Source organism: Camelus bactrianus, chromosome 3, assembly GCF_048773025.1.
Source record: "Camelus bactrianus isolate YW-2024 breed Bactrian camel chromosome 3, ASM4877302v1, whole genome shotgun sequence".
In the NCBI taxonomy this organism is placed as follows: domain Eukaryota; kingdom Metazoa; phylum Chordata; class Mammalia; order Artiodactyla; family Camelidae; genus Camelus; species Camelus bactrianus.
In genome coordinates this window covers 11,761,078-12,337,793 of record NC_133541.1, presented here as the reverse complement: position 1 = coordinate 12,337,793, position 576,716 = coordinate 11,761,078, and the positions used below count along the sequence as shown (strand labels likewise).

Genomic DNA, 576,716 nt, shown 5'->3' with positions numbered 1-576,716 from the left:
TGGGACTTCCTGTTTTCCCCTGATCAGTGTTTTTCTCTTTGAATTCTTCAGTTTTTGTATCAGCCAGGAAAACATTTGGGGCAGTTGTATCGGACTAGTCTTGGGTTCATACGTGTTTGAGAGGGTTAGAAATTAGCTGATGTAATAGTTTATGTCATATTTTATCGTTTAGTATACTTTCATCTTCACATAGCAGTAAGTAATTATAGAGAAGGATCTTTCGTTCTGTAGAAATGGTCTTTTAGGAAGACCAAGGGGAAAGTTCTTCATGCATTTTAACTTGTGGAGAAACAGCACATTCTATATTGAGCAGCTGAAAGGCATTGTAAAGCCTTCTTTAAAACAGATTTAAATATACTGTCAGAGTTATTTTAGGCAATGAGGAAATCTATTTGCTGCTCAAAGTCAAGAAACATCCTTGGTTTTATCCTTAAAGTACAATTTTTTAAAATTTGCACTTTGCCATTTAGAAACTTAACAAATAGCCTTGGGAAATAGCCTTTTACTCTCAGTAAAACAGGAAGAAATGTTTACTTTGGTTTATTTCTAAGTGTTAAGGAGACGTTATCAAGCCAAAATCCTGAACACTTCAAAAAATTTCTAGCAAAGAAGCTTAGGGTTTTTGTCACCACAACTCCAAAAGCACAATGTGAGTTTAGAGTAATTGAAGTGGACCTAAATGTATAGTGAGGACATCGAATTTGGTTTCAAAAACATGCATTTAAGCCATCAGGAAGCTCAAGAGTGAGACTCGGTAGAACAATTCTAAGGCTGAGGATGGAATGATTCTTAAATTCTTACATAAATGCTGTTGTCGGTAATGCCAAATGAGTTTAGATGTAGTTATACCCAAAGAGTATACCTTTTTCTTATACATTTCTTTTCTTTTTGCACAGCTGCTTAGGGCTCATGTATTTTTGTTCTAAAATTCCCTTTCCTTTCATTTTGATTGGTTAGAATTATCCTCCTGTGAACAACTTGACTTGTGGGGCTGTGCTGCTGTGTTCACATCTCAGCACTGATTACAGCCCTGTGTGGGCTGCACCCCACGGGCCTACAAGGCCTGGACTCACCCAGCTTCAGGATCAAAGGAAGAGCCCGGAGTCAGTGACAGAGACATCAGTGGCTTCATGGATGGGGGAGCTTCCATGTCTGAAGCAAGGTCCTGGAGACACACCCCACCACGTGCGGTGGACGGTGGGCAGGACACAGTGGGCATCTTCGCTCCCGGGGGCAGGGGGTGGTTAGCAGTTATAGGGGGCATTGAGGTCAGGTTGGCTCATTGGTTACCAGAGAAACCAGCAGAGGGGCCCACCCATCGCCGCCCCTTTGATAAGAACAGTCACTAGCTGGGACCTGGGGCAGGCAGGTAGGAAGGTCAGTCAGGAGAGTGGGGTGTAGGTGAGGCAGGGACTGGTCCTGCAGGGGATGCACAGGGAGCAAGAGAACAGCCATAGGCACTGGCTGACCACACACAGCGACAATCTTCCGTCCCTGCGTTGTCTCCCCACCCCCACTGCTTTCTCCATCTTCAGCAACTTGAGTCTGTCCTCTTCTTCGTCATACAAAACTGCCCTAATCCTCAGAACAGTCTGTCAGATACGCCCCTAATTCTCAGGTTTGTGGGGGATATAAAGAAATATTCAGAGACACTTCGTGAGTGCACAGCGTCTTTGCCTGGCCCTGGGATTTTATTGATCGCTGTGCATGACATGGTGGTCAAAGAAGCTTAACAACCTGTTTGAACATCATATCGTGTTTAGTGATCAGAAAAGAGCACGGTGCCAGGCTGATATTCCGTACTCACTGAGTACATGTGAATGAATGAACTCGTTTCATGAATAAATAAATAACAGCAGTAATACCCATGACAGGAGCCGTCTCGTGGCTGAGACTGGTCAGTCAGGGGTTCCTGGGAGAGAAAGACTTGCCCGTGATCTCAGAGGATGGGCAGGCACTGGCTTTTCAGCTGGAATTCAGAGCTAGCACAGAGAGAAAATTCAGAGCTTGGAGTCTTACCAAAGGGAGCATGGATGGTCCTGTGAAGTTCACAGGACTCCAAGAAGCCGACTCTGTCCCTTCAGACTGGGTTAAATACCTTTATGCTGTAGTCAGACTGTGTTACAGTTGTTGTTACCTATTTGTAAATGCATCATGACTGAGGTGCTAAAGACAAAAAAGGTAGAAGTAGGCCACAAATGGCTTTAAATAAGCGGCAGCAGGAGGGTGAGTTAAACAAGAGAATATTCCTCTTTTCTTATGCCCAGAGTTCTCGGTTTTGGAGACTTGCAGCTGTCTTTTGGACAGCATGCAGCTTCCAGAATTCAGCCTTGTGTTTAAAACTGTCAGAAATCAGGGTGCTTTTCAAGTGCGATGAGCAGAATTCCTTCTAAGAGGTGTCATCTCGGGTGATCACAAAAAGCACACCAGCAACCCATCAAACTTCGCTTTGTGGGGTGGTTCTCTGGCTTTGCCCCCTGAGAATTAGACATTTCATTTATTTTGTGTGCATCGGTGAAGTTGCTTTCCTTTTTCATTTTATTTATATATATATATATATTTTATTGAGTTATAGTCAGTTTACAATGTTGTGTCAATTTCCAGTGTAGAGCACAATTTTTCAGTTATACATGAACATACATATATTCATTGTCACATTCTTTTTCACCCTGAGCTACCACAAGATCTTGTATATATATCCCTGTGCTACACAGTATAATCTTGTTTATCTCAGGGTAACCTAGGTTCTTTGTCATCAGTAAAACTATACAGATACGTGTGTAAAGTTAGTAATTTTCCTCTTCCTACCCTCTGTCATCCCACCCCTCCTAAAATCACCAGTGTTAAGTTGGTATATGTCACTCTCCAACTTTCTGCTCAGACCAATGTATTTACACATTTTTAGGGTCTTTTTTAAAAAAAGAAAAATTTTAATGGAGTGAGAACATACCATATCGTGGGCTTCTTTCTGGTTCGGTATGTTCAGTGGCACCTCATGCTCTGTGATTGCTGGTCAGCATTCCCCGGTGCGCAGGTACCATATATGCACCAAATAAGAACCATCATAATTTAGCCTGTCCCGTATTGGCAGATAGACAGAATGTTGTCCTGTGTCTGCCATTGCAAAGAATGCTTTAATGAATGCCTTTGTTTACATGGTATTATGCAGAAGTGCTTTATTTTGTTTGGATAAATTCTAAATGCAGATTATTGGATCAGGGAGTCCGTACACTTTAAATTTTAATACCTTTTGACATGTTCCTTTGCCACAAGACTATAGCAGTTTACACTCCAGCCAGTATGGTACAAAATTTCTTTTTGTGCCGATCTCACCAGCACTGGATTTTATCCACCCTGTTAGTGTTTTTAATCTGACGACAGTCTCCTTGTTTCTAGTTTTACTTCCCTGACTCCCCAGTCTCACAGTCTAGCATCTTTTCACATGTGTATGCTCCATAGTACTTCTTCTGTGAATCACCTGCTCTTCGTGACTTTCATACCTGGTAAACAAAGGTCCCCTTCACAAGACTTCTTTTAAAAAAAAATTGAAGTATAGCCAGTTTACAATGTTGTGTCCATTTCTGATGTACAGCATAATTTTTTTTTTAATTTTTAACGGAGGTAGTGGGAATTGAACCCAGGACCTCATGCATGCTAAGCATGTGCTCTACCATGGAGCTATACCCCTCCCCCACTAGATTTCTTTATCACGTTTTCTTGGTTGTCCTCCCATACAAAGCTGAAAATCATTTTACTCAGGCCCAAATGAACACCCAGATTGCTGGCATTTTTACTGAAACCCCATTAAACTTACTGATGAGTTCAGAAAGCTCTCTGCTATGTTCTCAACAATGTCTTGTCCAGAAGGAACATAGCTTGCCTTTTTATTTCGGTCTTATTTCATGAACTTCAGGAAAATTCTGTGATTTTCTGCATTTAGGAACTATTTTCCTTGTTGAGTTTATTCCCAAGAATTTTATAATTCTCTTTCTTATAGCATGGGAGAGAGGCAGTTTATTAGTCTAACATTGGTTCAATGCATTTATTAGTCTAATAAGACACGGAAGCCATTAGAAACAAAGAAAGAAAAATGGCTTTTCTTTTTTTCTCAACACATTACTTTTTTTTCTTTTTTGGGGGGGGGTTGTAATTAGGTTTATTTATTTGTTTGTTTGTTTGTTTGTTTGTTTATTTAAGGGAGGTACTGGGGATTAAACCCAGGACCTTGTGCGTGCTAAGCACACAATCTAACAATCGAGCTATACCCTCCCCTTTAACAAATTACTTTTAAATAACAGACGTATGTTAAGGAGTTTTATTAGAGAGTTATTCTTTTAGCAATTTATATTAATATTTTCCTCTAGGATGCTTTAAAATAATGTCAGTGTCAACGGGTAAGATTCAGTGCTTGTACTGCACATCGGTCCTTTTTCCTTTGGAGTCTCGAGTCTGGATGGAAATGTCACAGGACTTACAAAGGCTTAAATAACCCCATGTGGCGGTGGGTATTTTGGGGAGGCTTCACTGTCCATTCTTAGTTTGTACCAGGAGACATACGTCCGCCGTCCACTATCCTAGAGGCACTGAAAGAGCACTGAGCACGACCATCAGACCATCTGGAGACCAGGTGGTACCCAAGCTGCTGTCCTGCTGTCAGTGGGGCAGCATCACTGATCTTCCTATTTGGAATCATTAGGGTCTTGAATGGGGCTGTAGTACTTTAAGGGATGCCCTTCCTAGATGCTCACGGGGATCCCTGGAAGCTTCGGTCCAGCGAGCTTTCCCAGCTGCTCATCCTGTAGGACTTCTTTGCCCAAAGTGCAGGATAGAGGCTGACCAGGCTGCACACTGCCACCTATGAAAGCATCACTGGGGCCAGGAGCCTGCTTTTGACTTCTTTCAAAGAGAAAAAGCCTCAAGGAAGTTTTTTTTAACCTTTTTTTTATTGAGTTATAGTCATTTTACAATGTTGTGGCAAATTCCAGTATACAGCACAATTTTTCAGCCATACACGAACATACATATATTCATTGTCACTTTTTTTTTTTTTTTTTTTTGCCGTGAGCTACCACAAGATCTTGTATATATTTCCCTGTGGTATACAGTATAATCTTGTTTATCTATTCTGCATATGCCTGTCAGTATCTACAAATTTTGAACTCCCAGTCTATCCCTTCCCCCCACCTCCCACCCCCTTGGCAACCACAAGTTTGTATTCTATGTCTATGAGACTGTTTCTGTTTTGTATTTATGTTCTTGTTTTTTTTTAGATTCCACATCTGAGCGATCTCATATCGTATTTTTCTTTATCTTTCTGACTTACTTCACTTAGAATGACAGTCTCCAGGGACACCCATGTTGCTGCAAATGGCGTTATGTTGTCATTTTTATGGCTGAGTAGTATTCCATTGTATAGATATACCACATCTTCTTTATCCAGTCATCTGTTGATGAACATTTAGGCTGTTCCCATGTCTAGGCTATTGTAAATAGTGCTGCTATGAACACTGGGGTGCAGGTGTCTTTTTGAAGTAGGATTCCTTCTGGATATAAGCCCAGGAAGTTTTAACTTAACCTAATACATCTTCTTAGAAATGCTCATCAAATCCCCAAACTAAATTGCCATTAGATAAAGGTAATAATTTTCTTTAGTAATAATTATTTCTAATACTTAACCATCTGGATGAGTAAAGACATTTCTGTATGAGGACACACCCCCCTTCCCCTCTCTGTTAATAGTGGGGAACTGTTTATCCTGCCTACCCTCCAACATCCACCCACCATCCTCAGTCTAGTGTTGAAGGACGAAAGAGCCCCAGGCTAATGGCCTCCCTGGCTTCTGGTTTGGGCTACACCATATATTAACCAATATTAGGCAAGTCACAGAGTCTCTTTGAGCCTTGGTTCCTTTTCTACAAAATGAGAGTTTTCTGTACTTTCCCTGTTGCTATAGCATTGCTAGATAAAACCAATGAGATAATGAAGCATTGCTAGATAAGGCACATCCAAGATTCCCCTATACTGCACATGCAAGAGGTTGGTATTCTTCATGTGATCCATAAATGTTCCTTGAATTAATTATTATACACCAGCAACAAATATGCTTCTGTGGCTGCAGCATCCTTCAGGTTCAAGGGCCAGGTGGAGAAGGGTCCAGATGTCACCTTTCACTGGGTCCCCTTCATCCCCTTGCTCATATGGGTGAGAGGGCTGGAGCAGGACAGCTCTTCAGGCATCTCTGATTTTCAGAGATCCAAGACCAGAATTAGAGTCAATCTAGATTTACAGACTGAAGCTCAGCATGTGCATTAACTAACTCATTATTATATATATGAAATAGTGACAAAAATGTATTCATTCTCTTCCGTCTAGAAATTTTCAAAGCACTTTAATTTGACCCACATTATTCTATAGCTTATTAATTTATCCTGTCACTTGAAAAATATTCAGCATAATGCATGGTTATAGTTGTGCAGACAAAATAAATTCAGAATATATAATTCTTAAATCCCTGCAACAGCTGTTGACACCATTTGACTCTTTCCTGGTTCATTGGTGCTACCATGACACTCTTTGCCCTTTCTTGAATTGTGTTCTAAACAGTTTGTTCAGTGAGATGATTTGACTTTATCTAGAATCTCATGAATCAGGTAAAATAATATAAACCAATAATAGCAGTGGGGGTCTGGGGAGGTCTTGACAAAGCTGCTTGCACACAGCAGAGCAAACACTGAAGCTTTATCACATTAAATATTGTCTATTTGAATTTGGGAGTTCCTTTCGGCGTGTGTACGTGTCTGTGCATGTGTGCACGTGTGTGTAGGACTCGGGTATAGAACATGTATGGGCTGGGTGGACTAACCTGTTTAATGACTAACTTTGACTCTCTCTCCCTCGCCTCCTAAAAGCAATCAGATCAAAAGCCCCAGACCCTTAGAAATCTTTCACAATACTTGGCGTGTGCCGGTCATATAAATACCAGCAGTGAGTCATAGCTGAGCCCCATGATGCAGAAATAAATGAATCCTGCAGCTGAGAAGCGAGTAAAAATTTTGGACGAGTTAAAGATTCTGAGATGATATTTTATCCCACGTGTTAGAGAAGCTCATAAGCATTCTTGTCCACATCTTTAGAAGGCCACTGTAGAGAACCCTTAGCCTCTCTCCCACCCCAGGCATGGTGAGGGTGGCGCGTAAGCTTATGGACGGCCCACGTGGTGCTGCGTTCCCAGGTTTTGTTTGTACCCTTCACCATGCTGTGCGGTGCTGATGACAGAGTGTTAGTGACCTGATGTCTTTCATCCTCCTTTTCTTGGCACGGCTCAGATGCATGATGACTTCAGTCTCCCTCTGTTCATCCTCCACATTTACACTTGTAGGGCTTGCTACCCGTGACTGTTTAAAAAATAATCTTTGCTTCAGGGTCTTTGGAATTTTCCATAAGAAATAGACTTTATCCAAAAGTTCTCTTTGTTCTGATCAGCTAATCCTCTCTGTCTAAAGTAAGCATTTGGCACCAGCTGCGATATCAAATTCAAAGTGGAAGGAGGGCTTGGTTCAGGATAATAGAGTGAATGGTTAGGATCGTAAGCCCAAAGGTCAGCATGTTCTGGATTCTTCTCCCAGCTCTGTGTCAGCCTGGACAAGTGCCTTAGCCTCTCCGTGTACCAGTCTTTCTCACGAGTATGCTAGGAGATGATAGTATGTCCCCCACAGGGTTGTCAGGAGAATTAAAGATCTTAGAACAGTGTCTGTCACAGTGCAAGCACTCAGTAAACGTTAGCCACCAAGATAGCTCTGTTGTCATTAGTACCGTGGTCATTGGGTTTCATAAGCTCCAAATGCAAATAGGCATTCTCTTTTTCTTCCCTGAGGAAAAAATGTGTTTATAAATGTCAATAGAAGTTCATAGATGACATTATGGAATGTTGCAGCATTTTTTTTTCTCCAAGCTGAGAGTTTTCATGCTGGAGGGAGCAGGTTGGGTCAGCATGCTCAGCTGAGGACAGTCCAGTCCAGCTCCTCCAGCCCCCCAGTGCATGCCCAGCCCCAGCAAGTTACCCAGTTACTCAGCCGCCCTCCCTCCTGAGTCTGGCTGTCCTTCTGCTCCGCCCCAGACAGGGCCAATCTGGCTCAATACAAGTCTGAGTCAGAAAAGGAATGGAGCTTCTGAGCTGCTTGCTTGGAGATCTACAGCCGAATTATAGGTGCTAATCAGGAAAAAAATCTATTACTAATTACAGAGAGAGTATGTAGGGTATGTAAGTGTGTGGGCAGAGAGAAAGCATAAAAAGTTAGACTCCCCAGATCCCAGAGTTAATCTATTCCAGACTGTTGTTTATGGAGTTGTTGTGCTGGTTGTTTTTTTGTTTTGTTCTTTTTTTAACATAAAAGCATTTTAAACTCGGTTCTGAAGTGGAATGGATGTAATCTTGAGATACTAAGAAATATCGTCATTTGGGGACCATATAACTTTATAAGTATTTTAAAAATGAGTAGGAAATGCAGAAATGTTCGTAATAGTAAAGATGTGAGATCAAGGTGAGGAATAAGTAAGGATTCTTTAATTTATGGGAAACTTTGGTTTTTTTAAAGTATGCTAGAATTTTCATAGTACTATTTCTTCCTTGTCAAGCCTCCCACCATCTTGAATGAAAGTTAAATTTAGGCAAATAAGCTTTGTGTTTGAATAAAAGATCAAGAGGATATGAGGAGGGCCCTATGACAGTAAAATATACCCTTGAATGAACTAACATATTTCTAGATTGAAGAGCTCAAAAGTAAAATGATTTGTGTTTCCCCTGAAGTATTGAAGAAACCAGCAGGGGAAAACTGAGTTAGCCAGACTTTGTATCTGTTTAGTAGTTTGTCTCTGTTCTTTATAGAAACTCCTCTCCAGGTGTGAGAAGTGATGGAGAAAACCAGTGTTATATTTAAGACTTGCCCTGTGTTGGCTCCAAGCTTTCAGGAAGCACTAAATATGGACAGTACTGAACAGAGCAATGACTCTGGACCAGAGAGCCCAGGGTTCATTTTACTGCCACTCCCTTTAAACCACAGCCTCATGTGTGGGTGTCAAGTTCTTGGCCAGAGCTCCAGCTAGACAGAGTGAGGGTGTCTCCTTTAGAGGGATATAGATCCTTGAGAAAATAAAACATGGCTGGAAAACTACCGGGAAGACCAACAATCTAATTTAACCCAAACCACTTTTTAAAATACAGACGAACAGAACAATCAGAGTGGAAAATTACAGGAACCCAGACTTAGAGGATGGAAATCCAAAGATGCTGATTATCCAGGTCATTAGAAGCTGTTCCCACAGGTAGCTTTGCCTACGCGTGGACTTCTGAATCTTCCGCGTGTCCCAAAACACAAATTTTTGAAGACCTGGGGTTTGGGAAAGAGTTTTAAGCTGTATTTCTTTTGCAGCAATAATATAGTGAGTTTGCTTCATATCATAAAAGGTGTCAAGGGATCACTGAAGCTGTAGACAGAATAGTCTGTTGTCAAAGAGATTAAATGACAATCTAGCAAGACAGAGTTATTACCCAGCCCTGTGTCCCATTGGTTATTCTAATCCAGGATGAAGCAAGTAAAGAAACTATTCCTCTTACTGAAGGTAAAATAATGGGACCTTCAGCATTTCATGTAATAATCTGCTATTTTAGGGAACCAGTTTCGAACTCAACACCTTTTTTGTGGAAGAATTTGAAAAGCCATTTCTAGATGAGCAACATGATTATTTTTTTACCATGTGGCCATGAATGTCAGTTACAAGCTCAGGGTCCAGGTGCTCTTGGCACTTCCTGAGCTGCATGGCCACCTCTTTTGAAGCCTTGTTGCCTTACAAGAACCCATCTTTCTGAATTTGGAGATTACCTCCCTGGTTACCTGTCACTTAGCACTTAGCAAGATTCTCTTAGCTTCTCCAAGAAGGTTCTCTTATTGTTTAACTCTAAACTTCTGATTTTCTTCTCACAGCAGGTGACCTCTGTTACAGAATTTGACTTCATAGGGGAACAGCTTGTTCTGTATCCCAGTTGACATTTGAAGGACACGGGAGAAAAGGAGTCGGAAAAAATCTTTGCTTCAGCTTTACACTTAAGAGGCTAATCCTGTGGCCCCATGTTGCATCCTATTTATGTCCGTGTGTCTACAGTTAAGCAGTCACCTTTATCTAGTACCTACTGGCAGCCCCATGTGACACAGTAGAAACAGCAGTGGAAGTCCTTGCCTATCTCATGAGAAAATACCACAATTACATGAACGTGTATGAGCTACTGCCACCTCTTTGCGTATATTAAATACATAGATTCTACCAAAAAATAGGTTTCTTTATCAGAAAACTAAACGTGCAGTTGGAGGATTTTATGAACGAACAGATACATAGCTGGATATTGTAGTTAACACATTCGTTTGTTCACATATTTGAGTTTCAACTGTGTGTCAGGCATTGTGCTGAGTAGAGGTAGGAAAGCTGGTGACAAACCAGCCCCGTCCCTGCCCCAGGCAGCCTGGAGAGATGGGCACTCAGGTACCCGGGCAGCCCCAGCCCCGCCTGGTGAGTGCGTCATGGGGCCGGGGTGGGGGGCGCTGCAGGGCACAGGGGAGACCCAGGCTTAAGGGACGCGTCCCAGAAATGTGATTCCCGAGCTGACTGTGAGTTCACCGGTGAGTGGGTTGGGGACAGGGGTGAAGGTGATTCTGTGCAGAGGGAGGAGCTTGGGCCAAGGCCTTTAGCTGAAAGAGAGCACGGCATATCCAGAAAACTGCAAATAGTTGATGCCTCATGAAACACCGTGCAAGGGGAAGTGTAGAGATCTGAGAGCGGACGGATGAGCAAGGTCAGATCGCGAGTGGCCTTTGTGTTTGTTCACTGGTTGCACGAGTAGTTATCGGATGCTGTCTACCCACGTGCCAGACACCGTTACAGGCCCGCAGCGCCAGGTTTCTGGAGCCGCGGTCTACAAGCAGGGTGCAGCCCTGAAGCAGCTTGGAGACCCTTTTTTTTAAAAACTTTATTTTTTTATTGTAGTATAGTTGATGTACAATATTATGTAAGTTATAGGTGTCCAGTATATCGATTCACAATTTTTAAAGGTTATACTCCATTTATAATTCTTATAAAACATTGGCTATGTTCCCTGTGTTGCACAATACATCCTTGTAGCTTATTTTATACATGATCGCTTGTACCTCTTAATCCCCTCCCCCGTCTTGCCCCCTCCCCTTTCCCTCTCCCCACTGGTCACCACTAGTTTGTTCTCTATATCTGTGAGTCTGTTTCTTTTTTGTTATATTCACCAGTCTGTTTTATTTTTTAGGCTCCATATGTAAGCGATAACATACAGTATTTGTCTTTCTCTGACTTATTTCACTTAGCATAATACCCTTGGATGCTCTTATAGGAACTGAAGATTTTTGTGATCTGACTCGAGCATGGAGGCAAGGAGGGCTTGGGGATAAGAAACCCGCTAGGGACCTGACCCACAGCATGGCAACAGGGCTGGTGAAACCTGGTCAGATTCAAGAGAAACTAAGGAAGGCATATGGATAGGACCAAGAAATCCTGTGGGTGTGATGGTGAAAAGGCATCCAGGGAGGTCTTCAGGCTTTTGGGTGGGGACCCTGGATGCATTCATTTGAAGGGAACCCAAGGGGAGGGCCAGCTCTGTAGGAACCCAAGTAGCCTAGTAGGTGGTGAGCTCAGTTTTGGAAACGGGGAGGTGCTCGGATGGAGATGTGTGGGTCTGTTGCTTGAGAAGCCTGAGAAATCTGGAGAGATGGACCTGAGACCCCACCCCCCACCCCGGCAGAGTAATGGAAGTTGTGGGTGGGGGCGGGACTTCTGAGTTGGAGTGAAGACTGAGAAGAGGTGCGGGCCCCCGGGAGAACCCTGGGAGCACCAACATTTAAGAGACAGAGAGAGAGAGAGAGCACCAAGGAGAAAGAGCTGGAGCAGAAGGAATAGGAGGAAACCCTAGAAACTTTAGTGTCCTTGAAGCCAAGGAGGAAAAAGTGCTTCAGAGAAGGAGTGGCCAACAGGGTCAGATCTGCTGAGGGGTCAGAAGGATGAAGACAGAAAGTGTCAGTCTGGTTTAGCAGGAAGAGCACGTATCGCGGGCGGGGAGTCAGAAGCCAGAACCCAGCGGGAGGTTTTAACAAAGCATTACGTGTTGACTACCTGTTATGTGACCAGACCATGTCAGATGTGGTTCTGGGGATACAGACAGGGTGCCTGCATTTTTGGAGCTGCTGTTCTAACAGACTGAGGAGTAAATGCGAAAAACAAAAATGGAAATAAGGAGCACACGTAACGTTTGATAGATGTCTATGGAAAGAAGGTGGGAAAGAGGGCGGTAACTAGAGAAGTCAAGAGAAGGGTGATATTTCAGATGGAAGAGGCTTAAGCAGGTGTATTTACATGCTTAATGGGGAAGGGCCAGTCAAGCAGCCAGGATCAGACCAGCAGGAGAGGCAGATGGCTGCTCCTGACGAGTTCAGAGAGGCACAAATGCAGAGACCCAGGTGGATGGCCCCACACCGGCCCAGGTCAGACTGGCCTTTCCATTGTAATAGGTGAGAGCAGGTGAAGAAGGGTTTGGGGCAGATGTGTTTTGTTGAGGATTGTTTTAGGGTGAGAAGCAACAAGGAGTTTAGTTTCTACCTGATGGATTCTGTATTCCAGATGAAGTAAGGGGTGAGGTTATCTGCTGAGTAGGAGGCAATGAGGCAGCCCAGGAATACAGAGAGGAGGGAATGGGAAAGACGGAAGGAAAACTGAGCAGCGAACAGCCTGGTCGAGGAAGGAGATGATGAGTGGATAGTGGCAGCAGCCTGTGTTGTTGGATACTTGATTCCAGCCGTTCTCGAAGCCCAAGTAGAAGCCTGTAAATATCGATAAGAGTGGAACAGGTAAATAATTAGATGAATCCGGGACCAAAGATTTGGTGAGCTGTGGGCATTGACAAGATTGTGGTTAAAGTGATGAGCATCGCTTTAAGGAGGACAGACTGCAGGACCAAGAGAGAAAAATGGTGGGGGTGGGGGGGAACCGAGAGAGTGAGAAGTTTAATGAAGTTTAGAGTTGGGGGGGTGCAGGGAGAAAAACTCACAGAGCTCCCAGCCCGGAGATCAGCTGTACTGCCGGTGAGCCAGGGCTGCTCTCAGGGACAAGGCGTCACCTCCTGGACCCTTTCCCGGGGGTGCGACATTCTGCCCAGCTAGTGAGGAACGCTTGCTGTTAACATTGGCACGAAATGATGGGCAGGACTGGGGTGAGGCGGTGACTCTTGGTGTGGAGACTCTCAGTCTGCAGTATAGAAATGTTTCTGGCCTCCCGAGCCCACCTTTAAAATGTCAGCGTGTCTTCTAGGGTTTAATGATCTAAGACAGTTCATCCTGGGAGATCACATGTGGGATTTGTTAGCCATTTCCCTGGAGGTTGTGTGTGGTTTTTGTTTTTGGGGGTTTTTTTGGTCTGTTTTGAGTTTTTTGTTTTGCTTTGTTTTTTTTTACTTTTTAATACCCTGTCGTTCTGCTGACTTTCTGGAGGAAAAAGTTAGGCAATAGAACACCATGAACCTGGCAGACGCTGGGAGATCCTAAGGCAGGTAAGACCCAAGAAAAGCCTTCTGGAGCCAGATAAGTTTTTAAGTCAGACATTCTGCATTGCCGAGTGCCCGCAGCATGGAGAACCCTGATTGAAGGGTGAGGAGGCGTGGGGGCCAGGCCATCTGGGATCAGAACCAGGCTGTGGTCGAACGGCAGCTTCCTATTTACAGTGGTTGGAGTCCTGTTAGCTGTGGCCCTGATCTAACGTGTCTTTACTTTGGGAAGCCCATGAACATTTAGAAACCTGCCTCTAAACAGCCAATGAGCCTCTGTACTTAGGACTGTCTTGGGACAGAATTGTGACTCCAGGCCTAAGGCACTTCGAAGACACCTTAAACACGTCTGCAACTGAATTTCAAAGCCATAGCTTTTCATCTTTCAGCAGCTGTTCTTCCTGGTCTTGGCTAGAGATGCAGCAGTGTTTGCGAGTGACGTGGCCAGGACAGAACTAGCTGACTGATTGACGCTGACCTATAGCATTGTGACCTCCCCAGTATGACATGGAAGGCTTGCTACATCCTTAATATGTTTAAATTTATCTCTGGAGTGCTGCAGGGCTGAATCTCAGACTCCTTTCTGTCTCTGTCCTGTCTAGATGGTCTCATTTAGTCTCCTGCCTTTAGATACTACCTATACGCTGATGACGTCCAGGTATCTGCAGCCCGGACATCCCCTGTGGACTCCAGGTTCATACAGCCAACTATCTTACCTGATGACTTCTGTGCTTGGAATCCTAACGGGCATCTCACACCCAACAGGGGACTTCCCAATGGAGGTCTTGCTTTTTCCTCCCAACCCTTACCTACCCCAGTCTCCTCAGCTCAGTAAGTAACTGTACCATTTAATTAGCGACTTACCAAAACACTCAACCGTTGGCTTTGATTTCTCCCTTTTCTACACGCCCACCATGTAGTCCATCACCAGAGCCATTTATTTTACCACCAAAAAGCTCTCAAGTCAATCACTTCTCTCCATCTCCACTCCCCGGCCCCCACCCAAGTCCAAGCCATTGCCTTCTCTTACCTGGATTACCACAGATCTCCTGACTTCCTGCTCTGCCGGTCCCTCTTCAGACCACGTCCAACCTTGCAGACAGCAGGAGCCTCTGTCCCACCTCTGCTTGGACCCTTTGACGGCTTCCCACTGCTCGTAGAACAAAGACCGTGTTCGTGTTCTCCACCGTGACCAGGAATGACCTCAGCATTGCCTACCCTTCCAAATTCACCTTACACCCCTCTCTCCTCTCACTGGCTGCTCTTCTGATCCTTAGAAACACCAAGCCTTCCTCCAGCTCTAATACAGCTGGTTCCTTCTTGTTCTTCGACCCTCGGCTCAAATGTCATCTCTTTGAAGGGGTTTCCTTGTCTGGGTCATCTGAATAAGCTCCTCCAAGGAGTCCCCAGCTCATTAATTTCATCTCTTCAGCACCCATCACAGGAAGGGTTTATGTTGTTTGTGTACCTCTCACTTCATCCTTTCAAGTAGTCATCATTCTCCTTTCACATGACCCCTTACCATGTTGTAGGTCTGGGGATGTGGCCTGAGCCAGACACAGTTCTCTGTGCCCTGGAGCTTACATTCAAGTGGAGAAGATAGACAGGAAGACAAATAGCAAGTAAGCAGCAATATAATGTCTAGTAATGAACGTGCTATGAAGAAAAACAGGGTAAGCCAACTGAGACAGCCAGATAAAGCAAACAGTAGGTGCGTGAAGGGCACGGGAGAATTAATGACTGATAAGAAAACGTCACAAATAAATGGGTAATGGGTATTTTATTCCATTTGGTGTTGAAGAAATACGCTATTTTGAGAAAATTAATTTTAGGCCATACTTCACAGCATAAGTTGCAGGAGGATTAAAAAGCTAAAGGTGCAAATGGAACTACAAACTGGACAAAATTACTTTATCTAAAGATGGGTAAGAATGATGAAGTCCAAAATTATGGAAGGAAACTCCATGAAATGATTGATCGACTACATAATAATTTAGTATTTCTGGTATCAAAAGAAAATTATAAAATTAGGATATGAACAAATTGGGGGAAATACTATAAAAGGGAATAATAAAAAGGCTAAATAATATTAATATAATATATGTCTTCAATTCTAAAGCTCTTTTTCCCTTGTACTTTAATGTTTCTTGAAATCAGGATGTTTCCCCATCACTGCATACATTTAATGTAGTCAAAAAAAAAGTTAAATCAATGGTATATCTTACAAGTAATAATATCTTCATCTTACAATCAAAATGTGATTTTTTTTTTCCAAGTGCATACTAATCAGTACCAACATCGAAATTCCTGGTAGAAAAATACCTAATTCAGTCATTCAGCCAAAAACGTTTGAGTGTTTATGATGTAGCAAGGTGGTAGGTGTAAAGTAGTAAACCATGTAGACAAAAATCCTTGCCTTCAAGTGCCTTCTCTGGGCCGATGGTGCTTGGGGCCCTGTACACTACTTACATACAATCTAAGAGCCATTATTTCAGCGAGAATAAGTACTTTGGCCAAGGCCTCTCTGTTGTTAAGAAGAAGCAGATCCAGTCAAGTCTGCGTGGCTCTAAACCCTGAGCTCTTTCCTCAAATTACCATAATTGTTGAGCTGAGTGGAGTTTCCATGCTCAGTCTTGCTGACAGAGCCATCATTCCCAGTGCCCTTCTTTCTTCGCTTCTGCCTCCGCACTGGATTTAGGACTCCCTCAAGGAACAGCTGGTGGAAATAGAAACATTGCAGTGGATGCCCCAGTCAGGGCTGATATGTTTTTAGCAAAGAATAAAGTTTTACCAATAAGACACATAAAAAGATTAATCCTACTTTATTTAGGTGCCTTCCTATATGCTTTTAAAACTTGTACTGATGTTATTGAAACTCAGGTCCGGCAAACTGGGGCAGGCAGGGAGATGGTGGGGCAGTTGGCCTTTGGACATGAGTCCACCCTTCCCCCAGGTGCTGGCCTCCAGAAAAGAGCAAACTTTCCTTTCTACCAACACTTGCTTTTCACGTGGTGAGCAGCTGAGCCTGAGTTTTGATAACACTAATATATAATGATATCATTTAAATTTGAACACACATTTTAGCAATGAAAATAAACAATTTACAGTCATGGACTCGGGGAGGATGAGAAGGAGAAGAACAAACCATAGACTCTTCTCTGTCTGAGAGAAAGGAAATTAGAAGTTGCCTTCAGTTAGATTCTCTGGAAGCAGAACCCGCCTTGGGGAATTCTTGTGTGAGTGATTTATTGAGTGTGAGCTCTAAGGAGGAGAGGAGAGGGAAGCAGTGAGTGGTGGGAAAAGGTTATGCAAGGATGTTGTCCCCACTGAAGACCAACTTCCACTTGATCCTACAGGAGCTCTGGAGTATGAATTGTACCAGGGTGATCCCACAGAGAGGCTGGGAGGTGATTTTGTATACTCTGAAGTCAGCCAGCCATTGGCTGGGTGCTGCCTGGGGGTCAGGTGTGGCTTAACCAATCCAAAGTGGCTGGGGGCAATTTTCCCTGAGAAGGAAGCAGCTGTGGGGCATTAATGGCCAACTCCTAGCACCTGGGGATGGATGCGCTGACCAGTAAAAGGGATCTGGGTGGATCGCCGACAACATCCACTATAGAAGTCCAGAAGGAAATTAATCTGGAAGATTATCAAGTGATAGGTTTTGACACATAGCAGGAGTCCTCTGACTTGATACACCTTTTGAACACGAGATTTACTATCAAAGAGCTTGGTGGTTGTTATTTTGCTTTAGGGTGTTAAAGCATTAGATCAGCTTTGGTAGAAGGAAAATTTGTTCTTCCGGAAGGCGTCATGGCAGGAATGCTCTACAAAGGCTAAGAAGTTTCTTATGGAAATTTTTACAGTTATGATTGGAAAAAGGAAAAGAGAATAAGAGATATAATTGGAAACAATTAGCAAAAACTACTTTGTGTGATACCACTTTAGCAGAGGAATGATACTGAATTCCTACAGCTATCATTTATTTTTATCCTAGATTTTTCTAAAGTGATTTTACACGTTGGTATCTTCCTATAAATACATTCTTTTTGCTAACAGTGTTTTGCATAGAATGTTCAACTATAGAGTGGTGGATAAGCATCATTATAGAACATTTGTCAAAACCCCCAGAATGTACAACACCTAGAGTGAACCCTAATATAAACCATGGACTCTGAGTGATAATGACGTGTCAGTGTAGGTTCATCAGTTGTGATAGATGTATGGGATGGGATGTTGATGGTGGGGATGTGGTGTGGGCTTTGGGGGAGAGGGACTATGGCGACTCTGTACTTTCTGCTCCATTTTGCTGTGAACCTAAAACTAATCTAAAAAATTAAGTCTATGTTGAAAAGTGTAGGACTGTACAGAAAGCTGACTCTCCTTCTCAGTCAGTGGCCTGTTCCCAAAGACAGAGTCCATGTTCTGGCGACATTTTAAAAATAAAGTTCTTTCCACCTGGACATCCATTCTCACCATCTCCAGTCTAATTTATACATCCAGTAGGTGGGCAAGTTCACTTGGAAATGCCATCCTGACAAGCTGCCAGGACCTCAGAGGGCCGGCCCCTCATGGAGGGTGGTTAAAATAGAATGTTCTACAACTGCATCTTCTCCAGCAAGAATTATCCCAAAACAGTGTGTTTGGTTTCAAAGTTTTCCTATTTGTCTGCACAGAGATCAGGAATATAGATCAAATTAAAACACAGTAGAATCAGGTGAATAGCATCATTTGATGGTGTAGCAAATTCCTTCAATACCTATTTTCATAGTGTAGAACTTACTCTGTGCTATGAGGGATACATATATAATACACACACAATATTTCTCTCTCTCTCTCCCTCTCTCACACAAACACACACCCCTTCCTTAAAGGAAGAAAAGAAGCCATCACCCACTCCGTATAAAGTGGTTGACTCATCTCCAGGATGCCTGTTGCTGTTGTGTAAATGTAGCCTGCAAGTAAAATTTAACATGTTAAGCTCTTAACCCAGAACTTCTTAGAAATGTTTTCTGATATTAACATAAAGTGCTTATTGAGTTTTTGCTATTACTTTAACCCCAATGGACAGGTATCTCCCCTACAAGAAGATATTTCAAACTGAAGCTAATATGGATGAAAATGAAAAATAATAACTTTTATCAAATTACAGTGAGATTTACACTGTAAACTGCTTAGCGTTTCTATAGAAACATGATCTGCTGAGTTTTACTGTTGAAGTGGGACTCCCTGGAGACAAGACAACATTTCTAATGCTGTGTGTGTGTTTCTTCCCTCCGTAGGCTTTGAACCGGGGCATCGCTGCTGTCAAGGAAGATGCAGTGGAGATGCTGGCCAGCTACGGGCTGGCGTACTCCTTAATGAAGTTCTTCACGGGCCCCATGAGTGACTTCAAAAATGTGGGCCTGGTGTTTGTGAACAGCAAGCGGGACAGGACCAAAGCTGTCCTGTGCATGGTGGTGGCCGGTGCGATCGCCGCCGTCTTCCACACCCTGATAGGTAAGGCTGTTGGCCATCCACTAGGAATCTAGCTTTGGTAATTCCTTATTCCTCTTAATTTCTTTACATGTATTTATTGCAATGTGATCTCTTCCGTAATCATTAAATATTTCTCCCAAAAATTTCAAGGGATGGAAGGAATGGAATTTGGCTTCTAGGGCAAGAAAAGAAAATGTGTTTTCTCTGGGAAGCTGTAGTTTTGTGTCTTTGGTTCCCAAATCCTGTGTCAGATGACGATATATACATATATGTGTGTATATATATATAAAAAATAATATGTAATATTATGTATTAGTGTATGCATGACTGGGACATTATGCTGTATACCAGAAATTGACACATTGTATCTGACTATACTTCAATTGAAAAAAAGAAACAAATCAAAGAAAAACATGGATCCAACCTCAAGGCACTTTTGGTCTATTGGGTAGAAGCAGATTTTTTTTTAAGCTACAAATAAAGCTACATAAGATTAGAGAAAGGAGGGGTGGGGAGAAAGAAAGAGAAGAAAGAAAGAAAGAAAATTATATATTAGTGTTATTAAAACTCATCACCACTAAAAAAACGGCACATGCTTTTGCTAGAGACAGACATTACTATACAGACTCACTTAATCTTAAGAATAAAAATAGAATGATTGTTAGGATTAATGTGCATCAGCTGTGGAAACAAAGGTTGTTTTATGTATTAAAATTATCTCATTTCAGGACTTCATTCTTCTATTCCAAGACAAGACTAAATACTCTTGGCATGACATTCTTTCCATGAAACAATGAGAACATTGTATGACACACACACAGTGACTGGCCTACAGGTTCACCAAGACTTGGGAAAGCACCTTCCTTTAGAGCTGGAGTTCTACTTCTGCCTTCTATTGAGTGATAAAACCCATAAGGGCATGATTTCAGAACCTCTTGACTTTAAAATAGGTCAGGTTACCTAGCATAAAAATTGAATGCACACCTATTGAAGGCAGTTGCATGAAGCCTGTGAACACTTCACAAACCCACTGTAGGAGAACCATGGATGTTAGGGTTGAATGAAGAGCCAGGAGATAAACCCAGGCCATTTCCAGTGAACCCAAGTGTCTGCTAATGTTTACTCCTATGACTGAATCTGAAAGTAAATGGAGTGAGGCCTTGGTGGTTTTCCTTTTTAATGCAGCATAGAATTTTGTGCTGAGGACCGTGTGGAAGAGAGGATGCTTCTTGCGGGCCAGATATTCAGCCAAAGGGTCACTATTGATCATCGCATTGGGCTCAGAGCTTCAGGGCATGGGGTAGAGAGGAGATACCTTGCTTTCCCTCAGCTGACACCCTGAATGCAAACTCATCAGCTGAGGTTTGAAGAAACTTCTGCAGCTAGATTTGATCTGGACCATTTTCAAAGATGTTTTATGTATTTGAGAAAATTCCATATGTGAAATGAATGGGTCTAAATAAATTTTTGCCTAAAAAGAAAGATAAGTTAGTTCCTTTTTGTTACTAGGTTTTTGGTTGTTTTTTTTTTTTTTTTTAAACTTCTAAATAAAACTAACATTCCCTGTTTTAGTCATGCTTGGATGAGACTTTGGGACTAACGGCTAATTACTAGCTGCCAGTAATTAAGGAAAAATTGAGTGTACTGGGTAATTGACACTGTTGGGAAGAACATTTGGTCATTGAAATAAAAATCAATGTCATTTTCCAAGTTAAATCTAAGATTTTCAATTTTAAAATGGAATCACAAAATCTTACATTTGAACCAAAATTGTTCTGTATCCCAGATATATCTAACAATCGCTTTTATCACTGTTGATATTTTTACAATTATAGTGATTTTCTTCCACCAAACAGGTTCTTTCTGCAATTGCTAAGGAAGCATGTGTCAATTTTTTTCAAACACTTAAAAGTTAAACGCTAATGATTTTTCCTCCTTCAGTTTGCTGACCTCATTCCAATTTTCTGCCTAACTCTTTAATTCCTCTCTCGCCTTCTGCTGTCCGCTGCATCAGGCATCTTTGCTCTCCTTCCTTCTTCTTTCTTAGTGAGCCTGTTAGCTTTTTTTTTTTATTCAGGTATAATTGATTGACAGTGCTGTGTTAGTCTGTAAGTGTTTTTATACTCAGACCTTGCCCATTCTTTGTTTCCCGTAACCTTGACCACAGGCTCAAGATGGGGTGCTGTTCTCTCATCACCCCCCACCCTTTCCTATGTCACTTTCCTGCCCCAGTAAACGCCCTCCCCTGTTCAGTGTCTCCTTTACAAGTCACCTGTGCCAGACACTAAAACCCATTTGCACGTCTTCGTCATACTGAAAACAGCTACTTACATTTCTTTCTTTTTTTTAACATTTTTTTATTGAGTTATAGTTATTTTACAATGTTGTGTCAAATTCCAGTGTAGAGCACAATTTTTCAGTTATACATGAACATACATATATTCATTGTCACATTTTTTTCACTGTGAGCTACCACAAGATCTTGTATATATTTCCCTGTGCTATACAGTACAATCTTGTTTATCTATTCTACGTTTTGAAATCCCAGTCTATCCCTTCCCATCCCCCGTCCCCCTGGCAACCGCAAGTTTGTATTCTGTGTCTATGAGTCTGTTTCTGTTTTGTATTTATGTTCTTTTTTTTTTTCTTTTAGATTCCACATATGAGCGATCTCATATGGTATTTTTCTTTCTCTTTCTGGCTTACTTCACTTAGAATGACATTCTCCAGGGACACCCATGTTGCTGCAAATGGTGTTATGTTGTCGTTTCTTATGGCTGAGTAGTATTCCATTGTATAAATATACCACTTCTTTTTCATCCAATCATCTGTTGATGGACATTTAGGCTGTTTCCATGTCTTGGCTATTGTAAATAGTGCTGCTATGAACACTGGGGTGCAGGTGTCATTTTGAAGTAGGGTTCCTTCTGGATACAAGCCCAGGAACGGGATTCCTGGGTCATATGGTAAGTCTATTCCTAGTCTTTCGAGGAATCTCCATACTGTTTTCCACAGTGGCTGCACCAAACTTCATTCCCACCAGCAGTGTAGGAGGGTTTTCTTTTCTCCACAGCCTCTCCGGCATTTGTCATTTGTGGACTTTTGAATGATGGCCATTCTGAGTGGTGTCGAGTCTTGATAAAAATAGAGATAGAATTTAAGTTCTTGTGTTAAAACTTCACCTTTACTTACTTTATGCGTGGGTCTACAATATCTCTCCAAGGCCTGGGCAATGTTTGTACCTCCCATCCCCAAATCTTCCAAGTAAATATTGCTCATGTGCAGATTAAAATGATGAGTGTCTCATATGTGTCCCAGCCCTCTTGCAGGTAACCAGCCTCTTTGCAGCTGGGTGAGTTGGTGTAGTGCCTGATACAACCATATTTGTTGGAGTGATTTAAATATGTCCTGTCCGCCATACAAACACACATATTTTAGAAAGGATACATTAGAAACACAGGGGTATGATGACCTGCCTCTGTGAAAAACCTAGTAAACAGAACATAGCAGGTCAATCAGTAGTTCTTGTGAGGTTTTTCAGCCTGGGAATTAAGGAATTTGAATTAGAATAAGAGTTGCCAGATTTGCGTCTTGAGAATACACATATGATCCTGTTACTAAAATGAGAGGAGGGCTTTTTCCTTAATTCTCATGGGGAAAATTATAGGTAATGAGACTTGTCTAGATTGATATTAATATTTTGTGGCATTTTGCAACAAGTATAAGATCTATGGGATGGACAAGTTTGAGAACCGCTGATTCTGGAAAGGGCCCGTCCCCCTGGTGGGCTGGGGTCAGAAGAATTTGGAGATGTGAATGGCCCTTCCTGTTTCTGGTTTGGGCGGCTCAGAGCTGCATACCTGTAAACAGGCCGAGTCAGTGTCCTCCCGCTGCAGCCACACCACGAAATCCGTCTACAACTGTTCAAAAACCTTGCTTAATTTCTATTTTTAATGTTCTACTTGTCATAAGGAATATAAGCTATTTCCGAACAGTCTTGGAAGGCAGTTTATAGGAGCTGAAATTTACTAAATGTCATTACGGCAGCTCGCCTGGGAACTATGGACTCTATGCAAAAGCACTTTTAACAAATGACCCCCAGCCAACAGCTCCACTTGGAAGCAGCTCAGGGACACGGGACTGGGTGGCAGGCGTCGGGGAAATGGATGAAAAACAGCTTCTGGGATTTTACACTCCCAGCTAACCAGGTGGAAACAACCTCGTAGTTATAATCAGACTCTTCTACCAGAGGGGAGGCTAGAGAGAAGGAGGGAAAAACAAGAAGAAAAAGCCTCTTTCCTTGGCCTCCAGAGTTTTCCTCTAGTAACTAAAAGAGGACAAGAAGTAAAAAAGAAGAAAAGCATCCTTGGGCCCATTGGTCCCAAAGTACCCGGGAGCGAAGCAGGGGCGGGGGCGGGGACGACACATCCTGGGGGAGTCAGAGGCTTGGCCGAGCTCATCCCCCAGCAGTCAGTCCTTCAGGCCCTTTAAGCTTTATAGATGGTTGCTCTTCGTTATTCTGCATAGAAGCGCTCTTTTTGATGTTGGTATATTGAGGTATATTTACAGAAGCAGAGACGCTTTCTCACAGCGATCTCGGTACTCTCAGGCCGCCCAAGCAGACTGCCCGCCCTGCTCAAATTCACGTGCCCCTTCTCAGCTGCTCAGATTCATGTGTCCCTTCTTTCCCTGCCCCGCCCCAGAGTCTCTCCTGTCAGGGGACAAGGCGGGCCGGCGTTGCAAGCAGTGAAAGAGTTTACCAAAGGCAAAGGATGAGAATAGAAAAGGAGTTTATTAGGTCATGCTGTCATGGACCACAGTGGGCCACGGGGGAGAGCGGCCTGTGTGAGCGCCAAGGGCCGGTTGTGGGGGGCCTTTATATGGTGGGGTCACAAGATGCCTGATCAGCTTGAGCACAAGTCTCTGACTGGATGTAGGTGAGATAAGAGGTTTAGGGCCGTGAAGGGCGGTGGGGTTTACGACTCTGATAAGGCGGGCTGAGACAAGCCAGCCTGAACCTTCATGAGATTAGGCGCTACCTGGGGCTAGTAGTTTGTTAGGGCCACACGCCCAGGAGAGGATGTGCTTTATCTGTTGAGGGATCGCAGGCAGACGTCTGAGAGCCCAGGAGCGGGGCTTGTGGACTTGGCTGGACGCCAGTCGGCCCCACACCTCCTTTTCTCAGAAGCCGCCTGAAGGAGTTTGCTGGGGCTGTCCTAACACAGCACTGAGACCAGGGGAGCTCAAATCCCAGAAATGTGTTGTCTCACAGTGTGGAGGCCGGAAGATGGAGGGGGTGGCCAGTTTGGCTCCTTCTGAGGCCGAGGGGGGGACCTGCCCCAGGCCTCTCTCCAGCTCCTGGTGGTCCCTTGGCTTGGGAGGCATCTCCGCAACCCCTGCCTTCATGCGCCTGTGGGCTTCCCTGTGAGCACGTCTGTCTCCGGGTCCAAGTCTCCCCTTTTAGAAGGACATCACGTTGAGTTGGGAGCCCGCTCTACCCCATTGTGACCCCTTCTTAACTAATTGTACCTTCAATGACCCCGCTGCCGAGGAGGGTCACGTTCTGAGGTACAGGGGGGTGAGGACTCAACAAATGACTTGTGAGGTTAACCTAAACGTACAACAATAGGGGGCGACTAAGCCCTACTAAGTAAACCTACAAAGAGGAACTCAGTGCGTCCATTCAAATGTAGAAGCATATTCTGGAAAGATGTTCATGGTTTACAAAAGACTACAAATGCAGCCCGACCCCGTTTTTATGTTAAAACACCCGTGGATACCCCACCACACGCACCCTAAAACAGCTGGGCAACTAGAACCCGGAGTGTTAACTGTGACCCCTTCTGGGTAGAGAAATGAATGAGGTTGTAGATGATTTTCTTCTTTTTTCTCGTTTAAATTTTCTAATTTTTCTACCAAAAAACGCCCAAATATTATATTTAAAATTGTTTTTAGTCTTTTGGGATAAAAGGCTTATAAGGCTGACTTTTTCTGAACACCGCCATGTCTGTTTTTGGACCTCCTGCAGCGTACAGTGACCTCGGCTACTACATCATCAATAAACTGCACCACGTGGATGAGTCCGTGGGGAACAAAACGAGAAGGGCTTTCCTGTATCTTGCTGCCTTTCCTTTTATGGATGCAATGGTGAGTGGAGAAGATCGCTGGCACTTTTTTTTTTAATTATGGTAAAAAACACGTAACCTAAAATTTACCACTTTAACCATTTTTCTGTATTTAGTTCTATGGCTTGTAGTGAATCACATTGTAGTGAATCGCATTGTTGTGAATCTTCAGAATTCTTTGCATCTTGTGATACTGACCCTATTCCCATGAAACTCGAACTCCCCATCCGCCCCTCCCCCGCCCAGCCCCTGGCAACCCGGATGTGGAAATGGCTCCACTTACCCCACCCAAAAATTGATCAACATGCTTGAGGCTCTCTTCACTGCCCTGCACATTTCCTTTCTAACTGTGGTCATATGCACATAACATAGAATTTACCATCTTAACCACTATGAGTTGTGCACTTCAGTGGCGTCAGGTACGTGCACACTGTTGTGTTCCGTCCACCCACGGCTGTCTGCATCTTCCCGACTGAAGCACTTCCCCACTGAACACTCACTCCCCACCTGCAGCCCCTGCAACCACCGCTCTCCTCTCTGTCTCTGTGAACTTGACTCCACTGTGGAATCACACAGTGTTTGTGGTTTTGTGTCTGGCTTATTTCACTTCGCAGAATGTCTTCAAGGTTCATCTGTGTTGTATGTAGCTTGAGTCAGAATGTCCTTTTTTAAGGCTGAATAATATGCATTGTATGTATAGACCACATTTTGTTTACCCATCATTCATCCATCAGTGGACATCTAGGTTACTTCCACCTTTTGACTATTATGAATAATGCCGCTATGAACATGAGTGTACAAATAACTCTTGAGTCCTTGCTTTAATTCTTTTGAGTATATGCCCAGAAGTATAGTAATTCTATTTTTAATTTTTTGAGGACCCATCATACTGAATTCCATAGCAGCTGCACCATTTTACATCCCCACCAGCAGTGCAGAAGTGTTCCAACTGACCATTGACTTTTAACCAGTCCATCTTTTCAGTTTCTTTTATGAGAATTATCTGTATTTGCCCCAAGTTCTGGCAGAAGGCAAGAGAGCTCATTTGAAAATTTGATTCAAATATAAATTCTTTTCTGATATATTCAGGATCAAGGGATCAGAATAGCTTTGTGATAAACTTACCACTTGTGTGGTATAAGCACCCAGAGCTTTTTAGAATAAGAATCACTCAAATATACAGATAGAATTTTATTACTTTAATAACCAGCTTTACTAGATTAGCTAAGGGTGGCTCACTTCCATAGATTAAATTCTTTTCATGACACTGAAGAGTTCTCAGAGAATGCTTTTTCCTATTCATCTGTTATAGATATAAAAGAGACTTAGCAAAAATATATATTTTTTTCCAACAATGTCTAATGCTGCGGGAAAATAAACCCTTTCTTTGGGCTTATTTTAAATTAGCCTTGGAAGGAGACTTTAAAATATGGTCATCTGTTCAAGTTTTTTTTACCACCTCCTATCTCAAGTTTTATATACAGTAGACGTGCGAGGTGAGTGGACATGTATATTGAGGTAAGGCAGCAGCCCCAGATCCTTGGAGGAATGAGACAAGGTCGAAACGTATGTGGTCCGTCCTCTCAAATGTTATCAGAAATCTTAATCTGGGTTGGGTTACAGGCACTGGCTCGTTGACTCTCTGACAGCCTTGCGCTGCTGTGCATGGGAGACTTAAATATTAAACCCTTAGTTTTGACCCAAGGTTCTGATTGTCAATTGTCACAGCATCACTTTAGGTGGAGAACTTGGCCACTGAAACACTGGTAGCTGGATTTCCTTTTTCTTACTTGCCACCAGGTGTAGTGGCTGTGGTAGTTGACATATATCTTCTAAAAAGAAAAAGGCCAATGGGTTGGAGTGTAGAATCAGATTCCCCATGGTGCCCTGGCTGGCCGGAGGGGACACCACCGTGCTGTCAAAGCAGTGAGCGAACTGCAGGAGGCGACCAGAGTGACAGTCCAGCTTCCTAGACAGAGCCCACGATGTTGCACTAATGCCTGTGCTCCCAGCTGCACTGGGACTCTTGAAACACATAGAATTACAGTGATACAGTGAATTCAGGGAACTTGGGACAAAAAAGTGAATCACAGACTTTTTAGTGCCCCATGTTCCACTTCCATTCTGTATTTATTTGCCACGAGAGAGTTTCTAAAACTCAGAATAACAGCAGAGCACTTGTGATCCGCTCCCTTTTCTTCCATGTTTCATCTGTCAGCTCTCGCAAAGGCCCAGCAGGAAGGGACTGCTAATAAAAAGCAAAGTAATACACATCACCTCCCCAAACACACACACACTCTGCAGCATGGCCCTGATGTATTAGTTGGAGAGAGAATATTTGAAAAGCACAAAGCTTATCATCCAGATGGCTTTCGGTCCGCAGAGAGCCCACAAGCTGCACTTTGCAGACGTTACTTGCGCTTTGCATTTCTTTTCACATTCACACCTTGGGACTTGTAGATGTAGCAGCTCCCATGTTAAGTCTTGACACAGACCTGGGGAGTAGATCGTGCCTCTCTGATTGTGTTTAGCTCACGTGAAATGCTATATCTCTGTCAGTCTAGGTTAACCAGTACAAGTTAGAAGGATGATCCTTAAATGCATCCTACTTTGAACTTCAAACCTCCTCCAAACCTGCCATCCCCTGGGCTTTTCATTGTCTGCAAACCTTATAGGACCGTCCTCTTCATTTCCCCCAAAGGCACAAAGTCTCAGATCGGGTCCTGCCCAAACTTGAAGAGAAGGACCCCAATCAGTCAGCGAGAACCTGTAATGACTGTCACAACTCAGAACCAATTTAGAGCCCTTATTAAAACATTGCTTCAGGGGAGAAGGTATAGCCCAGTGGTGGAGCACATGCTTAGCATGCACCGTGTCCTGGGTTCAATCCCCAGCACCTCCATTAAAATAAATAAATAAATAAACAAACAAACCTAATTGCCTCCCCCCCCGAAAAAAATTAAAATTAAATTTTAAAAACATTGCTTCATATATAGAGAATGCAGGTGCTGTGATTCGCACTGCCCACAGAGAGAGGGGTCACCCAGCTCTCCAGCCCGGCACACGAACCAGTACACATGTCTGCTTATAACTGGTACCAAATAAATACTGTGCAGTCACTGGTTCCTCTTAAAAATCTCATGTGGTCCTGGCCACCAGGCTAAGTTACAGTCATTTTACCAATTGTAGATTTTTCAAACCTGTGCTACTCAGGTCTGGAAGAGATGAGGTATGTCCAGGAACTCATAACAACCAGAAATAACCTAATCCTGAACCCTCCTACACAGCTAGTGGGAATGTAATTTGATGTTGCCTCTATAGAAAGCAGTATGGACATCCTTCAAAAAACTAAAAGGTGAGTTACCCTATAATCCAGCAATCCCACTCCTGGGCACATATCTGGAGAAAACTCTAATTCGAAAAGATACATGCACCCCAACGTTCAGAGCAGCAGCATTTACAATAGCCAAGACATGGAAGCGACCCAAGTGTCCACTGATAGATCACTGGGTAAAGAAGTTGTTATACACACACACACACACACACACACACACACACACACACACACACACAATGGAATACTACTCAGCCATAAGCAAAGAATGAAATAATGCCATTTGCAGCAACATGAATGGACCTAGAGATTATCATACTAAGCAAAGTAAGTCAGACAGAGAAAGACAAATATCATATGATATCACTTATATCTAGAATCTTAAAAATGACACAAATGAACTCATTTTACAAAACAGAAGCAGACTCATAGACACACAAAACAAATGAATGGTTATCAAAGGGGAAAAGGGGGGAAAGGATAAATTTGGAGTTTAGGATTAGCAGATACAAACTACTATATATAAAATAGACAAACAACAAGGTCCTACTATATAGCACAGGGAGCTATATTCAATACCTTGTAATAACCTATAATGAATATATATACATATACATATATATAAATGTATACCTGAATGACTATGCTGTACACCAGAAATTAGCACAACATTGTAAAACAACTATACTTCAATTTTAAAAAAAGAAATAAACTAATCCTGAAGGTGTGTCTCATGCCCGGTTCTTTCTTTCTGGCAGGCATGGACTCATGCTGGCATTCTCTTAAAACACAAATACAGTTTCCTGGTGGGATGTGCCTCAATCTCAGACGTCATAGCTCAGGTAAATGTGGTCCTCAGGTAAATGTGTGTCCATCAGAGCTGCTCAGAGCGCCTTTTAAGTGAGCCCCGGAACCAGTTGATGCTTCATTTCCATCCATTTACTCTGCAATGCATTTCCTCATTACTCAGATCAAATGTGGACTTGGGTAAATCCTTGTTACATGAATGAGAAAATGAAACCCCCCATAATACAAGTATGGATGATCTTGCTACAGTGGGGGTTGTAGGAATTTAAATTTAGCATCAGAGGTGTTGACCTTTATTATGAAGATGCTTGCATGTCAAATGGCTGTTAAGTCGCAGCTCGTGGGTGGGCAAAGGGTCATGGTGCACATGGCTGGGTGTGCATGTGGTTCCAGGTTCTAGAGAGCACTCGGGAATTATTCTTAAATGCTTCTGCCACCAGGGGCTGCTGCTCACATGTCATTCCCCTACATTTAAAAAGGACCAGCAAGTCATGTGTATAACTGAATCACTATGTTGTACACCAGAAACTAACACAGCATCGTAAATCAACTGTACTTCAGTTAAAAGAAAAAAAGAACTAGAAAGTTGGCTCTTCTGAGAAGACCTCTGTTATCTTGCTGTTCTGTCCAGTTCCCTGGGGTTGGCACCAGCCCTGGTTTCCATTCTCCTTCCTTTTTTATCCTACCAGAGATAATACATTAAAAATTTCAGCAGAAAAGTAGACTTAATCCCTGTAGTCTATGTTGACTTAGTTCCTCCAGTCAGGGATCTGGGGGAATGATTCTCTATAGTGCAGGAGGTGGACTGATCTCTAAGCTCCCTTCCTAGTTCTCCGTTCCAGTCTATGAGCATATCCACCCGTTTCTTCCTGTTTTTCCCTATTGTACATGCTAGCCTTCCAGCCACCTTTTGGAAATAATCTGCTGTTCAACTGTTAGTATCTCCCTAAAGACCAAAAATTAAATTTCCAAATTAATTGCATTTACTCCACTATTAAAACTAATTTAAATGAATTCCTGCTGACACTATGTGTGTGTGTGTGTGTGTGTGTGTGTGTGTGTGTGTGTGTGTGTGTGTGGTGTGTGGTGTGTGCACATGCCTGAATTCTTGCTAACGTCATTCTCTGGTGTATCTTTGTTAATTTTCTGGTGAGTTATTAGAGATTTTATTTCCTGGTCTTAAACTTTTAACTCATCTTCTGAGAGATGAACTGAACTGCCTTGTTCACTCTAATCACTTAATTTGAAATTAAGGAAACAGCTCTCATTTTCAACACTAGCATCAGAAGCACAATGAGCATTTGAGGATGTATTACCTTAAAGGCAAAAAAAAAATCCTGTCTTTGCCTAAGATAAGTCTAGTAAGCATCCAAGGGTGGAGGGAAGAATCATATCCCTGAAAAATACTTCTGCCCATACAGATCTCTGCAGCTGTTCCCTCCTCCATGAGATACCCCTCCCCACGGGCTCTCACACCGCCACCTCCTGTTTTCACTCCTACTTCTGCTCAGCTATTGCCGTGTAAATGTTGAAGTTCCTCAAGACCCATCTCCCTCCTCGCTGGGTGTTCTATTTGTGAAGAATCTAACTCACACCCTGTTATTAAACCCTTCATAACATGATCAATGATCGCCAAATAACTATCTGTAGCCGAGCCCTCTCCTCTGAGTTCTGGACAAGGGATCGAAGTGTCTCTGTGATGCTCCCACTTAGACCCTTCAAAGACACTCTAAGTCTTGATTCAGAATTGTCATAATCTTGATGACTGTGCTTTTGAATGAATCGGTGCCACTACCTTCTGGTCGGGAACCCGGGAACCACCTTAGGAGCATCCCTCTTCGTGACAATTTTTTTTTAAATAATTTTTTTTGAAGTTAGTTTTTTATGGATGGACTCTTACCTCTGAAATCTTTTTTAAAAATTTTTAATCCCAGATATTTCTTGGTCGGCCCTCTTCCCACCTCTGCCGCCCTTGCCTGGTCTGAGGGACATCCCTCCCACCTGGACCCTTCGAGGTGCCTCCTGACTCCAGTCTGCCCCTCTGCCCTGTCTCTCCTCCATCCTTTCCCATTGCAGACACAGTGAGCTATTCTCAGTGACACTCTGGCCACTTCACCCGCTGCCTAAAACCTGCTTTTAAGCTGCTTCCTGATGTTTGGGGGATTAAAAAAAAAAAAAAAAACCATAATCCTGATCATGGCCTATAAGGAGCTAAAGACCCATGGTCTCTGCTTCCTTCCTCTCATCTGCCCATCCTCTGCACGCCAGCCGTTTGTCCTCCCTTCCAGGTCTTGCTCTGGCGGGGTCTCGCCCTGCAGCCTGGCTCCCCCAGCACCACTGCCCTCTTTCTTTCACGGATCTGGTCACAGGTTGTCAGTGGATGCTCGCTGGCTTCACAGACGAGCTTTTCTGCCTTCCCCTGTAGACCGTCAGCTCCAAGGGAACAGAGTCTGGGGCTAGCCTGTCTGTCACTGAATTCCCCGCACCCGATACAGGGCCAGCACTGGGAAAATCCTCACCACCGAGACAGTAGGTTCCCCTCAGAAAATAACCCGACAAAGTTTTGATAGTTATATCAGATTCAAAAATCTTAATTCTGGAATGAAATGCGAAAAGCCCAGGTGTTCGTTTAAGTTGATGAACGATACAGCCCACAGGGAAGATGTAAAATGTATGGTAGGCGCTGGACCACGAGGCACCAAGCTGTTAACAACACGAGGAGGCTGACAGAATCCTCGCCTTGACCTTGGATCGCTACTGGCCGAATGCGTCCTGCCCACCCTCCATCCCTCCAGCCTACTCTGCTCCTCCGCGTGCTTTGTCATCTCCACGCCGACTTCTCCCTTTTCCTTCAAGTCCAGATCCTCCTCCTTGGTCCTGCTCGTCTTGCACGGCTACCCTGATGGGCTGGGGGCCTTCCTGGACTTGGCAGAGGAAGGGTTGGTCTTCACGTGTTCCTTTTTCCTCCGGCTTGTTTTCAGTCTCTAAACACGATCAACTTAGCCTACGCTGTAGGTTTGTAGCATGTCTGCGGCAGACATCCTAGTTTCCATATTAGGGCACCTTAGAGGCCTCTGATTAGTTAGAGAAATAAATGGGCATCTTGGCCACATCACACAACTCTCAACCTTCTGTTCCAAACGCAATGGGTCCTTAACAAGGCTCGCCCCAGCTGGTCTTTGCCTTCTTCAGCTCATGCGTTACTCTTGTTCCACTGGGAAGCAGTGGCCATGGAGAGTCACAGGCATCTCTGCTTCCACCGGTGGGTTCCGCTGTATCTGCCCTGAGCATGAGTGTGTGGTCGTGAGTGTGACTGTGAGTGTCCACTCACGTCCTCCGTGCTCCAGGCAGCCTGGTCATGTCCGTGCAGCCCCGCTCTCACTCTGGCCTCTGCATTCCCCTCCTCTGACAGGTTCTCTCCCATTTACTGGTATGAGAACAACAGCCCAGGCATAGACGTTGGTTCACACTGTAACCAGACCACCTCTAACATCCGATACTTTTATTTCGTTCAGGAGAGTTTCTCTGGATGGCCCTGCTTTTCTGTGTTTCCTCGAGCAATCGAACGCACTCATTTGAGGAATGGTGCTCATTCCCCAGCTTCTTTGTTAACTTTCTGTCACCACTGATTTCTTGATAACTCAGCGATGGGGATACCCCTCCTCTGGTCAGCATCACTTAGTGTGGTGTGTTTTACACGCCTGTCACCCCGTGGACATTCGGCTGATGTAAGGTTGATGTAGGCAGACAGTACCTCCCCGCCCCCATCACTCTACTTCTGCACGCAGCACACCTCAGTGGCCTTGTAAGTATGTGAGTCCCAGGAGGATTCTGGGTAGAGGCTGGGCTGACTCTCTGGCTTCCTGCAGGACAGGAGGGGACGTACATTGATAAATTTGCCTTAGAGGCTGCTCTGTTCAATAGAGATAGATACTTTGCTATTATTTCGGTCCCTCTTGACTTTGTATTTTTTGACCTATTCAACTTTTATAAGTTAACATCTTACACTTTAATTATATTGTTTTATAATAATTCACTTTGGTGCTTTTTACAGCATTCTTAGTGAATTCCATTTTATAAATGTTAATGTCCATTTTTCTGTGTACCGTCATTGATCACGGTTTTGTCCTTTATGGATGGTAACAGGTTCTCAGGTGTAGATTACATGTGCACCTCGAGGGGGCAAAGCTTTTCTGCATCTTTTGGGGTCTGGATGCCAAAGTTTCTGGATATTTTTACTGATAACCTTAACCGGATAAACAGTTGCCTTAAAAGAATCTTAGTGGTGAATATAGCAAAGTGACTGTGTGCTCTTCCAGTGACTCCCAAATGTCTGACCCTGGATTCTATGAAAGCAGTGTTGAGACATAGCACAAGTGTCTGTTGTCCTTCTGATCCGTGTCAAGGTTTTCGCTCGGAGATCTATCTCCTCCGGCTGCAAGAGGTCGGGCTGCGTGTCGCGTCTGTTGATGGTTCCGTTCTCCCCGCGCTGACTTGTTCTTGTTTCCTGTCTCCCAGGTCGTTTTTGTAGCCATTTTGCTTCACAGTCACCTGGAATGCAGGGAGCCCCTGCTCATCCCCATCCTCTCCTTGTACATGGGCGCCCTTGTGCGCTGCACCACCCTGTGCCTGGGCTACTACAAGAACATCCACGACATCATCCCGGACAGGAGTGGACCGGAGCTGGGGGTACGTCCTCGCAACTGCAGCTAGCTGTGGGCTCTCCGGCTCTGGGCTCTCCAGCTCTGGGTCAGAGCTGCCCTGCTTGGAAAATAGTGGCCTGGCTCCATCAAGCTTAGATGTGTGTTTTGATTTCACCACAGCTTGCCAGCCGTCTGAGTTCATTTCTAATAAGACTGTACGTTTTATTGTAATTCAACTTGGTTTGTCTACAGAGGCTTTTCCTCTGTTATTTTTAAGTGTGGTGAGTTGAGCCATGGCAGACATCAAAAAGAAAGACGCCAGCTCTGAATTGTTTTATCTGTCCTTCTTCTAGAGAGCAGTGAACATTTGTCCCCTTTTCTTGGTGCAGGGAGACGCGACAATAAGAAAGATGCTGAGCTTCTGGTGGCCTTTGGCTCTGATCTTGGCTACACAGAGAATCAGCAGGCCTATTGTCAACCTCTTCGTGTCCCGGGACCTTGGTGGCAGTTCTGCAGCTACAGAGGTAGGGCAGCCCCTGGGGATGTGGGTACCCGTCATCACTGTGCAAAGAATGGGGGGAGTGGGGGAGGTGGATTACAAATCTATTTCCAGTTCATCTCGAAAGCCCAAGAAATTCTGTGATGTTAAATTCTACGACACATTCACACAAGGAAGCCATGAGGATCTCAGCATCAGTGACTTCAAACCATGTGGTTTAATATTTTTGTGAGTATGGAAGAAAACGTCTCATTCATTCTCCTCTTTTACCACATGAGGAAACCAAGGCAAGGACACAAAACTTGCAAGAAGCTGGGCTAGTGTTAGAATCCAGATTTTCTTTCTCCTGCCAGTGCCTCTCCACTGACTTGGAGTCACGCGATGCCTCTTCGCTGCGATCACAGAGGACAGTGGAACATGCCAGGGGGCAGCAGCGGGAGTGAAACTATCTGAGGGTGAAGGGCCGATGCCTCTGTTTTGACCCGCCTGCTGTCACCTGTCCTGTCTCCACCTCCTGCACATGCCACCCCACCCACCACGGCTTTCTGTGCCCTTGGCCATCTGCCCTCCTCCCAAGGAGGGTCTCCATTATTCACTCACCACTCAAGAAATTGATCTGGAAACTGGCAGCTCCACCGAAGAAAGAGTCAAATCATTTCTTTCCATCTTTCAAGTATGGGATGAACAAATAGAATTACTTCATTTGCTTCCTCCTCCGCCGCCCTCTGGAGAATTAATTCCGGCTCTGGAAACGCTGATCCCTCAGGAAGGCTGGTGGCTGCTCCTTAGGGCCTCCTGTTTACACACTGCCCTTGAATGCTTGGTCAGCGTGTTTCCCATCTGGGGGCTCCTGCCAGTTTCCATGTCCTCGGAGGCAGCGCATGTTGGCTTGGAATGAGAAGCACATAAATCACAAGCAGAACACTTTCTCTTGCCTCCGCTGGTGCCTGGATTTTGCTTTTTGAATCATGAATGTCATCTGGGGTGGCTTCTGGAACATAGCAGCTTTTTTGCTTAAATACTTCACTTTAAGTTGCCCGGGAAAAAGCATGTGGCTCCCATCTCCTGTGTGCAAGTGTGCCCCTTCCCCTTGAAAAATCAAGGCAAATGATACATTAGAGCCACTTTAAGATGGACTGCGGTGGCACAGAGATGTGACATGGGGGGCGGGGATGGAACAGACACAAATCCATCGTCTGTGTCTGATCTGCTGGCATCTCTGCATGTTTCCTTGACTGCCAACAGCCCTGCGTGATGGGCGGTTCTGCTGGAGGGACAGTGGGGGGCCTGAGAGGGATCGTGCTTCGCACAGCTGGGAAGTGATGCAGGGAGGTTTGGCTCCGGCTCCGCCTGATTCCAGGGGTGTCCAGCTCCACCGCGTGCTCCTCACAGCAGTGTGGGCACCCAGCTGGGGGCTTACCTCCCTCGGGTTCCTGGCGTCTCTGTGATGCTCTTTAAAAAGGACGAAGCCTGTATTCCTCCTTTACTAGCTAGTCAGGGAGTTGGACTTGGCCGAAATGTAGGATTAGACGCTTTGCTTTCATTTTCCTTCCTTTTCGTTCGCATAAGAAACTCTCAGTTTCACCCAATAATCTGTTTGGCTTCCCGTGAGAAGTATTAATTGAATTTTCTTAAGTTCAACATCAAAATTGAGCTCTCCTGGCTGAACAGATTGGAAGTGAGGCAGTTGAGTCAAAAGAGTACCATAAAGCCGTCGACAGATAGACGCAGACCGTCAGCCTCCCTGAAGGTCAGTGTGGAGGCGGAGGTGGACCCCGAGGGCAGAGTATTCAGAGAGCAGGGGTGGGGCTCAGAATCCCATTTTGAGACTCAAGAATCAGGCTCGACTGGAGGATTCAGTTTGGCTCAATGGAAGAGTCTAGCGGACCTGGGTTGACATCTTGGCTTCTCAAGCAGTGATCAGGACCCATTTCTTGTTGGATTCATGTAAAACGGGACACATCCTCCTGGTCTCAGGTGCGCCCCCTGGGCTGAGGGCCCATTTCCCCAGACGCAGGGGAGCGCCTGCCCCTCCCTCCTGCTCCAGGGCCGGCCTGCAGCTGGCTACGCTGGCCCCCAGGGTGCAGTGACCTGTCAGCGCGGGGCCACACCTGGCATGGGTTTGCTCTGCTCTGCCACGTGGCCAGCGGCAGCCAGCGGCTGGAGGTGCTCTCTGCGGATGCCTGTGCTAACTCTGCCGGCTCTTCCTCTTGCAGGCCGTGGCAATTCTGACAGCCACGTACCCCGTGGGCCACATGCCATATGGCTGGTTGACGGAAATCCGCGCTGTCTACCCAGCTTTTGACAAGGTGAGAACCCCGTGCGGCGCAGTTTCTGAAACACACTCTTTAGAACTGGCATTTGACAGACAGGGCTGTCCGATCAGGGACACCTCGCGGTTTCCCAGTCTCACGTCCCTTTGACAGGTTAATGTGGCATTGGGGCTGGCGGAGATAATTGTGGACTATTTCCCTAGGAAATAACAGGTGAATTCACACTTGCCTTGATGCTGCTCCCATGATGCCTCTCCAAACTGACCCTCATTTTAGGTTATGCCTGCTGAGAAATTATTTGTTTGCTAAAGGGAAATTACACTCTCAAAACGTTTCAATGTATTGGACTTTGTTTCAGTGGGGGTTTTTTAGTGACACCAACACTCTACTGACTTCGCAGCAGACATAGAGGTACAGAGAGGAAGCTGTGTGCTCGAGTTCATAAGCACGCCCATCTCTTTCGGGGCACTGGGGTACACGCACGCCCGAGTGGTCCATGCAGCAGCCGGGGGTCCAGGCTGGCTGGGGGGCAGTGGACTCACTCAGGCTGAAAGCCCCCACTGGCAGCCGCCTGCAGCTGCTGCCTCAGCCCAGGGGCGCACGTAGCCCTTCGGACCTGTAGCCTGAGGCCGGGTCAGGATTGACCTGCAGATCATTCGAGAAACGCCTACTCCATTAAAGCTTAATTATTTGAACCTGGAGACATTTATCTGAAAACAAATGGGCTAGCAAAACAGACCCCCCCAAAGATAGTGCATGATGTTTTAAAATGAAAAAATAGGAAGAAAGCAAACAGCCCGCCGCTTGCACTCTTAATAGCAGCTGTTTGGCCTTGAATTTCTATAGAAGTAGCTCAGAGCCACTACCGATAGCATTTTCTCTTATCCCAACAAGAGCCCTGGGAGGGGAGGCGAGGAAGCCTTTTGCCAGGGGTCCCCAGCAGATGACCTGCCTCTATCCAATCACCCATGAATAGCAGCTCACCCCCAGGCACTTCAGGGATTGCCCCCCCGCCTGCAGCCTGACGTGAAGGAGGGTGGGGTGTTGCCCAGAACTCTCTGCCAGGTGTGGAGCTTCCCCACTAAACCATGAGCTGGACCCACCACTGACTGTGAACCTTCACAACATTACAGGCAGAGCATCTCCTAAAAACCTCCTTTGATCCCCCCTTCCCAGGCCTTTGAGAATGGGCTTCACAGGGCACAAGCCACCTGCAGGAGAGAGAGCTGATGGTTCGTGTTTGAGTGGGTTTAATCCAATCTATTGACAGAAAGCAGTGTTCTTATGTCAAGGAATGTGTGTGTAGAAGTAAATCCTTGAAAACCAAGGCGGATATAAGTCTTCTTGCTAAACATTTAGCTCTTGGAGGATAAGATGATTAATAAAAGTCAATAGCAGTTACTCAGGTGTTAGAACCCTCCTGGCTGTGAATGTCTCACCTGAAATTGTTTTTGGCTACCTGGAAATAAAAAAATGTAACAATACAGCACTCCAGTTTCAAAGCATCCAAGAAAAACAACGCTTTATTCATGATCTCAGAGGTTAGGTGCTGTGAACTTCCTTTACCGAGAGTACCTCTAGCCAGAGATACTGGAGTTACCCAGAAGCCTTGTGAAACCTCCTCCCCCATTGTTTGCATTCATTCCGCTGGGCTACTCCAAGCCATTTCCATGAGTGCCGTCTATTCACCCCTGTCTTAGACACCTCTGTGTGGACTTCCAGAATTTGCTGCATTGACAAGTGAAGTCCTTGGCCTCTTTGTGGGTTCCAGAATGAGAGATTCAAAATTTCTCGCGTAACTTCTGACGCTTCCAGCTAAAGAGTGAGCGGGGAGGGTTCTCCACTAGCACCAGTCCTCTCCCGTCTTCAGTTATCACCTGCTAAAGAGCAGACTGGGCAAACACAGCAGAGCACAGACGCGAACCCCATGAGACACGCTAGCAGAAATGTTTGCTGTTTTGAAAATAAAAGTGCACCTGGTGGAGCTGGCACACGTGGCTGTCACCGCAGCACTTGGAGTTCCCTAGCTCTTTCTGGCGTAGCCTCCCTCTCCCCATCCCACCAGGGCACCAGCACACAGATCCCTGGGGGGAGGGGGATGGAGGGACGTCTTCCCCACTGTGATTTGCACTTTACTAGGAGAGCTGGCTGATATTCGGAAAAGCAGGTGTGCTTTAAAGGCGGGAGGTAAGAAAATGTAAGCCCCTCCAGAGGTGTGTGCTGGTGGCACCTGCAAAGGGAGGGGACTCAAGAGATCGCCTCGGCCTCCAGGGGAAGGAAACAGCAGAAGCTTCTGCAGAGGGAACCTGTACCCCCTGTGCTCGTGAGCCCCTCGCTAGGCTGGACGTGGGGGCCAGGTGCTCAGGGCTGGGTGCGGTGAGCCAGCTCTGGGACCGACTGGATCCACGACGAGGCAGGCGATGTGTTCTCTCTGCTGCGGTTCACGGTCGAGAGCCAGACGCTTGTTTTGATTGGGCGATGGGCACGCAGAGCCCTGATGCTGGGGTGGCCCTGGTGAGCCTCGGGGATGTGTCAGAGGACCTCTGGGCTGTCTGCAATTTTTGCTTAAATGTCAACTTAACAAAGGCTTTTTGAGCATCTTCTCTACTCCAGAAAGACTGCTAAGTTGCAGGAGCTAAAGAGATGGGTGAGGCGCCCAGTCCTTTATCTCAGAGCGCAAACACACACCTCGCGGGGGCCTCACACCTGCCCCCGAATACAGGCCAGATGCACCCCTGCCTGCGAAGGGCTCCGGGGCAGGGGGCACTGCAGGAAGGACCAGGTCGTGGACTAACCCTGGGGCGCCGGGTGCCAAGGAGAGGGGCTGATTCAGGAGACACTGCTGGGCAGGTGTTCAGTCCAGAATTCCCTCTGGTTTAAATGTTCACGTCCAGAAACCAGAGAGAAGCCTGCCTGAGAGAGACTCAAAATGACAGCCGTCTTCCCAGCTGTCACGCGACATCTATGCTTCAGACACGTGAAGCAAAACAGAAACGAGATGCTCTTTAAGAGGCATGTGTGCGCAGCCCGGCTAACCCGGAGCCTTTTCCTTCCCCCTAGAATAACCCCAGCAACAAAGCGGTGAGCACAAGCAACACAGTCACGGCGGCCCACATCAAGAGGTTCACGTTCGTCTGCATGGCCTTGTCGCTGACGGTAAGGGAACTCCCGCCCCCGCCTCTGTTTTGCTTTTGGAAAGGGCAGAACTGCCGCTTTAAAGGGAGAAATCTTGTATTCCATAATGTGATGCTGTGCTAGGTCATTTAACAACCTCTTCAACATATTTTCATCCCAAAATATGAATGATTGTTATTCAAGGAGGTCCTTGCATCTGAGAATAGAGGGTCAACTTCTGGCATTTCTAAGGACGGTTTACATGCTGAAGACAGCAGGCTCTGCCTTTTGTTTTAATGATACTCTGTCTTAAACATCCAGCGGCAACTGTATCGCCATCTCAGTCCCTTTTCCAAATTTAACTGGTGTCATTTGTTTCCCTGTGAAAGCTCATTTCCTCATCCATTAACACTAATGTGCCCTACCTAGTTACTCACCAGTCAGCACCTCCTAGACCCCTGTGCCATCTTCGAGAACACAGGTGTGACAAGTGTCGATAATACCTCATTGTTGGCAGGGCCTGTCGGTGACTCTGCACAGCCTTAGATAAACAGCAAACATCCTTTATCAACTGCCCTGGGTAGTTCAAATATAGAAGCCAATGTTCAAAAAACGTGGAAGAAATTCCTACATGCTCTATAAGCCAAAGCACATGATAATATAACTTAAGGTTGTTTATAACATTTATCAATAGTAACAAAAAATAATATCTTGCACACTGTGCGCTTTGGGTTCTAAAGATGGAGCTGAGAAGAGGGTAAAAAGAAATAGGGGTCTTTTCAATTCAGTTCCTTGTTTGATGTGGTGGCTACACGTGCCCTAAGCCCTGTGGAAATCCTCCATTTATAGGATACACAGAAGTCTGGTACGAGAATGCCGGGGTGTGTGCGGTTCCCTTCATAAACGGCTGAGGACGAGGACACAGGGCAACAAGGAGGGCTGTGTTATGCTGAAGACAGGAACACAGGGACCGCCATCCTTCTGATCATTTTCACAAGAACCACTTAGCTAGACGAGCCCCAGTATTGGTCCCTAAGATCAAGCCCTACACACATTTTAAACCTGTGACTTGGTCCATTGATCCAACACCTGAATAGATGGTCTCAAGGGCGACACAGACAAACAGCCCATCGTCTGACTCCTCTGACACCAAGCCGTGGCCTTGCGTCCTCAGCCCGCCCCGTCCGTCACCCCGACCCAGCCCTTTCTGCTGGTCTACCCTTCATGAAACTGGGAGGGGAGGGGGTATCAGAAGCATCTGCCAGGCCGCCTCCCCGTGGAGGAATCTGATAGCGTGCCTGCCTGACTCAGGACAGGTTACCCCAGGCAACCCTGCTCTCCTGGTTGCATTATTTCTCCCTCTGGTGTGCAAGTTTTTCCATTGTTCCCTAAAATATTAGCAAAACGCTGCACAACCTTGAAACTGTTTGCAAGAACATTTTAGGAAAAACAGAGAAGGTTTCTATTCCAGGAACAGATCTCAGCTTTTGGATGCTTGTGAAGTGACTGGAAGTCGAAAGTTGAGTTGGTTGGGGTGCCAAGTTCTGTAACTTGGATGTCATCCCGCATAGAGAGCTAGACGATTTTGGTTGGTCCGGCCTCCTCTGTCTCCTCCATTTCAACATCCTCCCACAGCTGAGTCCGATGGAGAACTTTACCAGGTTGGGTTTAAGGATGTCTCTTCCCTCCTTCAGTTCACAGGCAATAATCTGCACTTCTAAAGCGAGAGCAAGAAGTTTATTTTGAAATGATAACTATGTAAGATCTAGGAAAGTGCTTTGATTTCCCATGTAAAGGTCTTATTTATTTAATTATTCCAACCCTACCTTCTGTGACTAGAAGTATCTCAGGGTAGATTTGTCACCATAGAAATAGAGACTCAGAATCCTTTGTTGGAAAAGATCTTGAAGATGAACTGATCAAACCCATAATTTTTTAGTAAAGGAAATGACTCTGAGAGGATAAGTGACTTACCCCAGTACCCGGGACAGCTATACCTCACTTTACTGAACTTTGCAAATAATGCTTTTTTTTTTTTAATACCAGTGGAAGGTTTGTGGCAACCCTAAGTTGTCAAGTGATAGTTGGCATTTTTTAAGCAATGAAGTGTTTTTAAATGAAGGGCTGTATATTGATTCTTCAGACATAATGCTATTGCACACTCAATTGACTATAGGATAGTGTAAATGTAAGTTTTATATGCACTGGGAAACCAAAAATACATATGACTCACTTGATGGAGATAATCGCTCTGCTGAGGTGGTCCGGAATGTAACCTGCAGCCCCGCTGCGGTCTGTCTGTAGCGGCACCGGCTAGAAGCCAGCCCTCCAGCCTCATTCTCCGGGGCCCCTTCCTCCGTACTATGCTGTTTCCATTGGCAGGAGTAGATATTCTGTCCTGAGGCTCCGGACTAGGGCACCTGCTGTCATACTTGAAGCGGTGGTTTCTTCAACACTAAAAACAGTAGTATTTGAGTCTGCAGCTTATGGTGTGTCTCCCTCACGTTATCCTTTTAATGGTTCAGTCAGCTGGTCCAACATCTTGGCTAGAGGAATTGCCATTAAAAGACACATAGAAAAAAATGGAAGGGTGTTAGGTTGCTGCTGTAATGTGTACATACCTTTTTCTAGCACTGATCGTACTCCTTCTTCACGTCTGTTACTCCTCATGGGCTCTCAGCTTCCCAAGGCAGGGTCATTGGCTTCGTCACCTTTTATCTCCAGGGCCCAGCATCATGCCTGGCACAGAACATGCACGATAAACGGAACACAAACACATGGATCAATTAATATATTATTAACCGTGAGACAAGGATCAGAAAGGTGCCGAGGGCACCCGCCCCTCGTGAGCAACCGTCTCCTGATTTATACTCAGGTTTTCCTATTTTTAAAGCTGTTCAGAGGCCCGTTAGTCCCCAGTCTATTTTCGTGTTGTTTTTTTTTTTTAATTTTGCAACTTCTTAGCATCAGGAAATGAGCGTGGCAGAGCCCTCAAGGTCGGCGCCCTTTGCGTTTAGTCCAGTGGGTGATACTCCGTTCAAAGCCCGAGCCGTCTGATGGTCCCCCAGCTTTCTGTGCATTGCCTAGGGTTAGAGTGCCTTCCCCAGCTCCTTCGGGCCCGCTGACTTGTCTCCCTGGGACTTTGAGAAGAGCTGGCCCCACGGATCCTACAGACGCTCAGTCACCCGGTGATGCTAACTGCTTGCCAAAGGGAAGCGTGTACTGGCTACAGCAAAAACTCCTCCGACCATCAGAACGGGCTCCCTCTTCAGGCCCTGACGTTCGGATCCAGCGTCCGCCTTTGCCTGTGAAAAACACTTTTGATGGTTAATAGGGACTAGTATCTCAGCATGCTACAGTGCACTGATGCGTTTATTCCCCAGTATAGATTCTCAATCTAAATTTAGTCTCCATCCTACTCCAAAAGTCGGTTCCTCCTTCATATTCTTATCCAGGAGTTTGTTGGAACCACTGGGCTTCAAGAAAAGCAGCAAATGCCTTCAGCCCAATTGGAAGAGGATGTGGATTCAGGAGGCGTGTGGAGTAGAGAAGCAGACTTCTTGTCCTGGCAGCATTCTGCCTTCCCTCCTTCAGAGCTGCCTTTGGGAATGCTCGGTGAAGCGCTGGTTCATTGCTTTAGACCATCTGATGGGAGTGAGGGTGAGGAAAGGGGGAGCCTTAGTCAGTCCAAAAGATTAGCTTCAAAATGGGAGAACCATCCGATAAAAACTAATCCCCTCAACAGCCACAAAGGAGCAGACACGACGCAAACCAGGGTTAGCAATGTGGCTGCAGACTGGCACGCTGGCTGCTGTTCGGGGAGAAGGGACACACAGTTCCAAAATACACACGGTGGGGAGGGTAGAGCTCAGTGGTAGAGTGTGTGCTAAGCACACACGAGGTCCTCCTGAATTCAACCCCCAGTACCTTCATTAAAAAAAAAATTAAAAAACAAATAAATAAATAAACCTAATTACCTCCCTCCCCCACCAAAAAAAAAAAAAAAAACCCAAAACAAAATATATACAGTTTAACTGGGTTTGGAAGAACAGCTTCAGATGGTGTGCTGCATAGGGAAGTCTGTAATGTGGTGGCCACACGGAGGAGGAAACGTCACAGAGCAGCGATCAGAGCCAGGCAGGCAAAGGCAGGACCATAAGGAACAAGACTGTCGCTGGCGCTGGGGTCAGAAGCAAGCAGCCAGTTTTGCCCTAAACCTTCCAGTAGAGCCATGGTCTCCCATTCTTACGTGGCTGATTAAAAAGCCCAGGGATAGTTAGTATGTCCTAAAAGGCTTTTTCTCTAGTAGACAACCGTGGTAATCACCATGCAGGGCGGTGGCAATGAGCTTGTGATAAGGAAGCAGGAACGGTGTTCCTCCCTCTTGGGGAAAGGAATGGTACCTGAAACTTACAGAAGCCAGCTTCTCGTAAACCACTTGGGACTCGTGATTCCCTCCCAGCTTCCAGATTTGGGGATAAAATAAAAACCACTAGCTAGGGTAGGATGTGCCTTTTCAACAGTCCTTTTGATGCAGAGAAGTATCTCCAAATGGTAAGAACCTCCATATTCCTGGATGTTAGACCATTTTGGTGAAGCCAACAGATTCGCTTGCTAAACTTAACCAAACTTGCCAACTTACTCCAAACATGTTTTTTTTTCTTTTAATTTTTTTCTAATGTTCATAGCAAATCATATTAAATGGGGAAGTTTTAGCAGCTTTAGATGATTTCAGTTGACCAGCTTCCATTTTGACTTTACAATGGCACTTTTTCAAACATTTGGTGTTTTCTTAAGCTCCCTGCTGCTCTAGTTTGGGGGGAGCCATTGCCAAGAGAGGGGGCCCCTCTACTGCAGGAGAGGCGGAAAAGAATTCTTACAAAGCACAGGCTTGGCTGCTGCCGAGGCGTCCCCCAGCCCCCTTTTTACAAAATGGAAATGGACATCCATCCAAATGGATGTTGGCAGGCAGAGCAGGCCAGGCACTTTTGTGCAGTGAGCAGCCTACACAGCCGTACCCAGCAGCTCCTGGATGCTGAGCCCAGAGAGGCAGGAGGGGAAGAGCGAGGAGCAGGGAAAGGGGAGAGACAGGTCAGAGAGATGGATGGACAGTGCAGGGCAGAAGGAAAAGGGGAGAGACTACCTGCCAGAAAAAGAAAGGGGGTGGTGGGGAGGGTCAGAGGAGATGGAGCAGAGTGACGGGCGGGTGCAACAGCCATCCAGGGACGGTGGAAGGCCCCAGAGGCTTCTAGGGCCTGCCCAGCTCCCCCTGGGGCCCCGCCAATCCTTCCAGTACAAATTGTGTCAACTTTCGAAGAGTTTAAAAGAGACAGGTTTTTAAGAACTCAGAAAGTGTGACAAATTGTCGACTGGCCGGATGGACTGTTCCACGGACTCGGCTGTTTCAGGAAGGCAGGCTGCTCCAGGGCGGCTTCCCGACCCCAGGTTCCGATCATGCTGGGGTCGTGGGGCTGGGCCAGCATCTCCAGGCTGCGATCCACTGGCCACCTCATTGCATCCCTGGCCTCCCTCAGCTTCAGCGAATGGAGGCTGCCTGGTGGTGGTGGTGGTGGTGGTGGTGGTGGTGCTGGAGGCGGTGGCCCATGTGTGGCAGCGGGGAGGCGGGGAGGAAGGCTTGCTGTCACCTAAGGCAGAGAGAGGAGGGCACCAAGGGTATCTGAGGTCAGTGGTTGTTACCACGTAAGGATCTGGTTCTTTTTTAAAAAGAGTTAAAATAGATTTTTACTCTGGATCTGCCTGAGCCTTGCTTTTTGACATCAGTGGGTGGTAAAAAGGGAAAGTGTGACTCTGTACTCAACCCTGAATCTTCTATTCTGATTGTCATGGGGTGAATTGTGTCCCCCAGATTCCTGTATTGAGGTCTTAACCCCCAGTGACTCAGAATGTAGCCCTGTGTGGAAAGAGGGTTCGGATGGGGTCCTGGTCAGTGAGTAAGGTGGACCCCTCATCCAGTCTGACTGGCGTTCTGGGAGGAAGGGGTGTGGACAGGACACACACGGGGAGAGCGCCGTGCGGAGGTTGGAGGGCTGATGCCAGAAGCCAGGAGGCCGGGGGCAGACCCTGCCCGACACCTTCAGAGGGAGCGTGGCCCTGCCCACACCTTGACTTTGGCCTCCAGGACTGTGAGACCTTGTTCTCAGCTGCCCGGTTTGTGCTGCTTTGTCCGGCAGCCCCCAGCAGACTCACCACTGATGTTTCTGAAAGCAGGGAAGCTGCTTGTCATTTAGGGCCACGTGGATTGATTGACCAGGCCTAACTCGTCAACTGATGTATTTTCTTTTGAGATTCTCCACTTTCTGCTTCCATAAGACATCTCTATTCTTGTATTTCCAGCTTCTCCAGGTGAGAATCTGAGTGTAGGATTTGCTTAGAAATACTGTTCCTGCAGGTCAGCACTATTCCCAAATTTATGTGCTTAATTACGTCCTGGCTGATTTTTTTTTCGGGGGAGCAGGGTTTGTGGGGGTCATAGCCTCCATCAGAAGTACCAGTGTTCGATTTAGGTTGCTTTGCTTTTGGTTTTATTCTGTTTTCCATTAATTGAACAATCCCGTGCGTCTCAACCAGGCCCTTGCAGGACCCACCATCCTGAACACCGAAACAAGTTCCCAATTTCAAGAGACAAGTTAAGTTGCTAGTATTGTATCCAGTTGTGCTTATCACCCCAAATTGTCTCAAAACCTTGATCCCTTCCACTGCTTCCCACCTGAGCATTTTAAATGGTGTCTGATTTGGCACAAAATTGTAGAAGTTACTTAGTTTCAGTTTAACCTATCAATACACACCTGTGTTCTACAAAGAGCAGGTGCAGGGCAGCCACCTGAAAGGGTTTGGGAACCAGGGGGAAGGCACCGCGTTCTTCCCCAATGCTGCTCAAGTCCCGCCACATGCTGCCTGCCGGACCCGTCTCACATCCAGGATGTGGTTCCCAGGCTCCACCCCGAGGCTCTTCTGGTGTACAAGCAAATTTATCAGAGGGATTGTTCCACATAACGGCAAACTAACCTGGTGGGGGTGAACACATAGACTTCCAGGAATTACATTGTATGACTCTCTGTGGCTTTAAAAATCATTTTTATTCTAAGACAGATGCAGTCTGGGGAGCATTTTCCTTCTTATCCAGTCAGTGGGTGGGTCTCAGTGCGTAGGACCCAGACGTCATCCTGATCAGATGCGTGGTCCAGACCCTCCCGACAATAATCACGATGCGACACGTGGACAGAACAAGGCTGTGGTGTTCACGGCTGCTCAGTTTTCTAATTTCAGCACCTGCTCTTAACCCCGGGTGTTTTTGTCTCTGAATATGAACACCTACCTGGTGGCCTGAAACTTTGACACCCTTTGCTACGACGTGTAGGGAGTCAGCAAAGCCCGTGGAAAACATCTCAAAACTTTTTTTTTTTTTGGTAAATTATCTCAAGAAATACCAAATAGATGTATTGAAATGAGCACAGGAGGACATAAAATGCTGTGAAGCAGAGACCATTGGATCCAGAAACGGGAGGAAACAGTCAAGTATCATTCTGGTCACGTAGAGATATTTGCAAAAAAAGTAAAGTAACATAAATCGAACACTGATACTTCTATTGGATGCTATGAAGCCAACAACCCACCATCCTCACCTCCCCCCCAAAACCCATCAGCAAAGACATAATTAAGCACATAAATCTGGGGACAGTGCTGACCTGCAGAAACAGTATTTCTAGGCAAATCCTACACTCCGATTCCCACCTGGAGAAGCTGGAAATACAAGAATGGAGATGCCTAATGGAAACAGCGAGTGAAGAATTTAACACCTGCTTTACCTCTCCCAGCGCTTAGGGGTCTCCTGCACCTACAGGCAGACTAAGAAAGTGAACAGGAGGGCAAGGTCGCTTTTAGCTAAACTGACACTTGGCCTTCGCTGCAAGTGTTCTTAATTTTATCGTGAAGGGCTTTGTTGCATCTCCATCTCTGGGTGGGAGCACCCACTGGTTCAGGCACAGTGAAGGAAACACGATTACATTGTGCCATGAGATTATTCCGGGGGTCTTTTTGTACCTTCTGAGGCCCTGCTATGCAGCAGGCTCCAGGGCGACCCCAGTGAAACAAACACACAAAACCCCTTTTCTTCAGGAGTCTGTGATCTCATGGGGAAGACAGGCCACCGACGAACACGATGGTTTTGGATAGCGTGTTGGTTTCCTGTGGCTCCCGTAAGAAAGCACCACAAACCTGATGGCTTGAAACAAGAGAAATGTGTTCTCTCCTAGTTCTGGAGGCCAGAAGTCGAAACCAGTTCACTGGACTGAAATCAAGGTGTTGGCGGGGCTTTAGGAAAGAGCCCGTTCCTTGCCTTGTCCAGCTCCTGGCGGCTGCGGGCCTTCCTTGGCCGAGTCACTCCAGTCTGTCTTCAGAGAGCCGCCTCCTCTGCATGCCTCTCTCTTCTATTATCAGGACACCTGTGATGGTATTTAGGGTCTACGAAGACATTCCCAGATCATCTTCGCTCAAGATCCTTCATTTAATCTCCTCTGTTACTATATAAAGTAATAAATCCTTGTTCTGGGCACTAGGGTGAGCGTGGCCCCTCGGTTGGCCATTGTGGCGTCTTCTACAGGTAGTCAGAGCTCCTTGGGAGGAAGATAAAGTAAAAGGAAAGAGAGTGAGGGAGATGCTGGTTTGGGCTGAGGGGCACACTGACAGCTGGCAGGATGTCCTGCAGGCCAGCGCCCCCTATCCCCACAAAGCCGTGGCAGGGTGGACACCGCACCCCCCACCGCCCGCATCTGAGTGGCACCTCGGTGGGGGCTCAGCTGCCCTGCTTTATCCATCCTTTATGCTCAGGGACTCTGTCTCAGTTTCTCCCTCTCTCCCGTGTCAGCCTCTCCCAAATTACTCCTTCCTATCTATGTTTAAATATACTCAAGGCTCCCAACTTTAAAAAGAAATAGAAGGAAAACAGAAAAATCATGTCTTTATCCAGCAGGTCCCCTCCATTTCTCGCCTTGGCACCCAGGCTCCTTGAGAGAATTACAGGTAATCATGCCCATCCTTCCCATGGATGTTTGCCACCATCTATGCTCCCGACCCATGCCATCTGCTGTCCCCCTCCAGCCCACCTGCCCCCTCCCTCCCCCTCCCCGAGGGGCCTCACTCCCTTCCTAGGTGGTTCCTTGGATCTGCATTCTGTCTGGTTCCCCGTTGTCTCCTTAGAGAGCTGGCCGAGGTCCCTGCAGGCTCCAGCCCCAGCTCCTGTGGGCGGGTGCCATCTGGTTCTCACCTCCCATCGCCTGCATCCTTTGCTTATTTCCCATGGCTTCTGCAACACTGTTTTTCCGTCTTCCTTTCTGAGTATTCCTTCACAGGCTCTTGGTGGAACATCCTTCTTCCTCGCTCCAAGTGAGCGTCAGAACTCTGTCCGAACCCTCTGCCCATCTCCCTCCTCAGCCCTCTCTCTGCAGGCCGTGGCTTCAGTTGCCGTGTTTAGCTCCTTCCCGAGTCAGTATCTTCAACTCCGCTCTCTCTCCTGAGCTTCAGGCCCTGACATCTAACTGCCTCCCTCACAGAGATGCGCTTTGATTTCCCGCAGGCACAGACAGCTCAGCCCATCCCAAAGGGGCTCATGGCCTGCACTCCAAGCTCTTTCTGCTCTCCATCCCCTATTTTGATGACTAGCGTGGACTTCTGCTGGTGATGCCAGAGGCTGGCCTCATCCTCGGCTCGGCCCTCTTCCTCAGCCTGGTGTCCCCCCGGGCACAGAGCCCTGTCTTAGCCTCATCCTAAATGCCCCTCGGACCCCCCTCGTCTCCATTCCCCACCGTCATATCCCTATTTGTGCTCCTACAGTTCCCCTTCGACTTGCTCCATGGCCCCCAGTGGGGGTCCACACACTTCTCCTCCAAACCAGCCCTCAAAGGCCCTCCACTGACTCTCTGGTGCCATTGTAAACCAGACCCTAAACGGCAGTACGAGGACCATCTCAAGTGTCCTCCTGCTGTCCGTTCCATCCGCACAGAGCACCCGGAGCGGAGGGACCATCTGTGTGTTCTCTCGCCCAGGCCTCTGCCCCCAGTGTCCCTTCTGCCTGAAACCCTCTCCTGCCTCCTCGTCCAGCATACATGGCTCCAGCTTGCTTTCAGACACCAACTTGGACGCCATCAGTTTGCTTCCCACCCACTGCGGGCCCTGCAGGTCCCATCACGCCCTGAGTCCCCCATCATGACATTTAGCGCTCTGTAGTGACAGGGGCTCTGAGAGGGCTGGCATCGCCTCTGCCATGTTCCCCATTGCATGCCCAGCATCCGCACAGTGTCTGGCTCAGAACAGGTGCCCAGTAATTACTTTTGAATGAATACAGGTATAAAGCACGTTGTTATAATAACAAACTAATAACTGGTGTTTCAGGAATCAGTAGGTCACTGTAGAATCAAAACTACAGAAGTCATTAAGACGCGACTACCTAGGACCCGGGGAGGAGGCTGTTGAGATGGACTGTAACATCCCTCAGACAAATGATGGGGCAGGCAGTCGCCCTCATCCGTGCTCCTGCTGCAGAGTCTGTCTAACCCTGCTTCCACGTGGCTGCCCTTCAAATAGCCACACCCAGTTTTCCACCTTTTTAGCAGCCTGGCTTCTAGACCCTGTGGTGTTTTGGTTCCGCTCCTTGAAATTTGTCAGTGCTCCCCTGGGAACATGGGGCACAAACTCCAAATCAGGTCTGATCCTGGCCATCGGACTAGAATTGTCCAGTTTTGACTTCGTAACATTCATTAATGCAGCCTGTGGCTACGTGGTGGGCTTTTTCAGTTAGCCACATGGTCCTGTTATGAGGTGAAACACAAGAGCCAGAAAGACCCACTTGGCCATATTCTCCTGACAGTCAGGGTCCGGCCCCTTCTAGAATCTGTCTGCAGGGGATTTGCCAACCCCAAGGCTCCCGGCGTCTCCCCAGGTCTCTGCTTTCTCAGTTCGTTCTACAAGTGTTTTCGCCGCAGGTGATGTTCGTGATCCGAGCCTTGCACAAACAAAACGCTTTGCTCCCTCTCATCAGTTCTAATCTTCAAATCCCTCTTAACCGTGTTTGCCCACCTGGCCGAGTATTAAGATGATGCTCCTTCGTGGAAAAGGCAGACTCAAAGGAGCGGCTTGGGGTGTACCCTCGGCCCCTGGCAGTTCTTTCCTTTTTCTCTTTTGCCCTTGAGCATGTTTCTTGGAAGCCCTTTCTCTTGATCTCAGCACTTGTACCAGGTCAGCGTGTCTGACTCTCTCCTTCCTGACCTTAATCATCCACGAGATTGCGAGCCTTTAAAGGTAGTCATTCTTAGACCTCATCTGGGCTTACCTCCCGGGGACTCGGGAAGAGACAGCCTGTGAGCAGGCAAACGAAGGCAGGGAGGTGACAGGTAGCCCCTCCCCACCTGGCACGTTCCCTCCCCCGAGAGCAGCTTGGGGGACCACTGCGACACCTTCAGGTGCCTTCTGTTCTCCTTTCTGGTTGGGGTGGAGTGGAGTGGCGGGGAGTTTCTCTTTTGAGAGCTTTCCAGCCTCCTTGCAGCATCCCTGGTGTTATTAGATCGTACCCTCACAAACTTTGAAATCTGTTTTCTTTTATTGGTTTTTTTTTTTAAGTTTCCCTGGTTATTGTGAATGCAACAAGGACATGGTCAGTCTCTGCCACGTGAGTGGCCATCTCCTCCTCGACGGTCACGATTCCATCCAGTGAGGCTGTTCTTCGTCTGGGTCCCCAGCTTCCTGGGATGAGTGTCGTCTGGGAGAGGCTGGGTTGGAGGCTGCTGCAGAGTGGAGCGGGTGACTGTGTGTGTGGTCTGTAGAGACCCACAGTTGGATGCCTGTCACACCTTGCCATCCAGGGGGTGGGGACCACTGCAGTATTTAAGGTGAAGATGTTTGGTATTTAAAACATCTTAGTCCTAAAGCTTCAGAACTTCAGGGCCTCCAAGAGATCCTCCTGGAGGGAAAGAAAGCAAAAAGGCCAGCATCAGAGAAGGAAGCAGTCAGAAACGTGTGCACCATCAGTCCCTCCTCTGTGACACGCGGACATAATCCCTTTCAGGGAAGTTCCACTAATCGTAAAATATTTCTTCTGCTGTTCACACTAGGTAAGTCCTCAGGAAGCACAAATCCCACAGATACACTCAGGAACTCTGCTCTGCCTTGTCCCCTCCCCCAGAGCGGCCACCACTTTTGAAAGGCAGCAAGGTCACTGACAGTGGCAGTATTTATAGCGCCCCTAATCCCACCAGGCCCAGCTCCGGCCACCTGCTCCCCAGCCACCTGCTCCCCGAGAGGTCTGGGCAGCTTGGCGAAGGCGCTGCCGGCAGAAAACACAGGAAAACGCCCTGCCTCCAGGCTGCAGGCCAGGAGTTTCATCCAGCCCTGCCTGTCGCAGCCTCAGTTTCCCACAATTAGAGGGCTTTTTTATCATGTAAGGGCCAATCAGAGTGAGCTCCCCTAGTTCTGTTTCCATAGATAACGGACCATCCTGGTGCTCTGGTGGGCATATTAACTCCCCGCTGTTGCTGCTTCGTGGGATAGCGTGTCAGCATCCGACGTACGTCAGCATCCGACAAGCACGTCAAGAATCCCTTTTCCTTAGTTGCGTCCCACTGGTCAGAGCTGCATCTCCATGAAGCACTCAGGCCTGAGTCCTTCCCCTGCGGCTGGAAGGCTGCAAAACCCCAGCTGATGAATAGCAAACGCGGCCATCCCCCAGGACCTCAGCCCGTCCACCCTGTGCTCAGTTCATGAGAGTGACCCAGTCTCACCTTCCTGTGGCTGAACTGCTGTCCCTTGGCCATCAGGGCCGCGGACACTACCGGCCTTATTCCAGCCGTGGTACCATGCTGGCCCTGTGTCTCCAACAAGGACAGCCTGTTTGAGGCTTTGTTTCTGTTGCGCTGCCCCACCCCCGCGCCCCGAGACTGCCTTCTCATTGTTCACATTATCCAGGAGAAGACAAGGATCTCTTGTGCACGGGGAGGGGGGAGGGCAGAAAGGGCCAAAGGTAAATAAGCTGAACTTAAAACTTTCTAAAAAAAGACACTTCTTCACTTGGCACCCCTACACTGTCCATGCACCATGTACCATTGGGCCATTTGGGTGCCTTTAGACATCCTGAGAACATGAGGGGAACAAGGCTTCTGAGTCCCCCAAGGCCGGCATTGAAATCCTGGCCCCACCCACCCTTTAGCAGTGGGATGACCTGCGGAAAGCCACACAGCCCCTCTAGGCCCTGCTGTCCTCGGTAGAGGAACCAAAAAATGCCACTATCCTGGGACTGTAATAGGGATTAAATGAAATACCCTATGGAAAGCCCTTGGTGTATAATAAGTAATTGATGAGAGTTAGTTCCTTCCCACTGAACCTCCGCCCTCCCTTCACACTTCTCTCCCAAACTCCAACAGTCCAGCATTTGCTTTTAAGTCACCCTACGTTGTGGATTTGAGAGGTTGATTGTTTTTTGGGGGGGAAGATGAAAACAATTAAGACTAGTCCCCAGATCTCTAAGATCCCCCTCCTAAAGGAGTGACAGCACAAATCCACATGTGCATTCTTAGAACAATTAACAAATGAACGAGCATAATGTGTCATTATAAGCAGGTTCTAATTTTTTTTTAATTTTTAAAAAATTGGGGTAAAATACACCGCCCATGTAGCTCAGCCCCTTAACCATTTTTAAGTGTACAGTTCAGTGCATTCACAATATGGCACTCCCAACACCACCGCCCATCCACAGAACTCATCTTGCAAAACTGAAACTCTACACCCATGAAACAATAACTCCCCATGCCCCCACCCCTGCCCCCAGCCTCCAGGAAGTTCCAGTTTGACTATTAACAGTCAAAACAAAAGTTAAGGCGAAACATAAGCTAAGGCTGGAACTTTCTAAATAGTCTTCAAGCCAGGTAAGTAAAGAATTAACATTCTGCAGGTAGATGGAGTGGGCAGAAGCGAGCATCTGGAGCGCGATCTGCAGACTGGGTGCATGGCGCCCCCTGCTGTTGAACTGTATTGTTTCTTTCAATCGATCCTTTGTTTCTTACTAAGAATTTAGTCATCTTACATCTGAAAGACGTACCAACTGCTCTTAGGAGGTGTATATATGGCAATTTCCTTAAACCTAAATGATAACAGGGATGATTGAGCTTTCATCTTCTTTAACTGGCTTTAAAAACTGCATCCGAAAAGGTTGCTATTTTACGGTGAATGTGCTGTAACTGTTGATGGCTGCATCAACCCCTCTGTGAAAGTATTCCAGATAGATGTGTAATGTTGTAACCATCAGCAGCCACACTGAGAAAGCTAGATGCTCCATAAACACTAACATGCTTTGCCCAGCGAGAACGGAGCTCTGGACCTCTCAGCAATACATGTCTTTTACCCCATCTGTTTCAGCCTACTAAAATTTTTTCTAGCCTGACCTTACATAAAAAGTCCCCCTTTGTATGTATCTCATCACTGTATATATTGTAATACGCATTACCCTACCTGTGACTGCCCTACACAGACGTGTTCCTCTCCGACGCCCCTTCGCGTGCTGTCCCTTCATTTCCACACCCACGTGACTATTCACCCAGCTCCCCCCTTAGAGGATGGGTCAGTGGTCCCCGGAGCAGCAGCTCTGCGGGACGGCAGCCTCGTTCCCTCTGGAGATTACCACAGGCTTGTTCCCATCACCCCGTTGAAGGCTGATCCCTAGAAATTGGGTTCACTGGCCTTTTCACACATGGTCTACTTGAGGTCTTTCCACTCTAATAATATTAAACAGCCCTTTTTTTTTTCTCTTCAAAGTTGGGACTCACCCTGGCTCTGAGAGTCAGTCCTGATGAAATGCTGTCATTCCGTTGGGGATGGGTGACTTCGTAGGAACTCACTGTCACCCTTAGGAGAGCTGTTAGAAGTGACCCATATGGTTCAGGTGGCAGCCGGCAAGGGACAGTGAGCAGCTGTGGAGAGGACAGGCCAGAAGGACCCTCCCCTGTGTGGAACCTTCAGCCTCCAGCCTGAAGGAAGAGAAGGGCTCACTCAGTCAGATCACATCATACTGTCTCATGCTGCAGGTGGGCCCCTCAGCACATCCTGTTAGCACTGACTTAAACACCTCCAGCCTTGGCCATCTCTCACCTGGATTGTTACAGCAGCACCCCCATCCCCACTCCCTCCCCCTCCCCCGACAGGGCTCCTCCCTGCTTCTGCCCTCCCCTGCCACCCACTCCCCCCACAGTCTGTTCTCACAGAGCACTGGGAGAGCCTGTCAGGATAGCAATCGCATCACATCACCCTCCACTCAGGACTCCCATGGTTCCCAGAGTCATGACCATGACCCGCAAAACCCGCTATGAACTACCCCACCCCCGCCCGCACCCCCACCACATGTGTACAACTAACGTGATTCAGTACAAGGAATCAAAAGGCCAGATGATATTTCCCGGGTCCAGGTCAACTCTCTCTGAAAGCTCAAGCAAGATAGGTGTGTGTGTATGATAGTGTCCTGCCTGGTTTTGCCCCCCCCACCCGCCCCACCCCCCAGTAAATCAGATCCGTGTGCCTTCTGCCTGGAGTGACACTGGGTGTGGTGTCCAAGACACTGGCTGCGAGACACAGGCCATCGGCCCCCCTCTGAAAGCCACCCCTCCCTCTGAAACAAGACTGCTCCTGTCCATCATAAGTACGCGTAAAGATTGACTTTATCTGCTGGGGGGAGGGTGTAGCTTAGTGGTAGAGTGTGTGCCTAGCGTGTGCAGTGGTCCTAGGTGCAGTCCCTGGTACCACCATCAAAAATAAATAGAAGCCTAATTACCTCCCCCCAAATTTTTTTAAAAATTAAAACGTGAAATTGTTTTATATATCCTTTTTTTAAAAACAGCGGTACAGGGGATTGAACCCAGGACCTCGTGTGTGCTAAGCGCATACTCTGCCATGTGTGAGCTATATCCTGCCCCATGTGAAATTATTTTAAATGCTCAAAAAAAAAAATAATTGAAAAAAATTTTTAAAGGAGAAGATTGACTTTATCAGTGAAGACAGATTGAGGTCCTTTTTACTCTAAAATGTTTTCTGATCAAGAAAAAAGACAACATGTGCCTTGTGCCAAACAGGGAAGAGTATGGAGAGGACAGTAAGGTCAGTCCTGATCTCACCACCTGCGGATGACCCCACGGCCGGCATTGATTCTGGTCCCAGGAAGCCTTTTATTATGACAATAGTTAAGATTGATCCCCTGCACTGTGCCTGGCGCTGGCAGCAGCATTTTGTGCAGATCCTGGCTCCTCAGCCTGGGGCTGCAGTCGTGCTGGCGGTCTGGTGATCCGAGGTGCACTAAGGAGCTGGCACCGGAATGCAGATCAACTTCCTCCCCAAGCACACCGCCCAGAGCCAAGCTCGTAACCACCCCTTTGTATGCGGCATTGTTGAGGGTTAACCACTGGTTTACCCAGGGGAGACTTCAACCCAATTAAACATAAGTTGAACCCTTCTAAGTAAAAACACCAAATAAAAATGATACCCAGGGCCAACTGTTTTAATTCAAAACAGCTGCATGTATTTCAGATCTCACTGCAGGGGAGGAGAATTTAGTTTTAATCCTGATTATTCAGGGTCATGGAGGCAGCTTTGTGACTTTCTCAAAAGCGTAGTCAACAGCTTCTGGAAATTAAGGTAAAACATGAGCTCTTGGCAGTGTTTCCTTTGTGGAAGGGAATCCTCTCAGGACGTGCAGAAATGGCTGTGCCCCTGTGGCTGGGTTTGTATGTTCTCTGAGCTCGGATGCTGACAGAGACATGAGCTTCTTTGGATCTCAATCGTCAGTTCTTGGGAAAGAGACTCAGTCCCAGGATAAGTCAGGGTCCGACTCTGAATGAGAAGAGTCTTGGAAAGGATGCTCCTTATGTGGTTCCAGTCACACTGACTCCGACTGTGGCATCTTAGACCCAGAAGTGTCATTTCTGTAAGGTTTGGGGCTCCCTTCATCCTTTCTGCACACTAATCCGATTTGGGAATCTTAATTTATGGTAAAACTTTGTCAGAATGTAGCTATTACATGGATTTCAAAATGAAAGGTTAGATACTGCCCCTACACTGCGCAGTTACATACAGCCAAAGCCTCTTAACAGATTGCCTCTAAGGAAGACGTTAAATTCCTCATCGATCTGCCCAACGGGACCGTTGTTAGAAATGTGATCGTGACACAGGTGCTGACCAGAAACTTCATGACAAGGTTGTGAATAAAAGAGCTGCAGCCCTTTGGTTAGTTTCTACAGAGGCTAATCCAGTTTTAAAAAGGAGAAGCCAATGGTCATGAAGACAGAAGGTTTGTCTGGAGTGGCGTACATTTCACTAGAGATGAATATATCTTGAAATAAAAAGAAGTATTTCAAAATTCAAAGTAAAAATGTCATGGTCAGTGCCAGGTCCTCAGAAAAGGAATCACAGTCTGTCACATAAAAGAGTAGGTTATGGGTCTTCTTTTATATATATGTACTTTTCGTTTGAGAGTTTTCCTTTTTTTTTTTTTTTTTTGAGTATTATTTTTAGACTTACAGAAGCACTGTGAAGCTAGCCCAGAGTCCCCACACACCCCTCACCCCCTACTCTGTCTTACTCTGCTGTGGTACATTCATCACAGCTAAGGAATCAACCCCAGTACGTTATTACGAATCAAACTCCACAGTTTATTCAGAGTTCACTAGCTTCTCCCTCCTGTCCTTTTCCTGTCCTAGGCTTCCCATCCACGTTACCATGTTAAAGCCCGTCACTTTGTCTTAACCTTTTCTGATCTGTGAGAGTTTCTCATATTTTGCTTGTTTTTGTGGCCTTGTCGGTTTCAAGGACTACTGCTCAGGTATTATGTAGAATGTCCCTCAGTTTGGGCTTGTCTGGGGTTTTTCTCATGGTGAGACTGGGCTTATGGACTGTCGGGAGAGAGACCACATAGGTAGAGTACCATTGTCATCATGTCTTATCAAGAGAACATGCTATCAACGTGACATCACTGATGATGTTGACCTGGCCAAGATCCCAGTTGCCAGATTTCTCACTGTGGAGTTCCTTTCCCCCCTTTCCATCCTGTCCTCTCTTTGGAAGGAAGTCACTATGGTGAACCCACACTTCAGGGGTGGGGAGGTATGCCCCTCCTCCCTGAGAGGCGAGTAGCTACATAAATCACTTGGAATTCTGTGCTGGGGATGTGTTCCTATTTGTTTATTTGTATCGGTGTGGACTCATGGGTATTTATTGTGTGCTGTGTGTCCTAACTCAATACGAAATCATTTATTTTCTTGCTCACATTCTTCCAGATTTACCATTAGGAGCTCTTTCTTCTGGGCTCCTGTGCCCTTGAGTATATTATTCCAAGCTGATCATCTTGTATATTTCCCACCCTAGTCCTAGAATCAACCATGTCTCCAAGGAGCCCTGGTTCCTTTTATTGCAGAGTAAATAGAAAAACCAAGATCTGGGCACTGAGTGCGTTGTTCTGTTTTGCTGGCTGCTTCCTAATGAGATAATGTTGACAGCAAACTCTGCAGCAGAAAACCTAACCCGGCAGCTACTCCAAGGAACAAATCATGTTTACTGTCGGTAGTTTATTAGGTTTGTGTTCTGGTTTGGAAAAGTCAATGTCATTAGCTCTCTGCAAATATTTGAAGAACACAGCATGTCCTGGTCAACGGGGAGGGCATGTTCTGAGTCAAAACTACTCTGGGTGAACTCGGCAGAGTGATACTTTTCCTGAAATATCCTTTGTGAGGTTAACTTCTAGAGCTTCTTGCTTTCTGAAATGGACTGGTTAAATCTGATGATTATGCTTGGGCTCAGCATGCTTCTTAGAGAAAGCGGACCTGCAGACAGGTGTTGCATCTTTTAATCAACACCATAGCTGCTTCTGAGTTGCCAGTATTCCTTTCTGGGCAATGCAGGAAATAGTCTTTTGTTTTGTTTTGTTTTTTGAGAACTTTCTGGAAGGCAAGGAGCATTTTCAGACTGGAAGCACAGCAAAGGCAAAGGTTCAAATTCAGAGACTTCAGGGAGAAAAAGAAAGGAAGCTTCGATACAGGCGATGTCACCTCCCTTTAAATAGTTACCTGTGATTGCTGAAGCCCCGGACCGGAGTGAGGGCGTTCAGTTATGTTGTCCTAGAAAGACTCCATCTAGGTGCTAGGTGTGGGGCTGAGAACTGAGGAAGCACCTCGGTGGCATGTCGCCTTGATGGAGGCATGTCGGGTGTGCCTGGCACAGATAGATGCCGGATAGAGAACAGAGTGGTTTAGTGGTGCCAAGACAAAGCATACTGTGGGGTTTTAGAATGATGTTTCGGAGCCACCTTCCTGGGAAGGCCTACTGGAGATCCACCGCACCTCGCCGTTTAGCTTCCAAGGGACCAGAACTGCCGTCACCCACCCAGATTACTTGATATTAATGTAAATGTCTCACATGATTTGGGGTTTTTACACGTCTCACTATCCTGTGTCGTCAGGGTGGACTCCTTCCTCCGAAGCTTACCGATCCTCTCCTCCAGACAGTGAAAAGCCTCCAGCGGAACTTTATCCATGCGGAGAAGCAGGGGGACGAGTTACCCTTGCTTGCACCTTCCTCTCCGACGCTCAACGACACCCTCCTTTTTCCTTGCTTTGTTGCCATCTAAAAGCCACTTTCCAGTGATTTTGCAAAGCACTGAGAGATTGCAGCAGGAGGCATTCTCTCTTGTTCAGATGATCACTGGCTACAAGCTGAGTAAGGAATGCCAGTGATTTTCCTGGAAGCCTAAGTTTGTTTGGGGGGTTTTGGAGGTTGTTTTTTTTTTTAAACAGAATTTGGCCTAGATTCTGCTCTGACCATTAAGGAAACCCAGGATAGCTTATCCTCTATTGGTCCTAATGCACAATCGAGTCCAGCATTGGGGCGGTGCTCACTTATCTTACTTCTTTACAGCTTTACCGCTATGGAAAATATATGGAAGGAGGGCTGATGGATCTAGTTGTCAAGAAAGTGAACTGTGTCCCTGTGCAGTGCTCGGTGGCATTGTGAAGTTGTGACAGGAAGTTGCCGCCATCCCTGGGCTGGAGGCATGAGCAATGTCTCACCATTCCAGGCTGGCAGCTCTGTGGTGAGAAAAGAGGACAGGGCCACTTGTCCAGGCCACTCAGTAATAAAGCCCCTGAGCTCCAAGTTGCTACATCTAAAGAAGTGTTTTTCCGTACATGTCAGAGATGGGGCATAAGTCCTGGCAGCAGGCAATAGGGTTAAATGATAGTACATCTGTCATTTCTGAAAACCAAAATGGGATATCCTTCCCAGATGCTGAAAAATATATGCTAGAATAAGATTCCATTGCGTTTATAAAGTGAAACATTTATAATAGGTCCTCCAAGTTATTTTTTTTAATGTATTTCAACACAATAGTAAGTAGGACTAGCTTAATTCCATGAAATTTAATTTACCCAAAGCCTAAAGGATGTTGTATTGTAAGATTTCAGTGTTCTGTTTTCACACGACTGCAATTCATTTTATAATGTATTCACTCTCATTTTAGAGAAGAATCATGTGCATGGTAAGAAAGGGAGAGAAAAGTTTTATGGAACTGGCATCTTCTAACAACATTCTCTTACAAAGTTATATTATTACATTTCTAAATTCAGTTTTTTATACACCCACGGAGCTCAGAGTCGGCCTTACTGCTCCCCACAATAGCTGCTCTCCCCACCTCCCCTCCCCGCTTCTACTCCGGGATCTTCAGATCTCTCGGTGGATTCTGACTATGATAAACTCTGACACCTAAGTCTGATTCCCATCCTTTCTTTTAAAAAAAGTTAGTTTTCCCTGAACTTAATCATTGTCTTAGCTATAATTTTTCTTAGCTTTCTAAAAGCTAAATGGTAATTACTTACCACTCATTTATTCCTACCTTTTCCCTTAGTTCCCGAAACCCCCTTTCCTGTGTTCACACACATTTTGCTTCCTGTCTGTTTCATGCTCTCAAAGAAGCATCTCCAAGGCTCTTCCGACCAGCTCTAGTGCTGACCAGCTCTGACCTGTGGGCCTGTCTTGCCTTCCTGGGGTCTCTCCTTACCCCCACCCCAGGGATTCCTGTGCCTTTTTTGTTTTTTTATTGTGATCAACCCTGCATCTTTCTTTTTCTTCATCTACGACTCCTTTGCTTTTGGCAGACTGTACCCTACAAGAGCTTCTTGAAAAAGTGTGCGTGGAGGGGTAAATTTTTTGAGGCCTTGAACATCTGTAAATGTCTTTCTTCTAAACATACTTGACTGATGGTTTGGTTTCAAGTTCTACGAAGAAGTCATTTTCCCTTCTAATTTATTGCCCCGTATCTCCTAACTCTCAGTGCTAGCTCCCTAGCTGTCTAAAGCAGGAAGCTCTGAGGATCTGGTTTCTGCCCCAGGATTGTCCCGTGCCATGCCCAGTGGGTCTTTTTTCATCCACTGTGCTATGTCCACATCATGGACCCTTTTCGGACTTGAAATTTGCATCTTTCAGCTCTCAGACTGTCAGTCTGGAACTCCTATTATTTGATGCTGAACCTCTTAGATGGGTCCTTTATTTATATTTTTAAAATCCCTTCTTGCATACGTCCCATGTCTTTGTATTCTGCCTTATCTTTGTTGTAGACTTCCTCAACTTTACCTGTCATTTAGTGAATTTTTCATTTCTGCCTTAATTGTTTTTTAATTCCCAGAACTTCTTTCCTGTTCTTTGAAATGTCCTTTTTGTAACACTTCCATTCAGTTCCTGTTTCACGGGTAGTGTCTTCTCTCGTCACTGAGACTATCACTGGGCAAAGGTTTTCCTCCTCTTTCTCTCCTTTCCTCTCCCTTCCCCTCCCTCCCACTCTGTCTCTTGTCGTTGTCTGTTTCCTCTGGGGTTTTCTTCCCTCTTTGTTTTAGCCTCTTCATATTAGAGTTCTTCCTCAAAGCCTGGTGATCCCTGGTTGTCTCCTCGTTTTTATAGGCGGGGCACTAGAAGCCAGCTGGCAGCTGTGCACATGTGGGTGAGGTTTATATCCCTGTGTGGGCCTCACTGATGGCTGGGCTGGTGGGGCTGCTTTGTCAGGAGCCTCCAGTTTTTAGGAACTTGGGGTCTTCTCTCTTGGTGGGTCAGGTTCCTCAGCCATCACTCTGGGTTTCCTGCCTGTCAGGGGACTCAACTGCCTTCCCGTGTTCTGGAGCTGAATAGAGGAAGAAGACCAAACATTCGACATGTCATCCTTCCCTTAATCCCTCTGTTTCCTGTGCAGTAATTCTGCCCTCAACCATGCTGGTTTTACTTTATTCAGAGACTAAACTCCAGTAAGTTCGGGGAGGCACAGCCACCAGCTGTGCAAGGGGAACTGTGGACGAGCAGCTTACTAACTAGACTTTCCACAGCCTGCCTTCACCCCCACTTCTAGAAGGACCTGTGGCCACGTTCTCTGATGGTGGGGAAGGGAAGGGCAGGAGACAGCTCCACTTTCCCCTGTCAGTTTAGGATTCTAGTTTCTTGAGTTTGTTAAACTGGTTTACCCATCTGCTTTCCCAAGTTCCAAATTTTGTGGCTTTTGTCTCTTCTTCTCTTAACTAGACCTTGAAAAGCTTCCAGGCCTTTCATTTATCCAGATGTTATCATTTCCTTCTTTCAGTAGGTGTGCTGATTCAGTGCAGTTCTGCAAGCATCCAGATGCTTTCAGGTCACTTTTTATTTTTTGGTTAAAGTTGTAAAAACTACATTAATACACGCGTTCACCCTGAACTAACTGAGCTGTCCAACAGCCTAGGTAAGCCTTCCACACTGGCCCGATTACCCACTTGGACGCCTGCCCATCTGCTGGGCTCCCTCCTGGGCAGGTGTGGCGAATGGGCCAGTGCCTGTGTTGTCAGGTAAGAACAGAGCAAGTGGTGGCAGCTCAAGGACTGGGGTGCCAGCCCCGCATCGGCCCAGCTCCTCAGGGGTCACGTACTACCTGACTGTCTCATTTCACGCATGTATGCCTTTCCTAGTAACCCTGCCTCCTGTCTTTCTCCCAGCTCTGTTTTGTGATGTTCTGGACCCCCAACGTGTCTGAGAAAATTTTGATAGACATCATCGGCGTGGACTTTGCCTTTGCGGAACTCTGTGTGGTTCCTTTGCGCATCTTCTCCTTTTTCCCGGTTCCAGGTAAAGGAAAACAGAATGAGAGGAAAATTCCTATTTACCCGCAGGCCCTATCCAGTCTTCTTTCTTTAGAAATGTTTGCAGCCCTGTCCCAAACAAAAAATGGGTTTTTTTTTTTAATTCACAGTGGATTAAAAAGATGCAAAGACATTATCCAGTGGATTGAAAGTTTGAGAAACAAATCAAACAGGCAGCATTTTTTTCTTAAAGGACGAGGCCTTCCACTTCCTTAAACCCCTTCCAAGTTTAGATCAAACCTAAACATTTGCCAAGGGTGTCTGTGCCCCCAAACCAGCCATTTAGTACTTCACACACCAGCCACTGAGCCCCGCCTCAGTGCTGGCCTGTGCCCTGCCTGGCCTCCCCAAGCTCACACGTCAGGATGGGGAGATGGGGGATACAGAGCACTCTGCAAGTCTTTATGAAATACCAAAATGGGCGAGGTGGCCGTAGACCAGTGGTCAGGAGGCGGAGGAGGAGACAGGGAAGTGAGACAGGCCCCTTTTCTGCCCCCACGCCTCTCCCCTCCACACCTCCCCCAGCCTGTGGGCCAGAAAGACCTGGCTTCTGGTCCAGCTTCTCAACTCCCAGAATCAAAATGGACCACAATCAAGTTACCGCTTTTCTCTAAGTTTTCTAGACAGGCGGGATCAGCGCTTGAGGCTGGGCCGAGGTGGGGGTGGCCAGAGTAGCAGCTCTCCCCTCTCCCCACCCCCACTGGGAGATGGTGGTCATGGTGGGGAGTGGCCCTCAACCTGCTGTCTGGACACAAAGGGCTATGATGGGGGAGCCGAGGTGGGGACAGGCCTCCCCCAGGCCCAGAGGTGGCATCAGAAGCCCCCCCCCCAGTAAGATGAGGTGACCGACTCAGGGCAACAGCAGCAGAGCCTGGGCCCCAGCCGGCTGCCCCAGGACCTTGGGTCTGCTGCAGGGGAGACAGGGCGAGAGGTGCAAGTCAGGGAGAGGCAGGATGTCGCTGACCAGTCCTTGGCTCTCCCATCAGTCACTGTGAGGGCCCATCTCACCGGGTGGCTGATGACCCTGAAGAAGACCTTCGTCCTGGCCCCCAGCTCCGTGCTGCGGATCGTCGTCCTCATCGCCAGCCTCGTTGTCCTGCCCTACCTGGGGTACGTCGCCGGGGGCTGGGGTACATCGCGGGGGGGCTGGGGTGCGTCACCAGGGGCTGGGGTACATCGCTGGGGGGCTGGGGTACGTCTCCAGGGGCTGGGGTACATCGCCGGAGGGCTGGGGTGCGTCGCCAGGGGCTGGGGTACATCGCTGGGGGCTGGGGCTGTGCTCCTGCTGCTGCGTCCGAGTTCTGTCCAGAAGTTAAATCTGCTTTTTCCCCTGAACTCCCCAAGCATGTCCCCAGCTTAGAAATGCAGAGTGATACCTTGCTTCTCTGCCTGGGCACCGGGGGGGAGGCTGCTGAGATCCATTCCAGAAGAGTACTTTCTCGTCCGGCTCCCACACAGTGTTCACTGAGCATCTACCACGGTGTGGCAGAACCGGAAGGGACAAACACAAGGGAGCAAAGGTGCCGCCTTTGTCCTCAGGGGCTCCGGTCTCCTAGGAAGGGGCATAGTCAGCCCCACAACTAGGAAAACCTCACTACACGGAGAGGAGGGGCAAGATGCTTTGGGCCCACGAGCCGGGGGACAAGCCCACCTCCCCTGCCCCCCAGCAGTGCTGAGCTGAGGCCTGGAGCTGGGGTGGGAGTTGGCTGGGCTCGGAGTTCCAGGCCCCCCCCCCCCGCACTCAGGTGGACCATTTCTCAGGTGCAGCCCTCATCATCAGATCTCTAATGCAATTGTCCCGTCCCCCTGTTGTCCACCCCTTTCCTGAGTTTCAGCTGGGTTTTGACTTGACTATGCCTCAGCACGGCTTTAACAGACGAATGTCCCCTGTGTTCTCATCCCCAGGGTCCATGGAGCCACCCTGGGTGTGGGCTCCCTCCTTGCAGGGTTTGTGGGAGAATCCACTATGGTCGCCATAGCAGCGTGCTACGTCTACCGGAAACAGGTGAGATATGGGGACAAAACCGCACACCTGCCCCAGGTATAAGGAGTCATGTCTGCACCTGAGGAGGAGGAGGGGAGGGGAGGGCAGAGCCACCATCGGGAGGGACTGCAGGGAAGTGCCGTGGTTGGGCAGAGGTAGGCCTCCATCAGCTGACAGCCCGGAAGTGGGAGACGGGATCCCTGAGTGCCTCTCCCAGTCCAAGCATGGCCGACAGCCAGGTAACCCCACCGAAAGGAAGAGCTGACTGAGATGCAGCATCAGCAAGGTCACCCCAACCATAAACAAGGGGTCCCCTGAGACCCTGTGGCCTCTCCCTGCTCTTGGCTCTGCTGCAACGTGCCCCTGTCCCAGCCCCACGCTGATGAGTCTTCTCTGGTCTAGAAAAAGAAGATGGAGACCGAGTCGGCCGCCGAGGGGGAGGACTCGGCGATGACGGACATACCTCCAGCAGAGGAAGGGACAGACATTGTGGAGATGAGGGAGAACAAATGAGGCGCTGCAGGGACAGCTAAGGTGACACTTCGGCGTCATCTGCTCTCCTGTCGTGTTTTTTTCCGGTTTTGTTTTTGGTTTTTTGTTTTGGTAACGCAAGAGGCCTTGATTCAAAGGTTTCACGGACACGCTGGCATACTGGGTATGCTCACGCTGATGTGGGGGCCTGCAGAATGGGCTTGCCACTGCTTTGTGGAAACAGAACAATTGACTTCATGCCCCCGCTTCGTGAAAACCCCAAAGACATAGCTGCCTGGTAGTCTACGTTGTCTCCCCTCCCTCGGACAGTCTCCACTTGGAACCAAAGGACCACGGCACACCCCTTGGCCACCACTGCCCAGCAGGCCACAGACTCACCCTGTCCCTTGCATCACTCTTAAGAATCAACAGGTGACAACTCGGCTTTCTTTGATTGGCTTCCCAGTAACATGGCTGTGCAAAGAGATGTAAGCCAGCAACCTCCCACCGTGGAGGCACAAACCGTCTGTGACACGCGTGTGGAGGGCAGCACCAGGCTGCAGCCCAGAGTGGCCGTTCCTGCTCAGGAATGGATCTGTGAACACACTGGACGGACGGACAGATGGAAATCATCTCCCATGGGAAGGTTTGAGGTGCCTTGGGAGCAGCGAACTGATACATGCAAATGATAGCGTCTCACCTCACATTTTTCCTAGATTTGAGTGTGCGCGCACTTTCCCGCACCGCCATGTACATACGTGAGCTGCCTTGTTCAAGGTGTCACAAAAGCGCATCTCCCCATCGCAGCGTCCTTGGGCATGACTTTCCCAGAAGGCTTGCTTTTCACTCACCTTTCCTGAAGATGGCACTAGAGCAAGTGAAACGGAGCATTCTAACTTTTACATGTTAGTTTTTAAAGGGAACTGAAGCTTTAAGTCATAATCTAGCATTCTAATGCCAGGTTGCCGAATCGTCACTTGGGAAGTAGATTTATGACCTGGTCCTGCCATTCTTAGTCCTCACCATGCGGTACAGGTAATTCCGAGTGTACTGTATTCCCCTTTTACGCCACACGAGAAAGCAAGACATTTTATAAACCATAGCAAAGTCACTATGTGATACTCCCTGAAATGATACATTTGAAATCCATTTAGTGCAGTCTATTTTTCTAAGTTTCGGAAAGCGGGTTTTTTTCTTTAAAAAATTATGGACACAGTTCACTAAATTCTTGATTTAGTCAAAATTCCTAGACTGAAAGAACCTAAACACAAAAAAAAATATTTTAAAGATATAAATATATACTGTATATGTTATGTAATTTATTTTAGGCTATAATACATTTCCTATTTTCGCATTTTCAATAAAATGTCTCTAATACAATACGGTGATTGCTCGTGTGCTCAAGGTACCTGCAGTTGAAAACGTATTGTATCCATGGATGTTGTATCTTGTTTGTAGCAGTTTTACAGTCTGTCATTTGTATATAAATGTAAGGGTCAGTAAATGACAAGAGAACTATTTTTCACTATGAGTAACAGGGGTTTAAAATGGGTCAGGTGGTGTAGACTATCGTGGGAATGGACATACATGCTAGAAGAGCAAAAAGAAGGAAAAAGTCAAGCCTTTTGCATTTATTGCTTTCAGTGCTGTGTAATCATATCGTCCCTCATAGAAAAAAAAGAATGTAAGGGCTTGGAGTCAGCCATGAACATCACAGGGTCCATTCACATGTCTGGACAAATCCCCATGTGCTTCCTGTGAGCAATTTGTCATATATATATATGCAGAAAATTAAGATGCATAACTTTGGGGTGTTTCAGGGGCAGATCTGAGAGGATGGGGGAAAAATCTAATTGTATCAGCTTTTTTAAAGTACATGACTAGAAAATTAAACAGCAGTATTTTTTAACATGTGTGATTAGTATTTCATGCTTGTGGGGTTGGAGCTTAAAGAGCAAATTGAAAAAGCAAATTCCTTCCCTCAAAATCGAGGAAAGACCCCCCAGGCTCCTTATGCAACTAGAAGAGGGCATTCTGACATCAGAGGCACTTTCAGGGTGAAGATTCGTGGGCCATGGTATTTTGCTAGTTTGGGAAAACACGGGCCGCAAGCCCAGACCCAGACCGCCACGATGGAGCTGTGACTCTGCAGGACGCCCGTGTCCAAGACCTTTCTTCCTGAAGTACACGCTCCCCTGACACAGTTCCTTCGTTGGCTTGTGCTGCTAAAACCCGCCGGCCTGACAAGCACACACCTTAACTTCTAAAGCAAACCCCACCGCCGGCAGGTTCTTCGGCACGGGCTGGGGAGGGGGGGGGCCCTTCTCCTTCCCACTTTTCAGGGTGATGGGGGGGCACCCCTTGGACTTCATCGACCAAAGAAACCTTCCCCCGACACAGGTTCCTTTTCTCTTGCAAGTCACTCAGGATTTCTGTGAAAGCCTCAGGCCAAGGACTATGCAAAGACCAGCCATGACTTTCTCAGTGTGGACCGGTGCCTTGTAGACACACACAATCTAAAACCACGGGAGCATGAAGCTGCTTTTATTTAGATGCTGAGAAGTGAGTTTGGGCCATTCAGAGAGGTCTTTCCAACCCGGGGGTCTTCTCTGGGCCAGCTCAGGTCAGAGCAGCTGGTTGTGTCAAAGCAGGCCGCTCTTTGCTTTCTCATTCTCCACGCAGCTGCCGTGGGCTCTGCCCACAATGAGCGGGACCTCGGTGCCACTGGCATCAGTGAGACACCAAGATCTGAGCAGGAGGAAGCAGGCCGGGCTGGCTCCAGGAAAGACGTGATTGGGCAGGACCTGCCGGCCATGTGGCTCGGCGTGTGGCGAGGTTTGCACGTTGGCCGGAAACCCTCACCTGCTTGGGATTCCTTACTTTGGGCACAAAGGCCACAGGTTGACATCAGCCACACCCCCTCGCTGCCCAGGTTTGGCTGGTCTTGTGCCCAAAGGTCATCTTCTCTGATTTGCATGTATGTTTTGCTTTGTATTTTAGCAGTACCAGGTGGTCTGGCTCTGAAACTGCCTGGGATGGCTGATACTCAGAAACAGAAACTTCTGGCTTTGCTGTAGGGTATATTGGATGGCTAAGGAGATTTCGTTACGGTAGTAAAAGCACTTTCTTTTTCACTCCTGAGTCCTTGCAATAAATAACCATTGCAGGCGCAGTGGGCAGGAGGCCCACAAGGAGGGAGGTCCAGACTCAAGATGGTCCATCAAGCCAGACGCCAGGGTGCTCTCCAGCCGGGGCCCAGCTCGGTGGTCCCCACATGCAGCCTTTTCCTGCCTCTCCCGCAGTCCCCAGACACCAGAACTTACTCAACGATAACTTTAGAGCTAGATGTAAAAGAGTTAACACCGACTGACCCTCCGAACTCCTCCTCACTTGGGAATCATCTGGAAGGGGCAGGGGGAGGTCAGCTGTTTTGTGCCCTTAGTTTCCAGAAACATACCCATTTAAAGACTCAGTAGCTCTCTGACTGGATTCTTTTTTCCTTCTTCAAACTGAAGTGGGGGAAAGACTGAGAAAGTAGTACTGTTGTTGTAATTAAATGATTACTTTGAGAAACATTTTCTTGTATTCAAGAATCCTTCTATTTCTGAATATCTCAGCAGACCAGTGCCCAGGACAGCATGAGCTGGTATGTACCCACCAGCCAGGGTTTCTGGCTTCCTACTTTGCAGGCGAGCTGCCCTCCTAACTTAGGATGAAGTCTTCATCAATCAAAGCAATGCTCGGTCCTTTTATGTGCTAAGTCCTGACCTTTATGCATATAGAGAACCAAAATTACAATGAGCAAGGCTTTGTAGCACATGGCGATCTGTAAGTGTTTAGAGGTCTGTGTTGCGTGTGCAGCCGATTCCCTGAAACCAGGCTCCCATCTGCCTTCCAAGACACAGCCTCAGGCACAGCCCTCACAGAGCTCTTTCATAAAAAGCATTTGAACCGTAGAAAAGCATGTTTTTGAGCAACGTGTTTGGTAAACATTCAAGATGGTCCTCTGTGTGGTTACTTGGAGTCTCTATTTCTGGCCTTTGAAGCAGCAAAACACCACGTGACTCATCAGCTGATCTAACCACACATAAAACAGGATGTAGAGAAAATCTGAAGAAAAATAGACCAAAAGGCCCTGCTCCTACCCTTTTACAGGTTAAAAGTCTAAAATGAACTACCTAAGTGTGCAAAATGTGAGACGTGTAATTACGTAATCAACCCACACCCAACGCCGAAGTCAGGAAAGGTGTAACAAATTATAGTGTTTACTGTCTGATCTCAAAAAGGGAAAACAGTGAAGGGGAGGTGGTAAGATCTTGCTGTAAGTTGACTTCACTTTCTTCTCCCGAGGGGAGGTTAGAACTATTCGCTGTGGCAAAGCATCTCATCAAAGGTGCACCTCCAAAGTCTTTTTTTTTTTTTTAATCATCTCTGCCAAGTCCAAGTGGTTCCAGGATAATTTTTTCTCTGCTTCATTTGCAATCAACCAGGGTCTCTGAACGACTGTAAGATCTATGCACTTTTATAGATGGCTGTCAGCTACCCACAGATTCAGCACATGTTTATTTGGTGCCTCTTTTTAAGTTAGGAGATGTAACTTAAAGTGCACTTCACTAAAGACTTGGCTTCTACAGTCCGTATACGTAAACAAAAGCGCACAAGACCTAGGAACCCTTTCTCTCTCCAGAAGAATACGTGGTTTCCTTAGGTTACAGTGGGGAGATGCACCACTCGCCCTATGGCTTCGTGGAGACTCAGTGATGTACAGAGACTGGTCGTTACTGTGAGGTTTAGAGGCAGATGTTGTCCATCTGTGAACCAGGGACAAGAAATGGTGACTTGGGAGTGGGGACCACTACAGCCAGGTGGATTCTGGTTCCGTGAAGTGTGGGGCCACAGACATGGGGGACCCACCGTTTGGATGAACCTGATACTGAAAGCAAAGTTCAAGCCACTCTGGATGAACAAAGGAGGTACACGGTACCTCAATGCCAGGCACCCAGCACCCGAGGCGTGGCCCAGTCACCGGGAAGCAGGCCACTCCCCCACACCCACAAGGCCTATGGGCAAACACACTGCTCCTTCGACCCACACCACATTCGGTTTGCTTCGTAGTGTATGGAAAGGGCAAATATCTGAAGCTGGAAAGAGCAAGAAGCTCGTCGCGGGGCTTCAGAAACCTTGACAGAGCCACACGGGGGCTCCTGTTCAGCAGCGACAAGCCTGTGCTAGTTCATACAAGGAGAACTTCAGCGTCACTCACACCTCTCTGGCCTCACGGCGGCCACCTGTACATCGAGAGGGTCCAGTCATTATTGCCAAGGCTCCTTCCTGGTCTAACAGTCCGTGTAGGATCTGGGATTTACAACATGGTACGGGATCCTGCAATGGAGAAATAAAATTACCTCATTCTTTCTTTCAGATCTGAACATTAGCAGTGATCCAGAATTTTTTTTTTAAAACAAAATTAAGTCTCCTGGGACTCATTATTCTACGTGAGCTGTGGCTGTCAGCTTACAGGCTTTTTGGTTTCACGTCAAAACTGTGGGTTTAGTTTAAACTGTTAAAGCCAATCACATTAAAATATTTGTACAGCCTTCATTAAAATTGACTGCAGAGGTCAGTATAAAATATACGTTGTTTTAAATGCTGTGTATGTATTTCATAGATGTAAGTTTTTGCATTGTTAAGAGCATTTATATATGCTTTTCTTTTTTGGAATTTTTTGGAGGAGGAGGAATTTGTGCTCATATATTGTCAAACAGCTTTCATATTTTAATTTTACTTTAAGTAAAGCTTAGATGGTTGGCATATGATTGAAATTGTTTTTAGTTTCTTGATTTTCTTGTTCTAACCATTAGTCTGTTTACATGCCCCAAATTATATGGTTTCCTAATTCTGACTACAATTTCCCTTTTTTGTCAAACGTACATGAGACATTAAAATTTCCCCCTTTGCCTTGGTAGCTAAAACCTCTAGCCACTGGGATATTTCCCCAAACTCCCTGTCTTATTTAAACATGAGCCATTTCTTCAAATTTTATTCTGTATTAAAATGGATTTTTACTTCCCACAACTACAGCAATACTGAAAGATCTTCTCTGAGGCCCAGCTTCTCCCCACCGCTTCTAGAATGGAGATCCAGACAGCCTGGCTTTAGGAAAGTAAGAGGTACAGCATGTACAACCCCACCTGCCCACATCTGAGAGACTTGCTCTTATCAGTCTTTATGTGAAAAGCATTACTGTTTTTTCAGCTATAATGTCTTGACCTCAAAGAATGATGGCTCTCATTTTTTTTTAACGTCCTATGAGAGATTATATAGAGAATGTGTTTTTTTACATACCTGAAATCAACAAGGATGTAAGCATGCTACTGACCTGCTTCTGACTGCGTGTTCGCTTTCCTGCTTCAGGACATGTCTGAGTTAAAATGCCAGTGGCAGTACTACCTCTGCCATGCTGCCCTCTTACTGCCTCTAATACCACATGGTTTTGAAGTCTTAGAGGTCTTCCTGCTTGGCTATGAGGTAGGGTGTGGAGCTGTACTGGCCCAGACATTGTCAGCAAATCTGCACCCTCCCCACACTTTCTCCTGCCACCCCAGATGAATCACATGCTCATCCTCCCAGAAACCTCCTCCATGACACACCCATCCCTCACTGTCACACTAACCCCCATCAGTCCTCCCCTCTAGTTTCTCTCACTTCCATCCCTCCCTCTGCATCTTCTGTATTCCCACTGGCTTAGCTCCAGGGCTCCTGTTCACCTAGGGCCTGGATGCTACTGAAGCCTCCAAAACAGTTTCCCTTCTCCACGCTCGTGTGTCCACCTGGACAACAATGTAAATGACCCCTCCTAGAGTTCTGCAGTGCATAGCCTGCACAACCGTTCCCAGCGGCCTGCCCACTGCCCCCTTCCTCACACATTGCAGAAGACTTTCAGTGTTCATATTTGTCTTCATTTCTGAGGGCTGAGGGCTTTTAATCAAGAAGATGTTAAAGTAAACCACAAGCTGGTTCATGGTTTTGAAACACCTGTCTCTACTCTGCCTATTTATGAATTGTCCTAAACCACCCACATCCACACCTTATACAATGGTGGTAAACTACTGAAAGGTTTCACCTTGCGGTAAGTAGTTTAAATACATTCATAGATACAACTGAATGGGTTTTTAAGTTAATATCAAGGAGAAAACTAAGCCCTGTTCTAAGTTTTCCTTTTCAACACTTTGAAAGGCAATGCTGGGGTGAAGGGCATATTGGCATTGTTTATGTTCTTATATGCCCCCAGCAAGCTCCAGGCTCCCTACTGGACAATGCAAGCCAGTAAATACCACGCTAACTTCACAGTTCAACACACTGGTCTTTGCACAAAAGGAAAAAAGTCAGCAGCCGTGAGTCCTCATTCTATCTCTGCTTCTTATTAGCTGTGAGCCAGGCAGGTTATCGGATGCCTCTGGATCTGCCTCCTCTGCGCTAGAACAAGATCTTTTCTAGCTCCCCTCCGCTGCGACGTCAGGATTTGCAGAGCCGTCAACGGCGGTGCACAAAGGCGGGGGTGCACGTCCGCCAGGCTCCCAGGCAGCTTGGGAGCACCCCAGCCACCAACTCTACCGCCGGGCTCCTTTCAGCAAAGAAAAACTACTAGAGCTTTTACAAAACAAAACAAAGGCCAGTCTAACTTTGGGTTCAGAACCTTTGGATCCAAAGACCAAAAGAGAATGAACAAATAGAATAATTATTATCAAACTTCACATTATACCACACACCTAGAATTCTTTCCTCTGACTCGTGTACCAGGCTCTCTTGCTCTAAAGACAAGTAGCTGAGGAAAGCCGGCTATGGTCAGCCCCCGGGGCCCTGTTAGGAGAGATGCTCCCATGTTCACGCGTGACGGAGTCAAAAAGGGATTTCTCCCCGGTGCCTGGCAGCACCGCGTCCCAGCTCAGCTCTGTTCTTCTTTCCGCCTTTCCCCCAAATGCTGCCACTGCCCAGATTCCAGTGGCCTTCCTCACCCTACAGCTGTGTTGCTATTTAATTCCACCTTCTTTAAAAAAGACTCCACCTGCCCACCCCCACCCCAGGCCTGCTCCCACCTTAGTTGGGAACCTAGTTTACATGCTCCTGGGTGACCTAATCTGGGCCTGTTTCCAATTCCAAATATACACTGGGGATCCCCAGGGCTGTTTTTCCTGCCCTGACTTGTTCCAGAACTGCAGTCCAGTCACCTCCCAACATCTCAGCCTTAAGCCCTGCCCCCCGCAGACTTCCACCCCTCTCCAGCTAGATGAGTCACATTAGCACCCGCCCGGACACCAGCCTACGCCATGTGCCACCTCTCCCTCAGTCAAGTCACTGACCTTGTCAGTTCTCGCTCCCAGCATCTCTCACTTCTCTCCCTCCCTCTGCACCCTCTTTCGTCCCACTGGTTTAGTTCAGGTGCTCCTGGTCACCTAAGGCCTAGATGCCAAAAATGGCTCCAGAATGGTTCTCCTTCCCAAGCTCATGTGTACTACTGGACCACGATGTGAATGACACCTAGAGCTTTGCAGTGCACAGCCTGCACAACCGTTCCCAGCAGCCTGTCCGCCTCCTCCCACCGCACATCTCACCCTGCTCTTCCAGGCTGGTCCTTCCTCTCACTCCAGGCACTGGGCTGCTGCAAGGAGGACTCTGCACTTACACAGGTGGGCACCAGGCTGAGTCAGGGATACATGTAGTAAACAAGGGCCCAGCTGGAAGGAGGATGGAAACACCCAATGAGAAGCAGTGACACAAAACAGGGACTCCTGGCAGTGCCCCAGCCTCCTGCTCCAAGCGTCTTAATGCCTCGCCCCATTCCAGAACCTGTGCACTCTTTCACACCTCACCCACGCTGAGGGAATCAAAGGACCAAGAGTAGATATTTTTTAAAAGAGAATTTGTAGAGATGGTTTCTTTGCAGAGCTACACCAAGCCTGTCTCCTCCTTGGGGGGAGTGTGTACATGTGTGTGGGGTTGGGGTGGGGTCCCTCGATGCCTTAAACCTAATGACAGGGCTCTTCAGGAGACACCCAGAGAGCTTGAAACGGGCCCCTACAGTGGTGGGCACTCGGTGGACAGGTGTCTGACTCCCCTGTCAAATTTGACGGGAGAGTCACAGGAGGGGACACCAGGGTGGTGACACACACCACGTTTGTCAGGGCAGAGGTCTTTCCCATGAATCAGGCCCGGGCCACACAGATAAACAAGCTGACCTGGGGTTTGTCTTACATCCCTAGCGGGTGAGTGGGGCTCAGAAGAACCTGGGGGTAATAACACTGGATTCCTGGAGCTGCAAAGGAGGAAGTGGTGGGTCGGGGTGGGACCATCAGCCACTTCACAGAAACTGCCGAGCTGGGGGCAGAGGTCTCCGGATCCCTGGAAGCACCCCATGTGAGAACAACAGAATGAGAGCTGAGCGCTGGGCAGGCCCAGGGAGCCATGCTGGTGTATGACGGCAACTGTCAGGAGAAAGATCTTCCACCCTCCACCCTTCCTCCTGCTCCGGATGGGGCAGTGAGTGATCAGCGGTTTCACTCCGGGTTCAGCTCGTCTGTCACACATGCATGTGAGGCCCAACATGGGGAGGTGTAGAGAGGGCCTGGGAGGGCCGGGGGGAAGGGAAGGGGAGGGCTGGGCCAGCTCTCCCTACAGCCCTGATGTTGGCACCTTGCCTGCCCAGAACAGACACTCTGGTGAATCAATGAAGGCATTCACACCTTCCGCCCCTGAACACACTCTGACCCCAGGTCACCTGCACAATCACCTTCTTCCCTGCATCCTTCTCATCTCCAACCCCCTCTTCTTATCACTATGGTCATGCTCTCCGTGAACTAAGATCACCCGAGCCAGTCCTTGTCACTTGCCTTTGCCACCAAAAGGGATCATCTCCCTGTAAAATACATATGGAAGAACCAAAAGTATTCTCACATACAACGGTCTAGTTAGACACTGTAGTAACAGATGTGTAAAGGAAGCGAGCAGATGGTTCCCAGAAAATGACCCACGAATGGCTTCTCCCAAGGAAAACATGCCTCGCCTTGCTCAAGTGAAGGAACGCAAACTGAAAGTCCAGCTATCAACTCAGCAAAGACCAAAGTTTGGCAGAGCTCAGCACTGGCAAGAGCCTAGCGAAACCGGCCCTCCCGCTCTGCAGGGGAAATGTTGTCACTCAGTGGTACCTCTTCAGAGGACAATCTAGCAAGATGCCTCAAGTTCACCCTCAACAAGGGAAAGAGGCTAATGTCATGGGCAAAGAACATGAAAAGGCCATGCAGGAAAGAGATACCACCAAACCCAGAGCACTGAGGATAAATGCTCCCCACTTATTACTAGAATCAAAAGCCATTTAAAACTACACATCTTTCTTCCTTTCCAAACTCTTTTTCTTGCCAGGTGGTCAAAGCTTAAAATTAAATTATCCCTAGTGTCACCCAGGGGACAATGCAGCAGGCCCTGCAGCACCTGCTGGTGAAGGAGAACTTCCTGCAACTTTTCGGAGGGAAGGTTGGAAATACGTATCAAGAGCCTTAAACATGGTCAGTCTGGAGATGCGTGAGAAGATTCATGAACGAGGAGGTGCCTTACAGCACTGCTTATAATTGAGAAAAATGGAAGTACTTGGTGTTAATTATATAATATTTTCTGAAGGTTTTTTTTTAAACCTTAGAGTGCATCACAGTTTCTCACCACCTTGTACAATTAGGATGTGACCTCCGAGAGTATCAACAACTTCCATGGCGTGTTTGCTTTTTATCTCCTCTGCATTCTTTCCGACATTGCAAGGAGTGCCATCTCCGGAATGAGGGGCACAGCACAGCCTGACAGCACTTCACCTTCCATAAAGTGCATTCCATCTGGGGAGGTGGCACTACGGGGTACTGGAAGACACTGTACTTGGCTTTAATACATTTTCTAAATTGTAACAGAGAATGAAGGGTAGTCACACCACTGTCACCAGACCTCTCAGCCATCTGGTGAGAGGTCACAGGGCCAGGCTGCAGGGTCCGGCCGAGGGTGCAGGTGGGAAGCAAGATCCCAAACTGGAGGGAAGAGCAAAAAAAAATCCTCACTCAGCCCTAGGGAGCTCGCGGGGAGCGCCACCCCAGGCTCTTCCGCCCAAGGGCCGAATCGGCTTTGTCCCCAGGGCTGTGCTGGGGGCTCAAAGTCTGGAATGAACCCACCAGACCCAGCAGGTCAGAAGGTCATTACCAGGCCACTCACACAGAGCCCAGACGAGACAGGGGTAGGAGTGAGGAGGGAAGACAAACAACTGAGAGAACCCACAGAAAAAAACGCTCAGATTTCCAGCAAGGCAGCGATGGGAGGTGGGAATGTACTGTATAAACAGTCTCATTTACACACATGTAACATGGCTTGTCTTTTCTTGATCATTTGATCCTAAGGGCTTCCTGAGGACCCACAGCCGGGGTCCCTGGCTTCCTCTAGACTCACCATGGAGGAGAAATGCCAGAAACGCTGCCCTGGGAACTGAGGAGAGCACCGAGTGCAGACAAGACGATGGGCAAGTGTATTTGTAGCAGACATTTTGTTTATTCACCCAGTCCAACAAGGCCATGAAGGCAGGCACCAGCTCACTGCGGCTGGCTAGCACAGGTCATCCCTCGGCTGCCCGCCACCAGCCCAGCGCTGCCCTCTGGATGCCTGGCCCGTCAGCAGGGGGGTTTTCAGAAGCCCAGCCCCATTTTGCCGAGACTCAGTTCTTTGACTCACAGGAGGGCAGCTCACTGTTGGCTCAAACTTCTTGCCCTAACCCCAAGAATACCTTTGAAAGCCCACTGTCTCCTCCTTCTCCAGGTCATTAACATCTTTCAGGGGCAGTCTGATTCATATGCAATGCTATCACACTTCTGGGGGCGCTTCCATAGTCTGGTTGGTTCTCGAACACTTGGGAGCACTGTGTACACCGCGGGCCTCTCCTCAGCAAGCACACGGCAAGGCTGGTGTGGACCATAGCCGCAGCCCCACTTTGCAGGCCCAAAGGATCTTCCTCGAAGCCTTGTTATGTGCTGGTGTCTCACTTCGCCCCCACCCTGACTCCCACTGGGGACAGCTGGTGGTGGAGACGAGGACTGAGTTGTCAGGAAGCGGAGTGACTGGCCCGAGCTCATCCGAGTGGTGAGCAGCCAGTGACGGGACTGCTACTGAATTCAGACCCAAGCCCAGAACCACACACCTAATTTGGGGGGATCACTTTAAGTGGGTCCAACACCATCATAGGCCTGTCTTGGGGGTGCTGGCAAGTTAATGCACTGAACCAAAATCTCCCAAGTCCTCAAAGTCAGGCATTTAACCAGAGCAACACAACCAGGCTTCTGAGCTTTTATTTTCTCAGTTTATTTTTAGTTATTATTTTTACAGTCCTCAGCGGCTGGGTTTGCTGTAGGTGACCAACAGCAAAACCTGAGTTGGCTCTGCCTCTGACCATGAAGACGAAGATTCAACACCTCACCCAGGGAACTCACACCCTGGGGCCAGGTGTCCGGCCAAGGGTGCAGGTGGGAAGCAAGACCCCAAACTGACAGGAGCCCTGGGGGCACGGTTTGCAGAGTAGGCGAAGTTTTTGACAAATGCTGACATTTTACAGTGTAAACAGGACACTCTGCTAAACAAGCCAAGACGAGCGGGCCAGGTTCACACCATGTTCCCAGCTGTCCTCCCTTCACAGCCCGGCCGACAGGGAGGGGACACCACTACCACAGGTAGAAGGTGGGTCATCATCCTCTCCCAATTCACAAGAGAGTCAGAAGCTGCTAAGATGCAGGTAACGGTACCAAAACATTTCTACAGACAATGAAAACGGGAAGGGAGTTCATTAAATACATTCATTTTGGCTTTGTTCCCATATCAAAGTCCTCAAAATTCCCACATTACCATGCATTGCTCTGGCTCCTGTAATGGGTACCATATTTTAGCACCATTTATGAGAATATAAATCAAGGCATTTTTTCATTACATAAAAGCTATTAAAATTAAGTACAAAAAATTATTCTGAAGCTCAGAATTAAGCTCAACCACCCCCGGTTACCGGGAAAACGACTGCCAAGGCTGTGGTTATTTCCAGTCCTGTATCCTTTCCCTGGATGACCTGTGTTCTGGCGACTTCATTCCTGACCCACACCTACACCCAAGGAATCGACAAGAATGAGATAAAACTCTAGTCAATGCTCTCCCTTACTATTAATGAGCTATTCATGAGCTTACAAAATATTGAAATATACAGGTGGCCATAAGGCTTGGGAACAGAGAGAACATAATAAATGGTTTATCGCTATGATACTTCAATACAATTAACCTATTATTTCCAGGCTTAATGACCACTCTGTACAGTTTAGTAATACCTACTAACCCATCCCACCAGTCCCAGTAATAAATTTCAATTTACAATGAAAAAAACTGCAAATGGGACAGCTCCCACCACCCTCCCAAATGTGACTGGGTCTCAGGCTGTGAGGCCTGGCACACAACAGAGTGTCACGGTGTAACTGCACACCAGCGAGCAGACACGTTCATACACACACACCCACTTCTAGTCACGGCCGAGCCTACTTTCTTCCTATTGCTACTGCTACCCGGGCAGGGGCAGCCAAACCACTTTAGTTTTGTGCTTTCCATGGCTCCAAGTTAGTAACTGGATCACACAAGTATTAACCATCAGTTGCCTGTGTCTTTTCTCACTACCTAACTCAGCCCTAGCTCCCTGGTCTCCCCAGCCTCTCAGAAGAGATCACCAAGGTGGTTTCCCAAGAGTCAAGCATTACATATTCTACTTCTGTTCAACAGGGGACCTAAACTTTAGAAAAAGGAATTTGTAGCCACACACACAGAAGTCCTTCCATTGGTTCAAATTTTTAGCCTTTTATAACTTAAGCCAAGGAGGTCTGTCAGGCATCTGTTGCTTTGTTTCTAAAAGGCATTTTTAATCTAAAATCAATTCCTTCTTCAGTTCACTTCTTACGGTTCCTCAGGTGATTTTAAAATTACTTGAACTTGGGCCCTGCCTTTGCTCAACTCTGGGGATTCTACAACTTACACATACATGTCAGACTCAGCACCTCACACACATTGAGGGCTTCCTTTTTATTGTTTTTAAGTAGTCACAGAACTTTTTAAAAAGGCATTTATGTATTTTTATGTATGCCTACAAGTAAGATTCCCTGGAGGTTTATACTTAGGAAAATACTTTCTCGCTTTCAAAGGGGGAGTGTCTCTGCAAAGCCTTGCTTAAGAAAGAGAAAGCAATCAAACTTTATTTTAACACCAAAAAGAAGACAAAGCCAGAAAGTCGGTCTGAGTCCTGTCTCCAGGTGCGATGGTAGGAGTGCCAGGTCACCAAAGGCAAGACAGCACCCGACCGTCATTATCTGGAAGCTCTTCAAAAAGCAGACCATGGACTCTTGGGTAAAACAGCACCTTGGAGTGAAGAGCGCAAGAGGAATAACACAGCCTCGGAAAACAGACAAACAATCACCAAAACAAGCACGCAGAAACCTACAAAGGTGTTTTCTGACAGAGGTGTTAGATTCACGTGGCCTGAGCTTTTACCTGATAAGCTCCAGAATTGGAGGAAAAAAGAATAATAGAAGGCTACAAAGGCAGTGGTCTGTTTTCCACAATCAAAGGAAACTTTCACCCATCACTAACTGCACACACAACAGCACAAAGTATCAGCGGCCATACGAAGAGAGCAGGCTGGATCCTGGTCTGTGCATTTAAACCATTTTCAGATGTGCTGCCTTCCAAGCAAGAGGAACCGACATTTCAGATCCAATGCCACCGAGCCTAGATCATGAGTGACAGACCACGCGCGGGCCTCTTGTGCTCAGCCGCCGCTGTCGCTGTTCCGGGTGTGAGTGAGATCAGTGGATGCTGTAAACACAGAAGTAGCTCAGCAGGTGAGGAGGGAAACCAGAAAAAGTTCTGAAGAAGTGGTGTTAATTCCATGGAACTTGTTGCAGGGAAATTCTTTTAGGCTTAATGTACCTTAAATGAACTCAAAGGTCTAAATCAAGCCTGCGTAAGGCAGACATTACCTTTCTGCCAAGACCAAAGGGTCCAAACTGCTGAACACTTGTAATAAACTCTGGGATAGAAAGGAACCTTCTCAAAATGCAAAGACAGATGATCATTGGTATTATTAAATTCAACAGTGGTTATGAACCAACGGCTGGATGGACACAGACCCCTACTGCCTTATACAACCTAAAAATTTGAAGCTATGCTTTTAAAAAGTTCAAGAATGAATGGAAGGCATTTCCTGTTGTAAGTTACATAAAAATGAAGTTACATAAAGTGAAGCATCAAAGTCAACAAGAAGTCATTATTATTACTTTCATTTGGCTTCTGGGTGCCTCTTTATTTCAGGCACCACTGCATTTCACAGTAAAAAAAACAAAGCCTCTGTAACACATTCACACACATTTAGAGCAAAATTTGATCCAAACACTCTAATGAGTAAGTACCTACCAAGATGTGGTGACTATTATTGATGAGGTAACGGGAAAAATACTAGCGTAACAGCCTGCATAGTTTTATGTGTCCTCTGAGTTTTCTCAACCAAGAGTTTTAATTTTTAAGTGAAAGCAAAACTTACATTTGCACAAAAGGTTTGCCCCTCTGGGGGCAAAAAACAGATCAGATAGCTTATAAACTATATTAAATTGGACCAAATGAAGATTTTAATTATTATAAGATAAAACTCGGTACTTTCAGGGTAACATCACCTCCACAAATACTGAGCCAGTTCAGGTGCTGCTGATACAGTCCTGAAGAGTGACCTGTCTGGTTCCTGGGAACAGTGTCTGCAGTCCATGCCCCACTGGACGATTCAGGCCCCAGTGCAGAGCATGCTCAGCTCAGCTGCCCTGCCCCACTCCCCGGCACCACCCTAGCTCATGACCATGCAGGCAGTCACTCTCGCCTGGGAATGCTGCCTCCCCCAGGCCTCCCAAACCAAATAGGGCAGACACAGCTCAGCCATGCTTTTGCACTTGGTTTGAGGACATGCTTCTGTTTAAACTTACTCATGAAAAACCTTAGGCACTCTGCTGTTACTCATCCCCTGCCGGCAGATGAGTTACATGAATTTGGCAACAAAAGCACGCTCAAAAAAACAGGGCACAGAAAGACCTGGATCCAGCTCACCGCCATCTCTGAACGCAGGTGAGTGCCTGAGTCATCTGGCCTTGGCTTCCTCTAGAAAAGCAGGTGGATCTGAGCCCTGTTCTGACTATAAAGTGGTGACCCTGTGGAACTGGAGAATAACGAACAGCCCCCGACTCTAGAGATCAACCAACCACAAGCAGCACCGGCCCACCAACCACGCACCGCCTCACCAGCCACCAGACCCGGTGTGTCCGCCACCTCAGGCGCCTGTCATGTTCCTGCAGAGCAAGGATTTCCTGGTGCCACTGCCTCCTCCAGCAGCAACTTCTCCAGCCTTGAAATAACTCACTTTTGGACCCAATTCTTAATCTTCTATTAGATAATCCACTTAGAATAGCTTCAATATGTAAATCCAAACCGCTTTCAGTGAGACTATCGGAGGATGTTATGACTGGCCCAGAATTCTACCACGTGAGGAGCCTGCACAGGAAGAAGGGCACGGCACAGACCCGTTACCACCAAAACAACAAACAACTACTATCTTTAAAAAAAAAAAATTTGAAAGCCAGCTTACTATTAGAGAGGCTTTTGATTTGAGATATAAAGAACAAATTCCTCTCCAAAATGAGTCTCCTCTGATACAAAAGTGTTTGTTTTACGGAGATGCAGTCTGCACCTTTCAACAGGTGTGCTCTGAAGTTCTCCACTGAAACATACTGCATCACAGATGAGGGGGAAAACTTAGTTAATTCTTATTATTAAAAGCTACTCTTCAGAAATCCCAGTCCAGCTTGGCTCTCAGGGCCCAAGTGTCCTGTGAGGTCATTCTCAGGGACCCGCAGGCCCGAGGCCCAAGCCGAGGAGCTGCCCGCGCACCTTGGCCGCATTGCCGGGCCGTCTGAGTGTGTCTCACAGACTCGTCTCCTCACACACTCGGACAGGGATGTTGTAGTGCCGATCATCCTCGGCGATCAGGGTCACCACTGGCCAGTCCCTGGGTGGGTCGGTGGGGTAGATGGTGAGGAACTCCTCAGTGCCGTACTTGGAGAGCCGGTACACCTGGATGGTGTGGCACACCGCGTAGGCAAGAAGGAACATTTCAACCTGCAGGAGGAGCAAACAAGTGTGTGGAGGGATGCCCCACTGAAGGATGCAGCTCACCACCCGCTCCCTCCCTGACATCCCAGGCAGCACAGAGCCTGGCAAAGCCACAGCCTTTTTTCCGCCCCGTGGGCCCAGCCCCACTCCTCTGTACATGGGTTGTTAGGTAACAAACACACCATCAGGAAGGGATCATATGTCGGATAAGGGACCTGCATCCGGCATACATAAAGAACTCTTACAAATCAACAACAAAAAAGCAAATAACCAGTTTAAAAATTGGGCAAAGAACATGTACAGAATAGATACTTCTCCAAAATGGATATGCAAATGCCAAGAAGTACATGAAAAGTTATCAGGGAAATGCAAATCAAACCCACAGTGAGACGCCCCTTCCCACCCACCAGAATGGCTATAACCACAAACAGATAATCACGGGGAGTGACGGCTTCACAGGTACAAGGTTTTCTCTCAGGGCAATGAAACTGTTTTGGAACTTGACACAGGTGATGGTCACACAACACTGTACATGTACGGAAAGCCACTGAGCTGTACACTTTAAAATGGTTAATTTTGTGTTACATAAACTTCATCTCAATTCTTTTTTAAAAAGTGTGGTAAGGATATGAAGAAATGGGACTCTGAAACCTTGCTGGTAGGGATGTAAAACAGTGCAGTTGCTTTAAAAAAGTTTGGTAGTTCCTCAAAATTTTAAACAAAGAATTACCATATGGCCCAGCAATTCCACTCCTAGGTCTATACCCAAAAGCGAAAACACATGTCCACACAAAAATCCTGCACATGATTTCACAGCAGGATTATTCAGAATCGCTAAAAGTGGCAGCAACCCAAATGGCTGAATAAAGTGTGACATATCCATACAATGGAATGTTATTTGTCAAAAAAAAGGAATGAAGCACTGATGCACACTGTAACATGGGTGAATCTTGAAGACTTTAGGCCAAGTAAGAGACGCCAGTCGTGAAAGACCACTTAATTAGGTTCCATTTATGTGAAACACCCAGAATAGGCAAATCTTTAACAACAGAAAGCTGGAGAAGGAGGAATGAGTTCTAACAGGTATGGGGTTTCCTTTAGACAAAGTGGTCTAAAATTAGACTTGTGATGGCTGCAAAACTCTGTAAACATACTAAAAACCTGGGTTACACACTTCATGAAACATACTAATTTCAATAAAGCTGTTATTTAAAAAAATGTTACAGCAGACTTTGTGGGGACTCAGAAAGGACTAAGTTCAGTCTAAGATGCAAATCACGCTCTACCAGGCTTGTTCCTGCAAAGTATTTGCTATGGTTCAGGAGACCTAAGTAACCTGTATTATGAATATAGATAATTTTTTAAAATAGTTATCTTCAATCCTGTCTGACCCAGCACTGACCATTGTCTATCTGTGCTCTTTCCCATGTACCAGGGAAAGGCAAGCACCACGGATAGTCGGGCAAGCAGGAAGGCAGCCCCCTGGAAGGAGAGCCTTACTGCCGCTCTGTGGTTGGCTATCTCGCTTATGCTTTTCAGGGCAACTTAATGAACACACCAAAGACAGACAGTGCAAGTGTGGTGAGTCAGCTGCTGGCCCACAGGACAGTACTCCATTGGGTCTCCGTAAAACTCCAACTTGGCATATCTGTAAAAGATCCAAGATCAGGCTGGGCCCTACTGACTAAAGTGACTCCATTTCTATTTTTAGAGAATGCTACCTACACAGCTACAGCTGCCACAATTAAACAAGTCCCTTCAGACGACTCTTCCAAGTACTTGGCTTATTTGTAGCTTAACGGAGCCAAGGGTACTGACTCCATCCACCACATTGCAGAAGAAGGCCTAGGCTGAGAGAACCATGCTAGTTGTAAAACAGGTTCACAATTTTTTGGCACTCCTCACTTGAGTGTTGGAAAGATTAAGTGACTTGCTTCTAACAAACAGAATATGGTGTAAGTGACGGTGTGTGACTTCCAAGATTACATCGTGGGAGGCACTGTGGCTTCCTCCTTGTTCTCTTCTTGGATCACTTTCTGAGAGAAGCCAACCATCATGTTCTGAGGACTCTCAAGCAGCCCTATGGAAAGCCCCACATGGCAAGGAACTGAACCCTCCCACTAACCGTCAGTGAGGAACCAAGGCCTCCTACCAACAGCCAGGTGAGTGCGCCATGTTGGAAGTGGCTCCTCCAGCCCCAGTCAAGCCCCCAGATGACTGCAGCCCTGAACAACATTCAACTGCAACCTTCTGAGACCCTGAGTCAGAGCCACCTAGGAGCAAACTATGCTGCTCCTGAACTTCTGACCCACAAAACCTGAGATAACGTTTGATGGTTGAAGCTGCTGTTCTGGGCTAATATACTCCCAAAGGTACAACTCACCTGTTCAAGGCCACCAGTGTGTCCCACCTGGTTTAGATGGTTCCTCAGCAGCTGTCCAGGGTCACTGGATGTATCCCGAGCAAAGAGAAGCACCGAGAAAAATGGAACTTCCTTTCCCTTCTCTTTGTCATCGTACAGTTCAATGGCTCTGTTTAGCATTAGAAATTTGACAGCTTCATAGAGGCAATACTCGTCGTCTTCATTCGTGAACAGTTCATCGCAAGCTATCTGTCTTGCTTCAGCAGTTCTCAGCTCAGCCAAGCCTGCCCACTATAATAAGAAAGTTGCATAATTAACTACACTTTCGTCCTGTAAGTCCCTGGTAAAAGTCCATACTACAAGCACAAGTTTATTTTCAAAAGTAGATGACCAGGGGTCACGTGCCAATGCTCAACATTCGAGCTTCCAGCTCAAACGATGGCGCTCTTTAGACCGCCCAAATTCCTTACCAGCTCTCCCCCACTAACCAGAAACAAAAGTATAACGCACTAAGGAGGAGCTCTGGGGCCATGGAACGGAAATTTCAACTCCCCTATCCTCCCAGGCAAAGAGATAGGACCAGTCGATCAGAAGTACTCACAGAAGAGCTAACGTGCATGCGTGGGGCTGTGAGGGGCAGCTAAACTCACTCCTCCCCTTAGCGGGCTTACAGCAGCTGTTACCACCCAGAAACACCAAGCCAACCTTCAAACGTGAAGATTGTGAAGATAGGCAAGGAAGATTATGGGCTCTCCTGAATATTTGTTTACTAAACTTACCCTCCTACCCTCTTAAAAATACATGTGAGTTTCAAAAGAATAAATCCACTCAGCAAATTCTTATTGACTCCTGATGAAGAATAAAGCAGAGTGTCAAGTATACAGCTAAGATGGGCAAACTCTTCAGGTGAGGAAGAAAACCCTACAAATACATGTGCTTTTAAGTTAAAGTGAATGAGAGTAAGAGATGCCAATATGAAACTAACCCTTACGAATAGCCACTAACTCCTGCTTCTCCCAAAAACTATTAACATTTTAAATTCAAAAGTAAATTTTAATGGTCATGAACGTGCCACAGGACTCTGCAGTATTTGGTTGGGAAGCTAGAAGAGCTCGTATTTTCCACAAGTAGACCACGTTGGCAGCAAGAGATGGCTCCAGAGTCAGAGGGTCAGGATGGAACAAAGGTCTCACCAGTGAGCAGCTGGTGGCTTCCACAGGGGCTTAATCTCCCCAGCTGTAAAATGAGGACAACCACAGCAGAAACAGCTTGGTAGTTGGGAGAACTAAATTAACACATGAAACTTTTAGGGGACAGCCTGGCACAAACGAAGTGTCAGTAATGGACTAAATGATATCCCTGAAACTTGTCAATATGACTTAGAACAAAGACTACATTTGTAAGATTTCCTTTAAAACAAAGTTAAACACTTCACTAAACATATCATCTCCTCCAAGAGTATACGATGTTGATTTTTCTTCATTTTACCAAAGACTTCACAGGAGGAGTTTGTGTTCATTTAGAATTATTTTGCCTAACAACCAGCCAAGAGCATTTGGTAACCCATGAGGTGAGGACTGAGAAGCGGTCTGCTGGGGCAGTCAGGAGTGAGAGCCTCACACTTATCAGAGAAAGGAAACTACATGTTCCAAACCTTCTTCCTTAGTAATGTGAGGGACTCCTTAATTTTATCAACCAGGTTCTCGCTCTTCCCCTCAAATTTCAGTCCAAGTTTCCACTGCTTGATCCAGCTGTATTTGCTTATGAGTTTTTCTGGTAACTAGAGTATCAAGAAACAGAGAGAAAAATGTTAACATTCCAAAACATCCATCACACGATCCAAGCTGTAAGAAACCACAAAGCCTATAAAACCTACATTCGTTTCCAGAATTAATTCCTGCACATCTGCCTGTGTTTAGGTTGTGGAGGACTTAAATGTGGAAGTCAGGAACTCGGAAAGCCCCACCCTGAGGAGGGCTGCTGGAGCAAAGGGGTGGTTTCGGTTGGGACACAAAGGCTCAGTCCGCCTCGCTGGGCTCCAGCCCTGACCAGGAACGCTCCCCAGCACTTGGCAGGGGTATGCTGCGGCAGCGTCCGCACCAGCTCTTCACGTAAAGCGCCCAGGCAGCTGCTGGGCTCACTGGCGGCCTCCCTACCGCCCTAATGTCTGACTCAGGAAGGTGCTTTGAGCATGTGAGATGGTCCAAGACACAGTAAAAACCTGCTTCATTACTGATTAGGAAAATAAAACTTAACTTCTGATATTTACATATATCCTCAAAGTTTTGAAAGAAGCAACATGGTACCTAGTTTAACTGCCTAATACATGTAGTAAAGTGAAAAATACAACCAAGAGAAAGAAGCCAGGGTGAAGGGAGCTGCAACAGCCCAGCTCACTAAAGAACTAACAGCTGAACTGTCACTTTGCCCATTTCCTTTTTTTCCTGGAGCGTTTGTTATTTTTTCCCCTGATCATCAATAGATTATGAAGTCTGAAAGGCAAGCTGGGACATGACTCGATTGATGACAGCAGAGGAGTTCAGCCTCTCCCCACGTCCTGGCTGTGTCAGAAAATCCATGTCACTAGGCTGGGCACAGGCATGTCACTTCAGTGCTACAAAGTGCAGAAAGGAAGCAAAAGTTCACCTCCCAGTCAAAAGACCATTAGAAAATAATTAATGCCTACCTGGAACCTGAGCTTGCTTAACAGTTATACAGTTTTAAATGAGGCCATATGCTCCACTCTCCTGGAATCTAAGACTCTGAAGACCCTTTCATGAACGGTAACTCAAGTTTTCACCTTCTCAATCTACAGCAATCATGTGAAACTAAGGTGGTTTCATCTCTACAAGAACCCAAAACCACAAAAGGAATGTAAATTCCGCTTTAGGTAGTTACCACAGTGATGGCGAACTACACTGACTCATTAGTAGGGGGAGGGGGCTGTGTTCTCATCTTACTATGATGGCAGATGACCACCCACCCAAATGCCACCCAGTTCTGTGCCCACACTGTCCTGCATCTCAGCAATATGTGCGCAGTTTTGCTGTAAACCTTCAATTAGGTTCTCAGGTTTATCACCAGAACCTAAAATGCCCTCAAGTGGCAACAAGCTGAAATCACAATTGGGCACAAAGAAGTGCAATGAGCAGAAAATACTGGCTACATGGATTTGAGCGGGGAAACGGGGTGGAGGGAAGCCCAGGAGACCACGTGAGCATGTGACACTGTGCAGGTACCCAAAAAGCAGGCACAGTACTCAACTGAATTACTCAGGAGACCCCCAAAGACCTAACGCACAGAGAGAAGCCCAAATAAAAGTCTGTCTCCTCAGTCCTTCCATGCCTGGGCCAAACTGTTGCTAAAGCAATTATGCAGGGTTGTATACTTCTGAGAGATGTGGAGATCCTGGAGAAAGCCCAAAAACTGAGGTGTGAAAAAGAAACTATGAGGAAAGAATGGAGTTGAAATTCTTTGCTCAGATGAAAACAGTGAATATAACTTTCAGTGCTTTTAGGGGGTCATAGCACATATAACACACACACATTCCCATCCTTTACACTATGCACAAAGGTGGGACGGCTGTTACATTAAGAGAGACGTGAGGAAAAAAACAAGGTTTAAACGGGAAACAGTGATGGAAATATTTAATAAAGTAGGTAATTAGCTTAGGCATAATTTCACTTGTGACTTAACTATAAAAACAGCCTGAAATTTTCTATAGCAAGTGTCCACAATTGTTGAAATCAACACCATGATTAAAGGGATAGCAAATAACAAAAATGAATCATCCCCAAACTACCTCATAAAAGGAGTTTTAACATACAGTCCATCCTACTCCAGGCAAACACTGTCACAAGTCCCAGCCGTCAGAGACACTCTAAAATTTAGCAAACTTGGAACCAAAGGACCCCTGCCCCAAAGGACACTACCAAGCCCCATCTGAGACCAGGGTCAGGGTCAGATGATCAGACTACAGTCAAACACCAAGACTGGGATCTGGACAGAAGCATGAACAACACACAAGGATCCGAGCACAACCTCAGGAGGGGAGGGGTGGCCCAACTGTCAGAAGGGCAGTGGGCAGAGCAAGGCCAGAGGGGCCGAGCAGAAGCAGAAAGCATGGTCTGGGCTCTCCTCCACTGAACTTAGCCTAAGGGGAGGGTCTCGGTCTAGTGCTTCTGTTTACCTTTAATGTCCTGAAACCAAGTGTGCTCTAGGGGAGACAGAGAGAGAGACAGTCAATGGCAAAATGCTACACAGAACCTCTCTCCAAACGTAAATGGAAGCAGATGCAGCCAGCTCCCGGGCATGTGGCTTCTCTGGGCTCACAGAACTCTGGATGAGATGCACGCTGAGGTCAAGAGATGTTTAGTACAGCATGCGGCCTGCAGGCTGTGTGCCAAGGCTGGTTCTGGGTCTACAGATTCACATACAAACTTAGGTGTCCCAGGACCTGTCCGATTCCCAAAGTTGAAGAAGTGGGTTATTACAGAGCCTGGGTAGCTCAGGAGACCTTAATAATGCTAAACCTAGATTCCCTCCAGCCTACCTGCTGTGAATACCCTTTCTGTGTTCCCACGGACACGAGGAAATATGACTGTCACTGGACACAAGTTAGCAGTCAGAAGAGACCCTCGGCATTTCAGAAAGACCAAGGATCAAGGTAAACTGAGACAGGTTCATCGTCAGATGGTTATTGTGTTTATAATAGCAAGGCTACCCCAATTTAAACCCAAACAATTTATAGCAAGTTCTAACAGCAAACATGGTTTAATTAAAATGACAGGATACAAGTTATTCTGATGTAGCAGGAAGACAGGTAGGAAATGGGCAGAGATTTTCATACAAAAACTCCTGTAAGATTCTCTTGTTTTGTAAAAATACAATTAAGTATCACTGGATCTGCTTGTCTTAAGCACGTGTGCTAATGGATATTAAGACATTTACTTATTACAGTCACACCACCAGCAGTATCTGCTGATGGAGAAACCCCTGCTTCTGGGGGAGGTAGTCGGGGTACCCCACCACCATTGGGTGCACTGCCAGCCCCTGTAGGCCTCACCACCCTCTATATACTCGCACTTGGTTCCACCCCGACTTCTTTAGGTCGTGTCGGCACCACCCACTCGCTCACTCAACAAGACCAATGTCAGTGAAGCCTTTCTGAAGAAAGACTGGGTGGAAGGCCCAGAATGAGAACAGGGATGGAACAGCATCTATAGGCAGGTGCATGGGACAACTGGTGGTTAAAACATAGACAGATCAAGGGCAACAACCAAGCGTGGGCACCTTCCTGCACTGGCACCTCGAACAAGAAACATGTGGTGCACCAGTCACCTGCTCAAGACAAACAACAAAACAGACCCTGTCAAGAAAGTGCTCCAATCAATGGAAAAGTGGCTGGCGGCTGCAAAGTCAACACGTGGACAAGTCCTCTGGTTGAGTGAGAGCAGGAGAAGTTCAATAAACTTTCATACTGAACTCACAGGCAAGTATGACGTGCTTTTTCTCTCCGACACAGGCCTCTTGGCATTGAACAAAGGTTAGATGACAAAGTAATACCACTGTGACCAACCAGTTAGATTATGCTCCCAAGAGAAAACCATTTGTTGGCTGATATATACAGAAAAGGGAAGAAATCAGAAAGAGCACTTGAGAATTTCCATATGACTCAGATTAGTCAGGAAAGCCACCTCGAAGCCCCACCGCTCATCCACACGACAGATTCTAATGCTGATCAGAAACCAAGCACACTCTGCCGACCACTTGTAACATGGCAGATGGTCCTACCCAAACATATCCTGTTAGCAAAGTAAAAGGAACACTGTGCTTTATTTCATGGGGCATATCTTACATGTTTAATTATGTAGAATGCTATTTGCACCAGAGTTTCTCAGAAAGCATAAAAAAATTCAAATTCATTATGTCAATTAAGTCCATAAATCTAAATAGCCCCTGAAAGTAAAAGGCTCAAAGGAAAATTCAGCCTAACTGAGAGGATTTTATGTCACAATCTATAAATTAAGCTATGGTTTTCAAACAGAAGTTAAAGCAAAACGGCGAAATCACCCATGTTTGCTTCCCTACCAGTGTCTTATAGTCACAGGAATGCTTCTGATTGACCAACAATTCTGAAATATTTCAGTACTAATATGTATTATGATTTGCAAAGCTAAAAATAGCCTAATGTATCCATTTCTTTTGCCTCTGATAAAAAAAATTAGCTACAACAGAGAAATCTGCTTAAGATGACATGTATCTTTGGTTAGAAGAAAGCATCTTCCACGGACACCACCTAGACAGTTTAACACACAAGTGTGCTGATCTTATACCAGTTTATAAAATAGACAATCACCTGACAGAGAGGCAGTATCCTCTACCCACTGGTCCTGGTTTTGCCCTTTGAGGGCGTGTGAACCCCTGTGTACCTACTAACAGACCTCTAACCAGCTTAGCTGCCAGCCAGTATCATCTACACGTCTTTTTTATTCTAGGCAAATACCCCAGCTCCTTCAACTGTTCCCAAAGTGAGACAAATCATCTTGCACACACTCCATCTGTACTGAGGGTACAGGCACATCCTCAGCCCTCAAGATGGAATCTGATCAGCTCAGGTCAAGACAGGCGGTCACTGCCCATGTTTTAGAAGCATTCCTTTTAAAACAGGGTTTCGTAATAAGCACAGGAAACGATACTCAACATCACTAATCATCAGGGAAATGCACATCAAAACCACAAGTGAGGTATCACCTCATACGTCAGAATGGCTATCATCAAAAAGAACAAAAGTAACAAATGTTGGCGAGGATGCAGAGAAAAGTGAACCCTCGTACACTGTTGGTGGGAATGTACATTGGTGCAGCCACTGTAGAAAACAGTATGGAGGTTTCTCAAAAAACTAAAAACAGAACTACCATATGTAACCCAGAAATTCCAATTCTGGGTATATATTTAAGAAAAAAATAAAAACACTAATTCAAAAAGATACATGCTCCCCAATGTTCACAGCAGTGTTATTCACAATAGCCAAGATATGGAAGCAACCTAAGTGTCCATCAACAGATGACTGGATAAAGAAGATGTGGTGTATGTACACACACACACACACACACACACACATACATATACACACAATGGAATATTACTCAGTCATTTAAAAAAGAACAAAATTTTGCCACTTGCAGCAACATGGATGGACTTGGAAAGCATTACACTAAGTGAAATAAGTCAGAAGAGAAAGACAAATACTGTATATCACTTACATGTGGAATCTAAAAAGTACAAGTTAGTGAATAGAACACAAAGGAAGCAGACTCACAGCTACAGAGAACAAACCAGTGGTGACCAGTGGGGAGAGGGAAGGAGAAGGGCAATATAGGGCAGTAAAATAAGCTACAGGGACACACTGCACATCTCAGGGAGTAGAGCCAATATTTTATAATAACTGTAAATGGAGTACAACCTTTAACAATTGTGAATCACTCTATTATAGACCTGTAACTTATATAACATTGTGTATCAACTACACGTCAACTGAAAAACAAAACGGAAAAAAACAGGGCTCCGTTATCCCTGCGGCCATCACACACCACGTGGGCTCATGTTGAGCTTGCAATCAATTAAAACCCTGACATTATTTTTCCCTTTTAAGCTGCCAGTACAGCAGACCTCCCAGAGCTAGCTTTTTGGGTTTTCTTTTTTAATATATGCACAAAACTTCTAAATTTTCTTCCAATTAATGTCATATTGTGAGTTCTGCCCAATCACGCCTGCCCACCAAACTCCTTGAGGTTATTCTACACCTAACCTATTACATGACCTCAGCTGATATGTGTCACTGATACATGAGTTCCTGGGCTGCCACTACCACACTGCAGATTTAAATTTAAAACACTACAGAGGGTCAGTGTGAGACACAGCTCCTGACCCTCACCTCCCAGGAAGCCTTCCTCAGGCTGACATTAACATCTCTCCTCTCTGGTATTGCTCCCTGTCACCTACCAAGCCAGTATGCAGAGGGTGCTGGGTCCTTGAACTGGAGCCAGGACTACAGAAATGTGCCTTCAAAAACCCCAGCAAGTTCTCAGATAGCACAATATCCAGCCCACATGGCACAGACTCCAACACTGAAGTCATACTGCCCCTAAGTGCTTTGTACAGACCCTAAACACCGGCTCTCCAATTCCGCTGAAGTGTTATATACACTTTATCATCTTCCTCTTCTGGGAAATAGCAATCATTTTTGGTCGCTTTACTATGCAAATTATCCCTGCCCCACAAAACTGAATAAACCCTCATGTTGATCACCCTGCAGGCAGTGCTAGCACACGGCACATGGGGCAGAGAAGTCTTTCTCACAAAAACTACTGGAAGCATTGCAGACTCAAACCTGCAGCGGCAGCGTACCAGCGTGAGCTCCGGGTCCTGCAGCCAGGAGGGCAGCTCCGCCGGCTGGCTCATGGCCTGGAACAGCGTGGCCCTCAGCGCACAGTAATTATCTCCACGGACTCGCCTTATGGAGGTGAATTTCTGAGACACCTCCTCGTAGCCCTGGGCGAAAGCATCAAAGAATTCAAAATGGTCGTTACTGACTTCAGACAGTGTGGAGAGTTTTATTCCTGTAGAAACAATGTGCCCCCGATCCCTGGAAGAATGGAAACAAGACTGGCTGAGTCTTTCACATTTTCTAATTCCTTTTTTTAAATTAATCACACAAAATTAACAAATGTTAATACTGTCAAAATACCGACATATGTAGCATATGCAACACACTAGAACATATAAATAACATATCAAGTATTAGAAAAATGCTAGTCACCCCCAAAGTTGGAGTTATATGTCCCTTTCTAAGCAACTGTTGTTAACATTTATTTATTAACAACCAACATTCTGAAGGCTTTAATCTGTGTTTAAATTGACCCCCAACTCTTTAATGAAGAGATAGGAAAGACAAGAGAGATGTACCCAGCTTATTTCTCCATATTAAAAATAATGCCCCTAAATTCTAAATCTCCATGGTATTTGTAAGAAAACCTACATGCTAGGAGGTATAGCCTGGAAAAACCTGCTAGACTTTTTTAAAAAGTAGACAAGTGTCATTCTTGTTCAGCCTGGAAGTGAAACGAGGAACTGAAAATGCTCAGTGGCATGCTCAGTCACTCAAATACAGCCACCCAAATGGACCATTTTGAAGCACATCCCAATCCCAGTGACCTGGTCCACAGGCAGCCGAAATGATCGGAGTTTTCCGCTGGACACTGCTCAGACACAGGCAGCAGCCTCGCAGCTTCCCCACCTCACTCACCCCCAGCCTGGCAGTCCTTTCGCTTGTCCTGCTTTTCCTCCATGGTCACTGGAAACCCTGCGCCCCACTGACACTTTCACAAAAAGAGTGTCACCCTCATCATGGGTGGGCACCATGCAACAGTCACCCTGCGTCCAACTACTGGACCCTCATTATCAGTTGCTTTCAAGGTTTAAGTCACAGGATGATGCTAAAAGTTGATATAAAAGTACTTCTTTTCAACAATAAAATTTGGAGAGCCGCATTTTTATTTAGTGGTCCAACCACTGCAATATAATGGCCCGTCAAGCAGACTCGTGCATTCTAATATGCGCCTCTTCCCTATGGCAAAACCCCTAGTTACCCTAAATACGCACAAAGGCTAATTCAAAAGAACTGCACCTTTCAAAATGCATAAACTACTCATGCTATTTCAGAGGTGACTCAAACTTCTAAAATTAAATTTGGGTTTATACCACTTACTTCCAAAAGAATATCCAAAACAAAAAATAACTGAGATCCAAGCTGTTCTTGGGGCCAGAAATGCTCTTAATTCCTGCCGGGGGTCCTGACAGGATGCTTTTCTAACTGATGTGCCTTTTTATTTGGTCACTGAAGAGTCCAACTAAAATCACAGAAGAATCATCTCAGCATGAATTCCAAAATATGGAATATTTGGAAAACTTAGCAGACATCTTCAATTGTAGACCTTAAGGTGCCAACTGTTAGAATAGATCCTTTAAAGAGACTGAGATCATAAAATAAAATTGCAGGCCAGTGACAGCATTTCTGGGGAAGATGAGAAAATACAGTTTAGATACCTGGCCTCTGGTTATCCACTTTGATACAAAGCTGGAGGTTTTTAGAAAATCTGTCAGTGGTTGATATGCATATTCAGCAGATGGCCTCAGAAATGTAAATGTCCTCAACCTCTGGCAGGAACGGAGAGTCCCAGGTATTTCTTGACTGAGTTCTCTAACAAATGCCTGAGACATGAAGAGTCTACAGTCCAGACATGCAGGTAGCAGGGATGACACTTGCTCTCAGAGCTTCCAAAGTGGCAGCTACGTCCTGAGTAAAGTCAGCCCATCTCAGGGCAGGCATGGGCAGCTGAGGTGCCTGCTAAAAGGTGTACAACGTTTTCTACAAAATGAAGTTCCAAGGACCAGAACAAATGTTTTCAAACAGCTAAAAATTTTAAATCCTAAACAGTACAGTTTTAAACAAACAAAAAAAATTAAAAAGATATTTCTATCAAATATGACAGGTCAATATCTCTAATATGCCAGAAGTGTATTCAAACTCACGCTGTAAATAATCCCAAGAGAAAAATGAGTAAAGACTATAACCTAGAAGTTACAAGAGGTGACAGAAGTGTTAGGTTGAAACTGCCATTTCTGTAGCTCAGGAAAAGTCAAATACAGTCAATCCTCGAACAACTCAGGGGTTAGGGGTGCTGACCCCCAACTCCACCAAAAATCTACGTATAACTTGACAGCAGGCCCTCCAAGTCCATGGTTCCGCATCTGCATACAGTGGAGTACTGCTACATATTTAGTGAAAAAAACCCATGTTCACATGGGCCTGCGCGGTTCAGACCCATGTTGTTCAAGGGTCAGCTGCAGCAGCAGTTTCACCCTACAAAGGAACGCTGGATTCAGGATACGTCTGACAGGAAACCAACAGGGTGTGCTGCTCAGATGGCCGTGCAGTACAAGTGGGTCAAGGGGTCTGACTTGAGCAATGACCCAGCCCGGTCACAGGAACAAGAGAACCATGTCATGGGAATCCCTGATGTCCCACAGCCTTGGAGGGACAACTTTAGGGTCACCAATCTATGCAATGGGACTGAAAGAGGGCAGACCCTGGGATGCCCTAAATAAAGGAAGCAGTTCCAGATCCCTCTGCTTAGGCTGTGGAGGACTGAAGGACATGAATACAAACCCAGCTGAGGACAGCAGACGTATGACATCTGAGGCTTTTACCTTACCAGGTCAGAAAGGCATTCCCAAATGACCCCTGGAGGACCACCAATGGCTCACCCAATTCTGAACAGGACAGAGTCATTTATTAGTTTTTCAAAGAAATCAAGTTACTGATGATGATTCTGTATTAATACTGTGACTTCAAATAAATCCCTTATCTTTGGAGCCTGTTTCCTCATCTCTAATATTAGAACACCAATATTTACACAGTCTAATAGCAGCTGTCATCACCAATGTCTAAAAATAAAAAAAGACGTATTAAATATTTACGATAGACTACTGGAAAGACTCGAAATACAGGCACCCACGCATCATACCTTTTTCATACATGTTGCTTTTTGCGTATTTCCCCTCCACTCTTTTTTGCAGTAGTCCATGATGTCCATTTCAGGAGCGACACTTAATCTGGGTTCTGGTAAAGAATCAAAAAAAGTGGATGGGGGAGGGGGAAATAATGAAACCAAAGCATAAGCAGAATAACGGCACTGCTTTACTTGAAGGTTACTTCCTCTCTCACTTCATTCCCAAAAAAAGCCAGGATCCCACCACTGCCTACCCTCTTGTCCAGACCTCCATCACCTCCTGGATAGCCACAGAGGTCGCCCAATGGGGCTCCCCATCACCACATCCTACCAACCATTCTCCACACAGCAGCCAGAGCGATGCACTTAAAACATAATTCAGGCGCTACCCGTCAGTGTTGGGCTCTAGGGCCTCCCACCACACTCGGATTCCTCTCCCTCACTACCTGCAAGGGCCCCCTGCCCCGGCGCCCCACTGCCTCTCAAGCCTCAGCTCCCACCACTCCTCATGCTGATGGCTTTGGGCCTACCTGCAAGGTACTTGCCCCTCACTCCCTGCAGGTCTCTGCTCACCTCTGACACTAACACCCAGTATCAAAACATCACACACACACCTTCATTCTATTCCCCTCACACGGTTTTGTTTTTCTTCTTGGCACTGATCGACGCCTGTCATATTTCTTATTCTGTACCCCGCCTCCCCCGACACCCTTACACACACACACACACACACAGCAAAACATGAGCTCCTTGAGGGCAGGGGCTTGTTTTGTTTCTTGGCTGTGCCCTCAACACCTGCAATCACACTGACCCAGGTATCCATGAATACTGTTCCAATTAGACAAGCAGCAGTCTGAGCTGTGAGAAGACACATCTAATGATCTGTCATTAGTTCTTTGCATCCATTATACAAAGAGATAACACCTCTATTTAAAAGGTGTATTTAATTATCTTTATTTACTTATATCCAGTTATATCCTGCCCTGATCCCAAAAGGCTGTAAGTTGTTGATAATCAGCCAGAAATTAATGCAGCGCTCAACGTGAGTTGGACCACAGACTTTGACTCTAACAACACATCCTCCAAAATTAAAAATACAACTTATGATCAAACAAATGATATGGTAAAAAAAAAACTGGCCTTTAGGTTTTCCTTGTTTAACACGAAGTTGGGTTTTGACTTTGTGGTATACGCATATGCACGCACATGCATACAACTGTGTGTGTGTTTTAGGAAGAAAGAGATGTAAATTCTCAGGCATGTCTTGACTTCCTTTTTAAAATATTGAAGAAGTAAATGTTAGCAAAGAAATTAGGATATAAACACACAAGTTCCTTACAACATATTTACTTAGCAGGAAGTTGTACCTAAAATTAAAATGTTATATTCGGCTCAACTCAACAAATACTTACTGTATGGTCTAACGTGGGCCAAGCATTGAGCTAGGACCAGGGGCTGCAAAGACGATAAAGCCCCAGATTCTGCCCTGAATGGGTATGGACTACTGAAGAAAAAGGGACTCCAGGCATCACCACCGAGGGTGATGGACGCAGGGACGGCTGACTGAGGGGCCCATGAGGAGCCCTGAGACCTTCCTGCACTTCAGGTTAATCGATCATTTTTTAAACACAAAATGTAAGAACTGCCTATCTTTAAAACTCTCATAGTAAATGCTTTCATAAGGAAAATAAATCTTCTATACAAAAGGGAAAATAACATATACAGATACCATAAATACATTTATCTGTGGTTTAAGTCAGGATTGGCTTAAAGGTGAAACAGACCCCTGAAGCAAAATACATGGAAACCACAAATACCAACACTGCACAGCCAACCCTCAAATAAAGACCAGCCATTGTTGAAAGTCAGGAAGCACTTTCTGAGTGTCTTCTTGGTGGAGGGAAGAGTTCCCTTTTATCTGCCTTTCCACTTACCTCCCCACAACGCCCGAGTCAAGGACATGTACTGGGCCAGGCTCTCCCATCAGGCAGAGCACATCGCTGGCTCAGGGAGAACCTCCTGGGAAGCAAGCCCAGCCTTCCCGCTCCCCTCACCTGCAGTCCTCTCTCCTGTGCACACCAAGACAAGACCTGGCCTCTGGGCAGGGCAAAGCAGGCCCCACCAGCTCAGGACTGAGGAGGCAGGGGGCCCCACCAGGCGAAGAGGCCATGCAACAGGCCGCAATCCTATGCTGACTCAGACGCCTGTGTGAGGCAGTCAGGGTGGGGAAATGGGTACTTGCACAGCTGCCACCATCAAAAGTATACTTTTATTCCCATCCCCCTGTGGTTCTTCAGGAGGACGCCTCCAGCAGCCACTATGTGCCGGCCTCCAGGCCAGCAGCTGGAGACGCGGGACAGGCAGTGCTTGACCTCAAGTGGCTTAAAGTATACCACAGTTCCCTTCTTTGTTTAACTGCATACAACACAGGCTCTGATTACTAACACTTCTAATGGCCCCAAAACCTTAAAAACAAACAAACAAACAAAAGGGGGGGAAGCTGAAAATCACTGTGGTAACTAGAAGCTGAAATAACCAAGAGGTCTGTGCCTTAACCACCACGTGGTGACAAAGACAAGGATTCAGACTCTTGGACGGTGGGGAGTTAAAACTGAACCTCTGCAGAACACACAGACTCTCCATCAAGAGGCTTGGGAAAGAATAGCAGGCTCTTCCCGTAACGGGCCAGAGAGTAAATAATGTTGGCTTCGAGGACTGTAAGGTTGGTCACAGCTACTCAACTTTACCATGTGTGAATATCACCGTGGGCAATATGCAAACTAAAAAGTTCCAACAACATTTTATTTACAGAAACAGGTGGCATGTCAAATTCTGCCGGAGAGCCATAGTCCACTGACTTCTCAACGAGGTGAAAAAAAACCCTCTTCACTAACAAAGAGGGAGCATAAGAAAACTTTATGCCTTGACCTGGGCTCTGACCTGGGGAGAGAGGAAGTCTCCCCTAAGAATTCATACCCATAGGCCGGCTCTCATGAAGGAACAGGGTGTGAATTCACAACAGCTGCAAGGCCCTGGAAACTCAAGCTTAGAAATGAATAGAAAGTGGCCCTGGGTTCCTGGCAGAAACAAGGCCAAATTCTCTCACACTCAAGCCAGGTTGCACAAACTGCACGGATACACAAAAGCTGGGGTTACAATCCAAACTTTGAAGAAACAAGAAATAAGCAAAAATAGCAATTGGCATAATTAGACCCGCCAGGATTTTCAGACAGTGGAATTATCAGGCCCAAAGAATATGTTTAGAAAGCCTTAAGAAATAAAAGGAATAAAAACCTAAGCAAAGAGCAATACATTATCCAAAAAAAAAAAAAAAAAAAAGACTAGGCAAATATGGAGGGAAAATAACTTTTCAAAAAAACAAAGGAAAAATTTCTGAAGGAACTGTCCAAAATGCAACAGAGACTAAAAATCAGAAAATACATATGAAAGGGTGTGTAACTGAGGGCCCTGGATGACTGAATGAGCGCTAGCAAACACCTAATTAGAGCTCTACAAGGAGTAAATAGAATAGGAAAAAGGCAACATTCAGAAAAATAATGGCTGAGACTTGTCCTGAACTGATGAAAATAGGCATTCTCAGATTCAAAAAGTAAAAAAAATCCCAAGTAAAATGTTAAAATAAAAATTTTTTAAAAGCCATACTTAGAGACATCAAGGAGAAACTGCAGGACACCAGACAACGAGAAGGAGGAAAGACAGATGACCTTACTTACAGATTAAGAATCAGACTGACTGCAGCATTTTCAACTACAAGGAAACCAGAAGACAATGGAATACAATCTTAAAACAAATTAGAGAAAACAACTACTCTTCTGGGGTTATTCCAGAAAGAAAGTGAAATAAAGACGTTTTCTAACAGACAGAGCTTCCCCCCCGAGGCCCGTCCACAGGATGTTGTCTCAGGAAGGGCGGGGAGCCCAGAAGGACCAAGGCGCAGTATAAAGGGACACACTGGAGCCTCGGACCAAGGCTGGGCGTGAGCCGGCCGCTGAAAGGCCGGAGCCCTGCCTCGGGCCTCCCTGGTGGACAGGAGAGGACTCTGCCGGGAGCCTGCGGCGTGCGACAGAGAGCGGGAGGCCCCGCAAAGGTGGCAGGAAGAAGCGATGGCTGAGGAAGCAATTTCTCCTCAGGAACAAGACTCAGGACCGAGTCCGCGGGGAAGTGTGTGCAGTTGCAGCAGGGGAAGCGAGCCTCCTCTGAAGGCCACGGAGGACCGCAGCAGCGTGGCCCGGACACACTCAGCTGGACCACCACAAAGGACATCTCCCGGGGCTGCTGCGGTGAAGAGCTCCCCCAGCTCCTTGTGAGCAAGACTCGAAAATTACTATCAAAAACCCCACTCTGTATCTTGCGTTCCTAATTATACATAAAATATTTTGTTAACCATAAAATAAACAGGAGCTGGTCCTTAAAACAAACCAGTCGAACACACACGTTACACAGGTGATGTGCAAGAAAACGCCACCTGTGGATCGTCTATGGCGTGTCCCATGTTGGAGCATCCTCCCTCGGCTCCCGCACGAGGCTGGCAGGGAAGTGAGGAGGCCCTCCACACACAGTCCTGCTGCCAGCCGTGCCCACAGCAGGGGCGGTCAGGAGGGGTGGCTCACTGGAGCTGCAATGGGTCAATGGGTCCCGGTAGGGGTGAGCAGAGCAGGCATGACTGAACAGAAACATGGGCACAGAATCATGAAATGATAAGAGAATTAGTGCGATCAATCTCATGACTGTTCTTTCTGTAAGTTAATCAAATTCACATGGCCATCTGCACGCGAAGACCCAGAGAGCCAGCTTCTCAATAAGGCCTTCCGCTTGAAATGAAAAATGCACTTCAGATCCAAACTGTCTAAGAATATAAGGAAATCAAGAACTGTGAGAGAGTGGTGTCAAGAGATTAACCAAATCCTTACACGTGCAAAAATGACTTGAACGTCAAGAACACACAGGGAACATACTTGTATTAAAACCTGAAAACCTTAGGAAACAGTATTTCCCAAACATATGTCAGTAAGCGAATAATCTGATGCAAGTAAGACCACACGCATAAGACCACTTCCGAGGAAGTACATCTCAATATTTTATGAAAATGGATATATTGATTTAACTGCATTTTCTATACATAAGAAACTCTATACATAAAACAATTCCAAACATACCTGATGACCCTCTTTCATGTATAAGTAATTCTTTCTCCTTTTCTATTTCATCCGCGTCACGATACATGTCCTCTTCGCTGAAATCACACCAAATTAGACATTTCAAAAATTTGTTGCACTGACATTTTCCCTCTTATCACAATATGCAGCTGCCTAAAAAATGTATAAGACACGTAAAGTTTAACTTTTTCACATTACATGATGACAATCTGATAAAATATGGGTCTTTTATCTTAGATTCATGTTTCTAGCATTCTAATTCAGAGGTTTTTTACTTTAATGAGACATTTTATGCCACTTAACTGGCTACAAGGCTCTGAAACCATTTTAATTTAACATCTATTAATGTCTCAACCACATTGGTAAGCACCTAAGCACATGTCTTATCAGTGAAGCTGTGCCATGATTCTTCAAGCTCCAAGAATGGAGATAGTGCTAATAAAAGTATTTATATAGGCGTGCAGGCCAATGACCAACTTTAGTGTGTCACAGGTAAATTTTACAATAGCTACTTCAAAAATAGCACAGGGGAACATCAATTATTACAAGTCCCCAAACCTACAAACCTCCCCACGGCTCCGCCTCCTCCCCGGGGACCCCTACAAGCAAGCAGCCACCCGCCTTCCGTGAGCACATTCCCGCTGCCCCACACACCTCCACGGGGCCTTACACGACGGCTCCCTAAAGAGCTTCCAGGCTCATTTCGTGACCTGACAAGGACCTACAGAGTACTAGAAAGGGAGAAAACCCCACTGGGCGCTGGACAAGGATGAAAAGCAGGACTCCTGAGTTTTAAGATGCTTCCTTTTCAAGAATACACCACAACATGAAAATGATGAGAAACAGAAATGCCAACTCTATCTTTGCTGAGACCACAAGATATGTGAAAGCCCAAACAGTCCAGAAGCGGAAGGAGGGGCAGTGAGTGATGGAGGGGCACCTGCTGGAAGGGAAGACCGGTGGACCCTGCAGGGTCCCAGAAAGCCTCAGGAGCTGGGGATGCCAAGAACTTCAGAGGGTGCAGGGGACACCCAGAGCTGAAAACAAGGAAACTGGCTGATGCACACTTAAGGAGAGATCCGACCCCCAATTCCCTATACTCCCTCCCCATGCCAGCACACCCCCAAACCTCACCCAGGATGGAAGGCTCCAGGCACAACGGAACCTGAAAGGATGAGTTAATAAGGTTAATACAAAATAAGAAATTAAGTGAATGACTCAAGATACTCCTGTCCTCAATTCCCTTAGCACCCCAGCGCCTAGTGCACAGCTTCGCACAGCTGGGGAGAGGAAGGGGTGAGGGGGAGCAAGAGACAGACGAAGAAGGGGCGCCGAGAGAGGCGGGCCGAGGTGTGGAGTCTAACGTATCCCAGGCCCTCCACCCTCTGAAACCCTTCAAAGGCTCCCAAATAAGCAGGGACGTCTAAATCTGGACCCAACCCGCCACGCTAGCCTGTATTCTGTGATTCAGATATACACAGCCACACTTCAGTCCAAACACCTGGCCAACACTAACCTGTGCTTTTACACCTGTGACTGGCTCCATCTATGCCCTCTGCACGGGTGGCTCACTGCCCACTGCGCCAGGTGAGCTCACTGTCGAGTGCCAAGGCTGGAGTCGGAGTGTCAAGGCTCAACCACTCCTCACTCCAGCCCTCACCGCCCATATGTATGACCATGGAACTAAAGTGACTATACTTCTCAGTGCCTAAATTTAATCACCTGTGAAAAGGACAGTACTCACCTCAAGAGACTCCTGTGAAAATAGACACACAAATTACTTAGCACTCAAAAAAGTCAGCTAGTCTTAATAACGCTCATCCTATATCCATTCGTGCAGAGTAGTGATGCAAGATTCGCCCAATGATCATTTCTTACTCCCTTTTTTCTCTCTAAATAAAGGTGATGGTGTGTATGTATTTTTTTTTAAGTTGTGGGGTTAAGGAGCCGTATTAGGGAAAAGGTACTTTCCATGTGCTCTAACCCCAGTGAGATTTCAAGTAAAAGGTGTGATGTCAACCATGGAGCCTGTGCCAGGGTTAAAAGCAAACAGAAACCAGATTCACAGGAACTATACATCAAACGCCTAAAATAAAAAGTGACTAAATGTGTTAGTTCTTCTTTTAATAGTTTAATGATATCTTTTGACCTCCTTCCTAGCTTTATCAAGTAGGAGAGAAATTCTGATCCTGTAAAACAGGCATTTAAGTGAATTATTTTCATATCATTATCAGAAGCATGTCTTTGTGGAAGCCACTTCCCTAATCTTGGCCTCAGTTTTCTCATCTTCAAAATGAGAAGACCAGATGAGATCTAAATAACCTGCAAGGTTCCTCTTCCAATTCTTAGTTCTAACAGACTATGAATCTATTTGTCCGTAAACATGTTACTTCAAGCGAATTCTGTGGCTGTGGGCATGCGTCTCCGCCTCCACTCTTGTCCTCCTTCTGTCTAATCCACAAAATAGCCAAAGTGCAACGGCAACACCAGCGCCCAAGAAGAGGCTCTCTAAACAAGCATCTCTGTGTACAGCCGCAAACACGAATTCCCAGAGACCAACAGGAGAGGAATAAAACGAAGTCAACATGAGAAGCCAAAGGGAAGACAGAGCAGAAAGGAAGATTACTGGAAATAAAAAAAGTAGTGATTGAAGACATACAAACAAATTAAAGCAGAAACTGTTGAATGGGAGGCCCAGAGTATATTCAAATTACTTCAGCCACAACTAGATTTCATTCTGATCCCATGCACAAATGTTTGCTTACTTGTTTGTCCATGGCCATTCACCAAGGACATGTAACCAAGGACATCTGCTAACTTGCCAGGGCCACCAGGGAAACTATAATATGGTCTTTAAAGGCCACTTTGAAAATGATCCTAAAGCTGTGTTTCCTTGGAGAGAGGATAAGTTATAGGTTCAAGGAATAAAATTCAATTGATATGGTCAGAAGAGTAGACATTTACCAGCCAAAATGAAACACATCCAACATAAGGACAATCAACTGGAAAGACAGAAAGGTGTGTGAAAACAAGAAAAATTTTAAAAACCCTTTATTTAAGAAAATACTTCACTGAATAAATTTTTGCTTTAACTTTTTTAAGCAGCAAAATATTAAAACTGAAACAACAACAGAACAAAATTAGATTCACAGTTGGGAATCTAAAATAGCTAGAGGTTTAAATTTTTGTTATGGGAAGGGAAGAGGGCAAAACAATGAAAGGAAAGGGGCTATTACATGATAAGATAAACTCCTCCATGCTGACCAGTTTCAGAAACTTGGCAATCTTTTGTGTGCGTCAGGTTGGGGTGGGAGTGAAGAGTGACCAGCATTTGGCACAAAAGAGGCCACTGAAGTACACAGGCTCGAATGATCACCATAGCAAAGTTTCCTTCTAGAAAACATACAGATCACTAGAAAAGTAGTGTAGAAAAGTAAGACAAAGTCTTAAATGTGCCTTGATTTCTTGGGGACCATGGCATGTGAGTCATACTCAATTACACAGTCAAATTTTAAAACCAAAATGCTAATAATTCCTACTTAGAAAATTATTGGTTTAGCATCATGTTATTTTAAAGTGTGTATTTTCAAACTCTCATTTTCTCTTAGAGATGAAATACTTCATTCTTAATATTAAGACAATACACATCATTGAGTAAGTTACATGACCTTGCATACTAAATTATAACCTTCCACTTTCTGTTCAAAGACTTGCATAACAGATGTTTGAAAACTTAATTTAAAAATGCTTACTACATATAGACAAAATTATACTATTTCCCAAAACAAAAGTGTAAGCTAAAAACACAGAGCTCCGTGAAGCAGAAGGCATTCCTGTGAAGTCAATTTTTCAATTTCTGATGCAAGTATATACATGATATGAAAAAAGTCAATTCTAACGTATATGCAAAGCTAACAAGACAGCATTTTAATCACTCACCGTTATGAACATTTGCGCCAAGTTCCCCTTAGTTATCTGAAAAAGCTAAATTGAGTATGACTTTGCTCAGCTCTCTGGACTTGAACGCTGCAGTTCATGCTTAACTTGGCCTGTCCTAGAAGACTAATGGCCCAGGCAGTGCTGGTGAGACAGTGTCAACCACTGTGACACCAATGCACCATCCCACACAGGCACAGGAAAAGTAAAGACCACTCAACCCAGCCTGTCTTCACCTCTTAGCGGTTGTATAGATGAGTGAACAACACATCAAATGCAGGAAAGTACCGGCACCCAGGCCAAGATTCCACCTCCTTCCTGCAAGTGGACTTTCCACGACTGGCTCATTGCTACTCCACATGACACCCTCCACAATGAGGTTTCTCAGAGACATCCCAGCCCTGAAGCAGGTTCTACCCTCAGGTGGGGGAAAGGGCAGGAGGGTGTAGCTGTTACCCCACCAAAAATAGCCCTCTAAGGCTGCTAAGGTGTGAGATGGGTGGGAAAACAAATCTGCACAATAGTACAAATAGCAACACCTGAGAACAACGGTTTAACAAGCTGCTGTTCACAGCTCTTTTGATAATCTACAGCTTTCATCAGAATCTCAGTCCAGAAAAACATAAATATACATATAATTCTTTCTTCAATTTCAGAGGGGTACAAAGACACATGTTCCTTTCTACACACAGCAAGCCTGTGGACCCCAGATTCAAGCCCTGTCCCACTGACAGGCAGATAAAGAAGGACCACGGATGGAGCAGCCTCATTTCTCAATTCTCTAAGGATGTCAAGCCTGGCCACCAACCATGTCCCAGGACCATTCTGATCCTCAAGGACTGTAGTATTGGCTTAGTTAAGAGCAAGAAGTAGACACAGCATAAGTTGCAATTGTACAGGTCAAGTGAGCAGAGGACAGAGTATAGGAGACCTGCTGACAGCAGGAGTTCCCCAGAAAGTCAACAAAATCTGGTCTGGCCCAATACTTCTTCAAAAGGAACCCTAAGTCATCTTGTGAGCCATCCATATGGCTTGTCCAAGGAATGCCAGCCAACCACAGCTCTCAAGTGAACTAAGAAAAAAAGGAAAGAAAGAAAAGGAAGGAAAGAGATTTAGAAAGTAGCTTATCCATATGGTTTTTATGTCTTTCTTCTCCACTATTTCCCTTCCAAAACACAGTGATCTCAGTCAAAAGGAATCAGTATTCTACAGAGCTGCCCAGGAAATGAGCCATCCCTTCCCGTACCCATCACTGCACCCCTCAAAGAGTCACAGCCTGAGTGAGCAATGGCTGCAAAAGTTGGGCTATGATTTGTATTCACAATTGCTATCTACTGAATGTATTTAAATGCCTTTGCAAATTATCTCAAAATATCTGCATCTTACAGTATTTCATATTTCCAGGTGCAAAAATTTTACTCAATTCGTGTGCTGGGCAAACCCAATTCTCTGGGTGGGAAGAAGGGACTGGCTCCAATGACAGAAAAACATAAGGTTTAAAAACTATTTGACGACTTAATTCAGGCATTACTTTATTTATTTAAATCTACACTCAACTATTAGGTTGCATACATCACCATGTAAAAGCTGATGTGCACACATCATATTGCAAACTATATAATAAGCAATGTTTATGTAATGCAGTATGGCTGCTCCAGCCCTTGAGAAAATATCACAGAGCAAGGAGAAGTAACCCCACTGCCCACATATTAAGCAAGAAAGCCCAAAACGTAAGATGTTGACATTTGAAGTTATTGTCACCTCTTTCCCTTACTCCCCCTTGCTCTCTTATGAGACTTAAAAGAGAATGAGATGGCCAAAGACAACAAAAATAGGAAGAAAAAGCAACTACGCTATGAAATAAAACAGTAAATTGGAACATCTATTCCAGGAAAAAAAAAAAAAAAAAGTAAAGTCGGCCGTCATCAGAAGTCACATCCCTCTGCCTAGTGTTGCTGAGGAAGTCAGAGAGAAATAGTGGGGAGGTTCCTACCCAGGCATCAGGGAACCTGGCCCTGAAGCCTACTCCCTGGACAGGCTGCACCTATCAAATCTGCAAGTCGTTTTCCTAATGTGTAAAATGACAAACCTAGGCCGGGGATTTTTAGATTCCTTTCAGCTCTAAGCCTATAATTCTATTGACAGTCAGTAGCCACTGTGCCACAAAACCTTCCCATCAGGAAAGAGTGTTCCTTTCGCACCATGACCCATTTCCCCAGGTGCTCAGGCTCTGGGAACCACACACAGCAGAAAAACTTGCCAAATAACTATGCACATGTTGGGGACTGTGGTTCTGATTTCCAAGTTTCCACATCTCCTGGGAGGCATGAAACTGCTGAGGCTGAGAAGCAGCATCTGAGGGCCAGGGCCACTAGGCGGGGGCCCAGCTCAGACCACCAGGGCATGAGCAAGGTAGCAGCAGCCAGCCTGGCAGCAGCAGTTAAGAACTAGCCTGGGCTGGGAAGGGGTAAAGGCACTTTACCCGCTGCAGAGGCTGAGGCAGGTCTCAAACCCAGGGAGCAAAACAGCAGCCACAGGTCACATCAGCTCACACATGGGCCTACACAGTGGTTTTGATTTAAAAATAAAAAAAAAATGCTACTGTTTGAAAACCAGAACATTTTAGAATATCTGAACTCTTTAAATACAGAAAACCCAGCAACTAGAGGCCAGAACTTGGTAGACCCAGCCCGAACGGACCCAGCTCTCCAGGAATCCACAGACTGCACCTACCCAGCTTCACTCACTTCAGTTATGTGCCTAGCTCCTGAGGGCAGGAGTTTAAGACTTTCTGCTCTAAATCTTTCCCAGGGGCCATTAACCGTGTGGGTAACACTATCTCAAGGGGTTTGGGTGCTCTGTAAATGAGAATGTCAAAGCCCACAGAAAAGAAGCATGTAAGTGAGAATTATTACAATATCTGCAATAACAGTCCCCACTCCTAGAACCCCTTTTTAGGAAATGGGGAGAAAAAGTGGAATTTCTGGTCAATTAAGATATCTGTCAAACTGGTTATTCGAGTGCTTTTGTCACTTTTGGAATTCCAAAGGCATTTATATATGACTAGAACTTGAAAGTGCAGAGAAGTTTCAGCCTTCAAGTTTGTAATTCTGCTTCCGTCCCTTTCTTTGCAGAAACTCTAAACTTCCCTGATTTACGCCACCTTCTTTACAGTTCAATAAATCATTGATCTAACCAACACTGCCTTTCAGATTTAAAAACAAAGAGGGTTGAGGATATCTAGTTAAGCCGCTAACTGGCAAAACAGAACTGGGTCAGACTCCGTCCAAAGTCTGTCCAACAGGTGGGACACTCATCAAGCGGCGACTTGCCTTCCAAGAACAAACATGTCGCGTGGCTCAGCTTTCCTGTGCCTGTGACAGTGACAACCTTACTTCCTTCCCGCACCAGGTTGGAGGAAAGATCTAATAGGAATGAGTTTTCAAACAATCTGCTTCTAGAGTTTCTTCCCCAAGTTTCTGGAGTTTTCTTTAACGTTAAAGCTATGGAGATGTCAAAATAGCGGGTGGGGTAGAGGCAATGGATAAACAGAATTTCAAGACGGGCCTTCCGGGAAAACTTCTGTACGGGGACACTGGACGAGTGTCTTCAGATTCCTGTCTGTCGCTAACCTTACTTAGAAGCCGAGGTGGGAAGGGCCCCACGCTGCTACACCCCTGCCGGCCCCACGCCCCCCAAGCCTTTCTGAGGGGACCGAGCCCAGTGTCCCCTCCCGCCCCCGCCGTGCCCAGCCCGCGTCCTGCACTCACTGCTCAGCTGGGCACCGCAGCTTGGTCCGCGGCAGCCCACCGGCCGCCGCCTTCCTGCCCTCCGGAGCCGCGGCCCCCGCCTCCCGCACCGGCTTCTCGGCGCAGCTCGCGCCCGGACACGCTCCGGGCTGAGGCATGGTCCCGCGATTCATGGGGCCGCCGCCGCCGCCGGCGGCGCCGCCGCAGGGATTCAGCCGCCTCCAGCGATCCAGAGCCCCTCCGGTCGGGGCGCCCGGCCGTGGCCGCCGCTGCTCTGCCGCCCGCCGGCTTCCGAGGGTGCACGCAACGCTTCCGCGCCCGTCACCACCTCCCGCCCCGCGGCCTCTGACCCGCGGCGAGGGGGCGCGGCCCGGGAGGGCGGGGCGCCTTGAGCCCCGAAGCCTGCGCATGCGCCTGCGCCGGCCAGACGCCCGAGACGAAGACGGCCCACGCGGAGCGGCTGCTGCGCATGCTCCGCCCCCGGGCGCGCCGCCAGTCGGCCCTAGAGTCTCCGGCGCGCGCTTATCGCTCTAGATATCTTGGCGCTTCCGAGTCCCCAGGGACCGGGCCGTGGTGGGAGAGGGAAAAGCACTGGACTAGCGGCGAGGACGCTCCTCGGTGAGGCGGAGGAAGGCCGGCCTTGAGATGTAAAGGGCGCTGACATATTTGGGCGTCTCTTACAGTGTCTCTCCTGGCTTCGGAGCCTCGCCTTCCGCCGACGGGGTTTGCCTGGCTGTGGAGGGAGGGATGTGGGCCGAGTGGATGGCCTGGCCTCTCCGGTGTGACAGGTCCGTCACCACCCACCCGTCCCCGGGGCCCGGCGGCCTTTAGCCTTCGGTGCGTGGTCGGGCTTGGCGGCTCCAGGGCTGGGAGTTACAGTCCTTCCCTTCCGTGAGGGCGGGAAGAGCGAAATGGTTCTGCCCGACAGGTGAGCCAGCGCAGCACGGTGTGTTCCTGAACTACGTTCTTTCTTATAGGAAATTTGGTTTACGAGGAGCAAGGGCGAAGGGAAATATTAACAGGCTTCAAAGATCAGAAGACAATGTTTCATGACTGGGGAGGGAATAGCGTAGTAGCCGCTGACGTTGAGCAGCGGTCATGAGTGCAAGCAGCTCAGGACCAAAGTGTGGAGGAAGGGAGTGGCATGGGCAGTTCAGAAACCTACGAGTAGTTCTGGGGCAAAACCGATATATAACAGGGGATTTTACTGAAAGAAGAAACAAAGCTTGTTTCGAGAAGGGTGCTGGAGACCAGATCTTGAAAAAGCCACCTTTGGCTAATTAGGGTACTTGTGCTTGATCCTCCTTGAAAGGCCGGAAGGAGGAGATTATTTTGAAATACCGCAGTTGTGTGCAGTTAGAGAAAAGACTGGGAAAAGACAAGACAGGAAGACCAGTGTAGGGAGTCTAAGTAGTAGTTGGCATCAGAGGGAGAAACCGGATAGAAAGAATACTTGTATTTTAAGGCAGAGAACAGTGATGGATTTCCCCCTTTAATTATATTTGAAAAAGTAATAAATGCACATGCTAAAAAAAATTCAGAGCATACAAAAGAATATACAGTTAAATTTTGTATGGATATTAAGGGTGTGGGATTATAGTGGGATGACTTATGTCCCCTAAAATTCATGTCCAGCTGGAGCCTCAATATGACCTTATTTGGGTATAGGTTCTTTGCAGATGTAATCAGTTAAAATGAGATGTGCAGGATTAGCATGGACCCTCAATCTAATGTCTGGTGTCCTTATAAAAGACGAGATGATTCAGAGTATTTAGGCACAGAAGAAATAAGGACATGTGAAGATGGAGGCAGAGATTGTGGTGATGTAGCTAGAAGCCAAGAAATGCCAGGAGCCACTAGTAGCTGGGAAAAGGCAGGGAAATATTCTAAAGAGCCTTCAGAATAAGCATGGACCTACTGACAACTTGATTTCAGATATCTAGCTTCCAGAACTGCAAGAAAATAAATTACATTTGTTTTAATCCACTCAGTTTGGGGTGCTTTGCTGCAACAACCCTAGGAAACTAATACAGGGATAAAGATGAAGGATTATAAAATGCTATCAGGCCAAATTTATTGGTAAGGAGGGCTAAGCAGATGTTCTAGATACATTTTATTTCAAAGGGTTAGATAAGGCTTACCAGTTTGTTTCATTGATTGTTAGTATGTCTTTTCCTACTATGCCTGTGAAAGTGAGAAAATAACCACAAGATAGGTTTGGGGACCCAATGGGTCCACTGTGAGAAGGACCTGAGCAAAACTTCCATTGATTACTTAACTTCCATCCACCTGAAAGTGCCTACAATAAATGAAATTGAAGTGCCAGAACTGCCTGGGAGACTGTAGAGGAAGATATCCAAAGATTTGAGAAGACTGAAATGTTAGAGTGGATTTATCATTGGAAAACCTTCTCACCCACCCCAGGAGGGAGCCAGAGGACATTATGCTTCACCATGACTGTGAGAAATTATTTGTGAAGTCCCAGCATCCTTGATGGGATCTGCAGTTGCTCTTCTCTGTAATCAGATGTATCTTACAGTAGAGACTGGTACCATCAAATGAAATTCCAAAATGCAGTGGGGATAGTGGGATCTCAGGGTGGCAATGTGGGACCAGTGCAGTTACTGTAATGGACAAAACAATAGTCAAAATTGTCTGACTCACTGAGACCTGTGATATTAGCCAATTGATAGTGGTGTCCCTAGAAAAGAAATAAATGGATAATTACTAAATTCCTACTTAGTCTTTTTTTAAATTTATTTAAATTTATTTTTATTTGGTGCAGGGGGAGGAGGGATGGTAATTAGGTTTATGTATTTATTTATTATTTTTAGTGGAGGTACCAGGGATTGAACACAGGACCTCTTGCATGCTAAGCACATGCTATACCACAGAGCTATACCCTCCCCCTCCTACTTGGTCTTTATAAGCAGAAGAGTTCTAGGTCTATGAACAGAAATCCCAACTTGCATCACCAAAATGGAGAATCGCAGTCCTTCAATCAGTTCTCAGACTTGAGCCAATTTACATACCCAGAACTCTTTGAAAGAAGGGAAGGTTAGGTTTTCTTGAGGAAGGACCCTACTTCATTGCCAAAAATTTATAATGTTAATTTCTTCCCCAGCCTTCTGCAAAGGACCCTATAGTCATTTGCTGGAGTGACTGTGCACTGAGGGAAAGGAAATAACCAGACTTCTGGGGGATTAGTAGGCAGTGGCTCTGACTTAACACTAATTCATGGAAACCTGAACATCACTGTCTACCTATCAGAGTATGGACTTGTGAAGGTCGAGTGATCAGTGGAATTTTAGCTCAGGTCCATCTTACATTAGGCCCAGTGCATCTCTGAACACATCCTGTGGTTATTTCCCCAGTTCCAGAATGCATAAAAAAATAGACATACTCAGCAATTGGCAGAATCCCCACATTGGTCCCCTCACCTGTAGAGTGAAGGTTGTTAATATAGGAAGGGACAAATGGAAGCCATTAGAACTGTTGCTAAGCTATAAAAACATAAGCCAAAACAATACCACGTTTTTGGAGGGATTGCAAAGATTAGCATTACTGTCAAGAACTTGAAAGTTGCAAAGGTTGTGATACCCACCACATCCTTTTTCGACTCACCTATTTGACAGAAGACAGTTGGATCTTGGGGAATGACAGTGGATTTTCATAAATCTGATTTTGTGGTGATTCCAGTTGCACTGCTATTCCAGATGTGGTTTCATTGCTTGAGCAACTCAACACATTTCCTAGTACCTAGTATACAGCTATTGATCTGGTAAAAGCTTTTTCCAATTACACGTGTCATAAAAGACCACTAGAAGGAATCAACAGACAAGTCAGCAACACGCCTTTACTGTTCTGCCACAAGGTACATCAGCTCTTCAGTCCCATGTCATGATTTAGTCTTCAGGGACCTCCTTCCCCTTCCGCAGAACATCGTGCTGGCCCGTTACACTGATAATGATATGCTGGTTGGTCCTGGTAGGCAGGAAGTAGCAATTACTATACACGTATTTGTAAGGTATTTGCATATCAGAGGATGGGAAATAAATCCCCCCAAATTCAGAGGCCTTGTACCTCTGAAATTTCTAGGGGTCCAGTGGAGTGGAGCATTTCAAGACATCACTTCTAAGGTGAAGGGTAAGTTGTTACATCTAGCACCTCCTACTATTAAAAATAAATAAATAAAAGGCGTCACCCACAGTGAGAGAAGGGAAGTCTCGGCAACAGGTCCTGGCTGTTGTGCACGTTGCTGTTCCACGTGGGTCAGATGACTCAGTGGATCCAGTGGTGCTTGAAGTGGCAGACAGGTGATATTTGGAGTCTTTGGCAAGTACCTGTAAGTGAATCACAATGCAAACCCTTAGAATTTTGGGGCAAAATCCTGCCATCCTCTGAGGATAACTACTCTCCTTTTGAAAAACAGCTTTTGGCTTACTAATGGACCTTTGTAGAGGCTGAATCCTTACCAGTGGACCGGAAAGTTACCATGTGGCCTGAGCTCAGTTATAAATCATGTGATTGGTGTGTAACCTTGGTATGATGTGACGAAAATGGCCCCACACCTCTGTGATCTTCCAAAAACCCATAACTCCAGTCTAGTTGTGAGAAGAATGTCAGACAAATTACGAATTCCATTAGGGGGCATCCTAAAAATTTCTTGGCCAGTGCTCTTCAAAACTGTTAAGGCCATCCAAAACAAGAAAAGTCTGAGGAGCTGTTGGTCAAGAGGAACCTAAGGAGGTGTGACAAATAAATGTAATGTGGTATTCTGGGTGGGATCCTGGAACAGAAAAAGACGTTAGGTTAGGAAGTCTGAATAAACTATGGACTTTAGTTAATAAGAGTGTATCAGTTTTGGTTCATTAAGTGTAATAAATGTACCATGCTAATGTATGATGTTAGTAATAGGAGAAATTGGGTACAGGGTACATAGGAACTCTGTACTATCTTCTCCATTTTTCTGTATGTCTAAAACTATTTCAAAGAAAGTCTGTTATATTAGAAAAAAATCAAACTCAAATACCACGTCACAAAGTGATAAACCAAGACTTTCCAACATAAAGAAGAATGTCTAGTCATATTGTTCTTATTTTGTACTTCAATAGAAAAATTATAATTTAAATGTTAAGTATTTCATCTTTATCTAATCTTTAAAAAAGTGTGTTGTGTGTATGTTTTATAGTAAATAAACACAGAGGTACATGTGTATATTTTTAATGTGTAAGTGCATATTGGAAATGCCCACAATTTTTTTACTGATATTACTGAACTAAATTATTAGAAAGCAGGTGTGTTAAACTGAATAAGTCAAAGACTAAATCTGAATTTCTTAGAGGAAGTCGTGAGAAGTAAGACAATGAACTATGATATAATTACAATTAGCCTATTTTTATGTCAGGATGAATAAATAATAACACAAAACTAAGCTTAAGTAAAAGCCTGTGTAATAACATTGCTAGAGACAATTCCCGTTTCCAGCTTCCCCTTAGAATCAAACATTCCCAAATGAGATAACTAAGAGTAAAATGATGGTATTATAACTTGTAAGTCCTTAGACTTGGTAGCATTTTGAATCATCTCAAACTGCTTCTTCAGTGGCCTTGCCTAGAATAGTTAATGCATCAAAGACTCTGAGTCCCTATTCTTTGGACACTTCAGCCCTTATTTACAGTAATTTTTCATTAAGAGTACTGCTGAGGCATTGCAGTGTTTGTTTATTGGATTGGCTGATTTTTTAATTCTCTAATAGGAACTTAGTACCAATTGGATGCACATCTTCCTTTTCAATACCATAAACTAATATTTTATAGCAAAGTCAAAACATTCTGTATTTTCACTATTTGGAATTTCCCAATGTCACAGCAATAAAAAATAGATTTCAAATATGTTCTGTACATCAATTTCTAAAGTAGTCACAGCAAAGGTACTTTTTGGTTTATTCTAGTTTCACAGGTTCATGTACTGTACCCAGGCTTGGAAGCAAGTATATCTAGTTTCACTTAGAAATTAACTACTCCAGGAATACCTGAGTATTTATTTGAAAGATCCCCCTTTTCAGTATGTTTCTTGATTGTGGAGTGCTCATTATTTTTACACAGGATTTGGGGATGGAGAGCCTACTGTGTATTTGCAGTTCTGAGACTAGAAGAAATAACTTTACAGGGAAAACTGGGGGAAATAGTTTATTAAAAAATATCTTGCAGTAGTAATAGTTTACCTAGAAACCCCCAAAATTGTCCCCAAGAGGTTTTTTTGGGAGAAGTATAGGCCATGATGAAATTTAATCATGAAATTGAAACCATTTCATACATAAGGAAATAACAGAGAATAATATAAAAAGACTTGGAATTCTGGAAAACATTAAACCAGTCTTTTGCTTCCAGCTAAGTGTAATTTCATCCTAAACAAATAACACAGGCAGCTGATAATCTTAACTTATTTGAAGAGCTTCTAAAGTGGAGCTCCATACCCTTAGTACCTTAGTATCTGCTGTGGACTGAATCATATCCCCCCACTGCAAATTCATAAGTTGAAGCCCTAATCCTCAATATGACTATATTTGGTCATATGAACTGAATGTGTCCTCCCAAAATTCATGTGTTGAAACCCTGTCCTCCAATGGGATGGTGTTAGGAGGTGGGGGGCCATTGGAGGTAATTAGGGCCAAATGAGGTCAGTAGGGTGGAGAAACCATGAATGAAATTAATGCCCTTACAAGAGTCAAAGGACAGTTTACTCTTCCTCTCTGCTACTCTCTGCCAAGTGAGGAAATAAGGAGAAGTCAGCAATATAAAAACCAGAAAAGATTTTTCATTAGAACTCAGTCATACTGGCACCCTCATCTTGGACTTCCAGACTCCAGAATTGTAAGAAATAAAATTATTTAAGCCATCGAGTATATGATAGTTTGTTATAGCAGCTTGACCTGACTAAGAAATTTGGAGATAGGGCCTGTGAGAAGGTGATAGAGGTTAAATGAGGTCATCAGGGTGGGGCCCCAGTCTGACAGGATTGGTGCTTTTATAAGAAGAGGAAGAGACAGCAGACTTCTCTATCTACCGTGGAGGACACAAGACAGCCATCTGCAAACCAGAAAGAAAGCTGTCACCAGAAACCAAACCAGCCAGCAACTTGATCTTGGATTTCCTAGCCTCCGGAACTGTGAGAAAATAAACTTCTGTAGTTTAAGCCTCCCAGTCTATGGTGTTTTGTCACGGCAGCCCAAGCCAATTAAGACAGTATCATAGAGTTACTTCTTTATACTTACCTTTTAGGACAAGCATCTGAGCTCCTTTGGAAAGGACGCCCATCTTTCATACTGTACACTGGAATTCAGAAAGAGCTAGAGGGACAAATTGTAGACGTTTCCTAAGAAAATAAAGGTAAGGAAGAGATTCTTCATTTCTGTATCATAACATGGGAGACCTTCACCTACAGTAATCTGATGTGAGGTTGGTAATTTTCATGTAACCCCTTCTTATCTCCATCACAGTCAGAGGGGAAAACATCACCCTACGATTACCAAAAGCTCTCTACTTACGATGAGTCAACCATACCTTGAGAAATCATACCAGGAGATTGCTGACAAAGTAACAAGGGCTTTCTGGATCTTTTGCTAATCTTTGTACCTCGTAACTTTTTTCTTTGCACTTCGTCCAGAATTTTAGTGAATGATTAACTAGGTCTTCTTCAGAAAATAAGGCTGCATAATTTCATTTCAATTATCATTGCATTATTTCCCAAAGACCACAGCAGCTCAAATCCACCTTAAAATAGTGGTCCTTTTAAGGAGGTACCTCTATCTCTTGAGGTACACCAGGGCCACCTCATACAGCTGTGCAGCAGAGGCCTTGGGGTAAAAAGATAACTTTCATAGCCAGATAAGGACGTGGATAGACTTGTTTTCCTCTCTGCCCACTTACTTTGTGTTCACCATATTCCTTCTTTACCAAAAACAAAACACTGCTCTCTTATCCTTCCCAAATCTTACTACAGTGCGTCCCTCGAGGGCTGTGTTGTCAAATACTATAATAACCACTAGTCACATGTGTATATTAAGCACCTGAAATGTAGCTGGTCAAAATTAAGATCTGCTATTTGTGTAAAATACTACAGGATTTCAAGGAGTAATACCCCAAAAATGTAAAATACCTTATTTTTAATGTTTTATATTGATTAAATGTTGAAATGATAATATTTTGGAAATAATTGCATTATACATAATATTAATTTCACCTGTTTCTTTTTGCTTTTTAAACAAGGTACTAGAAAATTTTTAATTACATACATTACTCACATTATATTTCTATTGGATAGTGCTATTCTAGAGCATCAAAACAAAGGACAATTTAAATATTGCTTTTGGAGAAGTCTCCAATATAAGGCACCAAAATTTTGTATTCAGGCTTCGTGTCTTGCCCCTCCTTCTGTTAAGAGTGGGTATTTTGGTATTTTAGTGGAGTAGTTTGGTCAATATGTTCATTCAGATATAATGTGAAGTAGGGATATGAGAGTGACAGTAATTTCACTGGAAGAAAGCACTGCTCCTGAGGGAGAGTGCTGGAAGAATCAGGCAGAGTACAGGTAAGCAATAGTGATGACATTTTATGTCGTCCAGGTGACACGCTCGGGGCAAGGCTCTCTGCCTTACTTAGTACTCTTTCTTAGAATTAGTGTGTACAGGTGAGATGACTGTTCTTTGGCAGGCCCAGAAATGGGAGGTGATTGACTAATTACTGGATAATCAATCCTTTTGTAATTCAGGGGGTTTCTAATTCTTTGCTTTCAACAAACTTGACAGAAAACCTAAAGTTTTTAGCTGATGACTTAAAATAACTAAATGAGAGATTACTATGATGCTTTGGGCATGCAATTCAGAAGTTGAAAGAACTGTCATAACAAAACTGTTTTCATCTATTTATGAGAACAATATTTCTCAGTGCTTATTTCTGTAGAACCTAAAATTAGAAATTGAATTCAGATTAAATCCTATCTCTTTCTAACAATAAATAACATTCACCAATGGATTTTGAAAGAGATGCACCCAATAAAATTTTACTGAGTATGTGTAATTATTATCAAAATTCGTAATATATTGTTTTAAATTTTTACTACTGATAATTATAATAATAAAACTTCCAGGTAATTTTAAGTAATAAAAGACTTTCAAACAAAATATACTACATTATATAAAATTCTGGGAATAGAGAATGGAGTAGAAAAGTAAGATTTCAGTGAGAAAAAGAAATGTTGTAAAATTAGTCTTTTTTATGAATGATGTGAATTTCTGATATGTTATTTATGTTGCCACAAAACCAGCCTCTGTACCCTGAAAGCTGGATTGAGGCAGAGTTTTGGGAGAATTCAAAAAGAACCTCTTTATTGCTTTGCCTGGCAAAGGGGAGTCACAGCAGGCTTGTGCCTTAGAGACTTCGAATCCATCTTGGGGGTGGGGTCTTGAGGTTTTATAGAAAAACTAGATGGAACAGAAAAGGTGATAACAATCAGGACGTTTTACAGGGTGCTACATTCCTCTTAACCTCAATAAATCTGGGGCCCTGGGAGGGTCTGTCCATTCTTCTGAGATTACTGGCCTATTACCTCCTTCCTGGAGCATAGACTCTGGGTTAAAGCTATTCTCAGTAAAGAATGTATAGGGAGGGGAGAGCATAATGGAAAAGTTTGGGGGTTGTTTAGCACAGAAGCAGTAAAGGAGAAAAAGCAAGTTGCAGGAGCTCTTAGTCAGAATGAATCAGCAAACAGTTTCCACATCAGGGAAGTGATTATTGGTACTGGAAACGTGAGTCAGGTGATGATTTTATTTTCAAATACCAGTATTTATAATACAGTGGAAATGACATCCTTTAAAACTAAATTTCTAATGGAAAATTTTAGATGTCAAGTTTCAAATGTTGGAACAGTTTCACAGTTCTTCAGAACTCTTCTACGGGAAAAGGTGAGCCAAACCCTCACATGATGGCCTCCGATGCCAGCCAGTCAAACCCCTTCATCTATGGATGTGGCAGCTGAGGACCAGAAGTTCTGCCCTTGAACCAGAACCCAAGGCCACGTTCAGTCACTGGCTCTGCAGCCCCGCTCCATCGCCTACTCAAAGAGGGCACACAGGGCTCTGTGAGAAAGCCCATGTTTTATTAATGGCGAGATGCCTCTAAGCAAAGGGTCGTCTCTGAACCGTATTTGAGTTTAGAGCTATCTGGCATCTGTGATGTCAGACTGACTGTCACCACCAGTCTTGCCCACCATCAGCATTATTTTTAAAGCAGCCATTTAGAAATAGGAGATGTCCATACATCTGTCACAGCAAGTTGGGTAGTAATTGATCTGCTGACCTCCCTAACAAAGCTGGAAGCAGCTTCGGGGGAAGCAGATATCCATTGGCTTGGTTGGCTTGGGCTTGGGCTGGGCGGCCATAACAAAATACCACATCCTGGGTGGCTTCAACAACAGAAATTTATTTTCTCACAGTCCTGGAGCTAAAAGTGAGATCAGAGTGCCAGCACACCCAGGTTCTGGGGAGAGTCTGTTCCTGGCCTGCAGATGGCTGCCTTCTTGCTGTGCGTACTTGCTGAGAGAAAGCAAGCTCTGGTCTCCCTTCCTTTTCTTAGGAGGACATAATCCTACTGGATCAGCACCCTACCCTTATAACTTCATTTAACTTTACTTCCACAAAGGCCCTGTCTCCAAATATGTCACATTATGGGTTAGAACTTCAACATACAAATTTTAGTTGGACACAAACATTCAATTCCCTAATACTCATAAATCTTTATGTTCCTTGTTTATAACCCGATGGATGGTACCAGTGATCATTAGTAAATTTCTGTGGAGTGAATTCATATTCTTTATATCAGTATCGTGGTGGAAATGTAGTATAGCAAAGAGAAAACTGGCTCTGTGACCTTGGGCAGGTCATATACCCTCTCTAAGTGATGTCTTAGAATGCCTCAGAACGCTGGCACCAAGCTTCATGATCTTTTCACTGTACCAGGTGACCCAAGACCTTAAAGAAACTGTTCATTTTAAGATAGCCTTGGACTTCACTGGGTCATAATTTCTGTTTTATGCAATAATTCACTGCATTGGTCTAGCCTTTGGGGTATGCAGGAGGCTGGGTTAAGGAATCTTCCTGGCAAGGAGAGAAAAACATTAGGTGTTTTAATAGCTATTCTCTTGCAAAATTAACCAGTTACTTGCAATCTTCTTAAATTATTTTTCAGAATATTTCTAGCCAAAGCTTTGTGGGTAAGTCCAATCATGGACACTAGATGGCATCGTAAGGTCCTCGTCTGCACCAGTTCCTGACAGCCCAGCAGGCCTTTCCCACCATTTACAGCAGAGTCTAGGGTGAAGAGAACTTAGAGAAATGTTCTTCCTTTTCTTTGTAGAGTCTGTAAGTTTTCTTTTGAAAAGTAGGAACTGTGAATAGTCTGCAGAGGAACAAGGCTCTCAGGACAAACTCCATCCAGTGTGTATCAAGTCAGGAGACTTGTTCTAAGTCCCAAGGCTAACACTTTTGGTGGATTTCTTGGAGGAACTCTATTTTCTGCCCTGAATGCGTCTCATAGGATTGCTGGGAGGACCATTTAGAGTCGTGTATGAGAATTTCCATGTGCTACAATTAAAAACCAAGGTTCTTTCTGCCTCTGCAGCCCTCTTCTTGGGAGGCTCCCACCTTGCACCAGCTCTGGGCATCTGCTACCCTGGCCCCTGCCTCCTCTTTGTCAACTGCAAGATCACTCTAAAACACTCGTAAAGGGCTCTGACATCAGATCTGCTTGTTTCAACCCTCTACTCAAACAGCTGAAACTGGCAGTCTTAGTGTCCTCCACGCCCGTGGTGTTCAGCTTCTCTTCAACAGCTTAGTCCTGTGGCTGCATCTAGACCTTGTCATCATCTGGAAGTGAACCCCTTAAGACCATCAGCTTCATCCCACTAGGAGTCATCCCTCCTTTCTCCTCTTCCACCTGTTCGTCCATTTCATTGTGATTCCAGCTCCTTCACTTCTTCCTTCTCTCCCTGTTCATCAGCCCCCACTTCTCTACACACAGAGCCCCACTTTCTCGTCTTGCCCATGCTGTTTACTCTCTCGTCAACACCTACCACTCCCTCACCGCCTGTTCCCCCACTGCCTCCATCCCTGAGGGCCCCCATGAGACTAGTGCAGACCTTTGAGGCAGCACAGAGCACAGAGGTGGAGGAGCACAGGCGTGGAACTGAATGACTCCTCTGACAGTGGGCAGCTATGTCACCCTGAGCACGTTATTAATCCCTCCGAGCGTCAGTATTGGGTATTTGAGGGGGCTGGAAACATTATTTACAGGAGAATTAAGAGAGGTAATAAGTAAAAAGATTTCTTTGGAACTTCTTTCTATGCTTTTATCTTTTGCATCCTCTACATATATGATCTCCCCCTGTGATCCCAAGGTGCCTCTCTCTCGGGCAAGTGGATGGGTAGACTAGGATTATTAGAGTAAAATGCAAATAAGAGGTAGCGTGTAGTTTACTTCTAAAACAGGTAATTGAGATATAAAACTAAAGGCCTGAGGACAGTAGGGCTTAGAGATTATGCCAAAATATAGTTTGGAAATAGAACAGAGGAGAACCCAGGTACACCCACCTCCTATTCCGCCACCGCAACCAGAGAGGATTGTAATGGCCACGAGGGAGGAGCCGGAACAGGATGTGCCCTAGAAGGAAACAGGCAGGAAGGGGAGAGGAGCTGGGTATGTCCCTTTGTGGTCAGGCCGCCCGACGCGGCTGCCCTCTTGCTCCCCGCACATCCCCTGTGGGACCAGTTCCTGCCTCACCTACACCCTCCTCTCCTGATTGACCTTCCCTCTTCAGTAAACGCTGACTGACATGCTTGCCCCAGGCCCCAACAAGTGATTGTTCTAATCTTTAGATGAGAACATCACCTTGGTAGCCTATCAGAGGGACCTGAGGGGCGTGCTCCTCTGCTGGTTTCCCTGGTAACTGATGAGCCAACCTGACGTCCACTCCCCCTGCCCCAGTAGTGAAGCCTGCCGCCATGTTTGCCTGCAGTGGGGTCGTTCCAGGGCCTTGCTTCAGACAGGTAAGATCCCCCTGCGCATTAAACCATTGATGTCTCTGTCACTGACTCGGGGGTCTTTCTTTGCTCTTGAGGCTGGCCAGGTACTGAGCTTGCAGGCTTGTGGGTGCAGCCCAACAGTCCCTTTTCAAGAGTCCAACACTCACCTAGGCGTGAAACCATGGAACCTAGGTGGGCCCCTTAACCCCCAGAGCTGGGGCGTGGTAAGGGAATCCATGGCATACATTTAGTCACTTAGTCCTCCACAAAACCATTATTCCCTGCATTAATATGGCACCACAAGACTATTAGTGGCCCCTTTTACTGAAAAGGGTAGTAAGTGTCAGAGTCAGGGTTTTAACTCAGGCCAGCTGGCTTCAAAGGCCATGCTCTTAATCATCACACTACAGGGGCTTTCAATCAACATCAGTTCCCTACACTCACACCATCTGTTCAATGCCAGGATTAAGAAGCCCAGTTGGAAAAGTTAGGCCGCCGTATGTTTCATGTTATTACTAGTTAAGATCCAGACTCAGCTGGGCCTTCGGTTCTGCTCCTTCACCTGTCGTTTTTTCTTGGTCCTCTCCCTTCCCCAGTCCCTGCAGTGGGCCTCCTAACTCCTAAACCTTCTTCATTCCCTGCCCTCCTCACCTTCAGCAATGAAATTGTCCATGATTCACAGAGAAAACCAGTGCCATTAGGGGTGGACTCTCAGCTTCTCTCCTCCCCTCAACTAACTTACCATCAAAGGCACCCTCTCCTCCTCCCTTCCAACCAGTTTTTGAGGAGGAGATGTGTCCATCTGTCCTATTATTTCAGACCATTCCCTCCCTCCCCTTTCATCTCCACCAGGATTTCTATCAAGTGTCTCTTTTTCCCATATCTTCAAACTTCCCCATCTCTGCTGGGTCCTTTCAGCATATAAACAGGTAAGGTTTTTCCTCCCCTCCACATCATTTCTGTCCGTAACTGTCCTAGGTGTCAGAAATTTCCAAGCACCAGTCCCTGAACTCTTCCTGAGTAGTGATGAAATTTCACTAACTCATGAAAAAAAAAGAGAAAAATAAGAATGATATAGGGAGTTTCTCATTAAGCTAAAGTAATTAAGTTTAAATGATTTTCTTTTGTTCTGACATTATGGCCTTTTAAAAAAATTTTTTCTGATATTCTTTGTATAGTAGGCCCTTTACATCTGCAGTTTCCACATCCTCAGATACAGAGAGCTGACTGACTGTACCACACCATGTTATATAAGTGACTTTAGCATCCATAGGGTTTGATATCCTTGGGGGTCCCTGGTACCAATCCCTGAGAGATCCTGAGGGATGACTGTATGCCACCTTTCAGAAGTATGAAAACTTCACTTGAACAATGAAAAAAAGGTCTTTTCTGTGTTAAAACATTGAGATTTGGGGCGTCTTTGTTATTGTGCACAGCCCAGATATTCTCAGACTTTTTGGTTTCTGAACGTCTCTACATTCTTTATACTCTAAAAAACTATTAAGGACCTGTATTGGCTATATTTTCTTCCTGTATTCTTGTTGTCTGGCATCTGGGAACTTGCTGGCCCAGGAGAGATGGCCCCTTTGAGGATTAGCTAATTCCTAGAGATAAACTCCTCCCCTGTGAGTACAGCTTTTATGTGCAAACTAACCAGTCCAAAGCTGTACCCCGCTCCCCACAGCCTCCCACTTTATCTGGCAATCACAGGGCTTTTATACTTTTGGCCAATACAGGGATACAGCATTTTACTGCACATCACAGATACTGCATTTTTACAAATTGAAGGCATGTGACAACCTTGCATTGAGTAAGTCTGTTGGTGCCATTTTCCCAGCAGCATTAATTTTTTTTTTAGTTGACGTATAGTTGGTGACATATAGTTGTGTTAATTTCTGACATACAGCATAGTGATTCATTTACATATATATATATATATATATTCCTTTTCATATTATTTTCCATTATAGACTATTGCAAAGTATTGAATATAGTTCCCTGTGCTATACAATAGGTCCTTGTTGTTTATCTATTTTATATGCAGTAGTTAGTATCTGCAAATCCTGAAGTCCCACTTTATCCCTCCACACGCCACCCCCTTGCTCGGTAACCATAAGTTTGTTTTCTATGTCTAGGAGTCTGTTTTGTAAGTAAGTTCATTTGTGTCATATATTTTTAGATTCCACATATAAGTGATATCATATGGTATTTATCTTTCTCTTTCTGGCCTACTTCACTTAGTGTGACAATGTCCAGGTCGATCCACATTGCTACAAATGGCATTATTTTACTCTTTTTTATGGCTGAGTAGTATTCCATTGTATCCACAACTTCTTTATTCAGTCACCTGTCAGTGGACATTTAGGTTGCTTCCATGTCTTAGCTATTGTAAATAGTGCTGCTGTGAACATTGGGATGCAAGTGTCTTTTCAAATTAGAACTTTTGTCTTTTCCAGTTATAATGGCCAGGAGCGGGATTGCTAAGTCATACGTTAACTCTATTTTTAGTTTTTTGAGGAATCGCCGTGCTGTTTTCCATAATGGTTACACCAAACTACATTCCCACCAACAGTGTCGGAGGTTCCCTTTTCTCCACACCCTCTCCAGCATTTATCTTTTGTGGGCTTTTTTATGATGGCCATTCTGACCAGTGTGAGGTGATACCTCATTGTAGTTTGATTTGCATTTCTCTGATAATTAGCAATGTTTCATGTGCATATTGACCATCTGTATGTCTTCATTCGAGGTATGTCTGTTTAGGTCTTCTGCCCTTTTTTGATTGAGTTATTTGTGGGTTTTTTTGATACTGAGATGTATGAGCAGTTTATATATTCTGGAATTTAAGCCCTTGTCAGTCACATCATTTGCAAATGTTTTCTCCCATTCTGTAGGCTGTCTTTTTGTTTATAGTTTCCTTTGCTGTGCAAAAGCTTGTAAGTTTAATTAAGTCCCATTTGTTTATTTTTGCTTTTATATCTATTGCCTGGGTAGGCTGCCCTAGGAGAAAATTGCTGAGATTTATGTCAGAGAATGTTTTGCCTATGTTTTCTTCTAGGAGGTTTATAGTGGCTTGTCTTCTGTTTAAGTTTAAGCCATTTTGAGTTTATTTTTGTGTATAGTGTGAGGGAGTGTTCTAACTTCATTGATTTACATGCAGCTGTCCTGCTTTCTCAACATCACTTGCTGAAGAGGCTATCTTTTCTCCATTGTATATTCTTGCCTCCTTTCTCAAAGATTAATTGACTGTAGGTGTGTGGGTTTATTTCTGGGCTCTCTATTCTATTCCATTGAACCATGTGTCTGTTTTTTGTGCCAATACTACGCTGTTTTGATTATTGTATCTCTGTAATATTGTCTGAAGTCTAGAAGGGTTATTTCTACAGCTTCATTCCTTTTCTTCAGTATTGTTTTAGCAATTTGGGGTCTTTTGTGATTCCATATAAATTTTAGGATTATTTTTTCTAGTTCTGTGAAAAATCTCATGGATAATTTGATAGGGATTACATTAAATCCATAGATTGCTTTGGGTAGCATGGCCATTTTAACAATATTAATTCTTCCAATCCAAGAGCATGGGGTATATTTCCACTTATTTAAATTGTATTTAATTTCCTTAATCAATGTTTCGTAGTTCTCCAGTTGTAAGTCTTTTACCTCCTTGGTCACAGATATTCCTAATATTTTATTTTTTGAATGTGATTTTAAAAGAGATTGTCTCTTTACTTTATTTTTCTGATATTTCATTGTTAGTGTAAAGAAATGCGACTGATTTCTGTATGTTCATCTTATAGCCTGCTACCTTGCTGAATTCTTTTATCAGCTCTAGTAGTTTTTGTGTGGAGCCTTTAGAGTTTTCTGTATATAGTATCACGTCAGCCTCATATAGAGACAATTTTATCTCTTCTCTTCCAATTTGGATCCCTGTCATTTCTTTTTCTTGTCTGCTATGGCTAGGACTTCCAATACTATGTAGAACAGAAATGGTGAGAGTGAGAATCTTTGTCTTGTTCCAGATTTTAGTGGGAAGGCTTTCAGCTTTTCACCATTGAGTATTATGTTGGTTGTGGGTTTGTCATAAATCGCTTCTATGTTTTCTATTGTTTTTAACCTCTATTTTATTATTTCCTCCCTGATATTTATTACTTCTTTCATTTCAGCAGCATTACTTTTTAATTAAGGTATGTACATTTCTTAGACATAATGCTGTTGTACACATAGTAGACCACAGTGTGGTGTGAACATCACTGTTATATGCACTGGAAACCAAAAATTCACGTGACTTGCCTTATTGCCACATTTGCTTTGTTGCGGTAGTCTGGAACCAAACCCACAGAATCTCCAAGGTATGCCTGTATTTCCCTTTCCTAATCACTCCAGGGCCAGATACAAGAAACCCTAGGACAGCCCTTACACCCTAGAGCCTGCTGAAATTATTCAAACTAGCTAATCCTAAGGCTGCTTACCCTGCCTTGCCTGTTCCCTTCTGCAAAAAACCACAATAAGGCTCTTACCCATGCTTTCCCCTTGCTCCTTCTACCTGCAGAGTAACTAGTGCTTCCTTGTGTGGCCCTGCGTGACATGGCAGACCCCCTGCTCTTGGGAACAAAGTCCCCTTTCAGTGAGAGTTGTCTCCTGATCTGTTGACCTAACCAGACCTGAATAATAATAAAGCCTACATTTAAAAACTGGACCTCAATGAGCTTTTCTTCATGTGAGTTCTATATATTGATATTTACTGTTTTAGATATTAAAACTGAGAATTTTAAAAAATATGTACTAAATTCTTTAAAATAATGAACCCATTATCTATTATCATAACATCTTAATGAAAAATAACTATATTTTCCAAAAAATCCAAAAATAATTGTGAGAAGAGTACCACTATTTCAATTTTTGCAAATCTCTTTAATGTCTGGCTTAATAGAATGAAGCCAGATTTTTGGGTCTGATTCTGCAGTCACAGAGCTGTGGTATCACATCCTGGAAAACACAATACATTCGTGAAAGATTGAGAATGATAAAGGCAAATAACATTTTAGTATTTTTAATAATTGATTTTGAAATTGATTTTAACTTCATAGTCCCACTGAAAAGAGCCCAAGACCACACTTTGAGAATGCTAACCTAGACAATCTTGACTAATACAGACAAGTTTTTAAAATTTTTGTTTTATTTTTTCTTCCAATTTTATTGTGATATAACTGACACACAGCACTGTGTAAGTTCACAGTGTACAGCATAATAATTTGACTTACATCATGAAATGATTATCACAGTAAGTTTAGTAAACATCCATTATCTCATATTGATGCTAAATTAAAGAATTAGGAAAAAAAACATTTTTCCCTCCAGATTAGAACTCTTGGGATTTACTCTCTTAACTTTCATGTATAACATAAGCAGTGTTAATTATATTTATCATGTTGTGCATTACATGCCTAGTACTTATTTATCTTATAACTGGAAGTTTGTACCTTTTGACTGCCTTCATCCAGTATCCCATTCCCACCCCTGCCCCTGGTATCAACAAATCTGATCTCTTCTTCCATGAGTTTGTTTGCTTTTGAAGTACAGTTGGCCCACAACACTGTTAATTCCTGATATACAACGTAGTGATTCAGTATTTCCATACGTTTCAAAATGATCAAGATGATAAGTCTAGCTACCACCGGTCACCATACAAAGAGATTACATAATTACTTACTGTTTTCCACACTGTACGTTTTATACCTGTGACTCATTTATTTTGCAACTAGAAGTTTGTATCTAAATCTCCCTTACCTATGTCATACCTCCTCCCGACATTACTCCCCTTTGGCAACCACTTGTTTATTTTCTGTTTGTATTTTGTTTTCTTCTGTTATGTTCTGTTTATTCATTTGTTTTGTTTTTTAGATTCCACATATAAGTGGTATCATAATTTGCCTTTATCTGACTTATTTCATTTAGCATAATGCCCTCTAGGTCCATCCGTATTGTCACAGATGGCAAGATTTCATTCTTTTATGGTTGAGTAATAGTCCATTGTGTGTGTGTGTGTGTATCTCACATCTTCTTTATGCATTCTTCTATTGATGGGCGCTTAGGTTGCTTCCATATCTTGGCTATTATAAATTATGCTGCTATGAACATAGGGTTGCATATATCTTTTCTAATTAGTGTTTTTACTTTCCTTGGATAAATACCCAGGAGTAGAATTGCTGGATCATATGGTAGTTCTATTTTTAATTTTTTTGAGGAATTTCCATACTATTTTCCATAGTGGTTACACCAATTTACTTTCCCACACACTCTGCATTTATTATTTGTAGACTTTCTGTTGTTGGCCATTCTGCCAGGTATGAGGTGATATCTCATTGTACTTTTTATTTGCATTTCCCTAATAATTAGCAATGTTGAGCACCTTTTCATGTGCCTGTTGGCCATCTGGATGTATTCTTTGGAGAAATATCTATTTAGGTCTTCTGTCCATTTTTTGATCTTTTGTTTGTTTGTTATTGAGTTGTATGAGCTGTTTGTGTGTTTTTGAAATTAAGCCCTTATCAGTCACATCCTTTGCAGATATTTTCTCCCAGTCCATAGGTTGTTTTTCCATTTAGTTTATGATTTCCTGTGCAAAAGCTTATAAGTCTGAATAGGTCCGATTTGTTTATTTTTGCTTTTATTTCTATTGTCTTGGGAGACTGACCTAAGAAAACACTGCTTATGATTTATGTCAGAGAATGTTTTGCCTAAGTTCTCTTCTAGGAGTTTTATGGTGTTATGTCTTATGTTTAAGTCTTAGACTTCTTATTACATTTTATTAACAAACCTTTGGAGAGTTGCTGAGGGAGGGATTGGGAAGAATCAGAAGGATCACTGTGCTGAAAACAGTCATCTAGACCATCAAGAAAGTGAAGAGTCAACCCACAGTGTGAGAGGAAATATTTGTAAATGATATGTTTGATAAAGGATCTATATCCAGAATATATATTTTAAAAAAAACTATTTTACCTCAACACTGAAAAAAAAACCCATTTTTTAAAAATGTGCAAAAGATTTGAGTAGACATTTCTCCAAAGAAGATAAAAATGGCCAACAAGTACATGAAAAGATGTTCAGTGCCGTTAGTCATTATGGAAATGCAAGTGCAAGTCAACCACAGTGAGATACAATTTCACACCCACTAGGATGACTAAAATTAAAATATAGACAATAACAAATGTTGACATGGATGCGGAAGAATCTTAAAAAAAAAAACAACTTGTATATAGATGTTCAAAGTAGCATAGCCAAAAAGGAGAAGCAATTTAAATGTTCATCAACTGATGAATAGATGAATAAAATGGATTTATTCTAGATGAATAAAATTTATATTCATACAATAGATTATTGTTTTTCATTAAAAAGTAATGAAGTATCGATACATACTATGTGGATGGTCCTCAGAAACATGCTGTGTGCAAGAAGTCAGTCACAAAAGGCCACATATTGCATGATTCCATGTGTATGAAAGTCCAGAATATGCAAGTCTATAGACACAGGTTTTCAGAGGCTGAGGAGATGGGGTTTTATACGGTAATAAAAATATTCTAAAATTAGACAGTGCTAATTCCACAACTTGTGACTTTTGTGACTGGTACTAAAATGTACTGAATTTTACACTAAAAAGGTAAATTTCATGGTATGTAACAACAACTCAGCAAAGCTATAATTTAAAAAAATAGTATTTAAAATGTTTTAAAAGGAAAATTATTTATAAATATAACTTTTATCAATAGTATTGTCATTAGTAATCGAAGCACAGAAGAAAATATGTACAAAAATCAGTGAAAGCCATCTGACCGATTTGCCTCATGGCAGGTTCAGCACCAGGGACAGCTCTCCCCTGCATGCCATCTTTTCAAAGGTAACTTACAAAAGGCTGTTGAAGTCCTGCAAAAGTTTTCTAAAAGTGACATTTCTATTATGCTTTTGTTCATTTCAACAATGCCACATGTTATGGCATCAATGCTTGCCTTTGTTTGTACATTTTGTGAGCAGTTGACTAGGAGACAAAGGATCTACTATAATACCTCATTAACCCACTTAGCAAAATATACTGATTGAGTGTTATGTGCCAGGCACTCACTTGGCATGAGATCTGAGACAAGTAACTTGCCTCTATTAGCTTCATTTTCTTATTCAAAACTTTTGAATAATTACACATTGCATGATAAACTAAGACAATATTTGTGAAATAAGTCATACGACATATTCATGAAAGGCATTTTTATTGCTGAATTCTTGAACAAGTCATCTCATTGCATTATTAAGCAATTTATTTTATTCTGGGAGTACGTAACATTCATGACACTAGAAGCCCAGACTAATATCCAGGTCATACTCAGGCTTAAGGTTAATTCTGTTAAGAGACTTCATGGTAATAATCTTCTTAAGCATGCTTCAGATGGGCACAAATTTCTAAGACATAACTCTGGATCTGGCCTGGAAATGGACCCATTTCTAAATATCAGGAAATGATGAAAAGCTATGTATCTAATCCTTCACATTTCTAAATTTAGTCCAAAGATGAACTGCACATAACTACAGATACCTGTCGTCTACACATACTTCCTTTGATCAATCCTGTTGTAACAGAATTTACCTGTAAGGTGGATGTTAATTCTAACTTCATGTAGCACTGTTATAAAAGAATTGTGGAAGAAGTAGCACTTCAAAATAAGAAGTTATGTAGAAAGTTCCCACAAATGTTTGAACAGAAAAACTCAAATCATGTGACCTCATGTTTTCATCTGTATGACTGTGGTAGGGATGGGGGACGAGATGATCTACTAAGATCTAACTAAGAGTATATGGTTCAGTTTCACTGATTTTCATTAGTCTCAGTCTTATTCAGATGGTTCCACATTAGCTGCCATTTTCCAATCTTATTCATATTTAAAAATCAGCATAATTCATACAGGATGCTCAACTCCTCCAAATTCCATAAAGCCAGATGCTACTTCCTTAAGAAGAAAAAAACATAAAAATTATTGATTTTTAAAAGGGAACAGAGTGGGAGGCATTTACTTGATCTCTCAGTGTCCATTATTTCCTTTCTCTGGCTTAAGTAAAAATTTTATTTAAGAGATCATAGTATATTTCTGTAGGAACCCCAAGGTTCATTAACACAAAAGTTGTAAATAGTACTTCTCTTCCTGAGGAAAGAAAAGCATCACTCTGAGCAGGCACACACGGGGGACCCTAGTGTTCTGAGAAGTTGGGAGATGGGTCTTGAGTTCAAATATCTTAAAAAGTAAACACTTCCCATTTGCATTCCATGATGGCTCTTCCATTTAATCGTTACCTTTTCCTTCAGTGATTATTTATTGTTTTCTTCAACTATAAGCCCATCTGCAATACAGCTGTTCTTTTGTGATGCATAGAATTTCAACAGTCTGCTTCCTTTCTCCTTAATAATTTCCCCAACTTACCCAACTGCCTATATTCTTCTTCAAGGTTTAAACGGGCCGTATCATTTCATATCACTCAGCAACATTTATTACATTTAGAACATCTTGTCCCCAAATGTGCTAATGTAGTTTGTTTCTGGTCAATTTTAGAGCTCCATCAGAAAAAAAAAAAAATAGCCAGCCCATAATAACTAATATATACTTAAAGGAGCACTTGAGATGAGAGACTGAAACTGAAATCCATATTGACAAAATTCATGTAATACTTAGAAATCAGCCTCCAACATAAACTATTTTATCAACTTCCTTCAGGCTAAAGGCAAGCCATATCATGTCTATTATATTGGGTTTCAGACCGCAAATTCAGTTCCCACAGATTTATAGCACAAAAGTATTCGCAAGCCCTGCCCTTCTTAGTTTGGACCGCAGACTCAGGAATGCAGCCAGATCATGTGTTGCAGGTAGATTCTATATTCTGGGTGTGACGCTCAACCCTGTGCACATTTCTCCATGACTTCTGTTCCATTCTCCAGTGCCAAGAAAGGTGTTTTTGCCACCCAGTGTCCCAAGAATCTTAGAACACCCTGAATTCTTTTGGGGGAGTAGTCTTTCCTCTCTATGTGCATGTGATGTTGGTGGAACTGTGCCTGAGGGAAGCAGCCCTCCTGCTACTGACACCCTGTGGAGTCCTGAGCTCCTCCTAGTAGGCCCCAGTGTATATAGAGGCTGGGAACAGGATGAGTCCAGTGGTTTCTCCTGGGAATTTGTCACTTGAGCCAGTGATGGAAGTTTGAAGTAAGACTGGAATTCATTCATTTCAGTGGAAGCAACCCAACCAGACTGCTGCAGCTATGGACCATCCCTGGAATTCCTGCTTTTTTCCTGCTGGGGCTGCCTCAATTCCAGGACAAATTTTCTGGTCTTCCTAATACTTTTCTTTCTTTTAAGTTGGTCAGAGTCAGTTCCTGCTACTTACAACCAAAGAACCTGACCGACTCATTTCTAACTTCAGATGGAGTCTCTTGCCATGTTGAATGACTACTTAACTATAGCCAGTGCTGTGTGCTAATGCCAGATAAAATGTGGAACTATCTTGGGGGAATTATTGCACAAAAGGTCTTTGCTTTCTGTCCAGAAAACTAGAGAGTCAAAGAACCACTATAAAACACTATTAAAAGGAAGTTGGGTCATGAGTTTTTGTATCTTCAAACCCGAGATGTTTATTTTTTAACTTTAATTTTTTTTAGTAAAAACTGCACTGAAGTTTCAGACTCTAAGAATAAAATTAACCACAATCCCATCTTAAGTCAATTCAGTGTTTTCACGTGTTCATGTCATCTGCTAGTCCTAGTCTATGTTCAGAACTCAATTTTATTATCAGTGTTGTCAAGGATTATATTTAACACCTTTTGTTATTTTATCATGCATATGTTTCCATTTTGCCAGTCTCCTTTCATTTTTCCCTCACCTCTCCCTCCTACTACCCATAGATAAACAAATGCTAAGAGCAACAAATTCTGCGTGTTGCTTTTTTCACTTCACAATACGTCATGAATTCCCTCCAGTCAGCTGGATCTAATTTATTCTTTTTATTTGGAGGGTTTATAACCATTTACATGTAATGGTTGGGATTAAATATGCCATCTTGATGTTTGTTCTCTGTTTATCCCATCTGTTTTCTGTTCACTCTCCCCCTTATTCCCTGCTATTGGTTTCTTAGCTATACCTCCTCATCTTCATTTTTAGTGGTTGTGCTAATGTTTATAATATATCCTCAACTTCCACGTCTACTTTAAAGAATAACATTTGAAAGTTATGTATAACTTTACAACAGTAAACTTCCATTTTCCCCTTCCATCCTTTGTTCTATTATTGTCATTTTATTTCTGCATAAATTAGGAACTCAACATATTCATTGTTTTTGCTTTATGTAGTTAATTACTCTTAGAAGAAATTTTAAAATGAAAAAATACTTTCATGTTTACCCACATATGTACTCTTCATTCCTTTGTGTAGACCCAAGTTTCCCTCTGGTTTTATTTTTCCTCTCTCTAAAAATTTTCCTCCAACATTACTTATGGTGATGTTAAATGGCAAAGTCGCTCAGCTTTTGTCTTAATAAGTCTATTTTACGTTCAGGTGAAATTTTTAAAGGAGATTTTTGCTGTATATAGAATTTTATGTTGACAATATTTTTTTCATTCTGCAATTTAAAGATGTCTCCTGACTTGTGTTATTTCTGAAAAGAAATCACTTATTCTTTTATTTGTTCCTCTGTACACCATGTGCCTTTTTTCTCTGGCTGGTCCTAAGATTTTTCTCTTTATCACAGTTTTTCAGCAATTTCATTATGATGTGCTTTGGTGTGATTCTGTGTGTTTATCCTGCTTGGAGTTCCTTAAGATTCTTAGATCTGTGGTTTCATAGTTTTTATTAAATTTGGATTTTTTTTCAGCCATTGTTTCTTCAAATATTATTCTGCTTCTGTCTCCTCCCCTCCTGCAACACACACTTTCCTGGGACTCCAGTTAATCCTGTAATGAATACCTTGATATCATCCCCAGGTCATTGAGGCCTAATTTATCTTTTCTATGCTTCAGATTGAATAGTTTGTATTATTACATCTTCAAGTTCACTTTTCTTTTTCCATGTCTAAGCTACAGCTTAGTCCCATCCAGTATATTTTTTCACTTCAGGTATCTTAATTTTCATCTCTAGACTTCCCATTTGGTTCCTTTTTATGTCTTCACTGTCTTCCCTGATTATATTCACATCATTTAAAGATTCTTAAACATACTGAGCATGTTTGTAAGAGCTATTTCAAAGTCTTCGTATACTTGTTCTATCATCTCTGCCCTTGGTGGGTCTTTTTCTATTGATCTTTTTCTTCTGGTTTTGGGTCATATTGTCCTGATTCTTGGTATGTCTAGTAATTTTTTATTGGATGCTGAACACTGAGTTGCTAGGTCACTAAGTGTCTAAACTTTGCTATCCTCCTTCAAAAAATTGTTAGTGTTGGAAGGCAGTTAAATTCCTGGAAGATCAGATTGGTTTGATCCTTTCATGGCTGCTTTTAGCTTTAAGGACAGGTCTGGTGTAGCCTCTGTTCTGGGCTACCTTAGCCCTACTACTAAGGTAACACCTTCTGGGTCTCTTGAATAGTCATTTTGGAAGCTAGGTCTCTTGAAGGCATAATGTGGAAGATCCATGGCTTGACCTTTGTCAAGAGATTCATAAGATTCTCTCTCCACATGATAAAGCTTGAGACCAAAGAGTTGTTGTGAGGGAGAATGGAATTGAGGTTGGCTGCAGTTGCACAGAGGGACCGAACATATGGCTGGATGCTAAGAAACAGTTAAGAGTGCTCTTGTAAAGAAAAGTGGCTGTCAGATAGTTGAACATTATTCACAAGGTGCATAATTCAGTGTGGTACTTGATTCTGTATGTATATAAGGACTTGACAGCTTTTTGACCTGCTGCAGAGATGATACTGAACTTCCTGGTTCCTATTGGGATACGGTGACACTGAAGATTGCATTCATCTAACTATGGGTCTCCTTAGGACTGTCAGCCTACAAACAGGAACTCTGAGGCACTGCTACAATTTTGAAGCCATTGTCCCGCGTTGTGTGTCTTTGCTTACATTCCTGAACCTTACAAAAGTCATTAAATTGTTCTGTGTGGAGCAATTCCTTTCCAGTTCACATTTGAAAAAGCCTATTTTGTTTCATCCATTTGAAAATTCCTTTGGTTACAATTTTTCATCACTACCCCTCGTTCAACACAATAACTGACTTTGAAAATTTCATTATCTGGGGGTGGTTTAAGAGTAAAGCAAGGGAGATGGCTGGGAACCATTTGAAATCATTTCACTGTGTTTACTTCTTTTTCCTGAGCTGGAGTAACTGTGGGGATAGCACCAACAGTATCTGTTTTATAATGTACTTGCTTCTTCCCACCTGGATATTCAACTTGGTGTCTGAGGTTCTTAAAATGAAGCTTTAAGTCTGACTGCTTTTGTTACTGTGATTCTTACAGCATTGTTCAAAACATTTACCCATTCCATTAGGTCTTGCTGATCGTTAACTTGTAGGAAGTATTTCTTCTTCTATTTTTTTTTTAAGCCCAAACTTACCTTGTCTCAATTTAGTTGCATTGTTCACCTTTGAAATGTAGGTAAGTTTAATGTCCCCAAAACAGGTTGGCCCAGAAATAGATTTAGTGGATATTCACTTACAATACCAAACTATCTCTTCTGATATCTATCTCATGGTTCTCTGAAGATTTCCCATTGTTTTTATTTCCTTAATGTTTAGAAAGCCACAGATGTAATCTGACCGTTTTAAAGGTTTGTGTTTTTTGCTCCGTTCTCCAGCCCCAGGATGTATCTTAACAAACATGATATCCTGTAGAGGTCGTAATAGACATAGGGACAACAAGGTCTCCTTATAGTAAACATAAAACTGCCCTGTGATACAGCTGTTGGGAATTCTGTGCACGAGGTTCCAGACAATCAGATTTGACCTTCATGCTTATGCTTAAGAGTATAGGAGCCAATTTCCACTGCCAGTAAAAATTTACTACCCATGGCACAAAGAGACTAACAAATGAAGGAAGTCGTCATAAAACCTGGAAGAAGCAGACAATGCCAAATACACCCTTTGCAACATGAAGTTCAAGTCCTGGAGCCAGAACGCTTCACAGAGCTAGCCAGCTCCAGGCTGAAAGGGGCTGGAACGCACGGAGGTGAGGTTTAGAGGACAAAGAACTGTAATCCATGTTCCATCAAAATGCTGCGGGAAAGCTCACAGGACTTGGGTCTGCATGTTAAAAACAGCACATGTGTCTTTTCAGCTATTTAAACAGATCAACAGCAACAAACCTGCACATGAAGGGAATTACTCTGAACCTGTAGCTTTTTTTTTTTCTATCTTCCCCTCGGGCCACTGAGAAAACTGCTTCCTGGGGGAAACCTTGTGTGACTGGTACCTTAACACTTCGGTGCCACCTGCGTTGTCTTTGCTCCTCTCCATTGTTAATGTTTCTATCCATGAGGATGCTAACTGGATTATTACCAACCTTAATAATGTGGTGCCCTGAACCATGAAGATTCTTATTCCATCGCTGAAGGTCACGCATGTGTACGCCTGAGCTGTGAAATCTCCACGTGCATTAGATATGGTTTTTGAAGCATGCCCTGATTGCACCTGCTTCCTAGAAACTTTGAATTTGTGCTGCAGGCACTCGGGCCCCAAGCCCTGGCCACAGATGACTAGATAGAGTTGTGTGCATGGTTCAAGGTTCCATAGGCTGGCTGAACCAGTCAGATTTTGCTTCTCAGAAATTTGAAGATGCAGTTTCCTTCAATGGTAGGAGCAGCGTCTTGTGCCCAGAGGATGGAGAGTGGGGGAGAGAGGTAGTGGGAGACAAAGAGAGGAAGGGGGAGGGAGAGAGAGACAGGGAGAGAACTTGTATAGAGAGAGGCAGAGAGATCTTGAACAGTGAGACCACCTCTCCGTGGATCGTGAGAAACACAGCTGGAAGCTTTCACTCTTGTGTCTCTGGGTCCCAGGCCCCTTCCAGGAGGACTGGCTGTACTTCCTGCCTGTTCTGTGGGAGTCTCCTTATCAAACTGAGTTAAGTAGTTATCTGTCCTCACAACCTAAACTGCTTGAACAGAACCCAAAGTATCTTAGAAACTCATATTTCTTGCATATTTCTGGCAAGGCTGACTTAGGCTCAGGCAGTATTTCATATTAATCATAAAACAGCAACTTCAGCTCATAGGCACTTGTCATTCTCACTGAAACCCACACAGGACTGGAATTCATGGATTTGCTCAAACCTCTCCCTTGCTGCAGACACTGAGCCTGCACCACCTCTTCAGCCCACCACGGACGAGGCCTGTGTGTGTCTTTCAGGTGCGTGAAGACCTCAGGAGCCAAGGTGAGATGGATGTGTCTGGTGGGGAAGAGACCATTCCATGCCCCCTGTTGTTTAAGAACTCCCTCTTACCACGTTTGCCACCAGAAGGTATTTCCTCTGTGTTGGTGATAAGCGTCCAGGCCTTCATTTCTCCTGACTGCAGCTGTGCACCTCGTGTGTCCTTCTGCTTCTGACTTTTGATGAATATCTGAGATGCATTCAAGTGTACCTGCCACGGCTCTGCGGATTCAGGCTGTTATGCCCTTGTAGCCCGACCCGACTTCATGCCTCCTACCAGGGACCTGCCAGGAGGCTCTGCAGAGTCCAGGCTGGAGTCAGGCCTCTTCCACAAGCAGTGGAACATGGCGTGTATTCCCTGGGCACCTTAACGTTCTGTTCTTTCTTAGGAGTTTGTGACCCCAGTAAATAACATTCTTTTATGAGTCATATTTGTTTAAGAACCTGTTTCTCGGTGAACTCAATGTCCTTGGTTAATGTTAACCTCAGGAGAGATAAAATGTTAACAATACTTGGTTTGACCTCTTATGTCTATTGTGGCCATTCTGTCTATTGTGGTCGCTGGGACTTGGGTCATAGTCAGGGTATCATTATTGTCATTAACGTCTCTTCCCAGAACTACATCTAAAAACCTGGGTCTCTTTAAGTCCTGGATCAATAAAAAGAAACTTGAGGGGGAAATCATCACACTATTAGATCTGTTGCTTCTTTAAGAAGGTTAACAGTGGGGCTTGGCTTTCCTTCTCAGCTTGTGATTCAGAACTTGCTTGGTGTTTGTACGGGCACTGTTCTAGTCACAGTGATATGAGACCCACACTCCTTCCCACAGGAGCTTGAAATCCAGTAAAGAAATAAACGTGATGATGATTTCAAGCATAAAGAACTGAAATCAAAATAAGGTTCTTGCTGATTTCTGCTAAGAGTATGTAGGAACCTATGGAAACCTTCTCAAAAAAGTAGCATCCTACTGCTGATGCAAGTGGGGCTGCCCGAAGGCTGATCCAAGGGCCCCTGCCAAGCAGAGGTGGTCACTCGGAGGAGAGATTCCAGCCCTTATTCACCTCCCCAAGGCGCATACCGCACGCACACAGTGGCCTTGGCTGGGCCAATAATAGCAAAACAAAAACAAAAATGAAAAAATCCTAGCACTGCCCTCCCACTCTGGGCAAAATCCCAAACCCACAGGTAAATAACATCAGAACCTATTGATTCACCCCTGAAACTCCTACTTCAGTGCTACAGAAGTGTGCTCTCCAGACCAGTGCCAACCAACTCTTGCCAGTCTGCAAGAATACGTACAGAAATGGAGAGCGAGTGTTTAGAAACTTTTATGGCAACTTGATCTTGGTGCAACATTTTAATTTAATTTTTAAAAAGTGCCAGTCTGTAAAGGATTGGAAGTTTTTTAAATGGATTACACCACAGATTCACCACGGACAGTTTTAAAAGCATTGCTCTGCCACAGTTTTCGAAGGGAAAAAGCCACTTTACTTCCTGCTCCAAAAAGAGACTCGTGGTGTCTCCCTTTCCTGTACAGTGCGTGGCTTCTCTCTCGGTGTGCTTGCACATGAAAAGACACACAGGAGGCACAGCCGAAAATGCAGCTAGTGACCGACTGCTCTCACAAGCAGATTGAAGTGCTCTATTATTACCTTGTGAAATATAGACCTAGTGGAAGAATTAACATCCATTTACCATTTTCTGATAAATGAATTATACATAGATGGAATATATATACCAGTGCTGAGTTTTTCTTTTAATCTACCCAGCATGCTTGATTTATAGCCAAGGGCAGCTTCTGGTAAGAGATATAAATACGTACTTATCTTTCCTATTTACCTCCAGGGATACGAATATTTTATAACAAACATCATTTTCACCAAGTATCACCTTATCTCTGCTCTGTTTTTTATTTAAGAGAGTCATAAATGTGTTTTCTTGGAATCGCACACTAAAAGTTCCAGAACATTCATGCAGTTTTCCAGGTCTTCACCTGTTGTCAGTTTGCACCAGCTGCTTCTCTCCACCTAACTCTGGGGTCCTTCCTGGGAAGTTAGTCCAACAGAGAAGCCACCACCCACAGGAAGTCCGGGCGCACGCTGAGCAGTGGACAGAGGCCGACACTTGAGGTACGTAAAGGCGTTCCCATGGCATCTCCCAGATTTTGTTTTTGGGGATGACAGGGATAATGAGGAATGGGGCCAGGGAAGTCTCAGGCTCTTGTGTTTGTCCTTATGAATGTGCTGGCCTATGGTTAGGAGCAATGGTCTAAGTTATATGCTGTCCAGGAAAATGTCTAGCGTTACTCATTTGACCTCCACCCCATCTTTTCAAACTGAAGGGTGCGCAAAATGGAATTTTAAAATGCTATGCTGATACTCAATTTTTTTTTTAACAGCCAACCTCTTGGTTCTGTCTGAGGTTTTAGAAGTTAGAAAAAAACATTTTTTGTTCCTAGCATGAAACCAGAAGCCATGCACAGTTAGTTCTTTACTTTCGAGATGCAGCAGAACCCGATGTGCCTGATCAGTTTGGTCACCTAACCCTCCCTGACACTGGACTCCTACACTGAGGACCGTTTAAGCCTGGAGGAAATACTGAGATTAGAAGGTCATGATATAAAGCTCATGTGAGAAGTGTAAGAAATCCTGGTACGAGGTGGGGGAATTAAACTTACCAAAAAAAAAAAAAGTTCTGAGGCTGGATGGTGATGATAGTACGTAATGCCGCTGAACTAAACACTTAAAAATAGTTAAAATGGTAAATTGTATGTATATTTTGACACAATAAGAAGTCAGTCTTATACTAACAATATTCATACAACTCAGTGTGGACACATGTGACCAAAATTTAAGAGAGAAACTTGTTCTAAAAATCAGAAAAGAACAAGGGCATGTGTTTTCATTTTAGCTATAATTCCTCGCATCATTTGAAACCTACAAGGTTAGAAAGCCATTAAATGTTGGCATCACACGGGAAATTCACTTCCAATTTATTGGTGGCATGTAAAAGTGTTACTAATTTATATGCAATTCCTCCTAATTAGTTTGTTACATTCATTAAATTATACAACTGAATTAAAAACAAAACAGAAATATCCAATATCTCTTCCCTGAAAATCTTCTGTTTTGAAGCTTTCTCAAAATATAGCAACTATTTAAAAGCCTTCTTTACTTTCATTGATTTTAAATGTCCTTTTTTCACAATTTGGTCTTGCCCCTTTATTTGAAGCGTTCTTGCCCCACTCTGCCCCATCTGCCAGCACAGTTAAGGATAAACATCATGGGTTGATACGTCACAGAGTTATAGGCTGCCGATCCTTGTGAAAAAGTTTTTCCTTCCGGTCCTGGATTGATGTGGAGATCACTGCACTGGGTAAGGAGACGCAAGGAGAGTGAGAACATACAAATGCCAGGCAGGTACCCAGACAGGCTCAGGTGGAGCCAGGAGTCTGGAGCAGCAATTCTGTGAGTCTCAGTCGCAGTGAACACAAAGGGGAGAGTTCATTTTTTCTTGGTCACAGTAATACATCAAGGGGATAACCTGCAACAGTGTCAGTGAAATGACACCTCCAAGCAGGAAGGGGCTGTAGAGATCAGTTAGGCTCGCCTCCTCTGTGTGGCTGTGAAAGGAACGCAAAGGCCCGTGGTGGGGCTCCTTCCTCTCCAGCTCTTCACCCAGAAAACAAAATGACCACAGGCAAAACCTGCCTATGTAATACACACAGGTGATTATCCCCCTTACAAGAGAACCCGAATCTGATTTTCATACACCACAGCATTGAACAGACCTCTTTTTATTTATAGTAAAAATACAGAAACGTGAGAGAACATTAGCATCAAACACGCTGTCATCCTTAGAAGGGGCTCGTAACTTTGAAGTAGTATGTCATTAGCCAAGATTTTTAAAGTTATTTTGTGTTTATTGAAATTTGAAACAAACTAGCAAAGTACCTCCAAAATAAAGATTACCAAAGTAAACTAGGGAAGTATGTCCAAAATAAAGACGACCAAAAGGTAGTCAGCCTGAGGACATTAGTTGTCTATTGTTGTTGGAACACATTACCACAGACTTAGCGACCTAAACGCCACACGTGTGCGATCCTACAGTCCTGCAGGTTAGAGGTCCGACACGGGTTCCACAGGGCTGAGATCAAAGTGCTGTCAAGGCCGCGTTCCCTTCTGCAGGCTCTAGGGGAGGGTCCACTCCCCGGCCTTCTCCAGCTTCCGGGGGCCGCCCCCACTCTCCGGCGCGTGGCTGCTTCCTGTAACCGCAGTAACGTCCTTCCTGTGCCTGGTGCCAGTCACAGAGCCAGTGCTGCTGCGCCTGACAGCTCCTCCCCACCTCACATTTCCCTCCGACTGACACTCTCCCAAGTGCCTCTCTACCTTTAAGGACCCCTGTGATTACATTGGGCCCACCTGGAGCACGCAGACTACTCTCCCTAGTTCAAGGTCAATGGATTAGTACCTTAATTCCACCTGCAACCTTACTCTCCTTTGCTGTTGAACCCAACGGTATTCACAGGTCTGGGGGTTAGGATGCAGACACTTGGCGGGGGTGGGGTGGGGAGTGTGAGGCTACTTACCACACGTTAAATACACATGTAAATACACATTAAATACGCCAGTTTAACAGTTTTGTGACAGTTCAGTAATTGTCATTTAATTGACTCAATCTACAGAATGTATCTTTTTAATTTATATAAAACCTATTAAACTGGTCAGAAGCAATATTAAACAGGCCAGAGCAAAAAACATAAAGAGATATAAAACAAACTGTACAACCTCACAGAGTAGTGGCTATGTGTGTATGTGTTTATATGTATATCTAAAACTATACCTGTATGTGTGTGAGTGTAAACACCACACACATACACATACACACAATTTTAAAGTTAATCAAACGATCCTGGAAAGTCGAAATACCATAGAGACTCCTGGGAAGGTAATGCTTTATAAAATAAGGGCATGTTTTTGCAGATCCCAAAATCAGCCAAAGACAAGATTCTTAAGAACAGCAAGGTTACAGACAAATTCTTTCTTTCCCTTTAGTCCTTTTCCCCTACTTGTTTTCTTCCCGCTTTTTTTCCTGTTGTTCAAAATAAACATTCTTGTGCTCTTAAAGGCCTGCTGCGTGTGAAATGACCAGAGCCCTTAGGAACAAGGTCAAACCAGCAACCCACAAATACATTAGTGCAGCTGCTCTAGAGGAAATCGCGGAAGACAAAGGGAAGGCACTTGAGTTTGCATCCAGTGTACCTGTAATCCCAGAGAGGAAGCTCCCCATTCCTTCAGTGGCAGCAGCACTAGCTCTGGTCTTTGAGAAACATCTCGTGTGAGCACTGTCACTGGCGAGAGCTGGTGCCTGGTCCAGCCGGACTTAAAAGACAGGAATGTGGTAGTGGCGGTCATTCTCGGTCAGCAGGGAGATCTCCGGCCACTCCCTGAGCGACTCCTCTGGGTAGCAGACTTCAAAGTCTCGGGAATTAAACTTGAACAGTCTGAACACTTTTATCTTCACTTCAAGGGAGTATCCAAGTATAAACATATCAATCTGGGGAAGAGATGAAAGAGGTCACAAATACACATTTCCAAATTGCTGCCTCCCACCAGCAGACAGAGAGTGTTCCTCTGCAGCTGGGTCACAGACTTGCTGACAGACCCACACGTGAACCACGGGGCGGGCACAGAGCTGGGAGCCAGCGTCCACCCCAGGGAAGGCGGGCACGAGCGGGGGGCACCTCTGGACGCGAGTGTGAAGCAAGTACAGGGAGAGCTATTTGAAAAAGAAACTAATAAAAAATAAATGCTCACAATAAAAATTACTCTTTTCCAACTAGTTATTTGTTTTAAATCAATGTTTATTGAAATGTCAGATAAGTCTGAGCACCTCTTAGGAAAGCAAAGCAAAACAAAACTCCTTTCCTGTGGGGATACAAAAGCATTGTGTGGATTTTAAATTTTTCAGTGATTTCTATTTATCTGCAGTAAGTAACCACATGCTTTCCCAAATGTTATCTCATTTCCCAACTGGGTGACCTGAGTGGGTCCTTATTCTCCTGGGCAACCCCTGTTGTGGGAGGAGCCGTTCCCACCTGAGAGGCAGCATGAAGGTCAGAAAGGCTCGGGCACTGCTGCTCACCGGCCACAGGGCTGCGATGACGCAGCGACCGGCACGGCCCGAAGGCTTAGCACGCTTCCCTTCCTCACTGGAGGGCCAGCGATCCCCAGCCCCCACCTCTCTGCAGCTGGGTTTATCACTGCTGGACGTTAGCCCCACACCCCTCTGTGCTCAAGCGTTACCACCATCGTCCTTCACTAAACACACACGAATCTTCTGCCCCGTGTACCTGCTCAAGTCCACACGTGTCGCCTACAGAATTCAGGTGATTCATCATGAAGCTCAAAGGATCGGAGGAGGTCTCCCTGGTGAACAGGAGCCGGAAAGGACTGGGAATGGCCTTCTTAGTCTTCATTTGTTCATAGACCTCAGTGACTTGGTAGAGCATGATGAACTTCAGAGCTTCGTACAGTTTATATTCCAGTAGAGCATCAGAGAAAAGGCTGTTGCACATACTCCCTCTCTTGTGATAATCCTTAATCCCACTGAATTCAGTCCACTAAAAACACAGATGTAGAAGTGACACTCAGAAGGGTCAGGGGAATACGTACACCACTGCGTAATTTTTAAACCACTTATAAAACAAACCAGAGATTAACAGAGGGGAGTGGAACTTTAACTTTTCATTTTATATCTTTAGACATTGATTTTTTTAACCCGAAGTATTACTTTTACAGTAACAAACTAGTTTCAATGAAATTTTTTTTTTTTTTTCAAAAAACCACCACGTATAAAGGTAAAATACTAAACAAGTCAGTTTCCTAAAACTACCTCTCGGGTGGCTGGGTTACACAAGGGATGCTCCAGAGACAAACAGTGCTGACTGGTGTTCTTCACCAGTCACTGTGCCAGGGCACAGTTTAAAGCACTCCACCTGTGTTCACTCACTGAGTCCTCACAATAGCCGTACCGGCCAAATACTATTTGAATTCCAGTGTTACAGATCAGAAAGACGCGGCAGAAAAATGTACTCTTTCCCAGGGAAGGTTCATTTCAACAATCTAAAACCTATGTCTTTATTAAAAGGCAGGAAAAACTCTTAGTCAAATCATAACATGTGAGCTGTCCCTGAGTTACTAATAGCCCAGAAAAGCATTTCTGAGTGACCTGTCTGGATCCCGCACCATATTTTTCCGGGGAAACACAGGTACATGATTGTCAAGGTTTCCTGGCCAGCCCACAAAAGCCCCCTTAACCCATTAACAGGCCTAACAACAATCACCTAGAACGTGGCTCTTGTTCATGACTTGGAAGGAGAAGGGATAGGAAAGGAGACGGTTGGTTCCTGGAAGAGTTTTTCTGCCCACACTTCCTCCTTACAGGACAGGAAGTGACAGGCCTGACAGGAGAGGCAGCGGTTACGCGTTGGATGCGTGATTTCATGCCTAGTCTTTCCCCCCAGACACTCACCTGTGTTTTCAGTAATTCCACACATTTGCGTAATTTTCCAAACACATTTGAACCTGTATACTTCTCAGGACCAAAACTGTATTGCTGGATCCAATTACAACCTTGTGAAAAGAGCAGTTTTTCAGGAAGCTTGAAAAGGAAGTAGATGCCAACAGTGATCAGTGTCTCAACATGTCTTACACACAGTCTGGAATATGTCACAGCAGATAATCTTATCTCATTCGGCACTCTTCACTTTAAAAGACTATAACAGCAGTTAAGTAACAACATGTAGTCTTTTTTTAGATTTCTGGATTAAGTGATTTGGATCATCCTCTTAATTCACAATTTCACAATGGAGGAAAACCTAAATAAAAATTATGTCTACAAAAACAATTTATCTTTTTGAATAAAACACTTCCCAGACTTCCTAGATATATCTCTTTAGAAATTGTTTTTAACCCGACAGCGTTACAGTAACATACAGTACATACAGTACAGTGTGTTACAGTAACATAGTACATCGGGAAGCACGTGGGTTTTAGAAGGGTACACTTTGGGGTTCAAACCTGGTTCTGTCACTCCCCTGCTGAGAGGTTACTCAACCCCTCAGCCTCATCCTCCACTGTAAATCAAGGACAGTGCTATCCACTGTGCAGGACTCTTGCTGGGATTAAATACAATCATGGAATACATGAGAATCTGATCCGCCATGGGCATCTGATGCATTTCCCCACCTGGCCAAGCCTGTGGAGCCCAGGGCCTCTGTAGCACTGTCTGTCCTCAGCAACCAGCAGCAGGGCTGGCACACAGCATACACTTGACAATTGCTAGATGAAACTAAACTGCCAATAGAAACAATTCTAAGTAAAAGATGCCAAGGAATTAGAACGTGTGTAGTTATATATATACATACATATGTATGCATATACTTGATATTTCTTTGCTCCTCCATCCTTAAGTGTGCATCTGTGGTTAGGCATACTACATTCGAATAAAAATTAAGGTCACAAATCAAAAATATACTGCCTAGCTGTACACCAGAAATTACCACAACATTGTAAACCAACTATAGAGTTCAATAAAAAGAAATTTTTTTAATGTGCTGCCTTATTAAGAAAATGAAAAAACAAGGCACAGACTGGGAGAAAATGTTTGCAAATGACTTATCTGATAAAGCATTTGTATTCAGAATAACTCTCTCAAAACAATCAATTAAAAAAGAAAAAAGAACCCAATAAAAATGGTAAAAAGATCTGAACAGAGACTTCTCCAGGAAGATAACATGGATGGCAAATAAGCACATGGAAAGATGCTCAGCATTGTTACCCATTAGGGAAACATAAACTAAAAGCACAGTGAGACAAATGCACCCCTATTAGAATGGCTAAAAAAACAAACAAAAACCCTAGGATGCGGAGCAACTGGAAAGCAGACATTATTGGTGGGAATGCAAAATGCCAGAGCCACTCTGGAAAACCGTTTGGCAGGTTCTTAAAAGTTAAACATAAACCTATCATATAATCTAGCAGGTATTTACCCAAAAGGAATGAAAACTTATGTTCATACAAGTCCTGAATGGGAATATTTATAACAGCCTCATCCATAACTATCAAAAACTGGAAGCAATCCAGACACCTTTCAAATGGGTAAACAAAATGTGCTACATTCATACTAAGGAACACCACTCAACAACATAAAGACTGAAGTACAAATTCACAGAACAACACGGATGAGCTATAAATGCATTTTGCTAACTGAAAGGCAGATTCCAAAGGCCACACACTGGATAATTGCATTTAGACGACAGGCTGGAAAAGGCAAAACTAGGGGGACAGAAGACATGTCAGTGGCTGCCCGGGGCTGGGGGTGAGAGGAGCACTGACAGTCAAGGGGTACAAGGGCATCTCTGGGGTGGGGGTTACACTGTGTGCATTTGTCAACACTCAGGTAACCACATGGTAGAAAGGTAATTTCAGTAGACCACCTTACTTACAAAGGACAGATGCCCTTCTCAAGAAAAAAATGCCAGCATTAACAACAAACAAAACTGAGTGCAGCTATCTTTCTGAGATGACTTATTTGCAAACTGACACGTGAGACAGAGGACTGGGCTAAAGCACCTTCAGTCTCATGGCGCCCTGTGCACCGAGCCACCCACAGAAGACCCGGAGCATCTGGGCTGCGGTGCCCATCAGTGGGACTTTCCCCAAGTTTCTGTGTGAGGACGTACCTTCACAATGTCCTTTTCTTTCATCCAGGATGGAAAAGAGAGGCCCTGGCTGAAGATCTGAAATAACACCGACCTTAGCGCATCGTAGTTGTCTCTTCTGACTTGGCGAACACATTTGATCCGCCGCCGCCAGAACAGCTCCTCATACGCCTATCGGCACAAAAAAGAAAAAGTTGTTTTTCATACCACTGGATAAGAGACTAGAGAAAGTGAATTCACTGCAACTTCAGCAAGGTCTTTCTGCCAAGCAAAGTGGACAGCAGAAACAAAACAAGTATAAATTATGAACGTGACCCCGTGCAACTTTAAAGTGACTTTTGTGCAAATAGAGTCCGTGCCATGCTGTTTCAGTTAATAAATCCCTGGAAGCGCAGAGTTAGGGAATGTCATTTTGGGGAGATGATGGCAGTGAAGAATACTAGTATATACTTTTAAGACCATGCTAAAGAATCATTTAAATAATGTTTTGTTTTGTTTTGGCTTTTGCTAGTGACAAGGTTGGACAGCACTGCTGGGAGTATTTACCAAGACTGGTCCAATGGGAAGTTCTAAATTCCTCAAAACATCTCATGTCAAAGTGCCTGAGCCCTTCCAGGGCCGAAGTCTCCACTGCACGTGCAGATGTTTAAAAGGCCTGGCCGGGGGAGGGCTGAATAGAGTACAACGCTCAAGTGTCCTGAAATCACAGACCTAATCTACCCAAGTCCTCGAAGGCACTGGCTCAGGGGAGAGGCCCGAAGGCCACGTCTAGCAGCTGTTTAGTTTTGATTAGAAGCCACTGTTGTTCCTGGCGCCACACGTGGTACTAGCTGATCTTGGGTAAAACGGAGTGGAACACGTGTTTCCTGGGTTTTACACACAAAACTCTCCATCCTCCGCGAGCTGTGTAAACAGACACACCTTCCTCATCAGCCTGGCACGGGGCGTCTCTCCTTTCCATTCTCTTGCACAATAACTGAGTAAATCAACTTCCGCCTCCACGCTGAGGTTCCCTGAACCAAATCAAAAATACAGGGTGGTGAACTTTCCCTTTCCTCTCCCTTCCCAAACCCTCTCTGCACCTTAAAAATAAGGAAACGTAGGCAAGAGAATATTTACTTTTGAATTTTCTCTGCAGATATCCAATCCACCTGAAAGATAAAGGGAACGATAGTGTCAAAATTCTGTTTTGATAGCAAGGGTATTTGTGAAATTTAAAGAGGATATGACCACGTACCATTTCAGCCGGCGCCCTAAATATAAATGCAGCCTTCTGAAGTAGCAGAGGGCAGCCGCCAGCAGGGAGACGGCCAGTGTCACGGAGCCCTTTGCTACCCTCCACGCGGCATCTAAGGCTTGGCTGGTGACTAGTGTCCAGGAGTGAACTTGGTCATTTCCTACAAAAATTTAATAATAATAATAATAATGAAAAACACATAACAATTACACAAGTCTGCTTTGTTTATAGGGAAAAACAAGACACATTGGATAGTTTTTACCTGCAAAATATCTATCATTGACTTATATAATCATTATATTATCATAATATTAATATATAGTATCAATAGTATTTTAAAGCATTCAAAAATTCAGTCTAAAAATTAAGGAAATGCCTACTTGTCTCATAATCAGTGTCATATATAAGAATATCTTTGTTCCTCAAAACTCAAGAGGAATAGGGGACATAAAGAGCATGGGTTTCAGCATCCCTCAGACCCAAATTTAAAACCCGTTTTTCCTTATGCAGAAGTGACTGTGGGACACCTAACTTCTTTTACCCTGAACTGTCTTGATTAATATGAGAGTAAAAATACTGATCTCACTAGGGGAAGACAGAATGAAATTATTTAAGAACCAGCCCCATACACCTTGCATTGTGTAGAAAATCTGTTAAATCCAAGCATGATCAAGGATTCTGCCTGGCACCCAGCCTGCAGGAGTCCACCACACCAGGGGGCCTCCACCCCGCCGCCACCCACTTCTTTCCACATTGCTATCCTTCTGTCATTATGGGCCATGACATGTGGTGTCACCTTAACACAGACGACGAGACTCAGACGGCAGGCACAGGGGCAGCAATCCCAAAAAGTGGGCCATGTAGCAGAGTCATGGGCAGAGCTAGGTGTGCTCCTTACAGGCACACTGTGACTCCCGATGTGACAACAGAGAAAGTTCAGGAGGGACAGGGCAAACTGCACACTTGCAATATTTTACTATGTGCGGAAGGGTCCGAATGATACTACGTTTAGCATGTAAAAGCGCTGATGTACAAATGAGGAGGAGAACTTCTGAACAGTGGCCAAACCTCCTAGGGTTCATTGCGAAACAGTTCCCTCCCCTCCGCGGCCCACGGTTTAGTAAACTTCCAGTAATTAACTGCAGTGAAAGCCTCACGGATTCGGACGCTACCATTTGAGCATTTTTGATTGGATGGATATTTGATATGCATATCTCAATAAAGTTGATATACATTCTCAAGAAAGAAACAGATATACTCTCCATTGAGAAAGAACTTACCAGCAAATAAAAATATACATATTTACAGTTACTTAAAAGGACATTTTCAAAAGCAGGCGCTTACCTGTTTAGGACAAATGATTAGCAATTATACATTTACTCCTACCTAGGTATTTAGGAGACATTTTTAAGTGAACTGTTGAAAAATGTAAGCTATCATGCCTTTACACTTCTAATTTAGACTTTTATTAATTCAGACTGATTTCCTAACTTTGAAAACCCTGAATTTTCAAAGCTAGGAAATGGACTATATTACACAACATTTTACAGTTTGTGTTTTCTCTTCACACAAATTGGACACCTTTCCATGTCATTACATTAGATCTACATTATTCTTTTTAACAAATGTGTAATATTTCAGTATAAAAATAGATCATCACATAGGACATAAAGCATTTGGGTCGTTTCCCGTTTTTCACTCTTACAAACATTGCTGAGACCAACATTCTCCTCCAACAGTCCTTGTGGACTCACGGTAGCTTTCACACTTAGCATGATTTCTAGAAGAGGAAACTCTGGGTCAAAGCATGTGCACATTTCCAGTTGTGACAGATATTGCCAAAGTGCCTTCCAAAGCAAACTGTCAGTCAACATTCCTGCCACATGCACTGGAGCCTCTGTTTTCCGAAACCCCAGTCCAGGTCGTGGCTTCTCACTGTGGTAACATGTCCACATCTCTTCTTCTGTGAAGAGCCTTTCAGAGCATCTGCCTGCTTCCCGCTGCGCTGCCCTCATTTTTGTGCAGATTTGGAGGGCTTGCCGTGACAGGGACAGGCGGCTGCCCTTCTGGGGGGCCCTGCTCTAACTTGTCACAGACTCCAGCCAACATGCTGCATTCTTAAAAGATACTGCCCAGCCCCTTGGGGCATTTGATTTGAGATCCCTGAAATGGGGCCTTCTTCTGAGCATGAGGCCTCTTGGCAGCTGCCTGGGGCTTCCACGGGGACCCACTGCAGATTTTGGTCTCCTAACTCCTACACATGCACACACACACACACGCACACACTTCCCTAGCCTATAGCCCTTGAAATTAAACCCCGCCTCCAACCCAAGGAAGGGAGATAGAATCACTTATCAGAAAATGACATGTGAGGGCTCACCACCCCCTCCCCACGCAGACCTAGACTAACTCCCTCCACTCAACACTCCCACAGGTATCGGTCAAGTATCTCAAGCCGAGACGAGCCAGGGAGCATGTGGCGGGGGCAGGGGTGGGTATCGGGGAGCCTCCTGGAGGCAGGACTCAGGAAGCCACACGAGAGCGGGCTCACAGACAAGCCCGTGGTGCTCGTGTAATCTAGCATGAACACATGGCCAGGAGTGGGGCTTCTAAGTCAAAGGAGAGGAAGCAGAATGTTTCAGTAGGAAAAAGCATGACCTCACTGATCATTAAAGGAGCTACGATTTGAGCTTTTGCTCTGTGCCAGACCCTGTGCTAAGTGTTTTATGGGAATTGTCTGCTGGGGTCCTGCAAACGCTGTTGTGGTGTGAGGGACGTCCGCCCTTGCGTGTGTACTGTATACACGGGGTGGGTGACCCCACCGCCCCAGGCTTCTGTTCCTTAACCGCAGAGGGAAGTGTGCGGCCCAGCACTGGGTAAACGGGGAGGACTCCTCTCACTGTGGTTCCCCTAGTGACACGGAGTCACTGCAGCATCTGCCTCTGCTGTGACAGTTGCAGGAAACGCTGGAGAAGTGGGAGCTCGCCATCGGGCCCACGGCAAGCGCCCAGCCCAGGTCCACCATTATCTCATCACCCTTACTGCACAGCCCAGGACAGCGCGAGGGAGAGCAAGATTAAATAAACCTCAGAGCCAGTGCTCTGGCACGGGCACGTGACATGGGAGCCACACCGCCTCACGCGCCTGTCCCGCCTTGGAGTGGCGTGAATCGCACATCAGCTCTGCTGCAGCAAGTGGAATTCAGACTTTAAAAAGGGAATTGTAAAACGGCCTCCTGGGTGTGTCAGTAACTGGATTACAATTCAGAACAACAGACACAGAGGAGAGCACCAGCAGCGAGGCGCTGAGCAAGACTGTCGTGGCTGCAGTTCTGATGATCTCCTGAGTCAAATCTCATTTCCCCAGAAGCAGCTGGGAGGGAATAAAATCTTCCATGTCAGCGTCTTCACGGGTCCCATCCTCCGCCAGCCTTCCAAGGAGCGGCCACCACCGCCCACCTGACTTCACTCTGCCCACCAGGGAGCGGGCCTGGGGGTGCCCACTGGGCTAACAGGACAGGAGGGGAGACTCCACCAGCAGGGATTCGGTCCTGGAGAGTAAACGGGAGCGAGAACAAGAGCAAGAGATTGGGGGGGGGGCAATGAAGAGGCAGAAAACAAGCATTGCCAGGAATTACAGGTTTGATCCTCTTTCGTGCTTGTCAAGACACAAAAATGAAATTTCTTTTTAATAGTTTGGGACGGGCCCACTTGACTGGTGGGTGCAATGAGGCACCAGATGGGCCCAGGGCATTTCTGTGGCACTGGGAAGTGGATTAACTGGGTCTCCTGCACCCTCCGGTCATCAGCAGTGAAGCCTGCCAAGGCCCCAACCTGTACAATCAGACGTAACACTTGAGGAGCTCACATGTCCCTGAAGCTGGCAGCGTGGCGACCTGACCCTGAAGTCGCGTATGTGACCGCCTGGACTGTACACGGCAGGTGGGACCACTGACTACAACTGGGAAAAAAAAAGCCACTGTGTTTTTGTGGTAAAACTCTACTTAGAATTTTTTCCGTTCTCTAAAATTTACCAAAACTGAAATAATTCAAACATTAAAACAGGAAACCAAAAAGAAAAAAAAAACCCTGAAAACAAAACTTAAAAGACGCTGAAGAGCCGGAAACCGAGTGATGACGCCGACAGCACTTCTCCCCGGAGCCTCGTGGAGGCGGGTGGCCTCTGGGATGGGAACGTGGTGATGCTCTGGGTCCAGAGAGCCCGCCCTCCCCACCTGCCCATCCCACCAGCAGCCAGCCACAGGGCTCGGTCCACTTCCTCCCAGTTTACTCCCAGCGCCACCCCAGCACGTGGCCCTTCCTCTCTACCCACATCTGCACTGCCCTGGGGTTCTGTGCTGCCCCCGCCACCTGTGTGCGGCCCACGGACTTTCTCCCAAAGCAGAGGGGGTAGATCAAGATCCACTGAGTAGGCCTCGGAAGGGGAAGCTAGGCCCGAGCTAAAGACGGAAAAGGCCATTTAATCTTGATGTCTGAGCTAGCAGAGGGGGGAAGACACATCACATGGTAAAATCACCCTCTTAAAAACTTCAAGATGAGAGCTTCACAGCGGAGGCGTGGGGAGGGTGGCCCGCCCAGAGGGCATGGCAGCTCTGCGCACCGTCCTACACACCTCACCCCGTGCACCTCTTCCATCTGGCTATTCCTGACTTACATCTCTTTATAATAAACTGGTAATCTAGTGAAAACAAAATAAAAATCAAAACCACTTTAAAGTGAAAAATACTACATTGAATTTAATAAACACAACAGATATTTCTCTTGGCTGCAATGCCATATTCTGGCTAACTAGCAAGAAATGGGAGAGTAGGGGGTTAAGAGAGAGACTGAGGGGTTAGGATGCAAACAGGGTGAGGGGGTGGGAGGGGCAGCCAGCCCGGAATGGCCGAGCACACCTCTGTGGCAGGCTGGGGCACTGCTGAGAGATGTCAACTGAGACCACCAGGTACAGTGGACCAGGAGGCCCAGGAAGCCCCTCCTCCCTCCTGCCCCTTGCCCTCTGGTTCCACTACCTCTTCCCACCCTGGACTGGGCGCCACGCCAGGTTGGCAGGCAGTGAAGTGAGAAGACACAGGCCTTGGCTCCAGGGAGCTCACGGTCTGGTGGCACGATGCCCTCCGGTCAGGAAGGGCTACCGGGCAGCGTGTCCAGGCCCACAGGTTAGCACAGCCTTGGGGCAGGCTCTGGCCAGGACACAGAGTAACACCAGGCCAGGCCCCGTGCGCTGGATGCTCAGGTGGGCCATCTCTCCTGGAGGTGAGTTCTGAGAAACTCAGGCTCGAGGATAAAGCAAACTATGCTGCATTGGTCCAAGCACTTCAGCCAAGCAATATGCACACAGAATGATGAACACAGAGAACAGATCCTGCGAGGCCGTCAAGCTTCTGAATAATTTAGAGCACGGGGAGACTGCGAGACGTTCTGAAAGTCAGCATAGCACAATGAAAAGACTCTTGCAAAACCATAGGTGAGGTGGTTGCTTTTGTATCCACTATGGGGGAAATATTCAGAACACATATCCTTTTAACCAGTCTTTGAAATGGTGAGGTCAAAAGACTTTCTACGCTTCTGTATTTCAGGTATTAATCCTGCTCAGCACAGGAACAACGGGCTCCCACCTCACAATGTGTGCAGCAACCCACAACTACAAGATCAGTATCACTGAGGAAGAGAACCACCAGCGGGAAAGCTTTTTATCTTGAGAGTCATGACCAGCGAGACACCCAATGGTAGCCCCGTCATGCAACCAACTGAACAGTGCTCCTCGCACAATCCCACAGGCCTGGGCACGCGTCCCCCAAGGCTGTTGCCAGCCAAGAGTCAGCAAAAGCAGCAGGGAACTGCTCCTTGCCAAATGCTGGCAGGACTGTGTGCGTGTTTTTCATAAGATCATGGCTCGGGGTTTTTTCATGTACTGGGCACATCTTGAGGCATGTTCAATGCAACCCACCACTTTAATTTTCGAACTGTGTGGAGCAGGTTTAAAACCAACCCAGCTACAAAAACACAAAAGCTGTAGGTGGAATGAGTGTCCATCGGAGAGCAAGCTGTAATTCCTTCTCCGGGGAGTCCCAAAACTCCAGGTCACTTTATCCAGCCTGGCAGGCGCCCTGGCCCTGGCCTGGTGGGGACAGCAGACTGGCAGAACAAGCCCAGGACTCTATTTTCCAGCTGCAGAACCGCAGACAAATCACTTGGCCTCAATGATCCCCAAAGTCTTCCCAATGGCGCAGACCCACAGTGATGACAGAGGGCTGGACCGCTGAAAAGCAAACACTATAAGCCCTGAGCGTGCTCGTGATCACACAGGCACTATGCACCAGCCAGCTCTCGGCGGGGTCCCAGCCGCCATCTGCCTCCATCACGTCATGACATGTGTCTCCACATGTCTCAGGGTGGGCCTCGCCCTCGGGTGGGAGTCCCTTTCCTTTTCGTTATGTCTCCCTCTCTGTCGGTCAAATCTATCATTATTCTCTGACTACAGATGAAGCTGTTCCAGTGGGCCAGGCACTGGGCCAAGAGCTGGTGCCACAGCGGTGGCCGCACTGATTCACACATGGAGGGACTGTCCTAGTGTGTCTGGAGCATGACAAGGCAGCGCTCCCGAGGACAAGGGGTAACGTGGGGACCTGACCTGGACCGGAGTCCGGGGAGGCTTCCCCAAGGATGTGAGGCAGGGCGGAGACCCAGAGCGCAGACGGGAAAAGGAGGGGGCCCGCAAGGCTCAGGGTAGCAGGGCCTCTAGATCCCCTTAGAGATGCTGATGTCAGACTGAGGAACAAGGAAAGGCCTCGCCAGGTTTTAAGCAAAAGGCTAGTGTGACCAGATCTGTCACCACAACTTTTTTTTTTTAATTCCCCTTTTATTTCAGACTTGTAAGTCGCAGCACCAGGACCAATGATCACCAGCTGCCCAGGTACCAAAAAACTACGCTTCCGAAGTCTCTTGCTGTGGATTCCACAGGAAGAGCACACAGGTGCTTCATATGTCGCCATAACTTGAATTGTTACTCCCCGGGGTCACGAGGAACACCTCCAATTCCTCTTCCACGCAATAACCTTTTAGATCTTTCACAGAATCACAGGATGCTTTGGGCTGAAGGAGCTGGAATCCTGCTTGTTCTCCGAGGCCTGATTCACACCAGCCCCTCAGCAGAACAAATCTGTCCCCAGATTCACCCTCTGCACACCATGCGCACTGCAGGTCGTTTCCAGTTCGGGGTATTCACAACTGTGTCCCCTACTGGCCAGAAGCCCCTCTGAGATGAAAGCTGAACCTCAGTTCACTGTGGACCTGGCCACCTGATGGGCTGTCACATGCACACTGCATCTTTAAAGCCCAGGGAAACGAGCAGAAGCCTGAACTTGAACCCACATATTCTAACTCAAGGTCAGTGCCCTTTGAATTAACTACACAACTGCCTTCCCTGAGTAACTGTTCCAAGAATTCAAAACAATTAATAAGCACAAACTCAGAAGGCAGCTGTCACTTCCACCATGACTTTCTCTTCCAGATCAAACACTCCCCGTTCCTTCCACCAGTCCTCACATGACATGGTTTGGCCAGGGGGTCCCTTCATCAGCTCCATCACTTCCTGGGACCCACTCCACACGGAAGGGAGAACGCAGGTCAGAACACAATGTCCTGAGTGTGACCCAACCCGGAGAGAATTCAACAACATGACCACTTCTTCATTCTCCTTTGGGAGTCAGCAAGTTCTCTGCACAGGGTCAGAAAGTATGTACTTTAGGCATCTCCAGCCATCTGGTCTCTGTCCCAGCTACTCATATCTGCCCCGACAGAGTGACAGCAGCCATCAGACAATACACAGCAGGGCAGTGTTCCAAGAAAACATTTTTATGGACACTGAAATTTGAATTTCACGTAAGTTTTACATGTCAGCAAATAGTGGTCGTCTTCTGATTTTTTTCCAACCATTAAAAAATGTAAAAAGCATTCATAGGTTGTAGGCCATATAAAAACTGAGCTGGACGGATTCGGCCCATGTACCGAGATGGACAAACCTTGTTCTAGATGGTGCATTCAAATTGATGCTGCCTGTGATTGTATTTGTATTGACTGGCTGAGAAATAAAAAAGCCATCAGCTCACGTGCAGCCTGCCGTCAGCCTGAAGCCCTTTAGGCCAGTTGCTGGGGTGCGTCTCCCCATTTGCTGAATTGGAGGGGGCAGGCAATTTCATCCTGCTCTCCTCAAACCTCCAGATGGAAGAACCTTCCTGGAGACCTGGCACTGGCCTCCACCCACCTCTCTCCCTCCTTACTCCTTCCAGAGGGAGCCTTATCTGATGGCAGGTGTCAGAGCATCTGCTCAACTTGGCCCCCTCCTCTCCTCCCCGCTCTGCCTGCCGGCAGGGAGGTGCCCTGGGGCGGCTGTCTCTGTGGGAGAGAGGCCTGACCTTTCAGGGGTGAGTGCGGTGCAGGCACCACTAACAAGCCCATCTGGCCACACAACTAAGACATAATGGGTTTTATTACCGAGCTGACATTTAAAAAGTCCCTGACTCCTGTGTCCACCTTTCAGTTATTTCAGAACCTGGGAAGGGAAGCAAGGGGTTACCCAGCTCATGTGCACAAGTTCTGCGCTGACACACATCCCTGCTAAATGTCACATTACCGGACTCGCCTTACTGCCGCGAGCTGCCATGGCTTTCGTGATGCACTGTCCGTCTCTTAACTCTTAGACCTTTAAAGATTAAGCTTGTTTTCCACATCCCAACACAAATCATTTGTAAACATGTGACCCAGAGAGAACTAAAGGTAACTCTGAGGCAAGCCACGCTTCACTTTCGCCCCGCAGTGATTTTTCCATAATGAGTCTTTTGGCCTCTGTTGCTAATGGTTACTAATCCTTCTAATTGGCTTCCCTCCTCCAAAGCCATTTTCCACTCTGAAGCCAGCAGTGTGTTTGCTGTTTTGTTTTGTTTTGTTTTGCTTTTTACATTCAATGGATGTGTCATCTTTTATTTAAAAATCTTTCTGGCTTTTCTCACTTGTAGGAGAGACCCGCATCCCGGTGGCCAGGGACATGGGCTGGAAGGGCCCCTAAACCAGCGTAAGAGGCACAGATGCACCACCTATTGCACCGTCCCAGCCAGAGGCCTCGGAGAGCTGGTTCTCCAGGAACCAGGAACCGGCCTCACCTTGTAACCCCAGCCACCGAGGGAACCCACTGAGGAGTCGGGATGGGCCCCCTGCGGCGGGCAGCCCAGGGCAGGCCTCCCGCCCTCCTCCCCCAGCCTCATCCTCTCCCTCCTCTCACAGACCCATCTACCTTCTCCTGGTGCTTTAGATCCACTCTCCTAAAAAGAAACCAGTGGCTTCAAAACAAACTCGTCAAACATTACAGAGCATTGTGCTCGATGTCTGTGGACTGGCAACATCACTGCCACCTGGGCACTCAGAGATACAGATCCTTGGGCCCCACGGAAGCAGAATCCCGGATCCACAAGAGCCCCAGCGATTCACGCACACACGCAGGTCTGAGAGGCGCTGCTCCGGAGCAGAGGAGCACACTTGTCCGGGCTCCTCCTTTGGATTTTCTGATTTATTGGCCTGCGGCCCAGAGCCCCGTCTTTTTTCTAAGCTCCCAGGTGATGCCAGTGTATCCCCGGTGCTGAGAATCACTGCTCTGAAGTCAAGGCTTCCTCCAGCCGTGGCTGTTGGTTACATTACACTCAGATACATTATCACACGTCAATTAATTTCCACGATTACCGTTAAGAGAAATCATGCCAGATAAGGAAGCGTCTCACTGGTCATGTAACCCAGCTACAAGGAAGTGCTCCCTGTGTTCTGAACTCTTTCCCTCTGGCCAGGGTGAGGGATGACTTTTACTGGTCAATTGCTGTTTTTCTACGGCTGGGAGCTATGCCTACCTAACAAGGAACTTTGCTGAAATTAATAATAAAGGAACCCAACTGTTAATGTGAACTCCAAGGACTCTCCCAGTTTTAGCACTGAAAGTCCCTCATCCGAGGACATCCTGGGTCCCACGCAAACCGGGATGGGTGGTCGCCCTACCTCCAGGGCCCCCCACAGCCTGACCCTGATTCTTCCCTGTCTCTTACCTCTTCCTCTCGCTCCAAGGAGACGGGCCGCCTTCAGTTCCTCCAGCAGGGCTCACTCCTGCCTCTCGCCAGCCTCTGCCCCTGCTTTTCCCTTGTCTGGAATACTCCTCACTCTACTGATTCTCAGGCTCTCAGCTCAAATGTCACTTCCTGCGGCAAAGCTTCCCCAACCCAATCCTAACCCCCAGGCTTGATCGAATCCCGGTTATGCTCCCTCACAGCACAGGGTGTCCTTTTCCTTCACAGCACTTATCACAGTTTATTCAACGGTGTTTGTTTGATTAGTGTCTGTTTCCCTGAGTAGGTAAAGGTCTTAAGGACTGAAATTGTGTCTGTTTTTTCTCTGCTTTTTGGTGCCGAGGCACATAGTAGACAGCTAATACATTTTTTTAAATTTATTTTATTTTACTTTTTTGGGGGAAGGGAGGTAACTAGGTTTATTTTTATTTATTTTTAGAGGAGGTACTGGGGATCGAACCCAGGACCTCCTGCATGCTAAGCATGTGAAATATTTGTTGAATAAATAAAATGAATCGGTGTAGTCAGGACCCAGTCCATGTGTCTCCACGGCAGACACTGCCCACTTCCCCCAGTATCTGTTCTGTCTTCTTCCACAGAAACAGAATCCTGACTTTCAGCTGGATACATCGTTACTCAGAATAAAAGCCACTTTCCACCCTCCCTACTTGCTGGCCACAGCCATGTGAGTGACTTCCCAGTAAGAAGTGTTATGTGTAGTTTTCAAAAGGCTTTGTTGAGAGGGGTGTGGACTCCTTGCCCTTCCTCCTCCTTACCAGCTGGAATGTAAGTGTGATGACAGACGTTCAGCAGCCATCTTGGATCAGGAAGTAACTGTGGGCATGAAAACCACGCACAGTGGAAACCAAGAGGAAGGAGCCCGGATCTCTGATACTCTGGAGCCCATTGCAGCCCTGCAGAGCCACCTCTGAGCTTTGCCATGAGAGGAGTAAACTCGATTCACTTATCTGGAGTTGTTCTTTTATTCCACCATACCTAATCTTACCTAAGAGCCTCTATCTTGCTGGTCCCTTCTGACTTTTAACACGAAGGTCAGAAACAATGAGCCATCAGGGTGTTTTCCTTTTCCCTAATTACACCCAGGTAAATATAAAGCAGGGGGTGAGGCTGTAAGGCGGTCACCTAGAGGCATGGTTTCCAGGTAGTGGAATGAGCAGGCACCAGGGATTCAGGAACTCCCAGTCTGGTCCTAAAGAGCCCAGCAGCTCTGGACCTCAGCTTCCTCCCTTATAAACCAATACAAGGAGGCCAGGCCATTAACCACCATTTTCCCTCCACCCTCCAAAGGCCTCTTTATGTTAACGTGTTTCAAAGTTATGTTGGTGGAATGGTCACATTGGGGCACAAGGCACAGGGTTTTACGTAGTTGTGAAATAACTGAAGTTAAAGTAAACCAAAGCATTACTCAAAACTTGCACCACAGGAAAGATGTCCTGAGCGTGTGCAGAAGATACAGGATATCCTGACAGACGCCAGCAAATACGCCAACCCTCAGATGTGTGTGCTGAGTTCTCAGATCTACTACACCAGCTGACCTGAAAGCAGAGTTTTGATAAAGAGCCTCTTCCACAAGGGATTCTGTGGAGGTGACCAGTTTAAAAATGACAGCAAGAGAAAAAAAAAAAAAGGAAGGTTGAGAAGCCTGGAGGGGGAGGGGGAGGGGAGGGAGAACTATAGCATCACGTGTTCCAGGCTCCAAACTGTGAACCAATGAAGCACATGTGGGAGAAGATGCTGGAATATCACTGCATGAGGAACGAACAGTGCAAGGTAGGTCTACAAGCGGTGGTTATACCAGTCCTCTGTCATGACAATCAGCTGAGTACCCAAAACTGAGTTTAACAAATATCTTCAAGCAACAAAATAGAGGGATACACCATGGATAAAACTGACCTAAAAAACTCTCAGTTCAAGTGAGTTTTCTCTCTCCTACAGATTTCAGAGGAAGGAACCCCTACACCCAAGCCTTGCCCTGCTTCAGGTGCAAAATTGAGGGGCCCAACACTTGTATTAATAGTTCCATGGGCTATGTTTGCATTTCAAGGTGAGCAGCCAGCCTGAGCTGTGACCTGAACTCCAAGTTCATTTGTTAAGTGCCAAGTAAAATGACAATGAGCTGATCTCGCTGCTGACATGGGTGGCATCCAGCCCTTCACATCTGGATGTGACCGGTGACCCTGCTCACCCCCTGCCACCCATGGGGGTCATCTCTCCCTCCACCCTCTTCCCTCCACCCCAATCCTATCAGCTGCTCTGCTTCCTCCCCAGCATTCCCACCTGTCCTGGCCGGCCACCCTGGGGACACGGGGCACTCAGGTTTCTTGTCGTTTTAGAGATCGCACAGCAACGTTCAGGCCTCCTTGTCACAGTTCAACCCATCGACCCCCCGAGGCACCTGGTGTTACTCTAAGACCCAGGAAAGGGTGTTTCTTTTCACCAGGCAAGAAATTCAGTCCACTTCTCTTCAACTCGGGAGACTAAATGCTCCAGGGAACCCTCTCTGCGCCAACTTAGGGGAGAGACACACAGGGTTCAGGTCACATTCCCGACCAGCTTCCCCAACCAGCTCCCTGCCCACCTCCACTTCTGGGCCACTCAGGAACTGGTGTGTGCCCCCGAGGCTCCCCAAACCTAGAGGGAGCAGGGGCTCATGCCCATGGTAATGGGCACAAGAGAGGGCAGGATACTTTTTTTTTTTTCAGAGTGAAAAAGACAGCTATATTTGATTTACAATTAACAAGATTTACAAAAAGGGTTGAGGATGGTCTTGGGCTCCTGGCTCCCCACCCCAGGCCTGGGCGACGCCTCCAGGACAGCCTGTCTGACCAGCTGAGACTAGGACCTCCAGTCTGCTAGGTCCCTTCTGGCTGTTCCGGCCTCGACATCTGAAGTCCAGCTTGATCTCTGAGGCAGGGCCCGCGGCACGGAGGCCCCCCACCCCCAGAGTGCGGGCGCCCGCAGGCCAGGCGAGGTGGGGAAGGCATCTTACCGCTCTGGGGGCCGCAGTAACTGGGCACCCCCCTCCCAAGAGACCAAGCCCAGGGATCTGAGGCAGCCGCTGCCACTTGGGGGAAGGGGGCTGAGATTCTGCTTCTCCCTGAATTGGGACATGACTCTCTGGAGAAACCGATTTACAATTGCATTATCACTCCCTCTGCCAGAACACAAACCCTAATTAATATTCCTTAAAAATCAGTAACAGAGCAAGCAGAAAAAGAGCTAACAAAGTGTGTTAAATTATTATCTATCATCCAACAACTCCACACAGGCTCAGAGTCACATGGTTAAATCAACAATAAAAGACTTACTATTAAATTCTTAATTCAGAGATTCATTGAGTGTAGCATTTTCCATGCCACGGTTTCTGGGATTTTTGTTTATTATCTGGGAATCCCAGCAACAGTATTAACAGACAACACTCCTTAGTCTCCTAGAAATGAACAGAAACATTTTATTATCCTCATATTTTAAACCTGATAGCACCTGTCTATTCTGGCTCAATTAACTGAAAAAAACAGAAAAAAATGGAGTAAGACTACAACAAAAGATCACTGCAAAAATGAGTGTGTAAACAAAAACTTTTCCCTATTGATTCATTGTAAAGTGACATTTAAATGTTCTTCCATCAAATTAATTACAAACCAACAAATGTGTATACAACTTCAGTTCTGAGAACAGACTGTCCTAAATAACTCAACATTTACCAGAGGATTCAAGTGGACAGGACAGAAAGGTCAAATACACTAGTCCATTAACTCCTCTAAGGTACATAAGAGACTTAAAAACCACATATAAAGAACAACATACGAAGTTTTAGCTCGATAATAATGACTTTTTCAAAATCTCTCTTCTCATGTACACCAGACCTGTGAATTATCCTGAGCAACAACAGTGGTTTGAAAATAACCCAGCCTAACTTTAGAACAGCTTAAATGTGATGAGGTAACCTTGGAAACCAAGTGCTCCCAGGTACGAGCCTGAACTGTTGCAGGGGACAGAAGCAGGCGGGTGGTTAAGAACCTGCTGTGGGTGAAGGCACGCTGCCAGGGCTTGAATCCTGGCCACCACCTACTAGCTGGAAACTTTGAGCAAATTCCATGACCATTCCAGTGTTGCAGGCTGGTGGCTATAAAGTTACATCAGACTATCTAAGGACAGTGTTTCCGCGTCCAGCTCATGAAGAGAACACAAATCCCCACTGTGACTGTGGCAGGGCCAGCCCTGGGGGCTGCAGACACACGGGCCAGCACCCGCCCAGGCCAACAAGCCAGGTAAAAGCTCATTTTCAAATTTAATTTTTAAAAAATGTGATTGTGCCAATCAAGAATTTCTACTTGACTAAAACATATGGAACCAAAATTTACATTTTATTTGGCATTTAATCCATCTCACAGAAATGTAAGCATAGAAGTATAAAAGTTGTACAAGCAGGCTGGCGAAAAATATCAGCTGTGAGCCGTTTGGTTTTAAGCAGTTCTATTGTGGGCATGTGTTTTTAATTGCAGTGTTTGTTTTCTTTTTCCTAAGCCCTCAAATTATTTTTTAAAGAAGGGAAAACATTTCTCTCTAAGGTTACAACTGTCACACAAAGCACCGCAGCTGCTCACACTTCTCCTCTGTGGCCACCCTGGCCACTGCCAGCGCCCACTGCTCGGGGGTCGGCTCCTGAGAGCAAAGGCCTTGAAGGCCCCGGGTCCAGCGTAAGCTCAGTTCTCAGCACCCCTCTGCAGGCGGCGTGGAGGAGGGAAGGTGTGTGCCCCACAATCCTCATCACCCCATCTGTTGCCCATCCTCTGGTAAAACACAGAAGCGCCCACCAGGTAAATTCACCTGCCTGCACAGGAGAGTACCTGTGATTACCAAGGGAACAGGCCAAAGACTGCGATGGGGGCATCAGAAACACCTGCTTCAGACATAAAGTCATCACCCTTGAATGGCTTTGCAATACCGGAATCCACAATATTGAGGAATTCACAGTTTAATTAACAGAACAGTCTAGGTAGGAAGCGGGGGGTCTTATACAAGTTTGTATGCGACTCAGTTCATAAAATGGGGCTAAAAAGAACAACTACCTTATAGTGGAAGGTAATGACAATCATAAGGATAGCAGCTAACCTTTGAGTGCTTCCCATGGGTCACGCATGGTTCTAAGCCCTTTGCATGTAATAAACAGAGACAGCAGCACTTGAAAATATCAGTCATTACTACTCTCTCTAAACTTTTTGTTTAGTATTAGATTCTTTTCCCCAAAAAAAATTTTAGCCAGAACAGCATATAAAACAGAAAAAATAAAATAAAAAAGAAAGCAAGAAAAACCAAAGAGAGCTGCTCCATGTCTAGCTGGAGTGGGGGACCCAGCTGTTGGGTCCCGCATCCCACACTGGGCATTCCTGTCCCCTAAGCCAGCTCCTGGGGACCACGTGGAGTCCTGAAGGTCTTGAGAACATGGCTGAAACCTCGCAGCCTTGTTTCTACCCTCTCACCTACTGAACAAATGGAGATGGACAGTGAGGAGAAACCACAGCAGCACCTGAGCCAATCAGAACAGTTAACAACCCTGCAGGTGGCCAGAGGCAGAAGGAGTCACAAGGAGTGTGGGGTGCACATTCTCCTCAAATTTGCCAGACTGCGGGCGGTAGGCTGAGATTGGTGAGCTTACTCGGGTCTTCCCGGCTCCTCCTGTCTTCTCAGGGGTCTGAGGCCCTGCACCAACTGGCCTTCTGTGCCTCTTCTCGGTCTAATCGTCTGATTCTGACATTGTCTTTCCCACAATATTGTGCACAAATGGTTAGTTCAAGATTCCCCATATCTAAATATTTCAAGAGAAATAGCAAAAATGGCTACCAAAAAATGCTTTCCATCCCTACCCGTTCTGTGGGTTTTCTTCTGCTCTTGTCTGTTTTTTATTGTCAAATGTTAGTTGTTAACATTCGCTGTTAATCTCAAAAGTGAATCATGGTCTCTTATCAAAAGACTTGGGGGTAGGTTAAAAAACCTGTCCCCATCCCAGCTTTGGCAACTGGTTTTAAAACTTTTTTTTAGCGAAGAAGGGAAACTATGCTCCTAAGTCCTTGGAGGTTATGTTTTGGAGAAAAAACTTTTCCATAGCCTGATCTTTGAATCACATTCTTCCACTGCCGCACGCCAACTGCAGTGCCCATAGGCTGCAGCTGAGGAAAGAATTCTCTCTGCGCTCACAGTGCTGGCACACCTTGAACTTGGTGAATCGGAAGGAAAAATTCCTGGGGATTACATTAAGCCCAGAGTAGACACCTTTCCGCCTCCCAAACCAGCTTTTTCCAGCTGTGCCCACTTCCAACTGTGCTTTCTCTGCCAAAATAAGGCAGGGAGAAGGGAAGAAAGTCACATAATAAAAAGTTCAGATGAATACACCCACAGGAAATATTTGGCTAATTCTATAATAATGGAAGGTGCAGAAAGATTGAAAAATGAGTTCATTCTCCAAACTTGTGAGAGTGGGAGGTACGTGAATTTCTAGACTGGGAAGGGTCTTGAGGATCAGCCAGCCCGATGGCCTCAATCTGTGGACAAGGACCCAGAAGTCCGTAGCTGTGGTGGATTCTAGGCACACAGTCCTGGGCAGAACAATGTCTAGAACTTGGGTCCTGACTCAAGTGCTGTTTTCCACCACACCCAACAGCTTGCTACGTGAAGCAAAAGTTGGGACCAAGAACCCCAATTAATAAGTAGTCCTAGCAACTTCCTATAAACCCTGCAGTATCTAGAGCCCTAACTCTGTGAACAGGCATGCTCCCAAAATTCACTGGTGGGCTCTCACCCCTGGGGTGGCCTCCAGGGAAATACAGAGCCAGGAATATCCTGAAAACTGAGAAGCAGCCATGTTCATCTTCCTCAGACCTGGGACGGAAAGGATGGGAAGGAAAACACCCTTTACTTGTGCAGTGAGGGCTCAGCTCCCGCCGCCGAGGACGAAGACTCTGCGACACAGGTGCTGCGCCCGCGACCTCAGCGACCTGGGCCATACTCTGTTGCTACTCTTGTCTCTGGTGACATTTCTGTTTCAAAAGCCCGATTTTCTCTGCTGCTCATCGAGTCTCGATTGCTGCGAAGGTGTGGGCCACATCCTCTGCCAGCAAAGTGCGAAACCCGTCTACTTCCCTCCGACAACAATCGAGCTCCTGGAGGGGACACCGAGAAGGGGACACCGCCGCTCCTGGGCGCCAGGGCCCGACCCCAACCACTGCCTGTGTCCCCCACCCCACCGCACCCCAGACGGCAGGAAGGGCTTTCTCTTTCCAGGAACCTGTCTGCTCTGCCTCAGCGGGTCGCTTGCCGCCTCTCCCGGAACAGCTCTGCCTCCCGAGGCTGTAGTGCCTTATTGAGATGTGACCTCCACCCCCGACGGCCCCCCAAACCCTGCAGGTGGTGTGTGTGGGAGCAGCCCGCTCAGGTCAGGGGCGCACCTGGATCCTCGCGCGCCCCGGAGCTCCCACCCCTCGTAGCGCGGGCATCGCCCTGGGCTGCGCCGACGGCCGGCGGAGGAGACCGCCCCCCAGCCCCGCCCGGCCCAGGGCCCACCTGCGGCGGGGACGCGAGACCGCTCCCGCTCCTGCTCCTGCTGAGGGCTCCTCCGCGCCGCCATGCCGGCCGCGTGCTGCCGACGGGCGCAGAGCCTCGGCCAGTGGGTCTGTCAGACGCGGCGGCCGCCCGCCGGCGCCGCGGCTCGCTTCCCCGAGGCAGGCGGGCGCGGGAGGGACGGGGTGCAGACCGCAGTCTGTGCTCCCGCCCCGGGCGGGAGCTGACTGACCTGCCGGGTCGCCAATGGGAGGGCGCGACTAGGAGGGGCGGGGCCAAGAGGGCGGGGTCTGGTGGAATGGGCGGGGCTTCCGCGCCCTCTGTGTTTTGAGACCCGGGTGCTCGGAGACGCTGGTTGCTCCGCTGAGGCGCGGGAAGCTTCTGGTGGGATGCAAGCGCGGCCTCTTGGAAAATTCTGGGAATTCCATCAGGACGGATCCCGCACCTCCCTCACATCGAAGGCCCATTGAGTGGGAAGGAAAGAAACCTGGTGGATGGCATGATGTGGGAGAGGGGACTGGTCCCTTTTCCCTCCCCTGGCAAGATGACAGGATTCCCTTCCCTGGCCCGTACCGCTGATGGGTCACTGCTTTGGGAGGGCGAGACTGGAATCCAGCTGTTGGCCCAGGGCCCGGTCCACTAGATTGGGCAAATTTTCTGATCTTTATTTCCCTCCGCGGTCAGCAGAACGGGGTTATACTTACTTAGAACACAGTTTACTTAAGGAGCGGTTATTGACAAAATTATAATCATCTGATAAAGTGGTTTATCAAAAGGAAAAAACCAAGGAAATAGCAAACAGTAAAAATAAATAGTCCAACAATAAAAAGGCACTTCCGGCAAGGTTCTTTCACCCACTATTGTCTAGTCAGAGGGCCCTTTTTTCCAGAAGAACAAGGAAGAAAATTAAAATCCTGGTGAACACTTCCTCTCCCACAGTTCCAGAGACAGATTTGCATGTAGCATGTCTTTGGCACCTTTTAAAAAATTCCATAGCTAAAGGAAGATGTGGAAAGCACCCTGGAATTGTAGGTGGCTCCAGTATACTTAGAGCATATCTACAAGAAATCACACCCCCTCTTTTCTGAGTCTCAGAGTAAATGTTTAGAGGACCCCAGGTCTTTGGCACCTCCAGGGAGATTCTGAATCAGAGCAATAGCAATTACTATAATGCTAGTGATTTATCGACAGCTGACATCAGGCCAGGCACTTAGGTAATCCTTTTATGTATTTTTTTTTTTTTTTGTATTATTTCACCTAATCCTCACACTGGCCCACGAGGCAGGTACTGTTGTTACACAGTTTACAGATGGGGAAACAGGCTGAGTAAATGCTAATACAGAGTTTGAACCTAGGTCTGATCTGTCAGCCACCCCACCACTTCGCAGCCAACGCTTCACAGAAGATAATAAAAGTATCTCCAAACTCTACCGCATGTATAGAGGGAAAGTCCTTTCTATCCAGATCAGATTTTAATACAGACGGGTGTTTTCTATAGCCATAAACCATGACTTGGGTTTATCAAGCCTTGTTATTCATACGAGATAAATGACTTAAAATTGCTTTGTGTAATTAAACATAAATAAGGGTATGAGTACAAATGGTCTATTCTAGAAGCTGAAAATACCAGGACTAATTTCTTGTGGTATAATAAAATAAAATTTGCTTAAGTCCTTTAACCACTGGAAATAAATTAGCCAGTAACTTTCACCTTCTCCCCCAAGGTAATGTTTATGAACACAGCTGTCTGGATTCTGCCTAAAATCCTTCTAATTAACTCACAATCAGCATTTTGTGGTTTGCTGTAATGTTCATTGTTACTCCAAAAGCTGACTGGGAGGCTCCTTACTGTGCTCCTTACAGACCTAAACCTTGAAGCTAGACCGCCTGGCCTGGCTGCTATTAGCCACATGGTCTGGCTTGATTATTTAAACTTCTTGTGCCTCAGTTTTCTTATCTGTAAAATGCAGCTCAAATGAGTATCTTCCTTTTAGGGTTGTTATGGGGATGAAGTGATTAGATATATCCAAAAACCTTATAATACTGCTTGGCACATAATAAACATCATATAAATATTAGTAGTTAGAGGATATGACTACACATAGAGATTTCTGATTGGCTTTCTGGTCTACCCAAGTGTGACTTACTGCCTGTCTTAACAATGATGTTATCCATCTTTTTAAAAATACCTAGATTGTGAGCTTTTTGGTGGCAAGAATTCTGATCTAGAATCCTTAATGTCTAGCTCAGAGCTTGGATTTTTTTTTTGTATATAGACTGACAAATCTTTATTGCCTTTAATGACACCATCATTGCCTTCTATGCATCTTGAGCACATAGGCATTTAAAAAAAACCATCTAACTGGTGCTGTACTAGAACAGTAACTCTATTGTTGAGCCTAGTATATTAACTTCGTATATCATGGACCTACTACGTAGATTGAATATTTTTGAATGGGTAAATTGAGAGTATGGTGGGAGGCCACACTCTCAGAGGTCAGCAAAGCCCCTGCAGCAATTGTCTCAGCTGAAATGTTGACACAAATTATTGCACTCACCAAAACATTGACCTTAGAATAGCTGAAAACAAAGTCAGTGCCTAGTATTGTGCCTAGATGCACATCATTTGATTGTGATGCTGCAGAGTTCAGAATGAGTGGCCGGGGCAAATGCTACTCCAGTTAGTCACATGGAAGATCCTGCTATGGCCCAAATCAGAAGAAAGAAAGAGAGGGGGAGAAAGAGAGAGAGAAGGTGGGGGGCACCTGGCCAATAAACTCTAGCAAATATTTTCTTAGAATTTTTGTTTTCAAAAAGTTTTCTTAGACCATTTGAACTCTGAAAATGGAATGTGAACGTTCAGAACTGTTGAAGACACTACAAAATGAATTTTCCATTGCTGTGCCAAACCTTTCATTTTACTCAAGGGTCACTCATGCATATCCGGGTCAGCCTCAGGCTAGGACAAGTTGATGTTTGTCCTGAGAACAGTGGAACCCATTACACCTTTGGCAAATAATTGTAATCTTCATTTCTATTGCAAATTTGCTTGACTGACTGAACTCCAGTTAAACATCCTCCTCTAAATGGGAGGTTGAAAAGGGAGTTGCTGGTCAGTTGCTGTAATTCCTGCACCAAGAATTGTGCCTGGTGTGTAGAAAGTACTTAGCCAATATTCCTTGAATGAAAACATGAGTGAGTATGTGAGTGAAGGCAGTGATCGGACATATTACTAAGAATCAGTGGACTTTTCCCATCTATACTCACTTCCAACTGTTCTTAACCAAATTCATTGCCTTTTTTTTTTTTTTTGGTGTAAAAAACACACAGGGTAAAATTTACCATTTTAACTATTTTTTAGTATATAGTTGAGTGGCATTAAGTACATTCACATTGATATGCAAGTATCATCAATCATCCATCTCCAGAACTTTTTTCATCTTCCCAAACTGCAACTCTGTACCCATTAAACTGTAACTCCCCATTCCTCCCCCTCCCTAAACCCCTACCCCTAACAATGGTCATTCTACTTTCTGCCTTTGACTTCTTTCTGAATATGACCACTCTAGCTACTTTTTGTAAGTGGAATCATACAGTATCTGTCCTTTGGTGACTGGCTTATTTTACTTAGCATATTAATGTCTTCAAGATGCTTTAGTGTTCTAACACATGTCAGAATGTCCTTCTTTTTCAGGGCTGAATAATATTCCATTATATGTATATATCACCACCACCACCATCATCATGACCTATTAATTAATTGAGGCCTCATGAAACGCCAGCCTCTATTAAGTGTTCTGGGTGAATTAATTAATTCAACCCCCCCATTTGAGACACATACTATTATTATTACCAATACACAAAGAGACTGAGGCACGAGGTCATTCAGCTGATAAATGGCAGTCAAGGATTTGAACCCATCTTCCAGGGCCATATGGAAAGTATATCCTAAAAAAAAATCTCTTCCCAGGAACTCAGTGATGCCCCAAAGGCCATGTGTATTCATTTTCCTGAATGAGCTGAGGCTAGGAGAACCGTGGTCCACCATGCAACGTGCCAGCCCAGAGCGTGGCTGAGATGCACTATGTCCATTGTCACAGCATGAGGCTGAGCAAATGCGTGAGGCCAAGACCCAAGCTGGTGTTTCACAGCCAAAGCTGAGAAATCAGCAGATCAAGGCAAGTCTAGGGAAGCCAAGGTGTGAAGCCCAAACAGGCAGAGAAAGCAAGAGAGTCCTTGGGAGAGGGGCCAACATGGCAGGAGCAGAAACAGGCCTAAAGAACCCTGGAGCTTTTCCAGAGGGCACTGGCAGAAGCTTCTGTGATTCTGACACTGAGGCCTTAAGCTGTCCACCTAGGATTATGATTTACAGTGTGTTCCTTGGTCTGGAATTTTATCTCCTGTAAAAATGTATCAATCAACTGAATTACAGCACGATCCTATCAGTCATTTACACCTTAGTGTCATCAAGCCATGGCTCTTACTAAGAGCAGAGGTTGATAAGGAGAGTGCAAAGAGAGCCTAAGGGGGTGGGAGGGATAACGGAGGGCATCTGAGAACTGAAGAGGGAACTGAAAGATGCAGAGGTGGCGTGTGTGGAGAAGGACTTCACAATTTTGTGTAGGTCCAGCAGACAGAACTTAGTGTTTCCTTTTTTTTTTTTTTTCACCCAGCAAATTAGATGGCTTTATTCTTTCCCAAATTTTTGACATCAGTCCTGCCTACAGTTTGCTTGCTCACTGTCTCTGGCCTTTGACCTTGGGGTTTGCACTACCTGGGTGTACTTTCATCTGGCTGACACCAGTGGTCCTTCTGGATTCTGCTCAAGCCTGCTCTCTTTTGAGAATCAATTCCAGACCACCCATCATCACCCATGATGAGTTAGCAGCCTGGCTCCACTGCCCTCTCATACATTTCGACTGTTCCCACTGCACCCAGTACACTGAGAGCTACTTGTCCAAGTCTTCATCTTTTCACACTTGACCGTGAGCTCCAGAGGTCAGGGGCAAGATCTCAGTCTCTCCTGGGTCTCCTGCTCAATATCTGGTGGACACCGACTGAGCTCTTGCAGAACACAGAATATACGGATCATGCCCCTCTTTGAGGGCCTCCGGTCCACTTGCCTTCTCTTTGCTGGGCTCACCAAGTCTGCAGATAGATTCCTTCTCTTTCTTTGCAAATGGGCTCTGAGTGCTCAGATGTTCTGGTCAACGAATTCATCTCCTGTTGGATGGCACTTCCTCTTTCATGCCTGGTAAGCTTTTTAAGATCACAGGGACAGCAGGAGCCTCACATAAAATATACTAATTAGAAAACAATTTTGCTGTATAATGTGAAGATTAAGTGAAAATATATGAAGAGGCACAATCTCGAAAACTTACAGATGCGTTACTAGACTTGCAGCTCTGATGAACCAGCAAAGCGTGTTTTTTATGTTTAGTTAAAGAGGAACAAACAAACAGCAGCCTTTGTGGCTTTCTCTACCCTCTTCCCACCCTCATTTTTAGAAGGAAACCCAGGAGGAGAGAAGAGAACCAGATTGCTCTTTTTCTCTGACTCATTTATTTTTCAGGCTCCCTGGGCAGGCAGGCACACTCCGTTAGCTGGCTGCTTTTCTAGCCTGACATTTTGCTTCAGGGTTGACATTTAAGAGAGAGCAGCTGGAAGAGAGTGAATCTTGGAACCATTTAGATCTGGCTCCCCGCCGTCAATAACTAAGATAATGAGAAATCACTTATCTTTTCCGGGCCTCAATTTCCTTTACTGTAAAAAGGAATAAAATGTACTGGATGATTCTCAGATTTCATCTAATCCTATAATTATAATTCTGAGATAAAAATTTCCTCTAACGGGTTGGTTTAAAAACTCATGGTGCATATCTACGAATGATAAATGCTGGAGAGGGTGTGGAGAAAAGGGAACCCTCCTACACTGCTGGTGGGAATGTAGTTTGGTGCAACCGTTATGGAAAACAGTATGAAGACTCCTCAAAAAACTAAAAATAGACTTACCCTATGATCCAGTAAACCCACTCCTTGGCATATATCCAGAGGGAACTCAAATTTGAAAAGATACATGCACCCCAATGTTCATAGAAGCACTATATACAATAGCCAAGACATGGAAGCAACCTAAGTGTCTATTGACAGATGACTGGATAAAATTGTGGTATATTTATATAATGGAATACTACTCAGCCATAAAAAAGAATAAAATAATGCCATTTGCAGCAACATGGATGGACCTAGAGATAGTCATTCTAAGTGAAGTAAGCCAGAAAGAGAAAGAAAAAATACCATATGATATCACTCATATGTAGAATCTAAAAAAAGAAAAAAGGGGGACACTAATGAACTCATCTGCAAAACAGAAACAGATTCACAGACAGTAAACAATCTTATGGTTACCAGGGGAAAGGAGGTGGGAAGGGATGAATTTTGGAGTTTGAGATTTGCAAATATTAGCCACTATATATAAAAACAGATTAAAAAAACAGATTTCTTCTGTATAGTACAGGGAACTATATTCCATATCTTGTAATAACCTTTCATGAAAAAGAATATGAAAACAAATATATGTATGTATATGCATGACTGGGACATAGTGCTGTATACCAGAAATTGATGCATTGTAACTGACTATACTTCAATTTAAAAAAATTGTGGTGCATCTAAATGATTATTTATCAGGAAGCAAATAAAACTTCTAGTGTCAAAGATATTGACTGACACTGAAAAGACTCATATTTGTTTGTTGGAGGAAAAAATGCTTTTTTTTTCCTCCTGTAGGGATTGCTGCTGTGTGGATTAAAGGTGCAATGGGGACTTCTTCAGCCCTTTCGTCACTAGAAAGAAAGAGCCTGATATGATATGATATTAATACATACATGGAGGAAGTAGAACTAAGAGATGGAGAAAGAGCCCTAGTATGTTGCTTAAGCTCCTGGATTCAGCCATACCTGAAGCAGTATACTCCTGTATCTTGCAGTTACATGAGCCAACTCCCCTTCCTTCCTTTCTTTTTTTTTTTAGCTTAAGGCTATTTAAGATAAGTTTCTTACCAATTGCAACTGAAATAATACTAATACAGTGTGAGCAGCTAAATTTTGTGGAAAAAATATTTATGCACAGAAAAATATTGGAAGAATGAACCCTCAAATATTAATAGTTGTCATCATGGGTGATAATTTTAAAGGCTATTTTTAATTTTCTTCTGCTTACATCTCAGTATTTTCCAAATGTTCCAAGATTATATATTACCAGTATAACTTTTCAGTGTTATTTTAACATGTGATCCCCTAAGAAACTGCAGAGGGGGAAATTTTCTGTATCATAGAGAATCTTGCCTCCTTGTTTTGGCCCCTTTATCTGAGGTTGATTTTATACACTATCGATGTTTTTTATAGAGTAGATCTCTAGATCTTAGACGTCAAACACTATCATACGTACTTTATAAGACAAGCTGTCTTAACAGTTTCTAAGGCCTAGAGGGAGTTTAGCATTTGATTCAATAAACGCTGAGTCAGTAGAAAAAAATGACCTATTCTTATGGGATAGGTCATTGCTCAGGCCCTAGATTCTGAAACGGGGTGGGCACACTTCCTGTTAAGGGCCAGGTAGTAAATAGTTCAGGCTTTGTGAGCCACTTACTCTTCATGGCAACCACTCAGCTCTGCCATTGTGTCATGAAAGCAGCCCTAGATAATTTTTAAATTAAAGTGAGCGTGGCTGTGTGCCAATACAACTTTATTTAGGAACCTTGGAACTCAAGTTTTCTGTAATATTCACACGTCACAAAATATTCTTTTCCTTTTGATTACTTTCAACCATTGAGAAATGTAAAAACCAATCTCAGCTCACAAACCTTATAAGGACAGGTGCCGGGTCACACTGGGCCTGCAGAAAGTATTTTGCTAAACACCCCCTGCTCTGCAATATTAGGATTTTGGTCATCACGCTAGCCTTTGCTGCAGCTTGAATCTCTGTGATGTCTGGGTTGACATCACATTCCTTTAGGATTACATGAGATTACATTCCTTTAGGAATGATAATCCTACAGCATCCGGCATGGTTTTTTTTAGCAAATCTCAGGGGCTTGGGAGTAGTCGATGACGTTTGTGTCTCTGCAGACATTGTGTTCTCTCCTTTTACTGAGATAAGAGTAGGAATCTTTCTGCTTTTCTCCACCTTTTGTGATAGAGTCAGTATTTTCACACCTCTGCTCAAGGGAGCAGCCATATGGCAGTTCTTGGGGTTGTCAAGCTCTATTTTGGACTCTGAGCTTGAAGCTGGTAGAACTTTAAAGGATTTTTTGTTGATGGCTGCCAGATTGGCTTTCTACTCCATAATGATCCTGTGGTCAAAGAAGCTTATTGCACTGTCAAAAATATTAAGTAAATGGTTACCAGGCAGAGTGGAGGGAGTAGGAAGGGATAAATTGGGAGTTTGAGATTTGCACATACTAACCAATATATGTATATTAGATAAAAAGTTTATACTGTATAGCACAGGGAGCCATATTCAGTATCTTATAGTAACTTATGGTGAAGAAGAATATGAGAACGAATGTATGTATGTTCCTGTGTGACTGAAGTATTGTGCTGTACACCAGAAATTGACACAACATTGTAAACCGCCTGCACATCAATAAACATATATTAAAATAAATAAATAAATATTAAGTAAATGATCAGCCAATGGTAATTTAAATTTTTAAAAGAATATTCAATATGGGAACATTTTTGAGGTTTCATTTTAAGAAGGAAAAGACAAGTAAAGGGTTTACAGTGATTGCTGTCTTGGTGTCAGTCCAGAATGTTTCTGGCTATAACTAACAAACCTAAACAAAGGCAGATAAAGTGACTAAGAATCTCAGGTCACAGGAAGTCCAGAGGCAGGCTGGACGCCGCTTCTCAACCCTGTGACTCTCCTGGTCCTTCCAGCACGTTGGCTGTTGATGCTCTAAGCATTGTGTTCAAATTCAGGGAAGGAAGATGGGGAAGAGGCAGCACCAGCGACCGGCATCCTTCCCAGAAACGCCTGCAGACAACCACTTGAGTAACATTCCATAGAACGGTGTCATGGGACTACCCGGACTTCAGGGGAGGCTGGGGAAGCACGCATTAGCTTTTTCAGCCTCTGTGGCGGGGTTGACAACAGAGAAAGGAATTAGGAAGGGCTGTTAGTTGGAATAACAATGATGCGCTACTGAAGAAAATTCTCGATGGCAAGTAAAGCTCTTTCACCCTACCCCAGTGGAACAGGCCACCCAAGACTTCATCTGTCTTGTGCACTGGGGTGTCCCCAGCTCCTAGCACATTCAAATCATTTAATAAATATTTGCAAAATTAGTGAATAAATGAGCCAATGACAAGAGCTCTTGGAAGCTCTTGATCTGTCCTCTTTTGGATAACACATCAGCAAAGAATTCTTTGGTTCACTCATGGCACTCCAATCTTCAAGCGTGGTTTAAAGCTGCACCATGTGATGGAAAGCTCCACCAGCTGTCTCTGCCCAACATTTAAACCTTGCTGAACTCCTACCTTTCACTGACATCTTTCTTTTTTTTTTTTTTCTTAGTTTTTTTTTTTTTTAGTGGAGGTACTAGGGACTGAACCTAGGACCTTATGCATGCTAAGCATGCCCTCTACCACTGAGCTATACCCACCCACCCACCTACCCATCTTAGACGCATCTTTCTTGACTGATAAGAGGAGATGTACTGCTTCCACTACCTTGCCCAGCTCAGAATGAAGCTGATTAGTGACTACCCAGAGCCAGAATCATGAGACGCATTATCACAAAGAGGATGGAGATGGGGGGGACATCACAAAATTTCATTCAGCCCTTCCTATGTCCCGACACCACATGGGGGATTACTTATGAAGTTCATACCACTTTATCAAAGAGGAAGGGAAAGTTCACATACTTAAGTGTGAACATTTGAGTAATGTCATGAGTTAAATAAAACAAGATAAAAAAATAAAATTTTTAAATTATGAAAAGTCAAAAACCAGGAGACAGTGGTTAACAGTGGCAAACTGCCTGAAGGCACTGACTCTTCTACCCTACTGTGACCAGAGGCAAAAAACAGGGAAATGGAAAATCAAAGAAATGCCAGTAGGCTAAAAATAAATGCATCATACTTTTGGATGAGGGAAGGCAGATGGAAGACTGAACAGAGAGAGAAAGCTTCCCCCTCAAATGTCCAGTAGGAAGAAAACCAAGCAGAAGAATAGCTAATAATAATGTTGATAATACATACTGAACGATTATCGTATTCCTGGTACTTCTCAGTGTTTTACATGCATTGTTTCATTTAATTCTTACCATAAATCTCACTAAGTAGGTAAGATTATTATCCCTATTTTACAGATGAGGAGATGGAGGCACAGAGATGTATGTAACAAGGTGCTTTGAAACTGGGTTAATCAGAGAACAAGAGAGAAATCTTGGAAGTTAAAAATGTGATAATCCAAATAAAACGTTTAACAAGGCCTGGCCTACAATACAAGTTTAATCAAGGAAATCATTGTTTTGGGACATTTATTTTCTGGTTCCACTTCTCTTTTCCATTACTCTTCCATTATTGTTTTGTGATCTACACCATCGTCCAAGACAGAGCACCTTTTATATTACAAGCTCTTTTTGGACAGAGGATACGATTTTAGAATCTTGGATAATAGCACAAAGTCTACTCTAGATCCTTCCTTTGAAGGGAGTTGACTCTGAGGTGACGAGAGGAAGCCCATCAATTTCCCCAAGGTCATGGAGCTACTCAGTAGGCACGACCAAGAATAGAGCCCTGGTCCCCCGGCTCCCAAGTTAATGCCCCTCCATCAGTCTTTCCTTGGTCCAGCCCTGCAGTGGGCACAGGGGGTGGGTTGGCTGGGCCCCTTCTTTCAGGAAATGCCCACACTCCCTGGTTCCATGATGTCTTAAAGGGGCTGTAAATCACAAGGGCCATTAGAGCACCTCATCGCTGTGTTCACGAAGGGGCCAGTGACACACACATAGAGGCGACTGGAGCCTTCCCTGGGTTTGAAATATGATATTAAAATAAAGAAGTCACTTTTCACTAGGGTTGCTAGGATAGTGGAAGGGAAAAAATCTTTTTCCTTTAATCATCTTAGGTTTCCCTGCTGTGATCCTATAAATTAGACAGGCAAAAGACAGATTAACAAGAGAAAAACAGAAGTTTTTTTACATGTGCATCACGAATTACATGGGAGCACCCAGTGGTGAGTAGCCCAAAGAGGTGGCTAGAATTTGGGCTTATATGCCATCTGAGGCTAAACAAAGAAGAGGGGTTTGGGGCTTCTGGCCAAGGGAGGCATGTAGGAGAAGCTGACCAGGAAAGATATGGTAAACCAGGGTTTAGTAAGGTTTGTGGTGCAGATTTAAGTCATGCCTTCTCCACTGATAAGAGTTAAAAGTCCTCCTCTTCCTGGTACAGGAGAGGGAGGCATCTTGACAAATGGAAATTTATTTTAAAAATGTAAATTTCCTTTACCAAAAAAACCCAACTTATGCCCTGTTTTTTAGAGTTTTTCCTGTGTCTGCTGATTCTCATAAGTCTTTAGCTCAAAATAATCCATTAGCCAAAAAGGCAAATTTGGGGGTGGCATATTCTGGTCCCCTTCATTCACTGGGAAGGATCTGCAGTGAGAGTGGCCACAGTCATCACAGCCGTCTTACTGTATCCAGTGTGATGCCAGCCCAACCAGGCGGTGGAGACAGAGATAGACGGCCTTGATAACACCACTGAGCATGGCCAAGGGCAGTCCCTGGATGACAGCTGTGTGCATAGCTGGTCACAAGATCAATCAGACTGCTTGAGACAGGAAGCCAGAGGGTTCTGGAAGGGAGGGCTCCAGGGAGAAGAATGGAACTGGTTACATATTAATGCATTGGAGCATTTGGAAAATAATATGGCAGGCATCTGGTGGAGCTGATGGCTCACTAGCAAAAAAATTAAATAAAAATACACAGAAAACCAAGCAAGTGAGTGAAAAGAGGCAATGAACTCCTGGAAGACAAACGATTGTACAAGATGGGAAACATATTACATCATACTTCTTGGCTTGGCAATGGGCAATACTGACATAGTCATAACAAGGTTAAAAAAAGTTGTGACAGACCATGCTGATAGGATGGGGAGAGATAAAAATGTGGGAAAGAGTAACTAACATAGACAAATTGTCATCTCTTATAAAAGGAAGTCAAAAGATAATGTCTAAAATGATAAAGAATACAAAAGGCATATTATTTAGAAATATGAAAAGAAATACCAGAAAAGCTAGGAGAAGTGCTGAAATTTTAGAGCAAGAAGCTTGGGAATTTTGCTATTGTTACAAGCTTCTAAAAGCTATGTGGCTTTTAAAGCCACACATACTTACTATTTTACATACATAGTGTATATCAAATAGCAAATACATATATAGTAAATATATATACTTACATATAACCATATATATAACTAGGCAATATATGTAGTGGGTGTGTGTGTATATATATATTTTTTTTTACTAAGTATGCACATATACATTTCAAAAAAGTATTTATTTTGGAAAAATATAACACACTCAGTAGTCCCTGAGAAGCCACAAACGTGGGTTGCGTGATGACCTCAAAAATAAATCAATCATCTTAGGCCATTAAAATGAGTCAGCAAATAAGCACAAGAAATTGAGTGTATATGCCTCCCTCAAACACAAGTCTCTGTAAATACAGTGAAACTTACCAATACAAAGGGAAGAAAAGGCAACAAAAAAGAGTGTTCACTAAAATCAATGTCTTTACACTAAAAACAGACTAACCATATCATCCAGCAATCCCACTCTTGGGCATATATCCAGAGGGAACTTTTCAAAATGATACATGCACCCCAATGTTCATAGAAGCCCAGCTTACAATAGCCAAGACATGGAAACAACCTAAATGTCCATCAGCAGATGACTGGATAAAGAAGTTGTGGTATGTTTATTCAATGGAACACTATTCAGCCATAAAAAGAATAAAATAATGCCATTTGCAGCAACATGGGTGGATCCGGAGATCATCATTCTAAGTGAAGTAAGCCAGAAAGAGAAAGAAAAACATCATATGATATCACTTATATGTGGAATCTAAAAAAAAGACAACAAACTTATTTACAAAACAGAAACAGACTCACAGATACAGAAAACAAATTAATGATTATCAGGGAAGGGGGTGTGAAGGGATAAATTGAGAGTTCAAGAATTGCAGATACTGACTACTATATATAAAACAGATAAACAACAAGTTTCTACTGTATAACACAGGGAACTATATTCAATATCTCGTAGTAACCTATAATGAAAAAGAATGTGAAAAGGAATATACATATGTATATGGATGACTGAACTGTTATGCTGTACATCAGAAACTGACACATTGTAAACTGACTATACTTCAATTTAAAAAAAATAAATAATTAAAAAATTTAAAAATAAATCAACATCTTTACAACAAAACAATGCATAGCGAGGTCTTTAACTCCATAATGGCTCTGGAACTCCACTAAAGGGAAGGCAGCTTGTGAGCTGGTAGGAGCCAGGTTCTGACCCCATACCTTTCAGCACATCATGTTCAAGGTCAGGGCTGAGATCTCAGTACATAACATTTAAAAATTTTAAACATCTTAAAAATAACAGCCATGGAAGTGTGGGCATGTTATCTGTGTCAGAGAAAAATGAAAGGAAGTTTACATTTTTTAGGAATTCAATATTCTTAAGTCTTCTTTTTCTACCGCAGTTCTTGAGACAAATGCCCTACAACCCTCTGACACTCGGGACATTGGTGATGCTCTCAGTTCTGCCCTAAAGGCCAAGAGAATATTCCTGAGTTGTGTGAACCACCAGGGAGGATTGCTGGATTGCTGCTTGCCTTTCTGCCCAGGCTGAGCTCCAGAATTATGTGGGGTCTAAAGCACCATCTCTAAATGCACCAGAAGGTGCTCTTCCACCCAGGGCACCGCAGGAGGGCAAAGGATCTGAATAAGAAGGGTGGGTGTGTCCAGTGGAGCACTGCTTAGATAACACAGAAGGGAGGACCTTGTGGTTTTGGGTGACAGAATCCCAACCGGAAGTATCACTCAATGAATGTTACCTATGTTTAATATAAACAAGTCCTGTGTTTTACATTTGGAAGCCTTTCTTGACTCCCAGCCGCTCAGATATTGCTGCTAGATCTAAAGGACTGGCTTAAATTTGACATGTTGATCACCCACTGTGGATCAAGTGCCTCTGAGGTAACACAACTGTCACCAGATTTGGGTGACATGGTGATCAACATGTCAGGCTGAAGAGTCGGGTAGTGAGGATGTGAGGACACGAGACTTCAGAAACAATCTCCTCCCAGATATGATCTCATCCAGAGTCTCTGGTCTCACGCTTGATTCCTTTATGAGCATTGTCAGTGACTCAATAATCACACACATTTCCATTCAATCATCTCGAAAATAAAAATAAAAACAGCATAAATAATCACAGTATTTAAATTGGTGCCACATACTACAAAGCAAGGTTCAAAAACACCCAGAGCCCTGATCCTTTAGTGAGGTAGAATCCCCAGACATCTCCCTTTCCCCATCTCTCGTCCCATCTCCCTCTTTTTTTTACCCCCAGCTTTACTGAGCTATAATTGACACATAACATTGTGAAAATGTAAGGTGTACAATGCGTTGATTTAACACATTTACATATTGCCAAGGATCTCTGCCATAGCATTAGCTAACCCCTCCGTCCCCACATAATTGCCGTTTCTTTTTTGCGGTGGAGAACACCATCTCCCCTCTTTGCTCAATTGATTCTCTTATCCTCCTTCTTTTCCACCTTCCACATTTCTTCTTTATCCTTGTGGTGAACTAAAGAGAAAATTTAAATTAGGTCATTGCTTTCCTGACCCATTTAAAGGTCAGGGTATTTCTCACCAGCTCACATTTCAGACACATTTAGGACGGAAGAGGTTTTGGTCCCAAGCAGGGACCAAAAATGGTTGGCAACAGTCTTCTGAATGAATTCTAAATGTGGTTTTTACTCTAAGGCTGGCAGCTTGGACTTCTGCCTTCTGGTAAGCACATCCATGCCCATCATTCCAATTCCATGCAGCAGCAAGTTCACCTTCACCTGCTCCAGAAACGTGAAGCCCGTTCTGGACCATCTGCTGTTCGCCCCGGGAGCAAGCAGCCTGGGCAAACAGAAGAGGTGGGCAGGTGGGGCAGGAAGGAGCCCTAATTACCCTCGACTCAAAACACAGGCAAGGACCTCAGGCTGGTTTCACAGAGGGCTAGGAGGGCCAGTGACAGTCTCACCCTGCAGGGCCCACAGGAAGCCGGAGAGGAACTGAGTTCACCACACTGTGTAGTCATTGGCACTCACTGGTTTGCTTTGAAGCAAAGCGTCAGAAAACATTTCAGCAGCCACTGAAAAGGAAGAGACATAAATCATGGAATAAACGTTAGTCTGTCCTGTGGCTGGGTACCCTTAGAGTCAAGCATGGAAAAGTTGTTCTTTTTTCTTTCTTTGCTTCCTTAAAAAAATAACAGACAGCTGTCAGTGACCAGAGAAATTCAGCTTTGCTTTTTTGGGTTGATTTGAGGCTTGTTATAGCAAACTAGGCTCACTCCCCACGGTCACTCTTCCGCCCACCCCCGCCACCTCCTACGGGCAGCTGGAGCCCTCTGTGTATAAAGACAAAACTCAAAACAGCAACGTGCACAGGCTGCAATGTATTCCAAAGCCCTCTTTAAAAAAAATTTTTTTTTGAAGAGCCTTCCTCCAGACCTCTATAAAAAAAAAAAAAGGTTGAAATTTAGGACTGCTGGGATTGTACTAACTGCAACGTGAGGATTTTCTGATGGGAATTCCCTGTGCAACTTGAAAGGTCAGAGACAAATGGACAGCTTCTGTAACTTGCAGGCATGTTCAATGTAAACAGGGAGCGTCTGAGAACCACTCAGCTCCGGGTGTGGTGAGTTTCCCGGGAGAGCCCGCAGACTTCCAACATCTTTGGTCTCTGCAGATGAAGAAGGAAAGGGGAGGAGAGACTCACGGTGCCCCAACCCAGGGGAGGGACCCGGGAGGGGTGCTGGTGTGCGGGGGTCCCCTCTCCCTCCCCCTGCTAGGTTTACAAAAGTGCAGTATCTCCAGGGGGCAGACTGAGGCTCCCAAATGGAAAAAGAGAGGACCAGGCAAATCACGATCATAACGAATGTCAGCCACCATGACACCCATCTGGCTTTCTGCCCCTCTGGGTGCTTCCTTGAATCGTGCCAGGTGCAAAGGGACCAATGAGGGATGGAGGGGGTCCTGATGGGCAAAAGGACTTGCCCACCAGCAGAAGGTGTTTTGTCCTCCTGCTCCTTGGCTGTCTGGGATCCTCCAAGGGGCGGTCAGTCTTTTTGCCAGGCTGCACCTGGGGGAAGTAGAAACAAGTTTTCTGCCCAGGGGTTTCCTGCCCCACTTCTCTCCCCTAACTTGGTGTTTCCAGTCGTTCTCATCCCCAAGAGATTTTGATCCCAAGAAGCAGTGAAGTCTCTCTCTTTCCCCTTCTCATCTGTTGGGACTTCTCTTAACCATCAGCCTTCTTCACTACTTTGGCCTATTTTTCCTCCCAGAGGAAAGGCTGCCAGAAAGAGGAGGGAAAGGAGAAACAACCCAGGGGACCAAGAGGAAAAGTCATCAGCAGGCATTTCGAAAACAGCTTCCTCGTGACATTATAATGATGGAAACTTTTGGTTTCCTAGTTGCTAAGGAAGAAGTCAGCAAGCCAGGAGCGACCAGAGCCCTGGGCTGCCTCTGTCTGGGGTGCTCTGTGTCCGCCTCCTGTGCACCCAGGCAAGCACCGTGGGAGGCGATCAGGCACCATCAGCCATTCTGACCACCCGAGTATAACTATGGGGGAACTACGGACTCCTCACTCCCCACACCTGGAAGGGTCAGCCACTGACCACCCCGGCCCCTCAGTGACATGAGTTCCAGAATGAGGAGTGGAATTCCACACATACCATTGGGTGCTTAAAGGAGGAGGGGGAGGTCATCTAATCCAGATCTTTCATTTTCAGCCAATGATCAAAAGCAGATTTTGTGTGAAGCTTCAAAAATTGTAGGTACTAGGGGGCCATCACCGATCTCATCCTGCTCTGGCCTCCTCTCCCCACCCCTTCCCATTAGAAGCCTCTGGTTAATGTCTGTGGTCAGGGCAGGCTCTCTCTTCAGACTTTCGAGGGCATTCCCCAGCCCCTGCCTTCTGGCTAGTGTCCCACTGAAAAAAAAAAAAAATTGAGAAGTAATTACGTAACATCGTCTGTTGAACTTCCTCTTTGAGGGGCTGCCTGTTGGTAAGCAGTTACAATTCCAGGAGGTGCTCTGGGCACTGTTAGAGATTTTCAAGTGTTCCTGTCTAACTTTTGGAGACTGGAAAGGCTGGTGGGAGTTGTGTTGGCTTGTATTATCCAGATAGGCATTGCTATTATGCCATAACATGTCTGCAAAAGAAGGCAAAACATACAATTCCCAGCTGTGAGAAAACATCCCTAGCATCTCCATCTATAGTTGAAGTATGGGCTAGTAAGCCTCCTGAGATGGTAAGAAGCATTTGTAATTTTAGGTACTATCTGGCCCACAAAATACTAGGCATGTGGCATTGCAAGTGGATATCCCTGGCCATGCCCAGCGCCCCCACTGTTGAGAGGATGCTTATTGGTGGTACCAAGGATGTGACACAGAATTTCCCTATACAAGTGTTAAGAGGGAAGAGGTCCTTCAAACATGGGTGGTCTGGAGCACAGAGAAGACAGTACAGACTGGACTAAAATAGAGTTTTTTTCTGGGCACACTAGTTGCCATCAGACCTCCAGACTGATTTACAACAGAACCCCAGTGCACAACCTGTGCAAGCCATGTTTAGGTAAGGATGGAGACCATGCAGGACTCTTGCAGCTGGGAGTGACAGAGACATAACTCAGACTGCCATAAACCAAGAAAGGAATTCATGGCTCACGTTACTAACACATCTGGGCTGCTTCCGGTTTGAGACATGGCTGAATCTAGTGTTTAAACCGTGTCGTCATCATCCTTTCTCTTTCTCTTTGAATCTCTCTCTCGTTCTCCACTTCTCATCTCCACGTGTCTCTACTTGGTCTCAGTTGGAAAACTCTCCATGTGACTGATACAGAGTCACTGCCTCCGGGCTTAGCAACTGTGTAAAAAGAGACAGTTGTCCCTGTTAGCCTGGGGGACAAAGTCCCCGGAAGATGCAGGCTTAGTTTACACGCTCCTCTTGGGGGACAGGGATGGGGTACTCTCATTGGCCAGAACTGGGTCACCTGGCCCCTCCCAGCATCCGGGTGGAGGGGAAGGCAGGGTCAGCCCCACATGGTGGACTTCCCACAGGAGTGAAGAGTTCTGTTGCCAGAACAGGCAGACAACGCAGGAGATGTCCACTCCAAATGTCTATAGAGAAAGCTGTTCATTTCTAATTTTAGGTTCTGGGGTCAGACATTCTCAACCAATCCTTTGTGTGTGTATGCGTGTGTGTCTGTGTGTATGTACTCTTCATAAAGAACCCATTGAGAAATTGTTACAAAGAAATATCTGGACTCTGAACAAGAATTAAGATTCCTAGAAGTGGACAAAGCTGGATGTTAGCAGATATTAAATTGGACATTTCAGCAGAGAAGCCCAGATGAACAGGCAGTAGATACCAAAGAGAATGCAGTGATACGGAGGGGCAGATTTTCTAAAGAAATTTCTGAGAACTGGCTCGTGATGTGGCATAGTAGAAAAAAATGTATACATGTTGGTCTCTGCCCCAACTCCTTGCACAGAGCTCCTAAAACCCTTGTAATTTCCTACTGGTAAGAGCACAAGAAACATCTTTTGTTCCAATCCAAGCCTTTGACCCCGGTTCCTGACACACGGTACTAATCCTTTGGAATTTCCTGGGTGACAGGAGTGTGTTCTGTGCTAATGAGGAGAAGCTGGGGGGCTCCTAGATGGGAACTGGTCACCAGGAAGACCAAGCCATGATGAGTAGCTTGGATTTTTCAGCGCTGTGCTGGGCTGGAAATGGAGTTAACATCGATCATGCCCACATGGAGAAGCCTCCATAAAAATCCCAATAGTATGTGGCTCTGGGAGCTTCCAGGTTGATGAGCACATTCACACCAGGAGGGTGACACACCCAACTGTGCAGAGACCCTCTCAGACCTTGTCTCCTACATCTCGTCATCTGGCTCGGCATCTGCATCCTTCAGCATATCCTTTAGTAAACAGGTAGATGTGTTTCCCGGAGTTCTGTGAGCTGTTCTAACAAATAACCAAATCCAACGGCAAGGAGGTCATGAGAACCTCTGATCTTGAACCAAGTCAGAAAGAAGTTGTGGGTAAGCTGGGGACCCACTGCTTACAATTGGCGTCTGAAATGGGAGGCAGAGACCTTCAACTGTGGGATCTGATGTCACTACCACCAGGTAGAGAGTGTCTACCTGCAGGACACTCAGCAGGTGTCACAGAACTGCTTGGTGTGGGGAAAACCCACACATCTGGTGTGGAAGTGATGTGAATGTCACGGCGGTGTGAGAGTAAAGGAGAAATACAGGAGGGAAGACGGGGTGGTTCTTCCGTGAATAAATCCACACTCGGGATACCCGTGGTGAGGGTGTTGGAGCCTGAAGGGGCAATTTGTAAGGATTTTCTTGGAGCCTGATTCCCACCCATGAGAGTTCTGATCTAATGTCCTGACAGAGGAGGGGAGGGGAGGGGACTGTGGGGATATGGCTGACACTCCAGAGTTTATCAGGACAAAGTTGACACAGGTGGTTCCCCTTGTGGGCCAGACGCCAGCCATACAGGAGAAGGAGGCGATCTGGAGCACTTTTTGAAAAATACAAACTTTTCGATTGGCATATCGTATTCATTCCAAAAACACATAAATCTTAAAAGTATACAACTTGACAGATTATTACAAAGTGAGCCCACCCATGAACTCACCAGCTGGATCTGGAAACAGAGCATCAGCGCACACCAGAAGTCCCCTCGTGCTCTCCCCAAATCCTTCCCGCCATTCCCCCGAAGGTGCTTCCATCCTGTCTTCCAACAGAAGAAATGTGTTTGACTTGTTTTAAATCTTCTATAAATTTACACAGTAGATTTTTTGGGGGTGGCTGGCTTCTTTCACTTTAATAATGTTTTTCACACTCAGACAAGTCATTTCATACACAAGTGGCTTGCTCTCTTTTATTGCTAAGCAGTCTTCCAGGGCATGAATGGACAACAATTTATTTAGTCTACTGTTGAATGACCCTTGGATTGCTTCTAGTTGTTGGCAATAGATAAAGTTTCTTTGTACATTCTTTCACATGTATGCGTTTCTGTTGGGTAAATTCCTAGAAATAACATTGTTGAGTCATGTGGTATGAATATATATAATTTTAGTAGATACTGAAAGTTTTCCAAATTTGTTGTATAGCAGGTAATAAAGATAAGAAAAGAAATCCATAACACTGAGAACAGAAAAAAATCGTTAGCTGTAAGTCGATGAAACCAGCACTCAGATCTCTGTTTCTGAATACCATTCTCCAATATAAAAAACCCAGGATGCCTCAGAGTGGCTGGGGTGGAGAAAATATAAGATGAACCTGAATGAACTTGAAGTATTTTTAGCCCCAGAAAGAAAAGAAGTACAAACACCACCAAAAAAAAAAGGATAGGGGCCTGTCAAAGGTTCACAGGAGCCAACTACTAAAAGCTCCCAGCGACCAAAGCTGGGACAATCTGAGCAACAAATTCGGACGTGTTCAATAGGCAAGGCAAGAAGCAGTCATTGGACTTATAAGTGTTAACATTTGGAAGCACATGGAAGCAACTTCCAGTTTAGAAAACAAGATATGAAGCTGTAAATCCATCTATATAAAATATGCAGATGCCTAAGAGTGAAAGGTCACAAATCACCAAAATGTCAACAGCGATCACGTTGGTGTTGGAGTCCCGTCCTGGTTTCCACAAAGCTGTATTACTTTTACATAATTTGTAGAAAGATTAAATTCATAATGCAAGGAATCCCTCACTAATTGCTTTTAAAAGTATAGATTTTCTTGTCTGAGATTTACTTCAAGACATGTTCAGTCCTGCTGCAGACTTCGTTTTGGGGTTTTTTGTTTTTTAAATTTTCTGTCTGTTGTTTTTAAATTGAAGTGCAGTTGATTTACAATGTTCGTTTCAGGTGTAGACTTTGAAGCACAAGTTTGCTTTATGCCTGGTGACACACACGATATCCAGAAGTGTTCAGTATCACCTCTGCAACCCGCCTGCCATCTCTGCCCTTGGACAGCGGTCGCTCCCCGGCCTTGAGGGACTACTTTCTCAACATAAACAATCTCTGCGAGCGGAGGCGGACGTGTGACCGGAGTACGGTGAGCAGCTGTGCCGGACCAGGACCCAGAAGCGTGGGGAAGGGGGTGTGAGATGCGACTGTCACCCACCCACGGGAGACAGACGTGGTCGGGGGCTGCCGGGCACAGTAAGGAAGGTTCCTTTAATGTCCCCAGTGAGAAGCATCACCCTGAGGTTTTCCCTTTTCTGTCAAATGCCAAGAAGTAAATGCCACATAAAATATCTTGCTGACACTAGGACTTGCGGGGGAAATCAAGTTCAGCGCATTAGCGGGAACTCCCCGCCAACAGCACACAGCTTAGGAACTCTGGGGTTTGGCAGGCCTGGGCTTTTCCTGGCGCAGCCGTCGCTAGGAAGTCTGCCTTGTGAACCATCAGCACGCCCCAGGAAAGGCAAACAAACGGACAAAATCCTAAACTACAGACTGACCAAGGCTGGAGGTCTGGCCTTCCAAGCACGCTTTCCCAGGGAAATAATGTCGTGAGCAGCCCCGGGGCCGCCCCCAGGAGTCTGCCTGGCCTCCTGGAAGCAGAGCATGTTGGGGGCTGCCCGGCCTGGTAAGGAAGGTTCCTTCGATGTTCCCCAGTAAGAAAGCATCACCCCGAGATTCTCCCTTTTATGTCAACTGCAAAAAGGGGAGGAGAGGGAGTCCCTGTCATGGAGCAGAGCACACCCAGGGTAATTAGTCCATCTGTGCCTCTCCCTCTAGAATCCACACGTCTGAAGACCAGTGGGTTGAAGTAACAGAGAATGAGGAAGTCGGTGGCGAAACAGCTTCTTTCTTTTAGAATTTGGGAGGCTCTGTGCGCCCTTGCAAGGATTTGAGTAACCGAAGAACTGGTTCTTTGCAACATCGACTCTGCCTTGAAGGTGAGTGCGTGCACACGAGTGTGTGTGCACATGTGTGTGGCTCCCTGTGTGATTGTGCACATAGACATAGGACATATATACAGCTGTCCCACCACACCTGGCGGCAATAAATGCCACCTTCATTTTTTAAATCACACAGCTCGGTCCACTCCTAGGAGAGAAATAAGAAAATCTTTCCCCACGACATGGAAAGGAAAGCCCCTCTCATCTCCCAGGGTGTCGTGTTCAAGCTCCTTGTATTAAGGCCTTCCAAGAGTTACGGGGCCGGGCTTCTGGTGTTCCCTGCAAATAATAGTAATCACAGTGCTACTGTGTGCCTGACGCTGTTCCAGAGACTTCGTGCATTTCATTCTCACAACAGCCCTGCGAGGAAAGCGCTATTATCCCCGATGTACAAATGGGGGAACAAGAGGAGCTTGGCTTTGCCCACCGCGCTGGCGCCTCCTTGCCCAGTGCCCTGGCGTGTGGTAAGCAGGGGGCTCCCCTGCGCCCCTGGGACATGCGGGGCCAGGATAGGTGGGGAGCCTGACAACGCATCTTTCTGAATCTGCCACCTGGGGGGTGGAACGGGCCTCCTCAACGGCCGCCACCCGTGGGGACGTCAGGACCCGTGCGTGGGGGTGAGGTAACCCCCCCTCCGCCCATGCACGCAGGATCATGACGCCGCCCACGGAGAAGAAAGCGAGTTGCATTTAGCCAGGCCCAGCCTGCTCTCGGCCCCAGGGGCCCACTGTGTGCGAAGGGTCAGGTGGGACAAGCTGGGCGAGATGGTCACAGCAGAGGGAGGACTGACCACTGGTTAAGGGAATGCAGGAGTATGATGATCGTCAACTACATTTGTTTTGTCTGCTTTAAAGAACTGAGGATGCACAGTGACTTCATTTCTTAAACCAACACAAAGACTGCACTGGATGCAGGAACAGAGGTCAGACAGTGAAACTTGAGGAAAAGAGTTGAAATTTACAAACGAATGGAAAGACATTCTAGGTTATTGATATTCAGTTCCACAAAATGATGACAGATTAGCTTTAGAGTCTATGAAATAAGCAGTTATTTCAAAGAGATAAATTTGATTTTCTTCATCAAATAAAAGTCACCCACCAGCTGGCGTAGTTACTAAAAGGAGGCCAGAATCACTGCATTTACAAGAATGAGGTTTTGAGAGTGATTTATATATTATAAAAGCCAAGATGTACATAAAGGACTTAAGGTTGAAAATCCTCCCCCAACCCCTGTCACTCTGCCACTGTGTCCGCTCCCCGGTGTTTCATGTCTTTATGTATTCTACCAGAGGGGCTTGACACATAAATGTATATGGTCTTCATTTTTTTTTTACACAGGAAGTTCTCTATACCCCATTTGACATCCTGCTTTTAAAAAAATCTGTCATCTACCAATCTATCTATCTACCTATCCATCCATTCATCTATTTATATATCATTTCATATCATTTATAACCAGTCTCTCCAGAGAATGAGATTGCTATAACAAATAGAAACTCTGGGGACAGCGTGTCACGAGATGCTTTATTTTCAAAGGCCACATAGGAGGAAACGTATTTACCGTATATGAATAACCTAGGACAGCACAGTGACTCCTCCCAGCCTCACTGCTGGTAAACCCGACAGAACAAAATGTGTTGGGATAATTATATATCAATTTGTAAGTTGTGACTCCATAGAACAATGGGGAATGTGTGGCTAGAAGCCAAGCTTTAAAATCAAAGACATTCAGAATATTGACACATGAGACTGGCACCAGCCCATCCATCCCTGGTAGGTGGGAAACAGTGTCAGAATTGAGCTGAGTTGTAGGACGCCCAGCTGGCATCTGAGAACTGCCTGGTGGTGTGGGGAAACCCCACATACTGGAACTGGATACAGACTCTTAGGTCCACCTCCCTGGCTGCTGAGACACGTGCGGCTGGGACGTTCACACTCCCAGGTATTTGCACCCAGTGCTTAAAGCCCCTGTTGCTTGGGACACTTGAGGGAGCCCTGTTCCTTGTGTGGAGCTCAGCACGAGCGTACATGGTACCTTTGATGAGGCTGGGAGGGCCCCACCTCGTGACATCCTGCCGGTTAGCCTGCAGCTTAGGACAGGCTGACCTCATCCTGTCCCTTGGGGAAGGGTCTCAAACTGAACTCATGAATACCTCCCTGCAGCCCATGGGGTGATGTTTTGGTTTGGGGCTAGATTATAATGTGGTGAAGGAGAACGAATAAAATCTAAACTAAAAGGGCCCTACGAAAGCCCATGGCAATATTCCAGGGATCTCCTTCATTAAAAACAGGAAGCATTTTCAAGGGTTTTTCAAGGAGCCTTCTCCAAATAAAAGTGGGGTTTTACAAACACCACCCTTGTTGGAAGAGTTTTCATCAGGGACTAGTGGACCTATGTTTGGGAAATGACTGCCCCCCCCAGCCCCACCCCCTTTTCTCCTCCAAAGCGGGTGCTTCAGACGGCGTCTGGCCCAGCAGCGCTGACTTACAGACTTAGACCCAGCTGGCGCTTGGAGACTGCCGCTGGGGACCAAGAACCCTGCCTGTGCTCTTCTGTGCAGTTTGATTATTCCCACTTTAAAGGTTAGGAGGGTGACCAGTTGTCCTGGTTTGCCCTCGACCAAGGTATTTCCTAGGGTTCTAAAACTGGGAACCTCCCAGGCAAACCAGGACAAATCGGTCCCACCTGAATATGAAGGCAAGAGAGAAGAGATGATCCCCATTTACTCCTGTCCATCCCACCCCCTTTTCTCCCTGAAATGACTTAATCAAAGCCACTGGCTCCTCTTTTCACTGGTCTCTCAATGCTTTGTCTTAACAAAGTTCCTTCACCAAATAACACCTGGCTGCTTGTAGGACTCCTGGCCAATTAAGAACGGAAAGCTCAAATACTAATTTTATTCTTAAAATTTTTTTTGTACAACTCAGAACTGATGAGTGGGATAGTCAAGCCTTAAGTGTTTTAATTTACTGGCACTGGCCTTTCATTATCAAACATTCAATTGAAATTTTGTCACCAATTCAGCGAAGAACGGATATAGAAAGAGGCTGGGCAGGAAGTCCTTTGCTGTGTTTTGGGATGTGAACTTCTTTTTAATTCCCAAGGCCCCGGCTGGCTGTATATTCTGGTGACGTTCTTCTCGAGAATCTCGTCCCTGGGCCAAGGACCTCAATTTCCTTCCAAGTTGCTGCTGTAATTTATGGATTAAAAACTTTCCTCTTGCGGGACGTTGCTCAGTGTGCTGTGTACAAGTGCTCTGTGTTGTTTACCATGCAAGACTAACAAATGTTAGTCTGGCGTGTCTACTTCACTGGAAGAAATGGGACCAAGGCAGCGAGACTCAAGGCCCGTCTGACTCACCGTTGCCACTGACTTTGTTCTCGTCCTCACCCCTTCTCCCAACCCCCCCACCCCTAATGATTTACTTCAGGATATCCAGGCTGGGGGTGCGTTGTGTCATTTCCAGGTAACTTTCCACCCTTACGTTTGTCATTTTTAAAACTCGGCACTGACGGGAGAGAAGTAAGATTTCATTTTTGTGTTTTTGACGCTAATGAACTGACCGTCGGAAGCTTACGCAGTAAGAGCAGAAGAGCACTCTTCACCCCCGTGTGCACTGCTCCGACTGGAGTGATCGTCTGCAGCGCCAGGGATCTTGTGAAAATGCCGATTCTGATTCAGCAGGACTGAGATGAGGCCTGACATTCTGCATTTCTTCCTTTTTTTAGGCTGGAATGTATTTTATTTAGTTCTTGATTTCTTATAGCTATGCATGGGCGGAAACACTGGGCCATGGATGAAGGAATGAAAAGTCACAAAGTAAAGAGAAAACTTGAGATCAGTCCTCTCTTTGTCTACAGGGTTCCTTTCATTACTCTGTCTCCATAGGTTTACATGCTTTCCGGCAGCAGTGAATTGCAGGTCTCGAGCAGGATGCCATCCTAAATTCTTTTCCACCATATGGATGTTTACATTGGCCACTGTGCATAAACATGCATTCCACAGGTTAAAACCAACAGGCTGGTCTTGACTTTTGGCTGTAAGAAGGAAAGAATGGCTGGAATTAATAACCCAGGCAGGAAATATTCTGCCTCCTTAACCAGCTCTGCGGTGATGCTGCTGCTGCTGCTCGAAGGACCACATTTTGAGCCGAGTCATGGGCAGATCAAGACAGATGCCCAGGACTGAGGGAGCCAGGAGGAAGTCAGCCATCAAATCCTTCCTGAGACCCCCCGCAGAATTAAACACCTATAGTCATGCTGTAGACCACGGATTCTACAGCTTGTGAGCTTCTGCTTCTTCACTTATTAATGGGATTAATTTCACGTGGTTATGAGGATTAAATAAAAGTAACATTTGAACTTCTTCCCTACTTTCAGGGGTCCACACTTCCTGTCTTTCACTGTGCTTTTAAAAAAATTTGTCCTGGTGATTTTCCCAAGTCCACACAGAGAAATGACATTATTGATTTAATAAATAAATAGTGTAATATTCCCTTATGTAAACGTGACTTATTCAGTTGCTCCTATATGAGTGATCCTTTTGTGTGTGTGTGTATGGCCATGTCTGTAGGTGGTTTTTTTAATTTTAAAAATTATTTGTTTATTTTATTGAAGCATAGTCAGTTTACAATGTTGAATCAATTTCTAGGGTACAGCATAATGTTTCAGTCATCCATGTATATACATATATTCCTTTTCATTATAGGTTACTACAAGATATTGAATATAGTTCCCTGTGCTATACAGTAGAAACTTGTTGTTTATCTATTTCATATATAGTAGTTAGTATCTGCAAATCTCAAACTCCCAATTTATCCCTTCCGACCCCTTTCCCGCTTGGTAACCATAAGTTTGTTCTCTGTGTCTGTGAATCTATTTCTGTTCTGTAGAAAATTCATTTGTGTCTTTTTTTCAGATTCCATGTATAAGTGATACCATATGGTATTTTTCTTTCTCTTTCTGGCTTACTTCACTTAGAATGACCATCCCAGGTCCATCCATGTTGCAGCAAATGGCATTATTTTATTCTTTTTTATGGCTGAATAGTATTCTATTGTATAAACATACCACAGCTTCTTTATACAGTCATCTGTCAATGGACACTTAGGTTGTTTCCATGTCTTGGCTATTGTATATAGTGCTGCTGTGAACACTGAGGTGCATGTGTCTTTTCCAATTAGAGTTCCCTCCAGATATATGCCTAAGAGTGGGATTGCTGGATCGTATGATAAGTCTAGTTTTAGTTTTTTAAAGGAATCTGCATATTATTTTCCATAGTGGCTGCACCAATTACATTCCCACCAGCAGTGTAGGAGGGCTCCCTTTTCTCCACAGCCTCTCCAGCAACTATTGTTTGTGGACTTTTGAATGATGGCCACTCTGACTGGTGTGAGGTGATACCTCATTGTAGTTTTGATTTGCACTTTTCTGATAATTAGTGATATTGAACATTTTTTCATGTGCCTATTGGCCATTTATATGTCTTCATTGGAGAATTACTTATTTAGGTCTTCTGCCCATTTTTGGATTGAGTTGTTTGTTTTTTTGCTATTAAGTTGTATGAGCTGTTTGTATATTCTGGAATTGTCAGTTGCATCATTTACAAATATTTTCAAAGATTGCTTTTTTGTTTTGTTTATGGTTTCCTTTGCTGTGCAAAAGCTTTTAAGTTTAATTAGGTCCCACTTGTTTATTTTTGCTTTTATTTCTATTGCCTGGGTATATTGCCCTTGGAGAACATTGCTAAGATTTATGTCGGAGAATGTTTTGCTTATGTTTTCTTCTAGGAGGTTTATAGTGTCTTGTCATATGTTTAAGTCTTTAAGCCATTTGGAGTTTAGCTTTGTATATGGTGTGAGGAGGTGTTCTAACTTCACTGATTTACATGCAGCCATCCAGTTTTCCCAGCACCACTTGCAGAAGAGACTGTCTTTTTTCCATTGTACGAGTGATCCTTCAGTTTGGTTTCAGTCCATCTTTGGAGGTTTTCTGAATGCCCTGAACGTGAGCATTTTCAATGCTCATAAGGTGACGGTGGAGACCTGGATGTTCATGCTCATGGGACATTCTCAGGGACTCTTGAGTGTTTTCCTGGGGTTCAGGGTCACACAAGTTCATGCTAACCCAGTCAGCTGGCCTAAACCATACATTTCCTGAGAGGACGTTAATGAGAAAGAAATTTAGGGAAAAATGTTCTGAAAGGAACAGTGATACCACTGTCTACATAACAAGCCTATGGCTCCAGCCCTCTGTGTCCTCTCTCACTTACCGCTCTGCCTTCTTTTCTTAACAGGAGCGTTTTAGTCCCTCTGACTTCAACATTCTGATGATTCTCTGACCTATGGGTCCAGCCCAGGCCTTTCTCATATGTACCAGCTATTCACTGGGGGGATGAATTCCAGGGTCTTTCCCTAAGCAATCATGGTCTCTTTGAATTCTGGCACAACCTAGAAAAACCAAAGGCAAACTAGGATGCCTGCCTGGGTTGTCCCTCCTTGTCAATCCCAGAGTCCTGCGTCCTGGAGTCTCGTCAGAGGTCCTGATAGTCAGTCCCGTAGGTGCTCCTCCGGCTTCCTCGGTCCTCTTCACGGGTGCTTTGGTGCATCTTGGTCCTCTGCACTTCCATATGAATTTTAGAGTAGGCTTGTCAATCAATTTCGACAGAAACACCTGCTAGGGCTGTGATTGGGACTGCATTAAATCTACAGGTGAACTTAAGGAGAACTGACCTCTTTACAACATTAAGCCATCCAATCTATGAACGTGGTATTTCCCTCCACAAATTAGTATTTTTTACATTTTTCAACAACATTTCGTTGTTTTCAGGGAAGAGATTTTGGGCAGCTTCTGCCAGATTTTCCCTAGGTATTTTATTTTAAAACATATTAGAAATGGGTCCCTCCTTGCCCCCACCCCACTGCCCCTGTCCTGGCCTCGCCCTGACCTAGCAGGGGAAGAGGTAAGCCAGGTGGGGGGAGGGGCAGCCCCCATGGAACAAGGGGAGGGACTCCAGCTACTGAAGCAGAGGGGAGTGTATTCTTGGGGTGTCCCTGGTCCCAGCAGCTTTGTCTGTGGAATGTTCGTGGTTCCAGAGAAGCCTGTCTTAGTGGTCTGTGGAGGGAGAGGGCTGGTCACCCTAAAACAAGAGTCCTGGGCCAGCTCTGCCACTGGCTGGCTCTGAGAGGACAAGACTTTTAAAAAATGTTTTATTTTGAAATAATTATAAGCTTACAGAAAGTTGCAAAGGTAGTACAGGGAGGTCCCCCTGTAACCAAGCAGGACCCTACTGTCACTGGTGACCACATGGTGTTTGTAAATGCTTAACTGTTTAGTAGTTTAGATGGCTTTTCTCCTGCTCTTGCCGACCAGGGTGAGGCTGGAGAGGAAGGGAGGGGCTTGGGTGGCCCGCCTGACCCCTGCAGGGTGCTGCGTACAGGGATCATGGGCAGTGCCCTGCCTTTGCCCCCGACACCTTAGAAATGGCAGTTGGACTTCTGTTTTCTGTATGTTGTTGTTCATAACTTGCCCCAACTGCACACACACGCTGTTGTTTTTAGTTCCTTGTGGTCTGTGGTGATTTGTTAAAGGCCACAGGCAACTAACACAGTGTTAACAGAAGCATGGGATCAACTGAGGTTGCCTGGGAAGGAGCCTGTGTCACCAGAGAAGGTGGTTCCCAACTGACCCCTGACAATTCCCACAGGTGGGAGGTGGCCTCAAAGAAAAATGGGGTAGGTCAGAGGGGTAGGGGTGAGTGAATTTAACACCTGCAGAGCTGTAATGCCTGCTTTCATTTATATTTCCTATTTCACCCACTTGGCCATAAAATTGAGAAGGAAAATAAAGGAACACTGACATCTTCTCACCTCTGGGGAGCCTGCTGGAACAAACCCTGGCTTGACAGAGCTTAGCACTGGTCGGGAATTTCCATGTTTGCAAAACAGTGATGCTTTGCATCTTTTCTCTTTTGGCGTGAGCATTTTAGATAAACATGGAAACCAGGTTATTACCATATCTTAACGACATAGCAGTGTCAGCAGTTCTCAGATTATTATTATTTTTTTCAATGGAGGTACTGGGGATTGAACCCAGGACCTCGTGTGCGCTAAGCATGTGCTTTACCACTGAGCTATTACCCCCCCCCCCAGGCTATGTCTCTTAAATCTGTTTCTCTGTCATTTGTTCTGACTTGTTCTTTCCTGTATAAGCACATTCACATGAGGTTAACTTAGTCATCAAGAAACCGAGGGATAGGGTAAAACCGAGTGAAAGAGGTTTTTTTTTAACCTTCAAAAATGTAGCAGAGATGGGGGTTTTCTATCAGCAGTGATTCAGGTCTCCACTTTTCTTGGCCTTTCACAAGAGGTTTTGCCTTGTAAACCCTCTAACTTTCATATTCTATGGGAGGAGGAAGGAGGAAGGTGCTCCAGTAAACTCAGCAGTCCCGAAAAAGGGGCCTCAGAAGCGGGGTGGCCAGAGGATGAGTGCCACAGAGTGAAAGAGAAACCTCTGTAAAAGCTTTGACTTGTAAATAAGAAATGGCCAACGAGGCAGGAGACCTCTGAGGAAGCAAATGTTCTGCTGCCTTAAATGACACCAGAATCGTTCCCTCCGCTCGCGACCTTGCTGTTGCCAGAGCAACCTGACGCCTGGACCCAACCGGAGGCGAGTCTGGAAACCCTGCTGAGCTGCAAGGCCTGGCACGGTGCTCTTTTCTGCTCCCCCAGAACTTCTGTCGGACATTTCATTGCATGCAGCCTTCTAGAAGTTACTCGAGTCAATAATCTTCCCTCCTCTCCCCCACAGATCCTTCCAGAGAGCAGAGCTTCCCACACGCTCCCTGCAGGCCCCCAGTCCTGCCACGTGACCAGTGCTGCCTGTCCAGACCACTGGCTCTCAGGAGCCCGGCCGTGACCTACTGTTTCTCATCAGTTATCCCTTCCTGGACATTCCGCCTGGTTACAGGGGAACAGGAGGAGAATACGAGTGTTGGTAGTTAAGTAAGGCCTCAGTAAGAAATGAGTCAATGAGAAACGAATCAAGAAAAGGTGTAAGATAGTAAACTGTGCAATGAACTTAAATTCTGACCATTACTGGTTGTGAAGTTCTCCCTTTTATAACTGATAAAATTGGTCACTTTGGAAACTAAGATGATGCAGTTGCTTTTGTACCTGTCAGGAAACCCACATCACACAATCCTAAAATGAGCAAATAAACAGAGAAGCATTGGCACTGGACTTCTGCTTCTGGGAAGCTGGGGTAGACAGACTTTTCCTATTTCTCCAACTAAGGAAAATCCTGAGTCCACATAAAACGAACTTAAAATGACTCTGCAAGGTGAAGAGAAGAAAGCAGACCAGTGAGAAAGCTCAGGGCTGAGGAACCCCAAGGTGGTAGTTCTCTGGATTTCTTTTTGCTTTGTACATCTCAGCCTCAGAGCTGAAGAAGTGCACAATTTGGAAATGCCAACAACAGAGGTCCAGACAAAACCCGGCTCTCTCTAGACAGAGGACCAGGAAAGGGTCAGCCTTGTCAGACAGAAACTTTTAGGCAATAACTTCCCTACTCTAGCCGGACAGGACAGAAAACATGGTGGCCTGCACCCCCACCCCACCAGCAAAGACTGAGTGGGGAGCCTAGATTTCCCACCCCAGCCAGGTTGTAATGGGGAACCCCACCCTCTGGCCAAGATGGTGTTAGAGAAGGTCAAATGGGGAGCTGGGACTTTCATCCCTGAAGGGCAGTAACAAGACTCCCCGCCCCCCTGCTACCCGTGGGGATCACGTGGGGAGCCTACACTTCCGTTTTCACTTCCACCAAGCAATCACAAGACCCCTTCCCTCCCCGCTGGGGTGATGTCAGAGGAGGCCTAGTGGAACTCAGAACGTTTTCACCATTAGTGAAGCAGCATCCAGCCCTCTTCCCCTGCTGGAATGGTGTTAGAGGAAGCCAGTGAAATCAGGTTTAAACGAGATTCAGAATTCATAACCTAATAATATCTAAAATGTCCCCATTTCAAATGTAGATCATTCATCGTACCAACTAGGAAAATCTCAACTTGCATCAAAAAGATACACAATAGACACCAATAATGAGATGACAGGAATGTTAGGATAATCTGGCAAAAGTTTTGAAGCAGTTGTGATAAAAATCTGTCAAGGAACAATTATGAACATGCTTGAAAGAAAGGAAAAGATCAAAAGTCTTAGCAAAGAAATAAAAGATATAAAGACAAACAGAATCAAATTTTAGAACACAGAAATACAACAACCGAAATAAACTCACTGTATGGGTTCGACAGCAGACTGGAGTGGAGAGAGGACATGCTTGGTGTACCTGCTGATAGGAAAACAGAAGTTACCCAATCTGAACAATGATGAGAAAGTAGCTTGGGAGGGGCGGGGGGAAGAGCAGTGCCTCAGAGACCTGTGGAGCCAAAAAAACCCCAAAAAAACCCCCCCCAAAACGGCTAATACTCACATCACTGGAGTCTTTGAGGGAGAAAAAGAGAAGGCAGGGCTCTACACGTACTTGGAAAAATGACTGAAAATTTGGCAAAAGATACAATACCTACAGATTCAGGAATCTGAGTGAATCTCAGAATAAACACAAAGAAATTCACACTAAGACACATCATTGGCAAACTTCTGAAAATTAAAAACAAAGAAAAAATCTTGAAAGTGGGAGAAAAATATCTTAATTATAAGAGGAAAAAATGACAGTAGATTTCTTACCAGAAATCATGAAGTCCTGAATGAAGCAGCATTGCACATTTTCCAAGTGCAGAAAGAAAAAAAATCTGTCAACCCAGAATTCTATATCCAGGGGAAATGTCAGGAATGAAAGGGTAAAAACAGGCATTATCAGATGAAGGAAAACCAAGAGAATTTGTTGCCAGCAGAACTACCCTAATGGAATGGCTAAAGCTAGTTCTCTGAATAGAAAGGAAAGGGTAAAGAAACGTTGGAATATTAGGAAGGAAGAACAATGGAAAGAGTAAAAATATATGTAAGTAGAATACATTTTAGTTTTTTAAATTATGTTTGATGGTTGAAACTAAGTTATAACATCATGTGATGTGGTTCTAAATGTCTGTACAGGAAATATTTAAAACAATTATAAACTAGAGAGGGTAATGAGACATAAAGAGACGTAAGTTTTCTATATTTTACAAACACTGGTAAAGTGATGACACCAGTAGACTGTGATGAGTTATGTATGTATAATGCAATTCCTAGAGCAACCACTAAAGCTATACAGAGAGATATATTCAAAATCAGGATGGATAAATCAAAATGAAATTCTAAAAGTGCTCAAGCAACCCACAGGAAGGCAGGCAAAAGAAAACGGAAAAGTGGGAAGCAGAGAGAACAATAAACCAAAAAATAAAAGTGCAGGCTTAAGCCTCAACCCTACCAATAATTACATTAAATGTAAATAATCCAAATACACCAATTAACAGACAGAGATGGGCACAGTGGATTAAAAAACATGATCCAACTAGACGTTGTCTGTAAGAAATCTACTCATATATAATGATACAGATATGGTAACAGGTAAAGGATAGGAAAAGATGCTAACATTAATTTTAAAAAAGTAGGAGTAACTACATTAGTATCAGATAAAGTAGATATTGCAGCAAAGAAAACTGCTAGAGAGAAGAATGGTATATCACACAGTGATATAAGGGTTAACCCACCAAGGAGACATAGTTCTCCCAAGTGTGTGTGCATCAAAGAACAGAGCTGCAAATTATATGTAGCAAAAACTGAAAGAAGTGAAAAAAGAAACAGAAAAATCCGTAATTATAGTTGCAGTCTTCAACATTCTTCTAACAATAATTGATTGAATAACTAGAGAGAACATAGATCAATTTGAAAAGCACAACCTATCATAGTTCACTATCTATGAAGTAGGTCATTTGAATAACTAACAATTCGGGAAAGCAAATTCATAATGTAAAAATTTCACATAAAAAATCTCTAGGCCACATGGTTCCACTAGAGAAGTCTCCCAAACATTTAAAGAATTAACATCAATTTTACCCAATCTCTTCTAGAAAACAGAAGAGGAGATAACACTTCTTAATTCATTTTTTGAAGCTAGCAGTACCTATACCAAAATCAAAAGTACATACACAAAAAAGGAAATTACAACCACTATCCCTTATGAATATAGATATAAAAATCCTTAACAAAGTATTACCAAATACAATTCAGAAACATAGAAAGAATTATACACCACGACCTCATGGGGTTCACTCCAAGGATGCAAGGTTGGCTTGATATTCAAACATCAATCCATATAATGCATCATTCTAATAGGCTAAAGAAGAAAAATTACATGATCTATTGACATAGAAAACACATTCGGCAACATTCAACCCCCATTCATGGTAAAAACTCAGAAAAACAGGAACAGAGAACATCCTCAGCTTGGTAAAGAGTGTAAAAGTCTACGGCTTACACTGCACTTAGTGGTGAAGGATGGAACGCTTTCCCACTTAAGACCAGGAACAAGACAAGGATGTCTGCTCTCACCACTTGTATTCACCATAATATGGGAAGTTGTAACTAGTGCAATAAGAAAAGAAAAAGAAATAGGAAGTATACAAATTGGAACAGAAGAAATAAAACTGTCCTTTATTTGCAGATGACACAGTCATGTAGAGAATCCCAAGGAACCTATAAAAACACCTAGAACTAGGGAGTTTAGCAAATATGTAAAACAAATGATAAAATTAAAAAATCAATTGTATTTCTGTATAGCAGTAATGAATTCATGGACAATAAAATTAAAAATAGAATATTTATAGTTGCTTAAAAGAGAAATACTTAGGTATAATTCTAACAAGACACATGCAAGAACTTTTAAAACAACAAAATACTGATGACAGAAATTAAAGGAAATCTAAATAAAAGGCGAGCCACGTATTTGTGGATTGGAGGACTCAACATAGTAAAGACTTCTCAAACTGATATACAGATTTAATGCAATTTCTATAAAACTTACAGCAAGATATTTTGTAGCTACAGACAAGACTCTTCTCAAATTTATCTGGAAAGGCAAAGGAGAATAGCTAAACTAATTTTGAAAAAGAGAATAAAGGCAGGGGGAGCAGTACAGTCTATCTGATATCAAGACTCATTGTACACCAACAGCAATCCACACTGTGTGGTATCAATCGAGGGGGAGAAAATTAGATCAATGGAATAGAAACGAGAACCCAGACATAGACCCACATAAACAGGCCCAATTGATTTCTGACAAAATCAAAAAAGGGTACCTTTTCAACAAGTCATGCTGGATTAATTGGCCATCCATCTGCAAAACAAAAAGAAGAAAACAAGCAAACTAAAAATAACAAAAAACCCCTCAACCTATATTTTATAACTTTTTCAAAAATTAACTCCAAATGGATCAGGGATTTATATGTATAATGTAAAACTTAAAAATGTTTAGGAAAAAACTAAGGAGAAAAAGCTTCAATCCAGGTAAAGAGTTCTTAGACTCAACAACAAGAAGCTTGGTCCAGAAAAGAACTGATCAACAGGAATTCATCAAAATTAAAACCTTTTTCCTCTATGAAAGCTCCTGTTAGGAAGATAGAAAGACAAACTGTAAATTAGGGGAAATATCTGTAAACCACTTCTCTGACAAAGGACTAGCACCTGGAATATATAAGGAACTCTCAAAGCTCAACAGTCAAAAGTGCAAAACTCCAGTAGAAAATGGGCAAAGGATCTGAAGAGACTTTTCACTCAAGAGGAGAAGCAGATGGCAATTAAGCACAGGGAAAGTGTTCAACATCACTAGCCACTAGGGAAATGCAAATCAAAACCACGTAACACATCACTATACACTTGTCAGAACGCCCCGTGCCAAAAAAAAAAAAAAAAAAAAGAAGTTAGTGACACCACCAAACACTGGAGATGTGAAGAAACTGGATTTCTCATACATTGTTGGTGTGAATGTAAAATGGTAGTCTGGAAAACAGTTTAGCAAACCATTAAAAAATGAAATATGCACCTACCATACGATCAGGAAATTGTCTGACATTTATGCCAGAGACATGAAGATGAATGTTCCCCCCAAAATCTGTACACAAATGTCCAGAGAAGCTTTATTTGTAACAGCCAAAAGCTGGGAAAGATTCAGGCGTCCGCCAGTGGGTGGCAGGGAGGGACTGACTGGGGGGGGCAGGGCGGACTTTCTCGGGGATGATGGAAATGTTGGATTGTTTTGCTTTGGATGGCAATCACAGATACAAATATACCTATAGAAATGTATTAAGCTATATAATCATGGTTTGTGTATCTTATTTTTTTTTTAAGTTAAACCACACATGTACACACAGAGCAATCTATCAGTCCCACGAATTCTGTCTCTACAGTTGTCTGAAAAGTGTACAGTTGAAAGCACCTTTCTTTCCAGTGGTCTAAGATGGCCTAATATCCTTTAGATATGACTTGCTATAAGATGATGCTCATAATTTATGTTGCTAAAATACTGGTGATCTTTTTTCTGTTAGAGCTAAAGAGAATGCTCGGATTTAAAAAAAATACATAAATAGTAACATGCAAAATAATATTTTGCTATTTGAGAAATCTGGGTTGTGATCGCGACAGGCCACTTTTCACCTGCGAGATGCTTTGCTGACTCACAAGCATCCTTACATCATTCAGCAAGTGTCCAATTAAAACCAGCAGACCCTTGCCTCCCCTGTTGCTCAAGTTAGAACCGACCCCGCGTTTCCATCTTTTCAGAGCCCACTGAGCACTGATGTCCCTGGGATCCAGGAGGAAGCACTCACCTCAGGGAGCACGAGCTTCCCGTGCCTGGACCCAGGGTCTTGGCCCAAATGTCGTCCTCTCACACTGAACTTCGGGATTTCAGCAAACAGATGAAAAGTAAAACCTTTATGGTGTGCTGAGCAAAGTAAGTCACCATCCCAGGGGTAGTGAATTCAAAACAAGAAAGCAAAAAGGAATCAAAACAAGAGGGATGCCAGGGGTCACCAGGGGAGAGGACCTGCTGTCAGAAGCAGGCAGTAGCCACCACGGTTGGCGGGGAGGGGTCTTCCCAGGTGTGGGTCCTTGGATTTGTTCCCAACGCAGGTGATTGAACCTAAGCGCTTCACTTTCTTCAGTCCATCTGGACCACGTTATTCATGCTTCTCTGTGGCCAGGATGCTACAGCTTTCCCCTTGGCTCTGAATCTATGCTCATCAAGAACAGGGGGTCCCTTAGTCACTCTAGCCAGGACAGGTGCAGCCCCACTGTGCAGTCAGCTGACATTCTGGTTTATACGCCATGTCTTCTGAGTCGGGGCTGTGACCCAGTCTGCAGGACCTTGCCTGGCTCCTGTTTCGGACCACACACAGTGAATTCCCCATCCAGAATATTCTCTTCCCACCTCCCGCCCCAACCCACCAGAGGCCTCTGTCCGTCCGTCTCTTCCCGCAGCGATCTCTTTTCCATTCAATAGTGACCCATTTAAATAAAAGGCCTAAGACGAAAATCAGGCAAATATGTTTAATTTTTTAAAATAACTGATGGCAAAATAAAATATTTACATCACATCATACTGTGTAAACACGGAAGGTCTCTGTACAAAGAAATATACATGCAAAATAACGTAAAAATGGAACTGAAATAATAAATGAAACAACACACAAATAAAAGTTGTGAGGTTACGAATACACATCCAGTTCTGAATCCAATTTCTTTTAAAAAGTTTCTGTACAATTTTACAAGAAACAAACAAAAACCCAACGAAAGAATAAATAAAATACATTGGAAGCTGCAAAGCTTAACTAAGCCAGTTGATGGTGTCTGGCTGGCTTGGGAAAGCGGGCTGGTCTTTTTTTTTTTTTTTTTCTTAAAGTGGATTTCACACAACAAAGATAAAAAGACATCCAGAAAAATTCAAGCGTGCCCAGAAACCCAGCATCTTTTGTGGAAGGCCTCCCACACCAGCGTGAACTCTGCCACAGACGTCAACGCCGGCCTCAAGGCGGCTAGTGCTTAATTGGCATTTATTTCTTACCAAAAGCTCAAAATCCAGCCAATTTTTTTTTTTGTACAGAAAGTTGAATGTCAAAAAGTCTAAAAAGTAGGAAATGTCCAGACTGATTTTGGGAAAAAAAATAATACTTTGGCATTCTGAATAATAGCATAATAAAATTTAAAACATTACCCTATTATCCAGTTTTATATTCAGAGTATGAAATCACTTTTTACAGTCCTCAAAACTGACAAATTCCACGAAGAGTTAAGTCTCCTTGAACTGATGGCACAGGGCTACGACCCCCCACCCCACCCAACCCCCGACACACGCACAAAACCATAAAGCTCACCGTACGAAGTATGTGCTTTTCTATATATTTATTACAGGTACAACAGAGGTCTTCATAAATAGTTGCATAAAATGTTAAAGCCACAACATTGCACATGATATGAAATAAAACCAAAAAAAACCCCAATGAGTGCATTTACAGTATTTTCATCTGACTGTATACTGCTCAACAATCTGATTGACGGCTTGGGGGTGGGCCGTGGGGGCAGGGGGCAGCGGAGCAGGACCCACCCTGATATCCTCGGTGGTGGATGGGTAGACCCCACTGACCCCCAGAGGAAGCCCCAGCCGGCGGGCGGGGAGCGGGAGGGAAGGCAGGTGGGGAGAGGACAGACCGAAGGCAGGACCAGTCTTATATACAAGTAAGGCCTACATTTCATCAGAGCAAAACGATTCATTCTATTTTTATGCAAAAGTTTGAGGTTGAATGCACGTTTCAGAAGCCTAGTCTGGCGTCCCGGCGAGAGGCACATAGACCAGGCAGCTGGAAAAGCTCAGAGCCAGGTGGACCCTGAGCTCTGGACGAGGCCGCGGGGATGGCCGCCGCTGGGGGTGGGGGTGTCCTTCCCCAGAGGGGTCCAGTATCTCTGTTTTGTTCGTTAACACCAGTGGTTGAACATAGGCATTTTGCTTCCTTGAATAAATCTTGGAAAATGTTAAATTTGCAAAATTCGATTCCTGTTCATTTAAAAAAGTTTCTTTTTTATCTTTTTTTTTTTTTTTTTTTTTTTTTGCAGAAACCTGAATAAAAGACTGTGACACAGCAATGCTGTCTCCAATCTCGCAGAATGTGCGAGAAAGGCCTCCACCCCAGCACAGCTTGCAGCCCGAGTCCCGAGCACAGCTCACAGTTTCACACGATGCACGGACGGCAGCTGATCAGGTCTGTTGGTTTGTGGTTCTCGTTGCAATTCAAATTAACAGCTGATTGGCAGGTGAAAGAGAATGAGAAAGAACTTCAGGATAGGTCAAACTCTAGGCAAGAGCCTGCTCTGTAAGAAGTTTTTAATGCTTCGGATAGGTCGAACATCGTTCTGGTGTTTGCGCCGCTCAATGAAGGAGGTCAGTCTGGACGTGTCCAGGACACTTGCGCCTTTGCTGTGGCCGTGGCCATGGCCCGCCTGCAGCCACTGCTCCTGGAGGGCCAGCGCAGCCGAGGGACGCTTGGCGGGGTCCTCGTGGAGGAGGAAGCACACGAAGTCCTTGGCTCTCTGGCTCACTCCTTGGAAGTAGTCATCTGGGAAACTAAAGTCAAGCCGGCAAATGTTCAGGCAGGTCTCTTCCACGCTGTCGTCCAGGAAGGGGGACACGCCACTCAGAAGCACGTAGGCCAGCACTCCAACGCTCCACGTGTCCGAGGTCAGGGAGACCGGGTTCCCGAGGATGATTTCGGGGGCAGCAAACTCGGGGTTCCCCAGTAACTGGTGGATGTGGTAGGTCGTGTTGAGTTGGACAGCATCTCCAAAGTCAGCCAGCTTGATGGTTGGCTTGGCTAGACTCTGATCCACCAGGATGTTTTCGGGCTAGGAGACAGGACAAGACAACTGTCATTTCCGTCAGCCCCTATCTTAGGCTGAAGCGGGATGCTCACCAGGAATGTATGATGTCGATGGGGGCCAGCCGTTTACGTGCAAAACAGGAGGAAGCCCACGGGAGGACAAAGCGCCAACACCGAGGGGAGAGGCTGCCTGACTCAGCCGGGTCGGCCCCTCTCTGGAGCACGCGGCTGCTGTGTTAACCGAGCAGGTGGGCGAAGCCAGTGCTCCCTCCCTACTAGCAGCAGCAGCGGCAACGTGCCCCTTCCTGTCTCAGTCACGCTGCTCCAGCCGCACACCAACCCAGCAAGATTCACAGGAACTTTCTGAAGTCGCAAGAAATGTCTGAGGACCTCAAATGTTTATCTGGTACTTTATTGCTTATTTATATGTCACTGAGAGCAAACTTAAAAACAGAGATCAGAAATCAGTGCCCCCATCGCCCACCCCTCGTGTTTGTCCCCAGTCCCTGGGGGCTCCTGGCCTGGATTCAGAAGACAGACTGAGAGTGGGCCTCAGGTACCACGTGGCCTCACTGGGTTCAGACGTGTGGCCCTCCCGTCCCTGCGACTCCACTAACCTTTAGGTCCAGGTGTGCTATCCTGCAGTTGTGAAGGTATCGGATGGCTTCCAGAACCTCACCCAGATACGCCCTGATCTTCCCTTCTGTGAGGTTCCCCCACCGCACCACACAGTCCAGGAGCCGTCCCTGGTCAGCCCTGCAGAGGGAGGAACGTGCAAGATCTGCTTAGGTTTCGGTCAGTCACTCAGAGCCCTGCCTGCGACACACACATCACAGCTGGGCCCCACTGTCAATGTTCCGTCGGCACTTTGGGCTCACACCTCCACCTGAAGGCACGACAGGGCCAGGAGGGCAATTTCTTTTTAACCTCATCGTGGAGACAAGTGAGGAACAAGGCATCTGAACCCTTGGAGGGAACTGGGAGGCAGAGACTCAAACCCTTCCCTGTGGACGTGCAGACCACTTGGGCATGCTGCTTGGCAGTGCCTTGCACACAGCAGGTGGTCTGCAGGTACCTGCTGCAGGAGGGAATAACGCGAGCCCACCTCCCCCAGCCTTAGTCTCGTCATCTGGAAAATGGGCCATGTGGTCTGAATGAGGGAATGTAAATAGAGGCAGGCGATCCAAGTCCAAGACATTGGACTCAAAGTCTTCCTACTGTGACATTACTTTCGACATTTAAAAAATGCTTACATAATAGTGCTGTGAGCCAGGGACTAAATGCTTTCTATCCACTCACTTAATCCTCATGACAAGTCTGGAAGAAGAGAGTTGTCCTCATTTTACAGATGAGGAAACTGAGGCACAGAGAGGGTATATAACTTCCCCAAGACACCCAGCTCGGAGGTGAAGACTGGAATTGCAATGGTGTGCTCTGGCCCTGGCCTCTCTGAACATATCGGCCACTTGTATGGTAATGGCGAGCTGTCAATGGGAATTTGGTTGTGAGTAATTTGTTGTGAAAAGAAATCCTATTTACAGTATGATGAGACCAAATCATCTAGTTTTCCAGTGAAAAGAAATAACAGCTAAATGCACTGAAAATTTAAAGCAGACCGAAGTCTTGTAGAAGTCTGCCCAGCACGCTAGGACTCTGTTAAAATTCCCTGAGTAAGATAAGCAGTAGCTGTCAGTCATCAAGCTTCCAGAGCCAGAAAGCCCCTTCCCAGGTCTCTGCCTGGACATCATCTCAGCCCCACAGCAACCTTCCAAAGTGGTTGGGATTCCACAGGAGCGAGGCTGAAAACGAGCCCAGGTCCCCTGACCTCACAACTGGTGGCGCTGGGCAGGACCCATCTGCCCCCCGCCCTCTCACAGGTTTGCTAGGCCAGAGAGAGGCCGGAACAGGCCCATGAAGGCTGTAGGGTAGAGGCACTTACAAATTCTTTAAGGATATGACAGACAGAAAATCTGTCTTGAGGGAGGCCCTGCAATCAGGGAGCCGCTGCCACCATGAACGTGCCCCGAGCGGCCGGTCCTCCTGCTCAGCCTCCTCTCCCTACAACAACGTGTCAAGAACTACGAAACGGCGCTAGAGGTTTCACTTGAGCCAATGGAAATGAAATTGTAAACCCAAGTAAATAAACGTATGCAATGACTGCCCTGAAAGGGAGGAAAAGGAATTTAAACAAAGCTAAGTGCCGAGATGGTCCAGAGAGACCGGGATGTTCTAAGGGCAGTCCCCACCCCAGCGTGACTGATTCTCTGGGCCAGTGACTCTCCGTTGCGAGGCCACCCTGTGCCCTGAGGAACGTCTAGCTGTGATAACCAAAAAGCCTGCAGATGTTTGCCAAGTGTCCCCTGGGGGGCAAAACTGCTCTGGGTCATACGCGTCATACTCTTTATCTTTAAACGACAGAGCGTTTACTGAGGTAGCACACAGGGCCCAGTGAGGACCTTGGGGACCAGCGGGGCTGCTCTGGTCAGAGCCACCCCCAGGAGACCGTTCTTTAGGTGAGGTGCACCTCATCTCCCCATTGTAACCACCTTTTGGGGGCCAGGAGCTCTGAGGGCCAGGATGGGCCCCAGGGCTGGGCTGGAGGCCCCAGGCAGGTCTCAGCCAGGGTGGCCCAGCCCCGCGGGACTCTGGGAACTAGGTGGAGTCTCCAGGGAGGCTGAGACCCCAAGGGAGCCTGGGTGGCGGGCGTTCTGTTGCTTGGCCTGTGCCTCCGTGTGGGCAGCTTGTACAGAGGCCTTGCTTCCTGGCACCATCACCGGGAAGCCCTATGGCCGTGGTCTCAGAGTGGACACGTGTCTCAGAAGTCCTGTGAATCCTGAGTCCCACTTTGTCTCCTTCTTCGAGAGTAACCAACAGGGCCACCTGAGGCTGAGGCCGGGGCAGGGAGAGGAGGGGCAGCGGGCGGGCACGCACATTTCCAAAACCAGGACGTAGCTGGTGGGGGTCTCGAAGGTGTCGAGGAGGCTGACGAGCAGCGGGTGCTGCAGGCTCTGCAGGACCCCGAGCTCGCGGGTGACCTGGTCACGTTTCATCAACTTCTTGTTCACAAACTTTGTGGCCACTGATCGCTTGGTTCCCTTCTGATCGCATTTCTTGACGACAGAGAACCTGCCCCTGGAAAGCAGGTGGAGAAGACAGCTTTCAGAGGACTCTGCCTGTGCCACCAGGAAAAGACTCTGTTACCCTGAATGGACCAGATGTGGGGCGGCCTCCTCTGGCAGGTGAGCCTGCTCTCCCGGCCACGCGCGGAGGGGCTGCGGCCCACGATGGCCTCGAGGGAGCCAGCCTGCGACTCCGCCTCTCCCCCTCCTGGAAGCAGACTCCCCCGTGTAAGGGCAGGCCACGTGACTCCCTCTGACCTCTGAACGTGGCAGGAGGGACGCCATGAGACTTACCAGGCAGCTTCCACTTTGCTCTCGTGGAAAACCTTCCTCACCACGTGAAGCAGCTTGGAATGGATGGTCACCCCACGCCCTCCCCAACTTTGGACAGGAGTATCTCTTGCCATCCCTGCTCTGTCCTGCCGTTGTAGGATATGTGTGTAGGGCTGGTAACTCATCTCTAGTGTGTGGTCTCAGGAGCTGCACCCAATGAACCCCCCCCCCCAGGAAGACTCAGCTGTGCCTGGACCAGATCCAGGACCGCGGATCTGAGCCCGCTGCCACCACAGGATGAGATCTGGGGGCTGGGGAATGTGAGGAAAGACGTAAATCTGTGGCCAGGGGCAGACTGTGCTGGGCCGAGGATGGGCACTCTACTTTGCCCCCCTCCCTCAGACAGGCCGAGTCTCTTCCTCTTGCCTGGAGTCGGGGCTGGCAGGTGGCCCGGTCTGCCCACAGAATACGGAGAAGGCGCGATTGTTCATTTCTGAAGTGGGGCCCTGAGAGGCCTCACAGCTTCTGCTCTCCTGGGATGCTCCAGCCATCACACGAGGAAGCCCGGGGTGAAAGTCTATGTGGAGAGAGGCCCAGGACCCAGGCGAGGCCAGACGTGTGGGTGCGGGTGGGAGTGCCTGCTGACCAAGTCCAGGAGGGACCAACAGAATTGAAAAGAATGCTGGCCAGGCCAGTCACACGGTGCACGAAGTGATACATCCCTGTGGCTCCGACTGCAGGGTGAGCCTTGTGTGGCCAGACGGCTGGCAGACAGGTGGGGCTGATGCAGCAGGTGTGCGCATGGACCCCGGCAGCCAGGAGCCCAGGAATGGCCACCAGAACCTGCGAGCCTGCTGCTGGGGGGTTTCTTGGAAAGCTTTTCAAAAGGGACAAGCTCGGGTGTCATGCTTCTGACGCCCCTGCCACACAGGAAACGCTGCAGGGTGGATGAGGGCCACGTGAGGTGGACATGGAGCTGTGGCAGACCCTGGGTGACAGAGGGCACCGCAGAGCTGCCGCCCGCGCCCTGGCTGCTGTCTGGAGAGAGACAGCCCTACTCTGTTGAAGCCCCCTCTTAGGGTACACTCTAGATCGCCAGGTGCAGCTGAAACCTGCAGGACACATTCAGCATCTCCCAGCTGGGTTTCAGAGAATGACGTCCCATAAGAAGGGGTCTGAGCGCCCCTTCCCTGGGTTCTCCAAAGGCTGGGGCGCAGCTGGCGCCACCCTAGATGCAGAGCGGGCGTCAGTTCACCCCATCAATGGTCGGGTCAGGGCAGTAAGTGTCGGTTCTCTCTTGGAACCTGGACTGGAAATGTCTTCCTTATTCCTCAACGTTTAATATCGAAAGGTGATTACAAGTTACACTTCAGAGGTCACACGCCTAACTTGCAACTGCCGGCAAAATACACCCTGTAACTTTCTCTGGGTGTTCCACAGAGCTGCGTCTCTCACTCTGCGACCTCAGGAGGGGCTGCGGGTTTCCGTCCTACCTGCCAAGCTCAGCCACTTCGCTGTAGAAGCAGTCGAAGTTGTCTTTCCAGGTCACCGTGATGCCATCACTCCCTGGACCTGCAAGAAGAGCGGCACCTCCCTGAGCCTGGTTCTCGGGCCCCTCTCGGGGGTGGGGACTAGAGCCCTGTGCTGCCCAACGCGGCAGCCGCTCGGGGTCGCTGAGCATCTGAACTGTGGTTCACGGAACGAAGGGTAAAATCCATGCCGTGTGCTGGGACTCAGTATGAGAAACAGATGGATTTGTGCGACAGAAATAAACACACCCTCGCGTTTCTACAAGACAGCATATTCCTAGGAAGAGTCTTGTCTCCCTAAACTTCCTTGCTTTCACTACTGCTTTATTTTTAAGAAATCAACTATATAATTTTTGTGACATCTTTTAAAATTAGAACATGGATGATTATCTGTGGTCAAATTCAAGTTTTCTTCCTTTCTTGTACCATGATCCAAAACCCAGAACCCTTTGACTTAATGAGGTTAAAATACACTGGAGTAAGATACAAAGATAGAAGTTCTAAGACAACTGTGTTCACTGTCTACACACAGGGTGTCCCTGGACTCAGTTCACCTTTAGTTCTTTTATTTCTTTCTTTTCCTTAGCTTTTAAAAAATTATTTTACTTCATTTATTTAATTTAGTTCTTTAATTTTCACTCTTGGAAGCAGCTTCCTATACCCAGTGTAGCTGGCGGGCCCACCAGCATCCCTGATGGCACAGAGGGCCTTCTGCAAAATCGAAGCTGAAAATCAGCCTGGATGTGTGGTTCAGAGCATCTGCACACGTCAAGTGCAACCATAGGAAATTCTAAATGGCCTAAGATATGGCTCTGCCTCCAGAAGCTCAGGGTTCAGCTGAGGAGAGAGAACAGGCTTTGCTGGGCACGGGGAGAGCAAGGGCTTTCGTCCCACTGAGGTCACCTCACGCTCATGGGAGGGATCGGAGGACTGCAGGGCTGTCAGGGTCTAGCACGGGCACAGAGCCTGCACGGGCCTTACCCACACTCCCTCCTTTCCTTCCTTTTGGTTCTCTTCTACATGAGTCTGACTTAGAATAGTTCCTCTTAGAGCCAAAGTGGCAAATGAATAATCAGACAAAGGAAAAGCTGCGGACGAGAACGCGTTTTGAGTGCTAAGAGCACAGGATGCCCCTTGCTGCTCCTCGCGGCCGGCACCAGAGGCTCCCGGGCTCAGCGGCCGTGGGTAGAGGCCTTTGCCGAGCTCCTTGCCTGCCCAGGGGTCACCCGCCTGGGCATCCCAGAGGCTGGTCTGCCCCTTGCAGCCCACAAGTGATGTGTCACGTACTTTTGGTCACGTCGAGTGTGTGCGTGTGGCGGGGATGGGGGGTGTCTCACCTAGAACCCTCAGACTCGCCGAAGACGAGGCTGACCCCATGTCGTTCACAGCAATGCACGTGTAGATGCCGTCGTCCTCGGTGGTCACACCGACGATCTTCAGAGCGGCCTCTCCCAAGTCACTGCCGCACAGGAGGGCACACAGGTTCAGGGCGGCTCAGCTCTCCCCGCCGCCAGCCCCCCTCTCTCCCTCGGGGACACAGGAAACCAGGAGCTCAGGTGCTGACGGGCAGTTTCAAGTAGGATTTCAATCCCAGCTGCCCACCCAGGTGTGACACATTCCCTCACGAGGGGGGCATCCCAGGGCCAAAGGTGACCAAGGGAGTCGACTGTCAGTCCCAGTGAAATGAGGTCACGTTCACTGTCCTGAAGGGCCCCCTCACCTGTAGGAGATGCTGTAGTGGTCATCGTTGTTCAGGGTGCTGTGTTCAGGGCCCTTCCAGGTGATCGAGGCCTTGGGGCGGCCACAGACCCGACATCTAAGAACAACGGTCTCCCCTGTCTCACACGTGACCTCACTCAAGGGAATGACGAATTCTGGGGGAACTGCACCGGAAAGGAGTCAGTCACGCCGGTCACCCGGCTCCCCTCCCGTGCCCACCAGTGCTTCCCCAACAGACGTGTGTGGCCTAAGATGCTGTCCAAGCCCAGAGCTCCACAGAAAACCCATGTCCACAGGCTACACCCAAGTGTCCTGAAACCCCACAGACCTGCCCCCTAAAAGACTAGCAGCAAAAGAGCAGAACTCACCGTCATATATGTAGTTGGGATTGAGAAGCTGAAATGGAAGGAGCACACAGCTATTAACCAGAGTCATAAGCTATCTTGAGATACATTAGTTTTATTCCAGGGCTGCAACTATGGTGGAAAGATGAGAGGAAAGACAACTTGGCCTGCCTGGTATCTCACTGCCTTTGAATGCACCCGAAAGCTTCGTGTCACACAAATGGAGGAGAGTTTTTTCTTTCCTACCCATAAACACGAAAATGCTGCTTAAACTCGGAGATGTCCTTTATTTTCATCCTACGAGCTGAGTCCTGCGGATCCCTGGATCCCCTCCTTCCGGCAGAATGGCCGGTGTCCTGACCCAGGGTCCTTGGATTCCCTTTAGGAAATATTTTTTCTCCAAACAGGACCCGAACAGGTTTAAGGCACTCTGGTTACAGGAGTAAAGCTGGCTGAAGCTCCTGCCGAGGGAACTTGCTGCAGCTGGTGACCCTGTGTCTCAGCATCTCGTCACCTCCCCTGTGGTCTGAGCCCCGTGCTCTGCCTGCCTCTGGGGATCTAGTCTCTGCTTCCTCTGGGAACCTAGCGGCGGTCCTTGTCAGCCACGCATGCGCCCAGTGAGGTGTACACTTGTATACCTGGTTCCTCGGAACACCGGTGCATACCTGGGCCACACCATCCCCCTACAAAGGCCCTCGGGTCTACTCGCAGGGCAGAGGGAGACGGGGTGCTGCCAGGACCCGGTCCAGGCTCCTCCTGCTCCCCGAGGAGCGACACAGGTCCCTGGAGGCGCTGTGCTCACCTTCACAGATGCCTTGTTGCTGAGCCCTTCCCGGGACTTCCGATAACCGTTCTCCAACTTGCCTTCCCGTTTGCCGTCTTTATCTTTTTTCTCAGATTTCTTCCTTAAACGGAGTGCTGTGTGCCAAGATGTTGCCTTCCTAGGGGGCGGATAACACATTGCTAGTATTATGCCTCCCCAGTGTTCAGCAAATGATTCCCTGAAAGCATTAGAGAAGAGCTGACTGTCCAACGTAGGCGGCTGTCAGGGGACTGAGATTCCTTTAGCAACAGTCATCTCTGCTGAGGAGAACTTTCCTGTGGTTCTCGATAACCAGAGATATAAAACCAACAATTTCTTAAGTTAAGTTTTAAGGATTAAAATACAAAGCTACCTGGGATGGTTAGTTTTATGTATCAACTTGACAGCGCTCAGTTATTTGGTCACACATCATTTTGGGTGTTCCTGGATGAAACTGACATTTTAATTGGTAGAGTAAAGCAGACTGCCCTCCAAAGTGTGGTGGGCTTCATCCAATCAGTTGAAGGCCTGACTAGAACAAAAAGACTGGCCTCCCTGAGCAAGAGGGAATTCTCAGGCAGAATGCCTTTAGGCTTCATCTGCACCACTGGCTCTTCCAGGCCCCCAGCCTGCTGGCCCACAGTGCAGATCTGGACTTGCCGGTCTCCACAATTGTATGAGCCAACCTTATAATATACATACACCCCTACACTCTATTGGTTCTATTTCTCTGCAGAACCCTAATACAGGACCTAAGAATATTTTTGAGAAAGCAAAATAAAAAACGGGACTCTTGAACAATGTGCCAGAATAAAATATTTCCATATATCAAGGAGAAACAGGACAAGGGACTGTTAAGGACAGTAGGTTCTTTGTAGCCTGAACTCAAGCCCGGACTCAAGCCCGGGTGTGAACGCTGAGCCCAGAGGTACAGGGTGGTGCTGGGATGCTGGCCAGTCTGGGCTGCAAACCCAGGCAGGGGAACTGCCATGCCTGGAGAGGAATGTGGCCACTGTTAGTGCCCTTGAGTCTGATTTTTTGGGCTGAAGCCTTTGAAGACTTAAAAATCATAGGTTTGCAATGCTTCCACTCCCAGAAGCCACCTGGCTGTCCTCTCCCATAGCCAGAGAGATTCAGGGAAGGGCAGAGTTTGAAACCAGCAGCTGAATTCAGCTTCCTTTAAAATAATGCTTAATGCAGCAAAATTGGTTTCAAGTTTCTTAACTGAACTAATCTTCCAGTATATATAGGGCGTAATGGTAATGGCATAACAGACCTTTAGCTGCAGCTTACAGAATGATGATCTTCACCCACGCACCCTCAGCACAACCAGTAACGAGTTAGGGGGTCTTAAAAAGCTTCCCCTCTCAGGACCTCTGGGACTTAAAATATCTCTGTGTTCTACCTAGCGGTTTAAAAAAGCCACGTGTGTGCAAACACAGGTTATTAAAAGAATTCATCAAACGAGTCTGAGAGGGAAGGCCAGCCCATTTTCACTTCGGGGTTCCACATAGCACTTAGGAATGAACTCATTCAACTGACCACAGCACAGCTTTCTCTCCACGGGCGCCCCCTCCCAGGCTCCCCCAACCCCAGCTGCCCTGCCGGGCACTCACTTGAGAGCCCCGTCGGGGTTCTCCATGATGACTGCACTGGTGTGCCCCAGGACGAAGCCCGGAATCCAGCCCTCGGCTGCGGGGCACTGGTCAGTGGCGGCTCGGAACACCAGAAACATGTTCTGTTGATTGCTGGCCAGAATTTGAACGACCTCTCCTTGGTAGACGTTTATCTCATCCTCCTTCACTGCCGTGTAATCGTGTGTCACCAACATGGTGGAGATGTTGCTACTGCTGCTACTTTCACTCTGTAGAGGGAAAGAGGAACAAAAAGGCAGAGGGGAACTGAAGTGAAATCTGGTGGCAGGACAGTGCGCGTCTGCGTGGGCCGCTGCATGACGGCCCAGAGCAGGGCTCTCCGGGTGGGCACGGAGGGACTCTGCACCCTCCCTCCGTGCCACTCTTTAGCTACTTAACTGGGTGCCTTTTTTCAGTAACTGATCACCAGGGTTTCTCTAGAAAGCAATTTAGGAACAATCTTAAAACAAACAAACAAAAAAACAAACTATGGCGATGGTGACATTTTCCTTTGGAAGTTTATTTTAGCCCCGACTTCCTTGCACCGTCAAAAGAACAGCTCATCCTCACACTGATGCCGTGCTGGGTTCTACCTATGTCATGGTAACATCACTGGGACTCTCATGCTCATTTTTTAAAGTTTTATTAAATAAAAAAAGCCACAACGAGTAGCTCTTCAGCTCGCTGACAGATCAGATCATGGAAAAGGTCCCAAATCTGCCAGATAAAATGTTCACCGAGAACACGTATTCCAGGATCACGCCGAGCTGCTGGCATCCCTCATCGTTTCCACGTTTGTCCTTTTAAAAGAAGAACGGGGGACATCTGTAAAGTAAATCAGTTCCTGTTCTGCTCTCATGGAGAGCTACTCTGCCTCCTTCACACGTCCCTTGGTGGGCAGCCCTCTTACAAGCTTGCGTGATTCCAGTGTCCCGAAGATGCTGCAGCCATGGGGACAACCCCTGGCAAGGGGAAGCCTACCTTCTCCTTATCTTGGAGTGCCAGTGGTACCCGATCTCTTCGGGTCACTACTGTGTCTTTAGCATCCATCACAGTGACTGACATGTAGCAGGCACTCAATACATGTTCAGTAACTCAGTCAGCGAGGCAAGATTGCAAAATTAAAACAAAGATCACTTCTTGAGGCCACCTACCCAGGCCCACAAGCTGTGTGGTGGTAGCTGCTGAGTGGAAAAAACCACAAATGACAGTATTTGTCCCAAGCTGTCATTTACCAAGTGACCCCTTGGTCCAGGGAAGGAGGAGGAAGCTGAGACCTCTGCCAAATCCCAAGCTACGTCCTGCCCCATCCCCTCTGTCGGCAGGTGGCACGTCAGGCGCCCTGCTCCCCTCAGCATCTTCTCAGAGGCTCCCACCAAAGATGTCGTCTGGATGTTCACGGATTCCCAGGACTCTGAAGACGCTGGTCTCACCTGGGCTCTTGGATGCTTGGGGCAGGTCCTGGTTGTGCAGATGTGGCTGTCAGAAATCTTGCCACATGCATGTCAGCTCTGGGTTACTGAGCTGGTATCAGGACACACGGAAGCAGACGGCTGTCCACTGTCAGCGAGCCAGCGTGCTGGGGATCCCAAGGGCTGGGCCATGCTCTGGCCCGCAGTGGATACGTAAGTTAGACACAGTGGGGTGCCAGGTTCTCGTTTCCGTCTCAGCTGAGGAGTCTGGCCGTGTCCCCGGACTGTCCACATTAGGCTTGGCCTGGGTACACTCCTTTATGCAGTCCTATCCTTTTAGCATGCACTTTAGTATCCTGACACCCGATGGTTTTGAGACTACAAAGCCACATTTGCTAGAAAATGTAAACAAAACCAACTTATGTGGTACAGATGTCTTTGGTAATACAGTGTACCAGATTTTGTCTCATAATTCATATTTTGCCACAAGAACACAGCTGTTTAGAGTTTCTGAAAACTCACCATGTACCAATCTAAGTATCAGGCATTTAAAAATCTATCTCATTTAATGCTGGCCAGCCTCTGAGAGAAAGGCAAGGCTGTATTTTCACTGCTGTCTAGACTGGGGAAGGGGTGTGGGGAAGTTGTGGACGTCCACATTTGGGGGCTGGCACAGTCAGTGGGTTGATCCACATCCACTCTCTTGCTCTTGGTGGAACTTTCCAGAAGGTGCCCATTAAAGGAGGAAGGAAGACCGAGGCCGTGGCGTAGGTATAGCTGCTTGGCAGTGACCGCAGACAGCTTCACAGAAGCCGACAAGAAGGAAGGAGGCTGCGGCTGACCCGGCGGGGGGATTAGGTGGCCTGAATGGGTGGGAGTGGGCAGAGTGGTGGTTCCTTTAACAAAAATACTCAAGAGTTCTAGAGGACATTTTCAAATGTCTGTTCTAGGCCTCCAGTGGTCTTCCCAGGCCTCCAGGGTGATTCTGTAAGGCACTTGGACTCACCCAGAACACTGGCAAATTCCCTTTATAGGTTACCTACCACATTAAGAAACAATGAGAGGCAGAAACCAGAGGCAACTTTGGCAACCTAACACTGGCCAGAACGTGTGTGCCCCACCTGACGGGGCTTATCTCAGAGTGAGCATCCTGATCTCAGAGTGAGCATCCTGGGGGGGCCGGGTGGGGGCTGGTGCACACTCAGGGACACGCAAGGGCCAGCATGGGCTCCCGCACCAGGGCGTGTGAGGTGTTCCTTCTGAAACACAGGCTCTGAGAACCCCTCCTGTGCTCAAAGGGGAAGCGTCCAGGTTAGGATGGGCTCAAGGGCTGTTGCCTGGCTGATTTCAGACTGGTCTCAGCTGTGAGGCCACGCCTGCATCCTGAGAGTTCAACTAGGCACTAGCAGGTGCGAGCATCACCCAGCCTCTGCATCTTTCTCCTGGCTGAAACTCTTCTGATGCTCACCTGCATACCCAGCATTTTGAAACAGGAGGTGGGGGCCCAGGCTCTCTGCAGGACCCGAGGACACTGGGGACGGCCACTGCAGAGGATGCCTGCCCCTACCACTTACTTTTGAGCAGAAAATTGAAGGGCAAATAAATGTACCAAGACCCGTTTCTTAATTTCTCCCTCAGTTAAATACAAAGATTGAGGTTAACAAAATACATAACAAAACATAGAAGGAGAGAATAAGGCCAAGTCAACCCCAACAAAGCATTAATGGAAGTCCAGAGGAAAGAGAGAGACATGCACAAGCCATCTTTCTTTCTTTCTTTTTTCTTTTGTATAAAGAGAAACACAGACCCTTTCAGGGAAATGAATTTAAAAATTTATAAGGTGATCAAATATACACTCATTAGAACAGCTCTAATTCCTCATGCATGCCTCTGGGAAGGTGTTATGGGTCAGATCATCTGCCGTGTACGAAACAGTCGGGTAGGATAGTGAGGAAGCCACAGGATGGGGGGGAAACCCCACCACAGCAACCCTTCTGCTGAGAACACGTATAGTGATAGGCGATGCCCTGCAGCGACCGGCGCCCGCACTGCGCCCCCTGCTGGACAGAACGTGGACGCTCCGAATCCAGCCTGCCTGCGCCTCCGCTCCCAGCCGCCGGTGGAGCCCACCATCCAGAGGCCCCAGAGCAGACTCTCTTCCACAGTGAAACTTGGGGGGGGGGGGGGGGGACGGACAAATATTTCCACTGGAGAGATTCCTTCCACCCATTTTGTCAGTTTAAGTTTGCTTTGAATTGCTGTTGGAAGTTTTCTTGAGGTTTTTTTTTTCAGCAGATGAGTCAAAAACGCTGCAAAGGTAATTTAAGGCGTAAAAGAGCACAACCAAGCGATGAGCAAAAAGCTTAGAATGTACAGCTTTCAGTTGACGTAGGAGGTAGACAGAGGGGACACTGACCCCTCTAAAAAAGTGTGTGAGGAAGGCAGGAGCTAGAGAGGAAGTTCCAAGATACTCGGTTGGTCGGAAAACGTGAAAGGTTTAAAGATGCCGCATTCAGAAGGTTAATGATCTGCGTTCCCGTATTAAGGAGACACAAACCAAGCAAGCAGCGAGTTAGTAGAGACGAGAGCGCGCCGTCCGCCGGGAGCAGGAGGGGTTAGAAGGCGTCCCGCGGGTCTGCGTGGTCAGTGCGCAGGGAGGCCCGGAGCAGCTGATTACCGCAGCGCAGCAGCGGAGAGCCCGCAGTTAGTACGAGGACAGCGGCGGTGACGCGGGAGGTTTAGAAGAGGAGCCGCGGGACAGAGGCAGCGGGGCGGGCGGGCGGAGGCGGCCGGGCGCTCTTACCCCATTGCTCTGGGTGGACTGCACGGACTGCTCGCTGGCCGAGGAGCACGTGCTCATGCGGTCCGTGTCCTTGCTGGGGGCCGCGTGGCGGTGCGCCTGCCGCTGGAGGGAGTCACTGTCCCCCGGGAAGGTGAAGGAGCCGGGCCGGCTGGAGGGGGAGGCGGGGATGGAGCTCCAGAAGGAGCCCCCCTTCTGCAGGGGGCTGCTAGGGGGCAAGGGCTCCTTGCCGATCGGAGAGGGGAAGGCGGCAGACAGAGGAGAGTTCAGAGGCGAGATGGCCCCGGGCCGGGGCTTGCCCAAGGGCAGGGGGCCCAGGCCGCTCCGCGCGCGGCCGTCCTCCGGGGGCGCCCGCGCCTCCTTAGCGGCTCCGTCCTGATGGGCACCCGTGGCAATCCCGGTGGCCTTCCTGGGGCTGTCCATCACCTTCATCTTGGGGATCGGCTCCGCTTCTCGCTCGGGACCTTCGGGCTCGCTGCTGGGGGGGCGCCTGGTGGGCTGGCTGGGGCCAGGCTCCAGGGCGAGGCTGCTGCTGGGAGGAGGCAGTGACAGGCCGGGAGCGGACATACCTGACATCTTGTCTGCCTCTGCTTGGCTGGAGGCTGCAGAGGAGACCAGCACGGGGGAGTGGTGTCTGACAGGCTGGGGGATCCGGGAGGGTCTGCTTCGGCTGGAGCTGGGGGGGCCGCCGCCGCTGCCGGGGCCGCCGCCGTGGTTGCTGCCGCCGCTGCCGCTGGGGGCCCCGCCGCCGCCCCCACCCCCGCCGCTGCCCCCGCTGCCGCCGCCCCCGCTGTGGTTCCTCTGATACTCGATTGGTGATGTCAAGGCTGGAAGACACGTGAGATACAGAAGAGAGTCAGTCAGGGGTCCCAGAAAAGGACCGCCACAGGGGCCAAAGGAAAAGAGGCACAATTAATTGAAAGGGAGTGCTGGTCTTCGTGCCCCACAGTCAAGTCACAGGGTATCCACCTAACTTCCAATCACTATGCTCTAGACACACCCAGCCATTCTCCAGGCGGCAGGCTGACACCATCCAAACATCAGGGGCTGAAAAAGAAATGGTCTTATATTCTACCCTCCTGTTCATGAAGGAGTTTAAATTGGCTCCATCAAGGGCAGTCTGCCTGCCCTGTGAGGGGTGGCCAGGGGGCCAAGGGAGCAGAAGTACAAGGTCAAGGAGAGGTTGGAGGAGAAGCAAGCACAGCCCTAGCACCACTGCCAAGTGAAAAGGAACTGAATCAGCCGGGAGCGTCCCATGCAAATCGCCAGTGTCAGCGGGGTCCCAAGCTGCTAGGGGAGTCAGCTGGGCCTCCCCGGGTACCAGCTGGCTCCTTGAGTGAAAAAGTTTAGTCCAGCTGCTGCAATGGTCTTCTTAAACCAGAGAGCAGTTAAGCAATCCTGTGGTTACCAAACAGGGAGGCAGAGACCACCTCGGCTTTGCAGACTGGGCAGGAGAGACATGGAAGGGAAGGAGAGCACAGACCACTGTGGGTTGTGAGGCTGTCCCACCTCTGGGCTTTAGTGATTCAGTTACATAATCATCTGCGGGGAAAATGCAAAGTAAGATCTGGGGAAACACCAACACAAATTCTGAAAGACCGAAAATCTTTGAGATGTACAATAATCCAGAGGCATCAGGCACGTGTGGAAGTGCACTCTGGAGCCAATGACACCGGACAGACTAAGGCGAGAGCATGTTCCTGGTCTCCTTCACCCTCGGGAGCAGGAATTACTACCGTCCTCTAGACTGAACAAGTACCTGGGAAACCTGAAGAGCATGGCTCGGTCATGCCTGCAACTCGGGAGGCAGCTCACTTTACTTTGAAGAAGACAGCAGAGGTTCAGAGACGTCCCAGTAGTTACATGCTGGGGCCCGGCATTCAATGCAGCACTTCAGAACAACGTATTTAAAGAGACCTGCATTCACTCAGTCATGGGCGCAGAACTTTTTTCTACATAAACGGGAACATCCCCCCAACCCACCAGCCCCAGATATCCAATTCTAACTGGACATGTAAGCAATGACCAATCTACAGTCTAGACAGGAGCCTGGAGTTAACACCCAAGAAACTGATTACCACTTGGCCAAAAATGCCATGTAACCTTGATTTTAAAAAAATTCTTTTATTTATTTATTTTCTTAAGTTTCTTTTTTATTTATTTATTTTTTTTAGTGGAGGTACTGGGGATTGAACCTGGGACCTTGTGCATGCTAAGCACGTGTTCCATCAGTCTCCCCCATTGATTTTCCACACTGATTTTAGTGCCTGTGTTCCTGGTTCTTAAGTGTCATTCAAGGTGTGGAGGTGATTTTATGTGACAAAGAAATTATAAGGTCCACACAAAAACTACTAGAACTAATCAAAGAATCCAGCAAGGCAGCAGGTTACAAGATTAACGTTCAAAAATCAGTTGCATTTCTTTACACTAATAATGAATCAACAGAAAAAGAAAGTCAAGAAACAATCCCCTTTAAAATAGCACCCAAAGTAATAACATATCTAGGGATAAATCTAACCAAGGAGGTGAAAGACTTATACACAGAGAACTATAAAACACTGATTAAGGAAATTAAAGTAGACTTAAAAAAACGGAAAGATATCCCATGTTCCTGGATTGGAAGAATCAATATTGTTAAAATGGTCAAACTGCCCAAGGCAATCTACAGATTTAATGCAATCCCTATCAAATTAACCAGGACATATTTCACAGAACTAGAACAACTCATAATAAAATTTATATGAAAGCACAAAAGACCTAGAATTGCCAAAGCATTACTGAAGAAAAAGAAAGAGGCTGGAGGAATAACTCTCCCAGACTTCAGACAATACTATAGAGCTACAGTCATCAAGACAGCATGGTATTGCTACAAAAACAGACATATGGACCAATGGAACAGAACAGAGAGCCCAGAAATGAACTCACAAACTTTCAGTCAACTAATCTTTGACAAAGGAGGCAAGAAGATACAATGGAATAAAGACAGTCTCTTCAGCAAATGGTGTTAGGAAAACTGGACAGCAGCATGTAAATCAATGAACACTCCCTTACACCATACACAAACATAAACTCAAAATGGATCAAAGACTTAAACATAAGACAAGATACAATAAACCTCCTAGAAGAAAATACAGGCAAAACATTATCTCACATACATCTTAAAAATGTTCTCCTAGGGCGGTCTACCCAAGCAATAGAAATAAAAGCAAGAATAAACAAATGGGACCTAATGAAACTTACAAGCTTCTGCACAGCAAAGGAAACCATAAGTAAAACAAAACAACAACCTATGGATTGGGAGAAAATTTTTGCAAACGATGAAACCGACAAAGGCTTGATCTCCAGAATATATAAGCAGCTCATATGACTTAAAAAAAAAAAAAAACCAATCCAAAAATGGGCAGAAGACCTAAACAAGCAATTCTCCAAGAAATACAAATGATCAATAGGCACATGAAAACATGCTCAATATCACTAATTATCAGAGAAATGCAAATCAAAACTACGATGAGGTAACACCTCACACCAGCCAGAATGGCTATCATTCAAAAGTCCACAAATGACAAATGCTGGAGAGGCTGTGGAGACAAAGGGAACTTTCCTACACTGCTGGTGGGAATGCAGTTTGGTGCAGCCACTGTGGAAAACAGTATGGAGATTCCTCAAAAGTCTAGGAATAGACTTACCATATGACCCAGGAATCCCACTCCTGGGCATATATCCAGAAGGAACCCTACTTCAGAATGACACCTGCACCCCAATGTTCATAGCAGCACTATTTACAATAGCCAAAACATGGAAACAGCCTAAATGTCCATCAACAGATGACTGGATAAAGATGTGGTATATTTATACAATGGAATACTACTCAGCCATAAAAACCGACAACATAATGCCATTTGCAGCAACATGGATGTTCCCGAACAATGTCATTCCAAGTGAAGTAAGCCAGAAAGAGAAAGAAAAATACCATATGAGATTGCTCATATGTGGAATTTAAAAAAAAATTAAAGAACATAATACCAAACAGAAACAGAGAAACAGACTCACAGACATAGAATACAAACTTGTGGTTCCCAAGGGGGTGGAGGGTGGGAAGGGACAGACTGGGAGTTCAAAATTTGTAGATACTGACAGGCATATGTAGAATAGATAAACAAGATTATACTGTATAGTACAGGAAAATATATACAAGATCTTGTGGTAGCTCACAGTGAAAAAAAAATGTGACAATGAATATATATATATATGTTCATGTATAACTGAAAAATTGTGCTCTACACTGGAATTTGACACAACATTGTAAAATGACTGTAACTCAATAAAAAATGTTAAAAAAAAAAAAAAGAAAAAAAGAAAAGAAATTATAATGTCCTGTTGGACCGGGGCATAGACATGGAATGTGAACATGAGAAAAGGAGAAAGAAAACACATTGAATGAGTATTTAGCTTCTCACTGAATTCTTGAAGCTCTTCTGAGATCGTTAAATTAAAACCAGAGTCAAAGTCAGTTGTCACGAAGAGGAGCAAGCAGTTTCAGGTCAGGGCTATAAGGAGTCAAAATAACTGTGACATAAGGTCAGTGTGGTCTCCCTCTCCACGTGGAGAAGACCTTTCCCCTGAGGTCTGGCCCCTTACTGCTGCACGGTGTTGTGCTGTATCATTATTGTATTGCTCTTCTAGAATCACTCATGCCATGGAAGTGGGAAGGAAAAAACATGTCTTGTCCTAATGAGGAGGGAGGCGTGATGTACAATGCTATTGAACACAAATTTTAAAGTTGCCCTCAAGAATGCCTCCAGTATCTTTGGCCGATTCCATCCGCTGCCTTAAGTTTTTTCTCATGCATTCCTTTCCCAGGACAGGGCTCTGGTGCACATATGGTACGAGAGCCAGGGGGACGGAATGAACAGCGTAGTGTGTGGGGCACACGGCCAAGAGCCAGATGGCCTGCTCTGTATCCTGACTCTGCTGTGAACAATCTGTGGGACTTGGAGCAAATTACGAATCCATTTTGTGCCTCAGCTTCCTCATCTGTAAAATGGGAACAATAGGAGTACCTGCCACACAGGGTCATTGTGAAGATGAAATGAAGCAACATACAGACCGTGCTTAGAACGGTGCCCAGTCCACTAAGTTGCGTCTCCTATTATTTGTATGTAATAGGAGACGAGAAACAGAAATCTGTACATTAGGGAAAGAAAACCCCTACCCAGGAACAGAACACACATTACCGTTTAAAAAATTGCGCTGGTTTTCTAAAATTTGGTTGATTTCATGGATCCACGTTTGCCGAACACTTGGGCTGGATGAATGCAAGATGAAGGTCTCCACCACATCACCCGCCCTCGATGTCAGAGCAAATTTACAGGGATCGTTTTCCACATTTTCCTCCAGGCAAAGGCAACTCACCTGAAAAAAAAGTGTTACTCACAACGGCTGAAAGGCAGAAGCAACCCATGTGTCCATCAACAGATGAATGGATAATCAAAGTCTGGTCTATATATACCATAGACTATTTTTCAGCCTTAAAAAGGAAGGACAGTCTGTCATAAGGTACAACACAGCTGAACCTGGAGGACATTATGCTACGTGAAATGAGCCAGTCATCAAAAGATGAACACTGTTATGATTCCACTTAGCTGAGGTACCTAGAGTCATCAGACTCCCAGAGACAGTACATGGAAGGCTGGTTGCAGGGCCAGGGGAGGTGGAATGGGGAGTTAGTGTTTAATGAGTATGGAGTTTTAGTTTTAGAAGATGAAGAGTTCTGGAGGTGGACGGTGGTGACAGCTGCACAACAATGTGAATGTCCTTAATGCCATTGGGCTGTACACTGAACAATGGTTAAGTTGCTAATTTTTATGTTATGTGTATTTTACCACGATAAAAAAACGAAAGCCCATTTATTCCCACTGGTCGAGGGCACAGTTCATCCTAGGTCAAAACTGAAACAACCACTTTTTGGCTGAGCTGCCATTTTTATTGCCTCAGGAATCATTACCTTAAAGCTTTTTAATGACTCTTCTCACTCAGGTACATGGGGATTACCAGGAGTTCAACCAGTAGCTTAAACAATTAACCAGAAATGGTAATCTGCTGGGACCTCAGGCCTCCTCTCTCTCACCCTTGGTTTGTCCCTTTTCTAGGACTCAGGGTCATTTGCGATAATTTTATTGTTTATCAGACAATAAATTTTTTTCTATCAGAAAGCAAGCTACCCCAGGACACGGACCGCCTGCCTCATCCATCCCTCGAGCCCCAGGCCGAGCTGAGTGCAGAATAGCTCTTTGTTAAGTGGGGAAGACGACCCTGGCTAAGCTCTCCTCTCCCAATCCAGGCCCCTGAACTTAAACAAATTTCACTTGGTCCTAGAGAAGGTGGAGCACAAAAACTAACCACGGTGAGGGCCTCTCGTGGTACAAATGAGTGGCTGCAGCATGTGGAAGACATTGGCCACTGAGGACACAGATGGCGGATGGATGGAGTGAATTTAAAGGTTCTGAAATGTATTAGAAAATTTTCTAAATATTTAATAAACAAGACAGCAGGACATGCCACCATTAAAAAGGAAACAGTTTATCAGCATGACGGGTGTATGCGTTAGCACATGAGAAAACACATGCCTACAGGTTACCTTGACGCTGTTCTTAAATAGGAATCCTGGCATGGAGAAGCCCTTTTTTTTATCAAGCGGCTCGCTGAAAATGACGATCTGCTCGAAGAGGAACACCCGCCTCTCTCTGCAGCGAGGCAGAAGTCCCGTGTCTTGGTCTGTGACCAAGAATGTGTCCTGTAAGAGCAGCTTGCCCTGGGCAACAATTTTACCCTAGAACAAGGAAAAGGGGGCAAAGGAATAGGAGAAGAAAACATTGCATTCTAAGTTAAGACAGATGAAGTTCTGTTTTCTTTAGCTTTCCTCCCACAGAATAATAAAGTATCTTTCATGTATTCGTTTATAGAGTCTAAAAATGTCTTTTATTCTAATGAGTTCTGAGCCCCCAAAAGAAAAATCACCCATGTCAAATTCTTGCCGACCTTCGTGTACTTCACTGGCATGAGTTACAATCAAAGCCTGACAGTGGGTCTCAGGATCTCGTTTGCAGTGGAAGAACGCTTCTCAAGTGCGGTCCCCCGCCCAGCAACACCAGCACCCCCAGAGGGACCTGGTCACATTGCTTGGGAACCTGGGTTTTCAGAGCTCTCCAGGAGAGTCTGGGTTTACTTCTCTGAGAACCATAGCACCAGCAGGTTAAACCCAATCCTCTAGCAGAACAGTAGGCAAGAAAAGGAAAAACTCCTGTCTCTTCACTCAATAATCAAATTGGGGGTTGGGGGGAAGGATTCTGGTTCTGAATATCCTTAGGATACTCATAGGTAATGTGTAATCTGAGTAGTCTGGCAACTCATAGGAAAGTCTGCAGACTAATGATGAGCACAGTGACCCCGAAGTCACGCTTCCAGGGATGACAGATGGACCGGCCACCTGCTTCCCACTCCGTGCCGGGAAAGGAAACACCGCTCTTGCAGGAGCAGAGGGCCCAAGAGACTAAGCAGAGCCCTGCTGGTTTCCGCCATGAGGCGCTGGGCTTGGAGCAGAGGAAGGTCCCCAAGGAGCAAATCAAATATACCGAAAGAAGTTGAAAGAAAACATCAATCAGGTTGAAGGACAGCGAGAGAAGACAGAAAACCAAGCAAAAAGGATCAGCTTTCTACAGGTGGAGATAAAGAATCCGAGACAAAAGAAAGGGATGGCAGCCAGAGGAGCGAGTTTAAAGAAGAACAGCCGCATTACGTCAAATCCCTGCAGCCGCCCGACGTTCATCATGTCGTTGCACCGCTTGGGGACTATGCACATGACCTCCACGGCTCTCTGCGGGGCGGGGGAAAGCAGAGTGAGCGATCGCTTCCTCGGGGGCGAAGCAAGTGTGCTAGCCCTCAAATACACCCCCACATTCAGTTCCTCTCCCTCTCCCACCTCTAGCTTGCAGGGGCACGTCCAGGATGGGGAGACCCGCCACCACCCGCTGCAACCATCCCTCCCTCCCAGGGACGGGCTACTTCAGACACGTAGGGATTGAGAGACGGGCTGGGGAGCCGGGGCAGACCCTGGAGGCCCAGCGGGGTGTAAGTACCTCCAGTTCTGACGTATCCAGGCTGGCTTTTTTGGAATACTTGAGGAAGTCCTGCGAGGGAAATGGAGAGAAGGCCATGACGAGGGTGACGGTCACAACAGCAGTCCCCTTTCTGATCACGCATGACGTGCCAGGCCCATGTCCTCATCTTTACCTCCCAGTAACACACAGGAAAGGGATTCTTATGTGGACTTCAAGCTTCAGCAGAGCAAAGTCAGACCAGATCTATCCAAGCAGGTCACGGCTGCCGCCTGACTCCAGGACAAGCCCCCATCTCTCTTTACATCCAGGTTCCAAGTTTTATACATGAAGGAATTGCAATATATTTAAACAGTCACTTTTATCATGGAAAATGGTGTGACTCTGCCCTCAGCTGTGCTTAGGAACCTGAATCAATCAATGGCTACTGTGGAACTGACAGAGGAACGCGCAGGGATTAAACATTTAATTTGATCGGAAGTGCCAAGAAGATGAGAAAACATGTAAGGTGGATGGAGCCAAAGAAATCTCGTTAGTATCAAAGACCCGTGGGGGGGGGAAACGTTCACTTTCACTGACATTTTGGTTCAGAACCTCACGTCAATGAAAACATTGAGGAAATAGTGTAAGGTGTTTTATTCAATTAAAAAAGTTTACTCTGGAATATTTAAAATCAGGAATAACAAGACTGTCTCATATTTTTTACAGAAATATCCCTGTCACCTGCCAAAGCCTCCCTGCCCCCAAGTCTCGCCCTCCCGCCACCGGCTGCGACCCGGCCAGCCCTCACCTTCAGCAGCAGCTGGTACTTCATGATTCTCTGCACTGGTTTGATCAGCAAATCTGTGAGTTGCAGCCTGTGGCCAAGGCGCTGCTTTAAGTCCTGTGGTTTCAAAGGAGAAACAAGGATCTTCAGTGCTGTCTTTTAAAAGGCAGTTGTTTTCAGTGCCTGTCATTGTCAGGAATGCTAACGACACCATGGTAGAAGTAACCAGGAAAGAGGTCACACTGCACACAGCCAACCAGTGCCATGCGATGGCTCAGAACGTCCAAGTTTGACACCTGAACCTTTCTGAGCTGTTTCCCAAAATGGTCTGCCACACTTGCTTTAAAAGGCCTTCTTTCACTTGCTTCCTTTTATTCATATAAGGATTTTTATTTCCAGGCTAAAAGTTTAGATCATAAATTATTCTGGGTTTGTAATGAGTCTTAAGTTTGAAACTGATTTAATAAAAAACCCTTACTTTAACCAGGACCCTAGTCCTCTGAATGCTAAGGGATACAATCATAGCTTGAACTCACACTCATTTCTCTGACTTCTAGGAGGGAAATACAGGTTCAGAACTCATAACTGAGGCTAACTTTCTGGATGATTGCTTAATCTCCTGGGAAACAAACAATACTTCAATTTTTGGAAATCAACTGTTAGCAAAAGATTCTAACTTAGTTCTTACCTCAAAAAAAGTATCAATGTATTCTGAGACGATGTGCTCGGACTTTGGCTTATTCTGACAATAAACTATGTACATGTGCAACCTTCTCTCCTGGGAATGAAAGGCAAACAGCTGGGTTAGAACAGAGGAGCACGTGCGCATGTCAGCTCATTCATAAAGGAACTGTGCTTCAAATAAAACCGCACGGTTTAGACTCTTGGGAGCACATTCCAGATTCATGATGTGGATGGACATTCTGCTTTCTGGCTCCAAAAACAGTCCTTCATTATCGTTCCTCAGATACATCAAACCCTGCGCTTTCCCCAGCAAACACCAGAGGCAATGAAAGGACACAGGGCTTAATATTAAACCAAGCATCACTCCCACCCCTTCAATCCCCGCCAATGGTCCCAGGAAGCCTGGCTCTTTTTGGTAGGTTGGAAAAAGCTCTTAATCTCAAGTCCTGAAGGCAGGGAGGAAGTAGACAGTGAGATATCCCTTAATGTGTGATCCTCCAAGTGTGGTGGGCACCCCCTGGGGTACCTGAGGCTCTTTGGGGATCCATTAGGTCAAAACTATTTTCAAAATAATACTATTATTTTGTCACCTGCCCTCTCCACTGTGCTACCATTTGCACTGATGTGCGAAACCAGCGGTAGGAGAAACGGCAGGCAGCTTAGCAAATGCCCTTCACATGCCACCTTCACCTGAGAATGTCCTTGATGAAGGAATAAAAAGCCGTTTTAATAAAACTCAACCACCAAGTAGTAGACATCTTTTTAACATTCCTGTGACAAGACAGAGGTCCTCGTGACACTTCTGCCGTGTATGAGAGTAGCCAAGGCCATGCACTCGTGGGACTGAGCTGTGACCTGAACCGACGGCTTGTTTCCGTGGACCACCATTTTTACTTGAAAGAATGATGGACACAAAGTCTAATTATTTACACGTGGGTATGGGGTAGACATTTCCCTGAACAGGAACAAAAGAGCCTGCTGTTTTAAGGCAAACAACTGGCAATGTCTGTTAATAATGAAAATTTGAGCTTTCAAGCAAAAAATTAGAATTTTGGAAAACATGGATCTGCCACCTTGTACTTGACGATACTTAAAGACTTTTCTGGAGAGATGCGTGGTGATGTGAACAAATCTGATTTTTCCATACTGTTTATTGAAATGTTTCAACATCTGGAAGATGTGTCTAAATCCGTGAACCAGTATTTTCCAACAGACCAGTGCAGGAAGCTGCAAGCTGGCGCAGGGGTGAAGGAGCCTTTACGCGAGAGACAGTCCAATGACTTAGTGTAACAGCAAGGGAGAGGTTCACCAGTGGGTTTTCAGGTTCCATGTTGCAACTGACCTTTAAGAAATGATCACTTGCTGAGTTTTTGTGTAGTATCTAAGAAAACTGTCTATAATTATCTGAAAAGGCTATTAAAATACTCATCCCTTTCCCATCAAATATCTGTGTAAGGATATTTTTTTCCCCATAAATTTTAACTAAAAAACATATGACAGTAGGTTCAATACAGAAATACATATAAAAATGCATCTTTCTTCTATTAAGCCACACATTAAGGAGATCTGCAAAAATACAAAAACTCTGGTCACTATTTTTTTGAAAATATAGTAATTTTTCCTAAAAAAAAATTTAACCATTAACACACTCATTTTAGTTACTTACACATATATTTGGCTACTGTATTGAACCCACTGCACATCTAGGTGCATCACCATCTGCACCGGACACCTGTTTGCCCACAGACATCCCCAAATGTTCCCGCTTCTGGTCTGGCTCTGGTCCCCTTCTGACCATCCTGTACCGTTTGTGAGCTAAATAGCCCACTGGAGGCCAGATGACCAGGAAAGCAGGCCATTTACATGTAGAAGAGCAACGGGGGATTTTAATTCCAACCAGCTGACACTGTACAGTTCTATTTTATTCTTAATATAAGCATTTTTGTAAACTATAAGCGTGTTCTCCTTTAATGTGGCAAACCAATGACTAAGTATGACAATAGAGAGCAGAAGTAAATCCTGCTATTGTACTTACATGTTTAACAAAAAGGGATCCCAGTTTTTCTGGATCTTCAAGGCACTTCTCCAACTCTCCTAAAAAAAAGCTGAAAGGAGAGGGGAAATATGAGACCCATTTCCAATTTGGCCTTCCAATTTTAGATTGAGGTGTATATTTTCCAAATAGCCTGTTTTGACACGAGTCATTGGGAAGTGTAAAGTATATACTTAACAAATACAATGCACACTGAAAACATTGTTAGGACAGAAAGCAAAAGGGGACAGTTTAAAAAGGCAAGGCAGAGTGAGACATCCCTTGACTGGCAACCTTCCCTTCCTTTGCATCAACATTTTTGTCTCACTTTCGTTTTTTAAATGATGCAAACAGTAACATCTCATTTGAATACAGGGTAAAAAAACATAAGTGTTTCAAAGCAATCGGTCATTTTGCTTTTTAAAAACTTGGTCCTCTTACCTGTGAGTTTCGTATTCTTTCCATGGTGATTTTTAACAGGCTCAAATTGGATAATAACAGATACAAAATACTGAATGCGACCTGTGCCAGCCTTGTAAAATTTTCTCAAATATAGTAAAAATCAATTTTGAGGTCACAAACATTAGCTCCCTTTAAGATCAAAATTAGGTATAACCACAGAAGCAAAACTGTCTTCACTTCTTCTGGGCCGTATTTGTTGGTAGGATGTATGCCTACCTGAATTATCACTTACTGACTTGAAAAAAACCTCTAACAGTAATTTGTATTCACTGAAGACGTGGCTGCAATTCTACTCAGAAACACTTATTAAGGCTTACTCCACGGAGATGTGGTTCTAAGCACCTCACATGTATTATATTAAGTCAGTCACTCTTCACAGCAGTCCCGGGGGTGGATACCACTCTGACCCAGGTTGTGGAGATGAAGAATGGAGGCACAGAAAGGGGAAGCAAAGGGCTGGGGGTCAGGACTAGGCAGTCACACGGGGTGCCTGGGCTTCTAGCCACCCCCAGCACGGGCCTGGGATGGACCCGCAGGGGGAAGGTGAGAGGCTTCCACCTGCCACAAAATGCAACCACGAAAGTCCTCAATGCAGAACTAGTTCCTTTACACCAACTACGTCCACAAGGCCACACAGGTCACAGCATGAAACGAATCAACAAATATCCTTCACCATGTGCCTGCCACGAGGCAGCGGAGCGAGTGAAGACGCAGTGCATGCCACCGCACACAGCATGTGTTTTACGTACTCTCTGTGCCAGTCGTAAATCTGATGGATGTTGCCAAACACGATCTTGTCTTTCCCCTTCATGTCATCGGGAACACCGTCTTCTTTCATAAGTGCCATGTAGCCCTAAAATGAAAGATTTAAAAATAAGATGATTTCACTGAACATGTTTGAGTCAAGTGACGGCTTACTGATTGGCGGTCATAAAGGATAAAACAGACCTGTGCCTGTCTTGTAAACCAATTCTTTATTTAAGAACAAAAACCCTTTGTGAAATGTATTCTCAACTGGCACTTGAAATATAGTTACATTCATTGCCATGATTTTCATGCCCTGAACTGTTTAGTATTCACAGGTCAAAACTCTTCTAAGGACCTGGAAAGTTTAAGTAAATGTAAATGGTTTGATAAAACTATTTTGTCAGCTTGTAAATATTAAATATTTGTCCAGAAGCATGTTTCCTTTGCTGTCAGTATTTATCTGATATAAACAGACTTTCTTTTCTTTTTAGATTTACATAATTTGTTAAATAAGGATTTAACAATATACTTTTCACAAATTGATTTTTAACATCAGTTGATTAACTAGGTTGCCAAAATGTGGTTTAAAACTTCTCTGTAACTCAAAATGGGATTCAGTCTGTATAAGAACCTCTGAAGTTTTCAAGTTACTTATTTTATTGTTAGTAATGAACTGCAGATAGAATAAGCATGTTTAATCTATTATGTTATAGAAGTAACTGTAATAGCCATTACTTTTAATGGAATGTACATCTAGAAAGTACTGCCCTGTACATATCAGCAAAGCTGAAAGAATAAGTGATAAAGATTTTTATTACAAAAATTGCTTTTTGATGAGTTGAGTTTATTAGTATGATTATGCCCTGAACTTGATGGTAGGATAAACCTAGAGATGGTCCTCGATTTAGTATGAAAGGCAGAAGTTTTGCTATAGCTACAAAGTGCATAACAACTTCTGGTCAATGCAAGTGGTGACACATTCGTTCTGTGAAAACTACAAGCAAATGGCCTGGGGTAGTAGCCACAGACCAAGCTCTGAACCAGGTGGATGGAGAAGTTGCCACAATGACGTTTCAACCAATGATATTCTCATTTCTGTGGTGGTACCCACTCTTGAAAATAATTAAAGGCAAGATTTCCATATAATAAATTCAATGGTTGGAGACAATATTTACAAACTGAATTATAAAAAAGAGACTATGTCAAGATGTACCATGCCAAGAAAAAAGCCTTTCAAAGTGAAGACAGATTGTTGAGGTAACTGGCTAAATTTGATTTCTCAGAAATATTTTATTGGTTGTTGTTACTGTGTTTTGTTTTCGTCGAAAATGTTTTTAAAGCTTTTGAGACGGTATTAGCATTCAATTCTCCAGCATGATACCCCTATGACAACTCTTAGGGCTGTTATAGGTTATTAAATCTCTGAAAACACATACCTCAACCACATAGCCGAGGTCCCGCACATAGTCACGCTCTGTCTCCACTAATTCTTGCAAAACGTAGCTGGGAAAAAAAAAAAAAAAGAGAAAAAGCAGTGTTTACAATCCATGCTAAGAAATTTTCTAAAAGAATTATTTTGCTCTTTTGTTCTTATCAGATGAGATTTCTGCAGGGATGGTGTAGTAACCTATCAAACTTGCACAACTGGGTCTCCAATTCCTGTGTGTCCCGAGTCACTCACAGGTTCACATGGGTGACCCATGGGAGCTGCTGAAGTCACGAGACATCTCGCATCCAGTGTGGACTCAGCACAACTGGACTCAGCACGTGTGTGATGACCGAGAGAAGTTTAGATGTAACTTTGTTGTAAAGGCACGATGTTAAAGGAAGCAAGTTTCTTGCTCCTTTGTGTTTTAATGATTAAGTCATTCAAAGGTTCATTGGACATACAAAAAAAAAAAAAGTAACCCAGATGTCTAAAGCCTTGGGTCTGATCACATCATTTAGAAGTTTCTTTTTGCAAGGTTCAGTAACTGTTTACAGCCACACAGGTAATATAAGACAATTACTTGATCAGGTACAGCAAACCACCTCAATTGGCCTGTAAAGGTTTGTTCATTCAGTCAGCACTGATGAGGCTCACCTATGTGCGCGACATCATACAGCCCTCAATAAAACCAGGTCTCTTCTCCAAATGCAATTTTAAACCTTTTATAATATTTTTCAGGGCTTTTTTTTTTCACTACAAGCTGCTTTACAGAACTAAAAAATTCTACCACTAAGGTATGTTTGAAAAGTATTCAAGTTTGGGGGACTGTATTTAATTTTACGTTGCTTTCTTTTTCTTCACAACTACGTATATGATAGAATGTATAGTGGTTTCTTACCAGAAGATATTCTTGTGTCATTCTGACTTATGAATACAGTAAAATACACAAATGAAACACGAGAAACTGCAGCTAGGGCTTACTGTGCCTCCCCGAGGGTCTGAGTACCCTGCGACCACTTGCACAATCCCTCAGCGAGAGACCCCAGGTCTCTTCCTTGTGCTGACTCAGACATGCACCCCAGTCACAGCTTTGAAGATGACAGACAGGAGGAAAGCCGCCAAACAATGACAACAAAAATGTTTGTCTTACTGCCGTCTCTTTAAAGAGCTCGATTTCCTTTCTTCCATCTCATCGATGGGCGAGGAGGAGGAGAGAAGGGAATTGTCAGAAGGGTTGAAGGAGGGGCTGCTACTGTCTCCCTGGTCGACAAGGAGGGAGCTGGGTCGATCCTCCAGCGCCTGGAAGAAACCAGATCAACAGTCACACTTCCTGCCCACACGGTCCATGAGGCTGAAATTAGGGCAAGAAAATCTCATACGTCAGAAAATACAGGGGGCCTGACTGTGACATTACAGAATCCATGTTTGTAAAATCACATAGTATTTAATAACAAAACCCCGAGCACTAATTTAAAAACTGAGTAAGAGGAGATGGACAAAAGAGGAAAGTTAAGATGAAAAGGACAGTGAATTTGTATGTTAACAGATTCTGTTCCTGGTTACCAAATAATTAGAAACAGTACAAGCTGGCTTACATCACAGCCCCAGACCCATTTCAGATCTAGCCATTTTCTTGTCAGGTACACTCCCACCACGTGAGATCATGACCATTTCAGAAGCTGTGGAGTCGCCTGGATCGGGCGGGCTTCCCCCAGCACACTGCCCACATCACTTATTGGTAGGCTATGTAGCAATATCAGCAGCCTATATTTTAATTCAAGCAAATTATTTGTTTCTTAATTATTCATGAAGCCTCGACATCCTTTAGTACACACAGATCACCCAGCTAAAATTGATCTCTCTGTGACACTCACACTTCCTTCTTCTGTAGGAAGTAGTTGTCATGCTGGCCTCACTTATCCAAAACTCTGTCTCCCCCCTGGATTTTAGTTTCTGCAGGTGACTGTTTTCATTGTTAGAGCCTCTGCAGAACCTCAAGCAAATCTTCTTAGCTGACTACTGATGACTCTTCTCCCTGGATTAGTGTGACAATGATTAGTGTGACTGATTACTTTCTAATTGGTACATATTAATTAATTTTCTTTCTTAACCTGAATTTACAAAGCTCCTAGGGGTACAGGTACTAGTACTTTTAAAATTTCCAAAGCACCCCAGCTGGACATACAGAGGTGATCAAGAAGCATTTCAACATCTGAACCATCTTTATTTATCTTTAAATAAAAAGCCCAATAAAAGCTACAAGAACACTTACTATTTCCCATCAAATTAAAACCTCTTAATACTTGTCCCGTTCCCCCCCTTAAGAGTAACAGGCTGAAGCTGACATCATCACTAAGCACAGCTTTGGGGACCCAAGTCCATTCATGCAGTGTACATTTTGAAAGAAGGAACTTTTGCGTTTTATTTCTTATTTTACTATTTTTGTTTTCCAACTCTTTAATTTCTGCTTTTATCTCTATGAATTCATTCCTTTCACTTTTTAAAAAAATTTTGTTTTTCTTCTAATACTTTGAGTTAGATGTTTATTTTGTTTATTTTCATTCTTTCTTGTATCTCCCTTCGTATTGAGGCCAACGAAGAGGAGCAAGCCCCAAAGTCAAATCAAACGGTCACCGTGGCCGCCGGCTACTCCTGCCCCGCGGCTGGTGCTCAGGAAAGCCAGTGCCTTTCAACACTGATCAGGAACGTGTGGGTAGAGAGAGGAGCAAGTCCCAGGGAAAGGACTGCAGGGTGGTTTTTCCTCTTCAGGTAGAATCCTCAGGGTTCAGGGTAAGGAGACTCAGTTCCTGGGACACTGACTGCACAACAGTAGAACCCTCGCCTCTCCCCCTCCCCAGTGCAACACGGTCAAATCCGATTATGAAGGTGTGACAGCCTAAGAGCTGGCCCACAGGAAAGCAAGCAGGATGACTGAGGGTCCACAGCACACGGTGAGACGTGCGGGAGTCTCTCAGTCACGGGGAGCAGGACAGGGCAGAGGGTATTAACATGATTCACATGATTCCCAACAGTCCATGGGAAAACCAATTCAATTAGTAGATAAAAATGATTTTAATGGTCATATAATATGTGCAAATGGTTGTTTCTAAAATGTTTAAGGATGCTTAAAAAAATCACTAGGTATAATTTAAGTGTCTTTTTAGACCATTAATCAACTTGTCTCTCAAAGACACAGCCAGGATGTGGTTTAGCTAAGTGCATACTAACATGATCACAAATTTTTGACCAGTAGAATCAAGATCTTGGTTTATCTACCAAGTCCTAGCAGCCTTTCAGTCTAACATCCTGTCTAACCTGGGAGCCCACTGCATCCTTCTCAGACCACAGCACAGACTACCACCTGGAGGGCATTCTAGCTACAGCACAGCAATACCTGTCTGAATTTTAGGTACAGTTTCCCCTTGACCTAGTCAACCAGCCTCATTAGAGGTACCCAGTTACTACTGGCAAAGGAAGATACACTCCTAACTTTAAGAAAGTACCGCTAACCCTTGAACGATGCTGGGGTTGGGATGCAGACCCTCTGCATGCATGGTTCCTCTGTATCTATGGTTCTGTGTCAGAGGGTTCAACCAGCTGCAGGTTGTGCCGTGCTGTATTATCTGCTATTGGAAAACACCTGCGTGTAAGTGGACCCGTGAAATTCAAACCCATGTTGTTGAAGGGTCAATAGTAAACCCTTCGATCTAGCAATTCCAATGCTGGAAACTTACCTACAGATATAATCACAGACATAAGAAATGTGTGCTTATAACAGTGAAAATTGAGAAATATATATATAGGAATTTATTTAAATAAATTATAGTATAATGGTATTTTTATTGCTGCATCTGTGTAATGGAATATGATAAAGCTATTAAAAAGATAGAGCTGAATCTATACATACTGATGTGAGGAGATCCTCAAGACACATTAAGTCTTAGAATCTTAAAAATCAAATGAATCCATTTTGAAAGAAAAAGCCCGCAGATGCACCCGCCCCCGATATATACCTGCACCTAAAAAGAAAGTGTCTGGAGGGAAATACAGCAAGTTGTTCACAGTGGTTCTCTCTGGAGAAGGGAATGTGGGAGAGGCCGAGGGCCTTTACTGTAGGAGGGGTGACTTGTAAAAGATGCAGCAGGCCAGTAGGACACACTAGTCTAAAAAGCTGTTACCATTGCTCGTTTTTCTATTTCACAGGAAAACTAAAGGAACACAGAAATTTATGGATTTGAATCAACTAGGAACAATGCATACCTAACTTCAAAAAAATCAACATTTGATTTGGGGCTTTTATTAAATGAATCCACGCTGACCAACTGGCAATAGAGACGTCACTAACAAAATAAGCCCTTACATAGCAAGGCAAACCCTTCTCTTTTACACACTGCGAATCCAAATGAAAGATCTCAGAGACAGCAAGAGACTTGCGGCGGCCATCTGTGAGTACCACCGACCCTGGGCACACCTCCAGACAAGACTGGAGCTGACCACACGGGCTAGGATGATGCCAGCACTGAGGACGATACGGGTGCGAGGAAGGGCTGATCTTGGCCCCCGGGAGGTCCCTCTATGCCCTTGGAATGTCCTGCTTGATGATGTCTCTGTTTAGCTGGGGGTCTTGGGCCAAGACAGTCTATGCTAACAATGTGACTTTTGAGGGGGGCTCTGGTCCATGTGAGATCTTGATCTCTGGAGGGGCAGGGGACAGGGCTGAGCCATATAAGTGGTCACTCTTGTGTATGTGACTGAGCCCAGATAAAAACTCTGAGCACTGAGGCTCGGAGGAGCATCTCTGGTCTGCAATGTTCTGCACGTATCGTCAGCACTGTTCACGGGACTTTACCAGAAGAGGACAAGGGCAGCCCGAATCTGGACTCTCCCAGACCTGCCCCTGCACCTCCTCCCTGGCTGATTTTCAGCTGCATCCTTTCACGGTCATGAACCGCCACTGTGGCTTCTCTAAGTTCTGTGAACCATTCAGGCCACTTACTGAACCTGAGACTGGTCCTGGGGATCTTTAAACCTGTGGTTGGTCAGAAGCGAGGGTGGGCTTGGGGGCTCTGAACTCCACCCTGCAGACAAGAGCCACCCGTGGACAAGGGAAGGCCCACCAGCAGGCGGCACCTGGGGCACCTTCCAGCCCTCGGACCAGGCCTCTGGGCAGCCTTACCATCTTGCTTTTCACGAGCTCCTCAATCGCACTGACGAGCTCGGCTGCGCTCGGCGTTTCGGAGCTGGTGGGGCGGACCAACAACCGGGAGGAGGCCTGCGGAGGAAGGTCAGAGAGACGGGGAGGGGAATGCCCATGTTAGTCACCGGACAGACAGAAATTTCTCCTGCAAGCTTATTCTCTTCTTAAAAGTAATTCCAGACAAAACGACCACAAGTTTGTCTTTGTTTGCATTTATTTAAAGCCATCTTTTAAAATTTACAATACTCTGACATGAAATATTAAATAAGACCTGTCTGGGACACATGTGGAAAGCAGACAAAGTCTGTTTTTAATCCGCAGTCATGTACCATCAGAACATTTTTCAAAGAGGCATGGGAAAATTCTAACTTTTGCCACTGCTGGCTGGGCTACTGGCTAAGGAGGGAAAAAATGGAGAATCTGATCAACGGAAGAGAGAAAGGCCTGAAGGTGAATGAGTGAACCCTTTAAATAATTGGGAAACAAAATAGGATACTAAAAATGGCTTTACTGCATGGACGGGGCTAAAAGAAAGCAACAGGAAAAGGAAAGGAACCCGGAGCACTGACCAGACAGGGAAGAGGGGGACAAGCTCACCATTTTCTGTGCCATCCATTTCCCCAATGATTAGTGCAGAGGACAGGAGATCTGTGGCCTCACAAGCTATCAGATGCCATTTACGGCCAGAGCCAGGGTGTACAGGGGTGGACAGGTAAGGGATCTGGGGAGGGGCTACTGAGTTCAAGTTTCAGTAATTAGCAAACACGGCGTGTTTGCAGATTACGTGCACCATTAATTTACTGGAAACTAGAAGGGAGGTAATATGAACCTTGCTTCATATTAAGGACGGCAGAGACGCATGCGACACACGGCTAGCCGTCCTAATGATGCGTGTCTCACAGCAGACAGGTACGGATTATACGCTTACAACAAGGCTTTTACAATGCGGATCCAGATATGCACTTGGTAAAACAAATGTTGGCTTGGTCTAATGGAATCTGGACTATGAGGTGAAGAGAACAAGGAAAAAACTTCAAATGGAGAGGTAAGGAAACTGAGCCAAAACAGACACAGAACACAAATCAACATAATGCTGCAGTGAAAGTTTACAAAAAGAGAAAACAGAACAAAACAGAATATTAGTCACAAGATAATAGTCCCTGGGAACATCACTACAGATTCTTGTAAAAGAAGAATTTCTATTGATAATACCCAATGCGGTAACACAACAGCCAATAAACGATTTTAGCAAAAAGAAGAATATTGTGCAATCCACTCTTTACACAGAGAAAAACACTCTCTTATGTGGTGAATCAGTCAACCAGGCCTGGCCCCTCACTTTCTGGCCAACCATCCAGATTTAGGCAATTTCTGTCTTCTGCCTTTAAAAAGGTATAGCTTAGAATGAATGCTAGAAAGTAACTGAGGAGTGCTCAGAGCCCCACTCCCTGGTGGGTCTGCTCTGGGCAGCAGGGGGTGAGCTCCTCTCTCATCCCAGGCCCTTCTGCCCCCCACAGCACGGGGTCTGCACCGGAGATGCCCCCCAAACTCCAGGCTCGAACCCAGGTTCCCTCCTTCTGCCAAGACCCACGGCACCCTCACTGTACACGAGGCCACTGGAGGAGAAGGAAGCAGCTCCTACAGGGAAGGGCCCTTGGGTGAAGACTAACGCAGGGTCCGCCTGGGCCCTGCTGCTGTCAATCACTGGGTGGGGGCCGACCCCAGCTCATGACATACGGGCCATCCAGCCAGTGACTGTGTTAGTGCAGAGGAGGTAGCCAGGGAAGGAGAAAGGGGAAGAAGGGGGAAACTGATTAAAACAACTGTTTAATTCACAAAATTTAGTTACTGCCAAAAAAAAAAAAATCACCAGAAATTACTTTATAGTGCAGTTTTCAACACCTGCCAGTTTAGAGAGGCAGAATGTGCCAGAACGTGAGAGGATGTGCAGGGCACAGGTATCAGGTTTCCTCTTTGGCATTTTAGGGATCTACCACTGGGATGGGCAAAACAATCTGAGATTCTGTAAGAACTCCAAAAAAGGGAAAAAAAAACCCCCAAAAAACAGAAAACAGAAAACAAGATTTACTTGGCTCGAAGCCTCCTCACACATCCAAAGAGTAGATTCATGGCTTTGAACTGATTCCTGCACTCTGACAACTAGCCCCACAGTCCAGTTTGATCCAGATGTTTGCCATGTTGGAAAAAGGAACTGGACAGCAATGCATCTCATCTGAAAACAAGACCTATACGCAAAGACACCTAACAGAGAGAACCAGACAGGCTCATATGCATTTAGGCCATAACCACGCAGGCGGCGTGTGATTTCTCTGACTGGCCTCTCAGGGACCCTCGTCAGCACAGCGACAAAAATTAAAATGACTTTAGAAGTAGCAATTACTAGAGCATCCATTAAAAAGTGCAATGAATGGATTTATATAAGCACCTGTGTATGAGAGACTGGGCATATTCCTACAGCTTAGGAAGTAGCTTTTGTTATCCATACTTTTAGAGGGAAAATAGGCAGAATTCTGCCTGGAAAATCAGCATGTCTTCCAGGTACATTTTCCCAGCCCCGGGATGTTCTCTATGTCCTGCAGTGAGGCTGGGGCACACCAGCAACCATGAGGCCCCCTCTCCTCGCTCAGGGCAGCCTAGGCCCCCTTACCTTGTCGTCCTGTGAGTCTGGCTGGAGCAGGCTGTGCTGCTGGATGGCCATGGGCGGGGGCAGAGGCACGGCGTCCGCCCCCTCCTCGCCTTCCTCCTCTCCGCAGCTCTGCATGCCTGAGGACGAGGACTTGGAGAGCGTGCCGCTGCTCAGGCCCTCATTCCGGCCTCTCTGAAACCAGACCGACATTCGCCCATTAGAACCAAGGCCCTGGCTGTCACGGTCAGCTCACAGAAACCGAGCCCCCAGGGGTTAACTGGAAAAAGCACAGCCGGGACTGAAACTGAGATGCAGGAATCAGGCCCAAGCTCCTTCCAGCCCGATGGGAACATTCATCCCCTCCTGCAATCTAACTCCCTTGCTGGCCAACTTGGAAGAGGAAAGGGCCGCTGGGAGTGTCTTTGGAAGGGCCTACCAACGTTAACCGTCAGGCTCTGAACATATCTCATCTTTAAGAAGCCAATTAAAAAAAAAAAGTTCAAAAATTTGGACCATACCCCTCAGTTCCTCCAGTCTTCTATCATTTCACTTTTGGTACTTTGCATGAATAAAATTCACTGAAATCATGCGGGCATAAAGAAAAACACAATTCAAGATGCATTTTAAGAATCTGAATTATCACATTAATTTTCCTCTATTTTTACTTTTAAGAAAAAAACGTCAGTTTTATTTCTACTAAGAGGACATGGTATAGAAAACAGATGAGGATGTAAACGAACCATACACTCCAGTGAAAACCCACAGCAAAAGCAGGCCCAGGAAAAAAGCAGCAGAAACCCCACATCTGCAAAATAAATTACACGATACAAATCTTGTCCTCTCTCTCTCTCTCTGCCTTTTTCTTTTTGAGTCTGTGAGGGAACTGGAGGGTAGCGGAGGTTCAAGCTAAAAACACTGAGGGCCCCTCACTGACACCACATTGCTGAAGGCCCATCTTGGGGATCAGGAGGGAACTGAAGCCTCCCACTCCCCCAAAAAGGAAATTAAAAATAATTCCTGGTTGACTATGTACACTATTTTTTTTCACATTTTTATCTTTGATGACGTGGGAGTAATCCGGTGTTTATTACTGGGTTAGCAAAGTAAATTAACTGGGTTTTTTTCTACTCAAGATAAATATAAGTATGAATATGGGGGCAGGCGTGGTGGTAGAAATAACTAAAGGATGCACACATTCCTGCAGGCCCCTCAAGTCTAAAACTGGAGCTTTCCCTGCAAAACGCTGCCACTGTGGCTGAGTGCTAACCTCAGGGACCGCTGAAATCTTCCGCAACATGGGCGGCAACCTGGGCTTTGCCTGTGATTGGAGGGAAGAGGGGGCCGAGGCAGCAGGGCACCCCCTTCCTCATGGAGCAGGCAGGGGTGTCCATGCCTTGGGAGGGGGCTCTCGGTCCCCTGATCCCTTGATCAGAAGCCACACGTAGGCCCCTTAACCCTAGCAGGCGGCTAAAGGACCTCAGCTGGGCTCTGACATGGGTCCTCCCTGGGAACACACGGAAAACCACCGAGTGAGTGCATTCACGGGACCAGCAGCTGTTTCCGCGGCTCTGGGAGGAGGTGCCGGAGGCCCTGTGGGGCCTGGGCGGCTGTGCGTGCGGGGCCCTCACCTCTTCGACGGTCTCGTCCTGCGGGGTGGCCGCGCTGTCGTCCGAGTCCTTCTGTGAGCCGGCGTCGGCGCTCTTGCGCACCTCCCTGCTCTTCTTGTGCTTGTGCGCCAGCTTCTTCACGTGCCCGTCGGCCTTGCCGCTGCTCAGGCGCCGCACCGGGCTGGTCAGCCACTTGCGCAGCGTGTTGCCTGGGCGCTTGGGGCCCGGGGAGCTCTGCGCCCCCATCATGTGGGGCTGGAGGGAGGCCACGGAGGCGGGCGGGCTGGCATCGTTGCTGGAGACAGACAGCGAGTCTGATGGGGTGAGAGAGGGAGAGAGAGAGACAGGCGAGCGTGACTGACGGCCCCCAAAGCCTCCCGAGGTCCCGGCCGGTGCCGTTGTGCCTACGAGTTTCAGCACCACCCAGCTGACACCAAGGTCAGTGGCCCGCCAGCCAGGAGCTGCGCCCGCTGGTGCTACCCTGGGGAGCAGGGGTGGGATGTGTCGGGGGCAGTCCAACCCGCGTGCTCACCCGTCCAATGTTTCCCAACTTGAGTTCTGCCAGAGATGATTTTTCTCCAGATGTCCTGCCCCCTCCAAAAAAACCCCAAGTCACCAACTCTGAAGACCAGCATCATTATCACACAGACTCAAAACGTCACCATCACAGATACGGGAGGACTGAAAGTTTAAATTATTTTTACCTGTTTTTTTGGTGGACAAAACCCAAGAAAGAATGGCTTAAAGAAGAATTCAACAGAAATTAAAACTAATCCTGTTGGATAAATGTGTTAGTCTGACTCACTCCTAGCGAATACAAGTACCACTCAATAAACATACATACAGGCAGACCTTGGAGATATTGTGGATTCAGTTCCAGACCATTGCTATAAAGTGAGTATCACAAAAAAGTGAGTCAGAAGAATTTTTGTGGTTTCCCAGGGCACGTAAAAGTTATGTTTCCAATATACTGTAGTCTATTAAGTGTGCAACAGCATTGTCTAAAAAAAACAATGCGGACACCTTAATTAAAAAACACTTTATTGCTGAAAATGATAACCATCATCTGACCCTTCAGCAAACTGTAATCTTTTTGCTGGTGGAGGGTTTGAAATATTGTAAGAATCATCAAAATGTGACACTGAGATACAAAGTGAGCAAATGCTGTTGGAAAAACAGTGCCAACAGAGGCAGAGTTGTCACAAACCTTCACTTAGTTAAAAATGCAGTCTCTAAAGACATGAATATAAATCATCCAAGAAAAATGTGGAGGGAGAGAAAAGAGCCAGGGAATGGGCTCTCAGGATGACCAGCAAGAGAGGGCAGGCAGAGGGTCAGAGGCCTCGGAGGAGATGGAGAATAGAGGTCCACAGGAGAAGGCCAGGTAGGGGAAGCCACGGGAAGTGCAAAAAATAAAGCGAGGTCTGCCTGCATGTATGTATACGTGTGTGCGTGTATATGTCAGATAGCTTTGATCTGGTCAGGCACTGTGACAAACAGCACCCTTCTAGAAAGTTCAGTGCCAGGGTGAGGCCAGCGGCTGTGAAAGGGCAGAGCTGGCTGGTTCACGGGGAGAGCCGGCCCTCGGCATTCTCTGGAACCACACAGGCGTGTGGCGTCCTTGCTCTCAGCCTCAGCAAAGTTACTGCACATGTTGGAGTAAATGCCGGCAACAATGAACAAAACAACAACACGTTTTTTAAAAGAAATGTGAGGAGGAGAAGCCGTGGTGAAATAACCAAAATGTTATTTGAAAATACATTCAAATGAATCTTCTCACTGGATCTCAAAAATTAAACACAGTCAACACCGAGTTCACAATTTTTCAGGAGGAAAAAGGAGCTATAAAGAAACTTAGGTAACAGCTGACACTCAAAAGACTCATGGAGTTCTGTGAGGCGTCATTCTACAAACGGAAAACCACTGACCCAGGACACTGCAGGGCCCCTTCCCGGGCACTGGGCCCTAGGAGGGCCCCGGCGCGGTGAAGGGGAATAAAACGCCACACGATGAGAAATGGAGGGAAGAAGGTCATTCACTAGCTTGTTAGCTTCTTAAATCTTTTGAAGTCTTAAAAATAAAATCATCTTTAAAAAACTGAGTTCACACAGACAACTGTATTAGCTGTATTCACCTCTGTGGCACTGGAGAGCATTATGTGCTGCGGTTAAAAGGCAAGGGAGTTAAGTCCTCCCAATCCTGTGATTATATGTACCAGAGGCAACACTCGTTTCCCACAGATGCTCCAGACGCCGGGGCTAGACAGCGGAGAGCCGTCTGCCTGCCGGCCTGTTCCTTCCTTGCCCCAGCTCGCGTGGGGAGAGGGTATAATCTCCCATAAACAGATGACGCATTTCAAGCAGGATCACTCATTCTTAAAAATCTTGATCTTCTCAGAGGCAGACTTTGGCTCAAAACTAGTCAATGCACCATTCTGTTTAAGAGTAAAAACCTTTTCCCCTTCGTATGTGCGCACATATTTTTATTTAGTTTTACAGAAGAATTACTAAAACGTTCCCACATCAGCCTCGTTTTCCTCAGGTACCATATGGACGAGGGAGGAGAAACCATTAACAACACGCATTGCAGGAAGAGCCTCAGAGGGACCTTCTCAGGTGCCGACCGAGGATAAGAGGCGAGCGAGGCAGACGTGGTCCCTCCCCTGGGAACAGGAAGAACAAAAGGAAGAGGAGAGTTGGGACAATCCACATGCCAGATGATCATTTATTCAGCTAAAGTGTTTCTAAGTACCAACTATTAGCAAGACACTGTGCTGGCCACAGCAGGTGACATATTTCACAGTCATTTACTGTGCTGGGACTCAGAGCCAAACCCTGTACTTGTCACTGGAGAGAGATGAATAAATCTACGTCCTCCATGCAGGCGACACACCATGCAGTGCGTTCAACGATCGCACCACACCACCACCATTCAGGTACAACTGGGACACTGAATGCTATCAGCGGATACAAACCCTGGCAGAAGTTAAGAAGGGGCATCAGGTGGGGGGGATCACGGAAGCCTTCATGAAGGAGGCAGCGCTGAAGCTGGCCTTTGGACAAATAACCCATTACGAGCTCACGAAGCTGCAGGAAGGCAGGGGCCTCGTCTGTGCGGTGAGCCCAGGGCCTGCACAGAGCCTGGTATGCAGCAGGCATGCATCAAGTATCGACCAGAAACTGCAGAACTCTCCAGCCAGAAGAGACAGAGCCCTGTTCTAGGGACAGCATTTCCTCCATGGACATTCAGCTGAGTAACCGCACAGGACAAAGAACCGTGAAGGCGGCATCCGGGTGGAGGCAGCGAGACAGCCCGGACTGGCCGGCAGGTGATGCGGTGTTCCTGATGGAGCCCTGCTGCACCTCGTATGAGCCAAGGGAGGCCAGAAAAAGACGGAGGCCAATGCACTTCAATAAAACTAAATCAGCTGCAGGTCCTAACGTTCATAAGCAGAGACTCACACATTAGAAGTGATGGGGACACTGTCTAAGCCAACAAATGAGCTTTCCACATGTTTTTGTGCCTAAAAGTGAGAATATGGGGGAATCTGACACGGGAGCAATGCAGCATGTAATATGATCCCTCCGTGAAGGGGTCGCCACTATGAACTCTGACATGGTCTGTGTCCAGGGAAGCTCGCAGGTTGCGGAGAAGTGAGAGCTCTTGGACGGGGTGGGCAGCTGTGGGCAGCCTCCCTGACACACAGACCCCTCCCCGGGTCAGCAGCAGTCTTAGGAGGCTGCAGTCCCTCAGTAAAGCCCTGTGGGACCTGGCTGGTTTTACAAGGATGACTCTCAGGGCATTCCGGCCTTGCTTAGGAAATAAGCTGGGTTTGTAAAAATGGTTAAAAAGAAAAAGAAACGAGAGACGTCATCTCCTAGCTTCTTCCTGGGCTCAGTCGCAGAGGATCTGGTTCTCTGCACTTTGGAAGCAGAGTTAAAAGAGATTGTTTTTGCCTCACCTGGCAGGTCAAGTATTATAAACTTGACCATGGCCCAACCGTTCCAGCCTAGACCCAGGACGGAGGCAGAGCTGTCCAAGGTCAGAGCTCACCGGTGCTGCAGACAAATTGCTATTCTGAAGGGAAAAGGGGTTCTCTTCCTGAGCTGCTTTTCATCAAGTCATTTCAGTGACATTATTTCACTTCACTAGAATATTTATGACTTAGAAAAATGCTAGCAGCAAGTATAAACTCAGAAGGAAGTTTTGGTGAATTTTAAAATTTTACCTTAAAAAACAATTTCGTTTCAGAAGTCTGAAAATGCAGAGGGAAAATTCCTTCACCTGTCTGTAAGACAGGCAGATTATTTTGTCTTGTGCAGATCTTCTCCTTACATTAGTCACAATTTGGGTGATCACCAATGGAAAACATAACCAAAACCAAAAGCAAACAGATAAATTTCTTCTCTTTTCAGTTTTTTTTTTAAACAATAATGCTCAATTCTTCAAGGTGTTTGACACTTTTGGAAAAAACAATAAATTGTAGTTTTTTCTTTTCAACACAGAAAATCCACTGACTTGGACACTGTGAGTTTAACAGCCCATTTATACAGTCTTTACTGGATTGTGACATAATGCATAAATCAGGAATTTTTAAGACTTAAAAATTATTTAAACCTAAATCAAACCATTAGAATGAAATAAAGTGTCTGCTATTATTTTTAGTTATCTAAAGAACAGACTGACCACTAGGCCAACTGCTCTGCTGCAAATTTTAAATTAAACAACATGTCCTAATGGCATCCAGTAGAATCAAGGTCTCCAAAGTTCCTGGGCACACGGGAAGCATCAATCACACAATGAACAGAGCTTTAGAGGGTCTCCTTGGGTGGATCCTGAGTTACTGGTCTGCACACAGGTGCCTTCCTTAGAGGAGCTCCCAGTGACGCCGCGATGCCTGCGTCTGAAGTGTCCTGGCCAGGCACAAACTCTCCTGGGGCAGCCCCCTTCCTATGAGACCCTGCTCTCTGCGCAGGTGGACTGTGGATGGCGCAGGTCAACAACAAGCATCAATCTGGGGTGGAGGCCCAGGCAGGGCTCTGCATCACCCAGCCACAACAGCACTTTTAGCTGAGGAGCTGTCAGGACAGGAAGCACCATGACCTTAGACTCCAGGCCTCACGTGGGCGGGCACGGGGTGTGGTTTGTTGACAGCTGCGGGCCCAGCTGCCAGCGGGACGTCTGGCACATCCTTGGAGCTTAATAAGTATATGTTGAATAAATAATGAATGGGTGCGTGAACGAATCGATTCCCAGCCACAGGCTGTTTCCCAGCCTGAGCGCTGCCTGATGACTCACGTCCACCCCCATGAACGGCGACATCCTGACTTGGTGCTGTGTCTCCGTCAGTTCTGAGATGAGCTATATGTCACATCTAATTTCAGTCAAGGTCGTAAGTGTGTGAATTATTTGCTTACAAGATGGTCATTCAGAGCAGTCCACAGCCACTCCTGCACCGGCTCGCGCTATGTGATGCTGTCTTGCGGATGCCCGTGGTGAGGGTGGGGAGCACAGGAACGTCCCCTGGCACGTCCCCCAGCGGAGCCTGGCCCCAACTGCCCTGAGAAACATGGCGGAAAGCTCGTGTGTCACTCAAAGTTGTGTCGTTCCTGTTTCCACCTTCAGTTACCGCTCAACACTCAGGATGCTCGGTCCTGCTGCCTTTCCACCCTGTCACCAGCGCCCACGTCTGTGAACACCCGCCGCACACAGCATGCCTTGTGGGGAGGTGCCCTTCTCTCCCGGCCTGGGGAACCCCTGCTGGTTCAACGTCCAGATGGAAGATCAACTGAGGACGTCGGAAGGGACTCTGGGCTCATCAAAGGGTCTGAGCTTGAGCCTGGCTCTTCCCCTCAACAGCCCTGCCCCTGGGCCAACATTCTGGCATCTGAATTTCCTCATCTGACAGGACTAAGAGAGGATTACAAGAAATAGCAGAAATAAACGAGCTTTACAAACTGTAAAGCCTGGTCCACAAATGTCAGGTGGTCAAGGCAACCTCCTCCAGGACTCCCTGGTAGTACAGAACTCACCACAGAGCTTACTTGGTTATATTTATGCGAAGTGTGAGCACTCGGGACACCAGGATTCGGTTTAACTGTTTTGTAGTCACAGGCCCAGTGTGGTATGCAAGACATATTCAAAATCATTTTTCAGTGTATGAATAATGAATGAAGCAACCTAGATGAAGCACTTCATTCTGTTTCTATTTTTAAAAACTTGTTCCTTAAGAGGACAAAGTAAACTGCAGCATAAAGACATACTATCAGCACATCTCAGTCATTTAAAAAGATGCTCATGTGTACAAAAAAAAGCCATTTGTGATCTGCCTGAAGCCCTTAGAGAGGAAATCAAAGTTTCTCTCTTCTTATTTTGAGGGGAAAACAACCCCACATAGATGGCTCTTTGCTGAAGTCAGAGTTCATCCAAAGTCCATGCTAGATTTCTTCTTAAATAAAGAAAAAAGCTGAAGAAAGGAGGGGAAAGCAGAGGCCCTGACCCTCAGCCCCACACAGGAAAGAGCTTCACCATGTGAACACACAGCACAAAACCTGCTGGGAGAAGAGAAATCGCCTCTTAGCCCCAGTCTCTAAATTTGAGACATCTGTGATTAATAAAGGCTTTTTTTTTTTTTAACGCAAGAAAAAAAGGAAAAGGGACCAGAGCTTGCTAGCTGCAGACTGAGAAAAGGATCGTGTTTCAGTTTAACCCTCTCTTCATGTTCACAATGGCAAGAAGGCTTGAAGACATTTCTAAACGTCCTAGGGTAAAAGCTGGATTGCCGAGGATGGCTGTCACTGAACTTAAAGCCCCTGAGTTTGGACACGCTTCACCAACACGCCCTCCTGCCTGCCTTCTGTTTCAGTCCCAGCAGCACACAGGCTCCGGGGGGCAGAGGTCGTCGCTGCTTTGTTCAGGCTGAAGCTCTAGAGTTTAAAGCCTGCCTGTCCCTTCAAGCAAGCACTTCACAGATTAATGGTCATTCAGAAGCAGTGGGGCAGGGGTTCCAGCCCATCCCTGGCAGGTACTGGGCGTGGGTATCTGACAAGTCCTCCAGTTTCCTGACAATGACATGACGGTGACTCCTTACCAGGCTGCTGGGGGGAAAAGGAACAAAACAGGTCTTTGTCAACACACAGCCTAACACAAACATGAGACAGTACTCACATTTTTCCCAGAAAAAGAAATTGCAAAACACGAGGAAGAAAGTGGGATGGCGTAGGGCGGCAACATGCGCGAGGATCGACCTGAAGGATCCACCACTGCGCCAAGAGCAGGAGGGCCGGCAAAGCCCGAGCCTGCTGGCTGGTGTGTCACTACGCATCTGCCCCCCGGGCACCCCTCTCTCCAGCCAAACATGCACACACGGGACCAGTGCTGGTGGCCCATCACGTCTGATGAGGCACGACCACCACGCAGATGCACACATGCAATGCTGGGAGACTTCCCAGCAAACAGCCATCTCACATTTCAAATTCTCCTCCACAGAAGCTCCCAGAACGATTTTAGCTGGTTAGGTTTATTCCCATCTTTCTGGCCATTGTAGGCGTTCACAGATATCTGTCAAAGGAACCGTGCCAGGACATCTTGATACAAACTCCAAGCAGGGTAAGCTGAACTCAGAGTTCCGCACGCTCCCAAAGCAAAGTCCTAATTTACAATTCCAGTTGCAAGGACTTGAATGTTTATTTAGCAGTTATTGCTATGTGCTAGAGAGAATTCAAGCACACTTTGGGGCAGCTGCTTCCAATGTCAGAAAACAATGCCATCCGACTGTTTTAGAACAGACCAGGCAGGGTTTAATCAGGTACACGTGGCCAACGGCTGCTTCTGAAACCTGTCTTAAGAATTTGACGCAGCAAGTCACGTTTTATTTAGGAAGTCCTTCTACTGTACCAGGAAGGCTGTAATGTACACGTGGAAATCAGATCTATCAATTACTTACTTACACAGCAAAGAAAGAATAAGCAAGCATTTATGATCGTTGACTGGGTTGGTTAAAATAGTCTAGAGCAAAATTTTCTGAGTAAATGATCCTCTCTCTCTATATTTTTCAAACAGGATTTTCATTCCCTGCTTTGGGGATCAAGGTAGCTTTTTTTTGGAATAATAATAAAAAAACAGTAACACATTGGAAATGCTCTTGAAAATCACATAAAAGTGAGCTCATCCTAAATTCTTCTTCCAGATGCGTTTCTAGGGATCACAGCTTCTCTTTGTTTTCCACAGTGACTGCAGTCGCCTGGGCAGGCCAGGCGGATTCGTTTAGGACAATGAGGAGTGAGACGAAGCCGGGGTATTACTTGGAGAATTTTACATAATTTTAGGTGACCGAGAAGAAGAAACTGACTGCCTTGTGATATGGCTACACTTTTGGTGGGTAACAGTATTAGAGCCAGGCTTTTTATAATGTTTTCCCAAATTTAAATCTCTATTCTATTTGTAAGTATCTGGAAACTTCTTGCTAGACTCCTAAGTTTTCATCCCAGTCACCTCACTCATCTTCTGTTTCTGAGAGTCCGTGGGTCTTAATCTGTCTCAGTGCAATAAAGAAGCATCAGCAGCTGAGACACAGGCGTGGACCAGACCTGCACCCTCAGTGAGTTACCTGCTCCTCTGCACATGCCCAGGTTCAGGTGGTCAGGGTTCTTTTACTCCAGCCTGTCACTGTCACAACAAATGCACATTAGCACAAAAAACAATCTCTTAAAAAAGTTAGGAGCTGTACAGAGGCTCTGAGCACAGATGTGGGACGGCAATGACTGAAAATGTGGCGCAAGGGTATTAAAAGCAAGTTTTACATACGTCGCAATTTGGTGCAGTGCGTCCTCAATGCAAAAATGTGAACTTTGCTTTCATATATGAAGTGAGCACATAAAATGTGAAAGAGATAAATTCCCCAGCCTTTTTTTTTTTTTTTTTTAATAATCCCTAGATTTAACCAGAGGTCCAGCACAGCATGGCCACGGCTCACGCTGTAATGAAGAACACATGGTCTCCGCCGCCTGAGAAAATGCACATAAACGACCCACACATTGACTGTTCCCTGTGCAGCCCCCTTCCAGGAACCACACGGGAGAGTTCCCTGGCAGGCACCTCCCGGAACTGTGAATGGAAGAACACAACGAAGTAATCAGGGATATCGATTAAAACACACTCGACTAGGACTCAATTAGAAGCAATGGCTCTTCTTCCTTGGGAAGGTTGAAAGCAGGGTGTGTGAGCCTGCACAGAGCAGCTGCCCCGTTCGGGGCACTAGTCTTGGGAGTCGGGTCCTGCACAGAGAACGTCATCTCACCAGCACCTAACCCGAGGGGCGCTAGAGATGCGAGGCTTGTAACCTCCAACCTAACAGAACATGCGAGCAGAAGGTGCACAAGCAATGGGCTCTGGGAATCTCTAAATGCTATTTAGTCCCACTGCAGTTTTTGAAAACACCTAAAACATGACACAGTCTTTGGAAAATGTGGCTATGTCAACAAATGCAGAACTTCAAGCATCGTTTTTCTTCTCCAATTCATTCTTGTGAGGAGAGGTGCTAACCTGTCAGAATTTCCAGTCAAACCCATCAGATTTTCAAGGTCTTTCTCCATTTGAATTTCACCACTTGAACTTCCAATAAGGAAATGTGAAGAAATAAAGACGAAAGCAGATGACATAAGCCTCTGCTTGGCTAATCAGAAGAACAGGGTATCACATATTGCTAAAGTGGAAAGCTGAAACCACCCCAGAAATGAAATGAGGAGGAAAGGGCTATTATTGAGAGTGGATAACAGAAAGCATGGGCTAGTCTGGATCAATGGAAGGAATTTAATACAAGCCTAGAGAACTGAGTTACCATGCCCTGAGCAAAACTGGAACTGGCTCATTTCTGGGACCAGGAACGCTCTGGGTATGGGCAGATCTGCAGCTGGGAGGCGGGGGACGGTTTTTAACCAGGTTGTTGTTGAATTCCAGGAAAAGATGACCTTGGTGGCTGCCACGCCTTGTGACCAGAACGCCAGGAGAGGGCAGCCCCAGTGACAAGGGACAAAACGGATCCCCAAGCAAAGATGGAGGGCCTGATGAGATCCCCCTCCTGCTGTGTGACACCCCTCCCGGGGGGACACGGGGAGAACCAGGAGCATCTGTGTCACCTGCTGGCCTGGAGCAGACATCCTCGTGTGGTTAAAACCACACCGTCAGAAAACACCGCTACGATGTCAGAAAGTTCTCTTCTTTTTTACCCCGATTTTAAGCTGGGGCTTACTTTTCATGGGATCCTTCTCTAGTTGAGACAAACACTGGCTTTGTTTGAGCAGAGTTTCGAGCCCATATTCCTGTCTCCTTGGAATGACAGGGCCATTTTCTCTGTTTTTCTTTCTTTTTTTAAAATGTAAACTAGCTCTTGAAATATATTTCTTGGGAGATGTCAAGAACAGGCATTTTCTGCGACCCAAAATCTACGCTGTCATAAAAGGGTAATGCAATCTCTGAGGGGTTATCTTGCCAGCGAGGACTGGGAGGGGATTTGGGCTCATTCCTAACTTTACGCCAGGACAAAAGCAGATGTTTCAAGAAATCCTTGCTGGATGAAAGAAAGATGCTTTTCCAAAAACAAACAAATAAAAAAACATAAAAATGAGACCAGAAAGACACACACAGATCTTGCAGGGTGCAGACACGACGGGACGTTTCCTAACCCTCCCAGCCCAGCCCCTCATTCCTGATGGATGGGCTCCTTTTGAGTCCAGCCATCCATCCATCCGCTGGGGGGAATGTGAAGGGTGAAAGGCGGGTCAGCACCAGCCCTTACGTGGAAAGTTCTCCAGCCAGGAGTGGCCCCGCAGCCCACCCAAGTCCAGCTGTGGCCCCACTCTACAGAAGCCCCAGGCAGTGGAAGTGACGGATGACGCCAGCCTGACACCCAGTGAGGGCAGGAGTGGGCGCAGGGGCGGGGGTGGGGGAAAGAAAGTCCCTTGACACCTCACCTGGCTCCATGTCCCTTCTTATGGGATTAAATACAAGATGTCGGCCCAAGACCAGGCTGCCTCCTTGGGGACTCTGTAGGAGAGGGCACTGTGTGTCACCACCCAGCTACCGCAGCACTGCCACGTGGGCAATTCATGACATCCTGTGACCTGTGCTCTCGCTCAGGTCGGCCTAAATGCTTAGAAACCAGAAAAATTCCTGAAAGTTCCTCTGTCTGTTTGGCTTTTTCAGGGACTGAGATCCTCTGCTTTTCCTCCAAGAGTCAAATGGCTGTCCTTTCCAAAAATATCACCTACACCAAGAAGAATTATTGAAAAAAAATTTCATGCCTTTTCAGATTACTTAGTATTTAGTACACTGCTGACTTCAGGATAATGAGGTTTTCTCTGTGATAAAATGGTGGGTTCTTGATTCTTCCTTCCATCTGGGAAGCGATTTCCAAGGCAATACAGTATTTATTATTGCCCTGAATAGACAATCGTCTTTTAAGGGAACAGGAAGTTAACTGGGGAGGAAAGAAGCAGTCACACGGTGCTCACAGAATGTGCCTTCCGTCTGATCCTGCTCAGAGGTCTTAACACTGCTAAGACACACGAATGTTTAACCTGCGGGCAAAATCGTTCCTGGTGTCACAGACGCAATGTTAGTAAGTGAACGATCTCACCTTATTTGAAGGAGGCTGGCATCTGGAACTGTGTTCTTCATGGTGGGCACTGATGCTTTTGGTCAGTATCGTCATATTGTTGAAAAAAATAAAGTAACTTAGCCTACCTTCCTAAAGAGAAAACCAAACACTCTTTTTAGGAGGAAATTTGTAGATTTAAAAAAATTGAACATGTCTCTAAGTGAGGCAGGAGACACTCAAAGACACTCCCCTGCAAAATGGTTTAAAGGAACATTCTGCACGTTTAAACTATGTGATTGATTTATTTCAGGTGGTGACAGATTTCTCTTCATTCATACAAACATTTATTATTTTAACTAAGGCCAGATTCAGAATGCCAACATGTAAGTCTTTTTCCTACATTCCAGAAAATGCATGAATTACACAAGAACGTATTTAACCAAAACATGCTATAAACCATGAGAACTTGTAAAGGTTTTCTTAGAGCCAAGTGTCATTCATACAGCCCTACACACATGGAGCATCAGGAACAAAAGCCGGCCTTGGAATGTTCTGCAATCAGCTTGCCAAGCACTATCACTCTTCACGTCATCTACCCGGCAGGTCAGCTGAACTTTCAGTCTCAAGGGATGGAATATTAGTTTAGAAACAGTTGCAGCTGTGGAGAACGAGGAAATGGACGATTCTTACCCCCTACACACCCGAACCACAGAGCAAACATCTAGCACATTATATGCCAGGGCCCCTGCCATTTGGTTCAAATCAGAGAACCAAAATTCCTCACTAGTTAGGAATTCCCCTCACAATTATATTTGAGTAACACCTGTATCAAAAGCAAAACGCTGCCCTAATGAAAGCTAAGCACTTGAAAATGGGATTAAAAAGTTAACCACACGGCCAGGCGGAAAGCCCAACTGTGTGTGTGCATTTCACACCCACAATCCACTCCCAAGCGCGCAGAGGGTTAAGCCCTGCCATCCCGTAACTTTACCTCTGATGTTATGACAGCTTGACCCCCAACTCCCCTACAAGAACTGAATGGCACTGACTTTTATTTTTCAAATTATTGTTTTGTAATTTCCTGAGGACGCCCACTCCCTTCCCAGGATATCACATACTAACACCGTAACACCACCACAACAAAAGCCAAAACACAAAAACAAAGAGGGTGGGAGCAACTGTCCTTGGAGTTATTCACGTATCCAACATGGGAGGTGAAATCTCCATCTATGATGTGTGTCTCAGGATGAGGGAGTGAGGCCAGGGCAGCTTTCTCAGCATCCCCCGCACTCCTGTCCATAGGGTGTCCTGTTAGCATCGTGCCCACGTTGGTGTGATTTGAGCAGCTGAGTAACTGCAGCGAGAGGAAGGAAGGAAGGGAGGCCTGGAGTTATTCCAGGAAGGAACAAAGCCGGCTCAGAGACAAAGAGAATGAAAAGAACGCCTCTGCTATGAACGCCAATTAACGGCACAAATCCTGTCCTTGGCTTTAATTAGTGCCCCGTGTGCTGGATCGGCACTGCCATTGCCGCAGACCAGGAGGGCAGCCTCCGCGTGGGGCGGGGGAGGAGCAGGACCCGGACGCCCAGTGTGCCTTCCTTTTCAGCTGGAGAGGGACAAAGGGAAAAATCTTCCATTTTCAGTTCTACGTCATAATGAGTACGTTCCCTTCTTGCTGTTAAAGACTCTTACTCAACTCCGCATGTGCTTTTGGCCACTGGGCCACTTCTTAAAATAATCCATCAGCTTTAGGAGATAAAAGAGGAAGGAGGGGGTTGCCTGAGGGCGACATACTTGGTCTCAGATGCTTCTCAGTGGCTGCATCCTTAGCGGAAGAACTCCAGTCTTCCCAGTATGGGTCCAGCATGAATTGCGATTACTGTTAACAAGATGTAACAACAGAAACTTTCTTCAACGGTGCATTTGAGAACATGGACAATGGACAGGATTGAGATGATGTCTTCTGGTCAAATTTATAAAGTATAAATAAAAGAGGCCTCATTTTTCATAGAAAAAGACTAAAAACCTGTCCAAACACTATCAGGGGTTGCCTATGGGCACTATTATCCCCCTTTGCTGCTCCACTTGTCTGTGAAGCCTCTTTTTTTAAACAACCGGCATCTAGTTTCAGAGAAACACTGGCTATGCTTTGGGCGGGTATACTCTGTCCGAGTTTGTCCAGTTTCATGTGAGAGCTGCACGGACTGACAGGGCGCATCTGGGCTGCAGAGGCTGCCCACGCTCCCCCCGCCCTGGGGGACAGGAGAGGAAGTTCGGGGCCCCGGGGACTGACCCCCAGGCAGACTGTGCTGGCTTTGTGGACTTGCTCCCCACCCCCAGGCCAACATGGAGCACCTGGAGGAAATTCTGCAGAACAAAAAGCCATAAATTTGTGTTCCCCACAAGGCCTAGCTGAAGGGTTATACTTAGAAAGAGCACATATCAAAGGGGGATTACAGCTGAGGCAGGGGCAGCCTGGTCCTGCCTGGAGAGAGGAAAGGTCATCTGGCCTGGAGGCCGCCAATCTGGGACCTCTGGGGCACTCTGGGGGAACTTTTTGGTCTATTTTTAATATTAACTTCAAAAAGTTCTAATAGTTCAAAATGTCTGTAGTCACCCCTAAGTAAGGCCAAATAACTTGAGGTTTCTTTACTTTCTGGCTGAAATATAGATATAGAAATTCAACATATAACACTTTTTTTTCCCCTCAGGAATTGTCATCCTGAGCTCAGAGAGCCAAATACATCTTTGATTAGTGAAAAGTGAGAAAATGAATCAAAATTTTGTAATTGCGGTTTGCTTAAAAAGAAGAGAAATAACCTTTAATGCAATTTCTGGAAAGCATACACTTCTTGGTTTTCTCCTGCAGGTGAGGTGCCTGCAGTTAAGCGAGATTAACAGGGATCTGGCTCAGCCTGGAAGCGGAGAGGCCAGGCAGGAGCACTCGTGCTCTGACTTCCAGAGCCACACACTAGGCCCATTGTGTCTCCTCGTGCACCATGTCTTAAACTCTGATCCATTTAAAAATACTTAGAGATCAAGAAAGATGAGAGACAGAATTTAGTTTGCACAGTAACTTGTGTGAAACCATCAGTGTTAATGGTTGAAACCAGACAACATGGTGCTGAGTACTTCTTGGGGGGTGGGTCTCTCGTTTACTCACAGGAAGCTGAACGGCCTATGCACGGGCATCCTTGACGTGACCTGGGCCCCGCTGTTAACCTCTTTGCATACTTTTAGAACAGGCTAGCATTCCTGCATTTAGTCTGTCAAGTGTTTTCCTTTAATTTATAAAAACAAAAACTGCACTGGTGAGAATCCACACTCCTCATCAAAAAAAGAACAAAGAAGACGTGGAGAGAGTTCGAGAAGGATGTTAAGGCACAGTTCACTCTGGATCTGTTCAGTGTTAAGGCGGATCACTGCTTTATGTTTTTCCTTAGTCAGGGGAATACGTACAGCACTGGAATAGATTCCATGTGTCCAATAAAAGGGTCTGCTTATTTCAGGATAAGAACCAACTCAACGGTCCCACTCTCTTATCAGTATAAATGGGCTCTCCCATTGCAACCCTCTGAAAAGATAATTTATAGTCCTTCTTGACCTTACCGTTTCTTGGGTTCTTTCCCCTACAACTGCTCAGCAGTAAACTCTTGGGCTTATGGCTGTGTGAGTTATTGCAAATGGCGACATCTGCAAATAAAACGGCTCTCCTGCAGATTATTCCAACAGGGCTGATTCACATCTGGACAAGGAGAATGCCCCGCTGGATACGCCAGAAAGCAGGAAAACAGCCTTTTCCCCAGGTGACCCAACAAATGAACCCCCAGATTGTGTGTGGGTATGAAGACAGGCTTTGCAATCACTGTCTATGATTTACTGGGTATTTTAAAGTCACTTTGGGATTCATCTGTTGGATATTTCACTCAGAATAGACTTTTCCTTTTCCAATCTGATGCATATAAATGTGCCCATCATCAACTGAGTGAGTGGAACTAGAATGCATTATTAAAATATCACTTTGATATAATGAGGCATTCAGGAAATTGGGAATTACTATAAAAGTTTGAAAAGAGATGGATGTCATATTTCTTTAGGAAAAAAAAAATCTAAGTGGAGTTTTACTGTGAGGAGATCAGATTTTTTTTCCCATGAAAATTGCACTGGACATCTTTCTTTCCAAATTTGCGTTAGCTTACAAATTTTGAGTGACAGCTTGAATAACAACACCTGGAGTTTCCATTATAGTCTGAGAGTTACTAGAATAAAAATATATCTAGGGAAACCAAAAATATAATAAAGAACTTCCTGTATTTAAAAAGTTAGTTTAATAATGTCCCTTTAGAGGAATTCCTAAGGATCTAAAATACTGCTGAGATTCAAAATTCCCTCTATAAGAAGAAAGCCATCTCTTTCTAAAACCCATGACTTCTTAGCAAAAATGCTCATTAAAATATTTCCGTCTAAACCTTGGGGATGTTCATGATACACTGAGGGGGCGCTCTACTGTTATTCCCATTCTGCACACAAAGAACTGAAGTTCAGAGAAAGAAGGTGATTTACTTGGGACCCAGAGCTACTGGGTGGCTGAGATTTTAAATCAGATTTTTGACATTATCAATTGATCTTTTCACTGCACAGAAGTTACTGTTTTGTGTAAAGAACTCTTACAGATCATCTGCTCCCCCTCCCCCAGAGCGGAATTCCTAGCACGTAGCATCACTAGTGGGCCTGCCCAACTTAGACCCCTCCAGAAAGGGAGGCCATTCTTGAACAATTTAATTAACATAAATCTGATAAAAGTTATGGTCAGAGACTTAAAAATGCTCTGATAGCTTTGTGATAAAAAAAATACGAGGAGTATTATCAAAAACCACACTGACACCAACAAATTCAATTTTCACACAGCTGACACCTCCTTTAGGGCACATTATTCAAAGATAATTCGGTTGTTTCCCTCTGGTACTTCATGCACACACACGTAAACAGTACCACGGCCCCTTCAGATGCTGACAGCATACCTCTCTCTGTGCCTCCTTCTTCCTCAGATCCCCTCTCCTTTGGTAGGTCCCTCCACCTCCCCCATGTCCACTGAGCTCACAATACACAGAGAGTGCCCTGAAGGTCTGGCCAGATCCCCTGGACTCCCTCCCGCTTGCTGTCCACTTCTAAGTACACATGCAGATGAGAGAGTGACGGCAAACATTAAAAGCACACTAGCTCAGGACCAAAGTTCTGGTAGAAGCCATCCTGTCTGGAATGCAGAAGACAGCCTGTGAGAAACTCATTTCAGTGGCTGTACAGTCTGGACAGATGTCAAAGGTTACAGCTGGAAAGCTAGCCTCTTCTGGGGCGCTGCAGGGCAGGGGTCTGTGGGACCCACACACCTAATTCCTTCCCTAGCTTCACTCTCCTCTATCCTATTGCCTTTTCCTCAAAGTGGAATTCTGCTTCTCGATGACCTTTGCAGGAATCGTGTTTTCTTGTTTTGACTCTAGTTCTGTGTATAAACCAGAGCCGGGACACACACTCCCCTGAAACAGACTGGTGGTTACTGGGAGACCCTTCCCTGCTGTAACTTCACGTTATCTTATTACATGGCTGCAGTTCTCAAGAGAAGGAACCAGAGAAACTAAATATACATGCAGGACACCGGAACAGTCTGAAAAACCCTAAACAAGATTAAACCTGAAAATGACAGACATGAGACCATAAGAAGGCAATTTGTAGCACAGATGACTTTAGACTGTTTACATGGCACTTACAGGAAAAATGGGGTCATCAAAAGCAATCCCAGATATTAAGAACACCTTACAACCAAGCAATCAATCAACACATCACCGTACAGAGCCCAGCGCCCCATTTCTCAGGCCTTTCCTAGAGGCCCCCCACAAAACCTCCCCCAGCAGCCCCTCTTACAAAATGGTCAGCAGACAATACGTTTCAGCAGTAAAAGCACAAGACATGTCTGTTTCCAAGCCCACAACAAGCACCCTGCGGCCGCCTGGAAGGAAACAGGCCCGGGAGAGCAGGCTGGCGGGAGCCGGGGCTAGGATGTGTGTACCTAGGTCGAGGATCCAGTACTTGCAGGTGCCGGGCTGCCCGCCGCTACGGTAGGCTGAGCCGACGACGGGCGACAGCGAGTCCAGGGGATCGGGGGGTTTAATTCCGTTTGGCATGGTGCGGCCGAGCCAACTCGAGGCCAAAGGCTCCGAATCCCAAGCCTCCCTCTGCCTGCGGCAGCCAGAGGGACCCCGTCCTCAGCAGAGCCGGAGCTGGAGCCCCGGGTGCTCAGAGGCAGGCTGGGGGGAAGCGTGGCTGCTCCCTCTCCCGGCTGCGAGCACTGCCTTCCAGTGGGCTGCACGTGTGGGAAGATCAGACGCCGTGGATTACTTTCTACCACAGTGACTCTAATTGGAGCTCAAGGAAATTCTGAGGGCGCGCTGGGAGCCAGATGTTTCTCCTCTCCTCCGCCAGCCGGGGCTGTGATTTCCTGACTCAGTGAGACGTCAAGTGGTGGGCGCCCTCCCCTCGCCAGGCTCTCTGACTTGGGCTTTGTGTGCACTTGGACGGAGGTCTTCTCGGAGACATACAGCAAGCAGTGCCTCCTGATGTGACTTGATAACAAAAAGGAGCGTAATTCGGTCTCCAGCCAGCTGGTTACATCACTGAGCTACAATGCCCCTCCTCGCTTATTAAAAACATATCTTCGTTCTTCCTTACAAGCAGCAGCCATACAAGTGAAAATAAATATCCACACTTGTGATTTGTAAGGACATTCTTAGTAAAGCCTCTGAAAAGCTTATTTCTGTCCTCTTCAGAAATCGGGCATTTTCTTTAGCCTACACAAATTCTTACTCTTTTCTTGCAAGTTTCCACGTGTTCTCTCCCTTGTCTCACACAGCACAATGGCTTCTTAGGGGAACATCCATTGTTTAACAGTCACGAAGTCTGACGTTTCAAGTTCTATGGTAAGTGGACGCACTCCCTCCCGCTGTTTCTAATTAATTCGAGAAACATACACAGTGCTCTCTAAACTCGACTTTGATGGCTAGCTTCTGCTTTGAGGCAGTCACCTGGAATATTCTGTACGTATCTAAAATGGTAACACAGCCCTAAGTTACCTAAGGGGGTGCTATTTGTTGAAGCCTATACTTACCTGAACAAAATCATGCACTATCTTCTTGAGTTCTTTTTATTAGTAACTCTCATTTCTCCTTTATCTAACCTAATAGTATAAACAATTTTATTTGTGTTGCTTTATTGCTTTGCTAAGAAAAATGTTGTTTTTTTAGTTCCTTTGTTAAAAAAAAAGTTAAACTTGGGTTCTCCCTTCCCCCACTTACTGCAAAATAAATTTAAAAAATTCTCTAAGTGAGAAATGTGCAAATAGCATAGACTTCTAGTTGCTTTCTCAGTTTCAGACAATTAACAACTGTGAAAAAACAAGAAGGGAATAAATCCAGGGCGCTCCCAGAGAGCTGTCTCCGGCACTATGATACCTCCCCAAACAAACTGCTACAAAGCGGGATTTGGCATTTATAGGCCCACATTAGGCCTCATATTCTTCTTAAAAGACCAAAAGCAAAGCATAAGGTTGTTTTTCTTTATAAATGGTCCCAAGACAGATCCAGATGGTGTACTTACTCCAGGACCAAGCAAGAGGCAGAATTCTGCACAGAGCACTTTTTTATGCAAGAAAAGAAAACTTTATTACCAAATAAATAACCTTCTCTCTTCTTGGCAAAAAAAAAGCAGTAAAAATTGTCCTAAAGGAAATCAAGTTAACTGACATTCTAGGGTTTCATTTACTACAACTTTTATTAAATATTTTACTTTGTCCCTTTCCAAAAATACAGACTGCCAAGCAAGGGTCATTAATTTAAAAGTCTGAAAAAAAAAAAAAAGAGCTGTCAGGGAATTAATCACTTTATGTGTAATACACATTCTCGCCTTAAGAGGAAGGGAATCATGCTGAAAAATGAATAAAATAATTTTGGCTAAGAAATGGGAGACATTTCCCAGTGACTGCCCTCTTCAAATCTGAAGTTCACATCTGTCAGAGAAATGTGGCATGGCAGGAAGGAAGGAAGGAGGCTTTTCTCATCCCCTCCTTCCTCTAGTCATGAAAGTATGAGGTTACAGAGTGTTTACTATGTAATGTGGCACTTTATAAGGAAGTAGTAAAGGTAAGTTATATCAAGTAAAGGCACCACATGGCCCCCACCTGGAAGCAACGATAATCAAATCCCTGGATGGACAATCACGGAACCAGCCAAAGAGCTGAATGTCGGTAAGTGAAAGGGATGGGAGAGGAGGCGGAACAAAGGGAGAAGGAAGACAGTCTGAACAACCAGCAGTGTTTCCAGGGAATAAGGTTTGAATCTAAGGCTTGTTTCTCCCTTGGTGGTATGACCGGGTCTCTGCCCTAAGAGTCTGGGCCAGGTACAGGTGAGAAAGACCCAAGGGCGACCTCAGCTGACCCCGGGAAGAAAAGCTTGCAGGAACCCTGGCCAAGAGGGTGGGAAGGACCCGGTAGTGAGAACAGAGGCTGTGACTTCAGGTAACTCGAGAGGTTGTAAAAGAGGTGGTCCTGCACCATGAGCAGTCAGGAAGTAAGCGGGAAGCTCCAGGATGGGGGGTGGGGCGTCTGCAGTGTGAGAACACCATCTAGGTGGGAAGGTGGTCAGGAAACCACGTGGGACCCCCCGAGAGGAAGACGACAGTGAGCCCAGTTAGGACTGACGCAGGTGAGCTTCCGCAAGGAAAGCAGACAGACACGAAACCTGACTAAACGCGGTGGGCCAAAGACAAACATTTTAGGCATCTGGCAAAACAGGAGATACGCCTAAAAAGTGGAGTTTGTGAAGGAAAACAAGAAACTTTCTTTTTTGGGGTTATTTTTGATATTTTCATTTGATGGCTGACCGTATAATTAAAAGGATCACAAAGAAAACAAAAGACACACTGCCAAAGACAGTGTTTAAAGACATTACCCAAGGTTTGTCTGTGAGGACCAAACAGCAAGGGGTGCTGGGAAGAGAAAATGAGATATATCTGTTGTATGGAAATTGCGTGTTGACTCTTTTAACCACAGTTACGTTTCACAGAGCCCAAAATAAGTAATTAAGATCAACTAGGATGGGGGGGGGGACTCAAACGCAAGGTAAACCCAGTAGTAAATGAACCTCGCTGAGGCACCAGGGAAAACATAGCCACACTGAAGAGGGTGGGGAAGAAAAACATTCACTAAGTGATTCTGAAAAACAGCATTTTGATTGTATACTGTGAAACCAAAGACAAAAAGAATCCTAAATTTGTGTCATGGGTTGGCAGTGAGAAAAGGCAGACTTGAGACTCTCAAAGCCAAGTCATTTTAGGTAAAGAGAATACCTAATTTCCAAAGAGGGGAAAAATGGGTTCTAGACTAGGATTGAACAAGTAAGTAAATATATTTTGGATAACAAGATGCAGGTGTCTCACTGTCAGAGAAAAAGGTTACAAGTAAGGCAAGGCAGAGGAGGGCCAGAATGAATGCCGTGTTGTGGGACAGGAATCACAGGTATCAGGTGGTATGAACTTACGTACATAGTGTATATACACGTGTGTACACACACACACACACACACACACACACGGGGGGGGGAGGGAGACAGAATGTGACTATAGACACGTGTGCACACACAGGTAGGTAAACAGACGTGTCTGCTGAGAAGACCTAAAGAAACAGATGATCCAGAGCTGAGGCAAGGAAAATATCAGATGAGCCAGGAGCATCCCGTATTGTCAGGAAGCAAGGAAGTGCTCCAAAAATGACACGGCAGGTGTGTCCCGAGTACACGGAAGCTGACCTGAAGACACCCCTAACGGCCAAAGATGGAACAATCTGAACGACAAAATACATGACAGTACTGAATAAAATATATCTCCATGACTCCATACTGACATACATACATACATACATACATACATACATACATACATACATACATACGGCAGAGGTACCACTCTTCCTGACAGAATTCTAATGAATAAATTTAAAAGGGATGAGGAAAACACAAAACCACCAGTAGGCAACCTCCACTGTAATAGCTGTTGCAGGGATGCTAAGACGAGTGGGGAGAGGCAAGAGGAGAGAGAACATTCGCATAGTTTCAGCACATCTCCTACAAGGTATTTATTAATTACAAACAGAACACCAGTAATTTCAGTGGGGGAATCTGCAGACACTACTTGAACCGGGTGTTCGAGGTTACCACCGCCAGACATGTCCAGGTCCTCCTGTGGCCCCCACCTTGCATAGGACACACTGAGTAGGGCACAGCTTCATTTTTGTGGTATTCTTGCCCCAAATGTGTAAGCACCATTGAATCATGAGAAAACATCAAATAAACTAATTGGCGGGGGGACATCTTACAAAATAAAGGATGGCTAATATCTCAACAGCGTCAAGTTCATGAAAAACCAAAGCAGTGGAAGAACACAGTAGACTGGAGGAGACTAAATATGAAGTGGGTCCTGGATTGGATCCAGAGCCAGAAAAAAAAAGACTAAAGCAAAATCCAAAATCAGGTCTGTGTCCTGGTTAACGGTGCTGCCTCAGGGCTGCACCTTCCCTCTAAGATCTAAAATGATCTTTAAAGAAAAAGTTTTTAAAAAATAATTGATTGTTATGTTATGTAAAAAGAAATTGAGAATGTGAAAAAGATACCAGAGAAAAGTAGGCAAAGTTAGAGAACTTCTATGGAGAAAAAACATATTAGGCAAATTAATGACCTGTGAATAAAGGTATCTTTGACTTATTAAAAAAATATACTGAAGAAACAGAAAAATCATTCTTTGCATAATCGTGGGCAAATTTGTATTAGTCAATATCATTCTCATGAAAATAAAGGTACTTTCATTTAAATTGATTGAGAAGAAATTTGGTCAAAATCAACGACCTCCAATATCACTTTTCATGTAAGTTTTTCTTGTGATAATTATTCCTCAAATATTTAAAATGAGAACCTCAACATTCTAGTGCCTATAATTAATCTGTCCAAAAACATAAGATCATTTTTGCCAAAGGAGGTCTCAAAACAAAACAAAACAAAACAAAACCCACATCAGTGAAGAAGATCTATATACAAATAAATGGTGCTTTATTAAATCAGGACTAAAATTATACTTAAAGCTGTTTGTAAAATTAAAATTCAGATGCCAAAGGACCTAAAGTCTTTCTATTAAGATTACAGCACTTTCTGAAGAGGAAGCAAACATAATAATTAGACACTTAGTTAATGCTGAATGAAAAGGTCCTCAAAATCTTATAAGCCAAAGACGGGATCCGGAAAACAACGGCAGCCACATTTTGAGATGGAAACTCAACGGCACAACTCTTAGGAACATTATTTATAATTTCCTTTAAAACGTAACAGTGTTTCCTTGAGACTTGAAACACTGTCAATGATCCTGATAAACGTAGTTGCCTCCGTTCCAGCTGGTCCTGAAACCCAGCTACTTGGAGGAGCAGGCGCGGCTGCTGACCGGCTGGAGCAAACCAGCCCTTCCCGCGGACGGACGGACGGCGGCTCCGGGCTGCCTCCTGACCTGCCCCCCGGCCCCAGCCCTGCTTCCCTCTGCGCGGCGTGCCCACGGCGCTGGCCTCAGCACAGCTGCGCCGCCGGGATGGAGGTTCTCAGGTTCCAGGCACAAAGATACCCCTGTTCGGAGGACGTTTTGTCCAGTTTCCTACCCCGCAGATAACACCTCCCGCTCCGGAGGGAGCGGACGCAGGACTGAATCCTGCTTCTGAGGGCCCCATTCAGCACGTTATTTCCTGCCGCCTTCTGGCACAGTTGCCGACCCACAAAAGCACCTTTATTGAGGCGTTCAGACCCTTCATCTGGGTGCCAAAAATCCGATAGGCTCCTTTTCATTGCTTTACTTACTATCTTTTCACAGACGATGTGAGTTTTTCTCTAACTTGAACAAAACCAACATTCAAGGACTCCTTTTTCCCACTTCACTGTAACTCACCACGTGACACTCTGTTTGCATCAGCATGTGGATTATTTGCAGAATGGCAATATGAGATGGTAACTCCACAAGAGTATTCCCCAAAATCCTAACAAAAGCAATAGTGCTCAAAAAATTAGAGCAAGGTCGCCAACTCCTGGCGGCCCACACCTGCCTGTCATGTCCCGAATCTGTGATGCTTCAGAGGGCGAGGACACAGGCTCACCCGGGGAGGGTGGACCTGACAGGAAGCTTATCTCCCCAGCTCTTCCAAGGATGGCCAAGGGGCAGATTTTGATTTGGGTGGCTGGGGGGTGGTCAGAAGCTGAGGAGGAGAAGGGGGATATGGGTTGTGGAGCAGAAAAGTTTTACTTCCAGATGTAAATTGATTAAAATTTTTTTGTTTTGTTTTGACTCATGATTGGTTCTTCCATTCATTCACTCACAACAACACCACTGAGGGTCAAGTTCTGTGCCTGACTCAAGCAGGAGGAAGAGGAGAAGGAAAAGGGACAGATTTCCATTAAGGCAGCTCCTTCGGGTGATGGAAAGCAGTGGGAATTACCAAATCATAACTGAAAACAGAAGACTCATGTCAAATCAGAACTGAAAACAGTGTCAACGTTCTGAAGGTTTTCTCTTTTCAGAGGAAGTGACTACTGGACGTGGCGGGAGGCGGGGATGGGAAGCCCTTAGGAATGACCTCAGTTCCAGGCGGGCAAGTGGTCTCACGTGTGGTGGACCTGGGAGAGCGGCTTCTGTAATCAGCTCTTCCACAAATGAGGGCTGCCTTGGGCGACTGAGTCTCCAGAGGCTATAGCTTCCCTCCGGACCACAGGCTCCTTCCATGCACGTGGCTGCTGAACACACATGTAAACGCAGAGCATCATTCCCTTGTCAGTGTAAAGGGAGCAGATGCGCAGTGGTTGGGAACTGGAGCCTGAGGTCTGACTGCTGCTTTTAGAATCCCCTTTTCCATCACCTACCAAGCCTGGTCAAGTTAATTCCCGTGTCTCCATGTTCTTACCATAAGATAGGGATGATAATGGTATACGTTGCCATCGGGGCCTCTTGAGGATTAAACGTTCAGAGAAGCAGCACAGTGCCTGGCACATCGCCAACCCTCGATATCTCCTGTCACTGCTGTTACTCTCCTGAGGCTCTGGCAGTCCCTTTGCTGTGTGGTGATTGTGCCCACCCTCCCCCCAATTATAATGTTCAAGTCCTAACCCCCAGTACCTCAGAATGTAACCAGATCCGTAGACAGGGTCTTGAAACGGTGATCAGGTTGCAACGAAGCTATTAGGGTGCGTCCTAATCTGACTGGTGTCCTTGTAAGAACAGGAAATCTGGATACGTGAGAAACCCCGGGGGTACACACAGAGGCAGAAGCACGCGAGGACAAGCAAGAAGGCGGCCATCTGCAAGCCAAGGAGAGAGGCCTCAGGAGAAACCAGCCCTGCCGACACTGATCTTGGACCTCGAGCTTCCAGGACTAGGAGAGTTGTTTACGCCATGCAGCCTGTGGGATCTTGTTACGGCCGCCCGAGATGACTAAGGCACCCTCCATCCCAACTGACACCCATCTGCTCCATAATCTGAGGCGGAAATGCTCTCATTAGTTTTGAGACAGCAGGAAACTGACCTATCTCTAAGAACAGAACTTAAATATTCTTTCCTTCTAGTAAGTTCAAAGTTCCACAGACTCAGAAGAAGGGGTAGGGGAAGAAAAGGATGCAACTGAACACACAGGGCTGCAGGCATGACAACGGAGAAGGATACAGAGATTCCAGAGCTGTCTTGCAGCGCAGCCAAGGCGCATGAGCCTATTTACCATCTTCTCAAATGTTTGCAAGGGCCCTTCAGACAATAAACACACTGGGTCCCCTGTCCTGAGCTTGGCTGAAAACTTTGGGGGAAAATGACAGCGCCCTTGAATAGTCAGCCTTGTGGAATGACCACGCTGTGCAAAGCACCGCAGCCAGTTAGACCACACGACAACACGCCTTGAAGGCCCAAGCACGGAAGTGTCTCAGAAGACTCCAGGGTAGCCCCGCTCTAGTCCTCACCGAATGCCAGGAAAGGAGCCAGAACCTTCTCCTAGACAGAGCTAGCTGTGGGGGTGAGAGTTCAAAGGTCAGCCTCTTTACCCCACTGACTGACCTCCATCCACACCCCCCCACCAAATCCTTTCAGAGTGTCAGTAAAGGACGAAAAAAGTTAGATTGGGGAGGGTTTTAAAAACAGAATTTTTCAAAATTCATTGTGAAATATTTGCAATTAGAAGCTGAATCCTAGAAAATACAGAGAGTACACAGAGACTTTAAAGCCCATTACAAAAACTACAGCCAGCACTGTCTTGTGAGTGTGTTTCTCACAGGTGACAGTGTGGTCTGGATTCTTATGAAGCTTTGCGTGGATGGAAGGCAAAACAGTGGCACCACAAAAAGCTATTTTTATACACATGCTGAGGGAAGTTACTCATTCTTTGAAACTGCCACCACTCTACATTTAGGGTCGAACTCCTAATTTGCACCCCTTTGACTGAGTCTGTAATACAAATGCAGACACTGCATGAAAAAAGGTGAAATACTGTTCACGTTAATATTTCACTGCACGCACCCCTGCAGAGCTCTGTGGGAAAACGTCCATCAAAATCTCACCTCACAGAAGTCACTGGAAGCTTACGATGTAATTTATATGAATGATTTTAAAGAGTGACCTTATTCAAAGGGGTCAATTATTTTCTCCCTAAACGTGCAAGATGAAATTAGAGAACTCCAGGTGATCGGTATAGCTCAAATCTGATAAAGATGAGAAAAGTACATAAAAGCTAACGTCATTAAATAGCACATTTACTGTGATTTTTTTTCTGATGTAGTTAATTGATGATTCAGGTGATTCTTCTTCAAAAGTTTATTTTCCAAATGCATTTACCCTTCAACTCATCAATCCTGCAGAATTCCTTGCACATGAATGAAAAGACGGACACACAGAGGGTTGGGCTGTGACCCCGCTTACAGCAGCAGCAGACCAAAAGCAACCCACGGGCTCCGCCACACACTAGTTAATAACCTGAGTTGTGTGCACATGTGAAGTCCTCCAGGTCCGTGAAAAAGAATGAGGCATCCGCCTCTCTCTGTACGAAAGTAGTTTCTAAAAGATACGGCAGCGTGAAAAAGCCAGGGGCAAGATACACTGCCTTTTACGTAAAAACACGAAAGGAGGAGTGAATACACGTCTGTATGTGCCTAACAGAATATCAGATGTGGAGCTGGGAATGAATGAAAATGGGATCTCTACCCGGATGACAAGACTATGGCAAACAGATTTCTCAGTTTATACCTCTTAGTTTTGAACCACATGAAATATCTAAAAATAAGTTTTAAAATTTGGCATTTCTTCCCTTCTATAGAAAGGAAGATCTGAATGTGGGGGTCGCTGAAGTTGTATGCAAAAGCTGTGTACCTGTGTACATTTTTCTGGGGTAGGTACCATGGCTTCTGTCTGATTTGGCCAGGGATACGTGGTTCAGAAGCTTGCAGGGCCCGCTGCTGCAGCATCGGCCAGGGTCTCCAGGGTATTTCCCCCTCTCCTTGCCCGTGGCAGCTCAGCTGTCAGGACCTACAGTCAAATCTAACTGCCGATGGGAAAGTTAGCTCTAGGAACGCAAAATAATCACCCAATCATCTCATGCTTCTTGGAACAGAGAAAGGAACACAGAAGCAAAAATCAAACGCTCTTTCTGTGGTTTTCTGGCACACTCTTCTCTGTGGGTGCTTGGGTGTTGTATAATCAGACGTCCCCAGAGCCACAATCTAGTAGATACCCACTTACTTGGACTGAAATGTAACAATTGTTCCCCTCCATGTACAGCATTTATTCATTTTCAAAACAGTTAATGAAAACCCCAGCACATGGTACTTTTAAACGACCTCTCACCAAACATCACTGCCATGTAATTTCTTACAGCTTCTGCAGGTGCCAAGTAGAGTGAATAAATTTAAAAGAGAAATCCTGGATTGTCTAATAAACAGCAAAATCTGATATGAACATATGACAGAAAGGAGACAGTTAAAACAGTGGAGTCCACAGAAGGGTGGGGAGCAGACACCTCCACCCGGGACCTGCAGCCGCCCCTGCCAGGCCATGAGTCACCCTGAATGAGACGCACTTCTGTTTTCGTAGTGATCTCTCCTCCCGATTACATAGCTTTCCCTAAACACTGTGTCATGGCTGCTGAAATCAAGTGTGGGAAGACGGTTTTCTCATTCATTGTTTACAGCTCTGCTATATATATAATTTTGTGATCATCTAATACGGATGGTGTCAATGCCTGCTCACAGCCTTTTTCCTGTTTTAATAAACACTTTACTGTAAAGTTGGAACATGAAAATACCTCCAAAGTGAAGCATGCAGCACAGGCATGGCCCACTTGTGCAGCTCTGTAATTACACACTGTGCAGAAAACGCTCCTTAATCACAAGTCTCGGGCTGATCATATGGCCCTGGGTCCACAGGGCTCCAGAGAGGGACAGAGTCTTTGTTCTTGTGCAACTCCACGTTCCTCAGTTTTCCTTCCCACAGGGATTGACATTAGCAGCTGTTCAAACACACTAAAAAGTGCTCTTTCCCAAGTTAATTTTTCGAAGTACATAGATCTTCTTTTATATATATATTTAAAGAATGTGTGGGCAGACACAGGTTTGAAAGGTCTATGCACTGGTGCTCGGGGTGGGTGTGTTTTCTGATTAACAGCAGTAATTATGCCAATGTCCAAATATACCAGAATCACAATATATTCAACAAAAAATTTCAACGTTACTAAAGCCTTTTTAATGCCTTCTGTTTTCCAAAAACATATTAGGGCATTTAAAAGCCATAAGCAGTCCTAAGAGTTAGAGACTTAAACACATCCTTGGGACAGAGGGTTTCATGATTTGAGAAGGATGATACTCGGGCTGGACAGATTTACATCAAGCCACCCCCGGTATCCTTGGGGAAGGTATCCTTGGGGAAATGCAGGAGGTCTGGAGCTCACTCTCCGGTCACACAGGCTTCTAGTGAAGGTCGAGAAGCACCTGACTCTCCGCAGAGCTGCTGCTTTCCTGGGTAGGGGTGATGAGGGGAAAGGACGAGGCCCCGGCCCCGCGAGGCCAGGCTCCCCCTCCTCTGCTGGGCTGGGCTGATGCTGTCCTGGGAACTGAGAAGGTGGTCTGGATGAGAGAGAGCAATCTTAGTAACTGCTTGTATTCTGAGCAGGAAAACAGCTTTAAAGTCCACCCTGGGGCCGGGGCCCAGCTCAACCCTGAAGACTGCACAGGCTGGGAAGCCAGGCAGGGTGGCTTGGGCCTGGGGCTGCCAACTCCACCCCTTCCACTGTCTGGAACCTCTGGTGAGTCCTGCCACCTGGTCTCATCTGTACGGCATGAGACCCAGGGACACGGGAGTGAGGGGCGGGCGGCGGGGGGTGCCACTAGCAAAGGGGCAGAGTCCTCACTTCACAGGATGGGACGAGGAGGCTGAAGGGCCAGGTGAGGACAACAGCCCTGGAGGGATGGCGACAGGGTCTCAGACGCACTGCAACTCAGGCCCTAAGGTAAACGCCCTAATTTTACACTCGCACAGCGGCTGCACCAGTGGTCATTACCCCAGACTCAGACATGGATCTTATACCCTCCAGGCCCCGGGACCGCGGCAGAGTCACTCACTCTAAGAAATGATGTGTGATTCTGAGGAGTAACCCCTGGAACCAGTGGTGTGTCCCTTCCACACAGCTGTGAGTAACGGCCCCAGGGAGTGTATCCACACACCCTGTGTATCTTCGAAGTAAAAGAACCTAACTAGACAGGATGGATTATGCTGACCTGCACTCGTGTACCCACGAGCACCCCTGCTGAGACAGCCCCCTACCCAGGGTCCCCCTTTCCACGACGGCTGTGGGAGGAGGCCCTCTGTCCCCCGTCAACCCTGCTGTTTACAGGCTCTGTCCCTTGTACTCCCCCCATCACAGCTATAAGTTTAGCACAATAACTGCACCCCCACTCCTGTTAAAATGTTTTAACGGACTTTCCGCGAATTCCTATGCGGCTCCTCCTGCACCTTCAGTGGTCCCGGGAGCTCATCTCGCAGGGACCTTCTCAGGTTACCCCGATGTTAGCTCTTGTGTTGAAGCACTTGTTAATTACACCCTCACCTCCACAGACTTACTGGGTACATTAAGTTTTTTTTTCCTTTAGGATTTTTCATTGTTTATTTGATGAGAAAGGACAGGAGTGTCAGGTAGGGGCGAGGGGGTAAGACCCTCCCACCCTGTTACTTGCTGACCCACACCAAGGGGAGAAAGGGTGTGTGTGCGCCCGTGCACACGAGTGAGAGGTGCAAGGCTGTGGAGGACGTGTTAGGAAGCTGGGATTTTATTCTATGACCAAGAGCAAGTCACTGAAGAGGTGCAAACAGGCGCACAGTGTGACCAGATTTGTGTTTCAGCCGCAGTAAGAGGGTGAGAAGGGAGGCAGGAGATCTGGTGGGGAAGAGGCAACGTGGTGATGGAGAAAAGAGAAGATGCTTGAAATGTATTATTCAGACAACGGTAACAAGTGTGGTGGGCATGCTTGAAAAAGTAAAAATAGAACTACCATACGATCCGGCGATTCCACTCCTGAATATACGCCCCAAAGCACTGAAAGCAGTGATCTGAAGAGCGATTTACTGGCGTTACTCACAACAGCCAAAAGGTGGAAGCAGCCCCAGCATCCATCAGCAGATGAATGGATAACAGAATGTAACCTATCCATATGTGGAATATTATTCAGCCTTAAAACAGAAAGAAATTCTGACACAGGTTCCAGCACGGATGAACCTGGAGGACATTCTGCGAAGTGAAGTAAGCCAGACACAAAACCACAAACACTGTGTGATTCCACTGATGAAGTCCAGAGAGGAGTCAAGTTCACAGAGACAGAGGAGAACGGTGGTTGCAGGGGCTGCAGGTGGGGGTGGGGAGTGAGTGCTCAGTGGGGAAGCTTTTCAGTTGGGAAGATGCAGACAGCTGTGGGTGGACGGACACAACAGTGGGCGTGTCCCTGATGCCACTGACGTGTGCACTTCACAGTGGTTACGATGGTAAATTCTACATTATGTGTATGTGACTACAGTTAGAAAGAAAATGTGGAGGGCAGTGAAGAGAGTCTCAAGCATCTTAGCTGTCTTCTGGGGGATACGTTGGGCCATTTCCACTTCTGGGGAGGTGGTAGGAGAGGGAATTTGAATATAATAGGTTTAAAGAAGTTGGCTGGACAGTCCAGTGGAGAGTCAAACATTCAGGCAGAGAGAAGGATGGACAGGAGAACCTTGGCAGAGAGCTCCAAGGGAGGCAAGGAGGCCACCCGGAGAAAAACCTATATTTCAGGTAGTTTCTCATGAAAGTCTCTCACTTTCCTAATTTTAACTTGGATTAAAGAAAATGCTCCACTTCAATGATAACAATCACGTATCACTGCTTTTATGAAAGATAAGTCCTTCTCTTTATGACGACGGCCAGTCTGGTCAAGAAGGAGACCTGATCCCGACGGTGCCCACTTTCTGCGGTTGGTGTGGGAAACCGGAAGCGGGGGGGGGGGATTATTTCGGGAACATCGTTTTCAGTCAGCGTGGTGTGTTCAATGAAAGCCCCTGGGTGTTGAGGCCCAAGTGACCAGCAAACAAGAAATTTTATTTCTCATGTTTTTGTTCCCTTGTTGTTCTAACGAAGAACTCAGAGTGAAAAAAATCATGCTTTTTAACTTCAAGTACTGACCTCTACGCCATCCTAGAAAGAAAAAAACTGCATAACCATAAACAACTTTCAGAGAGGTTAAGGGTAAGTCCCTAAGCGGGTATTGTCTTCTAAACATATCAATGAACTAGCAAAAAAACCACCCGTCGCCTCATTAGGGATTGGTGCAAGGAGAAGGGGGAGGTTTGGAATTGGCCTTTATTCAGAAAGACCGCAAAAGAAACATAGCCTTAAACCATCAGAGCTGGCGAGGACCTCAGGGGTCACCTCGTTCCACTCTACTCAGGCCCAGGGTTGCAACGTCACTGAAGACAAAGATGGATCAGAACTCGGGCCCTCTTGACACAAAGCACAGACTATCCAAAGTTCAACACGTCACCTCTTCTAAAGGCTCCAACCATAAACGGCACTCTTACCACTGAAAGGTCCTCTCTTAAAGCTGAATTTTAGCAAAAAACAATTTAGTGGTGGCTGAAAGCCACTTTCCAAATTCAACTCAAACTGTACCAAGCTGGGCGGTGGAGACGCAGGCGACAGGCAGTGCCGTGACAGTCACATGGGCAGTTTTTCAGATGCAATGAACCAGCTGTGAGCACGATGGCACGGCCTCCTTAAGACTAATGATGGATTCTTGTCTTACTCTTAAAAAAGGCAAATACAATCAAAAGACTGCCACGATGCACTTCAGACACGCACCCGGCAGGAAGCACAGATACTCCTCTGCCCAGGTTACTGACCGAGACAGTGCTATGTGTACCACCTTCCACCCCATCACCACCAACCCTGGGCACTGCTGCCTGCCCAGGGCCCTTGCACTGCTCCAGGATGCTTGCTGGGTTAGCACCTGAACCCCGGCGCTAAACTCTCAAACACTAGCACGTGTGGTGGTTCTGGCTGCGAAGAAAGAGGACAGCTGACCTACTTCCTCAGCCCAGGGTAGCACAAAAACAGGGATATTTTGACACGGCCTTGTGGAAAGTATAAACGTTCCTGATATTCCTGTTTACTTTCTGTGACCAAGACTAAGCAAGTGGAGAAAAGTGACAGCTTTCCAAGTGAGACAGTAGGATGGGAAAATCCCTCGGATTTTGTAAGAGATTAAAGATAATTCCATGATCCTGTATCAGCAGTCGATCAAGGATCACACACAGGGGTGTGGGGGCCAGGGCTTCTCGATCCGGTTGCGTGCTGGACCCGCTGGGGCCCAGACACGAAACCTCCATGCCCAGGCCCTGACCCCAGAGATTCTGATGTGGTGACAGGTGGCAGGAGCCATAAACCATGAGCTGAATCCACCTTCTGCTTAATGTGCCTGCCATCTGGGCGCCACCTGCGACTGAAACGCTGTGGGGGGCAGCCAGAGAGGGACTAGGAGACGCCTGACACCAAGGCTGCCCGACGGCAGCCCCCCAAACCCGCCTTTCCCGTGGAACGGAGAGTGTTTTCAACCACACGGTGTTCGCGCTGGAGTCGTTTCAGCCCCGGAAGTATCTCCTTGAAGAACTAGCTGTGCAATTGTACTTCCTGTTTGCTTAGTTCCTTTCCTGCCACCTCCTGCGTCAGCCAGGGGGACACAGCACGACAAAAGCAGCCCAGCGCTCACCAAGCGCAAGTGCTCCCATCGGCCCGCCAATGCCAGCCACGCTTCCCGACACCTGGGACCTGGCAGTGCTCACGGGGACTACGGGGCCCCTCATGGCTGGCCTGGGGACTTAAGACTCACAGCCACGCTTCAATTCTTAAGTATCTTATCATTCACAATCAAACAAACAAACATTTCCCCTCAACAGGTGTGTCTCTTCCATTTGAAATGTATGGAAATTTAAGTTGCTTGGACTGGGGAGTTGTGAAAAACTTGAGGCATTAGGGCTGAGAAAATTTTGGAAGCGGAGATTAGTAAACACGTTCATTCCTCCTCCTGGAAGGACAGAGCAGTGAGAACCACAGGTGTTCAAGAGCCAGTCTTCAGAGATCAACAGCAAGTGACCAGGGACAGACGATGGCGACCACTCCCTAATGCCTGAGAGTTCTGAGGTGGGTGAGAGGCGAGACCGCACTTGTGTGACTCTGGAAGAAGTGGGCCAGTTCTGCGGCACAAGGAGCCGCACCTTCTCCTCCCTGTGTATCCTTCCAGCCCAGCACAGCTCTCAAAGCGGACTGGGCTCAGAATGAGACACTGGGTCAGCAGACACCCGTGAGTAACCAGCATCCACGGCCCAGCACACGCCAGTGTGTGAACAATCTAACACACGCACTCCTTTTCACACCAGAGCAAGAAGGGGGGCCGTGGGGCTAAGTGGATCCCTGCTTCCCCGGCTGGCACCAGTCTCTCAGCCTGCAGCTGCTGCGTCTTGCTTCTGATCCTTGTCCCTTGTTGGCCCAACTACCTGGCGAAGGCTCCCCTCCTGGACAGAGCCCCAGGTCACTGCCTGATTTCCTGGACTGGAACCCAGACAGGAGGTTCTGGCAGAGGTTTGTCAAAGAGCCCAAAGGAGGGTTTTCCCTTCCCCCGTCCACCGCCCGAGTCCTAACACTGCAAGGGAACAGAAAACTTCAAGAGTTTCCTTGCATTAGAGGAAAAATAAAAATTCAGGAAAGAGGGAAAAATGGATAAGGTTCTGAGCCCCTGTCTATGCACCAACAGTTCACAACAGGTTTTACTCAACAAAGAAACACCTTCTCAGTAAAGTGGAGGGTCTTTGAGGGGCAGGAGTAACCTCTCAGGTGCTAGAATGTTACAGAATATCAGAGCGAAAAGGCTCAGGGAACAAAATGGAACTTACATTTAAAGCAAGCACAAACCTGACTTCCACAGGCAGTTTTCAGGACAAAGTCAAGTGTAATAAATACATAGTTCTTTCCTCCCGGCCAGCCTGCAATTGTGAACACCAGGAAGTAAAGAACACGCCACGGGAAAGGCACACGTGAAAAGCAATCTTTCAGAACAAATGTTATTTGTAGCTTAAGTTCACCAGGGCTCCTCTGTATATAATAGATGAACTTGGAAAAAAAAAAGTTGTACTTTATTTTCAACTCAGGTTCAAGGACTTGAATGTATCATGCAATTAGGAAACACCCTGGCAATGGGTGAACGGGCAGCCCGGCAAGACCTCCACCTGAACGCGAGTGCTCAGCAGGGCTGGTCCAGCGATGCTCTGAACTCCAGGCAGCTTCGCCAGCAACGAAGGCAGATGCCTCGGCTTTGGGCCAAAATCTGCAAATTCCCTGCCTTTCTCTTTGGATCCCTGGAGAATCCATAGCCTAATTCTTGCATTTGCTTCCCAAGGTGACATTAAAGTCATACGCAGGCCCCGAGGGACCCGGAACACGGCTGGGCCTGTGATCACCGAGGTGAGCCCCTCAGTGCTGTGCCCTGCGCGGCATTACTGAGCTCAACACGATGACTAACCCTCAGCGGCCAGAGGATGGTCACCAGGATGTGCCAGGATGAACACAAAGAGGGCACAGACAACTGGTGGGAGCCACCAGCATGCTCCAAAATTAATTGGAACGAACTGGAGAGGGACAGAGTATAGTGACATTCTCTCAGGAGGGGCAGACCAACTGCACACCCCCAAATCTGGAAGAATCACCATTGTCAGAACTGTAGAAAAACGAAGACTGTGAAGTGACGTTGTTTAAAACATACGAACTCTACTTGGTCTGCATTTTACTAGAAGCTACATACAGACCGATGTTTCTTAAAGGTCTTAAAGCCTCAAAATTAGCTTCTCACTAAGACGAAAGATTAAACCAGTGCGGTTCAGTAGACACATAGTGTAAGCTGCACATATAATTTTAAATTTTCTTGTAGCCACGATGTAAGTAGTTAAAAGAAGTGAAATTGATTCAAACAATACCTTTTACTTAACCCACCCTATAAAACACATTATCATTTCAGCATGAAATGACTCTAAAATAATTACACATTTTTTGGGTCATACTAGGTCTTGCAATCCAGCGTTTATTTTGCACCTGCAGAATATCTCCATTCAGACCGGCCCTGTTTTAAGTTCTTAACAGCCACGTTAGTCCAGCAGCTACCATGCCGGACGTCCAGGGTAAACAGACTCATGTACCTTGCTAGGAGCCCATTACTGCCCCATCTAGACAATGTGGAAAAGTAAACTTGCTACAGTTACCTTTCTCTAAAGGAGTCCCCAAAGGCCATTTTACTCAAATGCTCTGTTACTTCTGTTGAAAGCACTTCTTTCAAAAGCCACCTCTCTTGTCACAGCCACAGACCCCTGACACTGAGCCCTGCCTGACTCGGTCAGCCTCTCTCTGGGGGGTCCAGCTGCGTTCCCTCTCCAGGCAGGGAACTTGGGGAGTCTTGGATGTGCTGGGATACATTACAAAGCTATAAAGATGACGTGGTTAAACTCTCAGGGCCCATGTGCTTGACAGTCTAGGACTTGACACTAGCAAAATGAAGAATCCACAATGTGAAAACCTGACACTGCCCCCAAGAACAGCCCCCTCCTCCTTTTCTAACCTGATACCTTATTACACAGCTGGGAAATGGGGCGATGGTTCATTATTTCTGAGCCACAGGTGAGACCCTCATTTCCGCTTCAGTCCCTGATGGACGACAAAGGCCCAGACACAGTGACGAGATTAGGGCCCGAGCGATAAAGAGGGATCACACCTACTGCAAGGCTGCAAAGAAGCGGGGACAGAAGCAGCAGCGCCGTTTCCAGGGGGAATGTCATTTCCACCCACGGCCCGCGAGCCCCTACCTTTGTGGTTGAAGATGCCTTCCATCTCCATGCTGCTTCTAGAGTGGGCGATGCACAAGGAGCCGCAGGGGACCAGGCCTTCGGCGGCGGGGGACCGGTCAGTGGTCCGCACCAGACACCAGTCGGGCTTGTCGTGGGGCCGCTCCAAAACCTCCACGGTCTGCCCACGGCGGATGGTCAGCTCAGTGCTGTTGCAGGCCGTGAAGTCATGGATGACCACCGTCAGCTCGCAGCCGCCGGAGAGCTGCGGAGGGAAAGGGCACAGGTCAGCGAGCCCAGCCACTGGCCTTCAGCAGGGGAGGCCACCGACTGGGCCAGAACTCTATTTCCACTCCACACGGGTCAAAGCCTTGCGCACCAGCTGGGCGAATCTCTCCAGTCTCAGTGTCCCGTAATTCATGTCCCTTTGGAATCACACGAATAGTTATTTACTTTTTCACATTCTAACGTATAATTATGATTTTCTGAGTTTTACACTATCAGAATCTGATGTCTTTTCATATAAATGGCCAAATCTTTTTGTGCCTCAGACATAGTTATCTCCCTTCTCACAAAGTGCTATACACAGGTGACCCTTGAACACCACAGGGGTTGGGGCGCTGACCTCCCACACGGTCAGAAACCTGTGTGCAACTTCTGACTTCCCCCAAACTTGACCACTAGTAGCTCGGTGTTGACCAGAGGTCTTACCAATAGCACGAACAGTTGATTGACACATATTTTGTATGTCATCTGTATTATGTCCTATATTCTTACAATACAGTAAGCTACAGAAAAGAAAATGTTATTAAGATCATAAGGAAGAGAAACTACATCGACAGTACATGTATGTATTTACTAAAATAAATGCACATGTAAGTGGACTCGCACAGTTCAAACCTGTGTTGTTCAAAGGTCAACTGTATTCAATTCTAAACTTACTGTAAACGAGTAAAAACTCTACTTCAAGGCCCTTTGGGAGATTATTGTGAAATATGGTGATAAAATGAAACAGGGTTTTGTCGGTAATGGGCCGTGTGAGCCACTGGCATGTGGGCTCCTCAGTGCGGCCTGGGTCAGGAGGGAGCGGACACAGGGGGCCAGGACCCCGAAACTCGGGCAGAGCATGCCCTTCTGTCTCCAGAACCCTCCCCACCCCCAGGATGCTCCTTAGTGTGCCAGTCTGACTCTCAGCCACTGACCCCAGCCCCGCCACATGCCACGTGTCTTCCAGCCTGAGAGTCCCTTCCCTTCTTCCCTCGCCTGTTGTCTCCTCTAAGCTCACTCCCATTTCCATCAGAACCCTTCTAAGGCTCAGGCCCTTTGAAGCACATCCAAAAAGAACATCACCTCCATGATCTGCCTGTAAACAAGCATGTGGCCTCCTCGTGACCGTCTGCCATCCACGACCTGTGCCCTGTGCGTCTTCCCTGAGACTCCTTGGGGACAGCTCATGTATATGCTCCTTACTGTCCCTGTTAAGTAAGAATCCCTTGACCAGCTCCCTGCCTGTGGACTGTCCCCTCTGGCCCTTCAACACGGGCAGCCCCAGGTTCAGTCTCTCCTATCTGTCCACGATCCCTGACGTGGGCTCCAAAGCCATGCCCTCCATGCTGGGGACTTCCAGGCAGGCATCCCAGCTTGCTGTTTCCCTGTCCCTTCAAAGCAGTGAGTCTAGGACACGGCTCATTATCCGCCCCCATTGCTCCCCCTTCCCCCACCACACACACATCTGTTTCTCTTCCGGTGTTGCCTTTCGGGTGATGGTGTCACAATCTCTCCATTTTTCACCCTCCGAATACTGCCAGATGGAAGTTAGGGCATCTTTCTGATTCCTTCCTTGCTCTGCACACCCACAGCGGTCATTTCATTTGGATTTTTGCAGTGATCTCCGGAGTGGCCCGCCTGACCCAGGCCCTCCCCCAAAACCCCCTAAGCACCGCTGCCAGATACCTTTTCAAAATGTGGATCCTCCAGTGCAAACATGCCTCCTTCTATTCTAGAACCTTAGACACAAATTCCTCAGCCCAGGATTCAAACTGCCCACAACCGGGGCCCAGTCCACCTTTCCAGGCATGTTCAGCTTCTTCTCAGGTGCCTCACGGCCTGAAGTGGCCTTGTCCTCCTCTGAGGCGGGTCCTGCATGCCTTGTATCCACGCCACCTTTCTGCTCAGAGCCCCCACCTCCCCAGTTTGTCTAGTATAAGCCCCCACCAAACCCCTCTGAGAAGCCACTCCTGTATCCACCACCCTTAGCACTTGGTTAAATCATGTCTCAATTCTGACATGAGCCGTGTCTTGGGTTTTTATGTGCGCCTGCCCTGGGCACCAGAAAGCAAGTGTGTGTTATTCTTTTGTGAGGGTCTCAGTCACCGCTGGGCCCCCAGCACCAAGGACCAGTGCACAGCTTGGATGAGGAAGCTGTCGGAGAACAGAGCCTTTCCTAACGCTGCCTCACGTGATGTTTTGTGTCCAGTAAGTGGTCAAACATGTGCTGAAGTGAAAAAAGGTAAAACACGTTTGCTCTAAAAATGAAGGCACTGTTTGAAAACGAAGATGAAACATAGGCTTTTCCTCTGGGACTCTGGGAGCTGTCCCTGCCTATGTTCAGTATGTGACGTGCCCAGCTTTCTGTTGGCCTTTGGGCATCAGCACAGAGACCACACAAGAGCAGAAGATGGACACTGGGCTGCGGGAGGAAGGGGCAGCCAGGCCAGGCCTCCTGCTGGGAAACATCCCCAGTCCAAAGAGGCTGCTGGGCCCCGCCCTTGGCCGGGCCCTGGGAGCCATGCCCCCTGCACAGGCTTGTGGCCCTGCGGCGTCCTCGGCTGCTCGCTTGTGCTGAAGGCTGTCGGCCGCCCCGTTATGCTCCCTGCTCTCCACTGCCCTCTGGTTCTAACAGCCTGTCTTTCCAGAGAAAGTTCAGATATTTAGAATAAGAAACACATGTCCACCAGACAACCACAGAAAGCAAAACAAAACTTTTCCATAATGAAGCACAAATATTGACAAAAGGAATTGTGTCTGCTAGGCCACAAAGGACATTTTCCACAAATGATTAATCCCCTTCTAGAGGTTACAAATTTCTCTGTAGAAAAAAACCAAGCTGAATCTCACATATTCCTCTGTGAACAAGTGAAGATGCTAACGTTAAAAGGTTAAAGGCAGAGGCCCATCCCGGAGAAGAATTTTCCTCGTAAAACCCCATGTGATGGAAGTGGTTAATCCCTGTAACGAAAAGGAGGAATGTTTCCCATCCCAGGGAGAGCGTGGCCTGTGAACAAGCCCCAGTGAGGAGTCCAGCCTGCTGAGGCCCCGCAGGCCCACACTCCCCGCGGACCGTACCCCCGGCCAGAGCTCTCCCAGGACGGCCACTCGTCCACTGGCCCTGCTTGTGCATGTGGCCCCAGAGTGTCCCCACCCTGGCCCCAGGAAGTTCAACTTCAAGACACACCACCTCATCGCCAGCCTGTGCCGGCTGCTGTCTCTAGATATCTGTGAATTTTTCAGGCCGCCCAAAGCCACGTGGTGTGTCCTGTGGGTGGGGGAAGGGTGGGAAGGAGAAGGGGGCTGCTGAGAGGGATGAAGCTAGACTTCCCTCCTGGCACTGAGTTTTAGCCCCTCACAGAGTCATCAAAACTATTGGAAACATCTGTGCACTTGACAGAGCCTGAGAAAGAAAAATCAAGCCTGTTCAGACAAAGAATCGCAGACTGAGTCAAAATTCTTTTTCAAAAGCTTTAGGGAACTTAGTAACAGACTCTAGTACCAGAAGAATCTGTTTCCTCACAGTGCTAGAATTACTATTTTTAAAAAAATCCTATCTTCTTGGCTTTACTCCTGAAAATCAACTGACTTTTCCCATAAGAATCTCCACACAAATCCGTGCAGGGAGGATTAAGTGGACGTTTTCTAGTCCAGAGAAGAGGCAATTTGTGGATTTCTGTCTCACCATTCACATTTGAATATTTTAAACACATTCCAAAGCTTGTCTTTAAAACCAGGTTTGTTAATTAAAAACAACAAAAACTTTTTTTTTGGTATAAAAGATGAACTATTTTGAGGAAGCAACGCAAGTCATTAAAGTCTTTTAAGAATTAAGTCCTAATCAGAAAGAGTTCAGATAACATACAGCATTAAACATGTCTTACTTGCCGTCAGTGACGTCTCTACCCCCAGTGGTACAATTTCATTACTAGGTTGAAAGAGTTACTAGTCCATTTATCTGGTTTAAAATTTTACTTTTTCTTTCCAACCACACTTTGTGACAATTTTCAGCGTCTTTTTCATGCCTATGTGTTTTCCGGTCTTCTGTTGTGGGCTCCTTACCACACACATTCAGTTCAGGACTGCAATTCATGAAAAGTCTCAATTTCCATGACTCACGTTAACTCGTGTGACAGTCTCATCAAAGATAGTTCTTTTTTTCCCCCAACTCTCTTGTCACCTTAAAAAACTAAAGGTGGTGACTAAACAGCATGACAGTAAAATGGCCTTAACTGGAGGGTGGACCATGGATTCTATAACGAAATGCCTCCTCCATGACCACCCGTCCCCCCCGAAAGGGCTGCAGGGACTCCAGTGGCCCAGACGCACAGACAGTAGAATCAAACCAGAGTCCCTCTGCCTGAACTCTCTCCAGAATGGCTGAAAATGAGTAAGTTGCTGTGTTTCATCTAAAAGAATGAAATACTCATCTCTGATCAAAGGCATGTGAACCTTCAACAATGACCGAAGAACAAAATTTCACTTTTTCCTGGAGAAACCATGTTATATTGATTTGATTTGCCTGAGCCCAGTTAAGGGCAGTAAGCGAAGCAGACCACGGCCAGGGACGTCTCCCTGTTGCTCTGGTGTCCCCTCCCTGGTGCCCTGTGATGAGGCACGTCTACGTTACGAGACCAGACAGTTCTTGAGAGACAAGAGCAGACACCTGGTTTGAAGGACCGGCCCCAGAGGAGCCCTGGGGCAGGTTCTGCCAGAGGAACAGGGGCTCTTTTTGACTGGCTCGGTGGAGGATGTCTTCCTCCCTGCACAGGATTCTGCTTTGAGAACCTAAGATCGATTGCAGGTGGGTGTCTGGTCAATTCTCTGAGAGCACTTCCAAGGAGAGGGGGATGTGGTCTAACAAAAGCCACCTCCCCCTGAAGAACAGTCACCTTCTACAGCCCAGGACAGCGCGGGCGCTCAGAGACCTCACAAGAGGGGCTTGCGGTTTTCTGGAGGCTTCACACAGAGCAGACCACAGAGTGGTTCCTCGGTTAAAGGGGATTAGAAAGAACAGCTCTGCTGGCGGCCGTGGTTACGAGAGAAAGGCGACCACTGGCAGCTGGAACAGATCCCCAGCGACTCGTATTACCCCGGCTGCTCACTCGCCCAGGCTTCTCCCGGGGCAGCTTCGCGGAGGCCGGGGGCTTGCGCCTCTCAGCGGCCGACCTAACACCTAAGGCTGTGACCATCAAGCCCCCTGCTCACCCCAACCCCGAGGCCAAGTTCACGGGAGAAGTCGTCACCAGAACCTGCTGCGCGGTTTCCAAGAGGACCAGTGGGGAGGCTGTCACGTGTCGGGGGTGGGAAAGGAATCCGTGAGAACCGAAAACGCTTCAGATGGCAACAATTCTGTTTCTTACCACCCTCCCTCAAGAAAAAGAAAAAAGAAAATAGGAAAATAAATAAATAAAAAGAAGTCTGCGACAACGTGAGAAAAAACTCTTTCAAAAGCAGCAGGTCACCATATCCAACATTTTATCCAGGAAAGAAAGACGGAGCACAGTGTTCAGGGAGGTCAATCCTCACTCTTCTCTAATGTGGTCACACCCTGGTTTTGACGTGGAAATAACTCTTGGAAGCCTTCTTGCCTGTGCTACATACGAGGTGCAATGGAAAGTTAGATGTCAAGATGCTAAATTTAAAAGATGTAATTAAAAAGGCAAGCTTTCAGTGTCAGGCAAATCCAAGAGAGGACATCTGCCGGGTATCGGGCCTCCGAGCTTCCAGAAGCTGACCTGGACTGACGCGGCAATCTCCTCACTCTGAACACATCAGAACGAGAGGTGCCAGGGGGTGAGCCGTGTGTGGATGACACACTTCGCTGGCGGACAAGCAGGAAAAGGAAGGGGAGTCAGGAAGCAGACACCTGACCCCCTGAACTACCTGTAATCACAGGTCCTGGAAAGCACGGCACCTCTGAGGACAACGCAACCCAAAGGAGTCTGTCTGCTGCATTTCCTGAGAGGGCAAGACAGTCTTTTCTCAGGAAAAGTTCATTTGAAATGCCTCTTTTTTTCTTCTGAAGACTAAGGTGTGACAGGCAGCCAGCCGCCTGGGCCCCTCACCTGAAGGAAAAACAGCTCCAATAAACCACCTGCCTTGAGTCTGAATCAAAACTCTTACTGTCATCAACAGTAACTTTGGTCAGTTTCTCGATGTGCCACTATTTTAAGAAACACTTCTGTTACATTTCTACCTAAACTGTATTTTTGAGAAATCTGCCTTTTCTTAGAACTGAGGTTCTCTACTCCAGTGCGGGGGATTTTGTTTCTCTGGCTGAGTAACTAGAGTGAGAAGAGCCTGCATTCTTTCTGTGGCTTCACAGGATCTCCCAGAACACTTGTTAAAAGTAACAAAAAGCCGCAGTCACTTAGAAAGAGAGGGAACCAGTGGCAGGTGTCACCCTCACCAGGCTGCAGGTGGGGAGGGCTGTCCCCGCTCGTAGCCGGGCGGCAGCTCCTGTCCGGGCTGCACGGGGATGATGCTCTCGTATCAGTGAGTCAACGACTCGACCTTGTGAAGAGCTCAGAGTCATCCACACGCACGTGGCCACAGCGCAACCAGGGTGGTAGGAGTAAAGACGGCAGGAGTAAAGCAGGCTTCAAGCAGGAGCCTCCCCCTTCTTCAGTGGCTGCCCATTCAGCAGTGGTCAGTGGTTTGCTGTGGGGCCACCAAGCCGTGCAAGTCCAGGCACTAACTCAGAGCATCATTCTGTCCTGAGCCCCACCCCCAGGGCCTGACACATACAACCGCCGCTGAACCCACTGCAGCCAAGCGAGCTCAGAAAGAAGCCGATGCAGACAGTGACTTGTGACGGCAAGTAACGAACGTCAATCGCCCAGCCGTGACAGAGAAGGAAGTAATTTTAAAATGAAGCTAATTTCTATCCAGTGCCCAGTACACGCGAGGCACTGTTCTAAATGCACATTTTTTTCTAGATGCCACTTTTTATTTTTGTTTTTCTGTTTTTGTGGGATTTTTTTTGGGGGGGGTGATTATTTATTTTTTAATGGAGGTACTGGGGATTGAACCTAGGACTTTGTGCACGCTAAGCACGCACTCTACCACTGAGCTGTACCTCCCTCACAAACACACACTTTTAATGCCCACAGCCCTAGCAGGGAGGAGCAGTACCGTCCCCATTTACAGATTAGGAAACCGAGGCACAGGGATGTGTGCACAGAAGCAGCGCTCACAGGCCTGGCTGGGGAGTGCCTCCCTGTTCTTAACCACCTGCTGTTGGACAGTGAAATCTGCGTAACTACCTGCTGCACTCTGGGCGGTCGGGACTCTAACCGCTGTCCCGAGTGCTCTGTCTGAGGGGATGAGAACCATGTGCTGTCCTCACCCAGAAAGGCTTCTGACTCGATTTCATGTCCCCAAGGGCAAACTCCGAGGCCCTGGGAGACCTGGAGAGCTCCGCCTGGCCAGCCAGCTGAGTGGTCCCTTTGAGCCAAGCTCCCTCCTGCTTCTGGCACCTTCGGGACGAGGGGAGAGTGGGGTCCCAAGCACGTGGCCGGCCTCACCCTCAGTCCTGGCCAGGCCAGCCAGTGCCACCCAGCGCCAGGTATGCAGAAACAGGGCTGAACGCAAGCACGCGGCTCTTCCTGAGCAGTCTGAATGCAGCTTCCCTGCCTCAAAAACGTGAATCCAGCCACACTTTAAAGCGTCCTGGCATTAGTTACTTTACACACTTCCTCAATGCTGCAGTTTACATAAGCCCATCCCAGGTTCCATGGTGCAGACTGTCAGTTCACAGAGAAAGGTGACTGCCTTTTCAGCTCCGTAAAATTTCATATCCCCAGCACACTGCTATATATACTTCATGAAAGGTGAGTGAAACCGTTTACTTTTTTAAGTGTGTGGATTCATATATTCATCTAACACGCTTAGGGCAGTTCATGCCAAGTACAGGTCTCAACCGAATTTCTCATTCATTAAAAACAAGAACTGCGTGACTTTAGATCCAACACAGGCTCACACCTGCTCCCCAGCTTGGGTCACTTCCCCACAGGCTGCCCCGTCTTGCCTTGGTGATCCTTTTCATCCTGCCCTTAAGATGCTTTGTTCTATAGCAGCCTATATTTCAGTCCCATATTACTTTCCTTATAATATAAAATTCTGTTATATGAAGCAAACCACAGACTAATTATGCAGAGAGAAGGCAAACTATGAAAAATGCTTCTTTAATATGCTAGAAATATTCAGCTCCTATTCAGCTCTAGTGTGAAATAATAGAGTCTAGACCTCCCCAGGTAATTAAATCCACATTGTGTTTCTGGCTTCAGCTCCCTGCTGCTGGGTGGCCCTGGGAGGGTCCTCCAGCCTCCCTCATCTCCTCAGTGTCCAGAAGGCTTCTCCTCCCTACCTCAGGGAGACAGGCTCAGGACAAATGAGATAAGAATCTGGCAAGCATTTGATTTCTTTGGAACCTAAATTGTATTTTCACAAGATTGCTTTATCAGCATAAGTACCATTAATACGGGCAAGAATCAGTGCTAAACGTATATATTTGGAACAAAGAGATGGCGTATTTTAAAACGAATGTTTTCAAGGAAGGAAGTGTGTTTGTGGGGGCCTGTGGCTTGTATCTGTGACCAGCCTTCTCCAGCTCTGCTAAAGAGGGTTTCTCCAGGAGCCCCTCCTCAACAGACTCTTCCAGAACATTCTGAGCCTCATCTGAGAGTTACTACAGCACCGGGCAGATAAGTTTTCCTCAAGAATTTTCCAAGAGGCCTAAAAAACATCTCCCCACCCAGTTCTGAAATGGAACCAAACTCCATGATAACAACTAACTCATAACAGACACCATCAATTAAGTCAAATAAGCAGAACGTGGCTAAGTCATTTCCCTCGACAGATCTGCCTGTATCATCAGAGGCTGTTTAAACTTGAAATACGTAGGGTGGAAAGAACCTTGAGATGTGTGAAAAGTTACTGCCATTAGAGATACGGGGGTTTTCTGGTTACGCCTGGTTCAGAGAAACAGTGTATTTTACAAACTGACTCAGAAAACGATACCGTTTCCTAAATGTATTCTCCCAGATCATTCACTGACCCTGAAATGTTCTACCAGAAAAGTACAGAAAAGGAGCTGGCTACAAGAAAACCTTCCAAAAGCAGACAGCACACGTGCAGGCACACATGTGGGCGCAGCAGGGGCGCCTCCTGTGTAAGGCCTCGCAGGTGTGCCCCCTTCGAATGCCCTGCTCTGACTTACCCTGTGTTGTCTCACACCCCGTTTATTCTCCTCCCAAACGCAGAGCCCAGGATCAAAAGAAGAGAACCTGTTGTGGTGGTTCTACAGTCTTAGGAAGACATGTGACCCCTTCTGTGTACTTCTGAGCCCAGGAAGGACCCCTGGTCTCAATGAGGGGTACCAACGACATGCCACGCCTACTTAAGGAAACTGAGTTTTGGAGCGTAGCTCCCCAAGATGGTTAAGAGTCATGAGAACGTTAAGCTGAGAGCGACTGAGAGGGCAGGAGCCAGCAGGACCTGTGACAAGCATGCGTGGAGGAGTGATGTGCAGAAGTGGCTCCTGAGGGATTTCTGGGCCATGGGACAAAGTTCAGATAATGTGTTAGGTGAGGTAAACAGAAACTGGTAAGTAATCATCACAGATAAAAAATTTTATAGGCGGTTCTTTAAAAATTCTCATACCCCAGTAGAATGATTACTTTCTACAAACCTGCACTTTTGTTAGTGACTCACTCTTTCTCTCTCACTGGGTGCCAAAATCTGCTGTCCTCATAGCGACAGTCCCCAGGATGGTGCCGTATTTTCCTACAGGAGTGGTGCAGCCTCCGTTCCGAGTGCACAGAAGCCTGTCCTGCTGTAACTGATCCGAAGTCAACTAGTTAATGCACCCTGACTCCGGGACAAGGTCTTCTTTCTGTGGCGAACCTCCTGTGACTGGAGGCAGCCGCACGGTGGGGACCAGGGTGCCCCGGGAACTAGCACACGGCCTCTCCACGTGGCAGATGCCTGGTGCTGGCGGCTCCCCCCAGGGTGGGGAGCTGGAGAGTCAGGAGCCCCTTCCCAGACACGGGGCACTTCTGGACTCCCACCACCACCCATTTACACGCTAACCACCTGAGAAACCAAGTTATTCTTTCTTTTTGGATCTACCTCCAGAAAAGTCTCAATGTACCTTCCAAAGGCAGAACTTTCTACATTTATTTTTCTCCATGAATTTCATTCAAATACCTTACTTTTTAAAATAAACTTCTCAACTTATTTCTAGGGTAAACCCAGACCAGACCCATGAGGGGATTACCCAGTGAGACTGAGCCTGGGCTCGATGCGCCTCCACTGGGATGGCGGGCTCACCCACGGGGAGGCCGGGAAACGGCCCGGATGGAGTGGCCCGTCCCCAGCCCCCTCAGTCATGAGCCAGATTCTTCCTCACTTTTCTTCAGGTGGAAGTCTCATGTAACTGTTTAGATGACTCGATCACCTCATTTACTATTTTTTTTAAAAGAAAATAATGAGGATTACTCTGATGAAATATTTCCAAGTTCCAATTTTATTTTCTTAACTAAATGACTGTGGGTGGGTCCGCAGGGAGAGATGCTATTAGATGCCAGATGCCTGAACGTCTCATTTATCTTCTTCCTCATTATTACTACAGGCAGGAAATATTTGCTGAATGCTAATACACTGAGCTCTGAACAAAATCAAGTGAGCCATTATTTCTATTCTCTAGTCCTGTTACTCTAAGCATTCCAACTTCTAGGACTTATGACATAGTGACCTCAAAAAGTAGGTTGAGAAAGAGCTGATCACTCAAATCAGGAGGATTCTGAAAATAAAATCATTGTAGGAAAACAAAAATTTTAAACCAACTTATTTCTGTTCTGGAAACAACATTCAATACCATGAATTCTGCAAAAACGAGTGAGAAGAGCCCAAAGCCTGGGACTCTAGACTGGCCTTCTGGAGCATCCCCCACACTGGACTCTCCCCTCCGTCAGTAACTGCTTCCACATGATGCTGTCAGATAGTGGGCGGGCTGTGGGGACTGTGCATGGGGCAGGCGCCCACATTTTGTGGGGGGGGACCGAGGCCTCGTGTAGGAAAGCACAGCTCGTATCAGACAGCAAGAAACCCGGCAGTTCTGAACCGAGGGCAAGTCCACTGAAACCCCTACATGTCGTCAAATAATTTAAGAACTTGGACTAGAACAGGTGCACATCTCAGTAGGAATAGAGGCCCCTGCTGACAGCAATGTCCCCACTGGCTTTTACAGGGGACTCTGGGCATCTGTGCATCACATAAGCCCAGGATTCCAACTGCTCCTGTCACTTTATCTTATAGGTTTTTTGGTTCTACCAAGACAGAATCAAGGACACTTCAGGCCACCCCTGTAGAAGGCATCCCTGCCGACTTCTGTGCTGCAGGTCAGGTGCTCCCTCCCAGTGGTCAGCAGGGGGCAGGCCCAGGCCAGGGGCGCAGCCTGGGCTCTGAAAGGGTGCCTCATGGCCAACCTGCATGCCAGTGCCCCTGCTTCAATCAGAGCAGCCCCACTTCCAGGCACCAGGGCTCTGTGTAAGATCTAATTTAAAATAATGGGTTCTCCTGCTTAACATAAAACAAAACAGCAGCCTTGGAACACCCTGTTAGAAAACCGTGCAACAGCACCGAGACGGGCAGGTGATTTTTCTGAACCCATGAAGACGCGTCAGCATCTTCTAGCCCTGACACTCCAAATCTTTGCTCCTGGTACCATGTCCTGGCGCCTCTCTTAACCCGTGGCTGCTGTCTGAAATGTTGATGACAAACTGACATTTATGGATAGAAAGGGGCAATTTCATCTCAGACCAGAGACTGGCTACATTCACCTCTCCAAAGAAAGGGCTGGTTCCAGCTTACCTTGTCACTGTCCAGCGTGTTCTGAGATGTCCGGGAGGCAATTGAAATGGTATCAGGCTGGCTGCTGCCGTCACCCTGGCTATCCAGATCCTCTCCATCCCTGGGGATACAAAGAAATTCCTGACACTGCTGGATTTGTTTTTTAAGACTTGTGAAGACTGTCTACCAGCCATTGGAGAAATAACAGATTTGTTCAGAGGTGCAAATCAGTCTGCGTGACTGCGGCCACCACCACTGTATTAATGATGGTAATAGTCACACACAGCGATAATGACTCTTCCCTGAGGACAGGCTTTTTGCCAGGCACCGGGCTGAGTGTCTAACATCTATCATCTCACTGAGTTCTCACGATAATGAAATACAGTTGTATGATCACTGCCATTTTAGAAATGAGAAGCTACATAACTTGTCCAAGGTCACATGCATGACTGACACATGTGCACAGATTAACACTTGGGGGGAAAAGGGACATGATTAGGGATTTGCATGCAGACCTTCATTTACTTTAAGTCAAAGGGGTTCTCATCTAGAAGCAATTTCATTACTAAGAATGATGTTATGTATGAACTGTATTTTTTAAAAAAATATTCTTCAAAATATTTAAGAAAAATGACTTGTGAAAAAGAGTAAGTTACCATCGCCTTGTTCCTTATGGGAAAACAAGCGTAGGAAAAAGCCCCCGGCACGCACCTCCTTCCCCTCTGTCTGGCCGCCGGAGCCGTCTTGGGGATGTGGATGGGCTCCTTCAGGGCTCCTTTCAGGTGGATGGTTCTCTCCTGGATCACCTCCCGGATGTGTTTGATCCAGTCCTGCTTGTTCTCTATACTGGAGGCCTTGACAAGGCATTAAGAGTCGATCACGACACAGAAGGGGCCCTTTTCAGACCCTGCACTCACCACACTCAGGGCCCCGCGTTCCTTGAGTCGCCCGTTTTAAAAATAACTTCTCAGCAGAAAAGCAACCACATCCTGCATTTAATTTGCCACCAAATAAATGACCCTGATCTTGAATATTTTATCATCAAAACCATTTTTATTTTATAGTGTTCATGTTATTCCAGGTCTCTGAAAAGTCAAGTAATCTATCCTTTCCCAGCCCCATGACCTTTTAAACAACTCTGGGTAAATATGAAAACACAATCAGCCCTCAAACCCAAGTGTCCTGAGGTCCTTTAGGCGAAGACGAGTGGTCAGCAGCCCATGGAGGGTCAGCAGGGATGTGAATGCGCACCCACACATCTGGCCGCCTTGCCCCCAGGACTGCACCCACTCACACCCTGTGGAGCCAGGGCCTCCCTGATCCTCCTGTTATAAATGAGGAACTGCAACATGGACACACTAGAAATGCGCCCAAGGTCACGCTGCCGGCAGGTGAACACGCCGGAATTTCCGGGGGGTGGACGCCTGAGCCCGTCCCTGCAAAACTCTGTGTGTAGCTACCTCTGGTTATACCACTGGGATAGACCAGGGTGACCCACTGCCAATGACACAGGGCGGATTTCCCTCACCTCCCCGCAGCTCTGAAGGGAGGGTCTCTGACAACGACACGTAGCAGATACTAACAAGCATTTGTTGAATGAACACATATGGCATCACTTTTTCCAGATTTTTTCCTTTCACTGCACCTCAAAAGAGGTTGTTTTTTTTAAAAAAAAAAAAAACAAAAAAAAAAAACATGTTCTAGGCCTTAGTAACAGTTTTAAATTTCCTTACGGAAAACATCAACCTCCTATGATATAAGCACAATTCCCTGTAAAGGATTAAAACAATTGTCAGTGGGATTACGGATGAGATCACGAAGGGAGGAGAACCCAGTGCTTCCTCATGGTGCACTGTGTTCTTGAAAATACAGTCAGAGCCCATGCTGGGAAAGGAAATTAAAATCGAGAATGCGCTTTCTAAATAAAATGTTTGAACGGGAGATGTGTCTCCAAAGTTGTTTAGGGGAGGAACAGGGAAAGAAATGCAGGAACAAGGAGCCCCTTGCTCCTCTTCCCAGATCAGATGTCAAGAGAGCAGTAAAACCCGTTTCTTCTGGGGTGGGAGGCAGGGTGACTAGGGGACAGGGGAGTCTGTGCGTGAAATAAGCATCTCAGACGGAAACCTGTGAACAACACAGAACTATTAGAATTTAAATGCTTGATACACACGTTTGGGAGGTTAAACAAAGAGAAGTATCTGAAAAGAACACTTGGCAGAGTTTGGAGACAATGGAGAATGACATTTATTGAGAGCAATTCTCCTAACCTTAGAGAAATTAAATGAGGATAAAAGGTACCAATTTTTCAGGAGCAGTATGAGAAAGGTAACCACCTAAAGGGCGAAGTAAAAGGTCCCCCTGGATAAGAGGAGGGAATAATTTGTTCCATAGTCTTGGTAGTCTTGATCTGCTTGAGAAAGAATTTAGAAATAAAATTCCCCTTTCCAACTATAAAGGTAAAAAAGGTCACAATTTAGTTCTACAAAGACCAGGCCATCACAGCTCTGTCATTGCCACCATTACTGTCACCACCACCATCTACACCATCACCATCTCTACCACTGTCTACACCCTCACCACCATCTAGACCACAGCCGCCAGAACCGCTGCTAAAATATCCACCACCACCATCACCAGCACCACAAAGCCATCCCTGAAATTAATGGGGACATCATTTCCTTTAGTCTCTCATTAAAAGCCAGAAAAATATTACCCTAAATCTAGAAAACTTCCATTTGGTAAAGCCTGCAGGAAGACTTACTCTCCGATGGCATCATCAGTGTCTTATCACATCCTATGTGAACGTAGTCCGTATCTGGCTAACGTATCTGGCACTGTTTCTCAGATGCACCCTTTGGCTTTTGTCACTGCAGCTAATCTGGATAAATACTCAACTTCAGTTGGACATTTTAAGGCCTTGAGTATACTTCAAAATTTTATGCCTTAAAAAAGCTCAGCTATCTAATATTTAGCTATCAGTGCAATTTACATTTTATAGGGCTTCACGCCAGTACTAACAAGAACACGCTGGGTTAGTAATCATATAGTCATCACGAAACAATCCATCATTTCCATGAGAATAAAGACCTTAGGAACACAGTGGCTTCCACAGTCAGCGGTCACTGAAGCACAGGCGATGTCTGCTTGAAAAACTCACAGTTGCTGGAAATACCGTAGAGAGATTAAAAGGAATGCAAGGGACAAAATCGCTGACATGCAAGTCCCCACACCAGAGGCCCATTAAGCTTCTGGCTCGTCTCCCAATATTCTACAAATCTTCCACTACATCTGCCCCAAAACATCCTGAAGTCGCTTATGGTCTTTCCAGACAGCTCAAAAAGACAGTTCCATCTGTATCTTCTCAAAGGCAGAAGGAGGGAAGCCCAAAAGACACTCCAGAGCCCTGTATCACTCCTAGGAGAGATTTGTACAATCAAAACAGAGTTCAAATCAAATATTCAAAGATACATTCCTCCCTCAAAGACAGTGTGCAAAGCACCCTCAGCGTTTTGAACACTGTACCTGATCATCACCCCCTCTTTTTAAACTGCCTCCAAATTAGAAAGCCAGAGTCTAGGACCCCGTGAAGACTCCTGGCCCGCGCAGCCTTGAAACTGTCAAAGGCCCTCACAAATTCATCAGGTGCCTGTTTTCCTCTGAAAACCAGAGGCCAAGTGTACAACGGGCACTACTGGCCCATGTCTCCCTCCTGTTTCTCAACTTTCTGCAACTCTTATGGAATCACCCAATTCTCTGCAAGACTGGGAGAATGGAGACACTCGGAAAGACCTTTCTCCACCTGATTTCTTGGTGAGCAAGCAACCGTTTAGCTCAAATTACTTCACTACTAGAACACCAAACCGGATTTATTCCACTGTTCTTTCTGTGGTAATCACCAATCTCAACAGAGCACGGACAAAACAAATCAAAGGCTATGAAAACCAACAGGTCCAACAACAGGAAAAAGTATACATAGATAAACTTGTCACAAAGCACAGTTCCAAACTTCAAACAGACGTACCTTAAGGACAATTTTATTATCTGAGGTTGGCGTCCTCCCCACCCACAGTGCAAATTTGCAAGGATCTCCTTCAACGTGTTCTGTGACACCCAACTCTGAGGTCTGCATAAAGAGACAATTATATAGTTAGGCGACAGTACAATTCTGGCAGGATATAGAACAAAGACTAAGAAAATCATTTCTGGTGACTTGTGATCATGCTAGCTTATAACATCATAGTTTGTTCACATTGATACATAATCCTTAGCTCTCACTTGAGTTAAAATGATAAAATTTTGTTCTTAGGCTACACACAATTGGCTTAATCTCTTTCACTTCCTCTGAGTACCTCGTCTAGAGATCCTGATGCGAGTCAACCAGCAAATGAAGAAGAAAACCAAACTATTTGCAAACGTCATTATCTGGAAAATCAAGAGTTGTCTATTTTCAACCTGACAAACAGTAAACTTTGTCTGTTCCAGTTGCAAAAGAGCTGCCACTGTGTATTTTCATTAAGGAAGTAGTTTCACAGAAGACAAATGATGTTTTAATGCTCAGTTATTTTCCAATGTGTTCATCCACAGCATTAAGCTTTAGTAGTTCACCAATAACTTTAATGGCTGAGACGAACTTTCTCTCTGTAATACGTGCGTCTGCAACGTGCAGAACACGGAAGAGCAGAGATGAAGGCCAACATCTTCAGCCCCTCCCCCACAATCAAGTCCACCCCAGTGTGTTCTCTCCCCCGCCCCCAGCAGAGGAAGTGATTCATCATCGTGTCCTCTGAGGGGAGCTTAACTTTTAAAAGATGAAGTGAAGAAGTATCAGCTTCTAAAACAGACCAGCCTGGCCTCTAAGGACTGACTAAAGCCAGCTAGTGAAATGACCAGCCAGGAAGGCTGCATTGTTTCTGTCCAGTTACAATATGATCTAAAATGATGTAAGGTGGGCGGTGATCCAGAAGACAATCTCAAACAGGATACAAGCCAAAGAAAATGGTATGAAAATCATTAGTTTGAACTTGCAAATTCCAGATTATTATTAAGATGATTTCTGCACTGGGTAGTATTCTGTTACTTTGGAGATCTGATTAATACATGGGTGTCATAAAAATGTATAACATATAAGTTGTCCAAATTCCAAGTATCTACCAATATGTCTAAGTGCTCTGTCATAACTTGTGAAGAAGAAACCAAATTCTACTGCATTGTCTATTGTTTCTCTGATTGTGATTTTCCTTCGTTTTGCCCACCGGCCCCTGCCCAACCCTGCCCAGCAGTCCTGTGCTGAGCCCTCTGAGATCATGACCACAAAGGGAAGATGGAGGTCAGAGGACCCAGAGGACAACACCTGCCCGAGACTTTTCTGAGAGTCGTCTTGTGGTTTACAGAGACTTGGTTGGGGTTGCCACCAGTGGAAAAAAAGTACCATATACGTTTCTCTTGCCAGGAAGTACACTGACAAGTGAAATAAGAATTCAAATGCATCACTGTGTCTACCAAGCACTCGAGGGAGGCTGTCGCTAGGCAGCTGGGGTTGTGGATCTTGAAAACTATTTTTGCTCACAGACATTTTCTCTAATAGCCATACTTTGCTGCTGTAAAGAACTGTAAATCTATTTTTCATAGATTTATTTTTAGCGAAAAAAACCCCAAATCTCATCATTAACAGCCCACGATGAGCCACCCTATAAGGCTGCTTAAGTAAATTCCAATGTTGATGAATGGAAAACTCATTATGATGATATGAGAACTCACTTAACCACAGTCTGATATGGTCAATTTATATAAAGCTAGTTAAGGGCACACGGGAGATAAATGATTTCAATTCACTTGCAAAGTGTTTTCTTATCCCACAGTTAGTTTCTACGGAATTTAGAAAGTTTCCCAAGTCAAGGGCTGCTCAAACTCACGAGCGCCCTCTAGTGGACTCAAGCCTGCGATAATTTCACTGAAGATGAAACTATGACAATTTCTGACTCACATTTTAGGACAGTTTGGGAGGTTAAATGAAGGCAACAAACAGTAATTTTCCTCTACCTGCAAAAAAGCTGCAATTGTGTTACCTTTAAACTTACAATCTCGAAGGCCTGTACTTACAAACAATTTGCTTTTATAAAGGTACTTGCTTCTCCCACTGGAATCTTTCACTTCTTTGCTAAATACTAAGGACATTTCAAAAAGGAAGAGGTGCCGCTCTCGACCCTTTCGAATTAAGGTTTTCGGGTCCCACACTTGGAAGGATTCCTGCAGGATGAGTTCTCCCTGAGACTCAATGTTTTCATCAAACCCTAGAAAATGAAGAAAAAAAAGGGCACAGTCAATTTGAAAGCAAATAAAAGATGATGCGTGAGACCGCATTACGGCTACTGAAACATTTGTAAAATGTCCATCAATTAAATCTCAGAATAGAGATTCCCCTCTGGCTTCAGTCTCCCCAGCACTGACCCATATGACACAGCTCTACATATACCTTCCCTTCGATTCCTCACAGCTTTATCCTCACCATTTGAGACCTGCTTTAACGCCCTCCCGCCTCAGCCGTCATCACAGCATTCCCACACACAAGACTTCTTCCAGAATGGCTCCGGGACTCCCTCACTGGCCGCCATCCACTTTCAGCCTGCGTCTCGACCCTTTGCCTCCTCAGCCTGACCCTCCTCTTCCCAGACATCCTGCTGAATGAAGCCTCAGCCTGTCTTTGAGGCCCTGGTCTGGCCTTCCTGCAGGGAGACATCCCTGACGACCCTTCCCTGGGGAATTTTCTCTCCTTTGAGCACAAAACTCTTTAAGCAAGTTGAGCCTTGCTTTGGCCACTGGCTGGTTTCACTGCTGCTGTCTGGTCGTGAAGTGGCCCCACTGAGGCAGGGGTGACTAGTTATCTCCTAGCTTCCACCCGTCCCCTCTTCTGTACTAGAAGTTGCCCTCTGTGACGCTCAAACCAGCACCGCGATTCCCAGCCCCTGTGCGGTCAGGGAGCCACACCTGCGCTCACCTAGGCTCCCTCTCTCCCCACTGCCTGCTGGATGGAACGCGCTACCATGGCCTTGACACCTCCTGCACCTGGTCAACCAGGACAACACCCTGGGGCTGGAGAGAGACCAGCCAGACAGCAACTGAGTCCTCGGTGACTTCGTGAGGGCCGCGCACCAGCTCGGGATTTTACATCAAGGAAAGAAAGGGTGTTCCGGCTTGGCCTCTGATTTTGGGGGTATCTGTAACAAACAGCTGCTCCCCCGCCCTAACTAGTGTACTGTTCCACGCGACTGATGGTGACAACAGGCTGGCAAAGCACCTGGGGCTGGATCACTTCTTTAAATAACTCCGTGTAGCCTGAAAATCAGAGTTAAGCTGTAACACCAAGATAGCTTTCTTAAACAGAAGCATTCGTGGAAATTTTACCTGTGACGATAATTTTTAAGCGTATTTAACTGACTCTCTCTTTGCCACATTACACACCCTGTTCAGCTGCACAGGAGGGGATGTAGTACCTGCTTAATTCAAAGCTCGAGCAAGTGGGGCAGTGGATGCAGAGATGGGGAAGATACAAGCTCTGTTAGGATTTTACATCTGGGGGGAAGGATCGACCTGTCCATCTAACACGGAGACCAGGTAGCCGCTGGCAAGTGACAGGAGGTGCCACAAGGGTTCAGAGCAGAGAGAGGCAGCTCTCCGATGAGGGGACAACGACAGGCTTCTAATGAGGTTGAAGTATATCACGTGATCCTTAAGGGACGCAATGAGACCAACTGCTTAAAAAAGAAGGCGCCGGCATCTCAGCTGGTAACTCCCGACTAAACACAGAGGCACGAAGCCGGGCCATCCAGGCGCGGGAGGGCATGGGCAGTGACGGCGGGGACCCACCTTCCAGCATGCTGAGGTGCATGGCGTCGTTGGCCCGCTTGGGCACACTGAGCATCACCTCCAGGCCGTCCTTGATCTCCCCCTTCCCTTCCTCGCAGCATGTGAGCAGCTCCTGTGGGAGACCACACCATGAGCCCAAGACCCCGAAATGCTCCACCAACTAGGCCTTCGCAGAAATGGGTATGAAAACCCGTGACTTTCGAGATAAAAACAGACTGTGGTCAACTGGGCAGAGATTCTCATGGAAAGCCAATCACCATCTCTTTATCCAACGGAGGAAAGGGTCTGTCCTGCTCAAGTCAGGCTGTTTCTTCACCTCACAGTAAACCAGATGCAGTCAGTTTAAGATGGAATTAGTGTACGCGTTAACTACCAAGCCTCAAAAGTGACAAAAATATTTAATTAGTGCAGCGAGGCACATTCAGCTGCTGGTTCTAGCTGAAGGTCAAGCCGGACTCTGACTAGTACTGCTGTTTTCCACTGGATCCTGGCATGGTTCTGAGCTCTTTGGGGCCATGAAAGCGATGTCCCCTCGACCCTGGAACCACCCTGCTCACAGCAGGAAGGGCATTGCTGCACAGAAACCTGCAGGGAAATGCTCTCCTCTGTGCTGGGACCTCAGAAAGCTCTAATGATTTTAAGTACACCTCGCTGGGTGTACTTACATTTTAGATCTACGTAGACAAATGAATGCCTGTTATTAACTAAGTGACAGCAGGGACAACAGATTCACATTCTGGTGGGCTCCAAGATAGATTCGCACCAGTGTCTTACTGGTTATTATTCATCTGTAATAGTAACAACAGCTTTTTGTATCCCAGTGTCCAACAAGAGGATGTCACACTGCAGGTGGCTCTGGCTGCACCCTGGATGCTTTACAGCAACGCAGCTACCTGATGGGCACCTTTTCTCAAGGCCAGATGGTGTGACCTATTATTGTGAGTAGCTTGGCAAAAAGTGCTTTGAAAATGCAATGCACTGAGACTAATTTTACTGGCAGAAAATCCTCCTCGTTAGGGTCCTCAACATAGCTCATTACTGCTCTCCTGAAGAACTCCTGGGCAGAATAAAGTCAGGTTTATAAATTAAAGCAGCGGTTTAATAGTGAATGACTAGATGTGAGGTCACTGAGGAAGAGATCTTTAGTAGAACCATATGCTAAAAACCAAACCCATCAATCTTGAGGACACTAAGCAATAAACTGCCCTTGCAGAGTTAGAAAGCAAAGGGCAAACATGCATATAAACAACTTAGCCTCCTGGCTTCTATTTTGTGTTTACAGCAACCACATACTTCTCCCGCGATGGCCATCAAGTCACTTCACGGGATTCTGACACAGAGCGCTGGAGAGCCTTTCCAGTAGAAGAATGCCATAACGGTCCCCCTTCACAAGAGAATGCAGCCACTTTTTACTGTTGCTAGATTTTTTTTATTAACAAAAAGAGTAAAGAAGGGTTTCAGGCATTCATAACTTCTTCTGTATTTCATTTCTATCTAGCAAAATTACATTACCGCCTCCTGTTGAGCTAGGATTGAACTGGGGACATAGCTGGGTTCATGAAATATTGTTACAGGGAGGCATGGATGATGGGTACGTTCTAAGGCTCAATGATGTTCACCAGCCAAGGAAACTTCTATTATGAGACAGAGGTGGTAAATTATTTTTCTTTTAGTCTAGATGATGTGTATCAATTATCTATAATGAATTCTGTAACAACTCTTACCACAAATTCTAAGTTTTCTTTACCATTCTATTGTCAAGACTAATTGTTTTTTGATTTTTACAAGTGGGATTTTAATTATAATCTTTCATACAAAAAAAAAAAAAAAAAAAAAGCAGAGGTCAGTTTGACACAAGCCATACTGGGAAAACTGGTACTAATAAAACTGGTACTGATAATTTCCCTTTCCTTTCTCATTTTATGTTGCAGACTAGGGTCATTCAGCGAAGTTCAGGTGCTCGATCAAGGAACACAGTCTTATTTACCTGATGCACTGAGAAACTGGTCAGGAAAACAAATGCACTGAATAGAAAAAATGTCAGAGCAGTAGTGCACAATTCATAACATTTTGTGGGCTGTGTGAAGGTGCTTCATACATACTTTTAAAAGGAGCTGGTACTTCGTTATTCGCTGCACCGGTTTAATAAGGTAGGAAGAGATGGAATTGGCTAATCCATGCCGCTGCTGTATCTCCTGAATTTAAAAAAAATTATACATGTGTGTGTATACATACACGTACACACACACCCACACACAATCACTGTGTAAGTTAGCATGAACTGAACACTTACACTTATTTACCCCCATAATGAATACAAACATACCACTTTTCCTGTAAATATAAAGTAGAAACCACTATTGATTCTTTTAATAAGCTGGACATAGAATAGTAGCTCTCAGTCAAGTTATCACTTTGACCACTGAAGACAGCAGTGTTTCCTCTGCATCGCGGGCCTTCAGGAGCAGAGAGCAGCTCCCGGTGCCGTCCCCATGGGCTGGTGCCGTCCCCACGGGCCACCACCGCGCTGCCCGGCGCTCAGACCCCCGCTGCAGCTCCCGCAGCTCCGGCCACACGTGTGCCCGCATCACAGACCGCATCCCGCCCCTCCGCACCGGAGGCTCCTTTTGTTCACGCTCTGGGGAATTCCTCTCTCGTGTCTGCTCTCATTTCCACACCCACCTACTGTATTTGCAGTATCTCCGTCTTGGCATCCTCCTCAGGGCACCAGGGTTTTTTTTTTTTAAATGACTTTGATTCCCAGCATTAAACATGCCATGTGCCCTCAGCGCTCAGGCCATCAGTAATTCTGCCTGCAGCAGCCTCGGTGCTGGGCTCCATGTCACAGCAAAGACCAGGCTCGTGTGAAATACCGAAACGAAAAGGCGCCCCGGGCAGGGGCAGGCTCCGTATTCACCGAGGCATGATGTGTAACTATGGGTCGTGAGAATGACAACCAAAATAGGGGCCTCCAAGGGCGGGGCTCCACCTCGAAGACAGAAGCTGAAATCTATTCTGATCCTCCAGGCTCCCAGAAAAGAGCAGATAACCACACCTGACCAGGTACGAGGGTAAAGACGGAAGCAAGTCTAATACCCTCGTAGCCTCATGCACCAAATTACATGTAACATTTAAAGTACCTTATCTTTAAATCAAAATGAATTTGGCACACATGTGACTTATATTCTGGAAACTCCCAAAGCATTCTGTATATATTATCAAAAGGCTCTAACCCCTTTTGCACTAAATAAACCTCCCTGCAACATTTGAAAAAAAAGATGAACTACATTTATGTTCATACCAATGAGAATATAATTAATGAACCTCCCAGTGGTCCTAGTTTTTACAGAGCTATCTGTACAGTTTTACTGGTAGACCGTTTTTGGAAATTAATAGCATCATGAAATTGAAATGGGAAAAATAAAGATTAAAAAAGATTCAAAGTTATCTTTGTTTTACAGAGGAGAGAAGAAGCTTAATTGAATAGCTTATACTTATATGCACAATATTACATGTAAAAAATTTGTGGCTGTACATAAATTGTAATCACATATATACACACATGTAAATACTAAAATCTGTATTTTTTTTACAGATATACAGCCTGCAGTACTTAAGAAGAATCTTTTAAAAAACAGAAGAAAATACAAGAACATCTCATTATAAATGTGACAGATAAAAATGGTATCATACCATCAATCAGGAGAAAGTTATGAGTCATGCTGGGTTTTATGTATACCAAACGCAACTTAGAAAATCTCACGCCTTCTTCAGCAGTCTGTTACTTACATCAAAGTAGGATCCTGCATGCTCTAATATCAGCTGAGTAGAATCAGGCTTATTTTTGCAATACGTGACATACATCTGAAACTTGTCTGCCTGTAAACAACAAAAAAATTAGAATTAACTCTTTCAAGTGGCAATAAGTCAAATTATGGTTAAACTTTTATGCAGAAAAGCAGTTGTGTGTATGAAGGAGATTCAAATCCAAAATTAAAGAAGCCGTATTTTATAAGGAAAGCTATTAAAATAAGAAACACATCCCGCTGGGAGGACACACCTGAGCACCAGTGCCCCAGTGAAGCAGGCAAACCTGTGCTTTACACAGATGTGGGCCCGCTCACCAGGTCACCTGCCTGCCTCCCTCCCAACGGGACAATCTCCCTGCGCAGGGCTGTGCACACACGGTGACCTGCGAATCCCCAGGGCCACACAGAGGCCTGGCACCCTAACCCAACGTTCTATTTCAAACCATCACTATTGCCAATAAAAAGCTCCCTCCGCAGTAATAGCTAGCTGGAGAATGCAATTCTTTGAAGAGGGGAGGGGAGTCTGCTTCTCAGTACACAGACACCAGCAGAAAATGCTGATGTCGGAGAATGAACAGTGCTCCTTCTAACCTCCCTCGGAACCACGAGGCAAGTGAGAGGTTTCATTACCCAAGTGACAAAGCAGTGTCCAACGTCCTCCGGCAGCTGCTCGTATTTCTCCAGCTCCTTCAGGAATATACTACAGACAGTAAAAACAGTATCATGTTATTAAGGTGTTTGAAAACATTTTACTAGTGAGATAGGCCAGAAATTAGACCAAGCATACCAGAATTCAGGCAATTCCTAAATTCCATCACTTTAATCAAGTGCAGTGAAAACTCTATACCCTCCAGATTTTAATTTTACAAAACCTGTAGCTCTGAACTAGGGTAAGTAATTGCGACTTTCAAACAGTTAACCAGGTCAGCCTTTAAGCCCTTTCTAATAGAGACGTTTACCCCAGCAGTTTACTTCTGGGGAAGTGCTATGCTTAGCAGCTAAGGATACAATTTAGGGATCCAGAGAAGCCGCTTAGATGCTAGTGTCTCCTGCCGGCTGGGGCAGGGAGCAAGGACGACCCACCAGCTCTGGTCCACACCACCTTCCTCAGGCTGCTCGGGCCGCACAGACTCCACCTACAGGAGCTTCTGCTGCTGCTGGATTTTGTCGTTTTTGATCTTAAAAATAAAACCATGTGCTTCCGAGGGCCAGTGGAAAGTGCACTTTATTTTGGTCACACTACACATCTGTTCCGTCCTCAGTTCCTTCCTCCTTCTTTTTAGGAAAAGACCAAGCACCAGCCAGCAGCTCCTGGAGGGCGACGCTTCCTTTTAGCCCTAAGAAGTAACTGATGTCACAGCTGATGACACGGCCTGAGAGAAGTGAGGGTTCCTACAGAAAGCTTCCAGCTTTCCTCCTCGTACTTCTGTAACAGGTAAGTACAAGCTTAAAGTTGAATCTGTGTTAATAAATAGCCTCTGGACTATCAGTCCTCATGAAGCAAGCCTGGCGGGTTCTTGCAGATGTCAACAGAATCACCAGAATCTATGGTCAATTCGACTGGAAACTTTTACTTCTTGTCATGAAACTTCAGCACAGTATCTAGATTTCCAGAGTCACTGACCACGTCCCCAGAGATAAAGCCACTCACTTATTGTGAAATTCATAGATTTCCTGCATGTTCCCGAAGATAATGAGCTCTTTGTTCACAATGCCAGGCGGGATCTCCTCCACGCCGCTGGTCATTTCCCACAGGTAGGTCTGGCCGGGAGGGAAACGGAGAGGGTTAGACAAAAACCCACATGTTTTCAAGAACAGCTACTCCTGATACCTGTAAATACATACCCGGAGTTAATGTGTAATGGAAAATGTATCTTAGGAGTGGAACCTTTTACAAAACAACATGAGAAACTATTTAAAAAAAACCAAAAAACCAATTTTGCTATTAATACCTGAGAATAGCTTCTATACTTTTCAGCTCTAAGCATATTCTCGGTTTCAAATTTTGGAATTAACCTAGTCCACAAGGTACAACAAATATTCGCTAAACTACTGAGCATCCGTTGCCAATCATAATCGGTAGGCGCGTTTCTCTGAAGCTGCTGTAAAATTCTACACAAACAGACTGTCAGCCAGGCCGTCATGTGACTAAAGGAATGAGAGCATTAATGCTGTATCATCTCTGCAATGAGCCAAAACACGCCTAGAACTTCACAGAAGTGCAGAAGCACACACAGAAGGCCGCTCATGCACACTTTAAATCTCAACTACCACTACCAAATGTGTGATCATTTTAAGAACTGCCAGCAGGTAAGAATAAACCGCAGGACAACACGCAGTCGAAATAAACAAGCAACAAAACTTACTTACATCCATACACTCCCGGAGGTCTCTTACGTAAGCCTTTTCAGTCTGAATGAGCTCAGCCATTATGAACCTTAAAACAGAGGGAGACGGTGAATGGTTTAGTTCAGCCAGGACACATGCTTATTTTAACTACTCACTTTCATGGCTTATGAAATGACAAGGTGGTTTTAAAAGCGTTAGTCAGTAATGCGCTCTGGAGAACTAAATCAAGAACAGACAGAAGAAGAACAGTAGCCAGTCACCAATTCAAAGGAAAAAACACTTTGGAAAAAATGTGGGTGAGGCACCTTCAGATGGGGGCTCCTCCACCTGGCACTGCTGACATTTGGGGCTGTCCTGTGCGTTACGAAACGTTCAGAAGCATCCCCAGTCTCCGCCCACGAGATGCCAGTAGCACTTCCCCAGCCCCCACTGTGTGACAACTGAAAATGTCTCCACACATTGCCAAGTGTCCCTCCGGGGGGACAAAGCAGTGCCCAACTGAGAACCACCGGTTTAAAGCAATCTTTTGTCGCTATTGATACCTAGTGTCACTTGCTAACTGGCAGCTTCCAACATCTGCACTTGTGTTACTGGTTTCTTCTCCTTAGTATTATCATTCATGTCCTACTGAGGACAAATGACACTAAAACAAGTTGTCAACCCCATACGAAATGGGGGCACATGGACAAAAACAAGACAGTGTTTCTGAATCAGGCGACGAGGGGAACTGTGGAGATTGTGCTGCAGAAACTAAGCGCATTCAGAGCAGAGCAAAGGATGAATGCTGTTCAGTTTCAAAGCACACACAGAAGCAAGCATGTCTGCCCAGTGACATTTCTTCACTCTCTCCATGAATCCTGGCAGGTTCTTAAAGACTAGCTTACTCTTTCCGGCGCGCAGACTTCCGTTTCTCTTCATTAAGCTCATGAGTGGCATCACGAAGCTTCACCTCTGACCCAGGGATACTGGCTGGAATTATATCGAGCTGAAGACTTTTACTCTGGAACAAGGGAGTCAATGAACTTCAGTTAATTAAATCGACAAACAGAACACGAAGAAGAAAACGGTAATTTATTCAGTTTGCACAAAGCAATTTACCGATTTGTTGGAATCTGAAGAAATCCCCAGGGCTTTCTCCAAAGAGGTCCTGTACTTCTCCATCCGCAGAGAGAAATCTCTGTACCTCTTATCCACTGCAGTGACACATTTTTTTATCTCGGCCGCATGGGCATGCCCCTTTTCACAAAAGCCATCGGCCAGCTGTATCAATAGCTTCACTCTCTCTTTGGTTTGCTGCAAAAAAAACAACAGGAAAGTATTGTGAAGCAAATGAACCCAACCGCCAGAAACCAGAAACACAGTGGCAACTTGCCTACAACTCGGAGCTCTGAACAGGAAAATCACTGCTGGCGGCAGAAACCGAGACGAAAACCCTCAGTCCATCAAATTCATCTCCCTAATTCTAGACTGGCTAACCTGCCTCGGCTCTCCCACCACAATGAAGGCCATTTCTATGACCTCAAGGAAAAAGTCCAGGCTGCCTTCAGACAATGTCTTCATCTAGGAGATGCTCAGTCAAAATCCGCAGAATGAGCAGGCAAACATGCACACAGGATGGTCAGCCAGCAACCCCCTGACTCTTCTCCCATGAAGGCCATATGTGATGGTTACAAGGACACCGCCCGGTCTCACACTTGTTTACTCCATGTCCCCAGTGAGACTGAGAGCCCTTTTAGGGGGGCAGCCAGTTGAGAGCCTGGTTTTCCTGAAGCCTGTGTGACAAAGGGCCCCCTGCAGACACAGCCAAATCCCTGAGGAAGCCCCACCACGGAGCGTTCACCAATGCTTCAGTTCTCAGTAGATCCGGAGAAGGCGACAGTAGTCAGGAAGGCGGCTTCACAGAGGTAATTTAAACTTGTTCCTTGTTAATAAACTTTCTCTTAAAAATAAATTTATTTCATTTTATATGTATTTAGAAAAGAGCTTTAAGTACAATTTTCTTGCTTTTTATAGCTAGGGATGACCATAAGACACTGGTTCTCTCTACATAGATATGGCAGGAACTTCTCTCAACTCCGGTTTTCCAACAGATCTTTTGCCACATCTACTTCATTTATTATTCCTTGCTGCTTATAGATTGTTACCATTTCATCTGTTATTACTGTAGGCTTCCTTCAACACTCCCGCTGGCATTTCACATGAGCAGCGTTTCTCTTCTGCTACGGGACCTGCTTTTCTCAGGCTTTAACTAGAAAATCGTTATGACTAATATTCAGGAAATTGACTTTAAAAATCTCTCAAAGGGAGAAGGTCAGGGTTCAAAACCTGGATAAACTATCTTAGTTTGTACAATAAAAGTTTTGACCAGAACTCACTAGGCAGCCGGCAGAGCCAGCTGTTAACATCCCTCAACCCCGCATGAACCTCCAGGCCTCCCCAACAGGGTCCAGCTCACCCACCCCCACTCCAGGCTTGCTCGCCTTCTGTTCTGTGCACGTTCTGTGCACGGTGCCCCTTCCGCCAGGATGCTATTCCCCTAGATGTCTCAACGGCTCCTTCAAGTCTTTGCTGAAATAAAGGTCACTTCTCAATGGGCCTCCCTGACTCCCTTAGAAGTGCAACTTGCCTCCCTGCCCCGGGCTCCCTCCCTCCCTCCCTCTGCTCTGCCGCAAAGAGCGTACCACCTCCAAGTTGGTGTAATTTACTTGTCAAGATACTTTGTCTCCCCTCTGGTGAGAACATGAACCTGCCACTGACCAGGGGTGTGTGTTGGTTTTGCTCACTAATATCTCACACACTTTTTTTGTGTTCGGCACATGGTGGACACTCAGCAAATATTTACTGAGATAATAAATTAACATTAGGTTCCTTATGTAAGCGTGTATACACCTGTAACTTTAATGGGAGTGGTAGTTACTGTGAACTGGCATGAGTACACTTTACCAAAACACACAGGAAAACAGAGCTCAAGGGACTAATATCACTAATATCTGTGGGGGAAAAAGAAATCACTTTTGCGAACTGTATCAAAGCTGTTTATTGGAGAAAGTCAGCAAAACTTAAAACACTCTGAAAATTTTTAGGGCCTTCGTCTTGTGTGGAAATGAACTCAAGCAGAGCGGGCTAGAAGGAAAATGTCTGTCAAACAAACCTCCAGGCTTGGTATCAATATGACACCTTTCTGGCTGTGTTAAGACGGGCCTAATTACACACCAAGAAAATAGTCAAAGCTTCAGACTTGGGAGCATAAATTTCAAAAAGGATGTAAGTTAGAAACATCACTAAATTTCAGTGTCAGAGGGAATTAACATGACATATACAGGATTTAAAAAAAATCAGGTTGCCTAGAGAAGGTTTTGCTGCTATTTGTCAAGATATTAACCTTTCGAAAAGCATAGAAAAGTTGTGTTTTACCACCATTTAAGCATTTCTTTTCCACTGTCATGAAGGGCACTGCAAATAGCTGACACTTGAGCAACTCAAGGGTTGGGGCACTGACCCCTACCTTATTTCTCACTCCCCCCTGACCCCCCCAAAACAGTCCACATCCACAGACTGAGCCAACTTCGGACCATGCAATACTGTAGGACACAGTTACTGAAAGAAACCCGAGTATCAAGGGACCCACACAGCTCAAACCCACGTTGTTCAAGGGCCAACTGTGTATCTTTAAGGGGTTAAGAAAGTTATTTCATGTTTTAAGTGGTGGGGACACAGAAGTGAAGACAAAAAAGACAACGTGGCTTGCTAAAATTAAAACAAAAAACAAAAGCGACCAAGAAACTAAAGGAAGATTTCTGTGTACTAGGTCTAACACACGAGACAAAACAGATTAGTTGCCAGCATGTAACACCAATAGGCTGATTCTGATTATATGAAACCAGAAGTAGAACAAAGATTTCCTATATTCAAGGCCTGGTAGATCGATAAATTGTCCATGTGTAAATGTCATTTAAACAAAAAATGCTAATGAGATGGTCAACAGCTTCTCGGTGACGCCTGCTATCAAAGATGGCAATCCTCCTCTCCCCGTGGCTGTCTTTTTCTCTTATTTAACATGTACGTACATATATTTACTCATTTATCATGTTATGCTGGTTTCTCTAACTAGCACGTGTTGTCCATGAGTCCAGCACCCAGTGTAGTTCCTGGTACATAGATGGGACTCAATTAAAAATTGTTGAATGAATGAATGGTGTGGTTAAAATTAAGTGGGACGAATCTGCTAACCCATGATTTTTATTTTAACTGTATTCTAAACGCTTTCACACAACTCAAAATTCAAAAGGTGTGAAAGGATACAAAGTGCAGTCTTCTCACTCCAGTTAGCGCGTGTGTCGCTGTTCTGGTGTGTCATTCCCAAGAGGTTTCGTTAGGTTCAAGCAAGTGCGTGGATGTGGATGTGTATTTTTTCTCTCTTTCATTTCTGACATAAACGCTCGCCTGTGATAAGCCCTGCTCGGCACCCAGCGCTGTTCATGTAACAGCTTGTGCAACCCGTCACTGCGGGGCGCAGCAGCCTCCTTGTTTGCACGAGAGATTGTTATGAAAGCAGATTTTTATTTTCTATTCTTTATTTTTTTCCTTTACAAATTCTGAAGTTTTATTATCTCAGATTTTATACGAAAAAAAGAGCCTCAATGAATTTACATAATTTTTCTTTCTCCTTTTGCCCTGTACTCTTAAATCAGGCCATCAGTCAACTTCCCACATGCCCACAACCCAACGAGCACAAACCTGAGTAGAGCAAACATGCCTGTTTTCAAAATTGTGCTTACTCTGTGCTATTTAAGTTCTTTTTCCTAACCAACCTCTGCGTAAGTGGGAACTTAAGACTGAATTTTACAGTAAGTCCTTCTGGTTAATCCTGATGCATAAGGTCCACACCCTGATTTGGAGAAATATTACTTTCTAGAGATTTCTGTTGAGACCACAGTCTTCAAGCAGCCACTGATCTATTTTCTGTCACAGATAACAGCGTTTCCAGACCTTTATACAAACTGAATCACACAGTGGGTCTGGCTCTTCTTTGGCTTCCCTCTCTCTTGGATTAGTACAGAGGAAGGGACACGGCAGGACTCCATGAAAGGTGTATGATTAAAGTTTTAGGAAACTGCCAAACCGTACACCACAGGTGTCCTATGGTTTGGCATTCCCACCAAGGGTCTGTGAGGGTTCCTATTCTTCTTGCCAACATCTGACATGGTCAGTCTTTTCAATGTTAGGTGGGCAGTGGTAGCAGATTTTTATTTTAAAAATATACAAACTCTAATCTGAACTACCTCATCTTTAGGTGTAATCAAGGAACTAGAGAAAAACAAAGGCAGGCTGAACGCTTAAGCCCACATGCTCAAAAGACTTGCTGACCTCTCTGGTAATCAGAAACCCAAAAAGGCTGCACATTCGATGGTCTCGGGCACTTCCTGGCAACGTAAGGCATCTGGCGCTGGGGACACTGAAGATGGGGAATGCAGTGTCCGTGGGGGTAGAAGCATGAAGTTTAGAAAGTCTTAGTGAGGCAGTGGATTTCCAGCTTCAGTGTGCAAAAAAATCACCTAGGGAGCTTTCTAAACTTGCTCCCTTTCAGGCCTCGCTCCTAGAGAGTCCAAGTCAATACGTGTCAGGTGGGGACAGATACCTGCTTTTAAGTAAATGCCGTGGCCTGGGTGCATGTAGTGCTTGCAAAAGCATTTTGAGAAATTACTGCCTTGGGTTGCAAAGGACTCAAGCTATGTCTTAGCTAGTTGGGGGAGGCTTTATTTCCACTAACACAAAAAAATGTTACAACACTAATTATGTAACAACCAGACTGGAAGAAGCCACATCAGAGCAAAGGATTCTCTACATAATAAAAGTGGCTTCTTAGAAGACACTAAGATAGGGGGACAGAAGGTAAGCAAGAACTTCATTTCAACAAGAAAAACTAAATGATGTCTCCAAGCACCAAAGCAGGTGCTTTCTGATTAAAAGAGAGGCAGCCAGAAACCAAAGGGGAAAATGCTAAGGGAAAAAAAAAGTGAGAGGTGTTCTTTTCAAAATCTACCAATTTCTGTCAGCAAAACTGATTCAATGAAACACCCAATGAAAGGAACCGTTCCGTATATTTGGGAAACATAAGGGTCAGATGCCACCTATGATTTTAGATGCTTATTTTTAAATAAAATGTAAGGGTAAAAATAAGCCTGTTACTGTTCATTCTTCCAAAACCATAACCCGAGTTTGAGGAAAAGGGAAATTTAGGAATAATGGAAAAATCCTTTAGTATAGGCTCCGACGGTGAAACAGGCTACCCTGCTACTCAGCTCTAGACAGTGATGTTCACATCATATTCTGTGTGCATGGCACCCCCTGGAGTTGTGCAGTAAATGGACTATTTGGCTGTACACAGTCTGCAGAGAGGAACATTGATGGAAATTTAAGTCAGTGAAAAGAAGCACATCTTAAATCTACCTCGGAGAGGTATCTTAGGATTTTTCTTACTATCTTTATAATCAAGGACATTTTAAAAAAAAAGTAATTCATGTAACGCAGAGAATAACTATACTTATTATCTACCTATTAACAAAAATGAGAATTACACAGCCAAAGGCGTGCTGTATCTAGAGGAAGGGAAAGACATGCTCCTTACCTGCAGAGGCAGGACAGCTCAGCTCCCCTCAACCAAGCGGGTGGGTAGGTGCCTCCTCAGAGTGCTCATGGCCCCTCTGGGTGTGGTCCTGGCCTCCCCCAGGTATCCCCATTGAGCTCCGCGGTGGTCAGTCTGTCTGCAGCCCCACTGAGACTGGGTGCTCCTCCAGAACAGAGACCAGGGGTTCCCACAGCCCAGCATTCAGAGGCTGAATAAATAAATAAACTTACAGCTTGGCCAGGGTGGTGGGGGCGGGGGGGCAACCAGGAGCAGAGGCTCGGGAAGGCCAGCAGGATGAGTCAGAAATTGTTACAGAAAATATAAAAAACTACTAAAAAACATAATACAAAGGAGCTGCTGTCATTCCAAATGATTTAAAAAGTCCCCATTGATTTGTTTCCAAAGCCAATTTAAGGGCCACACAAGAAAATCAATCATTTTATACTTTCTAGGAACACCTCCTTTTAACCAAAATTATTACTCAGCTTGATCATTTATTTCTCACTCTTAAATTTGAATTAATTTCCAGTTTTTCTAAAAATTTAAATCTATCATCAAAACAGAGGCACTTCTGCAAATAGTACAAAGAATGTATATTCAAAACTTTGAAAAACAAAAACACCACAGGTTGAGAACGGAAGCCTGAAAGCCTCAAAATTGTTTGGAGGTAAAAGGAACCAACTTCTGCCGGGTATACTTTAATTTGGAAAACTTTCACGTCACTGTGTAAATTCTTACATATCTGCTTAAAAATACAGTCACATGCAGCGCACAAGCCAGAAGAATGTATTTAATTCAATTTTGAATTTCAGCAGAAAAGTGAAAAAGCCTCCAGTTTTGTAAACTCATGAGCAGCCACTGAGAGCTAATCGACCCAAACTCTGCAACTACGAAACACAGGCAGCTTCATGCAGGAGGCTGGACCCGATGCTACTGCAACGATTTTCATCGCCTAAAGGCAAGGGAAGAAAACACGCAGCCCATACATCTAAGTCAGGCTGCTAACACCGGTGCTCCATTAAAAACAGCAAGCACTCGGAAAACACCTCGGAAAAGAAAATGGACAGAAAACGAAGGGAAGAATCAGGAAAAGGACAAAGAAGAAAGAAAAACTTAAAGGAAGGAGGCAGGAGGCATCTGCAAGAATCAGAGGAACGACAGGAAAGAGAAACGAAGGGACAGCTCGGGACAGGTGTGAAGGCTTTAGAATTACCGCTGCGTTCACGTCTAACAGGCCACTGGGTGCACCCTGGTCCTCCAATTCCATAAGGTATTTGTTTCTTAAGCAGTATTTTAAAGCAATACCTTAGTTACAGGAAGCGTCCTGCTCTAGGCTATTCTGGAAAAGCCCAGGCAGACCTCCGAGCCCTTGGACAGCAGTGCACTTGCCTTCGCGGTTATCTGAAACTCCTCGTGCTCCTTCAGCAGCTCCTGGGTGTGCTGGATGCTCGAGCCCGTGGAGGTGTGCGTGGAAAGGTAGAACTCCCCGTTGTCGTGGATCCACTCCAAAGCCTAGAGCGGGAAGGAGAGGAAAAGCGTTCACAGCGGAACCCAGGGCAGGGAGTCCCGATGCCTCGAACTCTCATTTAAACGTGAAGTCACGAGCCCGGGCTGGCACACATCAACAAACACTCCCTCAGAGAGAGACGCGCTTCTCAAACATGTATCTTAATTCCGAAATTAAAAGGAAAAAAGGACATTCTAGAAAACTGTAATCAGGTCACTTAGGCAGCAATAAGTTCAAGAGTTTCTGAGTACAACGAACAGCCGCCTTGAAGAACACCGAGACCGTGTGGGTAAGGGGTGAGATGAAGCAGTGAGATGCTCCCGTCCCTGGGACTTTAGGCCCTTACTGGGGTGTCCTAACTACAAAATGAAACATAAAGCAGATGCAAATCCCCAGCTTTCCAACGTGTAACTTCAGGTCTTTCTTCCTAGCCCTGACTTCGGCAAGTACTCAGGTGTGTGTCCACTTTACTTGCTCTCCGGGGGCCCCTGCAGAGGGCCCCCATATGCATAAATGCGCACTGGGAGACACAGGCTGGAGATGTGGCTTAACCTCCCAGCTGTAGGAGAGAGCTGACCACACCTGGGAGGAGACCCGCAGGCTCAGGTTGCAACAAAACCAGAATGACAGTCTAACTCATATGTTCTTTTGTTTTTAGATGGAAGCCATTTTTTTCTTCTGTTTTCACCTATCCGAAGTGAAATCAGACTTATTTAAACATACACATCTAAAAAAGCAATATCATGGGAAAAAGAAAGAATAAAAACATAGACATTTTTCTATCTGCCCTTCATAAACTGAGTCATCCGCTGCAATTTGCTGCTGTTGGAAAAGAAACATCACTGTCTCTTTTAGATGTCACACATTTGATGGCATTTTAGAAGAAAAAAAAAAAAAAGGAAAGCACAACCCGGGTTACTTACCATGCGGCTTCCTGGCTGGGAATTTACTTTTGCTACACCCGCCCAAGCATGGCCATCCCGTCTCCGAAACAATGTTGACACTGATACTGAATCAAGGCAGAAAGCCATTTTGCTCAGTTTATTCAAAGGTCCCTAGTTCTCCCATTCATAGAGCTAATCGTGCCTGTGTGGGGCTGGGGGTGGGAGAGGCTCCAGCCCTGCCCGTGTGACTGGGAAGAAACATGCACAAAGGACCAGTGAGAGAGTGGGGAGGCCAGTGAGGGTGCCTAATCTTAAGCAGGGGCCCGCAGGCTGAGAAGGGGTGGGCTAGGGAGGAAAGGGGGGCGCGTGCTGAGGGGCAGGATGCGAAGGACGGCGGGGGCCCTTGGTGGTCACAGGTGGATCTTGGACTTCTGTCTAGGACGGTGGAGAAAAGAGACTGGAGTGGAGAGTGAGTGGGAGAAGCAACACCAGTCAGCACACCGGTTCAGAGCTGCAGGCAGGACACACTGGGTTTTCTCCTGTGATGGCTCTGGAGGGGCGGACGGAGGGCAGACAGGCCACATCAGGCCCCAGGGAGGGGGTGAAGGTGGGCAGGTGAGAGAAAGGTAGGAATCAGGCAAGGGGGGAAGTTTTGAGTCCGGTTCTGCTTTCGTTAAGGCTTAAGTGGAGAGAAGCAAAGAGGGAGCTGGGGCCATAAATCTGGAGACCAGAAATGAGGTCAGGGCCAGGAGATGCCAACGGCAAGAGATAAGGAGAGAGAAACAAGAACAAGCCCTGGACTGAGAGCCAACATTCAGAGGTGGAGATAAGGGATGCGGGCTCGGACAGCCCCGGGGAGCAGCTGGAAGTCACCTGCCACATCCCCACCAATAGCCTCAGGTGGCACCATCCTGAAAACTGCAAGTCAGCCTGCGACCACCAAGATGGGTCTGCTAGAAGCCACTTCCTGTGGAACCGCTGCTACAGGACAGACCAGCACCCAGCAGGGCCACAGGGCTGACAGGGCATCGTCTGTAACGGCATGAACTGAATGATTTTATTTTTGGCAAATGAGCGGACTCAAGGAAAAAACAACTGCACGTTTCATTATTTCTCTCCATCAAGGGAATTATTTAGTTTTGTTCTCTGTAGCTGAATGACTCTTCATCTTTCAACAGAGAGATAATAAAGGCATGAGAAAAGATGATGAAATAATCTCTAATCAGGAATAAAATCAGGCCCCCATAAATCTGAAGTATGGTTGGATTACCTTTAAATAAAATGTTAAGAAAATGGAACCTAGACATTAAAATACACTCCTGCTTGTCCCTCCTGCTGGGAATCTGATGACTGCACCTGGGCCAGTCAGCCAGGGTGGGAGAGGCCGCGTCCGGGGTCCGTGGTCTCCTGCTGATGCCCTGGGAAACTGAGCAGTTCTGGGGACCAGGCCGCCCAGCTCGGGACTGATGCTTACTAAACTGGGACAAAATGCGCTCCCCAAGTGGGGAAGCTGTGCTGAGGAACGTGCGGTCTGCCGTGGCCTAACACGGCTTTATCGAGTGCCTACTCTGCACCAGGCACACGCCAGAGTCCAGGTGGACCCAGAAGACAGTGCAGGTCAGATGGAGTCACCCGGGACCAACAGCCCTGAAGAGGCCCCTGTGATGCAGGGGCCGCCAGAGGGCTCATGGGGTCCCAGGAACAAGCCTCCCCTTGACACCCTCCTGACCCTCTGAGTTCCAGACTCACAATTTACACAGTCTTATGCTACTGTTAATTAAGGCCACAAGTGACAGAAATCTTTGCGTTCAAGTTAGGATCAGATAGACTCTACCCTAAAATGATCTTCCATGACAGACAATCCAGGCAGAAGCCCCTGATCCCAAAGTAACTTCAGAAGAGGACGCTGCACATGCACCCCCGAGGCCTCTGCCTCAGCCAAATGCATGAACCTTTTTTGACTATACTGAACTAGCAGAAATTCTCCACATTTCTTACTTAATTTTAGCTCAACTTATCTGAAGAACAAAATTCTATCTTGAAAATACAAATACGGCAACATAAAAAAACTGCCCACCATAGAATTTACACAAGCCCGGAACCAAGATTCCACACGGACTTTAACTCAGCGTGATCGTGACCATTGGTACTTCGCCGTGGGTCTCAAGCATGAGGTGCCAGCCATGGCGAGCACTGAGGGCACACGTGTTGAGCCCAAAAATCACCGAGTGACACACTTTTACGAGGTTGTGGGGTTCTCTTTTTAAGACAAACTGTTAAGTAAAAGGTGAGGTTGTTTCGATCACTAGAAAGTGGTTCTCAATCTGCTGAAACATCAGAAGTTGCCCGTCTGAGGATGGAGGCCTAACCCGGGGAGGAGGGCGCCAGGAGGCCCGGGCCGGGGCTGACCTGCTTGGCGCTCCGTTCGAAGACCACGTACTGCTGGCACTGGTCAAGCCGCCTCTTTCTCATGGTCCAGTAGTGCAATACCCTGTTCTCCCGCTGGAAGAGCTCATTCAAGATATCTGACAGAGAAAAGAGAAAGCCACATGTTGGTACTTGCAGTCAATAAAAACACCTGTAAAATCACACTCATTTTTACTGAAAGACTTTTCAGTGCAAATGCCGTTGCAAGACAGTATCAAACACTGAGCCGCACGGCTCACCTGCCCAGTGTTCTCAACACGCATGTCAACCAGACCTCTCCTTAGTCCCCGACCCCGGTTTCTATCTTACGATCGAGATGCTTAAGGCTGGCCTCTAATGGTCAGTTGGGTCAGTGGGATATGCTACTGCGCCCCCTGCTGGAGGGATCTGACAATGGCTGGTAAAACACCACTGTTAGATATTTTGTGCAAGACTATTAGAACTTCCCTGGAGAAGGAATTTAGTATGCTTTAAAAGATGTCAGTCAAAATGGTGGAGTCCTAGAAGAAAACAAAGGGTTTTAAAAACAAAACCAAAAACATAAACCCTTAGGAGAGGGAAGAACACGAAGTTGAGTAGCATGAAGCTAGAAAGGCAAATTAAAAAAAAAAAAAACCAAATGGAGCACAGCCTCTGCAGAGGGTAATCTGGCAACAGGTAATGACACTGAAGTGTGCGTACCCTTGGACCAGGAATTCACCTTTCAGGGGTATGGTGCTTGCACAAACTCTCAACATGGTCTGTACACAGGCACACAAACGCTGAGGTGCTGTGTGGAAAAGCTGGCAGGTACCGGCCCATGGATTAGGGGTCAGGTTAATCAATTACAAAGTCACTACACTAGACATTAAAAGTAACAGAGCAGATCTCTAAATTTGGCTATAGAAAGATGACTAAGATTGTTACTAAGTGAAAGAAGCAAATTACAGGGGAATATGGTTGTATCTTGGTAAAAACAAAACAAAACAAAACACCCAAAAAATCCAAAACCAAATGGGTGAGTGGAAGATATAATTAGGTAATTTACACACATCTTCCATCTTAAAAATTCTTTACAGTGAGTCTGTTTCACTCCAGAAGTTTATAAAGTAAACATATTACAAAAAAAAAAACCAACTTTGTAAAAAGTTTCCCCAGACTGAATTTTGCAAATTAAATAAATGGTACCTAGAATTTAACTTTATTGGAAAACTTTAAAAATACTCAGTTTTCCACAAACATCTGATAAGTTCCTCAGAGGCTGAGGGCTTTGTGAGAACAGCCATCTATGTGCAGAGTTTCCTGCCAGCTCAGCGGTCCTGCTGCCTTACCTCTGCTTCCTGAAAAAGTGGATTCGTTTCATGAAACAAATTTAGACTGAAATTTGAAGCCCATCAAAAAATTAAGCTAATACTTAAATGAAAACATCACACAGATGACTGAATAAAGAAGTTGTGGTATATTTCTACCATGGAATACTACTCAGCCATAAAAAATAATAAATAATGCCATTTGCAGCAACATGGATGGACCTAGAGATTGTCATTCTATGTGAAGTAAGCCAGAAAGAGAAAAAATACCATACGATATCACTTAAAAAAAAAAAAAAAGACTCTATGACCTCATCTACAAAACTGAAACAGACTTGCAGACATAGTAAATAATCTTATGGCTACGGGGGAAAGGGGGTGGGAAGGGATAAATTTGGGAGTTTGATATTTACAAATGTTAGCCACTATATATAAAAATAGATTTTAAAAAGTTTCTTTTGTATAGCACAGGGAACTATGCTCAGTATCTTGTAATAACCTTTAATAGAAAAAAATATGAAAACAAATATATGTATGTATATGCAAGACTGGGACATTGTGCTGTACGCCAGAAATTGACACATTGTGATTGACAGTACTTTAATTTAAAAAAAAAAATCACAAACAAAAATCAGTGTAAGTTTTTTTTAGTGTCTTATTTTCACAGCCTCTGTCTGGGGTAGGACTGATCCCTGGCAGGTGAGCAGCCAGGCAGTGTGACAACTGCCATTTTGGGATGGGGGCTGGAGACAACCTGGGCTTCCTCAAGCTCCCGATGCCTCTGGGGTCACAGTGTCTCTTCTGGCATCATCACCTTGACAAGGACTTACTGCACTATCCGACACATAAACCTTACACCCCCAAGCAGACAGTAAGAGAAACAGGACATATAAAAAAAATCTTCATAGCCTCCACCACTGTGATAAACAGCAGCAAAGCATAATGACCATGTAGTGAGTGAGCATGTGGAACATGCTTTCCTTCGCACACACACACACCCAGCAAACTAGTACAACCCAGAAAGGATCGTAACATCTCTGATCAGAGGAAACAGAGTACAACCAACAACCAAAAGCAACACTGAGAAACAGGAGAAAGGAAATGATTTTTATATGAAATGAGCCAAGTGCACTGATCACCAGCTTGAATAGCCTGTCATCCACGAAGCCTTGCTCCTGCTGGAAAACAGCTGCTCTGGTTAGTCCCTCACTGTCCTGAGAGAGAAGCTCGCTGATTAACAGCTATGTATCTCATCTGCAGAACTCAAAGGATGTACTGGTGTGACCAAGAACTAGCCTGTGATGACGAACTGGTGAATCAGACAAACCGGGAGTAGAAAGTAACGTAGAAAGTTTCTGCCAATCATATTGTTTCCAAAAAAAGTCTAAGAGGAATCATTTGTTAACTGGTTATTGCACATTTTTTTCCTATTAAACTCAGCTCTAGGTGTGCAGGCTGGGTGACCTGTGTCCCCTCATCTATTTAGGACTGGCTCTGAGGCTCAGGGTGAGGATTCCAGCTGATAGAAACTGCCTGGATTTCGAGAGTGTTGTAAACAACTCCCATCACTTTCTGAGGCTCCATTTCCATGGAACTTTCAAAAAAAAAATATGATTAACTTAACTTTAAAAACAATATATCACCTGGATGCATTTTCAGTGCAAATACTCAATCAGAATTCTACAGAATAAAAATTATCAGTCCTCTGAACTTCCACCTGTACCAATCCTACCTACAGTTTAGTATATACGTTCCCAGGTCTTTTCCTATGCATTTACAGGCACATGAGTGTGTGTATGTTTTTGAAGGTTTTTAAGCTCAAATGATACCCATCTATATAATATTTTTTTGCAACTTGCTTTTATTAACAATGCTTTAAGTATACAAAACTGTTAATACATACAGCAATGAAATGGGTATATAATTTTTGTGGGTTAAACTTCTAAAAATATTTGGCCTGTAGATAATTCCAATTTTCATTTTACCCCTGGATTTATATTTTCACTTACTTTCAACAGAACACTTGGTGCCAACAAATAACATCCGGAATGCTGCATTTTCTCCATTTACGTTCTTCCACTTTATTCAATAAATTACCAACCTATATATTTGTTTAATATTTTATTATTAACCTAAGATAACTAATGAGAATATTAATAATATGAAATGGACATTTAAAATGGAGCCCTGGGCCGAGATTTCAGAACACGTCTGGTCAAGCTCCTCCCACGGCCATCAGTCAGCTGCCTCCGAGTTATACTCACTTTTCACTTGTTGTTCCGGGGCTTTGATGTGGGTCACCATCCCCGGCATGTTCACACTGTTCCTGTGCAGGTACTTCAGGAAGACGTCTGCGTTCCTCCTAGCAAGGGTGCAAGCCTAAGGAACAATGAATGCAGAGCAACGCGTTCAAGGGACTCATCACAGACGTGTGTCTACAGTGCATGTGGATGACAACGTCACGTGGCTCCAACATGCATCTTAACCTCAAGCGTTCAGCTGGCCAACTTGTGGCCTGGAGAATACAGAAGTTAAATCCTATTTCAATTAAAAAATATATATTATCTTGGAGCCTTTGCTCTGATGAAGCTAGCTACTGTGTTGGGAGCTGCCCCATGGAGCGGTCCAGGTGGCAGGGGACTGAGGGTGACCACTAGCCTGCAGCCAGAGAGGAAGTGAAGCCCTTCCCCAGGCAAGCCTTGAGGCGACCGCGTCCCCGGCCAACACCCTGATCGCAGACTTGGGAGAAACCGTGAGTCAGAGGACCCAGCCACGCTGAGCCTGGATTTCTATAAACAGCAGATAGGAAGTACTTCCCGCTCTCCGAGTCACGCAGTCTCCATCTCTCTGTTATAACCACTGGACCTGCTGCAGATGATACGTGATTGGGAGGGGCAGGTTTAGCCCTCGGTTTGCTTACCCTTGGTTTACGCCACTGAATCTGTGGGGTGGTTTCCCAGGTGGTGCTTCTGTGGTAACAGAAAGCTGATACTACATGTTTATAGACCAAATAAGGAATTTCATTAATGTATCAAAAAATAAGAGTTTTATGTAAGAGATGAGGGATATAAACATGAAAATACTTCAGGAAAAAAAATCCTTTAATTATATTAGAATTGGAAATATCTTGCACATTTCCTAGCCCAGACCTGGAATAAGTCTCTTCCTTAGGGAGCTCTGTCCCCTTCTCGTGGTGAATGGTACTGAGAGGCCACAGTCTGGGCACCAGGGATGAGCATTATCTCTGGGCTGGCCATCGTTTCCAGGCCTTTTCAGTAGACGAAGTTGGGATACTTTTTTCTTTTTTTAATTAGGAGAAAAATACATCATGAGTCTCTACTGGTAAGTCTGAAGTAAGCTGTCACACCAAACAGCAAGGAAGCCGTGAAGACCACTGGGGTTATGTCAAAAGGGTATCTGAGCCAACCTGACCCGAAGGGGCTCCCACGAGTGGGACAAGTTGAATAGAAAAAGATAAATGACTGTGATTGACTGAAACACACCAAATACATTAAAATCCAGGACAGCAAAAATTAAAAAAAAAATTATGTGCAGAAGTTTATAGGGCAACAAGCTCATAATTCTGAAAATCATAAAGGGAAAGAATCAAGCATTTATCCCACCTTTTTTGGACAAACTCTTTTTGAGAGTCACCAGAGAGCTGAGGAGGGAATAATTCTAGCTAATCAAGGCAGAAGGAACAACAGAATATCCCCATTCTGCAATTCCTAATGAAACAGCATCACCCCTGGCTACTAAGCCTGTCAGTGAAGGCCGCTGGGGAGGGACACAGCGGGCGAAGTGGACTCACCACGGCTGAAACCCTCACATCACAGGGGCAGAAAGAGCAGACCTGCGCATCCTGATGCAAGGCCGCCGGAGGTACAAGCACTGCCACCAGGTGCGCCAAGTGCCCCCAGCCCTCTCACTCAAACCTGAACCTCCACCCAACAAAGGGGAATTCAGAGAATCCATGATGGTGCTAAATGACTCCACGTGATGCAACTGCCAAATGCAGAATGAAGGAAATTCCACAGTACGAACAACTTATTTCTTCAATTAATAAATGGTAATGAAAGGGGAGGGGAGGGTTTAGACTAAAAGAGATTTAAGAGACAAACCAAATCAGTGCATGGGTCTTGTTTCAATCTTGATTAAAACCACATATAAAGTCACATTTTATGGGACAGAGAAATTTGAACACTGCTGGATTTTATATAAGAGTTACTGTTAATGTTTAAGGTCTAATAATGGTGGTACTCCAATAAAAAGATAAAATTTAAAAAAATTTTAAAAGATCTAAACTACATTTTTCCTATTAAGATTTTATTCATAAATTCATTCTGTCATTCTCAGCCATCAAGATGTTTTTGTAATCAATCAACCAACATGTTAAATGTCCTGTTCAACTTTTTAATCATGCAAAAGTGTGGCTTACATGCCATATGTTTTCAACCAAATCATTAATAAAAGAGTATTCCAAAAAAACCCATCTAATAATGGTATTATGGTTATAGAATGGTTTTAGAAAGATAGAATATGTTTAGGTACATACAGAAGTATTTACAAATAAAAGGATATAATATCTAGAATTTAAAATAATCCAGTAGAGGGGGACATATGTCCACATGTTGGTAATTAAAGCTATAAGTACATGGGGGTTCAGTATCCACTCTCTCAATTTTTGTATGCATTTTTAAACTTACATAATTAAAAAGTTTAAAGATATCCAATACACCGAACACATAATCCTAGTTGAAGGAAGGAATCTGAACAGGTCTGTGATTATCTATATTTTATAGTTTTATCTATTTTTCTTAATTACATTAACTAAGTAGTATTCAATTTTGTTTTAAACGAAATGGAGTCCAGAGAAAGAGGCAAATCCTAATGATTCCAACTCAGAACATCCCAACAGTGGTCAATGTTTCATAAACTTAAGCAGCAGCGACAAGGAGGGGGGCTTTTAGGTCCTGTCTGGAATAGTTACAACTAAGACTCCAGCAAGCTCCAACTGCTTCCCCGCCTTGATTTGCTTAAAAAGAAAATCTCTGTGGTGGAAACTCATAATAAGTTACTAGATAAGAATTTTCAAAGAGTTACAGTTGATTCTCCTAGACTAAACCATAACTCTCTCAGGACAGACATCATCTTCAGAAATGAAACAGATTATTACGTGTAACAGGAAACGGTGCTGGCGAGGCGGGGATGCTGGAGCACTGAGGAAAACTAAACTAGATTAAGCAACAATGAAAAGTCAACACCACACCTGTGTTTAACAGGTCTGAGTGGCAACAGCAGAACCTCAGAAAATCTTTGTCACAAGTGAAAGAACACAATGTGGAAGCTATTCAGTGTCAGCGTTTCTAACCACTGTGACGGCCTTTAAAAATGTAATTGCTGCGAAGCACCTCAGTGACGTATGTGTGACTGCATATATAAATGACAAAGCAGGCTTGAAAAGTTCCTCATTTAAAGCTTCTCAGAGTTAAAACTTCCAGCCTGGCCTGAACGGAATTAAACGTCTCTTGCAGGAAACAGGGCCTGAGGAGGTATTAGTACTGATCCTGTGAACCACAAGAGGTGTCCTTGCTTTGTGTCTACACTGGGCTCAAACGTGTTCCAAGATAGTCTTTATTCCTAAAGAGGCTGAATTTCCAAAGGAAGATTATGTTAAGCTCTAGGCATTTTTATTTCACCAGATCACCCTCGTGTGTCTGTTCGGAATCATCTGGAAGTGTGACTTTCACTCATTCTTTATGCACTCCGATGTCTACCTAGCTCTTTCTCTGTGAAAACGAGAACCGTGTAAATCACAGCTGAGGAAGACTTCCAGGTCTTCTTTAATCAACTAACTTATTACTGATACAGTGTCACCCCCATCACTTTCCACCCAAGGGGAGTGTTGTGCAGGGCTGTGGGAGGACCACTGACTGACACCCGACGCTCTGCCATCTCGGTGAAGCCCTGGGGCCTGCGTCCACCGCTCAGTGGGGCCCCCGCACCCGGAAAGCCAGCTCTGTACCTTCAGGAACGCTTCCTTTTGTTCCAGGTGCTTGCTGATCATGGGGGTGACGTGGTCCGTCTCGGAGTTGGGGCCCAGTTTGTCGGCCCCTCCACACCAGTCCTCTTCCCTCTTGTACTCCTGTTCCAGGCTCTCGAGGACACTGCAGACCTGCGGCAGGAGAGAGTTCCAGGCTCAGAGGGACCGCCTGGCAGCTGACGGCACAGGCCGACCTCAGGCAACAAGTGCCGGCCTGAGGACCAGGGCCGTCGGAAGGACGCAGGCTGGGCTCAGGGTAGCCAGGCCTTTCAGAGCAAGGACAAAATAAAAGCTGAACTTCCTGTCTCTCTCTTCCCTGGGTCAGGCCATATATTTAAATGAGAGGAAAAGGGCTGTCTCCTCAGATCCTTTCCAACCCATTATTCCTTGGTGTGGAAGGTAAGCAAAAACCATCTTGATTCTAGAAGGCTGCTTCTCTCTGCTTGACTGGGCTTGACTGGTTCAGTAATGACCAGTGGGTTAACAACCCGGTTGTCCGCTGAACCCGGGCGCAGAAGGCACCGTTGGCGGGCCCCCTACCTGCTCTGAGGTCTTGTAGAAGGCGACGGACGCGTTCACCAGCTTGAGCCGGTCTTCCATCTTGAGCATGAGCTGCTGCCAGTGGGAGGCCACCTTCTCGGCGCAGTCCCTGATCATGTCCGTGTCGTAGTGGTTGGCCTGCAGCATGGCTTCTGCCTTCTGCTGCACCTGCAGTGCACTCTGGTGCGTCTTCTAAGGAGAGGGAGACAACGGGGAAGGCTTGTCAGCTGGGGTGACACGCACATACCGGGAAGGAGCTGGGAAGGCCGTGGTTCTTCTGTTCTGCTCGCTTTCACGGAAACAACTTCAGTTAATACTCATTAGGACACTCTGAACAACACAGGACACAGGTTAGTAAGGAAAATGTTTTGATGCCTGACAACAACTGTGTTTATATTTACCCAATGAAGGATGAAATGCGGTAAGACTTTTCAGAAAGGATCTGGTTGTGGGGTTTCAGCCTTTTGAGAAATAGCAGGAAAAACCCTTAGCAGCCAGTATTCCCAAAAAGCTGTTGAAATGTTCCAAGTTTATTATTCCTATTGAGCCTTCTTATAATAGTAGCCAGAGGCTCATGAATAAGTGGAGAAAAAGGTGGCTGAAGTGAATGCTCTTTATTTCATTTTTACTTTCAACTTTGGACTCCAGTAAAAAGTTTTCAAGAACTATTGATTTAAAAAAAAAAGAGAGAGAGAGAGAGAGAAACATAGTTAAAAGCTAAGAATGAACCAACTGTGTTCCCGAGAGGTCCATGCCACACAGCGAATCTATCAGAATAACCCGACAAGTCCTGTGAGACCTCTGGCTCACGCACCCTCACCGGAAGCTTCGAGAGGGGCTGAGGCCAGGCCCGCTCAGGGAAACCAGAGCACCCGGCGGGCAGCCGGCAGCGGGGCGATAGGTCTCTGGACACAGACCTTTTTTTTTTTTTAAAGCAAACTTTTGCATTTCACCTAAAAAGGTACAAGTGATCCCATAAAACACTGTACCCAGTATAATCCTACCCTTTACCCAAACCAGTGACGTGCACTGGTGATTTCAGGACTAGAAGGCACCTGGCACGGTGGACAATTTTCAAAAGATGCCCAGAGTCTGGGCTTCAAGAAGAAGTGTTAATGTGTGTTCACTGGCACTGAGTAGAGAATAAATTAATCCAAGGAATAAATTTCTGTGGTCTCCATCTCGGCTGAGAATACATGTATAACAGAGCAGGAAACAAGTTTTCTGTAATCAACTGCTCTTTTTTCCCTTCACTTTACTTTGAGACCACGCATCATAACTATGAACTGCCCCTTCCCCCAATCCTCAAAAACTCTAAAGATAATTGATCTAAACGCCATGAGAGTGAACCTGAGGGGGCCCGGAACTGGCCCGAGGTGTCCTGCTGAAGTCCCGGCACAGCACTGACCCCGTCAAGGCACAAAACCCTCTGATGTGTGACGCTGCTTTTGTCCAGAATCGGGGGAGCCCTGCGCAGAGCACTGTTTATCAGTAACAGGGAACTGGTGATTTGCACCCAGTCCTGATGAGCCACCCCGAGTGCCCTGCATTTTCCGAGGCTGGTTATGTAGCAGCAATGTGCCTGTGAGACCTCCCAAAACATAAAAAACCTCCACCAAGACCCCAGCTTGGGCTCCCTGGAGCCAAGCTGTTCTTGATGGGGGAGGTGCATCCTGCTGGCAGGGGGACAGCAGGATCCACCCCTAGCCTCTGGGGCCCTTGCAGTGAGGCTGCCCTGGCAGGCACACACAACCTCACTTCACTGCATTACCAGACCACTTCCTCCTCCTGTGATAAACTGTAGGTTTGTAAGCATGGCCATTTCAGAACCTACTGAACCTCATTTGGCTCCCCGGGTCAGTGCCATGGGAGGGGACTTAACAGGCTGGTCCTAAGACTAGAAAGTGAGGCCAAGCATCCTTACCTCGATGGCATGCTGGAACTGCTCGTGTTCCCTCTGCAGCTGCTCCGCCTCCTGCAACGAGCTAGCCGTGATGAGCCCAGCGTTCAACATCGACTCCCCATTGCGAATCCAGCCCAGGACCTGAAACACAACACGGGAGCTCCAAGTATCAGCCCCTCCTTGGGGCATCCATCCTACAGACCAGCAGTGCAGAGGTCCGAGCGCACTCACATCAGCTGTGAAGTCCTGCTTCCTCATGATCCTACCAAAAACAGCCTGCTACCTGCCAGTGGTATCTGATCACAAGGGCTGCATTTTAAATTTAATTCTGTCATTTTTAGTTTCAAGTGTGAGCTGAAAAAGGTGGAGGGTCCAGTAGATTGACTGTGAGTCCACAGGTCAAAAGAGATTTGAGGACCACATGCTAGAAAACTTACTGCTGCAAAGAATTTCCTGACAATCAAGAAAAATACTTTTCATTCCTATTTAGTCCTTATGAACATGCAGAATTAGCAAACTACTTGATAAGGGAACTATTTTATTTCACTAACATATTTTCCACTTTAGCATCAGTGTTAAGACAGCGTAATAAGCAATGAATTCAGCTGTGCTCCAGTGCTGGGGTCAAACCACCAGATTCTCAGCATCACAAAATGGTAAGTCAATCCTAACTTTGGAATCCTAACTTCCTCTGTGGCTACAGAGATTGTAGAAGGTCATTCTGGTCAGTCATTCGTGGCAGAACCTGCTAGTTACCTACCCAATACCTATTTTCCTCATCTCTTTTAGTCAGAAAATCCCAACTTCTGGAAGGAACTTAAAAGAAAGCCACTTCTCAGCTCTGATGATAGCTTGGTTGCAGATACGATACAATTCTAGCCACTGAGATCAAAGCAGGAGCTTCTGGGGGATTCGGGGAACACATTTCTTTTTTGATCTGGGTGCTGCCTCTTTCCTGTTAAGCTTTCCCCTCCCTGAGACCTGGAATGTGGAGGTGATAGTTGGGGCTATGACAGCCATTTTGCGACCATTCAGTCCCTTCCAATCAAACTAACACACACTTTTCTGTGCATCTACCAGAATCTCATAAAGCTGTACTTTCATGGTTTCCTGCTCATGAGATAAAATGTCACAGACACGTTGCATATACATACACATGGAATCCCACTGGCATTGAGCCAACAACAATCTCGGAATCCCACTGGCATTGAGTCAAAAACAATCTCTTCCAAATGTTCCCTTTCTATTTTGCTCTGCTGTCTGGGATGTGGCAGTACAGCATCCTGTTGACACGAGAAGACCCCAGCCATACACAGCCTGTGATCCCGCCCAGATTGATAATAGTCTACTTTGCAAAAATAAATCTTAACAGTTATTTAGCCCAGAAAGCAATGTGCTCAGGGTTTGAAGCAAGAGACCACCAATAACAAAATAAGCTAAATGGAGGTTGCTCTCAAGTGCTCCCCCTGCTGGGTGACGAAGGCTTTTCCACTGCAGCATGAACACACAGCGGTCCAGGCACTGGCTTGATTTTTACCCACTAGCTGTGGCTGTGTGTTGTACTGAGCATCAGGACAGCTGTGTTCTGACCTGGGATAATCTCCTCCAATGTGTACGTGTCTGAATTACCAGGAGAACACACAGCACGTGCTTGTCAACTGGGTCCCCTTGGGCCTGGCTCTCCATCCAGCTGTCTGTTTACCTGCTTCACTTCAGCCTGCAGGTGGCGCAGCTGCACGCACTGCTCCAGGTGCTTCCGATGCTGCTCAGCTGCTAAATCCAGTTCCTGCTGCTTTTCATGGAGAAACTCCAGCAAGTCCTGGACCCGAGTGGCCATGTCTACATCTCTGTCACAAAGAAGCTCCACGCCTGTGGACACAGAGGGGAGGACCTGAATTCAATTAGCATTTCAACCTGTTCTTCAGTGGCGCACGGCATACACTCTGCATTTCTGAATGACCTGCCCCGCTGGGGCCTAAGCCCTTACTTTGAAGGTCAAGTTCGAGGAAGGCGTAGCCAGCACAGGGGAGCTAACGCCTCCGCATGCGAGTGTCTCAGAGGGTGTATTCGATGTGCTCTACAGCCAAATAGAACATGCAGCGACTCAAACCGAACCCATTTCCCATCAGTCTACTTCTACTCCCACATTGGTAACTGGTGAAAATGACAGGTCCTTTATAAATGAGCGAGCTCTGGTTTGTTTTTGTTGTCCACTGTGTACCCCTTCACTCTTGAGAGAGCATTTAATTTGACCTGTGTAAAATGAGTAACACAGGACGCAGGTTGTTGCAAAGCTTCTAACCCGACAGCGCGCTCTACATTTTTGAGCCTGCAGTGACATCTGCTGGTGAAATATTAACTAAGACAAAAACAGAAGATGTGAAAATATCTTCTTGGGATTTACATCTCATTCATGGAGATACAATATGTAATTTGTAAAATTAAAGTCATGCTACTTGAGATAACATGTAAAAATATCAAGGGTGGTACACTAATCATGGCGTGATCACATTCTGTGGGTAAAAGAAAGCAGGTATTTATAACAAAGAGCAGGTATTTATAACACCTGAATCACAGGAGTAAGTCAACTAACCGCTGACAGCCGTCACACTGAAATAAACTGGACACGCTCCTGCCAGGACACGAAAGCCCCGCCGCCGACCCGGGACGGGACGCACTGCTCACCGGAGGCCTGCACTTCATTGACGTACTGCAGGAGGTCCTGCCCTTGGTGGATGACATCGAAGGTCAGGTTATTCATGGTCAGAGCCTTGTCCGCGTGGTGCTGGAGGCGCTGCTCTGCTATTGTGAGGTCCTCTGTGTCAAAGTCATTCATCTGCTGAGAAAGCTCATCGTTCCAAGACTCAAGGTCTGAGATGATCTGACAGAGGAAAGGATGTGCTTAGGACCAGGACTTAAAAAATAAGTATCTGCTGTGACATCTCACTGTGCCAAGGAGGGAAGGGACTAATGCGTCTGTGTCAAAAAGGTCACAGAAGCCAGTTGATGGGGCTCCTACTGGCCAAAGATGCAACAATTAGACACTAAAAAAATGACCACAAAGAACAAAATACGTTAAATATACAGAAGTCCATTTATTCCTAATGATGTCAAAAGAAAAAGAAGAGCGAAAGAACCAAAAACTAAATGAAAGGCTCTTTGGTTCTGATTAAAAGGAACCTTTATTCTAAAAACTGGTCCTTAAAGGAGAAAATTAATTATTTAAGCATAAAATGACGAAGGAAAGTTCCTCTTTTTGGTTAGATCTAGCTACTGAATGTAGAAATATTAAAATTAGAAAACTTTTTTCTAATGAAAAAAATCCTAGTAAAATGCTTGTTCAGGTAAGGATCACCAGTGCCCACAAGAGACAGGGATCTGACGGGGACGTTGACAGGGATCAGGCTGCTGGTCTTAACCTTGCAGACCGCCCCAAGCATCCCTGAAGAAGCGGTGCCAGACAGGACACGCCTCCCGACAGGAGGAACAATGCTGTGCCACCTGCAGGGCTTCTTGTACCAAAACAAACCTGAATCTAATTGGGTCCTTCCATCTACCTTCTAAGGTTACAGGAAATGCCAAGGAGAAAAGCAGTTAAACAGCCTCAAAGAGGTCGAGGGAGGAAACACAGAACGTGGGACCTGCTTCCTTTGACAACTGTCAGTTAATTCAACAAATCATGGCGTGGGGAAAAATAAAGAAGGGTGGACAGAGAGAGTTCTAGATGAAAAGACTAACCATCAAATACAGGAGCAGACCCCACATGCCCCTCTGAAGCACCTGCAGAAACCTGAACAGAGGCTGGGTGTTACAAGATACTATAGGAATAACTGTGAAATCAGCGAGGTGCTTAGGACATGATGTGGTTATACAGGAAAATAACCTACTTTTAAAGAGATATTTACAAAGTCTTTAGGAGTGAAATATTATAAGCTGGCAAAGATTTCCTCTAAAACACCACAGCACAACCGCAGAAGGTGATACTTGAAGTAAGAGGGGCAAAAATCTCGCTGAACTTGGGAGGACAGGCATGCGGAAGGCCGCTGCGCTATTCTCGCTACTTCTCTGTGGGCTTGAAAATTTTTCAAAGTATGTTAGGGAAGTTAAGACCAAAAATTATGAAACCCAGAAAGAAGGAAAAAACTTCTTGTTCAAGAGTGTTATTCTCCACACTTCAATGAAGTATTTCCCATGGATTCTAATTTACTTTGTCCTCAGGAGCAGTAACCAAATTAGTTTGAGAATTTGAGAGACTTTATACAGAATCCAGCTGGGAGATGAAAGTAATAAAAATCTTAAGACTCCTCCGAACTTCTATTGCACAAATCTTCCGGATTTCTTCTTTTACTACTGGGATCTACATAATATGTGTGTATCCTACATCCATTTATTAAATTATATTAATTAATTAATTAATTAATTTTAAGTAACGCTAAATTAGACATAAATCAAGAATCCACAAGAAAAATATTTTTAAAAGGAAAAAAAATTACCGTAACTTTAATCTTTATCCTAAGAGGAATTTCCTTTCTTAATGTTTGTTTTCTGACGCTGAGGGAGGAGAGGGTTCAGTGTGGTGGTGACTTACAGACTCAGCGACAACGCCTCACAGAGACAACAGGCTCAGAAAACACTCAAGAAGTGGATAATAAACAAAGATCAATGCGCTAAGTGCAGCAGGATTCAAACACACACACACTGTGCACAAGGAAGCCCTGGCAGTGGCCATGATCCAGGGTCATCAGGAAGAATTCTGCCCCAAGTTTAGCATTACTGCCTGTTAATAACCACACAAGCCAAGAAACGAAGTCTGTGGCAAAAACAAAGCTCAAGAAAGCGGAGGTCTTTTTTTGAATAGGAACCCATTTTTTAAAATGTGTCCCCAAATTTTTAGAAAGTCTGTTTTTCTTTCTAAACCCACATACAGTTAAGACTGTTTCCACAACTAAACCGTCATAGGACGCCAGTATAATGCTTTTGTTGTTCTTTGTAGATCAACAGAGCAGATTTTATTTAGAATATCTGGAGCCTGAAATTGCAATATTCTAAACCATAGAAAATCCCACTCTGCTCTTGAGAGATGGAAATGCTATTTCAACTGAAATACAAGAGACATGGAGGATTTTTTAAAAAATGACCCTATAACAGATGAATTTCTCCCATAAAGGTAACTCCATGCCTTCTGTGTGCACTCACAAGGGGCATCAGTCCAGACAGGAGGGGAAATCCCAGTGGAGCCTAAATAGCTCAGGTTTTCACATTTTCAGGATTACTCCAGAGAAGAGGTTCCCAGGCTGTGACACTGTAAAAGCTTTTAGACTGTACTTTGGCTGGCCTGGGACTGAGCTGCAGGGTTAATTTCCCCAGCTCAGGAAAGCGCTTACCCCTGGCCAAGAGTGCTGGCTCTGTTAAGGCCTCATGAAATTTTGTGGCTATAGTGTGGGGAAACTGTACATTTTTGGTTCCTCATCTGCATTTTAAAACACTGGTTCAATAAAAGTAGAAATACAGTAATGAATTCTTTTTTCACCTTTGCAGCAGTGTTAATACAAGTAAAGCCAATTTTATTTTTTTTCCCCAGATCTCAAGATGTCCTGGAAGGAAAACTTCAAATAATGCTTCTGACTGCTTTGTGTTTCTTAACTGACACTATTCAACAAGCAGCTAAGCTGGCGGAAGCAATTCCTCTGAAGCAGAGGTCAGAGGAAGGCAGCCATGCTGGCTCTCTTGTCCACGCAGGGCTGCACCCTGACCCTGACCGCCTCCCAGGCCGCGGCAGGGCCTCCGGGAGCTGAGACCAGCACACCTCTTCTCTCCGCGGCTCCATGGGGATGGGAAGGTCAAGACCAGAGGACCTGAGCAGTTTTCCCAGGCAACATGTGACCTGTGACAACAATGAAACAGCCACGAAGGTCTTTCTTTCATGAAAATGTTGCTGGACAGTTCAGAAGCAGCTAACGCAAGGCCCCTGTGAGAGGCTCCTGCACCCACATCAAATCTCTGCAGGGAGCCGGGCGAGGGGCTGAGGGTCCCCTGAGCTGAGCAGCCCTGCCATCCTCTGCCTTCGGGGGCACCTGGGGTCTGGGCCCGACTACCCTCCAGGACGAGTGAGAGATATGAACACAGTGTGCTCGACAGATCCTGGTCGGCAGGCACGGGGCCACCTGGGCGGAGGAGGTACCTGGCTGGGCAGCAGGCCCTGTAGCAGCTGGATGAAGCCCACGGGCTCTGGGAGGCTGGCCTCACCCAGGGAGTTTTGGTTCCTTTCATTGTGTTTCCTACACAGATTTAGCGGCATCCAATCATACTCACTTCTGCTTGTGCTCATCAAGTTAAAAAAAAAAAAAAAAAAAAAGACCTTGCCTGGCAGAGAATTAAAAACCATCCTCTCTTGGTTGAAGAAAAAGAAAAGAAATCTGTCCTTCGTTCTCCTAGCCTAAATAAGGTGCAAAAGTCAATTTTTAGGTAAGAATCACAGATCAACTGACAACATCTGGAGACGTTTCTGGGACCTAAAACATTATTACCACAGGCTCAGGGAACTCTCACTCTTGGGAGGAGAGAGCTGGGAGGGAGGTGGGGAGGGAGGAAGGCGGGGCGGCAGGGGAGAGCCCCTCTGCCCTGAGTATGTGCCTCTGCGGCCAGGCCAAGCCAAGTCGAGCGCAGTGCAGGGTCCAATCAGGGATCAACAAGCCGAAGTGACGTGTCAGTAGAAGCCCCGCCTGGACTCCACTCACCAAGCTCGCTGGCTTTGCTGTCCTGCTGTGCGGTGTTGGCCCTGCTCCCAACCTGCCTCTCCCAGCTTCAAACGCCAGAGCCCAGGGCTGAGCTGGGAAGAGCCACTCTGTCCTTCCTCTGTCCTCCTCCTCCTCCTCCCCACGCAGAGGCGGGGGAGGGGGCAAGGACCCAGGAGCCAGACGGGGGAGGGGCGGAGGGATGCGGGGTGCCAGGGACACTCACATCAACGGCGTCCCTCTCAAACACGCGCAGCTGCAGGAAGAGCTCCAGCTTGATCTTGCGCTCCTGGAAGAGCTCCTCCATCTGGGCCTGGGCCTCGTCCAGCTGCTGCAGCACCGTCTCGATGTGGCTGATGGAGCTGTTGTGCGGGGTCTTGTTACTGGAGATGGCAGAGTCCCTGCGAGGAGCAGCGGGGGACAAACAGGAATTGGATGGGCAAGTCTCACAGCGGCAGAGGCCAGATCCGGCAGCCCAGGGCTCCAGGGGAGAGGCCGGCAGGAAGCCAGACTGCTGCTCTCAGAAAATGGAACAAGCCCCCCTCCCGCCAAACCCCCCGGCTTCTTCCTCCGATCTGAGGACACATGGAGGAATTCCTTCCGCACTTCCTCACAGTCCCTCTTAGAAGAAGGCTACTAATTACACAAACCATTTCAGGGGAGTTTCATCTGTAGCCACTTTTGTCCTTAGGTAGAGGACAGGTGATACTATTTAGAAAGAGCAGCATCGGCTGGAAAGGGTTAAACTGTGATGCAGTCAACTAAGCCTTCGTCAAGGGACTTCTGCCTCTTAGCAAAGAGCATCATGCGAAGTTAGGACTGACGATTTGATCAGCTGTCCTCTGCATGAGCCTGTAGGACTACCTTTACGTGAACGCTCCCTGTAACCAATTAAAGGAATTTGCTTCCAGCCCCAGTGCGGTCTCCTGCCATCCTGCCCCTAGCAGCACCTGCAGGAGGGACCAGGGTCACCGGAGGCCGGGCCAGGCCTGCCCGAGCTGGGAGTCCGAAGGAGGCAGGCCAGCCTCACTGCAGAGGAGCAGATCACTCAGGCCCTGCAGCATGTGGTCCTGGGAGGTTTAAATTAACCTGGTTTGTTAGGAAATCTCAGTAATAATTAGGTAGGTGATAAGAGGGAGTATTAATAAGAATTGAATTCTGGGAAGGTTTAGTAGTCAATGCTGTAATGAGAAAAATCATGGAGTGAAAAAGATTGAGGGGGAAAAAAAGAAAAGAGAGAGAGAGATGCTAGTCTCCTTTGCATGTATGGATGTCATCTGTTCTCTGCCTAGTTGCACAGAGAATTATAGCTAATTGTTCGAAAAATAGAGGAGAAGGGGCAGTCCCTGGCAGATCTCAGAGCATCTGTGTAGGGACAGGAGGGCACGGACAGGAGCACGGGCAGGGACAGGAGGGCACGGATGGGAGGACAGGGACGGGCCCACCTCAGCTGCTGGATGAGGTCCTCCCCTTCCTTGATCACGTTGACCGTCACCTGCAGGGTGGTCTGCTGCTGCTGGCCGAAGCGCTTGATGAGGTCCTGCACAGCCTCCACCGACTCGGCATACACGTCGTCCAGCAGCTCCTTCTGCAGCTCCTCCAGCCATGTCCACAGCTGCGGGGGGAGAGCCGTGAGCCAGGTCCTGCTCTGTGTCCCGGGATGGGGGGGGTGGGGGTCCCGGCACGGAGGCAGCGGGGGACCCGGGCCGGGCAGAGGCACCCACACAGCCTGCCGGCCAGCGGAACACGCACGCAGATGGAGCAGGACTCGGGGTGAAAAAACAAACGGGCCGAGAGCCCAAGGGGACTGTCACAAAGGAGAGAAAGGAAAGGGAAGGGAAGTGACTCTTCCCAGTCCTTCCTAGACTCAGCCCAAGCGCAACAGGAAGGAGAAAAGACCCCTCCAACAACTGGAACATCTGCTAAACGTAACAGAATTTCTTCTACGCATCTTTGGATTCTTATTCAGCAGATGGATAGTTTTATTTTTAGCAAGGGCATTACAATCCATTATTAATTATTAAACCACTGCACAGAGAGAGGGGCTTTACATCCCTCAGGAAAGAAGGAAGCACGTAACGTGGTGGAACAGATCTATCCCCGCGCCCGGCACGCCGTCCAGACGTGGCTCTGCCAGGTCCCCTCCCAGCCTGGCCACTGCTCAGTCCTGCAACGAGAAGCGTGCTTCCCGAAGACACCTGAGCACCTTCACAGCCATGACCATCAGCAATGTGTCTGGGGACGTAGGCGGGTAAGGACAACTTGGAACAAGAGCTGCTTTCAGCCTGGTGGGAACAGAGCACCTCGCTTGCCGCTGGGAAGCCCACTGCCTCCTCCAGATCTCTGGGGAGCCATGTAGTGAAAAGGACAATTAATTAGACTGAGTGGGCCCTGGTGGCTTGGAAGTGGTTGGTGTCTGGAGAAAATGCTTCCCACTTCCTCGGGGATGGAAGAATCACCTCCTGTATCTCACGTGTCCATTGCAGACAGCTGCCCCAGCTGTGGGGGTGGGGAAGGCACCAGCCCCGACCCGGCCCGGCCACGCTGGCATCGTGGCTAGCACGGCACAACCGCTGTACTGAGGCATGACTGACACACAATGAACTGCAGAAATGGAAAGTACACAATTCAGTAGATTTTGACACATGTGTAAACCTATGAAAGATCAAGGCTACCAGGACCGTGAATAGCTCTGCCATCCCCAAAGTCTTCTGGTGCCCTCGGTAACTCTCCCTGCCTCCTGTCCTGGGCTGTCACCGACCTGCTTCCTGCCACTGTAGACTGGCTTGCATTTTCTTAAAGAAGTATAAACATGGAATCATACAGTATGTGCTCTATTGTCTAGCTTCTTTCTTCCAGCATAATTATTTTGAGATTTCATCCATATGACAGTGTGGATCCACAGTTCCTCCCTTTTCATTACTGAGCAGTTCTGCACTGTGCTGATGCCACAATGTACCCACTCAGACATTGAGGACATGTGGGCTGTTTCCAGTCTGGGGCCATCACAAACACAGCAGCTGTGAGCGCTGGCACACAGTCCTCGTGTGCACCGGTTCCTTCCGTTCTTATAGGTAGAGACCTCGGTGCGGAGTGGTTGGATCATGTGGCAGGTGTATGTTTTAACTTTTTAACAAACTGCCAAACTGTTTTCCAAAGTGGCTGTACCATTTCACGTCCCTCCCCGCCCCCACAGCACGTGAGAGTTCCAGTCCTTCCACGTCCCCACCCATCCCCTATAAGGTCGGTCTTTTCAACTGCAAACATTCGAAATGAGAGGTATCTCACCATGGTTTTAAGTAGCAATTCCCTAAGGACTAATGATGGCAAATACAAGCTAACCTTCTAAAAGTTCTTTCATTGTTAAATGTACATTTAGTTGAAAACAGTCTCACCAGACGGCTCTTATCAGGTCAGTAACTATTCTCAACAGGGCAGGCAAATTTAAAAATAAGCGGAGTGCTGGCAAAGAACTTAGTTTTGGTTGAGTTACTTGTGGTCCGAAGAGTTAATTTCACTAAAAATGTTAAAATGTTTGTCAATCCATGTTATGTTTTTTACCCATTTTTGTAAGACGTCAAATTTCATACAATCCAAGAATTTTAAAGACATTTTAGACAGAGGCCTCATTGCTCTTACTGATTAGGGAAAAGAGACCCCAGGTGACGAAGGTGATGCCCTGCGCAACACGGGCAAACTGCGCGTGAGGTCAGGCTGGTATCAGGAAGCCTCCCAGCCCCCTCACACGGACTCTGCAGTTCAACTTGAAAAATGCCACTCATCGACCCACCAAACACGGACTGATGCTTTATGCCACCTAGAAGGGGTCCAGTCAATAACATACTCTTGTTTTGCGTTTTGTTTTGTTTTTGCTTTCCCTAAGTTCTCATGAACACGGTTGCTGCAGTTATAAATAACAGGAAGTATGACAGCGTTATGACCATGAGGAATCTCCCAATTTGCTCTAATATTTCCCACGAAAAACCCTCCAACCTCTGTAAGTCCTACTGTATAGTAGTAATAGTATTACGGATTTAAGAGACGCTTTGATGAAGCAGTGACCTAAGAGATCTCTGAATTTCTCTAGGACTCTGTTACAACGGGGATCCTCAGACTACCAACTCCGCCCTCAAGAAGTTATCAGGGGGCCAGAAGACAGAGGGTGCAGCAGGGCGCTGGGTGAGCTCAATGCTCCACACAAATTCAATTACCTTCAGTCCACTAACCTCCTCAAATCAACTGAAGAGGCAAGTTTTGCTGTAAGAAATCAAATATGTACCAGTTAGGCTGCACTGAGCAGTAACAAATATTTTACCAAAACAAGAGTACGGTATTTTTATCAAGTCAAAATATTTAACAAAAATATCCATGATATGGTGTCCAGTAGGTGGGCTTTTCTGGCTGAAACAGTTTCACTCACTTCATGGTCACCTGCCTTCCACATGCAAGGAGCTGGGTAGAGGCAGATGACTTGCCACCTGCTCCCAAAAGAGAACACCCACCTTCAGCAGCACTGGGCCACTGTGGCCCTCCCACCCTGACTCCTGTCCAAAGACAGACATTTATCAAAAAGTGGACCTTTGCCACCGCATGTCTTCTGCTGGAAAAGAAAATGAAAAAGCATTCTCTCAAAATCTCAATTCCATCTTCACACACACGCTTCCCCGAGGCTGCGCCCCCTCATCCCTGAGCCACGGAACCTCTGGGACACACCTGCCTAGGGGTCAGCCAGGAGCTAGTTAATTCATGGGTGAAAACTTAATTTAAGGAATGCGGAAAGGGACACTGTATGTTAAGCTGCTGCGTCTTAGAAAACATGCTGCCTCGGTATTTTACACTCATTCAGTGGTGCCGAATAACGTAAGGAAATGTACATCCAAGGAAGACTGCCTTCTCTTCACTGTAATCTAAACAGAAGTACTGATGGGAAGAAAGGTAAAGGAGCCAATTCCACCTCAAACACTGAATCGGTGTCGCCGAAGGAGGTGTCTGGCACACTGGACGGCAAGCTGGCCTCTGGGGACACTGAGAAACTGGGCCAGAGTGCTGGGGCCAATGGTGGCCTCTAGTTTTAGTTACACTACACTTTCAAGAGATAAGTTCTCATAAAGCCAGCACAAACTAGTTAGTATCTTTTCTTTTAAATTTGTTGAGAAAACAAAACACACGTTTAAAAAAATCCCACTAGAAAAACACTGCAATTCCAACAAAACATGACAACACTGACGATGGCAGCCTGATGCAGAGTCGGCACGTCCCGGATGGGACACACCTAGTACACGGGGGTCGACCCCACTCCCGCCTCTGCTCCGCCGCTGGTCTGGCCCCCCGGCACTGTCGGCTCGCTGGGCCTCCAGAAGCCTGGGCCCCGCGTCCCTCCTGCCCTGGGGCCCGGATGCCACCTGAGCCGCAGGGTGTCTGCCTCCCACCTGGGGTGTCAGCTCGCAGCCTCCTCTCTGACTCAACAGTGAGGCCTTAGCTCAGTGACTCGGCTTGTGGGACAGGATGGGACAAGGCACAGAATTCCTCTGTTTCAGCAAATACTACCCCCAAATACCACTGAAATCATGAAACCGTTTTCACAAGGCTCACTTCTATACACCGAAGAGGAAGGGAGGGGAGGGAGCGAAACTGATTCTTTGGTAGGACAGAGAAAGACAAATGCCATCTGATTTCACTTATATGTGAAAAAAAAAAACAACAACGAATAAACAAACAAAAAAACAAAATAGAAGAAGAAGCCAAACCAAACAGGAACACGCAGATTCAGGGAATAGAGCAGCAGTTATAGGGCAGGGGCTAGGGGCTAGGAGGGAGAAAAGGGTAAAGGGGGTCAGCCATGCAGTGATGGATGGAAATTACATCTGCGTAGGGGACACAGAAGGAGAAATACGACGTTGTACACATGACATTTATATAATGTTATAAATCAATGTTACCTCAATAAAAACAAAAACAACAAAACCTGACTCTTGGAAGTGGCCCGAGGCACAGGGGACAGGTGTGCTTTTTACCCATCTTTATGGCAATAGCAGATGCTCCCTGACTATGCACACCATGCTGTGCATTACAGCCCAGGACTTACCCATTTTATAATTGGACGTTTGGACCATTAGACCCCCTTTACCCCCACCCCCAAGCCCCACCCTGGCAACCACCAACCTGTTCTCCTTATCCATGAGTTCGGTTTTTTGTTTGTTTCGTTTTTTCAGATTCCACATTTAAGCGAGGGTATTCAGTATTTGTCTTTCTCTGTCTGACATTTATTTCACTTAACATAATGCCCTCCAGGTCCAGCACGTTGTCATATTTCATATGTGAAAGTTGCTAAGAGAGTAGATGTTCAAAGCTGCATCACAACCAAAAAATTTGTAACTACATGTGGGGCGATGAGTGTTCACTAGACTTACTGTGGTGATCGTTTCACCATATATACAGATATTGAATCATTATGCAATATACCTGAAACCAACATAATGTGTCAATTACACCTCAACAAAAAATATCTCGATAAATAATTAAAACAAAATACTTCTCATAAGAGGTAATATGGGACAATGATTATGAGCATGGGTTCTGAAGCCAGATTGCTTGAGTTCAAATCCTGACTTAACATTTCCTAGGGTGTGATCCTGGGCAACTTATTTACTGGGGTCCATGTCTCAGTGTTCTCATCTGTAAAATGGGCATGATAATAATGCCTACTGTAGAGAGCTGCTGAGAAGACTAAACAAGACGATACACACAGAGTAAAGAAATAAGTAAACGTTAGCCACTAGAATAGTTTTGTTCTTGTAAAATTCTAGTAAGAATCACAAAGTTTTAAAAGTGTTCCTTCTCTGGATATTTTTCAAACGTCCAGGTTCCTCCCAGTTGTTCAAAATACGTCACTTGGTCTGGTAAACTTAACATTGTCCCACCTTTAAGTCTTTTTACACCTAGAAAATAGTGTAGTATGAGGAAAAGGTGCTGAAACTAGTCCATTAGATTCTACAGAACTCAACTCCACTTCATTCTGGGAAGGGCCATGAGTATTTATGGTTCAGACCCTGTTCTTTTCTCCTGGTAAGCTTTGAAAGAACCAACTTATTCCCTCAACACCCTGGACATCTCCAAACACATCCATGCTGGAGGGTGCACACCGCCCGGCCAGCTGCGGAACCAGCAAGGGGCTGAGCTGTAGAGGAGGCCACAGGGATGGATCCGGGGTTCACAGAGTTGAAAAGGGAAAAATAACCGCGGTAGATGGAGCAAGGCTACATTTAAACCCATGATTCAAATGCCCAAAGTTCCTCTGCCCCTTTAAAATTCCTGTCTGGTCCTACAGGAAATATTCTCATTTAATTTGGAAAGGAACGTGTCAGAGAAAGGCCATTTCTAAAGTCAACTGACGATGAACTGAGGCATATCATAACGCAGTACGATTCACACAAAACCTATTTTTAAGCCTTTAAAGTAGTACATATGCTGCCTAAAATAATCTTTGAATAAATAAATGAGAAAAAGTCTCTAGGACATCTGTGATACTTTTATCATCGACTTCCTAAGGGTGAAAAAGATTGAACTTTGTGCATGCCATTAATTTACAATAAAAAGATAAATTTTTGCCCGACAGCAAGAGGGGAGTTGCATTCTATCCATGTTCTCAGCAGCATGGAATCTGCTTCTAGGAGAATCATGCCCACAGCCAGGGGATGGCCAGGCGGCCAAAGTTAGGCTACACTGCCCCCTAGAGGCCATGTGAGCTGTGGCCAGGAGCACTCAGAACTTGGACTCAGCCCAGAATCGGGTGCAGGTATACACAGACTTACCCACACACAAAGATCCACAGAGAAGGCTGGGCTAGGAAGACACGTGGGGTTGAGGGGAGAAAAGTCCTGTGATAAAGATGCGGAGAGGCTGGTCTCGGATCCAGCATCCGGCTGGGTCTGATCTAGGCGCACCCCCAACCCAGCCCCTGCCCCACACCCCTGTGCTGAGTGGAGCCCAAAGAAGGAACTGAAGTTCTGCTGGGAGAAAGCCCCTGAAAAAGCCCCTTCCTCACTAGAGAGGGCTCTGAGAGGAACTCGTGGGGGTGGGGGATCCCGGGGAAGGACTCAACTTCCAGCTGACTCAGTGGGTGGCTGGATCGGAGCCCCGAGCTCTGGGGTCTGCTCTGGCTGCAGCCTCTCTCAGATGCACAGTCTGAACACAAGCCACAAGCCTGGTCCCTCTGGAGGTGGGAGCACAACACACCAGACGAGGGCCCTTGTCCCCATGTGACCTGGGGAAAGTCCTTGGCATTCTCTACCTTCAGTTTTCTCATCTATGACATGGAGTCATTTGCCCATGTACATCTTCCCTAACAGGCAGAGCCAGTTTGAGAACTGAGTGAAATGACCAGAGACGTGCGGAAGTGCTCGAGTCCCATGAGCACTTCATCAACAGAAGCCACTTCCACTGGCACCTGCTTCCCTACCCTCTGCTTTTGACCAAGACAATCATTCAGTACCAAAGGGGATGGGTGAGCTGAAGGACCAGCGTGGGAAGTGTAACAGCCGGAGCAGAAGTAGGTGGTTTCAGGGCGACTCACAGGCAGAATTTCAGAGGGCACCCGCTACGCAGAGAACGCGTGGTTTGGTTTCAGGGAGAGGAAGCACGGATCACAGAGGAACTGGTCCAGCCGTGAACAGCAGCTCTGCAGCCTGAAATGGCCAACTGTGCCTGTCACCTGAGTGGGAGTAAGGGTTTCAGGAGTACTGGGTTATTCTTTAGGGGGGGGGGTGACAAAAATATATCTTAATATGATGAAAAGAAATGTATGAAGGATGTGAGGGAGGCAGGCAGAAGGCAAATCAAAGTCAGTATCATGAAGTAAAACCAAGGCAACATGTGTAAGAGAAGAGAGAAAAGGAGAAGAAACCAGGAGCGTGTCAGGCCAGCGTGCTAGGGAGGGATACCACGTGGACATCGGGCACTGGAGGGTGGAAGCCAGGACCCAGGGCAGACACAGAGATCAAGGTCAGTGCTGGAACCTCAACTACCCAGATATTTACATCAAGTCTAATTTGCTAAAAACAGATTCTGAGATGAAGAATTTTTAATTTTCTTTTTATTCCGCAACATCCCCAATGGGTAAGACACCCTCGCTTCAGCAGCTGATGCTCCCTGATGTGTCAAGTTGGAGAAAATCTCCTCCCCACTCCAGGTCATTCTGAGAGCAACCCAGTCTCCCCGAAAAAACGTCAGCAGTTGGTCAAAGTGTGATTCCTCTTTAACCCTTCAAGTCTCTGGAGACAGTGCCCGCTCCTGGAGTCTACCCTTCCTTTCCCAAGACTTTATTCCTTGAACTCTACCAGTTGCATCAGCACCAGCTCTCTCTCCTCTGAACACTCCGCCCTCTCAATCTAGGGGCTGGAGCACTGAAGGCAGCAACACACGTGATCCAAGCAGCAGCGAGCAGGAAAGATGACTGTCCCCGTAGTTATGACACTGCTTTTACAGCCAATGGGACAGGAATTACTGTGGACACTGCCAATGAATACATGTATGAACATTTTTTAACACACGCTGTTGCCACCTATGTGGCCCTTACTCTGTAACCTGCCTACTTCTGATTCAAAACAGACTCATATATTAAAACCCACAGGTGAAATTTCTGTGACAGATTTGGAATTATTCTTGCTGGGATCTTTTAGAATCCTATTTTATTATCCAACATACTTGGCAGTCCCTGGTCTAGACTTTGATAAGCTTGCCCTCCGTGCCAGTCCACCCACTCCCAGGCTTGGTGCAGGGGACAGAGGTCTACAGCAGAAGCATCTTCAAGCCCTGCTCATGTCATCTAATAACCAAACCCCTGCCCCGGCCAAAGTCTCACCTGCAAGGATTTTAGTGCAGCCACAATGATTTCTGCTTCAGCACCACGTCTGTCCTGGCTTTGTGGCAATTTGCCCATTTTCAAGATAAATGGCTCTCAACACAACAAAGATAAGTTTTCAGGGTGCCTGAATCTGGATGCAAAAATCTCTCCAGATATTCCACAGGGACCTAAAAGTTCTAAAGAGGTTGTAATAACTATTCACAGCGGCGACAGCACAGGCTGCTCCCCCACAGAAGGTGAAACCAGGGATTAAAACCATCTGCTGCCCAGCCTCGGGGCCACCTGAGGACTTGGTCTACCACCTCCCATCACCACCTTCATCAGCAAGCCAGTCTGATTGTGGGTCTGGGCTGGAGACTACTTCCCTATTCACGTGCTGGGTGTGAGTAACGTCTTACTGTCACACTTTCCTCCTGGCAGGGTCCACTCAGAGATCAGTATGGGGGATAAAGACAGCCTTGGTCTGTGTTAAATGACACCCTCAGCTGATTCTTTTCCACAGCCATTCGGCTCCCATGTTTCTGTCTTGTGTACAAATTAAAAGTCAACTGCTGGTCAAATGCTCACTAATTTCACTGCATACTCTTCCTCAAGTCAGAAACCTAGTAAAGAATGAAACAAAGTTCACCTGGCAGAACTCGTTCATTTGCATCTTCCTTTCCTGGCAGTTACAGACTATCTTTTCTAGAACTCTGCTTAGGCCTGACCTCGACCTGAATAGTATGTGAAATCTACCTCCTTAAAAACACACAAGTGCATTCTCAGCCTTCAGGCATCTCTTCCTTTTCCCACAGTTTCTCAGAGATCAACAGACCAAGTTTGGTGATCTAATTATCAAGTTCTTTCACAACCCAAGGATCTAATTTGTCTTGGGATAGAGACTTAAACTCATTTAAAAGAAGTAAGTTCATTCTCATAAAATCGTCATCTATTTGGTCATTAACTTGTGTCCATCAGCATCACTGGTCCCAAGCTGCAAGCACAAGCGTCCTTGATCCTGTGGTTCTGAAGTTTGTGCTTCAAAGAAAAGGAACAGGAAACAAGCAATAAAACCAAAAGAGCCTTTCAGTCTGTGCGGGCCTACCTAACCCACCGCTTTCAACTCCTCTGACAAAACACTGCTGGTGACCAATGTTTCCACCGCTTTTTCAGTAACAGTAATCAGCAATAAGCAGCAGAAGACAGAAACGCACATGGATAGTTTACGTCTTCTCTCAATTAACCGAAGCCTTCCCACCTTTAGTTTATGAAGCCGAGCGCCAACATAAGAAAATAAGAATATTAAAAACACGCTCTAAAACAAGTCTAACCAGTACACAGGATTGCATACACGGTCATTTCCAGCAGCGCATTTTAAGCCCTATAATGTTGCATTCCCTGAACTTCCGTAGTATTACCTCACCTCTTGGTTACCTTAACTGAGGTCAGTCTCTGAACAACTAATTAAAGTGGACCTTGCGACACTCCATTTAGAAGTGACTCTTCAATAAGAAATGATAAAATCTGGAGTCAGTGCTCAGGGATGTATGTTCAAGGCCTGCTGTAATACTGAGTTACAAATACAGATAAGATAGTACATTATAATTCATTCATATAATAATCATCTACTAAGTGACTACTCCGTGTCGGGTATATTAGAGTTCCCTACAGTTTTCTACACTAATTTCTAATTTCTCTATTGACATAAATTTTTTCTCTACCTGTTGAGTCAGAGAGAGAAAGACAAATATTATATGATGTCACTTATATGTGGAATCTGAAAAAAAAATACACATTTTATGTATAAACTAGAAAATAGATTCATGGATATAGAAAACAAACTATGGTTACCAAAGGGGAAAGGAGGGGAGGAATAAATTAGGAGTTTGGGATTAACAGACACACACTACTATATATAAAATAGATAAACAAGGACCTACTGTACAGCAAAGAGAACTATATCAGTATCTTATAATGAGCCATAATGGAAAAGAAACTGAAAAAATATATGTATGTATGTGAATACGTGTGTGTGTGTATGTATGTGTATATTTATAACACTAAATCACTTTCCTGTACACCAGAAACTAACATTGTAATTTAATTATACACTTCAATAAAAAAATATTTTAAAAATTTCTCTACCTGAAAATATTGGGTCAACGTGAAGAAACAAACTGCATGAATTTAAACCAGTTTTAAATCACTCTCTAGAAAAAAATTAATGTTTTACATGAATTAAACTAAACTGTGGTAGGATTTTCTTTTTAGATAATAACATCCCTCTGCCCACTGGCCAACCCAAATGTTTCACACATATTTACTTGGTGGAAAAAATCATTCATTTATTTTGCAGCTTTGGCCGGGAACAAAAGTAGTCAGTGACGTGCACAATGTAACTTATGCCAGTATGGACAGGGCCAGGAGTAAAGATTCTTTACAACACCTATTCCGCCCTAAGGACTGGAGCTGGAGACAGAGCTGGAGCTGTGCTTATCTCAGAAAGGCTCTGACTGTGACCTTATGGGTCAGAGTGAGGTGCTTACTCTGAGAAGGGGCAACAGAAGTAGATGACACATTTCCTGTTGCTCAAAGATGAGTAAGGAAGGTAGGGGTGAGGGTATAGGTCAGCGGCAGAGAGCATGCTTAGCATGCACGAGGTCATGGGTTCAATCCCCAGTACCTTTGTTAAAAATAAATAAATAAGTAAACCTAATTACCTCCTTTTCCTAAAAAAAGATGAGTAAGGAAGGTATGAGGATTGTACCCAAGTATTTATACCGAGGTATTTATACTTCTGTGTATTATATTTAAATCTGTTTTATTTGTTGAGTACATTATGATACGGGCCAGGAGGAAAAAAAGGAAGATTTATTGGCAGCTAGGATGGTGAGTGTGTAATTTCACTCAATTGGTCCGTAACCCTCCAAGGTGCTGTTAGTCCCATTCTGTAGTGAGAAAGCTGAGGCACGCAGAACAGCCCGCCCTGGACCACTCAGTTGGTCAAGTCAGGAAATGTGTTACACTGTAATATACTTTCTTAATTATTTTAATAAAGATTCTATTGAAAGGGAAGAACTTACAACCAAGAATACCCTATCCAGCAAGGCTCTCATTCAGATTTGGAGAAATCAAAAGCTTCATAGGTAAACAAAAGCTGTAAGAATTCAGCACCACCAAACCAGCTTTAAAACAAACATTAAAGGAACTTCTCTAGCCATTAAACCACAAGAAAAGAGAACAAAAAGAAGACAGAGGAAAAAAAAGACCTGCAAAAGACTGCTTTGGCAATTTGGGTTCTTCTATGGTTCCATATAAATTTTGGAATTGTTTATTCTAGCTCTGTGAAAAATGTAGTGGGTATTTTGATGGGGGTTGCACTGGATCTGCAGACTGCTTTGGTTAGTATGACCATTTTGATAATGTTGATTCTTCCAATCCAAGAGCACAAGATATCTTTCCATTTCTGTGTATCATATTCAATTTCCTTCATTAATGTTTTACAGTTTTCAGAGGGTCGGTAACCTCCTAGATTAGGTTTATTTCTAGGTATTTTGTTGTTTTTGATGTAATGGAAATATTTATGCCAGTTACAAAATTCTGGTTTTTGAAGTGCAAAAAACAAAACAAACTAAACAGTGACTAAAGGGCCACAAATGGTAAAATAGCCTTCTTTTTTATGGGTGAGTTGTATTCCACTGCATATATGTGCTACATCTTCTTTATCCATTCACCTATTGATGTGCACTTAGGATGCTTCCATATGTTGGCAATTATAAAAAATGCTGCTGTTAATAGCAAGGTGTATGTATCTTTTTGAATTAATGTTTTTGTTTTTCTTGGACGTATGCCCAGGAATGGAACTGCTGGGCCATATGGTGGTTCTGTTTAGGGGTTTTTGAGAAACCTCCGTATTGTTTTCCACGGTGGCTGCACCAATTTACATTCCCACCAACAGTGTACAAGGGTTCCCCTTCCTCCACATCCTTGCCAACATTTGTTGTGTTCTTTTTGATGATGGCTATTCTGACAGGCATGGTTTTGACTTGCATTTCCCTGATATCAGTGATGTTGAGCAGCTTTTCTTGTTCCTGTTGGCCATCTGCATTTCCTCTTTTGGAAAAATGTCTGTTCAGTTCTTCTGCCCATATTTTAAATGGGCTGTTTCTTTGCTTTTTAACTGAAGTACAGTTGATTTAAAATGTTGTATTAGTTTCTGGTGTATGGCATGGATGGACTCAGAGGCATTATGCTAAGTGAAATAAGTCAGACAAAGACAAATACTCTAAGATATAACTAACATGTGGAATCTAAAAAAATACAACAAACTAGTGAATATAACAGGAAAGAAACAGACTCACATGTAGAGAAGGAACTAGTAGTTGCCATTGGGGAGGGGAAGAGGGAGGGGCAAGGTGGAAGTGGAGGATTAAGAGGTACAAACTATCAGGTATAAAATAAGCTGCAAGGATGTGCTGTACAACATGGGGAATGGAGCCAATATATTATAATAACTATACATGGAGTAGAACCTTTAAAAATTGTGAATCACTATATTGTATTCCTGTAACATAATACTGTACATCAACTATACTTCAATTTAAAAGATACATTGTTAGAAAAAATTCCATTTCTACAGAAAGAAAATATAATTGATTATAGTTTTTTTTTTTTATATTTCCACCTACAGGAAGACCATCAGTTTAAAAATAAAAACAACCGGATACCACAATCTATGTGAAGGCATAGTTGCTAAACCAGCAGAATGTCCTAAGTCAAATCTAATGCTCAGTCTTGCAAGGGCCAATGACGTAGTAGATGGCTCTAGGTCCTTAGTTTCCTCTTGCTTTCGGCCACTTAATTGCTCGTTTGTATCTATACCAGATAATAAACTAAAGAAATCAAACATTTAAGAGTGTTTTCAGAGAGTTCAACCAAAGAATTGAATGTTAAACATAAAAACTGAGATTTGATTATATAAGGTAAACCTTACATCCCCAAATATTATGCATTTGATCTTAACCTTTCTCACTGACAAACATATCAAAGCAATCCTGAACTTCTGAGATTTTAAAAAGCTAGAGATCACTCATCGTTGCTTGTGGAAATGTAAAATGCTACAGCCTTTCTGGAAATGTTTGACCGTTTCTTTCAGAACAGTAAGCATTTGCCAAAAGACCTAGCAATTGACCTTCTGGGCATTTATCCCAGAGACATGAAACCCTAAGTTTCCTGCAAAAACCTGTACATGAAGGTCCACAGCTTCTCTTCTGCAACAGTCAAAACTTAAAAAATATCCCAGGTGTCCTTTAAAGGGTAAATGGTTCAGGAAAGCATGACATATTCACTCCATGAAGCACAACTCAGAAATGAAGCAACAACAGGGGTGGGTCTCGAGAGAATTTTGCTGAGTAGAAAAAGCCAGTCTCAAAAAGGTACATATTATATGATTCCATTTATGTAACATTTGTGAAATAAAATTACAGAGATGGAGAACAACAGACGAGGGGTTGCCAGGGTGCCAGGGGTTAGAGATGGGGTAGGGACGGAGCACAGAGAAGGAGGCGGCAGGAGGGAGCCCGCTGGTGATGGGTGATCTTACACGACTCTGCACGTGGTAGGGGTTATAGGAATCTACACACAGTAAATCCGCATGAAACTAAGCACACACATATGCACACGCACACACACGAGTGCAAGCACACCTGGGGAAACCAGAACAAGCTCTGGGGAGTGTAGCAAAGTCACTTTTCTGCTTTGACAGTGCACTGTGGTCATGCGAGATGTGACCGCTGGGGGAGGCTGGGAGCAGGATGCAGGGACCTCCTCGTTTATTTTTTTCCCCCACTTTCTATGATTATAGCTATTTCAAAATAAAAAGTTAAAAAAAAAAAAGCTGGGAAATACGTTTAAAGGCATCACACATATACAGGAATGAACAAAAAAGCTGACCATTTTAGAGAATGGAGAGACATGGGTCATCAGCAAAAACACTGCTGAGAAGGTCAAAATTAAAGGCAGGAAAGTTGGGAACCAAACTTGAGAGACCTCTACACAGGAGACAAAAGGGATGTGGAGGAACCCAGTGCTGGAGAGGCTGGGATCACTCAGAGAAGGACTACATCCACGCCCTGCAGAGAGCCACGCCGTGCAGAACGGAAAGAGGCCTTCTCTGCAAAGCCAGGCGTCGTGAATGGGTCTGTGCTGCAACCACAGGTGGTTACAAAGTCCCTCAGAGGGCAGCGGGTCCCCATCAGGGGCACGGGGCACCTGAAGTCAATTTTCCTGAATTAACCACCAGGTACCTGGTTGCTTCTTCACAGGGAAAGGAGAGGAAAGGGATCTGGGCCCTTGAAGCAGTGGCTGGTGGAGAATGCACTGTATCGTTTTCAAACTCAGCGAGGACAGCAGGGGAGGCAGCGGGGAAAGCTGCACACTCAAGGAGCGGTGACCCCCCATGGCCACCAGGCAAGGGCCCCTGGCTCTGGCTCTGCCTCTCCGGGGAGGGCCGGGCACCGGCCAGAGTGGAGAGAAGGAGCTCTGCCTGCCTGACCATTAGGCATGAAAATGAAGCCAGCTTGGGATGCTGGGACCCAAAAATCTCCAGGTGGTTGGAGGCCTTTCTTTTGGACGTCTGAATAAAATGAAAGGTTCCTCTTTTCCCAGGCACTACCCCAAACAAAAACTTGTCCCAGTTCAGTGTGTAAGTTTGCAGAAGCAGAACCAAAAGGCTTCTTTACTTAACCCAGCAAGAATCACAGCTGGATTCAAATGAGAATGATCTTTCCTGGGAAACCATGGCTTCTGGGCATCAAGTGAACAAAAACCAGCTCAAGGTCACTGAATCAACTCCAGAAATAAACTCTGGCTGAGAATTCAATGTCACCACCTGGTTGCCTCAACTAACCCACACATTTCAAAGGTAATTATCAATTAACTTGGGACCTAATTTTGAGAATGAAGTCGGAGTATGAATGGATGAAAATAATCATGCTTTTGCTATATTTGAAAATGGAGCTACGTCCTCTATCATGAAATCTCAGAATGATGTGCTAGAAATAGACATCATTTGTTCTACAAGCTGACTGTAGGCTAAGTCTGGGAGGCAGAGGACAAAGATAAGTGAGACAGGGTTCCAGTCTTCAAGTAACTTAACATCCACCAGGAGAAACAAACACGTGTCTAAAATGCATGATACACACAAAAGCAGAAATGTGTTTTTCCGCTGGTTGTTCGTTTTCCTAACACCTCCCTCGTATATTACAGGTGGCTTGGGAGACACTGGAATGAATGAGTGAAAGAGTGAATGAATGAATGAATGAATGAACAGTGGAAAATACATTCAAAAGGAAAGGAGGACAGATAACAAAGGCCTAAAGATGGGAGAAGTATAATCAGAACTGATGTGAATAAAATGCTACAAAATACTGAAGGGAAGAGAAAGATTGAAGTGGAAAACAAAAACTCCCTTAAAATAAAATTAGATTTATGTTAGGTTGATCAACATTCCTTTTAAATACTACAATACTACTTTAAAAACATTTTTAAAAAAAAAAGGACAGATAGTCCTCAAGCCTTCTGAGAGTGGGTCAAACATTTCATGAATTCCTTTCAGAGGAAAATACTGAGGAAAGGGTCCCAGGATGCTTCCAAATCTGGGTTTAAGGGTGAAATTGAGGCTGACACTTCTATCAACCACCTTCCGCATTCAGCCTTAAAGTATAAAACATTTGCCATCTACGTGAAAATACAGCTGATCCTTGAACAACTGGGAGTTAGAGGCACCGACCCTCCATGCAGGTGAAAATCCATGTATAATTTACAGTCAGCCCTCCTACCCGTGGTTCCTGAACATCCACAGTTCCTCTGCCTCTGTGGTTCCTCCACATCTGCGGTTCTGCATCTGCAGATTCAACTAACTGCAGGTCGTGTGGTACCACAGGGTTTACTACTGAAAGACATCTGCGTGGAAGTGGACCTGCGCGGTTCAAACCCGGGTGTTCAAGGGTCTGTATCTCCTCTTCTCTCTCTTTCCGGGGGAACAAGCACTGTCCATTCTGTCCTCTGGGGGTAAGAGACTATAGTTCGAGGACTCCCTGCGGAATCTAAGTGCCTGGTCTGTGAAGAGACTTAAAACCACCAGCCTTCTTCCAGGTGTGACTCTTAAAAAGAATCCTGAGCCAACACTGAGCAGATATCACCTTGATCTGGCACCTTTCCAAAGCTGGTCGTTAATGAGATCGCCTTTGTATTACTTGCTCCTCAGAGGGCCAGAAATTCACTGCAAAAAAGAGAGGGCTACACCCTGGATAAAGTGAGAAATAAAAGCACTGCCGGACACCTGGGAGTGACGAGCGGTAAGCCCCGCATGGGAAAGCCTTTGAACGTTAACTTCTAAAAAGCTTCACATATTTGCCTAAATGACAAAGGCAAGGCGCTTTTTCTGCCTCCTTCTGTGTTATTTTAAATTGTATGATCTGCTTGAGAAAAATTAATTCTGATAACCTAAATCTTTTAGCCATTCTTCATTCATCTGCTATATTAAAATATTTAGTGACTTGATGCAAACACATTTAATTAGCATGACTTCCTCCTCTTGGCCCTCTCTCACTTTTAATTTTGTTTTAAAATACATAATGAAGTATGTTCTAAACGAATCTGAGTTTTCTTTCAATAACTGGTTTCAAAACACAATGACTGAAGAAACCATTCCTTCCTGCATAAAAGCTACCAAGTGTCCCTGCAGGTTTGAGGGCATTCGTGTAGCACAGAGAAAGGAGGCTAAAGAAGATGCTGGGGCTGGTCAGAAAAAAATAAATCCACTGAGAAAAGGGCTGGGGCTAAAAACAAAGTCCAAGCACATCTTGGGGAAGGGTCAGACAGTATTCCACACTGTGTGCGGCCAGCTTCCCCAAACACCTGCCCTCCCCGTCACCGAGCACGTGTGCGTCCTGCTATGCACCCTTCCCCGGCTGTCACAAAACCCCTCCCTACCCCCGGTCACCTTAGGGGCACACATTTAAGGGGAACCAAATCATGGTGAACATACCACCTTCTCTGCTACTGTGAAGGTTTTTCATATAATAAAGGAAAGAATGAATGTACTGAAAATTCTCAAATTGTAAAGGTGAACCACTTAGCTTTCAAAACAGACTTAAGTTCCCCTTAGTCTACAAACTTCATACGTACAAGAAGTTCCTATAGTGTAAGTCAAGAAAACAAAACGTATTTTCATTTTTCAATAAACTTCCAAACCTAGTGTGACAAAACAGACCCTGTAGTTTACTAACTGGAATGCTTTTACCATGTTTTTCCTTAAAAATGCCACTGATGTTACAAAAATCAGTGAGCCCAAACTTCGTCTCTGGAGAACAGATTTGTAAAAGGCTCTCAGTCTAGTTTTCTTTAGTACCTCCTTTTTGAAAATCATACCAAAGTTGAAAAGGTGATCTAAGTTATAAATACTTTGGGGAAAGAATCTTTTTTGTCCTAAATGCAAGTTATATCTTCACAAATCCTGCTAGAGTGTCCCTAAGGCATGTCACACAGACACTTATCAGATTAGTCCTGGCTGCCTGGTGCTGCCCGCATTGCTCTATAAACACCGTGCTGTCCACAGCGCCCCCTGCTGCCCCAATGCAGAACTCCAGCCCCCGCCCACCGTGCTTCCCTCCCAAAGGTCTGGGCTGCTCAGAGCTCCTCCCGGCTTTGTCTGTCACAGTCTAACAAAGGCACAGCCTCCCTTTCCACACTTGGTATCTTCCTCCCCTCTCAGCTAGAGGGTAAAAACACGTAAAATACAGAAAAGTTAGTGTACTAATACTGGTGAGAAGAAGAGGGTAACACAAAACTATACCACAAGACAAGTGCTATAACAGGGGTAGACGTAAAGAAAGTTCTAGAGAGTGCAGGAGGATCCGCTAACTGCCTGGGGAAGTGAAGGAGAGCAGTGCATCTGACTCTGCATGGGCCAGACCACAAGGATGCTTCGGGGCTTCAGGCTGGTGTTCCAGATACACAAAGAATCACTGTCGGTTCAAAAACAAGAGAACAGCCTAACCAAATTTCTCTTCCTGGTTGCAGGGCTGCAGGAGGCGGAGGAGGGAGCTGGCAGAGGCAGCAGACTGGTTCATTGTTGTGATTTGACTCAAGCTGCCACGTGCACCTGTGATCAGAACTGCCGTGGACCAATATCCACTGAACGTGTCTCCTTGGAAAATAAATAGTCTCTTTGTAAACGCTGGGAAGTCTTTTTTTGTTTTGGCATTATTAAAGCAGGGAAAGAAGCCAGTCCTGGCAGTTTTCTATTCTGACAACTGTCCAGGGCCCACAAAGCACCAGCCCCTCTGCAGAAAGGGCTGCTCAGGGTCCCAGCAGTTTGCCAAGTACGCCCCCTACGCTGTCTTCCTGGGCTCGTGGTGTTTCAGAGTTGAAAGTGAGTCTGGTTTTCCTGGAGCCAAACTTTCAAGTTACAAATAGCCTGGCTGAGGACTGACTGCCCAAGATCCCTGACGTGGAGGTGAAGTTCTTTTCCTTTAAAAAATTTCATTGGTCCCTGATCTCTGATGCCTATAAACAAGTTGAGCCAGGCCCAGCCCTCTCCAAGTGGGCCCCATGATCTGACTGTTCCCCATCCCTCTTCACAACCTGTTACCACAGCCTTTGTGAACTTAATCCCAAACTACCTAAAAAGGCCCCTCATTTCCAATTTATAAAGAGCTGTGAAACGGAGAATTTTTTTCCTTAGAAATAAGATAAAGTTGACATCCTTAATCAATTCGTACTCCTACTAAAAACTTTGTTTTTACTACAAATCCTTTTTATCTCGAAAGCTACATGATAGTTTCTTCAATTGTAATTTTCTCCAATTTTCACTAAGCGTAACACATATGCAGTGTATAATCAGTACCAACCTACTTACCATCTATCAAATAACACATTATCTCTTCTTCTGAGACAAGCTGACCAGCAGGAGCACACCTATGACAGCAGCACTAATATGACTAAGGCCATGCTGGCTGTGGTACATTTAAAGTCAACATTATGCAGAATTCACTTCTGTGAGTATCTGAAAGTAGTCACACAGCCTGATAAAATCAAATGGCCATGACTTCGGCCACATGACAGGGGAACAGGCAGAAAGGAAGCCCCACAGCTCTGACCTCTGACCGCAATGTATAGGTCATCTATCTCTGCTAAAGCGGACACGCCCTGCCTCTCTCCAAGGTGATGACATCTCCTTCAGCTCCTGCTTTCCCTGCTCGCCTCCTGATCCACAGTCTCCCTGGCTGCCTCCACCCTCACGGGTCTGCTCTGGCAGACACTGCTCCCCAATCCGAGGGCCACAATGTGTCCCTGTGGCGAGGAAGGCCAGCAAGGAGGCCAGCTCAGTCCCCACTCAGCGAGAACCAGCTACGTGTCATCGCTGGCCACTTCCGGTCCACTTCTGACATTGTGACCGCCCTCATCCTTCCAAGGCGCTCAAAGACCCTTTCCGACGGGGGCTCCGGATGCCTTACCTCTTTCACGTGGGTGTGAAAGGACACCGACATGTCCAGTAGGATCTTCCGTTGCTCCACTCGCCGGACGAAATCTTGGATGCGGTCCTCAAGCTGGTGGGCAGCCTGGTAGATCTCTTCTGGGTCACACTCCCCGGTCTGAGCCAGCTGTTCTGCTGCTTCTAGTAACTTATCCGCATTGGTGTATGTGTTCTGCAGAAGAGAATGTTCAGAGAAACAGAAGGTGAACAAGAAAACAAACTGGCCAGGCTGGGAGTCACGAAATACTGCAAGAGTCTGCGGGTGATATTCCTGACTGTCTCTGCCAATCAAACAGGAAAAACAGGCTGGGAAGAGATGGTTTTAGGATCCAGTACATCTCTATCAGCAGCCTCTTCCATTCTTGTTTTGGGCTGTTAAACTCTGAATCTCACAGCAGCCCTTCCGTCTGCAGCAGGAATGGGGTGTCTGCAGGCAGCTGCTGGCTGTCCTGTGACTCACAAAGGGCTTCCAGCTCTTTGCTGCTGCATGGCCAGAAGGCGGCTCGTAGCCACAAATGCCCGCTTCACTTTTTCTCCCGGTTTTATGGCAGAGTGGAGAGTTCCAGTTTTGTGTGTTTCAGTATGATACACCACTTTGTGATAATTCCCCAAGAGCAAGTGAAAAGGGTATGTTCCAAACAAACATGAGTTAGTGTCTCTTCCTGTGTTTCTCCTGATCAGTAATTCTGCACTTATAAATTTTTTTTCTACTTCAGAGTACACATTTTCTGAGAAAAAGGAAACAATAACTATAATGGCTATAAAGCAGCTGGCATTTTAAAGAGCTGAGAGTTAAGTGTAAGTGGGTGTCTAAAATACTCTGAAAATTACTCTAACTCTTGATAAATGAGAGGCTGCAAACGGGTTCCTCAAATAAAATAAACAGGTCTGTTAGGGCCCCCGTACTGTTTAAGGAACTGCTAGTGAGAGGTCTGCTGCTGGGGGTGGAGGGAGGAGCGGACAGGCTGGAGAGGAAGGAACAGTGCCAGGAAGAGCAGGAGCGAGGCCTCCAGGAAGGCCCAGGGCGAGTGTGTAGCTCTCCGTGAGAACAGGCTGAGCCCTCATCCTCCTCCTTCCCCAGCATCTCAGTCCCAGGGCTGGCATCTCAGGTGAGATGGCAGTGGTCCAGAGTGTGGGAAGCGTGCCCCTGCAAGGAGTCCCAGACCGAAGGGTCACGGGGCGCCCCTGCTATGGGCAGCCTCCTGGGTGGGAGACTGGTGACCTCCAGGGGCATTTCGTCTAAAAAGCCACACATTCAGGACAATAAGAATTCCTCATTTGGGAGAAGGGGTTACAAATATGGAGAAGGAGAACACTTGCATTAACCCTGTGTCACTGGATTGGAACTGGGGGACCAATGTGAATAGTTTTCAACACACAGACAGTACACACTCACTCACGTTCCTCCCCCTGACCCCCATCCACCGATGGAGCCTGGGAACAGCAATGGCCCAAAAGCAGTAAGCAGGCTTAGTACCCGACCTCCACTTCTAAGCGCCACTCTCCTCTGGTCAGAACCAGGCTCCATGGAGACGTGGCGGATTCCAGGGCTGGGGTGGGACTGAGTACAAGATGAGTCTGCAACATCCTACTGTGGCCCAAACACAATAAGGAGATGGTCCAGAACAATGTGGACAGGACAGGACAGAGAAGCCAGCTTGGAGAGGCCAAATAAGGGACAAACTGAGCATCCGAGTAAACAGTGACGGTGATGGAGTGCAGTCCACTCAGCAGGAAACCTTGAGTCCTGACTGACACAAACGAGTAAAACTGGACAAGGAACAGCATATTTACAGAATTTCAAAGTACCTCCCTGCAAAGTACTTACTAAATCCTAAGGGGGAAACACTCACGTCACAACAGAGAAGCCTGGCAGACACCGCCGTAACCCAGGGGTCACGGTGAACACCGTATGTAACAGGACAAATTACACCCGTGTGTCTACTGATGGGATGGCATGAGGAGGGCAGGGCAGCGCTCCCAGGACACTCCTGTCGGAGACGTGTAAGCAGAATACAGCGGTGAGGACAAACCCAAAGTGAGGGGCCTCCTCCAAAACAACAGGCCTGAGACCTTCCAAAGGGTCAGGTCACACTAGTCAAGGAAGGACCAAGGAGAAGCTCAGGGCTGAGGGACACTAAGAGATGTGACAAGCAGACGTCACAGGTGGCTCTCCACCGGATCCTTTAGCTACGAAGGACACCATGGGGTCTGAGGATTAGGGGGGAATCATGTGCAAGTGCTAATTCCTGATTTTGAGAGTGGTATTACGGTTGTAACACCCACACTTACAGACTGAGGCCCCCCAAGCGTCTGGGTGCAGGAGAGGGTGGAGCAGTCTACCCTGGAGGCAATGAGGGGGTGCGGGGCCAACTGCAGTTGGACAGTGGTAACACAGGCCAGCTGAAGGTCGGTCTGCTCTCTGTCACCACCGCAGGCTGAATGCTCCTACCCCACAGGTGCCCTGGTCCTGAGCACGTACTTCCGTGGGGTCTCAGTGCCTCCCCAGAGCTGGGCCGTCCATTCCCAACCCAGGCTCATCACAGGTCAGGAGACTGAGGAGTGGAGGGCATTCACCAGACGCAGGGGCCAAGGCTGGCAGGTGGTGAACAGGACCCCCCAGGTCTGCCTGGCTCTGGAGCCCTACTTACACCACAAGGGTGTCATTCAGCTCGCAGGATGCCTCCCCAGTGTCCAGCATAGCCCTGTTTTACACACTGCAAGGCTCACAGCCATCTCCTTCTCCCTGCCCATCCGAAAAACCATCTTCAGAGGACTCTTCTTTTTCGGTACCATCCAAGTCTCATAAGAACGTTCTGTACTATTAACAAAGGATCTTTCTGAACTCTTTCTAGAAATGATGGAAGAGATGTCCAAGAACCCCTTCAGACTGACTAGCAGGGCCAGGCTCAGAAAACGTCTGTGTGCACACTTTGCATGTTCTTTGGAATCAACTACGTGAAATAATCTGAAAAGCATGGTCAGTTCCCAATCTGACTGCTCAAAAGCTCAGTTAAAGGGTTTTATATATAGTCACTGTGACCCACTTGAAAGCTAGGTTGCAATGATTCCTGCTGAGAGCAGAGATGGTGAAACTGCCCACTTCCAAAGGGCTCTGTAACAACAAAACCATGTTTCATAAACGTCCACTCTCCATCCTGTGCACCTCGGGGCCTCCACCTCCCCTGCAGGGCAGTCTGGCCACCTGCCAGCGATGACTCCGTGACTAGAAGCCCTCCACACAGACTGTCACATGGTCTCAGAGAGTCTGAGTGACGGCACGGAAACCACTCTCACATCAGGTGCCTGAGCCCCACGCCTGTCACGGCTCTGACACAGTGACCCGCAGCCTCCGGTTGGAGACAGTCGCCCCTCCTTGTGGACAAACGAGGGAGGCGTTAAGCCATGAACTGGAATCGGAATAAGGTGGTAATGATGAAGGAGGGACAAGGAGGCCACTACAATAATAATAAAAAAAAAGCAACAGAAAGTGTCAAAGCCAAGAGGAGGCATGACAATGATATGCAATGTGGCTCCTGGACAGGACCCTGGATGGGACCCTGGAACAGGGAGAAACTAAGGAAATCTGAACAAAGGGTGGCCTTGAGTTAAGCAGTATTAGCTCATTAATCATAACACTACTGGTTCCACGTTATATTTTTATAATATCAGTGTGATATTGGGTCGGTACTAGTGCACCAATAGTAACAAATGTACCAGACTAATGGAAGATGTTAATAAGCGGGAGCCTGGGTGCAGGCTATGAGGACTCTCTGTGTCATCTTCACAATTTTTCTTTAAGTCTGAAAGTTGTCTAAAAAAGTTTATTAAAAATATGTATGTACACATACACACACACACACACAGGTCTTAATAGAACAGCCTTCACCTATGGAACAATTCCTGAGCACTTTCCACGGGTGGCATCACCCAGTCCTCCCCTCCTGGGAGGCTGGCACCCTGGCCACTCAGTGTGGCCCCTCGGCACAGAGAAAGCTCTGCTCGTGATGACCAGCTGTCAGCATCAGAGGCTCCTGCGTACACAGGTTCTGTCCACCTGTTGCTCCCGAATGTTCTCTGACACCAGAGGCAGCACTGTGCAGTGACATTTTCGGGGACGAGGGCTTTATGGAGATCCATGCTTCCCCTGCGGGGCCTCCCCAGGACCGCGCTCTGCAGCTCTGAGCAGAGACACGGCAGGGCCTCGGTGCTGGACAGCACGGACGGCACATCGTGCTTTATTAAACACATTTTGGAGCACCGAGTCTGTTTTCTTATTTATTGTCCCTAGAGTCGTGAAGACAATTACCTCTCGAGTTTGGTAAGTGGGTCTGCAGGCGGCAGTGCCTCCCGACAGCTACACTTCACACTTTGGAAAGCTTTCCGCAGATGCCAGCAGGTAAAGGCATTTACCACATTCAGCATCCCAAAGGAACAAGTGCATTCCCGAATGCTCTGGGACACTAAACAGCACTCATTTAGTCTCACTTCCCATTTGACACTTGAAGACAATGAGCCAGTACACGGTTTTCCCTCAGCACAGCGGGAGGGGCCAGGGGAGCCAGGTTAGCACACAGCCTCTCTGAGACCCAAGGCCAAGGCCTCCCCGTGAACAGAACCTACCCCGGACCCTTCTGCTGTGGAAGAAACAGACTCCCCGGTGTTAACAGACACTAACTCTGGGGCACTGCTCTGTGCCCACAGCAGCCCTGCAGTGAGGACATGACCTCACTCCTGCTTCATAAGCTAGGAAACCGCCACACTGAGGTGAAGGAACTAACCCAGCAGCCAGGAGAGCGCAACCGTCTGAACACTGAATGCCCCAGCCAGGGTCCTCTCAAGAGGGAAAACTGAGTCATTTAAAGTGAGACTGAAAGTGGGGAGGGGCTGTCAGGTTAGGGGGCTGCTTTCGAGTCTGAAGGGCCTGGGCTCCTGTCTTTGTTCCACCGCCCCGGCTCTGCGGGCATCTCCCACTGGGCCCACTTCCCGGTCTGTGGGGTGGGGTACTGACCCCTGCACTGAGGATTCAAGGAGACACTGCAGAACCAGGCCAGGATGGCGGCCCGACTGCTTTCCTCTTTTTCTGGAGAAGTAAATTAAAACTGCATAATCGCTAGGACTCAGGAAACACAAGCGACTTTCAAAGGAGGATCAGATCCTCCTTTCCCTACCAGCCATAGCAGCTACAGCCCGGGTCTTACCGGAGACAGCCAGAGGCTGTACTTAGAATCTGGTTTAAAAAAAAGAGAGAGAGAAAGAGGTGGGTTTTCTTGAGCTTAGAAAAAATAGGAAATGAGGAAAACACAAGCACTTCAGGCCTGAATTTCGGACGTGATGAAGGCATGGAGGTGCTTTGAGCCCATGTGCTGTGCTCGGAGAATCCTCCCTGCAAAAGATGACCGAGTTCAGGAGCGAACTGTTGGGGGGGAGGGGGCGGGGTATAGAGAATCGGCCTGCTTAGCTTCTGAAAATCTAGAATGAACGTGTAAGGACTCATTGTTTTCCTGAAGTGTTGCCACACTTCTTTATCCTGGAAGATGAGGTAATTACGCAGCACAGATAAAAAGCTGCTGACGGCAATGATTCCTGGAGAACAACTCTGAGACAGGTTACGTCTCTGGAAGGTGGTTTGAGCCCCCGGGGACAAGCAGAGAGGGGAGAAGGCACCTGCGGGAAGAAGCTACCCCAGAGCTGTCCTGCTCGTAGTAAAGAAATCTTCGGTGCTCTTGACGCCGGCCTCTTCTTTGAACCGGAATTTTCTTGCTTTACTGGATGCTGTATCCACAGCTTCTAAAAAGGAGCTTTAACTCAGATGACTATTTAGGAGATAAAAGAGAAGATGACTGTCAAAGAGCATCTTCCTGCCCCACAGTCACTGACAAAAAGTTTCGTGTGCAAACGCATTTTTAACTCCTGTTTCAAAGCTCCTGCGTGAACGTCCCACATGCCTGTGTCTGCCACACTCCAGACAGTCATCAGTGTGGAGTCAGTCAACAGGACGTACCTACTCACGATCACTGTGCAACACAGAAAAGGAATGGACGTTCAGATCAGTTACAAGGAGGGTCTTCGCTCTGTGAAACCGCGTGTAAGACGATCCAGTGCTCACTGACGTGGCTACAGCAGCGCCCGGAACAGCCCGAGACAAGGGGTCCCGTGGCAGAGTCGTGGTTCTGCAGAAGTCACACCGGCTGCACAACTCGCTTCCACCAAGTAAACATGAGGCTCTTTTCAGGTTCCTCCTTCTCAGAATGCTAGAATTATTCTATAGAATAACCTATATTTGGTACATTTAGTACATTTGAAATGAAATCAGCCACAAGACTCTCACTACTTCCTTTCTGAATCTCTATGTCACTTCACACCACAACACTCTTTGGAAGAAGTTGATTGTAAGAAAAATTCATTAAATAAATGGCTAATTCAAAATCTTGACACTGAAGGCAACTGAGAATTCATTTTACAAAGGATCCTTCAAAACACAACCCCAAGATACACACGAACCAATCTTACACTGTGAAAAGGAAATTTCTTTTCCCTAGAACCAAAGTTTGTTTCACCTTCGTAGGTCTGAGAAAATGAAAAAAGCCTCCCTATTAAGCACTAAAGATGCCTCTGTTCCCATTTAAGGTGCCTCCAGAGCACATCCTGTCCAAAAAATACATATGTCTACAATACGACCTTAGACCTACTCTGCCGTAAGACTTCTACTATACTTTGTTTTGACAGAAAGCAGTCAGGCCAGAGGGCGGAAGAGGAGGTTGGTGAAGGCGTGGGCCTCTCTTCCCTCTGCTACAGCAAGACTGCTGACCCTTCCTCTCAGGGAAGAGCCAGACTGCTTTCCATGAATGAAGCAACCAACACAGAACATAACCGGGCTCAACACGGAGGCCCCGGTTGGTGTAGACCAGATCTGCTGCCCAGTTCCTTCTGGAGCTGCTTCACAGCCCAGGTCTCTTCTGGCTTAAAACGCTATCCTCCTTCCCCCGCCCTCCTCGAAGGATCTTTATTAAACAAGGTGGGGGTTGCTGGAGAGAGAAGGCCATCCTATTTCTTCAGGTCTTACGGCCCCCTTTCCACCTCAGCATGTCTAATCTGTCTGATCGTCTAGGGCGGTTCCTCTGCCTGCACCACCTGATGGACTGAGGCGGAGCAACTCCTCCCAGAGCCAGCCTGCGGTGGTCCAGTGATGCACAATGCCCACACGGGCTGGCGTGTGCAGGGTTCCAGCTCCGTCATCGACCCCTCGGGGCCTACCTCACACACACTGAGGTGGACACGCATCCGTGGACATATGGGATCAGAGATTTTTGCTCTAGAGCGAGCGGAGAGGCATTACGTGAGCGGCTGGTCCCAGTTCAGACCCACTATGACCCACTGCTGGACGCCCACTCCAGGCCTCAGCATGTCGCTGTGCCCCTGCTGCCTGCAGAGTCATCACACAGAGATGCGTGAAGCTGCACAGCCGGCAACAGGGGAGGCAGGTAAAGCGGCACAACGCTCCAACCGGTATCCAAGAAACAGCACAATGGAGAGCTGTTCTTTCAGAGAAGGGAGCGTGTGTAAATATTTTGGGCCAGAAGAAAAAGCAGCAAAGAGAGAGAGAAGCTGGAGATGGTAGGGAAAGAGACCAGACCTGCAGGGCCAGGGCTGGCAGTGGGGCAGGAGGACTGCAGGCAGAGAGAACTGGGGAGAGGAGGGCACGGCCAGGTACAGGGCGGAGAGCTCAGAGCCCGCCCCCGGGAAAACTGAGGGGAAAAAAGAGCACATTTTTCACATTTCTTCTGCTACAGAGGAGAGGGGTCGGTAGAGAGGAGAGGCTGGGTGTCTGCACGGGGCTCCCCGGGGCCCAGCCATCACTCCAGCCTCACAGGCCAGGTGGCCGTACTGCCCAATGATCTGAACTGTTGTCCCCCAAGCCTGCCTCTAATGTCCTCTTCTTTCTGTGTCACCAAGCTGAATTCTACCAATCTGCGAGTCTGAGCTTACAGAGCAAGAACCACCAGGCCCTCTCTGACAGGGAGCCACGCCCCTTCAGGAGGTCTGGGCCTGGCCCCTAGTGCCTGGCAGAATGCCTAATACATGATGATGATGATGATAGGAAAACCAGGAGGAGGGAAACTGGGTGCAGATGTTTGCGAAGTGGGCAAAAGGTGTTGGTATTTAAGGTTTTTTGTTTTCATGCTCAGTTCAGATTGGGCTTAAGGACGTTCAGTTTAAGGGAAAGAAGGTCAGGTCCCCTTAGGATCCTAGGGACAATGTGCAAACACAGATGACAAGAAGGAAGCTGTGAAACTCTGCTGGGGAGAGGTGGGAGCAGACAAGCCCGACTTTCTCTGAGCCGAGGCCAAAAGCAGGTCTCCGCTCAGGGTGCCGCTGTACCCCGTGGCTCACCCTGGAAACTTAAAGGCAGACACGTTTCCTACAAAGAAAGTGTCTCATTCTTGCTGCCCCCTGAGCACCCGTGCTAACAGCTCTGCTGGTCATGTCAGATCTGAGGAGGTAAGTTCCCCAACAAGCCAGGGCAAGGTTAGCTACAGAAGGTATTTCCCTAATTTAGAACAGAACTCCCTGCACGGGAGTTGGAGGGAAGGGTGCTGGACGTACATGAGGACACTCCGTAGACCAGCACCTTCCCTCTAGAACACGGTCGGGAAGGCTCCAGGAAGGGGCCAGGGCGGTCGAGCCCACGGTCACGGGTGAACTTGCTACTCAGGGCAGGAGCCTCCTCTGGGGCTTGGCTGTTTGCTGTCCCACCTCCTGGGTTCTTTGGTGCCTAAAGTCTTTGCTCAAAGGATCCAAATTTCACATCCATCCCCAAACCACATGGCTACAGCAGTAGCTTATCTTATGGAAAAAATTAAGGGAAGATAAGAGCACATTTTCCACATTTCTTCTGCTCCAAGGGAAAGGCAAAATATTTTCCAGCCAGCATAGGTAGGGAGATCACAAAGAATGTAGCTAAGGAAAATCCAAAGACACATCCAGGGGTGTGGCCAGGCTGCTAAACACACCACCTTTTCGAAAGCAGGAGAGTGGGGACTGCCATTTTGCATATGAAGGCTTGGAAAAAGGGTAACTTGTTAAAGGCATCTTCACTGAACAGGACTGAAGTCCAGGCTGTTCTCGTATCCCACGATTTCACCTCACACTAATTCCCCGACTAACCCAGCGCACAACTGACCCCTCTGTCATATAAAACCCACAGACACCAGCTGTGGTTTACTCCTGCTCTTTCTGTGTTAGAAATTTTGAGACTATGTTGTTAGAAGTACATCGATAGTCTTCTTTTCATAATTGAAGGTTTTCTTTATTTTTTACAATGTTTTTATGCTTTCAAGTCTATTTGCTTAATACCAATATCCCTGCACCAGTTTCCATTTGGTTAATATCTGCCTGGTGGACCTTTTTTCTAATACTTTACATACTTTCCAACTTCCTGTATATTGAGGTTTGAGGTGTGCCCTTTGAAAACAATACACAGCATGATTTTTCACGAACTATTCAATCAGAGAATCTTTCTCTTAGCAAGTATAATCTATTTTGCATTTACTGTAATTCACACTCTTTGTGGACAAATGACTGCATCTCATTTTGTGATTTTCTAACATGATTTTTGTTCTCCTTTCTTTTGCTTCCACTGGACCCGTTTTCATGAGTTTTTATTTATCTGGTTTTCTCTATTTCTTTTCCCTTTATACTCAGGGGAAGCGGTGCTTTCTACTCCCGTATTTTTAGGCTTCTTTCAAAAACGCAACCATGTACAGCTGAATTTACAAATCTTAGATAAACACGCCTCCTACCATCCTCCTTGGGACCCCTCTCTGTCCTCCGTGCTCAAGTGCTCTGCTGCTTGGCTCTGTCTTGTTTTTAACTCTCCCCCCAAATCCGTCGCCTTTTGTCTAACGGGTCAATCCTTTGATTTACAAACATATTTACCGAACTCTGTGCCCAGTCCTTTCTTCTTGTAGCTCCTTTTTTATTCATTTAAGTCATTCATTCAACAAATACTGCTGCACACTTACCTGCACCAGGTAGCCTTGTTCTCAGCGCTAGAGACAGAGACAGAACAAAACAAAGTCCTTGTTCTCACGGTGCTTACGTTACGGTGGGTGCTTCCATTACCCTGACTAAACTGAACGCTCCAGTTCTTAGGCAAGTATCTGAGTGGTGAACTCTCTCAGTCTCAGTCTATGTATTTCATCCTGACTGTTGAGTGATTGTTCCACTGCGTGTGGAATCCGGGTTCAGAGGTACTTTCCCTCAGGACTGCACTCCACTGTCTTCCACAATCTGTGGTTCCTGGTAAGAAGTCAGCTGTCTTCCTCAAAGTCATTCTCGCAGGTGTGATTTTGTCATTTTTCTCTTCTCGTTGTTAAGACTTTGCCTTTGGTGTTCCTCAGTTTTACCATAATATGTCTCAATTTGCACTCATCCTACAACTTCTTTTTAAAAGAACTTTTACCCTACCTCCTATAGCTTCCATATATATATCTCTCTCATGTTATGGTCATTGCTCCCTTCTTCACTCATCTTTCTTTCAAAACACAAAAACACAAAACAAAATGAAAGGCACATTTACCAAACAGCAGTGAGTTGTGGAAAGCCCTGGTCTGGGTACCTTACATGATGCAACCACACACACATACTTTGCTTCTCTCAAGCAGCCCTCACTGTGCCTATTTTTCAGATGAAAAAGTTAAACCTCAGGAAGGTTAAGAAATTTTTCCAAAGTCACACAGCTGGTTAGCATTACAGACAATATTGGAACTCCACAAACCCCAGGCTCTGAATATACCACCACCCCTACCTCCTGTTTCGAAGCACATCTTTTAAAAAAGAAATAACAAAGGGACAAGTCATGCTAGTCCATCGTTATAGAAATGCAAGAAGGACTGTTAATTTCTGACCATGAATTGGAATTTCACAAGCTAGTCAATAGACACTGGTACAATAAATATGGCAAAAACATCTAAGACATTTTTCAGGTTCAAGAACATCACATTTCACAAAAAGGTCAATGGACTAAACCATCTTTCTGCCCAGACATTGACAACTGCACTCTGAAATTCAGGCATCATTTCTGAATCACCTTCGAACACTGCTGGCTATGGCTAACTCATCTCAGATGGTGTTAAAACTGTAATTCAAAACTAACCACGTAGGTGTTTATGGGAAAAGACAGTACAAGCCATCGTTTTACCTGTGCTACTTCCTCGAAATCTTCATGACGTTTCTGCAAAGCTCGGGCCCGATGAAGAGACTTCCCCACACCTGTATGTTTGCTCAGAAATGCTTCTCCGTGGTTCTCAATCCAGTCCAGTACCTACAAGGAAACACAGACACAGATGCCATAAAAACAACGGCCGCCTTGTTCAGTGTTTAGGACTAACCGTGGAAGATGCATTCTGTTACCAAAGCTCTGTAAGAAACAAGAAGCAAAGGAGAAAACAAAATTGTGAGCAATGGGACACTAGTTTAACAGGTTAAGAATTAGATCTGCCAGCTTTCCCACCATGATTTTAATCAGCTCTTACTTCAACAGCGCAAATCTGTGTGCATATAAATGTTACATGCAATGATGATTAAATTAAATCTCACTTCATCTAACGCATGACTAAGCCACCAACACGGCCTGGCTTTTGTATAAGACAGTAGTTATCAAGCCACAGAGGACCAATTTAACTTAACATTTTTATATGGTTCAAAGCTTCACAACTCAGGCAGTTCAAGTTTAACTACAGAGTTAATGTTTTTCTGTCTCTTCTTTATAAGATTCAAAACATATAAGTAAAACCCAAGAAAACAAAACACTTAAATGCCTCTGTCTATGTCTTTAAGGATAATTTATTCTACAAACCAAGCTGTTGTGAAAGCTAAACATTCCATGAATTTAATTACTTACAAGTTCTTGTTAGTTGAAATCTACTAAAGAAAAAGAGTAAAAGTAAAGTAGGGTGACCTGATGTTTTTAAGTTCATAGTGGGACTAAGCAGTTCATTGGCTATTTTACTTGAGAAATCGCAAAGCACTGACAACATCAAACAAAATATTTACACTACATCAAACATACATTTTGTCTCTTTCTGCTGGAGAGTAGGTAACAGCAAAAAACTAAGCCAGTGACATCTGTAGATAAAACTTACACTAAAAGAAATTATTTAAGTATCTGAAGATGTATGTTAAGTATCTGAAGACATTCGTTAATGTGCTGCGAAGTACTGAAGGCTGCCTCGCACTCTGTAATTAGTAACCATGGTAACTAAGCCTACCGAGCAAACCGATCCTGGACTAAAGAACCCACTGAGGCCTTACAGCTAGGACCGTGGTCTAGAGGGCAGCCTGGAAGTGGACCAGTCACAGCGCTCCACTAACAGCAAAATCACAGAGGCCTCAGGGTGGGGGGTGTAACTTACAGCATGGTGAACATAGTAGTAACTTTGTATGGGGACAGATGGATACTAAATTTGTCATGGTGATCATTTCATAACATATGCAAATGTCAAATCACTATTTAGTACATCTGACAGTAACATAATATTGCCTGTCAACTATTTCAGTTAAAAAAAAAAATAAACAAAAGGGGCCTTAATGTGAGGTTCATCGCTACAAAAAGGATCCTGTGCCCTCTGTTACCCGCACTGCAGAGAGATCAGCTGTGCTGACAGATATCCAGGGAAAAAAGAGGCAGCTGGTAGGGCCAGAGCCTGCTGTCCACCTCAATTTGTCCCCCTCTGCTCCAGAGGGTCCTTTTTCCACAGGGTTTAGCAAAGTTAGCAGCATATTTAAATAAAGTGGCTCGCGAACCTGACTAAATCTCTGGGAATCCTCTGTAAACACCCCTGTAGCATGAGCAGAGGTGTGTGTGAGTGTGTGCACATGTGTGCACATGTGGGAGGGTCGGGCAGGTATAGAAGTCTGGCCCTGGGCGGGTGTTCAGGCTAAAGGTATACGTTTACCTTATTCCTACAGTTCATCTCTGAATCGCTCTGTCACCACCACCACTCTGCTAGTCACCTGGGGTCACACTGCCATTCTGCTAGTCAGCCGGGGTCACAGAGTAATTCCTACTAGATCCATGTGTATTGTCAGTCACCTCAGCCTCCCAGTCCTCCCAAAAACTCCCTCGTTAACCCTTCATTTCTAGCCCCCTGCACCACAGACATCCAGCATCCTTTCTGAGCTGCAGCTTCCTACCTGCTCAGTGGTGACAATAATGGTGGAGGGCTGTGAGTTTTCAATGAAATCTACATTAAGCACCTTACTGTCCCCACATGGTGAGTACAGCATGTGAGCCAACCCCACCCATAAATCATAACCCCTCACCCATAAACCACAGCCCCCACCCATGACCCCTCATCCATAAACCATAACCCATGGGGACTTCCATCTAACATTAAGTGCTTTGACAGCACAGGTTATGGCTATTCCATTGCTTTTTAACCAGTGCATTTAGTACATTATTTTTCTTTCTTGAGATTAAAAAGAGAGAAAGAGAGATCTTCCATACTACCATTAGTAAATAATCACATTCACCACCTGACATCTAGGCTGACATCCAACTGCTGAGCTGTTTGTGGGCCAGTCTCTTAGTGCCTATTATAAAACACAGGTCCCGTTTCACTTCTAGAGAAATGCCTAATGACAGCTTTAAGATGTCTCAACTTCGAAGAATGGATAGTTAACCGAATGTGCCTCCAGGCAGGAGGCCAGTACCAGGCGGAAGACAAGGACCAACTACATTAAGCCTGAAAAGAGCTGAGAGGTGTCTAAGTTACACGTATGCTATCAGATCTGCGTGAAGGGGCTGGGAGACCTCCTTTTAACTACAACGATAGCATATTCTATATATTCCTCAACAATACCTTAAAAAGAAAAAAAACAAGGTTTGGTAAACAGCAAACCTGATGACTACTGATAGTGATTACTGATACTTGCCCTCACGTCTCCTTCAAGTCTCAATACAGCCTTGAAGTAAGGGCACAACTTCAAAAAGTAAAAAGTAAACACTATTTGGTAGAAAGTGCTAGAGGAAGCAAAATACAGTCTTTCTGAAAAAATAAAACTTTGTTTTTTAAGCCTAAGAAAAGTGCTTCAGGAAGCAGAAGAAATAAAAGCTATTATGAACCAACCACTGAGGGTTACAAAAGGGTTACGATTTTTGTTTTATTAGTGGTTCCTTTAGACAGAATTGTAAATACCAGGTGAAATCTCAACAAACAAGAAAGTAGTTCAAAGAAGAGTGTACAAATTCCAAGCGCTGTTTAAAAACAGTAGCAGACAATTATGAAATCGAGCTCATATTCAAAACCAAACTTGCCCACGAGGCTTCTGCTTCTCTTAAGTCTGAGAACATTCCCCCGACTGCCAAGGAATCCTGAACGACTACACCTGTCCAAGGAGCATTTGAAAGGCAAGCTTGTGGACTCTTTCCATTTAGAACAGAAAAATATCTGCACATCAGGGGCTCCATCCAGCTAGTCCGGCTGGCCCCCTCCCGACCTCAGCGGTGGTGGCAGCTGTCACCTCCCTGCCTTGTGACCTCCAGCCACAGAACAACCAGGCCAGCCCAGGACCTGCTGCTCTGCTGCTGGCTCGAGGAGAAGGGCAAAAGCCGGTCCTCCCCGCAGGCTACCTGGTTGTCAGGCAGGAGCAGGGCTGGAGGGCCAACGTCACCTCCTCCCTGCTCAGAGGAAGTGAGACAAGCCTGGTCCTCTGTACACCAGCGCCTTCTAATGGGCACCAAGATTGCCCCAAGATCAAGGTCATTCCAAAGCGAGCCACCAACACTTTAAACACAGATAACCATCTCAGCAGCTAAGGCAAAATGTCAGGAAACCTCACAGGTTGTTGAGTTTCACTCCCCATTTGTCACGTAATTGCAAGAGTGAGCATGATGATGGCATGTCTGATCTGCTCATTTCTTCACTGGAAACTGCAGTCTGCCTGAGCCCTGGCCACTGAGGCAGGCTAGGACCTACAGCATCAGTCCTCACAGAGAGCTGGGCTGGGGGCCGCATCATGACCCTGGGCCATAGATGAAGACACAGGGCCAAGGACCCTCGGCCACCATGGAGAAGAGCCAGTCTGTGGACCTGGGCCCGGAAGCAAGGTCCATCCTCTGAACCTCCAGTCTACGTGGCCTCTCTTCCTCACCAGGCACGACAGGCATACAGGCAGCACGCGGAGGTCTGGAAGGAAAGAGCTGTTTCTGCTTCAGAACAGTTGAGGCTATTGCATAAAACACCCTGATGAAGTGACACTATTATGACAGACAGCAAAACGGGGGGTAGGTGAGCCAGCACACACAACCACACCAGGACCAAACACCTCAGGAACTGGCCACTGGCGCCTTCCACCTCCATCACGAGGAAGGGCCTGGCCATCCCGTGCAACCTGTCTCTAAAGTAATTTTCTGTCATCAGCCCCCACTACCTAATTTTCACTATGTTTTGTGGATTAATATTTCTAAGTAATCACTATTTAAGAACTTATGACTAAATACTAAACCCTAGTCAAATGGGAGACTCATTCTCAAGGACCTCCATTTCAGCAACACACAATGTACAGAACAACATAATGACATTTTTCCTTGAAAATACACAGCTGTTTACTTCAAGTATGTACTAGAACACCACCATGGACCACGTCACTATCTCCAGCATCACTTACTGAGAGATCATTCTGTGCTGTGCTTGGGAGCGCAATACAGGTTCATAACTGCTTTTTCACAAAAAGCTAAAACAGCTCTGAAATTCCAAATATTTTTTCAAGACTTGGTCACAAAAATTAATTGGCAGTAAAGACCTGACCTGAGGCTATTAATAGTCTTTATCGATCCCTTTAGTGTGAGTTCCTGTACATCTGGCTGCAGAAATCTCCATGCACTTGATCGTTGGGGGGGGGGGGGGGCGGCTCTCAGATCCCCCTACAGTATTACATATCACAGTGCATCTGCTCTGTTATCTTTCTCAACTTTGACAAATTCTTAATTCCAAAAAACATTTCTCCCCAAGAAAGTAGAAAAAAGAATGAAAATTTTTATTATTATCTCTATTGAGCAAGAAATGGAGGCTCAGAAAAGTTAAGTGCCCAAGAAAGAACACCTAGAAAAAAGATTCAAATGCAGAACTTCTCAACTCCAAACACATGCCTTTATCCACCATCACACTGTGTCACAGCACGGACTGTAGTATTGTATGGAGTTCCAGCACTAGGATTGACTGTTTATGAAAACGACACAAGTCCTCTGACGTAAACCCACCAAGAGCACATTGAGCTGGTCTCTTTTTCCTGGGAACTCTGAAAGCAGAGAACATTCAGGGAAAACACACAGCCATCTGTCCATTTTAGCTACTATGTTCAAGAGACAAAGCACAGGGAGTAAGTGTTTCCAGTCGTAATAATGAGAGTCCCCTCCCTCTCAGTCATATTTCAAGCACAAGAAATAAAACAACTAGCTTTTCTGATTCTGTGCTTAGTTTAAAAAACAATTAGATGAAGCAAATGAAAAATAAGGTAATTCTAAAATATTCTGAATTTGTTCTTTTTTATATAAAATCAGATTTTCCAGATGCAAAATACGAATTTTCCCCCTGCCTTACCCTACCTTCCCTATGAAACCCACATTAACCTAGTTTCACTTAGTTTCTTCCTTGTTCAACTCGGTGGCTGTTATTTAAACCATTGTGGATGCCAATCTAGAAATGGACGTACTGTGTTTCTAGTTCTGCTTTTAAATAAGTGCTCCTGAAAAATGCACTGAGACAGAGTTTCTCTGATTATCAAACCAATGAATGGTATTTTGGTGATTATAACAAAGAATGACTGAACAACTAAGGGACATCACTTGAAATTTGCTAAACTTACATGGGAGATCAAAAAGGAGGTCTGCTCTTAGACAATGTGCCTTTTACTAGAGGCTGGGACTCAGCAATGCCTAAGATGGATATCCAGTATTATGCTGTTAAGGACATTTAAACACAAAGTTAAAAATCAGAAATGAAGGAATCCACATACTCACGCTACCTTAGCCTGCCTGAGACTTTTTCCTAATGCTTAGAGTGCATTTTACTCCTGAAACCAATCATGCTCTTCCTCATCCAGTGGGGGCCCAGCTATCCCCTCAGCTGCTCATAGACAAGGAGGCGGTGGCAGCGGTGAAGAGATGCCAGGACCAGAAATCAGCGCCCTCTCCCTTACATTCCCTCATCCACTCCTAAGGTGAATGTCAACAGTGAATGGGAAGAAATAACAAAAATCTCCTTAGCAGCCGCAGTGATGGGCACTGCAGCTTCCACGGAAGCCCCTTCCCCCAGCCTGAGAAGCCCCACTTAAATAGTCTGCCTTAAGGAAGATGTCAGCCTCACTCTTTGATTAGCTCAGAAGTGAAGCATCCTCCTCAGGTCACAGGCAGTGAAGCAGTTAAACCTCTAGGCTTCCTGCAGCTTCTGCCAAGTCACTCAACTTTTTCGAGGCTAGATTTTTTTTTAACCTGGAAAATGAAGGGCTTGGCCTGACATGATCACCAGGGCCTCTAGCTCTAAATTCTGTGATGTGCATGGCATGACATTTACAGTGAAATGAAACCAACACAAAATTCAACATGCATCTGTGGGCTCGTGGGGACTGAGGGAAGAAGGAGGAACTTTCTAGGTCCAGCATTCGCAGCTGCCTGACAACAATGATTATCTCCCCTGACACACACTTCTTTAATCTCTCCAGTGGAGCCCAGAACTCTCCATATCTTCAATCGCTGTATTTTGAAATTAGAATGATGCTTATTCTAAAACTACAATCATTCTTAGTACAGAAATACCTTTTTAAAAATGCTTCTAGTACACTCCAATGTATACTAAGCCTAATGCTCACTTGGGAAAAAGAAACTATTTAAAACAAGAACAAAAAACCTCAGTCAGTTTACACAAACACGTGATACAGAACCAAACTCCCTGCTTTACAAGAGCCACTTCTGCTCAGCCCACATGAGAGCACGTGAAAGGTCAGGGGCAGGTGCATCCTTCCTTGGCCAGGAGGGAGTACAGGTGAAATCAGTGAAGAAGGGCTCACGAAGAGGCTGGCGGCTTCTAAACCTGTACCTCATCTATCCATCCATCTGTGTACCTTCTAAAAAAATATAAATCAGTTCTCCTGATATTACCCTAGTTTTAATTACCTAAGTACATTAAATTTCTTAAGGAAAACAAAGAAGTTTAGGACGGGAGGGAGGGAAGACAGAAGACAGGCAGGTTATAATTCATATAGTCTCACCTTGGATATGCCCTTCAAATGCCAACCAAACCAGCAATCTACCAACAGGAGTTAATCCTTTTCACAATTTTCTAAACTTAAAAAAATTATTTTTCCCATTCTTGGTTTGTAAATAAATATAAAATAGTCCAAAACTGTCCAAGAAAAACCTTAATATGTCTAAGATGTTATCTGGGAAACGAGTCCAGATGTTATATTTAGCTTACGTCTAGTTATTGCATGACAGAAACACACAAACATACACACACGTGCACATGTGCGGTCTCCCCTGTCCAGCTAGTCACTGGGCGCTGTCTTCTTAGGGGACCCTGGCAATGGGCTGGCAGTCAACAGTAGGGCATCCCAGACTGCCTGGATTTTGTTCATGGTTCCGCCCGCTCCTGGGCATCCCGGCTCCTCAGTGCGTGTGTCCCTGTGGGCTTGATGACCTCAGCTCCCTGCTCACTTCTGATTGACCCCAGTCCCCTGAGCTCCTGCCCCGCTGGCTCACAGCGCCAGCTCACATACCCACATCCCAGTACCACATCCGCTGTAGGGAAGAGATCCGTCCATTTCCCCAGTCTTTCATCCTCACCATTGAACTGTCAGCTCCTCCCAAGCTGTGGTTACTAAGGTTACTCTGACAGTCTCTGTTCCTGTGACAAAAGGTAAGGAAAGCTGGCCCCAAACCCACCAGGAAGATCAGCGGCCAGCCTCTACCTGCTTTATGATTGGATTACCACATTCTGTTGATTCTTATTTTGTGGTTGGCTTTATTCCTTTGATAACTATGTAAGTTTAAAAAGCTAAAGATCTAATCTGTTTTTAGAAACAATAATTAGTACATATATGTAAACTAAAAATAAATGTGCAGGTTCCCAACCCCTAACCACTCGCCCTCCAGTTCTCCCTAATTCCAAATGAGAAGCTCTCAGAAAGGACGGCAATCATCTAACCGTTCTTACCGGGAGGCACAACCAGGACCGTGAGCGTGGGAATGTAAGCAGGAGAGGGTTACACAGCGAGGCCTGTACAGTGACCCTGATGAGTGGGACGAGAAAAATCCGTCCTTCTGCCTTAAGCTAACGAGCACAGAACAAACGAGGTTCAGGAACCTTCACGTAAGAGCTGGGTTCAGGGTGGACGGGGCTGCTGGGTCAAACACCGCGGGGAGGTGACTCTTACTGGCAGGAGGCCAGAAGCCGAGGCCCCACGGCAGAACTGTGAAACAGCTTCTCTGTGGACCTGAAACCCGTCTCTTTCTGTTCAAGTGGTCAAAATCTTTACTATTTTAAGGATCTCACACACTTGCACAATTCCCATGCACTGAAATTACCATCTCCTTCTGGGCCACCCCTGGCTCCCTAACATCAGTCAAAGCTCCTGGTTCCTGCATGAAGATCTCCTGGTTAGATGACGCGATTCCCACGTGAGGCCAGCCCTCCCCACTCCAGAATTCACGAAGAGACTTTCGCCCCAAATTATCTTTAATTAGCAGAATTAGGGAATTCCTTAACTTTCTTCATTCATTCAGTCCACAGACACCAAGGATCAAGGATCTACTATCCCAGACACTTGGGGAACACCAGAGGTTAACACAGACTGCTGCCCTGCAGACCTTCACTTCTGTTCCCTAGACACCCCCCCCCGATGGCACAGAGGTCCATGAGGGGGACTGAGCCCGTCTCCTCGCCTGAAGTGTCACTCTCGTGCTGCACTTGTCACCCCACAACCAGAGCCACCTTTCCACCGCACGCAGCATTCGCCATCCACTCCCACAGCATCAACTCAAATGCACGGCACGTGGTCCTTCAGGGTTTGATCTCAAAGTGGAGAACTGCATTAACCACTCTGCAGGGTGGCTGTGGGCACCAAGAGAAGAGAGACCCCTAACTTGCCCACTAGCGAGTACCCACGAGCACCGAGGGGAGCCCGCTGCCACGCGGATGTCCCTGCCCTCAATCCTCACAGCCACGCAGTCCCTGCAGGCCTGCACCCACGCACAGCACTCGGGTTCACAATGTCCCCTCGATGGTGTCCCAAAGCTTTGGAAACAACTCCCGAGCCTGTGACACGGGGTCACCTTTCCACACCTGCCCAGCTCGGCCTCCTCGCCTCCTGTTCTGCCCACCCTGGCCACCTGCTGTTCTCAGGCAGGCCCACCCTTTAATGTCTCTGCTGTCCTGGCAACCCCTGCTGCCCAGTCCTCAGCCTCCAGACTTCTGCCCACCTGTCGAGGACCAGCCCAAACCCCGCGCCTCCCCTGGAGGCCTTCCCGCTGCCCCAGCAACTGTCACTTGCACCCGTTACAGAAGCCTTTGTCTTCCTGATACACGGCACCCCTGATGCTTGAGAACACAGACGAAGCTCCCTGGAACCCGACAAGTGCACAAGTCATCACAGCCCAGATGTGTCCCACCCAAATGCACGTGTGAGGTGGGTGGACAGCAGGGACAAGGGTGGCAAGCTTTATCCACTCCTTCACTTGGTCCCACCTTAACAGTCAAATTCACATCCTGGCAAAACGACACCCTGCGACAATCAACAGCATCCATGAATCTCAGCGTGCTGTGGTCTAACGTATTTGACTATTAAACCATCGACTCTCACAAGATTACAATTCCTTGAGAAAAGGAACTTTGAGCTAGTCAACACATTTATCTCTGTACCTCTCAGAATATCACACGTTCAGTTCAGGTGTTTTGTATAAAGAATGAAGTGTGGACAAGAAGAATCTAGAGTGGGCCAGCCTTGCTCGACCATTTTTTTAATCTTAATGGCCCAATACCAACCTGAAGGGAGTTTTTCCAAGAGGTAACTCAGCAGGTGTGATGCTCACACATTCAAAGGGCTGCAGTGGGCGGCGGGGGGCTTCTGTTTAGGAGAAGGTCTCCCTGTCTAAGGGAGAAAGCCTACTTCTGGAAAGCAGATTTCCAGGGCCCACTGACCTCACTGGACGTGTTGGGGTGACTAAGCCCCACCAGCCCAAGAGGTGGGCAGACACGCCAGCGAGTGGGAGGACGAGTCTGACGGCAGCCTGCTGTGGACTTCGTCCAGACTCTCCTCCCACTTGAACGAGTGCAGCAAAAATAAACTATGTAGTTAGAGTCAACTAAAGCACACCCTAAACTGAAAAACTCCGCCTGGCAGGAATACAGCTACTCACTCATTAATTCAACGAAATGCCCACTGAGGCTTGCCCTAACAGTAAACAGCAGGCAACTGGAATATGTATATTATTTGACCATCAAGAAATAGAACAAATGGTATTAATTTTATTTTGAAGCTAAGGATGACAGCAGGTAATGTTGCTCAGCAGCTAGCAAGTGTATGTGGGCACGTCTTTACCGCCTGCCTCCCCATCCTGTGATCTGGACCCACGGTCAGCGCTATGACCCTACACCACAGCACGACTCCCACCCGAAACACTGTCCATATAGAAATTGGGAAACTGCCTTTGCTTGTTAAGGGGGGAAGAAAAACCTAATCGCTAAACCAAAATTAGGCATATTTTAAAAATCAAACTCCCCGTGCATCGCCCAGGGCTCCCTTCCTTGGGGCACACGCTGGTCTCACATCTTCTCTTCCACAGACAAGCGCGTACTCTTCTTAGAGGCTGTCTTCACAAAAGTGTCCGTATTTCTTGTGTGGTAAGTTGCTTTTCTTTGCCCTTGGTACTACAGATGCCTTTCCATGACCCAAACAAAAACCACATGTGGTATCTCTAATTAGCTATGTTTTTGTGGATTTTTGATTGTTTTTGTCTTTACAAGTTTATCTTCTACTAACTACGCTGACAAGGTCTTTCCTTCATTTATCCTCAGCTTACCTTTCCTGCTCGATGCTCAAGATGGCAAAATTTTTCTCTGTGTGAATTAATTTGAGTTTCAGAAACACATGCTCGATTTTGACATCCTACGGGCTCCTCTGAGGTAAAGTGTTTGCTTTGCTTAATCTTATCAACTCTGCTCCTTGCTTCACAAGTCCAGCCGACATAGCAATTTCCTGTTTGCACAACACGTCCAAACCATTCCCGATCATTTAATCGACAAAACGCTTCACTTAAAGAGCAATCACTGCTTCTGTGGAATGTTAATAGGGCCAGAGGGTGCAAAACACTTTCTCCTGCTGACATCCAACCCTGTTCTTGTTCTTGAGGGAAAAACAGCTGCTTAAAGAACTGATCTCGTAATTATCATAATTACCTTTCTACATATAAAAATTAATGTTTGCTGTTTTCAAATTCAAGCACAGTGAGTACCTGGTACCAAACTAGATGGTTAGACTCATCAGCCTATTCCCCAAGGCTTCCTTTCCTGATATGAGCAGCCCAGTGGCTTAATCTCATGCGACGTGGCGCCCCAAGGAGGTGGGGGGTAGCCCCGGCTGCTACTCCAGACGCAGGTCCAGGAAGTACGCTGGCCCTCAAGCACACAGAGTGAACAGCGGACCCAAGGGATACGGAAATAGGTGGGAAAATCCTTTAATAAGCACATTTAAACTATTAAAATTTACAGTTTGCGACCGTTTTTGGACAACTAAAAAAACCCACTAATATTGGTGCTTCCAACCTCACGATTTCATTTCTCACAGTAACACCCAGGCTTTGACTCCTCCATCTAGACCCCTTCCCTGGCAATTCCTTTCTGTGACTAAAACAACATTCTGAAGAAGAATGCAGGGCATCAAAATGATCGTTCCTGACATGCACCCCAATGTTCACAGCAGCGCTATTGACAACAGCCAGTACATGGAAGTAACCTAAATGTTCATCAACAGATTGCCAATAAAGAAGTTGTGGTCTATGTAAACAATGGAATACTACTCATAAAAAAGAATGAAATGCCATTTGCAGCAACAGGATGGACCTAGAGATTGTCATACTAAGTGAAGCCAGCCAGAAAGAGAAAGAAAAATACCATATAACATCACTTACATGTGGAATCTTAAAAAAAAAAGGGGGGGGGGGGACACAAATGAACTTCTTTACAAAAGAAAGAGAGACTCAAAGTCACAGAAAATAAACTTACAGTTACCAGGGGGAAAGGGGTGGGAAGGGATAAATTGGGAGTTTGGGATTTGTAAATACTGCTATATATAAAATAGATAAACAAGGCCCTACTGTACAGCACAGGGAACTATATTTAATACCTTGTAATGGTCTATGATGAAAAAGAATATGTATATGTATAACTGAATCACTATGTTGTACCCCACAAATTAACACATTATAAATTTACTGTACTTCAATAAAAGTAAAAAATTAAAAATAAATAATAAACAAAAACTAAAATGATCATTCCTGAGGCACTTTGTACATGAAGCCTTCAGAGAACTCCCAAACCATCAGCAGAATCAAAGCATACTGTATGAAAATCAAAAACTATAGAGCAATTAAAAGGATGTGGAAGTCACCAGATTCACATTACAGGAGGAGTGATGGTCAGTGCAGGCGGAGAATCTACGTGTCATCAGGACAGGTCTCAGCACCCCCTTCAGCAGAAACCCCCTCATTTTCAGGCGGTACTTGGGGCGTGTTACGCTGGAGCTCCTGCGTGTCTTCCTCACACCCAGAATCCCTCGTCCCCAGTGGCACCTCACTCAAACCCTTGCTTTCCCCTCCACTGTGAGGCAAAGACAGGACTGTTATCTTATTTACTACCAAAGATATATCATATCTTATCAGCGCCCACAGCTGCAATCCTTAAAACCCTGGTAGCAGGGCAGGCTTCCTTATCTCATGACAAGGAAATTAACAGTATGAGGACTGGGCTGACCCTTATGTTTGTAACAACAACAAAGATGTCGACTGCTTAGCAATGAATGGTCATTAAAGTCCACTTTTCACTGATGAGACAACTATTCATTAAGTACCACTGGGCACCTCGGACTACACTCTCCACCAAGTGGGAGAGAAGCGTGATTAGCTTATTACTAAGTAATCAGAGAGCAGACAAATCTTAACCTGTAGCAACACGCTGGTAAAAGCGCCACGGGCATTATTCTCATGAATAAATGTAACTGAGGATGAGCTGCTTCAGGAACAAAACTGAGTCTTGGTCTAGGCCCTGCACCATCTCCTGTGTTCCGCACGCACGAGCACGTGGCAGAGCGGCCTGAACACACGTCCTCGACATGCTGCTTTCCCTTGTGGTAAGGAACAAGGTGTGTGTGTGTGTACACGTGTGCACGCGCGCGTGTGTCTGTGCGCGTTTTCTTCTCTCCCATCCATTTTCATCAGCACAGACTAGGAAAAGGGCTCCGTGAAACTGACCTGCTGAACGTCCTGCTGGAAAACGCACAGCTGCAGCCTCTGGTGGAGCCGGACCTTGCGGTGCTGCCAGATGTTTTCCAGCTGCCGCTGGTGGTGCAGCACCTCGTGGATGACATCAAGGACATGGTGCACGGCCTTGGAGTAGTTGGCAGAGGCCGTGAGGGAATCGGAGCTGCCGGGAGTCAGGGGCCGCTGGAGCTTGTCAAGGAGTGACTTCCCATCCTGACTCACCTGCCCGCAAAACAGAAGAGCGACTGTAAGCGAGCGATTATTCACCATCTGCAGCTTTGCCCAGGCTGTGCTGCAGAGCCTGGCCTCCAACATGTGTGCACACACTTGTGCAGACAACACACGCTCACATACACACACACTTGCACACAAATGTAAACCACAGTTTTAGTTTTACTCAAAGGCGTATTTTAAAAAGAGCAAAATAAAATTTAAAACACATCCATCAACTATCTAATGATATCATGAAACCAAATACAGTAGAGCTGAGTTAAGATTTTAAAAAAACATTCATTAGTATAAAACACTGTAGTAGACACTAGCCTTACAAACATACATAGTATTTTGCTTTAAATGATGCATAAGCTGATATAAAAATCGCATTGCTGGGATATCTGCAAATTAAAATTTAAAAGAAATAATTTTCTTGAGATATGTTAGAGAGAACACAACCATCACAATGGAGAAAATTTAATGCTGAATATTGAAACCTCACTTTAAAAAATCAGTAATATAGCACTAGGCAAAAAATGTGTACTTTAACTTTCTGACATAGGTGGATAGCAATTTTACTTCACAAAATAAAAAGAAAATTAAAAAGTGCCATTTTATTTGGTTCATTAACTTCAAAAAGTAATTTTAATTAAATGCCATCAGTTTTCAAAGGAGATTGCAGTGCTATATTACAGCCGTTAACTATCCAAGTACAATTAAAGTATTGAGACTAACCAAAAAAAAAAAGAAGAAGAAGAAAAGGTGAGGGTAGAATATGAAAAGAAAAGAATTATGTATTTTTTACAGTTAAGTGATTCTTAAACCTTTTGAATGATTCTGCCAGAGGAGGTAGAAATAATATGATCAGACTGCTGATCATCACCATGATCTCTCTGCTCAAACACTTCAAATCTGAAAGCCTCCTTGGGTTTCTACCGAAAGGAGGAGCAACCAGGAGCCAAGCTAACAGACACAAACAGGGCTCAGAGGCAAGACACCAGGACAGGGGAAGAGGGGAGTGAGTGAATGGGACAGGCTAAGGGAAGCCTTTAGCAACCAAAAACTGGCGGCAAGCGAGAGGCCTGTAGAGTTTTCTAACCTGTTCCTTTAATCCTCTTACAACTTTAAGTCGTGCTGGCAGGTAACAGGTTTGTTTTCTAATATCTGAGTCTGAGACCTTTGCTGGAAGTGCTGACTACTTCTTATGAAGGCTGGCTCCCAGCCTTCGGAGATTAGAATTGACCAAATACATGGAGATCGCAAGGCTGGTGTGGAAACGAGCCAAGCTGACACAACCACAGAGGGCGGGAGCAAAGGAGCCGACTGAGCCACCGAGTTTGGGTCCGGCACGTGTACACACACACAGTGGAGACACAGGTCTTCTGAAGCAGGGAGCTGCCCCTCGGAGTCACGGAGACTTGCAAGGGCACTTTTGATACAATGATTTGGGGAGGGTAGGCACAATGACTGATCTGGGGAAGAGATTTATTGTGACAGATTCAGCGGCAGGATATTATCTCAAAATGAAGAATTGTCCTGCTTTCTGTAATTATCTGAGCTAGGCTTTATTTAACATATAACCATGATTCTTCTTTCTTTTCCTTTTTTTTTTTGCCCCTCTAACATATACTGATTTTTCCAGGAATGCAATTATCATGTTAATCAAAGGAAGACAGCACTTGGTTTTCTTCTGAACTTTACAGGAGCTGCTGCTTACTATTTCAAAATATCAGCACAATAATACCATTCTCAGTATCTGAGTCATCAATATAGCACAATGGTTTTATATAAACTACCAGTATCTGAATATCTAATGTTTTTCTCTTATATTGTGCACATACTCAGCATTTATAGACTAAAACACACATTTTACCATATTATCACCTTTCCTTTGTCTCTAATTTATATGGTAACATATATGTCATTTATGTATATACACATAAATTTTTGTGACAATAGATTACTACCTATACAGTTTATTTCAGCAGGCAGCATGAAGTTTCAGTTAAACAATGGTGGTGAAGCATTTCTTAGGACTGAGAACCAATACTCAAAGTCACACATTTCACACTGTACAGAGCCTAGAAAGAATTCCTTACAAACATTGTCTCCAAGTTTTACCCTTTATACTATGCCTCAGTCAGGAAATATATGCTAGAGCATATGACTTGGTGAACATGTGTCAGAAAGATATACATCAGAGGTGTGGCAGAAACTGACAGCTGCCTCCCCAGAGTCCACTCGCCCCTCCTTGAGACAGCCAAGCCCCTACAGTCAGAAACAGCAACACCCCAGCCATCAAACTACATTTTCCAGCCTCGCTTACAAATAGGCGTGGCCGACATACAAAAGTAAAAAATGTTGAATGGGCTTCCAGGAAAGCTGTTTAGGAGGCTGAATTTGCTCATGTCCCCTTGCCTTTTTTCTTCTCCCTGGTGCCAAGAAGCTGGTAAAGACGGCTGGAACTTCAGCAGCTACTGATGACCTTAAGGCAGCCTTAAGGATGGCAGCCCAGCTGCTACAAGAGGCAAAACAAAAGGACAAAGGATACAGAGATCCTCTTCCTAACAGAGGCCTGGAATGCAAGCCCTGGGACTTCTGCACTGGCAGAAAGCAAACCTCTTATCTTAAGCCATTGTTTTGGATCTTAAACCACAAAACAAAGTGACAAATGGGTTCCCAGCCCTCACCAAGTTTCCAGAGGCATCCAGGTGACACAATTAATATTCTACTACTGAGAATGAGTAAACAATCTGAACAAGAACATTCCAACTAATCTTCTTTGGGTATCTTTGCAACTGTTTGACAGAGCTCAAGAGCAGGTATCATTACTGGGTTTAGAACAACATGCCTACTCATGGTGGAGGGGTGATGGGGAATGACCAAGCATATGAACACACAATCATCTTAATATGAAAGAACACGTTAAGCAGAGCTCTGCCTTCTGGGAACTCATAAGCAGGGATGAAACCATCTCTGTCGGTGCCACAGTTGATACTGTCATTTGGTGGTAGAGACAGTGCCAGAAGTGGATAGAAAAATCCTGAGTAAGAGGACACCTGCTGCACTGAAACTAGACCCCATGGGAACTCCAAATGCGTGTTCATGTGCAGCAATTCTCCAGTAAAGCTTTCAGATATAATTCTACTTTATTTCAGTGTAGCTTTCACAGATTTGCCAATTTAAAAAGGCATTATTTAAGCATACATAGGATACCACATATTTTAACAACTGTAAGTAAAATGTCTTTGTAAGTTCAGTAGTACTATGTGGGGAAAAATATGCTAGAATTTTATGAAAAGAACTGCTCTACTGTACAGAAATAAGGACTTTTAAATGGTAAGAATAACCAGAAAATCAATGAAAGAAAAGACTGAAAACAGCAGCCAAAATACTCACATATAATTTAAGTACCAAAACAATTAATACATGTAAGTTTATGGTATGCGGTATCATTCTGGATTTCTTAACTATAGAGCCAGGTGAATTAATCTACTTAAGTTATATGCTTTGTCTAAAAATGTGTTTTTAGCTTTCAGGCAGTCAAACCCTGTCCCACAAAGGACAATACCTGTTAAAAAAAAAAAAGTCAACCTTTATTATCAAAAAGCAGGACTTACATGCTTTAATTTTTAAGCATAACAAATGGGCTCATTTTTTCACAGTCTTCCCTTTGTTCTTGGAATACAGTGCTTGGCAACTTGAAGGGCAGTGGAAGTTACATTTAATAAAGCGTAGCATTTTTTACATGAACTAACACGCTCTAATACCTAAATGAGTTACGAAAAATGCAAGTACCAAATAAAGCCAGAAAAGGGGCTGAAGTTTAAAATTTTACCACATCCTAGGTACGTTTGCTTCTAATATTTAAGAGGAAACTTAGCTGTTTAAAATCTAGAACAACGGTCTGGTTCCTGAGTGTTTAATGCTAATTAAAACTGTGAGTAAGATCTGTAACTTGGATTCTTGTGTACCACCCTAAAAACAGTTCCGCCAACCCTCACAGAAGCTTGCCTATTCTTATTTCTAGTACTTGGGGCTACCAGAAAATCAGATTAGAGCTTAGAGTCTCTAGCAGGAATATTCTTCACTTGCACACAGAACGCTGCTCTGATCTAAAGAAAGAGACCAGTTACCTGGAGATTACTGCTCAAGGTGGCAAAAACCACCATCCAAGAAGCAAGTGTGACCTGTGATGGGTGAGCTGGGCCCCAGCGTGGTGCTGTGCAGTGCTAGGACAGCGTTCCCAAGGTGTGATCAAAACAGGCAAAATGCAGACTACATAAAGGCACGGCCAGACATGACTACAGGAAGCAAGCACATCATGAAGAAAGGGTGATCCTTCTTCAGAAGTTTTAGAAAATGAACCACACTCCTTGATTCAGCTCAAACCAGCATCACCTGCTTTGATTCCTTTGCAGGGCACAGACCTCCATGCCAAGTCTGGAAATGTTCCACAGCCCCACCACCCTCTCCCACTCTCGTGGAACTCTTCTCCAAATCGAGGCTCTAACAAAGCAGGAAAGAGCGATGAAGGGTCAGCATGCTAGCACCCAGCTTACTACACAGGTGTGGTTGACACTCCTCAGCCAGAGAGGCAGACACACTCTGTCTCTGAGCAGGAATTTCAGCCTGCCTTAAAACAGCTCCTCAAACAAGCTGCTGCCACTAACACAGGACAGTGACCTTCTGAAAGGCCACATGCAGGTGGCAGTGTCTTCCCCAAGCCCAGGGGTCCTTGCCTTCAGAGGCCAGGGCTTCCTCTGAGCTGGTTCTTCTTCCAGCGAAGCTCTTAAAATGGAGCTCTGAAAGCCTATTTTTACTGCTCTCAGCTATTAGATTTCTTACTCAAAACCAGACCAATCTAACCATGTCTGGCTCTCAGACAAGGAAAACCAAAACAAGACCAAAACAGGAAACTGCTGGCATGGCCCCATTAGTGAGGTCACCTGGATGCAGAGAACACGTGTGTTCTGTAGGTTCCACGTGGGCTTGAAGTTTTTTGCTCCAATATTTCAAGCCCTTGCAAGGCCTCAAGTCTGGGGGTGAGGAGGGAGACTGCCATGTGGCCTGTTGGCTCTGATGCTGGCTCAAATGTTGACAACAGCACCCGCGTACCACAGCGATGCTGCAATGCTTAATGAGGCTTTCAAACAACCGCTTCGTAGAGCTGCACAAAAGAAGGTGGGTGGGCTGTGATACATCACAGGTAAGATTTTAGGATGTTTATTACTGAGGTGACTCATTTTGCTTTTTGCTTTTCTCATAAGCTAATAACACTCATTGCGCCAACATCACTTGTACAGCTCCTTTGAAAAGGAGCCCGGCATTGTAAATCCACCACCCTTCAATAAAAAATAAAATAAAATAAATTTTTAAAAGGAGCTCGACCAGCTTTGCAGGCACCAAATCAGTCAGTTCCACGAGGCCCCGCTGAAGTGTGCAGTAAGTCAGCACATTTGGTAAATCAAGAAATTGATGCAGAAACAAAACCCTGAAGTTACACTGGATCAGGGCGGGCCCCGGCGGACGGGGCGGCTCACCTCCTCTGCCCCAGGAACCGCCGCCTGTGGCCGCCACGGCCAAGACCACAGCAGGTGTGGGGACACTTGGTACACGGTCTCCTGTCACAACTCAAAATACCCGTTGTTGAGGTTTATGGGGTGGCACGGGAGTACTGAAATAAAAATCACTTCTACGAATTTAGTTTGTTGAGAAAGTAGTTGATACGTTTGCTTAAAATAAAATGGTGAAAATGACTACTCTCCTCGCTGCATCTGGACTTACAGCTGATGCCAGGTGCTTCCAGGGCTTGGCTCTCCTGTGGTCCGTTACATCACACGGCCTTAGCCCCAGACCCGGCAAGCTGAAGCAAGTGTTTACAAGGCACAGGTAGGCTCCTGTTGCTAAAACACAAACAGGAACATGGGACAGGTCTAATTAAAGCACAAGAAAGCAGGTGTTTGCATCATGAAAAAAGAGGGTGCTGGAAAGGTTTCCACTGCAAACTTCTGTCATCAGAGACTAGAAACTGTAGACACGGCTTAAAGAAAAAAAACTGTGGAAGAAAAGAAGGAAGAAGGGTGGGAGGGAGGAGGGAAGGAAAGGAAAAGTAGGTGAAAGAAAAAGAAAAAGGAAGCGCAGGCTCTGCTTATAAACAGTCTGCCTCCTAAAGGCCTGGCATGCACAGCAGGGCGCAGTCAGCTCCGTGGGGTAAACGCCTGCCCGAGTCCCCGCCTCCCCGCCCCCAGGGCAGGCACACAGCTCTTGAGAGCCCAGCAGGGAATGGCTCTCAGTGTGGGGGCTGTAAAGCCCTGGCATCAGGGTCCTGGATCACTAGGGAAACACGTTAAAAACGAAGATTCTCTGTCTCTGGGGGTGGAGTATGAGAAGGTGCGCTTATAGCCAGCAAACTCAAGTTAGAAAACCACTCATTTAGGAAAAGAAAAAAATTACTTACAAGACAAAAATGGCCCTTCCTTTCCCATCTTCCTTCCCCTCCCCTCCTGGCACAGAGGAAATGGGGCTTGGAGTCTGGGGCAGTGGAAGGGTGGAGGTGCCAAACAGGTGTCCCCAGGCCAGATTTTCTAAAGAAGTGGGCACTGCGGGTGGTGAGAGGCCAGTGAGAATGGCTGGGAGATTGAGAAGGTTGAGCAAAGGCACTAACTGAATGAATAAATTAACATACTGAGTATAAAGGGAGCCAGGTTTCTTGTTGTCTTAAGAGGGGATACATCAACATAGAAAGGGAAGGCTAATACTGGATTAGAAATGGAAGTGTTAGTATGGACACATGTGGTTTTAAAACAGACACAGACACAGACACAGCCACAGCCACAGCTGTAGATGAATGTGGACGGACGGATGCATGGACGGCACCTACGTACACGTTCCCTGACTGTCTGCTCAACACCCCACAATCAAATGAGCACCCTTGAATACCTGGATCTTTGCTTCTAAATACCACCCAACACTACAAGGAACCAGAACCTCTTCATGAGACAGCTGACCTCAGGGGTGAGACAGGGAAAGAACACGATGAGCCTGGGAACATCCTGCTATGCTAGAAAGTAATACTCAAAAAATGATACAGACAGATCAAAAAAACACAGAAAGGGGCTCCTGCAGGCCGAACGTGGACAATTTAGGCATCGAAAGAGAATACTGGATTATAACTCATTGAATATAATGAGGTTTGATAAATTCATACTGAAATTAAGAATTAATAAATAAATGGGGAAGAAAGGAAATAAAGTTCCCCCTTACAGCAGATCACCTAATGAATATAGAAGGAACGATGGAAATGAGTGCCCACGATCGGACGGCCATCACAGTGAAGCTGACGTGGCAAGAATCACCAGTGGACGCCAAGGTCGTGCGGAGTCCGATGAGTTACAGACATCGTGTTATTTCAGTACGTCATCCCACAAAATGCTCATCAAAGACAAAATTTTCATGGTGATTTTACACTGGAGAAATCTTACAGACACCAACTTCACCAGGCGGCCTAGGTTAACACCATCAGTTGTGGGAGGGGCAGCATCCCAGGACCCACGGCCCCAGTCAGCCCTAGAAAATTGGATGGGCCGGGAGGTCGTGGGTCATCCTACAGAACGGAAAGCCTGTAGTCTCTGAGACTGTCGAAGACACCAGGCAGAGAAAGACTAAAGAACGTTCCAGCGTGAAGGAGGCCGACGGCCGGTAGGATGCTTGTGTTGTGTAAATAGTCATGTGATGGCTGGAGAGAGAGATGGGGGAAAGGGCGGAGCAAATGTAGGAACATGTTAAAAACTGGGCAATCTGCTCAAGGGAATGTGGACACTCTCTGCTCTCGCACTTTTCTGTGGCCTGAAAATATCTTGAAATTTAAATAATTTGAAAGGCCAAAAAAAAAAAAAAAAAAAACCCTCACTCTTACCTACTGGAAGTCTTCTCTGTTCAGCCAGTTCTAACCACTGTCTCCTTGAATCTACAGCTCAGCTGCAAACATGTTCTTAGGCTAAAAATTAGGGTTTAAGACCTCAGCCTGGGAAGTTATTTATTTGCCGTCAAATTATTTTAAATTATTATTACTATCTTAAAATCTAATGAAACTGCACCATAGGTAAACCTCAGTTCCTGTGTCAAGATGCCCCATTTTTATAGAAGGTAGTAGAAACAGGGAGAGAATTCTGTACTTGGCTAGACGTGCAGGCAAGCAGGCAGACTGGTCACCAGGCCAGAGGATGATATCGGTCAGGGCAGATTGAGTCTGAGGTAGGTCCCCCATCCTGCCAATCACCTTGCGTGTGAGCTGTTGGATCCCACAGTGGTCTGGAACCTACCACTGCAATGAAAAAGCAGATCCCGAGAAAATCACTAGTAAGCAGATGAGTGAAGGCCTGGTTGCACCATGGATAACAGGGTCATCCATCCACTTTCTGCGTCAAAATCGGACGACACACAGGGATAGAACACTAGGGCAAAGAACGTAACGTTTTCTGGAACTCACATATTCCTCATGAATCAACATGATAAAAAATTACAGACCACTTCAATTTTCACTTTTACTGTTAAAAAAGTTACCACTTACGTAGTCCCTAATAAACTAGATAACCAAATTAGCTAATAAACACTGGGTGCAAAATTCAGAAGCACAACACAGAGCTGACGACTTTTTAAATTCCATGACAACATAAAGTCATGTTAAAAAGCTGACTATACTTCAATTAAAAAAAAAAATGGTAGGGGGGGATCTTGTTAAGCAAATAGGTGTCTAGAGAAACAAACATGTAGATATCAACTCTTATGCGCAGAAGGTTTGACCATATTCTGTAACAAGTACTATAGTTCAGTTCACCCATGGACACAAAGGGGTCAGGAGACTAGGTCCAAGGACATGAGAGTGGCAGCTGTTTGGCGAAGCAGGATGGGCCAGATTGAAAAGCAAATGATCAAATAACTTTGACGAGTGTGGCTATGGTTCAAATCAAGGAAGAGCTGGATTTAAATATTTGTATTCAAATATAGTTGTCCCTTGGTAATGAGGGAGAATGGTTCTAGGACCCCCCATGGATACCAAAATCAGTGGATGCTCAAATCCCTTATATAAAATGGTGCAGCACAGTTGGCCCTGGAGGCAGAATCCAGGGGTATGGAAGGCTGACCGCACAGTAACACCTACCTACTCTGTGCCCAGGCCTCTTCCAGGTGGTTTGAAACACTTTCTTACCAAGGCCTGACAGTAATCTTTCATATCAGCCTACAGTACTATAGATGCAGAAAGCATGTAGGCACAGAATTCCGACCCACCCACACTCACCTCCAGGAACTTAACCAGCATCGTCAAGGCAGACTGGTCTGAAGGGCCAGGTGACCATGACGTGGACAAGAGTGTCACGCCTGGACCTATGTGTATTTGTCACCACTGCATCTAGCAGGTGATAAGGCACACAGGCAGCCTGCCTGGGTTGCCATCCCCACTCCACCTCCTACAGCTGCTGACCTGGCCCAAGTCACGTCACTGCCGTGCCGAGGTACCTCGTTCATAACAGTGGGGTCAGTAAGAGGGGTCAGCGTTGGGGGCATTTAGTAAGTGATTACATACCATCCTTACAACAAAGCCTGGCACAGAAGGTGGCAGAAAATAAAGCAGGGATACGTTAAATAATTAATTTACCCTAAAATAATAAAACACCCCACTTAGATTCCTAAAACCACGAGCAGCTTAACACACTTGAAGAAACAGTGTGTGTGTGCCTCGCTACCCAGAACACAGGCTGCATCGGGTTCCCTTTTTTCTAGGAGGTTTCATTCAAGAAGATTAAACTGGGTTTGACTGGACTGAATAACATACAATACACGTATTTCCTAAATACAAGTAGGTAAGATTAAAATTTCATTCATTTTAACAGATAGAAATCTAAGCACTCTAAAGAAAATCCACAAATGTCACAAGTTTGCTTTCTGCCTCCACCCCGTTTCACCTACTATCCTTCCCCCCGTTCCCCTCCCACTCGAGTTCAAAAGTTACCAGGAAAATGCAGTTTTAACTCGAAACCTGTAAGTTCTTTTCTAGTTTTTTAATTTTTTGCAGCTTTCGGTGCTACGACACAAAAACAGTGCTGCTTTCTACTGGAAGAACTGACCACGCACCTCGGAGTAAGCCAGGGTGATGTGCTCGTAGATGCCCTGGTGGTGATGGATGGCGTCCTCCAGATCCTGCAGCTCGGAGGGAAGGTCCACCTCGCCGCACGCTTTGCACCATGAGTCCACGTTGCTCATATACTTGGAAGGTGAAAAAAAAAAATCATGTCTATCAACAGTAATTGACATTGATAAGTGGCTATTTTTTAACGTGGTGTTGAAATAAGGGTGGTTGAGAGAGTGTCAAACAGCAGAGCATGGTTGAGTCTCCACCTCAAATGGCATTAATGTGAGTCCTCAGACCAGATTCCTGGACCCTGAGCCCCATCCTCACCCCCAGCTGAGGTTCTGGCAGGGTGGGGGCTGGGCCCAGGAATCTGCATTTGAAACGCCAGCCTCAGGGGACCCTGCATCACACCTGGGAGCACCTCTGCCCCTCGCTAGCTGTGTGGGGCATCCTGGTTAATCCTCCCATCCCACCTTTGAATCTGCATGTCCACCTGCCTTCATCCTCAGCTGCACAGCAAGGGGCCCTCCTGCTTCCCTCTTACATTAAAATGGTAAGGGGGGGGGGCGGCGGGGGTCCAGACACCTGAAATCATCTACCTATCATCAGGAAGAGCAGGGGGTCCATTTTTCTACCTTTTCAAAAGCAAATGCACAAAGGAATTAAAAGAGACCGAGTGAAGGGGGCCTAACTCCCTCGGCTGTGCCCACTGGAAGGACGCAGAGGCTGAGGGCGGCAGGGAGTCACTGGGGTCGTCTCACTTTGCCTGTAAATGAGAAGAGTATGGGCTGCAGGCTGTGGTCCTGGGCCACTGCCACCGTTCTAATCACTCCTCAATTTTCTCCGCTGCCACCCCCACATCCCAGGATTCATTAATAGCTGAGAAATCACTGCCAAATTTCCCAGGGAGACCCTATGAGCACCCATCACAGGTAAGTGTCCAAGGCAAGCAGAAGGCCCAGTGAAAGACGTTAACTCAGTTAAGTCAAACAGACATGGACACACTTCCCTGGGTTTCACTCTCTTACTCTAGGTCTTCCCCGTCTTTCTACTTATCACCGAATGCAGAGGGTGACTATTTAAATGGAGTAACTGACCTGCCAGAGAAGAAATGTGCTATGATTCTCTTGACACTCTAGGATAGACCAGTCACCCGAGTAATAACTGTCTGTAAAAATCCCTTTATCATGAATGTATTGGCTCAGAGAATATCTCTATACAAATCTTAGGGCTCGTAATCAATTCACACGGCATTGAGTGTCATCTGATAGCATGTGGTTTCTTATGACTTCAAACAGGACTAAACGGATGCAGGCACAGCGGTGTCCTCGTTACCCTCCCCCCCACCATGCCTCCCTAACAAGGCAATGGAAGTACCAATAAAATTATACCTCTCCCCCTCCGCATGTATCATGTATGACTACTTAAGCATATTTTTAAGTCTTTCTTGGGTGTTGTTCTATAAATAAATGTCAGTTAGGTCAAGTTGATGATTATAAGTATTCTGGATCTCTGTTTCACTCTATCTTCTTCCATTATTGCCTTTAACACCGATTATTAAATTATTGTAAACCTTTTTCAAACATGAATTGACTGAGGTTAACCACCATCATTAATAAATCATCAATCAGGTCAAGCCAGCAATTAATATCTCCTGCTCACTGGCCACTGCAAAACGCCCAAAACAGAGTTGCGACCTGTTAAGAAGAGGTTAAAATGCTTCTGAAATAACACGATGAAAAGAGGTTTTAGTTGTATAATACTTCACAACAAGCAGATGTGTCAGACTAATGTATTACTGCATCAAAATGACTGCTCAATATATTCAACCCCAATTCTTGAAGCAATCAGTAAAGAAACAATCAAGCAGTTTTATGAATATCTGTAGTAAAAGTAACCTATTTATAACTTCTCAAAGTATCCTGAGAGGTCGTGATTATATTTACCTGCAAAAATGTAGGTAGGTTTTAAAAACACAGGGCAGGGTGGCTTATAAAATGGAAATCTTGTGGGAAAAAGGATTCTGCACATGTAAACTCACGGGGCTAAAGCATCCCAAGGACAGAAATAAACCTGGCCATGGTTTTACAGGGACTTTGGCACAAGCATAATTTTTGTCTTTCATTTATGAGATGGCAATCCTTGCTCCAAAGGGCAAGCTCCGGGCCCTGAATGCTTCCTGAAAGGCTGAACACCCAGAGGATCTGAAGCCAAGGCCACCAGGGCAGCAATCCCCATTCAGAGAGCGGAGACAGAAGATGTTAGCAGGCATTCTGCAAAGGAAAAGAATCCTGGGGTCAAGTTTGGTGTCAAAGCTCAACAGGGACGTATAGAACAGAATCTCCCAGAGCCTCTTAATATGATAGTGTGCACTGTGAATGCAGTGGGGGGGAGCTGGTGTATCTGCTGAAAAACCTGTCCGGCCACTCTGCTACACTCCCCCTCCACACAGACACCTCTCACCATCTTGACAAATACAGGCTAGGGTAGCAGCATCAGGGGACACGTCGAGCACAGAGCATGACACATTGGGGAGGACGATGACAGAGGTGGCTGCTGAACTCTCGTCGGGCCAGGGCACCGGTTTAGTCTCCGATGCTTTACATGCTCAAATGTAGACCAAAATACATGAACACACAGCATCTGGCCAGAATGGGGGCAGAGGCAGAAGAGTGCAAGGGAATCTGAGGCTTCCCCATCAATTCAGATTAGGAGCCGGCTTCAGACCTGGGGATTCTGCTCACAGCGGAATGGTCACTCGGGTGCTGCTCAATCTAAGAGGAAAGGAGCCTGGGCCAACCGGTTTGCAAAAGTGAGGCAAGAAGACAGGGCGAGCGATTAACACACAAGCTTTAAAAAGACAGCCTGGATAACTAATTAGCAGACTTATTTTCAGAAGCATTTATTCCACTACTCTCCATGTGCTGAGAGTGGGGGTGCCACCCGGGCTCGCTCTGCTGGGACCCTCCAAGCTAGTGAGTTTCACACCCACCAGGAGCTCCCAACGGAGCATCCGCTGAGCGCAGATGGTTAGTCTGATTTCGGAGACAAAGGGACCGAATCTTCCTAGAATGTAAATGTTTAAAACACTTATTAGTGGGATTTTTCTCCTCTTTGGAAAAATTAAGACTGGTTGAATTACATACATATATTATATATGAATTCAAACTTTAGAGTTTCCTTTCTTATTTCTTATTTCCTCATCTTCTGCTTTCATTTCTAAGAAATAACAATGCTATTTTTTCTTTTTATTTCATCATTTCTACTCCCTGAATATTAATAAGCACACTCTCTTCTCCTCGTTCCTTTACAAGAGAAGAGCTCCCTTCTCTGCTCAGCAAAATTACAGGAGGGGTGAAGCCTTTTTCACTTGTGAATCCAGGTCTGACCACTCCAGCAGAGTAACCTGGAGAAGACAGGTTCAACCTGAACCAAAATATGCAGTGATCACTCTAAGTATCTTACATCTGTTTTCATTAATAATTTCTTCTTTCATACGTGCATATGTGTATTCCAATTCCTTCCTGTTTTATGAGAATCTTGTTTTTGTTCTACTATAAGCCAAGAATTAGACCTTTACTTGTAATAATGTGAAACGACATTACAACAGGAACAATTACAAGTGTAGTCTTTGCCTTAGAAGTGCAAAAGGGAATACTGCAGCAGTATTCGTGCTATTTTCCTCTAAATTTTAACCCAGACTTAGGATAAAATTATCCAGATGATACTATTATGCATTTACAGTAAATGTTAACTTCCAGTATTTTGTATGGAAAGTGAAATTTTAGAAGAAAATTCATATAAATGCTCTGTTTGTGAAATAGTGTACAATTATGTCAGGAACAAAAGACTTTCCTAGACCTCAATGAAAGTCCCAGCTGGGGCGAATCGCCTCCCAAAGAGAACACAATGTCGGTAACAGCACCAGCCCCATCTACTTCACTGGGTGGTTTAAGGATGAGACGAGACTGTGTATTACGGAGCTCTGTCACTTGTAAAGAACACAAATCCTGCCTGCTGTCTTGTTTTTGGCTATTATCAGATTACAGACCCTTAAAGCCATGGATAGAATGAGGTGATCAGATCTATGGTTCACGCTGAAGGTAAACCTGTACCAGCGCTAACAGAACCTTCTGCAGTTATGAAACGCGCAGCTGTCCTGCCCAGGACTACGGCCACCAGCCACATGCTGCTACCGACTATCTGAAATGTGGGTACTGTGACTAAGGAAGTGCAGTTTAATTGAATTCAATTTTTAAATTATTTTATTAACAAATTTTATTGAACTTTAAAGTACCTTCAATAGCCACACATGGTGACCGGCTACTATACTGGACAGCGCAGCTCTAATAATTTTTTTTTTAAATAGTAAAAATTGGAGATTTTAAGGTGTGGTAAAATCAAGTCACTTTAATTCTTGGATTTATAAAAAGGTAATTCGAATAACATTTGCAATGGAAGCTTCTTAATATAAAGAGATATAACACATGACCAAAAAAAAAAAAAAAAAAAAAAAAAGAGGAGGCTGGACCCCTAAACACCACCTCCGGGTAAAACCACCAGCTCTGTGGCCGTGCTCCCAGATCAGCAGACTGATGCTCTGACCCAGCACACACCTCACCGGCGATGACAGTGTGAGAGTAAAGGGATGGCCAAGACGTCGCTGGATGTGTCATCCTCATCCAGTTTTAACCTTAAGGTGTGTATTTATAAAACCACATGCAGACACCAACACGAGAACACCCGCAGAGCCAGGGGGGCGGGCGGGCGCTCAGCACGCTCACCTACAAAGCGGAGAGCTGTCACCCTTCCAGGACGGCTGCTTCCTTTAGTAAGACCATTAACCACACAGTCCCACAGCTGACCCCTACGTCCCCTAATCAGATTTAAATTCTTCATGGCACTCTGGATGAAGTTCAAAGGGTGGCTATGATGGAAACCTAACTGATGAGGTCCAAGTTCTGGGCCTTTCCCAACTGAGTTTATGAAAACAGCTTCAGCGTAACTAGAAGGCAAAGTATTTAAACAGAGGAGACAAAGCTGACCTCTTCCTGGATCCCTCTCTTGGGAAGAGGAAAACTACTCAGCAGGTGTGATCTCCTTCCATGGATCCGAATTTCAGTCAAGGGGAAGATACACACTACACTTGAACCTGAGGGTAAATACTTCCAGGAGCTGCCCAGAGGTCCCACCTGCACATTTCAGTTGCCTGGTGCAGGCCGCACTGTCTGTCCCATCAGCGTCCGTCAGAGATGCCAGCCTTTCTCACTAGCCCACCCTGTCTCTGAGGTCACACATACCTGGCTTCTTCTCTGGCCACTGATACGCATGGAGACCACAAGCTCGGCCAGAGCTCACGCGGGACGCCACGTTCAGCATGCATTCATCTAGCTTCATTTCCTTCAAACCCGTAACTTACAGCCATTCAATCTTATCCAAATAAAAACACCCAGGCTCTTTTGACTTTGGTGTGTGTTTTAAATTTTTGATAATAAAACACTGGTGGGGGGGTGCCTCATGGCACCCAGATTTCTATATCATTTTCAGGCAGGTCAGAGCAGCAAGTAATCTTCTGGGTTTATTTGCAATTCTGAAGCCTGCCATGTCTATGAAAGAGACTTTCTCTATGTGTTATTATGCTTCAGATGACTTGCCATTCCTCCAAGCAGCTTGTCCTACTTCAAATTTATTTACATCATCCTAAGGGACCCTTCTGAGGGCCCGTTCCCAACGTACACACGTCCATGCCCACGCCCAGGGGGTTGCGGTACCCCCTACTATGTTACAATCCAGATGGCAGATGAGCAAGGACCACACAGCTCATCTCCCACTCACAACAATGTCCAGTGAATACATCATGACCTTGACAATGACAGGGACCAGAGGTGAATGTCGACAGTGCTGTTTTATGCTGAAGGGGGATCCTGCCACTTTAAAACAGACTGTTTTGTGTGGGGGCTTTTGTTTCTCTTTTATTACAAAACTAGTTACAGGCACAAGGTTAGTAAATAGAAAAATCTTACCACTGAAACCCGGGAGTTCCCACTCGCAGCCTTCACATGAGGCTATTAAGATCTCCCCTCTCTCCATCCCACTCCGTTTCCGCTCTTGCTTCACACTGTAAAGGTTTCTAGAGCTGAGATCACTACTAATTAGTGTCTTGTGCAACATTCCAGCAGCCTTGCCAAGATCCCAGGCAAGCTGGGGCCTCGACCCTCCTGTGTCTTCACTCCCCAGTGGAGACTATTTCTAGACTAAAGGGTTACTATTCCCTTCTGAGAAGCATCATTGCAAACCCCTATGAACAGGGTTTTTTTCCCCCAATAAATTATCCCTGAGGAAGCCATATTAGCATCTTTCCTTCTAGTGAAGGCAATCATGTGTCTCTTCCTCCTGTCTTTCTAGTTGCTGAAAGTTCCTGTGCTCTATCTTTCTTCACGTCTCGAAAAGGTGTTTCACTGTCCAGCGCACCTTCTACCACTAGCGTCTGGGTCACAAACAATTCACTTTCCTTCTGCTGTTTTCCAAGCGTGTTCATTTCAGCAAGTTGCTTATCTGTGGGAGTGTGGGGACTGCCGGGGGCACACATCACACACTACCTCTGAAATATGGTAACATGTCCAGCACACCAGCGGATGAAACCCATGTGAAGCCCAAATCCATGCAACGAACTTCATAATCATGAAAGACACTGTAAACTGTCTGTCTACCCAAAAACCACTCTTCTACCCCGGCCCTTGCTGGCAGAGTCTGCCTCTGCAGGGGAGGCTGGAAAGCTAAACCCGTCCTCTTCCACCCTCTCCTGCAGCCAGGGTGCAGGCGTGCACCCCCCTCCTGGCCCAGGGAACTGAGGGGAAGCATGCTGGGCTGCAGGGACCTTCTACCCCGATGAAAGTGACAGGAACAGACACCATCACCCCTGCATGCATTGGACACAGCGGTTGAGGGGCTGGTGCTGGGAGCGGCGGCGCACAACCAGGACTGCCAGGCCAAGAGCAGACCCAGCCCTGACGTCACCACGAGGCTACAACTCCCTGTGCTTTGCAACTTCCTGTTGTGTGAGAAAAGAAAACCCCTGAGGTTTAAGCCTGACCTCTAGGCATTCTGTTACTTGCTGCCCAAGTGTCCTAACTGGGACTCTCGAGTGACGACCCCAAGGAAGAAGCAGATCGGGAGGAGGGAGAAAGCGGACAGAACAGCACCAGGTACGGATTATCAGTGCTCACTGTGTACCAGCCACCATGCAGGGCACCTAATGCGAAGTAACTCATTTATACCATAAAACTGCCCCTCGAGTAGATAATTTTATTTCCACTTTACAAATGACACAAGAGAGGCACAGAGGGATGAAAGAAGAATGTGAATAAGGTTGCACAGCAGGGGTGAGGGAGCTGGGGCTGAAGCACAGCTGGCTGACTCAGAGCTCCGAGGGCCCTGGAGGATCAGGGGCGTGGATGGAGGGTGCTTGGGGAGGAGGGGTCTGGGGCAGGGGTGCTGAGCACTGACCTTCTCGGCCTTCTGGTGGAAGACGGAGGACATGTCCAGCAGGGTGCTGCGCTCGTCCAGGGCAGCGGCAAAAGCCTTCCACTCCTGCTCCAGCTGATTTGCGATCTGCTTGATCTGCTGGGAGGCGTAGTGGCCCGACTCCACCAAGCGGTTGGCCACCGACATGATGCGGTTTATGTTGACGTACACGTTCTGTGAAAGGGGCAGAGAAAGAGGGCTCGTCCGGGGAAGGCACGCAAGGGGCATCTTCCCAAGGAATATGGACTTAACACTCCCATTTTAGCAGCAGAATCATCTGGTGGAGAACAGGACATGTGTCTGCTATCTGGACTTCCATACACTCTGAAGTTCTGCCTTCAGTTTCTATTTTCAAAACTGCAAACTTACAAATCAACTAGCTGAGAGCGACGTTGTTAGGCACAAAGCAATCACACACAGAAGTGGGTGCACACAAATGCACCAAGACTCACTTTCTGGTCTCAAATCCTGAAAAGAGTCCAGATGGCAGGTGGTCACCCAGAACCACGGGAACCCGTCACTGCAGTTTGTAACTAGAACCCAGAAACTACAAACTCTGTACTTAGCAACCAAAGGCTATTTTGTGTGAAAACAAGCTCTCCTTTCTGCATAAACCCAAGTCATCTTCCTGGTGCCAACAGAAAATCTTCTATAAATAGATTCACTTTCACCAAGGGATATGAATTGGGGTAGGAACAGAACAATGCTGTGTTCAAACTTTCAATCAAGCTCTTCTCCTCTGCTGAAATCTCTATCTTCAAGTCCACTAGTGTACTGCAAACATAAAGGTGCAAGGCTTTAAAAAAAAAAAAAAAGAGCACTTTTCTTGCGAAAGTTCTCACTATGGTATTTCCCTTCGCGCCTGCATTCTTCTTTAAGGTCACATAACACAAGGGATGGGGTGGGGAACGCACACTTTCAACAAATCCCAGGATGGTGCTCTTCATGCATTCATCAGCTATTATTTCTGTGAGGCATTGCAACAATGCACCTCGCAATGGGTCTCCCCAAATCTCAGACTTATCTTTAGCTCCTTCCAGTCTTGCCCCTAAGTCAGATCTAATTACCCAACCTGCCCAAACTCCTCTCCATTTCCCCTCCCCCTTCTCCCTTCCCACCGCAGTCCACTGGGCAAGTCTCCCACTGCCTCGCACCTGGACCCCTGCAAGAGCCTTGTGACTGTCACCTAGTCTGCAGCCCACCCGAGTCAGCGTCCTAAAGAATGTCCTTGTCCCTTCTTTCTCTGTAGCTTCATTTACTCATTCTTTTTCTCCATTTCTAAACCAGGTGGAGTCGCTTTATCAGGGATTAGAGAGCCACAGACGCCAGCCTCTGAGGTGCCTTTCTGGGCAGCAGGCTCAAATCAGCTGACAAATGCCCGGGTGTCTACCGAGGCAGGGAGAGAGGGCACTTGGTGAGGCGGTGACCGTCAGTTAAGGCCACGATCCGTGGGAAGCTGGCCTCGCTGTCTTGTGTGGCATTAATGCGCTAGGTAGTGTCCTTTAAGTCAAGAGCAATCCTCCCCTTCAGACATGCGTTCTCTCTAGAGACAGGTGACCAGACTCACTGAACTTGGCATTCTCCGTATCCTTAAAGGGGAAAATCAACCCACAAGGTGTGTTTGGAAGAGCAGAGGCAGATGCTCTCTGGATCCGGAGAAGAGCTGCCCACTTGGACAGCACTATCGGGGGACCCACGGAGGGGACTCCTTCCCACCCAGATGCTGTTACAAGGTCCTGCAGTGCTTCTATATCCACATGGGACATGCTGGTCTATGAACTGTGCCTCACCCAGACCTCTGTCAGGCACAGCAGGACACAGAAGTGTGGTGGCCCATGCCCGAAACAAACGTGCATACAAACATGGCGACATATCACCCCCCACGTTATAGGTACCCACACCTAGATCTATCATCATCGCCTTCAAAAATACCTGTGACGGGAGAAGGAGCACAATTGTTACTACCCCTTAATACGCTTCCTTTAAAGACTGTCAGCTCTGCACACTGACGTCTAGAATTTTCATTTTCTTTGTCAAAAAAAAAAATGTTTGAAACACTATAGATAACACAAGAAAGGACTGAACGTTAACAGGCCCCAGTTCTGCAAAACAGGAGGTGCTGAGAACCAGGGGCTGGTAGGTCTGGAAAGCTCTCCCAACTGCTGTCATCCGCCCAGGGCCCACGGCTATCACATCATTTTTTAACTAATACTTTTACTTGGAGGATTAATAGAAGTGTATTGTAGACAATGAGGAAATGTACTTAAACCTAAAAAAAAAAAAAAAGATATCACCCATACTTTTAAGTTTCATACTTACTATAATACACTAAAAATATGAACAGTATTTTTAATTAGATTTGATAACATCACTGATGGTAACTCCCATTATCAAGTACTTACTGTGGATTCAGCACTCTGCATAGTGGATAACATAAAAGTAAATAACATAACATAACACTGTATAAGGTAGAGATTTTTCCCACTTAAGAGATGAGGAAACCGAGGCTCAGAGATTAAGTAGACTGCCCAGGTCACACGGCAAACAGCAGAGTCAGAATTAAAAACCTCTAAGTTCACAACCCATGCTCCTGTCTTCCCCACAAGCTGCCTCTTCTGCTAATTCCAAAATGTGTCACTAATAATGCTGGAGGGTGGAGGACTTTCTGTTCATTTCTCATTTTTTCAAAACCTATTTTAATATTTCTAGTTTTTAAAGTATGGGATATACTGGACTGAATGTGCCTTTCGCCATGAGCTGACGTTTCAAAATATTGTGAAACACTGGTAGGAATTTTTTAGGAAGAAATCCTTCTAAGATGCTTCCCCCAGATCCTCATCTGTGCCTGCGTTCAATCATTTCAACCCAAAATTCTCTTATCTCAAACTCGAGAAAAGATACCAAACTGTTGAGATAATGTCTGTTACAAAATTGAATTGCTAATCTTGCCTTTGAAACTACCTGAAGTGGCACACCTTGTGGACTAAACTTGAATTGAATGGCGTCTTACTGAACGAATTTAAACAAAGACCCCATCACGCTGCCTCACAAGCGTCACGAGGCTGAGAGCGGCTAACTCCCGTACATCTGGCTCCAAGTCCACACCAAAACTTGGTCTCTAAAGTGAAAACTCCTAGAAGCTTAGCTGTCTACAGAAGTAACCATATATGCTATAGAACAACGTGTAGTTTTATTTTAGTTACAGTACCTCCAAAATGTAGTAAGAGTGCTACTGAAAAGTCTTTGCTGGTTTTGGGGGTTTTTGTCTGTTTGGTTGGTTTTTGGTTTGTTTTGCCCTGCAGTCTCACAACACCAGCCCCACCGAATCACAACAGGCCAAGGGCATCAAAGAGGGCCAAAGGATCCCAGGCAAGGCTGACGTCCAGACCCCCGTCCTTCAGTTCAACTTGGGAGGCACTCTCACGTTTCAGGAGGACAGGAGGCCCCTGAGGGGAGCAGCAGGCCACCCGATTTCTTCATGGAGATGGGCAGCCAGCAAACTGACAGTGGACGGGATCAGAAGACTCACATGGCCTCCGAAAAGCTTTTCTGGAGCCCCAGCAGGCTTCAAAGAGGTACAATGCAGATGCCAGCATCAAAACCACGCAAGCTGAACTGGCCGAGGAATTGGTTCAAGTTTCACTGGTTTGTTTGTTTGCTGGTTCTCGTTTTTGTTTATTTAAAACTTACAACAAGCTCCTTAAACAGTGCTAACACAGAGAACTTCCCACGCTTGGAGGTCAGCTGCTACCATCAATCAGTAACTGTGAAGGCCCTGCATGGTCTCCTAACAGTGCGTTAGGCACGACTTGTACAAGCACCTCCTGTTTATTTTATATATATATATATATATATATATATATATATATATATATATATATTTATATTTTTTTTTATTGAAGTATAGTCAGTTTACAATGTTGTGTCAATCTCTGGTGTACAGCACAATGCTTCAGTCATACATGAATAAACATACATTCATTGTCATATTCTTTTTCACCATAAGTTAGTACAAGATATTAAATATAGTTTCCTGTGCTATACAGTATGAACTTGTTGTTTATCTAGTTAATATATGTTAGTTAGTAGCTGCAAATCTCGAACCCCTAATTTATCCCTTCCCACGCCTTCCCCTCCTGGCAACCATAAGTTTGTTTTCTATGTCTGTGAGTCTGTTTCTGTTTCACAAATAAGTTCGTTTGTCTTTTTTTTTAGATTCCACATGTAAGTGATCTCATACGAAATATCTCCTGCTTATTGAGGCACCTTCCCAGACGGGACACCTCTGCCCTGACAGCATCTTACCATGCAGTTCATGGCGAAGTGGTTGTGCTGCGTCTGAAGCTCCATCGCGTGAGGATGGCTGGTCCCAATCTCAGTGTAGCTGTTCAGAAACAGGCCCTTGTTGTGTGTGATCCAGTCAAACATCTACCGGAATGAAAACAGACAACCTGGAATCACTCCAGAAGGAGAAGTGACTGACACAGACCTGGGAACAGGACCAGGCCAGGAAAGGGCCGCGTCCTTCCTCTGACAACCTCTCAGGTGTTGGGGCCCAGAAGGTTCTTGACTTCTAGGAAGTCAGCAGTTCTGAACTTACAGGATCCACAAGAAAATCTCATCTAATGTGCTCCTTTGACAGATGAGGAACTAAGGAGCAGGTATGTGAAGAGAGGTATTCAAACCCTGCAGGCTAATTAAAACTCTAATCTTCTGACTCTCAACCTGGCCTCTCTGCTATACTGAACTACCGAACTGGCCACACTGCTCTTCAATTAAAGACCCGTTAGGTGAAATAAGGGACTTACAGGTCTCATTGGATGGCTTCCGCTTTGCCCAAAGATTATTGCCAACAATTCTAATCACTAAAAGATTACACTCTTTAGTGCAAGAAGTATTAAAAAAAAAAAGTGCACATGCAAATAATAAAATTTATCGTAAAAGTAAAAAGAATTGGGTAAAAATTTAACAATGACATCTCTCTTAAGAGTCAATACAGGTGCTCCCTGGAAAAGGATGCTAATTACACCGTTCCAGGAAGATATTTAAGGAAAAAGAAATGACTACCAATTAGCACTGTTACCGTGATGTGAACCAGAATCCCAGAGACAGTCACCTGCTTGTCTGGCAGCTGAAAGGAAGACTTCCCAGTGTCTCTGACAAGCCACTACACTTGAACCTTGAACAACACTGGTTTGAACCGCATGGGTCCACTCATATGCAGATGTTTTTCAATAAATTTATTACCCACATTTTCATTTTACACATCTTTAAATTAACTAAGTGTGAGGAAAAGTTGTGTTCAACTAGAGATCACAACATACAGAAATCAGAAGAACTAGGGTTGGAGTCCTGACTCTCTAGCTCAGCTTCCTGCCCTTGGGTGAGCCATTTATCAGCTCCTTGGTTTCTGAGGCAGAGACAGCAAGCAGTACCGGGATTTCCTACCAGTACATGCGCGTGTCAGCGCCCCAACCCACGTGGTTCAAGGATCACCTGCACTTTGAACATAAATACACTGGCAGAGAGGTTAAAAGCTTACCAAATAACAGTACTGAACTGTCACCTTTCAAAAGGTCCTTCTGTATCAAAGATTTTTAATGTAGTTTTTTTTAACTTTATTCTACAAAATATTTTCCTGTCCATGAAAAAAATTCAGTGAGCTCAAGTTAAGAGGGATGAATTCACCCAGGTGCATGGCTTGCAACACCCTCCTCTAGCAAGCGCCTGCTCCCACACCTGCTGAGACGCAGCCAGTAACTGGCAAGATTCACTCTGCCCAGCTGGTTTGTCTGGAGCACAAACATGAAACCATGAGTAATCACTGCCTGTATTTTCCAAAAGCTATTCTTTTTAATGCATTATTCAGCTTTTGTTTTAAAAATAGACTCAAGAGGGGAGGGTATAGCTCAGTGGTAGAGCGTGTGCCTCGCATGCATGAGGCCCTGGGTTCAATCCCCAATACCTCCCTTAAAAAGTATAAATAAATAAACATAATTTCCTCCTCCCACCAAAAAAAAAAAAAAAACCTAAAAATAAAATAAACAAACAAATAAATAGATAAAAACGTACTCAATAAAAGATCTAAACAGTGTTTTCTCACCAGTTTTAATGAGTTAAAGAGCAGTTGTCAGAAAAATACTAACATACATGATCGTCACTTTCAATACTATCTCTTACAGAATTTTCACTCTTTTAACTAAAGGTATCATTCTCATCTATCTCACAGGCATTCTCAACGAAACTATCAGTAATTAATAACTCGAAGTTTCCAGAAGATCACTGCACTGCACAGTGAATAAAACCGGAAAGCAGACAGAGGGGAGATCTCTGAGCCGACACTGCTGGTCTCTAGCCAGTGCCGGGGGAGAAGCTCGCCCTCCCCCAGTCCTGTTTCTCTGCCCTTTCTCCGGACCCAACCAGCCTTGGTGCTGGGACCCTGTGCTCCAGGAAGACCCCCTCCCCTGTCTCCTCTTGGCAGCCCTCCCCCATGTTTTACCTTCTCAGCATCCTGTTCGAACAGCCTGAGCTGAAAGCACTGGTCAAGCTTCAGCTTCCTCACATGCCACATCTGATGCAGGTGCTGGCGCGTCGAGTGCAGCCTGTCCAGCATGGCGGACACCTTGGGCAAGAGGCTCTGCAGGTCTGCATTGCCCGACCCCGAGTTCTTTTTGGGAAAGCTGTCACTGCTCTGAATCCTCTGCAGCAGCTTCTGTCCCTCTAAATCCAAGTCCTCGATGGGGGCCTTGATCACCTTCTTCTTCAGCTGGGAATGTTCCTCGATCATATTTCGAGCCCCCTCTAAATCCTGAGGCAGCTCCTTCTTAGCGAGGATGTCCTGAAGTTCCTCCAGTCGAGAGAGCATGTGGGTTGCACTGCTAATGTAGTCTTCAAAAGCAACTCTGATTTCAATCCATTCTTCATGGTTGTATTCCAGGCAGCCATCAAACTCGGGAGTGAGTTGAGAAGGATCAACTACTTTGGTAAGGCCTTCTAAAGAGACCATATTTGTCTTAAGGGAAAAAAAATCACATATGAGAAGATGAACCAATTTTAAACAATCTTATCATAATGCAGTTTGCAATGCTTAAGCACAGATCTTCAAACTTAAAACTTAAAATCCATTTATAAAAGACATAACATACCTTGCTCTGGCCCCATAGAAACAAATGTAAGTCAAAGAAGCATTAGTGCAGTCAGGGAAGGATAACTCCCTTAGAGCAACACGTGTACGCTGGTTGCAATAACTGAGATTATAGACCCGTGTGCATTTAATGAGAGCCAAAGAACTTAGTTTTCTTTCCAAGAATGCAGAAATTAACCCACTATTGTAGGCACATTAGAATATGAATGGCTTTTTAAAAATTTAGAAAATACACTAGGGTTAGCAAGAAAGCTGGCAGAAGCTCTTTTCACAAAGTTGGAGAGGGGGAGGTTGCATCCACTGCAGTAACCCACAGCGATTCTGAGCAGCACGCGTGCCCTGCAGCGTCTGCACTGCATCCCAACCTGACAGCGACAAAGTTCTGCAGTGACAGCCTAAGCAAGAAATCTTAATCTCATCCTACCAGAAGGTGATGTAGGGCTAGTATTATTCTTAGGACTCAAGGGAAACAGAAGGGGGTGGTGTTAAATATGAAGACAGAGGTAAAGGGGAAAGATGTGTGGCCTAGAACCAAAAGAAAAACCGCAGGAAGGCTGGTCTGGCCCCAGTTCTGTCACCTCCGGCCTTATCGAAACCCAGAACTGCATCTCTGTGCTGTCTGGCATTAGAAATGGCAAAAGGCAGCAGAGCTAGAAAGAGGGGCTGTTCCTGGTCCAGCACTTCTGCCTAAAATGTGACTGCAGGTTCATTCCTGCCTCATGTGCCCACATTTTCATAATGTCCAGTGAGGCAACCACCTCAGAGAGAAGCTGGTAATGATGTAGAGACAAGTTCAACAGAAACCCCAGTGCAGGTGACTTTAAGGCTCGGAGGGAGAGAGCACAATCAGACTAGCAAAAAACTAGCAAAAACGCATACATTGTATCATCGAACCATTATTCCTGTTTACAATATGTAATTAAAAGTGTAATTAAACCAACACACTTCATATTCTGCAGCAAGAAAATAACTAACCCCCAATAAACTGTCCTTCAACATCACTTCTTATTGTGTATACAGTTAAGACTTACTGGTTTCACCTTTCACCTAAACCTCAAGTGTTGTTTCAAATTCAAATTCAAACTAAATTCAGATTTCAGGTTGAAAATCAGTACCACGGAACAAGACTTCAAAATGCAAGTAATATACTTGTGAAAAGACTTTGAAAAGTGTAACATGTAACATAAAGTTTAAGAAATTTTAATACTGTGTGGTATGTTTAATACTATTACTATTCTTTACCTTCAAATACATGACTACATTCACTGAAACCTAGTATTTGGGCAAAGTGACTAGAAGAAGCAATCTATTCAACTAAAAATTATTGTAAGTCATTATTAGAAAATATGTAAATGTTATTACAGAATATGGCATGAATCAAGTTTCCAGCTGGCCAGAGGACTTTCTTCCCTTAACCAGCTCCTGAAACTAACTGCATCAAGCCTTGTCAGAACCCTGGGAGCAGGAGGACGGGAGGTTCCAGCAGAAAGGAGAGGAAGTCAGTGGGCTGAGGGTCGTTTTATACACTGTCTGAAATACAGCAACCTGTGTGTCAACTGAATCCAGGACTCTGCAGAGGTTTTACAGGAATCTCTCCCTTTTCATGAATGAGAGATCTGAGCTGTGAAACGCATGGCAGGTCATCCTCTCCAGTATCAAGGACAGGATGAAAAGTCACTCTCTTCCACACATCTTCCTCAAGAAGTCTGAAGTGGGGCATTTCTCCCTAATATCCCCTTATTTCCAAGGCTGAGGTAACCACGATGACTCTGAAGCCACGTAAAGCCACATGCGCTATTTTATCACGTGAAGTGAAAGGCAACAGACTTCTCTCCCTAAGACGCGTGCCTTATACCTCAGCAGCCCCACCTCCCAGAGACAAAGCTGGAACCAAAACCCACCGTGGGCAAAACACCCACCGGGAGAAGGTGGTCAGCAAAGCCAACTCAACAATTTCACACAACTAATTTGACATGTCATATGTACAGAAGATGTGCAGTTCCTGTTGAATATGTGGTTTTTAAAAATCTATTACCAGCCCAAAATGATGAGAAAAAAGTCAACTTTTAATAAGGCACATCTATTGGTTTAGTTGGTCTGGCTACCCAAGAAAGTTACCTCAAATTCAAATTTAGAACTGCCAAAATTAGTCCTCTGTTTCTGCCAAAAGTTGTCTGGCTTGATTATCAGTGCAACGTGAATGCAGCAGGGGAAGGACTCTTGTAAAATCTTCAGCAGAGGCTTGATGGAGTCCCACTTGGACCCACGCATGTCCACAATCACCGTGAATCCTCGCTTGCACACTTCTTCACTAGAGAAAAAGGAAAAACAGGTTTGAACCATGCAATCTCTTGCCATTATTTATGGTTGGAGTCCTGCTGGGCGAGGCTGACTCTGCTTCCATCATCCTGCTGTCCCTGGGGACCTCCCTCCCTCCACCCACCGCCTGGCTGATGGGCACTCGTGCAGAAGGAGCTGGAGGACACAAAAATCATTACAGGAAGAGCTCAGGTCTTATCGTAAAATAGAACTTTCTCACTCTCCCCAGTACCTTGACAGGATAGACTGACTATACATGCACAAGGTTCAACCTCAAAAACCTTTAACTTTTTTCTGTGGCTACGATTTTGCATCTTTGTCTTCTCTTTAGAGAAAAGCAATGACCATCCTTGTTCATTTCTCTGGTCTTTTATGCATTAACTGATCATACACACTGTCTAATAACTATTAGGGCAAAGGTCTTTGGCAAGCACTAAATGGGGAGAGACCCTAACGGCCCCCACAGAGCCCAGGGAAAGGAGAGGGGCAGTCACTGGGACTTCAGAATCACAAGCTGAATCCACCCCCACCAGCCTGCTGGCGAGAGTGGGAGCTTCTGAATGTCCCATTTTATTCCCTTAGACTAACAGTCTGGGTCCTGAGCTATCTCAGGGACTCTCCAATGTGGTGCACCAGCCCACAGAGCGCCTTGGCACGCTTCCGGCGGGGTCTGGGGGTAAGTCTATCTTCACAGTAACACTGAGACTTATTTGCCTTTTTCAGCCAGTTGCACTGAGGGTGCAGAGGCCATGGTGAACACTGCTGGCCCTTAGCACAGGTCAAAGCAGTGCTAGGGGTCACTGTATTCTTCCTCTCCACATTCTAGCTGTCGAAACAAACGAAAGAGCCAGTTTCTCTTAAGAATGTCCTTGATGAAGAAATAAAAATAATTAACTTTATAAAATCTCAACCTCCAAGTCCACAGGAAATATATATAAAGTACTTCTTTTTTTTTCTCAGTATTTTTTAACATTTTTTATTGATTTATAATCATTTTACAATGTTTTGTCAAATTCCAGTGTTCAGCACAATTTCTCATTCATGGACATATACACACTCATTGTCACATTTTTTTCTCTGTGAGTTATCATAACATTTTATGTATATTTCCCTGTGCTATACAGTGTAATCTTGTTTATCTATTCTACAATTTTGAAATCCCAGTCTATCCCTTCCCACCCTCCACCCCCCTGGCAACCACAAGTCTGTATTCTCTGTCTGTGAGTCTATTCCTGTCCTGAACCCACAAACTTTTGGTCAACTAATCTTCGACAAAGGAGGCAAGAATATACAATGGAATAAAGACAGTCTCTTCAGTAAATGGTGTTGGGAAAACTGGACAGCAGCATGTAAATAAATGAAGCTAGATCACTTCCTTACACCATTTACACCATAAAGCACTTCTGCAATAAAGAAAAACCGAGAGTAAAAGTGCCCATAAACATGGGTGAAAAATCCACAGTCTTCCCTCACACCATACACAAAAATAAACTCAAAATGGTTTAAAGACCTAAATGTAAGACATGACGCCAAAAAACTCCTAGAAGAGAACACAGGCAGAACATCCTCCGACACAAATTGTAGTAGTATTTTCTTAGTTCAGTCTCCCAAGACAAAAGAAACAAAAGCAAAAATAAACAAGTGGGACCTAATTAAACTTATAAGCTTTTGCACAGCAAAGAAAATCATAAACAAAACAAAAAGCCAACCTATGGAATGGGAGAAAATATTTGCAAATGATGAGACCAACAAGGGGCGAATATCCAAAATATACAAACAGCTCATACAACTCAATAAAAAAAAATCCAATTAAAAAAATTAAACAGACATCTCTCCCAAGAAGACATACAGGTGCCAATAAGCCTGTGAAAAGACGCCCAACACTGTTCATCACTAGAGGAAAGCAAATCAAAACCACATCGAGTGAGCTATCACCTCGAACCGGTCAGAATGGCCACCATCAGAAAGTTCACAAATAGTCAATGCTGGAGAGGGTGTGGAGAGGCAACCCTCTTACACTGTTGGTAGGAATGCAAACTGGTGTGTAGTCATTATGAAGAACAGTATGGAGGTTCCTTTAAAGAAACTAAAAATACAGCTACCATATGATGCAGCAATCCCATTCCTAAGCATATATCTGGAGAAAATGAAAATTCTAATTTGAAAAGATACCTGCTCCCCAATGTTCACAGCAGCACTGTTTACAATAGCTCAGACATGGAGACAGCCCAAATGCCCATCAGCAAACAACTGGGTTAAAAAGATGTGGTATATATACACAATGGAATATTACTCAGCTGTAAAAATAAAGAAGTATCACAACATGGATGGACCTAGAGAATATCATACTAAGTGAAGTAAGTCAGAGAAAGACAAATGTCATATGATATCAACTTGTATGTGGAATCTAAAAAGTAATACAAATGAATCTACATACAAAATCAGAAACAGACTCATAGACACAGAAAACTAACTTATGGTTACAAATGGGAAAAGGTGGGGAGAGATCTAGTAGGAGTCTGAGATCAACAGATACACATTACTAAACAACAAGGATTTACTGTATAGCACATGGAGCTACATTCAATATTGTATAATAACCTACAATGGAAAATAGTCTGAAAACATATATATATATATATATATATATAAAACTGAATCACTTTGCTGTACATCTGAAACTAACACAACATTGTAAATCAATTACACTTTCAAAATTTTTTATTAAAAAAATTTCAATTGAGTCCTTATAGACAGGAAAAAAAACAAGTCTCCCCTAAATTTAAGCCAAAATTAAAACCAATTTCACGCTCTCTTGCATGAGCTGGCTCCTCCGCCCTCTCCAATCCCACACTGCACACACACCATTCTTTTCCTTATCTTGATTCATACATATATCATCACAGTAACTGACGTTCCAAGTTCCTATAAGAATTACATCAGTGTAGGAGGCATGTCACAAAAATATTTCGAAAAAGTCTGTGAGGACAGAACCTGAGTAGATGGCAGCTCGCAGTCCTGACAACACAGTGTTGAAGTCCCAAGGAAAAACAAGACGATCCAACAGCCTGGCTTCTCCCTCCAACGTGGAAAGTTGCCATGTGCTTCACTTCTGTTAACCACTCCTATGTGAATGTGAACTCACAAAGAGTTACACCTGGCTCCACACTCCTCATGCTGTCACCTCTCTTGCCTCCAGGAGGGCCTGGGCCATGACCCAGGGAATGTCTCAGGCCTCCTTCACAAATCCTTAGACACAGCTGGGGCACTCCCAGAGACATTTCCTACAATCGCCTCACTCACTGAAAGTAAGCATTCTGGACTTCCTGAGGCTCTGGTGGAGTTTACAATTCCACAAGAGTCCACTCAGTAGAAATTTCTGGGCTGCTGAGGTCCTCGGGGCTAGACCAGCCTGACCAGGAGGACGTCTGCTGCTCAGCCAAGGCACTCTCTCTTTTTTTTTTTTAGTTGAAATATAGTTGATTTACAATGCTGGGTGAGTCTCTGGTGTACAGCGTAGTGATTCAGTTATACGTATGTATATATTCTTTTTAATTACAGTTTATTACAAGCTATTGAATATAGCTCCCTGTGCTATACAGTAGGACCTTATTGTTCATCTAATTCTGTACATAGTAGTTTATTATCTGCCAATCCCAAATTCCTAATTTATCCCCCCTCCTTTCCCCTTTGGTAATTATAAGTCAGTTTTCTGTCTGTGAGTCTGTTTCTGTTGTGTAAATAAGTTCATTTGTGTCTTTTTTTTTTTTTTAAAGATTCCACATGTAAGTGACACCATGTATTTGTCTTCCTCTGTCTGACTTACTTCTCTTAGTATGACGATCTCCAGGTCCACCCATGTTGCTGCAAATGGCATGGTTTCATTCGTTTTTATGCCGGCCGAGACATTCTGCTCCAGACTTGCGCATTCGGCTGCTACCCACCAGACAGGAGACTGTCAAACCGCAGCAACAGGCTGCACCAGTTGCTGTTTGGGAGACTGCACAGGTCTTCATTTTATCAAGGTAGATTCTCCAGGCCTGTCTTTCTCCTCACACAGCCCTACACAGTGTATACATAAAACTGCAAAGCCCCTCCACTTGACAGGGGCTTAAAAGGAACCCTGGGTAACTCCAGGCTTAACAGGAGGAACAAGGTGGGGAAAGACACAAGCACACAGTGCCTGGAGCTTGCACTGTTTACAGAAAGATTAACTATTCACCTGCCTCCAGGATCCAATTTTTACCACCCAGTGACCTCCAAGTAACACAAACAGCACACCAGCTGGGATGGGAGTGCACGTCCTTTCAACCCGCCTGTCTTTATCCAGTTAAAAGCTAGGCATCATTAAGAAAGCAGTGATTTGCAAACATTCCCAAATCCAGTTCATCTTTTTTGATGAACATATGGCTGCCAGCAGAAGCTCAAAGCCCTGCCACCTCCTTCAAGACGGTGCTCACTGGCCAAATGTGACATACTAACTGGGTATGTTAGCAGTTCTATCCAAGAGCTTCAAAATGAAGCTGTTTTAGCTGTTAATTTTTTTTAATTATATAAAACTAAGGTCTTTTTTCAATACAGGTCCCTAAAAAAGATAAACTCTCCTTTCCTCGGTTCCTCAATGAAGAAAGTAACTTTTAATATGAAAGTTCATGAATGAATCAATTCAAAGTTTCACGTATTTCATCTGACAAAGGAGAGTCAGTGGTTCATCCATCTAGCTACTACAAAGCATTCTAAAGAAGGCAAAATGTTCTACGAGGTAATTAGTATCATTCGAGCAATAAGGGCAATAAACACCCAGAGAGGTACCACGACTAACGTGATTGTCATCTCTGGGCAGGAATCCCAATTAGACCAGCGAGAAGTGCTGCTGTGACTTTTCGGACACACATTTAGTGGGAAGTTTCCCTGCACATGAATCGTATGAAAATCAGTCTATTACTCAAATTGTTTTCTTTCAAAGGAAGAGAGAGGGGAAAGGAAAGTGGCCCAAATAACAATACTCATACTGGTCACCACTGCGCCCATCACACTAAAGTCTAACCTGGAGGGCCACATGTTAAAAGGCAATCAGGAGGCCACACAGAAGAAAACAGACACGACGACCTGGCTCGAGGACACATGGCAATAGGACAACCGCTGAAGGAAAGCTAGGAGTGAGCGGGAACGAGGGACATTACCGCGCAACTTTTGTGGCAGCTGCTGTGAGTCAGACGCTGTGCTGGGCGTGAGCATAAATCGTCTTCCTTAACACAATGAGCCGAGACGTACACATTACTAGCACAGTTCAAAGATCAGAAAAGTCATAAAATGAAGTACCCAGGTCGGTCCGTCTGACTCTGCCCCCCAACACCTGCCCGGCTTGCACACTTTACATCCAGGAACGTGCAGCCCTGCGGCTGCCTGGCTGAGGGACAGCCCGAGAGCCACCTTCTTGTCACAGAAAACGTCAGGAGTAGGGGACGGGGAAAGGGGTCCCACAGCCCACCCTCCCTGCCAGGACTGTTCACATCACTCTGAAACTCTAACAACAAATCATCAGACTCAGAAAGTAAGTCCCTCCGTGTTCACACCACTGATCTGCTGGTGCTGTTAACTGATCCCACTGTTTGGCTAAAACCAGACTGCTCCCACCTCTGCGCTCCCAGGAGGCGGCCAGGCTCTGTCAGTCCCTGCAGGACCCGGGTGGACCCGGGAGGACTCTTTTTGCTGCCACTTCTATTTGGACCACTGTGAAATCTTCCTCCAATATCACGTGGCAGATGCATTGTTTACATATTAATCCCCCCTCTCTTATTTGCTCATTAACCAAGGAAGAGAAAATGGCACTTCCTGTCACTTGAAATTGTAAATTGTAAATACAAAAGTCAATCCAGGCAATGAAATGAAGTGTTGTGCTCAGCGGCTGGAGGGTCACTCTACACACTGAAGTATTTATGAGAGACATGATGGGATGTTTGGGATTTGCTATAATTTCTGGAGAAAAGTAGACCAGGTTGGCAAAATGGGATCATCACTGGAGCTGGATGACCGGCACGTGGGTGTGTGGTCCCCGGAGCCTCACAGTTCTGAGTACACCCACACTTCCCATGACAAAGTTGTGTGTGTGTTTCTAAAGTGGGCCACCCAGATGATCCAAAATACATCCGAGCCCATTTTTTTAAATAGTATCAATGAAAGGGCAAATAATTTTTTTATATTTACAATCAATACGGATTTCCAAACCAGAAAGCAAGTTGCCAAAGTTACATACAGAATTCCAACCAAATGTTTTTGAAAAGATTACCCAGATGAAATTCGACTTGTTTTTCATTAAACTATATGACAAGCATCATTTTGATTGGCAGAGATTTATTTACTTTTTACATCATCCTTTGGATTCCCCTGTTTCTTTTTCTATCATCAGCACTGCACCTGGTACATAGGTAAGAACTCAGTAAGCTGTGGCTACCAGCTATCTTGTCTCTTATAAATGACAGTGAGTAGCAAGGAACCTCTAAAACTCTTTCCACCTCTATGATTTCATAGTTCAAGTCCAAGAAAATACCAGAGTAAGAGGCAATGGGAAACTTTTCCATAGATTTAAAGCAGAGGCCCATTGCTCTGCCACCAATGACACAATGTGACAGTCTTCCCACAAAGGATACCCAACAGAAAAAACCAAGCACTTCCTCTGAAGGTCAGACCATCCGCGCCAAAGCTGACTTTCATCCGTCATGGCTGGGAGGGGTCACCAAAGGGCAACACTGTTCCCTGGTTGGTGTCAGGGGTGCCACCAACCACGTGCTGTGGGGGATCGGTGACATCTGCCTCAACCTTTAGGATCCATTATGCTGCTGCTGACCACCTTCTATTATCTCTTGCACAACATGCTGCTCACAGTTACTCTGTGGCCTGTATTATGACCGAGTTTCCTTCTACACATCCTCATTCAGTCTCCACGGAACTCCCTTGTCACCCTCCCACGTCACTCATGCACGCCTTTCTAGAGTGAGGATGACCTTTTCCGCACAGGGAGCACCCCTCCAGCCCCCAGCACACAGCACTCTCTTATTCCAGGCTGGCTCTATTCTTGGATTATGTGGAGCAGTATTCTATTCGCCAAAAAATAATCTTAATAATTAATGGGGGGTGGTTCCTCCACCAGCAGTCCGCTAGCTGCGTTAAGTCAAACCTGCAAAATACATTTCTAGAGCAGAAGCCAAGATTCTAAATTCCTATTACCAGACCAGTTCCTATTACCTGCTCCTCACTTCGGGGCGGTCCAGGAAATAAAGTTTTGCCTATTCCCAGTGCTCCAGCATCAACACTAAAAAGTCTCCTTGGTTGGTGAGAGTAGGGTCTCCGATTGAATGAAGGTTCTCAAACTCGGTGTCTTGGCATATGAGCTGGCAAGGATTTTTAATGCCCCACACAGTTCATGCTATAAACCAAGAGAATACTTTTAAAGAACCATAGCTCACCATGGAGACAGAAACAAATATACCACAAGGAACTGAGCCCCACTTCTGACCTTCCCTTTGACTGGGTCTTGGTATGAGAATCCTCCACCAATCTTGCTTTACTTCCACCTCAGGCACCACATCCTAACATCCCAGCCCACTGGGCACCCCAACCCCACCGTCACCACACAAAGCCCCTCACTCACAGCACGTACCTTCTCACCCCTGCACCGAGGATGGTCACAAAAGGGAAATAAGGAGGAAGATCATGGTTTTAATGTTACACTACTTTGTCCACTTGGAATTCAGGCTACTGTTGAGTTGTTCTCCAGAGAATGGAGCACGCACCTCTCTGAACAGTGGGAGCGGTGACGAGCAACACGCACGTGGGACTCACCTGGGGATACAGGCGAGATAGGAAATGAGCCTCCGCAGGTCCTCCTGTCGTATTCTGTCATGGTTGCTGCGGGCCGGGAACGTTAGGATGGGACCTCCGCGTTTATCTCTGCCACCTGGAAACAAGCATGTGGAATGGCTCAGACACAAACAAGAGGAGACAGGACTGGACACGCTGCGGGGGGGCCAAAGTTGTCACCCACCCACGTGCGCAAAGCTGCACCCCCACCGCCTGCTTGTCCGGGGGCCCCAGGCAGGGGGCCAGAGCCCGGCTTTCAGCTGAGACGGGGCGGCAACATGACCCCCAGGACTCTGAAGGTCTGAGCTTTGCGTACCACATGGACGATGTCACAGCAGGCCTCATCTCTCTTCCAATGTGCTCCCTCTTTTCTTCAGTTTTATATTTGGAGAGAAAAAAAGTTTGCACATCTCCATGCTTCCTTCACCTTCAACAACCGCCTCCCACACCTTCTCTCTCTCTCTTTCCCCCTCCCTGTCTCTCCTCCACACTGTCCCCTCTCCTCCCCTCCCCTGCATTCTAAGCACTCTCTTTGCTGCCAACCAAACTGAGTTTAATTCTTGAAAGGGAAAAGACAGGTATGTTTTTCAAACTTTGCACTGATGTCTACTCTATACAATCTGGGATCCAGGGCATCTTCCTCATCTTCCTCTCTCCAGGGCAGTATCTGACCTCCACAGCCAAGCTTTCTGACCCTACTCCCTCACACAAAGCCACACATAACCAAAAATAAGAGAAAGAGAGAAAGAGATTGGCAAGCAAGAATTTTAAAGCAGAACTAATTAATTAGCTTAAGAATTTTACAAAAATTACACACTAAGTACAAATCTCACATGACTGGTCTTTGATAAAAAGGCAGAACTATTTCTCAGTAACATGTATACAATCTTAAGTCTGTTGGCATCACTGAACATTTTTGGTCAAATTGCTACATTAATTTTATTACTTCTCCCAGGGTTTTCAGAACAGAATACAGAGAAAGAAAACTACTTTCTCAAGTGTATGCTGCATTTGGTTTTACGGCTCTGGTCATCTCTTTTCAAAAGTATGGCAATAGGATCTCAAAATTCAAGCCACAATATGAAACTCTTAATTCTTTTCTCATCTTAACTATTTACCTTGTCAGCAGAGGTAAATGAAAAAGCAGGCAAACAAACAAACAAACAACAGAAAACCAGACTCTTTACTTGTAGAAAGGTCAAAAACAGACTCAGAAGATGTTGGTATTTTAAAAACACATTTGACCAGTATGGGTCTTGACAATTTCCTAGGATGATTAACACTTCCTCCAAAGAGGAATGAGACTTAGTGCTGAGTCTGAAGACTGAAACTGATTCACAAGTACTGTTAAGTCATGCAGTCCAGAAAAGTGTTAAAATTATTTATAAATCCAGTAACTCAGGTACTGAATGGGAACAACGATCCATCACAGCGACCGACACAGGCTAGGCACAGCACCGAGGGCTCCACACCCGCTCTGATCTTACAGGAACAATGACCCTGTTATGAGACTTCCCCTCGTCAGCTTTACTATTAAAGACACTGAGGTTCAAAGAGCTTAAATACTAAAGACAAAGAGACTATGCCAGCAGGTCACTGCTGGACCTTTGCCCTGGCAAGAACTTAACGTGATTTTTCAAACGAGTAGCATCAGCTCTTTCTAAATAATATCAGAAGGACAACTAAATGATGGGTTCCCGGGTCTTATTTTTTTTTTTATTAATGAAAAGAACTATTAAAAGTGAGAAGCAGTACTGTTACGATGAATGAAATGACAGAATATATATACTGAAATGACAGACTGTCGTTATGGAGTCATCATCTAAAATATCAGACAAGGGGAGAGTAGAGCTCAGTGGTGGAGCGCAACTTACCAATCACAAGGTCCTGGGTTCAATCCCCGGTACCTCCATTAGAAAATGAAATAAAATAAAACAAAATAATAAAATAAAGTATCAGACAGTATTTTTAGGGAAATATCAATGGCTCCAGGTTTTTGGAATACTTCTTGTTCCCAGATTAGGCAGGTAACAAGTTCAGTTTTTATATAACAGGATTTTATTTCCCTACAGCTTTCATTCTTTTCAAAAAAGAATCAATCTCCCTGATCAAAAATATTATACATCAACACCTATTACAGCAACTTGAGCTTTTAAAAATAGAGTGACATGCAAATTAAAGCATTCACCCCACTTTTGGTAAAGAGAACGGAACCTCACATTTCTCTGGACCACCACCCTGAACTGCTTAAATACAACATAATGTGTGATTCATTAGGGAGGCTAAATTCCCGTGACCCATGGCAACTGTCCTCCCTCTGAGGTCACTGTATCTCATGATGGGATCAGCCTGGCTCCAGCATGGCCTTGAAGAGGAGAATCCAAAATCTGCCCACGAAAGTGCTGGGGAGTCAACAGGTGTGCACACTGCACATGGCCATTCTGTTCACTCCAGAAGTGAGAACAAACTACACGTGTGCGCAGAAGGCCTGGCTGCCTCCGTGGACTGCTGCACTGTCAGCTGGAGATGCCCCATGGTGCTGGCACTGAAGAGGGTCCCCCGAGACCTGACAGCATTTTCATCCACCAAACAGGCTCTCATTCGTGTCCTAAAAGTTTGTTTAAATCTCAGCTTGAACTCTAAGATGGAGGGGGAAAAACCATTTTACTTTCTTCCTTTTTCCAGAATAGAGTTTCAAAAACTCACTCGGATACTTTTTAAAACGTCATCAAAAAATCACTTACGAAGTGAAACCTGCATATTCTCTATTAAGTAATTTAACAATATTTTCACCTGCTAACCTCCTGGGGGTGCATCTTCCAATCTGCAGTGTCACAGTCAGTGACAGGCAGGTGCCAATTACCCATCTGCTGACCCCTCCCAGTGAGATTGAAAAAAAAAAAATCTTAGAACCACTGAAATGCAGTATTAGTTCAAAGGAACATAGTCTCTGAACCCCAAGGAGTTTAAAAATCACCTCCACCGATGTCTGTTTACAGTACATTCCTCAAAATCTATCTTGATTGCCAATGTCTCAGAAGGTACACAAATGAAAATACTGAGCGGGTTATGAAGCAGAGAAGCTTCACAGTTCTTGCTCCTGAACTAACACAAATAATAGTGCTGCAGCTCGTAAAAGCTTCATCGACTAGACAGACTCATGGAGTCTGAGGTCAACCCACAGCCTCGTGGTGAGGCAGGCGGGACACATGTCAAGTCCCATTTTACAGACGGAAACTCAGGGCCTTAGTTCCTACAATGAAAAGGAAAGGGCAGGAAGTCCATTTCCTGCACCTTCCAATGTCACAGGATATCCATGGACGGGAGTTTTACAGTCCCTGGACCTCTGCGTGTCTGGAACCAAAGACCAACAGCTCATTAAGGATTAGCTGCCCATCCAAACGCTGGCTTAGTCAAAAAACAAACCCCCCCACCCTGCCCTGCTCCGGAATGGTAACTCACTGACCACAAAGAGCAAACTCTTCCAAAGGAGATGCAAATATAAAATCAAAGAAAAATATCTGTAATCCCAAATTTGAATTGGAAATTTTGGTATGAAGTCATGATACCCTTTCTCATTTAAAAAACATGTTTATACCTACTTTCTAAATGTGTCCACTGAAGAGGCACAGAAACAGTGGCCCACCCGGAACAGCAAGCTCCCCAGCACCCTGTCCCCACAGCTCCCCGCGGAAAAGAACCAGGGAGCTCAGGGAAACGGCTGACAGGGGCAGGAAATAGACAAGATGAGCCTGAAACATCTGGTCACATCGGCAAAGAAAGAAGCTGTATTACTGTGGCACATGGATTCAGAAGCCAATCTGCAGAGGCTCCCATCAGCCACAGACGGGAAAATTCTCACTTCGTGAGAGAAAAAGAAAGTGTACAATTGAAATGCGTGAGCCCAAAATGATACCTTAAAAAAAAAAAGATTTTTCATTAGTCTGAAATGACTAATGATCATTTTCAATTAGTCTGAAAACTAGCAAAGGACAAGAATCAATTATTTATCCATCCTTTCCTGTACGATCTATGTTCTCAGGGTAACCAAGAAGCTGATGATGGATATGTCTCCTTATGGAATATCCAAGTTAATAAATGAAGGAAAAGGATGTAATTAGAATGTCATCATTTTGCAACCCTATAAAATATATCTAAACAATAATCATCAATGAATGCTTAACATCATAAACAGACAACCAGACTCTCCCAGTAAAGCTCCCAGTAGAACTGTCCAACACTACCCATTAAAAAGTTTTGCCTACTTCCCTGCAAAACCTAAGCTAAGTCTAATCAAGCCTCAAGATCCAGCTCCCGGTTCACAGAACACACAGGGGAAGGGGAACATGTTACATGGCAACCCAGGGATGCAAATAGCAAAATGTAGGGAAATCTGCAGGAAGACACCCTATTTCCTCACTCAGTAAACATAAAGGGGCAAGAGAAAAAGGACGAGGAGGAAAAATCTGCACATTACAAGAGACACCAGACACATCAACCGACTGCAATGTACATCCTATAAAAACAAATAATGAGATGAGCAGGGAAATACGAATATTGATTAGTTTTTTTACATTAAAGAATTACTGCCCCAGCCATTGGCTTCCTCAAAACCGCAGGGAGGCCGAGCCCTTCCGAGAAAAGGCCGACGTTCCTCCAATCCCCAGGGCAGGTGAACTGGGCCGGAGCGGAAGGCAGAGGGCCCAACACTTTAAGAAAAAAATAATAATAATTACTATTCATTTTTTACGTCTGTTAATGGTATTGAGGGGTTTTTTTTTTTAAGCTTTTCAAGGAATGCAGATGGAACAAGATTACAGAAGTGACCCATGGATTCATGCAAATTCACTCTACTATTCTGTCTCCTTTTGGATGTTGAAATGTTCCCTGATAAAAAAAATAAGGGAGGAGAATGTCTTCTTAATTCTGGTGGGTGTCTGTGGGTTCTTTTAAGGCCCAAGCCCTAGTGGCATGGGAACCACATGTAGTGCTTGACACTATACATATTACATACACACACGTAGAACATTAAATATATGTAATATATTAAATATGTATACTATAAATATACCCATGCTTTACATATAGAACATTAAATACAAACTACAGGGTATTTTTTCACAGCCTCTCCTCTGACTTCATGCATGAAGTCAGATAAGTCATCTCATCTAATTTAATTTGCCTTCTCAATGGAGGAAGCAGTACTTTGCTATCTTAAGTGCAATGAGGGCTACTTTTTAGAGTACCCGGAAATGCATCGGGAATATTCAAGTTCAAGGAGTCCACACCGGTTTTTCAGAGATCTTGAGCTAGTAGGTATCTCACAGAATCAGTGATTCTGTGGCCTGCTTTTTCAAAGCCCTGGCTACTCCACTCAGATTTAATTTACTAAAAGCCACTCACATGGAGACCTTTTACAAAGTCATCATAATAAATAACCCTGATATTTTTTAAAAAATGGGGTCACAGCAAAAAGTAGAGGGGCTCTTTGTGGGGTAATAAAAGTGTGTTCTAGAATTAATTAAGACGGTGACAACGGTTCCACAACCTTGTGAATACACTAAAATCTACAAGATTGTATGCTTTTAAAAGGTAGAGTTATAGTATATGAATTATAACTCGGTGAAAAAGAAGAAAGAAAAAAACAGGACCAGAGATAAAAATATTTTCACAAGTTTACTCCTTCATTGTAACTTTTCAAAAAAAAAATTCACCACACAAGTAATCAATTTGTTTTTAATTTAATGATTTTTTTCTCTCTTTTCCCTTCCTAAACAAGATAACAGCATGTCTAAGGCAATCAGCAGTAACCTCAAGCTACTTAAACTGGCCAGTTCTGGTCACAAATTGCTATAAAATTGTGGTGGCACCTACTAACGCCATTCTCCTCACACAGCTGGTACAAGTCCTAACATCTCTAATATTTAACAACAGTTCCAAACTGATTTGTTGCAACGCAAAACTTCCCTCCCCACTAAAGACACCTGATTTTAATTAACCCTGCAGAATTTAAGGCTTTAGTAAAAGATTCATGATAAACTTGTCAAGACTGGTTTTATTTCTTTGATTAGTTGAAACAGAAATAGTTTGACAGTAACTTGGAGAGAATTGCCATCCATTAATATATTTTGCATTAAATGCTTAAAAAAAGAATGAATACAAATAAAAACCATGACTCCTAAACCTTCTACTCTCCTTTACCTGCCCATCTCCATGAGCTCATTAACAGGAGAAGAAAGTGGAATAAGGTTCAGAAACAATAGAGGAGATGGAGGAGGAAGGGCCCTCATCACAGATCCAAACTTTAAAATAAAACACTGACAAATGTGCAGGACTCACTGTTTTTAATTAAGCCTTTCTTACTGATGCCTCTAATATTTATAACTAGAGTCTTTTCATTAGTATCTTAACTTTAAAATCCACCTGGAAACTAGTCAGGAGTTCACGAAACTAGCAAGAATCCAAATTATGCAGTTTGTCAGTAAGTGATTAGAAAAGAGCAAATGCTACTTTGAAAACCGTGTATTATAAGCCAGGAGGGTTTTTCTTCCCCTTTCATCCTTTTTTTCCCACCAAGTTTTTCCAACAATCTAAAGCACTTCCTTCTTTTCATGAACTTCTTACTCTTCTATTAACCTTCCAAATGCACTTTGAATTAGATTTACTTTCACAAAATCATCAAATAGTGTTTAATAGGGACCAGGAAACACTAGTGGACAGAAAGTAAGATAAGATTAGCAGAAACACCACAGGAAGCTGCATCCTAAATACGTAACAGTCCCACATGCTGAAAGGACACACAAAACATGTAAAAGCCGCTAGCAGTATTTTAAAATAAAATGTGTCCCAGAGGAGACATCAGATCAGCATAGTATGCCTGTTGAAGAAAGATGAAAATTTATCAAGGGAAACACATCCAGGAAGACACTCCAAAAGCACGTGACAATCTACAGATTGACTTCCGGCTAAAATACAGCAGAAAACTTCTGCAAACCTTAATTTTATAATAAGTGAACTCGTGCTAAAAAGGTGTAACACCCCACGGCTGTTCTGTTCGTGTAGGAGGGAGCCCCTGAGGAAACAGCCAAAAAAGCCCTAGAGCAGACCCTCTACACGCAGAGAGGCCAGGTAAGTGTCCCAAAGCCCAGGAGACTGGCCCAGAGACTGTCCCCACTGCAGCAGGGCCGGGGCCCCAAGGGCCAGACTCTACAGTTAAGCAGAGGACCGGTGGAGGCTTTCAAGGTCCATAACATGGGTTCTAGGAAACTCCAAGGACCAGAGCACAAGAAACAGAGGTAAGGAGTTCAGGACATATGACCACATATGACCACAATGCCACCACTTCTGCTGAAAAATCAGGTTTTTTTTACTTAACTGATTAGAACAAAACAGCCGAATATTTGTTGGAAGACAGCCACAAACATATGTTAATCATCAACGCTGATTGATGAAGGAAAGCCTGGGCACTAATTCCGCAGGAAAATGCTACAAGAATAAAGCAGTTAAAAATCCTTCGAGATGCCAATACTTTTATTTTAGTACTTCAGACTCCTGACATTTTATCAAGTTGAAAGGAACAATAAAGATTAGAAAATTAAACTTTACCTGAAAGGTATGCAACTTTTTCCTTTAAAATTGGCAAAACATCCATAGCTTTCATTTCATCGTTTTTTCGAAACCCTGAAATACATAAGAAAAAAATAAAATTACTAGGTTGCTTGGGTGTCATTTAGTTTCTCACACGTTCTATCCAATGCCAACACAGTAGCTTTCTTCACATGCATTACATCGACTTTAGAAATATCATCATTTGAACACATTTCAATTCTATGAAGAGAAGTCTCTGATCACAAGATTACCTTCTATTTTAACGTGGAAGAATGACTTGCCTGCTGACCCAGAGGCTCCCATACCAAGCAGGCTCTTGGTCAATTCGAGCTTTAAATAAAGGTTCAGTCCCAAAAAGACAGGATATGAAATCAGTCCAGATCGTTTCAAAACTCTCCACTTTAATTTCATAGATTAACATAAACACTGGCAAATAAAGCAGCAACATGGTTTTTCTAAAAACTGTGATTCATGGCACATGAAAACCTCTAGGCGGAGCTCAAAGCCTCATGATGTCAGACTTCTGAACCCAGTTAAAAATAAACAGTGTCGGGGGAAGAGCAGGGATTATAAATAGCTGGGGTCTGGCCCCAGCTCCCTCTTGGCTCTGTCCTTCCAGGCTTTCTGGGTCATGCACCCCTGGAGGACTGTCACTGGCTAATGTGGTAAGATGGCCTGGTGTCCACCTGCTTCACAGTGTGGCCAAGGTCCCTCTTCTCACATCCAACCAACTCTCCCCATGTCCCCAATGTCCCCAAGGTCACAGAAGGCCAAGTGGAGTTACTGTGGCAAGGAAGCATGCCTCGGGCAATTTAGGCCAAGCCAACAGCCATCTAAGCAGAAGGAATTCTGGCAGCTCAAACATGCCCGGCCAGGCTCTCCAGGGCGAATGCCCACATGGGAGTTTGGGGTTATACAGTCTCAGGATTTTTCTCTTGGAGGTCTCTAGCAGAGGTAATCCAGGTTCAGGATGTTGGTCATCCCATCAAAACCAGTAATTATCATTAATGCAAGAGCAATCTCTAGAAAAAAATTACAGACTACTGCCCCATTCCTGTTTTCCTATGTGTTTTTGCCAAAATAATACAAGGAAAAGTATCCAAAACATTAACATGGTAACATAACCAATGCAAGAGGTAGAGATGGAATTAGCAAGAAAGAAAAGCGTGCTCAGTAAATGAAGGGGCTTCCACTGCTGTATGACTGAGCAGTTCCCGGGGAACAGTCCTCCCGCAGATGAAACCTGTAAAAAAAACACGACTGTCCCCAGGCACGGGAGAGTGACCAAAATCAGGGAGCGATACCAGGAGAAAGGAAATGACCCCGTAAAGGTTTTCAGCCTGAGAGCAGGGCCCAACCGAAGCCACCCAGAGCTGCTGAAACAAGTCAGGACACGGCTCGGGGCGACCCCAGCAGCAGAAATCGTGGGAAGGGGAAGGGGAAGGGGAGCCCCACGTTCCGTGTAGAAACTTGGCCCAAACCTCTGGCTGTCCCCTGAGCCCCGTGTGTTCAGGGCAAGCTCCAAGCAGCCCCAACTCCAGGAAAGACAAGGACCTGACCCAAGGATGGAGCGACTGCTCGCCCACTGCGGAAGAGCAGGCCGGGTGGCTGGCGTCCAGCCTGCTGAAACAAGCACGCAAACAGCAAGGAAACCAGCACCTTCTGGAGGAATCCAACAGAATCTAGTCGCTACAACACACCGTTCACAGAGCCAAAGAGCAGATTAATAACAATCCTGTCCACACTTACAGACTTCTTACACATATGTGAAGAACCCAGTTTAACGGCATGCAGCCATGATACTGACGATCACCAGAGACTCTAAGCAAAGATGACGCCAAACACACCCTGACGACAACCCTGAGGTCCGGGGGCTCAGTGGCACCACCCAGCTGGTTGTGAAAAGGCTCAACACAGAACCCAGGCCTCCAGGGCCGTTTTGCTTTCCACTATATCACACTTTGTGCTGGCGACCCACCAAGCTTTTAAAACAGAGCCTATTTATAAAAGGCAAAAACAAGAGCCAAAGGTTCTGCAATTTCATCCTTAAGGTTCCTTCAAAATTCTTGAATGGATGCGACGTAGTCTCAGCAATTCATTGGCAGTCATTGGGTAACGCGCGGAATGTGACCACGAAGACTGATCACATCCCAATTCCAAGTCAGATGGACGGAGAGGGCAGCGGGGCAAACGCAAAGAGGAAGTAGGCACCACTGCGGCCCTCGAGGAGACAAGCTCATAAATACCTAGAGAGCCAGGCACAGCATGGCAAGTTCCAAGGCAGCACGAAGTGCTCTCTCGGAGCCAGGCAGGGAGGAGGCGGATCACGTGATGGCAACACTAAGAAGGAGTAAGCCGTGGCTATGGGTCCTGATCTACTGAGATTTGAAAAGAGGATCTCCTTCCACTGCTACCAGGCAAGAAAACCATGCTTACGAGCACTCCCTCACAGCCTCTGCCTGCAGGTGGCCGGGCCGGGACACCGCAGAGCCTCACAGAAGTGCCCCCACAACCACAGTCCTGGGCTCCACGCTCTACAACTCTCAGCAAGGAGAACAGCCCAGTTCCAGGGCCGGGACCTCAGAAGAGGCCCGTGTGACTCACGCAACTCCACAGCGTTCTCGGTAACTCCTGCCGACTCTAATCCATACCTATTCACTAATTCCCCTGATTCAGTGAGCGATGCAAGTCAGAGCTGCTGAGTTCCAGGCCCCTCCACAGGAAGAGCATCATACGGACATGGTAACAATGCGAAGAAAACAAAACTTAACAATGAAAATCTTGACCTCCTATGTCTCACTATCAGCCACAGCCTAACTTCCGTGTATCTTTAGTTTCTTAAACCTGTAGTTACTCTAGCCTCTTAGTTCCTGAATTGCTCCACTAAGTAAGACTCATAGTTTTCCTAGAGGAAAAAAGCACATGCATGAATCAGTGGCTAAACTGGTGCTGAAACTTGTAAAGTGATATATGTATGTGTATGAACAGAGTCTAGAATATAAATTCTAAACAATTCTACCACAATAATTTTGTTGACTATGCCACAGAGAGAGATGTTAATTTCATTAAAATTGACAACTGAAACTTCTAAAACAGAAAAGAAAATTGGAGGGGGAAAAAAAGCAGATATATAAAACTAACCACACAAAAAAACTGAGTTTGTGGCTATTATTAGGCAATCACCTAAGTATCATTTTTAATCTGGTTTCCATTTTTAAAAACACACCCACTAGGCAGAAGACCGAGGAAGCCTGTACACACATTAAAGCCAAATTAAAAATATCACGTAACTCTCAGTAAAAAGCAGGAAGAAACTCAGCCGTGAAATGTCCTCAGATCATAAAGGCAGATTCTGTTCCATGCCCTGAAGAGCTATTTATGAAAACGGAGTATATGACTACAAAAAAAGAATTACAAATAGATGGCTTCTGTGCTAGACCAGTGATTTTAGATTACACTGCAGATAGGACAACTCTTCCTGTGCTCTTTCCTCATACATTAAAGGGTCTAGCTGTGCCTCCTAAACTTTCGGAACAAAAGGATACATTCAGCAACTCCCCTGGAAGCACACGCCTGTCCTCTCGCGCCCATGGAGAGGGAAAGGACTGGCAGATGTCATCTTAGAGTGACACTTCTGAGACCCCATGTCATGTCTTTGGCCACAGACCAGGAGTCAGCACTTTACTTCTAAGTGCCACCAAACTTAACAGGTGGCACAGAGAGAGAATTTCAGGCAAAATTAGGAGAGAAAGGCCAAAAAACCAGAGCAATGTGAAAGGTGATAACTAACAAAGAGGTAAATGTCCCAAGTCAGAGGACATTTGGCTGTACCCATTTCATAAATTACACACTTTCAAAATTACATAGCTCCTATACTGAAGTGGTGGGGAGAGGCTGGAGACTTGTTACAATGTAAAGCACATTTCGCCATCTGAGATAAGAAGCTAATGTGAATTTTAATGACATTCTAGCTTCAGGGAACAGTGAACACAGCACAGGATGCAGTCGGCTGAGGCTCATCCGGGCTCGCAGGTGCAGAGGGTGTGTCCCCGTGGAGTCCTAAAGGGAAGGCAACAACTGCTCTTTAAACCAAATCTGAAAGAAACTGACCGGAATGGTCACACAATAACGTTTGCCATTACTCTCAGATCTTGATACTAATTTCTGTTGAATGCTATTGGAGAAAAAGGGGTTGGGTTAAAAATCAGATTTTATCATTGTTAATATAAATGTGCAGTTAACTGTTGATGATTTTCTTTCCTCTTTCCTCGTTTCAGTCAACACAAGTAACGCTTTTTCCTAAAACAATCAAAGTGGAATATTTAGAGGTTTTAGCATATTCATTTAAAAATACCTTAACCCCCAAGGTTCAGCATGCTATGACTTGCCAAAATTGATTCTGTTATCACCTTTCAAATTGCTGTCTGGTTCAGCAGCATGTCAACCTGAGATACATTTTAACCCCCTGCTTCCAAATCACTCAGGCTTCTTAAAGTGATTCGCATTATGTTGCCCATCAAGAGGATAGTTTTTCTAAATCTGCCTGTGAGCCGGAAGACGGGTCTGTTTTGTTCCCTGCTGTGTCCCGGATGCCTGGGACAGAGCTGGATAAAGGGTGGTCAATAAAGCTGGGTTGGCTGGATGAATGAATGAACAAACTAACAAATGAACAGACTTCTCTAGCTTCTTGCCCCAAACCCCCATGCAAGCACCTCAGTGTTCCTTAGCACTTTCTGTTTCAGGTTTGTGGACCATAAGCTCAGCATTGTTCAGATGGCCTATGGTATGATTTATATTTATAACAAGGAAAATTAACCTCTCTGCCCTAGGAGGAAATATGCCACAAGTTAGTCAACAATGGAAAATTCTTCAGTTGAATCAATGCTCTGAAACTTCAACTATCTGGTCAAATCAATTTTTCATTTTTTACCCTGCAACTTCTACAACGTGGTGCTGTACTGATGTTGTTGACAAATACCTTTTGAAGCGAGTCACTGCTAACCAGAATGCTCATGCACTTGCTCACTTCCTTGGTATCAGATTTTTTTTTAAAACAACAAACAGAAAAAGAACAACCATCTCCCAAGTTTTTTTTTTTTTAAAGAAAGAAAAAAGCACCACAGAAATATTTTTACAATGAGCAATAAGCTTTTATGCAGCACATTATCGCCAAAGGATTTTTTACCTAACTAGCTTGAAAAGAAATTAAGATGAAATAAACCAAATCAGTTTTTAAATGAATCAAAATTTTAAAACTCTAAACTAAAACACAGGTTAGTTTTTTTTCCCAATACTTCTCCCAAGACTACAGGCAGATACTAGTAATTTCAAATTTTACATAATCCTAAAGTTAAATGAGTTAATTTATGAAAAAGTAAATACAGTGTTAGAAAAATGGAAAGTTATTTCTTCACCATTTGAGCCAAACCAAATGAACTGGCACCTTTTTCTGAACAGTTGGCCTCACCTCCTGCATTGGGATTTGTCCTTACAAGACAATCTACAAAACTGCTGCTCATCCGTTTTCAGAGGGCTCATTTGCCTGCCAGCTATTTACTTTAGTATTTACTAAACAGGAAAATTGAAAGTGGGAAGAGACTCAAAAAAATTCCTATCCTTATAAAAAATACAGGTTGCAGCAGTAATAAAAAAGTGTTAATAAACAAAGCAGCATTTTGAAAGAACAAAGAAAACGTTACATAGTAAACTGGAGGGTTACTATTAGTACCGAATCTTGTTGGTAATTACTGAATTTTACTCATTAGTTTATTCAGGGGAAGCGCGCGCGCAAGCACGCGCGCACACGCACCCCTGAGCACAAAGAGCAGGGTGATCAATCTCTGCATCAGCGGCACCGCGCATGTGCCCGGGCAGATGGAGGTGACGTCACCCCTTCCAGGCAGGCCGTCCGCAGTTCCGACTCCCGGACCTCTCCGCAGTGCCTGCAGGATTAGTCACGAATCACAGGGAGCGGCGGTGCGCGGCGGCACAATGTTTGCGCTAACAAGGGTTTCAGTTGGGCAAGCATTCAGACCAGTGTTGCGTGGGAAGGAAGCATTTTCTCCAGCCTGGATCCGCTATGGAAATGTTTAAGGGGGGAAAGATACAAAGTTATAAATCAAATGGTGTAAGCGTCTTTTTTACTAATAAATCAAAACAAAATGCAATGCTTATATTATTTTTACGTGAATATATAACTACAGTCCACACATATAAAATGATTATAAGCAGCATATAAAGTGAATTAACTACTTATATCAAGAATATGGACATGTTCACAGGCCACCACACAGGAACATGGACCAGGTTTCATAGTGCTGCATTGTAATTTTTACTTATAACATTTATGGTTCTAATAACTGTCAGACTGGCTGATTTATTCCTTCACATAATTTTAGAAGCAATAGCCTGTAACATCATACCTTTGAGGAAGAAAAAAACTTAAGTTTGATTGATTCAAGGGAGTATAAGGGTATTTCAACTTAAGATAGCTCTGGCTTTTAATGTCTTGAGCACAAAACATAGAGGACAAACCAAAACAACAACAAAAACCATAACAAAATATTTTTAAACTAGTACATACATTTTACTATAAATTAAACAATCCGTAGAATTTTTAACGTGATGATTTAATTACATGGTAAGTGCGTTAGAAGTTCATTAAAAAGCATAACTAATACACCAATGAATGGAAATAGTCAAAAAAGTAAGAGTAGTGTTATAAACAAGTGTTCTACCTTCTTACAATCTCATAAATCAAAAAAGAACCATGTGCCCAGATGTGCTATTCATCTTTGCATCCCCAGGGACCAGCACAGAGCCAAGCACAGAGAAACCTTATCCTCATGTTTGCCTAATACCAAAAGAAAGAACATGTCTGTCTGTCCGTCCATGTACCATAGCCATCCACAGAAGATCCCACTGGGGTAAGCTCACCCCAGCTGTACCCTGGGACCTAATCCCTCAACACACACACACACACACACACACACACACACACACACACACACACACACACACACACTTGCATACACATGTGTACTGAGACTCCAAATAAGATTTGCTTTATATACGTAGCCTCTCAGGAAAGCTGTTTAAGAACTTAGTTTGTAGCAAATGAATAACAATGATACAACTGCCACAGCTGTACCAATGGTATGATTTATATCAAATCAACCAAGATTGACTGCTAAAAGAAACCTTGTTTAATCATCGCATCAAACATTGCATATGTGGGAGTACCCTTACCATCTATCAAATAAGAATAGAAAAAATTCTAATACTTGCAATTTTTTTAAATGGACATCACAATAAATTCTACAAAAGGCTTTGGAAAATAAAGCTATATTTTAACTCTACTCCTTTTCCTTTATATAAACATCTTTTTGACTATTACATACAGAAAGCCTTTCAGTTACAGAGAAGTGGTACAAACTTATTTAAAACTAATCTCAGTGTACACTGATATGCCCTGATTTGGGGATGACTTGAACATCAAGTATAACCTAAGGTCCCTGTTGAATCCAGTGTTTGGCAAAGCAACGCTGAGTGGTGAGTTTTGTGGAACAGACAAATCGTATGGAAAAACAAGGGCCAGAGGGATCAAAATAGGAGATATCCTATCAGATGCAGGATTCACGCGGGGAAATGAGTATGGCAGGTCTTGGCTGGGAAGCAGGAGGCTGTCGTCACTGGAATAAAGAGGGGTCATCAAACAGTGGGCACCTGCATGCCTGCAGTACAGCCTTCTCCACCAAAATGTCTAACCCTAAACTCACCTTCATCCCCCAGACCAGCACAGTACCTGGCCCCACAAACCATCCCCCCACAGCCAAATCAGGGACCCAGGCTTCTCCCTCCCCCATCCTCCCTTGCACTCCCGCAGACTCTGTGACTTAGAGCACCATGTCCACGGGCCGGCATCTCCTTCGTGTGTGTTCCTCCAGCATCTCCTAACGAATGTTCATGACTCACTCTGATCCATTTCGCCACTCTCCCCAAAACACCATCACATAATTTCACTCCCCAAAATTTGCCAATGGCTTCTCAGTGCCATTGAATAAGCCCAAACTCCCTGACATGAATGAAGTCCTCAAGGTCTGATATCCACTTACCCCTGCAGCCTCACTGGTTCCCATTCATTATCCTCCCCGCACCCATTCCAGGAGTTCTGATCACCTGCACGTAACACAGGCCCTCATGGCTGAACCTCCACACACACTGCTCCCCACCCAGCCTAACACACCCCCACACCTCCCCACACACTCACTCGGGCACACACACTCTTCACCCTCCCATCTCCTCCTGAGAAACTCAGACCAGACCCGCCCCATCTGTGGAAACTTGCTGACCCCCTGTAACTGAGGACCTTGTGGAGCCTTCCCAGGACAGATCCCTCCCCTACATCCTCTGCTGCAGCTCCTCTCTGAAGTACCCAGATCATAGTATCTCATGTAAATCGCCTGAGTTTTTTAGATGCTAAAAACCACCACCAATAGGAAGAAATTAACCACTTGATGATCCGCTGCACATGGCCCCCAGATCTTCTGGTGCCTAGGGGTTGATACTGTTGACCTCCCTGCTCCCTCAACATCAACTAATCAGAGAATTGTACACGAGCTGATCACGTAAGTTACCTGGGACCCACCCCTCTTAACTGGCCTTTAAATATGCTTTGCTGAAACCCTTCAGGAAGTTCGGGGTCTTCTTGGGCAGGAGCCATCCAGTCCTCTTGGCTCCGTTCTGCAATAAACCTTCCTCTGCTCCAAACTCTGATGTTTCAGTTTGTTTGGCCTCATGGTGAGTCGGGCAGAGGAACTTGCCTTTGGTAACACCCCCACTGCTGATCAGCTCCCCGACCCTGCACTCCCACAGCACTCAGAACCCTCCTCCCACACCACTCAGTACGTATCTAAGCCCGAGGCCACCCAGGAAGGTCAGCTCCTTGGGAAGGGGCAGTCCTGCCCCTCACTGCCTCGCAGAGTGGGCGGCGCAGTCAGGGCTCCAGCCCCCGCTGCGGAGCCCCAGAGGTTCAGGGCGCATCAGTTGGAAAGTGTAAGTGGCAGCTGTCTGTCTGCGGTGCTGAGCCAAGTGTCCGGCTCGTCCCAGACAGCCAGCAGCAGCTCCAAAGCCATCACCCTGCACCCAACACTTAATCTGAGGAGGCTACGCTGAGGCATGAGTTCTTCGTCTAGTACATAAAATTACATTCACATATTCTTGGTCTACATCTTTAAGTAGGGGAAGTTTTACTTTGGGAATTTTACAATGTAATTAAAAAGTTGTTTTCTGCTCCAGCCACAAAAATAAAAAATTAATTATGAAAAGCTTCTCTGATGGGAGGAGCACTGAATGGCTTTTCGTTCCATAGACCATACATACACTGGCCCCTAGACAGTTAAGATATATCTAAGGAAAAATTTCAGTGACCCCAGATTCTTTTATCTTCACATACATAGAAAAGCACTAAAGTCATTAACTTGAGATGCCTGTCCTCTGTGATTAGCAGTCACCTTTTTATTCCTGACTACATGTTTTTCCCAGCAAAAAAGCTCATATATATCCTTATATGTGATATATATATATACACAGATCTCCATATCCGTATCTACCCTTATCTCTTGGGAACAGTTCCTCAGAGCAACCTGAGACAGTCTCCTGGGCTACCGTCCTCAGTCAAGTCTCTGAATAAAACGGAAACTCATTGCTCTCACTTTGTGTGTTTTTCATCAGTCGGCACCACATCTTCAACCACCAAAAGGAAAGCAGGAGTCTAGAAAAGCGGTTTCTAAGTAGGAAACACAGGCCTATAGCCCTGCGTCTTTGCATTTGGGAGGGTCTTCACCCAAGAATTCAGAGTTACATCAAAGTGCTTTGATTATTAGATTTTGTGAACAGAGTAGACACGAGGGAAACAGCAAGCCAAGGAAACAGCACACAACTCAAAACAGAACCTTCCTTCTCCTGTATGCAGCCTGAGCTGGCGTCTCACATCCTCAGTCGTGCAGGCCACAGGCAGCCCGACAGAGCCCACATCAACACTCCAGGGACAGTGCTTCTCGCCACATTAATGAAGTGCAAGCTAGGCCTCTGTGAGTGTCACACACCACACACAGCAACATCCCAGAGCACCTGCAGTATGTCACCACAACCTGCTTCGTTAGCAACCAGGAGCAGCAAGGGTACAGAACAGCAACAAGCAGGGAGGGCAGGCCAAAGCCTTCCAGCCAGTCCGCACATTAAAGTAAGAGAGCGGGACTCAATCCCCAGCCTGAACCGAGATTTGGGTTTACAGTTTGGTTTATTCCAGCTTTTCTCCATTTCGCTCACCCCAGCCTTCTCTCTGCCCACCCCGAATGCTAGGGCTCTGCTTCTGAACACTTCCCTCCGGGCGCAGCCGCAGACGCCTACCAGTCACTCCTACCTTCAGGACACCGTGTCAATTAGGTTTCCATCCATGGAAAAAAAAGTAAACCAATGTTGAATATCTTAATAAGCTACCAATTAACTTGAGTGTCCCGTGATTATATCTAAGTGAAAATACTGTACAGATCTTCCTCGACTTACAACGGGGCTACGTGCCAATAAACCCATCATAAAAATTGAAAATATTTTAAGTTGAAAACACACTTAATACACCTAACCTAGCGAACAGTGTAGCTTAGCCCAGCCAACCTAAAACGTGCTCAAAATACTTACACTGGCCTACGGTTGGGCAGAATCACCTAACACAAGGCCAGTTTTACAATACGGTGTTGACTAGCTTGTGTAATTCACTGAATGCTGCACTGCAAGTGAGAAGCAGATGGCCGTCTGGGTACACAGTGGTTGTAAGTGTCCTGGCTGTCTACCTTTGTGACGGCGCAGCTGACTGGGAGCCGTGGTGCTGACCAGCGTCACCAGAGTGTCTGCCACACATCACTAACCCGGGAAAAGATCAAAATTCAAAATTAGAAGTACGGTTCTACTGAATGTGCACGCGCACACGCGCACACACACACACACACACACACACACACACACACACACACACACATATAAAATAAAGTTTCTGCTAAAGCACTCAGCAAAATTAAGCTACAGTATATCCATTTCTGCTTCAAAAATCTTCAGTTAATTCATTTACCCTTGTTAACATATCATATAAGGCAAATGCCACAAAGAAATAGAATTTTTAATGGAAAGACTGAATAGAGTTATTCCCATTTGGATTTAATTCCAAAATAAACCCACTGGAAAGATCTATCTTTAATAACATCAAAGAATTTGGCAGAATTTTCTATCAGCCAGTTCTCTGATGAAGCTTAGAACTGTGTTTTCCATCACTTGGCATTCATAAAGGACGTATTTACACACAATGCTCTCTTAAGCCCTAGAGATGTTCCCGCTAAATGACATGTCCCTGACTTTAAGTTTATAATCTAAAACAAAATAAGACATGCATTAGACCAAATAGTAGCCTTCACAATCTGTACATAACAAGCAAAGTCTGATGGACAAATGAATATGCCTTGCAAATGCAGGTAATGTTGTTTATAAGAGAGATGTAAATGCTACTGTGATTAATTACACAAATCCATCTAAAAGTGTTACTTTTGTCACTGAAATTTTTATCAATCCCTGGCACTAAAACTAACTCCTCCATAGAAAGGGGTGCTCCAGACTATTGTGAGGAAGTTGGAAGCCCTTGCTGTAGGCAATTAAAACCACAAAGCACAGAAGTGAATAATAATATGTTCAGAGAGAAAATACTGTGATTGCTTTGATCATCAGAAGCCCACTTTATAGCTTATATATGTAACCGCTTTGCCTCCGTTACTGAACTAACCTACTCTGCCTTGACAATTTCCTTCATCTGTTTCTGAATGTTACCAGAAATACATCTAAAATACACTGTGACACATCTGATGCTTGAGGACACAAACAGGAGCGAGCTAAGTCCTGTCCTTCAGATGTTCACTGACCAGTCGAGGACACAGAGCCTGGAACAGGATAAGAAATCCAGGAGGAGCAATTCTGTCCAACTAAGGACAACTCAAAACTAAATAATTAATTAAGTAAGTAAATAAATAAATAGATGCAGTGTAACCTGTTTGTTTCCAGGCTGAATTCCGAGTGCAACCTACAGTTCAGTTGGAAGTTTTCTTCCAGATCCTTCTTTTTGGCATAACATGATTTCACTGCTCAACAAGTGTGTCATTAGCCCTGAGGTCACATGGCTGGGTGGGAGCTTCCAGGGAGAAGGGCCAGCCTGACTTCAGCTGCAGACAATGGGATCTGCTCAAGGTTATAGCACAAGGGCAGCCGAAGCCTTTAGGACTCACTGGCTTTTAAAAGGTTAAAGTCATTTCTTTTGCTCACATTAACTCAGGTACTGGTATCCTGCTTTACCCTCACTTCCAAGCAGGGGGAAAATTTCTAATAAATAGGTCCCTATCACTAACCTCGTACAGGATTCTAATGAGAAATTTAAGAAGCTACAAAGAGAGTTGAGAAAAGTAATGCATCTGCTAATGTAAAAACAAAACAAAAGAAAAATTTGTTTCGATTCTAACCACCTCTCCTCCCACCTCCTTCACCTCAAACTCCTTTCTGCATACCTACGAAAGTAGGGTTTTTTTATTCTGGTTAAAAAAAATTTATTAAATCAAATAATTCAGATATATTGATGGGAAAACAAATTTTGACATAAAGATGGATTTAATATGGATTGACTCATCTCCCACTTGGGATTCTTATGCACATTCATTGATAAAAAGATGCAAATTCCCAAGGTAAGGAGGACAGAAGTGCCAGAGAAAGGGCACTGGTGGGGGGAGCGAGCTGGGAAGGGAATCACTGCTGGAGACCCCATGAACTTGACGGGGTATCAGTGCCCACATGGTGGCATCTCCCCCTTGATTCACTCTGAGCTCAGTAAGCGGACGCCAGCACAGGCTCTGAAGTGCTCCAGCAGGTCTGCGACCCTCACAAAAGTGCAGGAAGCTCCAACTGCAGGACTGTCAGACCCATCATCTCACCTGAGGACACTGGCTGCCATGCCAGGGGCTGAGATGACAGGCAGCAACCAGCCCGTGCTGGAGCTGCACGGCCATGAACCACAGGGCCTCTTCCCGCTTCCTGCGAGGTCCCCAAGAAATAACGGGGGAGGGGGTAGGGAGAGGGCAGGGCCAGCCCTCCCGCACCTGTACTTCCTCAGACTCGCTCGGCTGTACCCAATAGGAGCAGGGTGAGACCCAGAGCTGTAAGCCTTGTAGACTGGGCAATCTGTTTCCTATTCCCAACCACCTAACGTCCCTGACAGAGAAACAAGTCAGTATCTACTAGGAAGCCCGGAGAACACTTTGCCCCAGTTAGCATATAGATGCAAAGTGAAGTACAGAAATGCAAACAGAAAGCAGTAAGGACACTTAAATGAAGGTGTGTGGTACTCACTCACCAGCCCACACCTGCAGGACCTTCCCAGGACTCAGCACCGAGACCTCAGTCCACCTGTTGCCCCGGTGCTCAGGACCCGCTCAAGGTTGCAGACAACTTCCTCCCAAGGGAGAAGCAGACACGAGGTGGGGAGGGACGCTCAGGAGGCTGGAGCAAAAGCTATACTCCCCCCACCCCTTCCACTAGCATTAAATTCAGGGATATCACCTGACAGCGATGAAGCCACAACTCAAAACAAAACTTCCCTGTCGAGGGATAACGTGTTCAGTGAGGAGCCCGCTGAAACCCGGGTGCTGGGTTTGCACCTCCCAGCACGGAGACGACGGCGGGCCCCAGTCTTTCTGCACCTCTGACTCCTCATCTGAGAAATGGGATCCCAATGACGCCACCTCACAGGACTAACAGCACCGAGAAGCCTAACTACTGTTACCACTGACATCTGAGGACGCAGCTTTTCTTAGATGTACACATTTGCTAAGTGCTTTTAAATAAATGGATCTGGCGATACTTTGCCCATTTACCTGCAATTACTGCAGAATTCTATAAGGAGATGCATCTCTACTCAAAAATGAAAAAGAATAAGATGGAGACATGCAGTTATTGTCAAAAAGCCACACAAAAAAATTGCTTTTAAAAATCAACAATTAACCTTGGCCATTTCCTTCTCCCGGGACTGACTATAAATAATTTAAGGAACTATAAGGCAATTCAAAAATCAGAACACTCTTCTACCTAAGAGTTTGCGGCTTACCTCGACCCCTTGGTCCCACTCCCCACTCCCGGGGGCACCCCACCTTCACCTGAGCGTTCTCGGGGTCCTGCTCAGCCTGTCCTGTCTGAGGAAAGGGGCAAATCAGAGCACAATTAGAAATGAAAACAGATAAGCCAAAAGAAGAGATCACCTCCCCTCACTAAGATGGTGACAACCAACACTTTAATCACCAAAAGAAGTCCTCCCTTTCTGACTTCTTTCCACTTCACACCCCTCTACTGTCAGAAGCCCGTCCACTGGAGTAAGAATCCCTTGTCTCTCGCTTGGAGGAGAGATTGTCTCTCGCAGGGAGGGGAGGGATTGCCGTCCATCGCTCACCAGTGACACCACACCTGGGGGCGATGCCAGGAGGCACTGGCTTGGTGCCACAGGTAAGAGGGCACCTGGCTCCCACGCCCGTGCCCTCCACCTGCGCCGTCCGGCCAGCCAGAAGTCTGCAATGAACAGCAGGAGGAGGCTCTCTACCCCTGCGGGGCCATCGGGCCCAGGCCTGAGGCCACCCTCCCTCCTTCCTCCCATCTTCCACCTTCCATCTCTTTCTTTAATACACCATCATCTCTCATTGTAATAGATGATTAAAAAGAAACATGATTTTCCCACTCTGCCTAGGCACGTGGTAAGTAAGCACTGCAATGAACAGCTAACAGAGCATGCAAATGGTGCAGCCCCTCCTGCCTACACTGTCCAAGGCTTGCCACGCACTCAGCCCACTCTGGTAAAGGCAAACTCGCTCGAAAATAAGTTTCTAAAGTGATGAAAAACCACACTAAGTTTTCCTTCTACGTTCCTTGCAAAAATAATTATGCCCAGATGGTTCTGTGGAAGCTCACAGCATGACATCAGTCAACTCTGCAGTGGTACCTGAAAACCTCAAAACAGGAGGAGGGGTGGGTACTATTATAGGAAATAACTTCTAAGAACCCTGATGGCTTTAAACATTCAATTATTCACTGCATGGTAAAACAAAAAGGCTTTCAAAATCAACTTTCCTAATTCTTTCAGCTACTAAAATGAGAGCCCAGGCAAAAATGGGCCTCAGACTTAGAAGAGAATGCCTGGCTGGTCTGTATGACGGATGTGTATGTATTACACGTATATGTTTGAAATCACCAACCTGTTTAGGAACCAGGACTCTGCCAGCACCTTAGAAGCCTTCTCTACATCATGGCCTGATGGTACCCACCTCCTGGCTCCAGACATACCACTATGCTGGCTTCCAGGATAACCATTCCCTTGCTTTTCTTTACAGGTTTGCCATCTATGAATCTGCTGCTACATGACATACTGCTTCTTTGCTTGTCTTTGAGCTTCATAAGAATGTAATCCCGCTGCAGCATTCTCTCGCGACGCGTCTGTGTGAGTGGTTACTCTACACTGATGTGCACGCTGAGCTCTACTGAATGCTCTACTCTGTGACTATTCCATGAACTTACTTATGCAGTCTGGTTAAGGGACATTTACTCTGTCTCCCAGAGTAAACACTTTTTGCTATTATAAATGCTGCCACCACGAACAGCCTTATCTACTTATCCCAGAAAACACTTCCAGAGCATCTCCAAGCTGAGACACAGGCTAGGGGAGAAACTGCTGGGTCAGTTTATGCGCCTCTTCAAGTTTACTAGGTGATGCCAAATTGTTTTCCCAAATGGCTGGACTCCACACCCTCTCTAAAGCTTGTCTGTCAGATGAGCCTGGGTATTTGTCTAAAGATGCAACCATTTGGTACCTTTTACCAAAATGACTTGAACAAGGAAATGAAAACAAGCACATTATTGGACAAGAGATTAGTTTGAAATTAATTTTAGGTCCTATGCTCTCTGGGCTAATAGAACAGTAAACTAGATGTTCACATTTTGTCCTGAGAGTTTGAGACTGAAAGAACAGGATACCCCAGATGTTTCCCTTTCTATTTCTATCTCAACTGAATTCCCCGAACAGTTCCTCCTATTTAAGACTCCTTGAGAGTAACTGCCAAAAAGGAACTGCCGTGGAGACCTGCACAGAAACTCCGTCTCTAACCACCAAACGGCCTGTGTTCCAAAACTTGGCCAGCTAGTCCACCGTTACTGGATTTTAGGAATGGATTTTCCACACAGAAATAATGCTGTAGGTTGGTCTTAGGGTGTCAGGGATCCCCATATAATAATCCATCTGTGCTACTGGTGTGGGCTGGAGCAGAAATGGGGAGGGGGGCCAAGGCAGAGGCACAAAGGGGCCCTCGCCTTCCTGTCCCCCCACCAGCAGGGTCCTCCTTCCCCAGGCTCCTCTTGTGGGCATCTTGCTGGACTGCACAACCCAGAGAAACCTACCAGACTCCTAACACAGTGAGCAGTTCTCAAAGGTTTGCTCTCAAGACCTCTACACACTTAAAAGTCACTGAGGAACCCAAAGAGCCTTGGATTTTGTGGGCTCTTGCAGTCATCCAGTCTATCCACATAGTGTCTAGATTCCTAACAAGGATACTTCTGCTAAACACTAAGCCTGAGAAAGTGCTAAAAATTAATTTATTTAAAAGTAATAATAATAAATCTATTAGATGTTAAAATAAGTAAGACTTTCTATTAAGAATATCTGTATTTACAAAGAAGATCAGAAAAGGGCTGGCATCATTTTGCACGTTGGAGACGGGCTTTAACATCTGGCCTCGTAGGACACACCTGGATTCTCAAACCTGCTTCCACCTTTCACCTGCTGCAAGCTGCATGCCACGCAGCCACCGGGAAACATCACGAGACACTCAGGAAAGAATCAGAGTGAGAAAAAACTCAGGCTGTATTTGCCTATTGTGAAAACAGCTTTAACTCATAGATTCCCTGCAAAGTTCTCAGAGAGCCCATGGGATCCTGGAACCACACTTTGAGAACTGTTACTAAAGCAGTGTTCTTCCAGGGCTTTTGCTCAAGAATTCCATCACCAAAGAATTTTCCTACATGCCTCCAATTGTAAGTTATAAATATATTATTGTACCGGTCTATTACACATCCCCAAATAGATATTTGAAAATAATAAGCTATAAATAAGCATCTTTTAAAAGCTTTTGATATTTCCTTCCCACACTCGGGAGATTCCAGTGCACACACACCCTTTGGCAAACGCAGAGCTCCTGGCCTCCCTGGAATCAGCACTTACTTTTCTTCAGCAAAGTTCCTCTTAACTCCCACTGGACAGACAGCGATGTGACAGGGTAATCTGCATCAGTAAGTAAGAATCATGCTGCTGTAGAGGGTGTTTCCTTCAGCAAATAAACTGCCACTCATGGTTTCGGGGCCAGGCTCCCTAGACAGTGGCTGCATGTACGGCCGAACACTGAGTCTGGGAGCCCCAAATGTGAAGGCCAGTCTTGCGAGGAGTCTGCCCAGGGGCCGGCCTCACTCCACGGCATCTCCCCATGGACTTGGCAGAAGCCAGAAGGATGCACACCTGCCCAGGAGGCAGAACCTTGTCCCACTGCTCACCTGACAGAACTGCAGGAACCAGGCCTTCTGGTTTACAAATAAATAATATAAGAACTTCCTATACTGGGTTCATACACAGGCAGGCCAGTCAAATGGGAGAACGTCAGATCTGGAAAGGTCAGTTTTAAAGGAACTTTCAAGGATGGCTTTATTGTTTCCTGGGCTCTTCTGTCATCTTTTGTCCCTTCTACAGGAGATGAGAGCAGAGGGTGCCCCTTGGAACAGGCCCCACAACAGGAACACACGTTGAGTCCCTCAGTGATGCAGGCGAGGCCACCTGAGGAGCCGAGGTCAGCCCCGCAGAGCACGCCTGCCACTCTGGCGTCCTGTGGGAGGACAGTGACATGCCTGGCTCTCAGCAGGCGCAAAACAACACATATGTCCCCGTCAAGGAGGGGAGGTGGGCCTGAGGGCGGGCAGAGCGGAGAGAAGGCCAGGCTCCGGGTCAGGCAGGCGGGGAGATGGTGAAAAAGGACTGGCTGTAAAATGATCGTGAACAAAGAGCCATCGGAGCAGACAGGATGGGAGAGCTGGCCCTGACACACAGGAAACGTCTCCAAAGAGCCTCGCACAGAAGACACCTAATTTTTAATGAGATGAAATCTTGAACAAGACACCAAGTTACCGTAACTGAGAAATCAGTAAGCAAGTGGCCTTTTCCTGTTGTAAACAAGCACAAACAAAGCCAAACTGGTTATTTTTACTTCAATGTCTTATGTTGCAGGATCTGGTTAAGGCTAAAGACGTAACTGCTTGGGAAGAACATCCTTGAAAGGTTGGCTCCTTCAGAATCACGTGCTGATTAGACTTGACTGTCATCTCCCAGGTTGGTCACCCCCATAAGCAAAACCACACCCCAGGTGAATGGACAGTGGTGAGGGGCTGCCGGCCACCAGGCCACATGAACCACCGCAGCTGCTCCCCCGACCCCTCCCCTTCAAGTCCTCGACCTCGGCTCACCCCTTCACTGGCAGCCACCTCTTATTTCATCAAGAAAAGCAAGCTGGTAAGATACAAGCTCGCTTTTCTTTCCTTCCACCTCCAAATGCCTCTACTGCAAACATTCCTCCCTTCTGATTTTACTGAAACAGACACAGCTTTTTCTCGAATAATCTCTCCCTGATCCCAGGCCTTCTGTCGGCACCTGCTTTGTCCATTAACTCGGCTACCTCCACCTCTGCTTCCCTCTGCAGATGGATTCCAGGCCCCAGCCGTCCCCTGCAAGGACAGTCTCCACCTCCTGGGGACACGGTGAGGATTCAATGACATGACACACATAAAGCACCAAAACCTGCCCGGCAATGGTGCTCTGTAAACATGAGGTCAATAAATATAAAGACATAACAGCCCGGCTCTCTGCTCCCCTGTCCTGAGCCTGCACCAGAGGAAGAGAGCCAGGCCTTTCTGACGGGCTGTCCCAGCCTGTGGCAGGGAGCACGGTGGCCATGCGAGGGGATGTGTGTGTGACAGGCAGGCAGGTAAGCTCTCCTCTACATCTCCCATCTACTCAGGCTCCAAGTTCTCTCAATAAGACAGTTTTAGAATCTGGGATTAAGACGCTCTGTTACCTTATATGCAGCCTATAAATGCTGATTTAAAATAGTGCTGATACAGTGTAACAGTGAGGTCCCTAGAGGCATGGGGCCCCCAGATCAAGGAAATCTTGTAATTCCCTATTTCAGGCCATAGTACCTAACCACCAAAATCACATCACCCACAAAGCCAGGTCCAGGGGAGCAGAGCTGTCTTGGTGTCATGAAAGCCCAGTGGCCAAGGGCTCACAGACCCAGGGACTCTTAAAAACTGGCCAGAGAATCACCAGGGTGGTGTGAGGAGAAAGAATGCTCCCAACCTAATCTTTCCTTCAGAGAAAGAAAGAACCAGGGATGAAATGCAAGGTGCTCCCCAGCCTGTCTCTGTCTTCTGGGCAGCAAAGCACCCCCTCTTCCCCAGCTGCAGTTTCCACCTCTGTAATCCGTGTGTTTCAGAAGCTACTGGCAGAACCTAACGAGTAAATGCAGGAAAAGCATTTAACCCAAAGCTGAACAAACAAGGGTGCAGTCCATGGCAGCGGTCACTGCCCTAAATCAACAGGATGGAGTGACAACCACGGAGGAAGGACAACCAAAGGCAGCACGCGTGGTAGGAGTCATTCAGTTGGAAAGGATGCGCTTCCATGTTCATGCAGCTGCACGCAGCGCGGTCTGTCTGCTCACCCCACCAGGGCACCCAGGCACAGGTGAGCCGCGGTCAGCACTCACCAGAAAGCTTGAAGGGGGAGCCTGAGCCATGGGTATTTCACCCCTCTAATAAACAGGCAAGTGGTTGCTAGTGGCAACAGTGTCCTCTCCCGCAATTTTAAATGTGCACACACAACCCACACGGCTCTCTACAACATGCTACTCTGGTCATTTTTCTGCAAGAAAAGCCACCCACACTACCCAGGAGCACGAAGGCACACATGTGGATACACAGGTGAAGAAGGCCAGCCTGGGCAAGGAGAAGGAATGCAATTCGATTCCAAATGCACAGTCGTTCCAGGCAGCGAGCGCAGAGGTGTCCGCGTGAAGACAGTGACTACGGCATGCGGGCCACGTGGCCGGCAGTGAAAAGATTACATCATCCCCTTTGTGCAGAGCCGGGCTGCGGGAGAAGCAACTGCTCGCTAGTTTAAGCAGTGCACAGAGCTGTGTGAGAGGCGGCAGCTTCTGTTGGTGAAAATCCCCTTCTCTTTTCTTTGTGTCAAAAATAAAACATGCCCCCAAGATGATAAAATCGAGCAGCTTACATTCGCCAACAAATTCATATTCATCATTTCCCTGTGCCTTCTCGAGCACAATTGTTCTTAACAGGGTAATTCCTAAAACTGGAAAGGGAAGGAAAATAAGGTGTTTTCATGAACTAGGTAAGAAATCGGCAGAACATCTGTTCTTATTCCAGACCTGCCTCAGCGCTCTATCCCGGGCAGGTGGCGTACTGACTGATGTACACATGGTCTCCACGTTCAGTCCACTGGAGGATGGAGCTGCACCGGGTGTCATAGAGCCGAGCCCGGGCACGTCCTCCAACCAGCCCCCCGGCAGGTCATCACGGGTTCAGCGCTGCTCTGCACATTTTAAGATGATTCTATTAAACAAGCAGGCCAGGAGTCGGCTGAGAATGACGTTATTACCGAGCACTCTGCTCACCAAACGTGCACCGTGAGCAAACAAGCCTGCCCTTTATGGCTGCCTTGACTAAAGCTCACTCCCCAGCCCTGGAGACAAAGTATTTGTGCCGAGGGGTCTGTCCACCTGCTTGAACTCAACACATGCAATTAAACTCGCACAACAGGACAAATGAAGCCTGAGCCATAGGACACACTCTCCATCGGTAATTCCCTCCTCCAACGTCCTGCAAGTGCAGCTGTTTTTCAAGCCAAAGTCATGAGAAGGTTGCCCGTCTCACACCTCCCTTTGCAAATCAGCCTTAGCCTGGAGTGATGGGCAGCTGCAAAAGGGTAACACCTCTCACCCAGCACCTAGGATGGCTCTAGTGCTCAGAAATCAAATTTTCAACCTCTCCAATTCCAACCTGCCTTACCAACAAGGCTCCCTCGTACATTTCCACCACTTCAATGGAGAAGCCACGTGGCTGCCTCTATGAAACAACATATAGGTCAACTACCCGCAGCCAGCCTGCCCTCTGTGGACCTCGAGGTTAGCAGGTCCAGGACTCCCTGACTATTCCTGACCTGTGAGCGCTCAGGGTAGAACCACGTCTCGCTCACCTGTGTTGAGTGTAGTGTCTGTGCCAGGGGCTTGGCAGATCTTTTTTTCAGGGGGCTCAGAATAATAGGAGAGATCATTGCCTTTGGGCAGTCAGTCAGGCTTGGAATCAAACCCCAGAAGTATCATGTGCGAGTTAATAAACTCTTAGAGCACCAGGGTTTTCATCTATCAAATGGGGACAAGAATGTCTTAGGTGTAGACTTGCTCTCAGGATTAAGGACAAGTGAGCACAGCACTGAGCACCCACAGTGTGAAGACAGTGTCAGCTCTGATGATGCGCATCTGAAAAGACCAGTTCCTGACCATGAAGGAGCCATCCTCTTGTCTGTACAGGACAGGCAGATGCCCATGCTGGGCAGTACTAATGGGGGGCCCACCCTGGGGGAGGGGGGCAGAGGCACAGGCATGAGCTGCCCTCTGCTCAGGCAGGACCCGGGGCTCCTCCCCTACAGCATAGCATCGGGAGCAAAGACACTGCCTGGGGCCCAGGCTGCAACATTTCCATGTATTTTCAATCTATTCATTAATATAAAATTAACCATCAAAGTAATGAACAGTTCAAATCAATGTATTTTACTTTCCTAAGCTACTCAATGTCATTTTGAAGCGGCAGTCAATAGTATGCAAATGAATTCAACACAGTTCAACAGCAGCTGTTTTAATAAAAGGGAATGACACAGAATTTCAGTTACCTAAAGCCTAAGATTGGACATTCTATCTCTTTCTAATTAAAAAAAAAGTGGGAAGGCAATAACATAAGTTATAACATAAGAGCATGATTCCTTCAACAGCTCCTTTTATCATTTTAACTTGGTGTATTACCAATTTCTAACCCCATGATTTCCTAATATATCATGAAGTGTAAGATGCATCTAAATTTCCTATACTCAAAAGCTAAAACCAAGCAGAGCTAAAGGCCAGCAAATAGCTCGTCTTTTTTATTGAGATATCTAAGTCCACAGATTCTAACTTGTGAACTTTGCTGTCCAAATGGTGTGCTCTCTCAATACAGACTGTAAAGTCATGAGACAAAGTCAAGGTACATTTTAATGTACACAATGGAAATTTACATTACAAATCTAAATGGTGTATGTGTATGTGTGCATGTGCGTCCTGTAAGAAAACGACCACAAAATTCAGTGCATTTTCCAAAACAAGTTTCAAGTGATTAAGAATTTCTACAATGTAATTTCAATTTCTGAGTTAAATTATAAGAATGAATTTCTTAAGACTTATTTTTTACTGTAACAGAATACAAGAATTAACAAAACTGTTCATGTAAAGCTGTGTATCAACTGCAACTGTAAATGAATTACACATTAAATTTTTCCGTAACTCAGACCGATCTTCCCTATAATTCTGCGGTTTTCACCCATTCCTCAAAACAAGGGATTACGGCAGCAAAGTCCAGATCCCCAAATGTGACAGTACCAGGACATCCCCATTACCCTGAACCTGGCTCAGGCCTGAAGCCAGGGCAGATGGGGGAAGTGCCCAGGCATTCCAACGCCAGGCCCCAGGCGCATCTCTGCGGGGTTTCCTGGCGCCAGCCCCTGCCCAGCAGGCTGAGGTGGTGGGAGGAGAGAGGGCAGCAAACTCTGCAGCCCACACCTTCCAGTCTGGGCAGACACACATCCTGCTGGTGAGGGCAGAGGGACCATGGAGAGGTCCTGAGAGCAGCCGGGCCAGGCTAGTGGGGCAGGGGCAGTAGGGAGCAGGGTGCACCTCCAGGGGAGACTCTGGAGGGGAGCTGTAAAAGGCCACCTGGAATGTGCCTCACCAGAATTTAGGAACATTCTGGGAGGTGGGGGGAGGGGATGTCTCTGAAGAACCAACAGACAGCTGCAGAGACGGGATCAGGGAGAATAAAATAATGGCAGTATTAACAGCCAAGAGATGTTACCCTTCCTGCCCACGTACCCACCACCTCCCTGTCCCAGGTCCCCAGCCCCATGCAGAGGGGAGTGAGCAGGGTGAGTGGAGGTGGGACTGGAGAGAGGAGAGCTGAAGAATAAACAATATGCTTGCTCTGTAGAAATGGCTGAACCAGGGAAGATGTGGGTTTGGAGTTGGAAGAAAAAGTGACATTTTTGGATTGGGCTGGGCTGGGCTGGGCTGGGCTGGGCCCTTAATACCTAGAGCACCTCGGTTCTAATACCCTGCAGAGAACTGACAGCTTTGGGCCTACCTGTGAAGCTACCAGGAGGTGGATACAGGTGGAACAAAGCTGGCCCCATCCCCCTTTTATCCTTCCCACATCCCAACAGCTCAGGAAAGTGGAGATGAGACTTTATGGATGGACTTGCTGTTTTAAAACACTGACAAAGATATTAAGTTCCACGAGCATGGTACTCCTCAGCCCTGGGTGTTATTAAACCTGAGAATTCCCACCTACTTTAATGTCTAATAAATCAAGTTTTAAATTTAAGAGAAAGGAGATACCGAAACTTTAGTAATGTTGATCCTGAACTTAAGTTACATTTTATTTTTCTACTTAAAAAGGCATTCTGTTTACTTTGAACTTTCACCTTGTGAATTAAATTGAGTCAAAGGATACAATAAAACAGTGTTTATAACTCCTTATCAGATAAAATAAATGGTTTAAGGTGAGAGGGCAAGTAAAATTTACAAGGGGTTTAAATAAATCAAGGGGCTGGATGATGAGTGTTTCTCTCATTATATTATTACCTAAGAGTTACATTCCAGAACAATCAGGCAGTACTTAACATACACTCTGTGCTTAGGTAGCTTCAATCTTTTCCTATTTAGAAGCAGATGCCAAGTATACTCAACACTCAAAAGAGCTGATTCCAGAGCCTGCATCATTTAACTAGAATGGGAATCATTTGGCAAATCGGGCTTTCAGAGGTTGAACCCCTGGGTGGCAGTGGTGTCAACAGGCTAGCAACTACCCAAATCCTGGAGCACAAGGCAACCCCCCTCACACCCTTTACCCACTTGCTCTTCTCAATAGCCTCTGTGTGCACAGGCAGAGACAGCCTTACAAACCACTGTGGGGACAGGAACGGTCTGCTGCAAAGGCTACTGATGGACATAGGGAAGCTCTTCCATGCCTCAGCATCGCCCATTCATCCCAGCAGAACTGTCCCCAGCTTGGGCCGACATACACCATCACTACATGGTGACAAGCACAGCTCTTAAGAAAACATGATTTTTGTTAGCAGCTGCCTTAAAAAAAAAAAAAAAGAAAGAAATCTAAGCCCTTCTCTTCTTAATTCAAAAGTAAAGGAGGAGGTGGAGGAACTGGAGGCACTCCCCGAATCAGAAGCTTCGTTGTTGCAGAAAAAGACTGCACCATTTGAAAACTGTGCACACACCCTGATCCTAGCACACACATTCAGAAAGAATGTTCTAGCTGAAATAAGAAGCGTCAGTGAAAGAAGGGCTCAGGTTTCTGGGGTTGTCCAATGTAGAAATTATGCCAGCATTTTCAACAGATGCAAATAAGCTTTCACAAAAACCAAATTCAATACCATGGACAAGTGGATCTACCACAGGATGGCGAGTGGCTGTTACAAGCTAAGAATGGTGAAACAGTCACACAGGAGTAATGTTAGAGACACTCTATCACAACAAATGCTACCTTGTCACTGACCCAAAAGATTCACTAGCTTTTTCAAACTTTATGTCAGTAATATTTCAGTGTCTGCTGCAGGGAATTTTGTACACTTAGCGTTTAAATACTCAGCTTCCAGCTGACTCTCATGCAAGCCCCAAACGGCATTCACCCTGCACTCCAGCTTTGGTGACTGCGATGTCCCTACCAGAGCGGGGCCCATTCCTGATGGACCCACCAGAATGCACGAGGACTGCTACTTCTGAAGCTGATGACAAGGAGTGGAGCACGGAATTCCTGGCCACTGACCAGGGTCCTGCTTCTTGCCAAGTGGGCTTCAGTGAGGGGCAAACACGGTTGGTCCCACTGGCCCATCAGAGCTTCAAATCTGTATTAATGATCACTGTTTATTTTCTCTAATATTCTTAATACAATAGTTCAATGATATTACAGGTTAGGTTGATTTGTAGGGGCTGGCCTGAGAGCCGAGCCACCAGTATCAATCCTATAGGAAAACTCATTCTAGAAAGTAAATAACCAATTCAGAAAAGTTGGCCATAAGTTGCTTGTAAGTATTCTACATGTACTGTGAAAATGCTACCTACATCTCTGAGAGCCTTAGAAGAAGGACGCAGACACAGCTGAACCACAGACCTGAAATCCTATGCACTTCTATACCGAATGCTTAAATTAAAAATCACAACCTCAGAATGCACTCCCGAAGCTGGCAACTTCAAATGCAAAATAATCGTCTTTTTTGAAAAATAGGTTATATTTTTTAGTGTATTAGGATCTACCTACATGAAAGAAACATCAAGTCCTGGGTTAAAGTGTTCTATTCAAAGACCTCAAAACTTTTTCCTTGATGTTTTATTTTCCTTATTTTAACTAATGGGCCCAAAGCATGAAATGGTAAATGAGCTCCCCTCCGTCGGGCAGTGACCGAGCAGTGCAGCCAGCCAGGCCCCGGGCAGGATCTGAGTCACTTCCCCTCACCAGGAGCCCTCCGCCGCCCGGCCCTGCTGCACACGGCGGCGGTGCCGGCGTACCAGCTAGTCTGTGGAACAGCAGGTGGAAAGCTCAAACAAGGCCTTTGCTATTTTTTTTTATCCTTTATTTGATGAATGAGGAGGCTCTAGGCTACTGGCATGCCTATACCAAAAACTAATCATACAAAACAAAAACTAGTGAAAAATGCACACAATTAAGGGGAAAAAAACCTGCCAAGTACACAAAAGTCAATAAGGCCTTTTAATGCACCTAATTATTTTCACGGCATATGTTTTCCTTACAAATGTATGAGAAAAGCAAATGCTGGGGAGGAAAAACTAGCTTGGCTTACAGCCTCCTGCTGAATAATTTTTTTCAAACCTAGATACTCTGTTCATTCTAAGACACTGTTTTTTCATTATCATCTCTATGTGAAGTGCAATATCTTCCAAAAAATCATTTTCTCAATCAAAAGACCCTCATAATAAAAGTGGCGTAGGTATGTGAAAACTTTTTAAAATCAAGGACTACGAACAAAGAAAAACCAACCAAGGACTCTGGAAGCTAAGAGTAACTTAAGGAGGGTGTGGGAAAAGTTTACTAGCATTAAGGAATAGGGCCTTGAATCAAAATCAAACTTAAAAAAAATTCTTTCTATGGTATGGACTGAAGGTGGAGGAAAGAAGGTAAATGTGGATGGAGAGGAAAGGGAGGGTGATGTCAGAGGCGGGGACAGATGTGCAAACACCCAAAACACTACCGGAAAAGAGAGAAGCCAGAAAGGAGCCGCAAGGGAGGGGTGAGAAGGCCCGGAAGTCTCCGCTGCACACCTGCCGAGCTGGCTCTGGCACTAGGGGAGGGAAGACAGTGTCCATCCCACACCTGGGGACTCTCATCGCTGTGCGCTCTGTCCTGAAAGTCTCCTCAGCTGGAACTTACTGACCAGGTGTGTGATTCATGGTCCCCCTACAATTCACCTTTCCAAGTAGAGAGGGAGTCCACAGAGGTGGGGACTGTATCTCCCGTTTCTAGTTAATTCTCCAACAACGTGGGAAATTAAGGGTTGGCTGCCTGAACAATCAAAGAGGGGATTAAAAGGCCCCACATTACTATGCATTCCTCCTAATATTCACTTGTTAGAGAGTATGGAGATAGAAGCAGACGGTCCTCCATGACTGGCAGACAACACTTTATTTTCTTCTTGTGAGGATTCCCCAAAGAAAAAATCTTACCAATGGTCATCATATTTTTAATCATAAAAATTGACCAGACTTCAGATTTCCATAGGATCGGTCTTCTATGTGTTCTCTGCTAAGGACATATTCTATGTAAGATACACGGGTTGAGAAAAGGTAATGATTTAGTGTATCTCTGTTGCATACATAGATATGTATATTCATATTGTAAGGTCATATTAATGTAGCGGAGGAAAGAACTTTTCATCAGTCAGCTGAAAACATCAAGCAGAACAGCTGCACGTGGTTAAGAACACAGAAGTAAGACCATACCACTTGGATTCCAAGCCTGGCTTTGCCACACAAGAGCTGTGTGGCCTTGAATAAGTCACCTAACTTCTCTGTACCTCAGTTTCCACATCTGTGAAACAGTATGTCCATCCTGTGGCACAGCACTGTGGGTTAGAGTTAATACAAGTTAAGAGTGCAGACCAGTGCCTGGCATTTGCTAAGTACCGTAAGTGACTGAGGTTAGTGGTTGTCATTATTATTTTATTAAGAATGCTGTCAGAGTAATATAATTTATTTCAATTTTAGTAAAAATTAAAGCACTCAAATTTATTGCACTGTTACAAAAAGATTCCAAGCTTTCATGGAATATAATTTGTCCTTCATGTGGCATCAAGAGACTCCACTACTAATACAACTAGCACATCCTACCTAATGTGTTAAAGCAGAAGCAAAGACAATTACAGTGTGTCTGAGCCCAGAGAAGAAACAAGAACCTAAAATGATCAAATTCACGTTTTAGTTGTTACTGCTTTGTCTTCTTCAAATTGTGCTATTTAAAGTGATGAAATACAAATGCAAATAATGCTAAAAAAAATCAGTTTTAGAATCTGAAAGTTCTCTAAGTCCAACATTATAAAAATCAGTCTATACATAACTCAAGTTTCAAATAAATAAAAGGTTCTAAAAACTTTTTTAAAACACACAGTCTAAAGTCCGGAGTAACAGCTGACTCTCTCCACTCCCTCCAGCCTGCTCCCATGGTACCCGCTAAAGGCCATCCTAAAACAGTGCTGGTTTTACTACGGACAGATTTTATGATCGTACCAAAGATTAGTAAAAGATCACAAAATCTTCTGCCTACTCCATAATTTCTATTTGGTTTCCCTAAATCAGTATCATTTAATTCTCTTATTATAAGGAAATTTATGATGCTCAAGAGATAATTACACATTAACTGTGAATTCAAATATAGATGAGACAGGCCCAAAACAAAGCCTGTTGTAAGTTAATATGAAAGAAAGGTCTTTGGAAAAGACTCCTCTTTGAACAAGGCCCTCAAACTGCTTTAGTGGTCTTCACCAAAAATAAGCTCAGTAGGGAAAGAAAAAAAAAAAAGCCTCAATTTAACACTGATAAATAACAAAAAAAGAGAATTAAAATAACATTTTTGCTCCTTTCAATGTACTGAAATGCATCACTATTTCCCTAAAAAACTATCACCAGTACTTAACCAGTCACACTCTAGGAACCCAAGAACAACTCTTACAAACTTCTGTTTCACAGTTCATGAGAAAATAATATAAACTTCAAACTTACATCATATTGTATCTAAAATGGGTTTTGCCAACAGCTTTAATGAAGAAATGCCATCGAGGCTGTACTAAGAGGGGGAAAAAATGAAAGAAAGAAAGTGGGGAGAAAAATCCAAGTTTAATATCCTCTCAAATTCAAACCAATTACTAGACTTACAGAATTTTATCAGATGTTGATAACTGGGGTCTTGTTTTCTACCACATAGAACTTGATGCCTTTGGTGAAACACAGGTAGTCTCTCCCCTCCCCATGCCCTTCCCCCTTGTCTAAAAGTCTGCGGAGGAACCACCTCCTCTCCTACCCACCCCTCCCCAAAGAACGCAGGCAGCCAGTCTCCGCGTGTGTGGAAGGGGACAAGGCGCACACACCCACTGCTTACAGCTGAAAGGGTTTTTGGAGAATGTCTGGCTGCTTAACAGATGCTTGGCTTGGATTTCCTCCCAAATATGTTTTTAATGCTGATAATGCTTAAATGCAACTGTTCACAGCAAGGGAAGAGTGAGGGGAATGAAAATCTGCTGTTATGTAAAAAAGGGGAGGGGGACAGTCTCAGGATGACAGCTTAGCTAAACTTTTACAATGATTTTCACATACATAAATACATCAGTTCCTAATCTTCCAGCCACCAAGAACCCTTCTGTCTTCGTTTATCCCCACTGTGAAGCTCCTGATTTGAAACTATCTCCCTACTGAACTGCATTTAGTAGATAAAAGCTAACCCCGTTTTCAGAAATCACTTCTTTGCTAGAATAAATCAACATAACCACATCACATTCATAAAAGCAAATAAACTTCATGCTGCATTTAGTTTCTAAAGCCTTATTCCAGAAACCTGTATGATTCCTATTAACTTTTATTATTACTATCTGAAAACTGATTACTCACAGACTAAGGACAAAATTCTGAAAAACAGCAAAATTTATGTTTCAAAGGAAGGAAAGCCTGGCAAAGAGTTTAGGAAGGAACAGCTAGAGAGACAGGAAAACCTAGGGGACATTCTAGATGGACAGCTGGGGTAGTCTCAAAAAATTTATAAACTATATGTGAATTTACTTCAAAATCGGGAAACTATTCCTTCTGCTCTTATCACTGTCTCCGCCTTGCCATCCTTCTATTAAGTCTGGAGTCAAAACTTCATGAAGCCTTTCCTAGGGAGGGGAGGGGGCAATGCAGACAGAGAGATGCTCTCTCTTTAGACCCCATACAGTTCTCCATCCATCCTCTGATGTTTGTTGAACTGAAATTCCTACTTCCATTGTGAATTTCACAGTTATATATGTTTCTGTATCTTCCTCTCCACGGAGCACGAGGCAGACAATGGTGGAAAGAATGTGGGATTTTTGAGTTGGCTCAACCCAATCGGAACTCTGTTCCGCAGCTGGGTGGCCTTGGGCCTCAGAGTCCCCATCTGTGAAATGGGTGGCACCTGACGGGGTCAGGGAGGGTTAAATAGGGAGATCAATTCCCAGTCAAGCGCCTGGTGAAGACAAGTCAGGGGCCAGGGAGGGGAGTGGGGGGATGAATTCTACTTCTTCACGTTGCTATGCTGATGCACTTCTTTTCAACTAAGAGACCAAGGCTCCAGACTTTGAGACGCATGAAAGCTGCCGCTGCAGACTGAATCACTGCACCTAATTCTTATCCTGCACATTTCAACCAAGTATAGGAGGAGGAATACCAGCTTTATCTGGAAGCTCACACAAGCACTGAGAAAGGCTGGGGGGCAGGGGGAGTGGGGGATAGGAGGTCTGTACAGCTAATCAGAAAAGAAAATTACAAAATAATTCTTACTTTCCATCAAAAACATATAAGCACAATTTGTTAGAATGCCATTTATATATTCTGGAGTTATTCTGGCAGTTTAATATTTGAATTTTCAGTATTTTTTTTACTTTATTGACTACACAAAACACCCTAGGCATTCTGCTCCACATCTCAAGTCTATGGCCAACAATTTCAGATTATGTGTACCCTCCTCTTCTGTCCTATACGAAAATAAAATGAACAACAAAAACAACATTATCATTACATTTGGCATCGCCACTCACTGAACAGATACCATCAGCTGGCACTTCTCCTTAGCCTAAGAAGTGCCCGTTTTTCTACCTATTTTCCCTGAGAAAACAGAGGTTTACAAGGGATTAATTAACTCAAGGTTAAACCAGAGACTTGAAACCAGGGACTTCTCAGCTCCAGGCAACACCATTCAAGACCAGGCAGAAAGCATTGCAGTTGTGCCCCCAGGCTCTTCACAAAGCTGCATTGCAAGACTTTAGCTTAAGGATCACTTACTGAATTATTTATGTGAATGGAAGAAAGAGCATAAAAAGTTACATTTTAAAAAGGATGTACACTGAATTCTCTTTTTATTACAGTCCTGGATTATATGCACATGGAGATTTTCAACCAGAGCAAGAGACAGTGCGCCCATCAAGCCCCTGCCTCCTTGGCCGCGCCTGCACAGGCTGCAAGTGAGTCCATGTGAGGTGACAGAGCGATGCAGAGTTTACTCATTACTGCACCACAAGAGAGGGAAAGACCCTGTCACTGATCCTCTAAGTGTTTTAAATTAATGAACCAATTAAGGGTTAAAATCGGCTTCAAAGAAAACACCGAAATATTTTTCTTCACCACACTTAATTACCTTCTTACTCACAGAAAGCCCTTCCCAGAGTGCAGGTAGTCCGTTCACCTCCAACACCTGCTGCAGCCCCTCGGAAAACAAAATCGCTGAGCATTCTCCTAATTTAATTCCTGTTAAAATCTCTGATATGCCCAGTATTTCAAGAAATCTGACCCAAACTCCACTTTCTCACATGTAAATTCCACTCTACAGCTCTGATTTTGTCTGAAAACTATAATCACTTTAAGTCACAGAAAATAAAAAGGAGAACATACATAGCTCTTCCTGCACGTTTAATTGATAATAGGCAGGCAGGACAGGGGCAGTGGCTAGAATAAAACAAAACAAAATAAAATAAAATAAAATAAAATAAAATAAAATAAAATAAAATAAAATAAAATAAAATAAAATAAAATAAAATAAAATAAAATAAAATAAAATAAAATAAAAGTAAAATAAAATAAAATAAAATAACTACCCAAAGTAATGCTTTTAAGGTAATTTTGCCCAACCAGTAATAATAGCGTTGATGCTGAGAAAGAAGAGAAACAGTTGAGTCGTGAATTCTACTTCAAATTGTAGCTAATTCTAAATTAAAACCAGGCCGGCAGGTCTGGGCTCAGCTTGTAGCCCACTTCCCTTTTCAAGTCCTGACCAATATTATTGGCCAGCTCATTATCTATCAATCCCCTCCGTCTACTGGGACGGAGACGAAGTCGCTAAGCTGGGGCCAGTCAGGCATTTTAAGCACCAAGCTGGTCAGTGAGCTCAGTGACTGCTCATATCTCATCTTCCACTGTCATGTTCACTTCCATCTGTGTCCAGGCTACAACTGTTGACTTCCACTCAACAACTGCTGGAAACAGCAGGTGTGCGCACCACGTGTGCACACACAACTCCAGCATGCCTGGTCAGGCTGTCTGCACAAATTCTCTGCTGTTCAACGCATCATGCAAGCCATGTCCTCTCAGCCTCACCTCACACCACACCTACAGCAGCACTACGTACCACTATACCCTCCCTGTCCTTCTTAGTCACTACATCAGCCACCACATGGGGACCAAAGGGAAAGAACACTGGGATGCTATCAGAGGGAAAACTGTAACGCCGAGCAGGCAGGCAGGGGGGCTCAGTGGCTTACACAGGTGCACCACGTTACTGCACTGCAATCGGAGGAAGGCTGGAAACATCCCTCTGTATACGTTTCTCAAGTTATGAAACAAGCTGTTTCACAGGCAAATCCACAGAGAAAATAGTGCAGCAGCTGCCTAGGACTGCAGGGGGTATAGCTCAAATGGTAGAGTGCATGCTTAGTATGCATGAGGTCCTGGGTTCGATTCCCAGTACCTCTGCCCCCCCCCCAAAAAAAAAGACTGGAAGGGGTGGGAAGACTGAAGGGTTGAAGGTTAGGGGTGTGGGGTTTCTTTCTGGCAATGAAGGTGTTCTAAAGTTGACCAACTGTAATGATGGTCATGCAACTTTGAATACACTAAAAAGTCACTGAATCATCCACTTTAAATAGGTGATTTTTATGCTATGTTAGTTATATCCTAATAAAGTTGGCCAAAATTAAAGAAAGAAAGAGAGTGGAAAGAAAGAAAGAAAGAAAGAAAAAGAAAGAAAGAAAGAAAGAAAGAAAGAAAGAAAGAAAGAAAGAAAGAAAGAAAGAAAGAAAGAAAGAAAGAAAGAAAGAAAGAAAGAAAGAAAGAAAGAAAGAAAGAAAAGGAAAGAAAGGAAGAAAAGGAAAGAAAGGAAGAAAAGGAAAAAAAGACTGGAAATGTTACAAAGACATTGTTCAAAAAATACTACTCTGTAACTGATTATTAAGAACACATTTGGAATGGAGGAGAGATTACTTTGAATAGATATAGTATGACTATTTCTGCTCTCCTAAAGGCACACAAAGTTTGGGTATATAGAGTAGTAACTAAAATAGTATATTTACTACCTTGGCCAAATATTCCTCTGGAGAAGTAAGTGCGTATATTCAAGCTAACTATTCCTGAACCCAACAGTTCTTTTAGATGCACTGAACAGAAAGGTGGCTACTTAACGTCTTCATTACCTTGGCTTTGGCAAATGGTTCACTATAAGACGAAGGCCTGAAGAATAAACACATACATTTTATAATTAAGATAAACTTCTTTTTCATAAAATGTTCTCTGTCCTTGTATAAAAGATGAAAACATTTTAAGACTCTGAACACATTTAAAGAAAGTACCTTTAATCACCATTACATTTTTATTTTCCGGGGACCTTTCAGGCTCTGGAAAAAACCTTTATTAAAACTGCCTCCAAAAATATGAAAATGTATGTGTGTATATGCATGACTGGGACATTGTGCCGAACACCAGAAATTGACACATTGTAACTGACTGCACTTCAATTTTTTAAAAAAATGTTAAAATAAATAATATTTTTTAAAAATTGCCTCATCAAAGGCCAAAACATCATAATTCCATATTTAGATGTATGCTCAGAGAAATCAACAGCTGAATAAAATTAGCTTGGTTCCTACCATAAATAAATTATTTGTTAAACAGGTTATCTACCTAACAGAACTGGATCAGTCCATTGAATCGACAGCTGCAAGTTTTAAGTTTTCTCAAAAATGTTTACTTTCAGCAGTGAAACCACCAAAACGCTTACATTCCCTACCCAAAAGCTTTTGACAACTTTCCATGAACTCATTCCACAAATACATGCTCAGATTAGAATGGATATACATCATTGTTAAAATTTTATTCATGGTTTTCACATTTTGGCTTTGGAAAAATATATACATATATATATTTCCTTTTTCTAGAAGATTTCCAGTTTGCTTAAATGAAACTACCTTTGGACCTGGCAGAATGATCACTGGCCAACATTCCATCCTTAAATCACTGAAACAATTACATTTTATATAGGGTTTTACAGTTTTCAAAGCATTTATTACCAAACCTAATGACTAAACCCTGCCTGTAAGATAAATACATTTATGGTCTACACTTTAGAAACCAGGGACTCGAGGGTCAAAGATGAGATACCACCACTTACTGGAGACAGTGCAGCCAAATCAAACCCAGGTCTTCCTGCTGCATTTTTTTTTAAAATAAGATTGGGTCTGTTTTATTTATAGAATCTGTTAGTTCGTGTGAATGAATTAGACTGTATTATAAGATGCTTAAAACACACTTTTAAAGGATCAACAAATTATCTGAAAAGAAATGTTTTACAAGTAGCAAAATATACTTCCTAGGTTTTCCTTATATTCTGAATACGCTATGTGAGAATGGATAATATTTTGTCTTGGTTTTGCTTTGTTTTTCAGAGATACCATTTTCCCCTTAAGTTTCCTAAAAAAAAATTCTTAAAGCCTTATTAATATTTCATTTAGATCAAAATTTCCACGTTATTGGAATATAATTTAGGGCAAAAGTACATTTTCTTTTATCGTTTTTATAAACTATCATTTTAACAAAAAAATTATGCATTTTAACCTAAAACAAACTAGTATTTTCTCATCAATATTCTGCATTATAGATATTCCTTAAAAATAATTTAGCTTTACACATGAGATCATTTTTTATAATAGCCATTTCAGAGTTTTTTTTACAAATAAAGCACTTTTAAATGCCCCACACCTCTGTTAAATGACCTGCTGTGACAACTTACACATTCCTCTTCGCAGACTGACGTATCTGCTTCCATCAAATAGGCTAAACACACTTTGCACTGCAACCTGCAAGCATTACAATGCTTCCCCTTATTTGCAGACACAGTGTTATAGTTAGAACAGGAATAATTTTCACTATTTATTTCACTCCCTACACTACCCCAAATGTGATTTTTCAACATTGATTCTCTAACTACCAATCTCAGTGTATTTCCCCCATCTCAGTGTGGCGTAAACATTGCCCCTAAAAGATACTGAGATTACAGACTGGTTCAGGGGAGCTGTCCACCCCTGACAAGCATCACCAGCAGTCTCACAACATGGGGTTAAATACGCCAAGGCAGCTGCCACCCCGCCCACAGCTCAGCCAGAGAAGAGGCACTTCCTCCATCCACTGGCCTGGCCACCAGCTTCTAAGGTTGCAACCACCAGGTGCCCCTAGCCACTGCCTAGCTCGTCCAAATGTTAACACTGAATTGTACATTTTTTATCCTGTCACCTATTCTACCTCTGAAACAACCAGTATTTCTCTATGGACTTAGTCCATGGCTTGGTGCCGTCCTCTGTACAGGAACCTCATCACCATTTTCAATGACAAAGAGTAAATCTTTCAGGTGTATCTGATAGAGAAGGGAAAAAATTAACCAAGTTCTTATAAAGAGATAGAATAAATTACACCTGATTTCTACTACACTCAAAGATACGAGAAGGAAGGAAAAGTATTTACTGAAGGATAGGGGGAAGGCAGTTATCTGCTTCCTCAAAGAACTTAATAACCTGTCATTTCAGGATGGTGAAGTCTTACATCTTGAACAGAATCAGACCTCAGCCCCAGCCAAGTCCCAGTCTTTCTGATGAATCTTATCTCCCCTACCCCATCCATATGTGAATCCCTCCCTGCACGAGCCCTGCACTTCCCACCCTAGACCAGGCTCTGATCTGTCCCATCCAATCCCACTAGACCCTAGAACCAGCTTAGTTACTTCCTCTTCCTGCAAAGCCTGCCCCAGCTCCCCAGCAGCCCAGCTGCCAGGACAGTAGGTCCTCGCATCAGCTGATTTTGTGACACAGAAAAATATATTAGAAACACCATGTTTTCAAAATTTCTTCATCCTTTTTAAAGTTCCAATTTTGTGAATTTTTGCAGTATACAGTACATATTAAGTAAACAAAAATGCGTATGTTGAAAACATATCCTTTTTTTAATGATTTAGTGTGCAATGTTTTAAATTCTGTTGCCCATGACGTGAAGGCTGCGCACACCTCTCTCTCTCGCTTTCTGCTCTGTGTGTGTTGCATGGAACATGGTGGACGAAAGTATGAACATCCCTTCACTCATTTAGAAACCATCTCCCGTACACCCACCATGTGCCACGTGCCATGCTAGGCAAGGATGACACACGGCTCCTGCCCTCACTGAGCTAAGAGTCCAGGAGAGTAGGCACCCATCACCCAACTAATACCATAAATGCAACAGGTAGAAAGCTGGGGATTACAGGAAGTCAAGGGGACATCCTGCAGGCTGGGGAGTGGGGTGGAGGAAGAAGCTGATGTGGAGGTTAGGAAATGCCTATCTGCTCACATCTAAGATGAAACTTAAATGGTGGTTAGAACTTAACCAAGGGGTTGGGGTGCAGGGAGGGCATGTTCACTGCAGCCAGAGGAAGGGAGGCCAGGGCCAGTGGGTATGTCTGCCTCATCCAAGAACCTAAGACAAGCCCAGTACAACAGGAATATGTTATCAAGAAGGGTAATGGCAAAAACACAGACTTGGCCCCTAGCAGCCTGTGACCTTCATAAGCACTTGGCATCTCTCATCTTTGATGTCAGCACTATAACACAAGGCCCACCTTGGCAGGATCATAGTGAGGATTAGATAACTTTTGTAGCTCTTATCTCGGGGGCTGGGGGCTGCTGCCGCCACTGCTGTTAGAATGAAGTCCTTATGTTTTCAACTAAACCTTTATGCCAGAAGGCCTGAATCTTTGAATGATCTTGCACATGTAAGTTCTTAAAAAATATTTGCTTCCTCCATCCCCAAAATGATCTATGGTAATATGAGTAAATAGAGAATTAAATTCAGTCATGGGTTTAAGCCAAAAAAGACTCTTCAAAGGAACACAAGTCCTCAGGATGAGAAAGGACCCCTATTGTGAGTCTGCAATAAAACATACCACTTCCTCTAACTCTGCCATAACTTGTAAAAGCTTTAAATTACTACGCAGCAGACATTTCATACTTACATACTTCATGTTCTACTTGTATTATTAAATTAAACTCATAATGGTAGAGAGTGGAGCTGGTGACTGGCTCTGTACCTCTGTGGCAGAGAGGCTCCCGGAAAGAGGTCTGCTCAGGAGAGCGCGACCAGCCCAAGAAAGGATGTCAGCAGCTGACTTTCAACTTAACCCCAAGGAAAGGTTTTCTCCCCTTCACTGACAGCCTGGAGGGTCCAAGAAAAAAACACGTCCACCTTCTGGCTTGAGACAATTAAGTAGTGATTATGACTCATTACTGCTCAACTGTGAAACCCATAAAAATCAACCGATAATAGCCAAAGTTGGTTCACCAAATATAACCCTAACTTGTTTCAGACACAACAGCAGTAACCGCTCTCCCTTCCAACACACACTTTCACACTCAGACTCACAGAGCACCAAAGGGTCTGGCCCGCAGAGGGAAGTGGATGGGGGAGGGCCCCCGCTGAAAAATGGACCTGTTCGTCAGTACTGAGCATCACAGGGTCACATCGCAGAGTGAGACGTTGCTGAAGCAAAGTACCTTTCTAAACCTTTAGATGGTTAAAATACCAAACGATAGGGAACATGGGAGACGGGGCTTTGTTTCTGCCTCCTCTGTAACATCTACCACTAAACGCAGGGAGCAGGCGTTGGCAAGTAACTCACAAGCTGTATCTTTCAAGTTCAGTCCTCCAGCAACCTCCTGTGACGGGCAAGGGAGCCCCCCGGAGCATCGTGACAGGCAGGAGCCTGCACTCCGCCGCTTTCTCTCCAGCCCCAAATCTAAAATCAATAGGGAAGTGAGTGATATTGGGAAAAGTGCGTTGCAAATGTCGGTGCTTTGATTACTATTGGTAATAAAGTGTTTTCAACATACCTTGCAAATGATAAGACTAGCTGGTATGTTAGAACATCAAGACAAGGAAGTTTACCCTAGAGAATGACAGAAAAGAGAAAGGACTAGGGAGAATGGGGCAAAACTGGGGGCGGAAGGGAAAGGCAGAGAAGGAGCACATGATAAGGGGGAGAAGAGGCTTGAGGAAGCTGAGGCAGAGGGTTAACTGCTCCCTCCGCAGCCCACCTGCACCCGAGCACAGCACAGCACAGCACCCATCCTGACACCCACCCCTGTGACGAACGTGCTCCCCGATCCTCACCTCCACACTCCTTCATTCATCTACATTTGGGAATCTGTGCGGGCGTTTGTAGCTGTCACAAGGATGGGGGGGCGGGGCGGGAGGAGACACTACTAGCATTTAGAGGATGAAAGCCAGGAATGCTGGACACCACTGCATGTGACAGCCCCTGCCAACACGCACACACACACACCTGCACACACACACCTGTCACTAAGCATCTTGCCTGACTTTCCAGTGTCTTGCCAGATATTCAAGGAAGTGAAAATCCTGGGTTTACAACCTAACTCTATTTCATGCAGAAACAATTTTGGGGGTACAGTTTTCTATACACTACATTTTTCTGGAGAACAACCTGTAAATGGGGGAAATCTCTATTTTGGTTTGGAAATGTACCAAGAGCTGCTCACCTGAGAAATTATGTCACCAGCAGCAACGTGACTCAAGGTCTCGGAGTCACCAGCACAACACATGAGGCACAAGTGGCCTCCGTGGACCTCTCGTTCATGGAGATTCTATACATGGGTGCAAACAGGTGGAAACATAGTCACATATTCTAGAGCAGGGCTACCACAATGTGATCTGAAGACCAGTGGCAAGTCCACAAGTTCATTAGAACCTTCCTGCATTTAAACAGAGTTTGTTCAGTGGACTGTTTTTCCACAGCAAGACTCAATGAAGGAAGCTGCTAGAGGATTTACAGACACATGCTGTCCCCTCAGACCAGCACTTCCATTACCACTGTTCTAGTGTATAGTTATTATCTGGGCATCCATACTTAAATGAATGTTTACAAGTTGCATTTATTTCATGTCTTTTTTGTTACTTAAAGCATTGTTTTGATTTTTAAATTACACATTAATTACATTTCAGAATCGTACAGGAAGCATTTCACAGTATGTTATAAACAGGGAAGGTGGGTCTGCAGGAGTTAGGAACCACTCACTGCTGTAAAGAAAGAGTCACCTAGATCCAGCCTTGAACACTGTCTTCCTAAAGGTACAGGGAAACCCCTTAAAGTGGGGCATGATTACCTGGACTGGTCCAGGGTGGTGAAAATTACATCACGGCACATCTAAAGGAAACTCCTGGGACAGGTTCTAGAGGCTGTCCGCTCCACCTCTCCTCCCAAGTCTTAAGACAACATTGCAGGAAGGGACCAGCAAACAGGAACCCAGGGGACAAGTCCGTTCTCCCCAAATACTGATTCTCAGCTGCAACTGTGGTCTGAGTAGCGGGGACAGAGACCAATGGGTCCACAAAGCCTAGAATACTCACTATCTGGCATTCACAAAAAAAGTACCCACTCTTGTTCTAGATCAAACATACACTTCTATGTTTTATTTTTATCTTAAATCTATTTTAAGTATATAAAGTCTATGTATCATAATTGATATTATAAATTTAGACATCATAGGCGACGTCTCAGGTAAGCAAGATGGTTTGAACTTCCTTATTAAATACATCTTAACTTTAGTCCCTTTGATTTCATAAGTATACATGTAAAATTTCCTGTCCAGACTTTGGTTTGTCACAGCCTACAATTAGAATGGCTTGACCCCACCAATTATAACTTGATATATCCAAACAACACTCACGGGAGAGAAAACTGTTCTAACAAGTAAATTCCTCTAAAGTCAGAACAGTTCTGTAAGTACAAGCGGTGATAAAGCAGGTATCAATTTCATTCTAAAGAGCTTATTCAAACTGATGGGATTTGCGCCCATGTAAATTACCTGCAGTTAAATCCACATGCCACCTCCGCAAAGTTCACATGACTGCGAGAGACAAGACTGCGTACGGTGAGGTTTTTCCAGTCCTCTCCAGCCTCTGAGCCCAGGGATGTGAGGCTATGCGCGGCCGCTGCTACACTATGTGTCCTCTCCCCAACATTCCCAGGCCATTTGTCGTCCGATCCCAGTACACACGCTGCCAATCACAGGCTCGCACATTCATGGCTCAGAAGATCATCTGTCCACTTCAAAAATAGATTCTGTGCACCAACGCAGTGTGGACCCTGGGAAGACTGAACGGGAAACAAAGTCTCTGACTCTGGGCAGTCTTCTGTGACAATGGTCACAGCTGTCTAGGGTGGACCTGCCCCTGACAGATCCACATACAACACAGCAGAGTTAAAACTCTAGGTGCAGAAAATTACATTAAAACAGACACAATTTCCTCCCAAACCTAACCAAGTAATAATGAAAACCAACCTTTTTCTCCTCTTTGTTTTTTATTAGGGGTGGAGGTGAGGTGTGGGGTTTCCTCCATTCAGAAATGGGCCATCAGAAACCTAGACAGGGCCCAGCTCTCACTAGCCTCCCCTCACACAGACCCTCGCCCTCCCTCTGACCTCCAAGGGAGCTCAGATACCAACTCTTAGGGGCTTCTATCACAGAATATTTTGCTAGATATTAATATGAGTTGTATGCAATGAGTTTCAAATGTAACAAATATAACATTAGCAAAACTGGATTCTAATTTTACTCTTAAGAGACCTTCCCATCACACCAAAAAACTAACTTTATTATTACACCATAACTTCTCACTTAAGACTGAAGAACAAAGCTAAAGGTTTTCCCTAAACTTCGTATCTAAACAATTCAGGTGCGAGAATCATTATTACACAACTTAAGTCCTCCCGATCCGATTTCATCATATTCCGTACAAGGTGGAAACCACGCTCTAGTGTCTCTTACACACAGGTCTTCTCCTCCAACCAAGTCCTTCAGAGGGTGTTGTCTCTCACTGGCCATTTCCTACAGAGCTTAGAGGAACACAGTCCTGAGAACACTGAGACACAGGAACATCCTTCCTAATTGACTGCATTAAATACAAAAGCCGGAGCATGCCACTTAGAAGAAAAAAATCTGCAATCAAACCCACAAGTGAGAAGATGGGGCCGGCATCGAGGTTCCAGAGGGAACAACGACCCAGGCGAGGACTCCACTTCACAGTCCCCAAGGATGCCCATCCTTTCTCACTCAGGTCAACAGGGTGTTGTTTCTAGACTTTCTCCTCGTGATTTATAGGAAACACTCCCCTTTTAACTTTCCAAGCAGCCATCGCAGAGTCGGTTCCCTCCCCTTTTAGACATCAATGCACTCCCTGAAGGCTTTCTGAGGGGAATGACCAGAATGCCTGAAATTCCTCAAGGACTGAGGGGTGTGAACAAAATAAAGCTGGCCTGAACACGCAGTGCTTTAAATGACACAGTATTTCCTCCTTCTGCCTGTTTCCCCCGAAGCTGCCTCATGCCTCAACTCGTGGCATCACAGGAGCCTCAGTTTTAGGAAAGTTTCCCTGTTCTGAAGACACTTCCCCGGCACTACACCCTTGACTCCCCCCTCGAGCACTGGGGATGTGAAGGCAAGGGAGGAGAGCTCCGGACCCTCCCCACCTCCCAGCCAGCCCTTCGGCTGTGCTCTCCCCGGGGGAGGTCTGGCAACACTGCCCCTGGTGTGCCCACTGGGAGAATCAGCCTGTCCCAACAAGAGATGACCCAGACAACCGACAGAACAGGTCAATTATTTCAGGGAAGACCTCACGTTTCATCCGCTGCAGGAACAATGCTAAATTTAATGTTCATGGTTATTAGAAATCCCACGTGTTACAGACACAGCCTCTTATAAATACATAATTTGGAATAAAACAATACTGTGCAAAAGAAAACGACTTCTGTAGACCCTGGATATGCTCAGCCTCAAAAATAATGTTGCGATGCCTGGTTTACTCACTTCAGGCTTCGTAAGTAAAACTCAGCTCATCCCCCAGCCAGTCAGCGTGTCCTCTCATGGCCAGGACGCTGCAGGCTGGCACCAGCCAAGCTTTCCACCTTCTCAGGGCCTCCTTAAAACACAAGTGTACTAGCATGCTGGCTGGTACCTTCCAGGAGAAAGGACGAAAGGTTCCCTTCCCCTAGCCTGGTGACACTGGTCAGAGGACATCCTCACCATCATCAAGGGACTTGAGAGACTAGAGGGACTGAACTTCCCCTGCAGGTGCCACGAAGACCTGCCCACAGGCGGGGTAACGTGCCATCTGCAGGGCCTCCCGAGGCCCCGCCTCATCCCTCCCACGGGCCTCTCACGTCTGCCAGGTGTTTGTCCCTGGCCTTACCCAGCTGCCTCACCCTCCCTCTGACCCCACCCCTCCCATTCAGTCACAGAGCTCTGACTCTGAGAAAGGGGGAAATCAAAGTTGACTCTTTATTTTCCCTCTCTGTCTTCTTATCTTTCTCTCCTTCCTTCCATTCATTAGTTCAATCATTATTCATTGAGCACTGTGGTGGGCAGAACTCGAAGATGCCCCATGACACCCACCCCTCACTGTCCCTAGGACAGTCCCCTTCCCTGGAGTGGAGGTAGGACCAGCGAATAAGACAGCAGATCACTCTTGTGATTAGGTTACAAAGGAGCTGCTTTCGGTTAATCCAAAGGGAGATTATCCTGGATGGGCCTGAACAATCGGGGGGCCTTTAGAAAAGGTGAAGTGTCAGAGAGGTTGAGTGTCCACTGGCCTAGACACAGCAAACTGGTGCAGCGGGCCACACGGCCCTGAGAGTGGCCTCTAGATGAGGAAGCCGGGGTTGTCAGTCCTACAACCAGTGACGTGAATCCTGCCCACAGCCTGGATGAGCCTGGAAGAGGACCCCTGCTTCGGAGAAGACCTCAGCCCAGGGGGCCCTGGGCAGAGCACCCAGATACGCTGTGTCCAGACACCCACCCACAGAAGTGTGAGTAGTGACTGTGTTTTTTTGTAAGTGCTGTCTTTGCAGTAACTCATTAAGAGGCAACAGAAACTGATACAAGCATCTAAATCAAGTCTTCGGTTCCAAGGGTTTGAATTCCATTTGCATTTTCCTCTTTTCTCAGAGAATTGTGCCACAGGTCCTCCCCCATCTGCCCCGCCCACCTCACCTCCATTCATAAAATAGCCAATTAGTGTTTTTGACCGGCGTGTTACAGCCAACAACTCCACAATGATTCTCTATAACTCAAGTAAAACTTAAGGAAACTCGAGGTTTTAGGTAACCTGTGAGGTCCTGTCCCACAGAAGCATGTAATTTCCTTCAGGTTTTCAACAATCATGAGAACTGCTCGGGCTAGGAGTTCTACGTTACGTGTACAATGGTACGGGACAAGCCTTTTCATTTTCAGAAGTGAGGAAGCTGAGGCACAAAGAATTTAAACACCCAAAGACGAACAGCCTTTAATTTTTAAGTATTTTATTTGAAATACATATTATATGTATTTAACATAACGTTACCTGACTTAAATCTACATACGTGGTTTAACACTGTGGGAGTCTAGGTTGTCTTTCTTTCACTTAAAAATGGGTGGTAATTCTTATTTCTCAGTTCTTTATTCTTCTTCCAAACCTATCATTCCTACTTCTAGGACGATATCCATTTAGTGTCAAGCCTCCAGAAAACAACTCAAAAATAATCGTTTTTGTCAGCTGAAATATATTGAGTCTTTCCACTCTTTTTCTATAAAACTCATTTATTATTATTTGTTTTGTATTGCTGGCTAGCAACTTATAATTCATCCATGAGAGCAAGAAGCCAGCCATCCTTCCATCTTTACTCTCTACCCTTTAAAAACTGTATAAAGTCAAAATGCTTCAGATGATGCTAACATTATAGACTAAATTGTCCTCAGTGTAACTTTTAGCATACTCTCCGCTTTATTCTGTCTTCCCCAAAAGACCACAGGTTAACTCAGCTATATTTCCAGTTACTCCAGGAGAAACCAAATGCTGTAAAGTAACATAACTGATCAGTCTGCTCCAATTAAAAAAATTATTTAAAAAGACAAACACTAAAATTTCTGCTTAAAACAAACAACTTATATATATATAACAACTTATATATATATGGTTAACCTGAACAAGACATAGGGTTTTGACTTCACATACTTTCTGGGAATCAAAATGTAATAATAACAATAAATTTCTCCTTCCCAACAACAAACATATTAAGATTAAACATGTCAATTCTCAAAACAAAGACATGATTTACTAGAATATCAAAGAAACATGGCAGCAACGTCAGCCTGAGAGACACTGACCTCTAAATACTGCTCTTAGGCCAAATGTGGGTGCCTCTACCCAGGTACTGCTCTCCAGGACATCATGCAGCAGGAGCAGCAAACTTAACCCACTGTGGATCCACGTCAAGGGTTGGGTATATTAAGCACTGAATGCTCATAAAATAGTATTTTAAGAGGCTGTGTATCACTATAATCCAATTTAGATTAAGACCAAAATTATATGGGAATTTGAGCATAAGAGGTCACACATTTTCAAAAAAGGAGGAAGTGCATGTGTCCAAGACAGACAAGGAGAGAGAATTTCAACCTTCAAATTAAAAATAGAGTATCTTTTTAGGGCCACAGAATGCACAGCTACCCAGCACCAGCCCAGCTTCCCGGAAACATGACCATTTCCTCCTGTTCTCACGAATCCCACTGGATATAACTTCCTGCCTACATGCTGTCAGCTCCGAAGAGCTGCCTAATTTTGAAAGAAAATCATTCTTCCTTTCTTTAAAGAGATTAACTTGAAGTTGTGCAGTCTCAGGGTCAGCCAGCCCAGTGGCTCCGCCACCTACTTCCTGAGTCTCTGCCTGACGGTGGGAGACTGAGGAAACGCTGTCATGCAACTGACACCCCTCTCCTGCTGGAAAGGAGCAGCGCTGGGGACGGGCAGCCCAAGACATGTGCATCCAACAGCCTGAATGGAGCTGCAAGCACCCAGTACATGGATCTGTTGACAGCATTCTCCCAGGGAGGGGTGGGGGGATCAAAACATCTGCATACATTTTGTTAGCCATGCAGTATCTTGTTCAAGGAAAAGGAAGGAAATACTACTTTTTCAAAAGATAAAGTCACAGGATGTGAAGCGGGAAGCGCTCCCAGGGCTAGATGCTGCCATGTAACCCTCTTATTCTGCAGAGGAGAGCCATCGCCTGGATCCCAAAGCTGGAGGCAGAGCTGGGCTGCAAGTCTCCTGCAGGGAGCACAGCCAGGGCAAGACTGTTGAGCCAGCCACCATCCGCGCTTTGCCTCCCTGATCTCTGGCTCTGCTCAGGAGGGCACGGGTCTAAAAGGCCGCCCCAGAGGCAGCACTAACAACACTTGCTTCCAAGACAAAATGCTTCATGCCAAGCCTCTCTACAACTGTTATTTTTAAACAATCCTGTTTTTTTCCCAGGAGGGCAGTTCCCTCAATCAGGAATGTTCCTTTCCCATCTCGTGCCACCTGATTCCCACCCAGAAGGGAGGGCTAACCTACAAAGGAGACCAGGCCCTGCCCTTCGCATCTGTGAGACACCAAGAAGTGACCAAATCGAATCAATGCGGGCTGCAGGCTCCTCATTTGTAAACGGAGGGGAAGGGTCACCACACAGAACTGTTGCCAGGTTCAAACCATAACAGGTGAAGTGCTCCCACAGGCAGGTCCTGTTTCCCAAAGGTGCCCACAAGTCCCTGCCTGGGAATCATACAGGACACTTGTTAAAATGCAGTAAAATGCAGGACCCTATGCCCACCTCATGGATTCTGAAACAGAAGGCCTGGAGTGGGGGCTGCGTTTCACTCGGTTCCCTGCGAAATCCAGTTGTATGCCTAAGTGTGAGACCCACGGCAAGGACAGGTTAAAAGCTCTCTAGTATCTGATATTTTTGATGTTCATCACAAAGTAGATGATTTACTAGCTGGGGCACAGGCTAGACTACAAACAATATAAAAGGACTTTGTGCTGAGAAGGAACACAAAGACATCATCTGTTTTACTGGCTTTCAAACTTTATTGACCTCAACCCACAGTAAGAAATTCAGTTTACAACACAACCAAATAAGAACACACGTTAAGTCATACGTACTGACTTCACAGCCTTACAAAATGGCCCTCGGTATGTGCAGTGAACTCTGACATTTTCTGCACCATTTCATTCTAACTTTTATTTGTTTTTAATGCTGGTAACAACCTACTGATTGAAAAACACTGATCTGTTTTATTTCCTCCAGAAATGGATCTTCAGTGTTGGTCTGGTTCTCACGTGGAGATCCTGGCCTAATGCAGGGTCCTGAGCCCTATCTCAAAGGCTCCGGGCTGCACCTGGCGTGGCGCCAGGCGCTGCATTTTCCAGGCCCTCCACGTGGTGCGGATGCAGGTGGTCATCACCCCAAGACGAGGAGGCGTGGCCCACATCGAGGGCACTCTGTGAAGGACCTCAGAGCTCACGGAGGCAGCTCAGCAACACACGGGAAGGCCCGCGAGGAGACCTGCCGAAATTGAGACTCTCCGAACCTGGAGGGTCTGCTAAGACCACAGCCCAGAACAGCCACCAGCTCTGACGGGAACAGCCACACACAAGGGGTCTGCGTCCCCATGGTGGCCGGCCTGCAGGCCAGGGACCTAGCAGATCTCTCTTTAGCGCTGAAATGGGGATAAAGACCCCCTGGCTGAGTTTTCTGAATAACAAAGCACCTTCTGCAGAGACCACACAGGGCTCTAGAAGGAGCATTCCTACCCCACAGTGGGGGGGCGGGCAGGTGCCTGGTCAGCTTCACGCAGAGCAACCCCCCACAAGAATTATAGGAAACAAAAAGAAAAACCTCTCCATCTTTCCCCATCCCACATACCCACAAAAAGCTCCTGGCCCTAAACACAGTTTTCACCAGTCACTGGCTCTGCTAAAATCCTAGCTGTACTTTCCCACTTAAAACATTCACCAATGCCATGTCACCACACTGGCCAGGACACATTTCTACCACCTCTGGGCCACCTGCCTCCCCCGTGGCCCAAGTCTCTTCGCCTCTGGCGGCACCGCAAACTGAGGCACTTCCTTTTAGACCTTGTCAACACTGAAGCGCCAAGCAACAGCCTCCCTGGTGAGGCAGCTACCCACCGCAATGACAGGCTTTCCACATCGCACGGACTGCTGATCACACAAGGATCCCACCCCAATCACTCTGGTCCTCTTTCTAGGGATTTATTTAGCTTGAAAAGTTCATTAGCCTTTGCAATGACCATTTCCCACATTTCACCAGCAATCAGAGCTCTGTTCGATGCAGGAGGCCAGCATGAGATCCAGGGAACCAAGTCCTGGCTCTGCCACTGTGCAATCTTGATGTGCCTGCAACTCAATTTTGCAAGGGTTAGGCGTGCTGGGGGGGATGGGCAGGTCAGGTGACTTGGCCACCAATGCCCACTGCAGTGAGCATCCGAGGCAGAGCCCTGCCCAGAGCACTCTCCACAAGCATTTGTGCCCTCCCTTCCCCCTTCTGCCCCTTCAAAGGGGACTGAGATTTTATTTTTCCTTACAGACTGCAGTCTTATCCCCTGTATCCACAGGGGACTGGTTCCAGGACCCTCTAAGGATGCTCAAGTCTCTTGGCCGGCCCTCCGTAACCATGGTTCCACGTCCAGGGAGTCAACCAAAGCAGATCATATAGTACAGTATTTACTACTGAAAACAATCCATGTATAAGTGGACCCGGGCAGTTCAAATTGTTGTTTAACAGTCAACTGTACTCTCTTTTCTGCATTTGGACATCACTTTTGTGGTGTAGCTGACTCTCAGAGAGTCAGTTAGCTCAGATCCTTGGATGCTAATTGTTGGAAAGGTTAAGAATTTTTTCAACTTAAATGACTTGTCACAGCATTGGAACAGTGTTTCTTTTGAGGCTTAATACTAGCCTTCCACGTGCATCATTATGGTTTCATAATCAAACAATGAAAATTACTTTAACAATCATGAGACACCTCCTCTGTCCCAGGCATCATCCTTTTCACTCAGACAACTTCACTGAATCATCCAACAACCTTCCAGGGTGGGTCAGTTACCGTATGAGGTACAGAGAGGGCACGAGCTTGCTGGAGACCACAACAGGAGCCTGGGAGCCCTGGCACCCTGAGTGTCCTGTACTCCTTTGTCCATTCTTCTGCTTTTTTAAAAAAACATATTTACATCTTTACTTATCTAACCTACTAAGGAGGAAAATGCCAAGTGCCCTTTATTAAAATGTTATGCTTATGTTCCACTTAATCTCTTACTGAAGGTGGTGACCAAGTGTGATGAAGTGAAAACACATTCCCGTGGATGAGTCTTCAGTAATTTTTCAAAAGTCATTTTAAAATCCAACCTGTTTGGAGAAGGTACACAAGAATCTTCCCCCTCCCGAAGAGACATAAATTATAGTTATGTTAAAAATCAGTTGATTAAAAACACCTTTATTCCTTCAATTAAAAAAAGCAATCTTGTTTCTAAAAGATATTGAACGCTTTTAAATGGCTGATTTCAAACTTGTAAAATGTCATTTCATTTAACATTTTCCCAAACCTTAGACTGACGTTATTAGCGTTAGTAATATTAAAAACAAGGTATTTACAGATCTCAATGAGAAACCAAACACCATCGTGCCCGTGTGTCCTGTGGAAAGGGCCCCACACCCCAACTGCTGCCAGGGCTGCCACGGGCGCCCACACTTCTGCAACATGACCCGTGTTGGAAACACTACTTGTGGTTTACCTTTACCGTCTTCTCATTAAACTAGGTCAAGTGTGACCTTGTCATCTTTGAAAGAAGACAATTTTCCTGTAAAACAGAAATCTGATTTCAACTACTAAGCGTGTCTGTGACGGAGCAAACTGCACAGGAGGTGGGCTGGATGGAGAAAGAGCTGGAATCCTAATCCTACCTGGGAGGACTGGGTACCTGCGGCAGGGGAAGGGGAGGAAGAGACGCTGGCGACGAAGGCGATGGTGTGACAGGTGGATGCTTACACGCCTGCTCTCACCCCTCCTGCGGAGAGGGGGAGAGGGAGAGGTGACCAGAAGTGCTGTGGCCAATGGTAAAAAAGGAACCCAGAAAGAGATTCAGATGCAGAGACTCAGTTCCTTTGTGAGCTCCCCCGGCGACCATGACAGGAAGGAGTCAGTACAGCTGACAGACTGCACTGAGAGGCTGGCGTACAGTGATCACATACTGTACGGCAGCCAGCATTTGGGGTTCTGGTTTGTTTTTAAATCCTGGCTCTAGCTAATCTTAATAACAAACATCCAGTCGAAAATGGAAGGAAAATGGAGTGTGTAAGATACACATTTTAAAACGCGCGTCCCCGGAGAGCCCAAGGCGCACCCCCAGCATCTCACGCTCACATCTGTCCCTCAGCCCGCACAGCCAGGCCACCGTGCCCACTCCGGAAAGTCAGGGATCCCCAAGACCTCTTCATCCCACAGGGGTTTCTGGTGGCGTCAGAGGGTCCTGAGGTGGGGGCCGAGCAGGTCAGAGCCCGGCTCTAGGGCCAGGCTGCTGGATTCCAACGCCAGCTCCCCCTGCCCAGCTCAGGGCCTTGGGCTGCCATCTACGCCACAAGGTTACTACAGGGACTTGACTAAGCAAGATAAAGGGCCAGTGACAAGAAAAGAGGGAAAACAAATGTGCTGATCTGGTTCAGGACACGATCAGGTAGTTTCCCCCAAATCACAGAATCACGTTAAAAGGTAAACATGCCATTTCATGCCACTGCTCCCATACTAGCCAAGGCCAAAGGGAATTATAGACAATGAACCATATGTCATATGATACACAGGGTCTTTAAAATCCTTAAGTATGGCTGACACCCACTGCACAGAAGTTTACCCCGCGGCCCCCACTGGGAACAAGCCCCTTCGTCATCAAGACACCTCAGTGTTGGTAACGTGAAGAGAATTCAGGATCAGAGGTTATTTCAAAGGGACCATAATATCCCAACGACCATTCAGTTCTCTCTGAAGAGCTGGGGTCTGCGCCACAAACCCCAGCATCCACAAAAGGTGAAGTGAATACAAGAAAGAAGATAAAAATCATCTTGTTGTTTGAAACATCCCTTCTCAAATGATCACATAAATAAATGGGCAGGCAAGACTAACAACAATGACTGGGCAAGTGTGACCCTACGGCCGGCACGAATGCAAATGCAGGGGCACCAGGCGCATGCCTCAGTTCTAGAAAAGGAAACAGTGTCTGAAGAGTTTCCACAGTCAAATCAGATCATGGGGCGGGTTCAGAGAACCCTGACAAGCGTACAGAAGGAAAGGCGTTTCTACAGGCTTGCTGAATGAGACAGAGAAGGAGGAAAGTCCTGATCCCAGACTGAACAGCCAGCCAAGCTCCTGCTCTGCGCCAAGCTCTGCACGAACTCTCTCACTGAGCCCTCAGGACAATACGAGGAAGGAGACACCATTACCACTCCTAATGCACACAGGCGGTAAGTCAGAAGCCCAGGACCGAACAGATACGTAGTGAGGGGATGGGTTCAAAGCTGACTCCAGAACACAAGCTCTTAAACGTTAAGGTGTAAGTAAGTAAAACGATCATCAAATCAATATAAATCAAAGACCAGTTCTTAACACTAGCTTCTAGTCTCAAAAGCCAGTTGTCTATTTAGAAAGAACAAGGCTAGTGATTTGGATTCTCAATTTCTACACACTTTAGAGGAGCAGAATGTTACTCATGTCACTGGTGAAATCACAAAGATCCGTGCATACAAATGAGAGCACGCACTTTCTGAGATCGCTGGATCAGAGCTGCAGACTTGAGGGGTCATTTTGTAGAGCCTTCATTTTATGGACGAAACACCAAGGTTCAGAGAAGGTGAGTAAAGTTCTCTGAGTCACATGAAAAGAACCCAGGTCTGAATAAAGTAAGCCAATGGGAAGAAGAAAGTAAACTAGCACATTTTTAACACCAGCACATCCACTAGCATATTAATAGAGTGTGACACCCTTCCAGATCACAATCAAAGTCGTCATTACCACCAGTACGCACTCACAGTGCACAAGCAGCAGACACTAACCACAAACCCGTCGCAGAAGTTCCTAAAGGAAACGTGACACTAAGAAATGTTACAACTCAGCACTCTCTTAATTGCATCACATAAAATGATGCATGCTTTTCAGGTAAGTATGTTACAGTATTTATTTAACTTAAAATAGCTAAAAACAAGATTTGGGATCCCAAATAAAAGCCAGTAGGAAGACAAACTCCAAATCGCCTTTTTTAATGTAGAAGTGAGAAAGTCTAGGCTGTTCTACTTACGTAAATTCATTCCTCTGTTTTTACTATTGAACTAAGCATTCTAGCTTCTTTTAAAAATGACATATGGTACAAACCAAATATATAAAAGATCAATTTTCATCAAAAATAAATTTCTCATTATTTTACTTTCTTCATCTAAGTTGTGTAAATCACTATATATATAAAAACATTAATTTTTTTATGTAAAAGAAAAAAAAAAACTCAACCATACTGCTGATTTGAAATCAATGAGTGAGGTGAAATGATCTAACATAGCACGGGTTTCATTACCTAACGGGTATCCTTCACCTTGGCCAGAAACAAACAGAATATATCCTTGTCTATACACGTACATCGACTGATGTCACAGACAAACCAAGGAGGTCCTATATCATCAAATTGAAATACAAGACTCAGTTTAATCCTCCATTAAAAAATAATTAGGTGAAATAAAGTGACAATAGGACTGATTTCTGACTTGTATTATAGTAGGTTTTCATTCCTCTGCCAAGCTTTCCAGTGAGCTATGGTAGATGCAGATCTTAAATAACAGATTATTCATAACCTTTCCAAAAACTGTGTGTTGGTCAGGTTAACCTGTATTTTCAAATCACCCTGAGATCACCCTACGGGCTTTCAGAAAATAGAAGGTAAGAAAATGCCTGCTGATCTGCTCAGCAGTTTTAGCGTGGCCTAACACGTGTTAGGTTCGGACAATCAGCCTCCTCGTGAAGTGAGGCACGAGAAGAGGCATCCGCCGGTGGCCCTGCCTAGGTGACCCACGGCATCGCCTTCCTGAAAGGACTGGAGTTTCATCTGATCACGAACACCACGGCCTACTGGTCTGACCAGCTAGCAAGAGGACACCCAACGCCAACAAGTCGCTGTCAGCCTTCGTCATGGCCAGTCCACCCAGGTATTCTCTGGTTTTCTATACATGTAAGACTGAACGGAAAAGGCAAACTGACCACTTTCGTAGGAGCACATTGTAGATTACAACCCACACCGTGAGAGTCTGGGGCCTGACTGTGAGGAAGCCCTCTTTCTCAATGTGATCACTAGTCCTTTGGGTCAGTTAATTTTTAACCAAGTCAGTTAAAGCAGAAAGCCGTTTTTTAAAGACATCCACTAAAGATTCTGTCTCCTTCCTCTTCCTGCTCAATATGACACAATGCCAAGTTCACTTTAAGGGCCTGGCCCCTTTTTGTCATCTCTGGACCTGGGCTGAGGCTTTTTCTTTCAGTATGAATCCCTGGATGGAACGTCTTCATCTTACTTGCATAAACCCTAATATGCCAATTCTGGTATCCATCTTTAAAAGGAGCTGGGAAATAGAAGCACTCTGGAAAAAAATCTAAGGGCAGAAGGCTTACAGATATTTACAAAAATTTCCCTTTTTACAATGTCTCTCCCACACTTGATATGACAGTTTATTTTAAATGCACTCCCTTTATCAAGTCTTCCCAAATCGTTCAATTTAGCTTTTACAGAAATGTTTTCTTTTCCCACTCCTGTCTTAAACACTTAGATAACCTTTAATTAAATTATATGCCAATAATAAAAGTACACCTGGCATAAACAGGTTTGAAAACAAACATGGCTTAAGAGCACTACTCAACTGGTGAGAGCCAAGTGCCCAAGCTCGCGGCACTGCACGCTCTCTTCTGCTGGCAGCTAGTTAATTACAGGTTAATATTTATTTTCAAGGAGAGGAGAAGGGGGGGCAATGGGGAGGAGGATGAGAGGGAGGAAAACGATGTATTTTCCTCCCCCTTCACTGCACTCACAGGCATCCTTCTGCCCCAGTTTAAATTACTGATATTTGTAAGTACAAAGCAGACTTGTTTCACTTTCATCTGTATCAGTGTTGTAAGGTTATTTGCAGAAAACAAACCACTGGGAGGAGGAAGGTCCTCACACCTGTTCCGAATCCCTCGAACATACTTCCAGTGTCCCTCGAGGTACTCAAACCTTTCCTAGAGGAAATAGATTTCACAGCAGTAGAACAGACTTCTAGTCTCAACTTTGTCACTTACTAACCGTACACTGCTTTCATCACCTAAGCATGGAAAAAACACAGCCTGTCCTATTTGGTTTCTCTGACTGCCAGAAAATAAGTGAACAAGTATGAGTCCTGCACAAATAAAAAACATGGGAATCACTCTCTCAAAATTTCTGACCCAAGTCAAATTCAAATACAATGTGTAAATTAAAAAATAAAGCAACAGGGCACCAAATCTCTTCCTACACTCAGCAGACTTTGTGTACCCTGGTCGGAATGGGACCATTTGCTTTGTTCTCCCAGTCTCTCACGAATTAAAAGTTAGCTCTTTCTATTCTCCTCAATAATATCAACAATTCTTACCTACCTGTTCCAGCCCTTCCTTGGGCACTTCTGCATTTGTAATTGGCCCTGGCTGGCATTCAAACTTGGAACAGGCTTTGTAAAACAGCTTGCATGCCTGAGAGATGATTCAATGACAGCAGTGCGCGCACGCGCATGTCTGAGCATGCGCACAAGCAGGTGTGCTACCAAGCCGGTGCCTTCTGAGTCAGTGCTGAAAGGACTTGTCCTTAGAGACGCTCACAGCTCTGACACAAGCTCTCACAAAAAGCAGTTGCTCCTTTCGAGATGAAGGTAGGAGGAAGCCAAACCCAGGGACAAGGTGAATTTTTTTTTAATAATTTTAAGAACAAATGTCACCTCTTATATTTACACATAAAGTGGGATTACAAGTACACAAAAATAAGAGTACACGTAGCAAGCAAATCATCATTTAAAACAAGCAATTCAAAACTGCTTTTATTTTTTTCAGCTATTTAAAATTCTAATATTCTATTTTAAAACTTAAATCTTCTATTCAAAAAAATCAGTGTTCCTCTTCTGTAAGTGGTTTCTGTGCATTCCTCATTCGAATGCTGGATTATGTCAGAGAGAATACATCTGAAGGACCAAAGGTTGTAGCCAATTAGAAGGAAAGGGGGTTATTTTCCCCTCATTTTTCCTGGTCATGGATTAAGGACTTTACTGATAAAATCAAGCTTCTTCTTACAGAAATAATGCTGCATTATTTAAACTCTGACAGTAGAGGAAAAGGTATCAACAGTGTCTCTGTGTGTTTCAAGATAATTCTGTTTTACTTCCAGGAATCATGTCCCAGTCTTCTCTGCACACACGGACACCCTAGACCTAGCATTCAACAAACCATGTATTGACTGAGACCTTTATTTAAGCGAAAAGATGTCTAAGGATAAAATTATCTCTTAGAATTTAGTCAAGTCAGATAACTGGGAAGCTCCAAGCTGTCTGGGGTGCTCTGAAGGTTCAGAAGCTGGTCCACTCTGCTGGGTGGGGTGTGACTTTTCTGAGGGACCACAAGCCCACACACCAATCAACAGGGGCCCTGGGCCAACCTGGATGAACAGGAATCTTCCAGGCCCTCAGAAACCTGCCTGTTGGTCCTTGAAAGGATGGAACTGGTCCATACCTATTTCTCTTTCCCTTCTCTGCACTCTACAATAACTAATACATTTTAGCCATTACTTCACTTTCATTTGTTATATTTCTTTTTATACTTTTAATTCCATCTAGGGTTTTTTTTCCCTCATAGTACTGATTTGATCAAAATACTAAAAAAAAATTCCATATTCTATTTCTTAAACACATATTATTTAAGAAACTTACAATAATTTTTGTATTCAGATCTATCTAGTCCAGAAAGGACATATGTGACTACAAGACTTTTCATTTCTAAAGAGATTTTAAATTTACAAACAAAAAGGAACTTACCAGAGTTTGCAAAGGGAAGTCCTATATATACTTCAGCTGGTAAATGCTTGTTCTGGTAGGTTAACCTTTCAGTCACATGACAAAATATTCCACTGTTTCAAATTTTAAATTATTGTGCGAGTATGTTATAGGTTAATTCACAGTAGGGGTAAGTTTACAATCATAATGACTGTTTATGTTGCTAGTACATTTAAAGTTAGTAAACCATTTCAGAATATGGGCTTTATACCAGGTATGTTTATAAACAGGTTTACATTATTAACTATTCACATTAAACATTTTGCAGTAATATCTGAACTTTCTGCAGCAAATCTTTGAGGTGATGGTGCTTTTTAAGCCAGTAAACATCCATCTCTTTGATTCTTTCCCTTTTGAGGAAATTATTTTGGTAGTTGTTACAAGCATGAATTATTGGTCTAACTGTAACCTGTAAGTTCTCATCGGAAAGTTCGGAGATAAAGTCAAAGGTCAGAAAATAACATTAATGTGACTTTTCATTTTTTGCATTGCAGTTGACCCTTCTACAATGCAGCGGTTAGGGGCACCGACCCCTGTGCCGTCAGAAATCCACGTACTGCCATCTCTGCTGTGAAAACAAAGGAACTGACTAAGGACTCACCCAAAAGCAGGAATCTCAGACAGTCTGGGCAGAATCAGGACTCAAACCCTAGTTCTTTTGATTCCACATATTGTGATCTCTAATCCAACACAAACAACCCCCCATACTCAATCTGAAGATCTGTAAAGTGAAAATGCAAGTGCTATATTTATTGAAAAGAATCTGTGCATAAGTGGACCCACAAAGTTCAAACCCGTGTTGTTCAAAGGTCACTGTATGGGGAATCCTCAAAAGCTCCACCTGTTCCCTTATTGGCTTCCAGTGGCCGCCAGGACACTTGAGCATTTCCTCAAAGTGTCAAGGGAACAGATCCAAGATTTGGCCTGCAGGCTTATGATGAACTGACAAGGGCAGGCGCGGGAAGGGTGGCAAGAAGGGAAAGGAAAAGGACATCATGAGAAGCAGGAAAACGGCTAAGGACAGAAAGGGGTTCGCGGAAGGACTGAGTGAGAGCGGGGAGCCTCCTGCACGCGCGTCGCTTTTGTGGGTCCATCATTCTTTGATGTCCATCTCATTTCTGCTGACTTCAAATTTTAACTTTAATTTAGAACTACTGAACAATAAATAAGGCTAAACAGAGTAAGCTGACACTTTAAAATCATATCAATAATAACTGATGAAAAGGGGAGGGTGGTAATGTCTATGGTTCACGTTGAAATAAAATTTTGACTCTTTCCTTTCCGTGGTTTTCCTCCCAAACAATTATGAAACAAGAAAACATTGTTTCAAAAAGTACTTGAAAGGAGAATGAAAAGAAACAAATACTACAACATGACCTCCTCTCAACTATCTCCACAAGCCTGGGAAAGTGAGGCCTCTCGTGGCTCCGACCAACGCGAGCCTAAGTCACAGGACGTCCAGACAGCATCCGAGGTGCAATGCACGTGGTCAACAAGGAGGCCGCAGCCAGGGGCGGGGCACTGTGGGAAACCAGGCCACCCCCGTTCAGGTCAGGGGCAATTCTACGATTACGTATGTGGCCTCAGGAAGCCCAACCTCCCTAGATTCCGTTCCTCCGTCTGTAAATGAGGAAGTGAGACAAAATATTGTACTCAGAAGTGATGCCTGGTTTCTTTCAACGATGATGATGACATCTCATGCTTCCGACCTTCTATACAGAATCAGCCCGTCATTTAACTTCTGATCTTCCTTCAAAATTCAAGGAAAGGGTTTGCCAGCCCCTACTTGGATGCCCACACCCCATGAGCCCAACAGCCTGGGATCATCTGCTCACTCACCTGGCCAGGCTCCCCCATCGACACGGGGTGCTCCATCCTGGGCTGGAGAGATAAGCCAGCACCGGCAGGACCATCTGCTGGGAGCACAACAATGCTCCTCCTCTCCTGGGCTCCTCTCTCCCTAAACCTGAGGCTCATAACATTTCCTGACAACTTAAAAGATGAGCAACCTTAAAGTACTGCCTGGAAGTATGACAAGGTATTTTCTTAAGGATCTTCACTATAAAACTCACAACTTTGCTCATAAGACATTTAATCACAAACACAAGCAAAAAAGGGAGGGAGCACAGGGTGGGGGAGGGGGAAGAGCATGAGTATCATAATGTCTTTGTTTCCAAGGAAAAAACTACAAACAAAAGAAAGTGAAATAGTTGGACTATTTCATCATGCACACATTCCTGGACTACCTAAGGGCTACTTTACTGTGAACTTTGTCCAGCCTTTTAAAAATTCCCTTTAAAGTATTGAGGGAAAAGCTGGCTCTTCCATACAATCCCTCAAGCAACACAGAGTTCTTCTAAAGCCATGAAGTTCAATTACAAGACAGCTGTGCTGGAGAACAGGCGCGAAGACTGTTGTACCACCACCTACCAAAGCAATATGTAAATGACCCACGATCCACAACCGGTTTAACACATTACAGTACAAGACATGGAATAGTGAGCGATCATTTACAAATGATGATAATACACTGAAGTATTCACAGAAGAAATGACAGAATTAATGACGGGGACCTGCATCAAAGTGATCCAGGTGGTAGTGAACAGAGATGAAACAAGACAGACCATGAAATGATTGCTGGAGCCCCATGATGAGTACATGGATGGCCATGACCAACTTTATTTTTATGCTTGTCTGAAATGTCCCAACATCAATTTTAAAGAAGTGCTGGCACAACAGTCCCTGACATAGAAAGGTGTTCATGATATATTCTTTAAAACACGTCACGATGTATTTTAGTGAAGTGAAATGTATATATCATAAAACTCACTCATTTTAGCAGACAGGGTCCTCTGGACAGAACACCTGAATGTGGCCACCTGGTGTGCCAGGTTACTGGCTCTGAGATCTGAAAATAATTCACTATCATTGGTCCTCAGTCTCCTCTTCTAGAAAATGAGTGTATCATCTACCTCCTAGAACTGCATGAAACGGCAACTGGCAAAGGGTTTTGTGAATTGCAATCTGTCAGATAAATTTTGATTGCACCATTTTTAAAAATATTTACCCATTTTAAGTGGACTGCTCAATGAGTTTCAGTAAATGTACAGTGTGCAGCCACCATAACCATCCATTTTAGAATGTTTGCATCACTCCAAAACTTCCCTTGGGCCTCTCCGCAGGTAATCCTCTCTCCTACCCCTAGGCCAAGGCAACTGCTGATCCGCTTTCAATATTTATAGTTCTACACCTTTTCTAGAAGTTTCATTTAAATGAAATCATACACTACGGACTGTGTAGGGTCTGGCTCTTGCTCTCAGCATGCTGCTCTTTGAGGGTCATCCTCTTTGCAGCATGTGTCTGAAGTCTGCTCCTTACTGCTGCATTGCCCGGCACGGACATGATAAATACCGCTTCGTGTTTCTCCATTCACCAGGGGATAGGCGTTCAGGCTGTTTCAGTCAGTCTATTGGGAATAAAGCTCATGAGCATTTGTGTAAACGTCTTTGCATGAACATGTTTTTATTTCTCTTGAGACAGACACCTGGAAGTGGAATTGCTGGTTCACAAAGTAAGCGTGTGTTTAACTTTTTACAAAACTGCAAACTCTTTCCCAAAGCAACTGTATAATTTTATATTCCCACCAGCAGTTTATGAGGGTTCTAGTTTCTCCACATCCTCACCACCACTTGGCAGTGTCGATCTTTTCATTACAGCCATTGTAGAAGGGGGGGTAGCACTATTTCGCTGTGGTTTAAATTCGCACTTTCCTAGTGACTAAGGATACTGCCCATTTCCCATGTGTTTATTTGCTGTTAATATAACCTATTTGCTGAAGTGTCTATTCAAATCTTCTGCTCATCTTTTAACTTAGTTGTTTATTTTCTTATTATTGAGTTGTAAACGTTCTTCATATAATCAAATCCTTTACGGGATATTTGACTTACAAGTATTTTTCTCCTGATCTGTGGCTTGTATTTTCATTTTCTTAATGGCATTATGTTAAAAAGCAAAGTTTTTTTTTTTAATTTGACATTCAATTTATCAACTTTTTCTTTTGCTGTTCATGTTTTTGTCTCATTTAAGGAATCTTGCTTAATCCAAAAATCACAAAGATGTTCCCTTATGTCTTCTAGAAGTTTTATAGTTTTACTTTTATGTTTAGTTTGATGTCTTTCCACAGCTTGTTCCTTGGTGGAGAAAAAACCAGTAATAAAATTGTATTATGAAATGGCCCCTTTAAAAAATACACAAAATATGATTATATATGCTTCTATATAGTTAAATGCATACAAACCTAAATAGAAAGGGAACGCCTAAAGAGAACGCCTAAACGGAAATATAAACCAAAACAGCAGACAGATACTTACATTTTAGCGAGTTTTACTTTCTTCATTTTTGGCAGGACTTAGGAATAACAATAATAAAGTGGTTTCAAAATGCTACACGCCAAACTGCAGGCTCCGTCTCACCCAAACAATGAACAAGTACCTAAGTTGTGCAAAAGTTACATGAAGATGTCATCAAAACAGAATGACAGCTTTCAGGAGCAAGCAGCCACTGAAGGTCCTGTGCAGTCAAGAACAGAAGTGGTGGCCAGAGACATCCTGGAGGTCAGGAGGCCATTAGGCACAGGGGCTGCTGAGACCTCGGACAGCCTCATGGTTAGAAAAAGAGCTGAGTTAAACTTCTGGAGACATGAAACATCTGGAAGGCCTGGCTACAAGTTCACTGAAGAGAATGCAAAGTTCTCAAGACTGTAACAAAAATCTGGATGAACTGAGCAATGTGTTTAATTTTTTAAAAGAAGCTTCTTTTTCCAAAGAGTACAGTGTAAAACAAAAAGTCAGTATATTCTAAAACGCTAGTAATTCTTATACATTGTGTTTTTAACACCTATGTGGCCAGACAATAAAAATTAATGAGTTATCGTGGAGTGTGGTATGCAGTTCTTTGTGAATTAAATTTAAACAACTACAACTGAAAGATTCCTATTTTTGCCGGAAGCTTTTATCCTCCTATCCTTGGCCAACGAACTTCGGAAACAAGAACAGATCTTCATTTTGAACTGAATGTAATGAACAGGATATTCAATTGTCAGCTAACTTCAAATGCTGAGGAACTATCACTGCGCACTGCTGAGTACTCCTGAATGAAACAGTAGCCACTTCATTGTGCTGATGAATTTTTAATTCCTGTTTCTCTGGATAACAAGTTCTACTTTCCAAAGAATTTCCAACCCACAGAAGAACAGCTAAGGAGGCATGTGATGGACGCGCTCAGTCAACCCCACCTACTCAGAGCTCAGCCCCAGCAGACACTTCCTGCAGCTGTGGCTCACACAACAATGTTCTTTGGATTTTTTTGGCAATAGTTGGTCATTTGGGACAACAAAATCCTGTACCCTCCTTAATCCCTGGGCACTTCCCTTTACACCACAAATGCTGCCATGTGTCTCTGTCGCAGCCGTGGGAGGTCACAGCAGGGAAGGCTGGGTGTGCAGGCGTTTAAGGGGGGATGATGGCAGGATTCTAGCAAGCCTAACGGAACTCCTGACAACTGTTATTAAGGAAACGCGTGCAACGCCTGTGGGGTGTCAGGGCCTGTTCTAGGCACTTCACAGTACTAAGTGACTCAGTCACCACAATGGACCTCTGAGTGAGGACCATCCCTGCCCCCACTGTACAGAGAGGTGAGTAAGTCGCCCCCGGTCAGAGCCACCCCTCAAGCATCCACTGTCGGGGTAACTCTCCACACTACACCGTGGCCCTTACTCTACCTCTGTCTGCAAATCAGAATGACATTTTGATGGGTGACCTGCTCACCATAATGGTCTTGTTTCAGACAGCCTCTTCCCCAAATCTTTTGTCTGAAATGACACTCTACCGTGTGTTTCTCCAGATCTCTATTTATTAAGATAGTTTTCCCTGTACTTGAGGGCACTTTCCTATATGACATGAGCCCATGCTGACCATACAATGACTGTCCACCTCCAGCAGCCCAGAGGGGCCAGGACCTTGCTTCCGGCTAAGCTGCCAGCCATCCTAAGGACAAGGATGACCTGGCAGAGGAAGGAGGGAAGTCACACTCCTCTGTGTCCACCGACCGGGTAGGAAGCGGCACCCCTTCCTCTCATGCACCCCCAAGACCCTGTCCCCCTCCCTCCCTGCACTCGGCTCCCAAACTGCCTATGCGGTGAACAGACAGACAGGTTTTCAAAATCAATCTTTCGTTGTGCAAGGTCAAGGCAAGATCTCACAGGAGCACCGTCACCGATAACACTTTTTTGGCTTCAAACAAGACATATGATTCCAAACAAGGGTTTCCCAAGAAATAACAAGCACAAGCCATTTTTAAAAGTCTATAGCTACCAGCCGGTTCTAGTACATTTATCAAGGTTTAGAAAAACTTAAAGCATCCACTGACAGTTTTTCGCCCTTTCATCAAGGTCCAGAAGCATTCAAGACACCCTTGAAGACTCCAGAGAGTAAGCTGCAGCTCTTCCTCCAAGTGTTGCTTTTACTTAAAAGTATCATATGTCTTCTGAGGTGCGACGGAACAATAATCAAATAATAAAGGGGGCGGGGGAACTATCTGTTTTACGGTACAATCAGCTAGAGCTTGCTTTCCTCCCTGAATTCTGTCCGCTCCTTGCACTTCTCAACAGCCAGCAGCCCGCACCTGCCCCACTTGCCCGGAGTCCGTCCTACACAGGGGACAGGGACATGCAGACTCTCCTTGAGAGGGTGGCTCACAGTGTCCCCCAAGACTCATGCACATTCTTGAGGACACTGAGAGGCATGCTGGGTGGTTAACAGAATGGTAAGGGAGACTGCTTCTCAGAATTTATTACCTTTTTTTTTTTTACTAAGACTATAAAGAGGTAATTTGAAGATAAGATCTTTGTCTTCATAATATTATTCCATTATTAAGTACAAAGCCAGAAAGAGCCGACCAGAAAACATGTTCTGCCAAGTATCACCTCCCTAATCAGATTCTGAAGAAAACCACCAGGACTAAGACGGTGTCTGTAAGGCTTTTGCAGTCCTTGAGGGGGGAATGCGTCTGGAAATAAGGAATAAAGCTGTTTATTTTTCTTTTTCTTTTTCTTTACTTTTAACAAAGATGTCAAAGTGAATCCTCTAAGTAATCACCTTGGGATGCTACAGACTTACTCCAACACACACTCTAGAGATGCACAGTCATCTGGAAGCTCTCTTTTCAAATTGCCCACAAAGCAGGTGGCACATTCTCTGGAAGATTCTTAATGCAGTAAACTGTTATTCTTTCAGAAAAGAGTAGAATTTGGGAAGCAAGTAAATTATTCAGTGCCATGCATAGGTGAGTAGAATACAGAAACCTGGTTACTCCATTTCTTTTTTTAAGTGATGATTATACCTGGAATATCAAGGATCTACTGTATAGCAATCCACCCAAAACTTAGTGGCTCAAAACAACAACTTCTTATTTCTCATGACTCTATGGGTTGACTGGGTAGTTCTTTAGAATTATGAATAAAGTCATAAATAAAATCATAAATGACTGAAATGAATATACTGGTATTCACAGCAGAAGACACTGATAGTTAAAATTACTTCAACTTGTGAAAAGGGCCTAAGAATAGTCTAGAAATGTTGGTTAGGCTGGCATTATATGGGACTCTCACACAGTGATAACAGGACTTTCATTTTTATCTTTTTTTTCCTGAAACTGTCAAAGCAAAGCAAGCATGACTGCCATTTAGGTCCACCTATATTTCTGGGCCCAGATTTTCAATCACTTCTGGGTTTTTGCTTTTATTTAATGCAAGTCTTATGATCTGCAGACAATCAATATTTTCAGAAAAATGAGCAATTTATTCAGAATTAATAAATGAGCAGAACTAATTCATTACTATTTTCAAAGTAAATTTGACTAAGTGAAGCAATAAAAAGAACCTCTCCCTTCACGTAATGGGTCGTCTCAGCTCAGAGCTCCTCCCTCCTTCCAGGAAACGGTTCTGTTATCAGAGCAGTTACACTTAATTCTCAAAATTAACAAACAATGCAGCCAAACATTCTTAAAAACTACAGGATGTGACCTGGCCAAAGTATCACAATCAAAATGCAATGCATTTACCTGCAACCAATCCAGTGTCAGAAGTCCTATATAAAAGCATGTTTCAGTTTTAAAGCACTGCTATGGCTAAGGTACAATTTTAACTCTTATTATACTTTTGTTGTATGATAAACAGAAGCAAAATCTCCTTAAGTTACTCCAAAACATAATAAGCAGCAGATCGGAAATAAGTTTTCCTTCTGGATACAATTAGCTTTGAAGGAATACTAATTTTTTAAACATGTTAAGAGAAATTTTGGCTAACTTTGAAAAAGCAAAAACTCATTTAATAAAAGAAAAGAAAAATTAACTCACTAAATGGGTAATTTGTTCATACGCTGGAAGTGAAAGTAATTATCTAACATCAGTAACCACACCAAAGCTGAAACTGAGGGGAGGTTCTCATAGTGGATGAATGGCTCTATTATGAACCATGAACCCTTTGAAAACCCAGTGCCTTTCAGTTAAGACACTCCTCTTATTGGAATTACATGTCTCCCACCACAACTTACAGCTGGCAGGTCTCTCCTTGCAGACCCAGCCCAACAATTTCTAGGCTAACCCAGGCTCAAGGGGGAAGTACCAAGCGTAAGCCATGTAGTCGGCAGACACGTACCGGGCACTCACAGTAATCCTGAACGTGGCCTGGGTGTCCAGACGTGAAGCACAAACTTTCAGTTTACTCCCTGCCCCAAGAAGTATACCCATCCTACAGGGGAGACTGAAATAAACTACATAATCAACACAATCCGTATTCAAGTGACAAGTGCAATTAAAGACGAAGGACAGGATCCTGTGAAGTGTCTAAAACGGAGTTTCCTAGCCTGAGGGGTCAGAGAAGCCTTGTAGCAAGTGAGCGGAGACCTAAGGATGGGGAAGGCTGGGGAGGGGCGGGGCCCTGAGAAGGGCAGGGGCGTCCTTCACAATCAGAATGAAGGCTCCAAGGGATCACAGTGAGGGGAGGGGTGAGAGCAGGGCCCCTGACTCAATGGCACAACAGGCAGAGCCCCTAGGAACGGCGTCTGGCTCCCAGAAGACACTGTGGCCACGACTGGTTCTCCCACCCTGGGGAGGGCAGAAGCCTAGGTCAGAATTACTGGCTTATGGCCAGCGCACTACTGTCACGCCCTTGTTCTAGTCAATGGAGGACTGTGCCCTGACCCCTAAATGATGCTACTTCAGGGGGGCCTCCAAACCACAAGCATTTACTTGGGCATCCCCAACGTAGGCTACATTCTCTCCTTCAAGTCTGCTTGACCCATTCCATCTCCACCCCAGCCTCTTCTCCCCACCTCCCTATCTGGGCCAGGGCGCAGCACCTCATCTAACTTAGGAAACCAAGATCCAGCAAAGGGAATGGTCAGACCAAAGGTACCGACTGGACAAGGCTCTGTTCAAGGTCAGCAAAGCTCTGGTAGTGAACGTGGCACCCGGCCACAGATCTTCTCCTCTGGGGTAACAGGGAAGAAGGCGGGCAGGGAACAAAAAAAGAGAATAAAATTATGTAAAGAGAATACAAAATGCCACAGCCCCAGCAAGCTTCTCGGATGTCTGCTCCATAAAGTCCAGTCCACAGAATGACATCAGGAGTAGAAATATCCTGATAACAACAGTCTCTTCTTAGGAAAAGAAGCTGGAACTTGTTTTATTGTTTGAAGGCAGCATGTGTTATAATTTTCCAAGAACTAATAGGCTTAAATCATTCAACAAAGAATAATATTTTCTTGAAAGCAGGTAAGACAGTTTTGTGCCCTTCCAAAGAAAGACACCATTCAAAAGAATATTTAGCAATTTTGCCTTAATAATCCAGAATCTTGAGAATACTGAATTTTTTTAAAAACCAAGGCAGATTCTACTTCTATAAATATCTCACAACTGTCTTTAATGGAATCTAGAAATATGAATATTTAACACCTTAAGTTGCAGGTTTGGGGAAATACTTTTCAGGAAAAGATTTTTCCATAGTTTTTAATAAACTGGAAGAAGCATATGCTGGAAATGAACTATCTTGCTACTATTCACAAAGACTTGATTCTGACTGGAAGAGTAAGTTTTAAAACTAACTCTTGTTAGGTCAAGCACTTCCCAGGGCTCCAAGCCACTTACTCCGTGATGAACAGCCTGATTCCAGAGGGGTTCTGAGGTTACAGGTATGAGCAAAGGTGGCCCTCAAAGTTCAGTCCACAGCAATCAACTGTGGGCTTGACTGGGCAGGATCAAGAGGGTTAAGAGGTCCGAAGCGCCAGACCCAGGCTCACACAGTCTAGTCAGGGCCTAACGCAAGAGCCCCCATACTTACAGCACAACAGCAGGAGGAGGATCACCCAAGCGACGAGGCTAATCCAGCAACTTCTGAAAACTCCCCAACTCCCACCATTACAGTTCCACATTAAGGCTGTGCTGTTGCTTCCAGAAGTTCTCAGTGAAATGTCGTTATGTGAAATGAGAACATTAACACCTTAAATGAAAGGGTTGGATCAAAAGATCTGAAACTTCTTGAATCTCTAAAACTCTGATGCTATACTTAGTGAAATTAAGTGCTGGGTAGAGAGTGTGGCCCAAAGGACCACAAGACTGGGCAAAGATGCTCCACCATGTCGAGAAGAACCCAGGTGGTTAGGAGAGGCTAACAGGTATAACACAGTGTCAGCAGAAAAAACCCAGTTATAAGTTAGACTGTACTATATTAGCAATGTTTATGAAACACATGCTATATACAAATATCTATACTTAAGGGGATAAAACACTAAAAGTATGTATTTCAAGACTTTAACAGTGATTACTTTGACTTTGACAGGATTCCAGCAACTTTTTTCCTTCTGTTTCCTAAATTTCCACAATGCACATTACTGGCAGAGCCCAGGTGGAGACCAAGATCTCTCACGATTCTACACATGACGCAAGCAGAGGCACTCTTTGCTCCAGATCATCATTACAAGGATAAATTTAGGCAAACAGACTCAGAAGACAGTGCTTCCCCCCAGAGCAGAGGCAGGTCTGCTTAAGGACTTGGAAGGCAAAGAGACGGTCTCTCTTTAAAGCAAAGAACAGTCAGGTTTACAGTCCAGTATAAAAGACTCAGGGTTCCTCTCCTGCGATACACCCCACAGCGTGCACAGGTGTTGACTGGCCTCAGCATCACCCTATAGAAATCAGGTTTTCTAGAACTAGTGCCCCAAAATGCTGATACCATGACTACTGTTAGCACCATGAGTAATAAAAGTTCTTGGTCTCTGAGCCAGGAGTCTCGTGTCTTCTGTCAGCAGCTGTCAGACTGTGGCAGGCTAACCTTTTAGCTTGCAAGTAGGGTAAACAGCTCAGCGGTTCGTGGTTCTTGATACACACGTGCTACTGTTACCACCTGAGATGCTTATTATTGGCTCGAAATGGTTTCCACTGCTTCCAACCAAAGCCGTGACTAATGATGTAACTGCTTTAGGAATCGGGTCTTTATACGTCCTTTCAAAAAGAGAAAGGGATAGGGGTCAGCACTGGACAGGGTGAATGGCATTCTCACTGCTGCTGCACCCCTGCTGTGTGAGGGGCGCTGTGCCTGGAGCTGAGGACAGGTCAGGCAGGAAGCACCCTGACATATAAGCGTATGTGCCCACATACATGCCCGCCGCCACAGGAGCGAGTGATCCAGGACAAGGTGCTCTGAGCGGGCAGGAGAGGGGAATCAGAGCGAGTCTGCAGGGGTTGAGGGAGGCTTTCCTGACCTTCGACAGACATCACTTAGTGGCGCACAGGTAGACCTTTCTTCTCCTGGCAGGCAGGTCTTCATTCTAGAGAAAGTTTACAAATTTAAACAACTGGCACAAATTTACCTGCCCTCCATCAATCAACCCAACTATGTTTTTGCAATTATAGACTAACAGCGTAATTACGGGATGAATGCTAAGCAGCAGACTGATCAGCAATTCACGACCCGTCTACCCGGAAACCAACCCAGCATCACCTGAAGTTGTTAACCACCAACCACAGCCAAATGGCCTTCGATGACTTCTGCATGTAAAGCTCTGGAATATTACCCAGTGAACGGCACAGACAAATTTAAGTGGAAGGTTCTTTAACACTTCATAGTCCCTTGTAGCCAGAAGGTGGCTACAAACAAATGAAAACAGTATTAAGGGTTTTCTAAGCACACTGGACTCAGGGTCAGAACTTTAAATTGACCCTCAATTTCCTCCACATGACTCTGGGCAAGTCACTTAACCATCCAGGCAGACAGATGCCTCATCAGTCACAAAAAAGGAGCAGAGCACAGGCTACTGGGATTTCTAAACGTCTAAAGGTAGAATGATTGTTTCAACTACTTAGATGGCATTCAGTGGCAGTGCCCCACTTCACACATAACATAACCTGAAAAACACAAATGTCCCCAAAAGACAGGCAGACGAGGCAGGATAATTTCAGTTAGGCTTAGAGATGTGTGACTTCCAGTCACAACTAATCTTCGCTGTTTAAAAACAACTTTTTTCCCTGATAAAAGTAACATACGTGTGATATGGCCTTTTTTTTTTTTTTCTTCAGAAAAAAATACAGATAACCAATAATTTCACAACCCAAAGGCAACCATCACTAACATTTAAATAAATCTCATTTAGAGTTTTTAAAATGTATATAATCACAAATATATAGATAAGCTTACATAAAATCTAGTAAAGTAGTGATTCCACGTAAAACACACACCACCAACTAAAACAGAACAGACAAGTTAAGGGAAGTGCTCAGAAAAACCTACAAAGTGCTACAAAGTGCTCAGGGCAAGCTGAAACTTGAGCAGGCTCCCACTGGCCAACCTGAAACAATCTGGGCAGAAATAATGATAATAATGGATAATAATCAATAGAACTAATTGACAATCTATGAGCCTATTCTGATATAAACAAACAGGTAAATGAGTAGGGAAAGCTCTTTCTTCCAGTAGCATTGCAACTAATGTAAGAACAAGGGAAGGAATTAGAAAATTACCATTTGGCAAATACCAGACAAGCAAAAATCACCAATGGGTATAAAGTTAAAAGGGGAAAGCATGATGAGAAATGTGATTCTTACACAGTTTCAAAGAAAATCCTCACAAGATACTAATTACAAAGCAAAAAGTTATTAATTTTACAAAGGAGATTGGTAGGAACCACCTGAGCGATCAAAGTTAATGTCACCAGTCACGGGACAGACACAGAACGCTGTGCGCTTCCTGATGAAACGCACAGGGACGAGCGCATCACTTCCACCACCCTTCTAGCAAAAATGCATCCTCTGAAGCTAATCATGAGGAATTAACACAGAAATCCATACAGAGGAACACTCAACGGTTTGGCTAGAATTCACTAGCTTGTATTCCTCAAAACTGTCAAGGTCCTGACAGATAAGGAAAGACTGAGTAGCTAGCTCTTCCAGATTAAAAGAGAACCAAAGAGACAAGCAACTAAATGCATGTGTGATCCTGGAACAGACCCTGCACCAGATAAAGGACATTACCGAGACGACTGGCAAAATCTGAATAAGGTTTCTAAATTAAATGACAGTGCTCAATCAACGTAACTTTCCTGATTTCGATCATTTTACTGTGGTATGTAATGGAACATCCTTGGTTTTAGGAAGTACACCCTGAGGTATCTGGTGGTAAGAGAGGCATCATGTCTACACCTTAATTACAAATGTTTCAGGGAAAAAAAAAAAGTTTATCTAGAGGATAAAAAAAATATATAAAAAACAGAAAGAAGAAAACATGAATGATATAACAAATGTGGTAAAATATTAACATTGGGGAAATCAGGGTGAAAAGTATTTAGAATTATTTCATACAATTTTTGCAGGTTTTCTGGCTGTCTGGCATTATGTCAATGTCTTACACATGTGTGCATATATGTACACTTACAGTGGACATCTTTCTGTAAAAGTAAATACAGATCTAAACCATCCCCTATAAGGGCCATCTAGTATTCCTGTATTGAATATGCCATAAGCTGTTTAACACTGCCAACTCCGCTACCGGCAATGCCTAAATATTCAAGCATTCGCCTACACACACCGTTTATTTCAGCAGAATTCCTAGAATAACATCCTTCCCTTGAAACACAGACTTTACTTGAATTTTTAAAATTCAGTTACTATCCAGGTATCTAGAGATGTCTATGGACTTAACATTTAACTTAAAAATGAATCAAGTCCTAAATCTCTCACCATGTCCATCACTCCACCTAGTGGGGCACCTGTGTAATAATGAAGAAAGAAAATGATCATTATAAACCTTTTAAACAGTCAAACAAAAGGGCCCATATGTGCCTTATTTACTTTACTTCCATTTATAGACTTTAAAGAGAAAATGAAAGACTGAGAGCATAAATACAAAGGAAAAACAAACTACCTACCGCCTGCTGATCCACGCTCAGAGACATCAAACTGGAGGATGGAAACAACATGAGTCAGAAGAATTCATAAAATTACACACACGCCAAGAAGTGGAAAGACAAGTCATATTTCTAAGGAACTTCAAGGGTAGAAAGTCCCTTAGCAATGCGTGTGGCACCTGCTGACTTTGACGATGCAGGGATGCTCAACACATGAGTGGGCAGAGCTGCACCAACTGCCTGGTCCTCAAGGTGCCTCACTGGCACTGGAGCTGGACAGGCCAGAAGTGCTGACGGAGCCAACGCTCTTGCTGAGAATAGTGAGAAAGCACAGGAAGAGAGGCAGGCTGGTCAGTCCAGAGGTGGAGCAGAGGATTTGGGCTTAGAGTCTGCCCCAGGCACGGCATAGTAAGAGCACACCATAAATGGTCACTAGGATTTTCAGTAACTTCAGCATCCTCCTCTTCATCTTTAACTGCAGTAGTCAGGGAGGCTGTAAGAATGCATGGGAGGTCTTATTCCCCAGTTACACATAAATCAGTCACCTAAACGCATGTGGAAATAATCAGAAAGACGCCCCTGTCGGATGAGATGCTCTGACTCTGCCGACAGAGGATGGCAGAGCCTGAAGGATGACCACGGGCCTGCCGGTTATGACATCTGACCACCACACGACTGCCTCGCTGGTTACAGAGCGCTTTCTGAATGACATGTCGTAACTGATCTCTGGCTTCTGACCATGAGAACGGGATGACGGTGAATGATTTCACCATCTGAAAACACAATCTTGAACATAAAGAGCTAGCCAGCTTCAGAGTACGAACCACCACTTTTATCAAAGGAAAAAGGTTCATTTCTAGGTTTTCGTATTTTAAAAGTAGACATGAACAGAAAATCTGGTCAATGTATCACCAGTTAGAAGGAAATAAACAGAAATCCCACTAATTCTCAAATAAGCAGTTAAATTTAGTAATATATCCTTACACTATTTTATCTGTAACATGCATGCCCAAGGGTACACTTTTTCCTAAAAGAAAAATAGAAGCAAATAACAATACTGTTTTGTTAATTGCCTGATCACTTTCTTAATTATGAACATCCTTCGGTATCAAGGTGTATTATTATTATAGTATTACCCTACTACCTACCTCATTTTAATGGCTGAATAAAAATATTTTAATCAAAAATATGTGCCATACAATAAACAGAAATTCAAAATTATTACTAATAAATAGAAGCTGAACAGAAACAGTTTTGCAGACAAAACTTCCAAATTCGAGCTCCTGGAATTAGAGCAGTTATTGACAGATTTCTGAGTTACTTCCCAGCAGGGCCTCCATTTCATTCCCAGCAGCAGCAGAAAGCTTTTGAAAATATCCAGAGTTCTCCAAATCTCATAAGCTGTTAAAAACAATGCCATATATGGCACTTTCCCATACCCATCATCACTCTTTTACCTTCAAAGTAAACTATATCTTGCGGAGTAACCATTTCTGACTTGTAAACCACACTCAAGGTTTTTAGAACTCTGATTTTAAGGGTAGTCCAGACTCAGCCCTGAGGACAGGTAATGCCTATGCAGAATATGTTTAATCGGTGTAATAACAAACCAGATCCACTGTATTAACCAGACCCTCCCTCTTCTATTCTAGACCAGTAAATACTCATGGAAAGGCCAGCGTTACACTGACTGAATGAGTAGGGTTCTATCATATTCTTGTTATTAACTACCTTACAGGCAGTTTTGAGTCACACCTGTTGCCCCAGCATAGTTACCAACAGCACTCCCTTTCATTCTTACAGATGTTCTGATTTGTACAACAGATTACTTGGCAACCTACCTCAGGCTTCCAAGAAGTTACTGGGGGCACTTCCTCTACATCTGAATGAGACACTTGCTAAATGAAAGCATTCCTTATTATTGTCATTACTATTATTATAAGTGCTAAATACGTTCCTCTCCTTTACAATACAATCACATTATCCCTGACGATTAGATGCATCATTCTTTCTGAATTCCTTTTTTTACATTAGGGTGCATTATCTCCCAATTCTAGTCTTTATTACTCTTTCTAAATTCCTTCTATTTTTCGTTCACATCTTTGATATGCCAGCATCTCCTAATATGTTTAGTTTAAAAAAAAAGTGTGAACATTGAACAATAAATGAGCTACCTGGGGTTACTAAATACAGAGGTTAATCAGCACAATGAGGATTTCACAGTGAAGAAGCAGAGCTGCTAGCTTCAGGAAGATATGCTAAGAACCACGAGATTCTCCACTAATAATTATTTTTCCAGTCTGCAACTTTCCTGACTGTGGCCTAATTCTTTAAGTCCTGATTAGTGTCTACTTTATCATCAGAATGAACTTCCCTATTCATCTGACCTATGATTTATTCACTCTTCTTATTGTTATAAATTATACTCCAGGTGTTAATGATAATGAAAGTTAAGGGGCTATTCTCAAATGGCAGTAGAAGACCGCATGCGCACTGCATAGCCAACAAATGACTCATGATCAATAACTTGCTTCTAATTTCTAGAAAAATCATTTCAACATTTGTGGATGCAGAGTGTAACAGACATATATGCCAAGTAGGCCCAACTGGGTTTTTTGATAAATACTGTGGGAACTTTAATGAACCAGCCCTGCCCCACAGGGTGGGACCCAGAGGCAGACGAACAGTGGACACACCTCTGGTCAATGCCACAGTACAAGGCCTCCCACCTGTGTACTGGGGGGAGGTCTGCAAAGGTGGAAACGTTGTGCCTGCCACTCCCCCCTTTCCAGGAGAACTTGCTGAGCTACTTAATTAATTATATGTATCAATCTCGGGGGAAGGGTACTGTTACCTAATTCAGGAGGGAAATCCTAGAAGCACTTGTGTGGATACAACTGATTAAATTACTATGCAGCGCTATCTGGCTTTATTTTCAGAAGCCACAGGTGTCAAATGAAGGGGCAGGTATGCAAATGTGTCCTGAAAAACTGAATAGACTAGGCCAGCCATTCACTTCTTTTTGAGGAGGAATTAAACAAAATTTAGTAAGTTCTTTGAAGATGTGGGGGGATGGGCAGGTATCTGCAAAGGATTAGAAGCACCACAAGTCACTGCCCCAAGCATCTGAGTCCATCTTCAAATGAATAAAAAGGAGGAGAGAGAAGCCAAATCAAAGAAACACTTCCACTGAAGTTTCAGGTGCCTGAATCACTGAGACAGGCAGGAAGTGAGTAAAGGCGAGTGTCTGCAAGAAGGCCAGGAGCCAACTCCAGTTTCTCCTCTGAGAGGCTCAGACTTCTTTAGGAAGACATGTTTTGCACATACACATTTTTATAATGATCTCTTAAGAACAAAGGGGTTCACCAATGTTCTTTTTTAAACATTTGTGTAAGTGGTTGATTTCACGGATGGTATTGGTATTTCTTTTTCTTTTCAGATTGCCTAAATTTGACGACATCCTCTTTGTCAGCAGCTAGGCTTCCCTACACACCTGAGCGGACGGGGTCTGACCCACGCAGCCCTACCTGTCACCTTGCAGCCCACAGGAGGGCCACAGGTTAGCAGTGGCCCCAGGGACCAGAGGAAGCAATCCCCTTCAGTAGGCTGTCTCCCCTGTTCAAAATTAGTGGCCTGCGTTAGATCAAGCCTGTAACATCCTCGCTATAGATCCATTCACTAACGACAACATAAACCAGCTCTGTTGACCAAAAGAGGCCAACTGTCTGTGCAAGAAACGAACTAAATTCTGAAGACCTGGCTCTCCGCAGAGAACCACAGACCTCTTTAAAGCCCAGATGGGCAGAAATCACACAGAGTACCTTCGTGAGGGCAGGAAAATGAACTGCACTGACCCATAAATTTATGCATGCCTCAGTCGTGTTCCACCTGGGATAGGAATGACCCAACACATTCTCCCAGGCCACACACTTACTTAGCATAAAAAGTAACAGCCATCTCTGTTTTTCAGGACGAATCCTTTCCTGGCCCCTCCAATCCAATTCAACAGAAATACTGAGTGTTTGGAAAATGAGAAACGTCTCAAAACCATTCCACTTGTTGCTGGGCTGGTGATTTTCATCCAAATTTGATAATAAATACATCATTAAGGGTACTGGGTGCTTCATTAAACCACGGGAGCAGAAGCACCAGACTTGTACACAGTATTCAAGAGTAGGCACGTGCCACAAGTCACGTGCCAGAATCCTCACTAAAGCTTGGGCTTAATGTGGAATAATTTTCACATGTAGACACATTTTTTTCAATACTGCTACATTTTAAAAAATAACTTAAATACTAAAAATAGAAATAAATATAATCGAAAGTAACGTGATTCCCTAACCCTACACCAAACTGGCAATTTGTATGAGTTTTTAAAAGGGGAACCAGAGCCAGACTTGTAACGTCTGCAGTAAAAACCCAAGACCAACATTAAAGAATTATTCACGGAAAAACATTTTCACTACAATGAGCCAAAGCTCTACTGCTAAAAATACATTCGCTGTGCACACAAGTGCACGGGCTCATCCCACGGCCTTTCCGCTTAAATGGCATCACCAGATTCTCCCCACCCGGACGTTCCCAGGCAACATGGGACTCGACTCACAGGACAGACCTGGAAACGGGAGAAATTACAGCAGAAAAGCTAAAAAACGGAGGAAAACCATCTGGAGCCAAAAGTTGTTACTGGTGGGCTTGCCTCCTTCCTCCCTTACCAGTCCCTATTTATAGGTTATCATCAACGGTGCAGGGGAAGATGATGAAAATGAGGGCAGAAAAATCACTCAAATACAGGAAACAGCTTTCAAGACGTTAGAAAATAACGGGTCTCATTTGATAAGTCATGTAAAAAATAAACTGCATTAATTTATGCCCATGTCTACTGAGTTATTTAGTTGAAAACAGTTAAAGCTAAGTGGCTATGAGGCTGGACCAGGAACTATGTTCAAATCATCCCATTCCTTAACTAACTCTGTACCATGGGCTACTTAACTCCTCTGTACCTCCAGTTCCCTGTGTGGAGTGGGGACAACAGTGTCCTTATTTAGTGAGTACCTCAGGCAAGGAAAGCTGCCCTGAGAACAACAGATGGCACCGTGTCGGCACCCAAGAAAGGCAAGCTGGCATCTCAATTATCCTAAGATCACTTGAAACTGAATCACAAAATATTTACTCAACTCCAACAAGTGCAGAGTTTGTCCTTTTCACCAAAATGTTTTTTAAACTCTTTATTCTGCATAACCTGGCAGATGTCAGGAATAAAACACTAGTGATTTTATAAAATCTGTATTCACAAATCCAAATTTGTGATGTTCCACCTTGTTGATATTCTGGCCTAAGTTCTCGGCTGGCAAGGAGAAAAGCGAGGTTGTGATTATGAAAGAAACAAAGACAGAATCACGCTTCTTATCTGCAAATCTAACAGAGCAGGGTCTGCTCCCAGCTCAACCAGGACTGGCTCAGCAGCAGAACAAATGAAAACTTCAACGACAAAATACATTCATCCCTGTAAGAAAGAAGCCTTTCTTTCATTATTTTAATAATTCCTTTCTCCTCCCCTCCCCCCATGTATAGTTCTGTCATTGTTTTATAAGGAAATACATCATTTTAACAATTAGGAAACACAAAATGTAACATCTAAGTAGCAATAACTCCTTGGAGCACTCTGTATAAAGCAAACCTTCACAGCACCCTTTACTCAATAAGAGTTCTATGTGAGATCAAATTGAAATAAAAATTCAAATGTCAAGGTCTATTACAAAAGTTCATTTTTGTTCATAAGTTCAAAAATTCTAGCAACAAAAAAACACATAATTTATTCAGGTTACAAACTGGATTGAATGTGACTGCTAAAAACACTCCTTGGCACAATGATTTTCAAAAACATAGATTCAAAGGTCCATCCCGACGGAGAGCCAATTTCAAGCCAGATATTACACTAACGCTATAGGGAACAAAAGTGTGTCAAACAAAGCCCACGACACAAATGTTTACAATCTCATGGCAATGCAGAGAGAATGGCATTCTCCGTACCTTGGAGCCTCAACTATCAACAAAACAAAACACCACCACCACAACAAAAAAACCTGGTAACTTTTGCTTTTTCTTAAAAATCCTTATTGCCTCCATTAACTCTTGGCTGGGCATCAGCTTTGTTAATACTATGTACTGCATTTCAAAATGGTGGGGAAAATAGCATGCAATTCATTCCAGGACTTCAACTTACTGTATGTGGCATAATAATTAGACACATAAGAAAGACAGGCCAAAACTGACATTCCATAAAACACTATCAAGTCCCCATTCATCACTTCTGGCTACTCTGGCAAAGTAACTTTTTCATCTCATGACCTTCCCACTGTTAACACATCTTGGTATTAGCAAGCACTCATGCTGTGTCTAATTTGCCCAAACATCACCAAACATTAAAATAAAACTTTAAATAAACATGAATGTATCTGCCAAGTATTAGCTCACACTGGCATGGCAAAACCTTCAGGCTTTTTGTCCAAGACTCTCAAACATCAGAAACTGGTTACCGTTACTGATGTACGAATGAGGGGCCGTCATTTCAGAGGCAAATGAAAGTCAACCCAGTGCCTCTGTCCAGGTGAGGCTGACCCTGCCCGTGTGAAAGGCAACTCAAAAGTAGCATCAACCAGAATGTTTCATCAAGGCACCAACGGTACAGCCTTTCACTTCCATTTTAAATGAGTCCAAATTTAGAGTGTGCTCTGGAACAACGTGAAAATCTTACTTGAAGTATGTTTTTATAGTTCTTTAATATCCATCCACTGGATGACTCACAGTTATGGATCATAGAGGCCAGGTACTTTTATTTCTAAAAAAGGAATATGTTTGAGAGTTGGGGAGGCCGGCCTGGCGCTCTAAAGCTTGGTGACGAGGCAAGAAAAACAAGGGAGAAGCTAGATCATCTCCAGCTAGGAAAAGTGATTTTAAGGACCAAAGGCTCGTTTAAAATGTCACACTTAACTCAAGTTTGCAATTTATTTTCCAGTATAGTCTCATGAATCAAGTCAACATTTAAACACTACTCAGTAGTGGCTCTACCTCTTAAAAGTCTGTTTAACAAGCTATTCAAAACACCCAGGTCCCAGGCTGCTGAAAAAAGTATTTTGAAAACATTTACTGGAGCACAGCTAGGCATCAGTCTTTTCAGCGGCTCTTCTCAGGCTCAGGTACTCCAAACAGCATAACGGTCATCTCTGCTTCAAAGAAAAAAACCTCACCACACTGCCCACCCCCAACTCCCATTTCCACCTTCCACAAGGGGACTGTTCACTGGAGAACCTTCACAGAATCATTAAGGAAGTTAACAGTTGTCTATTTTACTTTGCAAATGGGAGAAGTCAGCCTATTTGTAAGAGAAGCAAGTTAGATCTGCCTGCTGCCATTAGATTTTCTACAGATGTGTTTGCAGACTATGGGCTTATTCCCAACTGTCCACAGTTTGGTTTATTCTGTCAATTCTGCATTCCAAATATTTCAGATACAAATGCAACACCAGTGCGCCCTGTGCTAAATCAAATCAGCTGCAGGAAAAAGCAATTTAAGGAACACTATGAACAAGCCATCAAATAAACACTGAAAACAATTATATCTTCTGTGAAAAATTCTATTACTGGCCACAAACTGCTTAACATACACTCATAACTTAGGTAAGGCAGCATAAAATGTTAGTGATATTAAATGCAAGGCTTAAAAACTTACCTGGCAAAAGTGAAGACTCAATAAATAGGCAAATGCTTTTTTTTTCACTTGGCAGTAAGAATATGCTTCATTTAAATTTTTTATGAAAATACATGTCATGACTTAGCCAAATCCAGGCAAGCCTACTTCTCATCAATTAAATCAATTTCAAAATATTTAAAATTTTTCCCCTACATGTCCCAGAAGTTACTTATCTACCATCTTCCATCTATTTCATCTTTTTCCCTCCCTGTCTTCTCCCAATCGTTATTTCCACTTATCTTTTAGCCTCTCTTTGTGCTTTCCCAGGTGTCTGACATGAAATGGCAATGTCCTCAAGTGTCCCCTGCTCCTTGGCAGGGAAGCATCTCTGCATCCGCACACGCAGGGCAGGTGTGCCGCGTGGCAGGTATGCACGGACTGCAGGTGTGCATTGTACTCTGCCAGGAGTGGTGGCCAGCCTGGGCCCAGGAGGCCACTCAGAGTCCAGAAGACCTCTTCTCATGGCCACATTTAATACTTCTATGCCAGTCTTGTCTTTCAAATGTTCCTCAGAGGTGGCCCCCCCATGAACAGAATATGCAGCCCACTCAGGACGGGGCTGGATGGACAAGCACTGTCGATGTTCTTATGTACTGACTTTTCAGCTGATGTCAACAGTCCTCAGGATTCAATTCAGAAGACAATGTTAGGCCCCAGCTCTCCTGGAATCCTCTGTAACTTTGTTTTGGCTTCAAGTTTGAGAACACTCACTTTTAGCCTTTCTAAGCGGAAGGAAGGAAAGAAGAAATGGCAGAGGATTGGGGAAGGAGGCAGCGAGAGAGGGAGGGGCCCTAATACCATGGGAAAAAGGAGAAAGATCTGGGTGTTATGGACCCAGTCACTGGAAATGACTAAAATCCCTTTGAGATCTGGCAGTTCACTCCTATTTCAGGGAAGTCCAGCCCCCTAGCCACCACCCCACACATGCACGACTTCATTTATGCATACCACACCCCACCAAAATCTACTGATCACTTGCCTGAGAGTCATTTCACAAGCTGGGTTAAACAAATTGCTCCAGTTTTCTCTAAAGCACATCAGCAAGTATTTTTAAAATTTGCTTAATTCAGGATGCAGCAGATTGTAAGGTCACACTAAAGGTTTAACAACAACTCTTTTATTGGGGGTGAGAAGATCGTAACACTTTAAATAAACATCTCTATTGAAAGATGCACAGAGATTTCAGAAACTTACAGTATCTACAGTTACTTACCACCTCATGTCCTGATACGGAGAGATACTGGGTTCATAAAAGCAGTGATACATTTTCAGACTAAATGTAATCATCCTTAGAATTCATAGCAATGACCCGATGACTAGAGCTGTGAAAATGTAAATTATAAGAATCCTGGGTGTAAAAATCCTATATACTGAACACTGGGCAAAAAAAATGTAAGTATATGGGGGACAAAAGCAGCTCATAATTTTCAAATCATGACTAAAATCATGGCAAGTTACACTACGAATAATTATCATTAAACATTTCAAATAAATGGCCTTTCCCCCTTCCAAATATCTGTCACTTCACTATACTCATCAACAGGACAAATTCTAATACGTCCATAACCCCTTAGGTGCTTTTTGCAACCACACTCACACACAAAAACCAACAGTCAACAAAAAATCTACAACATTTAAAATTACAAACAAGCTTTATGAAGTGAAAATGTTGAACAGCCTACAGGGTACACTCGTACAAATGGAGGACACTGGACATGGCTAGACCCCGAGTGCATCTACAAGTGGCACTGTCCGCGAGCCCCGGGGGGCTGGGCCAGGTCCTGCTCGCGCACTGAGTCAGCGAGCTCAGGGAAGGTGGGCGCCCACAGGAGGAGTCTGATCTGCGGTTAGGGTTCAGGACACCAAAGGTGATTGATCAGATTAATGAACAATAAGATGCCAACTGCTGCAGAAAAGCACGGGAACCACAAGGGAAGCACAGCGATGCTCGAAGGGTGTCAAAGCGCGGGATGAAAACTGGACCCAGAAAGTGTCCACCCTCACTCCCACTAACCTAACTTGAATTTTTTTTTCCTGAAACATCAAGAACTTTCCACATATAGTATGTACTGAAAAGAACCATGATGAAACAAGTGTTTTATAATGGAAGTTTACTTCAGGAGCATGTAAAAGATGCTAACATGCAATCCTCCCTCTAAAAGTCCATGTCTTACTCATATGAGCACAGAACAGTTAGGAAGGGAAGTAAGACTCCTCCAAACCAATGACGTCCTGCACCACAGCAGACAGCTAATATTAAGCAAATGCAAACACAGTCCAGCGCGTGGACGCTTTACCATCTTCTCAATATGACAAAATCACAAGTTCAAAGCCACAGCAACACTGTTAGTGTCTTTAGTGGTTCAGAGGGCAGTGAAAGGCACCTTGCAGAACCCAAGCCCTGTGATCCGATGACTGGACAGAGGCCATGAGAAGGGGACACAGAGTTTCCAGCAGCTGCCAGTTGTCTTTTTGCTCAGAGGACACGAGAACAGTGTGCAGTATTTCCTTCAACTCCCCAGACATCGGTGCTGCTAAGGTGAGCAGCAAACCTCTCCTAACCAAAACATTTCCAAATCCCCGTGGATAAAGTCTGCAAGCCAGGCAATCAGTGAGCAACGGGTTGGATTTTCAGTGGACACGGAACCAGCGATGTGCACAGGCAGTAGGCTCTGGGAAGCCTGCTCATCTGGCCCAGGAGCTGTGAAGTCAAGGTCAAGGGGAAGTCCTCATTAATGCACCGGGGAGCACACGGAAAGCGGGAGTGAGAGTGCATATTTTTCAACTGTGGGATTCATATTCTCTCACGAGCCATGATCCCTTGGGTAATACGTTTGAAAAACAAATTTAGTCACCGTCTGTCGAAGGCTAATAGCTGGCAGCATCCCACAGAACCCCAGGCCACCAACGCAGGGGATCCTGAAAAGTGTAGCCAGGAATGGGGGCAGCTCACCGTGCATCCTTCCTTGGAAGATGGGGAGTAGAAGAGACACAACGTTTGGTTCAGTCCAAGTTTGAAACCTAATCCTATTAGGGAGGTGGGGGAAATGAGGCTGATGGTTAAGTAGCAGTGTTGAATTTGGTTTTTTCCCTTTTTTAAATTCGAGTTTCTTCAAGGATTTTTTTTTTTAACGGGGGAGGGTCAGGGGATTGGTCAAAGAAAGAAATCTTTACCAAGTAACAACTTTGTTTAAACCAATAACATTTAGGGGGTGCATTAATTCTTCTGAAAAAGCACACTACATTTTTTGGTAAACTGATGCCTATTTAACAGCCTTTTAATAAAACAAAGTCTCTAAGGACACAATTTTTTTATTATTTGTATTTACTGGACTCCTCCTATTGAAGAAAGGAAGGGAAAACAGCCCTGTTTAAACCACAATCCGGTTGATCGAGAGAGAAGACAAATCACAAGAATCATTGCACAGGCACAACCTCAGCACCGCAGAGCTGCAGCTGCGCAGAGCCTGAGTCACAGCTCTCAGCCAAGGGAAACGTAAGGGAAGTTCCAGGAGAGGAGTAACCAACCTGGCCACGATAAGGCGTTAGCCACAGGAAAGTGGAAGGAGCGGTGTCCTCTGAACCCTACTGGAAGACGGCCCACATCCCCAGATCCCAGGGGCCATCTGGGCTCCATCCTGAGGTACTCAGGGCTGTCTGCAGGCTGTGTGAGGAGCAGGGCACGGTCCTGGCTTGGGGCAAAGTGCACTGAGGGGCGATGCCTTGCCGCCCGGGTGGAGGCAGAGCGTATATGCCAGTCTGTGCCATCCCTGCTCCGGGGGGAGGTAACGGCAATGCCGAGGTTCTCAGCAGTACTTGGTCCTATTTTCCTTATCAATTCTCTAGAAAATCAGGGAATGACTTAAAAAATCATCAGAACTCCAAATTCACAACTGGGGAGCACTCAAACCTTAGCAAAATTAGGGCATAGAACACACTTCCATTATTACAAACGAGACTGTTAGCCAAACCTACAGGCAAGTAAGAAGAAACTTCATTGCACCGATAAGCCAATCCCTTCTAAAACAGACTGTCTCCCTGCTTTCAAAACTATTCATCCCACACTCTGACAACAGTTCCTATCAGACATAAGTGTGTCCCAAGGTTGAAGCATCTCTGTCAGGCAATCCAGGGAATGCTATCAAGACCAAAGGTGATGTGATGGAGGCTCACCTTGGTTCCCCTCTGGTGAGCATGGCGCCAGGTGAGAAGCCATGAAGTCACTGACAAGGGAACCATGTCCCTACAGGGTGCCCTGCCCCCCTACCAGCCTTGTCCTGCCAGGCGCAGAAGGGCTGCAGAAGGGCCAAGTCCAGTGCATTAGATCAGTCTCTGCTTAGGGAGGGGTCCCCCATGCTGGGCCCGAGGCCCCTGTTTCCATTCACCAGTGCTGAGCCACTGCTCCCCTCCACCCCAATCAGCCCTGTACTTGGAATGTCCTGTGTCACCTTCACTGGGCTGTGACCTCCAGGTAAGTATCCTTTGTTCCACATACCCTGGTCATCTCTCTCCACCCACAAAGACAGCTTAACTGGAAGAAATGCTAAAATTTAAAGAGACAACATGGTGCCAGACAAAGAACACAGTAAGCCTCAGAGTTAGAGCGAGGTCTGGATCCCAACACTTCCACGCGTCCCAGCCCATTACCTTCATCAAATTAAGATGGTTAGTGTCTCAGGGCCTCATCTGTTCATGGAGAGAGAAGAGCGTCAACATGAAGAGGGACTCCAGAAAGAGCCCATGAGACACTCAACAGAAGAGTTCAGCAGGGGCTCCCTGGGGATGGAAAACACAGCAGCGGACCCTGATTTCCTACCCGACACAGAGCACATGCTCAGGGAACAGCAGTCGCCGGGCTGCCACGCCGTAAGTGGCAGAGCCAGAATACAAAACTCTCCGGATTTTTGGCTCTTTCCGCTGTGCCAGGTACTTCTCTGGCTATCTACTCAAGTTTCAGCCTAACCTTGGCTGAAATCCTCTCATCTGTCTATTTTCAGTACCCCTGACCTTGGTCTGTAAGGCAAAGCGAGAGGAAGCCAGAGCCCCGAGTGCACTGAAATGGCCCCCCAAAAGGGATTCCTGCAACGCAGCTGCCCTGGGGCTACTGTGGACGCACATCCCATGTGAGTGTTCCATGCTCCACCTCAAAGACATCCCGCCCAGAAACACCCAATCACAGGCCTGCCCACAGCCATTTACAACCTGGCACAAGGGCCATCAGGGTCTCAGATCGGATGGATAACAGCCAGCACCAGGATGAGTGGGCAGCCAACAACAGCAGACGGGGCCAGTAACCAGCTCATCTGTGCTTCGCAGGGTCCGTAAGGCACTGAGTGGGGCTCCAACTTCAGTTTCAACAGATGCCCCAACCTTTGGAGAGGCACTAACAGAATTGTGACCTAATCAATGTCTGGGAAGAGTTTTCCCCTTTCAGTGTTTTCTAACACATTTTGAGGCATCTAAGAACAATATGGTGTCTCCAGAAAACATCCACATTTATTCTATACTCCTCAAATAAGATATCTTTTTTCATTACTTAGAAAGAGGCTGTAACTTTAGTTAAAACAAGGAAAGAGACTGAGACATAGTGCTAATAGAAGAATCAAACCACAAAAATGCAGTTTAATATTCCATTGTCGGTTATTTTTTTAATGATCCATACAATGGAACCCCAAAAAATTCTAAAAGTGTGTATAAATGCCACTTTCTTGCATGATCTTTATACCTTAGTTCTTTTCTGAAGGATTTCACTGGACAAAGCTAAATATTTTATCATGTGTAGAAAAATAAGTCAACTCAAATAATAAACTCCAAAAGCAAATTAAAACGATCTACCTGTATTCTCATATGCAAAGATGAGACAGTTCCAACACATGTCCTACTTCTGTGATTCTTTTTTTTCTTTAAAGCTAAAAATGAGACTCTTAACCGAAGTCCAATTTAGGTTATTTTTTTTCTAAAGCAAGCGAGCCTTATTTAGGTAAGAATACTGACAGCTTCCGTTTAACTCAATACTCTCAGCACAGTTAAAGAAAAAGAGTGGTAAAATCAGTTAGCCTCTTTTGCCCCATTCGCTTCAAAGTAATCTTTTTTAATCCAATGAGAATAAGAAGCTCCAGGCAGTATGTAATGATCAGCCTGGAAATTCAGGCCACAAAGACTGAAAATATCAGCATGTAACCAGCTTTTTATCTAGGTTATTTCAGGAGGTTGCACCAGAAAACTAGGGAATATAATACACAGACCTGACTATGTCTGTGTTACAGTTCATTGGTACTTTACCCAATATGCCTTCCAAAACCAGGTAAATTTAAAAGATATATATATACACATAATATGTAGAAAATTCCAGATTGTAAGAAAAACACATGTTTTAATAGACAATTTGTTTATTTAAATATTTATACTTTTGAAGAATTTTGAGGGCAGAAAAAGTGAAAAAGAACACATTTTTATTTTAAGGTGGTTTTAAAATCGCATTTAAACATGCCTTTAACCTAGCATTACCAAACAATTAAGAACAAATACAGAACAATTCCTCTAACAAAGAAGCTGCCAAGGGTTCCAGTGCTGGAGACGATGTTCCCCGCGTTCTGGGACACCAGACTCACACCAGGGGATCAGGCAGATGCCGGCCAGGGCTGGAAGAGGCTCTCTGACCAAAGTCACTCCTCACTCACTCAGAACAGGACGAAGTTAAAAAGGCTTTTTCACCATCCTTCTTCTGTGATTGGAGAGGGGGGTTGAAGCACAAAGACCCCCTTCTGAGTTCTTGTGAAGACGAGGAGGCCGCACGCCAGGTCCTGAGTGTTGACAAATCCTGATTCACGGCTCTCAGCCCACTCAGCTTACACATGAAACGGGTGATTCAGCCACTCGAGAAGCTGGGGGCGGGGGGTGGTCTCTGAATGTACTTTAGGTCTGTTTTTAAACAGACCGCTATTGACAGGGGCTCTGAGTCAGCACCAGCTCTTCTGACTCCTCTTCTCGACCAGTTGTCAATGCCTTTATGTGTCCAATACTGAATCACACATTATTGTATACAAGTTGGGGAGAAGTCACAAAACACTCATCATTGGGAGTCATGAGTATCTTAACATGACTCTCATCTTCTGTGGTCAGTAAATCGAGTGACTGTACATCCTGGTTCGACAGGGACAGTCCCAGTTTGCACCTATTGTTCCAGAATAAAGATCGGTAACACCCTCTTTCACTCTCAAAAGCATCTCTGTTTGGATCATAAATTACATGGTCAGCCTATCAATTAAGGATGTCAAGTTAAGGAAGCATCACATTTGACAGCAACACCGGTCACCTTTTAAACATCAAGAAGGGACCAGGCTTTTTAACCACGACACAGAGCACAAGGTGATAACCTGGGGCTTCTAAGTTGAATCTTGGCATTAAGTACCTCAGCCAACTTGGACACTGACCCTTGTCTCTGCCCTTCTAAGTGGAGGCATTCCTGTGCAGACAACCATCACCTACAGTGACCCCTCCTTTCATCTCTGGTGCCAAGTAGAAAGCCTTTGCTGTGTGGTCCTCACACCACACCTACAGCTTGGCTGCTCCAGCTCGGCAAATACAGGGCAATGAGGGCCAAATGAAATCTCTGCCCTGAAGGAGACAGTTTTAGGGAAGAATGGTTAAAAGAAGTGGGGAAATGAAGAATTACTTCATGAGCTAGGAAAATCATGGAGTAGGAATATTTGTGAAAAATAAAAATAAACACGAGGCACATACACAATAAACAATATTAATGTAATCTATGATAAACAGATAAATGAAACAGAAAAAGTAGACAACACTGATAAAACCCTTGCAGTGAGGTAGAAACCGAGCCAAGTCGTGGTACAGCCAGGGCTGATTTTGCTTTCATTTAACCTGCAGCAGTGGGCCTGTGGACGTGCCAGGGAAGGTCTTACATTCACATACAGATGCAAAGGAGCCTCCTTCACGTAGAACTCTGAGGCGCCTGACAGCAGCAGACAGGAGCAGTTCGTCCTCTCCCAGGGGGCCCTGGGTCCTAGCCGAGGGAGGGAAGCCACTTGGTCCAGCGTTATCTATCCTCTTCCTTTCTCTCTTTTTCTCTCCGTCTCCCTCTGTCAGGTTTCTTTTATTTTTTATTTCTTTTTATTTTCCAGGGGGGAAGAATTAGGCTTACTTATTTATTTCTAGAGCGGTACTGGGGACTGAACCCAGGACCTTGTGTATGCTAAGCATGTGCTCTACCGTTTGAGCTATATCCTCCCCCACCCTCTTGGGCTATACCCTTCCCCCTTCTTTTCTATTTTTATTTTGTAATTCCCTATTTGCTAGTAAACCAGAGACAGCATGCTTTAAAAGGTCAGAATCCAGAGCCACTGGATGCTCTGCTAGTGCCCCACATTTCAGAGCAGCCAGACACCAAGACTTAACATGAAATTCAACAAGTGCCAGAAACACCTGGCAGGAAAAAGATCTCTGTGTTTGAAATTTTCCCTAATATTTGTAAATACTCATATTCCAGCTATTATATGAAAAAATACAATGGGACTTTAAACTTTGAAACTTTAAACTTGTGAAATATAAACCACTGAAAACAAAATGTAAACGTGGCAATTTATTTACAAACGTTTTAAATACAGGAATATTAATTTGTTTTCAACACTCAAATGGTTTTCAGAATAAATCACCTGCCCCCTGGGGCATTCTTGTGGCTCACTGCTGTCAAACTGTAAGCACCTTCCTCTCTCAAACCTCAGGGCAGAGTCCACAGAGGAACCTATGGTAGGGAAAGTAGTACACAGAAACAGAGTCTTGGAAATGGGCTGTTCCTGCTAAGCTAAAAATACTCTTGTGAAAACTAAATTTAATGGTCAAGTGTTTCAGAAGACCACTGCATTTATGAAATGAATAAATCCACTCTCAACCTTGTAAATACGTGCATAAAATGTTCAACAGCCTTATAAAGACAGGACTTAAGACCAAACTCTCAAGTGACTATGATTTAAAGAAGAATTAAATGTTTTGGCTATCTCCATTCACTTGGCATTCAGTAAAAGTGAAAGATTTGAAAGATTAAATGTATCTAAATTTTAAAATCATCTCTGAAAGCATAAACAGGAATTTTTAAGACCTGTTTTTATAAAGGACTGGCATAAAATATATTTTTTAAAAAAAACTATGCTTGATTGTCGTTATCCCAAAATGCATTAGCCTCCCCCCAAAATTGTCGCAAATCAGTGTTTCTGATGCAGGGACACTTTTACTGTAACGTAGTATTTTGCGAACTTTTCTTTCACAAGCTTTGTCTCCCCTAGCCCAGCATCTAAGTGTCCTATATATTTTCATGACTCTCATAAATTATGCTGAGCCCCTACTAAATGGACTAATGTTACATTACACAAAATAGGCTACATTAATCATGGGGGGAGGTTCCCAAAATATTTGTGTAACTGTCAATGTGATCAAATTAGTGTTATTGAAAATGCCCAGGTAGATTTAAGTGAACTGAGCCTTATCAAACCTAATCTTGAGAAACACTGGCTTATAAAACATATCTTCCTTCCACACCTTGAGGTTATGCTCCCAAATCTAGTTTTATCCTGGTATAGCTCTAAATTTTAATGCTAGAATAATGTAGAATCTTCAGCTCCAAAGAATATACAATTTATGCAAAGGAAAAACAAGAAATGGAATCCATTACTAGACCTTCAAAGATTAAAAAGGAAAAATTGTGGAAGGGAAGGAGTTCTAAACAAAAAGTGGAGAAAACTGGAAGGTAACCTGAAAACTTGTTGAAAACATTTGAATCCTGACAGTCATAAAAGAAAACTGTGCTCTCAATTCCAGCTCGCAATGTTTTGGGAGTAGTATAGTTCTAACTAGTAGCAGCCTGGCAAATATTAATGGACCTCTTCTCAGAATACTGTTTTTAAATATGTAAAATAAAACACAGAAAGTTACACAGAAAGCTAATTATATTTTTTAAAGTTATCTAAAGATTTTAAAGTATTATGTGCTTCTTTATTGCACACTAAATAACAAGATCTAGCTGTCAGTCTAGTAGTCACTGATTCTGAAGCAGTGATGAGCATTACTGAAATTCTGAGAGATCTGCAGTAACCACACAGAATGGAATCTGAAAATACCTGCGATGTCCACTGGTGACAAGTCACAGGTGCTGCCAGAGCAGCTGCATCACATTCACAAGTGAAAGATACTGTGTTTAACTGGACAGCTGTGAAAATAAAGATGTAATTAATTTCTTTCCCAACCAAGTTCATGGGTCTTCACTCCAGACAGACCAAAATCTCTTACTCTAAACACTGTATTCCCTACTTGGCTTGCTGAATTCTACCTTTGGAGGGAACGTCTTAAAAAATCACCAAAAACAGGTTCTTAACCAGGGGACCATAAACTCCACAGCAGAATCTTTCTTGGGCAAGGGTGTAAGTGTGCCGTGTACACCCCTGACTGTAGCTGACCAGCTTCTCAGAGCTGCTAGTCAATCTCTCCTTAAACTATGAAGGTAAAGTAGAGTTGGCTGGGTAGACAGACAGAATGTAGACCCGAGGGAGAAACAGGAAACAGGCAAAACAGTGGCTATTTCCGAGTGAACCAGCTCCCACTCCCCACAGATCCTCCCAGGGAGGCAAGGCCACACCTCCTCCCTCCCCTTCCCTAGGCGGACTGAAGGGCTCTGTACACTTAAGATAAATCCCCTCTGGTGCCCCAGCAGCCAAGACTCTTAACTAAGTCAGGTCCAGAAAGTATATGCCAAACTGTGCATGTAACTAACTCCTTGCGTGCAAACTACTAAAAACCACAGCCACTGAGCATTAAGCCAAAATGGATGGATGGTGACCAGAGCTAACTTCTCAATAAGCCAGCAGCACTGTAAAGTGGATCTATCCCAAAAGTACACGAAGAATCTATACCCCAGTGATGCCGAAGTGTCAGCAGACACACTCCTTTGTTTCACTCTCCTGCAGAAGCCTTACCTAAACCTACTTGTGTTCACTGCTGGGTTTTTCGGTGGCATCGTGCTGCCTTTTCAGAGGACAGCCAACACATACAGCCGGCGAGTGGCTCTAGATGTATGCTGACCACTGCTGAGGGCAAGAGTCACAGAGACAGACCCTTCTCCTTTATATGTGGGAAACAAAACAAAAACAACACAAACCCTCTGTGCTTTGATGCCAGCGTTTTTGCTTTTAATTAGCAATGAGCCAATTTCTTTCTTGTTTTCTAAGCTTATGACCAGAGAAGACGTTTCAGACTGAGAAACATCCAGGAACAGAGAAGAACTAGTGCTTAAACCTAGTCGGGTTTCAGAGACACACATGGTCTACTGAACAATTATTCCGCAGCAGCCTCTCTGTATCTCTGTGGGTGATTTCCATCTGCACTCGGCCAAGTGATGAGACAGAAGAACAGCCATTGGCTGAGCCCTGCCTTTGTCCTCCATTATCCCAAATAATGTAGATTGCCTAATTCTGACCTCAGGCTGTGCAGCTTATGGTCTACAATCAAACGTTGCAAAGTTTAGCCAGCCAGCATTACCTTAAATGGTGCAATTTTAGAGTTCTTCAAATGCTGAAAAATCTGGATTGGCATTCCTGTAGTTTTAGTCAAAAGGATGATTACCTACAGCGACCAATGAGAGACTTAGCAACAGGTTTTTCCTATAACAGCACTATATTTTTGGCAAGCTAAAATGTTTTGTTTCTTTTACAACAGTATAAATAATTTTCTGTGTGTATGTTTTTTGCTGAACATAAATCAGTTCTTTCTCTGTGGTCGTACAAACTGAAGCACAAACCAGATGTCTGATTTACTTATTTTCCTGGGCAAATCAGGCCTGGTTGGGTCTGCTGGACATTCTGTGTATCTTTGTAACTCTAGGACTGTAATGATTTCCAATCCTTCTCCCAAATATCTGCATGATATTTGGTTTTATGGCAAGGCTAGATATAATTTAATAGTTGGAATGCTGAAATAGTGTCACGTTCCAATTAATTTCTCATTATTACAAACCACTAATATTCTATCTTCATTTTATCAAATGCTGAAATTATAGATCAAGTTAAAATGAGTACTTAAATTTTAATATTTTAATGCAAATGGTTGAAAAGTAATTAAACACATTTCTATGTAGATAATATTCTCTTTCAAGACCTTCAAATCAACTCCAAAACAAGTTTTACTTTTACTGACTGCATAGCACATAGTAGGTATTCAATAAATGCTGCATAAACGAATAAGCGAGCATTAAAGGCTGTCTTAAATAATGGTAACAGTGAATGGCAAAGGGTTCAGTGACTAGCTAAAGGCTACCAAAGCATGTGTATCAAATTCTTAAATAAAACCAAAACTTTCTAACTCTAGTATATACAAATTACTACACTCTCTCCACTGAATGTGTTTTTTCAATTAAAAAGGAAGAAGCTAACTAGTATCTACATCACAAAGCTATCACAAAGAACTTTTATATGTTTAATATGAAACTTAAAAAAAAAATCTAAAACACGTTACAACAACCGGAATCTCTGGTTTGAGTAAAATACAGAAAATACCAAGAGTATAAATGCATCTATAAGGCATTTCTTTAAGACCCCAACACGCGGCCTGGTTGCCCATCCTCCTCCACGTCCTCTTCTCCCCGACTTCATCTGCTCTCCATTTAATCACCTGGAATCCTGTTTTTCTCAAATAATTTTTCACCTATCAAAACTGGCTACCATTTGCTTTTAATAATAAACCCCTTCAAAAATACTTTGTCTAATTACCAAATCACTCTACAGCTGGTGACAACACTTGACGATCCAAGTACTATCAACTTACAGATATTTTCAAGCTAATCCTAAAACGCCATTAAGTACTTATCACTTTTCATTTCCCAAAAGGAAGTATCAATCTACTAGTGGGTAATTCTTTTTTTAGGAACTCATCACTACGAATCCAATATGAGAAACCATAATTAAGTTTAGAAAACAATTTTATTACCACCACTGCGCAAAATAAACGCAAACAAGTTACACAGCATTTCCCTGACATGCATTTTATGACGATAACTCAAGAACTCCAGTTGAACAAAACAAAGATCATCATAGACTTGATATATCATTATCCACAAGAGAAGCCTATTTATGAAAGAGGGCAAGCTATTTCCTGGGACTCAGTGGTAAAGTTACAGCAGTAATTCAAATTTTTCACCTTTGAAACAAAATCTCTCATTTTAAAGTCACTATAAATAATAACTGGAATCAAAGGAGAGAGATTCAGACATACCAATTAGTGATCAACAGAAATGACACCATCCTGCAAAAGAAAAGGAAATGGCAGCGTGGGAACACCTTCTTAAAAACACAACTCTTGTACTGTCAAAACCTCGTGAGGAAGAACATGATGTAAAAACAAAATGAGGACCTTTCCATTTGCAAAAGAAAGAAGAATGGAATAAGGCGGCCTTAATACCCAGTGTGAACATAACAGAGGTGATGAAAAAAGCAGACTCAGGTGTCTTTAATTTCCCTTTAATTCTGTCTTACACAAAGAACAAGGAACTTAATCCATGCACTCACCTCAAATAACCTAATTAAAAAGGAAAAATTCAACCATAGGAGTCAAAAATATAAACCTGTAATAGTGGCCCTAACACCCCAGCTGCAGAGGTCACCTAGTGGCTGTGAGCACTGGCTATCAGATCCAGGGGGGAAATTGGTAAAGGCCTCCTGGCTTCAAGGCTCTCTTCCCACCTTGGGGGCAAAGGGCATGGCCTGCCCCAGGAGAGTGCCACCAGACAGACCTGGGTTTCTGGGTGACATTTCCAACAATAAATTTGCATTTCAACATAGGTTATTCCAAAAATCAGGCTGAAACATAGAGCACTAATTAAAATGAAAAAGATGTAAGTACAGGAACATGAATTTAAACTTCTATTGCAAATTTTAGCATGAACTCTTAAGCCCTGGCACCCACCAACAGGTCAAACAGGCCAAATAAATCCAACACACTAAAGCCTAGCTTAACGGGCCACATTCCGAATCAGGAGCAGGAGCAGATACGCACACACAAGCACTTTCCAGCGCTAGACAACAAAAGCAAGTCATTCTACCACGGGGAAACAACAGATTAGAAATCAACCCTCTTGAAAATCAAGTACAAGTCTTTGTGGAGAGTCTCTCCTCAGTTCACCTATGTGGGACATCCCCATTTGGGGACTTCAAGGTAAACTTAAAAGGCATCTCTTGCATGAGGCTGTTAATAGCACAGAAAACTGGCTGGTGGATTCAACACATGCGCATGCACTCTTCAGGGATGGTAAGGTCCATGAAATCGGCGATAAAGCATTTCACTGACTTCAGGATGATGTGCTTGGGTGTGGTGCTGTGGATGCTGACACCTGCGAACACAGCCAGCTTTCAGAGCTACTCAGACTTTTCAATTTTACAAACATAACACGGAGTTATCCTAGAAACTTTTCCAAGGATCTTGCCTGAAATTATCACCATTCTTCAAGGGTATCTATTCTCTGGTAACTGTGAGGAACCACCTCGCAAATCCCACCGCAGTTTCTTCCCTTCCTGATTTGCTACGGTTTGAATACCCTCCCAATATCACACTAGGATCAGTTGATTCTGACATAGAGACAAAAAAGCACAATCATCAAGAAAAGGAACTTTGGGGAGAGATTTAAGTCACTCTCTGTAAGTAAGAAATGACTGTTCAGTAGTTAGGTACAGAAAGAGAATTTGCGTGACTGAAAAAAAAAAAAAACTGTCTCCGCCACCCTCTGTGGGTAGAATGCCGCCACGGGCTCCTCCAGGCCCACAGTCGGAACCAAACTGCTTCTCCGGGACCAAGAGCTCCTTACAGGTCTGCGGCTGGCCTTCCTCTTTCACACCCAGCCCCGGCCTCACCCCACACCTGGCCTACAGCGGGCTCCCCATCCAAGGCAGGCCCCAGAAATCAGCATCTTCCAGCAGCTAGGATCCTTGGGCCCTGCCAACAGCTAAGCTTTGAACACTGGTCATCTTTCCTTAAGACACCTTTTTCTTTAAAGAATAGAGTGCTTTTGAAACCCGACTCTGTAGAAACATCTTGACCTAGTTATGAAAATCTGGGTTGGCCTCATATTGATGTGTATAATTTTAAAAGGCCCTGTGGCCTGTTTTCAGATTCATGTTAACTCCAGCCTTAAAAAAGATGGGAGGGTAAGTCCCAGAAATGGAAGCGAAGTATGGGAAAGGGAAGACCAAGAAGAACCTGAAACATTCTTGACAGGCTCATGGAAAGCTCTCCTGTGAAGACATTCCCAAGAGCTCAGACAATCTCACCAGCGCGCTGTCTTTCCCCGGCGTGACCTTTGCACAGTCTGCTCATCAGGAAATCAACTCAGTGAAAAAAAAAAAAAAACAGTCAGAGGCAACAAATCAGACCTTAAATCTCAAAGGAAAACCTTGAGGAAAGATGCTGCTTCAGCCTCCTCTGTGACTGATCAAACCCAGTAATCAGCCAGCAAGCACTGATGAGGGCCTGCAGTGAGCCTGGCCCGTCCAGGGACGGGGATTTCACTGGAGGCACAATCCAAGTGCGAGAGGTGTGAGTCTTGAGAAGCAACTAATTAGTAACAGCAAACAACAGTACGGAGATCAATAGCAGCAACATGCACACAGCCAAACAAGGAAAAGGGAGGATGCTCTCTGCGGGAGACGACCTTACACCATAGAAGTGTCTGGGCCTCTAGCCCACCTCTGCCGACTTAACAGTCACCAATTCCCGGCAGCCTCCCGCCCTTGGACATGGGGATGTGCGTGCACTTGTTCATTCATCCAGCTGACATCTAGTTAGCACCGACTGTGTGCTGGGTGCTGGGGATGCAAACATGAATAAGATTTTGCCTCGATGTAAATTACAGCTTAGAAAATAAAATATCAGGAAGAAATTACATGATGCCAGGGTGACTGTGAGTCAAACTGAATTACAATGAATAATAACACCATAGTTTAGGGGAAGGAATTAAATTACCCCCAAAATGAGAGCTATTGGGTCTGCTTGCTAAACTAAGTTTATTAAAATCATCATAAAATGCAAATTTTATATTAGATAAAACTGGTTAAAGAGGGGTCGAGAAGAAAGAGATTCAGAGTCCTGGGCCCTGCGAAGTGAAGAGGCACAGTAGACAGAAGGGGACACGCAGAAGACGACTCAGCGCGAGGGGCCTGGGGACAGAGAGGGGATGCTCCAAGGGTTTAAGACTGTACTTCGGTACCAGTGCATCATCTAGACTCTCCCCAGGAATCTCTCCCTAAATTCCTGTCCAGAAATAAAACTCTGGACTACCTCCAGCCAAGTCCAGCAGCGGCCATGTGCAACACTGTCATTCTCAAGTGGTCAGAGAAGAGACAAGACAGAAATGCAGGGAAAGGGAAGAAATGAGAAAAAGAGGGATTAAAAAGGAAAGGTAGAGTCCCTTCAATGAAGAAAGGCAGTCATCACTTCAACAGGTCTGGAATCAGTGCACGTGCCCCTGGGGGCCACCATCCATCCCCTCTTGGCTGACTTAACGTCCTCTGGGAGCTAGAAAGCCCAGAGACGCAGGGTTCAGAATGACACAGCGGTGAGGGCGCGCACAGCTCAGAGTGAGGGCCCTGGTGACAGCTATTTACAGAGTTCAGGGGCCTTTTTGAAAACCTTACTTCTGGGCAGATGGGGCTCTGTTTGGGGAAGGAAGGCTAGGCCGTGAGGATGACCTCGGGGTGAATCACTCTGCTAAAGAGAGGAAAGTCCCTCTGAAGGGCATGCCGAGACACAGAGCCTCGGAAGACGGATGGTCAACAGGGAGAATGAAATAAAATACAGCTTCTGGGAAGTTTAAGGGGGTAGGGGTGGGGGGTAAGGGTTTCTTGCATTCATTTGTTCTCCTAGAGAGCGTCCTTCCTTCACTGAGAGATGGCGAGCTCCATGGCCACTGCACATCCAGGGCCGACTGGGAAGGGCCCACCTGTTCTGCTGCCCGTGGTCCTCGGGGCTGCCCGCGCCCTTAGTGTGTCTAACAAGCAACTCAACAGGCAAAATAACAGCGACACTTCAGGGCACTATGTGTAAACGGCTGAATCTGAGTTGAACACACAGACACTGCAATGAGGACACTACTGCCGAGGTAACCAACAATCAAGGGAATGAGCTGAGAGGCTTATTAGAGGAAAAAGACAAGCACATCAACGCCGATGGGCTCGCTGAAAGGAACGATACAGGATTCTTTCCAATTCTTCCAAAGAGAAAAGATTAGCCTTCCCTACAAAAGAGGGGTAAGCTCATGGAAAGACACCCAGTGATTCTCCAAATCCCACTGGCTGGGAGGTCACTGTCCACAGTCTTCCTGAAGCAACCTCAGGAAGACGGGTCCTGGGCGTAGGCAGCAGGAGCCTTTCTGCCCTGGATGCAAATCGGATCCTGGGCAGATTCTACCACTAGTTTTGCCTAATTTCTGTGACAGGTGGTTTTACGAGCCAAATAACCTCCCCTCAAGTCATCCATTTCAATAATTGGGCAATTTCATCCCGATTCATTCAAGCCAGTGCCAGCAGACTGCCACAGGGCAGCTCCCAGGAGGCTGAGCCAACCTTGCCGAGTAGTGAGCCACGCTTATCAAAGAAATTAGGGCTTAATCCCACATTTCCCGCCTTGCTCCTGTAATGGCTCTAAGGCCTATGATAAGATTATTTTTCAGATGCTTTTTGATACAATTATCAAGCTTTTTTTTTTTTTAAATTTACTAGCACTGACACAGAAGTGTCAGAAGACTTAAGTCATCTGCATGATTCATCCTGAAGGAGGAGTCACTACACTCAACAGAACTGGGGTTTGCAACCGACCTACCTGTTCCACCTCTGAGTGGCATCAGAAACCACCATCAGTACCAGCAGCACAGGCTCACAAAGGATACTTACACAGGCAGAGAAGAGGGTTGAAAGAGGAGTGCCCTGCACTGTTAATGTCTGGACTCAGCTTAAAATACATATTCACATATAAGCAAGTCAGGAACTGTCTGGAGACTGGAAAACTTCCTTGTTTTGGGGGGGAGGGGGGGTTCAGAAATAACTGTTAACATATGGCACATAAGAAATGAACCTCATGAAAATGTATGTAGGGATAGCCTGTTAAGACTCCTGAATACTTTAAGAATGTGAGAACTTTTTTTTAATCTAAAAATTATGTTCTTGGGGGATGGGCATAGCTCAGTACCTCCATACATAATTAAATAAAATTTTAATATAAATAAATAAAATACAAATTTTATAAATAAAGCTTAAATTAATAAAATAAATAATTAAATAAAAATTATGTGCTAATGTGTAAATACAAGCACCTAAAAAACAAACTAAGCTTTACTGAATTTTTAAATTACATAATAAGATTGTCATTTCCTAATCTGAAGTGGTTTTGATATATATCCACTCTGCTTATTTGCACAATGTAAATTGTCAGTGTGTCTGTGTACGCATACACGTGCACATGCTTCAGAACTCCAGTCAAGCTGCAGTTCCCTAAAAGAGTCAAAGAACTACTGTCCTTCTGAGAGATGCAATCTTTAAGAGCTGCACATCAATCCACAGACTAGAACAGGGAAAGATAAAAAGTTTTAGAGGTCCTCTTATGGAAAATATCCTTCACGTGGTTGATGACATATAAAATACCTTGAAAGTGAGTATGCTGCCTGAATCTACACTGAATCTAATCTTGTAATACTCCTTTTACTATTAAGCCAGAAGATAAAAATTATGCCTGACTACTGCTATCAAAATAATATGGGAGAGTATGAAATCTCTAAGTGGACCAAAAAAAAGAAGCAAATTCTATGTGAGTTCTCAAAGCTGAGGTGAAGCGGCCACTCCCCAAATGCTTTAAATATTCTCCCCACCTACCATCACTGCCACTGTTTATTTTATGTGCATATATAATCCCCATTTTAAATCATGGTGTGAACTCTGCCATTTTTACAGGTGAAAAACAAAGCAAGCACTGATATTTTTAAATGTTCTCAAGTATCAGTACAAAGAATATGGGCTAGGAGAGTGTTAAATTACAAGCCATCTGTGCTGATAATTTACGATATGATTTCTCTAATCTCCTTCAACACTACATAACATCTCTATGGCAACACAGTGACTTCAAGAGCGAGTCTGGAGGGCCCATCATGCATTCAGTCTGTTCACACAGCACAGAGCCAGACTGGTCGGTGAGCTCCTCAAGGAGCCAGGGTCTTCTCCCTCAGGAAGGATGTCCCATCGTAAGTGGACTGCATTCACTTTCTCCAACCCCTTCGGACGTGTAAGTGACCTGGTCCTCACACTGCACATCATACCTTACACAACACTGGCCATGGCTGTATAACCCAAAACCAACATGCGCACCCTGGCACAGCTCAGTGGTTCCTATCCTGACCTGTGCATCTGAATCACCAGTAGGGTTTTTTCAAAATACAGATTCCAGGGCCCCACTCTAGAACTACTAAATGCAAATTGCTAGAGATTCTGTAATTTTAAAAAACTTTTTAGGTGTCTCTGTCCTAGTCTGGGTTAAGGAACCAAGAGCGTAAACCACAATGAGCGTTCACTGCGCCTCCCTTGGAGCTGCCCCCGGGGGAGACCCAGCAGCTCACACTCACCGAAACGATCACAACCCAAAGGACCAGAATGCGGTCTTGACAAGGTACTGTGCCGACACTGACGCCGGTGAGACCCGGGTAAGACAGACGGTGCAGTTTCCCAAGGGAAGGGATGCTGCAGCTGAGTTAGGAAAACCAAGAAGAGGCGGGAACACCAAAGACAGAAACAGGATAGAGCACGGACATGGTGTGGGCTGTGCAGTGGGGGCTTGAGAGGCTGAAGGCACAAGAGGTCCAGAAGCTTCCCTTGAGGCCGGCCCAGATAAGGCGGATGGACTGACTAGGTCTGAAACTCAGAAAACTGCATTTGTGACTCACACGTGGCCTTGGTTACAAAGGACGTTCCTACACCAGGCAAAGAAAAAGAGGATTTGGGGGTGGCAGAAAAAGAACTGAAAATGTCTCTGCCCTAGCTTTACCAAAATTCTCATCTGTGACACAGGACAAACACTATGTCTATCAATAAATGTGTGATAAATGAGAGCTAATAGACTAGGTCCTCTTAAGAGCATCTCAAATTTCATTTTCACCTTGAGAGCAATTCCAATTAGGTGGACACGAGCTTGTTGATCTCTTTCAATTTTAATTTCTCCGTTATTCCCCAGCACATTTTTAAAAGAGGCCAGAAGAGAGAACCTGCCTAATCATCTTGCCTCTTTAGAATATAAACTCCCACTGGCCAGAATATTATTTTTGTCTTCTCCAGCTGTATGGGACCTAGCACACTGACACTGTTCAAAGGATAAACAGCTCATTCACTACACCGTGCCACATACATTAAATAATGCCCATAAAGTCCTTTGAAGATGAAAACCACTTCAAGTGCTAAGTAATTCTGAGCTAGGCATCTGAAACTGAGAAACAAAGATGACAGACCAAACATCATAAAAAAGGTCATCACCCAGCAGGAAAGCTCCTGTTCCACCAGACCTCTGGTCCCTTTGCCAGCAGGCCACACAGCAGACAAAGCCCCAACCTGCCTTACGTGTTTCTAATACGTCTAATCAGGAGAAGAGATTTCAAAGTGCTAAAAAGAACGAAAGTCTTCAGTGGTTCCTTTCTTTCAGGGACCATGCCCAAAAGCAACTTCAAAGCCACACAAATTCTTCTTCTTTCTGAGATGTCTCCTTCTAAGTGAAGCTAAAATACTCTGTATGAAGTGTCAACTCAATTCTAAAATGGGCACAATGAAAATTCTTGCAACAGAGCATATGCGATTTTATGCAAATTAATGCAGATTCTGCCTTGGAATCTAACCAGTACTCCTGATCCCATACGCGAGTGAGCAGAGCTGACTCCAATGTTCGCGAACACAGAACTGACACTAGCAGGAGAACCCTGGCTGCAATTTTTAACGCTCAGACCATATTCAGTAGGAGCACAGCACAAAGCTGCCTCTCCCTTCGGCTTCCCTGGAACGCTAACAGGGAGACTAAGTGTCATCAGCTCGCACCATTTCAGGTGTGCTGTCCCAAAATATATCAGTGTGAAATACACACTGACCCCAAATACACCACCTGTTGGGAAGCAAAGTCTGTCCTTTACTTTTTGACTGAGACTCTCTGAAATTTTCAATTCAGGGAATAGTTAATCCAACGTTTTCTAAGAAATTACCAAATATACCATCAAATCACAGCTGAAGCCCAGTCAGATCTTATCCACAATGCTCTCCTTCAAAAAGGAGTGATTTCTTTTTTTCCTCTCCCTGACACTAAAACAAGAGATGTAGACAGCTCCCCGAATGGTGTCACAGACCTCAGGGTGATGTGCATGGCACCGCAGGACGAAGCCTCAGCAGGCAGACTCTCCTTTCCACCCACGACACCCACCTTTGGGAGACCACCCCTGTGCACTCGGCACCCTCCTATCCACCCTTAATAGCTATTAACCTGCAGGAAGTAAAAACCTCTCTGAGCCTCCTCCCTCAGGTATAAAATTGGGTGTCACTGCCTACCTTGCAGGGGGCTGTGAAAATTAAATAGCCGGTGGTTGTAACCACTTGATAAATGAAGCTGGTTAAGAATCTGAAATATTGCCAATTCAGCCATAACTTTTTTTTATTGATATATAACTCACACACTATAAAATTCACCCTTTTAAACTGTACAATTCAGTCGGTTTTACTATATTCACAATGTTGTACAACTATGACCACTAGCTAATCCCAGAACATCTTCAGCACCCAAAAACCTTTCCCCAGAATGTTTGATCCATTAGCAGTCATGACCTTCTACTCTCTTTCTAAATCAAAAGGCTTAAAATACTAAATAAGCAAATCATGATTCTTCTTTCTTGCTAAAATGTCTAGTAGTAAGAAGGGCTTATAGAATTACAGGGGATGAATTTTCCAGAGCACAATCTAACAAGCACGAGGACAGTCACAGAAAATAGAGAACACAGTGTATGAAACTAAGACTGCCTCCCTAAAATCAAGGGCCCATGTTCGATGTCATCATTTAATGGAGCAAAACACTGAACAGCAAGTACTCACTTTGCCTGTAACAAAAGATCTGCACCCAGTGGTCCATGGTTGCTAGAACTGAGTGCACACACACACTTCCCAGAAATCCCCACTGAAGCAGAACCCAAAGAGCTGCATTAAATTCACTGGGAAGAAACATTCAGTCAATGAAGGGCACCAGGCAAGTCTCTCAAATCGTGACTCATAACTCATTCTAACATACGAACACTGCTCTGTTCCCTCCTCGGAACATGTTAAGGATCCTGCAAAAAGACCCGCCCCACCCTCATCCTGACACGTGCCCGTTCCCCCCCCCCCATCCCGCACGCCGCATTATTCATTCTTACCATCTCAGCGCTTTCCTTCTCCTCTCTTCTGGCAATTAGTACAAGGAGATGAAGAGGATAAACTGTTTTTTCCACGACAGGTGTCATCTTTATAAGCCATACTTATTAGAAATTAATCTCCTTTTCTTTTTTGGCAACTCCTTATTTTTCACTTTTGTGCTTCCACATCCCCAGAAAGTGAGCTGCTGATGGAGTCTGGCAGCTCTTTTCTTAAACATGCCTCAGGGGAGTTCCAGCGCATGACTTCATCTGTTTTCTTTGGGTGACTAAGTGACAAGGCATGGAGCTGAACAGAAGCTGACCGCTAACTGCCAATTTGAACAGTTTCAACTTGAAGATGTAGGTTCATTTGTCACAGTGGTATGGCTAAGCATTTTGAAACTACTTTCTGCATTTTCTAGGACTGAGTAAATCAATAAAGACACTGAGGATAAAAGGAGCCCTCGCTGTCAGAGAAGGGAATTACAAATTTGGGGAAGGGAAGACTTAAACACTGTCTGTAATACTGCACCAGAACTGAAGGGATGAGTATAAACTTGCAGTTTTTATTATAGGTTGATATGTGCACAAAGAGATTGGGACACCTACGTACGTGATGTGTGTATGTGTGCATATATGTGTGTGTACATATACACACACTCCCTGCTTCCTAGCTCTGCGCACTGAGAGGTGCTAAAAGTAACGACAGCCCAGAAGCAATAAGCACACTGAGTGCCCAGACTGAGTTTCTTACCACAGCTTTCTGCTAAAATGAACCAGGCTCCTTAGAGAAATGGCTGATTTCAGGGCTGGAGTCAGGAAAGGACAACATAAACCTGGAACATCTTATTGTGTCAGAAAACAAGAGAGCGCTCAAAAAATAAAGGGCACAGGTCACAAAAAATAAAGGGGCCAGCCTGAAAGGACATCACTGATCAGATCTTGGAAAAGCTGAGCATCAAACTAAATAATGACAGCAAAGGACTATAATCCACTGAGTAAAACAGAATCCATGAGGCCACACTTGGAAAAATAAGTGGGGCAGAAGGAAAGGCTCCTCCTTATAGCAGAAAGCCAACAAAATACGAAGGAATAATGAAGTTAGAAATATCACCATTTTACGGCGAGGATACAGCTGAGTGGTAGAGCACGCACACCTAGCATGCACAAGGCCCTGGGTTCAATCTCCAGCACCTTCATCAAAATAAATACCTAATAACCTCCCCCAAAACAAACAAAAATAATAATAATAAATTTAAAATTTTTTAAATTAAAAAAAAAGAAAAAGCACCATTTTACATCATAGTAACCTAGTAACATTCAGGCAAAAGTCATCACCGAGACTACAACCAGCAAGGGAAAGTTGGGAAAGGAGCAGGATTTTACGTAGTCTCCAATTACCTCCCCACAAAACGCTCATCACAAGGGAAAAACACAGTGGGGAAACCTAGTAGTCACCACCTGAACCAAATGACGGAATGAACGTCCCAGTGGGCCGTTGACAGCTGTGTCCCTGCGCTCTGGGCAGGACGCAGCCTTCTGCCACAAAGGCGCGACCTGAACCTGGTGGGACGGAATCATAAAACACAAACTGAGGGATAGTCTTCCAAAGAACGGGCTAGGATCTTCAAAAATATCAAGGTCAGAGAGAGACAAAGTAGGGAAATGTTCCAAATTAAAGAAAACCAAAGAGACATGACAACTGTATGTAATATGTGGTCCCAGATAAAATGCTAGACTGCCAATATTTTTTTAATCCCCAAAAAGGATGTTTCTGGAACAACTGGTGAAATGTTATTAAAATCAGTAGATTCAGATAATAATATTATATCAAAATTAATGTCCTGATTTGGGTCATTATGTAAGACAATGTCCTTGCTCTTAGAAAATTCTATTTAACCACCTTTTCGAGGTTAAGGGCATCTCTCTTCTGTAACTTACTCTCAAATAGTTCAGAAACAAAATAACATGTAAATTTAGTATATATATAAAATATATATATAAACACATGTGTTTCTGTGTGTGTGTGTGTGTCCAGAAAGGGGAGGAGGGGAGGCAGGGAGCGGATTCACCTGTGGTGAAATAGCAACAATTCTGGAAGCTGAGTTCTTCTCTGAACATGAGTTCTGGCTTCTCAAAACAAAGCTACCTGCCCATCCCCCTCAAAAAACCTGAACAAACGTTAAATGTAATCAACAATGAAGACGTGAACCAACTAAACAGCCAAAAAAAAAAGTACAGTGAAATCTCAATTCGACTAAGCTGATATAGATTTGAGCCTTGTACCTTCTCTGTTGGTTTAAAATCAAAGATAAACTAAAACAGCATGTCAAAAGCACGTATCTCCCCCAAAGCAGCAGGCCAACCATACTTTTTTAATTCCACAAATTTTTAAAAAGCAAGGATTAAACAAAAACAAAAAAACTTGAAATGTTTAGAAACTCCTTGAGAAAACCAGGAGGAAGTGAAAAGTAGATTTTAAGAGTACAATTCCCTTCGGATTATATAATGTCTACACTCAAGTGCCAGCATTTCAGCCATCCTCTGGCTGAAATATTAAAAGTCCACGGTAGATGAGGAGTTGCTCCGAGACACAAACACAGAACATGCTCACAGTATGGACATGATGCTGGGAGTTGCACGTGGGCTAAACCTGAGCTAGCATCCCATAAAATCAGGCTCCACATGTGAGGGGGGATGAAAATGCACCCCACAAATAGGAAAACCTAGAACACGTACCCAAGAGTTACCTCACTGAGAGTGTGGGAAATTAACCACAGTCATCCTCTCTGTGCACATTTCCATGAATAACAGCAAAGAAATGAGTGGCTGCAGCAAAAACGCTAAATATAGAGATCCCAGGAGTTACCACACCCACCTTACAAAACTGGCCCCCCAAAAGCAGCTTAGCAGCCTCCGGCCCCTCCCCACTCCCCCACCCATGTGCCCTTCCTTCGTTACAAAGGAAGCCCCAATAACCTTTATAATGTGTCACACAGAGCAACTGGCTGAAAAACTTCCCTCCCCGGCCAGCCTCTCCCCACCCTTCCCGAACTTCCCTCAGCCAACCTTGACAGCCAGAGACTTCCTCCCCAGCACTGCAGTCCAAGTCAGCACAGCCTGGGAAACAGAGGACCAGCGCGGCCACGGGAGTCCTCCCAAGACAGAAACCGGTGGGAGCCAGGAAGCCTCCACACACCTCGGTGGGGAAGCTGGGGTTACTAGGGTTACTGATGTAAAAAGGAACACCAGTTTTAATTAGGTGAGAAAAGAAAAGGCATAGAAGCTAAATTACAGGGCTCAGACCAACGTGGAAAAAAAAGCTTGCTCTATCCTGGAATCTTTCATTCCACTTTTGTTTGGTGTGAGACTTGTAAATTACAGCTTCCCTCTTCAGCACACAAGGATATACATATTTTGTTTTAAAGATCTGAGAATTATAACACAGGACCTTGTGGGATGCTGTACAGAATGAGGATCATTTCTGCTCTCTCTCGCCATCAGGGAGGGAAAGGGCACATGAGGGCTTTGAGGTCTGGCAGCCATGGTTTAAGTTTCAGCTCGAGCCCTAACAAGCAGGGCAAACTGGGGCGGTCATTCAACCTCCCTAGAGGCTGAGATCCTCTTCCTAACACAGAAATAGCATCCACCTGCTGGAAGGATCTGACCTTCTACAAGAAAGCGTATGTAAAACACCTGCATGGTAGCTCGAATCACAGGTACTCAGACAGTAGCCAGTCATGGCAGCAATACAGGTAATAGTTCAAAGACTTTACTAGGTGTTCTTGAAGGACAGAATTTGCATTAACAACATCTGGAGAGAAGAAAAAAAACATATTTTAAATATCATCCTATGACATTACGAGCAGGTTATTACTTTCTGGATGCACTTAATTTTACTCTCTTATGGAGCGTAGTTCCAAAGGTGTTATCTGACCCCTGATGGCTGGGGGTCCTGGCCTCCCACCTGCTCTGGCAGCTGCTGCTAAAGATTTAGGTGACAGACAGCAAGCATGTCAAGAGGTAGCAGGCCATTCTAACACTACCCATCATCCTAGTTCCCCCTGAACACCCCGTGTGCACACTGCAAGTTGTCACGGAAAATTTAGTCTTCCCATCTTAATTCTGCATAGGGTTTACAGTCAAAGTTTCCAGTAATATGGTTCAGGGGACAGGTCCCGTCTCACCAACAGACAGACCCCTCCTGTGCGTTTAGCAACCAGCAGAGCTGAGATAGGACCTAAAAACAAGGTGATGTAGATAAAAGAGATGCCTAAAAAAAGAATCCTGCAAATTGAACTGCAGTTAATTATCAGGAAAGAAACACGTACACAGCCAGCAAACAAAATGCTGAAACTCAACGACTTCTGCACAAAGCCTCCCCCGTGAGGAGCTACCCTCCCAGAGACACTCATCAAGGGACTTGTGAAAGGAACCTGTCACGTGAAGGAAATGTATGGCCTGGAAGCTACTGAGTTAGCACTGGTTCTCAAGGCTCCTGAACCCAAGATATATCGGGACAGGTGCACAACATTTAGATAGAGGTGAAATAAATGTGTGAAATAGACTCTGCCCCTGTGCAATCTGGCTTTTTGGCACTAGTTAGGGTCCCCTGCATGCTGGCTACCATCACTGTGGTGCTGAAAAGGGCAGTGAGGGCTGGAAGGGACTTCTCATAATCATGATTTTTTTTTTTAATAAAGCTATCTAACAAGCAAAATAAAAATCTTATTTGTTTAGTCTATTAGACTAATGAGGAATTTGTTCCAGTTATTTGGATGCCCAAATATTAGACACTTTAAACTTCAGAGATCTTATTGTAAGTGATTCTAGTTCGGTAGAAATACATCAACATTCTAATCAAGGTCTTGTTTCCCAACATAATTGTATCCACCTTCAGAATAAATAATAGAGGAATTGTACTTTTTGGTCCTTATTATTTAAAAGTGACATTAATAAAGTTATCCAAAAAATACCAACCGTTTTGTTCTCCTGCAGATCCTAGCACACCTGACATGAAGAACAAGGATTAACTAAAAGTAAATGCAAATAAGAAAACATAAAGCTTTCAGAATCCAAATGGCCCAGAAATACCCCTCTTTAGGTCTGCAGACATGGCATTCAACAGCAGCAACAATGAAGAAAAAGGGATTCTTGAAGATGTGGATCGGCGTGAGAAGAGCCAGTGAAGTAAAAGGAATAAGCAATGGAAAACAATTTTATATATACTGTCTTGACCAACCTCTCACAGACGTTTCACATAATAATTGTCAAATTCAAACTAAAGCAGCATGTCATTTATACACATCACTTCATATATACTAAGGAACATCAGGTCTTTTTAAACAGATTTCTAATATTAATCTCTGATATATTCATTCCTTCTTGCACTGAAACTACCCATTCCACAGAATTCCAAAATGGGGTGTTTTAAGACTTTTCCAAGATACATACACATACAGACACACACACACACAGACACACACACACACACACACACACACACACACAAAGAAAAATCAGACACCAACACATCCTATCTAAAAATATTCGATGACTGTACTTTTAAATTTGAACTGTGCTTTTCTCAAGTTCAAAAATAGTTTTATTTTATGGTTATGAGTCTTAAGCAGGGGGAATAACACTTTATAAATTCATTAATTAACCATTAACACTGAGAAATACATAGCTTCAGAGTCAAGTACATACAGAAAGGCCCTCGAACAGAGGGCCAATGACCTCACACAGAAATTCATGCATGAACAACGCCCCCTCCCCCAAATGAAATTTATTCCTAGAAATTCCTTCTTTAACACAGGAACGTGAGGCACAGCAGACCACCCTGCATGTACCACTGTTTTTCTATCTGGACAGCAGGAAAACTTACCAGAGTGGGAAAATCTGAAGCTGAAGCAGAAAAAATGGTGACTGCTTTTATCTAAAGACAGTTGTGTTAAGTCAGCAGACTTTACTTAATATGCCATATGGATTCCCAAGTTACACTTCTTACAGAATCAAAGAAAAGGGTCTTTATTTCCCCATAACTATCTTCAAAGTTTCCCTAGACATTAGAAGAAGTTTGGTCCCAGCTTGGGCAGTCTGACAGTTACCATCTTCAAAATCAGTAGAAAATCCTTCCACAATAACTCCGTTTTGTTCAAGTTTACCTAGAGAAATGACTTGCTGGATTTCACTTTTGTTCTTATCACATTTTTACTTACATTTCCTTGATTACTAGCAAGGCTGAATATCTGCTGGCCATTTGTACTCTGAGTTGTCTGCTTATTTTCCTTTTGGATTGCCTTTCTAATTGATTTGTGGAAGCTCTTTTTAAATTCTGTATATCTAATTCTTTGTCTGATTTGTAATAAATGTTTTCTCCCAGTTTGTGATTAGCCTTCTTTAACGTTACGTTTTAAATTAACATACAGTATAACTAGATCTGTTGTTGTTGTTGTAGTACAGTTCTATGAATTTCAACACATAGAATCACCACCACAACCAAGATACAAAACACTTCCATCGTCTCTCAAAATGCCCCTCGTACTTCCCCTCTGTAGTCCGGCCCTCCCCATCCCTGACTCCTGGCAATCAACAATTTGCTTTCTGTCTCTGCAGTTCTATCTTTCTGAGACTGTCATACAAGTGGACTCCTTCCTATAGAGACTTCTGAGACTGTCTGCCTTCACTAAGCATCAGCGGAATGGATGGCCCACAGTCTATCTGCTCACACGTACCCATCTCAATGCTAACAACAACAGCAGGTAGCAAAGGGCCTAGCCCTTCCCAGAAGCAGGACAGGAACAGAGCAGTGTATACCAAGTACTTCCTTCCTGGGACTGAAGGAAAAGAGGGGAGGGTCCATGCAGCCGGCAGGACCTTGCAGAAATCCCTCCTAAAGAGAAACCCAGTGCAATTCATCACTGTCCACAATACGGCCACAGACTGTAAAACAAGCCTGATGAACTCATGTGGACACCGCTAACCCACAGGACCCTAGACCTAGGATCTGTAGACCTGGAATCTGTTCTGTGTGTTTGCTAACGTTTTCATTAACGTTTCCTCTGTTAGTGTAACTGCTAAAATGTACTTAACTTATGAAAGAGCCCAAATAGGGTGATACTTGCAAAATATAAGATCTGCTCCATAGATTACTCCACACGCCTCTCCAACCAGACAAGACTAGACACATGGCTCATCAAAACAGTTATCTACACTGCAAGTATATTTGTCACCAAAATGAGGTTTCATAGTGCCACAGCACACGTGGCATGGGGTCAAATATTCCAGACTCAACAGGAGGTCTCACTGGGAAGAAACCCCAGAAGCTACACCCTTCCCCCAGCTCAAGCCCCTACGCCACGTGCTTGGAAAGTCTGCACACTCAACTCTCACCCTAGACATACAACCTTTCCCAGAGAGCAGGTGATTCACAATTTGGGTTTCCAGGGGCTTTCTTACACGAAAAGGGACAAAAAAAAAAGGAGGAAATTGAGGTAACACCTATTCCGTTAGCAAACTGAGTGCATCCATTAGCAAATGAGAAGAGGTGAGGCTTATGAGCTCGACAACCATTAAACAGGAGAGCAAGGATTCCCATAAACAAGAGCACCTGCGCAGAAGGCTCAACGACGTCACAATGCTAGGAGACGACACCGGAAGTTCTAGCCAGGTGCCTCTGCTTCCTCTTTACGAAATGGCAGAGATGGAGTGAAATCGAGGTCTGGTCGGGGCTGGGCACTGTGGCAGCAAGCAGGAGGCTGAGGCCCCAGGAGACACTGCCTCCACAGTAGGCACAGGAGCCCAGGGATGGGGGAGAGCAGGCAGAGGGGAGGGTGGCAGCCAGCCAGTGCCCTGCAGGGCTTTGGCCCGATTCCCACCCACTCTCTCCTTTTCACTCCTTTGCCTTCAGTTCAAAGATGCAGTGATAGGAAGACCCAGAATGGCTCCAGCTGAATAACAGTAATTATTATTATTGTTGTTGTTGTTATTAAACAGCCTCCAGAATGCCCACACGCAAGGGACAATGAGGAGCGTGCCGATGCGTACTTATCCCCTTGCCCAGGCTTACTGAACAGCTCGGTGGGAGCATCTGGAGGATGAGAGAGAACTCTGAGCCCAGCTGAACATTTGCAGAAGAAATGAGCAGGGGATCAGAGGTACCACAACCTTCCATGGGAATCCAGTGGGTCCATTTCTTCACTGCCCACCAAGTAGCTGCTGTTCTGCCAGCAGAACTACTAAAAATTTGTCAAGACAATGCACTTAAGGAAATAAAAACCAATTCATTATAGAACCAAAGAGGAATGAAGGAGGTTGTTAGGGCTGCTTTTTATAGTAAAAGACAATTCATCCCCATCAACATAAGTGACTTTACTAGGCAGTAAAGTGTGGCTATTGATTAAGAATTTGACTTTTCTCTGGAATTTTGCCAAGGATATGAGATAAAATTTTATTTTCTCCGTAAAGGAGTCAAGAAAATAAACTTAAATATCAGATTATGACAGCTCCAAACACATCTTTGACTTTTGCTTAGAAACAAATCCCAAACTTATCATAACATTTTAAAGTTCTAAAATAGCCATCCTAATCACCTATTTTTAATATACATTTGAAGAACATATTTAAACCACATGCTTCAGAACCACCGGCTTCATTTATGTCTTGGTGAATGGTTTAAATGGCTTCATTTAAGTATTTGACTCTTGGATGGTTACACTGCAAAGGGAAAAATACAATATCCCGTGTCAGTAAGTCAGTTTACAAGAGCTCAATGAAAAATTCTTTCAATGACTGTCTTCCTGCTCTTTGGTTTCTTCAAAATCACTTATAGGATCTTTTTAGCTAACTCTTTGCTTTCCTCTAAAACTTAGCCTCACTGAGCCACTGAAAAAGGGGAAACCAACATTCACCATTAAGGTACATCTCCTTCAACTACCCTTTTCAAAATATTGAGGGTAACAAGGACATTTCATAATACAACAATTATTATTGGTGCTTACAGGGACCAAAGCCGCCAGGCTTCTAAATATCCACAGAAGTAGCAGAGCCAGCTCAGGGGCCAGATACTTCAGTGGTGGAACATAAATATGAAGAAAAGTTCAGTCAATATTCCATGAGGAAATCATCATATCAAAACATAGAAAGACATGCACGCTGCTCCCTTACTAAGTCACAGACTCGCCTGTCTTAACATATTCCACTGCAAAGAGAAGGGCTGCAGCCAGGAGTCCAGAATAAGACTTAGTAATGAAAGGAACCCAGCACGATGGGCCGTGATGCTTCAGAAAAACCACAAACCTTTATTCTCTGCACATTCATTTAATGCCAGCCTAAAACATGCCAGGCAGGTTAAAAATAATGCATTTATGTAAGCACCCACACACACACACACACACACACACACAGACTCTCGCAAGGTTAAATAGAGAGCTCTGAAAGAATGATTTATTGCCACAAGAACAGAGCCCCAAAATAGATTGGCAATAAAAGTGATTGGTCCCAGCGGGATTGAGAACTAATGTAAGCAAAGTCTTGGCCATGACAGGCATCCGGGAAAGAGTACCAGACTCAGGGGCATGCTTCCCAGCCCTGACCCCACCTCTACCAGAGTTCCACCCTGGGCAAGTCATTCAAACCCCCTCAGAAGCCTGATTCCTCTTCTGAACAATTAAAAAATAATAATAAAAAGTAAAAAAAATTGTAAGAATTTTGTAACAGAGTCACTTACATTTGTGATGCCTTTTTAAAAGACAAGTGGGGAATAACAATTAGGTGCTGAGGGCTCAGAGGGAACCACAGAATCCGAGAGGGTAGCAGCGTTTGAGCCATCTCCCCAGATCCCTCTACAAGTGCAGGAGTCCTGTCCACAGCGCCCGGCTCTGAACCCTGGCAGGTGGCAGTGCCCCTGCTCAAGTGCTTCTAGTAATGGAGAAATTACATGGCAGCCCATTCTACTCCTGAACTGCTCTAATTATTTAAAAGTTCTATGAAGCAAAATTCTCCTTTTTTCATCCAACTATGGTTACCAGTTTTTAATCTCTGATAAAATTTAAATGCAGGACAGACAAGGAATAAAGAGGAAAGAAAACAAGGTGGCCTAGCAAACAGTTCCAGGGCAGAGAAATGAAAGGCAACCAGTAGAAATGCCTTGTGTAGGTCACGCTGGCAATCTTAAGTATCAGGCTCACAACACCCTGGAAAAATGTTCACCCCTTCATCTGTCCACCCCAGATGGACAGATCTTATTTTTGTGTTTCTACATCTTAGGAAAGAAAAGAATGTCTGACTTTACTGATCAACTTGACCTCTCTGTTCAGCTATCCACATTCAATCAACACTGTCCAGAAGGACCCCCGGCCTGAGCCATTCTACCAGGTGAGTTCCCCCTCACTCCCAGGTCCGGCTTAGTCCGTCCGAAAGCCCCATCCCACCCCCACCAATCTAACTGAATGGTCCCTCTCTACCCTCCCTCTGCTAGGTATCACTGCCCTAGATGCTGGAGCCAAGATCTAGGTCAGAGATTCAGAGTTGCCCAAAGGGGGGGAAAGCACTTTTAAAAGATGTTCCAGGTGACCCCTGGAATGGAACAGTGCAATTGCTGCCTACTTAAAATCTGCTCTGGTACCTGTTCCCAAGTCAAACAACTAAAGGGCAGTTTGCCCAATCACTTCGGAGGGCGGAAGAAAAGAGTAAACCAGGGAGCAGCACTGACTAGTTCTGCCCCAAACTGAACATGAACAGGAGCCAGGGCATGGGAGCAAGCACAGGCCCAGGCATGGCCACCAACGTATTTATCTTCCCAGATAAATCCCACGGAGAGCCACACTGACTGGAGGAGGGTTTTCTGTGAGTGTCCAGCCCAACCTGATGTCGTTTGGGGCTCTTAAGGGTAAAAGAAATGATTTTTCTACCATGTATGATAAAGATGTAAAAACAAGTCTGGTCTCACGAGCACCAAAAATTCCATCTCTGGGGCACAGGCGTCCTTCTAGCAGAAAGGAGCTGAATTTACACAGAATCTATTATTCTGTGACAGGTGGTAGAGACCGAGAGAAGACAGGCTAGACTTTAGCTTCAGGGCATAAAGGGAAGACATCCCAGTTCTGCTATTAAGAGGTAAGACGGGGCTGCGCTACCCGGCAAGTTGCACCAAATAAGGCTTTCATTTGAAGGAGTTCATGTTTTCCTAGAGCTTTGCTTTCTGCGGGGACCTCACGGGGAGAGAGAGCACCGGGGAGTATATTAACCCCAAGCTGACAGTGCAGAGTCGGCGTCCAGCCACAAACAATCTGTTAAAATGACTCACAAACAACCCCGCCTGGCAAAGATCAAGAAAACGAGGGAAGACAGTGCTAAACCAGGTTATCTACCGGCACTGCTAACTTCTGTCTCTGACCATCGCCCTCCCACTGCAAATTGCTCCTTGGGACCCAGATTACAGAACTGATCTCACCGAATCTGGAGACTTGATTTTGAAAGAGGCCACGAAGAAACGTGAGCCGCCGGCCTCCGGCGCGCGCCCCATCGCAGGCCGCTCCCCCGACGTCCCCGGCCCCGCGGTCCTCCCAGGCGCTGCCGCCAGCACCCCGCACGCGCCCTGCGCCCGCCCGCCCGCCCCGGCCCCGACCTGGCCCGCCCTCCTCCGCTCTCCAGCGCCGAGTCTGCATCCTCCCGGCCCCACGCCTGGCCCGCTGGGCAATGCGTTCCAGGCTCCGGGCCCCGAGGCCGCCACTGCCGCCCGGACGCGCGAGCAAACGGGACTCGACGCGGGGACGCGGGACGCGGGGACGCGGGGACGCGGGACCGGCTTACGCGGTATCTGGGCCCGGGAGGGAGGAGGCGCTGCCGCCACCGGGGTCTCAGGGACGCCCTGTCACGCCTCCCGCGCCTCCTCCCCGCGGGCCGGTCGCAAAGCTCGCCTCTCCCGCCGCTACCCGCTCCTTGCCCGAGAGACACCGAGCCACCTGGCACTGCCTCTTAGGCAGTGTCCCGCGAGGGCTCGGCCCCGCGCCGCCCCCCGGGGGCCACCAAGTTCCCAGATGTCCCTCCCGGGCCGCCCCCAGAGACAATGGCTCGCCCATCGTCCGGCCGCGCTTCATTTCTGCCACCACCTCCCCCTCCTCCCTGGGCAGCGGGTGCCATGGCTGCCCCGTTTCACAGAAGTGTAGATCGAGGCTGGGGAGGTGACAGGCTAGAGGACCGAGCGAAGAAACCCGGCTGCTTATGGGGTTGAGAAGGGGCCAGGTACAAATCGGCCACGGAGACCGGTCCAAATGAGAACCCGCTTTCCCGGGCCCGGCCCCACCGCCCCAGTGCGCTCAGCCTCCCTGGTAGGGGCCTCCGCCCTCGCCGTCCCTGCCGCCGCCTCCTCGGCCCTCCCGCGAAAGAGACAAAGAGCCGGCGCCCCAGCCCGTGGAGCTGTAGCCGCCGGGGCGGGCGACAGGGAGGTTTTACCCTGGAACGAGGGGCGGGCGCAGGGAAGGGCGAGCCGGCGGCGTCCGGGCCGAGCCGCGGCGCCCCGGGCGGCGCTGGCAGCAGGACACGCCGGTGTGGATCCGGGAGCCCCGGCGTGGGCCAGTGGCCTGGGCGAGCGCGCGCCGGGGCCGACGGGCAGGCGAGCATCGGACGCGCTGGGGCCCGCCGACCGCGCCTCCGCGGCGGGGTTGGCAGAGCGCGCGAGCAGCAGCGCGGTTGCACTCACCGGATCGGAAGAAGGCCGCGATGTCGGCCAGGTCCTTGGCCGCCTCCTCGGCCCCCTCGCCGGCGCCACCCCCGCAGCCCGAGCCCGCAGCGCTGGCCGTGGCGGCAGGGCCGGAGGACGCGGCGGGGGCGGCGGCACCGCCGCTGCTGCCGCTCATGGCTGCGGCGGCGCCCGCGGCCGCGCCCGGCTCGGGCCCCGCGCCCCTAGCGCCGCGCGCCGCCCGCTCCGCGCCCGGCCTGGCGAAGCCGAACGCCCAGCTGCCCGCGCCCGGCGCGTGGACCCAGAGCCCCGGGGCGGCGGCGGGCGGCGGCAGCGGCGGCGGCTCGGCCCGAGGAGCGCGCCCACATAGACGAGGACTCCGCCCGGGAGCCGCGAGCCTGCCGCGGGGCGGGGGCGCGGAGCCACGGCCTCGGCGGCGCCGGCCGGAGCGCGGGCGGCTGCGCGCGCCGCGCCGGACACGCAGTTGAGAGGGCGGGGGCCCGTGGCCGGCGGGAGCTCCGGGATCACGGGCGCCGGCGGCAGCCGCGAGCCTCCATCTTGATTTCAAATGGGGAAGGAAGGAGGGGGAGGGGGGAAATCACGGCCGAGGGAACCCGGGTGAAAGGAAAAGGGAGAGCAGGGAAAGGAGAGGAAGGAAAAAAAGAGGGGCTTCGGGAATTTCCGGCGAACATCGTTAGGGGCCGGAGCGTGGGCTCGGCGGTGGGCGGGGCCTTTGGTGGGCGGGGTCCGATGGAGGGCGGGGCCGCGCCGAGCTGCCGGGCGCCCAGAGAGGCGTCGAGTGGCTGCGGGAGCGTTCAGCCTTGTTCCTTCTCTTCCTCCCGAGCAGTTGCAACCCTTGGAAGGAGCCGGAACGCTCTGACCAGCCGGGGCGGGTCTTTCCAGGTCCGGCGTAGCGCCCCCAACTGGGTGCTCGTTCCTGCAACGCGGACGGTCCTCCGAGCGCTCGAGCTGTTTATTACTGATCTCGCCCTCGGGGCCGGATGACTCGGGCACCGGGCCGGTGTGTTTCTCGTTGGCGCAGCGTGGGCAGTGGCACGTAGACGGGGCTCCATAATAGTTGTTGAATGAACAGGGAGATCGTGAAAACGGGTTTTACATACTCCAGCCCCGGAAGGAGTGGAGCAAGCCTCTGAACACCTGGGGGACGCCTCCTCGCCTGTAAAATGAGATTCCGGACTCACAGCTCCTCCGGCCTTACTCCACCAAAACCTAGAGAACGGGGAAGGTGATGATGGCTGAGGAGGCCAAAAGAAATGAGGGGTAGGTGACATCCAGCTTTACAGAAGAGCCGTGTCAAACCAGCATTTGACAAATATTCAGGTAGAAAACGCCTATGACGTGGCTACCAGAGAAGGGAGGAGAAGGTACGGGTGTTAGAGGTTAAAGGATCAATACGGCCGTAAACAAGAAGAGACAAACAAGATTGATTAAAAAAAAAACTGGTTAATGAAACCACTATACATGCATACTGGAAATGAACAATTAAGTAAACAAATGGTGAGTGGTGGATACTAAATTTTTCACTGTTGGAGAGGGATGCTAGAATGATCCACGTGGTACGGGATTAGAGTTGGAGACATCAGTATGAACTCATGTTTAGCTTAATATAGACACAGATGGATATGTAAAAAGATTTACAGATATATGTGTATACGCAGCTTAGTACATGTACATATATTTCCTTCTTTTGTCAGCTGGGTGGGTTTAGAAATAACACTAGCAAGATCTTGTTATTAACACCGTCCTTCAATAAAAGGAACCAGGGCTCCCTAGGGAAATGGCTGACTCCTGGACTGTGGCAGGAAATATACAAGAGAGCCTGGAGCATCTTGTTGTGCCAGAAGGTAAGGAAGTGCTCAAAATTTTTCTTGTGTTAATCAACAACCAGAACAATGGTGGGGGTCTGTCAAAGCGGCGCAGGAGCCAATTGAAAGAGCTCCCAGTGACTAAAGCTGGAACAATTTGAGCAGCAAAATAAATAAAGCAATACTTGATTGTACCCAAGGTATGAAATAAATATCCATGAGTCCCTACTGATGTAATTCAATGATTGAATGAGCAAATAATTGAGAGAGAGGAGACAAATCTCCCACGCAGAAGAATTCCAAATCATTTATATATATAATTTGCCCTGAATGAGATGGAATAGAACTCCCTTCTCCTTAGCTATAGGCTGCAAGTAGTGACTTCCTTCCTGAGTACAAAATGGAAGGGGGGAGGGGAGAGTAACGTTACAAGGGAGAAACCTGACAAACACTACTTCAGCCACATGATCAAAGTTAACAGCAGTGATAAATCATGTGGCTGGCATGTACCCTTGATATGATATAATAAAAATGGCACTTTACCTCTGTGGTCTTCCTCCCCAAAACACAGTCTAATCATCAGAAAAAAATCAGACAAATCCTGGTTGAGGGACATTCTACAAATGACCTGACCAATACTCTCCAAACTGTTAAGGTCGACAAAAATAAGGAAAGTCAGAAAAACTTTCATAGCCAAGAGGGGCCCAAGGAAACATGACGACTAAATATAATGTAGTATTCTTAAGGACCCTAGAACTGAAAAAGGACATTAGGTAAAAACCTGGAAAATATGAATAAAATATATGGACTTTAGTTCATAATTATGTACCAATAATTGTGAGTAATATGGGGAAATTGGATATGAGATATGTGGGAACTCTGTACTATCTTCACAACTTTTCTGTAAATCTAAATCTATTCTAAAGTAGAAGTTTATTTTAAAATATATTTTAATTGTATGTGCAGAATCTCAAAAAACAAATTCATTAGGTTCCAGTTTCACAAGCCATCAGCCCAGGTGTCCTGACAGTGTTTCTTTTTCTTATTTTTCTGTTGGGTACTTTCTATCTCCAGCTCCCATTCCTCCTCATGGCTTAATCCTAGTTTAGGAGGAACAATGTCCAGGGTTTCTTTGTCAGCTGAGTACCTTTCCCCATCTTACCTTCTCCCCAGGGTTGCACCCAAGCTCCCAGAAGCACCGGTGATATAGCATGGGGTGGGGATGGGAGATTGCACCTGGTCCTTGGGCATCATGGGTTCATGCTGGTACCAGTGCAGATGTGTGTCCCATATCTGTCTGTCCATCTCCCTGACACTCCTGCCTGGACTGCAGGCATTACCATGACCTTGCTGCTTTCTGCTGTTGCAGCCTCCTCACCAAACCTCGGGGTCTCTCAAGGTCTGCTGGCAGTCAGCACCCCTCCTGAGTTGCTCCCAAGCACTCAGGAAGACATTCAGCTACTCACTGGGATTCTCAGTCCCACCCCTCCTCTCACCCCCACTCCCCACCCCAGGAGTGAGGCCAAGTGCTCTCTGCTCCCAGATCCCTCAAGCCTACCTGGACACAGACTTCCTTCCTCAGAGACTGAAATCAGGGTCTAATATGATCCATTGTCTCTCCCTCAAATTGCAGAATTGTTGTTTCTTCCGCAGGAAGAAAACTTCACTCCAGGTTCCTCACACTTTCTTCGAAATCTTTTATTTTTGGCATAACCTTTGTGTTCCTGGGAGCCTCTTTTAAATTTAAAAACTCTTTCCCTCCAAGTATTTCCTCTGTGTCATAGGTTCTGAAAGTGTCTCCTGAAATTCAGAAGCCAAGTGCTAACTTCTTTCTTTCCCTCTGCATCCTTCCCATAGTAACCTATTCTGCTGGTAGTGAATACAAAGCCCCCTTTGCTGCCTAAATGGTGGAGAAAAGTCCAGAATTTAAAAAAAATAAAAACTACTGGGGGCCGAGGGAAAGACTGGATGTCGTGTAGCCATGGAAAGAATGGCAGTACCTTAGTGGTGGTACTTGGGATGCACGCACTGGAAAAGGCTAACTCCTGCTGGAGGGTTCTTGGGTGGAGGCAAGTTCTGGGCATTGGGAGCTGGCCTGAGAGGGAATGCTGACTGCACAGTAATGACTGCTGAGGGTGCTGGGGATCGGAGTGGAGAGGAAATGACTGGTGTGTGTTTGGACAAAAAGAGCTCTCTAGTGTGGAGCCCCAGATATCAACCAATTGTTCTATCTCAGGTAGAGTCCTTTTCAAGAAACGCTGTAGAAGACTTGTGTCTGCGGGTGGAATATGCGGGAAGGCTCCCCCAGACTACAATAAGAGAAAGGCTGTACACAGGATTTTTTTCCTTATGCCATCTGAGCATGTGTAGGGGGAGCTAAAAGGGTTTCATGACAGCTGCTGTTGATCCTACCCCACTTTGAAAATTCAGCTCCAATTTCATCCCCTTTCCTGAAGCTGCTGCATAACTCAAATTGACCTCTCCCTTCTCTGTATTCTGGAGAACCCGTCGTTCTGGCATTCCATCCTATACTGCATTGTATCATTTGCATCGTTTGTGTTTAATGTCTTGCCTGCAAGATGAGGAGATCCCTTGCAATCAGTGCACAAGCATCAGCCTGTGTCCTGTGTGCCTAGAGCTAAACTGGTCTCGAAGGCATGGGGCAAATAAAAAAGGAGAGAGCCAGCTGGGGGAGACACAGCAAGCTGTCTACTCGATATCCTTCCTCTCCTTCTTATGAGTACCTATGCCCGGCTAATACGCTGCATTTCCCAGCTCTGAGGGCCACATGACAGGGTGCTGGCCAATGAATGGAGAGGACTGGGCAGGGCTCACAAGAAAGAGTTCAGACACAGTGGTGCATGCTCTTGGCCCTTTGCCCTTTGTCCTCTTCAGAACACAGACAAAATGCTGGGGGTGAAGAGGCCACTGTGTGACTGTGAGAAGGTAAACATGAGGACAGAAGCACGTGGTACAGATGGCTGGGGGGCTGCACACCTCTGGGCTTCTTGTTACATGGAAACATACAAGAACAAGAAGACCCTGATTTAGTTACATGGCTGTACATTGAGTATTCAGCTTTGTGCAGCCGAACCAGCTCCTGGTGGATAGGCCAGGTATAGTTTTTTATCAGCTCAAACTTTTCCACCAAAGAAACCCTGAAGATGGAGGAAAGTGAAGAGGCAGGTGAAAGTTGTATCACTGAGGATCTTGGAGGCGAACCCAAGCAGCCATGTCTTTGAAGTTGACGGCTTTTTCTTAGAAATGCATTTTTTAGAATTTTTCCTTCTCCTTACACATCTGTATTTATTTCCATATGTAAATAATGTCTTAAGTGAATTAAGTCAGACAAAGACAAATATATCACTTATACATGGAATCTTAAAAAAAGAAAAATTCTGTTTACACACCAAAAACAGACTCATGTACATAGAAAACAAACTATGATTAGCAAAGGGGAAAGGGCAGAGGGAGGGATAAATTAGGGGTTAGGGATTAACAGACACATGACTATGTATAAAATAGATTAAAAAAAACAATAAGGACCTATTGTATAGCACAGAGAACTATATTCAGTTTCTTAAAATAATATATAATGGAAAAGAACTTGAAAAGAAAAAATATATGTGTATGTAATATGTATAACTGAGTCACTTTGCTGTACACTTGAAACTAACATTGTAAATCAACCACACTTCAATAAAAAATTAAAAAAAAAAACAATATCTTAACTCACCGGTTGTTTTGGGTTGAATTGTGTCCCCTACCAAAAAAAAAAAATACGTTTAAGAATTTGACACAACATTGTAAAATGACTATAACTCAAATAAAATACGTTTAAGTATTATCCCCTAGTACCTTAAAATGTGACCTTGTTTGGAAGTAGGGTCGTTGCAGATATAAATAAGATGAGTTCATACTGGAGCCAGGTGGGCCCCTAATCCAACATAACTGGTGCCTTTCTAAGAAGGTAGTCATGTGAAGACAAACACACAGGGAGAATGGAGGACTGGAATGATGTTATCTACAAGCCAAGGAATGCCAAAGATTGCCAGCAAACCACCAGAAGCCAGGAGAGACGCAAAGAAGGACCCCCCTACGTGTTTTAGACAGAGCATGGCTCTACTGGCACTTTGATTTCAAACCTCTAACCTCCAGAACTGTTTTAAACCACCTAGTCTGTGGTTCTCACAGTTGCAGCAGCCCTAAGAAATACACCAGCTAAACTGGTCCTCCACATTTTTGAGTGAAAGTGTCATTCTAGAGAGAAATGTATATGTTGATCTTATAGATAGTATTTGATGAGTGTGTAAGATAAAAAGAAAGAGAAAGAATCCAGAGGAATGTGGCGAGTTCCAGGTTGAATGGTTTGGGGAGTGAATCAATGTTAATGAGGATGTACTGTGGAAGTGCCCAGAAGACAACTTGAGAGGCTTGACCTCTGGCCAGAGTTGGAACCCTAACTCTAAATTTGAGCTAAAGAGCATAAAGATACCTTGAGCTTTAGACTTGACTCATCTGCCAAGGAGATGAGTGTTAAAGTGAACAGGGCACAGGGCCAAGGGCTGAGTTTTTATGCCACACAGTGGGTGGCCCTGAGTGGTGTGACCTGAAGTGCCCTGAGAGTCCCTCTGTTGGTCCTGAGGCAGATTCAGGAGCATGAAAAAGGAGAGAAACAGACCCACTGGGGCCAGGGCATCCAGTTTAGCCCAGGCCATGTTAAGTTAGCTCACAAATGACTACAAATGGACCCAGCTTCTTGGATTTCTTGGCTTTCCTTGATTTGGGGTGACCTCTACTAAGCCACTTTAACCAATCACCTGTCAAAGTCAGTCAGCCACTTCTAGGGTGCTACTACGCTTGTGAATATGGATTCAGAGCAGAACGAGCTGGGCTGTGGCTTGGACCTTTCTGTCTGACTCTTCTGAGCCCTTTACTCCAGTAATTTTTTTTGTCATTGCAATAGCTCTGAATATACAAACCAAGCAAAAAGACGTGGTGTGGGAGGTAGAAAAGGGAATTAGGTGGCAATGAGCCTGGGAAAGGAACAGGGGATGGAATTAGGGAGCATATGAGGGTGTGTGTGTGTTCACCTGCTTATGCCTGCCTGCACTTGGGGTATGAGTTGATGAAGATCTGGATCTGGTAGCAGGGAAACCCAATAATAAAGATAGAGATAGATTTGGCTTTGAAAGGAGCTCAAATGTGAAAGTTGCAAGGTTTTGTCATTACTGGTATGTAAATGAGAAGATTGTACAGGAGAAGTAACAATGTCTACATTTGCTGCCTTGGCTTCAAATTGATCAGTGTTATGGCTCATTGCTTAATAACTGCTGACTTTCTGTCCCTGGCCAGTACCTCAGAGAATTTCAAATTGAGCCCCCAGCCCAAAATATGCAGAATGTGAAATTCTACCCGGTGAGAGTCATTCTTTCTGATCCTGGCCAACTTCTGGTCTTCAAGATTTCTCTAAGGGATAAATACTCCAGGGAGTGCTAACATCTTAAACCTTTATCACTTAATGCCTGATAGAGAGGATTAGTGGATTAGCCCAGTGTTGGCAGGAGTAATAAAAGGGATAAAAGAAGAAAAAGAGTGTTGGAAGTTACCAATAAAAAAGCACCTACTTTGTTTTTGCCTAGAGCTGATCTTACTGCCTCTGTCTAGTGTGGACCCTGAGAAAAATTCTGACCCTGGTTCATTTGCTAAGGTGCTAAAGATTTTATATTTTAGGGTCATTGATTACTCACTGAAGGCTGCATGGGCAAAGGCCCTGAGGCAGCCCATTGTGTTTGGCTATTTGAAGAAAATAGAGGAGACCACTGTGATTGAGTGTGGGGGAAAATAGGAGATGCAATCGAAGTAGAGGAACCTCAGTAAAACCTCACAGGCATTTTGTAAGTACTCTGCCTTATAATCAGAAAGATCACAGGTGTGGACTATTGTATAAGAAGATTCTTCATGATTTAAGGTAGAAAGTTGGAGATTGTGTGGACTCATCAGAATGTTAGAAAATAAAACAGACGTTTATAAAAAACTTTGTGAAAGACAATTATGGCGAGAGCCCTAACTAGAAACCAGCAGCTGTCACCTCCCAGTGTGAAGGCTCCGGAAGATGCTTGAGGACTATCACACAAACTAATGGGACCCGCTCCAGGCAGAGCTGACTCGGAGCTCAAGGATACCCACGCGCAGAGAGAAAGGTGGGGTGGCCCTGGGTGACTGGCTTTGTCCCTGCTGCGAGCCCCTAGCACTGACTCAACTTCTTGTACAGCCACACCTCAGAGGACTCCTTTCCTGCCCAGACCGGGGGTCCTGCCCATGCACCTCCCACCCGGCTGCCTGGTCTTAGGGACCTAGAGACACAACAAGAAAACTACTTAGAGAGCACCTCGGCTCTCTTTTTACTCCTTGTTTCCTTATCTCTGGCCTCAGAGTAAAGTCAGGAGCTACGCAAAGCAGCAAGAAACCTCAATCAGTGGATCGGATTTCTTTCCAAAACCAGTACAGTTGACTGTCTTCTTTCAGAGACGCCGGGTAGGTAGCATCGCGGAGGAAAAAGAAGTCCCAGTGACAACTAGTTTTTGGTGCCGTCTCGGATATTGACCAGCTGTGTGAACTCGACCAGTGAACTAGAGAAATGAACGTTGCCTGCCTGACCCTGGCCTTCAGGAGCCGCCCTCCTCCCCTGGAAGATTCCATAGGCAGTCATTTCTTATACCAGCCAGCCCCTGTCTGCCCGCCTCCATCCCCAACGCCTTCATCGGAGGAGTAAGAAAGGACCGGGAGACAAGCCAGACTGAACTCATTCCTACTTGAATTAGGAGACTTGGAGACATGAGGCAAAGAACAGCGTAACCCGGCAGCAGAGGAAGTAAGTGCAGGGAGGGGCTGGAGGGAGACCTGCCAGGGTGCATACAGGTGGGGTGGCCTGTTGGTAGAGCCTATCTGAGGAACCTCTGGTGTCAAGACTCATCTACTGGAGAGCACCTTACTGGAAAGGAAATCCGTTGCAGGGGATGATTCTAGGTCACAAACCCTCACCGAGCAAATGGCTATGACTTTGGAGCAGAACTGGGGAGAAGGCTGAGAGCCTCTCCCCACATATTCATTGGAATTACTCTCCTCCCAGTCCTAAGTGGGGAGCCCATTTCTGTGAAAACCCCAAAATAGTCATGCACACTGTTCACCCAGTTTCAGCACTGGCTGAATTCTCAGCCTTTCTCTGTTTGTACAAGTAGAGTTAAAGGTTCCGGAAAGTACAGTAGAGATATCTGGGAGTAATTGCAGGGCTTAACATTCACCCCACCCTGTGCAATGCTGCCCTCCCCACTACTTCCCTCCCCTGTGTCCTGAAAGTACCTTCGACCACACCTCTCTTTCTGGATAAGCACAGTGACCTCAGTAACCCCCGAGGCAACTGTGGGGCTAGGCTGAGAACGGCACCCAAGTCTGGGACGGGGTCACATGTAAGTCAGGTCAGGGAGGGAGGGGACCTGACACCTTGTCTTTGCGCTCTACTCCCCAGCTGGCCTCAAAAAGCCACACTACAGAGGGCAGTGCTCACGGGAGGCACCACTGGATCACTGCCACAACACAGCCTTGGCTGGAACCCAAAGGCAGGTGCAGGTGTTTATCCCTTCTCTGTGACTCCAAAATCCAAAAGTTCTGAAAACCACTGTTCTTTGTAACTCATTTAGTGGCAAAAACTGACTTAACATCATGTGAGGCTACGTGTATACTTTATCACATTTAGAGTGAATCATGTTTTTGCTGCATAAATATTGAAGGATGTGATTTTGGGGGTGCTACCCAAGAGCTTCCTGGGGGGTGCTAAGCGTTTTATAGTATACAAACTGCGTTACCTTTCCATATCTGAACATTTTTTTTAATGAACTTCAGAAAGGGTGAGAATTCTGAAATCCATCTGGTTCCTAAGGTTTTGGATAGGGAATTGTGGACATAAAAATTGTATACAGGTGGCCAATAAGCACATGAAAAGGTGGTGAATATGATTAGCCACCAGGGAACCGGAATGAGCTACCACCTCACACCCAATGGAACCGCCGTAATTAAAAAAAAAAAAAAAAAAGAAAAAGCCGCCAGAACCAAGTTCTGACAAGGACATAGGGACACTAAAACCTCATTCACTGTTGGTGGGAGTGTAAACTGGTGCAGCCACTTCAGAAAACAATCTGGCAGTTCTTCGAAAAGTTAAACACAGTCACCATAAGACCCAGTTACTCTCCTCCTGGATATATATCTGAGAGAAATGAAAACTCATGTCCACACAAAAATCTGTGTGCAAATGTTCATGGCAGCACTGTTCATGGCAGCCCCAAAACTGGAAACAACTCAAATGTCCATCAATTGATGGATGTATAAAGAAAATGTATATCCGTGCAATGGGGTATTATTCAGCTGTAAAAGGAATGAAGCACTGATGCAACATAGATGACTCCTGAAAACATTCTGCTACATGAAAGAAGCCAGTCACAAAAGGCCACAGATTTCATGATTCCATTTATATAAAAAATGTCCAGAGTAGGCAAATCCATGGAGACAGAAAGTAGATTCGTAGTTGCCAGGGATTGAGAGAGGGTGGAATACACTAAAAAGCACTGCGTTGTGTACTTTAAATGGGTGAATTGTACAGTATGTGAATGATGTCTCAATAAAGCTGTTTAAACAGAAATAAATAAAAATTGAGTCTGATAGATACAGCTGTGGCTAATTCAGAACAAGGCAGGAGAGTGTCAGGGCATGTGCTATGGACTGAATGTTGGAGTCCCTGCAAGATTTGTAAGTTGACATCCTAACCCCTAAGGTGATGGGAGGAAATGAAGCCTTTGGGAGCTGAATAGGTCATGAGGGTGGCACCCCCATGAATGGGATTAGTGCTCTCATGAAAGAGGCTCCACAGAGCTCCCTTGCCTGGGAAAAGACAGCCGTCCAGGAAGAGGAGCGTCACCAGATGCTGAGTCTATCGGCACCAGGATCTTGGACTTCCCGGCCTGCAGAACTCTAAGAAACCAATGCTTGTTGTTTATAGGCCACCTACTTTATAGTATTTTGTTAGAGCAGCCCGAAAGCACTAAAACAGCATCTTGGGACATTCTTAGGCCCTCACATAAAGGATGAAAAGGGGAAACTGGCCGGAAGCAGGCTGCTGCAGTAGTAGAAGCCTTAGAGGGACTCCTCCCAGTGGGCAAAACACACCAACGGCCATGAGAGTCAGGGGTCTGACCACACACCTCACCGTCCTCAACCGACAGGCCTTGTGGGGCCAGCTGGGGATCTCCCATGGCAGGTGCTGTCCTTGACCAGCCACAGGGCACGCTGCTCTCCCTCCCCTAGCCAGAAGGGGCTTTAAGATCCTTCCTGCAGCAGGTGTACGTGGCAGTTGCTCCCCTTGAGCTGCACAGTCTTACAGAGGGTGTGCAGCTGGTGGTTCATTCACTCTTCAGTCAAGAAACGAAGAAGTTCAAAGTAGCAGGAGAGGATCATAACTAAACCCACAGAAGCGGGGACCTTCCCAGAGATTATGGAATGTGAGGCAAACAAGCAGCTCTTGGGACAATTTCTGGTTACGGTGGTTGAGTTGTGGGCCTGGAGCTCGACAGGGAGGAAGCCAGAGGAATAAACAGTCCAGCCCTCTCCTCCCGCCCTCCATCTGCTGCCCGTGCTTCCCAATGGCTGCACCCAACCAGGAGCGAGAGCAGGGGAGGCTGTGGATGAGTCCACCCCTGTCAGCCTCCTGAGGACAGAGTGGAGTGAAGAAAGGTGGAGGGCTCATCAGGTGGGCAAAGGAGGGCAGCCCAGGCAGCCAGGAAGCGGCTCCAGCTTTGGAAGTCAGACATCAGCCAACGCTCAGCGCCTGTCTGAGCCCGACCCTGTGCATGGAGCTCTAAGAGACAAGATGTAGTTGTAAGGCTAAGACCCAGTCACTTGACAAGACAATTGTGATTACAAAACAGAATATGTGTTCAATTAGGTAGAAGATACAATAAATGCCAAAGGAACTCAGAGACGTAAGAAACCCCTCCTTGCTGTGGGGTGATAAGGGAAGAATTCCTGGGTCAGAATTTTATTGCTTTTGGTCAAAGGCCAAGACGCATAGAACAAAGAACAAATACAATGTGATGTTTTAAAATAAATTATGGCTATGCGCACGGAATAAAGAGAAACTGAGCTTCCTAGCATAGACGAGGTTGATCTCTGACCAGGGACACGGTGGGCAGGTCAGATGTGTCTGGATGACACTTTGTGGCTTTGAACAACTGTCCTCTCATGTTGCAGTATCCTTCACAGCAGTAGCCAGCAGCCAAGATCTCACCACGTGGGAGGAGGCGTTACCTCCACCTCTCTTCCAACCTGCTCCATGGTGCAAAGGTTCTTTCTCAAAGAAGAGACTCAAGAAAATAACTCCCACGTGCAGGAGGAAGCTCTGGTTTGGGTTCTTTCAGCAAGACTCTCCTCTGTTCAGCTTCTCCCAGCTCTTCGCACCCTCAGTGAAGCAAGAAAAGGAACTGATATCTATTGCCTGAAATACTATGTTATCTGGATTCTTCCAAGGTAGCGGGATGGAAACCACTTAAAAGCCATAGTTTTTCATCCATTCCCTCCCTTCCATCCCAGTCCCCACCTTCATGACACCTTGGTGACGGGTCTTCTTGCTTTCCTGTCTTCTCCCCTCTCTCTGACATTACCTACTTGGTGTCCCTGTATTTTTCTCTTTCCTGAGATAGAATCCAATGAGAAGGTGAAGGTGAGACCATGTTGAAGTACAGGGGAGCAGTAAGTCACACATAACTAGAGCTCCCCAGTCTAGGATCTAAAAACTACCCTAGATGGAACATGTCCAGGTTATTTTACCTTGGAGTCCTCCAGAAAGAATGAAGATCTAACATGATGTGTTCTGCCTTCATTGGGATTCATCTGCATTGGAAGATGCTGGCCTTCTGTTATTTAATTTCCCTTTAATAAATAAAGACCCATGTGCTGACTGTTTTAGGACTTGGTAGTAGGAAAGTCTGTCTCTGCTGACAGATGGTTGTGCTTCCTTTTATGAGCTAAAGCAAACTATAGAACTCACTGTGTTTCTTTTTATTCCTTGGAAGTTAAGATGCTCAGAGTTAAGTTATGTGCTTATTTGCATCAGTTTTACAATAATCTACTCCCCTTTGTTACATGGCTTTTATTCTTTTATTGTTATTATAGAATTTTTTACTTCTCTAGTTCTCCTAAGTTTCCTCAAGTTCTTTTCTGAAGAAGGCTGGGGATAGATGGATAGTTGGATGAATGGGTGGATGGATGGATGGATGCATGGATGCATGGATGCATGGATGGATGGATAAGTAGGCAGGCAGATGATACATAGATAAATAGATGGATGGACAGACAAACCAATTGGACTGAATTGTGAGTAAGGGAAAGACAGACTCCAGCACAGTTCCTCTCCTGGATCTTGCTTTTTATGCCATGGACCTACCTTCTCTTTCAAAGATCCAAAGCTTTCTATTTTAATCAAAATTGTCTTGATAGGCTATGTAGCACAGTAGCGAAGAATATGGTTCTGGAATCAGCATCAGATGCAAACTCCAAGTAGCTACTGTATCTGTGTAAATACAAGACACTTACCCTTGGTTTCCTCATCTGTAAAATGAGTATAATAGTATTTCCTGTATCATACAGTTGTTTGAGGTTTCAATTAGATAATACATGTAAATTGCTGAATATGGTCTACATACCACATAAGATAACATTGGTTATAAGAATAACATTGGTTATTATAATTCCTCAATTATGTGACCTCCTTCTTATCTTCTTTGATCCTTTCCTCTCTATGTACTCATCATCATATGTTTGGACAATTACCGTAGCCTTTTAACTTGCCTTAGAATTAAGAATCTTACAGCTGAAAAGGATGACCTAACTCAACACCCCGTTTTACCAAAATAAACTAGGGAGCCTTGACACGAGAAGTGTCATGCCTATGCGACACAGTCACAACATGGATTTCAGCAGATGGAGGCACTTGGCAATGTCTAGGTATAACTGGTCAACCATAGGGCACTTTAAATCTTTAAGGAACCACCTGGGAGGAGAACTCAGCTGTTCTCGCTTCAAGGGTATTCCTACATAAAGGTGGGTGGCCTGTTGGTACAGGCTATCTGAGGAACCTCTGGTGTCAAGACTCATCTACTGGAGAGAAGGATCCAGGTGTGAGGGGCTCAGACCAGGAGCAAAACTGTAGGCAGAGAATGAAAATTTGGAAAAGAGAATGGGCTTCAGTCCAGCCTCCTGGATGCAAGTCTGGATCCCAAGAATGAACATTTGAAAAAGAGTGGGCTTTAGTCCAGCCTCCTGGATGCAAGTCTGGATCCCAAGACGAGTGACAACCATATGAAAACTGAAGGAGCTGGCCACCAAATCTGTTACATGTTGGGATTCAAGTAATGTGTAGCTATGAGACCCCTTAATGCCCAGGGAATGTGGTCCTCTCTCCCCATTCTCCTGCAGCCCACAGCCTGGCTTCTGTCTCCCCAGGAAAGATCATGGCATCAGGGGGGTGTTGCGCTGGACACGGGCAGGGCCTCCTAAACCTGACGGGGGGGAGGGGCACACACCTGTGAGAGCCTTTGGAACTCCTTGGGGCAGAGGGCTGCTTTGCAAGACCTCGAGCCCTTGTGTGATCCTAGTGAGTTGTTAACAAGCCAGTGAAAGTTACATATTCATGATGCTGGGATGATGACTTGTCTCTGCAGGTACCTGAAGGCAGGGAAATCTGGGGGAGAGTCACAAAGAAGTAGAAGAGGTGGGGAGCTCTGCCTCAGGGGAGGGCTTGTGTTCCAGACCTTCTCCACACTTCAGCGTCGCCGCAAGCCCCAGTCATTGCTCCTTGGACCACAGCCCAGGATCTTCAGGGAGCACAGGCAGGGTTGTGCCACTCCTTGAAAACCTTTGACTCACGCCCTGCCCTTTGGAATGCTCTTCAGACTGCATGACATTAGAGATCCACCTTGTCAGTGTCCCAAACCTCAGGATCTCCTGGAGCCTTTATTGCAAACCCACATTTTGGAGCCTGTTCTAAGCAGAATGTCTAAGGGTGTCCCCACAGTTCCCAGGCCTTGATATCCATCCACATCTTGTGTAGGATCCAGGCAGGAAGGCCCCTGGAACGCCAGGACCCAGTCAGGCCAGGACCTCAGCCACTTATGCAAATAGGGCTGGCAGGGTGCAGCCAGAGAGCATCCGCTCTCCCAGTCTTCCGCCAAAACTGTGCTCACCACAGGACCTTTGCTCTTGATGGTCTGAGGTGAGCATCCCCCTCACCAACTCTACGCTTTCTCATCACTCTGTTCAGAATCATTTCTCCTTATAATCCAATGAGACGTTTAAATGCCTGTCTCTCCCACTAGCTCCTTGAGAGCTGAGACTAGTCCAGGCTTTCTTTGTATCCTTCGCTGTATCTGGTATGCTGCTTCACAGATTTAGTAAGTGTTCAAAAAAATGCCTGTTGAAATAATGAGTTGCAGAATCTGATTTTCGGCACTTATTTTTAAGTAGGAATGTTAGTCAAGCTATTGCCTCCCACAAGACGGTTTAAACCTTTTCTCCAATTATGCAACTGAATGTTCTAAAGAGGTTTCCCACATTAGCAGGCACCGAGGAGTTTGTAGGAGACTTGGAGGCCCTTCCCAGAGCCAGCGTGGCCCTGCCTTTCTGCAAGCCACATTCCTTTCCTAATGTTCCCCTTGAAAAAGAAAGAAAAGAGCAAAGGAAAATCTACCAAGCCAAGACTTTTTAGTGGCCAGTTGAAACCCAGTCCAACCACGCTGCTTTTCTAAGCACCTCTCTTTTCCTTGCCCCTGATTATGGCCTCCAAACCAACAGCCAAATATATAGGATGTGGCAAAACTTGAGTAAGAACAAAACCGGAATTTCAGTCTTTGGGGGAAAAAAGCTTTTGCTGTTGGTGGTGTCTTCTCTCTCTCTCTCTATTAAATCTCAAGACTTATCAGGCGGTAGCTAAGTCGATCAATAGATATTTATTGAGCCCTATTCTGTGACACATGTTGTGCCTCTAGTGATTTTATGCTGTAGACAATCATTTTCATGTCAATGTTGTTAAAAACATTTCTGCCTATTGAGAAGAAACTTCTTCAAGGCTAGTGAGGAATCATCTAACTCATGTGAGATTTTATTCTGAGATGGATTCTGTTAAAGCCTACCAGGGTCCATTTTTTTCTTCTTCAAAGGCCCACAGACTACAATTCCCAGACTTCCTTGCAGTTAGATGGGGCCATGTGACCATATTCTGTCCAATGTGATATGTACACTCCTCTTTGTGGACCTCTAATCTCCATCCCCCATCCACATCAGCCCTGGTGGCAACATGTCCTAGATGGTAAAGGTACAAGATGGAGCAGAGCTACCCAATCGGAAATGGACTAGGATGCTAGTGAAATACACTTTTACTTTTGTTAAGCCCTCAAAACTCAAGGGTCTATTCGTTAGCACAAATTTTTATTAAAAAAAAATTGGGGGGAGGTAATTACATTTGTTTGTTTTTTTGTTTGTTTATTTATGGAGGTATTGGGGATTGAACCCAGGACCTCATAAGCATGTGCTCTACCACTGAGTGATACCCTCCCCACCCCTAACAACCTTTTGACTAATGTGTATTTTTTCTTCAGTTTAGAATTGTTCAGTTGGTTGGTGGGTTGGTTGGTTTAAATTCTTTCTGAAGGACCATGTCCTTCTTCTTCATTCATGAATCTGGCTCAGCGAATCATCCTGAGAAGAAATACACATGCCCTAGACACCAACGCTCTGGCCCAGCTTTTTATTGGCTTTCTGTGGTCTGACCCCAGCTCGATTCCTTGCTAGTCTACTGGCCCCAAACCTCACAAGGCATGTTTTTATGGCTTTGTTTCTCATATCTTCCCCTAGGAAGCTTATCAAGACCTTATTTCAGCTTCTAAAACCTAGCTTATTCTAAAATGAGCTAATGAAATGAAATTAAACCCTATGGACATTTAGCCTTACCCTCCTGGAGTGTTCATTGTAACAAAACTCCTTAAGAGAGTTGTGTAGTCTTGTCGTCTCCACTTCCTCACCTCCTGTTCTCCCCCTAGTCTGATGCAGGGTGGCCTCCCTCTGCAGCACTCCATGGCTTCCTACTGCTCGTCTTAATCGTCAACGTGGCAGATGAGATCTGGCCCACGTTTCCCAGCAGCCTCATCTTTACTGTCTCCACGTTACTGAGCTACTTGTCCTTTGCAAGTGCATTTCTCCCCCAGTCACATGAGACATCCCCCAGAGAAGCTTCCCTCAGCCCCCAAAGCACGTACAATAAATTTCTCAGCTGTCTGAATGGAGTCCCAGCTTGAATGCTATCCTATTGCCATCACGGTATTATAATTTCCTGTGCACATGTATGTTCCTCCCAGCTGAGCGGGGGGTGTGTGGTGGGCTCTGTGTTGTACCACCAGGACTTGCCTTCAATAAAAGATGTGTTGCTGCAGCTGCTGGGAACACTGTCAGCAGACAGCCTTCAGTGGTCACCCGCTTCAGGGAGCCTCTCTGTTGTAGAAAGCGGTCTTGCCCAAGGTCATACCCATTCCTGTGGCAACCTGTATCCAGACCAGCGAAGGGGGCTAAGGGCCTGGCCGTCTGAGCCAAACTGAGGACGACGCTGATGGGCTATTCTGACTCCTTTTTTTTTTTTTTTAATTCTTTTTTTTTTTTATTCTTTTTTTTTTTTTATTCTGACTCCTTGATGCTGGCTGAGACCATCACCGGGCCTGCCTTGCAGCTGACAAATTCTGACAGTCCTTCATGTTCCTGAAAATTGGACAGGGCCATTCACTCAGAGGCAAAGGGTCATTCTCTCTGGAAGTAAGACATGAAGGTAGAAATGAAGAAACTAGTTGTGTTGCAATAACTGTCATGTGATCCTCAAATTAGGTAAAATTAAGTCTGGATTAAGCAATGCCCTTGTGAGATAATATAAATTGGTTCTCCCATCTTGAAGTAAGCTAGTTTCTGAACAAGGTTGGGTTTCTGCTCCAACTGTTATATTTTGACATGTGTCTCTGTGACTGGTCTAGGGCCAGCTAACATCTGTTTCACTTAAATATTGTAACTGACTTCAGTAAACTTTATTTTTCAAAAATGTGCAGGTGAGGATTGTACTCTGAGCATTAAAGTCCCATGAAATCACAGGTGTTGGCATATTAACACCTGTTCTTTGGTTCTTTTAAAAAAGTGATTTGAGTTTGGTTCTTTTAAAAAAGTAACAATTTCCAAGACCAAGTGAAAACAAAGAATGACTATTGGAAAACTGGAAAACAAGGTAATTCTAAGGGCTGAGGAGGGTTGACTGCCCTGGTGTTGGGTTTCATCTTCCTTTGAGTTCTGTCATTAGAGACACATTCTGAGAATCCTCTGTCTGAAGTTAAATACTTCAGGTGACAATATAACCAATCATTGTTAAGATTTTTAAAAAAGTGGTCGAAATGCAGGACTTTCAGAGAAAAATAATTATAATCTGATGGGTGTGACAGAGGCCCATTGACCTCTTACTGACCAGTGTTTTCCTCTGGCCGTAACCATGTCTCATATTACTAAGAGTGTCACGTTCTTAGTTACATCCTTGGAGAAACAACCTTTTGATGTGAATCCTTGCAGATCGAGGACCATTTCTGTATCCCTACACTCATTCACTCCCTCAGTGCACAGCTATTCAGCATCTGTGTTGTGTTGTGTGCAACCGGTGTAGGATGTAAAATGAGAGAGAGAAAAGATTATCTGCCATACTCATTCATTCCTTCACTCAACTGATATGAGCATCTCTTGTGTTATTTGCTAGATGTATAGGATAAAAAAAAGACCATTCATGGATTCCAATTTGAATGAGATTAGAGTCTAGCAGAGAAAAAAATATGTATTTATCAATAATAGGCTATAAGAAGAAAGTGGTGGTTGACACAAGATTAGCAGTCTGGAGGAGACAGAGTCTGTCTGGCCAGAAGAGATGACACCATCTAGACAGTGACACCTCTTCTCTTGAGCAGGTGAATGGGGCATGGCCAGATGAGCCTGAGACTTGGGGGACACTTGGGGAAATCAACTCCTCTCTGAAGGGTGACAATTGACTTTCTCTCCAAAGCATGTGATCTTTTTTTCATTTGTTTTATTTAATTAATTAATTTTTTAGTTGAAGTATAGTTGGTTTACAATGGTGTGTTAATTTCTGGTATACAGCATAGTGATTCAGTTATACATATATAGTCCTTTTCATATTCTTTTTCATTATAGGCTATTACAAGATAAGGAATACAGTTCCCTGTGCTATATAGAAGGGCCCAGTTGTTTATCTATTTTTTATATAGTGGTTAGTATCTGGAAATCCTGAACTCCCAATCTATCCCTCCACCCCACATCCTCCCTGAGTAACCATAAGTTTGTTTTCATGTCTGTGAGTTTGTTTCTGTTTTGTAAACATTTTGTAAATATGACATAAATAAAAATATGTCACTTTTTTTGAAGATTCCGCATTTAAGCGATACCATATGGTATTTTTCTTTCTGGCTTGCTTCACTTGGTATGACAATCTCCAGGTCCGTCTATGTTGCTGCAAATGGCATTATTTTATTCTTTTTTATGGCTGAATAGTATTCCATTCCATAGTGTGTGTGTATAAAATATATATAGTTTATTTATGTAATTATATATATAGTTTATATATAGTGTGTGTATATATATACACACACACACACACACGTCACAACTTCTTTATCCAATCATCTGTCAATGGACATTTAGGTTGCTTCCATGTCTTGGCTATTGTAAATAGTGCTAGGAACATTGGGGTGCATATATCTTTTCTAATTAGAGTTTCCTCTGTATATATGCCTAGGAGTGGGATTGCTGGATCATATGGTAAGTCTATCTTTAGTTTTTTTAAGGAATCTCCATACTGTTTCCATAATAGCTGCATCTAACTACATTCCCACCAACACGTAGGAGGGTTCCCTTTTCTCCACACCCTTTCCAGCATTTATCATTTGTAGACTTTTTAATGGTGGCCATTCTGTGTGAGGTGATACCTTATTGTAGTTTTGATTTGCATTTCTCTGATAATTAGTGATATTGAGCATTTTTTCATGTGTCTTTTGGCCACTTATATGTTCTCATTGGAGAAATGTTTGTTTATGTCTTCTGCCAGTTTTGGTTTGGGTTTTTTGTTTTTTTTATTGAGTTGTACGAACTGTTTGTATATTCTGGAAATTAAGCCCTTGTCAGTCACATCGCTTGCAAATATTGTCTCCCATTCTGTAGATTGTCTTTTTGTTTCGTTTATAGTTTCCTTTGCTGTTCGAAAGCTTATCAGTTTCATTAGGTCCCATTTGTTTCTTTCTGCATTTATTTCTATTGCCTGGGTAGACTGCCTAGGAGAACATTGCTAAGATTTATGTCAGAGAATGTTTTGCCTACTTTTTCTTCCATGAGGTTGTAGTGTCTTGACTTATGTTTAAGTCTTTAAGCCATTTTGAATTTATTTTTGTCTACGGTGTGAGGTGCTGTTCTAACTTCATTGATCTGCATGGGGAAAGCACATGCTCTTGACCTCACACTTCCATAAGCCTTTTTTTCTTTCAAACCATAATAGCTAAGTAACTTCCCAATACAGGTAACACCATGGGCAAACTGTTTACCAATCACAGATGAGACAGTGTTAGGTGGAGAGCGAGTAATATGGGGCTTTTTAGTTAGACAGAACTGGCTTCCAATGCTGTCTGCCATCTTCTAGCTTCTAGGCCCTTGAGTAAATTACTTAATTTTTCTAAGCCTCAGTTTCTTCATCTGTAAAAGGGGTCCATAACCCAGTGTCAGAGCCCATGAGGATTACATGGGAAGCATGTAGCTTCCAGCTTTGCACCTTTGTATGGAAACATTATTTCTCCCATACTTTTTTTAGACAAAACCCCCCAACTCAGTTAAGAGATTTAATATAGATTGGACACAACTTAAAAGAGGAAGAGAAATTTTCCAAAAAGCTCTTCATGGAAGATCTAGTTCTTCCTGATGGCTTTGAAGGATCTCAGAGTCTTGGCTCTGCCTTGGCTAGTATTTAGCCTAGCATGTCTTAGTTATTTAAATATTCTCTGCTTTAGACTGTCCTCTATACAACAAAAAGCACAGTACAATTACTCACACTTTGGTAACTCTAAGGTCTGAGGAAGTCTTAAATGGGATATTAAGCCCTGCTATTAAGTATGTACAAAGGTAGCGTTGATACATGTCTAGATGGTACCGTTCGGGGGCTGTGTTCTTGAGGATGCCTTGGGTAAACGGTGCACCTGGTTACCCAGCACTGGCCTTTTCCCCAGTACTATGGTCCGAGCCCTTCCTGGCTGGGGTGGTGAACACACAGGGATGGGGTTTGCGTGTGGCAGGGTTCCTGGTACACCTACAGGCTGGCAATTGCCAGGTTGGCTCCTGGAGATGCTGGTCCTTGGTTTTCAGTGCTGGGAGGGTCGAGGGGTGGGGGTAGAAGAGGAGTAGCCCCAATGAGGTTTGGGGCAACAGCCTCTGCCCCCCAGTGTGGAAGTAGTCATCATTTTAACAGCAGATACACCTCTAGTAGAGCCTGCTTTCCACATATCAGCCCTACACAGGACGCCTGCCAACACTCTTCCATGCTAAATGCCCTTTACGCTTTTGCAAAGTAGTACATTCTGGGCCCCCAGCTCTGACCCTCACCCTTTATAGTGGACACCAGCCCATGGCCATGGCCATGGCCTCACGGAAGCCAGCAATAGGGAGCCTCCTCTACCTTAGGATGCCCTTCAGCCTGCAAATTAGACTCTGTTATCACAATCTCCTTCCCACGTTTCTTTAACTGTATTTCCTTAGAGGAGATGTTTAGATATGTCAGCTCTAGAAGTCCACTTGTGGTGGTATAGGAAAAATGTTTGTGTTAGTTTTTGTTTTAACCTGATTTCCCTTTCCTCTTTTTAGAAGTTTTTTTTTTTTTTTTAAGAAACCACCTCCTCTCCCAGCCCTGAGTAAAAATAAAGAGCCTCAGGCTGAGCCCATCAAGCGTGAGGTCATTTCCAGTTTTAATCCTGGAGAGCAGGAGCTGGATTGCGGTCCATGCCAACACCCAGGCCTGACCCTTTGCCCTAGTGGCCCACTTCAGGGACCATAGCATCTGTCATACGAAGGCTTCTGATGAGCTGCAGAAACTGTTAAGAGAAAGCTGTCGACAGCAGCTTTGAGATGATTTTTATTTTCTGATGCCCCTTGGACACCCCTGTCTCCCTCCCACATGCTTGTCCTCTTCACCCAGCGTGCTTTGCACGCTGACGTCAACCATCTGCCAAAGGCACTGACACGGTGAGCAGCACTGAAAGCCCGCTCCCCATTGTGAACAGTTTATATATTTTTAAAACTCATTCTTGGGGGAGAGGGGTATAGCTCAGTGGTAGAGCATGTGTTTAGTATAGGTTCAATCCCCAGTACCTCCATTAAAAATAAATAAATAAGCCCAATTACTTCTCCAAATAAACTTTCTAGTTAAGTAAACTAAATAAATCCCCTTTGTTTAAAAAAAAAAATCGAAAAACTCATTCTCCTTTTTCCTGGCCTTACCGGGGGATGCTGGTGGGGGTGTGGATAAAGAAGGCAGACTTTTGCATATTCATCCTGCCTGGGGCGTCTGTGCAGGTGGCTGTTGGAAAGTTTTGACTGGTTTACTACAGTTTGCAGGGAGCTCTAGACGAGCATGGGGGCCAGGCGGGAAATGCCAGCACTCCAGGGTGTGTGGTGGGGGGAAGCCCCAGAGAGCTAATGGCCCATTGTCGTGCCTGTCGTGTGGTCTCCTTGGGGGGCCAGGCCCTCTCTAGATGGAGTCCAGCTCTTGGCAGCAGTCCCTCAGCTGCCCCGTCAGCCACTGGCAGGCACTGCTGGGGACACAGGCACTTCTGTGTCCCTCCTCAGTCCTCCTCTACAGCAGCCAAGAGACTGACCCGGAATCAGGATCTGCCATAGACTTGAGCCTTTGTAACTGCACAATGGTCAACGATGGCTCTCAGTGGACCCCAGAGGCAGCTCCTTTCACGGTGGGATTTCCTTCCTTGTGGGTTTTCCCAACTGTCTTTGTCTTGGGCCGTGTCTAACAGATGTCTGGGACCTTGGAGAGCCTTCTGAAAAAGCAGTGACAACTAGACCTGGGGGCCTTTCCGGGAGAGCTGCCGCAAAGGCCCTTCCGGGGTCAGCTGAGGCCTTGGCAGGAGTAACATGGATGGACAAATCGCAGGATGCCCCGGCCTCTCCCTCCAGTGTCCTCCCCTCAAGGGGTGGCAGAGCACTTCCAGGGAGTTTTAGGAGATGGCTTCTGATGCAGCCGGATGGAGATAAAAATCAAATTCCAAGAATTCCTCTTTTGGAGGCCTCCTGTAAAATTATAAAGAACTTCTCAAGCATGTGAAATATGAAACTGCAGGGTAAGGTGACTGTTTTTTTTTTAATCAACACGTTAAACCTGATATATCCAAATCAGGGTCGTCCTTCAGGAGTGCTCCCCCAGAATCCTGACTCATTGCGACTGTGGTTTCACTGCTTCACGTATAATTGAAACTCCTCCTTTGAAGTTATTTTCCCAATTAATCAATTGGATCATTTCGTGAAAATACTGTGAATAACCCAAAGAGCTAATAATAGGGAATGAATTAATAAAGAATCTCATGTTATATGATCATTAAAATATTGTTCATGTAGACTGTGGGACTATGCTTATGGTAATACATGAAATGAGAAAGGAATGTATGAATGTACATTAATTATTTCAAATTTATTTTTTAAAAAAGTGAAATAGACAGAAGAAAAGACAGAAAGAAAATCCCCCCAAATGCTGAGGGTAGTTGTATTAAGTCAGTGGAATTATAGGTGATTAATTTACTTTTTTTATTTTCCAAGTTTTCCATGCTGTGAATAGGTACTTACGTAATCTTTTCTTTTTTTTCACATTTTTTATTGAGTTATAGTCATTTTTCAATGTTGTATCAATTTCCCTCTGTAATCTTTTTTTAAAGTGTACTTTAAAACAAAAGTCCTATGAAAAGTATTGCCTGGGAAAGATTAGTTTAATAGGCTTAGGAGAAAATTAGTCTTATTAATGTATAATTGCAGTCTACTCTGGGCAAAAATTGCCATGTGGTTAATCACATCTTCTCTGACTTTTCAGCTATTTCTAAAAATTAGATATATTTTAAAAGGTGGTAAAATTCACCACCACTGAATATTTTTGTTTATTTTTTTCTGTGATCTATTCCTAGGTGCCAGCATGGTGTCTGCTCATAGTAGGACTCAGTAAGTGTTTGCTGAATGAATGAACCGGCTATAGGCTGTCAAATGAGCTGGAGTGTAGGACAGAGAATGGGCTGGTAGAATGAAAAGGCAAATCAAAGACAAGAATTGCAGGAAATGCTTTGCAGAAGACAGCTAGACACATACTTCAGGACTCCCCCAGACCCCTTGGGTCCCCTCTATGGTCCTGCTTGCTCTCCCAGCTCTAGTGTGCTTTTGTTTCCCAAGGCTCACACCTGCCACTCTTCTTGGAGAACTGCGCTTAGGGTCCTGGAGCTCATTTGCCTGTCAACCAAGAGAGCAGGCAGTGCCAGGAAATTCTTTCCCCCAGGAAGCCCGTGCCCTTGACGATGAGTGCTCCCACTCCCCATCCCCTCATGGATTCGGTTGACACTGCCCTCCCTGTGACTTAGCCCAGAATCAGACTCTTCCTTGTCTCAGAGTCTGCTTCTGAGAAACATGACCCGAGACAGCAGTAATTCAGCAACAGCAAGAAAACTTCACATTCATGGGCTGCTTACTGGCAAAGTAGTAATGCATGCGTGCATCACCTAATCGAAGTAGGGGCTGTAACTAGTCCCATTTTCACTCGAGGAAACGGAGACCAGAGGGGCTAAATAACTCGCCTTTGTGTTAGAAGATTTCATTCCACCTTGAGTGGGGAGTTTCTGACTGTCCTCCAAGAAAGGCCTGGAACTCATTTTGCTGGCCTTTCTCCTGGTATAAAGACTTACCTGTAAGAAAGTAGCAAAGACCAACCCAGGGAGTAGAAAGTTTAGGAGCCACATTGGGAGCATAGACGGACAGATCATCCAGCCCCCTGTGGATGGAGCAGAAACAGAGTCAGATATTCACCGAGGAAGTCCCCACATTTGTGAACGTGCTCAGAAGGGGCAACATTTGTGGGCCTGTTGGAGGTCTGGCTGCCAAGGGCGCACTGAGCAGACGATGAATTCCAGGTTCTGTGGAAGCTTCACTCAGGTCTTTGGATCGTCCTTGATCTAGCACCAAGAGACATCTGTTCTGGTCTTTAAGGAGCTGAAATGGAAGTAAATATGTGACACGTGGTGCCTGTCTCCTCTGGTAAGCTCGTTTCTCTTGTGGAAGTGGGAGTATGTATTTAAGTGTAGAGTTATGTTAAAACAGTCTTTTGGTTTAGTGTGGGGACTATGCCCTATCACTGTTTGTTGGATTTGTCAGGTTACTAAGTGGACGAATGAGTGAATGTGGATGACAATTTAAGGAGAATGACATTCCTGAAGGTTCAATCCAATTCAACACTCTTCAACGCCACCTGTGGTGTGGGAGCCATTGCCCTGGGTTGTGTAGGGAATGGATGCAAAGGTAAAGGGAAGGAATTAGACAAGCCTCAACAGGACTGTGACTCCAGGTAGACAAGGTAGGAGTCCCCAGAGGCAGCAGGCAAAGTTACAGAGGTTCAAAGAAGATCAGGGTTCCACCCATTCGGCAGGGCAATCAGGAAGGAAGTCAACCTAGAGGAACTGGCATTTGAATTTGCCACAGAAGGAGTGGTATTTCAATCAGTGGGCATGTGGGTGTGGAGTCTGAGCTGGGATGGGGAGAGGTGGGAGTAGAGAAGACAGAGCAAACAAGGCCAGGAATCACAACGTGAGAAGTCTGGTTGGATCAGAATACGGATGCTGGTGAGAAATATTGGGACATAAGGCTTGAAAGAGAGGTTGGTTGTGAACTCAGTAAAAACAGTTTTCATGATTGTGATGGATTTGAACTGATCTAGTTACATGTTCTTGCCTGGTCCTCTTTGAGAGGCTGGGAGCTGCCACAGGGACACAGCACTATCGTGATTGTCAATCAAATAGTGGCAGCTTCAGCCATGCCCTCCTCCCCATGAGCTGTTATCGCTGGGCTCCGATACCTGTCTGAATTAGAATAGCCTTTGAAGGTATAAAAGGGTACGAACTACTATCAGTTAAGACCCAAGTGTAACCTTGGCAACAGTTAGAAAAAATAAATTGAGTATTACTCTGTGCCCAATTAAGCACAGAATAACACTGTGGAAATGGAAATTTATCTGCAGCTGGATAGCTTCGTTGCAGGTTAATGACAAAGCTGAGTGCAGTGGATCATATGTTCCAAAAATGGCTGCAACGGCATCTCCCATCCCACATGCTTTTCGGCAAGGTGACCTTCCTGCTCCCCATCGGGAGGGGCAATTTATTTCTCCACACCCTGGAACCTGGGTGGGCCCTGTGGCTACTTTCATCTGTTGGTTACTGTGGAAATCACGTTGCCACAGTTCCCAGCACAGCCCCTCACTGGCCTGGCGGCTTCTGCTTCCTGCCCTTTGAAACACTCATCCCTGCAGTGCTCCTCTGGAAACCTGGCCTCCCGGCTGTGGGAAGTCCAAGTCACATGGAGAGGCTCATGTAGGTCAACAGCCCCGGCTGAGCCATCTCTGCTGTGGCCTCCGTGGATGCACCTCAGAGGATGTCCAACCCAGCGAGTCTCCAGGTAACCACAACCCCAGCTGACATGGTATCAGGCTGCAACTCCATCAGTCTCTGAGCAGGAACCACTCAGCCCAGTCAACTCACAGAACTGTGAGACACAATCATAAATTGTTATTTGAGCTTTTATGTTTTGGACTTGTTTATTACTCAACAACGGACGTTCGGAACACCAAGATTAGGGGCTTTCGTTGGCCATTTTAGAGTAGAGAAATTGTCCCCAGGGTGCCATGTTGGGAGCGACCGTGCTGAAGCCACTGTGATGAGGCTGAGGCTTCGGGGGTGGGCGTGGGGGGCTACAGTAAAAGTGTTGGCTGACACTTTGCCCTCTAAACTCCTTTGAAGTCAAAACTCATCAGATAAAACATAAAATATCTGAAGTCCTTAATTATCATGACACTTCAAGTTTGAAAGGAGGGAATCTTTCTCTGATTTCAAATAAAAATCATAAATATTTAAACAGTCTTTGCTTCTCCTCCTTTTCTAATTCCCTCCCACCCTCCCTCCTACCTCGTCTCCAAACCTGAATTCCTGGATTAATTTTTAACAGTGGTAGCTCAGGGAAGAATTCTAGCTTTTGAAGATTTTTTTAAAAGGTGCTGTATTCTTTGGTGACTTGCTTTATACCTTCCACCCCTGGAATTTCAGATGATGCTTTGTGAGGGTTCTTTGTGTGAATCTTATGTTACAAAGCCAGAAAAGTTAGTATTTCTTCTGAATAAGCTCAGGATGTACAAGTTCTCATCCTAATGAAGTCAATCACTTTATTTATTTAATTTTCTATTACAGAAATTTATTGCCAAGAGACTTTTGGGTAATTTAAGAATTAGGCATAATTAAATATAAGAATGTTAGGGCTAAAAAAAAAAACAGGCAGATTTTTTAAAAAGGCAATTGTTTTTCTTTTCTTGGACTTATAAAAAGGAAATCCTTGGGTATCATACCCTGTTGAAATGTAATGAATATTTGCCAAGTGCTTTGAGATCCACCCTGAAAGGTGTCATAAACTTCAAGTGCCATTGCTATTAAAGCACTGTCATTTTAACAGAGCTTTAAGCATTTACATCCTACCTCTGATGTAACGCGAGCTGTAGGCATAATCTTTAGATTCAAGGAACAAATAACTTCCTAATATAATAACACGTCCTTGCTCTTACTCCATCCACTAAATAATTACAGGAGAAATGAATAGGATGTGTGCTGACACAGACAACAGGCACTAAGGATGGATTTTGTTTCTTCCTTGATGACCCTTCTCATGAGCACTTTTTTAAAAAGGTGCCAATGTGACAGCCTTGAGTTGAAAGCTTGGCTGGCTCCTTAGAGAGGAGTTATTCAAGACAACCTGGTGTTTGTATTGCCTCTTTAGTATGTGTTTAAAGGACCTGGGTGCAAAAAAAGATCCATTTAAGATTTCATCTCTCGCTGACACTGCAAGAAGAACAATAAATGGTGTTTATAGATGAAGAGCATCCTACAGGAAACTGGTCCAAAGGGTTGGTTTCTAGTCTCTATTCCATCACTAACTGGCTCTGATGTCTTGAAGAGTTCCCTTTGATCTCTCTGGATCTTTTCTCATCTATGATACACAATGACTTCTTCTAGCTTCATTAATGTATAAGCTTATAAAACACTAAACCCTATTTATTCTCTGTGAGATCCCCTGTGTCCCAGAGTGAGACTAGGCTGGGCTATCTTTTGTTCCCTGTGATGTGACATGGTTTGTGTATTTCATGATGACTGTTCACTTCTGGTTTGTAATCAGCATGATTCAATGATTAATACTTGAGTCAAGCCACATCCTGTGGTATCTTAAATCTAGTACATGAAATAACAACTGCCATAGGGTAAACGGTTATAAAACATATTAAAAAATCTAGATGGAGGGAAGAAGTAGGTGGAATGGGGAAGAAGTGGGCAGTACAGAATTAATTTTATTCATTTTCTCTAATCTCTGCTTATGAAAGGCAAGACATTCAATTTTGCCATACTGGTTCCTGATTCAACTACACAGATACAACACTCAGTCTGTGAATACACTTTATTGATTTTCTAAAAAAGTAAGAATGCAAATGGACTGAAGTCCTCCAGATGTAACTTTGAAAAATAAACTGGTTGTGTTTTCAGCCACAGAGATTAAAAATGGTCAAACGGTTTTGTCCTTGTTATCAGGGCTTTAAGTTACAGGGGTTTGGTTAGTGGAGATGACTCATAGCTTGTGAGTGATCTGAGGAAGGAGGTGGCTGAACTGTTGTTTATTTATGTTTTTAATCTGTGAGAAGTTTCTGTAAACATACGGCTTTTTAAAAATCTTCGGGTCTCCAAAAAAAAGCATTGGAACTAGTGGGAGATTATGGTCACATCCCCCCCTACTGGGCACTGTTGGAAATTGCTTACTTGTGTGGTCCTAGCTGACAAAGATGTGTGGATGATGGATGGTGGAAGATTCCCATGGAAACGGGAACCTTGGGATTCTAACTCTTGTTCAGGAGGTGGGAAGAATAACAATAGGGTGTGTGTGTTTGTGAGTGTGTATGTGTTTTCTACCAGACAGGAAAAAATCATAGAAAAAGGCATGGAACTCAGCAAATTGATTTTACTGGAGAAGAGTTATTACGTATGAAAAATCATGCGAATGCAGCTGGAGGTGGACGGAGCTAGCAGTGGAACGAATGCAACGAGGGCGGAGCTGGTTGTAAAGGTTCTGAACAACAGGCTGCACAATGCGGAGCCGCTGAAGCTCATTTTGGGTGGAGGAACTCACTTGTTTATTTATCTGATCAGCAACTGTTTGCGGGCCAGGTGCAATAAGCTAGCCGTTCGCTAAGTGCTGTGCACAAGCAGAGACCCATCTCATTCGGATCCTGACCTGAAGCAGTTTAATATCTAGTAGTTGAAATTAGACAGGTACCTAAGCAATCAGTACACAAAGTAGCAAGTGGTGCATCATATGAAGTGAAACTAGGAAGCAAGAGGAATTACTTTCAGCCGTGGACTAGGGCAAAGTTTAATAGAAGACTGTTATGCTGAAGGGGGAGATGACCTTGGCAGTGAGAATGTACTCGAGACTGAAGTGTAAGAAGCCAGTTAGAGGCTAACAAAATTTTTGTATATCAAATCTTATACTGAATAATATTTAATTTCATAATGTGCCACCTTAGATTACTAATATGTGTGGAATGAATGTGGGTAAGTAAACTGTGATATGTTCATCCAATGAAATACTATTCAGCTATAAAAAGAACACAAACTGATTCATGCAATGATATGGATGAATCACCTAGACTTTCTTTTTTCTAATTTTATTTTTTTATTGAAGTAGAGTTGACATACAATAGTATATTAGCTTCTGGTGTACAACATAGTGATTCAACATTTATGTACAGATCACCACAAGTGCAGTTACCATCCCTCACCATACAAAGTTGTTATACTGTTGACTGGGTTCCCTATCTGTATATTACATCTTGGTGACTTATTTTATAACTGGAAGTTTGTACCTTGATCTCTTTTACCTGTTTTACCCAACCTCCACCTCGCCTCCCTTCTGGCAACCACCAGAATATCTGTATCTATGAGTCTGTTAGTATTTTGTTTGTTTGTTTTGTTTTTCAGACTCCATATGTAAGTGAAATTGTATGGTGTTTGTCTTTCTCTGTCTGACATATTTCATTTAGCATAATGGGTCTAGGTCTATCCACGTTGTCACAAATGACAAGATTTCATTCTTTTTATGGCCAAGTAATATTCCATTGTATGTATACACCACATCTTCATCATCCATTCATCTACTGATGGATACTTAGGTTGTTTCCATATCTTGGCCATTGTAAATAGTCCTGCAGTGAACATTTAGATGTATAAATCTTCTTGAATTAGTGAGATTTTGTTTTTTTTTTTTTTGGAGAAATATCCAGAATTGGAGTTGCTAGATCATATGGTACTTCTATTTCTATTTTTTTGAGGCGCCTCCATATTTTCCATAGTGGCTGCATCAATTTACATTCTCACCAACAGTGCACTTGGGTTCCCTTTTCTCCACATCCTCCCCAACACTTGTTATTTGTTGTCTGTTTGATGATAGCTATTCTGGCAAGCATGAGGTGATAGCTCATTGTAATTTTGATTTGCATTCCCCTGATGATTAGTGACATGTCTGACGTGTCTGTTGGCCATATGTATGTCTTCCTTGGAAAAATATCTGCCCATTTTTTAATTGGATTTTTTTTTTAGATACTGAATTGTGTGAGTTCTTGATATATTTTGGATATTAACTCCTTATCAGATATATCATTTGCAAATATCTTCTCCCATTCAGGGGGTTGCCTCTTCATTTTGTTGCTGGTTTCCTTCACTATGCAAAAGCATTTTAGTTTGCTGTAGTCCCATGTGTTTATTTTTGCTTTTGTCTCCCTTGCCTGAGGAGAAAGATCCAAAGAAATACTGCTAAGACCGATGTCCCAGCCATTATTATGAACAAGAGAAATCTGATGGAAAAGTGGGAAGACTGTATAATTCTGTTTATTTGATGAAATTCTAGAACAGACCAAATAAATCTATATTAATAGAAATCAGATCAGTGGTTGACTAGGGTGTGGTGGTGGAGATGCTTATTGAGAAACCCTCTGGGAAGTTATTCTATACCTTAAATGGAGCATTGGTTACATGGGTGAGTCCATTTGTCAGAATTAATCCATTTCCACTTAAAATATGTAAACGTTATTGTGTGTAAGTTATACCACAATAAAGTCTACTTAAAAAGTAGGAAATGATGAAGCATAAGGAGTTATCATGGTCAGCAAGGTATATAACTTATAAATGATCATTTCTAAATTGCTTTAATTAATAATTAAAATGTAGCTTAAACCCACTTTAACAAAGAATTATGACTTTATTCAAAACAAAACAGAAAGAGACGTGATGGATAGCGTGGGTCACTCTCTCATATTTCCTGAAGGGGTGAATGGAGAGAAGGGAGTAAAGGGAATATTAAAAATAGTGATTGGAGAATTTTCCAAAACGGATGAAAGACGTGAATCTACAGAAGCATAACATACACCAAGTATGGATAAGTAAAAATGCATGTTTCCATTCATAGATTTAATCTACTGTAAAAAATAAAGACAACAGAGCTTTTAGTGAAAATAAAGAAAAATCGACAAAACTAGAAAAATGGAGACAACTGAGTGATAATAAGGAGCCATGCAAAGGTTGATCAGTCATTTCTCCACTTAACCTTTCAAATGGTTCCTAGATCTGCCCAAATTTTCCTTATTTTGGTACTTTTATTTAAAAACCAGAGTTAGGTTTTCTTGGGTCTCTACAAAAGTCACTTTTTCAGATGGAGCTGGAATGAGAACTTTGAAATTGTAAAGGGAGTTACAGTAAAGTCTGAAGAGCAGTTTGATTTGCTCTTTCAGTGAGAGCTGAAAGAAAATTCCTTGACCAGCAGAAATATCCCATAAAGGCTCGCTTATAGAAATGAGTACAGTGGAGCTTTTTTCCCCTTTGGTATTCAGGCAAGCTCCCTATAAACTAGGAAAAATGTCATAAAAGTGAAACTGAGATAAAAGACCACAAATAGATTTGAAGCTGCTTAAACATAGAATAGGAATCTTGCCGTGGGTCAGTGGTAATGGAAATCATTTACTTTGGACACCTGATTTTATTATTCTATAATCATTTACATAACTTAAATGCATGCTGAAGCCATGCGTTCGTAGATATTCCTCTCATGCATTCAGATTTAAGGAATAATTTTGTTTTCTATAAATAGCTAAGAACTAGGAGATAGAGATTTAAAAAGAGAGAGAGAGAGAGCGCAGTAAATTCAGGCACAAAGTATCTTCCTTTATTCTTGCCCACATCTGTATCCTTGTCCTTATTCGTTCCTGCCATTGGCAGAGAGCCCAGAGACCACAGGTTCAGTTATGAAGCAAATTCCTTACTGCTGACTCCACGGAGGGATTCTGATTATGTGTAATCTGGGAGAAATGCGGTAATTTTCATTCATCTGTTCAGAAGCTCTACTGAGGTTAAAGTGCCTATCAAGGTAATTCAGCAATTTAAAAGGGAGTTACCTTGCCCCCTTTTTCTCCAAAACAATTAGAGCTTCAAGACACTACCTGTCTTTGAACAGATCGATCTTCCCATAAAAATTCCTGAGCTAATTTCTTTTCCCTGAAAATTGCAGCATGTTTGTGATGTGTATCAAAGGGAGGTGTTCTGAATCCATTCCCCTTTGACTCCATTCCATTGCCGCTTTTGAGTAGGTTTGTTTATTTCCTGTTCAAGGAAATCCATTGCTCATTAGTCAGTGAGTCCTTGTGAGAAATGTACTGAATTATATTACCTCCCTGGTGGTGAGGGAGAAGAGAAAAATCAGGAGGTTCTTCTCTTAAGAATTAACCCTTAAAGAAGTTTTCTTACTACTGTAAAGAGACCTTTGAATGTATTGGGATCTTGGACCAGCTTTGGGAAAGCATCTTCTTACTGTTTTTCATTTTTTGTGTTTGGCTTGTCCAGTGTCCACTTGCACTAATGAATGTGATTGGCATTATTTTATATTAAGTGAGTATTTTTAGTGTAACATTTTAATTCCCTTAATGACCTTTTTCACTATTTTGAGGGTTTCATGGTGTTTTATGTAGTTTGCCAAATACGTCTTAACTAACCAATCTATTTCAGATTTATGATAACTTAATTCCACTTAGATATCAAGATGTTACTTTTATATAGCTCTGCTCCCTCTTCTTTAGGAGATTATTATTGTTATGGATATAGTATGTTTTAATATAGTATAAATATAGAAAATGTATTTTATATAATTTTGTGTCTTTTAAAGAAACAGAAGAAAGGAGAGTAAGCATATAGTTATAGGATTTGTTCTAGTTCCCTTCTTGTTTACCATTTCTGCTTCTCTTCATTTATTCCTGTGGGTTCAAGTCATTGTCTACTGTCATTTCCTTACTCCAATACAACTTTGTTCCCCTACCTCTTTTGTGTTGCTGTTGTCAAATATATTACATTTCTATATGTTATAAGCCCAACTATATACATATTATTTTATATGATTGCTTTGTAAATCAGTTAAGACAGAAGATGAAATATACATTTATACTGTCTTTTATAATTACATAATTACCTTTGTGCTCTGTGTGTGTGTGTGTTTGAGTTACCATCTTGATTTTAGACTGAACTTCTTTTAGCATTTCTTAGAAGGTGGATTTTCTCAGGTTTTGTTTATCTGGGAATATTTTATTTATTTTGCCTTCATTTCTGTAAGATAGTTTTGCTGGCTGTTACATATTTGGATGACAGGTTTTTTTTTTTGTTTTTTTTTTTTGTACAGTACTCTGAATACATCATCCTTCTAAACTCCCTTCTTTCTAATGAGAAGTCAAGTTCCCTTGTACAGGACAGGCTGTTTTTCTCACTGTTTCCAGGACTTTTCTCTTTGTACTTGTCCTTCAACATTTTTACTTTGTTGTGTCTAAGTCTAAATCTCTTTTTGTTTATCCTACTTAAAATTTTGTCAAGCTTCCTGGATGTGTAGGTTAATGTTTTTTTTTTTAAACAAACATAGGAAATTTTCAGTTTTCTGCTCCTTTCTCTCTTTTCTCCTTCTGCTACTTTCAATACGTATATGTTGATGTCCCACAGTTTTCTGAGGCTCTGCTCATTTTTAAAAATTCTTTTTTTCTCTCTGCTCTTCAGGTTGCATAATTTCTACTGATTTATCTCCAAATTTATAGATTCTTTCTCCTACCAGCTCCAATCTACTGTAATAATTTTAGAATTTAAGTTATTAAATACTTTTCAACTCCAGAATTTGTATTTGTTCTCTTTTTATATAATTTCACTTTATTATATTCTCTATTTGATGAGACATTGTGTTTATACCTTCCTTTACTTCTTTAAACAGTTTCCTTTAGCTCTTTGAGGATACTTCTAATGGCTGCTTAGAAATCTTTGCCTGTTACATGTAACATCTGGATCTAGGCAGTTTCTGTTGCCTGCTTTTTTCCCTGTGTCTGGGTCACACTTTTAATTTTTCTGTATGTTTCAAATTTCTTGTTGAAAATTGAATATTTTACTTAGTGTCCTGTAGCAACGTAGCAATATTGACTTCCCTTAACCCCAGGACATATTGTTATGATTTGCTTGTTTATTTGCTTAGTGTCTTGGCTGGACTTCTTTTTTTTTTTTAAACATTTTAAATAACATTTTTAAATTGAGTTGTAATCATTTTACAATGTTGTGTCAATTTCCAGTGTAGAGCACAATTTTTCAGTTATACATGAACATACATATATTCATTGTCCCATTTTTTTTTGCTGTGAGCTATCACAAGATCTTGTATATATTTCCCTGTGCTATACGGTATAATCCTGTTTATCTATTCTGCATATGCCTGTCAGTATCTACAAATTTTGAACTCCCAGTCTGTCCCTCCCACCCTTGGCTGGACTTCTTTAGTGAAGTTTACCTTCTCTGTTGTGGGAAGCTCTGATGAGAAAGGGCACAGCCTTGGGCACGTACACAGGCACCCTGAGACAACGGCGGTTTTATCGGGGCTCTCTGTCATTTTCCCTGATCCCTCAGTCAAGCTGTCTGCTCCTGTTGGTATCACACCCAGCTGTTAGACTCCACTAATTGCCAGGCTGATTGCTCTATTGGTTTTGACAATGCTTTTGAGCATAAATTGCTCCACGGTCTGATCCAATTAAATTCAGGCCTCTTTCCAGGGATAGTTTTTGAGGTCAGTCTTGGAAGTTTATTCTACCCCCAGGAGTGCTCTTATTAACTATGTCTTTCCCTAGTTTTCTCCGGGAAACTAACTGGCCTATGGTTTAGCTTTATCTCTTGTAAACCTACCAGTCTCCTCTTAATTGCTTACCACTCAGAATTTCCATTGTTTTTGAGAGTGCCCTTAGGCTTCTGCTTTCCCACACTCTGTCTCAGATAAAGTAACTTCTTTTGGGGAGAACTTCAGAACTCTCTGCTCCTTGGCAAAATCTCTGAGTCACGGCTCTTGAGCTGAAGGCAGGGACAGAGGTGTGGTTCTCTCTGAGTGATACTCTGCCTTAGGAGCAGAGTGCTGGGGAGGCACAGTGGCCTCTGATCTTCTCAGCCTGCCTTTCTTGGTGTGGAGCTGCCAACCTGCAAGTGAACTGGGATGAGGGCAGTTGGAGCTCCTATGTTTTCAGTCTGTTGCCCTTGAGGTAGAGCATTTGCTCTATATGTGGGGCTTAGTGGATGAAGGGGCTCTGACCTCTTAGTCATACTTACTTGGAATTCAGCCTCTGCAACACCGACCTGGGGGCAGGAATGAGAAATGCTGGTGCCCTGCCCCTGCCAGGGATATACTGTAGCCATTGATTGGGAGTTAGGGGGAGAGAGAGCCCCAGTCTCTTGGCCATATCCACCTGGAATAGATCTTCCATTAGGCTGAGCTGGATGGGTGGAGCAGGCTGTAGCTTCCTGAATACATGAGTCATCATTTCCTTAGTGTATTTCCTTCATACAATTTCTTGAGACTTTAAATGGTTTTGTTTTTTTCAAAATAATTTTCACCAGCTATAGTTGTTGCACTGGTGAGTGGGTACACGGAGCTCACATCACTATTCTGAAGGTGGATTACCCAACTGTCTTTTCCCATGAAATTTGAATATTAAAAAACAAAACAGCAACAACAGTAACATCCGCCTCTGTGACATTAATTCTATAATTAAGTAAGATCTGAGATTGTCTCAGTATTTTGTAGCTAAATTTGGCATTGATTTAGGTCAAATCATACTGCTTGAAACAACTGTATATATAAAGAATGAAATCACAATTATGAGACAAGTATAAATCCCACGCTTACAGGTTTATAAAGAGATTCCTTATGGCACCAACAATTGTAGATCTTTTCACACATTTTCTAGTTTCTATTAAGATAAACAATTTAAATAAGGAAAATGGCCATTTTTCAGCATTATCAAGATGTCTGCTCTTCTATCATGACTTACTTCTTGTTTGCTTCTAAAATAATTTATAAAATTCTCTTAAATGGTCAGATATTGTTCAAATTTTCATAAAGAAGTGGACAAAACCCACCAAGATCTGGCTTCTGGTTGTTAGTTTGAAGTTGAGCTAACAAAGTTAGAAAACATTAACACATCCGGAAGCAGGGCGCCTTGATTTCACCTTCGGTATGAAAATGAGTCTGTTGATCTTAGAACTTTTCATGTGGGAATTAAGAAACTTGAATTTGGCATTTTGTGAATGCTCCAGTCCAGGCCGCAGATGACACAAGTTAGCATCCTTGACCTGTGATCCTCATGAGCCCCTTTGCTAACCAAACAAAGGCTGACAATTCTCTGATCCATTTTACAAGGAGAAAGTTGTTTTTCCTATTGAGCAAAATGCTCCTTTCTTATACCTTTCACTGACTAGTGCTAGGCCTGTCTTCTGAAAAAATCTAGATCAATTTTATCTCATCTCCTAAAGAAGAGCATTGATGTAGGACTGAAAATGTAATTTAATGAGAATTCACAAATAAGCCCACTTAATAGAAAACGTATCAATTAACAGGATTTTGGCCACAATACACAGCCTATCTGACAGAATATGGTTTAAAAATGGGGTTTATTAATAAATTAATTTTTTGAGAACTCCAGAGTTAATTGGTTCCAGAGATAGTTAACACAACAGCTCTGGGCAGCTTTTCTGCCTTCTCATCATTGTGCACCTACAAGCATCACTTCTTTACTAAATAAAGTCAAAAAGTAGGGAATGGAAAGATCTTTTTACTCATAACTTTTTGTGTCATTAAGACTCTCAGCAGAATATTCCTCTTTTTTGTCAAGTGCCAAGATTGGGTCACCTGCCAACCCTAAATCAATCACTGTCAAAAGTAAATGAGGACAACATGATTGACTAGGAGTTAGGCCAGTCAATCCTCACCTGAAGTTAGGCACACTGTTGCCCCTTACTTGGACAAAATTGGAATTCTATTCCCAGAAACAAGAGGAGAATAGTTGTTCAGTAGCCAACTCACAGTGTCTACCAAAATACCTTAGTTCGTATTTGAAAATTAGGTCCTATGGTAGATTGATCTGTTTTTTCTTAATAGATCCCCTGCCAAAATATCTTTTTATAAGATTTGAAATGTATTTCATACACCATAAAATTCACCCATTTAAAGCGTACAGTTGATTTTAATATATTCACAGCCATGCAACCATCACAACTTAATTTTAGAACATTTTCATCACCCTAAAAAGAAACCTCATACATATTAGCAGTAATTCCCCACTCCCTCCTGCCTGCCTCAGCCCCAGGCAATGACTGTCTACTTTCTGTCTCTATGGATTTGTCAGTTCTGGACATTTCACATAAATGGAATCATATCATTTATGATCAATTCTGTCAAGCTTCTTTCACGTAGCGTAATGTTTTCAGGGTTCATTCATACTGCAGATTGTATCACTATGTCATTCTTATTTTAATTTTAATTAATTAATTTATTTTGTAATAAGAAAATATTAATTTTAATAAAAGAAAAGTCTTACAAACTTCCTAGTAAATTAGATTATGTTTATGAACGTGCCAAATAAACTGTAGCTACGCACAACAGCTTCGTGTCATGGGTGTGTGATTCAACCCAAATCCTCTCGAATTCATTCTTTTTTTAAAATTGCCAAATAATATTCCACTTAAAACCCACATTTTTTTACCCAGTCATCAGTAGTAGGTATTTGAGTTTTTACCACTTTTTGGCTACTATGAATAATCTTGATAAAAGCATTTGTGTGCAAGTCTTTGTGTGAACATATGTTTTTCAATTCTCTTGGGAATACACTTGGGAATGGAATTCCTGAGTCATATGATAACTCTATATTTAGCATTTAGAACGTTTGCTAAACTATTTTCCAAAGCAGCTGCATCATTTTACATTCTCACCAGCAATGAAAGAGGGTTCCAATTTTCCCACATATCCATGAGCACTTGCTATTGTCATCTTTTTAATTTTAGCCATCCTGGGGTTGTGTAACATGGTATCTCATTGTGGTTTGATTTGCATTTCCCTTATAACTATTGACACTTTAACTATTGAGCATCTTTATCTTTTCATGTGCTTGTTTATTTTCTCTCGAGAAATGTCTGTTCAAATCTTTGCCTATTTTAAAATTGGTTTATATGTCTTTTTATTGTTAGTTTGTAAGGGTTCTTTATGTATTCTGGATATAAATCCCTTGTCAGATATGATTTGCAAATCTTTTCTTCCATTCTGTAGGTTGTCATTTCACTTTCTTGATAGTGTCATTGAAACACAATTTGTCTACTTGTTCTTTTACTGCTTGTGGTTTTGATTTGTATTTAAGAAATCATTGCCTAATTCAAGGCCACGAAGATTTACTTCTATATTTTCTTTTAGGAGTTTTATAGTTTTAGCTCTTATATTTGGGTCTGTGAATACTTTTGAATTAATTTCTGTGTGTGGTGTGAGGTAAGGGTTCAACTTAATTTTTTGCATGTGAATATCCACTTGTCTCACAACCATGTGTTAAATAGACTATGCTTTCCTCATTGAACTGTCTTGAAATCTTTGTCAGAAATCAACTGACCATAAATATAAAGGTTTATTTCTGGACTTCAGTTCTAGTCTATTGATCCATATGTCAGTCATTATGCCAGTACCAGTGTCTTGATTACTGTAGCTGTGCTGTAAATTTTCAAATTGGAACCGTGTGTCCTCAAACTTTGTTCTCCTTTTCCAGAATTGTTTGGCTCTTCTTGATCCCTTGCATTTCCATATGAAGTTTATGATCGATTTTTCAGTTTTGAAAAAAAAATCCATCTAGGATTTTGACAGGGCACCAAATCTGTAGATTAATTTGAGAAGTATTGCCATCTAAAATGTATTAATATTTTTGATCCATGAACAGAGGATGTCTTTCTATTATTTAGTTCCTTGCTAGTGTATAAAAGTACAATTGATTTTTGTATATTGATTTTGTATCTTGGCAATTTGCAGAATTTGTTTATTGGTTTAGTTCTAATTGTTTTTTAGTGGATTCTTTTGGATTTGTTTATACAAGATCATGTCACCTGCAAATGGAGATCTTTTTACTTCGTCCTTTTCAATCTGGATGCCTTTTATTTCTTTTTCTTGCGTTTCAGTGCTCTGGTTAGGACCTCTAGTACAATGCTAAATTGAAGTGGCAAGGGCAGATGTCTTTGTCTCCTTCTTAGTCTTAGGGGGAAAGCTTTCAGTTTTCCAACATTGAATATGATGCTAGCTGTTGGTTTTTCATAGATTCCCATTATCAGCTGGAGAAAGTTCCCTTCTATTCCTAGTTATTGCCAAAATACTATTTGACTACCATTTTTAAAAGCAAAGATGTAGAATCAGTTTTCATGTTCAAAAATTTCCCTTCTCTCAACTTTCCTCCATTTTTCATTTACTTGGAAAATGTTTATTGGGCCTATATTCAGTAATAGAGTAATTTAAAGAAATTACTCAAGAAATTAATTGTCTAGTAGGGTATTCACTTTCCCTATCTTCTGCAGGCACCAGAATTTCTCTCTCCTTTCCCTTCTTTCTCACTGTGAGTTACTGATAATTTATACTTAGTGTAGAGTTAAATCAAATTATCAAGGGGATTGCCTTTCAAACTTTTCTCTGATTTGATGAAAGATATGTTCCAGTTAAGGAACTTCAGGCATCAGTAATAATCCCTTGCACTGCCACGTACTCTTGTTAAAGAAAATAAACTGATACTTGATATGAAGTCATCTTTAGCAAAATGGTACTACAGAAGCTCCTTTAGAGTTGCAGAGAGTAGCTCAGATGCTTCAATCCGATGTAGTTGCCTATCTGTTTATGTCAGCTCATTTTTGAAACCAACCTCATGAACTCTGAGTTGGGTGCCATTCAGTCTGGAAACTAAATGAACAGTGGCATGAATGAGATTGGCAAGCCAGCTCTGTTGCCTCAGAGAAGTGCTTTATTTATTTACATCCAACGTTCTTTCAGGAAGTATTTAATATCACTTAAAGTAAATGTTGTAGAAATTGGGACAGTGGGAAAATAAGAGCTGGAAAGACAAGCTGCATCTCTTGGGGTGGGAGAATTCCCCACCTGGGTTATTGGAAGACCCTACTCATCCCGGAAAAAAATGCCCTACACTTGCTGGCAGGGAATGTGGAGAGTGATGGCCCTTTCAGTTGGCCCAGATGAGGTGAAGCTGGGTTGAGCCCCTGATACAGTGACAGTGGCTGCTCTCCCAGTGTCTCCACGCAGCAGAGCAAGGACATACCCACTCCAGAACCCCAGAGAGCGATGTTGTTGGGT

At 45.0% G+C, this 576,716-nt stretch overlaps 4 protein-coding genes, 2 long non-coding RNA genes and 2 other non-coding genes across 16 annotated transcripts in view; 4 read left to right on the top strand and 4 right to left on the bottom strand.

Annotated features, from left to right (window-relative positions):
- The window catches only part of ANKH (ANKH inorganic pyrophosphate transport regulator), a 130,745-nt gene extending 63,321 nt beyond the window's left edge, over positions 1-67,424 (top strand). Inside the window, exons 2-12 of the mRNA XM_010957262.3 lie at positions 18,886-19,102; positions 25,110-25,228; positions 29,299-29,382; positions 33,866-34,036; positions 34,380-34,514; positions 36,706-36,798; positions 39,823-39,918; positions 62,913-63,042; positions 64,043-64,166; positions 64,962-65,061; positions 65,443-67,424. Of these exons, the coding sequence (XP_010955564.2) occupies positions 18,886-19,102; positions 25,110-25,228; positions 29,299-29,382; positions 33,866-34,036; positions 34,380-34,514; positions 36,706-36,798; positions 39,823-39,918; positions 62,913-63,042; positions 64,043-64,166; positions 64,962-65,061; positions 65,443-65,553 (1,380 nt within the window). The 3' untranslated portion in view covers positions 65,554-67,424. The remainder of the gene's footprint in view (positions 1-18,885; positions 19,103-25,109; positions 25,229-29,298; positions 29,383-33,865; positions 34,037-34,379; positions 34,515-36,705; positions 36,799-39,822; positions 39,919-62,912; positions 63,043-64,042; positions 64,167-64,961; positions 65,062-65,442) is intronic.
- On the bottom strand, positions 38,268-43,894 carry LOC141575806 (uncharacterized). Its single transcript, XR_012503661.1, has 2 exons — positions 42,110-43,894; positions 38,268-41,593 (listed from the first exon to the last, which is right to left on the bottom strand). It is a non-coding gene; the product is annotated as an uncharacterized LOC141575806 (long non-coding RNA).
- On the bottom strand, positions 44,715-109,905 carry OTULIN (OTU deubiquitinase with linear linkage specificity). Of its 6 annotated transcripts, XR_012503659.1 has the most exons (11): positions 109,574-109,905; positions 101,868-101,944; positions 96,706-96,800; positions 93,527-93,670; positions 86,772-86,897; positions 85,139-85,408; positions 82,534-82,761; positions 54,702-54,902; positions 49,160-51,847; positions 48,112-48,509; positions 44,715-45,521 (listed from the first exon to the last, which is right to left on the bottom strand). XR_012503659.1 is itself a non-coding variant. In XM_074356370.1 (8 exons), exons 1-7 carry the CDS (start codon positions 109,723-109,725, stop codon positions 82,567-82,569), a joined length of 1,059 nt encoding a protein of 352 aa, XP_074212471.1. In that variant the 5' UTR covers positions 109,726-109,905; the 3' UTR covers positions 69,761-82,137; positions 82,534-82,566. The 6 variants fall into 6 exon arrangements, 3 of the variants coding, with proteins under 3 accessions (XP_074212471.1, XP_074212474.1, XP_074212475.1); XR_012503660.1 differs by lacking the exon at positions 48,112-48,509 and having other exon boundaries at positions 44,716-45,521; XR_012503657.1 differs by lacking the exons at positions 44,715-45,521; positions 48,112-48,509; positions 49,160-51,847; positions 54,702-54,902 and adding an exon at positions 69,761-82,137 and having other exon boundaries at positions 82,232-82,761; positions 109,574-109,904.
- Positions 109,906-110,003: 98 nt separating this feature from the next.
- LOC123617465 (uncharacterized) lies at positions 110,004-141,050 on the top strand. The gene is made up of 3 exons (XR_012503662.1): positions 110,004-110,480; positions 116,836-116,943; positions 137,883-141,050. It is a non-coding gene; the product is annotated as an uncharacterized LOC123617465 (long non-coding RNA).
- A 737-nt stretch (positions 141,051-141,787) lies between these two features.
- OTULINL (OTU deubiquitinase with linear linkage specificity like) lies at positions 141,788-166,882 on the bottom strand. Its single transcript, XM_074356375.1, has 8 exons — positions 166,676-166,882; positions 148,969-149,128; positions 148,851-148,882; positions 148,653-148,744; positions 147,753-147,902; positions 145,541-145,669; positions 144,360-144,629; positions 141,788-143,563 (listed from the first exon to the last, which is right to left on the bottom strand). The coding sequence occupies exons 1-8, from the start codon at positions 166,737-166,739 to the stop codon at positions 143,390-143,392; spliced, it is 1,071 nt and encodes a 356-aa protein (XP_074212476.1). The 5' UTR covers positions 166,740-166,882; the 3' UTR covers positions 141,788-143,389.
- Positions 166,883-204,481: 37,599 nt separating this feature from the next.
- On the bottom strand, positions 204,482-536,544 carry TRIO (trio Rho guanine nucleotide exchange factor). 4 transcript variants are annotated; one of them, XM_074356326.1, is made up of 57 exons: positions 535,699-536,544; positions 423,033-423,107; positions 415,410-415,524; positions 407,367-407,559; positions 404,604-405,116; positions 402,410-402,532; positions 398,087-398,278; positions 390,583-390,714; positions 380,227-380,457; positions 366,907-367,029; positions 355,684-355,875; positions 335,769-335,938; positions 334,550-334,724; positions 330,275-330,470; positions 329,292-329,458; positions 327,611-327,730; positions 325,687-325,878; positions 325,129-325,278; positions 321,368-321,482; positions 317,797-317,912; positions 314,386-314,508; positions 307,467-307,661; positions 307,253-307,368; positions 306,390-306,456; positions 305,671-305,780; positions 304,650-304,719; positions 304,000-304,089; positions 302,313-302,405; positions 300,211-300,322; positions 298,447-298,637; positions 296,369-296,470; positions 293,059-293,201; positions 292,369-292,468; positions 280,246-280,489; positions 244,155-244,447; positions 242,548-242,718; positions 239,859-239,954; positions 235,833-235,981; positions 234,690-234,756; positions 233,256-233,359; positions 232,048-232,117; positions 230,017-230,106; positions 229,353-229,445; positions 228,584-228,634; positions 228,244-228,321; positions 227,086-227,277; positions 225,683-225,860; positions 220,452-221,275; positions 216,219-216,466; positions 214,603-214,741; positions 213,825-213,852; positions 213,458-213,620; positions 213,075-213,196; positions 211,702-211,780; positions 209,748-209,948; positions 207,434-207,572; positions 204,482-206,841 (listed from the first exon to the last, which is right to left on the bottom strand). In XM_074356326.1, exons 1-57 carry the CDS (start codon positions 535,853-535,855, stop codon positions 206,287-206,289), a joined length of 9,333 nt encoding a protein of 3,110 aa, XP_074212427.1. In that variant the 5' UTR covers positions 535,856-536,544; the 3' UTR covers positions 204,482-206,286. The 4 variants fall into 4 exon arrangements, with proteins under 4 accessions (XP_074212427.1, XP_074212420.1, XP_074212436.1 ...); XM_074356319.1 differs by lacking the exon at positions 535,699-536,544 and adding an exon at positions 534,451-534,928; XM_074356335.1 differs by lacking the exons at positions 204,482-206,841; positions 207,434-207,572; positions 209,748-209,948; ... (5 more) ...; positions 216,219-216,466; positions 535,699-536,544 and adding exons at positions 216,736-218,511; positions 534,451-534,943.
- Positions 404,002-404,074, top strand: TRNAA-CGC (transfer RNA alanine (anticodon CGC)). Its single transcript has one exon. It is a non-coding gene; the product is annotated as a tRNA-Ala (tRNA).
- Positions 455,719-455,791, top strand: TRNAT-AGU (transfer RNA threonine (anticodon AGU)). The gene has a single exon. It is a non-coding gene; the product is annotated as a tRNA-Thr (tRNA).
- Positions 536,545-576,716: the final 40,172 nt, after the last annotated feature.

Excerpts from the sequence above, each read along its gene's own strand:
- TRIO (XM_074356319.1), bottom strand. The coding sequence starts at position 534,664 with ATGCAGACTCGGCGCTGGAGAGCGGAGGAGGGCGGGCCAGGTCGGGGC. Across the intron at positions 390,715-398,086 it reads TCCACCAGAAGGCCGAGAAG|TATATGAGCAACGTGGACTC; the intron begins GTCAGTGCTCAG and ends TCACCTTCCAAG. Across the intron at positions 302,406-303,999 it reads ATGCAGGATCCTACTTTGAT|GAGATACAGCAGCGGCATGG; the intron begins GTAAGTAACAGA and ends TTTTAAATTCAG.
- OTULINL (XM_074356375.1), bottom strand. The coding sequence starts at position 166,739 with ATGGCGGCGCGGAGGAGCCCTCAGCAGGAGCAGGAGCGGGAGCGGTCT. Across the intron at positions 148,883-148,968 it reads TTAGGGCGCCGGCTGAAATG|GTGGATTGGATATCTGCAGA; the intron begins GTACGTGGTCAT and ends TTTATCTTTCAG. Across the intron at positions 148,745-148,850 it reads TCTGCAGAGAAAATTCAAAA|GGAACCTCAGCGTGGAGGCG; the intron begins GTAAATATTCTC and ends GATTTGGTTCAG.
- OTULIN (XM_074356370.1), bottom strand. The coding sequence starts at position 109,725 with ATGAATCGCGGGACCATGCCTCAGCCCGGAGCGTGTCCGGGCGCGAGC. Across the intron at positions 86,898-93,526 it reads AGGACCCGGAGCTCACGCTG|TTACCAGAAAAACTCATAAG; the intron begins GTACGCTGCCGC and ends TTGATACTCTAG. Across the intron at positions 85,409-86,771 it reads TCACATTACTAAGGAAGAAG|TGGGCAGGCTTGGCTGAGCT; the intron begins GTTTGGAACATG and ends TTCTTATTATAG.